Source organism: Acromyrmex echinatior, chromosome 1 (genome assembly GCF_024713525.1).
Source record: "Acromyrmex echinatior isolate Ae372 chromosome 1, ASM2471352v2, whole genome shotgun sequence".
Taxonomy (NCBI): domain Eukaryota; kingdom Metazoa; phylum Arthropoda; class Insecta; order Hymenoptera; family Formicidae; genus Acromyrmex; species Acromyrmex echinatior.
Genome location: NC_141852.1, coordinates 22,849,148 through 23,340,132, shown reverse-complemented (window position 1 = coordinate 23,340,132; position 490,985 = coordinate 22,849,148). Strand labels below are relative to the sequence as shown.

At 32.4% G+C, this 490,985-nt stretch overlaps 31 protein-coding genes across 47 annotated transcripts; 18 read left to right on the top strand and 13 right to left on the bottom strand.

Moving 5' to 3' along the window:
- Positions 1-4,219: 4,219 nt before the first annotated feature.
- Positions 4,220-8,979, bottom strand: LOC105152217 (vesicle-fusing ATPase 1). Of its 2 annotated transcripts, none has more exons than XM_011066354.2 (5): positions 7,806-8,979; positions 5,344-5,643; positions 5,056-5,240; positions 4,805-4,966; positions 4,220-4,640 (listed from the first exon to the last, which is right to left on the bottom strand). In XM_011066354.2, exons 1-5 carry the CDS (start codon positions 7,929-7,931, stop codon positions 4,523-4,525), a joined length of 891 nt encoding a protein of 296 aa, XP_011064656.1. In that variant the 5' UTR covers positions 7,932-8,979; the 3' UTR covers positions 4,220-4,522. The 2 variants fall into 2 exon arrangements, with proteins under 2 accessions (XP_011064656.1, XP_087261771.1); XM_087405645.1 differs by having other exon boundaries at positions 7,812-8,979.
- Positions 8,980-9,554: 575 nt separating this feature from the next.
- Prosalpha2 (proteasome alpha2 subunit) lies at positions 9,555-12,085 on the bottom strand. The gene is made up of 3 exons (XM_011066353.2): positions 11,935-12,085; positions 11,136-11,468; positions 9,555-9,996 (listed from the first exon to the last, which is right to left on the bottom strand). Exons 1-3 carry the CDS (start codon positions 11,973-11,975, stop codon positions 9,666-9,668), a joined length of 705 nt encoding a protein of 234 aa, XP_011064655.1. The 5' UTR covers positions 11,976-12,085; the 3' UTR covers positions 9,555-9,665.
- A 1,618-nt stretch (positions 12,086-13,703) lies between these two features.
- On the top strand, positions 13,704-17,658 carry LOC105152268 (uncharacterized). The gene is made up of 4 exons (XM_087411219.1): positions 13,704-14,197; positions 14,563-14,847; positions 15,067-15,267; positions 15,342-17,658. The coding sequence occupies exons 1-4, from the start codon at positions 14,089-14,091 to the stop codon at positions 15,650-15,652; spliced, it is 906 nt and encodes a 301-aa protein (XP_087267345.1). The 5' UTR covers positions 13,704-14,088; the 3' UTR covers positions 15,653-17,658.
- Positions 17,659-18,482: 824 nt separating this feature from the next.
- Positions 18,483-24,250, top strand: LOC105152214 (retinol dehydrogenase 14). Of its 2 annotated transcripts, XM_011066351.2 has the most exons (6): positions 18,493-18,597; positions 19,869-19,920; positions 20,231-20,506; positions 21,369-21,608; positions 23,515-23,897; positions 24,025-24,250. In XM_011066351.2, exons 3-6 carry the CDS (start codon positions 20,236-20,238, stop codon positions 24,127-24,129), a joined length of 999 nt encoding a protein of 332 aa, XP_011064653.1. In that variant the 5' UTR covers positions 18,493-18,597; positions 19,869-19,920; positions 20,231-20,235; the 3' UTR covers positions 24,130-24,250. The 2 variants fall into 2 exon arrangements, with proteins under 2 accessions (XP_011064654.1, XP_011064653.1); XM_011066352.2 differs by lacking the exon at positions 19,869-19,920 and having other exon boundaries at positions 18,483-18,597.
- A 58-nt stretch (positions 24,251-24,308) lies between these two features.
- Positions 24,309-30,277, bottom strand: LOC105152213 (esterase FE4). Its single transcript, XM_011066350.2, has 8 exons — positions 29,912-30,277; positions 27,199-27,324; positions 26,967-27,126; positions 26,100-26,473; positions 25,511-25,682; positions 25,196-25,389; positions 24,928-25,072; positions 24,309-24,796 (listed from the first exon to the last, which is right to left on the bottom strand). Exons 1-8 carry the CDS (start codon positions 30,107-30,109, stop codon positions 24,501-24,503), a joined length of 1,665 nt encoding a protein of 554 aa, XP_011064652.1. The 5' UTR covers positions 30,110-30,277; the 3' UTR covers positions 24,309-24,500.
- Positions 30,278-31,281: 1,004 nt separating this feature from the next.
- On the bottom strand, positions 31,282-37,192 carry Tsf2 (transferrin 2). 2 transcript variants are annotated; one of them, XM_011066349.2, is made up of 10 exons: positions 36,938-37,192; positions 36,052-36,464; positions 35,840-35,957; positions 35,259-35,438; positions 34,565-35,184; positions 34,319-34,483; positions 33,870-33,958; positions 33,446-33,786; positions 32,639-33,205; positions 31,282-31,499 (listed from the first exon to the last, which is right to left on the bottom strand). In XM_011066349.2, the coding sequence occupies exons 1-10, from the start codon at positions 36,999-37,001 to the stop codon at positions 31,492-31,494; spliced, it is 2,565 nt and encodes an 854-aa protein (XP_011064651.1). In that variant the 5' UTR covers positions 37,002-37,192; the 3' UTR covers positions 31,282-31,491. The 2 variants fall into 2 exon arrangements, with proteins under 2 accessions (XP_011064651.1, XP_011064650.1); XM_011066348.2 differs by lacking the exon at positions 31,282-31,499 and having other exon boundaries at positions 32,078-33,205; positions 36,938-37,140.
- Positions 37,193-37,691: 499 nt separating this feature from the next.
- On the top strand, positions 37,692-40,087 carry beta4GalT7 (beta-1,4-galactosyltransferase 7). Its single transcript, XM_011066347.2, has 5 exons — positions 37,692-38,602; positions 38,686-38,897; positions 38,979-39,202; positions 39,388-39,534; positions 39,670-40,087. The coding sequence occupies exons 1-5, from the start codon at positions 38,500-38,502 to the stop codon at positions 39,962-39,964; spliced, it is 981 nt and encodes a 326-aa protein (XP_011064649.1). The 5' UTR covers positions 37,692-38,499; the 3' UTR covers positions 39,965-40,087.
- LOC105152209 (alpha-2-macroglobulin receptor-associated protein) lies at positions 39,943-42,612 on the bottom strand. The gene is made up of 7 exons (XM_011066344.2): positions 42,351-42,612; positions 41,954-42,095; positions 41,697-41,867; positions 41,502-41,609; positions 41,214-41,325; positions 40,861-41,017; positions 39,943-40,674 (listed from the first exon to the last, which is right to left on the bottom strand). Exons 1-7 carry the CDS (start codon positions 42,558-42,560, stop codon positions 40,471-40,473), a joined length of 1,104 nt encoding a protein of 367 aa, XP_011064646.1. The 5' UTR covers positions 42,561-42,612; the 3' UTR covers positions 39,943-40,470.
- Positions 42,613-42,820: 208 nt separating this feature from the next.
- LOC105152210 (DNA repair protein Ku80) lies at positions 42,821-47,655 on the top strand. The gene is made up of 13 exons (XM_011066345.2): positions 42,821-42,906; positions 43,150-43,260; positions 43,739-43,962; positions 44,066-44,191; positions 44,335-44,413; positions 44,727-44,864; positions 44,948-45,131; positions 45,208-45,341; positions 45,994-46,137; positions 46,201-46,343; positions 46,846-47,091; positions 47,181-47,319; positions 47,423-47,655. Exons 1-13 carry the CDS (start codon positions 42,889-42,891, stop codon positions 47,432-47,434), a joined length of 1,698 nt encoding a protein of 565 aa, XP_011064647.1. The 5' UTR covers positions 42,821-42,888; the 3' UTR covers positions 47,435-47,655.
- Positions 47,656-48,631: 976 nt separating this feature from the next.
- Positions 48,632-55,370, top strand: LOC105152208 (uncharacterized). 3 transcript variants are annotated; one of them, XM_011066342.2, is made up of 4 exons: positions 48,632-48,784; positions 51,296-51,333; positions 51,769-52,017; positions 54,919-55,370. In XM_011066342.2, exons 1-4 carry the CDS (start codon positions 48,781-48,783, stop codon positions 55,027-55,029), a joined length of 402 nt encoding a protein of 133 aa, XP_011064644.1. In that variant the 5' UTR covers positions 48,632-48,780; the 3' UTR covers positions 55,030-55,370. The 3 variants fall into 3 exon arrangements, with proteins under 3 accessions (XP_011064644.1, XP_011064645.1, XP_087262680.1); XM_011066343.2 differs by lacking the exon at positions 54,919-55,370 and adding an exon at positions 53,661-54,683 and having other exon boundaries at positions 48,655-48,784; XM_087406554.1 differs by lacking the exon at positions 48,632-48,784 and adding an exon at positions 51,160-51,182.
- Positions 54,675-76,193, bottom strand: LOC105152206 (uncharacterized). 3 transcript variants are annotated; one of them, XM_011066341.2, is made up of 11 exons: positions 75,981-76,193; positions 62,876-62,994; positions 62,660-62,799; positions 62,460-62,589; positions 62,159-62,296; positions 61,920-62,096; positions 60,003-61,304; positions 59,271-59,419; positions 58,499-58,872; positions 58,149-58,427; positions 54,675-57,930 (listed from the first exon to the last, which is right to left on the bottom strand). In XM_011066341.2, the coding sequence occupies exons 2-11, from the start codon at positions 62,987-62,989 to the stop codon at positions 56,600-56,602; spliced, it is 4,134 nt and encodes a 1,377-aa protein (XP_011064643.1). In that variant the 5' UTR covers positions 62,990-62,994; positions 75,981-76,193; the 3' UTR covers positions 54,675-56,599. The 3 variants fall into 3 exon arrangements, with proteins under 3 accessions (XP_011064643.1, XP_087262571.1, XP_087262578.1); XM_087406445.1 differs by having other exon boundaries at positions 58,499-58,869; XM_087406452.1 differs by having other exon boundaries at positions 62,460-62,610; positions 62,660-62,994.
- On the top strand, positions 63,027-75,508 carry LOC105152205 (pickpocket protein 28). Its single transcript, XM_011066340.2, has 13 exons — positions 63,027-64,055; positions 67,092-67,896; positions 68,309-68,421; positions 68,489-68,614; positions 68,977-69,180; positions 69,388-69,508; positions 70,426-70,574; positions 70,656-70,857; positions 71,096-71,366; positions 73,766-73,874; positions 73,938-74,063; positions 74,485-74,576; positions 74,652-75,508. The coding sequence occupies exons 2-13, from the start codon at positions 67,573-67,575 to the stop codon at positions 74,834-74,836; spliced, it is 2,022 nt and encodes a 673-aa protein (XP_011064642.1). The 5' UTR covers positions 63,027-64,055; positions 67,092-67,572; the 3' UTR covers positions 74,837-75,508.
- Positions 76,194-78,540: 2,347 nt separating the features above from the next.
- Positions 78,541-91,208, bottom strand: LOC105152204 (uncharacterized). Of its 4 annotated transcripts, XM_011066336.2 has the most exons (9): positions 90,215-91,208; positions 89,833-89,920; positions 89,513-89,623; positions 88,789-89,434; positions 88,267-88,359; positions 87,921-88,007; positions 86,661-86,819; positions 86,232-86,535; positions 78,541-86,158 (listed from the first exon to the last, which is right to left on the bottom strand). In XM_011066336.2, exons 2-9 carry the CDS (start codon positions 89,899-89,901, stop codon positions 85,858-85,860), a joined length of 1,770 nt encoding a protein of 589 aa, XP_011064638.1. In that variant the 5' UTR covers positions 89,902-89,920; positions 90,215-91,208; the 3' UTR covers positions 78,541-85,857. The 4 variants fall into 4 exon arrangements, with proteins under 4 accessions (XP_011064638.1, XP_011064639.1, XP_087262615.1 ...); XM_011066337.2 differs by lacking the exon at positions 87,921-88,007 and having other exon boundaries at positions 90,215-91,207; XM_087406489.1 differs by lacking the exon at positions 89,833-89,920 and having other exon boundaries at positions 90,215-91,207.
- A 172-nt stretch (positions 91,209-91,380) lies between these two features.
- LOC105152267 (uncharacterized) lies at positions 91,381-113,440 on the top strand. Its single transcript, XM_087406545.1, has 5 exons — positions 91,381-99,521; positions 101,366-101,909; positions 106,346-106,488; positions 108,899-109,110; positions 109,994-113,440. The coding sequence occupies exons 2-5, from the start codon at positions 101,625-101,627 to the stop codon at positions 110,080-110,082; spliced, it is 729 nt and encodes a 242-aa protein (XP_087262671.1). The 5' UTR covers positions 91,381-99,521; positions 101,366-101,624; the 3' UTR covers positions 110,083-113,440.
- An 847-nt stretch (positions 113,441-114,287) lies between these two features.
- On the top strand, positions 114,288-124,266 carry LOC105152203 (uncharacterized). Of its 2 annotated transcripts, XM_011066334.2 has the most exons (5): positions 114,290-116,439; positions 118,095-118,297; positions 119,074-119,424; positions 120,574-120,654; positions 121,289-124,266. In XM_011066334.2, exons 1-5 carry the CDS (start codon positions 114,291-114,293, stop codon positions 121,487-121,489), a joined length of 2,985 nt encoding a protein of 994 aa, XP_011064636.2. In that variant the 5' UTR covers position 114,290; the 3' UTR covers positions 121,490-124,266. The 2 variants fall into 2 exon arrangements, with proteins under 2 accessions (XP_087262585.1, XP_011064636.2); XM_087406459.1 differs by lacking the exons at positions 120,574-120,654; positions 121,289-124,266 and adding an exon at positions 119,516-120,052 and having other exon boundaries at positions 114,288-116,439.
- A 664-nt stretch (positions 124,267-124,930) lies between these two features.
- Positions 124,931-132,870, bottom strand: Spt3 (Transcription initiation protein Spt3). Of its 2 annotated transcripts, none has more exons than XM_087406540.1 (6): positions 132,422-132,870; positions 131,263-131,493; positions 130,323-130,640; positions 130,055-130,242; positions 129,821-129,977; positions 124,931-126,292 (listed from the first exon to the last, which is right to left on the bottom strand). In XM_087406540.1, the coding sequence occupies exons 1-5, from the start codon at positions 132,477-132,479 to the stop codon at positions 129,840-129,842; spliced, it is 933 nt and encodes a 310-aa protein (XP_087262666.1). In that variant the 5' UTR covers positions 132,480-132,870; the 3' UTR covers positions 124,931-126,292; positions 129,821-129,839. The 2 variants fall into 2 exon arrangements, with proteins under 2 accessions (XP_087262666.1, XP_087262665.1); XM_087406539.1 differs by lacking the exon at positions 124,931-126,292 and adding an exon at positions 127,591-127,764.
- LOC105152200 (WD repeat-containing protein 91) lies at positions 126,190-129,793 on the top strand. Its single transcript, XM_011066329.2, has 8 exons — positions 126,190-126,322; positions 126,592-126,856; positions 126,936-127,051; positions 127,421-127,608; positions 127,676-127,991; positions 128,079-128,200; positions 128,292-128,946; positions 129,091-129,793. Exons 1-8 carry the CDS (start codon positions 126,203-126,205, stop codon positions 129,238-129,240), a joined length of 1,932 nt encoding a protein of 643 aa, XP_011064631.1. The 5' UTR covers positions 126,190-126,202; the 3' UTR covers positions 129,241-129,793.
- Positions 132,871-133,018: 148 nt separating the features above from the next.
- Positions 133,019-399,200, bottom strand: Csl4 (exosome component 1 Csl4). Its single transcript, XM_087406548.1, has 7 exons — positions 398,878-399,200; positions 398,600-398,669; positions 134,807-135,372; positions 134,620-134,735; positions 133,494-133,742; positions 133,338-133,419; positions 133,019-133,281 (listed from the first exon to the last, which is right to left on the bottom strand). Exons 3-7 carry the CDS (start codon positions 134,841-134,843, stop codon positions 133,163-133,165), a joined length of 603 nt encoding a protein of 200 aa, XP_087262674.1. The 5' UTR covers positions 134,844-135,372; positions 398,600-398,669; positions 398,878-399,200; the 3' UTR covers positions 133,019-133,162.
- On the top strand, positions 167,332-221,308 carry LOC105152202 (uncharacterized). Its single transcript, XM_011066333.2, has 3 exons — positions 167,332-171,163; positions 191,036-191,208; positions 214,077-221,308. Exons 1-3 carry the CDS (start codon positions 170,239-170,241, stop codon positions 214,347-214,349), a joined length of 1,371 nt encoding a protein of 456 aa, XP_011064635.1. The 5' UTR covers positions 167,332-170,238; the 3' UTR covers positions 214,350-221,308.
- A 2,647-nt stretch (positions 399,201-401,847) lies between the features above and the next one.
- On the top strand, positions 401,848-405,801 carry LOC105152199 (BOS complex subunit NCLN). The gene is made up of 7 exons (XM_011066328.2): positions 401,848-402,266; positions 402,352-402,539; positions 402,892-403,221; positions 403,312-403,521; positions 403,631-404,035; positions 404,301-404,521; positions 404,613-405,801. Exons 1-7 carry the CDS (start codon positions 402,092-402,094, stop codon positions 404,749-404,751), a joined length of 1,668 nt encoding a protein of 555 aa, XP_011064630.2. The 5' UTR covers positions 401,848-402,091; the 3' UTR covers positions 404,752-405,801.
- A 1,158-nt stretch (positions 405,802-406,959) lies between these two features.
- Gcat (Glycine C-acetyltransferase) lies at positions 406,960-409,229 on the top strand. Its single transcript, XM_011066326.2, has 7 exons — positions 406,960-407,076; positions 407,148-407,353; positions 407,484-407,770; positions 407,860-408,066; positions 408,145-408,337; positions 408,458-408,635; positions 408,795-409,229. Exons 1-7 carry the CDS (start codon positions 407,058-407,060, stop codon positions 408,947-408,949), a joined length of 1,245 nt encoding a protein of 414 aa, XP_011064628.1. The 5' UTR covers positions 406,960-407,057; the 3' UTR covers positions 408,950-409,229.
- On the bottom strand, positions 408,736-411,881 carry LOC105152198 (ATPase ASNA1 homolog). The gene is made up of 6 exons (XM_011066327.2): positions 411,563-411,881; positions 410,779-410,987; positions 410,362-410,464; positions 410,062-410,212; positions 409,626-409,934; positions 408,736-409,458 (listed from the first exon to the last, which is right to left on the bottom strand). The coding sequence occupies exons 1-6, from the start codon at positions 411,685-411,687 to the stop codon at positions 409,339-409,341; spliced, it is 1,017 nt and encodes a 338-aa protein (XP_011064629.1). The 5' UTR covers positions 411,688-411,881; the 3' UTR covers positions 408,736-409,338.
- Positions 411,882-413,959: 2,078 nt separating this feature from the next.
- On the top strand, positions 413,960-421,320 carry LOC105152195 (mitogen-activated protein kinase p38b). Of its 2 annotated transcripts, none has more exons than XM_011066325.2 (10): positions 413,960-414,327; positions 417,060-417,189; positions 417,398-417,456; positions 417,530-417,671; positions 417,750-417,912; positions 418,072-418,143; positions 419,372-419,451; positions 419,967-420,045; positions 420,123-420,296; positions 420,367-421,320. In XM_011066325.2, exons 1-10 carry the CDS (start codon positions 414,224-414,226, stop codon positions 420,444-420,446), a joined length of 1,083 nt encoding a protein of 360 aa, XP_011064627.1. In that variant the 5' UTR covers positions 413,960-414,223; the 3' UTR covers positions 420,447-421,320. The 2 variants fall into 2 exon arrangements, with proteins under 2 accessions (XP_011064627.1, XP_011064626.1); XM_011066324.2 differs by lacking the exon at positions 419,372-419,451 and adding an exon at positions 418,616-418,695.
- A 137-nt stretch (positions 421,321-421,457) lies between these two features.
- LOC105152266 (uncharacterized) lies at positions 421,458-424,492 on the top strand. The gene is made up of 6 exons (XM_087416770.1): positions 421,458-421,958; positions 422,171-422,326; positions 422,411-422,540; positions 422,618-422,656; positions 422,745-422,859; positions 422,920-424,492. The coding sequence occupies exons 1-6, from the start codon at positions 421,624-421,626 to the stop codon at positions 423,153-423,155; spliced, it is 1,011 nt and encodes a 336-aa protein (XP_087272896.1). The 5' UTR covers positions 421,458-421,623; the 3' UTR covers positions 423,156-424,492.
- Positions 424,493-424,558: 66 nt separating this feature from the next.
- LOC147911079 (uncharacterized) lies at positions 424,559-426,029 on the top strand. Its single transcript, XM_087416764.1, has one exon. It carries the CDS (start codon positions 424,980-424,982, stop codon positions 425,520-425,522), a length of 543 nt encoding a protein of 180 aa, XP_087272890.1. The 5' UTR covers positions 424,559-424,979; the 3' UTR covers positions 425,523-426,029.
- Positions 426,030-426,623: 594 nt separating this feature from the next.
- On the top strand, positions 426,624-428,314 carry LOC147911078 (uncharacterized). Its single transcript, XM_087416743.1, has one exon. It carries the CDS (start codon positions 426,740-426,742, stop codon positions 427,691-427,693), a length of 954 nt encoding a protein of 317 aa, XP_087272869.1. The 5' UTR covers positions 426,624-426,739; the 3' UTR covers positions 427,694-428,314.
- Positions 428,315-429,416: 1,102 nt separating this feature from the next.
- Positions 429,417-434,800, bottom strand: LOC105152194 (trimeric intracellular cation channel type 1B.1). The gene is made up of 7 exons (XM_011066323.2): positions 434,444-434,800; positions 431,011-431,167; positions 430,736-430,831; positions 430,500-430,588; positions 430,270-430,357; positions 429,670-429,790; positions 429,417-429,578 (listed from the first exon to the last, which is right to left on the bottom strand). Exons 1-7 carry the CDS (start codon positions 434,562-434,564, stop codon positions 429,423-429,425), a joined length of 828 nt encoding a protein of 275 aa, XP_011064625.1. The 5' UTR covers positions 434,565-434,800; the 3' UTR covers positions 429,417-429,422.
- A 1,282-nt stretch (positions 434,801-436,082) lies between these two features.
- On the bottom strand, positions 436,083-446,480 carry LOC105145963 (UDP-glycosyltransferase UGT5-like). 4 transcript variants are annotated; one of them, XM_087414227.1, is made up of 7 exons: positions 446,390-446,480; positions 440,931-441,070; positions 440,485-440,727; positions 439,946-440,362; positions 439,198-439,420; positions 437,773-437,992; positions 436,083-436,731 (listed from the first exon to the last, which is right to left on the bottom strand). In XM_087414227.1, exons 1-7 carry the CDS (start codon positions 446,394-446,396, stop codon positions 436,434-436,436), a joined length of 1,548 nt encoding a protein of 515 aa, XP_087270353.1. In that variant the 5' UTR covers positions 446,397-446,480; the 3' UTR covers positions 436,083-436,433. The 4 variants fall into 4 exon arrangements, with proteins under 4 accessions (XP_087270353.1, XP_087270351.1, XP_087270362.1 ...); XM_087414225.1 differs by lacking the exon at positions 446,390-446,480 and adding an exon at positions 446,241-446,383 and having other exon boundaries at positions 440,931-441,260; XM_087414236.1 differs by lacking the exon at positions 446,390-446,480 and adding an exon at positions 446,241-446,359.
- Positions 446,481-452,434: 5,954 nt separating this feature from the next.
- On the bottom strand, positions 452,435-461,938 carry LOC105145942 (UDP-glycosyltransferase UGT5). Its single transcript, XM_011055859.2, has 8 exons — positions 461,798-461,938; positions 460,814-461,217; positions 457,204-457,527; positions 456,741-456,980; positions 456,217-456,633; positions 455,553-455,775; positions 454,081-454,300; positions 452,435-452,985 (listed from the first exon to the last, which is right to left on the bottom strand). Exons 3-8 carry the CDS (start codon positions 457,432-457,434, stop codon positions 452,688-452,690), a joined length of 1,629 nt encoding a protein of 542 aa, XP_011054161.2. The 5' UTR covers positions 457,435-457,527; positions 460,814-461,217; positions 461,798-461,938; the 3' UTR covers positions 452,435-452,687.
- Positions 461,939-465,146: 3,208 nt separating this feature from the next.
- LOC105145941 (UDP-glycosyltransferase UGT5-like) lies at positions 465,147-474,503 on the top strand. The gene is made up of 9 exons (XM_087414284.1): positions 465,147-467,966; positions 468,101-468,438; positions 468,664-468,903; positions 469,029-469,223; positions 470,159-470,389; positions 470,760-470,982; positions 472,092-472,311; positions 473,431-473,757; positions 473,976-474,503. The coding sequence occupies exons 2-8, from the start codon at positions 468,202-468,204 to the stop codon at positions 473,726-473,728; spliced, it is 1,644 nt and encodes a 547-aa protein (XP_087270410.1). The 5' UTR covers positions 465,147-467,966; positions 468,101-468,201; the 3' UTR covers positions 473,729-473,757; positions 473,976-474,503.
- A 155-nt stretch (positions 474,504-474,658) lies between these two features.
- LOC105145964 (UDP-glycosyltransferase UGT5) lies at positions 474,659-486,174 on the top strand. The gene is given in 7 exon segments (XM_011055896.2): positions 474,659-475,871; positions 476,515-476,751; positions 477,208-477,624; positions 479,863-480,085; positions 482,654-482,873; positions 483,213-483,462; positions 483,465-486,174. Coding segments are annotated over 7 exon segments (1,629 nt in total). The 5' UTR covers positions 474,659-475,634; the 3' UTR covers positions 483,510-486,174.
- The last annotated feature ends 4,811 nt before the right edge of the window (positions 486,175-490,985 follow it).

The window sequence follows — 490,985 nt, the reverse complement described above, 5'->3', positions numbered from 1 at the left end:
TTCGATGAAATACTAGTTTGGAAAGTTAATGAAATATGTTATATTTCTTTTCTTATGTAAATTACAATTAGGATAGTTACAATTATACATAGTTATAATATACTGGCGATAAAGATCGTATTCGGATGTGGGTCAAGTTTTTTTTCACACGCGCAGCAAATTCATTTAGTAGTGAAATATTAACTTTTGCTAAAAATATTGATACATATTAGCTGCTTTTAGCAGAGAAAGCAGCTTTACAACTGTTGTAAAATTCTTTAAAACGATTGGTTTTTGCCTTTGGGTTTTTATAGATCTAAATACATAAACTAATCATATTGAAAAATTTCAATAAATAAGTATATCTTTTACCAATTAAACGACACGAAAGTATTATACTTTTTGTAATTATACTTTTTCGGTCGAATCAATTCAAAAGTATAACAGAGTTAATTTTGTTGATGCATGAAGTTGACCGCGCGCGGAAAACGACGTCGCACGTCACTTTGCCATCTTAATGAGATTCACGGTGGACACGAGAAGGACGAGGCGCAATGCCACTTATCTCGTCCCGTGTCCGCCGTGATATCATTAAAATGGCGAAGCAGCGTCGTTTTTCGCGCGCGGTTAACTTCATACATCATTAAAATTAACGCGGTGTACTATTTTTGATTCAAGACGACATCCGAACGAGAATTGCGAAAAATACTTTTGGTCGAATAATCACCCAGCAAACGAGAATGGATTAAAATGGATTGAAATTTTTTTCCATCCGAATGCGTATTTTAAAAAATAGCGAATACTTTTTTTTGGATTTAATTGGATTCAATTAGATTCAATTGGATGCAATTGGATTGAAAAATTGCATTTGCTATTCAAAATTTTGAATTGAACAGTATTCACAATTGTGTTTGTGTGCACAGAAAAAGCTAATATTATTTTTAGATTGAAAGGCATAGAGATATGCTCCATGCAATTTCTATAAATGAATAAAAATGCATTCAGAATTGAAAAGCATTCATTTTAACATTCGTGAATCAATATTTCTGAAAATCTGAATCCATTTCAATTCATTTCAATTCATTCTCGTTTGCTGGGCAGTATACTAATACTGTTAAAATCGACATTACGTGATATTTAAAATGTTATAAGAAATATATAAAGTTATAATTATACTTTGTGCCGCATTAAATTGTAGCTTAGAAATTTTACGCCGGCGTAACGTGACGCTATTAATAATATATTATATATTATATATTAATAATAACATTAAATATTTTAATTAACGTAAGACATTTTAAAACTGTTTGAGAACTTAAAAACGATCGGTTAAATATTTCTTCCGTCGCGCGTGTGAAAATATTAATAATTTGATAATAATTATTATAGTTATCTCGTTAGTAAATAATTCCAACGATTCTTTCGAACCGTTTCTCATCGTTTTATTCTCTAAAAACATTAGAATACTTTTGGAGATTAGGATATATACTTCTGGAGAAAAGGTCCATAATTGATTCAAAGTCTGGGCCGTCAGAGACGTCGGTGCGAACAATTCCAACGTCATGTTTTCCGGCTACAAAAGCGTGAAATTGCGAATTACGTGCTATTCATATGAATTAAACTTCGAACCCCAGCACTCGCATGCCAGCCAATGAGCGTGTGAGTCGCTGTGGCGGGTATTCGAACATTGGATCGGCGCTAGCTTCCCTGGTGAAAATAAAAATTAGAACGTAAATCGAATGGGAGAGTAACAGAAGCATAAACGAAAACTTCTAGAAGGCGAAAATTGGAACAATGAAATGTAAAAGAAGTATTTACGCTTCTTTTACGTTTTGATGTTTCAATTTTCGTCTTCTAGAAGTTTCCTTTACGCTTCTGTTACTCTCCCATTACATCCGATTTACGTGTGGATTTTGATTTTCATCAGGATTTCGATTGGAATATATGTGTATAAACGCAACCAGCGAGAAATTTTAGTTTTTTTTCGGAATTTGATACTGTATTTCGCGAAGCTGGAAAAACCTGTACGTATTCAGAACGTGCTTTTTTATAATGTTAGCGCGTGTTTAATATAGTTAACACATATTTATTGTTGAAAGCGTGTTCTGAATACAGAAATTATGTTCTTATATTTTCAATGAAAATTAAAAATCAATTAGACTGGCTATAAATGATGGTTATCGAAGAGATTGTGTTGAAAGAAAAATTGAGCTTGTGAAATAATAAGTAATCAATCTTAAAAAAATGCAAATCGAAGTTATAAATTAATAACGAAAAATTAAATGCTTCTCGGTTTATTGAAATTTGTGAATGGTAATCGTTATTTATAAAAGATAACGAATTAAATAAATAACTTATATAGTTTTCTATTTCAATTAGAATTTTAGAAAGAGAAAAGGAGATAAAGTATTCAACAATTTATAATTTATATTACAATGTTTGAATACTTCAAACATTGTGCAAATATAGAAATATATTTATTACTTAAATATAATATATATATTCTAACAGCAAAACATTTTAAATTAAAACAAAATATTAACATAACAATCGCGCATACAACTTCACCGAGTTCTATTCTATAGATTATTCGTTAGATACTAAATGTACTATATTAATAAACATTACGCTTATTTGTGTAAATGAAATGGAAAACGACATTACGTTTTTTTTGTATATGTAGACGCAGTATCGGAAAATGGACTCAATAAAATTATATCGGTATTAATCTCATCATCGTTGACTTAATCAAACACTTTGTTTATTTTTTAATGTATTGATTATTTTCATAGAAATTTATATATATATATATATATATATATATATATATATATATATATATATATATATAAAATTTGTTAATAATTGGACGATTAAGATAATAACTAAATATATTAACGTTTTTATCGCGATATCGTTCGCGTTAGACTTATTATTATTAAATTTTATAATCGCAAGTTAACAATTAAAAATACGATCTAATTATTGTTAATATTTCAATACGTTTATTAATATCTCAGTGACCATACAAAACCATTACTTTAGTGAAATTTGTGTTATCATACATTATCGATGTTTTTATGTAATCCTGCATTATTAAAATTTGTTCATTATGCTCCTAACATCATTATTATTATATTTTGAACAGCATTTATAATTGTATATTATTTTATAAACAATTATTATAATAATACATTATTACTATTGTAATATAATATAGTGTAGTATACATATAATTATTGTATTACATTAGTAATTATATATTATATTTTATATTCAATTTTATATTATTTTTGTATATTATACTTACTGTTTTAAATTAAAGCAAATTTTTATCGTATGTCACATTTTATATACACATTTTATATACCTGTATAAATAAAATTGTAATTGAATTCTGTAATTTTGTATTTGTAACATATTGTAAAATAAATGGTGAAAAACTAATGATAAAATTCTTTATATACCGTAAAATGGGATAACTTTGGCCCGGAATAACTTGGGCTTAAAATTTTGTAAAATACGTAAACAGTTTGCGTATCCACAACCAGGACATAAAACATTTTTAAATATTTTTAAGACGTTTCTAAAATATCTTATCCTGAATCTGATAAACGTGCTGTTTGGATATTATAAAAATTTGAGCCAAAACTACCCCATTTTTTTAAATACGTAAATAAAAGATGACCGTCGATTATAATCGGGGGAATAGTGGAGGGCCTCTACAGATTGATCCGTTTTTGCTTCTTTGAAATTCTACTTCAAGTTGAGTGTATATAGCTACATAGTTTCTGTGGAAAAAGCGGGACAATCCGTATTAAAAAAAAAAAAACATTATTTTTATATATAAGTAATACATGTCAACGCAGTTGGTACTTACGTTTTATATATTAATCTAGAAAGTAATAGTTGCTGTAATACTCAGATAAATGCCAATGCAAGTTTAATTGTTATTCTCAAATAGAATTTCATCTTGTTAATTACATATTATACAATTAAGGTCTTCTAAGATCTTTCTTTTGTTACAAAAAGATTATAACAAAATAATTATGCTTTATATATAAAACTTTGGCCAAAAATAAGCTCGTTATTAATCACTATTTAATATTTGTTTAAAAATTTATTTACACCATTTGGAGTGAATTATCCTTTGTTTCATGAATCTTTAAACTTATGTATAATGTCGGTAATTAACAGAAAACAATACAGGTAAAAAAATTTTAGTAAAAAAATAGGTGCCTTTATTTTTTGGTCAAGGCTGTATTTGAAATATATGTATTTTGTGTTACTTATAATTTACGTAGTAGTGTTAAAAAGGATTAAAATTTTTGTTTTGTTTTTATTTTCATATAGTCTTCCGTACGAAAAAAAATCGTACAAAATTATTATTAGCGAATAATATCAAAACAAAAATTGTGAAAAAGATAGTGTTTTAAAAAAGAACATGATTTATTTTAATATATTTTTTTATCAAGCAATAAAACATATATGATATAATAATAGTAATAATAATTATGTCATTGATACAATTCAAAACAAACTCTTACTGTAGACCACCTTCTTCCACCAGTTTTGTAAAAAATTCTTCGACTCTGTCACTTGGTTCCACTTGGCGTACTAAGTCTATTAGGCGAAGTAATTTTTTAATACCAATGAATATTCTGAAACCATAAAATGTATAACAATAAAATATATAAAGAAAAAGTATTTATATTATGAGAAATTCATAATGATACAATATCTATCAAAATATTCGCTATATCTACTACATTATTGGATATCACACATATTGTCTTAATAAAATTAAAGTTTTCATATATCATACTGTTGCTTTCCTTGAAGCTTTGCCCGAAAGGAAGCCATTTTATGTTTTGAAAAGAGATTAACTTCTTCCAATACGTTTAATACATGATCAATGGTTGTTAAATTAGGCACAAAAAGAATGGTATTAAATGTAAAAGTTAATTCTACATCGTTTAAAAATTGTCTGTAAAAAAGAAATACATTAAGAATACGTTTGTTCATTGTTTATTTATTAATTATTTTTCTCTCTCGCCAAGAAAGTTCTTATCTTACTGGCAACTAGAAGTGCACAAAATCAACAGTCGATGACCAGGCGGTGGCGATTTCTCTAATAACACCAAAAATGTTTGCAATGTCAGAATAGAATACTTTGATTTAATTGGACAGTAACTCAGTAGACGTTCAATATTATCAATTAAAATGCAGCTGTACGCCGAATCATATGCCTGGTCGAATACCTAAAATGTACAAATAATAAGCGATTATTCTAATCTTTACTACAAATATGTGATTACAGAATTTACTTATAAACTTGTGTAATACAAAACGAGTATATCATACCTTTCGTATAAAACGACATTTTGCAGATTCATTATCAAATTCATCAAGATTGATTATGTCTTCAAGTGTAATAACTTTAACAAATGAGAAGTTTGATTTTTTTGCAATTTGTGCGGCAAGCGTTGTTTTTCCACTCTTTGGTAATCCTATCAAAAGAACAGAAAAGAATCCAGTTGCTTGAGCAACTTTAATGCAAAAATTGCCATTTTCAAGAATATCAGTTATCAGCGCATCCCAAATAATAATCTTATGGTCTAACCATTCACTTAATGCTTCAGTCACTGTATCTGTAGGAAAAGTCTAAAAGATATGAATATAACATTTAGCTATTATAGATCTTATATAAATGCAAGATTATATTTTACGATCTAAAAATTATGTATTTTCATGTAAAATTAGTTGCTACAAACAATATTGATAAAATTAAATCAAAGTAGAACTTAAATTTGTTTTTTTTTGTATTTCATTTTCTTTGTAAAAGATGTGATAACTATTTAAAAAAAAAAAATAAAAATTTTAGAAATTCAAGAAATTTGAAGTTTTTGACAAAAAAAGCCTTAAATGAATACATAGACGAGAATAACTTAGATGATATTTTAATTATAATTGATAAAATAGTTCAATTGTAAGAATAATCAATAAATAATAAAAATTATTTGTTTATTCATTTAATGAACAATAAAAATTTTCGATCCTTGATCACTTACTGGTTTAATTGTGCTCCAATGTATAGAAAAAATTGCTTCTAGTTATCATAAGCTTCTCATCTATAAGGCTGGATAAAATGCCTTTCAAATTTCATTTAAAATGCTAAATATAAAATACTTTAAAAAAATATATTTAAGTGCAAAATAGGTTTTTCCAATCCATTTTTAAAGTAAAATGGATAAATAGATATTTTAAATAATTTTCAAATGCAAAATGGTTTTTCGTGATATATATATATATTTTTTTTAAATATTTTACGTTTAAAATTCACTTTAAACGGAAAGCATTTAAATGGAATGTCAAAAAATGCATTTTATGTCAAAAATCGTTCAAATTTCTCGAATTTTCGGAATTTTTATTTAAAAAAAGGTTAATTATCACATCTTTTTCATTAATATTTGCAAAATAAAATCGTAGAAAATCTCAAAAAAGACAGAAATTTGAGTTCGATTAAAAATGCATTTTTTTACTATTTCGTTCTACTTCGATCGCTTTAACTTGATCATTTTTGTTTACAGCGACTAATTTTACACAAAAATACATAATTTTTAGATCACAAATTTCATCTTGCAATCACGGCCAAAATGACGAGTTTAAATGTGTATAAAAAAATAAATAATTTGAGGCATATTCGGAAACACAATCAGAGTAGCTTCGTGTTTAAGGATGATATTAGACGTACAATCCTTGCAAAGAAAATTAAATTTAGAAATATATTTAATTATTTACACTTCAATAAACTATATACGTATGAAAGTTGTACGAATAAGATTTTTGTTTAATAACACATTTTTGTAATTTATTATTTTGTTATTTTTATTGTTAAAAATTAAAATTTTAAAAATTATTAAAAAATTACGTTTTTCTTCTGTAAGCACTTTAAATATTCAAAATAATCTATGCAAAGTTTCATTGTGATTAGTTACAAAGATCTAGAACAAATATGTTGTTTATATACTGGACAACTAGTTCATGCATTACAATGTTACTCTACGTAAATAATTTTGAATACATAATGTACTTATATTAAAAAGTGAAATTTTTCTCTTCTCTTCTCTTCTCTTAGGCCTCTGATCTGTGTTACATCTCTTTCATATGCTTGTGGGACACACGTAGATTATTCAATTGCCATAAGTATATGGAACCTTTAATTTTAATGACGCGCCAGTTCTAAACGGCGGATTTTTCGAGAAATGTTTGTTGGGCAAGAATATTTTCGCGGAAGGTTGCCGGCCTTTTCCGAGAAGACACGAACATAAATATTTTGATTTCTACCGGGATTGAATACCCGGTAGAAATCAATATCCGGGATCTCTGGCATAATAAATCAGTGCGCTCATCAGTCTGCTATGCCATGCTTGCGGTCGAAATTTTCATCATTTATTTTATAAGGTACATTTCCATATATTTTTATTAGAGCATGGATTAAAAAAATACTATTATTTATTAAAATAAATACGATACAGATAGTGAATCGTCACTAAATTTGTCGCATTATTTTTAAACGTGATTTAGAATCTGTAATTTTTTCATAATTTTATCATTTTGAAAAAATATATAAAACATCCTTAACATTCGGTGAACAATATAAAATATAAAATAATATACAAGGATACTCGGATGGTGTTTTCGAACGTAACCTTGATCGCGCGAACCGCACTCACATGTTTCATCTTTTTATTTTTATGAACATTCGATATTTTCGTTAAATAATATCGCACGATATTTTATATATATTCAAAATCAAAACTAACCCTTACACAAGTTAATGGAGTTTCTCCCTCTCTAGAACTTATCTCTTCAGAAGATTCTTCACTTTCAATTTCCAAATTTAACTTATGTTCTTTTTCCATATTTAAATTATTATGTTCTTTTTCCATATTTAAATTATTATGTTTTTGTTTTTTAAAATTTAGAGATTTAAACACTTGACGATTTATTTGAGATTTGTATTTTTTTTTATCTAAAAAGCTCCTTACACTTAGAGATACGGCTAGTAATAGTTTTTTCCCTCCACAGATAAATATTATCAAATAAATATTATCAAATAAATACAGAATTATAGAACACAATTGTAGAAGAGGCAATTAGTTTTCAGTCAAAAACTTACAAAAATCTTAACGTCTATACCTGACGAATCTTTTGATACAACAATGATCAAATCGATGCTTGTATTATAAAAGGAAAACAGGAACTGACTTCAACAGACTTCTTTATATATAGAGAGTATATAATACTCAAAGCAAAGTCAATCCGGACAATAGACAAAACAGGAATTGAGATTCTTCTGCTCTCCAATAAAACTTTCCAATACCCGTAGGTGTCACGATATCAAAGATAAAATCGAAACTCTTAACGTTTTCGGTCCGATCGAGTTTGCATTAACCTTAGTGATGTTTTGTGCTCTCCTATTGGTAGAACGTATAACGTCAATCAATAGCAAAGCATTTTCCAATTCAGGTTGTTATATTGGGTCATCTAAAAAGTATCCGCGGTTTTTTGTCACTAGATGTGTGTTGATGGTCATATATCTAGTGACAAAGTACTGCGGATACTTTTTAGATGACCCAATATATTTGATTCTACATCTTTTGTTAAACTTTAAAGTCTTACCAAAGAAGCTCTCTCATTCTACATATATATTGCACGATTTTCCAATACATGCGCGTTCCCACTTTTGTACATGCTTTTTTCTACATTTATTTAATATGTATTATCAAAATTTTTATTATCTATATTCATAGCCCCTTGTCAGGATGTGATTTTTGAGTGTTTTATTGTTACTTTGCGTTAAAATGTCTTCGAAACATTCGAGACTGCGATACGTAGAAACGAGATATGAGAATACAAAATATGTAAAAATTAAATTTTTAATGTATATAGGCAAAATATTCGATTTTTGATCCTTATAAATTTTATAGATATATAGAGTGCCAAGAATGACTTCCTATCATAGAATTGAACAATTGAAGAACTGAACAACTTAAACTGTAATGTCTTTGATGATAACGATGATGAGGAATAAAGAATGTTAATAATTATATATTACTAAATTTTGTGTAACGTATGGTTCCATACGAGAATAGTCGACTCATAGTTTGTAAATCTCGAGTTATATACGGATCCTGGTCTTAGCACGATTTTCAACCATGAGTCTTATACACATTTTACAAAGAATTGAGATGTAAGGCTAGAAGAATTTTGTAAAAATTAATGAAAAATTTGGAAAAACTGATGAGTAATAAGTATCGGACAGTAACAAAAGACGCTAATCATAAACTAATGTATTATTAAATTGCATTAAAATGAACTATTGATCAATCAAGTTTAGAAGCATCTTCAGAAATGTAAGCTAATTCTTAATATATCTATATAGTTATAAGATATAGTAGAAATTATAATAGTTTATATAGTCATACATATAGTTATAAGATATATGTCTTACTATATAAACTATTATAATTTCTTTAATACGATTTTAATTGTTATGAAAAAAAGCACAATTATTTTTCTTTATAGATAAAGGACATTTATTGCAAGAACTTGATTCAAATTTATTAACGATTACGAAGTAATCCAAGAATATATTAAAAAAAAGAAGTTTACACATAAGCTTAAGGAATATTCGCGAGATAATCCTTCACATTGGATGGATCCAATTTTCTGAATCCGTTCGCGTCACAAATACCGACTTCAATATTGTCCGCAGTCATCTGTCCTTCAAAACCTTCTTTTAGCGTCAAGATGGCAGTATGAACGGCATCATCCAATTCCAGATCCTCACTATACCTCTTTTCGAGGAACGTTTTGCCATTAACGAAGTTTTTGCCCATCGCGGTTGCCTTCCATGCAAAATATGTGCCAGATGGATCACATTGGAATAGATATGGCTTGTCATTGTCCCAACCACAGATCAGAAGAGATACTCCAAAAGGTCTAACACCTCTATAAATTAGCAATGACAATAATTATTGTCTAATTATCTCTTATTATAACTAGAGATATCCTACATATCTGTATGTATTCAATCAAATAATTTTTTAACATTTAAAAATAATTTATATTTAAAATTTAAGAGCAAATACAAATCATAGTTGAAGACTAATGGTGAATTGAATCACTCATACTACACTAGATTAGTACACATTAAATGCTGCTTTATATAAAGTATTTAAATGCAGTGGCATAATATAATCAATATAATTTCGATAATGAAATAATACATGTTAAATAATGTGGCAATATCATTACCAAATAATTAATCAATCAAAATATACAGGGTGCATGATAAATAACGATAAAATTTTCGCATAGGAGTAGAACGGACTAAACTAAATTTAAGACTTGAAAGTCTTTTGCCATTTTACAATTTTCGCAATAATTAACAAGATATTAATTATTAAAAATCGTCGAATATTGGTTTTTTTTACTCAAGTACTATCAACTATGTATATTCTTGCATGACTATTTTTTATTCAAGTATTATAGAGCTCTATGAATTAAAAAAACATTTTTTATCAACTTTTTAGTACTGCATTTTCTCATTGACAATTATTTTTATCAATATGTGGTACTAAAAAATTTTGAAAAAATTCTTAGAACTCTATGAGAAGAAAATAATTTTTGTTTCTTGCTGTTTTTCTGTAAAATTTATAGTACTTGATTAAAAAATTATTGGAAATCAATACTTGATGTTTTTTAGTAATTGATATCTTATTAACTATTGCGAAAATTGCAAAATGATAGAGTATTATAAAATGAACGGTAATAAAAAGAATGGCTTGGAGAAGCAGCGTAGCTGCTCCTCACCCTGATGAGGTAGAGCAAGGAACTGCAAGGTTCACGAAACGTTGGCATTCCAAGAATGGATCTGGACACGAAGAAAACCTGAGAAACACATAATCTTTATATAAATGGTAGAGGACTTTTCGACTCAGTTTAGTTCGTTCTACCCCTATTCGAGTTTTATCGTTACTTATCAAACACTTTGTATACCTTCACATTTATCTTTGCCAATGAACAGCAGCTTTTATTATGCATTAATCTAGTATATAGTACAAGTAATTGTATTTGCTATAACTCACCCAGATTGCGTGTATTCTTGCATGACCATTGCAACGCGTTGTACAAGTTGTGCAGTCGGGATAGGTTCTCGATATACTAGCAGATATTGTTGTGCCATTTTCCGTGCTTGTTTTACTAATAATCTGTAATCTGGACCCATACCACTGTAAACCATGCCGATGTGCTTTGTAATCATTTCGACTTTGCTGACGCTGTGTTCATCATAGAGAATGGATTTATGTTTGTTTTCCGTAGCCAGAACAACACCATTTAACGCCTTAATGCCCACACTCGGTGCACCGGCGGCTACTGCAGCTAAGGCATATTCTATTTGCACTAACTTGCCTGATGGACTGTAAAACACAATTAATCGATATATGAATTACATAATATACAAATTATTATGAATATTATGTTATTTGTTATTGTGTTATTTATATAATTTTTAGATGATCAATTATACGATCTTGTATTTTTAGATTTGATACTTGTACTCCAAGAATTTGAGAGTCATTTTGTCATATGATATGTTTAGCTTTTTCAAATAAAATATACTCAAACAAAATGATTATTTATATATTTGTCAATAAGAGATTAATATTAATAAGATGCTATTAATTAAGACAAAAATTTTTATTCAATAAATAGAGAATGTACCACGTGTAAGCCCAATCTAGAAAGAGGTTAGGTTACTGTTTAATCTGTTTTCAGTGGCACCCTTCTTTTACTACAGATACGGAATATTGGCGTGAAACGTGCTGTTTCGTACGCGATTATTATGATTACTGCGATTATTATGATTACTGTAAATATATTTACCTGAAGGTTGTTAACGAAAAACTATATCGTTCAGAAGCCATGATAATCACTTTGCACTCTTTGCAGCAATATACGGTGACACAGCACTATCAAGCTAATGCACCTATACTGTATCACAGTGTACTACACTTGATTCGACAATGATACCAGAATTGTACTCGAAATGTTCCTAGAAATATCTCTAGATAAAATAACATACATGACTTTGAAAATGTTCGCGCGTATCTCTCTCATGCTTTATATTATTTAAAAATTTATTAAAAAATGACAAAATTTAATTTATATATAACTTGTGAATAAATTTTTTATAATTAATTACGCTTGCAATAGCGTAAAATTTAATAATTACCCAGCAAACGAGAATGGATTAAAATGGATTGAAATTTTTTTCTATCCGAATGCGTATATATTTTAAATAACGAATACTTTTTTTTGATGAATACAGATTTTCAGAAATATGGATTCATGAATATTAAAATGAATCTTATTCAATCTTGAATGCATTTTTATTCATTTATAAGAATTGCATAAAACAAATATCTATTCCTTCTCAATCTTGAATACATTTTTATTCATTTATAGAAATGGCATGGAATATATTTCTATGTTTTTCAATCTAAAGTAACATTATAATATTTTGTGTGCATCGTGAATACTGCTTATTTTAAAATTCTGAATAGGAAATGCAGTTTTTCAATCCTGTTGAGTAATTGTATAAAAATAATAGCCATTTCTATGCATTGTGAATATTGCTAAATTCAAAATTCTGAATAGAAATTAAAGCAGAAAAGCAGTTTTCAATCCATTTTCGTTTGCTGAGTATGTATAAATATGTACAAACATAACTAAACATGCATAAAATATTCATAATCATATATAATTATACATCGAAATACGTCCACATCTTTTTCTTTCTTTTGTAAAATTACTTTTTAGTGTACTAAAAATAATAATAATATTGAGAAAACATCAAAAATAGTTAACAGGAAAATTTCCATGTTTTAGAAAAAAAACAAGTTTGGAAAAATGTAAAAAAATTTGCTTATATATAACTATGTATAATTTTACATGCAATTATATATGAGCAATTCTTTTACATTTCTCTAAACTTCATTTTTTTTCTAAAATAAACAATGTGAAAATTTTTTTTTAATTATTTTTGATGTTTTCTCATTATTATTATTATTTGTAGTACATTAAAAAGTAATTTTAAAATGAAAGAAGGATGTATGAACATGTGTAGATATCTCATACATAATTAAATATATTTATTAATATCTGTTTATTAACTTAATTATGTTTATGTATGTTTATATATGTTTTTATATTCATACATGAAAAATATTTTACTAGAAAGCAAATATTCTTATTTAATAAAATATATGATTGTATGGAAAAATAGAACAAAATATGGAACTTTGAATTGCTTCATGTATGCATTTTATATATATATATAAAATTGTTCATATTTAAAAATCTAATATGTACGATCGTAACTAAAACTTTGCTATTATACATTTGTATACATCTTTTTTTACTAAATTAAAACAGTAAATGCATTATATATTCTTGCTTATAAAAAAATATGATATCAAAATGATCTAAAAATAATATAAAAAAAGCAAATAAATTATATTATCATTTTCCTTACTTTTTAATACTAGTAAATAAAGATAATATTATAAGTATAACTTAATAAATATTATATTTACATATATGTATAATTATTGATTTCATGTTTTTATTGTAAAACATATAGATTTGCCATGTGTACTTTCTCCATTTTATTCTATTTTTTTCTTTTTGTTTTTGTTTTTTTCCGTTTATCTCCTCTCAAAATACATATCTATTACACTCCTTTAGATTTTTCTTCTTTTCCAACATTTAATTATAACCCATCTCGAAGATATTTCTTAATACTTTATATTTTATCACCTATTTTCGTGATTGATTTAAAATAAAGGAACATTGCCCATTAAGTTGTCAATATATCGCATGATTTCGACGAGCGATTCTGCTCTGCCTCACAAGGGAAACCAGATGACAGCATGATTCAAAGTTTCCTCGTCGATTCTCCACTCGATACACCGAAACGTGATGAATAAACTGATCCAAATATGAATTGACTCGGATTGTTAATAAGTAGAAGGAAAAATGATTGGTGACACGGTGCAGATCGACAATAAGGAGCTCATCGAATGGATCGATGGCATCCCATTTTCGAGACCCGCGAGAAACTTAACGAGGGATTTTTCGGATGCCGGTAAACTCGCCGAGTTTTTTTTAATTCAGAGACGATTTTCTCTTCTTCAGAGATAAATTTTAAACCAACCGCAATTAAATCTTGATTAATTTAATGTAATTAATTCAATCAAGCAGAACTACTTAAAGCAAAATTTTCAACTATATAATTATTTGATTTTTTTCTATATATTAAATGACAGAAAATTAATAATTTTATCATTTAGAGGTTTGATTGAATTTTAATTTTGATTCAACTTACTTCTTAGCTTTTGCTGATTCTAAGAATTAGAAAAAGCTGAAGAGTATAAATTAAATCAAGTAAATTATATTCAATCTATATCAGTATAGGAATGAACCTAATTAAATTATTATATCCCTTGATAGTTCTTACGGCGGAGGTTCTAAAATTATACTATCCCCGACATGTGGAGCTTCACAATTATGTTCCGGCGAATGGCATAAATACAAAAAGGGAGAACTGGAAGATGCTAAATCGAAAAGTGCTCGCAAAACTTGATATAAAATTGAGCAGTGACACTATTCATCAACTGGCGAACGGGTCACAAGGCGCAGTCGAGAAGCTCTTAACAAAGTTGAGAGTGAAAGTTCTGAGGGACGGCGTTGAGATGCATAAACCGAAACTCAAAGATGTAGAAAGCAATGTAGAAGGCAACGAAGCGCAGACATCATATATTAAATAATCACATTTTTGTTTAACCTGTTTGACTAGTTATACATTATTGTTTCGTTTCGCATACAGCGAATATATCATTCTGGCAATATTACAGCAAAATTCCAGTAACATTGTAGTAACTTGCAATGTTGGAGCAATGTTGTTGTAATCTTTACTATATGGGTTTGGTTTTAATTTTATCGTACTTTCCATAGAAGAGAAGATTGGAGATAGCTCGTCAGACAGCTACCTCAAACTGCAAGTAGAAAGTCTAAAAACTGATTACGAAACTCGTGAAATTAAATCATCGAAATTTATGTGTCTGAAACGAGGGATTTTCAACGTCTTCAGTTGGATTTTTTGCTTCTTTCGTATATGGAATATCTTTAACTATTGCACACTTCCTCGTTTCAAGCGTGAGATATTTGATATATAAGTGAGACAATTTGTAATTGATCAAATATGAATAAATTTCCAAACGCGTTTAAAGGCGATGCGCTCGCGAATGTTACGACGAAGAGGATTGAAGATGCAAACGACGAAAATGTGCAACGTACAATTTACGCAGAGTTAAAACAGGAGCTGCGTGAAAAGGAAGAAGTGATAAGCACTTTGAATCACAAGATCGCATATCTGGAGAGTTCGATGAAGCTCAAGGATCTGCGCATCTCCAGTCTGGCGGCGCAAATCTTGCAAAACGCCGTCGAAATGGATCAATCAGCGAAATCGCAATCAATCGAGGGCGCACACGTTAAATTACGCTCGCGATCGCACAATTTTCACGAAGCCAAAACGAATTAAACATCCGTGGTAGTGCAAAATTGCAATCTTAACTATGAAATTAGAAATAAAAAATTAATGAAATTTAATATATTATTTATTATATTACATGTAGCAAGGTACACATTCTCTATATCATGTCATAAGTCTTCATTTAAATTAGGCCATATTTAGAAAAGAAATCAAGAATCAAATTTTATTATAATACAATTTAATTTGTCAGCTAAACAACTACTTTAGATAAATAAACCATGCTCCGATTAATAAAAAAAGTGTATTTTTTAACGGAATAGAAGTGTTATATTGTAATTTTTTATTACTACGTATTAAATCATTCTTTTGACTTCTTCAAACGATTTGATGAATTAGTAATTTATTCTTAAATTTAATTTTCAATTTAATTAAAATTTTCAGTTTAATTATAGAAAAAGGATAATGAGTAATGTCGAGAGCCACACTTGAAGACATATATTTATACTTTGTTTGCTTAGCGCCGAGACGCTACCCGTGTCTCTATTAATATACTCTATTTATAAACATGAAAAAATAAATTTCAAGATTTTAAAATAAAATCTTGAATAAAAAATGTGTTTGCGATAAAAAAAATTGTTTTTAAATTTCAAACTTCTAAAAAAAGATACAGATTTTTTTTTTTTTATATTCATCATTAAAACATTTAGTATCTACTTAATTCAATATTATTTAATACATTTTTCTTTACATTTATGTTTTTAAATATTAAGGCATATCTTATCGTTGTTGCGATGTCTATAAATAAATTGAATGATAACTTTTTTTTTCGATACTGAATCTAATAATGAATTCGGTTTTGTATGAAACACATTGTATACTACATTGTATGTAGTAAAAAAATTAAGTCAAAATGTTAAACTTTTATTGCAGTTATAAAATTTTTCTTTAAAAAATTAATTTTTATTTTTTCGGTATGTCTATATTTAACACAAAGTATTTACGATTTGTAATATTAAAATATCAAGTTGCACACAACTTTTATAAAGCGTTAACAAAGCGCTAAAAAAGCGTATATAATCGCTTTTGCAAACACTACAGTGCTATTTGATATATAATTTTAGAACGGATAATTGCTAATAATAGTATTCGAAATAAAAAATATTTATATATATTTAAACGATTATAATATTTTACTTCATTATTAAACATTTTTTTAATTTCTTGCACTATACTTTTAGGCATTCTTCTTAACACAAAGCTTGTTTTCTATGTAACTGCAATTCGTATTATCTTTCTAGCACATTTGCATTTCACTGACACTTTCTTTTCATATCTATTATACATCCGTTTTCTGTCCCGCTTTTTCCCGATTTCCACTGATGTTGCACTTATTGTCCAGAACCATTAAAAGCATTTGTTATTATTTTTCTAAAATCTTTATATTCATAAACGCAGTTTCAGCAATCGTGTAGCTTCAACAAGATAATTTTTTGGAAAAATATCTTAAAGAAAAATAGGAAAATAATAGCAAAGTCTTTCAATAATTCTGAAATGACAATGAGCGCTACATCAATAGAAATCGAACAAAAGCGGGACAAAAAGCGGATATGTTCAGAAGAAAAAATATCAATGAAGTACAAACGTGTTAGAAAGATAAACAAACTGCACAGCTGAAAGAAGACCTAAACGTGTATAATGCAGGAAATTAAAAAAAAAATTTTAGTAAAGTGTACTATAAACTGCAAGTAAATTAATATTAAACTCACTCAAATATTTTTCATTCCAAGTCTTTTTTTTCCTCTATGGCATAAAACTTGTAGCAACATATTGTTGCAATATTCTCGTAATATTTAAGGTTGCAAGAGTATTTGAAAGCAGCAACGTTTTTGAAAGCATCTGTGACATACGGATATATATATTTATTCTAAAGCTATATGTTGTCAGAATTACAAAATACTTTGTGTTAAATATAAGATTGAAAAAATAAAAATTTCTTTTTAAAGAAAAATATAAATGTGATAAAAGTTTAACTTTTACTACTGATTTAATTTTCCCTACTATATGAGGAATAATCAACAAATAGGGACATATCGTTTTACGATTTAATTAGATTTTTAATTATAATTTTTATGATTTAATTATATTTTTAAATTTGTTTCAAATATGGAAATCATTTTTAAATTAATTTATTTTTATACTATTCAATTTAGCATTAAAAATAATGTAAAAGTACATATTTCCAAAATTTCTTCTAAACAATTGCTACAATAATCGATTTTTTAGTGAATGCCTTTCTTTAACAAAATATATATATATTTATTATTTCATTGTTATAATTATTATAATTACGTCACTGCATTATTAAATTATTTAAATATTTTATGTATATACATATATATAAATATATAATTCAATCACTCGCACTGCGTTAAATTAATACACGTTAAAAGCTGCTTTATATATATGACGCAGTGCGAGTGACTGAATTCACTATAAACATATATTTATAGATTGACATTTAATCATATTACATTTTGATTATTTAGTTATTCTACAGAAATCTTTTGGATAAATGCAAAAATTGAATTTTAGAATAATAATAAGATATCAAAGGTGTGTCCAAAAAATTTACATACATATTTGATTAAAAAACTTTTAATGTCGGGTAAAAAATGAGTTTTTATTAGGTTCTTTTAATCAAAGTTTCCAATCTTTTTAGTTATTTTTATCTCTAGTTTGAAATGGTCTCAAGCTTATTTATTGAAACAAGAACATGTGAAATTGGACCGTCAAAAGTTGTCCAAGAAAGTTATGCATCAAGGCCATTTTCTCATCATCGTTTCTCACCGCGAAAGGTGGGGATATCGATATTGTCCGTTCACCTATACTTGAAAGGGGTCTGTAGACCGTAATGTCAGTAGTATACCGGCTCTTGGATCATAACGGCACACGAAATACCGGAGAGGTTTAATGAGAATTCTGCTATAGCGAATGTGAGTATGATTATAAAAAAACATATATATTCGATCTTTCCTTCCAGTACATGTTTATAGCCATTAGAAGATTTATTAATAACTTATTCTATAAGACATAAACAAATACCATTTTACTTATTTTAAAGATATCACAGGACAATAGGAACATTATATAATTCTTTAGATATTTTTGATCGATATTTTGATTAAAATTTAACAATAAGAAGCTCTCTTTAATGTAATCAAAGCCAAAGTTGTTGTAATACGAATGTCTGATAATTACGCTTAGAAAAAAATCTGTACTTATACTTTCATCAGAGATTTATATAGATATATAGATATCTATAGATATTTTAATATGGTCTATATAGATTTTAATATGGTTTGCAATAGATTTGAAGGAAAATTATAAATCTATTCTTTTTAATTTAACTTCTTGCATAATTTATTTCTTTTCTTCTTCGACATGGAGTGAAAAGGAGAGAAGAATCGTGGAAGAAGTTCAATTAAAACTACAAGTGTTATATTTATGACGTATTCAAATTGGATTAATTGAAACAGAAATATCATGGAAAAAAGAGAAAATAGACAAATGAATTCAAGTGAACTATTTTCAACGCCAAGCTTGACAAAATCAATTTGTTCATTAGCTGAGTAATTTTGTTGCATAATCAAGAAATAGAGGAGAGTATAATTGGTTTTCTCAAGAAGGAAGAGGATTTCTACAATTATGTTAAATATTATAATTAAACTTTTTATAAACTTTGTTACTATGTGTAAAATAATAAATCAAACAAATAGGTAATATTAGCAATTATTTTGTGATCACACAATAACATAGTTTTTATCTACTTGAACTGTGTCATCCTTTTTTATTTCTTGTTACTATATATTATTATAAAAACATAATGTTTACTGTACATATTATCTTGCACATGATTTTAGTTAAAATAATTTCGTAAATTAATTGATTTTATTTTACTTCGAAATTTACTTATTATACAATTGATTATAATTGATTGTTCTTAGAATAAGATTATATTCATCATTTAACGAAAAGTAATTTTTTATATCGTACATCTCAAATAAAACTATTTCATTGACTTATTCGGTTTTTAACGAAGCGCATTAAGTAAATCATACTGAAAAATAAATTCAATAGCTGCAAAATATAATGGTATATAATGGTTAACCTTCTTGTACGCTTTGTTGTCACATAAAATCCGGATATACTTTCGACTCATCCTAGTTAAGCTAGAAAAATATAAGTGCAAAATGTGTTTCCTTAGGATAAAAAATTCAAGAAGACGCACGTCGAGACTTTCTCTTTTTGTAAAATCGGTAATAAGATTCACTACTTAAGAAATTAATATTACTAAAATTAGCATAAGTTTTTTAATTTAACTCAATTAGCTTTTTATTAATTTTGCTATTTTAAATGTATCTGTAACATTTCTCTTTTTTCTTATGATTTTCTTCTTTTTCTTTTTCTTTTTAATAAAAAATGTAATATAAAATTATGTAGTAAAATTTTTTAGTAGAATATTTTTTAGTAAAGTAATGTGATATATTTACAAGTAATGTTATATGCAATAAGTGTAATTAATGTTTAATTTTAATGTGATATTTTTCTATTTTATATTTCATTTAGATACCATGATATTGACTAGCATTCCTTGCACGACGCTGTTTTACTGGACCGCGGCAATTGTATCAAGTAGTGCGATATTGTTCCTGGCCGGTCTTCGTCTGTACGTTTTCTGCACTTTAGGCATTTGCAAGAGCAAAAGCCGAATGGATGGTAAAACAATAATAATCACCGGATGTACCTCCGGTATTGGTAAGGAAACAGCAAGGGATCTTGCCAAGAGAGGCGCGAGGATTATTATGGCATGCAGAAACACGGATACTGCTAATCAATTAAAAGGTTTCGTAATTAAAATAACATTATATTTTATTTTAAATAAAAGTAGTCACGATAAAAATTAAATAATTATTATCTTCGCCTCATTTTTCTTTCTTAAAAATTCTCATTTGAATGAAAAAATTTGTTTTAATTATTCTTTTAGAAAGTTATGCAAATTTATGTAGGTGTAAAATATACTATAAAATTATTATCTTCATACTTTTTACTAAATTTAATTCATTGTGATTTAATTATGGTATTATTGCAAATGAATTGTCGATAAATGAAATAAATTTTTTCATACAATTTACTAAATTTAATTCATTGTGATTTAATTATGGTATTATTGCAAATGAATTGTCAATAAATGAAATAGCGAACTAGCTTATATAACTAGCTTAGAGATGATGATGTCACTTATGATTGCAAATCAAAAAATTTATTAAGCAAAGACTTATTAAACAAAGATTTTATCGCTACATATGTTTATTATGTAAAATATATTTGGGTTATTTACATAATTCTCTACGCTTTTTTATTCATTAAATACATTGATTTATTATGCAATGTTATGTAATATAATAATCTTATAAGTTAAATAATGAATAAAAATTTGAGATCAATACGCATACAAATATGTCATATTTGCTAACGCAAAGTTGAAACAATAGCACAGAATAGGATTTCTCTTTATGTTTTCATATATTCTTGGGAAAAGTTATTTAATTTAAAAAAACCTATTCAATTGTTTTTTTAATTTAAATATTAAAAATGTTTAACATAAAATGTGTACCTTATATTTTCTGCGAGAGTATATTTTTTTAGTATATTCTATAATAAACGATGTATCTGAGATATACACATATATATGTTTTATATGCAGACGAGATTGTGAAAGAATCAAACAATAGCAATATTGTAGTCCGCAAATTGGATGTGTCATCGTTGCAATCGATCAGAAAGTTTTCCCAGCAGATAAATCAAGAAGAAAGCAGATTAGACGTGTTGATTCATAATGCCGGAACTGCGGAAACTTTCAAGAAAAAAATCACGGAAGACGGATTAGAACAGACTATGGCTACCAATTACTTTGGACCATTTTTGTTGACGCATCTTCTAATCGGTAAGAAATTATAACGCAAAAAGCACATTTACTAATTTACTTGTTACGCTGACGTGTTCAATTCGAGTGAAATAAGTTCACTCTATTAATACATTGTGTTTAATTATTAAATCATTAATTTAAAATTTGAATATCACGATTCCCTAACTTAAAAGTAACAATCAAAGAAATAGAAGGGCTCGAAGGAATAGGAATAACTTCAGAATGCGCTAGTTGTTCAAAAAAAATCTCTCATATAAAAGTTAAATTTATTAAAGAGACGACAGAACAAACAATAATTGTTAAATGATAATAATTTCATACGTTTAAGTCTTCTTCATAATATAGATGCAAAAATTACTAATAAATAGTTAGTATTGCCTATAATACGATAAAAGATCGGAAGATGTAATTTTATTTTTTGCAGTCTCCAGGGAAGCCAAACTAAGTTCTCTGAGAAAATGTTTGACGATATACAGTCGACACATTTTTTCGTATTGTACATTTTATTTATTATTTTATAATTTGACTAAAAATCTTTAATTGTTGACGTTCTTGCTATCAAGACTTTGGATTAGTAGTTTACATTATATACTTGCAGTTTCCGTGACAGGCACCGACATTATGATTTTCATCCAGCTTTGTAATTGGCATGGGAAAATATATTTTGGATAGAGAAGTTTGGCTTTCTTGGAGCAAAAAATAAATTTATATCTTCCGATCTTTTATTGTATATGTAGGCAATATTAATTATAAGTATATAATTTTTTGCGTCTATTATCGCTGAAGAAGATTGGAAATTATTAATTTATTTATGAAGCATAACATGGTGAAAGTTTTAATTAAATAATTTTACTTCACGATATGATAACATTAAGTAGCAATTTGCCAGCAATTTGCCGATAACTTTAAACTCGTCATCATCAAAATTCGTACTATTGCTATCATATTGCCATATATAATAATTAATATGCAGCATCAAACAATACTGTCGTATTGTTAACAACGCAATAACATTGACGCAGCTATTTTGCTATTAAACTGCTGACAATACACATTATTGTCAATACACATACACTGCATATTGCTACAATGTCGGTATATTCGAAATCGTTGAAGACAAATCCAAAAAATTAAATTTAGCAAGATTTGTTAGCAATCACAGATTTGTGCAATTTTGCTGAGACATGCTTTGTTATCTGGGAGGATCTGAAGGGATTAAATCGTAAAATACATAATTTCTCTACATAAAATCTACTATTTTGAATTTTCGAAGTTATCAAAAGTAAAATCTGTTTTGTATCATATACATATATAATTAACAGTTATATAATGTTGATTAAGGGTGTGGTCGAGTTGCCACTACGAATGTTTCGAAGCATTTGATTAACCAATCGGAAGAAAGAATTTTACTAATTGATCAATCAAAAAATGCTTCGAAGCATTCGTAGCGGCAACTCGACTGCATCCTATATTGCTGCTAATTGGTGTTTACTATAGGTAACAAATGTATATCTAATTTTTTATTAGTCATCTTTATAGTTTACCCAGACAACATGTATGTCTAAAAGAGGTCATAAAAACATTGTAAAGATGTTGGCACATATACATATCTAAACAAAACTATTTAAAAGACATCTTTTAAACATGAAGGTGATATATTACGTATTATCTGGGTAGACTATAATCGTAGTCATAAAGATGACTAAAAAAAAATTACTGCAGTTATAATAATGCCGTCCAGTTTTTTCACAATTTACGTAAAATCTTTAGAAAGAATAAATAGCGTGATATCTGTTATTATTATTATTATTATTATTATTATTATTATTATTATTATTAACGTCATTGATCCAGATAAAATAACTTCTTTATAGTTATGATTTATAACTTATGAATTATTACAAAGAAATCTCGTTGTTTGCAGATTTATTGAAACGGTCGAAATCAAGTCGTATCGTAGTGGTTGCATCAGAACTCTATCGACTAGCGTGTTTAAATCTTGACAATATCAATCCAACAACGACCTTGCCAGCGTATTTGTATTATGTGTCAAAATATGCGAATATAGTCTTTACATTGGAGTTGGCACGACGTTTGGAGGGCTCGGGAGTAACAGCAAACTGTTTGCATCCTGGAATGATAGACAGTGGAATCTGGCGAAGTGTACCCGCTCCGTTATCCTGGGGTTTGGACCTTATAGTTAAGGCTTTCTTCAAAACACCTGAGCAAGGCGCACAGACGACTATTCATCTCGCAGTTTCTGATGAACTTAAAGAAATTTCGGGAAAATACTTTATGGATTGTGCCGTAAGAATTATTTTTAATCTTTTTATAAAAGAGCTTTCAAAAAGAACTTTCTTTGGTTCTTTTAATTTGACGCTAAAAATATTTATCTTTTTTAAAATTCTTCTTAAGCACTCTAAATATATTTTAGGAATATAAATTATCGAACGCTGTAAAGGATCCTGCTAAAGGCAAAAAATTGTGGGAATTAAGCGAGCCTCTGGTAAAATTGCAATCGTCAGACCCGAAGATTTGAGTGCGTGTATTTTTTTGTAAATTTTTATATATTATATATATTTGTTATTTGTTATATAGACATATATAACAAATCTATTTTGTATTTAAAACTTTAATAATAATTTGATAATTTGCCAGTATTATTTGTCTAATTAAACTTTACTGATCAGTAGATGGTAAAAAATATTTTTGCAAATATTGTAATTTTACAGAAATAAGTTTTTATTAGAAAAGAAAACTTTTTTTAAATATAAAACTATAAGAAACTATAGAAATGTATTTGCATTTATTGAGTAATAGAATTGATGCATGTTTCTTTTACTTATAATGACGTACGTAAGCAAGTCAACATATCTATTACACGTTGTAAAATCGATTTTGAACTGATTTCTATTTTGGATTTAAAGGAAACAAACTATCCCATTTTTGCATTCTGTCAGGATAAAGCCCTGTCTTCATTTTTGGTTCTTCAGTGATATCCAGATAGTTATCTTTTTCTAGTAGATATGGATCCCATGTAACATTCTCCGCTAAAGCTGGAGACACCGGCTGTCCGGTTTGAACAAAGTTCGACCACATGCTTGTCATAAGTTCCATTATAGGAATTTCCGGATCATCATTTTGGAGGAATGGGAATTTGACTTTCATAAAGAACAGATATTGCAAATCATCATGATGTGCCACTCCTAGAATGATAAAATAAATAACAAATTTAGATATACATATAATTTATACAGAAGTTAGATAAAAATCAAATCGTGAAGAATAAAACAACAATTGGAATTTTAATCATAAAGTAAAATACAAATAGAAATACCATTTGGTGTAGTTTCGTTCCACATAACAAAACTGTATCGTCCTACGTAGGAAGACATATAAAAGTAAATAGGTTGGTCGGTGTTTTCTGCGATCAATTTTACAGCACGATGCAATGGAAATATAACTATGCTGTCGCTATTGATCTGAAATACAAAACAATTATACATGAGTTACCTAATTTTATTTATGCTGGTACTTTAATTTATCAATGATTGTTCCAAATGTATTATTTTATTTTATTATATTTTTTATAACAATTTACGTACATGTGCGAGACCATCGTAAGTGTCTGGACCGATCGGTTGGTCGCCAAAATAAAATTGGCGCAGTTCAGTACTTATGTTTTTGGATTGAGGTGTATCCCGTTCGTACATGAAATTAATCGGTGCGAGTCTATACCAGTCTTTGTTCAAATCGTTTACCATCGAATCATTCCCGAGTTGATGTTGCTGATTAACGTCTATAAAAAGATCAGCGGAATATATTATATATACTTATTAATTTCTGTATTAATTTCATCATTTTTAACTGAAAAATTGAATGGAAATTACAAAGAAAATATAAATACAAAAGATTCTTACAAGCGACTACACCGTCAAACTCGTTTTTAGTAACTCCTGCAATCAACGGAACCTTGTGGAATTTGCCTTTCCTAATTAAATCAATGGGCTGTTCGGGCAGGAATCTTTCCACGCCGTGAACCTCAGATTCCACTACAGGTGTCCATATCATGATTGGATGACCATACCACTCCTAAAATGCCAGTAGTACGTTAAAAAATATTTGTTTATCTAGTCATTTGAAAATATTGAATCATTATTCTTTCTTATTTTTTTTTATTTTTTATACGATATCATATCGTTTTTCTAAATTTCTATTGTTTTAATTAGAAAAATTATCCAATAAATATTAACTACATAGAAACATATAACATTTATGTTACGCGCGTTACTATTAGTTGGTATTTATTGGATAATTTTACATTTAATAAATATAAATATAATATGAAATATATCACATGTTATACATAACATTTATATTGTTAAGTGTGAAATAATAACATTAATAACATTAATTTTATGTTATTACTAATTGATGTTTATTAAATATATTTAATCTTATCTACTAGATCTCATTTATTAATCTCGTCTTGTATGTAATCTTTCTTACAAAGAAATTGCGTATGGTGTCTGTAAAGTTCTCCACTGGTTTGGAATTCAAGCAGATCAGCATAGAGCCAGTGGTATCGGTTGGACAGTCTAACAATTCGGCTTGCTTCTTCGCCACGTGCAGCTGTTCAGTCGGATACGGTTCTATCATCATCGAGCCGCTCATCATGATCGCCCGATGGAACAATCCTTTGGACATTGGTGAAACCATGTGTAATAACACGCTTATTCCACCAACGCTATAGCCGGATATAGTAACGCTATCGGGATCACCACCAAAGACAGCTATGTTCCTTTGAACCCATCGAAGCGCTACAACTTGATCCTTCAGTCCGACATTACCTGGTGCCTTCGAATCGCCCGTGCTCAGAAAGCCTAATGTGGATAAACGCAAACAAGTTTTTAAGAAAAAAAGTTTTTTTTTTCTTTTTAATTCTTTGAATTACTATAGTGATAACATTCTAACTAATCGTTTTACGAATCATTACCCGAGGAAAAAATATAATTATACATAATTATACACAATTATATAAAATTATATAAAATTATATAAAAAAAAAATGGACATATTTTATATACAATTATATATGTATAATTATATTAGGTGTTGGAATTAATTCGTAGCGTTTTACAAGTGATGGGAAGTACTTTCATTAATGTATTTTTTTAATGCTCATGTGAAATAAATAACATTCTTTCATTAAAAAACGCTACGAATTAATTCCAACACCTAATATATAAAATATATCCATTTTTATATAATATTTTTTCCCAGGTATTTTCCTTCCAACTTTAAATTTCGCTCGAAATTTTATAGATTGCAGTCCGAATTATTGGAAAGATATGTATATAAAACGCGGGATTTTACCTAGTGACGCGAGACGGTAATTGACGGTGACAAGAACGATGTCTTTGTCCAGTAAGTACTGAGGTCCGAAGTTAGAACTTTGGCCCGAGAATAAGTAAAAACCACCGGGATGGAAGAATACTAGTACGGGTCTTTTCACTGGATCGTTCTCCGACGGTAACTGCAATCAAGATAATTGCTCAATTAGTGACTTCATACCTTTTCTAGTGTGAATGTACATCATGAGACTCACTTTCGTTGTATATACGTTCACGCGGAGACAATCCTCCATTATATTCTGTTCGAATAATGCTGGACAGGCAGGTCCTTCTTTAGTCGCATCGAAAACATCATTCCAATCTGCCGCTGGAATTGCGACCTAGACGAAAATAAAATTGAAAAAAAAATTCGGTCTAGTCTGATAAACTTTGGTCTTATTTTTGCTAACAAATTACTAGATCAAAAAATAAAATGCTTTTAATTGCTAGTAAAAATAAAACGTAAAACAAATGTCAATAAAGCATTAATTGAAGAGTAAATCTAGTGCAAGGGAAAACTAACGAATGTGTAAACGAGATTTGTAAGAGGCAAAAATTGAAACATCGGACCGATAACTATGAACTTCAAAAAGCGTTAACGTAGTATAAAATTCTTCGACAAGCACAAGCAGAACGATTAACTTTAATGAAGTGTACACACTTTAAGAAGTGTAAAGAAAAATGAATGAACAAAAAAGTGTGAAAAACATAACAAGAATATTCTATAATATATGATGCTTTATACGATGTGTTCAGAGAGCGTGGTATGAACTACATGATATGTACGTTCGAAATCGCGAAAGGAATCAATGAAAAATCAATTAAACTTCTAATAAAGAAACGTAAATGCCTAAGTAAAATCTCTTCATTTATACTTTTTTGACATTTTGAGAAGTTATCGATTTTCTTTATGTAATTTATATGCACATCACACACAATTTCATTTTATTTCTTTAAATTATATAGATTGTGTCCGGAGAAAGCACATATTGTTATTATGTCAGTTTATTTTTATTATTTATTAGGCATAAAACAAAAATAAAATGACGCAAATATAGTGATATAGTAATAGCTGATAATACGTCTCTTAAAACACGTAGCAATTTCGCATTTGTGGTAAAAGTCTAAAGCTTTTAATTTGAAAGAAAAGTAATGAGAAACTTACTAATACGTTATGAAAATGTTTGTTAAAAAATATTTAAATTTTATTTCATGTTATGTTCGGGAAGCGCTATTGTGTCATTCTATTTTTAGCGTTAAGAGATTAGACATAAAATAAGAATGGAATTATGATGCGATAACGCTAATAACATAGCTTATCAGTTATATAGAAATGTGTATTAAGCGTATCAGAACACTATATACTAGTTATATACTAGCTTATTCTTTATTAAACATTTAGGAAGATATCAATAAGAATTATATAGAATATTGGCATTACTGGGTAGCAGTGATTATTATAATTACTTATTTTAAGTATTAAAAATGTTGTTCAGTGCTCTTAGTATTTGAAATTAAGTAATTAATCATTATCTGTCAATATTAATCCGGAAAAAAAATGTTATATATATGGACATATATGTAATTATATATAATTATATAAAATATATCAATTTTGTATCTAATTATACATAATTTTATATAATTATGTATAATTGTATGTAATTATACATATATGAAATATTTTTTTCTGGGAAGTTGACCAACATTAAATTGGTTGGATTTCTGAAGTGTGCAAAAAGTGTATTGAAATCATGCATTCTTTGCAGAATGCTTTATGAAAGCATTTCGCTAAAGAGCTTCTAGATATAAATTATTGAAGCCGAAAAGCATATCCGAAGTATTTCATTCATGGTTTGTGAAACTTGAACACTTAGGAAACGATAATAAAATGAATTATTGAAGAGAATTGAAACGTAACAGAATGTTACATATCTGCTTTAAGTGGCAAGAGACCTACAATGAGATTTTAAGATAAAACTTAAGCTTTAAGTACCAAGTCGTAAAAAATTGACCGATTATAGTAGAATATTTTCCTCACATTCGATTGTAATTGGTCAATTTTTTACGACTAAGAATTTAAAGCTTAAGTTTTACGCCTTAAAATCTTATTGTAGACCTCGCTTTACAGAGCATTCGGGGAACATGTATAAATATTCGAAAGCATAAATAATCAATGGAAAGTAATTAATTCTAAAGTTCAGTTCCACCGATGTAAGATTAATTTTTAATCTCGGTTTAACTTATACTGTTATACTTCTTAGGTCTGTTTCTACCAACGTAGATTAAATTTAATTTAACTTACTTTTTATCTTTTATTTTAGATTTAAGAATTAGAAAAAGACAAATACTTTGTCCACAACCTTGCTTTAAGAAGTCGTAAGCCGTAGGCTTAAGAAATTAACCAATAAGAAATTGACCAATCACAATCGATTATTTTTCTTATATTCAACTGTGATTAGTCAATTTCTTAAGGCTTTATAGCTTACTGCCTAAAGCAAAGTTGTAGACAAGGTAAACAAATAAATTAAATCGAGATTAAAGTTAATCTATATTAGTAGAAATGGACATTATGTCCGTTTTTATAAATAGTTTAAATTTAATCTTGGTTCAATTAACTCTTCATCTTTTTCTAATTCTTAGAATTATAAAAACACGAAGAGTTAGTTGAACTAAAATTTAAATTAAATTACAATAAAACGGGCATTAGAATTAGAAAAAGATAGAGAATAAATTGAACTTAAAATTAATCTTACATTGGTGTGTATTACATTTCAATTTTTATTTTCGCTATAGTAGAAGATCATTAGAAGTAATAACCATTACTGAAAAGTCACGACATAGTCGAAAAAAAAATAACATGGATAACAAAACGCAGTTATAATTAATAATGTTACTTCGCAATCCTGGCAATATCTGATGCTTTACTTGAAAACGTTGCTGTCCAGTCGGCGGTTCGGCGTATCTCACACCGCGGAAAGAATAGATTTTTTTGCCTAATCTGGAGGTGATGATGGAACCGCGAATTCTTCCAATCGGAGCGATGACTTCATGTTCTTCGCCGGTGAGATTGTCATCGGCGAGCACGACAGCGACGCTCAAGAGGATAACGAACAAGCACTTCATGATATTTCTGCAGAGGAAGACAGTTTGGACTGTCCGAGTTTAATGCAAGTAGGAAACTTACACACGTGAAACCGGTTAAGCACGTTAAGTGCCGCACCAGCGAGCACTAAAAACATCTCAAGGGCACTACGAGGACTTTTATATACCCAACCGCGAGGAGGAAGATGCGCGCGCTTAATCGCAATTGTTTTTCTGGGAAACTTGACTATCATACGAGAATATTTCCCACAAACTGCAAGGCGTACGTGAGGTCATGCGGTTTTGCAATTCAAATATGCACGCGCACGGGATTTTGAACCAAAACGAAGCGAGAATTAATATGAATATCCGTAACGAGATAAATCAGCGACTTGCAAAAATCATCTTTACATTTATCTCCAACGGTCACAGTTCACATCATCGGTTTTTCCTTTTGGCATACATTTTTCAAATGATATAAATGATAATTGCGAGCTGTCTTGAATATTGATTATTATATTTTCCTCAACAATGAGGAAATATATAACGAGCCTTACAAGAAAGATATTATGTATCTACAATTCAATCTTACTACAGGAAAGAGAATGCACAAAATCCAATCACTTTTATTATATTAGCTTTTCTTTTCTCATAATTTTCTTTTACAAGAGCAGAAAGATTTTTATTTTCCTTAAAAAATGCAGAAGCTCAAAAATAATTATATTTTTTAATTTTTTAAATATTTTTTATATATAGATATTTTTCCTGTCTTTTAAATTCTGTTGAGTTGTTTGAAACTGGAGTAATCATGCTGAGAAATTATTTAAGTCAATCTATTATGATAACTAAACTATTTCTTCTTTAATTCTTTTAAGTTTTTGCTTTTGTCTTCCGTACAATAAGTTTTAGTTACATGACCGTAATTTAGATCGAAATTCGCAGCATAGTCATTCAAATCGCTACGAGCCTGTCTCTTTGGTTTAGCAAGTTCACGCAATCGCTTGGGACAACGTCTGTTATTGCTAGCAACGATACGAGCGTAAGTATCTAGAAGAAGTGCCTTCTTGTCAAATTGATGAAATGGAACTTGCTTGCTATCCACTAATTTATGGACTTGGTGTTTACCTGAAAATTTGGAACTTATACAGTTAACAATTGGAAAAAATCATAGGACCAAGAGACAAGTTATTGATATAGATATGAGTAAAAAAACAACTTTATATATTATATTTACTTTATATATGTGTGGATTTATTATAAATAGAAATGAAAATTATATTTACAATCAATTATACAAGATTTCACCTGTTATAGCATTAGTATATTTTGTAGAAGAAGAGGTATGAGATGTTGATGTTAAGTTAGAATCTAATTTCTGCTTTTGTTGGCTGGATTGATTCAGATTGTCGAATATTTGGTGAGCATCAGTTACCTGAATGTATATATTTTAATTTATTATATTACTACATTTTTAATCTTACAAGAATACTACTTGAGACTTATTGCGCCTATCGAGTTGCGTATTAGTTCCTTTTCCCAAATTTTTGCGTTCAAACGTATTTATTGGCCGAGTATCACTATTCATATCGATTTATCCTGCACTATTTTCTTGCAAAAACAATCTGTTTTCAGATTAATAAGAGAACTTTAATATTCAACGTTGAGATTTTTATTAAAATTATGTTATTCGAATTATTAGAGGCGGATTAAGAATCGTGTTAACTTTATAAATTTTGATCCAAATTTAAGATTTGCGTGAATTTTTGACAGCCAAAGCAATGATCTCTTTTCTCGTTCGTTATTCAATTGTAATTTCAATCTTTTCTGTCATCGCGCGTCATTCAGCATTCTACTTCCGATGTTTCGCCATTTGAGAAACAAGCAATACTTTTCATAAAATCTGGATTTATGTGTAAACAAGTTCTATCTCATTTCATGTCTCCTCCATTGATTTTTCTACTCAAGATACTTTATTGAGTAACGAATGGAATAATGTAAAAATACATAGAAAACCTTATAAAGATTTATTATTACAAAAAATGTTAGTGGACGGTATAAAATATACTTACATACAAGTATAGCAAATTATTTTAAATACAATGATCCCTAAAATTACCAAATCGATAAGTTTCTTATATTTGGACGGATGCAACGGCAGCGCTTAGAGATATTGCTTCATTGGACGGATGCAAAGGCAGCAATTATGCTTACATTTATATATTCAACTCCGTCTTTCAGTCATTTGTACTTTTATAAAAATATACATATAAAATATGTATAAAACAATATTTGAATAATATTTAGAATATATCTTTTAAAATATTAGCGATATGTAGCAACATTAAAATATACTAGATTACTAATTATAATATACATGCTGTGCCAATTGATAAAATGTGCTATATCAGATTCGTTTGTCAGATTTCTATTCTTTGATCTCAATGAATTCTCGTTCGAATATTCGTGTACAAGCACAATCTATAAATCGACATTATACTTATCTACCAAATGCGAAAGTGAACGCAATCATAATTATTGTAGCGAACAACGAGTAACTTATCACTGACGCACCTGCGTTACAATCTACGATTCTTCTGGCTCTCATAAAATCTGGCCCGAGGTATGTGCTGTATTCCCGCTTGTCCGACGGGATTACCACCAACTGCTGAGTAGCATCTTGAAAAATGAGATCGCTGTAAGGCGGTCGGCTATAATACATGCTGAAGCTGAATTCATCCGGTTCCTTTCGGCCATAGAATTGTTGTGCGTATATAAATAGATTGATATATGCGTTGATCTGCGTTTGGTTATGGCCGTAATAATCGCCGCGTGTAACTATAGCATTGGCAGCGACTTTGCCTAGATTGCAGTTCAAATAATCTGTTGTTGGGCGACGCGTACCATCTGGGCAAAGCAATTCAAAGTCTTTTATGAAGGTGTTGCGTGCCCAAAATTCTTTACGCTTGCCGTCGGTGTTCTCTGCGACCGTCGTATGCTTCACGAAGGACACGTCACCACCTCCCTCTACCAGACATCTAAAAGCACCTGTATAACCAAAGTAATCCTCGGAAGCGTCTCTTCGGCAATACCGGTAGCTCACCCCGTGGCATAAATCACACATGTTATCATAAGGCACACCTACAAACAATAAATAACTAATTAATCAAATATTAGATGAGAAAAATTTATAAACGCAATTGTTATATATGAAAGAATTTGCTACTTTTATCAATTTATTTTATTTTATTTTATTTTTAAATTGCAAGCTTAGAACAAAAACCAACTTTCTTCATTTAGACCTTTTAATTAAAAATTTTTAGCTAAAATTTTTTGATGTTACAATTTTTATTTTGATATGTTAGAACTTTTTTCAGCTACCTATATTATATTCAGTACTGAGTGCGCCTGGCACGCAGGATTTGCTAAAGTATTCCGCAGCAGCACGCACGGAATCACAACCGTATCCTCTGATCCACTTGTTAGAAATGAGATACGCCATCGGATAAACCCATCCTGCAGCCATGTTGATTCCAGTGTGACAAGTGTTCTTATTTTTTAGATATGTCAGATCTGTATTGTCGTCCTCCTCCTTTGCAACGGCGACAACGTAATAGTCCGGTGTACCCAAATTATACACTTCGGATATAAACGGAATCAATTCGAATTGCAGTCCAGCGGTGTAAACATCACTGGCATCTAATACAGCTACATCGGCAATTCTATCGTAAAGAAAATAAAACTATTAAATATAATTTCATTTCAAAATATATATACGTTTATATGTAATATATTTTTTACGTACCCGCTTCTTATCGACTGCATACAATTTATTTGACTGTGACCTTTATGACAAATTAATTCTGGTTTCAACAACTGGGCTTTTAAGGCGATCTACAAACACAATAAGGGTAATTAAATTAATTAAATAAGAGAAGCGCTACTTACAATGTTTAAAGACAGATTGGAATAATACATCTATATCTAATTTAAATAAATTTCATGTAAAATATATGATTACACGCTGATTATTTTTCAGAGTTGCAACGCAATCAAATTGAAATAATAAGTCCTCTAAATTTTATGCTACTAACATTTTAAAACCTGTAAAGCATTTATTGCGGAAAATATTAAAGACATTAAAATTAAAAATGTTTAAATAATGTTTGAAATAATGTAATGTTTGTAATAATGTATAATGATATTTTAATATATATTTTAATATGTGATATTGTAATATAATCTAAACTGTACCTTCATTTTTATGCATTTTTCCATTTCTGGCTCGGATGTAACGCACAGCGTCATCCGATTTACGGGACAATGATGTACTCCTAATATATGTTCTAAAGATTGTCCTAAATACCCTGTGTATGTTTGATCCTTTTCGGGCAGTTGTACAAAATCACGAGAGGAATCCTAGAAAAATGGCATGCATTACAAATAAGTTTTACATAAACGAATAACAAACAAACAAAACATGAGAATATTAAGACTTACAGAGAATATTAAATTATGCTGCAATCCGTATCTAGGTGCCGATTCATATAATTCAAATATTTCTATCGGTTGCACATTCGCTGATTCAATGTTTTCTCCTTCTCTGTTATAGTAATTGAATGTATCGTTGAATGGCTTCTCCCACGAGTTTAATCCTCCATCTACTCCTCTTCCGTCACCGCTGCCAAATCTTCGATCGTATCTGCTACGATTCCAATGGTCTGTGCCATATTCATTCGGATTTCTAAATCCGCCTCTATTATAGTCACCCTCATCAAATCTGTTGTAACCCGGACGGTTTTCAAAATCTCTCTGATTGCTATCGTAACCTGGACGATTCTCGAAATCTTGTTGATTATTGTCGTAACCTGGACGGTTCATGAAATTGTCCTGATCGCCGAAACGATTAAAATTCGTTGTGCCATTTTTATTCTTGTGCAGTATTCGAGCAGTCTTTTCCAAAAATCGTTGATACCTTCGACGAGTCTCGAAGTTCGTCACCGAAGATGTGACTATCGCGCGAGACGGTACGATACCCCAATTACAAGTACTGTAATCGTCTATGGACTTGCGAATACCGCTTGTACATAGTAGTTCGAATTGTTCTTTCTTCACGGAACCTAAAATAACGAGAATTATAAAATGAATACTTCGAATTTTATTTTCTGAAAATTTCACTTATAGAGCTGCATACTGAAGTCGAATGTCGTCGAAGTCATCTCGTCTACAGTCGTGTGCACCAAAAAGGCAATTTCACCCGCTTCAACCAAGCAGCGGAAAGCACCCTCATATCCTGAGTAAGGATCTTTGTTTGTACATTTGCCGCCGGGTATTTCTCCGATGCACAGGCTACACAAGTGATCAGAATTATCACCTGCAATTGAATCCCTAGATTATAACTGCAGAATGAAAACGTATCTATATTTTAAATCTATTCTTTATCGCTTCATTAGACTGCATTAATATCCATCTCTATCAATGTAGATTAACTTTAATCTTAACTTGCTGTTTATCTTTTTCCAGTTTTAAGAATTAGAAAAAGATAAAGATTAAAATTAATTAAGATTAAAGTTAATCTACACTGAAAAATTCATGAAATGGTTTATTTCATTTTCATTAAACTTCACACACACATACACACACACACACACACACACACTCATATGTACATACATATATTAATATTATATATGTATATATTTAAAAAATTTTTTAAGTATAAATGTATACTAATTCAATTACAAAGAACAGATTCTGGTTTTATGTTAAACTTACCAATTGGATTGTTTTTATCAATTAATGAGTTTACTGCACAACTAGGCCCAAAGAATTTAATTGTTGATTTTACATGATTATTACAGTCAATAACTTCCATTCCTCCTTTCTTCATAAGCTGATAAAAATACATTTTATTGTATACAAGTGTATTAAAAATTTTTACATTTGGATACTTTGTGTCATTTGGATAATTTTTAAATTTTACTCACACTATTAATGGGAATAACCCAACCCGCTAATGTTCCAACACCAGCAAAACAGCCCCTCTTCCCTCTGAGATCAGACAAAGACTGTACATCAGGCAGAGAGCCTTTTTTAATCACTGCGACAGCATATTGATAATTTACGCCACTTTCATATATTTCTTGCATTATTGGTACAAGACTGTGATATCGTCCAGCTATAAAGACCTCTCCAGCGTCTAATGTTGTTATCTGAGCCTTCTCGTGGTCCAACATGGACATACATTCTTCTTTGTTGAAAGCTTGCTTGCATTGCACCGAAAAATAATTATAGCCAAAAGATCCTCTTTCACGATCAATCGCTCTGGAGAAGGCCTGACATTTGTTCTGCTCGCCTTCGGAGACTGTACACCACGTAAGTGTGTTGTTGATGTTTTGGCCTATCAGTTAATACATACAATAATTATAATTAATTAATACAGTAACAAGCAGTTAATATATGACATAGCGCATTTTACATTTCAACATTCTATAGATCTGTTCTTTGTGGCTGAACTAGTATATACTTGCATTTAAAATGAAATAGATATATAAATACTTAAAGTTTGATGAAATAAAATAGAAAGATTTTCAGTGCAGTCCAGTGTAAAGAACAGATCTCAGATACTCCCCATATTATAAATAAAGTTAGATTGCAAGTTGGTGCAAGTATCATAATGAAACATAAAACAATCAGATTGAAGATACGTTAATTTGATATATATATCTATAATCTATGTATAAGCATGATTATTTTAGAGTATTCGATTATTTTAAATATTCGTAATTTGATGCGCATTGCGAAGTGTATGACTGTGTACTACGATGCGATCAATTACTTTAGCTTCTGCAATGTCTAAAAAAAATGCATTACCGTAAATTTGATGTAACTCTAAACAGCACAAGAACAGTAATAACGTGTAATATTGGAGCCACATCTTTTGTTTAAACGAATTAATTACACACGGACAACACCCTTAACATGACTACTCCGCCGAATCGTAACGAACTACACCCAACCCTACAACGCGATTGACGTAATCCATTCATTGAAGGAGGATAGAATGAACGATTCGACTTATGAGTTTGTTCATTTTAATTGCGCTCGCTTTGCATTTTTTTTTTTATAGCTAGAGCATATTTTTTTCTAGTACATATTAGAAATGTAAAGAAGATAAAGGAAGGAGAAACATATTGTAAAAAAGCAATGAAAGCTACAGCTTAAAAAATAAATTTGTTTCTTGCAGATTTATCATGTTACACTTTCTGCACTTAAAGTGGAATAAACGAGAGAAAGGAGAAAGAGGACAAGGTATAAAAAACAAATCTAATCGTAAGATTTATTCTTTTATCTCGGTTGAACTTTTTTTTCGCACTTAAAATAATAAAATTAGTTTTGAAAAGTATAATTACAGTGGAAAAAAAAAGAAAAAAAGTAAAAGTATAAAAGAAACTCAACAAAAGAACAAATCTTGGATTTTCCTTTTTATCTAATTTTTTTAAGAGAAAGAAGGGAAGAAATAAATATCATAAAAAATTCAATTATAAGAACGAATCTAATATTTATTATTTGCAAAGTTCTTTATAGTATATCTATCCATTTTAAGTGCAGGAAATACGATATGGCATAACGAACAGACCCTCTCAATGGAATTCCGGAAAATGCGGAATATGCACGAGCATCAACGGTGCAAGTTGGAGCATCGGCGCAAAGTGACAGCGAGCATTGTGATCTGTCAAGATTATCGAAACTGTCAAGTTGCGACGGCGAGTTTCTGCTACAAAGTAACATGAACGATCAGAACGATTGAAAAAGACATGAATTCGAGCTGTGATTACTGCGAGCAACGCTAGAGTACAACTAGAGAAATTGACGATGCACGACGAGTCGCATACGCGAGTCGGATCATTACGTGATGCTCGCAAGTTCACAAGAGACGTGTGCACTTTGCACGAATACGACATTCACAGAGCAATTTTGTCATACGAGCTATAGTGCAACGAAAGACACTTCGTATTCTGATGAAGAAGCATTGAGCAGACAGCTCGTGCACGAACTCGGTCAAAAGAGAAAGATTTGCGATGTCGATGGCCTTTTAAAGACATGCCGCTTCTCATGAAGTACTTCACAACAATTCTATGTCAGAATATTTATTTGATTATCAATTGCATTATTAATCACCACTATAAAAGTAATTTTAAGAATAACATTGTGAATTATATTGTTTTTGGGCTTGCCTTTTTTCGCTACGATTGAGCACTTAAAATTTTCTAATAATAATTCTCCTTTCTGAAGAAAACTTCTCTTTTCCAAGAAAGAAGATATGTCACTAATAGATATCAGTGGAACATTAAAGCAGTATTTTTTTGTCAATTAATTATTAATACCTGCAATCTATATTTTATATGAGATAATTTCTGCAAACATTATTTAGCATGGATAATATTTGGAAAAGCACAAGATTTAAATATATCTTTGCTTGCATCTTGATCACCTTCGTCACGTCATGTATAATTAGCATATCTCCCATCAGTATCGGTTAGTTATATTAACATATTGAAAAATATATTATAATATATTGTAATAAAATGGTTTTTTTAAATGTGACTTTATTATTTCAGATGAGTGCAAGTGTGAAGCAAATGCTCAATCAAGTCAACATCTCAAGCAAATAACTGATGATATCAATGGACATAAAAAGAAAGCTGAACATCAATTGGCCATACTAGTGCCATTTAGGGATCGCTTTGAAGAATTATTAATATTCGTACCACATATACAGAAATTCCTAGACAAACAAAATATAGATTATCATATATTTATATTAAATCAGGTATTGTAATTCTAGAAAACCTTGTAAGCAATTAAAATACTACTTGAATATATATTTTATATTTAATTTTTTTTTTCCCAGGTGGACAGATATAGATTCAATCGAGCATCCCTTATAAACATAGGCTTTCTCGAAACAGAGAAAGCGTTTGATTATATTGCAATGCACGATGTAGATTTATTGCCTATGAACGATCAGTTATCGTATGCATATCCAAGTGCAGGACCTCATCATATATCGTCACCAAACTTGCATCCCCGATATCATTATTTTACCTTTATTGGTGGTATATTACTTATTAAAAGGTATATTTAAATTGTAATAATAAACAATGATATAAGTTACATTAGTTAGATCGCTAGATAAATAAATAAAATAAGTAAAGAAGCGCCAAATACAATTGAAGCTGAATCTTAGTAATAATAAATGTGAAATTAAACCACAAAGAGATAATACGTTGTTCATTATTGTTGAATATGCATTTTTGCAGGGAACATTTCATACAAGTAAATGGAATGTCCAACAAATATTGGGGATGGGGTCTCGAAGATGATGAATTTTATGTTAGACTGAAAGAGGCTGGCTTGAGCGTCAGTCGTCCACAGAATATATCAACAGGAACGCATAATACATTTAGGTCAGATTCATTTTATGAGACTTTGTTAATTTCTGTATTCATCGTAAGATATTAAATAAAATTAGATATAAGTTAACACTTATCATTGCATGCAACACTACTTTATCAAGTGTTAATGTGAAATCTGTATTACAGGCATATACACGATAGAAATCATAGAAAGAGAGATATGACGAAGTGTTATAATCAGCGAGAGATTACTAGGAAAAGAGATCGACAAACTGGCTTAAATAATGTCTCATATAAGATATTGGATACAATCAAGATGACTATATCAGATACTTCCCTAACAGTTATTAATATCTCTCTGCTGTGTGACAAATCAAGTACACCTTGGTGCGAATGTGAGAAACTAGTCGGATCGAAGGATCAAGGGAAATCGAAAGAAAAAAAGAAAACTAATAATAATAAACTCGCAACTGGATTGTAATTATAATCTTACAATTAGTAATTTAATTGTTGAAGATGTTATAAATGTACTCAAAAACAATCTTCACATTCTTCCATTTTTTTATGTATTCGACTTAAATACAAATAAAATAGTTCCCTACAATTCGTTCTCATACATTGTTTATATAGAAAATTCTATTTATAGTACAAATTATTTATATATATATATATATATATATATATATATATATATATACATATATATAAATAATTAATAATATATATATTAATATATATAATATATTAAATGTTTTATATAAATCTATTAAAGAGTTTCATTAGAAAATCATCAAAATTATTTAGTAAAAATTGTTACTAAGAATGTAAATTGACAAATTATTTGAATATAAACATTTCCATAGATGATTATTTCACGATTTATTTCATGATAAATGATTATCTATTTCTGTTATATGGTAATTAGATTGCATTTTTGTATTTTGGCATTTTTTTAAATAATGGTTTATAGCTTCTTATATAATTTCTTTATAATTCCGTATGCTTCTGCATGATTTTAGTTTCTAGATCCATATGAAGTTTTTGTACAGTTCTAATATGTTTCTTTATGTGTTGTTCTGCAGTTGAATTTTCTAAATCATGAAGTTGTTTTTTCTGTGCTGCTTCCAAAGCTTCCTCTGCATGTAAATGTCGTAGCTTAAGTAACCTTGATTCATAGTGTAAAAGTTCCTCCTATGCAATATAAATTCATTTTGATGTAAATATAATCGAAATGCATTCAATTAACAATCTAAATTATAAAAATTTTGATAATGGCTTTCTGAACATTTATCATTTAACATCTATAATTATAGCTTATAATTATTCTTATCTATATGTATGAAAAAATGAGATTAAATTATAGTTATTATTATATACCTTTAAAGACGCTAATTCTTCAGGAGAGAATTTTGCTTCCAGTGCAGTCTTCCATAATCCTTGTACTTTAGGTTCTATAAATTCTTTATAATTTGGTCCTTTTGCAGTGAGTCTGTCTAAACGATCAATTCCGTTTCTCAGCTCCAAATGTTTATCTCTAAATAAAAAAGAGAAATTATTTTAATATTAAAGTTCATTTATCCTGCTTTGACTCGTAGCCTTTATCATTTAATTTGTTTTAAAATTTTGAGTCTAAATATATTGATTTTTATTTTTAAAAATAGAATCAATTGAAAAACTAGTTCATACACACATATACACATACATATATCTTTTATAACATATGATAATACCGAAGTAAATCTGCCTTCTCTATTTGACTTATTTTTTGATCTGGTACATTGTTTGATAATTCCTCCTGTTCTTCCAACTCGTTCCAGCTTTCTGATTTAAGATGTAAAATATCTAAAAATATTAGACGATATATATATATATATATCGTCTAATATATATATATATATATATATATATATGTATATCTATATCGATATATCTATATAAATATATATATATATATATATAAAATATAAAAATAACATTTTAATTTAAATATATACTATATATGAACGTAAAAGACTAACTTTCAGACTTTTTTGAATCTTTAAACTCTTCTTTCAATAAACTTATATATTCGTCCACTTTTTCTTGATGATGTTGAAACTCTTGTTTTAAAGTCTCAAGTTCCTCATCTAAAATAAAAACCGAATTATAATTTTAAATTAAATTTTCTTATAAGATACTTCTATTGATGTAATATCAGTAATTTAAAAAAACACCGGTAAAACCAGCCATTTCAGCTTTAGCCCATAATTTGTTCAGTCTTATATCATTAAATACATCCTTTGCAACATAATTGCTACCATCATTTAGCGCTTTATGTGTTTTAAGTAACTTTGGATCTTCAGTATCAGCAAAATGTTCCAATAGGTCATATGTGCTCATTATTCCTTTGACAAAAAATTACAGAAGATTAACTAAACAATAAGATTTAGTAAAACAATAGAGATAAAAGTAAATGGATGACAAAAGTTACCAATGAGTTTTTGTCTCAGATGTGCCTCTTCCAAGCCATCAGAATCCTTTCCTGCAAACCTGAAATGCTTGTAGGCAATTTCTTCTTTGTCATGAATCTTTAGATCGCTGAAGATCGATTGCAGCTTGCTATCAGTTAGACGCTGAAATAAATATTCACATGTAAAATTAGAAATAAGAGAGTATAAATGTAAAAAATATCTATACTCTAAATTCTTTGGAATAGAATTTCACTCTAAAGAGTGAAAATTGAGTCTTGAAAAAAATGGGTCAATTTTCAGTCTTTAAGAGTCATCAGATTCACTTTAAATTTTAGAAAGTATATTTACTTATTTATTATATTTATTATATTTTTAATTATATTCTATGTGCGATTCTATGTGCAATCCGTTACTCACATTTTTGGCCTTAGCCCAAAGCACATTCAATTTTGCCATCCTGAATGGCAAATCCAAGTCTCTGAGAGACGTTGGGAACTGCGAGGAATCTACATATTTATCCTTATTTGCCTCAGCGGAGTATTTGTGGTATTTATTCTCCCCTATACTGGTATGAACCGACAGACCCAGATTTATTAAAAGAATGAATTTTGCGTTCAGAAAGATCATTTTTGCGTTTTATTCATTAACGATTGCATGAACCACGTGATACACGATTCACAAATGATACAAATAAGTGCAAAGTTGCAACGTGTCAAACGAAATTGACACTGCACACTGTACGTACTTATAGACGTATACCAGAAAGAAGCCGCGTTTAGGTCAGTCAGGTGACACGTAAGTTAGGTTACGTTCGTTTTGATTTGGAAATATTGATTGGAAATTTGAATGAAGCTGCCCGCGCCTGATACGTTGAACATAAGTTTCAGGAATTAAAGAGTTTATTCTCACGGGAAACCCCGAATGTCTGCAAGTGTCTTCCAGTGTCTTCGATAAAATGTCGCCAAAATTAAAGGTTGTAATTTAATATTTTTTAAATTTGTTAAAGAGTCTAACAAACACACTCTTGCTCGACAAAACGATGATTTAAAATTACACGCTAGAATACAGCGCAGAGTGTAAAATATATGTGTTTTTAAGAGCATTTTTGTTTAATAAATTGTATTATAAATTGTATGATAAATTATACAATATACAATTATACAATATATTCTGACATTTACTTGAATTGTCAAACATTTGTCTTTCATGTCAACAGGAGAGTATAACTTTTGTGGTGAATGTTGGAATTGTCCAACCTGGGACACAGAGTAATTCGCAGCTGTTGGACAAAGAGAAGTTTATTCTTAGACATATTATTCAAAAGAAGGTACGCTTCTTTTTGCCATAGTATTAAAGGATGTTTCCATTTAATGACATAAGTTGACACAAACATCATTCTATCTTTCTTGACATTCAGTGAAAAACAATAATGAATTTGGTTGTTGCATTAGTTATATACCAAGTTATTTACATTAAAAAAACTACTTTATATAAAAATCTAAATGTAATGGTGTAATATATATGATCAGTCTTAATAATGAAATATATGTATATTTTGTAAATAATATGTGATAATATCATTATATTGAATATTTAAAATGTTATATGTTTAATTTTATATATATTTAACTTTGTTAATTTCATATATAATCACTTTTAATATGCTATTTTAATATGTACTAATCTAAATGTAATGCAAGTGACTAAATTTAAAAGATAGAATGGCACTTGTACTAACTTGTGTTACCAAATGAAAAATATTCTCTCGTATCTGAGTTTCTGTTAATTATGAGCATACTGCGCAGATATTTCTACGTCCTAAGGATGAAATGGGAGTGATATTGATGGGCTCAGATAGTAGTACAAGCGACAGTATTACAGGATTAGATAATGCACAGGAACTATGTAACATGCAAATTGGAAATTGGAATTTGATAAAAAGCATCGAGAAATTGCAACCCACAAATCAGACTTGTTCTTGGATGGATGCAATTTATGCTGCAGTCGAATATATTAAACACGAATGCGTGTAAGTGTATTTAAATATAGCGTAATGTTAAATTTTAATTATATTATTTTATTAATTATTTTATTAATATTATATATTATATTTACTATGTTTCTTATTGCAGAGATAAATGTGAGAGGAAAATAATCCTGTTGTCTTCTTTCAATGAAGAGGAAAATGTTGTTGATATGTTTCAGGCAGAGGATATAATAGAGATATTAAATTCAGAAGCAGTTTCACTCATAGCAATGTATTGACTATACTGTAATATAGCATTATTTTAATTATATTGTTAATATTAGTAATAGTAATAACAGATGAAGCTTAGATTAATGTTATGCATGAAGTTAGAATAAAAATATAAAATAGAATAAAAAATTTGATATATTATAGTGGAGAAAGAGCATTACATGAAATAGATGAAGATTCTCAAACACCCAGTGAAGCACTACTTATGAATGTTCTACAACAGGTAATTTAGACAAATGTGTGGACATTATGTGTGATCATTAAATTACAATAGATTATAAATTTTGCATCTAATTATATAAAATGTAATAATGATCTAATAAATATGTATATATGTATATTTATTTATTATATTACTATATTTTATATATTAGGTGTTGGAATTAATTCGTAGCGTTTTACAAGTGATGGGAAGTACTTTCATTAATGTATTTTTTAATGCTCATGTGAAATAAATAACATTCTTTCATTAAAAATGCTACGAATTAATTCCAACACCTAATATATGCATATATATATATATATTTTTTTTACAGATTAATGGTCAGTATCTCACATTTGAACATGCGATGTCAGATGTGCGCTTCTACAAACGGCCATCTACTAAACCGCTTCCGTGGCGTTGCCTGATGGAATTGGGCGAATTATGCATACCGATCGCAGGAATTTCTAAAGTAAAGTTCTAATATACATAAAACATTATTATATCTCTTTTGCGTATATATATATATATTTTACGTATTATTTACGTTATAAGATGCCGAGTGAGGTGAAGTTACCGGAAATGGTATTGATGGGTAAGACAAGTATGTCCAATACACCCGATAAAGAAGTGCCAATTAAGAATGTCGTACAATGGATGGACAACAATAGAACTATTCACACAGAAGAAGATATTATCCGTGGTTATGTATACGGTGGCAAGGCTATTCCTGTTTCGGGTAACTTTTGTTAATTTTATAATAAAAATGTTCTATATATAAGTTCTGATGACTCATGTGTACGTGTCAATTATAGATGAAGCTAAGAAAGCCATGACTCCCAAAAACAATGAAAAAAGTTATAAGATTCACGGTTTTACAAAGAGAGAAAATGTTGCTATGGAATATTGGCTGTCGGATGGTTCTTACGTTATTGTACCTGCTAACGAGGTAAATAGGATTCTTCTGTTATGTACAAGATGTAAATACGGCTATTATACAGTGTTCAAAAAAGGTACCAAATTTTAGGAATTGTAGATTCGTGAAAACAAACTGAAAAGTCTTAATAAGCAGAACTCTAAAAACTATTTTTTCCGAGTTATAAAGCAAAAAATAAATTTAATTACAGCAGATATTCAATGTGCCCTTCGTTTATTTCAATACATCAATACATTTTTTCTTTTTGAAAATCGAACACGGTTAAAGATTCTAGGTTTATCTCAGATTTGTTGACAACGGTATAATTTTATATGTCAAAACTAGATACTGTTAATGATACACGGGCATTCGTAGATAAATTGACATTCACTGAACAGAGAATTGAAAACTGTTATCAACAAGTAACGAGCTTAGAAGCTCGTGGAGAATGAACAGTTGTGTAAATATGTTTACATACTCGAAATGAATGGATTATTCATTACAATAGAAAATGCTTTATAACTTGGGAATAAATGATTTTGAAGTATTGTTTATTAAGATTTTTCGGTTTGTTTTCACGAGTACTACATATTCCTAAAATATGGTACCACCTTTTTTGAACTCTGTATAATAGCCTCACATTCAATGATGTAACAGTAAAAATGAATAAGAAATTCTTTTACAGGCAGCGAGTGCGCCATTTTATAGTCTAGTGCAAGCTATGGTTGACAAAAATGTTATCGCGATAGTAGAGAAAGTTTATAGAGCAAATACCGAAGCTAACATGGTGGCACTATTTCCAAGTGTTGACGTAGAGAATGAACCATGGGTAAGAATATTCTCTCCATTGTTCCTTATTTTGTTAATGCTAATCAGATAATTTTTATAACAGTGTCTTATTGAAATTGGTTTGCCATTTGAGCGAGATTATGGAGCAATAGCGCAGAAACCATTGAAAGGCATGACGAACCAACTGTCGCAGGAGCAGGATAACGCAATAGATGATCTGTTAAGATCCTTAGAATTGCCCGATGCGTAAGTATATAACATAAATATAAATATGATGTATAATGTATATAACATAAATATAAAATATCTCCAGTGAAAAATTTTCTTATATTATTTTCCATAATATTCTTAAGAATTTGTTACATTTTGTGAAAATTTCTAAAAAAATTTATTATTTAAAATTTATTGATTAAAATTTTTTCAGATTTTATAAGTTTTCTTTAGAAATTATAGAATAAGAAATCTTAAAAATCTTAGAATATTTCAAAATTTATATAATGAAGAATTATAGAAAAAAGATATGTATGTATGTAGACTTTCCCAGAACACTTCAGAAAATTATTTTAATTCGTATAAGTGATTTTAGAAATTTTCTAAAAAATTTTAAAATTATACAGAAAATCTGAAAAATTCTAAAAAAAAAATTTATCGAAGGTATCCAATAAATTAGAAAGAACAAAGTTATCATATTATATTTTTTGCAATATTTATACAATATTGTTCATTATCTATTGAATTTTTATATCAGTGCCGATGATGATACAATCAGTAGTAGTGAGAAATATTTACCGGGATATATGCCAGATCCTGGAACGCAACACATGTGGGATGTATTAACAGTTCGTGCGCTTAATCCAGATAAACCGTTGCCGCCTATCGCCGACGATCTATTGAATCTTCTAGAGCAACCCGAATTCATAAAAGCAAAATGCAAACCAGTGACCGAAAGAATCAAAAACTTGTTTTTCTTAGAGAAAAAGAAGCCGTTTAGGAAGTGAGCATATTCATTTGAATCAAATTAAAAAATTTTCTCGAAATGAATTAACACTAAAATTATTCGATTTGATAAATGTACATTTTTAGGCGTAAAATAGAGGATGATAATAAACAATCTGATGTTAATGATGATGCGCCTATGACATTTAAAGAAGAGCAAAGAGCCACTGGCAACAATGATATAGACGATATCTCTGATTTGTGCAGTTTCGATTTTGATGATATTGTAAGTACATAAACTCTCATACTATGTAAATGCTTTATGAAATTTTGAATATATGATTTTTTATATCCAACAAACTTCTTTAAAGATACAAATATTCTTACAGGCTGATATATAGAAAACTGCTGGCAGTAATTATTTTGGCAATTACGTTACAATACTATACTTCTTGGATCACGTCTTTATACACACTATAATCAACGATTTAGAAACCATTTAATAATATATTTTTGAAATACATATTGAATTAAATGAAATGCATTTTAGATTTAATAAACAATAAAAGAGTGTAATATTAATATTGCAGTGAGAAATATATAGAATTTCTTTTTTCTAGAATTGTTCTTATTCTTCAGTATATTTTCTCCTGTCAAGAGTAACGATGACATTATCGTTAACGAATATGTTTCGTATTCGTATACGATAACGAATAGGGAAAAGTCGAGGTCACTCACCCACGTAACGCCTACCTTTTATCCTCGACTTACCAAAAATCCGTTAGCATCTGAACATTATACTATGCTTAATAATTGATCAAAGATTTACTGAATACAAGCAATATAATATTCTAAAAAAGTGAAGATTTTTATCAATATTTCATAACATAACTTTCATCCAAAAGGAAAACAGTGGTGGTTTGGTAATTAATATTAAGTTTGAAAAAAAGAAATTTTAGATTTTTGTATATTAATGAATATTATATGTCCGTTTGCGCATGAACGTCCATTGAAATTCACGACAATGTTAAGTAAAACGTATAATTAAATTTGTAGATTAATTTTTATAATGTACCCTTTTGATTTACATGGCTCTTAAATTATCTCATCGATTCGATTCGCGAAGATGATGCGTGGCATTTCATGCCGTATCTATAAAAGGAAAAAGATCTGGTACGGCAGAGGTAAGGCTGATTACCCATGAAACGCGCGATTCCCCGATGATTCTCGCATTTGAAGCATCCTGTACTCAGCAGCGAATCAAGACAATACAAAGCCTTGAATGCGATATGATTTCATGATGGGATTGTGCCGTTAACGCAGCTTGTTTCAGGAAATATTTAATTATTGGAATTATTTTTTAAAACGAGGTATTGTTAATAATAGAAACTTGATTGATATCAACAGACCAGACTATTTATCCAAGTTGTTTTGTATATAAAAATTAAGGAAATATAAAGGTTTTATTACAAAAATAGTACATTAAATGTTGAATTTTATTGTAATATTCTAAAAGTAAATTATCACGATGTATCAAATGTTCACGAAATACTGAAATAACAATATTTTCCTATTAGTATTCATCTCATGAACTCGCAGCGCGAATCGGCGGCTACTATCCGTGCTGTCTAATGGACAGTCCTCGGGCGGGGAAGACGAAGACCGAAGATCCAACAGTTCAGTCGACGAGGAGACGCCGCGTTGCGAGGATCAACAGGTGTGAGCAAACGCCTGTCGTTTAAGAAGCATGGGTAAGTCGAGTACGAGTTAGTTAGCTATACCTTGACACTTTGCTATCCCCGATCGACGAAACAGGTCAAGCGTGTCGGATATTGCACTCCGTGAATCTCACGACTCGTCAACGCGTTACGAATGGAATCTCGTCCGTCCGTCCCTGGAAAACGATCCTGGATCCTTCCTTGAACGCAGTTCTCGCTCGCGTCATAGTCTTGATATAAATTTAAGCGAGTTTCGTCATGGTTGAGTAATTTTTATCATTAAATAATTCTAAGATATCAAATAATTCCAGATACTAAAAATAAAACATGAAAGTGTGAAAAGAGATCGAATCTTCAGAGGCTGATTAAATATTCTTTAGATATTTTTCAATATTTTGCTTTTCTCTTTGTTATAAATGTTAATGAAATTATATTGTTTTTGATTTTAATAATTTCTGGATATTCTGGATATCGAAATCGAGATCATGGAACGTTTAGATATTAATGTAAAAAAATATTTTATTTACTTTTAATTCTTTAAACGGTTTTTGAAATTTTCAAAATATTTTTTTTAGTATCTCACATTTTTTTAATGTCTTCTGATCTTTGATGTTATCGATTATCATAAATATTTTAAAGAAATATGTTGTAATGCAATGATTTCAACTATCTGCTTCTGAAACGTAAAAAACAAAAATGAACAAAAAAAACGTATCTTTTAAAAGTTTTATGATTTTTCGATATTTATTTACCATCTAACATATTACGTAAATATCAATTCGTTATTTTGTTAGTTGAATATAAATTTTTCTTTAATTTAAAGTAGTGCCTGTTGAAATGTTCGCAAAGCTGGTCGTTCACTCATATTGTTCTTCGTGGAAAGTTCGCAAATTAGATGAGACACAACTTGAACTTGAGACTTCTTGTCTATGTAAGTGAATTACTTATACGCCTCAAATTGGTGAAGGGAAATAATTTGACGAACAAATTACTTTTCCGTCAAGTTACACATAAATAATGGAAAAACGAGAGAAATTTTTAGCAATTAAATTCGATTCGCACAGTTATTAATAATCTACTCGATCCAAATAGATGCTGGGTGAAATGTCACGGATAAATGTCTCGCTGTGAAAATGTCATGTACAGATGCATCTTAGTGTATGCAGTTAAACATTATGCAACAACTATCAACATCGACGAAGCGATATTTCTTTCCTTTTTATTGGAGCCAAACTATTTCCTTCTTTAAGAACAGAAGAAGACGAGCTACATCTTAAATCGAGGGGATTTATTCGACGGTTCAGTGACGCAAATTTATGCGTCGACCAATGCAACTGCTCGCAGATCAGGATATATTATATGCGTGGGGTGTTGCGTAAATTAACAGGGAAAGTCTCGTGGGCCGTGATAATGTCAAAAAGCCGAGACGGTTCGATTGATTTTGGGTCAATGTGGAACGAGAGAGAGAGAAAGAGAGAGAGGTTTTTGCACGCGACGCTTCTCGAAGCCGACGCTTCTCTGGCTGTTGACCGTGAAAAAAAAATACATGAGCGAACGCGAGATGCGAGAAGATAGTAAACGCTGACCCAGAATTGAAAAGTGTGGAAACATGTGTATATTAATTAATTCGTGAGGTAAAGAAGAGAAAAGTTTTATCGGGAGCGATCGCAATTACTCGACTCTGCAATTAGAAGAAATTATCTGAATCTGTATCTTTTAGTCAACGGACGTAATGGCGGATTTTGCGATTGTGAACGAATTATTTAAGGAACATCTTAACGGACTACTTTGTAATTTAAGAAAGAAAATTATATATTTAATTAATATATATTATATTTAATTATACTTGAATTTATTGGTTTTTTTTAAGCAGCAAATTATTGAAGTAATTAATTCAAGGATAATTCAATATTTAGAAATAAAGATAATTTAGAGATCTATTTATCGCAGTACTAAGAAATGATTTAATTAAAAAAGAAAAAAAAATGTTATTGGGACCCGTAATCGCAAATACAATTCTGCGACGAAAAGAAATTATCCGAATTTGGATCTTTAAGTTGGAGGAACGTCCAGCGGGTTTTGCAATTGTGAACGGATTACGTAAGGAACATATCTCAATAGGCTATTTTATAATTTAAAGAAAAAAATATTCAATTACTTGAATAATTTTTTGGTTAAAAACCAAAAATTATTGAACTAATTAATTGAAGAATAATTTAAAGAGAAATAATTCAGGATCTAAATGTAAAATAATTTAAAGATCTTTTATTATGGTACTTATGAATATGATTTTATGAAAAAAATATTGGGTCATTTAAAAAGGTTTTAAGGTATATTATAGTCTCAATATTGTGTTCTTATCCTCGGCATATTATTGTTTCTAATGGCAGAATTGTGACGTTTATACTTGCGCAAGGATAGATTGCCGCTGGTAAATATTCCGGATCCTTTCTCTATTTTTTTTTCTTGATTTTTTTTTCTACGACGGTACACCACGTTGCGCAGTTGATTTTTCCACGCTGACTCACCTTTTTACTTTTGCAGGGAACTTTTACGTCTGCAGCCTGCTCGTCGCACTCGCTGTAAGTGACCAGACTTTCATCAATTGCGGGACACTTGTAGTCCTGCGAATGCAATTTCTTGCACATCTTATTTCCGAAAGTTGATCGTTCTCTTCGCGCGTTGCGGGAACTTTCTGCGAGAAAAAAAAACCAAAATGCCAACAATATATTGGCAGATAAGAAGACTCGGTTAATTAATCAAAATATAAATTAATTCCAGCCATTTTCGGCCATGAAAAACTTCTTGGCGTGAAAATAGAGAACGATCTTTTTCTTTCCATTGAATAATCTCTGTACTGAACGTTAGCAAAATAGTTTATAATTCCGCAACGTCTGAAATTTGTATAATTTCCTAATTATAATTTTAATTTAAATTCTTGAAAAATTTTTGTAAATTATATATGTATATATTACATCTTAAAAAAATATTTTTGATCATGTCTGTATATATCGTAGGCGCTGCTCGTTGTAGTGCAATGTGGCGACATAATGCGCAAAAGCATCGTCTTCGATAAGAATACTCCGGATGTGTTTTATTGTCCGCAACACAAGCCTATTGGTTTCGAGAAAATGCTCGTCAAGGCAAGACCGCTTTCCAGGCTCTGCCAATTCGAGGGTCGTCCGATACCCGAGGATTACAAAAGCGACTGTTACAACGACGTGGACGAGACCGAGTACGCTTGCAAGGAGAAGTACAGAATCATGGTGAGTGTCTAGTTTTATTTGAGATCGTGGTAAATTACGCGTGCAAAAATGGAGGTGAAAACTCGCTGTTTACAGGGCTTAAAAAAAAAACAATATGCGTATGACTAAGATAAGATCAACTTGAAGAATAGGTGTGGCTATTAAATAACGAGACTGACGCTGCTACAGAAGAAGTACGCATGCGCCAATGCCAGCGACCGACAGCTGTTTAGCATGAAGCCTTCTCTTTCGCATTAGAGTTGTTTTTTTTGTTTCGCCGCAAAAATGATAAGTGTAACAATAGAGCAACGAATTGTTATGAAATTTCACGTGAAACTTGGAAAAACCGCTACTGAAACTTATAATTTATTGAAAGAAGTGTATGGCCGTGAATGTTTATCGCGTGCACGTGTTTTTGAGTGGTTTAAGCGTTTCCAAGACGGCCGAGAAGACGTTGAAGATGATTCACGCCCGGGTCGCCCTTCCACGTCAAAAACGGATGACAATATCGAAACAATCGGTAATCTGGTTCGATCCGACCGTCGGTTAAGTATTCGTGCGATTGGTGAAACTGTAGGAATTGACAAAGAATGTGTACGGCAAATTTTACATAACAATTTTAACATGAAAAAAGTGTGTGCCAAAATGGTACCTAAAATTCTCACGTTTGAACAACAAGAAGCTCGCAAAAATCTTTGTACTGACACTTTGAATGCCATTGAAAATGACCCAAACTTATTGGAAAGGATAATAACATGTGATGAATCGTGGTTTTTTACTTATGATCCCGAAACGAAGCGCCAATCCATGCACTGGAAGAGCCCAACTTCACCGAGAGCAAAAAAAGCTCGAATGAGCAAATCAAAATTCAAAGCAATGATGATTGTTTTTTTCGATATTCATGGGATTGTGTACCTTCACTGGGTTCCTGAAGGTCAAACTATTAATCAACATTACTACCTTCACGTTCTTGCTGAACTCCGTGAAAGAATAAGGAAAAAACGACCCGAATTGTGGAAAGACAAGTCATGGGTTCTCCACCAAGACAATGCGCCGGCATCTCATTCCGCATTGTCTGTCAAGAGGTTTCTAGCCAAGTACAGCATCCCAGTGTTAGACCATCCGCCTTATTCGCCGGATCTTGCACCGTGCGACTTCTATCTGTTTCCTAAGGTGAAATCTGCGTTAAAAGGAACAAGATTTGAGTCCGTTGAAGCTGTGAAAGAGAAAGCGGCACGCGTCCTGAAGGAGCTGACAGAAGAAGACTTTCAGCACTGTTTCAAACAATGGAAGATTCGCATGGAGCGTTGTAGGGATAGAGGAGGGGTGTATATTGAAAGTGATAATAAATAAATATGTATGAAATCAAAATAAAATGTTTTACAGCGTCAGTCTCGTTATTTAATAGCCACACAAGAAATAAACTTCCAAAGAGGAATATTCTCTTTCAAGAAATTCATAGATAATATTTTTGATGTTCAAAAATAGTGTTGATCTTCTATGAAAGTTTGAAAGTTTACTTAATTTTTAATTAAATGAGATACAAGCGGTAAAAAATTAATTTTATTCAAGTTAAAGAAAAGAACGCTCGACCTGTATCGTCGTAATATCAAAAACGCCTTAATGCGTGTAACGGATTGGTGTCGGTCTTTTTCTCGTTGCAGAAGCGATTCAATAATCCGGATGGGAATGCGAGAGTCATTGACGCCGAGAAGTAGAGAATGAGAATGATGCTGCACGACCGCAATCCATGCGCACGCAAATCATAAAACCCAAATAGAGTCAAAGCCACACCATACTAATGCTCGGGGCTGCTGCTGCATCGAAGGGAGCTCAACTATTTACAAATAATACTTATAATAAAATAATAACGGCGACGTAGATAAAGCAATTATTGCCTTAAATTAATTATCCATTTTTTCATATTACGGTATCAAATAATAGTATTGTATTACGTCATAATGTTCGTCTTTGGATAATACATCAATAAGCAAGTCACTGCCGCACCGTGTATTCAAGATGAAGAAATGGATAACAAAAAATTAACAGACACAAGCAAGACGCTCATAAAATAATGAGATATTTTATAATATACATTTTTCCACTTATCTTAGGACGCGAAATGATAAGGAACAATAAAGTTTGGTTCTGTAATGTTTAAGCTTCGTCAAGGGGGAATTTATTTGTATAACATTATTAATAAAACTAACCGCAAAACGGAGCTGGGTGATTGATCATTAATCCTTTGACGGAGCTTTGGAATGTATTATTGCTTTTATACGAGAAATAGAATTAATATAGTTTTTTATCAGTTATATGTTAATAAGTTATTATCAATCGTATCGTTAGCATTTATTTTGTAATGTTGCTTATAGATGATTTTAGTTATGGACATCATCTTAAATAATGCTTATACATGATTTTAGCTATGGATATCATCTTAAAAAATTTATCTCATCTATTTATGATAATAATCTAAAAATGACAAAAAAAAATATAATCATAGAATTTTATAAAGTATTCATAAAAAAAGACTAATTTTTCGTGATGCCTGAACAAAACTATGGAACTTTTTTAATAAATCTGCAAATATATAATAAAATATTTTATAAATTTCCTTATCTGTGTACACAAAGATTTTACTTTCATATCACATTTACACATAAATAAAGCATTGATAGAATAAATATTGTTTATTATATTATGTTGTCGTCGTCGATTTGTGTCGCGATATCTCGAGGAATACATCGAAAGTCAGGAGCATGTGGTACGTAGTCTTCCAAGATTGAGTGCAGATAAATAATTAATCAATGTTGAGAGCGAAAGGAAAATGTAAATTATCATATCATTTATACATAGATTTATGGATAAATTATTTACGCTATCGTCACGCATACGATTATCTGATGGCCTTTGTTTTAGATGAGGCTTCATCCACCGGGAAGTAACACGCCTTATAACGGGACACGCCTATCCAAGTTCTTGGCCTTCGATAAAGATTTACCGTACGCGCGAAAGAAGAATCAGGTGTAAAAGAGAGAGGTCCAAGGACGTCCAGAGGCCTTGTGTTAATGCAGTTAAAAAAAAAAAACGTTCACACGAACGTATTAGTTATGTTATTAATCTTATATGTCGAGAATGCAACTAAAAAATTCGCTGAGTTCCTGTAATCCAATTAACGAGAACTGCGTTCCATTTTCGATTGGGCCACTGTTGATTTATGTTACCATTTACTCATGATACTTGTGTTAAACGATTTAACGTTCCTATTTGGTTTAATGCAAGTGAACTTCCTTCTTGCAGTGAGATTGTTTTTGTAACATACATAAAAAACATTTTGTTGCTTAGTTATGTAGATAGAGAAAAGAAAATAATATTTATATTTAGAGAAATATCTCTCTATTTTTATACATTGTTATCTGTATAATTAATACATGAGAAATATATAACATTCGATATCATGTCATGATAATATGTTTATATAGAATATGTAGACCAATGCACATTAATTTTGGTGATATTCAAGAACAATTTTCTCATGTAAATTACATGCATTTATATTGTGGCACTTAATTACAAAAATATATATATTAATAAAATTTATAAAGGACAATTATATAAAAAACCTAAACGAGAGGTACTCAATTAAGAGAGGTATCTAATTGTCTTCTTTAAAATTTAATACTTAACATAACATTATAACAACAACATTATAACAAACATTAAAAATTAGAAATATGTGAACAAAATTATAATTTTTTAACTTGAAGTGCAAAAATACTAATAGTTATTTTAAATAGTAGCTTATTTTACATGTAAAAGTTAATTATTTAGCGTATCATCGAATCAATAATACCTTTTTTATAGAAGTTCATAAATTTTATACGAAACTCTAAATATTAGTCTTTTAGGTACAATATTATCTCATTTCTATATTTTATTGTAATACAAAATTAAAATCAGACATAAATATTTATTCGAATTTTAGGCATGTATCCAACATTATGTTATTATTCGATGAAGCATTTATGTAATTCGTAATATTCTTTATAAAAAAAAATTAAAAAACGTTTTCATATTTTTTTACAAATATAACAATATTTTGCACTAATTTTGCAATTATAAACTTGAATTTTTTTTAGCGAAAATTTAATTTTTGTATCCATGCAATATACATGCGTGATTGTTCCAAGAATATGAAAGAAATACGAAGTTTTAATATAAATTCTATTATTTCCGCCTCAATTTCCTAGTTCATACTATTATACTATACTTAAGATCGTTATTTACTATACATATTGTGAAAAGAAACTAATTAAAATTAAGAAATAATTTTTTTTAATATTCTTTGTACATCATATAACGGAAGATAGATAATCTATCTAAAAACTTTTAACTTAATTCTTTTTAAACATTTGCGGTTATATGATAAGATATATCTTATATCTCATCAATAAATTTCTGTTTTTACAGACTAATGACTAAATCGGCAAGATATGAAGATAAAACTTGCATGTATCAGATTTACATGTTATTGCGATTGTGAAAACTTAAGAAACAGAACAAAGACACGCAATTTGTGTAATATGGTTAATTACACGCTCTACAAAATTAGTTTCCCTCCATTTGAAGCTCTAATCTGCGCTACCTGTTCCGGAGTGAGTATGAGTTTGCTGCCATTGGGTAGTGCCAAGGCATAGTGACTTCCGGTATCATTTACGACTACTACTAGCTGCGTGTTGGCATTCGTCGTTGGCGGCGGATTGTTCTTCACTGGCGTGATGGATATACCGCCCTGGCTCATTCGTTGAATGATTTGCGGTGAGAGAATACCCTTTGTCGAAGGGACAGTAATGTCCGAAGTGATCGTAGGTTTCTGTCTAGATTGATTAGCAATTCTTTGAGACTCCAATGATCTAGCTCTGTTGGTTGGAGTTTTTTCTGAGGTATTGGGCGATTTCTCCATAATGATCATTTCTATCTCATCGTCGCTATCACTGAGCATAATCAGAGATGTGACCTTTTGACCGCTATTTTCCGTGCTGGATGTCTGTGATGTTTTCTGTTTTTGCCTCGACGAAGGGACGTTTTTCGAATTGGTGGGTCTCTGACCTCTGACAGGTGTGCCAATGCTTCTTATTACCGTACCATTAAGATGCTGTGAGTTCTGTCGCGGTGCCAGTTGTCTGTTATTTTGCATGTATCTATTCTGCGGTCTGGGAGCGCAATGAACTGGATTCTGCGAATTCAGTTGATTTATCATCGGCCCAGGTGTAACCATGTACTCTGTTTGAGGCTGTGTTGCAACCGCTACATAAGATACGTAATTCGTATTGTTGACGTACGGTTGAGCCATTATTTGCGGACTTTGCTGTTGATAAACAAACTGTTGTTGCTGCTGAGTAGAGGGTAGATATTTGCCCTGTGGAGCCTGTATTATATAAGGCTGCTGCATGTAGTAAGTCGCATGCGGAGCTTGCGGCACAGCTCCTTGGATGATCGTCCCCTGGGGCACTATTCCAGAATTCTGTGGCACCATATAATAATATTTTTGTTGCGGATTCGTGGGTTCGTAATTGTTCTGTTCGTATTGCTGGCTTGTGGCGTTTGGATTGGACTCGTACACCGGACCCTCATCTTTGATGTCTAGTTCCGAATGCACACTCTTGACAGATTCAATCTTACAAATCGTGTCCATGGAAGGCACTTCTCTTTTATTTTTGTTGTTCGCTGCAGAAGTAGCGGTATTACCAAGGATTTGCGGAGCAGCTGCATTTTCAGGCTCTCTCTTGTTATCTTTGAGTTTATCCTTCAATTTATCTTTAATAATTTTCGCATTAGGATGAGAAACATCAAACGCCGCATTACTCTGAGATGTATTTTCTGTGATATTCTGTACCTTATGTTCAAATGATTTTAATCTTCGATTGGTAGCTAAAACAGCACAAATGTTAAAGTTATAAAAGTGATACAGAATTTATTGATTTTTATAATACTTTCGATTTTTTTCTATCAATATTCTTTTATATTAAAATTGCTATTAATTTATATTCTTATATTCAAACAAAACAAATTTTATGAAAAATCTACAATCCCTCAATAGAGAAAAAAATATAATAGTATAGCTTTTCTTCAAGATATTAGATACTCACACGAACGTTTATTTTTCCTTTTGCGAGAGCTCGGTAGAATCCAATCTTGGTCTGAGTCCTCCGCGTCCGACCAGTTGTCAACGTTTCGTTCTTTCGAATTAGTGTGAGAAGTGGATGTATTGGTCTGTGTGCCGGGAGCCGCGTATACTGCCTCAACGTCGGCCCATTCCTCCAGCTCGTCCTCATCGCTTTCGTCATCTGAATAAAGCTGTTCTGTGTATGAAGAGACGCCGCGCGCTCGTAACACCCGTCTACTATGTTGTGTTTCCTGGTTTGCATCTGAAGGACGTATTATTTTCAGTATGAAAGAAGAATAAGACAACTGAATGGAAAATCAAAGAAAAGAATACCTTCGTCTGACGCATTCTCGTTTTCTCTGTCTTGTTTGACTTCCAGTTTCTTTTCTTCTTCCACAACTTCGTTTCTTCCTGATGCCGCCTTGATCTCCGACTGTTTGTTATCATTTCCATTTTGCCGTTCGCTACTCGGCTCTCGGCTTTCGTGGTAACTTTGTTTAGAATCTTTGACCGTACTTTCGTTTTCACTCTCGACTTGTGATTGTTTTTGTGTGTCTTTGGTGCCAAGTGGGGATACGGCAGATTGCGGTAACGTTTGTAACGTTGCGTCTCCGGGAGTTGAGAGTGGATCCCTGCCCTGCGTCCCAAGAACCCACCAATTAGAGCTGAGACCACTCTCACCGGATGAGTCCTGATCCTCCACACTGCTACAACACATCACATGTTTGTCTACCATACATGCTCGACAAAAGTGATTAACATTTAACGTTACTAGAAGTGTGGACAACGACCACATCGTAAATCACATGGATTGTAGCAATCTCAAGGCGTCAGGTAATTCGAATTCTCCAGACAATGAAAATGAAAAGATATGAAAAGTTATGAAGATGTACAACATTATTTTGCTATGTGTATTAATGATCAAAACCAAAATATTTCGTAAATGTTAATAAAGAAACGGAATAATAATAAAATGATATTTTACAATATCTTTAATTATAATTCTTTTTTGTGATCGTTTTGTATGACAATGTATGAGATTTTGAGAAATAATGTCCAATTACTTCGCATTGTAAGATATAAAAATGCAAGTTGCTATACATACCCTTCTTTAAAATTAGACCATTCCCTTTGAAGTTTTGCCTTCGCTTTTCGCATTGCATCCTTTAGAGTTGTCTCTACTGGTTCCACAGAATTTAATAATTCAGTCAACTTCTTTACTAACTTTACTTCACACAAAGGAATAATTTCCGCCTGTAAATGCAGCGTAATTTTTAGCCAATATATGCAACAAAATATTATGAATAAATAGATAAATGAATATATTAGATAATAAACTAGCAAAGAAGGCTCTAATTGTAAGAGTAAATCAATAAAAGAGAGATATACATTAGCCATGCTGATATCGATGCGTACAAATTTATTAGTCAAATTTACATGAAAAAATTAATTATAAACATTTCGATCATTGCTTTTAGACTTATTCAGTTATTATTCGTTAAGACATGCATTCTAGACGTCGCAATTTTAACTATTTTTTTTTACACAATTGATTAAATAAGTCGCAAAAGTAACATATACCAATAGCATGGATGTAGTTCAAACAAGCATTCTAATTATATTGATATCTGATGTAGATCTATAAGAGAATATAAGAGAAACAATGATCAAATGACAATAAGAACTATTGTGAAATGGTCGGCAGTTAAACAAATAAAAAGTGATATGTAAAGATAATCGGATGGATATTATATGAGTATAATGACGATTAATGAAACGAGGCTGTGACAAAAATGCTAAAAATGTTAGAGATAATCATTAATCGCATTAAGCTTACGTTACTGGAATTATTGCTTTCCAAATCACTTTCTGAAAAATTGGCAATGAGGTTCCGTAATTCTTCCACACTGTCAACTATAAGATAAAAATCAGAAACGCTAAGATCAGACAACATCTTGTCGAAACGTTGCTTGCACTCATCTGTCTTCGGATCCGTGGATGTTTGCAAATTATAACCGATATCAATATTGTTTGCGTCATTGTCCAAATCGTATTCCATGCTTGTTTGTAATCGCGGTTCACTTAAATTTTCTTCATCTGTTTCATTCATTTGATCGTCTTCTACTTCCTGTCTTTCGTTTATCTCACTTCCTATCGTTTCAGTTGTATGTTTTTTATTGTACTGTTTTACATTTCGAGATCGTAGTTTCATTCCTTCTCTCAAATTATTTGATTCTGCTTCTATCACTGGTAGCGTTTTATTCAGATACTGTCTAGTCACTTCTTCACTTAATGATGCACTATTGATAGAGGAAGATGAATAAAATAATTCATCAAAAGTTCTTTTTTTATTTAAACTGTTTTCATTTGTGCTAACATTACTATCACTAGTTTTTGTTTCACTCAGTTTCTCATCATCCGATTTAGATGTCAATTTCATTGAAATATTACTTACATTATCACTGGCGGAAATATTTTTGGAATATACATCTTCAAATAATTTGGAACTTTCGGCATTAATTATCTCATTCAATTTCTCGTCATCTGTTTTTGAACTATTGGACAAAGTATCACCTGATTTCTCCTTCTCATCCTTTTCGTCAAATGTTTCACAGGATATTACAGTATTTTTGTACAATTCGACTAAGCTTTCTTGTGATACTAATTCACTACTGCTTTCGCGTTCACTCATTTTTTTTTCTTCGTCGATTTCAGTTTTCAAATCATGTAACATTTCATTAATTATTCCTATACTGCAATTATCATTCTGAGTATTAGTAAAACCTTTGAACATCGGCGAAGACTCATCATCGACAGATTTGGTATCACTGGAGTTATGGGTGTCATAGCCGCTGGATCTTGCATTTGAACTTTCCTCAGATGTTTTTGACAAACTCCTACGACGCTTCCTGCTTATAGTGTCTAAGTTTATGTTATTATTACTGCACGTGCTGATACTACTCAAATTCGTATCCTCACTGATAAACGAACCTGTGGTGCTGTCGTTATTACTAAGATCTTTATCATCGTTTCTATTTTCAAGCCTGTGATTAGATAAGTTATTGTGTATTTGCAATTTTCTCTTTTTGCATCTAATGAATTTACTCCTTTTCTTCGTCTCTTGATCTTGTCTAACAGACTGTAAAATTCATAGTTTATTAATTAATATGTTTATATAGCCTGTAAAATATGCAAAACTTATACAAAATATCGTAATATATTTTAAAACTTTCTGAGACTAAATACCTATGTTGTCTGTATATCTAGATTTTTGAATACCTAGAATACCGAGGTTTTTGAGAATATTTTGAATCATATTGTAAACTTATTGGTATTAAAACTTATTGATCATTATATTAGACATTGTAATTTAAAGATATAGGGAAAGATATATAATTATAGCATTTATAATTATAGCAATTGTTCATACCACTTGAAAGGCCTGGGTTTAACCTCGAAGCTCGATATATGGGTTCATTTTCACAAAAAAAAAACGAAATTACTTTCCGAACAACCCAATATTTCTATTAATTTATATTATATATTTTTCTATTATCTTTTTTAAAGGATAAGTTTATGTAAAAACATTGTTAGGCCGTTTCTACCAATTGTAGATTAACTAATCTCGATTCAACTTACTCTTCATTTTTTCTAATTCCAAGGATTAGAAAAAGAAGAGTAAATTAAACCAAGATTAAAGTTAATCCACATTGGTAGAAATGGGCATTATTTTACAGAAGAATAAGTGAATTACCTTAACAGTTGACAAGATCTTATTGTCCAGAGAATGCCTATAAATTCTGAGATCGTTCGGCATAAATTGAGGAAAATAAATGTATCTTGCCCCATTACGATCCATTCCTAAAACTGTTTCAAATTGGTCTTCCCATGATTGGTTCACCATATCTTCTTGAACTGTTTTTCTAGTATGCTACAAGAATTATGGTAGTTTAATTTAACAACTCTTTATTTTTTAGATAATCACTAACTCACCATGATTGTATCACAGACAGTTTTTAGCAACCAGACTCTTTGCTTGAAGCTAAGATCTTCAAAGTCTTTGCCATCGAGCATCGAAGTTTCGGGGAAAACGCTCCAGAATTCTGGTTCAACACCGATAGTTTCTAGAACCTAAAAATCTTCGATCATATTTCTGATCACTGTCGTGCATGTTATTATGTGTACATGTACCATATATGTATGTGCGTCTAAAATGTTGCGTACATATTTGATATAAAATTATAAAAATTATAAATATCATCAATTTGCAACGCAAACTTACGACAATACATACTTTGGTTGCATCTTTATGCTTCGCACGATAAATTTTGAACCAGCTTGACATTTTATATGCGAGAATATTAGTCCAAAATTCATATGGCATCGGTGGCACCTTGCGTAGCTTTACTTTGGTTATCGGGGAACTAGAATTTTGAAATCAAACTCTGTACATTTTTTCACACAGTTAAATCCAGTCGAATTTAATATATGTACCTCAGCAAACATGTCATGATGTTTGCTAATTGTTTAGAAGCCCTCGGTATCAACAGCATCCTTTCCATTTCGTATAAAGATAACTGAGGTATGTTAAGAGATTCCTTTGTTAAGTAGAGGAAATGGAAAATTTGTGGTATCTGAAAAAGTATTATAAGTGTCGTGTTTTTTTTATCTAATTAAGAATCCAATGAAATTATAAGGAACTTTAATTACTTCCCACATCGTTTCCATCTCCTCCTTCATCTCATCGGTAAAAAAATTGTCTTGTTCTCCATCGTTTACTTTGCGCTCCTCGACCTCTTTTCGCTTTCTAGTCTTGTATGACATTTTGCCTGTAACAAGAGATGAAATCATTTTTAATAACAAGCAACGATGTAAAATTAAATAAATTATGCATCAATTTTATTTCATCAAGATAAACATTGTGAACAATGTGCGAAAGAGAAAGAGAGAGATTGTAATTAATTTTAAACAGAAATGAACATTTTCATGTCGAATTAATTATTCGCTTGTTAGTACAAGCTGGCCTAGACCCACCACATTTTCTCTACAAATTTAATGATATGATAATTAATTAATATGATAACAATGCCAAAGAGCAGAACCGTTGAAATATCACAGTTGATTGTTATCAAAATATCATAATTCTAATGAGAAGCAATACCACGTTGTTAATTACGCTGATAATAGAATCATGTGTCTATTTAAAAGGTGCATGTCTTGTCACTCGTGCATAATCATTATCGTCGCTTATGACACCGTCAGTGCAGAACAAACGGCGGTGACCTAATATCGCCGTTATACAAAGAGTATTATGTAGCTAGAAAAAGTCTAACCTTGCCACCTATTCGAAGCAAGGTCTCCTCCCCCTTCCACGCAGTGGGAGTTCTAATTATTAGATAGATATTCCGTTCAATGATAAACTTTCCTCAACGATCTGCATTATCGTAATCAATGTGAATTATTTAGACGTTCTTACTAGCAAAATGTTTTTTGCTCGTTTATCATTGATCGCCCCCTCCCCTCCTTCATAAATAAAAGATTAATTAATTTCCCTTGGGCGTGATCGATGTATCACGCGTCGTAAATTCAGTTTCATATCGAATCAAAGCGTGATAATAAATCGTCGATCGTCGATGTCTATCCGGCAAATTGCTTTCGCTTCCGAATACCTATAATTTCATATAGGTGTACCATTGCCGTTCTCACCCGGTAAACGAAGGGAAGGCATTTCGTTCGAGATACGAACATCAGGCGGACGGATCGGCCAGTTTCGACTCGCGTGAGGTGCCGTTGAACGTCGATAAGAATAACACGAATGTTTGTCTTGTAATTACGCTGAGACGACGATCCATCAGAGGAGGCAGTCACGAAACATTTCCACTGCGAACGAGTCTGTAACCACTTCACCATTCTTGTCTCGTTATGCATAACAATGGAAAATTGCGTGAGACTATCGTGACCTAGTGACGTAATCTCATCGCGGTTTTCCATATGCTTTTCTACATTGTAGATTTGATGTCACTATCATTGCTTACGGTAGTGATCCAACTGATCGGTTATGGACTTCCAAAATAAGAGATATAATTGAACGATGCGTTACATATTATCTACATTATGACGCGCATTCATTTATATTTATTGCATTTTTGATGATCAAAGAGCGTTCGCATTAATTACAAAGTATTTAATATATCCCTTATAAAATTAAAATTACGCATGGCATATAAATTGTTTAATAATTTCAAATTGATGATATAATTTGTAATAATATAACGATATAATAAAATAAATCATAAATATCAAATATTACATTATTATTAAATGAATAAATTATAAATATTATCAACTATTACATTATTATTAAATCAAAACATCACGACAATAGAACTAATAAATTTAATAATGTAATTAATATTGTAATTAATATATAATTAATATTGTAATGTCATTATATCGATTTAACTCTTCGGTGGATGCTATATTTTTGTCACAAGTAATATAATACATATAGGGTATTGTACAAAAATGTTGAATAAAAATTAACATATTGTAATAAATTTTTTTTCCATCGAAATGCCATTAAGAATATATTTGAAGATTATATTAATAAATGTAAGTCCGTTTTTACCAATGTAGTTTAATTTTAATCTCGATTCAACTAACTTTTTTTTAGATCTAAGAATAAAAAAAATGAAGAATAAGTTGAGATTAATCCATAATATATTGGTAGAAACAGGCATTACTATCTTTAAGAAAGCTATATGGTTTGTGGGTTATCTTCGTGTTTCTAATACACCGTTAAATGCCAGCGTTTCGTAAATGTTGCAATTCACTTCATCAGGACGATAATGTATCAAGTTACTTGCTATGATGAAGTGACCTACAATGTTTACGAAATGTCGGTATTTAACGATGTATCAAGATAGAGATTACTCGTCAAACGCATAACGTTCTCGAAAAAATCCGTAGGAGTTTTAATTGTTGTATGATGTATTACATGTGCTCCTGTTAATAAAAAAATTGTAGCATATAATAAAATTCGAGTGTATACTGAAAATAGCACAAAGGGGAATAATAATTTAATTTATGTTTGTTTCTATCAACGTAGTTTAATTTGAATCTCTGTTCAACTCTTCGTCTTTTTTTAGTTCTACGAATTAGGAAAAGATAAGAAGTATAAGTTGAATTGAAGTTAATCTGCGTTAATAGAAACAGGCATTAATGATACAAATTCTATTCAAGAGGCAAAACAGCGCGAAATAGAGAAAAATTTGCGCGCCTGACGCGAGATAAGTTTGTGTGCGAACATTTTTATTAATTAATCCATCCGTCACCCTTGCTTAAGGATAACAATCGCGCAGAGTGTTCCACCCTTTTTTACATTGTGGCTAATACATAAACACGTAACAGTTTGTAATCGCGCGACACGTGGACTTCTCAACCGATCTATCCTATGTTGTATCGGCGATACACGCGATCGATTCAATTTCTAATGATGGATCATTGTGTACTTTGTAACGATGCATACAAAGCAACGGGATGCATCATTAGGACTATATTTTTTTGTTTTTCTTTCTCTTACATGCGATAATTTTTTTCTTCCTCCCAAGCAAAAGGTGTGATGCTTTCATGATGCTTTCAGTTGTTAAGTGCACGACTCGAATCAAGAACGCTCGAGTAAAATTTATTGGGTAAAATAAAGATGGAATGCCCGGTCCAGAGTAACAAAGTGACATTCAAGCCCAATTCCAAGTAATAAAGTGACGTCATATGATGTCTCAATAATGTCTTTAATGTCTTTCAATAAGTCGTTCGAAATCATCTTAATACTTGGGATATTTGTTTTATATTAGGTGTTGGAATTAATTCGTAGCGTTTTTAATGAAAGAATGTTATTTATTTCACATGAGCATTAAAAAATACATTAATGAAAGTACTTCCCATCACTTGTAAAACGCTACGAATTAATTCCAACACCTAATAATATATATATATATATATAGAGAGAGAGAGAGAGAGAGAGAGAGAAATTGTGTTTTTCTCCACGAATGCACTCTTCTTTTTTTCGATCTGTGTACATTCGATCTGTGAACACGTGGACTCGTGATCGCAAATACTAAAAGCGATTCGAAAAGTTCTATTGTAAGTAGAATGTCGGATCGTATCAAAGTATATATATTCGATTACTGGGAAAAAAAAAGGAGAATGTCACTTTTGTGTACTCGTTTATTGTTAAACAAGATATTCTGCACATGAAAGAGTAGAAAAGATTCATGAAAAGATAAGACATATTTATCGAACGTTTCCTCATTTATAGCTGACTAAATGTAAATTTACATCGTTTGTTATACTTTTCTCACGTTAATATAAAAATGCATTTCGGGGATAATCAGAGAATGCTAAACGATCAACTCGAGAGAGTTATTATTGCAGTTGTAAGCGGATGTATGCGATTCTAATTGTCGTTTCTGAAATTGACATCGAAATTTCGAGTTAAAATTGTCTCAGACAACACAAAGGTATTCATAGACAGTTCTTATATTTAAGATTTTAACGCATTTTAAACAATCATAAACTAATCACAAAGTTGCATTAGCTTTTTTTGTAAGTGTATGTAATAAAATTATTATTATCAATTATATATTATTATCGTCATCTCTTTGTGTTTCCATTTTAAACTTTGTGTTGTCTGGGACGGTACTAAAAACAATTTATCAGGAATTTTTCTATGAAAAAAAAAGAAAGAAAATCTACTTGGAATTTATTAAAAAATCTATCATTAGAATTAAGTTTGATTGTATCTTCATAAAAAAAATAAGAGAACGTAATGCGTCGCGATCATCTCGCGATCTTTTAACGTAACGTTGGTTTGCGATTTCGTCTCGTTAATATGATAATGGAGTAATAATAATGTCTATTTATCTAGGAGATCGTGAGTATGCATACGAGTACGAGGTATACGAGCATCATATCGCGAAAGTTAGAAGAATGCTCACCGCTATTGTTACACGTCAGTTAGCTGTCGGCCGTCTTGGAGGGTAGTTTGGAAAAGTCCCGCGACAAAATCAGCGGAACTTTTTCCCGATTAGGCAACAATATTGCTCGAAGAGACTCGCGATAAGCGGCTCACTTCTTGTACGATAAACAATTGCTACAATAAATAATACTAATTGTAATTAATATTAAATAATGTGGAGATTAATGTTAATTGAAGAAAAAAGGAAGATCTTTTTAATTATTAAAAAATCATCTATGAGATAAGTTTCTCAAAGGAGAATAATTGAAAAAGAAGAAAAAACCGTGAATGCAAGTAATTTTTTTTTTCCAAAGAAAGGAAATTTAATAGGGTGATCATCAAGAAATAAGTCACGAGATCACAATGAATCGAGAGAGAGAATGATCGTGAAATGGAGGATTTATTGAAACGAAAGAAAAGGAAGGTCCTCAATCCGTGGAATAACGCGCAAATATTAACACATGTTACCTCGAACGTCGACCGAGCATCCGATTTCGTTAATATGAACATATTCAACACACCCATGATGTCATCGCAAACCTACAACCGTAACCATCCTTCGGATGAGAAGTATTACAATGACGCCGATGGAGCGCAATTTGATTTAAAGACTAGCAACACTATCCCATCGTACTCTGTCAACACCGTGCACCTACAGAATCCCTATAGACCACCCCAACAGCTAGAGGGATTCGCGTCTCGTGATCACTTGAAGGTAAGATTAATGTCCGCGAAGTTATTTTCGTTCATCTTCCAAACGAAGAAATTGAATGTGAAAAGAAATGCACACGAAAAGAACGATTTTGCTGAAACATTTAAAAATTTAGCCGGATACAGAAATTAAAAATAATTTTGTTTTGACCATCAAAATAATTATATAGGATGCTTAGTTGCCAGAATGTTAAAACTTTTTGCACCATTGTCATCGCTTAAACGTTCTACATAATTATTTTGATAATCCAACAAAATTATTTTTGGATCTGTATCTAGCCCTTCTGTATTATTAATTTAATAATAGTTAATAATTAGTTAAATATTAAATATGATATAATAAAATTGTTCTTTTCGTGTACTATTAATCAAAGATAAGATGTGAGCAATAAAATAAGCATCTCGACTATGCGTAGGGTACGTATAGGTTGCAAGATTTTGCCCTGAGATCGAGATACAACAATAATTTGTTCACAAAAGAATCAGCCGCGAACAAGAACAACGATCAAGAAAGCGAGAAAACTGAAAAGTAAAGATCCTTTTAATTAAATGCTAACAATACACATCTATCTATAATCTAGTATTATTCTTTCTAGATTAAAGACTGGAAAGAAGCATCAGAAACTCACAGAAATCAGCGAGCTTGCCAAGCAGTATTGTTCGTGTAGTAGCCTTCACGGTCTACGTTACGTCGGTGACTCGGGATTGTCAATCGTAGAAAGGTATAAAGTTCCAATTTAAAATTTGCATAACAAGTTCTCTTCAATTCTTCGAAATTAAAATATGAAGCAGAAAAATATCGTAAAATTTAAAATAATTTTTTATATCGATGTGATTTTCAATGTAACAAAATTATCATTTTTTTAAATATTATAAAAAATGTTATTTATATTTTGAAACATATATAACATATTTATATTCTAATTTTATTTTATATATTATTATTTAGAAATTAATTTTATGCTTGCGTATACATACATATGTATATAAAACATATTATTATATATTATATAAAATAAAATTAATAAGTAATCACTACTTACTTTACACAATTTTACATAATTTTAAAGCTGAATTTTTGCAGAATATTTTGGATAATCTCGTTCACTACCGCACTAACAGTAGCAATATATTACATTTGTTATATCTATCAGAAATGGAATGGATCTCCCATCATTATTTCTTTAAGCCCTGATCCGATTTCCCTAAATGAATTCCCGTTTCCCTCTGTAACAATATGCAATATGAATAAAATTAAGAAGACAGAAGGAAAGCGAATTGAACGTGGGTAAGTATGAATTAAATTACTAATTAACAGTATATATTATTATTTTATAATAACACTGTTGAACAAACAAATTCTCTCAAAAGTGCTTTTTTTTGGTCGAATGGTATAATTAGTAATTATTGTAATAAATAAGTACTATCATCAAAAATAATTATTTAAAAAAATATAACTAAGAATTATCTTTTAAAATTTTGTATTTTTTTTTAGGTTCGACGAATTAGACAAATTATTGGTGGAAGATCGTTGCAACTCGGATAGTAACATAACTTATGACGACCATGATGACCAGGCTATAAACTGGGACAAAATGCTAAAGTTCATGATCAATGTATACAGTGTTATTTCATATATTCATTTTGATATATACTAATATCACGAGAACATAATCAAATGTTGCCTTGACTTTAATAAGCTTTGGATAAATTAAAAAATATCAACAGAAATAAGATATATTTTTTTACGAGTGTTCAATCACACAATGGAAAAATCCTTAAAAAAAATTAGTTTCGTTCTTTCTAAGTGAATTTCATTTAAATCGTCAAAGACATAAAAAAATGTTATATAAAAGTTGAATGATTTAAAAAAAAAGAATACTTTATAAAAATGAAACATTTTTTAATAAAACAATTTTTTATTATTCTAAAGTACTCTTTTTTTTGAAACCATTTAACTGTTATCAACATATCTTTAACGTTTTTAATAAAAAAAATTAAAAATTTAAAACTTTTTATTAAACAAATTTTTAAATTATGATTATAAAGTAATATTTTTTTTTAAATTTTTCATCTTTCATTTAAAATATTTTTTATAGATAACTTTGGCGGTTTAGACAATATTCATTCACAAGAGAACCATCAGAATTTTCTCTTATTGATTTTAATGGGCTTTGGACATGTTATAGAATATCAACAAATATTAGAAATAAATAAATTAATTTATGTTGTTTTTTTATCTTATTTCGAGATTTTGAAGTCAAAACAATTCCTGGAGAATTAAATTAATAAAAAAAATTTGATATTTTTTAAAAATATAAATACAGCATTATTAAAAAAATGTCATAAAACACTTGTAGTTAGTTTTATTCCCTTGCAAGAAAAATTAACTGAGACAATTGTAAAGGACAATTAAAATCACATTTCTCGATCAATGATTAGATTGAAATCAATTGATAAAATTCAGATTATTTTATAATTTTTATCTCGAATAATTATATTATTAGAAAATTATTCTTCATTTCTTTGTCAGGTAACTCAGCCGTGCACAGATATGATATACTACTGCCTTTGGCACGGGATTCCGATCGAATGTGAAAGAATTTTTAATCCTACCATGACCGACGAGGGTATTTGTTGCAATTTTAACTCAGTAGCAAAAAAACATCTTTTCTATAATCCGTGAGTAATCAACCAAATTGTGAAATAGAAATATACTCTATGACCGAAAATTTCTGCTAAAATTTTTTGTTGTTGTTTTAGACTCGACTGGTCTGATCTGAATATAACGTATCCATCTGAAAGTGTTGATTGGAATGCTGAAAAGGGATACGACGCGAGTATGTCGCCGGATGTTGTACCATGGAGACCATACGGTGCTGGACTAATCTATGGCTTGACTTTGGCTCTTGATGTTGATATTGACGAATATTATTGTTCATCAACCGCCGGCGCAGGCTTTAAAGTGCGTCTTGTGCTACGAAAATTCCCCTTTTTATTTTACCCATTAAATGAGATTATTAAAGGAAGATTTTGGAAGCATCCACCATTAGAAAAATAGTTAACATACAACGAATCCTCTTTTCTCTTGTTAAAATTCAAGTTTGTAAATTGTCAGATTGGTGCTATAGAATATGCTTTTTACAATGATGTAATGTCGTTCTCCAATGATGATGTTAAATAATATGGTTATGATTCTGCAGATGTTACTCCATAATCCCGTAGAGACACCGAAAATCGCTGATTTCTCATTCTCAATCACACCGGGTGAGGAGACCCGGATAATCATAAGACCACGGATATCATACGCCAATCCATCAATAATTTCTATAGCGCAGAGGAAACGGAAATGCTTTTTCATGTCTGAAAGAAAATTGCGCTACTATCGAACATATACACAGAGGAATTGCATTCTGGAGTGCGAGGCAAATTATACAAAGAAGCTCTGCGATTGCGTGCAATATTACATGCCAAGTAATTATCATTTCAACTTTTGATACAAATCTGACAATTATTTTCAATTATCAAGTATCTGAATTATCAAGTATCTGAATATATTACATTTCTTAGATAAAAATTTTAACGCAGCTAACAAATGCGTTATAAATCATTAAAGAAAAATTATTTTGAGAAATATTGAATTTAAAATTGCAAAAGAAATATTTCGAACTTGTAATCTGATGACTTTTCGCATTCTCGGAATCCTTAGTATACATGATTGGGTGTACTAAGAATCATCTGTAGTAAAAGACCGAAAAATCATTGTATATATTATACTAAAAGTTCAAACTATTATCATATGCATGCTAATGGATTAATTCTAAATAAATTTGCAACTTATTCTCGTAAGCCTTATAAGAATGCCTTGATAATTAAAATGTTTATAATCTTATGCAGTATCTTTACAGATAGCTTCTTGTAAGATTTACGAGAAATCGTAGATATTTACGAATAATTGTAACATCTCATGATATATATATAGAATAGCATAGAATTAGAATTCTAATCATAAATATATTATTATACAAGTCTTACGAGACAAGTTCAACCTATTAGCATACATGTGACAATAGTTTTAACGTTGACGTTATTATTCTTATCCTCACGATATGGAAAGATATTTGTTCGTTCTGAAATTGTACGATCAAAATATTTCTTTCGCAATATTTAAACTCAAATTTCTTAAAATAATTTTTTTAAAATTATTTATAACCTATTTATATTGTATTAACCTATTAAGGACCAAGACAAATTTTTTTTCTCAAAATTTAAAATCCTTTTAATGGCAAGCTATTAGGTGTACAACTTTGCTTCCACTGTTTTTTTCCCGAAATTCGAGGCTTTATTATAAAAAACTGATTATACATTTATGATTCAAAGTATTGTCTATTTCTGGCCACTACTTTTTCCCATCTTTCGGGCAGCATACGAATCCCGCGTCGAAAAAACTCGTCATCTTTTGAGGCGATCCACGAATCGATTCAATTGTTTACTTCTTCATAAAACCGGAAGAGCTGGTCAGCCAGGCCGTGTGCCATTGATCGAAACAAGTGATAGTCAGAAGGAGCAACGTCTGGAGAAAACGACGGGTGGGGTAGGACTTCCCATTTCAACGTTTCCAAGTATATCTTGACCACTTTCGCAACATGGGATCATTGTCATGCTGCAAAATCTTTATCGTGTCTCTCGTTGTATTGCGGCCGTTTGTCTTTCAATGCTCTGCTCAAATGCATCAATTGCGTTCGATACAGGCTGATCGCCTGTGATTGTTTCAGTCAGTTTTAACAGCTCATAATATACTACGCCGAGCTGGTCCCACCAAATACAGAGCATGACCTTGAAGCCGTGAATATTCGGTTTGGCCGTCGACGTTGAAGCATGGCCGGGAACTCCCCCTGATTTTCTGCACTTGGGATTATCGTAATGAACCCATTTTTCGTCCTCAGTCACAATGCGATACAGAAATCCCTTCCATCTTTGCCTTTCAAGCAGCTGTTCACAAGTAAACAAACGCCGTTCAACATCTCTCGGCTTCAACTCGTACGTCACCCAATTTTCTTGTTTCTGAATCATTCCCATGACTTTGAGGCGTTTTGAAATGCCAATTCTTCTTGATTTTGACACGAGTCTTGATCAAATAATGCCTCCAATTCTGCATCTTCGAAAACTTTCTCTCTACCACCGCTATGTCGGTCTTCGACAAAATCACCGTTCTTGAAGCGTTGAAACCACTCACGACACGTTCTTTCACTAATAGCGGCCTCATCATACGTATTTGAGAGCATTCGATGAGCCTCAGCCGCAGATTTCTTCATATTGAAGCAGAAAATTAAAACCTCCCGCAAATGACGAGAATTTGGCTCGTAAACTGACATTTTCAATCGAGAATAACTTTATGATGCAGACACAAATCGACTAATGTTTCTATGGGGTTCCTATGTTGATAGTTGCCCAAGTTTATTGACGTCTATGATCTATTTATTTCGACCACCACTTACCGCTAGTCATCTATAGGAAAACGACGGAAGCAAAGTTGTACACCTAATACTATACTTTTAAGGAGTCTACTTGCCAAAAATTTTCACTCTGGGGTTGGTCGTTTAGGCGGGGGAAAGGGAGGGGGAGGGGAAGGGTGGTCGATTTTGCGATTATTGATCCAAATTTGGTTCGAAAGTTGACCTATTTTTTTTTGGTCGAAAAATCGACTAGCGGTCCTTAATGGGGGTTAAGATTTTTCAATTAGCGTTGTTCAATTAGCGATGAGAAGTTATTATTAGTAAGCGATTAGAGTAACGAAAAACTAAAATGGATTTTTCGGAATCTCTGATTCAAATACGTTTTTTGTGTATCTACTGGAGCAATATTATTTATAGAATCATCGAACACGCCGATCTGCGGCAAAAAAGACGAACCATGCGCTAAACAAGCTAGACAAGCCATGGAAATCAAACTCTACGATGAGGTTTTGAACAATATTACGATGTGAGTTCCCTCAGAAGATCTTTTTCTAGAAGCAAGATCATTCAAATTTTTCTTTCCTCGCAGACCAAGCTGCAATTGCTGGCCAGCCTGCTTCGAGATTAATTACAGAATAGAACTTTCGCAGAACAAACTGGTGCAGACCTTTCAAACCAACAAACAATACGTGAAGAAGAACATAGATTATTTCACGTAATTAAAACTTAATAAGCGCAATTTATCGCGGCAGGTATTCGTTCGCATATAAAAGATGCAACAGGTTGACATTTAGATTCCAGGGATACAAGATGTCCCGGAAAAAAAAAAACACTTAAATAGATTTTATCTTTTATAAATTTTCATGTTCGAATTTAAATACAAACTCGATGCAGATTTATGCAAATTGCGATACGTCTCTATTTTCCTTAACAAAAATCAGATACAAGTTGAGTGGAAAATTTGTCGTTGAATTAATATTTATTTGGACATCCTGTGCATCCGTATTGCATCCGATTTACGAGCTGCATATTTATAGAAGTCTTCATAATAAATTTCAATATTCCATTTCTCTTCTTTCTCGCATAATTTATAATACTTTTTTAATCCAATTTTTTAAATGCAATTTTAAACGTAGGGAAAACGTGGCGGTGGTTCACTTATTTTTCGTGGACTCTCAATTCACGAAATATATGAAAAGTGAGCTCTTCGGATTCATCGAATTTCTATGTAGGTATCTGTTCATTCTACAAGTGATTATTATTTAGAAAAAAATATTACAAAATCAGGAATTCCAATTTACAGCGAGTACGGGAGGCTTGCTGGGTCTATTCATGGGCTTCAGTTTTTTATCGTTCATGGAAATACTGTACTTCTCGACTATGCGGGTGTGGTGTCGCTTCAACAATCGCCGAGAAGTGCAGAGACCCAACGTGCTCCAGACACATCCGTTAGATAACAAGAAAGTGATCTATCCATTTACCAATTGAATTACACGCAGATGCCACGGAAATAACGATCTAGTGGTGAAGTTTATGGTCAGGAGACATACTGAATGTATCAATTTTAACGGAATCGATGATTCGACCGACAGAACTTACAGCAAAATTATACTACACTGTTCTTTTTAACTGAACTTCTCGTATCATTCATCTTTTCTTTTCTTTCTTCAAGATAGAGACAAGATAAATCGTGTAAGAAGTTCAACTGAAAAGAATTTTATAGATCTTGTGTAATTTCTTGTTGGAGGTATTCATGATCTTCAACATCAGAATAACGATTTTCCGAATTAGTAATTCTGATTCCAGAATAACAATTCTTCAAATTAGTAATTTGGAAATTATTAATTAGAAATTAATTGGAAATTATTAATTAGAATTAATTTAATCTTTAGAATAATAATGAAATTATAATTATGTGTGTTTGCAAAGATAAGTCCATTTTTAGATTTAAAATATTTCAATAAAAAAAAGTTATGTAATATTATAGTATGTAATATACACTTGCCCTTTTCTCTCTCTCTCTCTCTCTCTCTCTATACATTTTTTATCCCTATGAACTTAGAGAGCTTTCTCTAGAACAGTATTAAAGTCTTTTTCCTCTTTCTTTCTGTCTAGGAAGTTTTTCGTCGGTCTTATTAAATAAACATCTTCCTTTATAAACGTGTCTTACGATTATTTATTGCCCATAACATTATTGATGCGCACGTCAAAATTGTATCAACGATCGACATGTGAAACTTTCAAGGTTTTGGAACACGGAGAAACGCGTTTTATGTGAGGACAAACGTGCTGTCACTGACGCGAGCGAAGAGTGGGTAGGAATCATTTTCGTGTGCCGAGAGTACGGGAATCACGTATCTCATATAAAGTATCGTTCCGGTGTCGTACGTGGATCAACAAATCACGACAAAGGACGATGTGACGTGTGTCTCGTTTACGAAGAGACCGGACTCGAACCTTGCTGTCGATTTGCAACCACGGCTGACACTGTCAACTGTTGTCAACTCAACCGAGATGCGACAACAAATCAGTCTCGGACATTTCAGATCCGAGAAGTCGCGCGACATGTCAAGAAATACTCCGTCGTCTCGAAGTATTTCCGAGCTATTCTCTACCTCCGTCTTGTGGTTACCTTTGCTTTGTTTGCTGCCATTCAAAATCTTGTGATTCTTGGCGATGATTGGGCGAACAGCATCGCGACACACTGAAAATTCCAAGTAATTCCAAATGAGACACTACGATGCGAAATTTCGTCCAACTTCGTCGTGTAAGTCGAAGCACGACGTTACACCAATAATTGCGACGACGCCATAATGCTCAAGCCGACGGCGCACGCAACCAGCGGGCGGAATGACCAATCGCAGCCCAACAATTTGAAAGTGGCCGCCTGACGTTCTCAACAGCAATTGGACAATTCGATCGCTGTTCACGAATCCTGCTGCTTATTTCACACACCCGGTACACGCGCACCAAGCTTTGCGACCAATCGACTGTCGCGAAGGTGGAAAAAAACACGAAATTTAGAACAAACTTTTTGAGAACCGATTATAAATGATAAATTAATGTCCATTTCTATCAATTTAAATTAATTTCAATCTCGGTTTAACTCACTTAATTTTTTTTCAGTTCTAAGGCCCGATTGCATCAACGTACTTTAACTTTAAGCGAGGCTCAAAACTCTCAATTTCTCTCTTTAAAGCCGAAAGAGAGGAAGAGATAGAGAGTTTTAAGCCTCGTTTAAAATCAAAGTAACCTTGGTGCAACTGGACCTAAGAATTAGAAAAGATAAAGAATAAATAAAATTGAGACTTAAAGTTATCAACTACGTTGATAAAAATAAATGTCTACTTTTACTAATATATATTATACTTCAATCTCCGTTTGATTTATTTTCTATTTTTTCTGATTCTAAGAATTAGAAAAAGCTAAGACAATAATAAATTGAAACTAAAATTAATAGATATTGATAGAAACCTAGTAAACGAGAATGGATTGAAATAGATTCAGATTGTCACAAGTAAGCAGATTGTCATCTGCGAACATTGAAATGAATCCTTTTCAATCCCAATGCATTTTTAATTATTTATAGGAATCGTATAAAACACTACTATTTAATTCTAATTTCTAATATGCATATTTACTCTTTATCTTTTAAATTCATTTTTTATCTTTTTTAAATTCTTAGAACTAAAGAAAGATAAAAGTATACAGCCCAAACAATTTAAGTCACGATAACACGTCAAAATGACATTAAAATGAATCGGAAATGATGGAAAAGTGACTTAATGATCATTTTGGAATCATTTTAATCATCACTTTGATATCATAATAACTTGTGTTGCTTGGATAAGATAAGAATTAAGATCTATTCTTATCTCATATATCCAAAGATTGAACTCCTTGCATTGTCTTTTTCTCTCAAATGTGAAAAGAAGAACAATGATCGTGCAAGATATTCAGGCCTAGGGTATGAAAAAAAAAACAGACTTCTAACATAGGCTGCATTTAGAAATTTTACCCGGGAGCATAGGAATCATTTCATTCTTGTTTAACAAATAGTTAAACAACATATAAAATATAAAATAATACACTACGTGTAGTCAGATGAAATTTCTGAATGCAGCTCTACATTGATAGAAATATGGACATGTGAGTAATTTCTATCAAATTTCGATTAATTTAATCGGTAATTAATTTAATTGCAGGCAAAATCGCTTATAGCAAAATTTCTATGTATATTATGTATGTATATAATTTTGACTTCTAGCTATGTAATTTCTAACTATATAAATTATGTAGTTTCCTCCATTAAGCTTCCATTAAACTTCATCAGAATTATTTACAGAAAAGTCAGTAGAATTATTTACAGCAATTCTAATTATATAAATTATTATAATTTCTAATTATATAAATTATTATAATTTCTAATTATATAAACTATTGGCGATTTTTATCAGGTAAATGTCTATAATATTTTATTAAATAAAAGTATTAATTTTTTATTATTTGACAAGTAGCAAAAAAAAATCAGAAACGAAAAATTATAGTTAAAAATTCTTGCTGTAAGCAAGTTTCGATTTGAATTAATCATCAATCAACTAAATTAATAGTTAATGGTCGAAATCGTCCTTACATGTGAATTTGAATCAGTTAAAAATTGGCAAGATACGAGAAGCCACTAACAAGCATCGATTATACTTGCTTTTTAATGATAAATCTTATTTTTACATTTGAACTGTTATTGGCACTTTATTAAAAACTTAATTAATATGTCGGATTTCTGAGAAAAATCATTGTAAAAAATGGATGGAGAATATACAAAATAAATCGAATGATACAGTGATATAAAAATTTAGAAAAGAAATTAAGTAATATAAATATTTCGAAAAAAATTACGAAAAAAGTATTCCACTACTTTCGATTATAATGAAGATTATATTGTCGAAATTGGTGTTAAAAACAAAAAAAAAAATATTATTCAAAAGCAATGACTTTCTTCACATTTTCCACACTAGAAAGACATCAATCAAAGAATTGAAAATATTCTATGTAACTTTAGAGACATCCAATCCAATTACGAGAAAATCGATCACGTAAAAAAAACTGATATTCGTAATTCGTAATTTCATAGAAGATGCGTGGAACTTTTATAAAAATCGGGTTTGGTAACGAAATGATAAGTTTATAAATGGTTATTGTGGCCTTTCGGAATTCTACAAAGTTTTATCTCTCCATATAATCAATGTATAAAATAACACGTATGTCTCTTTCTTGGCACGCACTCGCACGCACGCACGCACGCACGCATCCACACGACGAAAATAAAGGTCACCCAGAGCCTTGAAAAATGAAAATGTCCGTATTCGGACATTATTTTATTATTATCACCTAAAGTCTGATATAATCGTGCGCTAGTTTCCTTTATTCGTACGGCTTGCACGTTACCTAAGCGATAGTCAAGTATGATACACGTTACATTCAAAATTATCGTCCTAGGTATATTGACAGCAGACTAATCTAAAAGTGACGTCTTCTTTACGACTTCTTTTTCCTCCCTTCTTTCCTCTTGTATGTAAAATAGCATGTACATTAACAAGTTGTCGGGAATAGCCATTTCATTTCATATCAAAACTCGCAGCGGACTCTCTGTTATCCAGAATTTTTACTCGGCCTATTTTCAGATGTAAAACATTTATTAATTATTTAGACAAATAAGAGGTTCTACAACTTCGAAAAAATACATAAGAGTTACTTAAAAAACATTCTAATCATCCAGTTTCTTCAAAAATATTCTAATAAAATTAATTTCTCTAAATTTATTCTACTTTCTAAATATTTTCTAGATACGTGAAAAGGATCTCGCACTAATCATTTGGAAAAAGTGGAAAAGCTCAAATTGACTGAAACTGTGATATTTTATATAAAAGTATTAAATACAGTTGCCAATAAAATGAATAATTTAGTAATAAAAAAAAACAAACAAATTTTTTAATAAAAAATAATAACTTTCAAATGATGCTATAAAATCTGTCCATTTTTGTATGTGGTTGTACTTATACAAAATTTTTGAATAGCATCTCATCTACAAAATATCATAATTTCATCCAATTTGATTGAAGTCATTTTTTCCATATGGTTAGTCTTTCGCTACTAAACATTCACATAAACATTGCATTATCTTTTGTTTATTTCAACCATATTCTGAACAAAAGAGAGTCTACTGAGTTCCGATTCACTCGCAAGTGAGATAAGTGAAACCACTAATGGCAAAGAAACGATTCCTTTCGTCTGAGAATTGAGAAATTATGAGTGGGTCGAAGAAAGAAACAGAAACAAAGATAGAGCGTGATAATGTGAGAGGATGACTCTTAACTTACATTAAAATAACGCATTATAGATACATATCTCTTCGCGTACATTATTGTCTTACGCGATACAAAGTAGTCGGATTAAAAGTTCGAATAAAAGGTGGGGGGAGGTTAAAAAGAAGACGTTGGTATCCAGTATTCCCGTAAAACTAACGGTAGAAAGTACCGACACAAGGTAGTCGTAGCGATGGCATTCTAACAACACATGTCCTTTTTCCACTTTACTTTGTAAGAACGTGTAGATATCGCGACAGTCCTTCTCCTTTCTTCCTTTTTACAATTATTAAAATGTTCCTTGGGGGAGAATGAATGAAGTTAAGCCCACACGTGTCGTCGTATATGCATGATAAACGTGTCGATTAGCTTAGAAAATTGCAAACTTCTCCTCCGAAGGCTCTTTAGTCTTCATTACGTTACGAGAGGCCGTTTAATCCTAATTTACATTTTCGTTACTCAGCGGATAACGATATCCACGGTACTTGGTATCAGAATATCGCTCTTACAATCGTTACGCTTATTCGTACGACATATGAAGAACAGATAATTTATTAGGAACGTGTTTTATTATAAAAAAATCACTACTATAACTATCGTTATAGATAAGGTATATCTATCTAGATATATGGTAAATTAAATCAGGGAGGCGTGACAAATCAATCCGCACGTGGTGTGACCTCCTTCATTCGTACATGATGAATGCGCCAAAAATGATGTTTAGTTACATCGAATCGGATATATAGGACAGTAAGATGCTACAATTAAAAAAATAGTATGTTTCGGCAAATGGAAATATACAAATTCGGACGCGGTTTACTACTTTGCATAAATACAAAATTACAGTAAGCAAAACGATTGACATTTTCTCTCAGGCCTTTAAAGAGTTCCACGCTGGAAGGGTCGAATGTTATGTTTGAAGGGATTTCGGGGATTCGTACGTGATATTTTTCCGGGAAATGCAAGTCAAATGACATTGTCAGAAAAAAACAATAAACTTTCGTAATCACCGCTCCGAAACCTCGACCCTTAACAATGCAAAATTATAGTTGTTCGAACTGCTCGTTCATTTGATACGCTCGACGGTTCTTAGAATTATACTCAATAGATGCACGAGAATAGCGATGAAAAATGGCGATGAAAAAATATCTCCGATACTTCTCGGTTTTCGTTTCGTGGACATATGTACAAACGAAATTGCGAAATCTCTGCAAACTCAGTATACTGAGATTAAGGAAGACGCTTCCAGACGATTTTGATTCAAACGGAAGCTCTGAGTTTTTTATCTACAAAATATTATCTCGAAGCATTGGAATTGCTGCGGGAAGACACATCGCTTTAAAATCGTTTTTCTCCACGCATGAAAGATTATTCCGCCTCGCCCCGTAATCGCAATCTAAACGTGCGAATGAAAGATTGAAATAAAATAGAAAAATAGATTAACGCGGTTAACGTAATAACGAAATAATAACAAAATAATAACGAATTCTGAGACGCAGCGCCGTATCTGCAGCAGCAATTCTTGACAAGTTAGAATTACTTAGCATTACTAAGTCGCGTCTAACAATTTGTATCTAATTACATTCATACACTTCACTCTGGTCATTTTGTGATTTCCACAATTTTTCTCGATTCCTGTATTAGAAGTTTTTTTTCGACGCAGATATAAGTGTATAAAAGTCGTTGATAAAGAATTTCGTTCACGCAATCAATACAAAGTATTCGCTCGTGAACAGTTTTAAGAGTATTTGTCCTAAGTTTTGATGAGGACGCTTATTTAAGCCATGTACTATCGTAAATTTGACCATCTGATCACAGTTTCGATATTAGCGATGTAATCAAAATAGAGACTTTTCCATAAAAGAAAAAAATAAAAGAAAAAAAAAACACGTGAATATTAATAATTAAAGATCGCATCATGTCGAGAGCATTGTTCACATTGTCGTGCCTTGATTCTTATTCTGTATACTTTCTTTTACATCATGTTATTCTGCGACGATTAGAACCCTCCTTATTCGATTTTGAAATATTTTTAATCGTAGCCTTCACAATCTTAATCCATCTCTGCAGGTGAATGTAGATACAATTGTTCTTCTAGGCACAAATGTTCAATCATAATTAAAACGCAATAAAACTATGGCAAAGTAAACTTAATTCATACTCACATAATTACATATTAATGTACGTTTTATATAAATATTGTCGAATATATCTCGGACTTGAAACAGAATCTGCAAAATTCATTTGAGAGAAAACAATGAAAGATGATAGACAAAATAAAACAAAAAATATTAAGCATCCACAATGTCAATTGTCGTAAAATAATTTTGTTCGATTAACTTTCGACTGTTGTATCGAGAAAACAACGGATTAAAATAATTTCTTTCACTGATCGCATCGAATGACAGAACTACAGAGATTGAAAAACAATTAACCTCGCCTGATTTAATGATAAAGCTTGTTTGTATTTGCCAATACTACGCATTTTCTCCTAATCTTACAAGACAAGGACATGATTGTGAAATATACGAGAATCGTTTTATTGTCACCCTTCTGTGTTAGTTTTTAAGTCATAAATCATTCGCGGGAAAGAATGTATGCGCAACGAATGAACGAAACAACGAATTCTTCAAAACTTTTGTTATTAAAATTTTGGAAGATATGTACGAGATGCCAAATATATGTACATCATGTTCCATCAATGTTCAATTCAAATCACTCAGAATTATTTTCACACGTTGAAAGTTATTCTGATTCCATCTTCGTTGTTTGTTTATTCGATGTGTATCACTTCAGAAAGAAGCGTGACAACTATAACAATACTGTCTGCAATGAAACGAATTATCTGCGGCTATTCTAGCAAATATATAGAATACTGAAGTATTGCGTTCTCGCTTCGATAAAATTATTTATCGGGATGGGTTCTCTCTGAACAAATATTAAAAAAAAAAAAAGAAAAAAGAAACATCGCTCCTGTGCAAAATATACTAAATGTTAAAATCGAAGATTATCTTTATTTTGTTTTACATCCTCATAATCAATGTAGAAAATAGGTTCATGCATCGGCTTGAAACGGAAAATCTTTTTCTTTTTTTTTTCGCAATACAGAAAGAGAGAACAAAATATTGCCGTTTCGCGATAAACTTACGATGCTGCATTAGGTGCTGACTATGATTCATATTTTAACTTAGGTATATCTAATCTGTGACTCCCGACAATTTGGCGTTTCGAACATACATATCACCACTAGTTTCTCCGTCTTTGACCGTATTTACTGGAGCTTATCTAAATCATTACGTAGCTAAGACTATTTTGTCGTACAATTCGCAAAAGTTACAAGCATGGCGTAGTTGAGACACGAAGTGGTGATAAATGAACTATAAAATTAATTGCACGTGAGTCACGGCTTAGACAGCTCTATTTCTAATCCCGAAAAATCGAAAACGAGAATACGAAATCCAGCATAAAGTTTCTAGTCTAATCAAAAATACTGTAACAGGTATTACTATCATATAAAAGAAAAAATATGTAATTGCGTACCTTTATTTTACAAGTTAATTAGTAAAACAAAGAAATATCCCCAATTCCAGATTCCGTATGAGTCGAATGGCAATTTATTGATAATCACGTAGACTGTCTTGAAACTTCTGTGAATATATAATAAATCAATTTCATGTAAAAAGAATTATTTTGGACACTCTTTGTATTCTCTTTGCAATTATAAAATCTTTTAAAATTATCCCCAAAAGAGAGAGAGTATTGTTCGAAAATAACTCACAAAGGAACCCATGAAAGTATCTCTTTCCGAAACATTTTGAATTAAGTTTTGAATATGTTGCTTTCTAAACAAAAATAAGCGATATGTATTTTTTTTATAAATTATCTTTTATATATTAATTTTTTATAAAGTATTTCTCAGCTTTTAAGCATTCAACTTCCATTCGAAATATTTTTTTTCTATCGTAGTTTCAACAAGGGATGCACCGGATATCCAAAAAATATCCGGTATCTGGTATTATCCGGCACTTTTTTACTATCCAACCAATATTATGAGTATCTAGGAATATATCCCGGTTGAAATTTTATATTATTAAGTTGTTAATTTTTTATATGTATAAATGAGTATGCATATTCATAATGCTATATTATGTATTGTAAAATTACAATTTTTTTTTCTCTACAGTTATTATTTCTATAATATAATCCTTTTTGCTCCCTTTTTTTCTTGTTTCACTGAGTGTTTTTTATGTCTCGGAATTCAGTCGGATATTCGGAAAATATCGAAAGATATTCGACTCGAAAAATTGTCTTCCTGATATCCGATGTTACATTCTTTTCGAATATCCGGTAATTTTATGATCCAATGCATCCCTAGTTTCAATATTCGATATTCGCTTTAAAAGTAAAAAATCGATTTTCTTCAAAAGAATGTTGCACTTTTTTCCTTATAAAAAAATGTGTCCCTTATTTTTTTCTTGAAATAAACATATTTAAAGCTAATTGAAATCGAAGGCACTTTCATGAGTTTCTTTGTCAATGAGTTTGCAAAAAAAAAACAAAAAAAAACAAAAAAAAATAAAAGGAAACATTTGCGCTTGAAACTGCGTAACAACTGTAAAAGCATTCTCGGGAAAGTATCCAAATAATAACTTTGAAAGTGAGATTAAAAGTGGTATAGCACACAAAAGTCATCAATCATGAATGTGTGAAGCTATCAATATAATCTATTAGTTTGGTGATCATTGATACTTAAAAGTAGCGACAGTGCGGGATCGCTTTAACAAGTGGGGATATAAAAATTAATGTATATATATATATATATATATATTTATATATGTATATAATCTAGCTTTGCTACTTGTTACAAACTAGCAACTATTTATCAGTTATAATATATTCATATCGTTCGCGGCTTCTTAAAATTATAAAACGGTTTAGTTTGCCCGTCAATATTCACTATTATTATTGCAGCCCCAACGAGTTACATAGGTATGCCGCACTACTCCATAGTTTTTCATCATGATCGTTGTCGTCATCGTCAGTGATGCGATGCTTTCTGATCTCGAATGACTGGACGGAAGAGAGCTCGCACAAATCGCGATGTCGTTCCGTTCCACACTATCCGCAAGTACAAAATTTCCCGGGGCATTGTACAGAATTCTCGTTAATTACATGCTCACTTGCGCGTATATCATTTGTGAGATAAATAATTTATGCAGTCGAAATTAAACAGATACTTCAAATCTTATTGATATTTTAAACATTGAGAAACACACAATTCAGCTTCATAATGATGTTGAGAAGAATCGGAAGGGCCGAGGTTTGGGCATTTTTCATCATACAATTTAAATTTGCTAAAAAAAAAAAGAGTAAAATATTCGATACCTTATACTTGCGCTTTTCATTACCGAAACACACGCCGTCGCAATCCTCCGTTGTTACAATCATTCGAAAGTACACTTTGTCGGGCTAATCGCAAAATTTGTCGGAACTATTGCACAATGCCATTCATGAAATCATGAAATACTGGCAAGACGTATAGCAATTTTGTTCTCGTGGACAAATTAACGATTATTATACATGTATGAAAGAATGATACGATTACAATTACATTTTTCGTTTTATTTTAGAAAACTAATATACGAAATGTATGCCGCGATACGGTTTAATTGTTTTTTCCACCTTTCCGAATGGCAAAATATAAAGGTAGACATATTTCTCTATTACTTCACAAAAAGACTTCGTTGATGTTGGCGGTTGAAAATCGTCCAATTGTATATTATGAATTAAATTTCCGAGGATACATTCCACACGAAATTCATCACTCGCACAAACTTCACGCAGAATCTCTCCGTCCATATTTTTTTTTCGTTTTTTTTTCCCTTGAAATCTTTATCCATATCTAAATTCAATCTATCGATAGTCACCAAATATTCTTCCACAAAATCCGAGTGGCTGCACATACACACAAAAAAAAAGAGCTGCGCTGTTCACAGTCACTCGTGCAGAATTCACTTGATTCTTTCAGCGTAAAATCCATTACTTTTTATATATCCATGGATTTTGCCGTTCTCGAGATTAATATAAAAAAAAAGGTTAAAAAAGTTAACCTCTTTACCAACTCCTGAAAGGTATTCTCTAGCTGAATCATTTAGGCTCTGGGAAGGCCACCTGACACTTGTAGACCTCGTCGAGTATAACTTGGCCTTGCCCTTGGCTGACAGTGACAGGAGTAGTCGCATTTACGACCACAACCTGGCCTTGCTGTGCCTGCTGTGGCTGTTGCTGCTGTTGCGACTGCTGCTGCTGATTACTCGCGTTGGCCTGTTGTGCGTTTGCTGGGTTATTTGCATTCTGATTTCGTGCCGTCTGGCCGTATTTCTCGTGAATCGCACGGTGACGCTTCAGCGCAAAACGATCGGAAAAGCCAATCTCGCATATATCGCACCTAAAAAACACAAAAAAGTCATGTGCGCGGAACAAATATACATTTCGACAATCGGATCTTTGGTTGAAGTTACCTATGCGGTTTTTCACCGGTATGGACTTTTGCGTGGTTCTTGAGATGTGTGGCTTGATTGAAGGCGGAACCGCAGATATTACACCTGTATGGCTTCTCGCCGGTGTGAATTCTTCTATGATTCCAGAGCGTTGAATGTCTGGCAAACGTCTTTTCGCAAACCTCGCATTGATAGGGTCGCTCGCCGGAATGAATTCGTTCGTGATTCTTCAAGTGTGGGCTCTGCGAAAACTGCATGCCGCAAACGTTGCACTTGAACGGTTTTTCACCGGTATGAACTCTTCCATGATTCTTTAAATAAGCAGCTATAAAGGGAAAGAAATCAAAATTTGTACTAAAAAATAAACTTACATAATCTTTAGTTAGCCAGTATGCAGAAATATCATACATCTTATGTTTCATTATTTAATCAATTTAATCGTTTACTTACCCTTAGCAAAGGCTAAGCCGCAGACTTCACATTTGAATGGTTTGTCTCCTGAATGAAGTCTTTTATGGGACCAGAGTGAAGAATATCGAGAAAATGTACCATCACAAACGTTACAATGAAATGGTTTCTCCGCTTGATTTTGACTGTTTTGCTTGCCACCTGAAATTGAAAGCATAAACAAAGCTTTAGTTGTCCTCGAAGGGCCAGTTCTACAAAAGTGATAAGCTCGAAGTTGTTCCGCGAGGAATCTATGAATCTATGCGATATGAGTTCATGATACTAATATTTAAATTTTTGTTCTTATATCCAAGAAATGAAATATGAATGGACATGGAATATGAAATTACAAAATGAATGATTAAATGTAAAGATTATGAAACAATCTGATCATGCAAGTTGTTATAAAAGTTAGTGCACTAAGAAAATCTGAACGCCACAAGCAATATGAAATTTTGAGATTTGATTATTACGCAATTTACTCTATAAAAAAATGATGATTATTTTCAATGAGCTATATCGCGAAATAAATCGAAAGAATTATAAACAGCCGAACGGAAATTTAATAAGTTCATCTTATATACAGAAAACATTAAAATTTGGCGATTTTATAATTTATAAAACTGTCCCTTAGGGGAGATTTTTATTCTGTGCCATTGTTCTTAAATTTAGATGTCGACAGTTCTACTAACAAGGAAAAGAAAATAACAGCAAAATAAAATAATCACAATCACTTTGTAAGAATTGAGATAGCAAGAATATTAAATAATAGAACGAACAAAATAAGAAAGATAACAGAATATATTCCACCTACAAGAACACATGCAAGCAAAAATAAAATCACGTTAAATAAAAACAATATCAAAAATCCAACGTTCAAAGATATTAATTTAAATTTATTAATAAACATTCGATGTATTTATTAAATTACTCAAAATTTTGTCGAATATTTTTAATAAATACGTTTTAGAAGAGTTGATAAATTGAATTTAAACATCGAGTTTTCAGAGAGTCCATGAAACTATATAATAATCAAAGAAGTTATAATTTGAATATATTTCTTTTTAATAAAATTCAATACTCTATACAAATTATATGTTGGCGCGTTGTTGACTCAAATATCAATAAAACTGCAAATACCAAAGTGATCACGGAAAATAAATTTGAACTGTCACCATCCAAGACAGACGCGATATTACTCAGACATACTAATCGCAAAACAGATCTCATACTCTGTGTTGACGATAATTATATCCGACTTACTTCCTATGACGATGCGGCCTGTAGCCTTGCAGCCGCCACACTTTGCGAGGGAACTGATTCCGGAATCTAGTTTTTCGTCGTGTTTACCTACCATATATCACCCGATGTACGATCATGATAGCAATGAAAAGTATGAAGGGAAAAAGGATGACGAAATATCTGAATAAAATGTCGCTGATATTGATATACAGTACGCAATCCCTTGCGAGAACGTTTATATTAACATAAAATTTGAAACAAACTTTGGACGCTTTCAAAATGCTTTATCAGCAACATCTTTCTTCGGCTTATCAAGGGTATTAAGTGACATCCAATCAGCGGTCGAAAGCTAACAAATGATGCTTACCTATAAAAATAATCCCTGTGCCGTTGCACTTGTGACATTTGGTGACACTGGTAACACCCCTTCGTTTCACAGGATGATGACCAGGTTTGATAGCTACAAGAAAAATGCATATTTCGTTACAGCTAAAAATCCGTGAATAATCTTACCATCTAACATCAATCTGAACTTAATAATTGATTTGAAATAAAAATAGCGATTTTATTGATAAAAACAGAGTTGGCAAAAGATCTTTTTTTAAAGCATGTTTTACTGCTTCATACGTGCTTCAAACAATATTATATATAAAAAAAAACACATTTAAAACATAATTTTATCAACCCTGAATAAAAATAGCTATCATTTCTTATACATCGTATAAGGATTACAGTACATAATATTTTATAAAGAATCTATATAATTTCCAATGTGAAAATCTTGGAAATTTTTAATGCTGCAAGATAATTGTACTTTTTTATATTAATACTGAAATCAATATCACCATGAGACACTGACTATAGCTGAAATTAATTGATATGGACATACTCTTTTTAACTTTAGTTGGATGATGTTCGCATGGGTCTTCACTGCCACAATCTTCACAAATTTGCACCTTTGGTTTCTGATGCATATTTGTTTTGTGACTTTTTAATTCTCCCGGTAATGCAAAACACGCTCCACAAACGTCACAAGTATACGGTCTTTCTGGTGTAGTGGCGACAGTCACTGTTGTTGGCGTTTGTACCACAATCTGCTGCGGCTGCTGCTGCAAATTGCTGGGCGTCGAGGTGTGAATCCGCTTATGATGCTGCAGCAGGCTCATATGACCGAAGACCAGGCCACAAATCTCACACTTGAACGTTGCATTTGCGGTCGCAGCGGCAATACTCATCTGATTTAGCAATGTATTATAACCGACAGGTTGAACATCGAAACGGTAACAACCCTTGTCATCGGTGATTGCACTGATTGTGCTCACCGCATTTGTCTGAACCTTCTGCAACATGTTGACGTTGTAATAGAAGGAGGAAGGGAACTCGGTAGTAGTCGTCTGTTGCTGCTGCTGAGACTTGTCCTCCTTCTTATCCGATGTGACGTACATCTGTTGAGTCTGTTGCTGCTGCTGCGTCTGCTGACCTTGCGCAGCAGCTTGCTGCTGAATTTGCTGTGGGTCAAACATTGCTGTTTGTTGCTGTAAAAACAAATCATTTAATATGATTAGAGGAGAAATTTGAGTTTCTTTTCATTTATCATAAGATAATGAATATACCTGTCTCTGGTCTCCGTAACTTGAATTGCTTTGTTCCGTCTGAGTAAAACTATTAGTTTGCTCCGTTTGAGTAAACATGGAACACTTCAATGGCTGCTCGATTGGTTGACTCTGTTGATCAGAAAGGTGTATGTCAGATACTCCGATAGAAGATGCATCAATTATATAAGAAATTATGAATACCTATGAATAGGTATCTTATTCTCTTAAACACGATTCACAAGATACTGAATACTTGAAAATGAGACATGATCAGCAGTTGATTATTGTGTGTTCGCAAATGTATACGCTTCCTCGCTTGCCTCACGCGCGACGCATACCTGCTGTATTTGATCAGGACGGGTTGTGTTCAACCACACCACGTTGTTGCCATTTGATTCTAGGGCCATTGATGTATTGCCTTTGACCCTGCACAATCAATAGGCGGTCGTTATAAACTGTCGGCTTAAGCGAGAACGTGCGAGGTATGCGAGAAGCAACCGGCAGGAGGTCCCCGATGGCAACGGGGTGAACAACGACACCCCAGCCGGAAGCACGGCAAGGATAAAGAGGGACACGTTTGAATACAGCGAATACAGGCGCGACGGACGCAACGGGGGAAAAAAAAAGCACGATGTCAGGCCTCGTTTAGGCCGTTTGGCGCGCGTGGCAAGAGAAAGACGAAACAACAGGCGAACGTGGTCGCATAATAAACATACTCACGTGTAATAGTCCGACGGACCGCGGGGTTAATAGTCCGGCTGCCGAGCGGTAACCGATGATCCTCTAGTTGCCATGACGGCGGCGGTGGCGGTGGCGGCGCAAGCTGCCGTGCGGCAGGCACCACGAAGACGACGTCGTGGATACGCGCGGGCGTGCACGTCGCCGTAAGAACACGATGCGGCTCACGTTCAGCATCTACGAGGGAAAAGAACGGTCGAGGAAGGGGAGGGGGAGGGGAGAGAGGAGAGCGCCGCTCTTGCCACACCGTGTTGCGTGCCGCGCGCGCGACGCTCTTATCGCGCTGTTGGAGCCGCGCGCGAGAAATCAATGGCGTTCGATTTCGACGGACGCTTCCTCGGAACGATAGCTTCGTTATATTGGAGCTGCGTCGTCCGAAATTGCGACGATCTTGTTGGTGTTGGTTTCGCTCGTAACGTTCTATGTTCCGTTCACCCACTCGTCCGGCTCGTCTCGGTTCGGTTCGGCTCGGGTCCGCTTGGCTTGGCTTGGCTTGGCTTGGAACGGCTTGGAACGGCTTGGCTTGGCTTGGCTTGGCTTGGCTTGGCTTAGCTTGGCTTAGCTTGGCTCGCCCAACCACGCGGTTTGAGCGCGCGCGAACAATCACCTTCGGAATCACACGCTTGTCAACGTCGGCCCGCGCAAATCATGGTCGGCTGCGTAGAGCGGCGCGGTGGCGGTTGCGGCGACTGTGAGTACGAAACGCGCGGCCGCCGCCGCCGCTCCTTCCTCGTTGCGTACGTCGTTTCCTCTTTGTCGCTCCCTTTCGCCCGCTCTGTCCCGCTTCCTCGCTCGTTCACCTCGCTCGCTCGCACTTTGTCCGCACCTCGTTCGGCGGCGATGGCGATCGCATAAAAACCGTCGTACGCGATGTTTCGCGACTGGATGAGACTCGCGGCGTTATCCGTCGTACAGGATAGGCCGAGATGCGATATGGCGTACCTTACGACGCGTTAACGAATGCTCACGGTGGCCATTACGCGCGACGAGGACAACAATGGGCGACACGGAACGCGCGCTGGGTGCCTCCCCTCCCCCGCTCCGTTCGGGGCCCCCCCTTCCCTCTGCCGTGGCGGTGACTCTTTCCGAAGCGTTTGCGGGCGCCTGCCGTTGACGCAGCCGTTTGCTCCCGTCAAGGTCAACTGCGCGGCAACGCATGCGCGTCGCGATGCGCGCGCTAATTGGCGCGCTAGCCGAGCGCAGCCGAGCGGCACCCGGCGAGTGGAGACGAAACGCTGCGTTCACGGAGCGTCTTTTATTCTTCTCTTCACATTCACAGCACTTTGTGGCTCTTTCAGGCTCGTTCGTCCCTTTCTTCCGGCCGTATCATACCGCGTCGCGTCGCGTTGCACCTTTTACAACCTTCTGCACTGTGAAATGTGAATGGACCGAGCATGCGTTCGCGACTTGGAACTCTTGGAAGCGCGAGAGAGAAGGAATGAGAAGGAATAGAGACTGCGGAATCTGCAGATGGAAAGAACGAATTTTTCTTTAGCTTCGCGGACAACTCCGATATTGCGCGAAACATTGAATCTTTTCCTTTCAACTACACTTTCTGCACCTGTGGTTGCCTTTTTTAATCGAACACGCGACTATTTCGATAAGTTTATTCAGTTGAATAATAATTGAACTTTGCGCACTTTCTTTCAAATAGCTATTTAATTACATTTCTTTGTATTAATAGCTGTTGTTAAATGATTAAGATTTAGTAGTTGTAATTAGAAGATTCGTTAATAGATGACGCTACTTTTCCATTATTTGTGACCATGAAGAAGAAAACTTATATATTTTTCATGACAAAATTATTTCTATTCGATAATTTACACTCTATTTTATTTTTTTATTTGTACCTGTCGGAATTGATCGCCGAATCAAACGTCAATATACGTCAATGTCGAGTGGTTGATGTTGAATATTTCGAACAGCCCAAACAGCGAACGATATCCATTTAGAATATTCAGATACAAACGTCCAGTAGACATCACCGATGTCTGCTGGACGTTTTAGGTATCTAATGGATGTCGCTGCTGTTTGAATTAATTGATATTTTTGTTACCTTCAACATTATAATTTTTTTATCTTAATTGGCCAGTTGCGAACATTTATATGAAATTTTTATTGTTTTCAATACTATTTATATCGAGCCAACTCTATTTATATCGAATATATAGATTATGCAAATATGTACTTTTAGACTTATTTATTTCAATTTTATGTAAAACTGCTTCAAAGACAATAGAAATTTAACTTTATTAAAAGTATTCGCAATTGCTAAATTTAATTTATTTGTAGAGTAGATATTATATAATGTTGAGATAAAATATTATGCGAAAAGCCAAATTTAATTGTAATTATTTTTCGAGAGACGATCAAGTCTTTTATTCAAAACGAACCTGAAATTTTTTTACTGATAATTATAATTTTTTGTGGTGTTGAGAAAAAAATATCCAATCTTTCAATGTATTTTTACGTTAATTTTTTCATATTTTCTAATCTTAATTATATAATAGTAGTAATTAGTCGCGTAATTGCAGTAAAATTAGTTGAACTAAAAAAATTTGATTACTGCCATTTGACTTTTGAGGCGTAATTGTGTCACGCTGCTAAACGTGTTATTTTTGTCGCGAAGGCAATGACACTACTTCTTCTCTTCAGCCAATGTTACTTCTAAAAGGTGCAGTTATTTTGATCGTGTACGGTTCATTTTTTTTTTAAATATTTTCTCGTTAAAAGTGATATAAATCTTTAAAAATCGAAATATTTATTCATATGTATATTATAAATTGTCTAGCTTATAAATTGTCTGGTTGCTCATTCTGAGATATATTAAACTAGCGCGAAAAACATGCACTTATAAATAGATATTCTGATGCTCGACGCGATGCAATCGGATGAGACGTACTTTTTGAGTCACCCGTTATTTCGAGAAGTAACTTTTTGTTCTGGCATATGTCGTCAAGGTGGAAAAAAATATCTCTGAACATTATTTTTATACAAGATTGCGTCTACAATATATAATTAGATTAAATTAGATTCTAGAAACTTTTTCCGAACTTAAAATATCAACTCAATTAAATAAATAACAGATATTTTTTTCTTTAAGAAACATCTTTCTGAAACAGAAAAACTGGAAAAAAATAGTTTAATAAATTTTAGCTAATTTAACAATTAATTTCTATTTGTTTGTAATTTATATGTCTCGTAATGAATAGGTTAGATCTAAATTAACAAAAAGTTGATTTAGACTGATTGTTATTCGGATGGAAATTTTTTAGATATATTAACATCCAAATTATTCTATTAGGTGTTGGAATTAATTCGTAGCGTTTTACAAGTGATGGGAAGTACTTTCATTAATGTATTTTTTAATGCTCATGTGAAATAAATAACATTCTTTCATTAAAAAACGCTACGAATTAATTCCAACACCTAATATAATAAATTCCAAATATTTCCAATATCTAAATAATAGGATAATTCAGCGAATTAATAATGATTGTAAATATAATATTAAAAACTCTCATTTGTTTTACAATCATAATTTTTAAATATTTATATAGTCATAATATCTAAACATTCGGCATTCTTTATCTCTTTATTTCTCACATTATTGCTTTTGCTTTGAGCACATAATGAGTAGAAATAATAATAAAGCAGTAGAAACAAGTGACAATGAAGCATGCGTGAATTTTATAATTGTTCGACTATAATTTCATATTTTTACTATCATGAAGCGAAAATATACATCGAGTGCACTCGCTCCAATATTTTTTATTCTACAACAGTCACAGTCGTATATAAAGCTCTCATATTCTGAATATTCTTTTACACGTATTTATTCTCGTTTCTTGTTCAAGTTTTCGATATTTGACGCGAAGGTACAGTCAAAAATAGAAAGCTCATGTCTTCAAAATAAGACATTATGTGTATACAGGCAAAAAAATTCAATTTTTATCTGTTCCTTCTTATTTAGTCTTATTTAGTAAATTAGGACATATCTCATGGTATATCGATATATCGCATGTATTGTAACAGTGCGTGAGTTAATTATAAATATTTAAATATTACATTGAAGAAATACTAATATTTCATACGGTATTCATTCCTATCACATTATTTTTAGCAATATTTGAAGTTTTATGGGACAATTTATACAGTAGAAATATAATATATTTTATGTCGAATGTGTGTTATAAAAAATATTTCTTTTGAATTAAATATAACATAATAAATTTTAAATAAGTTAACAAAATATATAAATATTTACGTAGATAAGTTAGCTATCCGAGTAGAAATTTGGTCAGAACATGCCTTGTGTATGGTTCTTGATTAATTATGAATAAGGCATGCCAAATCAGTATCTTTATAGGATTTTTTTATTTTACTCTCAAAATTGATTTTGAAAAACAATTAGGCATGCCTGATGGCCTAATACAGTATCAGTCAGGACCTTCTCCTTAGAATTTGTTAAGTTTGTCCTTAAAATTTTATAGTCTCAGTTGTAATGATAAAGTAAGAATCAGAACCTTTTTGAATTTTTTTTTAACATAAATTTTGAAGATGTCACTCTGTCATGCTTTAAAAGATCCATATGACAATTTTTCTCAATTTTCTCTAATATGTGTTATTATATGTTATATTATATAAGTTATTATATATTATTATTTTAACCAGTTAACTGTAATCTTGTAACATCCATAAATTGGATGAATATAAAAAAATCTTAGTTTTAAATAAATAATAAATATTAAAAATATGAAATTGATATAGTTTGATCGTACAAAGCACTCTGCCTGAGTAGTATTATACTTCATCGTACACTTAGAGTTCAATTTGATTGAATTAACTCTCTTGTTTCGATATGGGTAAACAAATCCTTGATTGATGCAATTTACTTTTCTACCAAAAATAAGTAAATATATGTTAGAAAATTTTAGGATATAAAATATAAAATTCATATCAATTTAACTTTAAAATGTACTTATCGAAACAAATAAAAATGAATACCTTTTTTTAATTAAAAATGCTAATAGAGAAAGTATATTGTGGAAAATTAATTTTAGCCTCAATCAGAGATTAAAGCAGAATATTTTGCGAATATCTGTGACGCTAGTAAAATAATCGAGAATTTTAATAGAAACGTTCACCGAGGTGTACGGAAAGTCCGATGTGAAATGCACTTGTTGAATCTAGTATTTTTTTTTCAATTGGCCGTATCTGTTATCATTGTTAAATACAATATTTTTGTCGCAATTTTGTCGCAAACGTGTTTAACGAAGAGATTCATATCTCATGTTTTACAATTTACATGTTGTAACTGTTTGTAATAAGAAGTGTCTGAAAAATGAATTGTTTCGATATTTGTCTCGCATTGTCTCGATATTTGTTCTTTTATTTAAAAAATTTAATTAACGTCATTCACACATTCGAGAGAATATGAAAGTACATATAATACTTTACTTTGAATTATACGAGTCATTTATTTCTAAGAATAAATCTTCATCATTGACTTTCCTCTTTCTAAAATGACATCGATCGTAAATCATGATGAGTCATTATCTCTGGTCTGATTTTCGTCTTGATTCTCTGGGGAATACGTCCACGCGGATATACCGCTGGCAAACGTTTGCTTATGTCTTCCGGTAGCTGTTTCCATAACATATAAATAATAGTATCGATGGCGTTCGAGCATCAGATGATATTATGAAGCTTCGCTGTTCTTACGTTATAATAGGATGCAGTCACCGATTGACTGCAAATTTAGATACAAATTTAATTTACATATTCAATTTTTAGAAATGTAAGTGCTTCCTAATTATTATGCATAGATTTGTATAAAAGCCATGCAATTTTGAATTTTCTAATGTTCAATTATTATAGTTAATTATTATAGTTAAAATTTTACATAAAATTTATCTTTAAATCTTCTTTTAATATTTTTTAAATATCTACTAAAATATCCTCCATTTAATCCATTAATGCGACGACTGAATCTATAAATTCATAACAACTCTGTAAAATACAAAATTTCTTATGTAAAAATAATCACTTTGTGTGATATTGAATAACTGAAAAATTCAACATATTCTCTTTCACGATACACATTTTCAATATAAAAGCGATTTAGATTTACGACAAAATAATGTAAAAAAATGTTTTCATTATTGCTGCTTATATAATTGCATATTATATAAATACACTGCAAATATAATTTTAAATAGAAATTTATTTTGAACTTTAATACGAATTATATACGCGATTAACCTATAAGTATGTAGGAGTATAGTTTACAAATGTGTACATTCTTTAAATATTTTTCATATTACTGAACATATAAAATTATAAAAAGAATTTTGTTATGACTTGTAGAAATAGATTTGAAAAAGTAATTCTGGAAATCAAATTGAATTAACATTTGATTGAATTCTAAAATTAACTTTAAATTCAAATAAAATTAAATTGGATGTTCGTGTATTGTGTAAATTTTATAAATTATATCAGATATATCACAATTAATAATTTTCTAGATTTGATATCTTTCAAATTATAAAAAATTAGTTATAAAGTAAGAAATAATGCAATTTACTTGGTTAATGAATGGAATATATAAAAATAGGCAAATGTAAAAATCGTTATATAATATATTCTTATTTTTATGCTAAAATTTTACGACAATCATAATTGTCAATAATTGTGTAAATTAATAATTAACAATTATGTAAGATAGTATTCTCGCTTTAAGTATATTTTTTAGGAATTTTTTTTTATAAAGTATAAAAGAGCTAAATATAATTTTTTTTAAACTTGATACGTATTTTTGACATTTTAATGTTCTTTACAAATTTTTTTCAAACAAAATATTGTTGTGGTAATTATTTGCAAATCTGTATAAGCATGTAAAAAAATATGCCTCACAAAATATGCCATTAAAATGTATGTTGTGTGTGTGTGTGTGTGTGTGTGTGTGTGTGTGTGTGTGTGTGTGTGTGCGCGCGCGCGCGCACAGAAATTATCTGAAATAAAAAATTAAAAAAAATTTTAATTAATATAAATATAAATCTCGTCCTTTGATATTTAAGTAATATTTAAATATCAAAGAATAAATATACCAAGTTTCAAGTTTATAATTTTTATATTTGTCTACAAAAGATTCCTAAAAAAAGGATATAAAAACGATACTGAAAGCAAGAATACTTCCTTAAAATAGAATAATTTAATTAATTTTTCTCTGTTATTTTTTCGTCTATAATTTTTGTTAATTATTCTTCTAAATATACAGGATCACTCTTTTTTATGCAAAAATACTTTTCACATATTCCAGGAATGTTTTTCAATTACGTTAAATAAATATGCAAGAACAATGTCAACCATATTTAATTAAAATTTTAACTGTAAAAAAATAAAAAGAATATTTTCTTCATATTCAAGTAAAATATTAATCAGCACTGAAATGCTTGTAAAGTTGGAGCGAAAAGCTAGTTGAAGTATAGAAAGCCAGTCGAAATCGATACGGCGGTAAGTACATGTGAAATATCGTTCATAGGACACGGAAGTATCTTTTTCTCTGTTACAAAAAGATACAATTAAATGTCGTATCGCGAATTCTACTTATTAAGCACAATATTTTTACATTTGCATTCACAAACTTTCCTAATGGTTAACAATATGGTTAATAATTATTATAATGGTTAATAATTATTTAAACTTGAAACTGTATCTTATTTACATACTTAATTATTTTTAAATCATATCAATTTCAAAGACACTGAATTTGGAAAAAAGAAAATTTTTTCATTGTCTTTAAGAAAGAGACTTTAAAAATATCAATCTTTCTGAAATATGGATTAATTTTAAAATAAATAAATAAATGCGATGAAAGAAATAAAGGAAAGAAAAGGGCAGATAAGAGGAGGGTAAAAAAAATTAATCACGGTTAATCCTTACAGAAATCGAATCTAATTTAACTGGTCAATTTTCTACTACTAAAAATTATTTATTTTGAATGTTAAAAGCATTAAATAATAATATTTTTAATATTCAAAATAAATAATTAATAAATCACTAACTTCTAGTATCAAATTTCTGTAAGATAGCGTTTTATTTTTATGAGTTTTTTATGTAACTAATACGGCCCTGCAGCCGGTAGCGCCGGTTTCAAAGCAACCAAAGTTCCGGCGTCGAATGTGTTTCTCAGTTAGCGTCGCGACGCCGTCGTCGGAGGTACGCTGGAGACATTTATAACAGCCCCTGGCGACAGTATTTTATTTTCATTTTGTCCTAAAGAAAGTCAGATAAGAGCGCATAATTAAACGAATATTGCTTATAATTCTTAATTTGATTTAAATTAATTTTTAATAATAATTGAGAAAGAATGAAAAGGTGCATTGCATATTATCTTAAACTATATCTTGGTAAAAAAACTAAAATCTAACAGCACCATAAGGATCCACATATAAGAAAGTGTGTTAAAAAAACGATTTCGGAAACTTTAAGAGTTTTGTACATATATAATTAGCGCGTTTCGGAATGATAATTCTTTCACGCATTATTGACTCGCTGTCGTATCGTTTGTGAATCAGATAATCCGTCGAAATAACAGAATAAATCGAACGTTTGACCCGTTTTTCTCAACGGAGGAAGAATAAGAGACTATCCTCTTTCAAATGCTGTGGGAAAGGATAACGCGAGTGATTTTTCCTACTTTTCTTCTGATCGGCGTCAAATGACGAACGAAGACGCGGAATGTCGAAGGAAATCGAAAAGGACATGCGTTGAGGAAATAGTTTCCCTCGTCGAAAGAAAATACGAGCTTTCCTCAGTAATTTTCATCTTTCGCGTGTGAGTGACTCAATTACACAAGGGGGATGAGTGTCGTAGTCTTAAATCATAAAGCAGAATTAATTGTAAGCATATAAAAGCAAGGAATAAATACAGCTAAATAGAATATAAATTAAAATAATTAAAAAGAAGTAAAATAAATATAAAATAACGTGATGAAAACGAAATAAAATTAACAGTGTGTGAAAATTTATGCAAATTGTGCAAGGTGTATTTTTTTAAAAGCTTTCACGAAGAAAATTCTCGCGTTAATATTTAAGAGAAAAGTGATCAATGAGAAAATATGATCAATGTGCAGTTTCGCGATTAATGCAATTTTCTGCAGACAGTGGCTGAATAAGAAGTACCGGATGGATTAAATTAAAGTGAAAAGAGATAAAATAAGAGGTAGTATCAATTTGCATCGTTAGAGGAAGAGACCGAGTTTATTTGCTCGCTGCGACTGAGACAGGTGATAAATCGACGGCAATAAAAAGATGAAAGATCATGCAATACTTCTTTTTATTATGTTTCTTTTATAATGAATCTAATATTTCGTATGTTTGTTCCATTAGCATAATTGCCGTTTATATCGGATTAAGATCACGGATGACTCGGCGACGAATCGGATTATCACGCTTTTCTTTTGCATTGTCTGCACGTATAATTGTACACGATTATCTTATTTACACAGGAATTTTTCATAAAATTCTTAAACATATTATTTATATTATATATCAAATTGAGAAATTATATAGTTTGTAATTTTGATTTGTAATATTACAAATCAAAATTAGAGTCAGAATTAATACTTGATAAAATATCTCTTTGAATCTCTCTTAAAATCATTTAAACTTTTAGATAGCTTTGCATAGAAATTACATAATTTTCGTATAAATATATAATAAATATTTGTACATATTGACATAACTAAAAGCTGAAAAGTTGAAAATTTAGTTAAAAGTTAATTAAATATTACTCCAATAATACCCCACAAAGTTTTACGCAGCGAAATAATGTACAGTTTAGTGATAAAGATCTCTTACGTCAATGTTTAATGTTTTAAATATTTAGATGTTTCCAATATCATTGTAGAACTTTTCAATCGTATTTATTCAGATGACATACTTCACATTAAATATCTGTTTTGTGCATTAAACAAAATTGCATCGTGATTGTCACTAAATGCGATTGTGCAATTGCGTGAAATATAATTCTCTTTCACTGTCCGACACGTTAAGTGCACTTTATGTATTACGATCTCATATGTCTATTATTAGAATTCATCCTATCATTAGAATACGGCCATTGACCTACAATGTTATGTAATAATAATAATAAGAAGAAGAAGAATAATTTAGATAGAAACAGGATTTAGATTACAAGAGCGCAAGTTTGCGAAATCACTAAGAACACGGTCAAGATCATTTGAGCGCCTATGATTGGCACGATTCTTTATACCGTCATCATTGGCATTGATTAATTGGCACTGAAATTGATACTATTTATCTTTGAGAGATTGGACTATTAATACATTATATCTTTGAAAGAGTGTTCTTGGAATAATTAACATATTTAATTTAATATTTTTTTAATGCTCAATTTAATATTAAAACATTTTAATTCTGTTGAAACCAAGTTGAAATGTTTTAATTATATTACATTTATATATATATATATATATATAGATCTTGTAATATTAAATTATTTCAAGTTTATGCTCTTTGTAAAGTGATTTCGTTAATATTTCAAGCAGAAAATAAGACTTATTCGATAGAAATTTATTAAAGCGCTGCGGTTAATACTTTTGGTTAATTCGTTCCCCGATAGGTGAATATCTTCTTATTGCAATGTTTTAAATTGCAATAAGCAGTTACTTGGTTAAGAATTATAATTTTTTACAGTGTGAGATGTAGCGATATATTAATGGCTCTTCGTGATCATTTAAGAAGCCGCGAATGACCTCTTTCGCAAATTTTGCGGAGAGATAGGTTGCTTTTCAAGATAAATCTCTTCCACAGAGTCCCGCTCTAGGAGCTTGCCAACATTCTTCTGTCTGTCCGTCTATTTATACTTACGTTCAAATAAAAGTCATAGATCTGTGGAAAATAGCAGACGCGACAAAAAGTAGCTAAAATGACACCAGTACGCCATTACGTCCAACGAGTTTATAGTAGTGCGAACTGTGCGTAAATGTTGAGTGATTTGTCGTAAACATTCGAGGATCTTTGATTCTCGTATATCGTACGTAAGCGCAGAATCGATTGTCGTCACGTTGAATACTCTAACCAGTGACTATAATCGTATTTCTTGTAGAAAGAGGTGCTTCGTCGGAGGAATTTAAAGTCGGAGGAATTTGGAGTCGGAAGAATGCGTTCCTTAGGGAATTGCTCTTCAAAAGTATCGAACGATAATTTCTCCTTGTGATTCCCTGTAGAATCTGAACGATTAAAGGAGGAAACGATCGCGGAAAATCATCGTATTTGAAACGCGAGTAAGGTACTAAGAGCACGTTTCGTTTAAGTGTTTACCAGTTTTGTACCTCGTGACAGTTGTCGCAAAATCGACTACAAACATGTCGAATTCACCGCGAATGCGAAAGATGCCACCCAGGCCAAAGATCTTACTTCCAGTTCCCGGACAATACTATCCGCATCCGCCGACGGCGACCGGTATGAGTTACGTGTCGACGCCGTACGGACAAACACCAGTACCTATGACTCCGGTTGCCGGTCAGCCGCAGATTTTTTACTCTAATCGGGCCAGTGAGTTCGTCTATACACAATTTAAGGGGATCAAGGATCTAACAAAATCTGGTCTTAGTGTGGGCGAGAAGAGCGCCTTTTGGCTTTATGAGAAGGTAAGTGGGACGGAATCAAGTAAACATGATAATTAATAAAAATATCATAATTAATAGTAACCAATGTTATAATTTCATATTCAACAAAAATATAAATGTAATATAACGCATGTGTAACATATAGTTACTTGGTTGAGTTTAGTGAAATTATATTAGGTGTTGGAATTAATTCGTAGCGTTTTTTAATGAAAGAATGTTATTTATTTCACATGAGCATTAAAAAATACATTAATGAAAGTACTTCCCATCACTTGTAAAACGCTACGAATTAATTCCAACACCTAATAATATTAATGTTAAGTTTGTTCGCTTCGCATGTTCTAAGATACTTTACAATATGCTCCAATATGTATGTTCCGACATGTTTCACAATACCATATACTTCAATATACATGTTCCAATATGTACTTAGCTGCTGACTCCAACACGCTCATTGATAGGAGCATGTTGGAGCATTCGACGCGAACAGATCTCCTATATTACTATAAGTGTCATGCAGTACTTAAGTACCTACAAGTACAGATATTCTAGAGAAAATGTACCGAAGTACAGGAGTACAAGTCTAGAAAAATAAATATATATATATTTAGATACTGTACCGAGATGTTTTTTTTTTTGGAAATCGATTATGTAATTTTTTTCTTAATGCGGAAACGTAAAAAGTGAAAAATTTTATGTATATATTGGGTCATCTAAACAGTATCCGCGGTACTTTGTCACTAGATATATGGCCATCAACACACATCTAGTGACAAAAAACCGCGGATACTTTTTAGATGACCCAATATATATATATACCATACACACATAAAACAAAAAATTTTTACTTTTCACATTTCCATTCTAGAGAAAATATTATATGATCCCCTAATACTTATATTTATATCTAGGTATAATTTCTTTTGTATATCAGTACCTACATTTGGGTAAATACTTTAGTTATGGTAGTTACAGTATAATTTAGGTAGGTATTTTAATTATTTTTTGAACAATTAAAATTCTTTGTACTAAATGCATGTTCAACAGATAGAGTTCGGTAAAAATGTATTATATTTCATATAGATTTTTTTTAAATTGAATTATCTAATTGTACAAACAATTTTTATGAAATATAATATATTTTATATTAATAAATAATTTTATATTAAAAAATAAAAGTATCTGTGTCGAGATACATTTAAGATATATTGTATTTAAAACATCTGTATCTAGACACATTTTATTTTTATAATATCTGCACCCCTATACCTCGATATATTTTTTTAGAATATATTTTACCTGTACTATGCACTGAGAAGTGTTTTGAAATGTTGTTATAGTTAAGCGTGAGCAGACAGCGCAAAGATCTGTTATATTAAAGATCTTTTAGTCCGATTTCCGACAGAATCGAAAATTTTCGTACGCTCGTAGCTTTTCTCGGAAGTAGTATGTATACTTGCCCAGGAAATATTTACCAAAAATTGTGTCGTTTGGAATCGGTATAGGTATAGATTACCGTTATAAAGCGTTTACTAGTAAGGATACTATATGATGTTTTAAATCATTTCATCCTTGGCAAACAACATGCTTGTAATAATTGAAAATGTTATATAGTGCCCTTGCTAGTAAACGCTCTATAATAGTCATCTTTAAGTGCTATACGCTGTCTTTAAGTGCTAGCGCGTAGGCGCCTCTCTCTCATATACCTGTAGGCGCACACTGATCATACACAAGATATATGAAGATTTACAGTTTAAACGCCCATTCCAAACGGCAATTTTTGGTAGGGAGGTTTCCTGGGCAAGAATATACTACATAATATCAATGCATAATAACAAACATTATTTTGAGCATTAAAAAAGGGAACATTAAAAAAGAGAAATAGACAATCACGTTAAAGTAAGATTATTCATGTACACTGTTAAGCACCATTATTATTGAATCTCTAATTTGATATTATGTGAAGTAAATTATTAAGAAGAAAATAAAATATCTTATTAATTATTAGATTTACGGTTAATATATTTTTATTCATCAAAATTGGTATTATTTCAAATTTTATTTATCGATAAAATGTGTTTTATAAAAAAATTGTTATATAAGAAATTTGCATGGTTTCGAGCATATCATGTAGTACATTTTTAAAATATATTTTTTCAATTTTTTAAATATATTTTTGTATGTATGAAGTATTGGAGATTTGAAAGTTGATATTGTTTTTTAGATGAAACATTGTAAAAACAACTCTTCCAAAGATTTTATAAATGAAAAAATTTTTGTAAATAAGCGAAGAGTTTTTTAAATAAAATATCATATTTTTAAAATAAAGAAAATATTTTTTAAATTAAAATAAGTATTTTTCTTATTAAAATACGAAAAAGTGTCGACTTCTGGTTAAAAATATTTAATCTGTCTCTTAATCTCTAACACATTAATCTGGCTCTAAATAATAGTTAACAAGATATTTTATTTTATTTCTGGAAAATTTGCTTCATGTAACTTGATCTTGACAGTTTTATTGGAAATATATCATGCACTAAACGTCTAAATATACATAAATATAATCCCAACATGATGATTATTCTATGCATTACGTGTGAGAATCAAAGAAAGCATTGCAAACATAATTGATCGATCAATAATGGTGGAGAATTCCTATGAATTCCTGCCGTATTTTAAATTTAATTTCTGTTCACATTAAATAAATATATTAAAAAATGCTATAAATCATTAACAATATCAAAGTATATAAAGTAAAGAATTCTTGAGATTTGCATTAGATCAGAAATAATTTACAGTACTGTTTTTTTGTTATAATTACTAGATTTACTAGATTAAGATAGTTTTTTAGTAAAGTGTCAAAAATTTGGAATGTCTCATCAGGGCCCATTCAAAATTACAAATAATTTAGATAAAATATCTGCATAATTTAGATAAAATAAAATAGATTTTAGATAATATTAAAAATCCGTATATCTTAATAAAATAATATGGAATATGTGATAGTAAATCAAGAGCTGCATTCTTCATTGAACGAAAAAAAGATGAGATTATGGTTATTTTTCGAGGTTAAATTTATATGCAAATTTATGTACGTGAATATCTGTCTAGAATGGCTGATGATCTGTCACTTTTTGTGATCATTAAAATCGTAATTTTTGAAATTATTATAATCTCATTTTTGAGAAAAATCTATGGTAAGATTTGTGTGCACTTAGTCAAAAAAGCATCTGTGAGTCATTAAGTAAGTTATGAAAAGTTATATTTTCAATTTTTTTCTTTCTTATTTCATCATTAACTTATCGTAGAATTTTGCATACATCAATTTCGGTATTTTGATTTCATTATATAAAAAAATTAGACATTTCTATGGTAACTCGATTTACTAAAGAATCACTTTAAATATTGTAATATCAATATTGATAAAATTTTGAGCACCTACGTTAAAAAAGAGAAATAGACAATCGCGTTAAAGTAAGATTATTTGTATATACTGTTAAGCACCGTTATTTTGAATTTCCAATTTGTTATTATTATACATGAAGTAAATTATCAAGAAGAGAATAAAATATCTCATTAACTATTAGATTTAGGAATAATAGCCTTAAAATAAAAGATTAATACATTTTCACTCAAAATTGGTATTCTTTCAAATTTTAACATAATAAATTTAAAAATAAATATTATTAAAGAATTCAATAATTCGATGCATAGTTTAATGATTTTTTAAAATGATGATTATTTGAACTTTCATACTAATTAAAATGTGAAATTGCTTGTGAAAATTATTAAATATATTTTCTAACATTAATAATAGTTCAAATAAATTTTTTCATGGAAACGACTGCTTTTGCTGAGATTTTAAATGTACACAGCATAAATCAAAATGATTAGTTTTTGTATAAATAATGTTCATATTTAAATTTATAAATATATATTTTGTTAGAACTGTGCTGATAAAATTATACTGATTAAACATTATTCTATAGAATATTTAATTCATTTAATTTTGTATCCATTCTTTACAAAATAACGATTATTTACTTTTTGCAACTTTTATCATCTTATACATCAATAAATTTCTAACAATTAGTCAATTTTTAAACAATAATGAAATTCTCTAATGGTTAAACATCTAAAGACAAAAAATATACTGATATTAATTTATATAATATTGATACATTATAATTTTCATACATTAAATACAAATTTAAAAAATACATTAAAGTTTTGTGTCAGCTCTTATTGGCGTGATTATTTGATTAATGATTTGATCAGAACCTATAACTTATTATATTCTATAATATTGATTTGTTTAAGAATTGTTAATATGCATATATGGTAAAAAAATATCATTGACTTTAATTTAATCATATACTCGTAATTCATAACACATAAATCATATTTTGTTAATTCATTCAATAATTAAAAACTGATAATATAAATACTATGTGCAGGTCAGATCCTGGAGCAAGAGATGGTTCACGCATATTTTTTTATTCGTTGTTATACTTCTGTATAGCATCATTGGGGCGATAATTTTCGTAGCGGTTGAAGGATCGGTCGAAAAAGTTGCTGTTTCGAACATTCGGCAAAAAAGGTATGTTCGGAAATAAAAAGTTAAATTATCCAGAAAAGATATAAATAGATATCAAAAGCTTGTTACACATTTATTTGATATTATAATAAGATACTTGTTAATTGCTCTTTCATCTATTTAATATAAACTATCTAACACTGTAAAATATTATTAAGACAACCCTTAAAATTAAGATTTATGTTGATCACGAATTAGCAGAGCACTTTCACAAATTTTTTGGTCATTATAAATAAGATCTATTATTTATTTCTTCATTAAAAGTGTTTGTTGAATACGTTCCAAGGATGTGATGAATACGTATCGCGAAAAATCGTTGATTATTTCAGAAAAATGCGAGAGTAAATCAAGAAATCAAGCAAATCCTCTCATAAACAAAAAAAAAAAGAAAACGCTACGTATAATATGATTTTAACATATATTAATGATCTGTTAGTTAGCTCCCGCATGTAATTAAATGATTAATATACGTGGATCCTGATCTAATTCTTATCTGTTTGTGTAATATGCGAATTGATCAATGCGATACTGCGTTTTCAATACAAACTCATTGTCGATAATGTCAATTCTGGCCTCCACCTAGTCTTGCTAATGTTGCGCGTCGAGTATACAGCGCAACAATTGTTAATCATACTAACCGATATTGGATTTCACGATTGATCGTACAATATTGTTCGCTGAGTTGTTTTAATGCCACCTATTTTCGACTCTATTGTGCGATTTCTACATCCCTTACAATATTCATTTTTTAAAAGAGCAATATCGTTTTTAAAAGATGTTATATTTTCATTTCATTGTACATTTATTTCACATTAGCTATTCAATTGATGAAATGAATGATGAAATTAATACACTAATGAGTGAGTATTTTTTCTTTTTTACGACTTAATCTCTACAGAAATGGCCAATTTAATATATTAAAAAATAAAAATTAATTACTTATTTTAAGTATTAAAAGACACTGATGTTCAATATTTTTAGTAATTAATTTTCTTTCAATAATAAATTGGCTAATATCAAATTAGCCAGTATTATATTTCATTAAAAGTAGCTCGAAAAATAATTGCAATAATTGTTTTGTCTCTCTGAGAAATATACTATGCGAAAAATGTATTTTCTCCGTAAAAGATATTATAAACGTAATAGTAATTTTAAAGCTGCAGAATTTCCACATAAATATTGCTAAATATGATATTACGACACTCTTTTGCGTCTTCATCATGATGAAGATCACGAGCACGTCTCATGCTTTTCTTTGATTGTGATTTTCTTCGCGATTTTCTAGCGATCGATTGGCTTCAGGACAAAGACCGGTGAAGTTTTGACGGCTATTCTTATTCATATGAGATTAGTTTCGCATGTCAGGTGCGATAAGATAAGATGGATTAAATGCTCATTTATCGTACATTTATAGGCACATAGTATTTAGACTGATTGTGAGAACATTAAAGGTAATAAGATTGTCTAGATTATTCCTGCTTTATGAAGGTCGTTTCGATTATAGTTGGAAAAAATCACAGTCAGCATATAAATAAAGATAGCACATAAGTAAAGATGCTTTATATAATTGCGTGTCGGCAAAATATTGCACTATTAACAGGTGTATTCCTATTAGCCCAAATTTAATGTAATTCAAAGCGCTCGCACGATTATTTATTCGGAAATAGATTTCTTGATATTAATGATTATAACATGCGTATCTTTCTCCGGTATCTTCATTTGATTGATTAGAAGTTTCGTCTGAAATTAACTCTCGAAATCAAGGAGTGGCTGAGGATTTCGTTTCCTTCAGCTAATAGAATGTCATTATATAAGATTTGTAGAACTCTCTCTCTTTTATTAAGCTGACGCGCCTCATATTTGTGAAATATCAGTCTAATTTAGTACATATTGAGAGTATTTAATTAATGTCATCTTCGTGACTTTCCCCTGAATTCCTCCTCAAAGATTTACTCTGCCAACGAAAGTTTATTTTGATTCTAATGGAAAAAGTGCTGAATATTGGTAAAGTTTATGCCGTGGAGACATTTATTTCTTGAATTTTATAAAAATTGTGGAAGTGACACGTGTCACTAAGGGTTTCATCCACGATCTTATAAAGATTTTTGTATTCTATGAAATGTCTTAGTGAATTGGCTCAAGTTAGTCGCTTACATATAAAAGAAAAACTTGACATTTTTTCATAACTTATTTGTCATCATACGAATAAAAATAATAAATTTTCGCACATCGGCCAGTATTCATAGTCGATTTTTATTTTAAGACCATAATGTCTTAATCTAAATAATGTCTTAAGATGTTCATATAACCCTCCGATTGGCTTATGATAAGACTGTACTTAAGACTGTATTTAAGACAACCTAAATAAAAGAATCGACTATGAATCGGCCATCATGAATGTTTTCGATCGTAGAAATGATACGGTCGAGGCAATTCGTGGATTATGCGGAGACTCGGTGTTGGCATCAGATATGTCTCGTTGGAGAGGAGCAGCGGTGAGAGAGCTGATGCAGTACGAGAAAGATCTGTATGAGTACTTCAATCGGGAATTAAAAGACAAAGGCGAGGAAGTATGGACGTTTTGGAATGCTGTGTTCTACTGTGGCACCATTTATACGACCATAGGTGAGTACAATAGCCGCATTCGTTTCTTGCCACTTTTAACATCCCTGATTTTAGCAGAATTAAAGCAGCATCTACAATGAAATTTTAAGGCGTGAATTTGGAGCTTTAAATAAATTGTAAGAACTTAACCAATCACAGTCGAAAAAAAGAATAATCAACTATAATCGATTAATTTTTTTATTGCTTATAGCTTAAGTTTTATACCTTAAAATCTTATTATAGATGCCGTTTAACGCGACATAAAATTTTATAAAACATTTTAAAATTTATAAGTGTACACAAAAAAGAAAAAAAAATGATAATTGAAAATAATTAATTCAATAACCATATTAATAAAATAAATATTTTATTAAAACAAGAGCATATATATTTCATTAATATTGTTATTGAATTAAAAATATTATTTTCAATTAGATTACTATTAGCTAATTGCTATTAATACAACAATATTTTTTCCATGTGGTCCCTTATTTTAATTAATAAAACAATTCTGGTATTACATTTATATGCGATATCACTAATATTATTTCTCTATTAAAGAGAATTTATTTTTTTAAAATTAGAGAGAACACGTTTTTTAAAATATACTCAACACGTGAGAATGATTATTTTCTTTGGAAAGAAAGGTAGACAAAAAACGAATTGGTGCTATTTATGCGTATCTGGAAATAGAGCAATTTTCGTATGAGGCACATATTTTTTCGTCAAAAGTAGAAAAGCCAAGTATCTTAAGAGAAATTTAATTATTATGATAAAATGCTTGATTCTGACAAAACATTTTACGACGGTGTTTTAACTTGTACCATCCCCGCTCTCATAAAGTTCGTGGAAGTTATTTTTATTTATGTGGCTTGATGACATTTAGTTTATTTATCTTGCGCAGCTTTCTCCTCGAGCGAGAAATCAAAAGCCAGCGGAGGAATAAAGCAGCGGGATGACACGTATATGCGTTATAATGTATTATATATATAATCAATATGTTGCATACGCGACGTGATTTCAAACTCAATTCTTGCATATTGCTTTGCATATAGGTTTATGTAGGTTGTGTTTCTGGTAATACAGATGCATGTGGTGTGAATGCAGATCTCTGTAGAATAATAAATAGATTTATCCCTTGTAGGTATAAGAATAAATAAAATAATTGTTATAAAATAGAATTTTTATTAATTTTATTAATTGTGTTAATAAAAAGCTCTTCTTCTTGTGCAACAATATTTTATGAAAACCAAAAAAGGAATTAGTGATCTTATTTATGATTTGAAGAATCTTATCTTCTTATTTCGTCAGATATTCGATTATTAGCATATTATATTAAGAACTAAGTTTGAAACATATTAGGTGTTGGAATTAATTCGTAGCGTTTTTAAATGAAAGAATGTTATTTATTTCACATGAGCATTAAAAAATACATTAATGAAAGTACTTCCCATCACTTGTAAAACGCTACGAATTAATTCCAACACCTAATAATTGAAAACGAAAATAAGATGATAGTAATATTAAACTCACTCAATTACATTTTTATTACATCTGCAAATTTGAATTATTGAAATAAATTTATCAGTATTCATTTTTTTAAATACAAGTTATGTCATTTTGATTTTTTAAAAATTAATTAGTATTTTTCAATTAATAGGTTAAACGAGCTTTACAGATTCAAAATTAATAACGGTATCAGAATTACGTTACACATTTTAATGTCAGCTCCCAAAAGTTATATATGTAATGATCGATGTATTTTATAAATATTTACTATGTCATTAATTATTTTTCCATTTATAAATTATTTATTAAAAATTCAACATGCTATTCCAAAATATGATAAAATCACTTTCGCAGTTTTGTTTGTACAAAAAATTCACACTTTTTGTTTTACTGTGATACACGATGTACATACACGATGATCCAGTTTCCTAAGTGCTTTGTGTAATTTTTACGCTCTTGTGCGAAAATTGATACGTGCGTGTGGTCAATATATGACTCGCCAATATGTAATTCTGAGAAATTTTATTCGCTAATATATTGGCGTTTTGCGCATATAATATCTATCACTCTATTTGATACAGTATCGGCGATGATATTTCGTTAATAGTTTGATTTACGATTACAATGACATGAGAGATAATATAAAAAAGAAATTTACTGTAAAAAATAGATTTAAAATGAATAAAAAATAAAATGAAAAGAAAGATTCAGGAACTTCGTTATTGTTGCTTCTGCAGAATTATTTTCATACATTTATATAACTTTTCACACTGTGGAAAATATATTAGGTGTTGGAATTAATTCGTAGCGTTTTACAAGTGATGGGAAGTACTTTCATTAATGTATTTTTTAATGCTCATGTGAAATAAATAACATTCTTTCATTAAAAAACGCTACGAATTAATTCCAACACCTAATAATTTCCGAATTGTTTAAAAATCTAACTTATGATCTCGAACACAAGTGCAAAATAACTGCTAGGTTTCACGAGGAATCTCACAGATTATCTCGAAACATCGGTTTCTTCGTGTTTATTCAGACATATTCACACTATTTATACACGGACCGATTGCACGCTTGTACCTGCGTTAGATTATTTGGATTAAACGCTATGTGATACATGGACGACCAGATTAAAAGTTGAAAATAAAAAAATCAAATAAACTCTATGAAAAAAGAACTGATTCAAAATTTGTCGCAACATCTACGATCGTATGAGACATTGCAATGTTTCCACAAATGTATAATATGCGTTTACGTATATAAAGGTGTATATCCTATGCGTCTTTCTTGCTATCTCGGTTGTGAAAAACTTGGCGATTCGAACACTGCGCACATTCATGCGTTTTTTCTGTACGACTTTGTCGTGCCCACGCGTACTATTTCGAGTTCTGTCATTATATAATGGAAAAGAACTGAGTAAGATCGTAGGAGGACGTAGACGTGTATGTCATTTTTAAGTTCTTGACAGATGTAAAGTGCGAGAAATCTTCTGAAATCTTCTGATGTTATCTCGCTCGACTAAATTAAGCGCGCTTACTCAGTCGCAGTGTATTGTGATATCGAACGGAAAATGTCGCGCAAAATTACTATATCGAGATTTTTTGTGCAAGCCGATATCTGACTGGCAATTAAATGGAATCGTATGAACAAATGTTTGTACGATAATCATCGTTCTCTCTGGTAAACTTTAATTAAATCAGTGCGAAGAAGCGATGCCAAATATCCAAATTGGCAAATTTTCGAACTGACCGATATACGTTGATGCGTGTATGTATATAGATTTACTTACCATGACAAATTTTATTTATAATTGCATTTATTTATGACAATTTTTTTAAAATAAAAAGTGATAAATATTTTTTTTTAATAAATGAGAGAAATAGAGAGAATTTAATAATTAATAAGTTAATAACGTGAGAGTACATGAAAGAATTAATTTTCCTGCGAAATGACTTTGTCAATTTCAAATATATAAAATGAGACTTGAAAGAATCTATCAGTGAAAAATGTAAAAAAATCCATCAGAGCCTACATCAGCTGTTCGGATACACAGAAAATTCTTTATTTTCGTGTGACTGTAACAAAATAAATAAAATAAACGTTTCAACCCTTCGGATCTTTATCAATATAAAAAAAAAATATATATATATATAAATAGAAATTATATAAATAACACAAATTCCAAATGATGATTCCCGACAATTTAGTTCATTCTTCTTTATCCAAATGCCAAATTAGCTATGTAATAAATAGCCCAATGATTATCAAAAATATTAACTTATATGATAATATAAAAATTTACATAAAGTAAAACCGAAGTCATATACATTGCGTCACTAAGTAGAATTACATCGCTCATCAAATTTGTCAATTTCTATTATAAAAAATAAAAATGCATAATACATTTCAAGCTGCGTACAGACAATATGCAAATGCATGTTTTTCATCAAAACAATAATAAGTTCTTATCTAATTCATTCATGTTTCTATTTTGATTGCAGCGATGATAGTTATTAATATTGCACAACATTATTGCGATACTAATTTGAAGTAATGTTGATTATTTTGTTGTAACTTAGTAGATAAAAACACATTTCTGCGAATTATATTTTTGGTTCATAAATTATGTTCATTCACGAATTGTTAACGAGATGACAAGAAGTTCGCATATATCGAAGACTTTTTTACATTTAATCGAGACTTCTGTTATATATAAATAATTCAATTAATTTTTTATAAAAAAGTTTTTAATTATTATGATTTTAATATTATTTGAATGCAGTGTATAATTATCATTTTTATTTTTGTAAAGAATATTTGCATATTTGAGAGAGAGAGAGAGAGAGAGAGAGAGAGAGAGAGAGAACTGAAAAAATGATTTTAACTCTGTTATAAATATATAAAACAAGATGATATTATCTTGAAATCTATTTTTTATATTTATTTATCGAAAATTAAAAAAGTAAAATTATCAAAAATTTAAAGTAAAATGATTCTTTTTTAATTGATTTAAATATATAAAAATGACTGTTTTATAATTTCCTTTCTTCGCTGATTTCATTTCATTCAATTATTTCATTTGAATTAAATCGCGATTACTTGAGATAATAATTTAATTATATTTTACATTATAATTCTGTCTTGGCCGCATTTGTCGTTAATTTCTCTATAATCTCGTAAATTGTTCCTTTTGGATTTAATTGTTGCTAAAAGCATAATAGTTCAATTGTAATATCTACAAAATATGACATTAATTTCTTCTTCATATATGCTGTCGATATAATTATAAATATAATTTTAAAGCATTTATAAATACAGTATTACGCGGACATACACGTATTTGTTATTTAATCATAATTTTATCATAATTTAATTCTTGTAATTTTTTTATATTACTGACGTTAAAATATATATTTTTTTTTTCGAAGAAGTTTAACTTATTTGTTTAATATTATTCAAGTACGTTTTAATTATCTGTTATTTTTTTATTTCTTCACTTATTTCTTTTTTTATTTCTTCATTTTTATACTTAATTATTCATTAATTCGTCATTATTTTTAAATCATTATTTTTTAAAAATAAAATTTAAAAGATGTTTGATGTCGGACAATCGACGCAGATTTAAATAACTCCATTACAGAATTTTCGTTTTCTACGAGGTCATGGGGTTAAAGGGTCACCCGATTCGGATGGTGCAGTGCAACCTCCAAGCTGGGCGACCGAATGGGTTGCAGCGGTGCAGGCGCGGCGTCGCGACGCCAAAGCCACGATTTCGATTGCGCGTGATGCCCCCGCTCAATATCCGCTGCGGTGAAGCCGGTCATCCGGTTCCGCCGCAGTTGCTGGTAGCAGCAAACGTCACCGTGCCGACGGTGGTGGTGGCGGCAGATGGTGGGAGCAGCCTCCGTTTTATTTCTGTCACGGCCTCGTTGGGGCTGGCCTCGCGAGTGAGCTCCTGTCGCGAGAGTCTCTCTCGCGTACACGACGACCGTCGAACGACGACAACGACAGCGGCGACGACGAAGAGTCGCGCGATGGAAGACAGTTACATGGTTCATAGACGTCGTAAGGCGGCTGCCAGAAAACGTGAGAAAACTCCTGATCCCTCATCGAGGGGTGCTGCGTCGCGTATAGATGCTTCAGATGATGAGGATGAGGAGAGGCGCGCCAAAATGGAGAGGATGGCTGAGGAAGCGGAAAAAATGGAGCAGCAACAAAAAGAAAGTAGATTGTCACAACATCAAAAGCAGGAAGTGTTCTTGAAAGAATTAGATAATAAGGATAAGATGGAGAATGATCGGGAGCAGCGTCCGGTTAGAAGAAAGAATAAAACTGACGCGAGGAATTCTACGAACGTGGATGACATGATCGCTGTACGCACCGAGGTGACCCTCAAATCAACGGCTGGAAATACTTTGAAGACACGTGAAACTGACTCTGTAACAACTGACGACAACAGCACGCAACCGGTAAAACAGATCACCGAAGTAGCAAAGAAGTTTGATGATGATATCACAAAGAAGAATGTTATCAGACCTGAGATTGTTCAGGCAGTTAAAGATAGTGCTGTCCAAGAGACATCGGAGACACCGAAAGAAACAAACGGCGAGACCAGTAAACCTGTTGAAATTCGCAAGGTCGAAAGACGACTTAAAAGGAGATCGAAGGAACGCGTGGAGAAATATAGCCAGTCAACAGACTCCAGTGAAGAAAAGGATGAAAAGAATGAGTCTAGTCGAAGACGGACAAAGTCACCGGAAACAGTCAAGTCCAAGGTAAAAAAGACGAGTGGAAAGAATCGGATCAGTGATCCTGAAGTACAAAAGAAGGACATCGAAAAACTGAACCGAGAGAAGAAATCTCCGAGTCGACAGAAGTTCGAAGATGAGTCTCGCACGAGAGATGATTCCGTGCCACATTCGAGACTTTACAATCAGACCGAAGATATGGACGAAGATCTGAAAATGGTGAAGAAGAGTGAAAGTTTGTCGCAGAAATCTGCCGAAGAGCGAAGGGTAAAGAGATCCTCTGTTGAGATGAAGAAGCAGATCATCCCGCTGAGTAACGAAAGCTTGATCGAGGATTTCGCGAGGGCTCAGAGGGAGTACATGCTGAGAGAACGTAGCATCCTGGATCCGGAAGTAGACATGTTTCAAAACGCTGTTGAAGTTAGTTCCTTGAGGAGGCGAAAGTTCAATCTGACATACAGTGAAAGCGAGCAAGAGGACATTGTTCAAAACATAACGCAGTCTTCCGATGTAGCAGACAAGAAAAAATCATGGTTCTCTTGGTTGTCCTTCTGGCATAGGAAGGAGGATGAAAATATTACAGAGAAGAAGACTGAAGACATACGAAATCTCGCTTCAAAAGTTGAAGAAATCAAAGTAGAAAAGGAAGAAGCTGTTGAGAAGATTACTCTATTAGATTTCTTCAGGGCTCTTAGAGACGTCGTCAGCGAGTTTAAGACCTTCGTGGCACAAAATCCACGTGAGACTACGATCATTAGGCAGCTGCGTAATCGCTGCATAGCCGGATTACTGCTCATAATAATCTACTGCGGCCTCGGCGGTTTCGTCTTCCGTTTCGTTGAGGGTGCCTTCGAAACATTCTATAAATGTGGCGTGAAACGCGTAAAGCGTGACTTCCTAGACACTCTGTGGAATTATAGTCATAATTTGAGGGAGGACGATTGGAAGAGCATGGCGCGCAGGAAGCTGATGGAATTCGAGGAACAGCTTCACACAGCTCACGAAGCTGGCTTGCATACATATAGCGGTCAAAAAAGTTGGAGTTTCTTGAATGCTGTCGTATACTGTCTTACTGTCATCACCACTATCGGTGAGAACACATTGTCTTGGGAAAGGCTCAAGGTGGGAATAATTTCCCTGACGTGAAGAGATCGTTTTCTAGAAGCCTTTCTTTATTTTTAGGCAATATCAATTTTGAAAATATTATATGTAAAACTTTCTAAAAAAGTTTCTTCAGCTTCTTTGAAGTTTTTAAAATAATTTAATAGTACAAGCATTAAGAATATTTCATCTAACATTTGTTAACAAGTTAGACAATAAAATAAAAAAATTTATATAAATAGAAATGTTATTAAAGAGAAAAGAAGTAAATAAAAAAGCATTTCTCTAAAATACTTTTAATATTTATTTAAATTTCTTTTTATATTCCAAATTAAAAATGGTAAAAAAATGTTTCGTATTTTCTTCTTTTGAATTAAAAATATTTTCTTTAAAAAAATATATATATAGGTTTCATTAAATAAATATCATGTCAATAAATTATCATTATTCGTAGCTTAAAAATAGTTGATAATTTAATATTGATTACTCCGAGAAACTAATGATATCTATTATATCAATGATGATTGTGTTCAGAAGAAGCAAAATTAAGACAACTATGTTTATTATACGTAAGATAACTGTGTTGTAAAAGTTTGTTACGTATGTTTCTCGAATAATTTGATATAAAATATTTTATGGATTGCATATCGATTTTCTGACAAATGCAATAAAATATGATGATCTGCGTCTACATACAAATTATTAAGAGAAACATGCGTAAGACGTCGGCAAAAAAATACGAATTTAAAAAAGTCGAAGCATTTGTCTAAAGTATATCAATTTTCACTCCTCTTTGTCAAAAAGCTAATAATAAAATAAAAAATTAAAATTTTTACATATCTTTATTTAAATTCATTAACAAATTCACGATATTTTAAAAAACATATTTTTTTTAATTCGTTTAAATAATTTGTAACTGTTGTTTATCATCTTGATCGCCGAGACGCAATAAATTTGGATCATAGACGTAAGGAAAACTTCGGAAGCTCGACGTCGTTGGCTCGCATTGTGCAATGTTCACAGTAAGCATGGTTTTTTCCAATTAGATAACAAACTCGCAGAAAAAGTACATTCAAATTTAAATTTAAATTATACGTTGATCGTATAAATGGAATCGTTCGATTGCATTCACTGAATTATAAGGCAATTATAGCTTGTTTACGAGAGAACAACTGCCTTAGCTCTGAATAATCTAAACTTAGACTTTACTCGCGATGTGCGTAAACGTGCTGCTTTTGCAACGACGATTCAGAAACCGACGTAAACAAAATAAATCATGATCATTATGATGTCGTTCCATGTACGCGTCGTACAATTAAACTTGGCAATTATATTCATTACAATAAAATAAAATATACAATATATACACATATACATATATTTTTTATATAATTATGTATATATTGTATATTTTATTTATATATATATTTTGTATTTATTATATATATACAAAAATATATTAAATATATAAATAAAAATAGCTAAACATAACTCGTATTCTTATTTATATTATATTTAATGTATATAACATGTAACAAAATTAAACATAAATTTCAATATACCCTAAATCAATCAATCTATAATAAATCATATCAATATAGTACAGCTGATGATGATATTATAATTAATGATTTTTCATTACAGGGTATGGACATATTTCGCCAAGTACGGACACAGGAAGAGCCATCACGATTGTGTATGCAATTTTCGGCATCCCAATGTTTCTCATCATTTTGGCCGACTTTGGTAAATTATTCACACGCGGTATAAAATTCCTATGGGCATTTGTGAGAAGACTATATTACACTGGTAGCTGTCGCAAAGTCCGTCGCACTGTGCCTGTCCAGGTAAAATGATTTAATTGTAAGAAAAAATTATTTCGAGAAAAAGATTATCAATTAAAAAAAAAAATTAAGTCAACTTCCCAGAATTTTCCACAATTTCTTCGATTTATAATATCGTACATTTTTAGTATATTTTTTATATTTTTTTTTGTTGCATTATTTTTTATCTTCGATTGCTTAGTCCATTCATCGATTAATAATTTCATATAAGTAAAAGTTAATGTCTATAAAAACTGTAAAGAATAACAAGAGAAAAAGAAGACTTGCAAGGATTATTTAAACAAATTTAAATTATGTTTAATTATATTAAAAAATTACATAATTATTTATTACTTTATTTTCATTTTTGGTATTGTGTAATTATTTATTTGTTTCTTTTTTTTAGTTTTTCAGCATTTTTCTCCTTTATTACTTACAATTAGTTAATTTATATTATTTATATTTAATTTAGTTTGCATTTTTAAATGTATTTATTGATTATTTTATTAATTAATTTATTATTATTATTTTGTTTTATTTAAAAAGCTTGTGTGTCCCCAATTAAAGCCGATAGTGTCAATCGGTACAATTGGCTTTAATAGTCTTTAAATTTCAGCTTTATTCTCCTTGCCGTTACATTACACTGTATTCTAGTTTTCCTTATCTTTATCTCTATTCAGGTTTAGATTTCTAGGTAGCATGAGATTCCGCATCTTTCGATTATGCATCTTTATTTATTGTGTTTTATTCTATTGTTATGATTTTTAACAATTTCATCTTGTCCATTGTGTTAATCGTAGGAAGTCATGAAGGGCATGCAACTCGTTTACGATCTCGCAAAGTTACGACGGCCCTCGCAGATGAATCCAGAGGAAATCGACGAGATGCAGAAGCAGCAGATCCAGCAGCCACAGACGGTTTTGAATGTGGACGCCAATACGCCGGGTACACCGGGTACGCCGGCATTATCGGCATACATCGTCGATGACGAGTTTAATCTGCCGATTTCGGTGGCAATTGTCATTCTCCTGGCTTATATCTTCATAGGAGCTACTTTATACTCCTTGTGGGAGTCCTGGAATTTCTTCGAGAGCTTCTACTTTGTCTTCATCTCCATGAGCACTATCGGCTTCGGCGATTACGTGCCAAAGGTAATTATTTTCGAATTAAATGTTATTCAGTCGAATCAAATAATTAATAATTTACAAATAATTAATAATAATACTCTTCATAAATTCGTAGATAAAAATTTGTATTGTGATTTCTTCATCGACTTCGATAGACATGAGTAATGATCAATGTAAGTCGTGAGGTAAATCGCACGAAACCGAAATATTGATCAATAAGAGTTACTCGAGTGAAATTAGTGGAAGGTTATGTAATTAGCAGATTTATTTAACAAAGAAATATGGGGAAATGTTCCTTTCGATTTTAATATGTTGTAATCTAAATTAAAATAACAGACTCTTTTATACTATACGTGTACATACACTTTTAGGGAGTGAAGTACTCAACTGTAGTTAATTTTATTCGAATATCGTCGAAATTAGAGAGATAAAAACCTTTTTGAAAATAAATAAAATTAAATGATTTTAAGAGTATTTTAATAATAATAAATAAGTTTTTAAATAAAAAGATTTGGTTTATATAAATATAAAAAATAAATTAAAAGAAATTTTTTATTATTATAAAATATTCTTAAAATCATATTCACTTTTTATGTAAAAAAGTTTTTTCGGTTTTTATAGTTTTAATAATATTCGTTTCGAAAAAAAATAACTGATTCTTTCAAAGGAGTGTTTTCTTAAAAGTGCGTATAGGCGCACTTAAAAAAAAAAAATGTTTCTTTTATATTTAGATCTAGACTACAACATATTAAATCAGAGAAGGATACTTCTCTGTGTTTCCTTATAAGTAGCATTCTCAATTATTTAGCATTCGCCATGTGCTATGTTAGGAATCCACGAATTCCATTTCATTTGCTCTTAGCGCCTCTTTGAATTCACCTCTCGAATTTTATTTGCGATCTCACGACAGAGTTTCCATCTTATACAGCAAATGATTAATTTACTCTCATGTTTCTCTTTTTCACGGTGGCGTTCAGATGGTAAGCTTTTTGACATATAAGATCTCTCTCAATGAGAAGCTGTATATCACCTGTATTCGTTATTCCTCACAAGCTTATTTTCACTCGTAATCGTTCCGTTAATTAAGGAAGTAAATCGTAGTTAATGAAGTTACAAATATTGCGAGATCCACGATTTACGGAACTAAATGGATTCATTGATTGATTGATTTAGCATCCCATATACATGATGGGTTCAATAGTATACTTGGTGTTCGGTCTGGCGCTCACATCCATGTGCATCAACGTCGTGCAGGTAAGCAATTCTTTTTTTTTTTTTTAAATGATAAATTCAATCAAGACCAACCGCAGATGTTGATATATTATATACATTTTACTTGTTTTTTATATATTTTTTAAAATGTTTTTTTCATTTAGGATATATTTTTGATTATATATTTACAGAAAGTGCATTGGAGTGCATTATAATCTTTCTTAATGTTACAAATTTTGTAATTATCATTGTAATCGTGTAAAACAATAATTGTATCTTTTATATAATATTATAATCGTTTCAATTATCATACTGTTATGCAACAAATCTTTATATACTATTTAATAATTTTATCAACATTTTAATATTTTTTTTTATCGAAGCAATTAATGATATATCAAAACACGGAGATAATCACGTAGCTTCGTTGAATAATCTCAAACTAGAACAATATTTTCGGTGTATTTATGTATATTTAGTACTTCGCATTTAGCACAATATTTTTTTGGTATATTTATATATTCATCAACTTACAAAAAAATTATTATATCGATTTAATAGCCAAGGAGCCATTAAAAATTAAAACCGTTGATGGGAAAAAATGCGGTAGAATAATATTTTAATCATTAAATTTGATTGAATAAATAATTAAATCTGCTTAATCGCATGTTGGTAGGTGATGCTATCGGATTCATTCAAGCAGGCGAGCCAAAAGATCGGAGCCACGATCGGTTTTGAGGTCGCCGAGGATGACAACTCAGTGAAACCGGCACCGCCGCCGCCAGTCGAAGTCGCGGACGTCCACTTAAGCGTGAAGGAGTCTGGGAGCGATGAAAAGATCGCGCCCAAAGCAAAGCAGGAGGACGTTGACCTATAGATGCATTTTTTTCAGGAGGAATTTTTATGCGTCTCGATCGAGCTTGTTTCACGAAATGTTTCTTTCTCTCTCTTTCTATTTCTCTCTTTATTCGACCTTAAGAGAATAATCGTCCGCTGGCTTATGCAACGCAATGATGACATGTGGTAATTACGCACGCAATCAAACTTCGAAGGACAATCAGGACCGTCATTACATTTGAGACTTGCAGAGAAATGCGGCGAAAATAATCGATTTTAGAATTTTTAACATTTGTCAAAATTGTACATTGGAAATTTTAATTAGATCTAATTAATCTCACGGAATCTAATACTTTTAGATTCTGGATACCCAAATTTCTCTCAAAGACGGTCCCGATTGTCTCGGCGGTCCACGGCAATGAAATCTTTGAAGCACTACACGTCCGTCTATAATCGTCCGTCTATATCGTGGAAATCAATTCGAATACTTTGACAGAAATATAATATTGGCCATTTAATATTGAAAGATGTTAGTAATTATTATTTATCTCGAGTTTATTATTTATTATTTATTTATTACAACTGAACAATAGTATTTTTAATGCTCAAAATAAGTAATTAATCATTATCTTTCAGTATTAAATTGATCAGTATTAGATTTCTATAAGAGGATAAATTTTTCAAATGTATATGTATTTTCGAGATGCGCAAAAATACAGATTAGTAATTTTATGAAAGCTAGAGATCTTATTGTGTCTGTCATCGTGATTGATAAGTGCCCGAAAAAATGGAGCTCAAAAAGATAAACAATTAAAATTCGTATGTAAAACAATTATATATAATCCAATGTCAAAATTAATTGATTCGAAATACGCACAATTGTAATTTAATTGCATTTTTCCGACGAGAGTTCCGTAGACTGGGTTTATAAAAATTTTGAGGGGAAGATTTGATGAAAAGTTATGTGTTACACCAATAGTGGAATGGAATAACAATTGTTCCTTATTAGTTTTTATTTTGTAATTTTGGACTTGTGAATTTAAAAATAATTTTAGAATTTCATGATATATTTATAGAATTTGTAGATAATAATAAATATGAAATTTTATGATTATGACATCGTAAATATAAATATAAATGTTAAACATGCCATATTTTTTTCTATTTTCAATGATATTTACATTCTATTTTATATTTATGTTGTGTATTATCTCCTATTTTATATTCCATAAAGCTATTGGCGAATTAGTGCAATTTCCCAATCTACGGTCAATGCCTGTTACAGTGATGTCTCCAGATAATGTGTAGATAATTATGAATATGATGAATTAAGATGATCTATTTTTGTCAAAGTAATACACATCGAAAACAAAAAAACTGTCGCTACTCTGCAGTCGTTTTTGCCAAATGTTCGCGGGTAACAATGCAACTCGCGATTTATTTTTCGTAGTGTCTATTGACAATAAATATAAGGAAAAATTGTATTTTGTATATTCTATAGATTTTATCGCGTGATTTTGCGATTTCTCCTTCCGAGTCTTTTTCTGTGCGGAATTTGTAAGACGATTTACTTCATTGATCTATGTTTTAATCCTAAGTTTTAATCGTTTATTTACGATAAACTATTTTGCGATAAATTACAATTTTGACAATCCTCTCGTTAGGACTGTGAGAGGATGTGACAGAAAGTTATTATCCTCCTCGTATAAAAAGCATGTTTAATTTACACATTTTATGTGATAATTGCTGATTCTTTCAGTATGATATCTCACCTACTTTTAGAAAAATAAGTAAGAAATAAATAAATTAAAAAATTTATGTTAAAAAATAACGGAAACTTGCTGCATATACATACAATTCCAATAACTAATTTTCAAATTAATATCTGCAAAAAATTTAAAGCTCTCTTTTTGAATCTAAAATTTCAAGATTGAAAATTCAAAAAATTTTTTTAATTATTTATTAAATCTCTTTTTTTCGTAATTGCTGCGAGTGTATCGTTGCAGGATGTAATTGTATTTATAAAGAACTCAAAGTATGTCGGGAAAATTTCGATTTTCGCTGATGAAGACAAAAAACACTCGTGCCTTTTCGAAGTTGAGATCATTTGTTAAACTTTTAGGTCTAGTTTCACAACTCACAGTTAATTTTTAACCGAGGTTCAACTTGTTTCTCATCTCTTTCCAATTCTTGAAAAGAGATAATGAATAAGTTCGAATTAAGAATTAACCGTGAGTTGTGAAACTGGACCTTACAATAATTATATGCCAAAGATTCTTGTGTGTGATACAGTTCAATTTACAATTAAAATATATATAATAATGCCTACTCGGCAGGAATATTATTTTTCTTGAAAACAAGCGAAAAAGTGATGTGATGAATGTATAGCGTTTTTGTCATTTTACAACTCGTTGAAAATTAAATCCATGTAATGAGCTAAATGTATAAATCGCTGTAATAAGATATTAATATTATTGTAATTATTCATCGAATTTATGTACAAATAAATATTTCCTTCTCAAGTCTATCTTGTCAGAGACGTGCTGACCTCTTTGCATATATCTACTTATATATGGAAAATCTAGTTTTTAATATTAGTTTCAAACGATTCAATTGAAAAGGGCTTTTATGTCAAAGATATTCTCGGTAATTTTCTAATTTGCGATTGTGATTGTCTTTCAAGAGATAATAATCAAATACAATCTAATGCATATATATGTATTCTGATTCGAATCCTTGGTACAAAGAGCATCTACGTAATTGTTGTCTTTGGGGGACGAACAAGATTAAACAAAATAAATGTTTAAAACAAATAGACTAATTCGCATTTATTTTCTATTATATAAAAATCCATAATTTGGCGTTTGTTATTTTTATTATATTTCTTGTTTTTAATCAAACTTTTTCTATAATAATATAATATCATGCTTTCTTAAATAATTTATTTCTCTTTAAATATAATATTAATTCATCATCTTTATTTTGCATATCTTGACTGATTGTCTAATGACTATCTATTAGAATTTGGATTATTTCTCACTTATATTGATATTGAATGTTAATGCACTCTTGGCTGAATTGATCTTAACAATCATATAACTATCGAGATAGGACATTCACAACATAATCACTTGCATAATCACTTAAGTTTATCAAAAGTGCTCTGATAATTTTATCTAATTAGTTAATTTGTTGAAAATAGCCGAAAGTTAAAACGTTCAATCAAAAATATTGAGAATAAAAGAAGGATAATACAGTTTCACAGAGTAAATATACTAAAAAATATTATTAAACTTGTTTAAGTTATTAACAATGATGCTCTCAGTTGTTTGTCCTTAGTATTAAAAAATTTTTTTATAGTTTATTTAATTCATCATCTTTATGGCATTTCTTTATTTTGTTTGTATTTAGTCAAGCTTCTTTTTCTAAAGATAATACTTTTTTAAATTAATTAATTTCTTGTCAAATATATACAATATAATTTTTATGATATTTTTTTCTTTTGTTTCTAATTAAACTTTTTCAGAACAGATGCTGTATATTTTTTAAAAATAAGTAATGTTATTTTAAATATAATAATTTTATAATTTTTATGACGTTTAATTCTTTCTTTTCATTTTTAGCAAAGTTTTCTTTTTCAATGAAAAATATAAAAAAAGCCGTCAGAGTCTACATCAGCTGTTCGGATGCACAAAAAACTCTTCATTTTCGTGTAAATGTAACAAAATGAATAAAAGTTAGTAAAAATAAGTTAATAAAATTAAAATTCAGACAAATGATTTTAATAATTCTCTAATTTTTTTGTTTCTCGTGTTTCTTTTGAATGGCTACATAACAAATCTGATAATCTGATGAGTGATGTGATTCTACTTATTGACGCAATGTATATGACTTCGGTTTTACTTTATGTAAATTTTTATATTATTATTGTATAAGTTAATATTTTTGATAATCATTTGGCTATCCATACATTACAGCTAATTTAGCATTTGGATAAAGAAAACGAGCTACATTGTATCACCATCTTGGAATTTGCGTTACTTATGTCATTTTGATTTATATTTTATGTTGATAAAAACCCGAATTGCAAGGACGAAACGTTTATTTTATTCATTTTGTTACATTCACACGAAAATAAAGAGTTTTCTGTGCATCTGAATAGCTAATGTAGTCTCTTGAGCTTTTGTATATTTTTCACTGATAGATTCTTTCGAGCCTCATTTTATATTTTGTTTTTCTTTTTCAAATAATATCATACTTTATATTTTCATAAAATTATAGTTCATTTTTCTCCAAATGCATCTTATAATTTTATGACATTTTATTCTTGTTTTTTAATCAAACTTCTTTTTTTACCGACAAAGTACTTCATGTATCTTAAAAATAATTAATTTCTTTCTTTCCTAATTTTAATTAAAATATTTTAATTTTTAATATGAAATAATATTAAAATGTTTTGTACTTTTTTTACAATAATTTCTCTATAAACATAATTTCTTTTTAAATAGATGCTTTCGATTGTTCGATGGATCGAAAAATTAGTCGATATAAACTCTCACATACCTTTCTATTGTAAGACTTTTTGTTGGCAATCCTACATCCAAGCGAAGTGTTTCATGTTTATTGTGCGTCCAGTTCAGTGTAGTATGGTGTAGTAGTTCAGTGTGTGGAGAACCAAGATGGCTGAAGGATGACAGTATACAGCTGTCAAGCTGTATCGAACAAATAACATTTCAAAGAAATTGGAGGGAAAATGTCTCACGTGCAATATGTGGATGAATTGGTAAAGGAGTACTTGCTCTTCAGGGGTTTTAGTCAGACCTTAAAGGCCTTTGATAACGATCTGAAAGCAGAAAAGGAAAAGGGATTTAGGGTGAGAATGATTACAGCAAAATAACAAAGCATCCAACCAAATAAGAATATGCCTTATAACAAAAACGAGATAAATGCGTTCGGAATAATTGTGCGACTGTTTATTTTTATCTATATGTTTTATTCTGCTGTTATATATTTATCATGTTCTTTGTTCAAAGTGTTACATATGTACTGAAATATTTGTTTATGAACAGATAGTATTAATAAAAAAATTCTATATCGATATCAGAAAGATAGTTTAATATTCGACAATGTTTGATTGAGCAGGTAGATAAAATAATCGATCAATTAATGCAATACATATATACATATGATCTGACGTCGCTGAGAGAATTATGGGGACATTTTGATACTAGAATGTTTTGCCGATTGGAAAGCCATTTTACGCCTGCGATTAGAAAGTTGGAGAATTCTGTACTAAAGATGTACTTGGTGAACGCAGCTGTGAATGGCAAGCAAGACAAAATACAAGAATTTTTCACCAAAATGACACCAGAGTTACATGGTCATTCAGAATGGAAGGAATGGTTTGGTATGCCTCTGATATTCATTTATGGATTTATAATACTTCAGACTTAGAAGATTAACTTGTATGCTTTGTGATATTGCAGCTTTCCCCTTTATCAAAAATCCTGAAGACAATCCAATTTACTCAGTCCATTTTAGTAAGCAGTGGCACGATACTATGTTGGTATCCTTACATAATTTTTTAGCAACAATTTTTCAAGTAAGTAAAAAAAGCACTTCCATCACATTACAAAGGTAAAATCAGTTTCTTCACATAAGTAATAAAAGACAGATTTAAATAAAAGAAAACAGAAGAAGTGCATTATCCAATTGAATATGCCTATAAGGAATTTTTAACGCATTTAACTACATAATAGGTTTGTTTTTTTATTTGTGCACTAGACTGCACTAGGTTTTTCTTTTTCCCTTTTGCCAAATATCAAATATAAATCTATTTCACTTTAAATTTCAAAAGTGTACCAGTTCAGCTACAGAAAACAGACAACTTTCGTGTTGTAACAAAATAAAATAAAAGATATGCTATATGAAATACGATACAAATGATGAAAAATTTAATCTGTTATCTTAGTGTATGCCCCAGCCAACATTACTCACAATTGATGAAGACACAAATAAATTCAAACGATTGCAAGAGGAGAATGAAACATTGAGGCAACGGTTGAGTGATTCTGTTAAAATAGAAAGTGTATGGGATGTGAATCCAGGTCCGGCACCTCAACAACCCCCCCTTATGGATGATTTTTACATTATTGCTCAGTATGTTCGTTATATTTCATAAAACAAGTTCTATAATATAAATATAATTAATGATATTTATAAATAGAGAGTCGCCATTACTGGAAAATCCAAAGACACTGAGGAATCTCATAAGAAATATTGGCGGTGGATCCAGTCCAATTCTAAGTAGAAAGCCTGCAACAAACGTAAAAAAAAATGCGGAATCTGAGATGGTCTCGACTAAACGGACGAATACGAAAGGACGGGTGAATTCGATCAGTAAGTCCGAGGCGGTCGCTAAGAGGAGCATCAGCTGTGATTCAAGATTAAATAGTTCTAGGAAAAGAGACTCTTCTATAGACACTGCTATCGAAAGAAAAACTAAGGAAAAAATAGACTCCAGTTATATTCTTTTAAGTCAGGTTAAAGAACATTATTAATCTCAGGAAATTTTTACTATTTCTACTATTATATTAATTATGTTTATGCAATATGCATGACGTTTACAGGAAGAGTATACAGAACACAAAACCTCTATAATTCAATGCAAAAGTAATGCGAGTGGATCGTATGTCGCAACGGGCGACGCCGATGGTGTCATTAAAGTATGGACGCCGATTCCTTCACCAAAGTAAGAAATTTGTTTATACATATGACTTTGTCTATCAATGTAACATTAATATGTAATTCTTACTATCTATATTATTATCTATTTGTATTAGGACTGTTACTACGTTCTCTTCCTCTACGGCAAATTTTAACAAAGCAATCACCTCGCTGGATTGGATATCGAAAAATGAACGTTATTTTCTGCATGGCGACAATAATGGTTTAATCCAATTGCATGACACACGAGACTGTAAAACGCTCTGGGAGATCCAGCACGAGAATTCGCGGATTGTTACTTTAATCTGCAATCCGACGGAATCTACCTTTGTTTGCTCTGTATCGGATGGCAATGAGGGTAAATTATTATTATACGATATAAAAACAAAGAAGCTCGAAAGAACATTGCCGCTAGAGCAGAACGTTACTGCTTTATGTTCCGCTTTTAATCATAATGGCCAATTACTTATCACGGGATTGTCCAATGGCAATATACTCATACATGATCTGAGGCGAAACGAGATAATAGACAATCTCAACTGCCACTCTAGCCCAATAATTGACATAGAATTAATTAATGATTTTACAAATATATGTGCGCAAAGTGAGGACGGTAAACTATGTCAAAGGAGCTTGAATCACTTTGGGAAGATCTTGTGGGAGACCAAAATTAAAATCGAGAAGAACCCCGTTCATGGAAAATTATTTACTTTTGATCAGACTGGCAATTATATGTTACTCTGCACACAAACTGGAGGAAATATATACAAGGTATTTTATATGCATACATGTTTAATATCAGTTGATTATATAATATTTAAAAACTTATTCTGTTATATTTTTCTATATTCTGGTATATTATTCTGTATTATTTTTTAAATATTATATATTAAACCGACCTTCCTGTTTCATCAGATGCCACCAGGCGCGCAAGGAAAGATTTTAGAATTAGGCGGACACAAAGGTACTCTATGCTGCGACTGGTCGACTGCCAATCAATCTGGAACTTGTATAACCGGGGGTGCAGAAGGGAAAGCACGAGTATCAACACTACTTTCACCATGATATAGAAATAAAATTAGCATTTGTGTAAATTCATAAAACAAATAGGCAATTACTGATATTAATTAAAGATCTTGTAGATAATATTTTATTCACTGTGTTAAACTCGCAAGTGATTAGATAGAATATACGAGTATGTGATGTAGAATAAGTACATCACATTAGGTTTTAAGGTATTACATTGTATCGCCAAAGCGTGGGTAATTTGTGTAAAGAAAAGATTCGAATATTTTATGAAAAGTACAATGTATCACTCTGGCAGTAATCTCAAGTAATAATATAATAACAGTCTTTTATCATTTAAAAAGCAATCAGGGACTATAATATACATACCAAATACAAATTGTACAGAGAATTGTAATTATTTTAAGGAAAATCATAAATATCTGTATAATTATTATTGCATATGATAATTTTACTCGTTTTTATAATATAATAAAAAGAAAGCGATAAAAAAGAACAATATGATCTTGTGTAAAGTCAGAATTTAGAAAAATAAAATATGTACAAGAGATCAAGAAAATGTCAATAAATACGAGTCAATTTTAGCGTTGCACATGTTAAGTTATATTGAGCTTCTTACCTTTTTCAAATCTTTACATTTAACATGAAAGGAGTTTCAAGTGTGGTCTTCTCATAGACCATCTATTAAATGGACCTGTCATATCTAACTGTGGAGACCAGTACCTTCTCAGGGCTTCAGTTATCTCCGAGGGAGTTAACGGTTTCATTACGAAATTCTATAGAAAACAATATACATTATTATATTATGTTATTCTATGTTAGTTCGATTTTTTTTAACAATTATAATATGTACCTTGCTGTGATAGCGCGGCTTAAATGTAAATGGATTAATGTAATTGAGTCGTTGCCGATCTATGGCATCGCCGTGCATTTTACTCTGATCTTGCCGGACTAGGAATGCGAGATCAACAATTTGAGCAACTGTTTCATATGCAAGGTAAGATAAGATTGTGTATGCTTGCTTTGATACAGTAACATCACCTATAATTAAATAAATACAGTATTTAAAATAATGATGTAGGTTATATACATTTTTTATTCTAATCGAGAGTAGATAGTACCATCTGCGCAAATCCAATCGCTGAATTTGTGACGATTTTTGTTCGCAAAGGACACACGACGCGCCTTGCTGAATTTCATGTAATGCACCTCGTCCATGGACTTCGACGCGATGTCTGCACGAATGCATCTACGTCGTTTGACATCGTCTACCGAGGATGAATTTTCCAGAAGTTCACCTGTGTTGTCAATCTGTTCTAAAAAACTTTGAAACGGCACTTTTTTCTTGGCACTATCCAGTTGTTCAGGATCTGTGACATTTTGCGGCACATCGTTCGCCGTCATAAGTTTTTGAACCGAGCATCCTAATTCTTTGAGTTCTGAAAAACGAAAAATTTGATTCTAAGTAAGGAATAATGGTATATACATAAGTCTATTCTTATGGCTGAACTAACACTACACTTGTATTTTTAAAAAGAAATATATATATATATAAAGTACACTTGTACTTAAAATGAAATAGATATATACAGGGTGTATCTGAAATAACGTTCATTAATCATACAGTATTCCTAATAAAAAACTGAGTAAAAAAGTCCTCTACTATTTTGCAATATTTTTCTTTAATCACTCAATGAGTCAATGTCTAAAATCGACGTATAAGAACGTATAACTTTAATCGACGTATAACTTTAAGAGTTCTTTAAGAAATATCTTCAAGATATTTCATAAAGAATACTAAAGAATATCTTAAAATTGTAATATACATCGATTTTATTCGGTAATCTTTCGAAATTAATATCTTCTTAATTATTATAAAAATTACAAAATAGTAGAGGACTTTCCGACTCAGTTTTTTATTAGGAATAGCATTGTATGATTAGTGGGAGTTATTTCAGATACATTCGGTATATTTAAAATTTGGCGAAAGTGAAATTGAAAGTTTTTAATGCAGTAATAAAAAATAGACCTTATAATTCAAAAATTTTGCTGTTTACTTACCAAGATATTTCACAATGCGTTGAAGCCTGATCTTATCTTTACGCAATAAAAAGAGAAGATCTTCTCCATTAATAATATTACTTTTTTTCGAACTAGCTCGTCTATCTGCTATTTCACAAGCCCTTCTGACAATTATTTTCATTTGTTGTAGCACGACATCCTCTATAATCTTTGCAGATTCGAACAATGGTTCGCTGCTATCACCAAATCCATGCATCATCTGCCGAATTTCTATACAAACCATTCAAAACTTCGTTTAACATTTATTTTGTATAAAGCATGATTAATCTTACTTAATAACTGCATTTAATATGAAATTATTTGTCAATATTTTGAAGAAAAAAATTTTCATAATATCTCATATGATTTTTAAGAATTTATCATATCTTTAAATTTATGAAAATTTCTGGAAAAATATTTTAAATAATTTCAGATTTTTATAAATCTTTAGAAATTATAGAATGTTATATCTTAGAAATCTTATAATATATTTCAGAATTCATATTTCTGAAAAATTCTAAAAAAGATGAACTTTTAGCAAAATGATAAGCAGAATTTCTGAAAAATGTTCTAATTTGTACAAAAGATTTGAAAATTTTTAAAAACTTATTGAATTACAGAAATTCTAAAAAATTCTGAAAAATTATATAAATTTAAAAAAAAATTTCACCAGGTTATGCAAATATTATATTAACAACAATGCAATAGATAAAATTAGCCAATAATGTTAAATTTATCAAAATATCTTTTAAAATTATAATATGAATACACAACAATTAGGAAATGAAAGCCTTGAATGATCAAGTTGGATCTTTGGCACTTAAATAATTCGATGTGAACTTATATCATATTCAATTTTGTAAACTGCACATTGGATTTAATTTTCAGTTTTGAAACGCAATCCTAATAGGAGTATCACAAATGAAATTAATAAGCAATTTAATAATATTGAACTCATAGGCTGCCATATTTATTTGGCATTAAATTATCAATGTCATATTTATTTGGCATTAATTTGCCATTTGCGCTAATGAGTTTCGAACAATTACAGTATAGAATATTATAACTAAACTTTTTTATCTGTATATTTCTATTGTATATACACATAGCACATATATAAGTCGAATACATAACCTCATAAATTGCAATGAGTGCTTACCCTGAGTATAATTCAGCGATTCAGTATCTGACGGTTTAAAAAATGACGTTTCTGTCATTTTTGCTTATTTGTGTCGCTACTTTATCAATGTAATGTAAAATGTTCGAACGAAACACTAAACAGGCATTCATCGATACAATAAATATTTACATTAAAATACTGACAGTGCTGCCACCCACTATCATAGAATGTCAATCAACAGAAGAGGTGGGGAGAAAAGATATATATAAAAAAATTTTTAATATATTTATCCGTAACAAGTATAAAGCAATTTATTGAGTTTTCTGGAAAAAAAGTCAATAAAAAAAGGCAATAAAAATCAAAAGAGGACTAAATAAAATATTAAAATTGTTATAAAAATATTTTTCAATAAAATTGTTTTTTAATTTATATTTGTTAGCTCTAGATAGAACATTTATATCAATTTGTGATAGTGCTTTACATAAAAGTTCTGAAAAATTATAAGACAAAGAATTTCACCAGGATCATATTAATAGCAATGAAAATTAGACTTTATGGCTGTGTATGAATCAAATGTTGATGAATCAAATAAAAAAAAAATAAATAAAAGGATTTCAATTTAAATATTTGAGAACGTTTTTACTTGTTGCTCCAAATTATTGATCTTTAATATATAAAAATTATGTTCACTTATATAAATTCTTTTATACATAAAAATTTATAATTATCTAAATATCTAAAATATATTGTACAATCGAAAAGTTGATTACTCGTAATTTATTATTCAATTTGTTCTGCCGCGATGTGTTCTGGTACAACTTTAGCAACTTTACGGAATTCCTTACTTAAAGATTTTGGACATTGCATTTGTGTCCAACTGATTGGTACCATAACTACACCTGTAAGATAACAAGTTAAAATAAACCAACAAAGAAAATATATACTGATTCTTTACCTTCGTCACTGTGAGCTATAACTACTCCTAGCTCATTTTCTGCGGTGCTCAATTGATAAGTATGTATTTCTGTCATTGGCATCTATTAGGAGGTATAAGAAAAATTATAGATTTAATCCTTGAAATGTTTAGTTTTAGAATGAAGCCAAAGGATACAACTCTCGCGAGAATAATATCTCCAGGTCGATAGCACTTGTACATCTCTAGTTTGTCTTTGTCAATTGCTCGAACATCCTCCTTTCTTAATATTCCTCTGTAAGGTCTCGTCAAGATTATGTCACCTACGCACTTGATACTGCATTTACAAAATCTTTGATTCACTACAGTGACTATGGCCGTCACAATGTCTCCTGGTGCAGGAACGATGCTTTGTTCCGTTATACTGTGTACTTCCACTGTACGAGTCTATAATAATGTAAGATTTAGGCCTGATTTTTCATTATCTGATTAATGTATGATTTAAATTTAATAGTGCTTAATTTGATATAAAAATTGTGTTTTTCTAATTATAATTAATTACTAAACTGATAATTTCATGGAGTGATATTAAAAGTTACTCATTACAAAACCATCAATTCAGTGATTACCCATAATTAAAAAAATAGAATTTTTATATTATTTGGTTAAGTATCATAAGTTAATCAGAAAATAAAAAATTAAGGTAGAGATATCTATTCTAATATTAACTCTCCAGAGATAACATGTGTCTATTGGACCTATTCAATTATATTCTTTTGGATTTAACAGTAGGTTTGGTCTTATTCAATTATATTCTTCGGCCAGTATTTATAATCAGTTCTTATATTTGAGACTGTCTTAAGTATAGTCTTAAAATGTCATTCATAGTCAGATCTTATATTCAATACTGTCTTAAGTACAGTCTTAAGAAGTCATGAACCAATCGGAAGACTGTATTAGTATCTTAAAATATTACTTAAGACAATCTTAAAATAAAAACGAACTATGAATACCATCCATAAACCTATCAGAAGGCTGCATTAATAAAATCTTAAGACATTACTTAATACAAGAATGGATCTTAAAATAAAAATGGATTTAAAATAAGAATGAATACCCACAATGTTAAATCTGCAAATTTAAATTATTGCTATTGAAACAAATTTAGTACTAATTCTTTTTTTATATGAAGTCTCATTTTGATTCCTTGAAATTAATTAGTATCTTTTAGTCAATATAAATTAAATAGGTCTCATAGATCCAGTGTAATTATTAAGTTTTGAAGTCAGCTCAGAAGAATTAAATACAAACAGAAGATTTTTACTTTGTCGTCTGTCACTAATTTTACAATGCCAGCGAGTTTCGAATAGATGTAACCTTGCTGCTCGTATGTCCCTGCACCAGCTACATTACTCTTATCGGCTACACATAACCTTTGGCCTTGAAAAAATATTGCAAAATTAATTTAATGCGAAGCAAATCGACATCGCTAAAAATCAATAAATAATTACCAGGCACGCAGATGACAAGTTCTTCCTGTTCAGACATTATTTCTGTATTCCTTTCGTATATCAGTAATCTCTAATTTATCTATGAAAAACATTAATTTCTTGTGTAAAATTGTTGTATCAATAACATACAAAAATCTAGAAATCCGAGAAATATATGTATAAATAAAAATTTCGTATTTGTTTTCGAATTATTAAATTTATTTTGGTTTGACAAGTTTTATGAGGTTAGGTGGTGTAACCACATGTGGACATATTGTATTTCAGATTTTCAGATGGCATCACTGCGACAAGAATGAACAGTTGCGATAGTATCGTATCACGTGACTCTAAACTCTTCGATATTTCGAGATCATAGTTGGCAATATTAGTATCATGATTATCATGAATAGTCTATTTGCATCATAAGCAGTTGGTATAACTTTTGACCGGCAGACTTCAGTGGACTTAGTATATATAGACACTGAGCACCTTTGATGTAATGGGTCCCAGGTCACATGACCCGCCGTGTTGTAAATTGGAAAGGCGCTTATAAATTTGAGTTTTTATAAAGTTACAGAATGATTTTTCTGAAAAAAAAAGACATAATTCGGTCGTGTTATAAAAATTATTTATAGTATATTTTTAAATCAGAATTATATAATAATATAATGTAACGAACTGTATGTAATAATATAATGTTAACGAACTCATTATATAAAGATAATATTCACATTAATAATAATAATATTAAACAGTAATAAGTAAATTAAAAATAATAATCGATTAAATACTATATGAAAATTATAATTGAACAATTATGTATGAAAAAATAATATATTAAATAAAAATTGTAATTAATGTAAAGTTGTAATTTAATAATATACGTACACAAATGCATACTTTATTACGAAAATACTTTATACAAATATAACAGTCTACACTATATAGCGCCTCCAAAAAAATTTAATTTAATTTTTTAGTAAAACTTAATTTGATTAATTATATTTTATGGGTTGGAGATCCAGTTAATCTAACCAGCTAACTTAACCTGCAATTTCAATTTATTGAAGGCAGCCATATTCCTGGTTGGAAACCGACGCATGTGCATTAAAAACTCATAAACTGTAGCGTTTAGTTTTTATGTTGACAATCATGATGATTGAGTCAACCTCGGATTAGTGTTAATCGAAATTGAAGGAGATCCGTTTTTAATGTAGATCAATTTTAATCTCGGTTCAACTTATTCATATTTTTCTAATTCTTAGGACTGGAAAAAGATTAAAAGTAAGCTGAACCAAAATTAAAATTAATCTATATTGGTAGCAACGGGCATTCTTATATCCATTTCTGTACCTATCTAGATAATCTCTTTCTTAACTTATTCATTATCTTTTTCCAATTCTTAAAACTGGAAAAAGATGAAGAGTAAATTAAATCGAGATGAAAATTAATATATATTGGTTATAGAAATAAACATCAGTCGCGAAATATGCCGTAGTTGCGAATCATAAATCGATCACATTCAAATTGCTCGTAAAAAATTTTTCTTTGCGATTGTTATTTTTTAAAAATGATCCGGAAAAATTCTTTCCTAAAAAGAATTAGAAACATTTATTTACATAAAGTGTAGTAAAAACAATAAAATTGTGCGTGGATTATATCGGTACTAGTGATTTGTTTTTCTTCGCGTGATTTGGAGTATTCGGAGTCAATTGAGATGTTTTTCTTGACGAAGTGCATCAAAAAATACAATGGACACAAACAATGGACATTTATCTTGTTCCATAATTATTAATTATTGTTCATTTTTTTTGCCAATGTAGATTAATTTTAATCGATATAAATCCTGTTAGTACCTTCTACTCGGATTATACCAATATATGTAATAAAAATATTATAATATTCCATACCATGTAATACTTGAAATAAAAATTCTAATAATTTTTTAATACACTATATACAGGATGTTAAAAAAACCATTCAGGATTTATGGTAGATAGTACAGTTATTGAATAAAAAAAAGCTTTATGAATATACAGATCGAAAACTATATATACATTTTTAAGATATAAACAATTTTGTATGTTAATATCATAACTGACTATTGGCTTCTACGTATCGTAGATTTACCTCAGTTTACAAATCGCGTCTTGAATGTTCTGATTCAATTTTCATATACGCTTTATAATTAAAAATTTCACGAAATTTATCAGTAAATTGATATCAATCAACCACCGATTGATTGGATATTATGAGAAAGATATTATGATTATATCCTCATTGGACCTGTAATTCTTCCAAATAGGCCATCAGTGTTACTTATCTCAATTTCTCTCTTTTTATGTCGGATACAACATATAAAAGAGATAGTAAGTCAGTTATTAACATACAAAATTGTTTACATCTCAGAAACAGTTAAACTTTTGATCTATGTTTACTAAGGCTTTTTTACTCACTATCGTGCGTGTACTAATCTACAATATAAATGAATGATTTCTGAATGAATTTTTTTTAAATACCCTGAATGTATATTACTTATTAGTTTGTGAAAAAATTCTCCGTACGCTAACGCCATCTCGATAAATATTATTTTATATTAATAAAATAAGAAGCAATAAAACAAGCTATATGAATGAAATTACAATTACTGATGTGCAAAATATAAGGATATTTATAATATCACAAAATTAATAGCGAATCATGATTTAAAGAATTTTCTCATGCTATTATCTACATATATTTATTCGATTAACTCTATAATTTTATTTATCGTTATTTTTATGTATGTTTATTTTAATAGTTCTTCGAATGTCTTTTGTATTATATGTACATATAATATTATAAATATTATAGAATTTTATCGAAATTTAACATGAATTGTAGATCGTTAATTAAAATAGGCTTAAACGAATAGTGCTCAGCTCTCATAACGAGAAACATTTAAAAGTTTTGATGTCGATTTTTCGCTGGTCGTTGTGTATAATATCGAGGACTGTTCTCGGTTTTATCGGCGGCTTTACGAGTTAATCACCGATAAATGATTAATGTGCGTTCCTCAAGAAATTAAAGCCTCCTCGTCGTAAAGTTGTGCGCGGGAATACATATCGGTATGGTTTAATAATAAATTTTAACTTAATCAACACGTGGGAAAAAAGAAAGAGAGAGGAGAAAGAGAAAGAAGGAGGAGAGGGGAGAGAGAGAGAGAGAGAGAGAGAGAGAGAGAGAAAGAGTGTTGGTGCATCTTGCGAGCCTCATTTTGTTATATTATGAAAGAGATGGATTGTTATCTGAGAAATCCGGTCTCTAGGCGAATAAAATACACACCGAGTATTTTTTTCACCGCATTAATTAATTTGAAATAGATGTTTCTTAAATAAAAATGTCAAGACGTAATTTTCAAATAACTATCAATGAAAAATATTTCTTGTGCGAATTTAATTTCGGAATACCAGATGTGTAACAGAATGATATTAGCTAATTATTTCAATTTTTGTTTAAGTAATTTCAATTTCAATTTCATGTTTCGTCACGAAGATATCTGAAATTAAAAATTGCCCTCGATCTCTCGTTAAAGAGAAATCAACTCTAAATTGGTCAATGATCTGCCGTTTAAGGACACTCGAATTCGTTTAAGGAATGGTTTGGAACACTTTGTATACACGATGGACGACTGGTAATAATGTTATCGGTATTATTAATCGAAAGAGAGTGGCTTGCGTTTAACAGATTATTTTCAGACATAAATTAATATCGTTTCGGGCTATGTCCTGCTGAAATTATTTTGCAATGATTGATACAGTCATTTTGTTTGTGATATTTATCAAGTTAGCGCGACAAATTATTCAAAACGTGTCGTTGATATCAATAACTCATTGCTTTCTAGATCAAATTTTGATGTTAAAATTATATTATATAATGAACTGTATAATAAATATCAACTTTACGTGCGTCGTCTTTTTTTTCAAATCGAAAGACAAAAGATTGAGCTTCTTTGCGTTACTTTGACGCAAAAATATGAAAACTATTTCTCTCTCTCTCTCTCTCTCTCTCTCTCTCTCTCAACATTTAGATAAATAGTATGAAGCGATTGCTGTGATTTCTTGCTTTATGAAATCGTTGTAAATATTGCAGATTTCGCACAACCGCATAACGAATTCGGCGGCGATTCCGATGATTGATGAAATATCGCCGAAGAATGCCCTAATCGGCAATCGGCTTCCACTATGCCTCATTATGAGCGGACCCGGAGTCAGCTGGATCGCTCGCTGGACCTTATCTTCGATCTAGGGGAGGCTAGTCTTGTTAGCAAGCTGAACTATAGACTATTACATTTATCTAACCTGATCCACCGAAGTCGGAACATCGTCGTGTCGTGGGTTTCTTGGTAAGGCAGTGATGGATACTTCACGGTTAACGTCCTGACACCACGTCGCACGGTGAACCGAAAGCCGCGCTCTCTTCGCGCCGCACCGCCGTACGGGGGGGAGAAACGTGCCTCGCAAACCTAATTTCAGTCCCGGCCCTCTTCCTTCACGATCGTCAGGACACGACCCGGGGTCTCGAATTTTTCGGCTCTTCGTATCTTATCAAGTATCGTGTTTTACCGCGCCTGGACCTTCTAAAATACAGCCAAAACAAAGTTTCTTCGTATTAAGGATGTTTGAGTTGGACCTTTTTGCAAAAATGACAAACTAGAATGGCGCACAAGTTACGAACAAACAGATGAGGATGCAGAATCTATAATAACGAAAGAGAAAAAAAAAGATCGTTGCGTAATTTATGAGGTGAAGATCTTGAGAAAGTGGTTGGCCCACACAAAAGTCGACACTTGTATTATAAATCACAGACGATCATATTTCATTTCGCATGGAGGTTTGTGTTGCTTTTAGCAAGATGATAATAACGACGACGTTGAGTTTGCTCAGCTTTCGCGATTATTATAAAACTCCGTTATTTTTTTTTCGTAATATTATTTCTAAGGAGGAGAGGGGATACGCGGTTGCTTCATCAATTTTTAAATCGCTATTAGATCACGAGGAGTCGCCGGGCAAGCTGACGTCGCGACGTCAAGTCAGAACGGCACTGCCGCCTCGAGAGATAAACTCAGAATTATGATGGTGCCCGTTTAAGACAATTAAGGTGGAACCGGTTAGCAACACGTGTTACAACGAAAGTCCTCCCCGAGAGGCTCTGGCGTCGAGCTCATAACCCGGCGTCATGTCTTCTAACTAGGGGCCGCTTAAGTCACCCTTAAACCGTGGTGAAAGTACTGACCAACCGGACTGTTTGTTAATGTGAACGATCTCACGACAGTTCTTATACCGACTGGTTTCAAGTTAACTGGCCAAGTGTTGTCCCGGGCCCGATGAGGCCCGCGGCAGCGTCGTATCCGACAATACTTGCCCCGTCGTCATCGTCCGCGAGATGAAGAGATAGTCAACCGGCGACTATACGCCGGGGTTCGACGATGTCATTTGTTATGGCTGTATCAGATGCGCGACACGTACGCTCGCGCGCGGGACGACAGGGCCCCGAAATCGCGGTCGCCATGACGCGGTGACATGTGCCGAAGAGGACACTGCGGGACCCGTCGAGGTCTCTCGAGTTTAAGCTTGCTGGGACTCGTCACAAGGGCCCACGGGGAAATGAACCGGACCGTGACTGGTCGGGCCCGTTTTCCCGCGTACGAATACGTGAAGGAGCAGGAAGAGCCGCGGGGAGATGGACTTTAGATTATGAGAGTCCACTCTGCAATGTTGATCACGTTTCCGACGAATTTGGGAGGATAAAAGGGATCGTAGGAACAAGAATAGGGCCATTTGTGATTTTTATAGGGTAAACGATACGAGAATAGACTGCTTAAGACCAGTCGAGCATTAGATTCTTGAGAAATTCTATACATCTATCCGATAACTCTTTCTCTTTCTTAACGTACTAAGAAAAATGTTCTGGTTGAAAATGGATGAATCAGAAGATTCTGATTACATCAATTAGAATTCCAGTTATCTCATCTAGAATTCTAATAGATTTAACCAGAAAATTCTAATTCGTCTATTTTCACCCAGAATTTTAATTAATCGAATCAGATATTTTTCTCATATTTACTTATTATTTATAAATGTTAATAATCTAGACAACATTTTTATCAGGATATAAAACGTCTTATCAGCAGTAAAATTACCTGCACTCTATTTATGTCCATTTCTATCAATGTAGATTAACTTTAATTTCGGTTCAACTTACTCTTTATCTTTTTCCAATTCTTAAAACTAAAAAAATAATGAAAAATAAGTTTAACCAAAATTAAAGTCAATCTATGTTGATGGAAATTATACGAACAAGTTCATGATCATTACAATTTCAAATATCCAAATTCACAACTGTGTTCCTATTATCCTAACTGCGGCGCTCAACATGTTCGATTTTAGTTTTCTAACCGTTAGCTCTTATTACTGAAACTACGTAAGAGATATTTATTGAATCTCTATTATCCGAACTATTCATTTATTGAAATAATCTTGTCCCATATTTGAAGTTCTATTTTATAATAAATTAAAAAATCATATAGACAATTAGTTTGATATTTAAATTTGCTAGTCTCGAGATATGTCACGAAATATTGTGATAGTTCATCAAAAGTCATTTCTTAAGTAGAAAGAGATGAATTTATTAGATAGCTGTAACAGCGTTACATGTATAGATATCAATTGCCGTATTAATTGAATCGAATCGTAAGGCGTATCGAAGCATACAGGAGCGAGCGCTGATATTCAAGTGAAAGTCAAAACAGTGCTACTATAGTAGCAAGGGGCAGGATGATCAGGATGATTCGGGAGATTTTGGTGTGGCGTTGCGGAATTTGTCGCGTCACAGGATGACAATCGCAGGTACCGCGGAAAGTTTTATTCGTCTGATGTTATTAATAGGCGGCACGTGATGTGCTTATTCTTCTCGAACAGGCAGATGTAAGCTGGATAAAAGGAACAACCGGGGAATACGATTCCAACTTGTATTACAAACGTACCTTTTACGATGTATTACGTAGTAATATACGAAGTTCACTTCGAAAACAAATTATATTATATGAAAAAACCGGAGTTAAAATAATGTCTTTGTATCTTTTAATCTTTTCGTGAAATGATTTGTAAAAGTGAAATGAAATATTAATCTTTAAATGTCTTTTTGGTAAAGTCGTATACGGCTTTTTTTCCAAGACTTTCAATGTTTTTTTCATTGCGTTTATGAATTTTTTTATTAATAAAAATATATTTACGATATTTAGAAGATCGAAACATACCTATGTATCATTATATTCATGTATATTAAATCATAACAATTAGAACAATTGACAGACATCCTGTTATATTTCTTAATTTGATGTTTTGATTGCCAAAACTTTTTTCTAAATTATTTTTATCATATATAAAATCGAAATATATGATTAATGGCACGGAAAATAATCTTGTTACGTAAACTGGAAGTCTGGTAGATTTAACCAAGTCTGAAAGATTTGCAGATATTTACAATAGTTATATTTAATAGTTATAAGATATTTAATAGTTATATTTAATAACTTAACTCCGTCGAACATAATCGAGGCAGTCAGAAATTCAACATAATAAGAATTCTAATTAATATAATTAAAATTCATTTGTACTTTTTATCGATATAATCAAAATTTTCCTCAATGTATATAATAATAATATTTTACATTGTGCAATATTAAAGAATTCTTTATTAATCTGATTTCCGACAAAAATAATTTAAAAAATAAGCGAAAAATTTTTTTAGAATTTTGTAATCAGATTTGCAATAATATCAGTCAATTGCTCTAATCCCATTGTTTCTTTTTTTTTTATTTCCTGAATGAGTCATTTTGCTTCATTCCAATGAATTTCTATATCCGGCTGACGAATGTCTTAATTCACGAATACATCTTATTGCCCATGGCAATGGAATGAGCAAGACGAATTACTGCCGATTTGCATTTAAACGGTAGATAAAGAAGCATACCCGGGAGCAAATTAATTTGCCGTTTTATTCTTTTTGCGGACGCGATCGTATCGAGCGAGATAGCTAAGGTTTTGAGAACGCATGTTTGTCTATATCTATCCCAAACTTAATTCTTGTTCTCTCTTGCAAATGATCGAATTGTTTAATTGATAATTACGTTTAAATTCAGTTAATCATAATACTATTATCATGAGATACGTTTATTTATCATTTATTAATCATTTCATATATTTTTTAAAATGAAGATGTTAAAGAAAAACAAATCACAATCGAAAATTTCTTTCAAGATTAATTTAAGAACAGAATTTAAAGTTTCTGGTCTTTATTTATTATTGTTTATTTATTATTGATGTCACTGAATTATGAAACACTTCCGTATTGTGAATTCGATGATATGTATCAAAAAATGATAGATTAGTAAATTTGACATTTTTCTCTCGTTCGATCTTGTTTTGCATGCTCCATGAAGCGAGCATGTTATATTTGTGACAAGTAGACGGGAATTGATATCGCCAATTAAGCACCGTTTGTGAAAACGCATGTAAAAACAGTGATAGGAATCAGATGTTATCCTTGCAGGCCGGATGCGGGCAATCTCCAACTTCGTAATGATGATGTGGATACACATAAGTAAGGATGCACATCAGACATAGATATTTTCTCGTAACATCCGTTTGGCAGATCATCACGAATACAGGATGATGTTTAATCGAAGCTGGTATGGTTATTCGCGTTTATCAAAGAGGTATTCACTTGATTTTGCACAAAATTGTAATACGCTGAAACGATATGTAATTATGTAATGATTGGAACGAGAAATTGCAAATTAACTCGCAAATAATTTTTTACAAGTAATAATGTTAGAATTGCAGAGGGTTTTATTAATAGATGTGAAAATTGTTGTTAAGAATTTGATATTTTCTGATCTAGTTTTTAATTGTACAAAATAATAATACATAAATATTCTTTTTTGCATATAAAATAAAGTTTGAGCAGTGCTCACAAATATTCAAGACAGACTAATAAAGATTTACTTAATTTTATAATAATATTTTATTTTCTTTTTTAGTTTTTTGTTATTTACAAATTAGATGCTCGATATTTATTTTTTAAATTTTACAGCTTTTTGTTTAGTAAGATTTGGTATAATTCATTATTTCATTATATTATCTAAACTTTGTTTTGCCTATAGTGACTTTCGTTCTGTAAAAATTAATTATTTAATAATCATTAATAATAATGATTAAAATATCTAACTAATAATAATTTTATTTAAATCGATTCTCAGCTAAATAACCGATGACGTGTGATATAAAACTTTATTTTGTTCGTAAACTAATTTATATTATAAGACTCTATAATAACTATATATATATATATATATTTCACTATTCCCTTTTATGTATGACCTCTTATACCTTTTTTTTTGGCGGTCTAGTAACGCTAGTATTTGATATACATTATTCATTAGTCAGGATTTCGAAAAAGAGATGGAATCAGATAGGCATAGTTGAAAACATGTTGTTGTGGAATCGATTCGAAAGTCTATTTGACGATGTACGAGAGACAACTGCTTGTAAGAATAGCCATTCAAACGACCCGGATGGATTCACACCTGCGAGCGTGGGTCGTTCCTATCTCCGGGAGGATTGCTTTTTGTGACATTAAGTCCGATCATTTCATCTATTACAGAATTTTTATAACGACAAAGAAAGAGAAAGAGCAAGATTCTTGATCAAAATTATTTCGTTAAAATTTTTATAGATTTTTAAATCGGTTTACTTCTCGATTTTCCGCTTGAGATCAAAAGTGTAAAAGAATAACGCAAAAATATATCGGTAGAGATCTTCACCTGTTTCAACGACGAAAAAGATACGTATAGAATTAATCGTAGCAGTTGTAATTTTGTGAACGTAATCGCGAGTTATGTTGTCCATAACGAAGCACCCTCCGACATGTTGATATTTCACCGTTCGCGATTCACCCCCTTCTGCTTTCGCCCTGCCTCGGTGTAATTATATTTGACTTGTATGATTATAGCACGTGCACACATTATTATTTCGGCCTGAATTATTCATGCCGCTCGGTTATGCGAGAGGAGAGTTCGCGCATCGCGGCCAAAATTGAAGTCCGGATCATATATCGCGCGATCTATCAAGATGAGCATTAATCCCCGTCGATATCGTTGTTTATTATTATTATTAGTGCTCTTCCTCTGACTCTCCCCTGCCCTCCGAGCGTCATCTGATTTATTTTTTCCTTCTGTTCTTTTTCTTTTGGCGCGTCGTTCGCGGGAGACGATGCGGCGCGTCCCGTTCCAGGTATAAAGAGGCTCGTCGATCTCGATCTCGTTGAGGACACGCCTTGATCCTCCACCCTCGTTGTCTCACATCGCGATACCTCGCTTTTCAACGATTCGACATTTTTTGCTGTCTCCATTCGAGCGTTACTTGAGCCGTAGTATGAAAAAGTTATCAAAAATTGTAGAAAAGTGAAACGATGTTTGCATGCAGTATTATGCAATTATTATTATGAATATAATAATTATATTATACAATAATATAATAGAATATAATAAAAAAGAATATAATAATTATATTATACAATTATATTATACAATAAGATAGGAATTATATTATAATTATTTATATATGTATGAATTTCTATACATATTTACAATATATACATATATTGATACAGCAATTTTAAAATACATTTTTTAATATTAAAATGTACATTAGTGTAGTATAAAATACATTACTTATAATATATTTTTATTTTGTGAACAGTTTTAGAAATAAATAAATTTTATAGTTATTTATTTAGTGTTAATTTGCATGTTTGTTCTTCTAGTTTCCAGTATGAATTCTTTCCTGCTTCACTTCTTTTCCCCTTGATTTGACGAGCAAACAAAGATAAAGAAGAAGAGACGAGGCATGTTGTACATTCGAGTCGAGAGATCAATCACGCGACCATTTTGCCTTGTAATCATACGGTTTTATAACGCCGAGAGATGAGAGTTAGCGACGTTTAGGATAGTGAATGGCGATTCTGACGGTAATTAACTTTAATTAAAGACGCTGCGGTTAAAGAATCCTTCAAAATTCATAATCAACGCCCTCTCATTTAACCCCGGGAGGCCGCCTGACCCGTGTATATCTCTCGGAGTTCTCCCTTTTCGGTTCCCTTCCCTTCACAACAGTGACGTACTTATCATTCGACTATTTTATATATTCATTTTGTAATCTTTAGTGATGAAAAAGAAATTTCAGCCATGTCGAAGTTGGAATTGCGTTAAACGGTTGATAAACATATTTCAATAATATTTTGGCGTAAAAATGATGTCAATCAGGAATTCTGATAAGAGTTTTAAAAAAAGAAAATAAAATTAAACAATAAATACAAGAATCACACGATTTATAATAAAAATGTATACACTTTTTTTAATTAGTATTACACTTATCTTTAAGTTAATGTTCTCCTTTTTAGTGGTAACTAACTTTTTCAGTTGTCATAAGTATATCATTTTTTAAACATTATATGAAATTTTTCTATAATAATACATTATTACGAAGACGGGGAAATGAGCTCTCACGATGATTAATTCTCGAAATGACGTGTCGAGGGCCCGCGGCGCAGTTTTACATTCCTGATGTTCGTTCGTCTCATTCGAACGATATATTAGAGCTGTAGGACCGGCTCTACTCGAGAAACTATTTTGACATGTTGATTATACACACTCTCTTTCCCCAGAAGGCAGCAGAAAAACAGAATTCCTACAATGACGGGCCCCTCTAATTTCGATGGAGACTCCACTAAATATTTCGAACGCGCGCGCGTTATAATGATCTCCGTAATACGCCCGTCTAACTATATGGTCACGGAGAAGGTGGTGGAGGGAATAATCGCAGGTGGAAGTCTCGTGTTAAACGCAAGGTGCTCAGAGGTCTTATTATATAATTTTCTTGAACAGCCTCACTTTTAGAATACGCATCACTATCATCCTTTAGACTATGACAAATCTATACGAATAGCATATTAACCGAGTTCTAAACCAAAATTAAAATCATTATTCTGAAATTTATGAAGATTTATGTTTCTAGGTGTGATATGTTTTTAGTTTTGTAGTAAGGGATGGGAAACATTATATTCTAGATTATGAAGCTTGAAACGATTCATTATCAGAAGTCGCAATTTTCCTGAATTGCCTCATTTGTAGCATCATATTATTCTTTAGATTTTGACAATTCTATGCAGACAGCAATTACTCGAATTTTAATCTGCAATTTAGATAATTATTTCGAAATTTATGAAGATTTATATTTATATAAGTGTAATATATATTTTTAGTTTTGTAAGAAGAGAACAGGAAATATTTTAGATCTTGAGGCTTGAAACGCATGTTTCATTATCGCATTTAAAAATCTGACTGCGCCAGTTAAACGCCTCAATCGCATATGACTGCGAATTATAGCGTGTCGTACTTCGTATTACACCGTACCCTTTCTTTTTCTCAATGAAAAACATGATCGTGCGCGATCTCGTTACGTACGTACACCTTCGACCTCGACGCTCGCGATAAATAACGTTAATGTGAATCGAACAACGCGCAGTACGTTTTCCCGGCGCGTATGAAGACATAGACGTCCGACGATATAACGAAGAGAATTGCGATACTCATGTAGATAAGTCCTACTGTGATGAATGGCCAGCGCACCTCCACTAGGACGCTATCAGTGGCATCTTCAGCAGCTACCCTGAGAGGGCTGCGACTAGTCTGATCGCAAGTCATTCTCTTCGCGTCATTTTGTTCGCGACAGTTAATGTAGGCGGAGACTCTGCGGACAAAATGTACTTTGAGATATCCTTGATTTAAAATAAGAAAGAAGAGAGAGAGAGAGAGAGAGAGAGAGAGAGATCGCAAATTTTACTCTTCAGACTCGTTAAGCTGAGACAATTGCAAGTCATAAATCTGATGGAAAAATTAGTTACTACATGAAAATAATATTACGCAAATTAATGTAATAACTTGTGATAAAAGCTTACTTTGGATGATATATGTATATGAATTATGGTAGAATTTAAATTACAATCTAATGTGTTATCGTGTAATACAAATTTAAGAGATCAGAATAGATAAATAAAAAAAGTATATTAAGATACATTAAGATTAAAATATATTAAGATTTTAAGATATACGATGCATAAAATTATAATTAAGATTTTACCTTGAAATCTGATGTGAATTAATTTCAACAAAGTTAGTTCGCTTCAAGTGATTTTTAATTTGAAAAAAACTTCAAACTTTCTATTTCCAAAATAGTTTATCTTTAAAAAAATCCTATCTGAGAAACTTCAATTAAACAATGAAAGAAACCTAGAAAGCTACGAAGCATTATTGTTACGCGAATAATAATGATTTAAAGTTTAGCAAAGGATTGCATCTGGATACAGCAAGTAGAATTATGCAAATAATGTATAAATTATATGATGTAATTTTTAATCTAAATAGTGATTGGATGGATCAATAAATTCTCCTTGCTCTTTGAAATATGGTTTCCATTTTTGATTTCAAGTTATCGACGCGAGAAATGCTTATATTTCGCAGATATATGTATACCTCTAAATTTCATGATTTTATCCAATGCTTATTCTTTTAAAACTATTATATATATATGTATATAATTCTTCTTCTTGCTCTCACATTTATAAACACATGAAAAGAACGATTTTGTTTAAGTATATCTAAAAATTTAGCTAGATATAAATTTAAAAATAATTTTGTTGGTACATCCACATAATAAAATACACTGATGAAAGAAAAATGTATTAAATTTTAATAAATATTTGAATAGTATCAGATGAATATTTACCCCAAATATATTTAGTACAAGAACCATTAATTTGATTTAATTATTATTTTTTGTTTTTTAAATATTTAAACAAATATTTATTTTCTGTAAATAAATGTTATATTTATCAAAAAATAATAACAAAGGCTACAAACCAATTAAAATTAATAATGTTTAATATTTAAAACTAGATTAATAAAAAGTTCAAACCTTCGACGCCGATCGGATCATTCTCAATTCTCAGTTAATAATATTATACTATAATAATATTACAATAAATCTCGGATTCTTATATTACAAAACAGTGTTATATACGTTATAAAGTAAATTTAAAAAATGTAGATATGTATCAAATGCTTATGTTCTTCTTTTATGTTACGAATATGTGGTGCATTAAGATATTAAAAGTGAGACATTGAAATCATTCAATTTAATCAGAACGTTCGTGATATTCGCATTTTTCTTCTATGAAAAGCAATCTGTTAAAGAGAAAGTTTTCAAAAAAAACCAATTGTTAAGTTCTGAATATAATTAAAAAATAATTACAGTGTATAAAAGATACAACTAACAATTAAAGTAGACAAACAGAAGAAAAAAATTTTTTAAAAACTATGATGCGCATCATGCATGAAACGGAACACAGTCCTGGAATGTGCAGGCATCCGAGCGCCTCTACCGCCAGACGATGCAACCATATTTTTCCTCTGGTTCGACGACGTTAATAAATAAAATCCAAGATTTCAGATGTTGCATCGCAATATCTCCGCTCGCAGGGCACGTAGAGAAAAAATAAAAACACTTTCATTATATATTTTGAGCGGATGCAATTGAGTGAGCACATTTAAAACCTGATCGATTCAGCCCTTATTGAGATCCAATAATCTCGATCCCTCACAACTCGCAGGCTCGCGTAAAGTAGCCACGGCAATGTCGCTGCGCGTATCTTAGCGCCGAGACATTATCAGTGTCTCCAGATTGTGTATAACTTCCGCGATCGATTCTTCGATTCCTCAATTGACATCGAAGTCCAAATAGCGGATAGCGGCCGCAATAGGAGTCCGATGGTATACGTAGGAAATCCAACGGGGCATCGGCAGTCACGCCCCGCGGCTTTAAACTGTTGGTAGATGTGGGAGCGGTTTGTTTTAGACACGGGTCTAATGCACGAGCAACCTGTAATCATCATCGAGGGAGAACGGGTAGGATTGGGCATATATCATGACAAACGAAACGGATTCGGACCGTCCACCGCATAACAACGTTCCGACATTCGAAAGGAAATACTTTTCGCCTTTTGTAGCCTAATTATCCCTTTCCTCTCTTGAAGAAAACGAACATAAGCTTTATTATGTTATATTTTAGTTTTATTTTTATAAATAAAAGATGTTTATAAATGCACATAAGTTTAGTGGATGTAGTGATAATTTTTTTAAATTCAATTTAGAAGAGTGAAATGAGATTTATATAATGCAATCAAGCGAAGTCAGAGATCATATTTGGTCAAGACGGATTTTGAAGTCTAATAATTTTTTGTGTGAATTTCACAGTTTTCAGTTCAAGCAAACTACACCGATTTGCAGTTGTCTTGAAAGAATTCTAAATTGAAACTGAATAACAAAAGTTAATTTTTCGAATTATCGAAAATACTTTTTTTCAAAAAATTATTAATCATACTTAATGTAGAGATAAAAATAAAGGAACTAAGAATTAACTGTTGAAGATGTATATTTTAATTAAAAACATATATCAAAATATTCTTATGTAAGTATTATTTATTTTGATAAATGAAATTGCATGATTTTTTACAGAAAAAACATTTGCTACTGCTTTTTCACACGAACTGACGACGCTAGGTAGGGGAAAGTATACTTAACTTTTTTTCTCCTTCTACATCAAGTACCTCACTTCCCGGTTTCTACAAATGCTGTGTAATTTTCTAACGTTCTGGGTATGCCATATCTCCGTACAGTAACTGAGGGTTAAATTGACAAGCAATTTAATATTATCGATGTTAATGAGCATCTTTAAAACACCAAAGAATTTGTTGCAAAAAAGAGCTGGATTTTAAATCTAGATTTCCCTCATTCCATGCGTCTTATTAATTTAACTATTAAGATACACGGTAATAAATGCAATTTATTTCTTCTTAATCCCAAAATCAAGTGTACATATATTAGATACATAATGCAATGTGCATATTAGAAATGAAAATTAAAATTAGTGTAATTTGGGTGGGATTGTATTTTGCATCTCTATTACGTCGAAAATTGCACCCAAGAGTGCTCCCGTTATTATAGCGACTATGTCGATTTACGTTCGCTCTGAATATCGTTTTTTTTATTTTACAACGTCTGCGCAGATTTCCGCGAAAGTGCCCGCGTTTCGGAACCAGTTAGTTCGTGCTGGAACGAGGGTAGAATTCGGCATTCGCCGGGTGAATTATACTTTCGGCTACTTTGTGGTTTTACCTACCTACGGTTTACGAAACGATCGGCTATTCATTAATGACCTGTCATTAGGCACTTCATGGGCGATTACCGGCGGTTCCTCGGAAGTCCCGTACTCGGATCTCGTAATCGGGGCCCTCGCTTTGCCAGTCCTCTTCCTGTCTGCAGAGGGGCCTTGACATTTAGGTCCAATCGCAACTCCCGAAGTTCTTTTGCGAGTCTTTTCCTCGAGTCTTTTCGTCTAGACAATCGAGTTGCCTCTTCCGTAAAACGGTTTACGACATGACTCGTCAAACGTTTAGGATACCTTCGTGACTAAGTCGAGCGTTTCTTCGAGCCAGATCGTCCGATCATCGTGTGGTCCTTCTTCGACTTGCACTCCTGTTCGTATCTCGAAATTTTATGACGACCGCAATTCGTGGAATTATCGTTGCGCAAGATAATGACCGTTTTTTGCAAATATTACGATACGAAAGGATTATATTTGTTTGAGCGCAAAAAGAAACTTTCTATCTTAAGTTAAGGGACTGATGTAAAAATGAAATTAGAAAATCACGAGGGGTAAAAATGCGCGTTAGATATATTACAAATTTACATATTTAGTGTGAAAGGAGTATATCTCAGATAAAATTAATTAAATTTTCAACGGATCCTTTAATAAATAAAGTCGTTGCCATATAACGTAATTTTGTTTATGATTGATATAATTGGCCAGAGGAGAAATCGTCAGCAGGAAAATTAATGAGAAAAGTGAAGCTTGCTTAGAGACATGCGAGATCGTGAGGTAAAGAGTTTTAGGTGATAGTTAAAAATGATGTGAGAGGGTTCCACTTATGTGCAATTAAATTACGGTATTTGAAACTCTCGATAATGAGCGAATAAAGAATGGCCCTGTTCCATCGATGTGGGCATGAAATCGCCGTGCGATCCGTATTTCTTGATAACAATCGAACACGAACGGCGCTTCACGAAAGACGTTCGTGCCCACCGTGTACGTACTAATCGTCGAAACTCCATGCCAGTTGTCTACGGAACTATTAATTTATCTTGGGAGAGAACCGCTAATTCATACTCCGCAAAGTGAATCCTGGATATCTACGTTTCAGATGCGTAGCACTCATGTTATACCCATCTGAAGCCGATTATTCCGGGCTGTCATCGAGGATCCTCTTCGGAGAATCGAATATTCTTTATAAATCGCAAATATACAAAAATGAATTCAAGCACAATGAGAGCGGGTTTGCGAATTTTTGAAACATATTTATCAATTATTGGCTTATTTTTTAATTTTTCAATATTGACTCATCGGAAGGATATAGAAATTCTCGAATTGTTCACTTCTTTTTGTCCCAAATTTTTTTATACAGTTTAATATTTTTTTGATTTAATATTTCTTTATTAAATAGTGCAACGTAGTGAACTACTATACATAAAAAGAGATAGTATATACCCTTCTTTTTCAATTTTATTTTAACAAAACTATTCGTGATCATACTCTATTATAGGATATCTAGGGTAAATCAAAAGTACTTAAAAAATATTTAAAAAATACTAATTTTAAAAAGTTGTAATATATTGGGTCATCTAAAAAGTATCCGCGGCACTTTGTCACTAGATATATGACCATCAACACACATCTAATGACAAAAAACCGAGGATACTTTTTAGATGACCCAATATCATATTTTTAACAAAGTTCTTTAAATAGTTTTTCAAATAGATTTTTTGCTGCACTACTTATAAATTATATTCATTGTAAAGGATTTGTTTCGAATTTTCTTCGATCTTAACATACTTTTCAACTATAGTATATGCAATATAAATAAAACTATTTGTCTACTAGGAAATAGGAAGTTAAAAAATTGCGACTGACAGATGGAGTCACGGCCTGGAAGGATTCGTGCGCCCACGAATCGAACTCTGCGTCCCTGGCAATCGTCGAAACTCCATGCCCCAGCTGTTATCCGAAGAAACTATTAATTTATTCTCTGCCGAGTGAGTCCTAAGTACGGTGTAAACGCGCTCGGAGGTACGAGATACGCGGTGTATAAATGCCGATCGGTCGATTCGATACACGACGAAGAAGCGCACGATGAAGGAAGAGAGGAGGCGAAAGAGACGGAGAGAGAGAGAGAGAGAGAGAGAGAGAGAGAGAGAGAGAGAGAGAAAGAGAGAGACAGCCAGTAAACCGAAGAGGCGCGTTGTGTAGCTTGATTGCAGGGTGCCGCACGGTGTTTGCTTTATAAATCGTGCCTTGAACCACAAGAGAATAAGAGGAGAGTACGGATGCTGTGCTCGAAACGAAGTATCTTTGTGCGAAGGCTGGCGAGTAAGTTAAAAGGAACGGAAAGAGAAAGAAAGAAGAAAAGAGAGCAGGGAGGGTTGTGCGATTGATATCATTCTGAAATTGGGTTATGATTTATCGAATTTTCAGGACCAAACCGAGCGGTGGAGTGTGTCCGATTGAATATTGTGCTACGTAAGACGCCCGATAAAGGATATTTTATTATTACAAATCACTGGGTTGCGCACCAAGATGATGCGCCAGAGAGTCGAAACGAAGCCGCGATCCCGTTGATGCTAAGGATGAAATTATTGACGATAGAAGATCAGTCTCTCACGAAAACAGGCTTCTGTGATGTTGGTTGTGTGTATGTGATTCTTGAGTATTCAATCAATAAGAGAACGGTGACGATTGCAATTTGTACGGAAAACGAGGACAACTTTGTTTTTTACTACTCCTTCAGATCATGATTTATAATATAATTTCCTTTTTACTTGATGTTTCATAAATCCTGCAAACGGAGCACTTATTTACGCTTTCATTAAAATTATTATATTTAATCAGATTATGATTATTAACTTTTGTCACATGTAAAATTTATGGTACACATTAAGAATCAAGTGAAAAAGTACGACTAAAACGTTTGTAAATTTAATTACAAATTTTTTTAAATTGCACAATTTTAATAATAAATTCACGTCACCAAAAAATACATTAAGAAATGCGTGAAACATATTAGGTATAAAAAAGCGTTACAACAAAAATAAATAAAGTTATACAGCATTAATTTACATATTTTGACATGAACTCTTTATTACAAATGATTTTATTTTTGTAAATTAGGATATTTATCTTGTTTTTTTAAAAGTTTTTTAAAAGATCTTCTCATCTCTACTCATCTCTCTCATTGCTTACCTTAGCTTTTTGAAATAAGCGTTTTATCGCACGTATTTATTACTGTAATGATAAGATATAAGATTTCTCTTCGCCGTTAATTCGCACATCGAAATCAAAAACGCACAATGAGGCGTAGGAAGTTCAATTCATAGAACAAATTTTTCTTTTTTTCGCCATTTAGTTTGATATCGACGCGGCCCTGTTTCCACTTCGAGAGAGAGATACTTAGGTAATAACCCGATAATGATGGGCTCCGTTCGAACGGATTACTTTTTACTCGCTTATCGCCGCGCGCGCGGAAAGAACCAGAACAAACACTCCAACGTGGAAGATGATGATGATGATAACCACGATGATGATGATGATGATGATGATGATCGTAACAATAATGAGTGGTTTTGCGCAACTAGCTCACTAGCGCGTGATAAGTGTGTGTATGTGCATGCGTAGGTAAACATATATTTTTCACCGACGAACAAAAATACCGATGATAACGCCAAGAATTTTCTCTGTTTTCTGAATATATTTTCTCGATCGAATGATCGAATCAAACGATTAAATCTTGCTGAAATTTGAATATAGATATAGACTATATAAAGCAACAATTATGAATAATAACCTTGTAAATCTTAGCAACTTTTATTAGTGATAAATCATGATAAAATAATAATTATGAAGATTTAATTTTAATATATTTTTTGTTCTATTATAACAAAATTTAATTATATGTGTATGTGTATCACTTACTTAATTTTAATCTAGTATCTTTTTATTCTTTTGTATAAATGATTTATTACAGAAAAATAAATATGTATTTATTGTATTGCTAATTGGATTTTGCTTGACTTTATAAATATAACATACAGAATATTTTTGTATGTGCGTATTTATTTTCAACTATTTTAAGATCAAGTAAAAGACTTATCATTCGCTTGCCAAAGATATTTATAACGTGAAAGTTTATAGAATTTCTTCTTCATAAAACAAATTATATTTATCGGATTTTTTTTTATCATCAGAAAACATGTATTTTGTACATAAACGCCAAAAATTTTTGAATTTATTTAAGCGACAGAAAAAACATGTAATCTAATCATGTAATCTACGTTTACATTGCTTAACAATTGTAGCGATTTTACCTAATTTTTATCGTTTTGATTTAGCCACAAGCAAGTCGCTTCCGCAGATATTGATTAAGTGACCTATGTTCCAGCATTTATTAAACACCTGTACCGTCGTTCCAATGTGAAAGATGTCTTTTTAATCAGCTATAACCACGCTGAATCCCACAAAAATCCCTGGTCTCTCGGTTGACTGCCACTGGTCTGCTTGGAGGTACCGCCCCCTTGTTTGAGAAACTAAGAGACGAGACATGCCTGCACGAGTGCCTTCTTTCCTCTCGTTCCTCTCCTCTCGTTATTCGTTCAACCTCTCTTTCTGCCGTGTTCGATTCTCTTTCTCGCTTTTACGTTCTCTCTTCGCTCATCGTCTTGGAGAACGGGGTTCATTCGTTATTGCGTTCCCTCTTCGTCGTCCCCCTTTCTCTCGCGCAGCATCGTCTCTTTTGCGCGCACGCAACCCCCTCGACCACCTTCCTCGTCGATGGAAGGTGTGCTTGGTTCGCGAGGTGGCCAGTAGTTAGCACTCCATTACACATGGTTACCTATCATCAGAGCACGCCAGCCATACGATTTGCTCCCCGGACCCCATGGATATTCATGGGTCGTAAGTAACGCGTTTCGTGGTCGTATCGTGCGGATGTGAGCGAGGTATATCGGCGACACGAATATCGGCTAACGATAATCGATCGCAGCAGGCGAAGCTATCAATGGCTCGCGTAGATTGCGATATATTGATGAAATAAAATGATGTTTTGTTAGAAATTGAAATACAGAAAATTTATATTTTCTGAGCCCTAATGTTTTATACGATTTTTTAAAGTGATTTCAAAATGCTGAGGATCATGGAAGGCAGATTTATATTTAAAAATTAATATATGATTGGGCAGATCTGTGTATTTATTATGCAATTGCTTACGAGAACTCATTAGCCTAATTTCTTTTATATGCAATATTTACGAGATGCGTTTGTTATTTTAACCTCGCGGCTGGAATAATTAAGGCTCATCAAGATTAACACCCAGCGCATCGAGAAGATATTTGCCCAAATTGCCACATAATTGCTCCACCCGACACGTTATAGTTATAATATAAATATAGGCTATTAGATATAATGGCTCTCTGCCTAATTAAAAATAATTGCACGGTATCATAGGTGGACGGGAATAAAAATATAACGAGATCAATTTGAATTATGATTAAAATTAAAAATTATACGATCATGGAAGCTAAGTCAGCCGCACGATTTCGATGTCAAGTCGTGTTTTATCTCGAAAATGTAGCTAATTGTAAGTATAATTAACACTGCTGAATGACGTAACGTCCCGCGCCGCACTCGACTTATGGATATTCATGAGCAATAAGTGCATGAAGAATGTTGTTCTTCCAAGTCCAAAGCGCCGTAAATGAAATTCAGAGCGATAATTATCTGAGTATTTACATAAACGCGAAAAACTCATTCATATAACGTGTAATCTTAGAAGAAGAAATTGATATTATAGTATATTTTTACACGAAGAAACGCATGCGTATATAATATGTAACTGATATAATGTATGATGTATGATATATGATGTAACTTAACAGTCGACAAAACTATCATTGCGATAATAGATAATACTTTAATAAAAATATCCTATAATCAACTTCGTATATAAATCTCTGTAGTTACCATTAAACAATTGAATTCATGATTCAAACACAAGAAAGTGGCAAGATTCTTATAGCATTACAAAATTCTTATTTTTAATATATTTAGGAATGTTATAATTAAAAGAGAGAAAAATTTAATATAATTTTATATTTAAATAAATATACGTATATTATAATATATATAATATGGAGCATATAATATGTATAATAAACAGATATTTATATGTACTAATTGATAACACAGGCGCTACGCGCGTGCCATTTGACTTTTAATATTATATACAATATTTATATAAAAAAAAGTATACAAATATATAAATATATAAGTATACAGATCAATTATGATAATCTAAATTTTATGAAACGTCAAAACACTTTGTGCTGATAATTATTCTCGCATTACGAAGTGAGCAAAGCTCGACAGAATCAATTGATTATGAAAAAGCGTTAAGCACCAATGAATTCGACTATCGATTTAACGATTTAATGCAAATTTTATTATAGGCTAAATGTATGTAAAATATATAATATTTTATGTACATTTATGCATGTATATAAATATGTGTGTACACAAACTGATAATTATAGTAATTTTATAACAATTAAAATATGCTTTGCGGAATATGCAATTATTTTTCTTACCGGAAGAGATTTATATGCATATATAAAAAAAAATATATATATATATATATATATATATATATATATATATACATATATATACATAATATTTTTATTGTTATAAAGTTATACTGTAATTATCTCAGCTAAGTAATTTTTATCTCGCGTGATGCATATAATGACGAGCTTTCATCTCGTACTTCCCGAGAATTTGCGAGTGAAGAGGATCGTTTTTCTCACGATCGGCCGATCGATCGGCTGCACCTCGGGCTTCCGCCTTCTCTTGCGCGCGTAAATCCGCGCCTCTTGAGTTTTTAAACGGGCATGCAGAAAAATCGAGTGCGAACACAGCCGATCAATTTGCCCTAAAGAGCCGTTAATTTTCGGTCGATGCACTCCCACTATCTTCGTGCCCGTCGAAGATTATATTCGAACCGGCGATATACGAGGAGAGGCGGTAGGGCCCTGCTCTGCCAAGGGGCTCCACGAGAGGAGGTCCACGGCGCACGTAATAAGGCCGATCGGGCCTCTTTAATGAGGCATAATGGCCCCAACAAGTATGCGTAATCGCCGATGATGGCCTCGAACACGATTCCATCGCGTTTTTCCAGCCCCCCGGCTCGTCCTGCACGCCCTTGCACGTCCTCCGATCAGGCGACTGCAATCCCGCACGTCCGTGCACCGTGCGTGAGGTACATTGTATAAAATAATAAGCATCATGGCGACATACATGCCGCATGCATAATAGATTGTTGCTCTGTACCCGTTAATCTTTCTGAATATTTAAGTCTGAGATACAATTGAAAAGCAGAGGCGATGACAGATTTTAATCTAGATACCTGATGTATATCATCTTCAGAATCATGGTTTTTGATAGATTGATATCTGTTATTTTCTGCACTGGCGAATCCACTGGGAGGCCATGGGAATCATGCTCTTCCCTTGAAGTCTCCTTTTTAAAAAATATTTATCTGAAATGCATTTTAATATTTTTTGATTACAGTTTTGATACTCCAAAAATATTTTTTAATTTAAGAAACTCCTAGATATAAAAAAACAAATTCTATTATATTATTCTTTTCTGTTGAAATAATTTTAAATGAATCGTTTTATGAATTATACATAAATAATATTTTTTCCAATATAATGATAATTTTCTATTTTTTTTTTGCATATTTGACCTAAAAAAGATTTCATTTACAATGACTCTTTTTGACTTTTTGGATCCGCTAATGAAATTCTCTGTTATCTTCTTGTCGATTGTATCTCAAATTTAAAAGTCCAGAAAGATTTATGTTCATTAACAGCTACAGTGTAACAATCTGTAATTATGCATTCAGATCGCCATAATGCACTTATTATTTTATACAATGTACCTCAGAATATACGGCTGATATTGAAATCTGTTATTCCCTGTTAATGTTGCTTATATATGCTTTTCAATTATGTCTCGGGCTTTTAGGCGCGCATACATTACATATACGAGCATATATATATTTTTATAATGAAAAAAATATATATACACGTATTTTTTAGGTCGTACATGTATAATATGTCGTAAACGCAAAATGACTGATTATCATAATGTCTCATAATGCGACCTCCCAGTAGCTTTTTGCAGATCGCTGTAAAATTGCGTTTCACTATAAACGATCGGAATTTTAATTCGTTTTTTTCTTTTATGAATCGCTTGTAGTTCTCGCTGAGAGAGATACTTTCTCACAATAAAATACAGTTCTCGCAAGACGCCTGTCACCACTTCTATCAATAATTGCGCTCATGTCGCGCAGTTCGGTGGATCTTTCGCGATGAGAGTTTGTCGCGCGGTCACTTAAGCTTATTTACTTACCGAGGTAAAACGATGCGCAGCCTCGTTTCATGCCTGTCTTTCCCCTTGTACGAACTTGCGAATCAATTTAATCGAGCCGTCGGTCGTTCCAAGAAAATCATAGGTGCCGGCCGGTTATTTAAGATACAGGGGACCGCGAATCGTCAGTGGTTCTCAGTTGAAATTTCTTCTGCGCATTTCTTTCTTTGCCTCGATATAGCGTATTTACTTGGAATTCTTCATACAATAACATTGATTCTGTTAATTCGATTTCGACTTCATTTAAATCAAACGTTTCTTTATGGGGTATAAAAGTATTCTTCTTCTATGAAATAACTTTTGTCAACATTATGAAACAACTTTATTTATAAGAAACTCATGTATACAATGATATGAAAAATATTAAATCGTAAATTGACAAAATATCGAGAGAACCGTAAGATTTTTACTGGCAAAAATAGATTTATTTTATATACAAGTTACTTTTTGTGTCAACTTTTTGTATTTATTTATTTAAAAAAAATGTTTATTTTCGTCGATTTATGTTCGAATTAATTCCAGTATGGATTAAAGTAATTTCGGTATACGGTTTGAGATTGTAAGGAAGAAGCTGGCGATCAAGACTAGTTTGAGAAACAGCCGATCGCGATCGACCTATCGTGCTGCGGTCATAAAGGACAATGAGAGCGGATCTCGAAAAGTATACCGATCGCGCGCGTTGTATCTTCGGGTAGAAAACCCCTTCAGTGCCGCGCGTCCGAGATTTCTTATTAAGGGCGATTAGCCTGAAAGTGGGCAGATCAAGTGGATGCACGTATAGCGGAGCCTTGCCTATATAAGTGGACGGTAATTGAATGTCAGTGTAACCTCGGTACCCCGGGTACAGCTTTTATCCCCCGGGACGAAAGTATTATATAGCCATGCGTTAGCTGGATCGTTCGGTATCCGCTAGTCTTGAGTAAATCCGCGCAGGGGTCGTGACTTTCTTGCAAAAACACCGTCCGTTATCTGAGCGCCCCTTCAGGTTCGCATAAAGGGCAAGGCGCTATTTTTAACGTCCCGCGGCACGGTGATAGCAGTCAAGCTAGATCGAAGTCTAGTCTTCTATACGTTGCGACAAATGTAAAAGAGAAATGTTCCGAGATCAACCTTACATTTTTTTATCTTCAATATTGGAGCTAATTACAGTTTGAGGTTGTTATCCTTGAAATCTTTCTGGTCGAGATATACATATATTTATTATGTACTCGTAATTTATAAGTTATACAATTTTAAATTTATAAATTATATCGTATACACTAAAAAAATGTATTAAATTTTAATAAATATTTGTTTGAATGGTACTAGCTAGATATTTATTAAATGTAAACATATATTTATTTATTTAGTACAAAAAAATCATTGATTTGATTTATAACTATCATTTTTTATTGAATAAATAATTATTTAGTATGTATAAACAAATGTTATTATAAGTTAGTATAATACTATTGAAAAAAATGTATCAAGTTTAATAAATTTTTTCTCGATGTACTTTATTTAAATAATGTTTAATTGATGAGACTCATGCATTTTCTCCAAACGCGATAGTGAAAGCGTGAGCTTAAAAAATACTGAGGATTTGTGTTTGTACTCAGACTCGTTTGTCTTTCTCACAGCTTAAAGGAAAGCGAGACCAATGCTTTTAAGGTTCCTTTGAAACGAGTCAATAGTTCACGACGATGCTTCGTTATATCGACATTACAAGCTTATTATAATTGCATTGGACGTGCGCGATATACAATGCAGTGTATACATACAATGTATACATTACAATGTGTAAAATACGTCCGGGCCGAGACGGTGGGGATCCTGGTAGACATTTCGAAATTCACAAAAGCTCTCTCGCTTTTCACGGCTGTGCCGGGTGTTACTCGACGAATAAATGGCCTGATTAAGCACGCCATTTTGCCTGTAATGCAATCTTTAAGCACGTCGAGAAGAAGCGAGAGAGAAAGAGACAGGCTACATTCGTCCCGCGCCATTATTGTGCCTTTCGCGTACATGCGCCTCCGGTTAATTATACGATTGGATTAGTCCCGCTCCCCTTTTATATGCTCGATTACATTCAATTCTCTCGCGTAACAGAAGGAACACGCACGTAGAATCCGAGGGAAGTCTGGGAAATTAATGTTCCCTACGCGAAACAAGACTTTACTGAACGATTCCTAAGCCCAGGTTTCTAGAAGATTTACATATAATCGCGATAAAGTGTCGAATCGCAACATTTATGAGCTTAAAAGTGAGAAAAGTTCCATTCTATGTTTTTAGTGATTATAATTTACGGTTATTTGAATTTTGTCAGAAGTTTATTTTTTTACATCTTATGACTTTTATCTAACAAGGAAATACATCGAAATAATTCTTTTCGAATATTTTGTGTCTAGATTAAAATAAAGGATTTTTTATAAATGTATGGAGAAAAATTTCTTTTAAAATTTATTTCTTGAAAATATCGTAGTTGTGGTATAATACGATATTTTAAATTTTTATCATACGCTTCAGTAAAATTAATCAAGCTTATTTTATACTTTATTGTAATTTTATTAATGAAGGAGAGAGATTTACATTAAAATTCTTTGAAATATAATGTTGTCCCACGACTATATTTTCAACTCTAAGAAAAAATTCTCTCCATGTGTTTATATAAATTTTTAGAGGGTGAAATATTTCTTTGACAAAAATCAGTTAATTTCTTTCGACGATATTCCCTTCAAAAGAAACAGATCGATTTTTATCAAAGAAGTGTTTCACCCTCTAAATTATAAAAAAACATTTTAAATAAAAATTTTTATTAAATTTTTTTAAAATAAAATATGTAACACAAATGGATAAGAAGGGTCAAATTTAGTCAAGGCAGGTCTTGATAATAATATTTTTAATAATATTTGTGTAAAATTTTTTGAATAAATTAGAAACATTTTTTTGAAAAATATAAAATGTTATCGTTATTATAAAGTACTCTTGAAAGCATTCAACTTTTATTAGATTTTTTTACTTCTTAAAATTTTGACGATATTCATTAAAAAAAACCGTTTTTTGTCAAAAAGATGTTTCGCTCTTTAAGTAAATATAGTAAAATATATAATATATAAACATACAAAAGAATCCTAGTACGTGTATTAATCTTGTTTAGACATCAATATATTAGAAGCTCGTAAAGAAACATTAAACGCTCGGAGGGAGACTCTTCTATGTGCTTTCTTGTAAAACTTATTTATCACTTTTTTTGTAAGACTTATTTGTCTGCATCTGCTTTATCTGTCTGTATCTGCTTTAACAGTTGCAAAGCATTGATAAACATCGTTACACTCCTTACTGTCTTCGGAACATTCTTTGAACATGTAATCTGAAATTTCTTGCTTTCTCGCGCAGTATCGGAATTTTGACACATTTCGCACGTCTGCTCTGCGTAACGGACGCGAAAATCAAATTTCTCCGTTTGTTCGCGATGCGAGAAAACATGGCGCCAATAAAGGGGTCAATTTCAATCGATCGTGAAATACTTCGGGATAGGATAGGAAACGAGCGGACAAAGGAAATGCATTGTTGCTCTGGGGCCATCAAACAATGGCATGCACAATGCCGACAATTGACAATTGTACAGTAGCCGTTACATTTTTTTTTCTAGATCACACTTCTTTGCCTTTTCAACGCGACAATGGTGGTCTAACGATTCTTACTAGTTAACGGAAAATGTCAACGGATTTGCCGCGCAGCTTTCGCGATTTTTTTCATACAGTCTTAGAAATTGACTTCTTTTTTTTAAATAGAATCATTTTTTTTTACACTTGTAAGCGGATATTCTCAACGGTTTTTCGTACAAAAAAAAGAAAACTGAATTTAACCGAAAGTTACTTAAAAAACTGATACAATTTTATAAAAATGTTTTATAGAATCTTATTGACCTGTTGAAAGAGATAAAATAACACACGTGTCGCAGTTCTGTTTATAAGGGAAGGTTTGCAAGCAAGGGATGTAAGAAAATACAATGAACTGCTAGTTCAATCGTGCACAGGTTCAAAGTTTCCCTATTCTGACATTTTTGATTATTGCGAATAGGGAGAAAATATATTGAGATATTATATAACATGAGAATGAGTTGTCAGTAATCGCACTTTCGGTATTGTGCTATATTATTAAGAAATTGATAATAAAGTAATTCTAATAAACATGCTCCAATGAGAAATATAGTTTCATTATATTAACAAAAAAAAAATTATGTCGATTTAATTATAGATTTGAATATATTAATATTCTAATAAATTATACTGAGTGTATTTGCTTGAATTATCTTATTGAATATAACAAGTATGAAAGTTTATCATGCCAATTTAATCGTACAATTTTATAATCTTTCTAAAAATATTTCTTTTTCATTTTATAATTAGAACACTAAAATTCTGTTATCAGTAATTTGATATATTCTTTGAGAGATACGAATAGCTTTATTTCTGATAAAGAAGTTATCAGAAGAGGCGAGAAAATCTCGTGAACGGAGAGAGAATAATGAGAGGAGAACGGTTAAAAGAAGAAGGTAAAGAAGGAGGAGGAGGAGGAGGAGGAGGAGGAGGAGGAGGAGGAAGAAGAAGTTGAAGAAGAAAGAGAAGATAAAATCGAGGGGGCTTGGGAAGAAATAAGAAAGCGACAAGTCGTTGAAACGGGCGTGCTCGCTGCTTGCGCATTGGTGCACCGTTGTTCACGATGTGTGCACAGTCGCCATGTTGAATATCCCCACTTCCGTTTCACATGTCGAGGCACCTACACACGTGCTGCTACCACTGTCGTGGCCACACGCGCCGTCCTCGGTAGGGCGAGAAATCGAGCCTCATCGGCTCCGCCATGGGGGCTGGTTGCTGTATACGGCGAACTGGTAGAAGGAGAGGGGAAACAGAAAAAATACGAGGATTTAAGAGTTTGGATGCAATTTCGGATAGTCGGTTCAATGCGCAGCCTCCTCTAATTGAAGCGATTCTGACGGTGGTTCACGTTGTATAATGGACAGGATATTTATTAGAAATGTCTTCCCCTCTCGACTTGAATTACGATCGTAACGTATTCTTCGTGAGAGTCGATATTTAAACCCATTGTACTTTTCTGTAGTAATTGTGACTTGAAATTCGAGTCGTATGAAAGAGATGACTTTTACAGATTTAAATCAGTAGAAAATTGGTCGATTGTTAGAAGATTGATTGTTATATGAGATTAATTGATTAAGTAAGAATTCATAATTATTAAATAATAAATTATTAGTAAGAATAATTAATAAAGAATTTGTTCTCTCTTTCTGTCTCAAGTGGCATTGTGAATAGACACTAACACGAATGTCATTTCGCTTAAGGCACACAATAATACCCCACTAAACTAATATTGATCGAGTGAAATTAATATTGATTGAAAGTATAATGATGCAAATCGCCAATCTCGAAACGCTTACATTTCTACGTGCTGTAAATGCTGCTCGATATCATCCGAACATATGTAACATTAAAAGTTAATCGATTATTCCTGACGAGATGAGGGTCTCGTGATTGAATGCCTCCAATCTCACGCGATATGACGTTTGCCGAGCGTCTCCGATCTGTCGTCCTTTGATACGTCGATTGATTCGTTCTAACTCTGATTAGACGTAACGATTTAGCACAGAATTTATCTTCGCTGATAGGCTCGCTCCCCCGTCATGTGACGGAATATTTCTTTTTATAACATATCGAGTCGATATCAATTCACCAGCAAACGCAATTTGCACGTACTATGCCATACACATAATTTAATAACAATATCGAATGTTTTACAGCTATATCTCTAGCACTAGCAAATCGTTACGTTTAAAATAAACCAACTATAAAACGTAATCTTGCTATTCTTGTTGATTTAAATACCTCTTTTAAATTTCTAATTGAAATTTCTTTCTGAAGAAGATTTAATGAAGCTTGAAGACCTTACATATATTTAAATAAAAAATAAAACTGGTATCTTACAGCTTATCAAACATCATTTAGCATGATGATATAATTACATAAATGTGATTCATTAAACGTTTATATAAAAAGAAATTGCCGTATTGTAGAATAGAGTATATCCTGTATGAATACAATGTAATTGTAACGAGCGTATCGTCATCCGTTATAATTTTCAATACGGTTTTGAGATCAACGTGGCTTGATTACAACCGATGATTGTAAATGTCGTCCGAAGATGAACGTCAATTATGAAATATTCGCTCGGTTGACAGTAGATTTTCACGGCTCCGCGATTACGAGCGCTTTCAACATTCTGACAGGAGTGTCATTTCGCGCCATCGGCTGACATCTTAATTGTGCAATTAACGTCGATCAAATTATATGTCGGATGTTACTGTTAGACTTCCCGTAATCGTAATATCACAGAAAAGCTAGATGAGTAATATCGAGGTTCGAAAGGTTTTTGAATCGCGCGAATTTGCATATGTTCCACTTTTAATAGTACGATTGACTTTTCATTTGATAAGTATTTAATTTCCGTTATATGATAAGTATTCCGTTTTATGAGCGGTTAATTAATTTTTTTCGATTAATTTTAGAGAACAGTTTATGCGTGCAGAAATTGATGGACTTTAAAAACTTTACAAAAGATTTCTCTAATTTGATACACATTAATTTGTTAACATAATAGTCATTTGTAACCGGCTCTCTAAAAGTGAATCAGTGTATTTATTATTAGTGATTTCGCTACACTCATAACTGATGTAATCATCAGTGAATGTTTATCAGTAATAATGCACTGATTTACTTTTAGAGATTATGATTTTTTTGCATATTCAATCTATAAATATCATAATCTCTAAAAGTGAATCAGTATATTGTTACTGAAAAACAATAAATATTTGCTGATAATTTTATCAATTATATAAAAGTAGCACTGAAGTTATTAGGCGAGTTTAAGCCGATAAAGCGACTATGCTTGCGTAATGAATTAGCATGATTGGTTCTCTTATCTGTGGATCCAACCAATCAGGTTAATAGCCGCTTTGTCGACTTAAATTCATTCGCTTTTAGAAAAGGTGCCTAATGTTCTATTTAGTAGAGACTTTAAAGGAGAGTCTGGATAATCTTTGGTTTTAAAATAAAATAGTGTTTACGATCCTACGCAGTATCACTGCACTGGGTCTCTAGTACTATGCAGTGAATAAGTACTGCACAGTAACAAAGTATTAAGTGAAAATTGGTAAGTGGAAAAAATTGATATTAAAGGATTCAAAATAAACAGGTAAGCATATACATTATGATTTTATTAAAGAGATTGAGTCAAAGATGTAAATAAAAAATTATACATATATTATATGTGTGGTAGAAAAGTGACATTCGAACTTTTAATTTGATCAATCATTGCGACTAATTTGTTTGAATTTATCGTGCGATTGAAGAATTGTTTAAGTACGCATCGAAATGATCACAAATGTATACATATTATTTAAAATTTATATATATATATATATATATATATAAATAATTAAAAGGATAATATATCTAGGAATATATATATATATATATACTCCTAGATATATTATCCTTTTAATTATTTTTTATGTTTTCTCATTATTATTATTTTTATTATACTAAATCAGTGCTAGGATTTACTTGCACAATTTCGACCAATTTTCAATTGGTTTCCGTGCGGATTGATGAAGTAAGAGGCAGGAACCAAGCTGAAAATCGGCCAAAATGTAAATCCTAGCATTGTATTAAACAATAATTTTACAAAAGAAAGAAAAATAGATGGACATGTGTCATCTATTATTCTTGTATCATTATATATATTTATTATATTTCTAAGCCAACTTGGATAAGCCAGCCAAGATAACTTTCACAAACTCTCCAAAGGATGCGTTTCATAAATTTTACAAATGATGTGCATAATGCATCATTTGTCCTTGTTTAACATTTGGTGAACAACAAGGATAAATGATGCATCATGCGAGAAATGGTATACTCAAGATCTCTACAGTATTTAGTATTTTTGAAAATCGATAGAGGACGACTCTATATATTCTCCAAATATCTTAAGAATCTCTTAATAAAGCATGAAAAATTAACAGTACCATGATAATTGCTGGAATTTGACATTGTAGTGAAATGTTTTAAAAAACTTAAGAGACGTATGTAGGGTATTAGGTATTATTGTATAAGATAGTCGATCAATAAGTTCTAAATCAGCTGTAACAAATAACATTTGTCATTGAATTAGAGAAAAACATGTGATTTTAATACACAACATGTGATTTTTCTATGTGATTTTAAATTGATTTTCTTTTTTTATTATTCTTTTTTTTTCTTAATGTTTGAGATTATTCTGATTTTTCCATTGCTTTAAAACATACCCATCTTTTCCGTTTTTTAATCATGGAAAATATGCAGAAAATACGAGAATACTTTATGTATAAATATCTGAGCTTAGACTTATGTTAAGTACGTCTCAATTTTTGATATATTTACATCTCGATTTTATTGATAAATGAGCGCATTTATTTATGAGATTCTATAGTATATAAATTATATAATAACGTAAATTATATCGTATATTATATATTTTTCGCAATAAGTTTATTACAGTTTTTTAAGATTAATTTGGAAAATTTGGGGGGATTATTAATATTTCAGATCAATTGCGTTTAATGTCGACAACCATATCGGCACGTAATTATCATTTCTGAAATTAATTCATTTGTTTGAAAATATATATATTAGTTCAACATCTCAATACTCAGATCGTAGTGGCGCTTCGGATTTTAAAGTAATGTAAATTATATCGTTAAATGTATGCATTTATCGATAAAAATGATGTGTTAATACGGACTTTTATTTTTCTGATATTTTGTCCATTTTTATTCTTCATTTATATTTTTTATTATTAATTCTTTTTCTACAGTCCTTTCGTGTCGACAACGAAAAGAAAAAATCATAGTTTTATAGTTAAACTCATCTTCACTTGTCTTATGAATAGAAATGCCCAAGTACGAGTATAATCTACTATAATATTAGAATCCATCATTAAATTTGCAATCAACTATATTGACTCTATTCCATTATTTTTCATTTAAGATCACTTTGTATACAGTATAATTATTATAATGGTACAAAATTATTTCACAATAGTACAAAATTATTTCTCGGTTTAAATCTTTATTTTCATATAAAATATCTTTCATTGAAAAGACTGCGTCATACAAAGAATATAAAGACGGTAATTATATAAAGAAAAAGATACTCTGTTTCAACGTGATTTTCTGAGCATTGTTACAAACTGTTTTGACCTTTTCACACCTTTTTATTCGAAACCCGTGTCTCCGGCAGGATTTTATTACTCTCTAGAATAGACTAGAAAGGAAAGCCGAAGAAGTAAGCGAAGCCGTACAATCCACAAACGAACGAACAGTTCCTCTCCTCGTTTCTCCTGCGGGGTGGAATGGACGAGGTGGAGAATGGGGAAGGGGGCGGGACGGGGGCGGTAGGAGAGAAACGGAGAAACATGGGTGGAAGCGAGAGCGAGAGCCAGACGTATTAATTAAACGACTCATTTTCATCGCACGACAAAAACGTTGGTTTAACGCCCATCGCGGACTAATGCGTCGCCCCACTGCAGCTTCTACGTACCTTGCTGGAACTCTGGTAGCCACGGTCGTATTCACATCCAACTCTGTTCTCCGTGTCGCGGCAAATTCGCCAATCAGACGCGAGTATACGCCTTCGTAATATCGAGCAACGCCCTTTTCGAACCCCCACTTGGAGCTCCACTTGATGTTGACGCCGTAGACGGTGGAACCGCTCTGGCGGTGGAAGTACTAGTGGGGTGTCGGCTGGTTGGGTTGCTCTACCGGACCATGGTCCCCCACTACGGTGGGGCAAGCGCCTCGTTTAGCCTGTAATTTGCTCAAACACTAGCAAGCGCTCGTGCCAGGAACATCCGTCAGAGCTAGCGCTCGGTATTAGCTCTCGTAACCGAGAGCTGAATTTCACAGGACGCAGCGCGACGTGTGCCCGCTTTTAAGTTGTATTCAAGGCGTCCTTCCTCTCCCCGTTTCTCGTCGAGATTCCAGTCCGTGTCGCGAGCAGGTCGATGGAGAGTGTCGAACGTGACATACGAGTGAGTGTCGTGAGACTCCAGCCAGTGCGACGACGTTCGTGATTACGACGGGATTACATCAGTTGAGTTACGTTGGTGGGTTCGTGTCGATATTTGGCGACACCGGCGAGACGACGAGTATGTATCTGTCATATGTTAGTGATGCGTGAACAAGAGGCTGGGACTTGATTGTCCGTCGCTGAGTGACTGCCGAGACAACTGGTGTCGATTTAACGGAATAACGGACATCGATGATCATTTGCAGATTGAGAAAAAATTGATGTAAATAATAAAAAACTTAATTCTAAGAAAGAAACAATTGAGAGATCGAAGATATTTTAGGAACTGTGTGAAGAGATATAGACTTTGAAGAAGTGAAATCTTCTGGTGGGGACCGGAATGTTCCAGTGATAATTTAACAGTGTTTATCAAAAGTCCAGAAGTTCTTTGTTATTGCAGATCGTTTGATTGATTCGAGGAAGGCGGCTTGGAGGCAGCCGCGATGCTGCGGCGAACTTAATCCCGACGATTCAGCATTCACAGATCCGTTGGTCCTGTCAAAGTGGGTTGTCCACCTGGGAAGCGTACGATAATCGTACGATGATGCCGCTCGCGCCGACGCCAATCGTCCCGGTGCCATCTAAGCCGAAAATCGGCTTTAGCATCGACTCGATCGTCGGCGGCGGGCAAGGAGGCCGCGAAGCGGATCGTCTGGATCGTCTGGAGCGAGTCGAAATCGATGGCAGTCCAATGGAGATAGTCGAGGGCTCGTCCTCGCCGCGATCGCGCCGGGTCGCCACGAGATCACCCGGTGCTCATTCCGAAGGCTCCGATCGACCCGTTTCTAGAAGTTCCTCTGTAGAATCATACCCGAACTCACGACGGACACCGTCACACGCCACCGGTGTTGGTAGCGGCGGCGGCGGGGGTCATCTTCATCTTCATAGTACCAATCATCACGGTATTCCGCATCATCACAATCTGTCAGCAACACATCTAGACTTTGGTCGAACAACTGTTCACAGCCACAGCGGCGGCTCCACGCCCAACAACAGTCCTAGCCCGCCGCACAGGATACCACACGGGGATTCACCGGTCGGGTCGCATCCCCAACCACCCCCAGGGGTGGTCAGGCCCAGTCCGAACTACCTCGCGCCACCACCTAGCGCCGCGACGGCCGCGGTTATGGCCGCGGAACAGCTCAAGTCTTTATATGGACTACCCGCCAGCCACAGTCCTGCGGGACCGCAGACTGGCCAGAATGAATACCACACGCAGCAATTGGCTTTAGCTGCCAATTTGGCTGCGGCCCAGCACTTTCAGGCGGCGAATATCGCGGTGGCGCTTCAAGCGCATCACGGCGCGACACCCCATGGACCGCCACATGGGCCTTATCCACACGGCGGGACTCCCGGTGGGCCACATCCGCCCCCTCACCCTCATCAAGCGCCTAGAGACAGCTACCCCTTATATCCTTGGTTACTCTCAAGGCATGGTAGAATTTTTCCACACAGATTTCCTGGAGGTATGTTTTATACTTTCTCTTTAATATAAAAATTGCTATTGTAAAGCTTTGGCCAAAAATATGGCACTTTATTAATTATTTAAGTTTCAGGGCAAAAATTAATTTATGGCATTGGCTTTTGTTTCAAGGATTCTTTAAACTTATGTGTAATATACCAGTGCCTGGTATTACCTGTAATACCAGTAGATAATGCAAGTGAAAAAATTCCAGATGAACAAAAAACTATAAGTGCCTAATACTTTTGACCAAGGCTGTATATGTGCAGTCAAGAAATAATTCAGTAATTTGTTTTTTTTTCTACAGTGGCCTTTAACAACCTTTAATACCTGAAATTTAACAGATATTATACGATAAATTTATGCAATTTAAAAATACTACGGAAAGATGTGACTTATTCTACTTACTTCAATGACACAATTAAAAAAAATGTGATATTCGGATTATATTACATTATTCACATTGTATCATGAAAATGAGTCATGTAAATATTCGTCAAAAGAATTAACTTAACTTCGTAAAAAATCGTTAAAAATGTCGCAACTTAAAAGAATGGTTTTTTAAGGGTTGTGGGATGGAAATTACAAAAGTGACATGTTAAGAATATATTCTTTTCACCGATATTATATGATTCGCCAATAATGTTCTGTCTAAAGTTGGAAAATAATGTTTCTCCTTTTCTGAGAAATTTATGTTTTTGAATTGTGTCATTTTTTAAGAAAGCGATATGTTTAATTAAATTTACTCTACGAATGATTCACATGTAACTAGAATTTATATGCGTTGACGTTAGCAGAAGCCAAATGTTATTCGAATGAAAATATTTATTATAATTAATTTAAAAAAGTTTAATATAAAAAAGAATGCTGATAAATGTTTATATTTGGAAGATAAGATCATTCAAAAGCCAAATGATTTAGAAAACTCACTTGACCTTGGTTTACTGATTATGTTTTATCACGTTAGACACATATTTTAAATTTGTGTTTGAAGGTTTCGACAATGAGAGAGACTCTATGGGCATAATTATATTCACATCAAGTTTATAGCGTAGTAATTTATCTACGTGAAAGCCGTTCAAGATAGATAAACTATCATTCACATTACTTATCACAAATCATGCGAGATCGACGCGTAAACAGAATGTGTATAATAATATTTATAAGAAAAGGCTATTTATCTCGGAGACCATTCTGAAAGTTTCATATTAGGTTTGTTTTCTGTAATTGAACTAGCACATATTTTTGGAAGTTAAAATGGAATAGATATATGTTTGATATTTTTTGCAAAAGCGAAAAGGAAGTTCTAATGCATTCTAGAACAGAAATAAAAAACAGACCTCATGTCAATTCAACAATGTCAAAGGACAATAAAACACATATTTTTTTCGAATGTTATCGAATTATGCCTGATTATGCGCTATAATTAGTTTGAAAAGTCATCAATTTCAATCAACAACAATTATATCATCAACAATGCTTTGGCACAAATCGAAACTTTCAAATTGGTTTTATCACAATTTTTATGGGAAGGAATTGTAAGCCTTTCTCCTATTTTAGAAATCTGAGCTTATTTTTAAAATTATTTATTGCTGTTGTTTGGCAGCTTCTGTATTGCAAAATACGACACAGTATTTGTGTATCTCTAATTAATTATTTTAAGGTTAAGGTCATATTTTGTAAACTTTGTTTTTCTCAGTGGAATAGTTTCGCACTGTTATGATATTCTATATTTAATATTCTTATACGTATTCTACATTAAGCTGTTATTTAAGCTTTAGGTTTTATAGTTAAGTTGTAAGAATTTGACTAGTCACAATCGAATGTGAGAAGAATAATCGACTTTGATTGGTCAATTTCTTACGGCTCTTAATTTAAACTTAGGTAACAGCTTATTATAGAAGGTTCATTAAAATTATTTGTGCGGGGTAGTAAATTCGGAAATTGAATCCTAATCTTTTGTTTGATAGGTGATTTTTCTAATATTATTGGCTATTCAATATTTTCATATCGCTTATTTGTTACATAAATAGCGGCACAACTCAGTTTTGGAAAACAAAGTTTGTCAGAAAAAATAAATTTCAATATTTTGAATTATTAAAATTTTGTAATATTGATTACGAAATGTAATTTTGATATAACAACTGCTTACAGAGGAATGAAAGTGTACTCTTTTAAAGTTTATTCTTTTTTTTCTGTTTTTTTTTGCAAATAACTAAAAAATTTTTTATTTATGTCATTATGTAGCAAATGAAAATATGTAAATATACCGTTCAACTGACAAAATCAAATGAAACTCAATTAAGAGATTATAATCGAGAGATTGTGGTTGCGCATTCCGTTTGCAATATTGATAATTATCCCTGTACATATAATTTAGTTAATTATACCGTTCGCGCATCGCTGCGTTACGCAAGTATTTCGTAATTAAGATTTTGTAATGTTGTTGTTCTCGGTATGGCGTTCCTTATCACGCACCACGCCACGCTAGGCAAAACAAGTGTCATAGTTTTCCCTGCGTCCTAATTAATTTATTTTCTCGAGTTGATATAAGCACCAATTACGTACCTATCGCCGTTCGTACTATTAATGGGAAACAGAAGAAATATCGTCTCATCCGAGAATTCTTTCTCTCCCGTTCGGCTCCCCGCGGCTCGTTCGCGTGATGCTGAAGTACGCATACACAACTTTATGATAGATGATGTCGCTTATCGGTTACCGATAAGCCGAGATAACAATTGCCGTCTAATATCTATTATTGAATCTGAGGTACCACGAAGAGTTATTTAATGTTCATGATACTACCGGGATATCAGTTTGAATCTCAATAAAGGTTCTCTAGAAGAACAATAATAGATGGTCGGTATTATATCTATTTGATAAATATTCAATTATCAAATATTAAACAATATTTATTGCAGATAATAAATTAGTCAACTATTTCCGATACAAATATTTAAGAATTGATTACTGAATTCTTATTTTAAAGTAAACACATATAAGAACAGTTTTGTTAAAGTATAAAACTTTAGCTAGTTATAGATCTGAAAATAAATTTGTTAAACTATTAACAAAATTTTTAGAACAGTCAAGCTGATTGTTAGAATATCTAAATTTTTTGCAGTATTGCTCATCATACTTGAGTTTTCTATAATTATTTTGATTGTATTGTGTAACAAAATTATTTTCAGATTTATTATATTTTTGGATTAGATATGTAGTACATAAATTCACATTGAATTATTTAAGCACTAAAAATCCAGCTTGACCATTTAGAAACTTTTTTTTCTGATTTGTTGTATATTCACATTTTATGGTCTTAAAAAAGATATACTGTGTATTTAGTATTGTTATATTTACTTAAATTATAAAATTTTTTTAATAAAATCGTTTTTTTTCCGTCAATCAATTATGAGTTATTAGTTCTGAATTTTAAAGGAAGTATATATTTCAATGTCATTTGCAAATTATTTGCAATTATTAGAGTTTGTTTCATTCTCTCTCTCTTGCTCTGGAAAGGAATTTATTTACTCCAATACCATTTACTCCGAGGCAGTTTTTGTTGAATCTTTTTCGAAATTTAAACAGTGAAATAGTCTATTTTGCAAACTTCTTATAATCTACTTAATAGACCGGCCGGCAATCAGACAACACAGGCCTCGTTTAGTGTTACTTATGTGTTTCGCCACAAGAGGCAGACAAGTTCAAAGAAGATGGAGCGTTCCTGGCAAATAGAGAAGACGATTATCATAAATTTACCGCAATCGGCACGTATACGGGGCGTGCCAGTCGGTTAAGAAATATATCTGCGGAAAGGAAACTAGTTTCTTCGAAGAAAAGCTCCCAATCAATGCCATATTAACTCTCATTTCGCACATTTCTTTTTTAAATTTCTCTTTTTTTCTTAAGATAATAGTAAATAGGTGCAAAAGTGAGAATTTAATGATAAAAATAATCTTACATTTCTTAAATGAAATTCGATAAGTGAAATTTGAAGTATGATTCGAAAATGATCATAAGAAATGGTACGTACAAAGAATTATCATTTTACTGAACAAAAAATAGAAACAATAGATCTTTCCTTTCACATATGTATCCGAATACATGGTATTGTGAAATATATGGGTGAAACGGAAATATATAAGTGTTTACCAGACGTGGGCAAGCATTCTATTAAGAATACTATAGAATGAATGAAAGGACATCCTGATTTATTCTAGTCAAATCCATTAATTTTTTCTTTACAAATTATATTTGGATACTTAAAGAAACATTTTGAAAAAAATGAAGGCGAAAAAATCAATATATTGTCAAATAGCGAGAAGAATTTAGAAGAATACAAAGATGCATCTAAAAACTTCCAGTCAAAGGCTTGAATTAGAAATCGTAAAGGTCTTAGGAACAAAAAATTATTTAATAATCATTTCTATTGTCACATAACAACAGAGAGTTAAGTGGCAATAATAATAGGTCAACAATAAAATTAGAAAGTAACGACAAGAAATTGATCCTTAGATTGCCAAATGGGATAGTATTACAAGAAGAAAGGACAGCGAAAGGATTGTGAATTTGTTGAGAGTGATTCAGCAGAAAGAAAATGGTAAAAGCCAAAGATAACTCGGGATATGGCAACTCTGCTAAAACTCTCACTTAGCAGCGTCGGATGAGTTAAAAAAAATTGAGTACTAAACAATTATAAAGAGTCGATTATCACGAGAGCGTAGAATAGAGTTAAAAATGCGAAGAAAAGAGAAAAAAAGAATGTATCATTTATTGAGCGCTCTAGAATAAGTTCTTTGAAAATAAGAAAAATGTTTCAGGATAATGAAAATTATAAAGTACAAAAATTATATATAATATATATGCAGTTGAATATGTATAAATAAAGAGAATAAAGAGAAAGAGGGGGAGAGAGAGAGAGAGAGAGAGAGAGAGAGAGAAACATATTATACATTTAATGAATAATGATGACTATAATCATTATTTTGGTTTAATATAACCAGTATAATAATTTTGTCTACTTTTAAATCAAATTAACTGAATAAATGCAGCGTAAATTAGTTTTCTTTTTTTTTTTTCAAAACTCTCGTCGAGAAATTCTGCTATATAAAGTCTACGCTTTTGGAAACTTTAAACGAAGTTCTTTCAGATATCAATTAAGATATTTCCCAATCGACTTTTTCTGTTTGTAGCGATTATTTATGCTGAAGCGTTGACCCGATAATACTCAAGACAGTATTACGTACGATATTGCCGTAATAAATATATCTTCTACATATTAGAAATTGCGCGAGGTCTCGCGCGGCGATCGGGTTTCGATGCAACAAGAATACCGAGACGCATCGCGATGTAGCCGATCGGAGGTCCAGTCACGTAGAAGGGGCAGCCGCTTATCTAGCAATTAGTCGGTATCGGTAATTACCGTTGAGAAGAGCGAGAGATCCTCCCTCTCCCCGCTATTTTATAGCACACTCGTACGTCCGAATACACGGGTGCTCGTGTACGAATATACGTTCGATCTCGAGCGCGCAACCGTCTCGATATAAGCGAGTCTTTGATTATTTTCTCTAGCCTATTTCGCCCTGCCTGCCAACATCTTTAAAAGCTTTTAATGGTGCAAAGAGAACTTCCTCTTCGCTGAATCTCCTGCCCAGCCACTCTACGTTGACGGACATTACCGCAACGATTAATTGCCCCTCAGCGTTTTTTCATCGCTCGCTTCTACATTGATTTTTAAAACTGATATCGTGAATTAAAATCTTGGCTGTTAGAAAGTAACTTTTATTTTACGCATTGAATATGGAAACAAAATCATGAATCGTGCTTAAGAGATTTTCTGTCCATCGACGTAAACGTATAATTAATAGTTTTATTTTCCGTTCATGACGAATAAATATAATTTTATATTAAAATATAATAATTAATATAATTTTATAATTAATATAATTTTATATTAAAAACAACAATAAAATATTTATAACATTGAATTTATAATATTGTAACTTAGACATTAGCATAGGAATTAATTCACACAGGTCAATAGTATGAATCCCCTTAGACCCTTGTAATGACATACGAGACTGTGATTTCGGAGCACAGGCTTAAAATGCGGTCAAAAATAGAGCAGTTGTTGTAAAGATCTCGGATCAGTCATTGTTAGGAAGGCTGAACCATGAGATACGATATGAAAAAAATGTGGCAAAAGAATGTGCCCATGTCGAATAGTAGATATATAATGTTTGAGACGAATGTTTAAGAAACGCAGAAAAACTTTTGTATAAGCAATGAAGATTTTTAAATTTTGTTTTTTAAAACATTTTTCTTGTGATTTGTGACTTCGGACTTACCTTAGTGAACTGCATATGATACATTTGAATATTGCTACATTTCGGTGATCGACCGGTTGTGTTTTATAATCTTAAAAATAAAGTATTTTACAATCTATCGCATTTCAATCAATCTATATCATAAGCGATTGCAAAATTGGACTTTTTTGCATTGAGGAATAAAATTGTGATTCGGACACGATACAATGAAAAACAGTGACAAATTGAAATTAGCTTTATTTTAAATCTGTGACAAAATGAAAAAAGTAACAAATTGAAATTAGCTTTATTTTAAATCTGTACTCATAAAATAACCGAAGTCTTTTATATCGAAGTCTTTTATACCGAGAAAAACAATGTTTCTCATAAATGCTCAAAGAGTAACAATTTTTTATCTGATGTAACATGTAATTTCAGTTAATTCGCAGTTCATTTTCAATCTCCGTTTACCCAATCAATCGCTAAATACGGTAGAGAACATTCCGCTATTGACGCCGACAGGTATTACCGTTGCAATTACATCTGAGATTTTCCAGATAACAGGCAACTTCTCATCCTTGAAAGGTATCTAATCGCCAGCGATGCGAAAACAATACTATATTTAACGGCGCGTTTAGAGTCGGTAACGCGATTGCAAATCCCACTTGATAGTGTTTAGCGCTAAACATTGGTTAGGAAAAAATTTTGCAAGTGGGATTTGCATTGCGCATGTCGTATCCTAATGACGGTCGAAGGAAGCGATTCCTCGTTCTTCGTATGAGAAAAGTCTACCAGTCTCTTTCCATTTTTTCCCTTCGCTTTTTACCATTTGCTTTTTCGCGTTATTTTGATGGCATTTTCATCCTTTCGCCGATAATCACCACTGACGGCAAATTACGTTCGACGTGTTTTCCCGTGTTCGCTTTTGAAAATTCGACTTGCGGGACGTCTTAATGACTATCCCGCTTGAATGAACGGCTGACCACTGCGGCGCGGCTCTAATTGCCTGTAATGAAGATCCACAGGCTCGGGAAAGACGCGATTGTGAATACACATGGATTTGCGTGTAACATCTCGCGCTGGTTGCCACACTCGCGCCGATATAACGCTTGCAGAAAGTTCATATTAGCGGGAGAGAAACCATTCCCGATGCAACTATTCCCGAGATTGATCTCTCCGAGGCTTATTAAGTAGCTTGCGTTCTTTTTTTTGTTTTTTTTTTTTCTACGAGAGACACGAAAGACGGGACTGTGGTTATGCTTATAATATGCTGCAAGAGAAAAAAGTTGCTCTTGTGGTAGCGAAACGTTCGCGGAAAGGATCGATGCGTGTGTATCTGGATCTGTCATTATGGCTAACAGTGTTGTGCAATTTAGTTTCCATGCAAATGCGGATAATTGAAATGATATATATATATATATATATATATATGTGGCATTAATACACTGAGAAACGGTAATTGAGTGAGTATGATGAAAAAATTCAGGTGAACGTCTCATTCAATTCGCGTGTATAATATATTTTATATAAATACTAAAATGCAAGTTTGCACTCGTAACATTGGTAAATATGATAAATATGGAAATTAACGTTTCATATCTACATTGAAAAAGATATAAAAAGATAATAAGAATAAAGTGTATATAAGTATAAAATATCTCGGAAAATATTACTGTATCCCATAAGTATTCGACACTTGACAAAAATGTGATCGTTTGATTTATATGATTTTTTTCTTTATATCTTGAAAAGCAAATAAATTGAGATTATGACATTTAGATATTATCTTGAGAAAATGAATTGATTATCACGTTCTCAATACACAGAAAAACACTGTATATCATGTTTATATTGTAAAATTATATAAGATTTATTTTCTGCATATAATAGGTAACATGTCTATAAAGCATTATGCATATTATCTTTGAAATTGATAATAAACCTTTTTTGTTACGTTATGCGATAATTTTATATTGTAAAATTATTTTGAAATTGTATTCCTTTTAAGTTTATTGATCAGAATTCATTCGAATCTATTAACCTCGATTGATTTGGTTTTAAAATGCTTTTTTTCCGTCGGAAAAAAATAAATAAACTTTGACATAAATGACTTTTCGTATCCGTGAAGCGCATAATATACAAAGCATCCGCCTCGTTGCCAAAAAACTCAACAAGGCAACGACTTAATCAATATTATAAATGCTAGTTATCCTTGTGAATCGCTATAGAAAATCCGATAGACTATAATGGCATACCTTTATTCCCTTTTTCATATATTTTCCTTTCACATTTTTCTTTGTGTGAAGGATTCGTTAAGGTTCAACTTTTTCTTAGAAAGGACACTATTATTCGATTATCGAGAAACTGTATCGAACCGTACAACTTTTGGCAATGACACTTGTCGTATGATTATTTGTTTTGTCAATCGGAACAACGTCGATCAATCATATTAATAATCAATGTTTGTAATCAATGTCTGTAATCAATTTTTAGTTGTTTGGAACGAGAGTATTTTAAACGGTGTTATTTTTAGTTAGCCATACCGGACACGCTCTGCATTTGAATATTCTCACATGATAATGTATACATCAACGCTTCGTCGTCGATTTTTCATGCGGGAATGCGATTATGAATGCGCAGGTGATCGAGCTACCAATTGCATATCTTTTAATGAGAGTGTATACGCAAATATATTGGCGGAGGTCGACGACGGTGATTGCATATTCCCCTCGGCTATCAGTGTTCGTGGCCTCGTAGTATCGGTATAATGCGAATTATTTCAGCACGAAAGAATAAATCTTGTTTAATGAATTTTTTGTGCAATTGAAATTACCTAGAGAACTTTTAACGATATGTGTATTTGTGTGGAAATTTCGTTTGGTACATTAATACAATATTTTTAAAATCCGATAAATTATTAATATAATTCTTTTTCTTTTATGATTAATCTTCCATTGGCAATGTGAAATTTTCATTCTTCGTCCGCAATAGAGATCTATATAACAGAGTCTGACCACGAGATGACTTTTGATTGGTCCGTCGTTTTTGTCAATTTTAATAAGTCAGAATGAGTAAGAATATGAATTAAAATGAAATAACATAGATAAAAAGAGACAATATACTCTTTTCCGCTCTTGCTTTAATATACATAATTGTTCGTGATCAGTTATAGAGTCTGTTATAGAATCTTTAACCTGCAACTTGGATCTTCGAATTTTAATGCAGCTGTTTATATTGTTCCGAACCTGTAAAAATTTCTTACACATTTGTGTTTTAGTAATGAAGTTTTTATTATCATAAAAGTTGGATTTTACTTATTTTTTACAGACTTAAATTTATCTATTAAAATTCACAATAAAAAAATTGATTGTGTTTTTAAACATATTGTCGATGGAGGATTAATAAATAAAAAATGTTTACAGTTATGATATAATGACATATACATCGTCGCGCATTTTTATTGAAAGTAGGTAGAGTTGCGCGATATGGAGGTAACGATATTCCGTAGCGCAAAGAAGTAAATCTCTAACTCGTTTGTGAAACGATGGATCATTTTCATTTGCAACACCGCGGGGCTTAATTGAGCGTTATCACGAACGTGGACTAATGTAAACGACAAGATAGCCCGAGTATGTCTGAGCGTTAAATAATAACAGATTTCTGCGACTCTCTCGATCCTGCGATTTCTCGCGGACGTAATTGCCATTTCTACTAACGATTCTTAACCAACGGTTAGATCTCCTTGCGGAAATGTAATACTATTGTCAACAATCGGCTCGACGGCCGTGCACCATGTCGTTAATCGTGCGCGCCTCGCGATTTTCCGCGTCAGTCGATCGCGCGAGAAATTGCTGATATCCGGTATCAGACGAGCTTGGGGCGAACGCCCGTACATTTATTCTGTTGCCGTGTAATTAAAGCGTAATCATTCACTTACCTACGTTGTTTATCGTTATTATGCGTACGTCCGAAATGCTAGGGTCGACTGACTTTTTGGCCGGCTGGCCGGCCAAGCGGAATTCTCTAATCCCGGCTAATCGCTTTAATCTGTTCAGATTCGAGTATTTATTTAGATATCTAAATCTTGTTTTACGCTAATTGCCGATAACTTTTTTTTTGAAATATTTTTCAGCGCGAACTGTTTTAAACCTTGGATTATCGCTGATTATATAAGCAGAATTATATTGGTGATGTTAAATTATTTAAATTACAGCTTAGAATAATTAATATGGTCAATTAATATAGATAATTAACATAGATACATGATATTGATTTATTTTTTTTTAATATATAAGGGAGAATTGCTGAATGAGTACTGTGATCGTACAGATTAGATCATATCTTATTAATATTTTATATTATTTAATATAAGCAACGTTCATGATGAAAATATGAAATAAACGAATAATGAGTAATAAGAAAAAAAATTTAACAAGTTGCATTTTTGTGCGTGCTAATAATAATATTTTCAAAAACCAGGTATAACTGACGTTAATTTTTTATTAATTTGTATATCTGATATTAGCGTAATCATAACGTAATCAACAATTTTATTTTGAATTTTCATATTTTTATATAAAATCTATTAAGTTTTGAAAATCGTGCCATTACAAGACTGAATTATTAACAATAATAAAGCTAATAATTGATATGAATGTAAATGTCGATTGCAAAAATAAATTCAAGTTAGTGTAATATCAATGTCTTTATCTTTTTATTATTAGTATTTATTAATTGTTAAATATGGTGAATTATAAAGATTTTTTGATAAATAACGAAAAATAGGTATTAGTTAATCATCATTTTTATTAAATCGATTTATCAAACCGGAGTTTGATTTACAGAATTGGATATAAATTCACCCTGAAGTATTTAAACATTAAGATCAACTTTAATTGAAAATAGAATTATATTTTTTAATTGATTTATTTTTGTCGGTCTAAATTTGAATTATTTATAACTTAATTGTTTGTAACACGTTTCCTTGAAACACGTTTTCTTGAAAAATGTTTTTTTACTATTTACTGCTTATTGCTATAAATATTATCGAAGCCTCAGTAGTCGAATTGGAAGGATATGTCCTCACGACATTTGAGAGATCCGGGTTCGAATCTCGCTTAAGATAATATTTTTCCAATTTTTTGTAATAAATCATTTATAGTTTTTAATAATTTAATGTTTATATTAGCATAAAATTATTAATATCTCTAAAATGCTTATTAGTATTATTAAATTGCTTGTCAATTTAATATGTGATATTACGATTCTAGTTCTGTTTATGATTGCATTTTAAGAATAAAAAAGAGTTTCGACATGCAGTTTGTAAAACTGGATATGTATATAAATTTACACTAAAATATTTGTGCTAAGATCTGCTTTGATCAAAAATAGAATTATTTTTCTTAATTAACTTATTCTTTTAATTATTTTTATTCATAAATTTGGTACTTTCAAAGAAGGTACGATTTTGAGGATTCATAGATATGATTTTACACGATTAGTTGTTTAAATCATACTACCACTCTTACAGTATGTTATAAAAAAGATTTTTAAAAACTCAATTTGTTATTGATAAAAAGTTAAACATGCGTAAGATGCATATCTGAAACATCAAACTATTCTTAATGTTTATTTATATTCAAATTAGTACTTAATGGAAAATATGGAAAATATTTAAATAATGTGCACTTGATATAATCTTCCCTTACATTTATATGTTATAAATAAAAAAAAAAGAAAAATATATTGACGAATTCTAAAAAGATTATTCTAAAGATTAAATGTTTTCACTCATTTCATCCATAATTTTGCAAATAAAGTATGTAAATTTAAAAAAAAGTAGAAATTCTAAATTTAATTTCTTTGAGATAAGAATAATGACTGCTGTCTCATGACTTTGCAAAAAGGAAACTTGTTATTTTTATTAACACATTTCAAAAAGAATGTACTTAATAATAGTTAAGAACTTATAAAAATGCAAAACTGGAAATGTTGCATCACGCATAATGATCTGTGTGTACAGTAATATATGTTCAAAATATCTGGATGATAATTTTTATGAAAAAAATTTATAGCTAAAATTTTTCTGAGGCACAGTTATAATTATTAATTAGACAATATATTTAATAGTTTTTAAAAGTGTCTCTCGATTATCATACAAATTCGCAGATAATTTTTATGCATTAAAAAAAAAACAAATTTCATGAATTAACTATTAGTCTTCTTTTTTATATTTATTTTTATAAATTCACTATAGTCTCCTTATTATAAAATAACAGCTATAAAAAGTAACAGCTATTTATAATTTATCAATTATCATGCTTATTATCAAGATTGTTTTTTTACTACGTGCTTATTATCAAGATTGCTTTTTTTACTTTTTAGACGTATTCGAAATTATCCTGAAATACAATTTTATTAATAGCACTTGCGTCAATTATATACGTATGATTAATAATATAGTCTAATTTTGAAAAGTAAAAACTATTTTTGTTTAGATAGTCGTGATATTGAGTTATAAAGCAAATATAGTAGAAAGGAAAAGTCAGTTAATTTAATTGGTAATTGCATAATTAATCATTAAGCTCAACTTAGTTGACTTGCGATAGAAGATAATGTGTTTAAATTATAACATTATTTATACATACATTATCATTTATACTCATTGCTGCGTCGATATCCAGGAAGTTATGAACGTTACATTTACATTTCAAATGGTAGCGCCTACGCGCTTTACGGCGGGTTAGAGAGCAAGTTGCTGTTTATATTATCGCGCTGATATCTGCGTAATCGCGTGGTCCATAATATATCGTGCTAAAGGCGTTTTATGCAAGTACATGACAGTTCACGAAAAACCTTCGTGAATATAGAGCTGCATGACACGTTACGATACAGCGCGTATGTATAATAAATATTTCGGTGATTATCGTTCTTTGACTATCGTTCTTTGCTATGACGATTGTGAAATAGTGTGCGAAGATGGAGGTTATTTACGTTGTCAACGTGTAATAGCTATATGAGCATCTTTATCGGAGGTAACCATGCAAATGGTCCGTCAAATATTTTTACCGTTGTACAAAATAACAATACACGCGTAAGAATGAATTTGTTCTTGTACACTATCACATAAATCTGCAAATACGATGTAAACAAATAAATTTTATAAATTCTTTTTTTCTGTATATTTTATGATGTGGAATTTCAAATTATCTCTTGTATTGAGAAAAAAAAATGATTTCTGCTTCAACATTGTATTACACTGTATTACAATATTATTTATTCATTTATAAATATTCATTCATGCAACTATATTGTAAAAGTGATTGCTTCATTATTCTTTTTACATATTTTCATTATCACGTAAAGAATAAGCGAATAATAAAAAATTATTCTATTATCTATAAATACACTATAAATACATATTAATGTAACTTATTGCATAATTTATAGTATATATTATGTAATTACGTTTATTACATAATACCTAACATGTTTTATTTATCATCCATCTTGATATTTTGCTGTATAATACTAGAAGTTATTACGATTTACAGCATAATTTTTTCATAATTGATAGAATTATAAGTATAAAGTTATTATTACTTACATTACAGTAATAATAATTATAAAAATGTTCTTAATCATAATTATTTTCACATGCAATTATAATTACAAATGTTAGACACTTTTCTCTCAGTATCGATTCCAAATGAAGGATTTTCAATTTTTCAATACGCTGAATTTCGGAATTGTCGACTCGCGAAACTCCACACGTGCAAGAGTCGGCGCTAATAATCGCCATTAACGAATTCGATTATGCTTTAAATAGTCGCTCTCGTAAAACCTGTCGCGGCTGCTTGCACCGAGGTGGACTTTACGGCTACGACGTGCCAATCACCCCTTTTGTCGCGGGGGAAATGGGATTTCCTCGCGTCATTTCTATTCCGCTCGCAAATTGCCGGTAGCGAAATCAAAGAACGGCGTCGCCGCCCGTTCGATCGATCGCGGCCAGTTAAAAATCGTTAAACAGCTTCGCCTCAGCAATCGGAAGGTGTCGTTTCGTAATTACCACGCGAATCGAATGTTTTATTAACTTGCGCGCGTGGATTCTTCGGCGCGTTGTGACCTCATGCTATATTATAAAGAGGATATTTAAGGTGACACGTTGTCGTAACTATTATATAAAGCTTAATTAATGGACATTATCTAATGGACGGAAGTAGACGTGGCAGAGACGTACTTTTTTCATGTTGCTATATTAATGATTAATCACTTATATATAAGGATATTAAATGTGAGAAATGTTTCATACACGCCTGTCATTGAAATTATGTACATGTGTAGTTGCGCAATGCTATTTATATAAGTTTTTATTATATTTATATAAACTCGCTTGGAAATCTTTTCGTGGGAATTTATTAAATGAAGAAGAATTTTATCACGGCTCTAGGATTCAAGGTTATCTGCACCTTGAACTAACACTATTGGCCGAACTTTCAATTAACCTCCCGTTATGAGATTAACTCTTCATCCCGCTCAATCCTCGACTCGCTATATTTACGGCCGGTTGCCAGTTTGAAATTATCCGAAGGTAAACGGAATTAAATAGATCGGTTTCGAATAATTAATAGCGTCACGGTTAATTATTTCAGATACGTGATGAAATTACCTCGTATAAAAAAGAGTTCGATGGTCGCCACTGAAATTACGGTAGTCGCGAGAAATAATAAAGTCGGGCAATCAGTAAAATGTCGTGCTATCACGCCGTAATTTCGCTGCGATTTATGGACCTTTGACTTCTGATAAGGAAGAGAGATTTAGGATTTCGCAATGAGGATGATATTTGGCAGTCCTTGACGCTATTTTAATTTGTATCTGTACATTTTTCAAATATTTAATATCGCAGCCTTTGTACCGTTTTTTAATAACCAAGAAAGAGTTTTGCCTCCTTCGGAAGTCGAGGCTCGTTTTCTCACCGGATATATTAACTCCAACTCACCAAACGCCGGCGCATCCACCTTCCCTTATTTGCATTTTCACCTGTTTCGCAGTGCGCCATCCATCGTTGCTTTCGTGCATCTCGTCGCACGCTTAGCGACAATTAAAAACGCATTAGTGCGATGTGGTGAGCGTGCGGCAGCGGTTTTTACCGACGAAATGCGATACCACAGATAGAGAAAGAAAGACAGAGAGAAATGAAGGAAAGGCAAAGAGAAGGTGAGAGGAGAGAAAGAGAGAGAACCCGAGGGAAGCTTGGCAGGTTGCATAGGGGGAGGAGGGGATATAATTTGATACGTTTACCATTTGGTCTTATTTTTGAGTAATTTCGAGTCGCTCTGGGCGTCTCAGCTGCGAAAGCCGCAGCACAAGCTTCCCGTAATTACAGGCCGTCCGACTCGGCTCTTCGTTTCTCCGCACTGCGCTGTGTTGTCCTCGTGGTTTCCTCCTCCTCTTCTTCTTCTTCTTCTTCTTCTTCTTCTCCTTCTTTCTTCTCCGCTTCTTCACTGCACGGCAATGGACGAGTTAAGCGCGTCGCTCCAAGCGATGTCTAGGAAGTTCCTAGGGAACTGCTAACGATGAAGCGCCTATTCGCGATCCCGCCATGAGATCGATAGGGATCGCGAATCGATCGCGCATCGCTCACCTTCATGAAGATCGCATTTCGGATTATATTATAAGGTCCTTCCAGCGATCGTAATCTTCTACTTTAGCTCGTTTAAGAATCTTAAGAGTCGAAAATAATACTAGAAATTGAATCGCATACATAATATGTATAATTAAATTACATTAAAATATGGCGGTTGTTTCCTGTATAGATAGGTACAATAATTTCTTGGACGATAAATTTTCAGTAATTCCCGTTTACCCATTATTGATCGAGAGTTACAAAAGCGCGTGTAATTATTTATCACGTTTGTGAGCTGTTTGCAAAGTTTTCTCGCGTCGTTAAGCGTAATTTTAGCCGTCCTGCTGGCTGATTAATTATTAGCAAAACACGATTGTTACCTCATAGTTGCGGACCATAGTCGCGGTATGCAACATATGTCGTGCATTCAAAATCGCGACCGAGTACAGTCGCAGTATAAGAGTCATCGCATTACTATTCATTACCCACATAAATAGCGATCGCTTCACGCACGGGTGCGCCGCTAATGATCCTTTATTCCGTCGCTGTAATTAGCACTGTATACCTGCAGAGAATCGCCCGTTCGTGTAACCCGACATAATTTTCATTTATCTAAACTCGCCCTCTGTTGTGTAAAAATAATAGAAAAAAAATACATTATATGTTGCAAGTTATTAGATTTAATGAGTCAGATTAACAAATTGCAATCAGAATGTATTAAAAAAAATTATCTTTATTATATTTTTAATGTATAAAATCTGTATTATAGATAGGGTTGCTATCTGTCCTCTTTTCTCCAGACGCTCTCTTTTTCACATCTTGTTTTCTTGAACGTCCGGGGATTTTCTAAAGGTATTCAGAATAATGAGTAGTAATTATTTGGGATTCTGGAAAATCTTGAATGCCTTCGGGAAGCAAAGAGAATGGATATGTCAATCTTAATTTATAGTAAATACAATAATATTATAATTAATCAATTTTGTTTGTGAAGATAACTCAAATTGAGCCGAAACGTCTAATTAGCATCTGCGACAATTATATATATATATATAATTATATATAATTATATATATATGTGTGTGTGTGTGTGTGTGTGTGTGTGTCTTCCAATTATTAAAAAGTTTTTATTATAAGAATTGTGAATTGTTACTGCTCTGACTCTCAACATCTTTTAACTGTTATTGTTTTATTTAAAATCTATAATGTCTGTAATCTATAATATATAAAATCAATATACTAATAATAATTAATATTGTAGTAATTAGTAATAATAGTTTCATAACTACAAGACATAAAAAAAGTGAGAAAAAGAATTCAGAATTATTTGCACATGAGATATCAACAAAGCTGCTATTATAATGTCTATTAATATATACAATAATGCATAATAACAGTTTATGAATTTATTTTTAAATACAGTCATTGTAGAAATATTGTAGAAATATTGTAGATCAACATTACTCTGTAAATAAAAGACAAAGTAAAGCATTTGCAATATAGCATTTCTTCAAATTCATTTGCTAGGATTTACATGGATAATGCAAATTAACGGATTAGGTGGAAACGACTACGTTATCGCCACCTCGGAAAAGCGTTGATTAACACGTCTATTCTCACGCGAGGCGCTTTGATCCCATCAAGGATCAACCTTCGTTGTGCGATTCGCAAGAATGCGTTCGCATGTAGAAACGCGTCCTATTTAAGCAGTACATGTGTGCGATGTGTTTATTAAAGCGTTTGTTTCGCGATTTTGAAGAGTGACAACGAGAAATGGTAGAGCAAAACAATGATATACTTAAAGTCCAATGTTTGAAGAGGCATGCCACTTAATTAATTTTATTTAAAAATTTCATACCCATTTCCGTTCAACCAATTCAAGAAAAAAACACGATAGATAACAGATATTCAATTGGAATTTAATCATCCTTTTTCGTGCGAATCTTTTATTTCTCGAAATGAGAAAAGTGTAATTTACTATCGTGATGAAAGGCTATTTGGAGTGACAAGGCCTATAAAATCATCTACAAAGATTATAAGTATGACGAATTCTTTCCTGATGCAAATGGGATTAATTCTGTTAGATATAAATCTCTATCCAGATATCAAGATAGCTACTCATTACCCAAAATCGCAGGTACTCACGTATCGACAGCATTAAATGTAGTGATTTATTCGGTCGATTGCAATACTATCGGTCGATGCATTTAACCTACTTCTCAATCACTTTGTCAGCTCTAATGCCGCAATTGAGAATCCACTGGCCAGCAAAAAAATATGGGAAATGTACAGATGGCTAGAGGATATAGCAGTCGCCGCTCTATCCAGCTATTAACTTGTCAGTTTCAGCCGCGAAGATCCTAACGGATAAATTTTTCGCAATGCAAATGATACGATTCACCGTTGCGGCTGGTCGCGTGTACGTTGTACCGGTTACTAGCTACATAACCTACTGCGCGTGACTTATTTAGATCACTTTGCGCGCTGACGCTGTAATTTAGAAACCGCAATGAATAATAACACGGAAGGTGCATGCAAATGTTAATTGATGTCGGAGATCGTCAGGGGGCAGGATAGAAAGAAGTTTGAAACTTTGTTACGTTTATTTCGAATTATACAAGAATCTTTTCCAGATTCTTAGCCTCGCATTAAATTTCCGTACGTCGTGTAGCATAAAATTATTATCGCGTAATCATATACATATCGAATTCTTTTTGAATCTACATATCTTCAGGAAAAAACATACCGCTAGTAACTTATGTAGGATAACTATACAAGTTTTATATTACGTAGAATTACAGCGTCAGTGCATAATTTTTCACTGTATCATTATCGTGTTTCACAAGATTCTCGCAAAAAATTTAAATGTGAAAATGATAAAGTCTACACGAAATTGTTCTTTGATCGAAGAATCAGGTTTTTGAGATGTTATATTCACAACGAAATTCACGCAAAAATATAAAAATTTTCACTATTGCAAGTATAAAATAATCTATTTAACTATATACATTAATGCCACATATAAAACTTGTATAGTTGCCACCATGACTTTTTTCTCTGAGTGCGCAAACACCCCTCGTTAAACTTTCGATTTCTAGTAGTTCGATCCTTGCGATATCTCTTTAACTATTTTAAAAATCGATTGCTGGGAATCGGATTAACACTCTATATAACAGTCCTGAAGTATAGTCACGCGCCGTAGGAAAACTGTGCGGGCGACATGGCGATTTATCGTCCCAAGCTTTCCGCTAAAGCATCTCGGGTGACTTCCGGCATACGTGGCTATCGGCTGATCGACATGGCTCTTTCGTGGTAGAATACTCAATTACCTAGTCCAGAGTTCCTGACTTTGTATACCTTCTCTTTGCCTCCACGAGTAGGTGTTTCTCTTTCTCCCATTTGGCACGCACGACCTTATACAGTTCGTGAACGAATTCGTGGCTTGCGTGCCGACTATTTATTTTCAAGGCAAGGCCTCTACGAGGCATATACGGACACTAGCCGGATGACGTTCTGGCGTTTAACAATTAATTAATCGTTAATAAATCGCGACCTCCGTTCCCCTATTCACTCATGCTAACCGTCCGAACCGCCTGAAACTTTATACCAGCAGCTCCTCGAGTAATTAAATTACCATTTTAATTTGTCGGTGAATTACGTGTTCTTACCAACATCGCGCGATTCATATCGCTGATTCATTATTTAGATTCAACATTTACCTTCCTTCTTAATGATATCTCATCAACTTCGCGGTAATCTCTTCTCTTTTTTTTTCTCTTTATTTTCTTTATTGCATTTTCTTTTAATTTTCAGCGAAAATGATATCACTATTATAACCGAGTTTTGTTAAAATAATCCTAGATTAGATCTAAATGACTCGAAACAAAGTTTAAAATTTTCTAAAATGAAATTTTGAAATTTTAAATTTTATTAAAATTGTTCGTCTCAGGTCCCGACATACCCGGCTTCTTACTTCAACCCTTCAGGAAGCCGAAGAGAATAAGGACAGCGTTCAGTCCAAGTCAACTGCTTAAGCTGGAACACGCCTTCGAGAAAAATCACTACGTTGTCGGCGCAGAGAGAAAACAGTTGGCGCAAGCGTTATCATTGACCGAAACTCAGGTAAGCTCAAAAAAGAATATTTTATATTGATCTCATCACATAAATATCGAATCAAATGATTTTTCCAATCAAACTCAGAAATACTTCAATCGGAGTTGCTCCTATCGTGGTCTCTAACGAGCCAATTATAATGATAATTACTATTGTCATTTGCATGATGTAGAAAGTATGATGCCCCAAGTAATATCGAATATCTTGTTAACATCATTAAATATTTAATAAGATTTAGAATTGTGATTAATAAAATCAACCATTTGATTGAGATTGATAATTACATTAAGATTATCTGATACACGAGCGTTTTCTAGGTTCCGAGTGTAGTACGCGATGCAAATGATATACAGAATTAATAAAGTAATGTCAGTGGCGACTTGACATTAGCATTCTCGTGACGCGTTAAGCAAGATTGATATTTCTTACAAGAATCGCGGCGTGAGAAGAATCACGGTCTCGCTCGAAGATGCATTCGCGTGACGCGGCGATCCTCATTGTTTTCTCTGCTTGTTTCGTAGTCAGTAATAATCGTTTCATTTGCACTTTGCTCGAGCGTGATACAGTCTTGATTTATAAAAAAGATATTATCATTGTAATGTAATACTCCTGACACTTTATAGACACGCAAGACAAAAAATGTATTTATTTTTTATTATATGTATTAATTTTATATGTATATATATTTACATATAGTTAATACATATTACATATTAATGTAAATACATATGTATATTAATTAATTTTCTTTTATATATGTATAAAAAGATATATTATGTAATTTAATTTTAATTTCGATTCAATCTTATTCTTCATCTTTTTCTACTTCTAACAATTAGAAAAAAATAAAAAAATAAGTTGAACTGAGATTAAAGTTTATCTACATTGGTAGAAACGGACATAAATAAGATTAATTATATACATATACAGAGTGTCTCGTAACAATTGTAATAACGCTTAAAGGCAGATTCTTGAGATTATTTTAAGATTTGATTTTGAAAATTCTTTAATATCAAAAGACTAACACTTTTTGAATTAATTATAAGCACTTATAAAATTAATGAATTATTGTCTAAAATCTAACAAGTATTAAAGTAAAATGGCATAGTGAATGACGAAAACTATTATCTCTCTTGTCAGTATATCGATATAACAATATTACATATAAAATGTTATTATGCAATGCGTTTTATATCAGTAAAAACAATATCAATATTTTTAAATAATCTTTATGTTAATGATATTGACAAAGAAGAGCGATAATCAACTAAAAAATGATTATAGATTGATATTCATAGTCCCCTCTTATTTCAAGACCGTCTTAAGTAATGTCTTAAGATACTAATAGCCCTCTGATTGGTTCGTGGCACCTTAAGATTGTACTTAAGATAGTCTTAAATATAAGAATTGAGTGAATACAGGTAATAATCTTGACGTTTTAGTAGAGAATTTTCATCTCAAAATAATCTCAAAATTCTGCTCTCACGCATTATAATGATCTTTACGAAATACTTTGTACTTACAGAGCGTTTCAGATCAAATGTTAAAATGCGACGGTAGATGCCCTGCATAGCATACTCTTTCTGAGAGACGTGCTAAGAATATCTATGGACATCTTTAGGACATTCCTTGAAAGTCTATGCTACATAATATATCACAATATAAATGTTTTTATTAAAAACATTATACAAAACATTATATGCACTACAAGCATCGTTATGAGACTAGAAGTCATTAAAGATTCTATTGTTGTCTTGGAATATGTTCATAGGTTTTCTAATCTCTTTGTTCATTTGGTTTGGATTCGTTAAGGTTATTTATGGTCATTTAGAGATTATATATATGAATCATCTATCAAACAAAAAAGGAACTTTCTTATGGATCATCGCTATGTGTGATTATATCCTGAAATTCTATGACACATACAGTAATAATCCATGACAAAAAGGATTCTTTTTAAATACAGCAATACTTGCCACAACGATGTTTTGTATTGAAATAATGGTGACTCTAAACATTTGTTTAGAGTTTAAATATTTACTAGTCAGTTAAAAAAGAATAAAAAATGAATAATCCAATAATAATATTTTTAATTGTTTAGTTTAATGTATCACGTAATGCCATATGATGCCCATCCAATAGGTTGGATCTTTGTAAAAATAACGTTGTTACTTTTTACTGATTTTAAAATATAATGTTATCATTTCTTAATTTAGAAGATAACGATTTGTTATTTTTTGTATACTAAAACTTAAAATTCTAATCTCTATATAGCAAGCTGTTCTTTATATTAAAGTTATTTAATCTTTCATTATTATTTGTATTAATATTTTTATTTTTTAATATATGTTTATCTTTAGAAAATTAAATTGTAATTTACATATGCAGATTTTATTTTAAAAAATTTTTTAAAACATTGATTTTAAACATTAATATTGTTATTAATAGCTTTAATATTCATTGTCAATACTGAAAACTTCTAATTTACCTTACATATACGTACATACAGATTTTCACTATTGTGTGCAGTGACTATCGCAATAGCTTAAGATATGAAGTACAAAAGAATTCTTTTAATATTTAAGTTTGTACTATAAATTATTTCCGGCCAATTATATACATATACAAGGTGTCCCGAAATTTTTACCAATTGCTTTTGTGTAGATAGAGGACTAAACTGAGTTGAAAAGTCCTCCATTTTGCAATTTTCGCAATAACAAGATATTAATTACTAAAAATTGTCAAATATTGGTCTTGAATAATTTTTTACTATTTTTAATATTTTACAATTTTTAATAATTAATATCTTATTGCTAATAACTATTGCGAAAATTGTAAAATGGTAGAGAACTTTTCGACTCAGTTTAGTCCGCTCTATCTACACAAAAGCGATTGGCAAAAACTTTCGGGACACCCTGTATATAAAGAAAACAATCTATTGAATATAGTTATAAAGATAATTAAGAGATAAAAATAACAGCTAAATTCGTTACCGTTATTGTAACAACATTACAGTAACAAATAGGAAAAAGCAACGAAAATGATAACGGCGTTACAAATAACGCGTTACTTCCTAATCCTGCTAACCAAACATGCTTTGCTATTAAAAATATTTGATAACCTACGTCTATCGTTTAATATTTTAACATTTGTTTAAAATATTCTGTATGTATGATACATGTGATTATTCCAATGAGATAAAAAAAAAACGGAAAGAGATCATCATTATATTGATGATCTTGTCCGCAAGGTTTATGCGCAAAAACTCCATTATTCATTAACGTATATGTCAGCTAATATCGTATTTCAACATTAATGTGGTAGTAGTATAATACAGCAGTCATATAATACTAGGCGCAATAGATTAATGCAATACGTCGACGATATTTATTAGTGGTATTGATATTTATTATCGTCGGACATAAGGATTACATTAATCTCTCGTTAACGTCGCTATAGAGTCGTTTTCTACTCCCTTAAATAAAACATAATCTTCACTTGTTTATAAATTGGAATTAGCATTGAACGTTGCGTCGAAGAGAGAGACAGATGCGACAGTCCGAGCTAAATTAAAATTTCCAATTGGTTAAAATTCGCGTGTCAAATAGGACTACAAACTTAAAATCTATAACTACTTATAGTCCGAGATATCAAGTACAGCCGCGATTGAAGGTAACAATGGCTATGTACTCGTGCGAAACGTTAATGGCGCAGATCGAACGGGAGAAAGAGGGAATGAGAACGCGAACGAGAGATCGACAGGGTCGTATAACGAGGGGATTGATATGCTAATCCGTGACTGAGGGGTGGCCGTGTCTTTTGGTGGTGCCCGATACCGTTATGTGCACGCACTCACGCACGCACTCAAGTACTCACGCACTCACTTACGCGTATAAGCGAAAGCAAACGTAGAATCGGGCATGGCGCGCTCCAGATGCATTCTACGTGCGTATATCATGCGTCGCGTTACGTATTCCATGGGCGTAACGCGCACCAAAAAAGGGCAAGATGGTAAGGGTCGGCTGACAGTATCGGGAATTAAGCCGAGAGAAGAAGACAGAGAATAAGAGAAAACGGGAAACCACCGAGCGTGGACGCCATCTTGGACCGCCGCCGCGCCGTCGGGATGTTCCAAACAGGCTTCTGCCTCGCGTTCTCCTCTTCGTCCTTTCCGCATCGCCCTTCTTTATTTCCTCCTCCATCTCTTGGATCCTCGCGACTATCTCGCGTAGAAAATATACAGCCGCACAGTCAGACATTTCTTTTCTTGCGTGTGCCTCACACACTTTGTTAGTGTCGGGAAATTCGAATGACGAGCAAGGAAATTTGTGGTAGGAATTTTGTAAAATTTATTCCTTTTTTATCTATTAAAAATGTGTATTGCGCAGTTTCGCGAATTTTACTTTTTAAAAACATAATTTTATATATTTAATGAGTAAATACAAACTTATATTGAAAAAAATACATGTATAATATATATTTATCGCTTTGTTTTTAATTGTAGTGTTGAATATTATTTTTGACATTTAAAATATTCTAGTTTTTCCACACACTTAGGATCAATGTTGTTCAAATATTCGAAGAAAAGCAAGTAACAATGTAGAGAAGGTGTATAGATAAATGACACATCCGATATCGTATCGTAAAGAAAACTCATAGCCACTTGGTAATGCAAATTGTTCTTTGCATCATGAATAAGATAAGCCGAACTACATAGAAAATTTATACAACTGCCATCGTACTTTTATTTCCTGTTAAAAAAAATGAGGCCAACTCCTGATCGCGTCTGCCTCAGTTAATTTCACGTAAATTTTTCACATTTATTTTTCTACGCACATATTTATGCGTTTATTTTTATATGCATGTCTCGATAATTATACAACAATTATGCACGTGAGTAAATATTATAATTACATAGAATTCTTCGACTTTGTCATTATAAACATCGGTATGCGAGGAAACTCTCATGATTAATAAATAATATAATGCCGTAAGAATAATAAATAATAACGCCATCGATGCTGTCGACTTTGTCGTTAAATGTGGTCTCGCATGAGAGAAGGTATGATCGCGCGGATAAGTAGTTGCGACTTTTTTCTGCCAACGGACCGTTTACTCTGGCTGTGGGCGTCACGTTAACAAGGCGTGAGCGCCAGTCGATGGAATTCCATGCTTCTAGGCAAACGCGCTTCTCTGGTTCGACAATCTCTCTCTCCGGTCGCTACACATTTCTCTCTCCCACGTCAACCCGGCTTCGAGATTCGCTCGAAGACATCGTGGAACACGGCCGGGCTCGGGGACTGTTAACTGTACTTTATTACGTGCTGCCCTTGTGGATCCTGCACAACGACGATGGCACGTCGTTAATAAGGCGCGAATATCCACATGGAATTCCGACGAGGCCTCTTCGCGTGACTCCGGGGGCCCCATGGATTATCGGCCAACAAAGTTTCCGCGCGCTGCGGCACGTTACACGCGCCGTGTCGGCGCGTGTTAAGCTGCCTACACATTGAACGGCACGAACAGCAGTGGATTAAGGTGTTTATTAAAAGACCTCAGGCATGAATCTATTTGCGGCCTCTTATTTATCGCGATAACGCGAAAATTCGAGAGTCAAGAAGCTTTAAAGAGTATCATGTATTATTGACCATATTCAAGTGGGCAACAGCTATCCAACAGCTCGCCAAATGATTGAATATGATTGGTTCTTACTTTTAGATCCAATCAATCATAGTCAACTAACTCGGCGAGCTCAGGCTAGTTTGCGTCGTCCAGCTTGAATCAGCTTGAACGCCATTGGCTGCGTGAGAAAGCAGTTTTCAGGAGTTTAATTCTTTAACATGAAGTAAAATTCTTCTATGATTGGTTTTGCTCTTGATTCCTCACTGAATTTAAAGGGATTAAATTAATCAGGGCTGCACATGTATTTGAAATATTTTTATTTGAAAAACAGTATTGGTAAGACAATTATATTTTGTATTTTGTGTTTCAGTATTAATAACAAAAAGGTTGAAAGTATTTTGTATTTCTAACATTGATAATCAACCTTATTATTTGAATTACGAAAGCTGAAATACAAAAAGCTTTAAATCTTTCGATTATAAAATACGTAATACTTTCATGTGATCCGTTGAAATAAAAAATACAAAATATATACTTGTATCTCAAATAGTATATTTTAAATAAATGTATTTCAAATACATGCTCAGCCTTGAAACTAATCATATTAAAGAATTTTACATTTGCAAAATTGTTTTTTTTTTCTACTGAACGCAGCATTATTTTTACCGATTAAGTTCACAAAAGCGCCAAAGCGGTGAAAATTTCGACTGTCTTTCGTTAATTAAAGCTTATAGTTTCGAACGCACGCTTCTGTGCACGCTGAGTATATCGTAGCTTGAGATTAGCCAAGGCCGGTGAATATATCGTCGACTGTCGAGCACGAGAGCGAGACGCAAAACGCGACGCTGCGCGACGTCCGCGTGATCGCGATTCGGCGACTCGTAATGTATTCGCCGGGTAATTGCCGGGATAATCGCACGCAATTAGAGCTCTAATGAGGGCCACCAGGTCGCGTGTAACGTGCGTTCGCCTTATGAATCTTAACAAGCGCGAGAACAACCAACGTGTGTGTGCGCGTATTGCGCATCTATATGTATATACACTCGCGTGTATACGTGAATGTGCGTACGCACGAAAGCCGAAGGATATAATGTAACTGCTAATTACGCGCCTCTCGCGACGCTGATTGGCTTCCGCGGAGAAGGACGCGCTGGAGGGATATCGCTAATGGTGTATCATCTCGATTTGCATAACTGCAGTCGCCCAGGGGACCACTCGGAACGAGATGAACGAGCCGATCAATGGGGCCCCCCGAATTAAACGTTGAAGGAAAATACCGAATTCATTGACGTATAAAAAATTTTGTTATAATATATGTATCATGTCCTATATATAGTATATATAATGAATTTATATATATTATTATACAAGAATATAATTACATATAATATTTTTATATCTATTACATGTAATACATTCTATATTATATTATATTTTGTATTAAATTATATTTGTATATAGTATTATGAATACAAAAAATATAATATAATACAGAATATTTTATATATATATATATATACATAACGTGTGTGTATGTATGTGTGTGTAATCAATATTATAATTTGACTACGATAAATATGCTGATCAATATAACTATTAATTAATTCTAATCGAAGAGACACTTTTTTTAAAAACAAAGCGAGATAAACAGCTCATGAACGCTGGCAATCGATATAGCTGAATTACGTGCATGACGCGAGAGATGAGAGCGCGCTTTTACAGCTGGACCATGTGAGCGCATTTTGCACGCCGCAATTAGCAGTTAAACATTGTATAGCCATCGTAATTATGTTGTGTTATCGGAGACAGACGGAGATATCGAGCTGGACAAAGGACACAAATTGAAGGCGACGTCGAATTGTTGAGCAAGTGGATAGCGTATGTTTGTAGGTGCGCGTATATATGTGTGGTATATTTGTGAATTTTGCATTTTTTCTCTCAATATCCTTATTCTCTTCAATTTTATAATAATGTCTTACGGCAACATATATAATGTATATGTCCTCTTCAATTTGCATTTTATCTTGCGTCCCCGAGAAAACTTGTTCTTCCTACGAGATGTATCTCTCGCTAAGAATTAAATGGTAGATTTTGTTTATTAATAAGCATAATTATCGCGGCATATAATATTCGTGATTCTTTGTCATCGTAAGCTTTCTCCGTATTTGCAATAATGTCCGTGCGTGACGTTAATTATCGTTCGCGGGAATTTATTAGGGAAAGCACATCGTATTTTTCGCGAGATCCATCGATGACTTGTTATTAATTTATTGTCGATTACGGCGACGCCGTTATTATGGAGACTCTGACGTTAATCATGCGCATAGCCTATCGTCGGGATCGACTCTCTGCGGATTTATCATCCCTCCCGATGAAACGGTGATTAATTATCACGATTGCCCCATCGGTATGCGAACAGCGAAAAGAAACTCAGTCCCTATTTAAGACTCATCCGGATCATTAATCTCGCCATTAACTCGACGATTTTTCTCGACGATTGTCTTTGTCAGGTATATATTTTTGTCAGCAGAAAGTTCGTCAAAATTTGACGGCGTTGCTTAATCACTTTGGTGACTATCATCTTTTAATGTTTTTTCTTCCTTTTTGTAAAATCACTATTACGCAAAAAGAAAAATGGTTTGATTATACTAACTTATGTAAAAATATACATGATTAAATATATTTTGAAACTAAGCAGAATTTATAGTTGAGCAGAATTTATGATAGGATTCGATATTTTATAACTTAAAATGTTTGACTTAATTGTATGAATTTGGTTAATGGTTTTTAGTTAAGACATTGCCCCTGATAGAGGGCAGCAGTAGCCATCGTTAAATAAATAAAGTGGACATCCCTAGTGAACATTTTTCTTGTAATTTTTATACGAATTGGAATATTATATTAATATTTTCAAAACTATTCAGAAATATTTAGAATTTTAGAAAGTTCACATCTTCTCTCAGAATTTTTCATACATGTGAATTCTGAAATATTCTGAGATTTCTCATTCCATAATTTTTAAAAAATATTTTTAGATTTTTTTAGATTTTATAACATTTTATCAGAAATTATATTTTCAAAAAATTTTAGAATCGAACTTATTTTCTTTGGCGGCTCACTTTTAGATCTTTTACAGACGAAAGAGACAATTTCAGAACGATAGAATTGCGATGCATAAGGCAAGTAGGAAATCGCCGCACTACTTTTATATTTGCAACAGCCATCATGATGGAACCAAATACAAATGGCCCCGAGTCCTCAGCGTTTTAAATGGAACAGGTATGTGAAGAACCTCCTAGTTCAAATTGATGAATGTTTACAAGATATATGGAATGTGAGATCTCTGTACAAAAGATGTAAACTTCATAACTTAACACGAAATGAAATGCCTTAAAATTAGAATTCTTGAATGTGTGAGATCAGATTCCGAACAGTCCAAACAGAGGTTCGGACGATATCAAAATGAATCGCTACTCAGTGTACTATTCTAATTCGCTTAATAATACACACCAGAAAGAATGGTAGGCGTTTTGAAGAACGATGTGTTATCTCTGGTTCGTTGCTTTTTGATCGGGTGATGCTATCGTAGTTAAAAAGTAATTTAGTAAATGTAAATATCATACAAGTTTATGCAAATAAAAGTAATCAGGAAGATCTTTACGAGCTGATCAAAATTCATATACAAAAAAGCATGAAAGTAACATTATCATGGGAGACTTTAACGCAAAGGTTAAAGACATTAGTACTGACGAGATGATAGGACTGAGATAGTAGATTATAGATACTCGAAATGGAAGAGAAGAACGACTCGTGTAATTCTGTTTAGATAAAGTGGCGATTCAAAATTCTTGATTTTAGCTACACCTAAATAATCATTACAATGATAAAATTGTAAGAAATCAGATTGTTTTGATGAATCCTGATGAATCAGCGCTTCAGAAACAGCATTCAATTTGCGAAACATACTCTAATGCGGACATTAATTCCTTAATTTGCTGTGCGCAAAAATAAAATTACGTCTGAAGAAAAGAGTTCCATCTAAGAGACGATTAAAATTTAATCTGGAGCTATTAAAATCCCCTGAGACAGCTAGAGTGCGAAAAGAGATTAATTCCGGATATTGGTGGATATCTACGAATTCGTGGAAGGCTGCATTGACGAGAACTGGAAGAGGAAATAAAGGAAACTTATTATCTCGTTATAATGCATCTTTATATTATTCTGTATGATTGTTATGAGAAAATGACTCTGCCGTCTTCAGCTAATAGTGATGCTGCGTAATTGCTTACTAATAGCATTTATAAGTTGATGTTATAAAGAGCTCTTTTAGAAGACATCTTATAGAAAGATTACTTTTTGATACAAGTTTTCAGATTTTAATGAGGTCTTTAAAAAGTCATCTTAAAGAATTCTTCTTTTCAACTCATTAGGCACAATACAGGTTTAAATAACAAAAAATATAACTCATATAACAATTGCAGTGAGAATTGCGATCGCGGCATTTGTTCGACTCATTTTCTTTCACGTACACTCTCGCTCTTAATGAGTGACTGCATTAGGGTACATCGGCTATGTACAAGAACTATACAAGAACTACCAACATGGACGATTGCGCTATCGCGGAAAATTGACGCCAATCAACTCATCAGCCTCCCGTCGATTCAGCTAACGATCGCTCATACTTGCGCGGTTAACTGGCGTATTATATTAATTACATCGAGCGCTCTCCCCGCCTGAAAATTCACGATTCAACGGCGCCTTATTGTCAATCGTAATGGAACGACATCCATAATCCAAATTAATTATCTTCAGGAACGATCGGGGCGTGCGATGATTAATGACGTCAAATCGAGGAGTTGATCCAAGACAATCAATAGCGAGATATAGATTAATAGCGAATATCACCTTCTCGTTACCGCTCCGTTACATCGTCACGCCATCGCGTTACGTTACACCCTGATATTTGCTTAAGTAATTTATACGAAAGTTTACCTTGCCCGCCGCAACATCCATCGACAATATCGGCATATACCTCGTTACTTTCGACGGCGTTGTTTAGACAGGAAATCTACGTGCGCATTTGAGTCTCCAATAAATAAACGTCAGTAATGTTCGTTGCACACGCGAAGCACCGTCGTATTTTTTTTTTGGGATCACAAAAGTGTTCTCCTATATACCTCAATTGTATGACTTTTAACGACAGTTCGGTATCGTTATATTGTCTTTTTTTTAACATGTGTACCTACAATACCTACAATACAATATAAGTACAACGACAATATAACGATACCGACACTATCGTTAAGAGTTATAAAATTGAGGTATGGAAAAGATTTCTCGTTATATTATCGTTATTTGTTCCATGGGCGCGCGCGAGGGTGGTATTATTAACGGCGATAATTAACGACGCATTGGACATGTGGTGCGGAAAGAAGGTCAACGATAAATCAGACTGTGTCACGGCGCGGTTGTTCGTCGTTTACAAAATAATCGTCGTGGCCGGCGAGCGGCGAGTCAAGTCTGTAAATCACGCTTTAATTGCTCCTTATCACCGCGTCCAGTGAACAAGGACGTTCCTACGTATCTCGACGAAAAGCCGTCAATAAACAATGTTTAACATGCAAGTTTCAAACCACAGATCCGGCAAATCGTTTTGTGACTTCCAAATGAGCTAATAACGAGTTAACTGCCATGTAAGAGCATGTCACCCTATTACTCTACATTGTGGAAGTTTAGTTCATAAAAGCGAAAATACGCACTCTTTAATAAAGTTTCAAGTTTGACTTGAAAATTTTACTCAATTTGACAGATTGATTTTTAAATATTTTCCGTAACATATAAAGTGATTCAAGAGAAGGTTCAGGAAAGATCGATAATGTGAGAAGAGAGTATTGATCATAGTGATCTTCGATAAATTATTATCCCATGACACTATTATTACTCTAAATAAATTAAATAAACATTATCTTATCAAACATTGAAGGTGAACTAACTTAATTTCAATTAAAAAAAATTATTAAAATTGTCACAAAGGATGGTTTTTTAAGGATACAAAAATGATATTTGTTAAGAATGTATTTCTTTTATTGATATTATTCGATTAATCAATAATTTTCTGTCAAGTTGACAAACAGTTTTTTCCTTTTTTAGAAATTTAATTTATTATGTCGATTGAGCGATGTATTTGAATTCGGAATGACTTTCGAGACAGAGCAAGGTAGCACGTGTGGTATCATTCTGGCTGGAGAACCAAGGTTATCCTTGTATTCTCATTCCGTTGTATTTTTGTGAAGTTGGATGAAGAGCAATATCCATAAAAGCAAGTAAAAGTAAAGATTACGTTATCATTACTTAATGCAATCACCAATTTTTCCAATTTTTTATCATATATGGACCGTTCGTGTCTCGAATTAATTCTCATCACTTTTACAAGTATACCAAAATTATTAAATGATTCGTACATATACTTTAATTTCTTTAAAAAATATTTGGTTTATAAGGTTGTGTATTAAACAAATTATAAATGTTATAACTAATTACTTGATGCTCTTATTTTAAAGAAAGGAAATGCACAGGATACGAAATGGTACTTTTAAATCTTTGCTACAATTTGTCATCGAATACAATAAATAGAATTTTCGCTGTCAATGTGGGAAGGTAGAGAGAACAAAGTAAAGTAGAACAAGTATCTTCGCTATCGCGAATCGTCGAACAGAGCTGGGGAAAATAAATAGCGCCGTATATTTCTGCGACGCAAATGCTCAGTGATACTTAACGCGACATTATTAACATGCCGCGCTGTATACTGCCGGAGTAATTTGCATCCACGTCCGTGTTGGTGGGCGCGATTGCTGCGTGTTCCGTTAACAATGATTCTTTCGACGCCAACCGTATAACATGCGATAACGCAAATGAAGTGCGTAGAACAATTCTATGTGCAATTCTATGTCTGTTTACCTTTTTTTCTTTTTTTCTCACCTCCAATTCGACTTTTCACTTAACTTCCAAATTTCATAAATGAGCGACCTTAAATTTCGAATCGATTTTTTAAAGAATCGATTCTCTTCGCCCGATGGGTGTGTTTCATTTGATAGTCGCAATACACTTGGAATCATTTTATCCTTACTGATTATGAAATATTAAACAAAGATAAATAATGTTCGTGAATGTGTGAACATCAAGTAGAATACAAAAGAATTGATTTTTTTTCTAAATTTATTAAAGAGCGTCTCAAAAGTTAGATATGCGGCTTTAGAAACAGATGATATCGAACGCTCAATGAAAATGGAAGAGACTGACAGCTCGGTTGTGTCCTCTCCTCGTTTTCGTTGAGAGCATAATTTTCAATCACGCGTGTTCACATATTCATAAATATGTCCTTAGAACGAATTTATGGCTCGGTCGATCTTATCCCGACGCAATCTAAGAATGCGTTGCTGTTATCAATCTTACGTTAGCGGCAAATGAGTTCCACGTCGAGGTGCACTGTAAAACTCGCGTGTGCGGAATCCTAAGTGCTTCATTGCGGAACGAACGAAAACGTAGTCGATGAGGAACTGCAGTTTCTGCGAAAAAAAAATTCTGAGGAAGCTCCTAATAAGCATCTAACAAAACTGATGCAAGTCTCGATTATTTTCTCAGATGCAACATGTTCGCTATAAATACATGTTAATAAATTTCTTATCGCTGCTCGAGAAATAATATCGCATCACGGAACACAATCATAATTTACGGTACACGTACATCTAATGCGATTTGAAGGTGGGCTCTCATTCAGCGAAAATTGAGATTCGTGTCTAATTGCGAGCGCTATTTGGCGCTGACGTATGCGTACGCGAAACACCATTGCGGTATTAAACGGGCAGGAAGAAGGGCCGTGCGCGCCAGATATATCGAATGACGGCGCGCGCTTTATTGTTAGTCCGACGACGACACGCCTCATTATGCATAGAGAATCCGTACGCGGCCTGCATAATATGCAAAACTCCCTCCATTATCGTTCGCGACGGGCGTAATACGCCGCCGATCGGCGGGTCCGCTGCTTGGCCAGGAATATAGCAGCCATATGTTATTAGACACGCTTTACTCTCCTTCTTTTTCATTATCGTCACGACGAGGATTTCGAGGAGTGTAACGGTACGCGAGCGATTTATTGGAATTAAGGACGACAGCGGCGAAAACGGAACTAGAATACGTCGCGAGTACCGTTTTGCATTCCCGAGTTGGCTGGGAACTCGGATTGGCGCGTGAATAAACTCGTAATATTTGTGGAATATCAAATTACATCTGGTCAAAAATCTCATTAATAAATATAAATATTTTGAAGTATTTCATTGACCAATTAGAAGAATTTTACTAATTGGCCAATCAATTATCTTCTGTCGCGATGCTATATTGGATTATAAAATGTATCTTTTTAGCTGAGAATTTTTTATACAGTTTACCCATTTTTTCATTAGATTTGTCGCGTGACTTGAAATCTTCGAAAAATTTTTGTATTTAAAACGAGATATAGATATATTCGGATGTTAAAGAGAGGGAAAGCAAAGATTCTGAATGCAGAAAAATTGCAAGTAGACCTTTTTCTCTAAGAAAAGGAGAAGAGAAGAAGCTAAAAAGAACCTACAATTGAAGTAAAATATATTCTTCTCTGCGATTCAGACAATTCCGGATGCTTCCCGACGAACATCGTAACAATGTTGAATTTCGCGCGAGCGCTATTTCGCCTTATAAATTGGCATCGATCAACGTATAGCGAAGTAATTCTGTATTCACGACGCGCCGGAACGCGGCAATAATTTCAGGCACGAGACGCATCTCGTATGACTGTCGCGCTAAGAGAACGATCTCTGGCTGTCGGCACTGTCGAGATAGCCACCAAACAAACATTATCAGTCATAATCCACGCGCTGCGTTTAATCGAGACTATCGACAGACGTTTAAATCGAATCGGGCCGCTCGAACTCGACCACTTACTAGGCTCCTTATCGTCGCCCCGGCATGAGAATAAAATTACGCCAACGATATTGCGCTTATCTCATTTTTACGCGGCGTTACATCGCCGGCCTATCGGGGCGAACAATGGCTAATTAAAATGGGGAAATTTAGAGTGCCATTAATTTAGCCTTTAAGAGACGCGATGTTGCTCGACGGTATCCAACGGTGAGACTTATCGTTCGCCTAATTGCACGCAGTCGTATATTTCACGGTCGCCTGGATATTTATCAATTAATTTCTACGAATTATGAAACGATCTCTCGGACGATCTCACGTTGCCGCCTGCTCGCCCGTTTCGATCTGATATCAACGCCTCAGACGATATTTAGATCGTGAAACTGTGTAATATATCGATGTAAGCTGACATTTAATTTAATAGGAATCTAAGGGCAATGGGGGAAATCTGTTAGCCATTTTATGCCGACATTATTTTATTATCCAAGGCGCGGTGAATGTTTTTTTTTTGATATATGTATATATATAAATACTCCTTTATAACTCTCTTTGCTCGAGCACGTATTATAAATTAATAGTAATCATATGGTAAGCGATTAACAGTGATGGTGGGTAGTCAACAATCTCAACATCTCTTTTAAATTACGCTCCTACTTTTTTATACTTCTACATGAATAAAAACGATAAAAGTGATTAGAATGTATAAAATTTTTAATAAAATTGTGAAAACAACGTTTAGTATAATTAAAACAAGTAATATATTATTAAAACAAGATAATTCAATATGATATATTTAATATGGTCTAAGTATCCAATATCTACTTGCTGTTTGTAAGTAGTTACATCATAAACAGTTAAATTTTTACTGCACCCATGTGTAAAGTATTGAAAATGTCTCGTATTTTTAATGAATTCAGAAGTTTCCTATTTGGAAACTAATTTTGAACCACTAGTTTTTTGGATTCAGTAAAAATAGCAACGCGCGTTTAGGAAGACCATATTGTAGCTATCTTTAAGCGACCTATAGATGCTCTATATTAACTCAAACTCAAAACAAACAATCTAGATTTTCAATATAGCCTCTAAACGATTAAATAATATTATGTAATATGAAATATTGTGCATCAATTGATTGTCTAGTAGTCGTTTAATTATTATACAAATAAACTGCACTTTTATAACATGGTACACATTCTATGTCTCATACTTCTCGAGGAGCAGGCCATTCGCAATGTAAAATTTGCAACTTAAATCGCGTGTCGTATATGGCGGGACATGCAAAGAATCGAATGCTCAAAGGATTCCGAAACACGAATAGTACTGTGTCGAATGATCGGTGTAAACGATAGTCGTCGATAGTATTCTCTTGCTCTCATCGCTTCTTCTGGAACTGAACAGAGGCAGGATGGAGACCTTTTTGGTTTTCTCGTCACGATCCCGACATGTCACTGTTGTGTGTGTTGCGTCGGCTCGTATGTGTATCGTCGACTCCGCAAGCCAACGCGAAATCTTGGCTGATCGTTATTAAAATTGTCCGTCAACATTCCAGGTTTTTTAACATTTACTTTTTTGTCATACTATAAACTAAAAAATATTGAAAATCATTTCCTACATTTTTTAACATTGTGATGTTGCATTACTGACATAAACTTATTTTAAGTACAGATTATATAAAAAAAAAATTATGCACAGTGGTTTAATACCATATAATGTTTATATAATTCTCACTGTATATGTATATAGTGATATTAATATAAACGTTAATGTAACGCGGATTTACGACGTTAATAGTATGCTTTAAATCCCGTGATATTAAATCTATACTATGTATATATTAACATGGTTATATTTATTAATTTAATATCATGGTGTTAAATCAACATCCATATTTTTTTAATGTGAAATTTTTTGCTGAGTTTATTTTAATAACGAAGTCAGATGTCAAATGTAGATGTAACTTCCGATAACCAATACGAGAATCTATACAAATATTTTTTTTATCTAGAAATTTCATTGCAGTAATGTGAAACGTCACTGAATACAATGCTTTTAGAAGTTATTTTTTGGAGTCCGAATCTGATACATGACACTTCTAATACAATATAATCGTGCAATAAGAAACTCTTTTATATTTCCTATTTTTGCTCGTCACGGTCGACGCGATTACCCCTGAAGAGCTTAAACGCAGCAGCGATGGTACGCGACAATCGTTCTCCCCCTCCCCCCTCCCCAAAAAAAAGAAGAGGAAAAAAGAAGAAAAGGGGAGGGAGAGGAAAAAAGAAAACTTTGCGCTCTGCGAATATGGCGGATGGAGAAACGCATATCCGAGGAAATTGGCGTCCCCTCGCGCGAGATCACGCTCAATTTCGTCCTAACAAAACACGCGCCGCTCTTCATCCTGTAATCCACACCCACATACGTATAACGTACGCGCTCGCGATGGCTTTTTCGTATCCGCGGAGTAAGCGCGTGCGCGCTTTTGTATTTTCCAGGCCATAGCCGTGGAATCGGGCCCGTCGTCTGCCTGCCGCTCTCCAACCCTCTTCTCTCTCTCGCTCTCTCTCTCCCCTCCTCTCCCCCTCCCCAAGTTCTCTCTCGCGCGTATGATGTGTACGCTCGCGACGATTGAAAAATAATATCGGCGGGTTTATTTAGCCCGACGCGTCTCGCGCAATAGCGAGGGGCGGCGAATTGTCGCGACCGTACGGGGGATTAAAAATAATGTTTCGAGCGTGACCGCCGAACCCCCGGGGGATTAGGGGGCGACTAGCTCTCGCGCTGGCGATTGGTTGCTATCCAGTTGGAGATTTTATTTGAGGGCTCGCTCTCGTGTACATATTACAGGCGGTTCTGTCTCGTTCTCTCTCTCTCTCTCTCTCTCTCTCTCTCTCTCTCTTTTCTCTCCCCCTCTCACTATCGGCGAAAAAAGCGGACACGACGAAAAAAAATCGTTCAGCACACGTTGTGTTGTCGAGCTGCCGTTTGGCACGGCACGGCTTCGCCAATTATAAATCGCCGGCACGGCCGGATTTGTAAAGCGCGCTCGGATGGATAAAAAAGCGCTGATTGAAATCGAATACGCGCGTACGGCACGGTGGTAGGTAATTAAATAGACGAAGACGGCTGAGCAAATACATACATACATATGTATGTATATACATATATTGTGTATGTATAAGGAGCGTACGTCTTTTAGCTGCAACTTTTTAATTAATCGAATCAAATTTTAATTTGATTTTATTTCAACGTGCCATTTAATTTTGATTTGTGATTCCATCTAATCTTAATATTCTAAGATGTATTATTCTTCTTGTCTACATTTTATTAAATATCTAATAAAAGTTCAACGTATCAGTATACTGGATTTTATTTTTATTATATATTATATATTTTTATTATATTTGTTCTTTTTCAAGATGCATCTCTTTGAAGTGCCATCATAGGAATTTTTAAACTTCGTTATAAAAAAAAATTGATATTTCTTGAAACTTAGATAGCTTCAAGAAACTGCATCCTTTGAAAAAATATCACAATTTAGGTCAATTCTGATTGAAATAAAGACGTTATTATGAATTCTTGTGTAATCGAGATATAAGAAACTTTTTTTAAGTTTCTTTGGAAAAAAATCAGGCGCTTCATTAATTACATAAAAATAATGAAAATGAGAGACCACAGTTTGCAACTGGGAAACACGAGTGGTGTAATATAGTTAGTTTCCATTAGCGAAATATCCAATTTATTACGGGAGCAAAGGCGGCCAATTGGTGATCGCGATCGTAATATTATTATACGTAATTATATTTAACGTGGCGCATAAAGGCGTCGATAGATTAGAGGCCTTTCCTTTTCTGTGCTCCCTTCTCCTCTCCCAGCACGTTTCCAGCCACGATCTGTCCTACTCGCGCGTTCCGTAACATGTAATGATCCGTCCCGTTCGCCGGATGGCGCGGCTTGGCTCGCGTAATTAGAATATCAATTAATAATCGGGATTAATTAAATCCGCGATTATCGATGCACGTCGTGACGCGACGTGAGCTTTCGTCGTTCGCTCATCTGTGTGCGCGCATATATATGTCGCACACGGCTATATATGTCGAAGATGGAGACGAGTAGATTAGCTCGCGCGAATGGTCTATACGGCTCATGTCACTTTTTGTCCTTGATGAGTCCAATGACATTTGTCACGCGCATTTATTACACCGTTGTCGTTACATTAATTATCTCGCTCCTAACTCTGTGTGTAACCGGTTCGCAATTGATACCAAAGTTAATTTCTTTTTGAGACAGACGTCTCGGGTTTATCGCGAATATCGCGGGACGTAATTTATGTAGATAGACAACTATTTGTAACAATTTCTCTCTCTCTCTCTCTCTCTACATATATATATATATATATATATATATATATATATATATATACATATGAGAGTTGGTCATATGTTAACCATTCATGGAAATTATAGCATGTATATGTATATTATAATACACACACACACACACACACACACACACAAAATTGCAGTATATTTTATACATATTATTTTATATACCTGTAGCTGTAATAGTTATATATAACTATCCAGAACACAAACTAACAATAGCATTGTATCAATATTATAATTGCACTAAAAATATAAATGTAATGTAACGTACGATATATATAATAGGTAATTTGTTGAATAAGAAATTATAACATTGATGTAATGTTATTATTAATTTATTTATTATATATTATATATATAATACGCGCGCGCGCGCGCGCGTGTATTTATCGTTGGATGTAAACGATCTTGGCGATTCATGATCAGTTATAGGCAGCACATGCATAATGAACTCACGATGCATTGCTGTTCCAACATTTGCTGCGTTAAAATTAGAAAATTCTATTTGCAGAATTCTATTCCGACTATACTCCTTGCAGAGTTGTTGTTGAGTTCTATCTTTGATGCGCGAATTATTTCCCGTTAACCCCCTTCGGCTGGTATTTCATTCATTTACGACTCTACAGTGAAGAAAATTGTAACTTATACAAGATGGCGAAGTTATATCTCTTATGAAATCCCCTCTTCTGTTCAAGACAAACAACCAGATCTTCGAATAAACTGAAAATTGATGGAGGATGCTACAGATTTAATCTTTCCGAAAATATGTGTTGAGGATCACATTAGTCAGAGGAGAGAAGTTCGATGATATTGAAATCAAGAAATATCGGAATAAAAACTTGCAAATAAGACGGCAATCGTATCGAAAGTAATGATCAACGTCTACGAGTTTCGAGCCAGAATCAAAGCCGTCGTTTTGCTGAGGAATTTCATCGCGCGTTAGAAACCTTTCGATGAACGCGCATCTCCGTGATGCAGACGAGCAGAAAAGTGTCCGTCTCGTGAGATAACGAGTACGCATTCGGTCGCGTTTACCTGCGTTAACTTGGCTCCTCGCTTACTTGGCCGCGGCAAACACAGGATAAAGGCCGAGCACGATCTCGCCGTTGCCTACCTTCCAGGCACGTAATTGAAGCTGCTCCTGGAATAACGCGCCTAAGTGACAGGTGAACACCTTATACGCGAAGCGCGTAACCGTGACAGTCGTACATACGCACTGTGTGTCCATCCGACGGTTCACGGGTCTCTTTAGAGGGACGAAATATAAAAGCCTGGTACACGGTGGAGGGAATAAAGTGTAATCTTGGCAGTACGAGACGAGACGATGGTCGGAAGAAGTAGCCAATCAGCAGGCGAATATGACTGAGGAATCAAATATGCGGGAGAAGTAGAGAAGTACTTTGATGAAAGTACTTTAATGCGATCCGATTGGAACTAAATTACCAGAGTATTTCTGCAGGAAACAAAAAATTCCGTATCTTGGTCGAGACAGTCGTCGGTTATTGCGAGTAAAGTTCTTTGTCCGATTTCGAACAGTTTCATTAATTCATTAACGACTAATTAAGGTTTCACAGACGAGATTTTCGACGGAGATTTGAGATATCGTGCGAGGGATCCAACCGATCGGCGTCGGATCATTTTCTCGTTGATCTTCGCTCATTCCCGACGCCTGACAGGGGTGAATTCCCAATCGCGTGTTACCGTCGTGCATTAAACTCCGCGGGATAATATATCAGGGTATAAATCGTCGAACGTGTTGGAAGCTTTTATAGGATTTTTACAACGTGCGCATCCGTGAAATACTAGCGTCGATGGAGAGCACAGAGAAAGAGAAAGACAGAGGTTGCAGTTGCAAGGGGTGAGGAGCGGTTAAACTGAGTGTAAATCCAGGTATCGTTGGTGTGAGCAGAGAAAAGGGGAGAGAAAGGGACAGACTGATAAAAAGGGAGCGAGAGAGGGTTGGTTTGCGGCGGGGATGAAGCGTCTGGCTCATCCTGGGGGATACAGCGTGCGGAAGGGGATGCCCGGGTTTTCGCGTGCGTGCAGATCCGCCAATCGGGATTCAGGACCGCCTGCGATCGCCATGGCAACCCCGGGGGTTGACAGGAGGCGATTACGAAACGGGGGTAACCCGATTAAGCGTCGCGACGCCGCTCCTGGAGGCGACGTCTAGGGACGTAACGGGGTGACTTTCAAGAGAAGGGGAGGAGAAAGGGTAGGCCCAAAAGTATGGTCTGTTCGAAAGGGGTTGCTCTCTCTATTTGCCCTCTTAATCACCCGTTAAGTGCTGCGACCCCCCAATGTGGTCCCCCAGGCACGCAGCAACGAGTTTGTCCCTGCTTTTTCACGTCTCGATTGGTCAGTGGTAAATAACAACCTTGAGATGGTCCCGAGGGATGAGATATTTAATGTTGGCTTAAAGGCGAAATATTTCGGTTTGGGGTGTTATTTAAATCATTTATATTCAACGTGGCACGAAAACAATTCAAGGATTCATTGTAACAGTAACTTAGCCAACTTTCTTTTTTTTAATATAAAGAAATTAATTACTTTGATTTATGTTCACTTGTGCTAATTAAAATCTTACTAAAACTTATATAATATATTATTTTAGAAAATTAGCAATTAAGATAAATTAAGTAATTTCTATATAAAAACAATATATTTTCCATGTATCTTTATTGTATCTTTAATAAAATATTTATAAAAGAATCCAATATACTGATGACGAAAGAAATTTTTAATAATATAATAAATTCATGCTATTTATCTCATTCATATTGTAATTTTCCATAATGGCCTCGAAACCGTGAAATTATACGCTTCGTTTCATCTCACTGCTGAAGTTCACCGTGTTGGAAGCTAATCCGGGTCTTGTCAAAACCGCCCAGCCATCCGAGACGTTAGACAAACATCCTCGTTTCAACCCTCGACCCACCCCTTTATCGCGCGTGTGTGTTCTTTCGTGTCATAATGCTGATTTTCCGCGTAGATAGTTTCAAAATGGACCCTATTCAACCCTTTTCTCACGAGCAGCGCGTATATCTAACAGTCAATTCCAGGACAATGTCCCGATCGAGTTTGTCGTGATCCCCCTTCTACGCGCATTTCGTCCCCTTTTCTTCCAGAGCGACACGTACCATTGTAACCGGATACTCCCGTTTAGGGGTGGCTCCTTGATACATCGGGGGGTTGACCGGGCTTATAACTAGTTGCCACTTAATTTGGCAAACCTGGTAAGAGAACGAGGGGTTCGATTCGCCCCCCTGTCTCTCGACGGAGGGATTGGCCCGCTGAGATCGATTGGCGGATACGTCGGTATTCGCTGGGGACGACCACTCTCGAATTACCTCTCGTTGAACGTCGCGTATCTTTGCCTCCATCGGGTTCGTCGGAGAATTATCTTCCGCGGCGCGTTCCCTCCACCGAAACGATCAGAAATCCTTAACTACACTTTCTCTCAATAGGCTTCTATCTATCATGAACAAAGCATTTTGAAATATCCAAGCTCATTTAATAATCACGAGTTTTTGAACTTAATTATTTATGTTATTTTATGACATTAGATCTGATTTATATAAAGTGGATGTTTCTACTTTGCAGGACAAAAATATTTAGCCACAAAGGTTTGTGTGTGGTCAAACTTTTTTGCTATTCTTTAAATAATATTTAAATAATTCATTTTTGTAACGATTTTTACGAAATAAAGCATAAGTGATCTTAATCACTTATTCTGCGTACTTACAATTTTGTATAACTGTTTTTTGTTCGAGGTAATTATTTTCTGATTCATCTTTTTTGGAAGGGATTTTAATTCAAGCGTATATATCTTAATCTACTACGATTATTATTGAAATGTGTTACAGAGAATCACGTTAGATTTCTGAAAAGTTATTCGCAACAATATCATTGATGTTTCAGGTGAAAGTATGGTTCCAGAACCGTCGGACAAAACACAAGCGGATGCAACAGGAAGAAGAGGCGAAAGCCCAACAGCAATCGGGTGGTGGAGGTGGTGGTGGCGGAGGCGGTGGTGGAGGTGGTAACGGAAATGCTAACAACAATAGCAACAAAAACACGCATCATGTCAGCAAATGGCAGCAGGAGACTGGTGACTATCATCACGAGGAGGAGGATGAAGAAGAACACATCGATCCGGAAGCTGAGGAATGTTCAAGCGGTTCCGAAGCGTAGCTAGACGTTCTCTGCCTGGATTAAGATCCAGGATCGAGTAAATTGTCTTGAACAAACTTCGAGGAGAGAAAAAGGTGAAGGTCATACAATGAAGTCATCCATTGGAAGAGAATAGCGGGACACTGACTAATCGACTTAGGTTTGTTCGAGTTCGTCATCGAGTTGAGCATCGGAAAATTGAATTCTTCGAAATGTCTATGATCGTGTTAACGTTATGCGCAGGAAGCTAATAGCAATGAGTAAATTACCATGCAATAGTAATAGCACGGCGTTTTTCGCATCAAATTACGGTCGAAGCTTCGGGTATGAGTTCGATGTACAAAAGGAAAATCAGAAGATTCGGAAATCGTGATAACGACCGGCGACGGTACGGTACTCATCATATTGCAACTGAAAGCGCGACATCGTGAATGCGAAAATATTTGAGTTGCTTGTCGAATAAAAGATCTAGGTTCGATTACTATACTTGCCATTTCGAATATCGACACTAAGAATTTTGAGTAGAAAATTATTCCACTTTAATTCAAACAAAGCTTTCGTGTATTTTTGTCTCTTCGTATTTTCTCCCTCTCTCTTTCCTTTTCAAGTCTGTTATTTCTTGTCAGAATGATGACCTTTTTTGCACATATTCACGGAACTTACAGTTTTAACGCCGGTTTCAAATGGCTTATTGGAAGAAGGCAAAGATACTCTCTCGATAGTTTGTCATTGCTTTCTGAGAAGTGATGACCAAATGAAATTTGACACATGCACTGTTAAAAAAATATTATGAAATTTAATGTATTTTTAAGCAGGGAATGGAAATAATTAGTTACTATAATTGTTGTTACTTAGTTACTTAATTACCTTATTATTTTATAACGATTTAGTAACAATGTTGCGAAATTTTTATGATGTAACACCAGAGTTGGAACAGTTATTAGTTAAGTACTTTTCCAACGAGTTGGAAAAGTTATTCGTTACTGAATAAAATAACTCGCAACTTGTAATTTTTTGATGTAATTAATAACGGAATAATTTTACGGTGTTACTTGTTTTTTCAATAAGTAACGCGTAATGGTAAATTTACTTTTCAAAATGACTTTTCTACCCTTAGCGTAACTTTAGCATTTAATTAGTCACCATTACAATCATAAAAAATTGCAGTATCATTATCAAATTCTTATTATAAAAATAACTGTAAAAATAACGGAAAAGTAACTCTTCTTCCCTGCTTTTAAATTACATAACTTGAATTTAACTTTATGATATTACATTAAATTTAATTACATTACATTAAATTTAACGTATTTGTATCTAAAAAATATATTTCTGTACATATGTATTAGGTGCGCAACTAAGTTCTCGCTGTTATTTTCATGGCATTTGCATCAAAATAACAGCGAGAACTTAGTTGCGCACCTAATATAAAAATAGACTTTTGTACATATGAAATGTAATATACTTTCTATCAAATTTTATGTGAATTTGTATGAAATTTAATGTATACGTTCATTATATTTAATACTACTATAACTTAGTTTTCAATTAAACCATTTATTACTTTTCAGTTACTTCATAACTACAAGCTTACAGTTACTATGTAACTACAAGCTTACTTCATAAGCTTACAGAGAGTTACTACAACCGTTACTTAAATTCATTACGAAATTTCTAACAGTGTTCTGGATCTGGATTTGAATCTTTGGCACAGAGAGCAACTATGTAACTCTCTACATCATGCATTTTCATTTAAATGTTTATAAAACTGGAAAGTTCCGTTGTTTAAGTTTTTTTTAGAGTTTTTTTGGAGAATAGTTGACAACAATTAATTTAATCCCAAAGTAAATCCCAAAGAGAGAGACAAAATCTTTTTAACGTGAAGAGAACTTGTTAAGTTTTATTTCAAATTTATATCTGATGAATCGACAGAGTAAATTTATTGTTCTAGAGTTCTTTCATTAATATTTTTGAAACCTATGTCTATCATATTTGTGTGTTTTGAGGTACAAGAATAGGATCTCAAGTATTGCTCAATACTATTCTTTCGTAATTACGATTAAATGCAATGATTTCATACATATCGCATACAGAAATTTAATATTGGAAGTAATTAATTATTTATTTTGAATATTTCTTGGAAATCGATTAATGGAGGCATTTTTCAGTATTTTTAATATTCAAAATAAGTAATTTTCAATAATAAATAATTATATTACGAATTTGAATCGGTAAGAATAATTCTAATTAAATAAGAAAAATCCTATGTTCGATTAAAGCGGATTTTAGTGCTTAAATATTTCCATGTGAATTTATATTCATATCTTCTGCAAATCGCGCGCTGAAATCTTTTTTGATCTTCAAACGTAATTGAATAGAATCAGATATGTATATAAAAATTTACATAGAAATATTTAAGCTAAAACCTGCTTTGAATATAGGATTTCTTTTTTTAATTTCAGTAGTAATTTGAACCAGTATTAAATCGAGTTTCTGTAAGAGATATACACAAAACTATATACGAATACAGAAAATATGATAGAGAGTGCATAAGATATATTGATGAAATGGACTCTATATCGCATGTTTATTCGTCGACGAAGAGTATCTTTTTTATTCTCTCTTTTCTTTCGACCGGAACCACGACACAGTTCCTTAGGATCTCAATTTCGCGATGTTGCCAAAGATCAGCAATCGCGGAAATCCGTAAATATCGTTTCGATTAGGACGAGGACGTTTCTCAGGCCAAACTATCTTATAACGGGTTTGAAAGAAGCAACGGAGAAATCGAAGGCGTCTATCGGAAATCGTCTAATGGAGGTATTGTCTGTCTGCCGGAGACGACGGAGCTAAATGGACGCGTTTCCGGCGGAAAGCGACGACGCTCGTATCGAGGACGATCGATGCTAACTTTAACAAGACGGATAATTTTTTGATTGACTGATCGATTCACAACTATACGGAGAGAGAAATTTTTTGTTAAAAATTTATTGTTTGTTTTTGTGCTTTATGAATTTTATTTTAATTTATAATAATTAATAATTAGCTGGAATTAATAATTAGCTGGAAAGTCGCTCACAATGGCTATTTAGAAAGTTGTACGGAATGTAGTTTTTTAAAGTTTTTTAAAGATTTTTAAAACTTAGAAAATGGTTTGCGATGAGGATCGATCGTCCGCAATATGTCAATATGCCGATCGCCATCGGCGCGCGTCATTTATCGCGTTCATTGCAATTACACATTTCTTGCCATAAAAACAATTCGCCATAAAAACTAACTTTCCTCGGGTGATGTAAATAAATTGTAGCGGGAGACTACAGCGCAGTCTTGGAGCCTTTCCCAGAAGTATCCTGACGTCTTGCGTTTCGAGAACGTGAGTGTAAATAGATAAACTAATGCGAGAGGAATACGAGATGCACTGAACGAATGCATGTATTCATGCAGAGCGAGTAAGTAAAAACTTAACAGAGAGTGCCAAACTTCGTAAATCCTTAGCGATACAGGAAACCGATAAACAATCTGTATTTATAGTTACTGTATTTACAGCTGTATTTAAGTCGTTATTCTACGCAAGCGAGCAGTATTTCTTTCATCGATTGATGTTTCGAGATATGTACTGACAGTTTAAATTATTATTGCTAATGTTATATAGACGGAGAATCCTTGCGCCATAACGAAGCTGTCGCAGTAATAAAATATCTATTTTCGAAACTTTCAATCTTCGATTCGTGATATTGATACATCGATATATTTTGGATATATGGTTGGAACAAAAGTTCGTAAAAAAAACTAAAGATTTCTTAGGATCATAATGTGATTACACAATAAGTAAGGAATAAATACCTTTAACGGTTAAGCTGGATCTTAAATTCTTAAATAATTCGGTTTGAATTTTGCCGGATGTCCCGAATTTAAATGGCCAAACTTCGGGAGAGTGAAGGAAATAAATTAAAAAAAAAAAGTTCTTTAAAGATGTGCTCGTTTTTGCTTCATTTTCAGAGAAAATCGCAATAAAAGACAACTCATGATTTTCGGAATATTATTGTTTTCAAAGTAAAATATTATTGCTTTCGTGTATGATTTCAGCGATAATACTTTAGAGGCAGTGCGAGAATATGCATGCCGATTTCCAGAAAGAATCGTATTAGATCGGTAAATCATTATGTTGAGCAGATCAGTATTTGACTAATATAGTCATTTAAACTGCGTGCCGAATTAATTTTTTAGTCTTTAAATAAAAATCCGATATTAAATATAGTAATATCATAAATTAAATTGACAACCAGTTTGATACATAGACATTTTAGAAAAATCTTAATGATGCTGAATAACATACAGTGAGTACAAAAATATTTGCACAAGGAAATTTTTTTATAAAAAAAAATTTGTAAAAAATAAGCATTAATTAGCAATTTTAATATAATGAATATATTCTGTTATAATATAAACAAACAAGTTTTGCGTGTATTCCTGATTTTAGAAAGCTAAATTTTTCGACTTTACGACGAATACTTTTTGAGCGTCCAAACAATATAATTTTTAACTTTCACTTTTTTTCACTATTTTTAAAATGATATATTTTCTACAATTAATGCACATCTTTTTGGTATATATAATTTTGAAAAGCATACAATTTATTTTATTTTTTATGAATAAATTGTTTACCCAGCAAGAAATGACTATCAATTAGACGTCGAATTGATGTTAAAATTATCATATCGATATTGATGCATCTTCAATTCGATAAGAATAATGTTTATTTTTTCGCCGGATAATGTTTATTTTTTAAAAAAGTAAGATTTTTTAAAAAAATCCTCTGTATGAATAGTTTTTGCACTCACTGTATAAAGTTCTATAAATTTTATTACAAAAAAATGTTTGTAAAAATATTTTAAAATATTTAATAATTGTATCATTCGATAAAACAAAATTTCAATTTTATAAGACCCATTTTTTTTTATTGCGGTAGTTTATAACGGAATTATGAGAAATTAAAGTTAATTATTTTTTTTATTTCTGCAATCATAGTAGTAGTAATAATAATAATAATAGTAGTAGTAGTAGTAGTAGTAGTAGTAGTAGTAGTAGTAGTAGTAGTAGTAGTAGTAGTAGTAGTAGTAGTAATAGTAGTAGTAGTAATAGTAGTAGTAGTAATAGTAGTAGTAGTAGTAATAGTAGTAGTAGTACTAATAATAATAATAATAGTAATGGCGGGGAACTACATTAGTCCTTATATGTCTGAACTCAGTCAAAGGCGGTATTCAGTTCGTTCTTATTTTAAAAATATTAAATTCTTATTTTAATAATCTTAAGTAATGTCTTAAGATGTTAATATGGCTATCTGATTGGATCATAAAACTATATTTAAGATGTTTTAAGATTTTTGATTTAAGATCTGTTTTAAATATAAGATCCGACTATGAATACCGGCTATAGAGTCACCTAAATCTAAAAGAGTTCCTTTAACGATGCCTGCTAAGTCAATATGGATTCCAAAATTTTTCTGTATATATGGAATTTACGGGGTTTACTTGCAACCTATCAGTTATGAGTCCGTCGTCGTTCTCATACGGAGTCACACGACGAGCCCTAATCCACGAAGACTTAGTACTAAAAAATCTTAGAGAAATTTTAGAAATCAAGTTTGTAGGGGAAACTTTTAATATATACAAAGGAGAACGTCAATTTATTACGGTCACAAAGTTACATGTTTCAAATAATACAATATATTATATATTCATTTGAATTAAATTTTATTTCAGATAAGATTGAGCGCCGATAACTTTCGGACTTTCAACATAATCAATTTGAAACGCTATTAATCCCGCCCTAAATTAAATTTTAAAAACTGTAAAGAATTTGCAAAAAATATTACCTCAGCCAGGATTCGAACCTGGGATCTCTCGATTTTTCGGGACGAAAACTTTTAAGTTTTTATGTTAAAAAAATCGAAAATTTTAGTTTTTTAAGTTTTTTTGGATAATAGGTCCATAAAATGAGAAGAAAATTTCCTATTTTGTCCAGCTCGTAATTTTTTAAATGTAAAAATTCATAGTGATTTTTTTTAAATTGAGAAGCACAAGTAGAAAATATCATATTCAATTAAAATAGTTTTCCATAGTAATATTTCTTGAGAATTTATACAATTTTCCATTTTCCAAGAACTATGCGCCTATTATATTACAATATTTGTTAGTCTTGAAACACAGTCTTAAACCGAAACTGGAGTAATGATATCACAAATTAAATTGACAAGCAATTTAATATTCTTCTTCTTATTTTGGACCTCTAGCCTGTGTTACACTTCTCTCATATGTTTCTAATTCGCACGCTGATTATTCAATTGCCACGAGCAACTTATTGTTCGTTAAATTATAACAATGAATTAAATTATTAACAGTTTTTTAAGATGCTTATTGTAAAAAAACTGTTAATAATTCGATACTATTATAATAAGTATTTAAAAAAAAAATTTATTGCGAAAAATATTACTTTAATTGGGATTCGAGCCCACATTTTGTGTAGGTGTCGTCTCAATTCGATTAAGGCTAGAGATTTTAAGTTTAAAATTTTTTAAATTTAAATTTCGTTTATTTTTAATAAAGTTACACAGCTACTTGAAATTTGAAGTTTATAGCATTATAAGCTTTTGTTCCAACCAAACATTATTTCACTATTTTAATATTATTGATCAAAATGCGTCGCATTACAAGAGTCTAAGACTTCAACTCGATAACTTTTCTTCAATTTAAGGAGCTTATTTCTTAAGAAACACGTTGAGTTTCAAATAGGAATCATATTCCTACTCCGCTCAAGAATCTAGCCGGTTATGGCGCAAAGATTTTCGCTTGTAAATAATCCTGTAAATAGCGAATTGTGATTTTACTCGACGTGCAGAGCCATAGAATTGTATGACCATCCAATGATTCAGTTCATGTTCTCTAGCAATATAGCAAAATAAATTAAATCATCCATAAAAACGTTTCGCTTTTATACATATCTCTCCTATGAATCCTTAAATAAATTTTTTACTGTAAAAAAAAAAAAGAAAAAAGTAATGAAAAAGATGTAATAATAAGCGATATGCCATATTCGCGGGTTTTGGCAATCTTAATAATAATATTTATTTTTGTGTAAATTTTACAATTTCAAGCAAACTGCGCGCCAATTATTTTTTCAAACACAGTCCTAAACTAAAAAAAAACTGGAGTGTGTAATATCACAAATTAAATTGATAAACAATTTAATGCTGCTGACATTGATGAGTATTTTTTAAAATACTGTAAAGAATTAGAAAGTACAAATTAAAATATTTTAAAACCAAAGATATTCCAACGCGATATCTTTTTTAAAGCAAAAACAAAAGCGAAAAGAGCTGTGTTTTATGAGCATTTCTATTACGTAAAAAAAAGGAAAAAAAATCATTTAAAAAGTTCTAACGATATGCAAATGGCAAATTCGATGCTGTAAATGTTGACTGAAGCTCATAATTTCAGAACGATAACTCGCGTACATGTACATACGCAGACAGATCCAGCAAAATTGTTTGTTTTCCCTCAGTAATTTCTCGTGCAGCATATTATTTTAGAAGGCAGCTCCGCGTGCGAAAAATTGAATAATTTTCGCCGTGGATACGTCGATAAGCAAAACTCGCACCGCGATAATTCGTGAGCACACGACATTATCGCAATGGCCGACCATAATTACCCTTTGCGCGCAAAGGGGTGTCTTCTCACCGCAAATTATTTTTCACGAGGGCATTGTCGGGCTCCCGCACCGACAATGCGGGACTTCGACGGCAGAGAAACCGCCGGTTTACGAATCCATATGCGGCCTACCGCGTCTGCGGGAGCGATCCTTGTCGATAATCGCTTTATAATCGCCACTTCCAAAAGGAATAATTTACTCCGTCGGACGTGGAACTCTCTCCCGTTCCCCCGTAATTAAACACGGCGGATCTCTCCTTTCGTGCCCGGAAACAACGGATGTGTGAACGCGGCCAATGCCGGTAGATTGTACTCGGAGATTTGTTATCATCCCGCCCTTATCATTTTCATCGATATGGAGAGATACGTTACTCTTGAAAAGTTTTGCGAGCCGTGAAGAGAGAATCGTTGCTTTTATTCAGCACTCCTAAAGCATGGTACCAAAAAAAAAAAAACGTAAGACAGTAAGACATAAACAGTTGAGTAAGTAAGTCAGTTAATCACAGTAGAGACAGGTAATAATGTAAACAGTAGTAAATCTAATGTTGATTTGCTTGCTGCTTACATCTTATTGCTTAAATTTTTTGCGTGTTATAGCCTTTATTAATGATTTCTTTTTAATTTGATATCGATTTTTCTTCGAGAAACACATTATGGATTCACATTATCGAGGCTACAACTGTTAAAGGAAAATTTATGGAAATTGTTGAAAGCTGTGTGGGAGAGAATCTGGAGAAATTTTAAAAGAATTAACTTCAGACTTCTTCTCATCCATCGTGATGCATTTAAATTTCATGACATCGATGTTCCAAAGCAGAATTCATAATTTACTGAATGAAAATTAATAGCGCGGTGGTAACGCGACTTGTAAGCCATTATCGACATATTAATTGGTTCATGCTAATGAATTTGTAAATTGAAAGTGCGCTCAGTTATGAATACAGTTATATGTACGGGTTCGTAAACCTGTAGAACGAAATAAGATTTCACAAGAAAAAAAAGGAGAGAGAAAATTATACGTAATGTAAATCATACGCATATAATAATATAAAGTAAAAGTTTCAAGTATAAATTTTTATCAGATGCATGTTTTCAATTTCCGCTGTTTGAGAAACGGATAATCAACTCAACTCTGTAAAAAATATTGACAGTGTGTCATATCATAAAAAATCCTGCTGCTATATATATTTTCTCAGTACAATAAATAAAATAGTGCTTATAAGCATAAACTAGGTATTGATGCTTTAATTTATCTCACAACTTTAATCTAATATAAATATTAATAAAAACAAACATTTTGCCCTAGACCTACATTATAAATTGTATTGTGAACTGAAGATCGGCCTAATCTAAATTGAAGAGTTTACGTTATTGATACTTGTACTAAATTAAAGTTATAAAGTTATTAAAGCATCAATACTTTGTGCTCTCGTAAATTCTTTTTTACCTTATTGATTTAATCCACTGAATCTTGTTAAAATCACTTTTTATTTTTAAGTACAATTATATAATAATTGTATCTTTATATATTGCATGGATAAATGTAGCAGCAGATATCCTTCGTGCCATTTCAGCATGACACATTTAATGAAGTTTTAACGAAGTACGTCGCTTTAATTTATTCGCAACATCTCCATTGCGAATTCCTTCAAAATCACCGTGTTCCCGTGGCTATTAATCATTAATTGTCTCATTGCGTATTCGACGGGGACCCGTTCGACGGACCGGAAAAGGAGCCAGTGGTCGGCAAGATTACTGGACCGATTTCCATGTCGCGCGCTCGTTTATCGATCGATCAATTAAGCGGCCGAATTAATCAGCGCGCGCGGCGATTGCCGCGGAAACGAGATACGAGGAATCGTATGAGTGCTAATGAAGCGCATTAATTGGAATGTTGACCGAGACTCGTTAATTAAATGGCTCGAAGGCGGTGGTAACCGTCGTGAAGATCGATGGATCGATCAGCAATCGATATTTAATAGATCTCATTGAATAATGGCGAACGTCGGTGCGCGGCATTTGCTATTATTCAATGAGATCTATTAAACATCGATTGCTGATCGACTTTTTTTTTATCTTCGTACGCGCGATTTCCTGGATGATTCAGCTTCATTATCACAGGTTCATAATCGTTTATCCACTAATTAATACGAGGGACAACGTATCAGTTGATGGTTGGCAGGAGTGACAGGCTAACTCATCTGTGCACCTTGTTCATCGTACAGATACATATCTATACTTTACCATATTTTGTGTGAAGAAATATTTTGTTACGAGACTTTTTTTATTTGTTTATTTACAAAGTTACAGAACCAGATTACAATTTGATACTTAAATAATTATAATAAAACAAATTATCTGTTTTTATTCGTGCATATACATTCTATTCAAATTGTATTTGATCTTTTAGAAGTAATATTGTGTCATGAGATTTTCTTAACTTTTCTATTTTGCATTTTTTTCAAAAATCTTGCTTTATAGCAGGTCTTGCGTAATCATCCATGGATGATTACGAGTGACATCGCAATTTTCTCAGTATTTTAACTTTTTAGTATTTTAGCGTGTTTTGGTTGAATAAAAATTCCGATATAAGTCTCTACCTAAGAGACTACAAAATATTCTATGAATATTTTTATATAAAAGTTCTTAATTTTTGAATTTGAGTATTTGAATTTGATGCTCGTAGAATTTGCAAAAAATCATTCCATTGAAAAATTCATATTTATAAGAAACCCATATTTAGAAGAAACATAGAATATGTTATTCAAAATATTCATAGAATTAATGAGTTGTATTTGCGCAGTACATTAATTATATCTAGATAGACAAAAATCTATGAATAGTCTTACGAAATACAAATGTTCTTTCCGAACATTTAAATTGAATGTTCTGAATATTTTATTTAAAAATTCATATTTATGTATAACAAAAAAAACATTGATAGAAAGTTGCTTAGAATATTTGCAAAATTAATAAATTGCGCATGCCCAGTGTATTATCTTATCACAAGATTAGGCCCAAAAATATATAAAGATATAATATTTACAATGATACAATGTCAACAAGATAGAATGATACAATGTTTCTATAGAACATTGTATATTCTAACAATAAGCCTTATTCATAAAACATTTGTAGTTTTACCATTTGAATATACTATGAACATATCATTAATATTTGACAGTACTTTAAATATTATACATCAATAGACTATATGAATATATTCTTAATAAATATATTTTATAAAATATTAATAAATATTTAGAAAATATTTAGAATGTTTACGTGCTATTTGGATATAGTCTCTTCTGCCGATTCTTAAATGTGCTTTGTACTTTGCGAGCTCTCAGAATACCGATTTTTCGACGTATTCATTAAACATGAATTTACAACGCGACCGTAAGCGTCGCTCCCGCGAAATTACACGCGTTTCAAAATGTCCGATAGATATAGGACTTCCGTGGGAATGCGCTTTACGACAAGCGATATTCACGGGGAAACTTGATCGGACGTAGTATGCGTGATTGTGTTAGATGAACGTGATAAAATTGTCGCTGTTACTACACTCGGAATGTTACGCGCTGTCTTTCGCGACCGAGAGACGATCTTAATCGCGCCCGAGCGCTATTGCGATAACGGCGTGGTTAAAAATTATCCGTACGTTAGCTCTATCGCGAACCGCATATACGGAGCCTTATCGTATTTCGCGTGCCGGTAAATGAGTTAAAATAATACGTTTCATTAAGTCCTGCGGGATTAGTTTCGCTGTTACGAGCGTGCCGGCAGATAAGCGGCCGGATTATATGCGCGCACAGGGCGCAAGTGCACAAGGGAGGATACGCCGCATTCTTGAGAGAGTTGAGTTGTTCGCATGCACAAATTGTTGTTTGCCGCGGGGTCACGCGTCAACTTAGCGCCGACGACGCGTTTCACCGACGGTCCCCACGAACACGAGCGCGATATCAAGTTACCGTGTTTTACGATCAGCTATTAAAAGAAAAAGGGAACGAAATTTCTCTTTTCTACATGAAATGAACTATGTCATTTTATTATTCCTTTATTCCACCCCCTTCCGTGTTATTTTTCTCCCTCAATCTGAATTTAATTAAAATACTTGCTTGAAACTTCCATTGCACCTTAAAGTATAAAAATACCAACACGCATCAATTGATACGCTAAAGCAATATGTATTAAATAACTGCTCTATCTGAGCTACACTTTAAAACGTTTAACATATATTAAATGTGGTTGCTTCGAACTATAAAAAAATATATAATTCGTCGCTCGAGTTTTCTTAAAGAATAGGATCGGTGTAGAAAGTTTCACGAGTCTCACGGTCATGAACACGGAACGATTTAGGTGTATCTACGAAGTCACAATTGATACCTCGTTTGCCTCTCCGATGGGGTAACGCCTACGCCAATGTGCGAAGGGTAAAACAGAGACGTGTCGGTTTGTTGGGCGAAGAGCATACCACGTAAGGCCCGCGGCCAGGTGAGGAGAGTGGCGGTCGAGGGGAGGCAGACAGCAGCGGTGGTGGCGGAGGTGGCGGGAACGGGAAGGTGGGAGGGGAAGAGACAGAACTCGGAAGAGGTGGGGGAACGTCCGAGGGTTCAGAACTGCTAATTATGTAAATTGCCGGTGTTGCAAATTACCCTCACAGTTTGCGTTCATTCTGCACACAATCCACACGGTCTCCGCACACCTCGCATGGAATCCATCCACTTGGATACTGTTACTTCCTCCGGCGAGGAGAAGAGAAAGGGAGAACGGAGGAGGAGGAGAGGGAAGATGGCGGCTGTTAGAGCGAGATGGATGAGTCCCCCCGAGGACGCGAACCGAGAGCCTCTCGTTCGATGCCTCCTTCTTACCTCTCATTCATCATCACCGGTACTCGACGATGCGCGGGTACCAGTATCCGCTAACAGATACCGATGTCGGACAGCTCACAGCGAGCGATCGCGAACGTTTTCATCATCGGGTGTCGCATTACCGTGAACGAGATACGCGAACAATTTAAGGGAAGATAGGATGAAAGTTTGACACGCGAATCAAAGTGGATGATAATAAAGCATCTATCTAAAGGATATTTTCGTAGAGAGTAGTAAGATAAATTATTAAAAATCACGATCGATCTATTACAATTAAAAACCTAGCGCAACAGAATTTTATTTTTTGCAGTATTAAATATTAGAAATACCATTAAAATGCACTTGTAAAAAAAATTTTTATTATTATTTCATAATATTTTTAAGAATTTTTCATATTTTAAAGTATTTTCAACTTTTTCAAGAAATCTTAGAACTCTTCAAAATTTAAGTATATGAAGAATTCTCTAAAAAAGATATAGACTTTCTCAGCACTTCTAAACAATCCAATTCGTACAAAAAAAATTTGAATTTAAAAGGTTTATAAAATCATATTTTATTTTACACTTAAATTCTGAACAATTCTAAAATTTACATAATATTAAAATTTTTTTAATTTTGCCAACTCTTTAATCTTGTTTTGTTGCTATTATTTTTTACACCTCTAATTTCTCGTCCGAATACCATGTACATTGCATTGTGGTGCATTTTAAAAAACGATGTAACTGTCGTCAGCAAATGTGCCTCCGAAATCAGTAACGAGAATGAGAAGAACGCGTCTATCATACCAATGATATAGATTGTAGAGGATCCTCAGGTCACATAATTTTGGCATTAATGAAAAATGTATAAGATAAGAAATAATCTTTCACTAAATAACCTCACGTCATACAGCAGTACAGTTCAAAAGTCTTACGAGTCATTTCTAAGAATGGGGAGTTCTTCGTCACTGCCACTCAAGATATATTCCTTGTTATTTTACAGTGTTGTTATTCTACAGTATTTTACAGTAACAGCAGTTTCGCCGAATGGCGAAAGTGCTGTAGATCTGTCCTTCCAAATTATATAACACCAGTTGTATAGTACTGTTGTATATATTTATTTACTAATTCTGTTTAATAATACTGTTACATCTTTAACATTTTTATTCTTTTAAATCCACAATTTTAATATTGCTTTAATTTCGATTTTTTTTTACCAAAATAGATCTATTAATCTTTAATTTCTCAATATGGGATTCTGAAAAATTATGAAGAATTCAAAGAAGAATTTTCCAAACCACGGTGTTTCGTTCAAAAGAAAAATTGTTTCGTATGGTTTCTGATGTTCAACTGTCACTGCATTCATCTATCTTTCAACTTTGTGTCGCGTAAATTCAACAATGTATCGTTCGTTCGTCATGAAAAAAAGATACGAAAAGTTCGTACGGACAGTACGAATTATATTTCTGGCACTTACATCGTTTGCAGTTCCAGTCCGCAATTTGTCTTGTCAATCGTGAACGAGATGGATAACGAGACAGATCCGCGATGCGTGCCACAATGTTGCGACTGTCAAAATCGAACGTTTTTGTTGGGCCAGATGGATGAAACGGATGCAAATTCGTTTTGCGAGACGAAGAGGAAGAGAGAAAAAAAATGAGAAGATAAAATTGAAGCGAGGAAGAAGAGGAAAGAAGCGCGGCAAGTCGCAAATGAGGGAAGAAGACGAGTAGGTACCTTTCGCGATCTTTCTTACTTCGTCAAAAACCGGTACTCAACGAGCGCGGAACGGACGGCCGTCGGAAAAGTTAGCGAAACGGTCGTTTTCATTTACTACGCGAGTCGCAGATGACACCAATTGGATCGCGCGGGATCCGCAACATCGTCGAAGACGCAACTGCAGGTTGCAATCGCGTGACTACGACGAGTTTTACCTCGTTCGTGCTGCAGGTGACGCAAACTTAGTTACTTATCACGAGGAACGGATAGCGCTTGATATAGTACTTGGAACGAATATGACGATGTGAGGGACGGTATCGCGGTGCGTATCACGCAAAATGATCGTGTATGCAAATTTGTGGATAGCGCGCGTACGCTATAATTAATATATGTCAATGAGCGCGTTAACGAGGTACTTATGATACGCCATGTATTGTTGTGAGAAGTGAAAATACGTACGTGGCGCAAAACGCGGCCATTACAATGAGAATTTATAGCTTCGGCGAATTCAGGTTGATCTGACTGGGTTAAACTGCGAAGATAAGGTCGCGAGACGATTAATTACAATTAGGGTGAGCCTTGTATGGTACAAAGAAGAGAGAGTAACCTACTCGACGTGGACGGATACATTGTCATTCAAATTTGGCGCAGGAGGTGTTTAACGACACGAAACGTCGTTCAGCATCGCTGAACGAAACAAGCTACGTAAATTAGGGAAGATAAGTGGTCGCGCAGGCTACAGGATGAAGAAGTTCGGACACGCAGGTCTTCTACCTTTTGCAGGAAGTGCTTGATGCCCGGACAATTGAAGAGCTGTGTATCTCATCTCTGTTCAACCGCCTTCGACCCTATTAACTCTCACTGATTTGTATTCGCTGATTATTTCACGGATGCAATAGAATAATGATGAGCAATAATAATAATAAAAATTAATTATTTATGAAATGACTAATTGCTCAATTACTCAATGTTATGTTTTTTCTCTCATATACATATATTATACATATTTTTTACATATCTGTGTACTAATTTATAAATTAATGCCTAAAAGTGTACAATATAGAATTGAAGTCATTGAGTCACGAAATATAACTAGCTTAGTTGATACTTTAATGTTGACTCAGAACATAAATCGTTGGTTCACAATTCTATGATAAATATGCTTCATATAATTATCGTCTGTCCACTCGAGATTATCACGATCGAACGTTTAGTGAAGAGACGGGACCAAATTTTATCGCGCCGCGTCAGATCGGCGTAACATTAAGTATCACGTAGGAGACGTCAGCCAATAAAGTAGAACGTGCACACGAACAAATCGTTTAATCCAACTCGAGGCCGATCGAGGTAATGACGGCCATAAACTGCAGCGTTGAACACAGCGCTCCAAGGTTCCTGGACCCAAACGGAATTGGGCCTGACAGGCGAAATGAGCCCGGCGTCCCATGTATACCTGCCCCCGCTACGCCTCCTCTCGCTCCGTCACTTGTCTCACGCGTCCGTTCTCTCTCTTTTCTTCCTGGACCCGCTGGGTCTACGACTTGGATGCCACAAGCCTTGGATCCCAGATGGAGGATCCGGTTCCAGGAACCGAGCATGTAAAACACCGGTTAAAGTCGTGCTTCCCAAGCCGGAATCAATAGGAAAACAATGGCCCGACAGGTCCTAAAGTGTCTGACAAATGTTCCACGCGTGTCGCGAGGCCTGTCCGGACGCGGGCCAACGTCTCGAATTTTTCTTTTCCGCCTGCGCGAAACTTCATGTTCCAGCATCAGCATCGTAATTGTATTGTATCGGTCAAGCGAGATGCCCGCGGAATGCGGTTGGAAGTAAATACCAAACCTGCACGCTGGTCCAGACTTAAAAAAAAATATAAGATAGAACATAATATTAAAACAAATATTAAAATAAATCTTTTGTGATAGATGTAACTAAGCAGTGCAGCGAAACTTCTGGCAACTATTAGAAAAACTTCGTTAAAAATGCCGAAATATGCATTACAAATCTCTTAAAATAGCATTTTAAATTCCTTTTGCTTTACGTTACTAAAAATCTCATTACTTTAACCTTTGATTTTTATGGTTAATTGATTTGCTGATACTTCATCTCGATGAAATTAAAGTACTTATTGTCGAAAAAATTAAGTGTTTAAGACTTTGAGAGATTATTGGACGGACGAATAGATGTATGGACAGACGGATGGATAAAAGAACCAACTAATGGTTGACCCAACACTGTGAAATTATAAAGTAGTTTGTTAGTGCAGTACATAATAACAAAATGTAAAAAACATAAAACTATCTTGTATATATTTGCTCATATTTACACATATCAATCGAGTGCATGTCGCGTAACAATTTCGCGTCTCGAATCGATAGATAAGCCACACTAAACAAAATCTTTCAAAAAGCCATTCGATATCCTGGAACTTTCCTCTACAAAAGATCTGCTATTTGCGGCACTAATAAGTCACCCGACCGGGTCGATATCTCGCTGGGCGTTGTTTGCATTTGAATAACACGCGAGCGACAAGATCCTTTTTCGCGGATGTATGCTACGAAATAAATAAATCCACCGGCCAGGACCAGGCGATAGGACCACCGAGCCAACCAGGTAACGACGCTCGTAAAGTCCAAATTAAAGTTGAATTAAGCGGCCGCGACGAAATCTGTCGATCGATTGTCGTTCGCTGTCGAGCGACCAATTCTCTGGATCTCCTCCTGTTACATTTTCTTATATCTGCGTCCTGACTTCTCTCGTTCACCTCGTTATACGACGTCGAGCCAGTTCCTGCACCTTCTTCTCTCGTCTTTGTGATCGATCGATCGAGCGGTCGAACATGTTACCGATTAAACGAGTCGCACGCCGTTCGCAAATTAAGCATGTAAGACGAGCGAATGTATGATCGTCGATTTCGATTTACATTGAGACGTTTGACTTTCTTGGAAATTAATCACCTAATTATTAGTAGCTACGCGTGATTACTTTGTTGTACGTTGTTAAATACCAATTCGTTAATACTCGTCTACATGTTGATGGTTGTCGCAATCGATTCGTTCTAATATTCGAATTATGAAAACGTGAAAAGCCCTTGGTTTGTCGAAGTCAATTATTTTTATCTGTACATCAGATCTATGTACAAGTAAAAAGTTAATATAATATAAGATAAAACGGATAGTGTAATTGAAGATGTACTCTAAGAAAAGAGTATGCAATTTCTCGCCTGTATCATTGCAGTCAAACATGATTGTCTGGCTAGTCTAGTATTCTAACAAGTTCCCATCAAGGAATGCATTCGTAATTGAACGAATGAACATCACGGCAATTGGTAGAGTCCTCCCCGGGCAACAGTCTGTCATTTCTGTCATTCGACTTGAGTATTCGCGGAAAGTGGGATCAAACATGGAGTCCCGGAACGAAGAGTAGCTCGAGAGAACAATTGGTTGTGGATTCGACTCGTTGCAGAATAATTATGCGCAGGTTAAATTGAGAAAAACAGGTATTATCTGTATAATTCGAAAAATCTCTTAGAAAATTGATGGACACAATTGAGAAAGATCAAGTGAAAAAATAAATTGAAAAACTATCGTTTACAGTATCTATTTATATTTAATAATTACTTTTTATTCAATAATTTGAGAAATATTGATAAAATATCTCAGGAAGGAAATATTTGTGATTCATAATATCTGATAGGTAAGTCAATAAATAACCTTTTACTTTCAAGATTCAAAATGGTAACATTAAGATTACTTACTTATAGAATTTATCTATGTAATTTAGCAAAATAAAATATTTTTGTGTAGCGTTAGATAAAAAAAAAATTCTTCCAAAGAATATGGTAAAGAAGCATAACTGAAGAGCACGAAGTAGAAGGTGAAGGAGACGCAAAAGAAGAAGAAGAAGAAGAAGAAGAAGGAGAAAGAGGAAGAGAGGAGGAAGAAAGAATGCAGAAATAGAAGGAGCGACGGTGGAGGCGATGTGTGTGGGTTCAACGCAGGGGTGTCGGGTTACCAATGAAATAGTGGTACCATTTTGTTTACATTATTGTCGGGGGTGTGCACTGACCGGGTGTGGGTATAAGGAGGCACAGGCGTGTCCGATGCGAGCGCGTGTGTTACGCACACCGATCGCAACACCGATGTAGCATGTCCGAGGTGAAGAATCACGCTTGCACGATCAACGCTTGCGCACCGCAAAAATTATCCCTTAGTTCTGGACTCGGCTCCGAGGGAGTAGTTCTTGATTGGACCGATCTCTTCGCGAAGATATTGTATTTTCTCAGTGTTTCGTTCCCTACGAATCCAGATGGCTGATGAAGGTACCAAGAGCTCTCTCGATTGGATGACACGTATAAAACTACATACGGCTTTGTTTCCTCAACGTTTTGGTGTAGATTAGATTAACTGGATCTCAGTTAGTCTTTGTATCTTCAGATCATATTGACTTTTCGTCATCCTCTATGCCCAATTATCTTGTCAACACGCTCTTCTTTCGTAAAAAATATCCAAACTCCTATTTTTTGCAACATTCGATTATTTATTAAATATATCTCTTTTAATGGATTCGAGCTTTTTCTGACGATACCAGTTTTATAGAGAAAATAGTAGAAAAAAATGCAAATATATTGCTTTTAACCTTGATTTACAATATGTTCTTTACTTTTTGTTTCTTGCTTTTTATCTCTTACCTTTTTCTCCTCTTTATAATCGTTTTATCGACAATCATGTTCTTGTCTCTTCCGAAGTTCGTTAACTTTTCTCGGGCGACAGAAAAGAAGAAACAAGATACGAGGCAAAAAGACAAAAAGTAATAAGCATGAAACAAAAAGTAAAGATTGCAATATTATAGATACTAGACTTTATATTAATTATTGTTAGTTAATAAAAATATGAAGTAATTTAGACTTTTAAAAGCTAATGACAATATCTATAAATATGATACATATATATCGATAATCATATGACATCTTATTATAGTACAGACATTACTGGTATTTCAAGAAGTAACAATACCGAAGTACGAATTACCAGTTCGATCGTTCGCTCGGTGAAAGAACACTTCCGTCAGCGACGCAATCAGTATTGTTTTCAGATTTTTCGCGCCGGATAATTCGTTGAATACAGTCGGCATTAACCGGTGCGGGAACAGAAGCGGCACTCGTAGAAATGCAAATTTCGGGAGGAAATCCAGGGTGGTGAGATAGCATTGGGAAGAAGCGACGAGGTGATGGAGGAAAGTAAGAAGAGATAGGGAAGAGAGAAAGAGATAGTCGCGAGGAGGTTATCTGGACAAACATGTGGTTATGTCGGGCCGAGGTTGGCCCAGGTTATGATAGGTTCGCGTGGTTGGCCCACATTAGACAGATCCACGGATCGAGATCTCGAATCGTAGAAATCCCCCTTCGTCCCCTTCTTCCTTATTGGGATGATACCATGATACTCGGTTATTAGACGTTACGCGCGACGGTACCTCATGCTTCTTCTTCGTCTTCTTCCACGGCTTTTATGCCACGGGCTGGCGACCTCAATGGTCTCTCGACCGACGACCTATCGATGGTGTATGGTATATCCCTTGCACGGACGAGGGAATCGTGCGGTAAATCGTGTAATTCCGTTCCTCAGCTCGATTCTACGATTCCCCCGTCGTGGCGCAAATCAAACGTAGAAAATCGTAGAACACTTATATACGGCGCGGAGACTGTCTTCCGGATCGAGACAGTTCTCAGGTACGAGATCAAGCATCGAAAGCTGTTCCTAGTCTCGTGAGAGGATCCTTCGTCGGATAATCATCGACGAATCAATCATTCGGGCGATTGATGGATGTCGTACTTTGCTATGCGGATACCCTGATCGTATCGATCCTTTTTTTCAAGCTTATTAGTATTCTTTTATATTCTAAACCGTCATCGCTTTAGACTTTTAAATCTTTAATACCGAATTTTTAAGAATTATGCTTAAAGATTGATCTAGAGAGTTTTCAAATTTTTGTTTGCACGATTTTAATGCTGTCATCGTTGAATATTTACTGAATGCATACGGAATTATATAGTTTATTTAGAACGGTAGTAATGCAGAGGCTTTCGTTGGCCTTTTGGGTCACCTACATCAAGGTTCTCCGATTGATTCGATTCACTTTATTCAATCGCTGGCGGGCTTTTGCGATCCCTATAGCACACCATAAGCTACCTTCGAGTATTCTAGTAACCGTGGAAGTAGGTGAGTTACGAACAGCCATAAAAACTCGTGTATTCGGTCAACGACTAGAAAACATTATCTCGTATGATGTTTTCTCTTTGTAACTCGATCGAGAGTTTAAAATCGGAATCAATCCGATCATTGAACCGAGTGTTTGAATAACTTTGAAAAAATCCAAAGATGATTTGATGTATTTAGAGATCACGTATTTATTGAATAATTTAAAGGATTTTTGTTGATTTAAGATCCAATCTTAATTTAATTTTTAATCTTGTCTTAATATAACTTTTAATTTAAGAATTAATTTTTAATCTTAGAAATTATTTTAATCTTAAAAATAAAATTATAAAAAAATTAATAAAAATAAATAAAGATATGTAAAAATATATCTATAAAAAAATACATAAAGTGACTCGTTAGTTTAGAGACTATTTATATATATTTACTAACTTAATTTAAAGCATTATTTTTTTATTTTATAAAGTTCGACCTAAATTTAATTTTTAATCTTATCTTAATGAATTTTAGCTTTTAATTTGGGATTTAATTTTACAATTAAAAGTTATTCAGATTGTTCTTCGAACAAGATGCTAATCGAGTCATCTCATTCTCTCCTTCTTCCTCCATTTATTTTATTTTTATTTTATTTTTATTTTATTTTTATATCATTTGTATTATTTTTGTTATTATTATTTTCTTTTCTTATACTTTTGATTTTTTATGTTCTGAAAAGATTTGCCCTATAATATTAATGAACATCTTTATCTATTTCTTTCTGTCTTTTCTGCTTTGTCTTCTCCTTGACTCCTGAATCCAAGCGCGTCAATATGTCCGCTCGCATAAGTGTACGTATACGCGAACCTGTGGCTGGAAGCCTCACCGTAATTACGCGGGGCGACTATTCATTAAACTGATTACACCTTATTCCCTCTGCACTCCCCCGCCCGGCCCTCGCTTCCCCGCTGCTCTTCACTCGTTCACAGACGCTCCTCTCGTCGTTTGAGAAAGAAGCCGAGAAGCGTCGTTTTCGTTCTCGCTGCAACGCGACGGCGCTTCATCTCGCCGCGCGAGCTCAACCGTTCTTCCTAACGTGCGCCATGACTTCGTGCGTTCGTATGCATGTTGGTGTTGCTATTTGCAGGTATTGCATACAGGTCCCGCATATAGTGCTGACAGGAATGCAAACAGGTACGTTGTTAGGATAGATTTTTGTATTGCACCTATCGCTTCTAAACGATTGTCTGTATGAGCAGCTATGCCGAGGCTCCGCGAACCTGCTAACATTTGAGATTCCCGTTGTAATTTATGTCTATGTACGCGTGTGTTCGTAAAGTTAGTGCCTCTTTTGTGGCAACGTTGAGTTTAATCGATCGGTCGTGATCGTGTATCGCCGTGAGGAGTCTTGAGGCGCGATTTCGCGCTGGAGCACGGATTCCGAACTGGTTTAGAATCACATTGAAGCTAAGAAGCTTAGATTTCTAGATTTAAAGAGGAATTACTTGTTCTATTGTTGGCGGATAAATCTACTTTGAGTCCGAGCAAGGCTCGCAGCAACGAATTATGTCGTCTCTTATCTCGGCTTCTATTAATTCTCTCGCCGTGCGATTTTCGCGATGTCCAATCAAAAAGATCTCTATACAACGTAAATTTTCAAGGGATCCAAAATATCCTAAAAATATCCAAAAGACATCTCTATGTTTTAAAGATATCTAGGATCTTAAAGAGATCTAGGATCCTCTTTGAATAAAGTGTATTGTATGGATAGAAAGCGTGGTATAAAAATATGAAGATTGCGTTAAGTTTGAAAGCTTTCAATGCTTCTTGTTTAATAAATAATAAAAATAAAATGATTATAAGTTTAAAATATGTAATTGTTTAAACCGAATGCTGCCAAGGTATTTCCATTCAGTCACATTTTTATTAGAAAATTGTGATCAAACTGAGGAAGTTGAGACACATAAATTAATGACTGAAGACCCTATAACAAAGTCTGACTATGAACAATTTAGTCAAAATAAGAATGAGAAAGGATATACAGAGTATTAACATTTTTTTTATTTATATGATAAATAGTACTCACCATACTGAATGTGAAAAAAAAACCATAGTAAACAGAGAGAGAGTGAAAGCTCAACTGTTTCTAAGATATAAATAACTTTGTATGTTGGTACATAACTAATTTATTGGCTTCTACGTGTTGTATGCGATGTGAAAATTTATCTCAGTGTTTATAAACCGGGCTTTGAATATTCTAATTCAATTTCCATACACATTTTATAATGAAAAATTTTACCATCAGTAAATTGATATAAACCAGCTGTCACACGCACTTAGGTATCAAGTATTATTTATTACAACTTTCACAACTTTACAAATTTATATAAAGTTTGATAGACTTTGGAGGACAAGCGTCGAACGCACAAAATCGAAAAGAGCGACCGACCGATTTTCTCTAACATTAAGAGGATGCTGGAGCAACAGCCGAATTTGCTCGGTGTCGATAAAACAGACTTTTAATTTCAAATAAAATACTACGTACATCAAGAAAACATTAATTAAAATATTACATACATTAAGCAAAATCATTAAATAAAACGTTACGTATATTTCTTGCTTTGCTATATTCTATATCACATAAATGCGAGGTTATGTACACTCAAATCGTACATCTTAAGTCATTTTTTTTGTAAAATCATAATTTGAAGGTTTCTTGATATTCTTATAAATTACTCAAATATGGGAAAGTATTTTCTGTTTGGATGTATCCTTGCATTCATTTATATATATGTGAAGGAAGCGAACCTACATGGTAACAGAAAACTGTAATTTACAATTTTTTGGGATTTTCATACCAGTTTGTACTTTTCTAAAGATATTTGCGTTTTTTTTTTATTCTGAAGAAGGATTTTTTATTCTATATAAGGAAAACGAAATGGTTTGAAATAACGCTCCGTTGGTAATCCCTTCGTGATGTAACTTCCCGAAAACTAGTCTTCCCGAAAGCGTTAATGCTTGCAGGGCTTGCACCATTAACGAATATCTTCGAATTCTCGCTCAATTGCTGCGTATTTTCTCGATTGCGTTCTTATTCTCGCTTACGTGTGTTTCGATAACCGATTATATGGAAACAAAGAAGTGCTGTAATCCATCTTTCGGTTCTAGTACTTTCCATACATGTTCATTTAGATTGGTCCAATTAGTAAATGCTTATTCCTACACATGTAAACTTCTTACATGTTAACATACATCTCTCATTTATTTTCGTCTTTAAATCCAATTTTGGAAACAAAAAATCTCAATACTGATAAGAAAAAGCTCAAAAGTGGTTCTAATCAATTTTAATAAAATTTGACAGGATTATAGAGTGTGTTCCTTTGAATATAATCATTTGAAGGCAGGTTAAACCGTTTCTGAGTCATTTCAATATTAAATTTAGTAGCGTCAATTCATTAGAGTTTATTAGAACGTTTATTCGAGTATATGTGGCGTAATAAATATAGAGTAACATTCTCTCAATTTATAGTGGGCATTCAGAACAATTATTCACTGAGCGCTTAGTGAGCTGTTGTCATTCTGAATGCAGATTCAAATTCAAACCTTAATAAGAATTATTGGTATATATATATATATATATGTATATATATATATATATATATATATATATAGTAATAAAAATCATTTTATATTTGTGTTAGAAACGATCCACTCAAGTCCTTGTTAAAATTTTGTATTAAAGCATTTTAGCATAATAAGATTATATGATTTAAATATTTTTTATTAAATTGATATTCAACATTTCTTAATGTCAAAATAATATAATTTGAATAAATGAACAAATAACAAAAATAATTCGTTTTAAATGTAATTTAACGTAAATAAAAAATAAATGAATAAAATATGCGTTAATTTAATATACCATAAGTATTAATTTTATTGAAAAAATATATTTTTACAATTTGTTTACAAACTATGTCTGTATTACCTTTCTTGTGTTTATTTTTTAAAATAATATTTGTATTATTTTCTAACACACACACACACACACACACACACACACACATCTTCATCTTGTATTAAATTAATTCAGAAATTTTTTAAATCATGAAAAGTGTTAAATCGAACACAAATTTTCTAATAGTGTTATTAATTAATTTTTTTCTATTATAAATATAATGTTTCATAAAATAATTGTGATTAATTCTTTTTAATCCTTTTATAAATTAATATTTTTTTCATTTCGGATTACTACGTTTAGAAATTTCAAGATGAAAATTTCGATAAAAGTAGATACATAAACATAAATTGTTAAAGCATCACATTTCTCAAAAGATATCGTCTTTTTTATACAATAATTTTAATACAATATTCACAATAAACTATATATATATATATATATATATATATATATATATATTATCTCTTGATACAAAATTATTATAACTGTCTGCTTGATATGAAGTGTTGCTAGAATCATTTCGAGAATGAATACAAAATGTAAACAGTGGATTTTATATGAGTGGAAACACTTAATATTCTTATACCGTGGTCAGAAGTGATACGTGAATTATACACAAGCGTGTTCACGCGATCCGTCGACTGATTCATCATAGATATCGCGTCTGATCGCGAGCCGGATATCTGTCAACTACGCGTTATCGATAACGGCGCATTTGCGGGTGCGATACGCGGACGTTACCATTATTACGACGACGTTGCGATATTGCCCACCGTGAATAGATAGATAGTCGGGGACTCTGGTGGAAATATTCACGTGCGTTGATTTCCTCAACGGATTATACGTATTATCGCGTACAGCTGTGGAGATGGTACACGCACGCACACGTGTACACGCGCAAGCACGCTTCCTCTCGCTGTCCTAGAAGATATACTCGCCGCCATTAACATTATTATGTGCGCCCGGACTCCTCAGTGGGGATAAGTGAACGCGCACGGCTTATTAAATTGCTGGTGTAACATTACGATTTACAGGGCAATAAGAGAGTTATCTAACCGGCGAGGTGGGAATCGTGTAGATGGGGCTTGCGACGCGAGTGTAGTGACAAGCGTACATACATGCGCGTCGCGACGATTTTTCACTACGCGATGCTTTCCACGAGGAAGGATGAGTTGACTTTTTTTCCTCCCCTTTTTTTCTTTTCTCGTCCCCTTTTCTTCTACTGAACTTATAATTATACGTGCGTTTTACAACAGTCGGGATTTACATTGCACGATATTAAACGCGAGATCGGCGAGATCGCTTGGTCGCGACGCGATAAATCGGAATCGCGTGCTACCCAAAAACGCGAAGATCTACGAGGTACTAAGCTGAGCGCTTTATCTTTATCTTTGTCTGATTAATAGATATAAGAGTTGAAATCATGGTCAAGCATGAATTCTCATCGAGAAATTATCTTGATTAATACAATTTTATTTTATTTTTAATAGAAAAATAAAATGAGTAGCCGATGTGCAAAAACAGTATATATCCAAAAATAAAAAAAAAAGATATATTGCAAACCTTGCTTTCTTTAGTCTCTTGGTCATGAATTGAATGTTTAAAAAATGTGTTCGAACAGTTACAAACTGTAAATATGTAATAAAATCAAGTACCTGATGATAATGCATGACGGGCGTCAAGGAATGACCGAATTAATTACAAATTGTATCGACCTTAGACAGATTTTTGTTCGTTTCATCTTTGTAAAAATTTAATTAAATTACAATTAAAAAAAATTGTTTATTCTAGAATGTTTTTTTTTAACACAAACAAAATTGCGAGAACGTCAGTATTTTGGACGTCAGTATCCGGATCGGCTGACAACTGGACGAAGATGCGTTTTCGAGGGGCGCGTCGAAACGCCACGCGAAGTAAAGTTCTAATGCGCGACGTGGCTGCGGGTAGAAGCAACGGGGAGAAAAGAGAGGGAAGTAAAATAAAAGGCCATGAGGATTCTGTGGGGCCGTAGGGCCCCGGAGGTTGTAGTGACTGCGCGAGAGAGTTGCTCGTCTAAAAGGAGTCCTAGGCAGGTTATCGCTCGGCAGAGGCTCAACAACGTAGCAATTATCAGCCATTCCTCGCAAATAGCTGATGGTTAGTGATAATTATCTGCCAAGAACGCCACGCCATTGGGCCAGCCACGGTCGATCTATATACCGGGTGCCTAGAGCGAAACATTCGACCTGGTCCTCGTCTCCTTTCTTTCCCGTGTTCCTTCTCTTTCCTCTTCTTGTCTTCCTCTTTCTTTCTCTTGATCTCCTTCTTTCTCTCTTTTTTTTCCTGTCTCTCTTGCTCTAACGTGGCTGTTTCTCCTTTTCTCTTCGTCTCCGTCTCGACCGTCTCATTTGAAATTGGTAGTAACGTTATGATAATTCCCGTTCTTCGACCGTGGATAAGATCCTTCGTTCCTATCCATGGAATTCGTATTTCTTTCGAATCGCATCGTCGATCCGAATCCCAACATTATCCGACATATTCGTATAATTCCCATGTCTCCTTAACAAATAATTATGAATATCGAATATAAATTCACTTGGCTATTAATGAATATAAACTACCAAGGATTTCCTGCCACGTTGTTTGAGCATTTCTATTTTTGCTATTATATTGACTTATTAGTATATAACTATGTTAGGATCATTCATTCGGACTGGAATGAAGCGTAGCATGAAAAAGAGGAGCAGCACGTTTGCATCTGACGCCGTGGTGGAATCATCGAATAAAACGGGACACCCGGTCGTTGCTATGGCAAATAAACGACGAATATGTGCGGGCAACAGTGTGTTAAGTACTGATATTAGGGTAATAAGCGTGCAAAGAGAGCTCTCGGCCTATCGGCGTCGAGATGCACCCAGCACCATGGAAGTAGGTGCGCGCCTCCACCTACGGCTGGAATTTTCTTTCCTTCTTTCTTCCTTCCTTTCTTTCTTCTTTCTTCCTCTCTTTTATTCCCTCCCTTCTTCATCCTGCCTCGTCGAGTCGACCCTCCTCGAACTGCGCTTATGCACGAATGCATCTCTCCCGTATCTCGCTCGCGCTGCTTTCGCGAGATCGCAAAGGGGGAAATTCTCCGAGAATGCGCGCGTTTAACGGAGGGTAAAGATCGACGAATGGCAGAGTAGCCGGATACGAGTTATGCGCGCTCGATAATTCGCGCTAGGATGTGGGAACCTCTCGGCGGCGTAATTCCGTACGTCGGAATTGCCGAGGAGTCACCCTTAGGTGCACGAACGAGATATCAATAATAAAATTAACACATTCTTTTGTCATATTAAAACAGCATAAATTTGAATTAAAATATATCTCTTATGTCCTTATTAATTAATAATTTTATATTCTACTAAAAAAAAAGCGAGAAGCAATCTGATCACTGTCACTTGTTTGGGAGATTCCTTTTATCTACGTTATTAATGCCCACCTCGATTTTATTTACTCTTTATTTTCTCTTTCTAATTCTTAGAACTGGAAAAAGATACGATCGAGTAAGTTAAACTGAGATTAAAGTTAATCTATTGGTAGAAATGGGCATTAATAACGTAGATAAAGGAATCTCCCAAACAAGTGATTCAGTATCAGATTGCTTCTCGTCCTGATAAAGTAAATTGCAATATTCATGAAACGTTAGCATTTAATGACGTATCAAGACACGGAGATAACGCAAATCACTTTTTTGTAGAATATAAATTAATTAATAAAGTTGAATTATTCAGCGTACGTAACAATATTTTATATGATAATAAAAATAACATATTAATTTCAATTTTAACATATATATTTGTTCGCGCATCACAGCGATCAATAAATATGTTTGGCTCACGGTAATACCGATTTGAGTTTCATATGTGAGTATGGCCTTAAAGTTTCGAAGTGTTCTTGGTCCAGCGGCCTCGCTTCGCGCTGAAGCAGGCGTAGATAGCATCTGAGCGGCTAAATTGTTTCGGATTGTTGGTTAATTGGGTGGTCGTTTTGGTCCTATATATCTCGCGCGAGATGCGAAGGCCGCACGAATGGAACTGGAAAAGGAGAAGATAAAAAGGAGCCAGAAGAGAGCGAAGAGAGGAGCGAAGGAGAGGAACGAGATAGAGAAAGAGAGAGATAGACAGAACGAGAGAGGGAGAGGGAGAGAGGGAACGGGGCGCGGGTGGTTACCATTGCACGTTGGATGCCGTCTGCAAATGCTGCCTCCAGCCTCGCCCACCAACCCCGTGTCTAACCAATAATCGAAGCTCGATAGCGTTGCAACCTCGCGTTATCCAATCGTGGACCTCGTTGCCACGCAATTGACAAGCACGTTCCCCCGGGTGTGTCCGAATATGTGTGCGTTCCTCGCGGCGTAAACCGCCGAACTGACACTCTCGCGCCGGTGTGTAAAAATGGAAACGACACCCGCGGTACGTATAAATCTTCAGTAAATACCACCATTTGTTGCCGATGTAAAAAATCACGCCGGCTAACGACGAGCCGTACTTTTGTCAAAACTCTTGCGGTTTTCATCTCGTTGGCTCAAGCCGAGTTGTATCGGCTGTTTAAGCTATTATGTCTGGTTTTGCATTAGTCGCAAGTCGAACGTAAACTTGTTACAAAATTTAAAAAAATTGATATTTTAGTAACAAGCTTGCGATCGACTTGAGACTAACGAGCAATGTTACACGCTCTTCAAACTTAATTGTTAATCATTATTTTTATAAAAAAAAAAAACGAACGAAACATATTGTAAATAATTTTCTAAATAAAAAAATTAAACATTTAAGAAATGATATAAAAAAGTGTATGTTTCTTTAATAATAAGAAAAATTATAAGCAGCAGAAAGAATATTGAAAAAATATCTAAAAGAAAAGTCGGGTATGCCACACTAAAATGGCGTTTAAAGATTATTATCACGCCCCGCTACGCTCGATAGTTTTATTGTAGGTACCTACAATAAAAGCGTTTAGTCGACTAATCTTCGATATCTTTAGAATATCTTCAGGAAATATCCATGACGTTTCGTTACATCGATTAGCCATCGAGCGCGCAGGAAAGATGTTATTATCGATAATAAAATGATACTCGAGTTCCACGTCCTAGAATGTAGCTTTCATTAAACGACTGGAATTAAATATTAATCGCGTAAAGATTGCATTTACAGTCAGTCATTCCGCAATCGTTCTTGGAGCCGCGCGTGTCAGCTCAGAACGGCTTGCCGTTTGGAATTTAGCAACTCGCAACAAACACCTGTGCAATTAGAGCTTGGCGATTAAGAACTCGCGGCGCCGGTATCAAGACGTATCAGGCGATCAATGTAATTACCGCGGAAATGTTGCCCCGATATGTAGCTATCGCTTCGCGCGATCGCCACTCTCGTATCGGCCGACATGTATTAAATATCCACAAAATCGCGCTATCACGCCGCGGCGAATGGCGATCGCAGGTTTTCGCGGGGAGGGTTGAACGGCCCCGTTAATCGACCCAGAAGCGCATTTCCCTCGACTCGATCAGAGGGACGGGGAGAGTAATACGTACGGCGCTCCCAATCTTTGTAACACTCGAATGCACTTGTAATTTCCTGTAAAAAGAAAAGCTCAAAGTAGCAAGGAATTCACCGCTCCAGCATTGCAGATTACACGCCGACTGGCCGACCGTCTTACGTTATACCGGAAGATTAAGCGCGTCAGGCCGCGAAGCCGCGCGATGCGAGCTTAATATACGCGCTACGTTACGTCGATACGTTTTATTAATAATCGGTCCGTTAATTGCGCCCGCCCGTGTCGGTGGTTTCTCTCCAACTTGCGTGCGCATCGTTTAACAGCAAAAAGAAATATAACGCGCGAAACGACCGCTATAAACGCTCATCCGATTTCTTGATCCTTGATTCGTTTGCGCGACTTAATTCTAATTATGGAAATCGAAGGCGACAGATATGTATCGCGCAACGGAGCGTCGCGACGAGTCTCTTGTCGACACGTGCGCGACAATCGTAGATTAAATCGTGAACGCACCGATTAATCCGCCGGCAAATGCAATGTTCGCCAGGACGCGATTGTTTTATTCGCGCTAGGGCCTCTCGTCACGCGTCATTGAACGCGCGGCGACGTATTATTTAACAGTATCCAGCTGCGTACGCGGCGCGCACACCGACCTGCAATCAATTTATACCGACCTAATTGCCGTTAAATAATGAATCGAGACTCACTGTTGCGAGCGTTATTAATGGCACGATTACCGGTATTCTATATAATTTCCGGAATCCGCTCGTATCGTGTTCGCTGTTTTTCCGCGAGTTTCGTCTACGTTAAAAATCAACTTCACTTTTCTTAGCTTCGATTTTATTTCGATTACATAAAAAAAAAATAGAAAACAATTTTGCTGGAGATTCATCTAACAATTTAGCTAAATACAGATCTGAAAACAATTTTGTTTTGAACTATCAAAATAATTATGTAGGACGCTACAGCATGATGAGCAACGTTGGAAAGAATTTTAATAATCTAGTAATCATCTTGAGCGTCTAACATAATTATTTTGATAGTTTAACAAAATTATTTTTAGATCTAGTTAAATTTTTAGGTAGGGGAGACTGGGACTTGTTACACAAAAGTTGACATTGCATTTATGTATTTATGAGGAAAGAAACAATGAAAAGGTTACCAAAATCTTGTGTTAAATTGAAACAAAAGGAACAAAAAGGATAGATCCTTTAGGATATATAGTTGGAGAAATTGTGCTAACTGTTCCCAACTGAGTCAGGGAAACTCTACTTCAAATAAACTAAAATTCTTTCCAAGTAGTGACGTACTTTATGAAAATTCTACGAGTATTTTTTAATATGTTTCTACGACTTTGAAAGATTTTTTGTACTTGATCATGAATTATATTGTATCAATATTATTTCTTGCAATTGTTGCTTGCAGTACTTGTTTTATTTTAGCAAATTTCAACCACTTTTTTACTATAGTCTACAAATACGATTATATGGATCGCGATGCGACGTATCTGCGCACGGCACAATCCGCGGAACGTCGATCGATAAGTCGCGATCGAAAGCATACGATACGCTCACTGGTGTACGCACGCACGCAAGCACGCAAGCACGCAGAAAAAAAGTACATAATTATCGTGGCGAACGCGTTCGAGAGCGACGTGCGTAGCAGATAAAACGTATTTAAGAGTTGCCGATAAAATCGATCGCGAGTCAACTCGCGTATCTCCAATCGGCTTGCCTCATCCGATTCCTCTGCCTTACGGCAGTTACGAATGCACCCCGTTTTTTAATGTTTCGGAGAGCTCGCCATCGTCAAAATCGCGCCGCGAGAAAGAAAGAATGAAAGAGACACGGACAATCATTATCGTTCGGGGCAGATCGATGGGCGTAAGGCGGAGAGCCGATAATTTATAACAGCTTGTCTTACACGTGTCCACCGGTGTAACGGCGAGATAACGAGGCGACTCGCCGTAATTGTCCTTTGTCTAATTACAGTCGCTGGGTCGGCTGACTAATTGTTTCATCGAGCGAAAATAATGGCTCGGCGTCACGCGCGATGCAACATCCCGGTTGGTTAAGCGGCACCCACAACGTCGTTTCTCCTGCGAAATATCTCTCTTTCGAAATACACAATTCTGATAAGTTTATATAACCTGAAAAAAATTGCACACTTGTGATAAAATATTGGGTTGCCAAAAGTTTTTCAATCTCTGAAAAACAATATTATTATGATATTTATTCATCAAAGTTTTTTATAATATTGTGTTGAGCTTGTAAAAAGTTGCTAACATTTAGATGTTAAGATACACGTGGTACTATCGAAAGGAGCGTGTTTAAAAAAGACCGATTTTTGCTAAAAAAAATGTGTAAATAAAAGAAGTAGTAATAAATGATTTATTAAGATAAATGATTTAAAAGAAATAATGTTTCTTGTAGATTTTGTTGCATCATTACTGGAAAAAAGGCCTGTTCATGAAGTTGTGTGTGTTGTGTGTGTGTGTATGTATGTGTGTGTGTGTGTGTGTGTGTGTGTGTGTCGTCAAACTTGTAAGTTGAAGGTGAAGGAACAGTAATATTCTAATCAATTAATTTCTAATATCAATTAATTTTAATCTTGGTCTAATTTAATCTTTATTTTCTTCTAATGTTTAGAACTAGAAAAAGATAAAAAGTAAGTTAAATCAAGATTAAAGTTAATCTACATTGGTAGAAATAGATATAAGCCAATCAGGGTAAAGTGATTCAAGCGATTTAACAAGTGTTGAATAAATCAAGGTAGCTTGTCGTGAGTTCTTTACGTTTAAGGACTTCAAATAGTATACCGACACCAAATCCGGTAGCTAGCAAATCAGACAAATGATTATTAAACACGGTAGTCCTTACTTGAGGAATCATTATTCTGAATAAATTATTTATACAAGCTGGTTTATAAAAGATTATTTAGCACTTTTTTGACAACTCAATATATTAGGCTAAAACGAAGTGTTTTACGACGATATTTTTTACTGTTAAACACATTTTAAAAAAAAGTTTCGTAAGACATGTTGGAGAGAATAAAACTTGATGTATCATGTAAGAATTTTATTGAAATATTAAAAAACTTAACTGTATACAGATTGGAAAATAATTTTGTTAGTTTATCAAATTAATTACCGTAGGATGCCCAAGCATAATAAGCAATGCTACAAAAAATTTTGCAGCATTCTAGCAACCAGCTTGAGTGTATATAAATTATTTTGATAGTTCCAACAAAATTATTTTCAGATCTGTATCTAAAGGGTGTTTTTTTAAGCCCGATAGATTTTTTTAAGCCCGATAGAACTTAAAATTGTAAAAACTAACACAAAAATTAAATTATAATCAAAAAATTTTTTTTAGTCGAAAGATCAATGCATGGCATTAACATCTGAAAATGATTTCGGGCATATGGCCACCGCGGCTGTTTAATTTAATTTTTTGTTTTATTTTTTACAATTTCAAGTTCTATCGGGCTTAAAAAAACACCCTTTATTTAAATTTTTAGATAGTTTAGCAAAACTGTTCTTTCCGTATGACGTTTATCGAATATCATGTCGCGAAACATCGCGATGTTTCCTTGTTCCCGGTGGAAATATGGATTTTCTCTCGTATTTGCGAAAGGGCGAGCACTTTTTACGAGCGACAACCGCGAGGGAACGATGAATGGCGACGCTCGTCAGCGCTCTGCGGCCGGAATTGTTGACTCAACCATCGAGCGCGATTTTAGCGGACGAAACTGCCTCGGAGACGGTTGAGTGTTCAGAGTTACGAGCGGGCGTCTCCTGTAGTCCTGTCTCTCGTGTTCCTGCCCTTACACCTTCCTATCTCCGTTCGTTCTCTATCTCTTCCTCTTCGCCTTCCTTTCCCGTTCGTTCAATTTCACCGCGCCGTCTTTCTCGCGCGGCTCTCGCTGCGCCGTATCGATCTCTCGCACGCACCCGCTGGTCCCTCGCTACATCGATCTCTCACTCCGACTCTCTGACTCTCTCTCTCTCTCTCTCTCTTTTTCCCTCGTCCTCGACTGGCACTTTTTTTCGCCACCCCACCTTCTCCGTTTCGCTCCGGCTCCCTCTCTTTTCTGGTAGTCATTACCTCCTTATTACTAGTTATCTCGTTACGTGCTATCCGTTCGCTCGGCGGTCGATCCTCTTACGGGCCAATCGGGTGCACGCAAGCGTGCTGACGCGAACTTTTTAGCGCAGCGAGTTACGTTAATCGCGCGCGAAAGCCGGCGTTCTTGAGGATATTTGGTTTATTCCTAATACGGCAGGTGGTCGTGAGAAAGAGAGATTTCTTTGCCTTATTTAATAATTGCAACGTCGCTTCAGATTTATTTGCATTCAGTTCGAAGCATTGTACGTGACATAAAAGATGCCATGTAATACGATCGTCGCGTTTTAAAAGTTTGGAGTAATTACATGTTTTTTTTTACACAAATTTTTTCTATTTTCGTGCTTAATCAACGAAAAGGATACAAGAGAGGCTATAAAGAGTTTCAATTTCAGCAATATTAAATTACTGTCTCTACTTCTAATAAATCACATTATATTTTTAATATAATAGATTTTAATAAATCACATTCTTTTGAGCTGTACTCCAGCTCGGAAATCATGATCGTTATCTTACTTTTTCAACTTGTCTATGTGTAGTTTATAAATAGCTAATTAATTACTGCCATTTGTATACACTTCCTCGAAAACGACTCTCGATTTTACGCCCACCCTCACACATTTCACTCTTTCTATATTGGTCGAAACACGATCTCTTTCACCGAATGAAAAAATCGTTATCGATATACTTATCTCGGACCGGTCGATGAATTAGATCGATAGACTCGTAGCTGTTGGAGCCACAACATATCATATTGGAATGCACCTGTAATATCTACGTTTCCCGGTTGGGAACCTCTTTATCCCCTGCGCACACGTATGCGCGTGCGCGTATATATACACGCGCGTATACATATAAACACGTAGAGTAAACCGCGGAGCGAATACGGCCGTCAGTGATAATGTTGATGAATCGGCTCGCTTACAACCCGTCTGCGTATCTGGATTTACACACCGTGTGTGTACCGAGCATAGGCGGACTATAGGTACAGCGAGGTATTAATGCTCACCGCGGATCGTGCGTGACCATGGTGTTGGTAGCACGCGTGTACACACGATTTCTCTCTCTCTCTCTCTTTCTTTCTCTCTTTGTCCGTCTCTCTCTTAGCTGAGCCATACGAAGCTCGCGCGAGCAAATTCGATGCGGACTGAGGCTTGGGCTAAGGCCGCTTTCACGCTGATCACGATGGCAGCACAATTGAGCTACTAATGGAGAAATATGATCTCGGGAAGGATTTTTATACGCATTTGTGAGCAATCGTTTGCGTTAAAGGAACATGGAAGGAACGATTTTAATGAAATATCTAAAAAATTTATACTTGAAAAAAAAGTCTTGTTGCATTAATTGGAATTCTGATAAATTCAATCGAAGATACCAATCAGATACTTATAGTTAAATCTGTCAAACATTTTTAGACGAGGTCTAAGAAATTCAATTATAATAATCAGAATTCTGATTCATATGAGATTCATATCAGAATTCGTTTTGTTTATTTACTTCTTATTGTTGGTACAATTAGAGCATTTTTTAGCGTACTTAGGTAGATACAGATCTGAAAATAATTTTGTTGTATCATTAAAATAATTATTTAAGAAATTCAAGCATGATAAACAATGTTGCAAATAAAAAGTTTTGAAATTTTAGTAACCAGTTCCCTTAAGAAAATTTACTTTAGAAAACTTAAAAAATTTATTTTAGAATACTTAAATTAGTAGAGAAAACCTAAAAAACAAAGGTAAATTTTTTTTTTAAAGTTACTTTAAACTTTTTTTTAAGTAACTTTAAAATTTACTTAATAACAACTGAAAGAAACTATAACGCGCCAATTATATTTAAGTCATCTTTAAAAATTTTAAAAACTTTAAAAATTTTAGATTATTTTGTCCTAATCTTTTACACATTTTAAATTATATCCCAAAATTTTTTAAGTAAATTCTTAATTATTTTTAAAGACTTCAACTTTGTTAAAACTAAATTTTCCTAAGGGAATTGAACGTCCTATATAACTATTTTGATACTCCGATAAAATTATTTTTTTTAGATTTGTATAATCCAACTAAATTTTTAGATACTTCAGCAAATTCGTTTCTTCCGTAAAAATATTTATTGAATAAAATAAAAAGAAGAAATATACAAATTTAAAACTCATAAATTCTACATCTCAAGAAAGCGTTGACGAAAGAATATATAATCACCGTTGTAACATTCACGATTATTTGTCAGCGATTATCAAGTGAGATATATGGTTTTCAGGATGTATAAAATAAATGATCGACGCGAAAAAAAGCGAAAAAAATTGATTTGAATTATTGATGATGTTTCGCCATTTGTAGTATGTGTGCGTTATCGGTGCGACGCTGCGAGTCGGTGTGAAATAGGCCTAAGGCGTCTCCGCGCGCACGTTCCCGCTCGCGTACATGCGTGGCTTCTTGCGTCCGCGCGAGCGTGTAGATGACCGGTGAGCGATCACTTTCCTCTCCACCCACTCGAGGCCTGACAACATAATCATTGGTTTAACTTCCACTAAACCGTAGTTAAGCGGGCATTGCGGTTGGAGTACCTAAAATGTGTGTTTAACGGGCACGGACCTGTCCGTCGCCACCCCTCAGCCTCGTGTTCGTCCTCCTGCGCGCCGTATTATGCGAATCGGTCGACGCGGCGTGGCGGTTTCTCTCAACACTCGATCGCGCGGGATAAGTTATCGGATAAATGGCTCGCTTAAGGTGGATCACGGTCGCCTACAGTAGATCCGGTTTGATTGTTTCTACATTGAAAGAAGAAATTGGCTGCTGCAGCAAATTAGATGGTAAAATATGGCATAGTATTTTTAATTGGTTGCAACAGCCAATTGTTGATTGTGTTAGCAATGTCAGTATAGGATTTCGATTGGCTAACGCAACCAAAAATTGATTGCTACAGCCAATTAAAAATGCTGTGCCTTATTTAACCATTTAATTTGCTGCAGCAACCAATCTTTTCTTTCAGTGTATGCGTCTTGTATAAATTACTTTCATTTTTAGAGGTATAAATATGAATGAAATAGACTTCGATACATGCATACGTAATTATTTTATGACGCTGTAAGCGCGCTGTGAATTACGCTATTCTATAATTAGATTTGCGGAGTTGTGTAAACATTCTTTTTTTGTCTTCTTTCGGATTCTTCGTTTTCTTTTGGTGACATATGTTGCAAAATGCAAATAATATTTTCTTGAGTAACGAGAAGAAAGTATTTTGAAATTCGTGACGAATTATGTTTAATGTATGATATTAATGAGCGTGTTTGATGTGAATTAATAAATATTATAATCGTTCGCAATAAATTTTCGTTGAGAAATATAAGCGTGATATTTTATATAGTAATTTTTCAAACATTGCTCAAATCTCTTTCTGCAGAAAGAGAAGTAAATATGGCAGATCTTACGAACACACATGAATTTTTTCAATGAATTTTTCCATCATTGAGAAACAAACGGAGAAAAACTGCGGAAAAATAGGAAAAACGTTTTTTTTTCCCCGATATTTTAAAATTATAGATGTGACAGTCAAACTCTATTAAATTATTTTCGATTGTAAATGAAAGTATAAACTAGTATAATTAAAGAATTTTTTAAAACTACACAGAAAGAATTACATGGAAAAAGATTTCACTAAAATATTTAGTTAGACTAGATGCAAATCTGAAAATAATTTTGTTGGATTATCGAAATAATTAGGCTGCTCAAAATTAATTGCCAGAATGGTAAATCTTTTTGCAGCATTGTTCGTCATGCTTCAGTTTCCTACATAATTATTTTGATGGCCCAACAAAATTATTTTCAAGTCTCTAATTATATATAACAAATCTTTAAGGGATCATTTTCAAGAACATTTTAAGAACGTTTCAACATCCTGAGAAAGTTCCCAGAAAAATTTTTAAGACAAAATGTATGGGTATCTATCTAAATTTTTAAATATTTTGATAAAATCATTCTTTCCATATAGCTACAACAGTTTATAATATACTATACTATGTATACATGTATACTGAGTATACATCGGAAAATATAAAACTGAAGAATGTAAAATTAAAATCAAGTTTGTCTTCTAACTATCGCAGCATTCCTTTACTAAATTGTTACACCCAACATTTGAAACGTACGTAGACGTTGCAGTGTTTTTCTGGAGGGTTCTCCAGGTGAGTTTTCTTAACAACCGTCAACGAAAGTAGTACGAATGACCAGAAGATTGTCACGAAGAAAGTCAGGCCGGAACTCACGATTGAAAGTTCTACGTAAGGATAATGTTGTTGTAAACGTGAGAGGAATGCATTCAATATACAGAATACAGAATACGTAGAATACAGAAGCCCGTAACAGTGAAAAATGGGAATAGGGGAAAAGAATGAAGAGGGATGACCAGAGCAGGAGGTCCATGAAAACAACACCAGTAAATTACACGACGTTACGAGGAAATTGATCGTCTAATTATGCCGGAATACTGGCGGTAGCTAAACAACCAATTTGTTCGCCGATCAATGTTCGGCTGATGTTCTCCGATTAGGATTCAGGCCGCGTCGCGATGTGCCCAATTTCGTCAGGCCCACGTATCCCCTCCTCTCACCGCGCATCATCCGGCGTGTACGCACGCGGTCTTTACGCTGTCGATAATGATGACTGGTGCTAAAAATCAACTGTTAAATATTAATGGACCGATTAGATTAATAAAAGTCCACCGTGAGTCGACTCCGCGACATTTATGTGCACGTCCGCGCCTGCTTTCCCCGTCGTCGTGTCTCATAAATAAAACATATAACCAATTCGCACGTGGTCCGATACTTTCGGAACGCGTTAGTATATTGATGTAACGATAGATTTATCAGTGACGTTACAAGTAGTTTTTAATTTGTCTCAATTGCAGTTTAAAATTAAAGAGATAGTCTGAACTTGAAATATTTTTCCACGGAATCTGGGACATTGTCCTGCAACAAACATCGACTAATAATAATATAACTGTTAGTTATCATTTCCCATTCAATAATATAATTGTAATATAACACATGAATTGCACGTATAACAGTTGATGAATAGGAAATTATAATAGTTATTATTAATTGAGATATATATATATATATCACTATAAAAAATATAGGATTTAACACTATGCGATGTTTATATAATTCTCTTTAAATATATAAAAACTAATATTATAATATTGATATATGATAATTAACATTATATCATTGCAGAGTCGTTGTAGATTTTACAGCACGATTTAAACTTCCTAGTGTTGAATCCATATTTATGTTTTTTAAGAGGTCTTTTGAAGGCCAAAGAGATTATTTTATACGATATCTCGAATGTATTGAAAATATATTAAAATAAATTATAGAAAACAAGTAATAGTGAAAGATACTATAAAATTCTTGAAAAAGATTATACGTACACATACGTGTTAGTCTCCATCAAGAAGTCAAAGTGAACTCAGAGAAACATCAGCTAACAGTAATTTAAAAGTTAGTTACAATTTGTTATTAAATTATAGTAAAAAACCTCGATCATGGAGTAATTAAATCCATATTATGTTGGTATTTATATCAACGATACAATGAGAATTTTATTTAATACTGGTGATAAATCCGACTCCATATTTTTTAGAATATTTACAATATTTGAATAAAATATGCATGATGTAAATTCGAAACATTTAACGAAATTAATGAGTTTTTATTTATATGCCACCGATATTTATCTAGACCGTCGAACACTTGGTAGGCGCGGATTGCGGTCAGATTTGCGAATCGGAATTGAGAACCGCGAGATTACACGCGTGCGTGTGCACGTTCGTGGACACAACCGATAATTGCGGAAACCGCTTGAGTCCAATCGATACGTATGTGCGGAATGCTATTGAATGATCTCGCGGTATACCGCGAAATAATCTTGCCCGATGTCGCGTGCACACGAACGCACGTGTGTACACGCGACTCGACGTCCATTCGTGTATTAAGCTCCTTGGTAAGTCGCATGGGTTCACGGATATATACGTGTGCGCACTGCAGGTTACTCTAAAGCGGTGCCTGGGGCCTGATAGAGTCGTCATGTGCCTCCATGTAATCAGTGGCTCTCAATTGATGCAATATCCACATATTTTTTTGTTTCCCTTCCCATTTCCGAACAGAAACGCAAGAATTTCGACGGAAAAAGGAAAAAACAAAGGAGATTACTCAAATTAAAAGTTGTAGTTAATTATACGTTGCGAGAAACGAGCGGGAAGAGAGATGAACGCAAAGATAAGAATATAATAATAAAAAAATAATATATAAACATTTAAAGATATAACAGACAAGAGTAAGAAAGAGAAAGAGAGAGAGAGAGAGGAAATTAATGAGTAAAAAAATCTATGTATGTTATTATAATATGAAAGTACACATGATTGTTCAATACATTTTAATCCTTGCAAGTCTAACAATATTTTGTAAATAAATTATTTTAAAAGTCTTTCTTAAAAGTGTAAGAACATTTTGCATAAATTATTTACAGTTTTAATTAAAACTTGCAAGAGAAAGATTAAAATGTATTGAACAATCTTATATATATACTTCTATTAATAATATACAAGATATTTTACGTATTTTTTACACTTTTATTTAACGCTTTTTACAGTTATTTTATTACACTTTTAATAAGTATCATAAGATATTTATTAATATCATTAGTAAATTACAATCATCAATTCAGTTTATGATATTGCTATTCCAGTTTCAGTTTATGACTATGTTTCAAGTCTGGCAGCAATTGGTGTAAGTTTATAGAACTGGAAAATGTATTAAAAATTTACATAAATAGGAAATATATTAGACATCAAAATACTCTCGATCGTATTCGACATTTTACTTATCAATTTTCTACCTACTGATTTTCAACTTATTTGCGCTAAGAATATTTTAATGATGGAAGATTATATCTACAGTATGCAGAAGAAATTTTTAAAGGATTTAGTTTAACAAACGTGTTACAAAATGGTCGTTTAATTTTTCTTATCGCGAGCACCACGAATGAAGCAAAAACGCGATTATGAAATTAGGATTCAATGTACCCGTAGTGCTTTTTCGAGATAATTCACGCGCGCGCATGATATCTTCACCGATGCGTGATAATGCAACACGCGCAAAATTTCTGCACGTGTACCTTTCGGATATATGTATTTGCAACTACTTATCGCCCTTATATTATCTCGCACGGGCATTTCTTTCCATTCCTTTCCACTCTTCGCGGGTTCTCAGTCGTGAAGTCGGATCCCTTTTCTTACCGAATTCCAGGATCCGACAGATGGAGAACTTTATTAAAGCTCGATCGGCCATCGAGATATCGGATTCTTTGAAATGAGAGAAAGAAAGAGAGAGGTAAAGAGAGCGAGAAAACATTCGGTCGGCTAATACCATGGAGATGTAACACGGATAATCCCGCTTTATTAATTAGCCTCTCTAATCTTCCTGGAACTTGTTCCATGATAACGAGTCGACGACATATCACGTTTCTCATACATATATCTGTGAAATAATCGGTCGCCAGCTTTATATTCCTCGGCTGTTCCACGCGCTTTCATGCAAATATATGTCTCGAAAACGCACGAAAAACAATCTAAAATGTGATGTTCCTGCGACTTAACTGAATGCGCGCATAAAGTCGGGATGCTTATTACATCGTACAGTTATTTTGCCACTGATATGGATGTAGATAGGCGCAATGATACGTAATGAGTATTGTGTGATTGATCTACGGAGTAGAACTAAGCTTGTTATTTTTGAGGTTTACAGAAAGAACAAACATAATTATCGCTGTAAATAAGTTTATCGAGAATCACTAGCGACATGCTATGCGTTGTTCTTATCACATTACAATGATATATCTACTGCTTAACTTATTTTAAAAGTTATTTAAAAGTTATAAGGAAAATGTCTCAATAATGAAACTAATAAAAATATATGATCAGTTCTATACTATTAATTGATTATTAATTAGTAATATAATACAAGTTAAAATCCACAAATTTTATTTCGTCGGGTGATCGAAAGATACTGTCATATAAATCTAAAAAAATATGTAGATTCATTGACATTTCATATCATATTGATTGTATCAGTAATTAAATTTCTAATAAAATAAATTTTTTAAATTTTCAATTTCCTACAATAACAAACAAAATTAATTGTTTAGATTAAATACAGTACAATATTTTAAAAAATTGAAATTGTAGATACTATGTACTATCTTAATCAAGATAGAAGGTAAATAAAAACATGACTGTTCTAGCGAAATTTGGAAACAATTTTTTTCGTATAAATATTCACAATTAAAATTATATGTTTCTATTACTTATTTTGATACAAAATAGTCTTCATACAAAATACAACTTCTTTTTGCTGTTATCATTATTACAGATATCTCAATAATTACAAATATATTGTTGATTTTTTAATCACAATATACACATTGAGTTATTGGACATTTACCTTAAAATATAAAATTTATCTTATATACAATCTCATACAGCATAGATCATTTCAACAATATTATAGTAATATTGCAGCAATATTCACTTCTGTGCTCTATGGGACATTATAAAATAATTTTTTCTCATTACTTGTACTTATATATATGTAAATATAATCTCCAATATATGTATACACGCGCGTGCGCGTATGCGTATGTATGTGTATGTGCATACAATACATGGGAGCTGAGTACCGAACACTTTTATCCGTGTTCCAGCAGTTTACAGTGGCCCCTTTTACAAGTAATCCCATTGATATATCAATCACCGCGAATGGAAGCGGGCGCGCGCGCTCAATCGAGGCCTCAGTCGTCATTAAAATTCATTTGCCGCCGATTCACGGTCACGCTCCTCTCGCTTCTTCGTCCTAATCATCTCAACGCGGCGGAATCGGCCGTTCTCCACGTCGTCGTCGCCGCCGCCACCGCCGCCACCGCCGACGAAGAAGAGGTGCCGATGATCTCGGTGGCCGATTGTCGTAGCTGTTCGTTCAAGCATCGTAGACCCGCGCATCGGATTTACAATGCCGGGCATCGCGAATGATTAATGACGCGCGGGCAGTTCGGGGCCGCGTTAATGAAGCGATGACTCGGCCGACTCGTTAACCATCGTTAACCAGCGCGCCCTTCGGCGCGAGCGTGCCGATCGTCGTGACGTAACGATATACTATTGCGAGAAATAAGATGACTTCACCTTGACGCGCGTGTGAATAAGCGCGCGGGTTACGCCGCTGCATTACGCGCGGATGCTCATCAGACAGGATGTAGATATGGTAAAAATTGAAATTAAGGAGCTTATTTTATTTCTGATACTTCTTATAAAGTTTAAACCGCTCTTTATAAAAGAGAAGATTTTAAGCTTTAGTCTTTGTGTGAGAGTTAAGTGGCCGAAGGTGAGAGGCGTCTATTCATGTCCTTGGTACAGGATAATGTGGGGCACATGGGGGAGGAAACCGAAGGATGCGGTGTCGAACGGATATGCACTATGCGGGTACTTTTAAATTCACCTCCTGTAACGCCGTTTAACGCCGCGGGGGTTTTATCGCGGCCTCGATCCCGCCGCGGTCTCGCCTAGCAAGCTGCATCTTGCTCGCTACATCTGCATACAATGAATAGCCCACGAAGCTCCCGTGGCACACGGATTCCTCGGGATGCACGGGATAGCAGGAACACAAACAAGCTCGCGGACCGGCGCCCGTGTTTGAGCGACGCCGCGCCGAGCGGTGACTCGGCCGGATTTGGCTATATGGAGGCTACCAGGACGTCCCCGCGGGGGGCAAATTAAGTTGTGATTATCTGTCGATGTGATTTAGCCGATGCACTGGTCGCGGAGACTGTTTCGTCCGTCTGGAATGAAACGTCCGAGCGTGGAGGTGAAGCCCTTGAGACCGCGAATGGACCATCGGAAGACAACGATGACGACGACGACGACGACGATCGAATAGAAGAAGAAGAAGATAAAGAGAGAAAAGAAGAAATGGTGGAAGGAGAGGGAGAGACGTCGGGTTTCTTCGTCGAGGCAGAAACAAATAGCCATTGTCTGCGGCGAGCAACAGCAGCGCGAGCCCTGAGGAGCATCTATCACCTGCTTATCACGATTATACCACTCGCGCCTCTCCCTTTCCAGCCTCCTCCGTATCGGTCCATGCTTCCCTTCTCTTCTTTCCTCGTTCAACTCTTTCTCCGTGATGTCTTTCACGGTGCGCCTCGAGTGAGACGTCTTCTCCCTCGTGCGTGGCGTCTTTTTGTTCGGCTTTAGGTCCTGCCAATGACCTTACTGCGCGCCGCGCCGCTCGCGGACCACTCTCTGCCGCGGATAAATAATTAGCGATGCTCGCTTGGGCTTATCAACCGACTAGACCTAGTATCACGCGTTGTTGCGCGCTCGTACTACATGCGCCTACTGTGCGCAGACGGAACGTCGCCGATAAAATCGCTCCTCTCCCTCGAGCTGCTGTCTTCCTCAAAGTATGTATAACGAAGTCAATCTCGCCCTCCCGTTCCTGCATCTACGCTCTCACTCGTTCGCGATCGATCCCAAGATGCGCCATGGAATTAACTTATCTGCTCCGACATGACTATCGCTACACCGCTACGTGATCGATTCTAAATAAATGATCAGCACGCGTTTCTGCTGCACTACCTTTAATCGGAGATATATGAAGTTGCTCTCGAAGATATCGTCTCTAACGGATTTGTAACAAACTTTTTTAATCCAACTACAATTTTTAAAATGTCCGCGGGTATCACAATAGAGGAGCATTATAGTACAGGAAATCTGAGAGTTAAGACAAACGGGAGAAAGCTAATAATAAATGAAATAATAAATAATAAATGAAATATTAGTACTCTCAAAAATTGAAACAGTAAAAGAAATATATACGAGGATAAAAAAGAGTAAAAAGTGATAATCGGGTGTGTTATAATAATAAATATTATTTAGTTATTTTGATTACATTCGCAAGAATCGGTTATTTGATAAAATTTTGACTGATTCAGTTAAAGACAGTAAGAATATATTAGGAGATGTTTAAAGCATGTTTAAAGAATCAAAATTGTTTGGGATTCGTATATATATATATATATATATATATATATATATATATATATAAACTGTGTGTTACACGTAAGGCATAATTCTAGAGTTCTTAACAACCTATATATGGACTTTCGATATCCTCGGTCCCATATATTCGGTCCCATCGTTGAAGTAAGATGTCTACGTTCTGCCAAGGACATTCGGGACATTCGAACGAGAGAATCTCGAGTATCGTAGTAACCCGATCCAAGGCGCGGGAATCAGAATCACGAGTAATCGGACGTCACGCGATGTCCTGGCGCGGTCGGGACGATCGTCCAAGACGAGTCCTCCACGTGAGTTCTTCTTCGGGTACATTACCAGCTTGAGACCCGTATAAATATATCCACGAGAGTTCGCCGATAGCGATCTGTGGCGGCAGGACCATTTGTTGCCGACGCATACGTTCATTCGTGTCTGCCAACCGGGATAGCCTTCGATCGTTTCCCGCGAGGATAGAAAGAATCACCTGCGCGATCATCCACCGGCAGCCTCGTTTAGTTCTATCGTAATCATGACATGAACGTCGAGAAAAAACAACGAGAATAATGGCATCTGATAAGGAACGTCCTGGCTCCGAAGTATCGTGCGTTTACTCTTGCGAATGGTGTCATTAGAGCGATTAATTACTAAATGAAGCATACACGGTTATTTGCTTTTCATGTATAATGTATCATACTCATCTTTATCTAGTATAATCCCTTACAGAAATCTAATACTGGACAATTTATTATTGAAAGACAGTAATTAATAACTTATATAGAAAACTAAAAGTACTGAACAACGGTACTTAATACTTAAAATAAGATAATTTTAGGTCTTTAGTCTTTTAGTATTAAATTAGTCAGCATCAGATTTCTGTAAAGGATGGTGCAACTTGGTAAATGGATAATCAGATAGATAATTATTAAACAATCATATTGTATTGTAATTTTTTTATACACATGTAGTTTACGTAACTTCCTAATTTTTTGAATATCTTTCGGAGCTTTTATATCTATTAGTCGCCACGTTGTAGGGACACAAATATTCGCGAATAAGCTGTTTTTTGGTGTCGACGGCATCTTCACGAGGCGTCACGAGTCGCCTATCGGAATGTATCGTAACGTTCACGAAAACCGTTAAGTTTTCAAAACAAAAGGTAATTTGCTCGCTGAACACGTCCCTAAAGAGACCATAGTGGCAACGGTACCAGCAAGATCTTGCTATGGGATAAGATCGCATAACGCATTCGGGTCTGTCACAGTGGGTCTCCGGGTTTTGGACCATCTGAAACTACTTCGTGGAACTCGTATCTCGACGAAGACATCTGGATCCAGAAGGCGTTCTACCTGTCCTAAGAGAGGCTTCTTTTCCTTCTTTGGCTCCTCGGGATCAGACAGTTTAAATATTAAAATAATTTTATCAAAACATCCCAAGGAACCGTTTTTGATAAATATAACTGTCCAAAAAAACTTTAAATATATATAATATCATTTATAAATCATACAGAAAGGATGGTTTTGTTGAAATAACTAAAAAATTTACCTAGATACAGATCTGAAAACAATTTTATTGAACTATCAAAATAATTACGTAAGACGTTCAAACTATATAGTTGCTAAAGTGTCAAAAATTTCTTGCAACATTGCTCATTCTTGTGTTTTCTACGTAATTAATTTGACAATTCAACAAAATTATTTTCAGGTCTATCTACTTAATTTTTTAGATATTTCAGTAAGATCGCTCTTTCTGTGCAGTCACAAAATATTTCAAGGACAGAATATTTAATTAATTTCTAGTCTCAGTATCTTAAAATATTTTTTACAAGAATATCTGGAAAATATAGTTATAAAATGTTTCTTTTTTGTTTTTCATAAAAATTTCAAAATATTACTAAAAAATAGGCAGTTTTCAGCAGAGAAAATAATTTTGGAACTGTAGTAAAATTCTTTAATGTGATTGGCCTAGCCGTTAGCTTTTCATTAAATTTCTAAACTAATCATATTAAAGAATTTAGCAACAATTGCAAAGTTGCTTCTCTACTGAACACAGCCATAGCTAGTTTTTGCGTTGTTAACTAATATTTCTATTGGAATAAATTCCTTCCATTGAATCGCATAATCTATCTTGTTCAAAGATCGTGCAGTAAAGATCGCGATTCGATTTGCATATCTAATGTTCACGACAATTCTAATATAATGATAAGTTACTGAAGCTGACCTTCGGCTCTATGACCGGCAGGAATGGAAAATTTCGCGTTTATCCTCAATAGGATGAGGATCATCGCCATCGATGATGGGCGGAATATCTAGGATTTAATGAAGAAGTCCTTGAACTTTAACAACGTGCCTGTAATGGAACCCTGAGATTTGCGGTTGCATCTATTCGTCTGCATGGGTATTACAGCGAGAATCACTATGATTAACGAGACAAAAGTGTTTGATTATTATGCCAGCGAAGCATCGATAATTATCGATTACTGACATTTTCGCGGACATGGTGTCGTTGATGATAATCGATGGGAGTACACATCCTCGGCTGTTTACTATAAACATGCGTTTCGTATCAGCTAAGTAATAAATATAATTAATTGATAGACACAAGGGAGTACTAAAAGAAAGAAGGAGGTAATAGAAGAAAATAGTACCTTACTTTAACAATATAGTAACATAATTGAAGAAAATGGTCTCATCTCAATATTTTTTTCTCTTTAATAAACTGCAAATTATACAGTACGGCCTGCGGTGTTTCTCTCACAAAATCACCGACACTTAATTTTAATAAGACCTTCCACCTGACCTGACCGATTTGGAGAGAAGTCCGGGACTTCTGAGACATTCTGTATGAATGTAAAAGAAGTGAAGGGTAGATTTGTGCAACTGTAGTCGATCCCCGTTAATTCGGCCATCCTACCCACGTCATTATTTTTAATAAACACGGTGTCAAGGGAGATAAATGTCCTTTTGCTCTTTTCGGCGTCGTACAATAAAACCGCCGGCTTACGGCCGAGCCGCGTTCGCCGTCATCCTAACGAGTTAAGTGGGATTCATACTGACGTTGCGTTATCGCTGCCGAAAAGAAGCCGACGTTGATTTTGGAGGAATTAATGAACTTGACTAAAAGATGTGAAGTAGACTTTCTAATTTCTTTTCTAAAAATGAACATTCTATTTTAAATACTATCACACTGAGATATTATTATACTATTAGACATCAAAGGAGCAATGACAACCTAATCCCTTGAGTTAAACATTTAGTTATCTTTAATTTCCATGTGTGCCAAAACGTAAAAAAATCAATCCATGTATGTGTGTTGTGTGCACTTAATAAATAAAATTTGAATAAAAACAAAATACATTTTCTTGAGTTAAATTGTTTAAGTCCATCCGTTTTAGTTATATTATATTGAATGTGAGCATCTATATATAGGCGACCTAAATAATTAAAGATAACCCAAATTAAATATAACTTTACATTATTAATTTAATTATATATTATTATGCAGAGTCAAATAAGTGATTTTAAACATAATTAAGTTAAAATTACTTTTTATTTGAAGTTCTCATAATTTAAAGTTCAGCTTTACAACTAAAATTAAATAAAACTTAATTACAGTGAAGAGACAGCAAGTTTTGGAATAGGAATTTCATTGCATGTAAACTGAAGAGAACGCTCGCGTTCTCAGGAAGAATTTATGCGACCCGTTAAAGCGACGCCTCGGCACGACGCCCACGATGACGCCGCGGCGAACTCTTCTCGTGTTTCCGGCGTCCTCTCTCTCTCTTTCTCTCTCTCGCGAGCAACTCGCTGTCATCGTAACGACTACGACGACGATCCCGAGGGGCAGGCGACGGGCAATAACGATGGTAGGATTAAACTCGTAGCGACGGCCGCTCGTCAGGATCCACGCGCGTAAGTGGGCACTTACGAGCACTACGCTCCATTGACGTCGCTAACGGCCGCGGTATCCTGGAACGATCGTTGTGCTCAAATCCACCTTCTGGCAAGCACGGATTGGGTCGCATTAGAAATTTAAGCGTATGCGAGATAGAAGAAGAAGAAGAAGAAAACGATGCTACTCTTGTTGGCGCGCAAATGGATAACTTCCCTGACGCCAGACTAAATGATACTGATTTGAAAAACGAAGTAGACTTCGAAGAACGGCAAAATAATTTTTACTCGCTTTGATTCAAGGAAAGGAAAGATTTCGCAATGAGGTTTAAATGTTATATTGAATGATGTGCAATAATTAAAAATAAATTCAGAGAAAAATAAAGAATTAAATGTAATACGTCTTAAAATCTAAACGTCTTTAAAATTTTAATACATTTATGTATAAAGCTCAGATTTAACCCGTAACAGAAACATAATTTTTTCTAACAAGAAACATATCGTTTATTTACAAAGATATAACTCAAAAATTGACATTTTTTAATTGCTTAGAGAAAATACGGAATCATAAAGAAAAAAAAAATCATACTTTAAAAGAACATATCTACTTTTATTCTTCTATAAATAGTTATTACATCAAAATTGCACTTTGAAATTAATGTTACAAAATAATGATTCAAAACTCATTTTCTAAAAAAACTATGTTTTTTGAGTTATGCCGTTATAGTAAATGTGCGATATGCGACCCTTGAAACCTATTAAAGTTTCTCGTTACTATAGTTTAATATTTTTTAAGCTTTTTCTAAATTTAATTATATGTATGATAACCGGATCCAATATGGGCGTGTACTCAAAACGTCCTATTCGCTGTTTGTAAATAATTACACGATTAATTCAACAGATAGCAGTAATAGTTCGCGCAGATTATCCGTCTGACTGGATTACATCAGTTTATTGCTCAATTTGTTCATTCTGTTGTCGTCAGTAAAGCAAAATACAAAATGCAATGTTATGATATAATAGTGATGTAATATTTCGTAGGTAAGTAATTGCTTTCTACAACACTATTAAAAGATGGTTATTAATTTCAATAACTCGTGTTATTTTAGTTCTGTACTTAAAGATAGTTTAAAACATTATATATTTATATTTTTGTGACAACGTTCTGTTTATAATCAAAGAGAAAATTCTTTGTAAGATAGAAACAATATGGCCAACCTATTAGATATACTAAGTGTACACACATCGATTATTTTTGCTATCTTTGTTATTCCAGATTATAAATTCTAAATTATCTGCTAAACATCAATAAATAGATAAGTAGATAAGTCCATTGTTTGGAAAAAATAATTCTTTGTGTATTCATATATGTCAATGAACACGTTAATATATCGATAAACTTATAATTTTTAAATAGGAAACATGTACTTATAGGTTAGATCATATTTAGTACATATGTACCAATAATCCCAGTATGCATTGAATGCTATTTCTTTTAATCATTACACCTACATAAATATTGGAATATGTTTCGTATCTTTTATTAACATTCAGAAATGTTTCCACTTTTAAATGTGATACTCTAATTTTCAATTTTGAACATGTATCCATTTTCCACTTATAATAATTCTCAAAGTTTTAAAAAATATATAAATAGATAAATAAGCGCCTTGTTGAAATATTCAAACAATTCAAAATATAACATTTCTAACAATCATTGAAGTAAATGGTTTCCGACTTTAGAAAGCCCTTTTTTTTCGCGAATTGACACGAATGCAGCTCTTTGAAATTTTGAATGATAAAAAATAACGTGGCATTAACTTGTTGGAACGTGTATGAAATATGTCCGCGAAAGTATTTAGCGGAAAGGACAAGTGGATCGGATGGGCGTGATTGGAGGATGTCCCACGTCAAACCATCACAAAAATGTTACAGGCGTGTTACAAGAGCCGACAAGAAACCGACGAAATTGCGGCATTTGTCGTATTTGAGAACGCGAAATTAACGTATTATTTTACATATGCACGGCTCGTTATGCCGTATGCATACAGCTGACACCCCGAGCGCGTTAAAAAACACGCAACTTTGCGCATCCGGAAGTTGTAATTTTTGTCACGCCATAAAGTCGCGAACGAGCAGAATGATGCATGAGATCGCCGTTTCGCCATTTCTGTGAATAATAACGTCGGTGCTGGAATTATTGATGCGTGACAATAAAGTTCACGGTTATCCACTTAACGTCTACAAGGCATAAATTGAATGACCATTGTTATTGTCCTTTTTCGAGCTAACGAGACTCCATCACTTATAATATAAAATTAAATTATATCAAATTGTGACATATGATTTTATCATAATACAAAGTATTAGCAGGCTCCGTTTATCAATTTGGCGCGAAATACGGAAGAACAAATAATACTGATTGAAATATATATTTAACTTTCACTCTTATAGAAATTTAATATTAAAAGGTAATTAATTATTGATTAATTACTTATTTTGACTAATATTTTAAGTAATAAAAACATTGTTTGGTTTTTAATACTCAAAATAAATAATTTTTAGTATTAAATTGGCCAGTATTAAATTGGATTTCTATAAGGGCATAATAATAATTTGAAAATATTTCACGGGGATGACTGAGAGAAGTTTGCGCCAGCGATTTATCCCACACTACATACGTGTGTCGACAATAAGACACATTACGCGGCGTAATGCGATTTAATGTGAAGTGGTATATGAAGGGGTGCGGGACGATGGTGGTTTGTGAAGGTGGCAAGGTAGCTGAACGAGTCATTAACCAGCCGTAGCTCTAATCAATTCCGTCTCACCAGAGTGAGTTCCTGTGCCCTAGGTGCAGTACAGGGGAACAGAGAAAAAGAGAGAGAGAGAGAAAGAGAGAGAGAGATTGAGAGGAAGGGGGACAAAACTCGTCTTCCTCCCGCACAAGAACTTCTCTCCTCCTCTATCTCGTTAATAAAAGCCAAGATGGCGAGCGACGGGGGGTCGGCGAAGCAGCGCGGCCCCCCTGCGGTTTTGACGGCTCTATCCCCGGTTTCTCGTTAGGCTAAGGAAGATGCCCGGCGATCTCCTACGCCGGTGTCGGCGGCGGGATGGAGACGCACGAGCTACGAACGGCTCCCGTGGCGCGATGCACGTCGTTGCAGCACGTCACTATCACGCGCCTAAACACACCTCGTGCATCATTCCGCCGATGCTCCTTTGTTTTCTGTTGGACGGTGTGTCCGCATCGCGCCGCGGTATGCCCCTCGATAATCCACTCGATAAACGCTTCTATATTCATTTCGCTTGAATTAGATCGTCTATTTCAGCAGCACTTCGAGAAACTTTCTTTTTGTTTCTTTATTACATTTTTCTATTTTCTAAATATGTGCTTTAGTTTCCATCTACAGAATAGAACCAAATTTAAATTGTTGGAAATGCATTTGATTATGCGCTTATTTCACTCCTGCTTTGATCCACAAGTTTTCACTTTTAATGGATACAGGTGCACTAAATTTTATCTGCACTGAAGTGGAAGGTTTGATGGAAACTAGACCAGTTCAAAATTTGACTTGACGTTTTTCAACGTTCGCGACTATTGCCTTCTTTTTTTTGTGTGTACATTAAGAGAAAAAAAAGGTACGACAAAAAGAATCAAGACACGAACATCAATACGTGTCAAGTCAGTGTCACAATTATAATCTTAGACACTATTCTAAGCACTTCACGTTCAAAATAAAGTGACAAATATTACAAAAAAGTATTTCTATATTTTGTCATTTTACTTGATCTCGGTCGTTAAGAAAATCCGTAGGAGGGATTATCGGAATCATATCGATTAGTCCAACCTGGAAAGATAACTCGCGCATCTTCTCCGGATGGCTCCTGTGGCGCTGTACGTAACGCAGAACGTTGCTATTACGCGCATTCAAACAGCGTGCCCGTCGGCGCTGCGATACTTCTTTGTTCCCCCTTTGTTGTAATTATATTACTCGCGAGTTAATGTAATCCAGGAACACAGATACTGATTGAGTTGATACCGCTCGGGCGCGCTGCTGCTTTATGCTGCGCCTGTGGCAAAGTATAAAGTTTCATATCGTATCAATCAAGCGGGGAAGGAGGATATTATTACACCTATCGAGGCCTCGCGAATACGGAAGAATACTCGCTTCAGTTTCTCTATACAATTTCTCCTCTGCGCACATCGAGCAAACGATTCACACCTTTGTTCTAATATCGAATTGAAAAAGTTTAATTTTTTGTATTAAATCGTAATCGAGAAGATCAAATCATGATTCAAGAAATCCAAGTGAAGGAATATCTAGCCAATTACATCTATCTCCTCATAGTATACGTTATTCGAGAAATCCTGGGAACGTCTTTGGGATGATCAGAGAATTCTCTGGGCGTCTTTAGGATGTCCCTTGGAGGTCTGTGCTGTATAATAAGTATAATATACGTATCTAAAATATAGTTTATAATTAGTTAATTTACAAATAATATTAATTTATACAATTAAAATTAGCTACCAACGTGTCTAAAAACTAGGAGATAATTAATTTTTACTTTTTAACTCTTTACGAAGCTTGCGCGTCGATCTCAATGCAAAGGTTAAAGAAACTTCAAAACACATGCTCTATGTTCTACGCTTCGAAGCTGGCTGTATTTCCACACTTGATTGCTGCAGCCCCAATAAATCATGCGGTGATGATCATGTAATTCATGCAAATAGTGCTATGGCAAAATGAAAGCAAGGGTGCGTTTGCGCACGCAACTATCCATCGTTGAGCCTCTATTAGCTAGGCACTCATCGATCTTCTTCGTCCTGTTTCCGTCCCTTCGAAGGCTCATATTATCGATCTCCTTCTCTAGGCGACGACGTCACGGCGCTGTGCGTCGTAACGACCCGCGTAAGTTACCATCGCGCCGGAACCGGAGGAGAAATCCTTCGGCGAAGGATGAGGAAGTAGGCGAAGCGGAGGAGATATATATGAGCAGGGCAGAAGAGGATTACTTACAGTGAAGGATTGAAAGTGGATATCAGGGAAAGTGGTCCGATCGTGAAAGAAGAGTAAATATAATGAATCCATAAGGAAACAAGAGGAAGACACGAACAAGAAAACAGAAAGATTACAAGTGAAGAAAATAGTTGGAGATGGCAGTTAATTCATGTAGTAGTTTATCTAGAATGGTAGGAATGTAAAAAAAATGGAGAAAAGCAAAAAAAAGGTTAAGCAGGGATTTGAAGAAGCACGATTCCGATGATGTTGAGGATCAATGGCACGAAATGAATTAAAAGAATCGGAATAAATGATAAAGAAAAGGAAAAAACGCGATTGGACGCGGAAAGAACGATGATTGGAGGTGGAGAGAAGCAAAATCGAGATGAAGAGGGCGATATCGGGAGGCGAACGCGATATTTAGCTGGGGGGATAAATTCAGCGCACGAGGAGGCTCGTGAACAACAAGGGAAGACAAGGGAGACGATGAAGAGGAGGAACAGGTAGGAAGGGCGCGCAATGGAAGGAAGGCGAGAGACGTAGGGAAGACGAAGAGGGTGCGGAAGGAGGTGGATTCGAAGGTGGTGGAGATTCGCCGTGGAGGGAACAGGGGCGATGGTGAGGAGGCGGGAGGACATGAAGTCTCCCTATCGCAGATGAGATCAGATCTCTTCTGCTTCTCGCTTGCACAGCCGGTTGGGGCCCGTCGAGCCCTCTCCGTCGATCTCATGATCTCGAGGCTCGATGTTGGTATAGCAAAACACTGTCGGGTGATGAGCGTCATTACCCCCACCGCGGTTGGTAGAGCAAGAGGGCCGTACGTCGAGCGGCCATCTTGGCATGAAATCGCGGGTCCGACGAAAGCCACGGACCGATGAACGCTGCCGACCGGCTGGTGGAATACCGTCCTGCACGAGGATCGCGTGCCGCATAGACCGTAATTACGATTCATTAATTAAGGCGTAAGCGGCGACCCTATGTCTGAGACCGTCACCGATCTGCTTTTTATCAAATGCTATTAATTCTCAATATCGATCAGAGTTCCATAATCTCCTTCGGCGTTATCTTTAATAAGTAGATGATTTAACAATACACGAGTTGGTAATGGAATGTTCAGAACATTAAATTAATTAATTTAACAAATTTTAATTTTATAATTATATTTTTAACTAGTATGTTATCCTAGTAAATGCAGAATATGACATTACATAACATCATAACGTTATATAAATGTGATATTTTGTGTTTATTGGGATATTATGATATTAAATTTACGTTCCTTTATGAGATAGAATAATATAAAAATAATCAATTTTAAGACTTTTGGGCAATATTATTTTTCCTTTTCTAAAACAAGATTTTAAAGAAAATTATACTTGAGAGGAAGTTATGGTCACTTGAGTCATTTCATCTATCTAACTTAAAAATTAAACATAGTCCCTATAGAAGAAGAAGCTGATTATTACCATGATTCCTTTTGATTGACATAACAATCAAAGTGTAGCGGGAACATATACATATTAAATACACACACATACACACACACACACACACACACACACACATTTTACATACACATTCATTTCAAACATTTTACATTTAAATTTATATAAAATTATTTTTTATGCATAGTCGAACTCTGTTTTCTATAATAAGAATACTATTATTAGTTAAACCTATCTCTTTTTTTTTTATTTACGTTCTAATATTCATAATTTGAACAGCATTCGATATTCTGGAACATTTTAGCGATAATGTTATAGTGAAGAGCATAAAAAAAGGCTCAAATGCATATCGAACATTGAATTGACATTTCTCGTATGATACTCATCGAAGGAAGGAGGCATTCGGTAATGATCCGTAATTAATCTGACTTTCGCTTTGCGACGCCATTTGCAAACACGACAGTGGCGACCATGTAACAGCGCGAAAAACTTCGTTATTACTCGTTGCACGCTACAGCCTACAACGCGAAATTATAGCGTAACAACTTCTGTCATTGCCGCAGACAGCCCTTCATTTGACCACTGTCACGTGACAGATGCGACGCTCCGCCTCTTCCTACGTGCTATATTTAGTCAGAGAGATGTCTCAAATTATTGTTATCGGCACTGCACAGTCTGGAACGAACATATTTCTCATGTATTATATATATGTGTATTAATTTCCGTAATAATTCTCCTTTTTTTTTCTTTACGAAGTAATGTTTACCACAGAAGCGAGGTACCTTTCCGCCTTTGGTCGGCCAATAATCGCGAATTTATTGGTGCGTGACGAAAATAAATGGAAATCCATTAAACATGCAATAAAGATTCAATTATGCGCATTACACGAACATTTGTTTCGCTGATTAATTATACGGTGCTGGGATTGCACTATAGTTATGTCTGTTCACTGAATTAACATGTCTCATCCAAGAACATCATCTTCCCCGCTTAATAATCGGTGTGACGCTCAACTCAACGATAGTTAGCCGATCGTAGCAGATTATTGTGTGTTGACACGCGATGCAGTGAGCTTATAATGAGACGTTATGCAAGATGCAGAGAAACGTCGAACAAATGTCACAAAATAAGCAACAGTCTAATTTATAAGAATAAAGTGTAGATAACCTTGGTAAAAATTTTTCATAGAATTTTTATACGAAATGGAACATTTTTCAAAAATATTGAGAATCTTGTATTTATATTTTCTTAGAATTTTTCATATATATGGATTCTGAAATATTTTAAAATTTCTAAGATTTTTCATTCTAATTTCTAAAAAAAATATCTTCTTTCAGATTTTATAAGATTTTATCAGAAATTAGAATGAGAAATATTAGAATATTTCAAACTTTACATACACGAAGAATTCCAGAAAAGATCTAGACTTTCTCGGCACTTTTGATAAGTATGTTCTAATTTGTATAAAATATTGAAGATATTTTCTAAAAAAATTATAAAATTATTCAAAAAATTTAAACCATTCCGAAATTCACAAAATTAAAAAAAATTATATTAAAAATTCTTAAAAAATTTTTAATAAGGAAGGAATAAATAAGCAGAAATAAAATATCGAGGATAATGGAGAATCGAGAAATTTCATAATTTGGCTATAAATTTTCGTAATATTTATTCCGTAATATTTCAATGAAACAAGCATTTAACTTCGCCTCGGAGCTAAAATGAGAATGATCGTAAATCGACGAGTGGAAAAAGTTACTCGCGTTTTTCGTGCGGCACGTTTTTGCCCATCGTTCGCTCGTTCGCCATCGGCCGCTCGTTGTCCGAAGAGTATTTGTTTTACGCATAAGATGAGCTCTTTCGTCGTTCCCTTTCTCCCTTCCTCGGTTCTCTCCCACTCAGCCACTTTGTCCGACGATCTTTCTCCTTTTGTTCTTGTTCTCGTCGAGGAGAAGCCGCACCTCGCGCCTCTCGTTGCTTCATTTGTTTATCGGCCCTCTTTATTACCTGCAATTTGGCGCTCACTCGCGCGAGGGTAATTTCATATTGGTTTTCTGCTCCCTTGCCCTTCGTTCCCCGAGCCATCACTTCTCGCCTCCTTCGGTTTCCCTTTCTCTTCTTCTCTTCATCTTCCTCTTCTCCTACGGCTCTTCTGCTTTTCTAGTGGACACTGAACGAGCTCGGTTACGAGCGTACTCGGCGTCAATTGTTATGCGAACGAGAAATGTTGTAAGGCGACGAGATGGCAATAGAGTGGATGGGACATGTTTTGTTATGCGACGATTATTGTAAATTCGCCAGACAATTGTGGAGTATTGCAAACTGTCTGACTATATGTACTTAATAATAAAATAAGAGTATGATACATAAAGTTTACAAATTCGAAAGCAGTCTAATTCTTAAGTAAAGATTTAAAAAAATTTTAGAAAATTATTTTTCAGAAAAAAACTTATTTTATAATAATATTTAAAATTTCTATTCAATTTTATCTCCTCTATTCTCCTTTTTAATTTAAAAGATTTTGAAATTTCAAGTTTTTAGATACAACCTAAATAGACATGTGTATTACACTTTCACATGAATTCTAAATCATCAAACGAGAAACCTATTTAATTATTTTTCTTTCTTCTATTACAAATATCAATGAAGAATGTAATAGAAAGTATGTCTTAAACCATGCACCTCTTCATACATTAACATTAATCCCCTGGAGATATCAGACATGATAACATCGCGCTATCCCGCCCTCGACATCTTGCAACACCCCTTTATACACGACATTACCAAGTACGAGAACCAAGACGCGATTTCATTTTCTTATCAGATCCATCGAGGACGGTCGAATGCGCCGATTGACCGTTGCTCGATAACGTGTACAGGTAAAGGTATATAAATTCTAACCGAGCAAGAGAGCGAAGATGAAAAATCAATATCATCGGCGCGCGCGCGCGCGCGCACTGATCATTTAAGGAACCAACGAAGGGACCTGTACCATAGAATAACGCGGGATGGAGGCGTCGAAATACTCCAAGTACAAAGATGGTTCATACTCTTGTGTATCTTGAGGTGATTTAAAACACCGAGCGCGCTTTACCACGCCCCTCACCCTTTTCCGACCGTGGACGTGGCGGAGCCCTCGGGCCCGTGCAAAAAAAAAAGACACAAAAGGACAGCAGCTTTCAGCACGAAAAATCGCTGTTGCTGTGTACGACGGTGAGGGAAAGAGCGAGGAGGCGCGTGGTAAGAACGGAGGAGAGAAATAGGATGGAGGAGGCACAGGGCCCCGGATAAATGAAGACGCGAGGTAATCGGGGTCTCCGCGGCCCGCAAAAATAATTATCCGCTCTGGGCGCGCCGCTGTTTGTTAAAATGTCAGAGGAGTGGGTGGAGCGCGTCGAGACGCTCGCGAAGCGTTTCAGGATCTTCCAGCTCAGATTCTTTAGTCTTCCTGAGAGCGAGAGAGAGAGAGAGGGGGGGGGATGCGTTCGTGTTTTCTCCCCCTCGCACGCAGTCTTCCGCTACATTGAAGCTGTGAGAACTATATTTATAGTCGTATATGTACTGAGAACTCAGTTCAAATTATCTTCGTGATGTAATACATTTTAATCAATAAATACAAGTGTCGATTTGACATCTGTAATGTCGTACTTGTAATCGATCCTTATTGAAGAATACAGATTTTATAAGAAAGATAGCCAAAGACACATACGGATTTCGAGAGTTGATCTCATATTCGTGTCACGTTTGTAATTTACTTGAAAATTTTAAATAAGAATTTAATTCATAATATGAAAACATGTCGCTTCTTTACTTCATAAGTGAAACTCAAAAACGTGATTTTCAAGTTATTATCATACCATAAATAAATTGAATAAATTCTATTATTCTATCAATCATCAAAAGTGATCTAATTTAACTTCATAAAAAAAATCATTAAAATTGTCACAAGAAAGGAGTCTAACCAATTTAACCACCTTGATAAGGTCTAAGATAAGCACAAATTTAAAATTTTTAAAAAGATTAACTACTGCGTAAAATTAACTAATTTTATAGGCATATTAATATTTAAACTACAAATAAAAAAACTGCAAATTTTTAACGAGATTGATTAAAAGAATTAAACTCTGAAACAATTCTTGCAAAACACCGCGATAAGATTTTGGACGGATGTAACATTTCTAGGAGGGGGGGGGGGAGAGGAGGATGATTCAAAAAGTAAAAATTTTCTTGTAAAGAGATGTAATAGCTATGACGACAGATAATCTTTTTAAAAATATTTCTGTAAAAAATGAAGTCACAATCGGATTATTAATTTTAGAGAAAACATCTATCTTAAAAATACGATTTCGAAAAAAACGCAAAAGAAGATTCAAAATTTTTTAAAAAATAAAATAATCTTATCGCTAATCTGCTATGACTGATAGAAGCATCTATTCTTAAATCTTTAAGAAAAAGGTCGATTTTTCAAAATTATAGGATCATCAGCTCCCTTAGAAGAATTCGTCGAAATTATCACAACTCAAAAGGTTTTTTAGATTGTAAAACAAAAATGTGACAAAAACAACATTTTTTTTTGCCAATATTATTTGATTAATTAATAATTTAAAACTTAATTTTTTTAATTGTGTCACTTTTAAGGTAAAAGCGATATCAAGACAATAGTCTTCCATTAACACACTCACAGAGCTCATAATATCTTCCTTGTAGTCTTAAGTCGGGTCGGATCTTATTCGATAGGTGTGACTATTGAATTATCGGCGAGGCATTGTAAGATTATCGCGAGTATTTCATTCGATACATTCTGATCATAAATACGGACCTGGGAGAATCGGGCACTCGCCACACCAGCGTTTGGCATATAGTTTAATTTACGCTCGCGGCTTCTAAGAAATTCTTTGTTTAACAGCATTCAACACGGTAGAAAGGTGCTCGCGCCACAAATCGACGCGTAGGCGTGCGAGATTGGCGATTCTACCAGTTTATCTCGGCACGATTGTGATCGTTTCGCATCGCGTAATTGCGAGGGTACGTCAAATTATATGCGAATCCCCTTCATGCATCGTGGATAGATTAACGCGAGTGAAATTATGCTATAAGGCTGTTTTCTCGCGATTACTTCCTTCTTCGTCGCCATCGCGAGGAAACGTCAGCGTCAGATGGGAATTTCTTCGGAGTGGGTGATAAGGAAGTGAATCATCTCGCGAATTTTCTATCTTTTCTATCTCATATTTTGTAGACAGAATTTTTTTGTTACATGCATATGTGTGTAAAATTTAAGAAATAATAATTTAATAAAAAAACTTAATTATAATTTTACTTTTATCATAAATCACCCTCAATTTATTCCCTCAAATAAAGAGTAATAAAAATCGAATGGAGGATTAACAAAGTATTAAAATTGATAAAAAATATTATTTTTTATTAAAACTGATTTTTAATCTATTATACTATTTGTTAGGTATAGAATATTTGCATCAATGTTTGAGGATATTTTATACTTGCTATTCAATGACTAAGACTATATGAAATAATAAAATCTCTATTTATATAGTATTTTTAGATATGTGAAATAGCTTGCTCAACAATAATTGTAAACTTAACCGTAGTTCACTAAAATCAATGAAAAATATTTGCCGTAAATTTACCTTCAAATTTATCGCAAAATAGAACTTTTTCTATTTTGAGGTACCTACTAATCATCGACGTGTCATATCATCTCCTTGCGTCTTTTTCGTCATGCAATTAAATTAGCGTATTCTAAACGACACGTTTCCCTTTCCTCCCCAAAAGAGATCGGATATAACATGTAATGATATTTCTATCCCGCGTCTCTGCGCGTCATCTTTAAAGTCGAGATTTATCGTTTCCCGACCCGTCAATCATCGACACGTTAGAGACACGATATCCTGCCAATTATCGTAATAACTCATCGTCGCGGATGGTATCTCTGGCAACTGGGAAGAGAGGGAAGAGAAGCAGGCCTGACGAACGAAATTTTTTCGTCAAAGGAGTCCGTTGTACCTGGGACACGAGGAGGCGCGTGAGGTCGTCGACTGCATGAGGCCTTGGCATTAAGAGACCCAGAGAAGAACGGAGAGAGAAAGGAAGAGAAAGAAGAGGATTGTCGAGATCCCTGAAGGGCTTGCTTGGGGGTTGAACATTTTAAAGAATTTAAGGGATATAAAAGATGAATAATATTAATCTTCTGTAAGTAACCACAATATTTGTTTCTATTGATCAAATGACTGAAAAGATTGCAGATAAACGGATGAATTGAACCGATTCTAAAATTTCCTAGCAAATTTCAAAACCGTAAATCTATAATAAACTTAGTCCTCGGTGTAACTACATCTTATTGCCATATGTATATGCCGAAAGAAAAAAAGAATTGCTTTTTCCTGAAAAGCGGAAATCTTCATTTATTTGAGACCTCATATTATATGGTCACGGAAAATAAAGTAACTATTGTTAGTTAACCTTTACCTACGTTGTAATCTATCTTATTGTAAAATATCCGGTTTGGTCATGCTCCAAGTAAAATATGAATCCTTAAACGGATTATCGTATCCTGTGTTGTGATGATCCTGCCTGATGATTTTGAGTGTTTGGAATGTTTAGACAGTCATGGAAATTTACCAAAAAATCAAAGAATATAATTTTGAAACACTTTTTGTGAAAGATATTTCAGAAAGGCTAAAAAGCTTTCCAGATCGGAAAAACAATATTTTCTGATTGATTTTCAACAGTCGTCCAGATAAAGTTGTTAGAAATATTATAATTTTGGTGATTATGTAAAGTATGTTATTTGCAACACAATGACAGAGAAACATAAAATATATTAGGTGTTGGAATTAATTCGTAGCGTTTTTTAATGAAAGAATGTTATTTATTTCACATGAGCATTAAAAAATACATTAATGAAAGTACTTCCCATCACTTGTAAAACGCTACGAATTAATTCCAACACCTAATATAATAATGTAATAATATAATTTAATTGCAATACATAAAATATATAAAATATATAAAATATATAAAATGTATAAATATGTATATATAAAAATGTATAAATATGTGATATCTTAAATTTACTTTGTCCATTCATTTCCCGTTGTTCTGTGTGGAATGGAACAATAAAACTTTGTCGCGCAAATATTATAATTAATAAATAGCGTGAAGTACTTGAGTGAATGAAAACTTTTTCCTCACATTTCTTTCTTATTCTTAATCGGACACATTCCAATCTCACTCCGATAAGATAAAGAACACTTATGCAGTCGTAAAAACGCCCTTTCAGATAATTCAGAGTCAACCTGCCATCGAGCACCCTACAAAACGCGATCACGCCGAATATGTTAATCGCGGGTGCAGCTGTCCCGTTTATCGTCCCGCGCGTTCTTTCGGGGCAGAGAATTTCAGTCTCGAAACACACACGAGGTGTCCCGACGTGCGTTTGCAGTGGAATAAGATCGTAAAAAGGGTGTTCTCTCGGTCGAAGGCGCGACGTTACGAAGCGGCTTTTACGGTGAGGAGCGGACGAAAGAGAAGGCGAACGAGAGAGATCGGAAGGCACCGATCGCGTTGCTAGCCCTGTTCGGTGTCCAGGGCCGTGCTACGTTGGCGCCGATTTATAGCCGACAGATTTGCGCGACAAATTTTACTGCAAGCATTCATGGATGAGGATACTTCTCTGCATAAGGCCAGGGACAAGCCATTTCTTCTTTTCTCACGCTTTCTCTTCTTCCATCAAATAGCCAATGGAGTAATTCAACATGTTCGTTCTAAGGAGGTTTGTTGTAGGTTCAATGTGAATTGATTTTTTTAGCTAATGATATATTATTACATATATTATATATATTAGGTGTTGGAATTAATTCGTAGCGTTTTACAAGTGATGGGAAGTACTTTCATTAATGTATTTTTTAATGCTCATGTGAAATAAATAACATTCTTTCATTAAAAACGCTACGAATTAATTCCAACACCTAATATAAGGTTAAAAATTGAAGCGTTACTTTATTTGTATCATGCCTACATTTAAAAAAATTTTTATTTATTTAATTAATTGATAATAAAATAATCAGTAATAAAAAATCTTAGGAATATTAAAAAAATAATTTTATAGGAAATACTTTAAGCTTTCACGTCAAAAATCAAAATTTTTTTTGAACATATGACAAGTCTACAATAAAGCGAGAATAAAATTTCCTATTTTATCCTGCTTGTAGTCTTTTACATATATGTAAAGATGACCAAACTCAAAAGATATAGTGACCCTTCAAAAGTAGAGATTTTAAGCTTTAAAATCCTTTTTTTAAATTTAAATTTCGTTCTTTTTTAACGGAGTTAAAGTTGTTTAAATTTTGAAGTTCGTAGCACTACGGACTTTTTGTTTGAATCCAATATATTGTATATAAAATTAAGATCCACTCTCTAATAATGATACTTTTCATATGTACTTCAATTGTGTTCTTAGATATATGATTACACATTCCTTAATTATTCAAACATGTAAAATAAAAAATTCATATAAATATACATGTATGTATACAATATACATACATACAGATATATTGATATATGTATATAAATTTATATATAATCTATATATAAATTTTCCATATAGAAATACGGAAAAGATTGGAATAACATGATTTTTAGATTTTACCTTGCAAAATTAGTTCTTTTAAATTAAAAAATTCAAACGATCTTTACTCTCGAAAAAAAATTTAGCTAGATACAAATCTAAAAATAATTTTGTTGGACTATAATAAAAATAATTAGAACTCAAACATGTGCAATGCTGCCAAAAATTGTGATATTCTAGCGACTAATTTGAGCATCTAACGTAATTATTTTGATGGCCTAATAAAATTCTTTTCAAATATAAATCTAAATTTTTAAACACTTTAGCAAAAGGTAATTCTATTCATAAAATCTGATGTTAAAAGAAAAATTGAAAATTTCGGAGTATTTTTTATTCATGTCACAGCCAGTCAAATCTAATTAGATATCACCATAAGAAACAACCGATTTCCTTGTCATCGCTCGAAACAATTATCTTTCACGTTTTGCTCCTATATAAATGCGACAGGAACAGAGATAAGGTAATCGGCGATCGGAGCCGCCCATCGATGGACTTTCCTCAATTACGTACGTCCCCGCCTGGGGCAGACATGGCAGTCGCAGTGTCTCGGTGTTTACGCCGTTTTCTCTTAATTCGACGTAACCTCGGAATAAATTGGATAAATTGACGCTAAAGCGAAAACACCGGTCGTTTAAGGGGCGCTCGATGCGCATCGGCGTCGGTTAACAACGCGACGACGATCCTCGTGCGATCGATTTGCGAGCGGACGAGCGAACGGAGAGGGAAGGGGGTGTTCACGTGAAAGCAGCGGCGAACGAGCACCGTCCATGTACGCACCTAAAGTCGACTTGCATACACACTGACTGGGCCGGCCGGTGCAACGATGCACCATGATTACAAGCGAGAGTCAGTGCTTACGTTGGTAATATTAATGTCTCGAAGGGATCCTTTACAACCTCATACCCATCAGTCGCACGCACCGTCGCTCCCTAACCAAGTTAAATAATACCTGGATACCAAGCAGTGGCTCTCAGCTTGATTCCGTAAAAATCCGAGTCGAAAATTTGGAAGAATCAAGAATAATCTCAGGAAGGTGCTATATTCAAATACTTATAGCACATGTTAATCCCAAACTCGCCTGGCTTAAATTTCTGTTGATTGTTAGAAATTAATAGGACTTTTTAAAATGTTATTGTATTTCTGTCATAGTCACAATAGATGAATGTTGGGAAAAAATATGTTTTATCTTCTTGAGATGAGTAGGGAGAATGTGAGATAAGTAGGATTGACAAGTAAGGTATTACATTAGAAGAAAACGTAAGCCGTTTATACACTGGAAAAAAGATTAAGTCAAACAAATGCCTCAACTGAACATAGAAAACTTTCAGTTGAGGCATTTTTTGACAGCGACCAAATATTTTATTTATGAAATAGTAATTTAGTTATTTGTGCTTAATATTCTTTTCAATTTTAAATATTTGTTTACATCAACGAAGTTTGATATTTTTGTTCGGTTTGTTTTAAATGTTATAGACAAAACAATATATAACCTGATGAGGGCCATTTCGATCAACTCCGATTAACTTTGATCGATGATTAGTCTATTGAAACTGATCAATCGCATTTGTCATTTCACTTAACGACAGATGCGATAGGCCATTTCTAATAGACTAACCTTTGACTAAAGTTAACCGAAATTAGTCGACGTAGCCCCTAGTGTTACACTAGAAAAAATGTTTTATTCTGTTTAAATTAAAGTTTTACTGTAAAAAACAAAAATTTGAAATTTATCCAACAAAAATGTTTAGTTAAAACCAATTAAACTGTTTAATTGGTGTAAATAAATATTTTTATTATTTACAAATACAAAGCTGAAATGTATTAAGTAGAAGCATTTAAATTTTTATTGTTATATATACAAAATATTGTTGTTGTTAAAAATACCAATTTTGTTAAAAGTACTAAACATTACATTTTCTTAGTGTACCATTACAAACATTTTTTTTTAAAGATTGTCATTTTTTTTTGTAACAATAATAGTAACATTACATTTTTATAGTATCGTGCAGTAACAAATTTCAACAGTTAATTTTATCGTTATTTTCTCTATTATTTTTATATCTATTTAATAAATTCTTTATGTGGAGAGAGATAGAAATATTTTATTTAAGTAAAAATTTAAATACTTTAAATAAATTTAAATAAATGTAAATATGTGTATGTTACCGTCCATACTGAAAATCTAGTAGTAATGTTTATACAGTAGTATATATAAGTTAACAAGATGTAATGAGTACCAAATATAACAGATTGAAATTATTTTGGATCGATCATTTTTAGCATATGTATGTATAAATAAATGTTTATATCTTTGAGAATTTCATTTTGGGACACACATGTTATGGATGTGAATACTTGGCCAGTACTTATTAAAATATTATTATTAACCATCTTGAACAAATATAATTATAGATATCTATTCAGAATATCTTATGTGCGTAACATACACACCGGGTCGTGCTGATAGCAGTCATTAAAGTCACCGATCAATTCGTTATATCGCTTAGGTATATCGTTATATCACTTCTCGTTTGGTATGACGAATGATCAAGGGAGGATGAGAAATATGCTACACATTGAACTACTGTTAGAAGACAACACCAATAACCAAAGAAACTGGAAGTTCGTGGATGCAGCAGGTGCAGACCGGACATAATTTTGGGATATGAGCACCTTTCGACCGCGAACGGGGAACCGCGCCGCCGGGGCTCCATGAATCACACCCTCGTTAACCCATACACGTTCTCGCTCTTTTTCGCTTTCTCTTCTCCTTCTTCTCCTCTTTCTTCTCCCATTCTTCTCCCGATCATCCGCCACCTCGAGACGCCTCTCGGTGCTCTCTTCGTTTCGTGTCTTCGTGTTCCTGCGCGTTTTCTTTCCTTCACCCATCCTCTCTCTTTCTCTGTTTGTCTTCCCCCTCTTTGTTCACCTTCTTCAGCCCGATATTTTGTAAAGCCTCGAGGTTATGACCCGGTAACACCTTCGCGCTCTAACAATTCACTTCGAAATCGCTCCAATTAACTGCACAACAATAATGTTAGCTCTCTTGCTAGCTCATGTCTAAAATTGTAGATTTCCGCTGTAATCGTTCTTCGAGACTTCCAGTTACTTTGTGAAGAGCGCCTCTTTTTACTGCAAGTTAACTGTTCGCGAGATTCAAACGTACAACGAATCGATTCTTTATATGGATAAGGAGATACACTGATATTTCATTCAATGTAATAAAATCATTATAAATTTTCATTATGAATATATAAATATGCAAAATATTTCTATATATGTAGGATAGAGTGGAGCTAATTATTTTTTATTCAAATTATTATAAATCTTCACACGCAATGATAGAATATGAGAATTGTTTTAAAACGTTGTATGTTCATCCAGCTTAATAATTAAATACTTATCAATTAATATATTTGGTAAATAAAAAAATATTTTGTTTTATTATAAAGAAACAAAGTTATTCAATAAATTCAACCTAAGGAGCATGTCGAGCAACCCCCCGAAGGGTAAGTTGAATGGGTGAAAAAGGATTATATAATATATATATTAATCAAATCTTTATTTAAGTTTTTATATTATGTATAATAATTTATAATATTCTCTCTTCAAATATTTTAATTAGCAAAATTAAGAAAAATTAAAAAACTTTACTTTTTATTAAAAATTAATCATAGAATATAAATTAACTTTGAATAAAAAAACATCAATAAAGACAGATTTTATTTAAGTAATTGAGTTTATGTGATTAATTGTAGGACACTTGGCCCAACAAGACCCATATTGGTGTCAATCAAAATATTTTTATATAACTAAATAATCGTAAAAATAACAACTTGACTATTAAAGTAAAATACATTAACAACTTATATAAAAAAATACATCTTTTATTAGTTTAAATTATCACGTAGATCATTCACCTAATAATTTTATTTTTGATATACAAAAACTAAAAGACACATGTTTGATTATTAACAGCCGCACATGGATTATAGTCAGTAATCTCCATTTATGCTATTTTATACAAGCGTAGACATCCATATACATATATGTATTTTAGTTACTTAGATATTGCATTTTCCAACTTTCTCAACTAGTCCCGTTCTATCTTGTTTTACAAAAAAACTTGATATTTTTTAGACTTCTCTTGAATATGTTTAGTTCTTTAAATAATTACATAAATTATTATAATTATCATATTTATTAGATATATAAATTATAAGCTATCTTAAAAGCGTGAATAAATGGAGGCTCGTTTACATAATGAGAGATATTATTAAATATCGGAATTGGACTTTATTTGATAAGCTGATTGTTAATTAATTGACATATTGCGCGGCATCTGCTTTAATGAGTTTAATACCTCGCTAATTATCAGTAGCGGAAGACTTTTACGAGCGTTAAATGCTCACCTAAACGATCGTTGTAAATCATAGTTTAATTGGTCACCGAAAAAAAGCACGACATGGTCCAAAAGGAACACCCGGGACGGGGAAAGAGATGAATAAGGAGAGAAAATTATGCGGAGACGAGATTCACTAAGTTCGAATATTCGAGGATAGTAATGGCGTTCTCGCGTTTCGATAAATTACACGACTCGATCATCGGGTAAATTGGAAATTCCGTCGATGCCTAGCGATTATGATTAAACGTAATTAAAGCTTGGAATGATATATGAACTTAAGTCGAAAAGAGAAAATTGTCAGGGAAGCGGAGAAACAACATTAACCCTTATTATACATGATTGGACTATTTATGTATTGCGTATTTCTTTTTTTTTGAGATATTACGAGCACTGGTAAGTATTTTCTAATAAAGATATTAAAATACATATAAGAATTATTTAATAATTTTTTGTAAATACTTTTGTGACTTTTGCGAGTATTTTTTTCAGAGATACCAAAGGATTATCACTGTATCGTGATCCATTCAAGCCAACGTTATCTTATTTCACTTCATTAAGGCGAGGAGTTTCTCTTATGTTAATAGAATGTCGTGCTAACTGTTAATAAAAAAGTGAGATCCGTGAAGTTAGTACGACATTTTCTATTAATATGAAAGAACTAATGACAGTTCCAGTAGCATTTTTCATAGTTCTACAGTTCCATATAGAAATAAAAAAAGAGATGAGAGAGAAATTCACCCTGAAAGTGGTCTCACCGAGATCAGAATGTCTGGTCACATCACGTATATTGTGAAAAAAAAAAAAACTCCGAGATACTCTGTCACTATTTACCATTCGCGTGATCGTCTTCAGCGGCGCTCTCGCAACGATGCATCTTTTTACAGACGAACACTCTCATCCCTTACCCAAGGAACGGCGTTCCTCTAATTAACCACTACGTTGGTGGATTTTTCGACGCGTAAACACGTCGCTATCGCTCGTCGCGTCATGTCGCGGCGCGAGGGGGAGGATTAAAGGGCGAAGAAGCCCGTGAAGAAAATCCATTTGTTCAGCGATGACGAGGCTGGCGGCTCCGTAACGATCCCTCCCGTTCGTTCGTTTTGGCGGTCGATTGAAAAGTCAGCGGCTGACTAATGGACGTGGGCTAATTGCCAACAAAGGCAAATCAATCTCCATCGCGCAGCGCGGGCTAGTTGAGTCGTCGTCGCTCCGTCGACGATGTGTAAAGCGTTAAACGGCTCGCGAGCGCCTCCCGACGCGCTGACAGGTACCCTGAGCAATGGCGTAGGGTCTCATCACAGAGTCTTAAGATATATTCATTCCGAGATCACGGATGCCATTCCTTTTCCTTTTTCCTGAATGGAAATTTCAATCACATTTCGAATATTTAATTATGTGATTAATGTTTTTCTATATCTATTAATATCTTTTTAATGGATCTTGAACATTAGAAGCTGCAACGTTTCGTAATGAAATCTTTTTCGTTTGATATTTTTATTACTGTTATATCATTAAAGATATCGTAATTATTGCATGATTGGTTAGATGTCGAGTTCAATTGAAGTTGAAAAAACGTTATAGGAATGAAACCTTTCGAAGAGATAACGAAGAGCTGCAGAAGGCGAAGCTTCATGGACAGAGAAGTAGGAGGACAAAGAGGAGGATTTTATACGACGTGAATAAAGGAGAGGAGAGCAAAGCAAGGATCTAAAGGGAGCAAGGGAACAGGAGAGGAGTAGAAGAGGAGAGGAGTAGAAGAGCTCGTGGAACGAACGAGCGATGAGTTTACTTTTTGCCGGACTCTAATTAGAGACCAATTATATCGAGCAGGCGTTTGCCTCCACACAATGAACCGCGCGTTTAGAGTCGATACGCCGGTCGATTAACTCCTATTTGTTGCACGTTTTGTTCCCTCCTGGGGTTTTCGGGACCGCCGTTGAATAAATATGGCTTAAGGGTGCTTGCACACCGTGATGTCCGTGAATATCTTAGATGTATTAGCGTCGACAATACAGATATAATAATACACATTAAATTGAAAATTCAAGTATGTAAAATTATTCTATTTTTCATAATAAATTTTTCTTAGTATTTTAAGATGCTTACTAGCAGGGATCAAAAGATTTTTTTTTTAGTTCGGTTTAATAAAACATCCAGTAAATGTCCGGTTTCAGTTTTATTTTTTGACTAAAAAAATCAGGAAAGCATCAGGAACTCAAATTACGTTGCGACGATAATATGAGCGAGCGAACGAAATAGAACTATTTGCTAATATAATCAAGATGTTGGAAAATAACCTTGTGGACTTTTCCATATTTTTCGGAAACCTAAGATAATAAAAAGACTTGCGCAAAGAAAATATAATTACAGACGAAAGATTAAATTGACGAAATTTGTAATATTACTATTTCAATTTACGATTGTATTTCAAGTCCGATTAATCGGCGCACAAGTTATAATTGAAAAATGTATTTAAAATTTACATGTAAATATTATTATTAGACACCAATTAAAATCTAGCCTCGACCGTATTTAATCCTTCTTTACTTATTTGATTCAGCGATCTAGTTCAACTTTATTAAGATTATCCTAGCAACTAATTAAAATTATAAATGAAATTAAGATTGCAGAAAAATATCTTCTTCTAGTTTTCATATAATTATATATATATTATTATATTCGTATAATCATTATTATATGAAAATAATATTCCAATCTTCGTATAATTCTTATTAATATAAAAATAATATTATCGAAGAAGACAGAAGATGTCTGCTAATTTTCACGATTAAAGATTTCAAAATATATCACGCTACGCGCGCGCGCGGTGATAATAAATGCGAAGGTAAACGCGATTAATATATACAGTGGCACGTCGTAAATCTAAAAAATACCCCAACATTAATGCCTTTACGACCGTGGTATATAAAGAGGCCGTCGCTTACGGAGATTTTTCACGCGGCCACGGTTACGCCACCCATATTTCCTCGCGTTTGTCCGAGGGCATTTGCCATCCGGACGGTGCGGGATACACTCGCGGTATACCATATATCTACGGTAATACAGAGACGTAAGGCTCGCCCAAAACGAGCAAGGCGGGGAAAATGCGTATAAATGTACAAAGAAACGACGGAAGAGAGAGGGACCGTTAATCGGGCAACCTGCTTATTGAGCCAATTATAAGAACGTGGACAAATTCAAGCGGCTAATCAGCTTATGGGCATTATAATGCCGCATGGTAGCCGCAGGGGTCTGCGTGGGATCTGATAAAGTCTCCCTTATTTATTATGTACACCCCGTACATTCGTGGCCCGCGATGTACGTTGGGATGCGCTGTGCGCTACGTGGATGCGTTCACATTCGGGCCCACACGGCCCTCTTTTGGTATGCCCACGTGTGCGACGCAGCCACCGTGCAGAAGAGCCACTGACGGATTGTCTGGTGGCAATCGTAAACTGAGAATTTCTACTTCAATACGTATATAATTTCTCGATGGTCCCATTCTATTCCAGAGATGACGCTGCATTGTCATTGCATTGTCAAGAAATTAATACGAAATTAATATTCGGTATTTTTTAATCTAGATTATGTTTTTATATTTATACCACCGTTTGTTAAAATGTAGAAAAATATTTCAAGAATATTGTTGTGTGATTATATTTATTTTTTTGAAAGTAAATTATTTCTCTCTTTCCCTGTCTTTTAGATTTCAAGGTTTACGTGCTGTACTTCTTACGTTGTGGTTCTCGCTTAAAAGTGCACAGAAATATTTCAATTTTTTTTAGAAATGAATCAAATACGTTGCACTCGAGAATACGCGGGGCTTCGCGATATCGTAGTCCGGCGTTGAGAATGCGCGTTCCTGAGAGGGTTACCTGGCGCATCCCACACGGTCGGCTGATACCATGAGGTCCACCGTATATAATACAGATTTCATATGCTAATTCCTTGATTAACAATGCCGGGACGGAGCGTTTCATCATCCCGCGTTACCACCGACGTCTTAATACCGCGGATTTACATGCTAATTCGCCGAAGGACGGTGCGTCTCGTCCCTCTCGCCTCCACCAAGAAAGGGAGAACGTGTCCAGTTCGCAGCATCCGGAACGGAGAGCGGAACGCGTTCGAGCGTTTATCTCACGGCACATTATGCGAGGAGCAAGCGAGCGAGAGCGTGCGCGCGCGCGCGCGCAACGGGAAGCGGCCGATTATTTCTTGTCGCCAGTGTCGATGTAACAAAGTTGCCGTGGAATACGCCGCGTAATCTCGCGATCTTTTAGCCTAATCGATTTGCACGCCGCTTCGTCGCGGATTACGCCGGTCAGTGATGAATCGGCTGTTAGTCGCTCGCTGGGATTACCAGCGAGCAGATCATGTTCTTAGGCGAAAGAATGACAGACATAATTGAGATAAAAACTGAATGACTTGTTTTTATTCAAATTAAAATTGTAAAAAAAAAAACAGAGGATTATATCTATATTTTATTCTACACCGAAAGAATGGTTTTGCTGAAGTATCTGAAAATTTAGTTAGATATAGATTTAAAAATAATTTTATTTACCATCAAAATTATATATTATAAGATACTTCTCTCTCTAGTTCTAGAATGTTAAAACTTTTTACACAGCATTGTTAATAATGTTTAAGCACTCTACACAATTATTTTTTTATAAGTTAGAGAATCGAGATATTCCTAATTTCAAGTTAAATCCTATTTTTCCCAAAACCTTTTAAAAATAATTTTTTAAAAATATATATGTTGTTATGATGGTTGACATAACAAAATTATTTTCAAATTTGTATTTAACTAAATTTTTAGATACTTTAGCAAAACCGTTCATTTCGTGTATATTTTTCTTTTCGTAAAAATTTCCAAAATTGTCAAAAGATCATACATCTGAGAATAGTTAAAATTCCTTGTAGCTGTACAGAATAAAATTCATAAGAAATTTACCGCTTTTGATTATTAATTATCTTCTTACAGCTTATTTGAAAATAGATAATTTTTATTCCTACGGATTCATCATCTCATGGCAGTACAAAAAAATGTGAGGCATTGTCCGTTAATGCAATATGATTTATACAAAAATCAGTTTATGAAAATGACGGAATGATTATTTAAAGATATTACCTCTGACGCGACACTTTTTCTTCTTGTAAGACGTACACATTATCTCCGATGATAATTTTTCATTCCGTCCCCGTGACAAGCGAGTAACAGTGAAACATTGCTTAATATTGAATTAATTTCGGTGACGCTTACAGGAATGATAAGAGCGCGTTGGCGCGTATCTACCGAGAGAAGGCCAATCAAATTCTCATGATTCCGAATTAGCAGATGCTTTCGCCAGATCGAATGGGCGCCCCGCAGCGACCCTCGAAAAGAAACCCCGTGGAATGCGTGCCCAACCTTAAGATATTCACGACAACTATATTAGCCACTTCAGATAGGATCGGCATCATACTGCGCCAACGACATGCTCATGGTTAACCCTAAGAAAGAGAGAGGTCTGGTCCACGCAGCAGCATCCTTTCTTCCCTCCTCGCATCTCCCTTCGAGGTCTCGCGAATCGTGCGAATATATGAAGGTAAAATCTCAGTCTTTAGCGCATTAGTCAGGTGTCGGATATTTCCGACGCGATAGATACGCGCTCATTGAAAACTGTTTCGTCTTAATCTTGTCTTAATATGGTTGAGCGCAGTGTTCAACACAGACAACTGTGTTTGAAAAAGAAGGTTATAAAAACATTAAAAATAATATTTGTTCGGAAATTTTGTAGAAGGCACAAACATTAATTGTATGTATCTCTAAGTGATTTCAATAACTGCATACCTTGATAATTTTTATTTTTATTGATATTAAAAAAAAACGGTTTTACTGAAGTATCTAAAAATTTAGATAGATAGGAACATAATTAGGGACGGAAGAATAATTTTGCTGGACTATCAAAATATTTATGTAGGATACTTTGATTGTTAGAATGTCAAAACTTTTTGCAACACTTTCATCATACGTGTTGAATTTCTTACATAATTATTTTGATAATCCAACAAAAATATTTTTAAATCTGAATATTTGAATTTTTAAATAATTCAACAAAATCGTTTTTTTTTTATATAAGTCTAACGTGTTTAAATTAAATTAATCTAGTGTATTTAATTATAGTCTAGCAAGATATTCATAATTTTTGCGATGGACGTAATTATGTCGCGTTATGAATGTCAGCGTCATTGATACGTGCTAAATTTTATTCTATGAGATGATAACTATTCGAGGCCCGTAAGCAAAAGTCTGAGACGACGATTAAACTCGACGGACCGACAGGAATGAACGTCGAGATCGGACGAATAGATTTAGCAAGCCGAGTCAGCAAGCTGAGACATTTTTCGCATTTCGTGGAGGAGCGCGGACACGTGTTGCCGACACGGCCGTCTCGGTTTTATTGGAATTCACGAAATTTCTCTGATCGGCGCGTTTCCGAGGGAACCCAAAAATGCGATCCATGTCCGGATAGGCAAAGCCACGGGAAAAAATAAATGCCAGAACCGAGGAGATAGACTGTGATTAATTTGACGAGCTGACAGATATATAGCAGAGAAATCGGAATAATTCCGGTGAAGAGGAGAGAACATTAGAATCACGCAATTAATTTTTCTGAAATTAATTATGCCTGTGAATCACACGGCGAGAATTCGTTTTCTTCTAATCTAAAAATCATCATTAAATCACGAATTATTTACACAAATACGTTTGTCAATGCTGCCATAAATTCATTAAAAGTTATTATAATCCTTAATTAATCCTAAATATTTTTTTATTCAAATTTTCTTTTATTCAATTATCTCACATGTAAAGTAAAGATTTACTGAAATATTTAAAATTTTAACTATTTTAATTTTAAGATATATATCAATCTAAAAATATTTTTGTTGCACTATTAAAATAATTATGTAGAAAATTCAAACATGTTGAGAGCAAAGATAGCAATCGGTTTAAATATCCTACATAATTATTTTGATAATCCAATAAAATTATTTTCAGATCTGTACCTACATTTTCTAGTACTTTAGCAAAACGTTCTTTTCGCATAAAAAACAATTTGTTAACAAAACATTTGCCCATGTAACAGAGAAAATTATTGGAATTCCTCACGAAATTTAATGTGGTACGCGCTACTAATTGTGCTCGTTGCCAGCACCGATTGGTATTCTATACAGCCGCTTTACTCGGGAGACGTTTTATCGTGACTTCCTTTGCGCGTGATCACTGAGCGAGCGAGGAAATCTGACGAAAATTCATGATCGATTAACAATGCCGCGCGATATTGACTGCCAGCGCGACATTAATACATTACTCTCTGCGTCGCCGCAGACTTCCGGCTTCTGATGAGTCTCGCCGTTCGACTGCAGCCGTCTCGAGACTGCATTCGATCGCGTATGCAGCGCGTGTAGTGACAACGGTTGAACGATGCAGACGGTGTCAACGGTAAATGGTTATGACGGGGACGCCTTGAATCTTTGATTTCCATGATGTCACATTACACGGAAACGCTCGTCGTCGACACGCGATCGAATATCGTCAATGATAAAGCGACTTCGATGAACCGCCGGACACAAATTGCGCACTAATTTATGAATTACCATTCAATGATCCTTCGATCAGTCAGTAATATTCTCATTTCCTAGTTTTGCAATTAATGAAAAAATTGTTGTATGTGTAAAATTATAAAAATATAAATCTTGATCTCATCAGGACGAATAGTTTAGCTATGGAAAAACGTACATGTGTTTCCTCTGTAAAAGAATAACAGAACATCGTCTCGAATTTTTTTTCAGATAACGATATTTATTTTAGTTTCAGTTTCACATCCTGATGATAATAGAAAACATATCATTAATGATAACGATAATCAGACATCCTGTAGACACAACGGACTAGTAATAGACCATTAATTAGGCGATAATATGTTGAGATAGAGAGAGACTCTAAACTAAACGATCTCAGAATTCAGGAAATAACATATTTCGTAGTAAAATTGAAAGAGACAAACAGTATTTACAAATATAAAATAATAAAACTAATTATAATTATATAACCAAATTAAATTGAATCGATTTTCTATAAATGGAAAGAACGGAAATATAACTAATTGTTATTACAAAAAGAACAATTTTGTAATAGCATCACATATCTATATATGTTTAAGTAGATGCAGACTTGAGAATAATTTTGCTAAACAATAATTGTATATCAAAACAATCACAATAATTATATATGTAGGAAACTCAAGCAATGATGAACAAAAAATTTTGCAAGTTCTAACAAGATTAAGCATCTAATATAATTATTTTGTTAGTCGATAAAATTAATTATTTTCAGATATGTACCTAAACTTTTATAATATACTTTAACAAAACCGTTCTTTTTGTGTAATATTTTAAATACAGAAAAAAATAATTGTAATAAAATCTTACGGCACGTGCCACATATTCAAATGTCTTGCTTTAATGTGCTTTACAGGCGTGTTCGCTCGCGAGCAAATCAGACGAAAGAACGATCGATCGGCGACGCGAAACGCAAAAGACACAGGAGACATTGAAATGACGCTCTTTACCGCGAAAAAAAACGATGACTTACAAATGGATGATTAATCATGGAACAATGGTCGGTGCCAACGGCGCGGCGGAAGATGCGTAATCGCCACGGCCAGTATCGGCTGGCTACCTGGAAGGCCGTCAATTAATCACGAATCCGCGATGTGTGCCGTGTGTGTACCTAACTCGGTGGAGGACCGAGTTAGGACCGCCATAAACAAAACGCACCTACGACCGAGTACGGGCGCCCGAGGCGACCAACGTCTCTGAAATATCGCCTGGGTGTGACTGACATTGCTGATGAGCGAACCTGGCAGGAAGGAAGTCTCGCATGGCGCCGCGAGACGTTACCTTTCGCGACGTATGGTCCGCAAGACGTTTAGGACAATCCCTTCTGCGAAATTCCTCAAGGCAGACCGATTTTATAAACAACTAACAGTCTTTCAAACATGGAGCGAATACTTAGATATCAAATCAGTCATTGTAAGAAAATTCATTACGAAATACAGTTCATTAACAGGCAACTAACATTAGTCTCTTGAGCAAGAAACAAATACTCAGATATCAAATTAGTCATCGTGAGAAAATTCATTATGAAACGTTTAGTAAATACATAGCATCTTGCGCATAGAGTTATAGTACCTCCTGTTTAATATCACATATGGGAAGAACAGGTTCTTTAAAGTATATAAGTTTATATATTAGCTAAATATAGATCTGAAAATAGGTTGTTGGACATCAAAACGAAAAATTTTTAAATAGGAAACTTAAGCATAATGAACAATGTTGCAATTTGAGTATTTTAGTAACCAATTGGAGCGTTTTACATAATTCTACATAATTATTTTGATAATTTAATAAAATCATTTTCAGCTAAACATTACATTTAGCTAAATTTTTAGATACATCAGCAAAACCAAATCTTTATGAATCCCTTTATTCGTGAGTCCAGCGAATTGGGTATTCTATGCACTGTGGACTTCAGCCATTATCATAACGGAAATCGTTATGATATCTTCGCAATTCTCGTGACGTATATTATATTATATAATTACAAATTAAAATGTCTGGCACAATGTAAATACCGTTAAATGGCGAGATATACAGTTCGAAATCGCGCAATCAGTTGCATGTCAGGAGTTCCACCATCCCTCAGAGCAATTGTCGACATGATTGTCATTTAAAGGACAGCGGGGTAGGGCCCGACGAGTCGTGGTGTGGAACCGATAATAAATGAACAAGTCTGCTAGATGGTATCGCTAATTGCATGTGGCTGGCAACAATAGTGTGATTGTCTTAGACGATACAGCATCTCCACGAGAGTACCTGCCCCTTTTCGTCCTTTCTTCCTCCTCACCCCCGTTCTGCCGCCCCCGCTGCAACCTGGTGCAACTCCGTGTCCTCTTTCCGCGCTTTCTCACCATGTGTTCCTCTTCCATGCGTTCCATTGCGTTCGCTTGCGTTTGCGTATATGTGCCATTATAGTCGCGTCCGTGTGGGAAGGTGGGCGCCAAACTTTTGAATCGACGCCTCCGCAATCAAATTACAGACCGGGACACGAGACGCGGTGCCTATGCATTATTTATGTATCATGCCGCGTACCTCGACATTGAGGAGATATCTCGTGTACGTAGGGCACACGCGGCCATGATGGACGGGAAGGGGAAAGGAGGCCCAACGCGATGGAGGAGAGCCCCGGGAGATAGTCGCGAGAGCATATAGGTGTTGATAATTCGATGGCATTATGGAAATGCTAACGAGATTCCTGAATCGCGCACGACTCGCTCCCTGTAAAATTAAAGCGCGGGGGAAGGCGGGGGCGATTAAGCAAACTTTGCTTCTCGATGTAAGCGCGTACGTGCTCGGAAAAAATCGAGTCTGCAGAACATAGAGTGTACGCTGCATTTTATGTTTTTTCAAAGAGGATTATCGAGAGATTAATTCCCGACTAGCGTAACGTGCGTCGTCTCGTTTGATTATCATGCAATCGAAAATTTCTTTTTTTTATTTGAGAAATATATTAGCATGTGTTGATACATATCAATTGACGAGGAAATAATGAGCATCGTGCAATCAGTTCTTAAAAAAATGTACAGAACGTTAATTGCAAACAAGCTTGAGTGGCACAAAGAATCTTAGCAAACACCAAGTACTAGTAATCTAATTGTATAATTTCCAATTCAATAATATATTATTGAATTGTTATGTGTTATATTATAGTTATTTTATAGTTATATTGTTGATCGGGAAATTATAAAGAGTTGTTATTGCATTGTTGATGTTTCCTAGGATAATTTAGGATTTGCATAAGATAGTCTCAGAAAAAAAGATATTATAATGGTAGCAACAATAAAGGAAAACTGTATAAGTATTCTATACGTATAATTAATGTATACAGTGTTAAATAAACTATTTCATATTCAACTATGTGTATACATTAATTCTGCACATAAAACGTATACATCACTTCTAGCATCACGTATAGCATCACCACTATTTTTTTCTTTAAGTATATAGGATTCTAATTTTTCCTACAAAGCAATCAGCATTGATACTTAGCAAGCTAAATTGTTACTCCATCGGCAACTTTCTCGATCAATCATCTTATCTAACATCGATTAGGAACGTCTGAGAAGTCGGTGGGAAGTTCTGTGGCGAATCGCCTAGCGAGTCCTGAACGATCACACGCCTTAACATCTCGGCGATTAGCCGACAATTATTCGCGCGCGGAGTCAGCGGATCACGTGCCGATGTTTAAGCGTGTTTAACTATTAACGTCGGCGTTCGCATGACAGGAATATCCCGGCTGATTGCCACCCAGATAGTGAGGTGCGGGAAAAGGAGAGAGATAGAAAAAGAGAGAGAGAGCGAGAGGGGGGGGGGGCAGGGAGGTAAAAGAGAAAGAGACGCAAGCAGACTCTCTTCGCGAATATGCGTGCTGCTACGCGGGTATCGCGCGACGCATACTTACCGTCGTACGGCTCGCACATTATTATGGCATGTTCGCAATAAGGCACGAACACATTTCACACCCGGGCGCACACTTCGATCTTTCGCCCGCGAGGCATTCTCGGAACGTTCGGGCCGCGCTGCCGGGAGATCATTTCAATTATTTAACGGGCAACTCGATCTCAGGCATTTCTTATATCCGTGACGATCCCGGGATCGTGATCCAGGTGTTAATGGTCTTATAGAAATAACCTAGGTACGATGATGTGACGGGACTACCAATGGAATGAATGACTATCCTGCTTCCGCGTCAGATTCGAGTGACAATTCCCTCGATTGACCCGCGGGTGAGGTTAAATTTAAAAAAAAAAAAAAAGATTTATTTTTTTATACGAAGAATGCTTCATTTTGTTATTCGTCATATAAAGAATGTTTTTTTTATTACTAAATAGTTATTTGTTACACAGTGTGTCAGATCTTCCATTGATACCAGATTTCCAAAGTCATTTTGAAATGAAAATTCTAATTATTTTTCATCCTTAATCACTCTTTATGTAACTAGACGCTAGCTTAGCTAGCGTTCAGTTCCTCTAATTTATTTCTACACTGTTAATTTTAATTAAATTATTCACTGTTTTTATTATATTAACTGGATTTTTAATCTTTTGAATTCGACGCGCTGACCATTTCATATTAATGTTAATTTGATAAATTTTTAATTATGCTTCTCTGAAAACTGTTGATACTGAGTGGAAACCACGTCCACAATATCGATGCCAAGCAGCCGCTATTTATGTGACATCTTCTCATGCATGGAGTATTCCTCGTGATCCACAGTAAGATACATCTTATATTAATACATCCTTGTGAACATATGCTGAAGATAGCTTAAAGCGAAAGCCGAAACGTTCAATTATATTATTTTGAAACCAAATTTATCTTGATTTATTATTGTACTCAAATTATTGTGCTTGATCCTTTATTGTATATATTTGTCGTTTATGAAAATTCTAATATCAAAATTATGATAGTTTTCAAGATTATGATAGTTTTTAAATGAGAAATGCTTAAAATTGACCGAAAATTTTATATTCAGGCACATCGCGTAATAGTAAAAATGTTAGCATTAATTCTCTTCTTGAAATTGATATAATTCCGCATATTTTTATTATTATACGATATGCTATATTTGATCGCGTAAATTTGATTAATCAACTCTTTTTATTTAAAAATTATTATAGCTTAGGCATTTTAATATTAAGATTTTTATTTTAAAATGGTTTTAGGAATCTGCCATAGTCATCATGGAAGATCTGAGATATATATTAAAAAAAATATATATTAAAATCTGTTCAAAAAAAATTCAATAAGTCTATATTGTACGGAAAGAACAATTTTGCTATAGTAAAAATATAACTAGATTTGAAAATGATTTTGTTGAACTATCAAAATAATTATGTAAGATGTTTAAGCTGGTTACTTACTTGCTAGTATATAATTTTTTCCAGCATTACTGATCATATTTGTGTTTCTTATATAATTTTGATGATCCAACAAAATTATTTTCAGAATTGTATCTACTTAAAACGAACTTTTAATCAATAAAATTATTCTTTTTGTACAGCTGTCGAATCAAATGTTATTCCTGAGAGAAATAAGCATAAATATTTTTCTTTAAAGACAAGTACGTGATAGCAATATTTCGGACTCATGAGACGCGCGTTATAAAGTCGCGTCGCCGAACAATTAGCAGCTCATTAGACTTCCAGGCACGTTTTGTCACCTATATTTTCACCTCCCGCGAGGTGAGGTAAGATGAAGGTGCAACAGCTATGAGTGCCGGATGGAATTCCAATCTCGTTGCTGCTACGTGGGTGTTTCCGCTCCTTTTTGCCATAAGCATTCGTTCTGCCATTCGTCGACCTGCCACTGAAAATCGCGTTCTGAACCGTAAGCACGCGGATGCCAACACGTTCCGGCGACACCGTCGTAATCGATTCTTCGAACGCACCCGTTAATGACGACGCCGAAAAATGCCACAGACCACCGCCGTTTCTAATCGCTTTAAAACGAAATTAATTGCAATATTCTTGGACAAATTTTCAAATTTTGGAATCAAGATATACAAAATAATAATATTAAAAGAAAATAAAAACAATTGGCCCACTTATCTATCTTTTAATTTAGTATACATGATTGGGCCACCCTGTGCATTTTTTTTCTTTAAAATAATACGATCTGACTAAACAACGGTCTCTTACCTTTTCTAAATTAATACACTATTTTATAAAAACACAATTTTATAAATACTTTCTAAAAATGTCAAAAGTATATGTAAAAATCATTTAATAATTTTTCTACATTTGTAAAAATGATAAAAATTTATCCGGGACACGAACTCGAGACATTGTGTGCAGTAAAAAATCGGAAAATGATCGCACTAAAAGATCACACTAAAGATTATTATTACATTTATCATCATTTGCACATATCGTATATTAATCGTACAGAATTCACGGATTCAATATTAGGATTCATAACACAAACGCAGTTAAACGTTCCACGTAACATACAAGTTGTCGATGGTAATCTCACTGGGTCGGAAAATCATCGGCCGCACCCGGCTGCATGCTCGAGGCCAATCAAAAAATTAGATCTCCTTCTCATCCCCGGAAAAGTACGAAGGTGAAGACGAGCCGATAGGCAGGAAGCGACTCGGACTAAGGATATGACGTCGGGGTCTCTTAACTTCGAAGTCAAAACTCATCGTCCCGTTTGATCCTTTGTCGCCCTTTAACGAGATTAAGCGGTCGCCTTTCAGATCGGCCGCTCGACCGAACAAACCGCGGGTCCAAAAAATAAATATTTTGAGGACTCATTGTCAAGAAAGTCGCATGAGCGCAGATGTGAAATAATTTTCAACATGTATCGAATGATTCAAACGATAAAAGGATGCGAGAGGGAGGGTAGGGAAGGAGAAACGTGAGGGATCTCAGAGAATTTCATGGTTTTCGGATAATGCTCGATATCGGGGTCGCGCGACGAGGATTTCGCGGTTTTTGACTCTGAATGGAGACGTGGCCCAGGATTGAAACGTCATCTCGATCTGGTATTGTCGACTAATGTTGGTTTTATGAGCGGCACCTTGTGACTCTGCCGAAAACTCGGGTCTCGTTCACTGAAGCGGAAGTCGAGAGAACGTGCACGCGAAAAGTTGGAAAATGAGAGCTGTTCCGATCTTTTATTTATGTAGACTCTCACTCGCAAGGGAATAGTAGAAGGATCTTGTTTCACATATGCTTGAGAGATATATTTTTTGAAGTACCTATATTTTAGAAGTCAGAGGATCGAAATGTCCCTAATGTTGATTTAAATTAACACATTGAATTCTATTACAAAAGTTCTTTGAAAATCATTTTATTGAATCAAAATAATTATGTAGGAAACTCAAGCATAATGGGCAGTGCTACAAAGAGTTTTGACATTCTAATAATTTGAGCTCTACATAATTATTTTAATGATTCCACAAATTATTTTCAGACTAATTTTAGTTAACTAAATTTTTAAATACTTCAGCAAAACCATTCTTTTTAAATAAAAATAGAGAAGAAAGCAAGTATCAAAAAATTTTAATTAATCACATTTTTTAAATATTTTTAATTTAATTTAATTTGATTTTATATTTTAATAATTTATAATATTTTAATATATTATTAACAGAAAATTGATATTACCTATCATAAATTTGAATTATTTATTCGCATCGTTTATCGCGCCAAAACTCTCATTAACCCTTGTGTTTTTGTATTTTATTAACAGAAAATATTCTTAACATTTTTTTTTATAAATAAAATATAAAAACAAATACATAAAATATAAATACAAATATTTTTAATTCTAAACTTACAGATCGCCTCTAATTTTCAATGAATATGTAGACAATAACGAAAAAACAAATTAGATCCTAAGACGGCAAATTAAATCGCTAATTTTGGAATTTCTCAACGTATTCCCTTGCATTCCCTCTTGAGAATTCTTTGAATAAAAAAAAACAGGCAAAAAACGAAGGGACGATGGATGTTTAAGCTAGTCCATGCGTTTGACATGGGAGACTTGGATCGGTTACCATTGGTTCACCTGGTGGTCTGTGCTTCTGCGGGAACTCTAATCTAATCTGACAGGTCACCGGTATAACAGACTCGGATTAACTGGCGTTTTGTATAAGTTAGTCTACTGATCTCGGGCTCAATGTAGTATATATCTCCCAACCCTGGAAATCCCTTATTTTTCTTTTTCCTGCTTTGTTGATTGGGTTAAACTGTGACTTCGTTAATGTAAGAATGTTTTCTTTAGATAAAAGTGGTTTCGTGTCTTCGTTCGCGATTACACCTAGTAAATTAGATGAATAGTCGACTATTTATAATTATGAGACAGTTGTTACACAAGTTTTTACTTAATTTTGATTTAAAATTATATACATTTTTCCAATTATTAATTTTTTGGCTTTCTCTCTTCAGAGATAAAATATTTATTTAAAAATTTATTTAAAAATGATAAAAAACTACCAATAGATAAAATTTATAATTTAACTATAAAATTTATAAACACTATGATTTATATAAATTATATAAATTAATTTGGTATGTAAATAAATTATTATAAAATAAAATTGTTGTTATTATTATTTAAAAAAATTAATCTTCTCTTTTTTAATACGACACAATGAAGCAAAAAAATGGCTTTTATAGAGCACGTACTTAAAGGTAGGAGGCAGCATTTGAAATTCAGGAGTGGTTACCATCGAGGTATGTAAACAAGAGCTGTCCAACGTGATCGCCATAAACGATCGATCTATCGATCGGCCGCGAGCAACATCGTTTTCGCGGAACCGATAAAACGTAACCAATGACTTGATGGCATGATTAGGAATCCCGTGGAATATCTCTTTATGCATGCTTCTACAATTTACGATCATCTTGCACGGATATTCTCGTACGCTGACCCTAAATAGAACCTGCACATTGATCTGCGGATCAGTCGGATCGATATGAATATAATCGAAGCTCATTCAAATCCTTCGATTCTTTTCAAATAATTTCCAATGTCTACTTTTTACATAATAAATTTCAGGCCGTTCAAATTTATCACAATATAAAGATTTTCAAAGATACTTATTTATATTTCTACAAAAAGATTGTGGAATTCAAGATTAAACTGAGATTAAAATTAATCTATGATATTAATAGAAATGGATATCATATTAGATAGAAGAATTGTAATTCGAAAAAGCGAAATATTAGATACAATATTTATAAAGAAAGTCTATATAGCGTTAGAATAGGGTCAATTTCTTTCTAAGAATTTTACGAATCTTTTCTTCGTGTATAAGAGAGGTAGATCCCTACAGGAATGACCGAATTAGGATCTTTTGCTAGCTTAGAGATTCTTCTCCAAATCGTTTTTCTTTTCACAGACTTTGATTCCTTTCTCTGCGATGGGTGTGATTATCCTTGCTTGGTCTCTTTCAAAATTTCGCTTGCCTCCCTTTAAAAACGCCTTCTCAAGAGATTTTTTAAATTCGTCTTTTACGGACTTGTGCACGTGCCTTAAAAGCTAACGTGGCATACGGAAGAGAGGTCGGATTAAAATATTTTATTCACATAAATTCTCAATATTTCGTGATCAATTAAAAATGAAATATTATATATTTGTCTTAGCGCCGAAACTACCGTATCTTCTGATATTCATCAACAAATTATCGTTTACTAATAAATATGTTAAACAAGGACTCTCTCTCTCTCTCTCTCTCTCTCTCCCCCTCTCTCTTTCTCTCTCTCTCTCTCTCTCTCTTTCTTAAAATAAAAAACAAACCAAATCTGGGCTCATGAGAGTCAGCGCGAACGGAGATGCGCAATAAAATTTTTACAAATAAATTTGTTATTTCATAGGAAGTGTTGATATCATCCTTATTTGCCAAAACTGTAGTGTAATCCATATAATCATCAAATCTCATCATAAAATTTTGGATGATATATTAATATTCAACTAATTACATTTTATGATACATTTTAATTTTGGCAATCTGCAAGTGACTCCACCTTGATCGTTCGCGAAATTTAATATGGATTAAGAATTATTAAATTCCAAAGAAAATCGAAACGTTCAAGATTTCAAATAAAGATGAAATCAATCACTTTGTGATTACACTGGATTAACAAATTTATTTGTAAAAATTTTATTGCACACCTCTGTTCACGCTGACTCTCATTAGTCCAGATTTAGTTTGTTTTTTGTTATTTTATCGTTTACTATTATATTGTTTAGTTCTTTTTTGGTCAACATAAATAAGTCATATTCGGTCAAAATGGGTGTCTAATTTTTTACGTGAATCTTATAATTTTATATAATTTATTAAGACCTTACAATTTCCAGTTTAAGAAAACTGCGCGTCAATTATTAGTTTTGAAATACAAGCAATTTAATAATACTAATGATAATGAGGATCTTTAAAACATTGTAAAGAATTTATTGTAAAAAATGTTATTTCCAAAGGCTGTTAAATTGCGAAGGCTATTAAATGGCATTATTAAAAAATAATAAAAAAAGATAAGAATATTAAGAAGAGCGACGATATCATCTATATTAACGATGGATCTAGATGCCATCATTTACAACAGTGTACATAACGTAGTTCGATGATTGCGTCAGAAAATTAATGACGGTGAGCGGCAGTTCCGCAGGAACTTTAGAATGATCGATGACGCTGTAACAATTCACACGAGAGATTTCTATAACCCTTTCCCTCACATCTTACCTTTCTCTCTTTCTCTCTTTAGAGATCATAAACCTCACCTCACGATCAGATTCCTTTCGTCCATATTGCCATGATAGTTATCCGTCAGAAGTCAAAACGACGACGTATCACGATAGCCCCGTTTAAAAGCGAACATTAGTTGAGAAAAACCGACTGAAGGAGACTGCCAAGGGCCTTGGTTGTAAAGATCGATAGACTCTCTCTACCCACCACCGTTATAACGTCGCAATTCGTTACAACAGCGCGCGCGTTATACAAACGTGTTACGTGTGTAAATAGTGGCTGACTCTGGTTGATCCAAACCGAGACATTATATGAAGGGGGTTTCTCATTTTCTTCGGTTATACCCGGGGCACTGGGAGATGCTTATCGAAAACCGAGGGCTTTGTGTTAAAGAGCCTAATTCCCAAATGAGTTATTACCTATAAAACGCGCGCGGCCCTTGAGTGGACGGTAATATTGCCGCAGTAATAAACGGACATTTATGGTGAGCCGAACCCCCCTTGCTCGGTCTCTCTCCCTTTCTGGACCTCTTTCCACAGAAGCGGGTACATTATACAACAGCGATGTAAATTAAGCTCGCCCAGGGTAGAAAATCCGCTCCTCTTTCTTCCGCGTATGACATCGTTAAAACATTTACGTTAAAACATTTACACCGTCACGATCTCGTGCTTATAATAATCCACAAAGTGTGGAGCACAGCGAAAGTCGCGATGTAACTTTAGGAAATCGTGAACCGCATGTCACGTGATTAACGCGAGTACTCCTTTCAAAGTGCGACAATATCACGTGTAATTGTTGCTTGCGAATGTGAAACGTACGATGTCTCTTATGTTCGCATTGAGAACGAGCGTGTTACGATATTTCTAGATTAGTTTTAGTGACGTATGATGATGTCACAATGATGTCATCGCAAATACAAGAATAGAGGTATATTATTACTAATACATGTATGAAATATTTCGATTTTAGAAAAGTTACACAGACAGTAACTGACTATTTAAGTTTATTTTTTGAAAAAGAAATGATAAAAAAGTAGTAAAAAAAATCTATTCGGTAAGATACGTAATACATTATAAAACTCGATTCGATTCATAGGTATCGAGTCTCGACAGTCACGTTTATAACGTTACACCATCGCATCAAAATAATAATTTTTGCTACACGCTTCCTTATTCTTTATTCAATGATACATGAAGATAGTATTCGTGAGCTTATCTTGTATAATTATTCCTGTGTCCTATAACTTTCAAGTATATTAAATAATAAAACAATTTATAGACGCTTACGATTGTAACATGTAAATATTTTCTGATTATTTCAATATTAATAAATAAATAAAATGTATAGTTTTATTTTTGATGTGCAATAATAAGTACGTCAAGGAACATCACATTTTAACACAACTTTCTATTCCTTATTTGACCTGTGATTCAATCTTACATAAGTCCGTGCAAAACTGGTCGTAATAAATATAACACCGTTTTGGAAACTGTGCACCTCCTAATGAGCCTCTTTAGGCTGTTATTAAATTATAAATTATGACAATCTTATTTCTCATTTAATAAACCGGACGTTTTACCACGGCCGTTAATTTCTTACAGACACCTAGGGGTCTCGAAAAACTGGTTCGAGCTATTCAGTCCCGTCGAAAGAACGAGGGTACAGGAGCTTCGAATCGTTTTAGATTCATGCTTCCTACACATCAATACTGAGAATTTTATTTTTTCCCGCATTCTTCATATTCCAAGCTCAAATTTATCCTTATTATAATATTCATAACGTTGTAAAAGAAAGTAATTTAATTCCATAAGAATTTATGGTTGACAAACAAGCGAACGATAATTTTGTTTAAAAAAAATACTCGCGTTCAGCTTCGCAAAAATAATATACTTGTCGCGTCGCCGCTCTAATCTATACATCACTTCTTACTTCAAAAGTGGTACAACTCAAAAACAGGATTTTCAAGTTATGCATCATGAATGATTTAAGTAAGCTACTACTCTATCAATTAAAGTAAACTAACTTAATGAAAAATCTTCATTCAAAATCTTCATTCAAAAAAGATTAAAATCGTCACAATTAAAAAAGGGTAATTTTTTAAGGATTGTATGATAAAAATGATAAAAATTACATATTTTTAACCGTGTTAAAAATATAGAATTAACACTAACTAAAAATAACATAGCATCAATGTTATAATTTCGTATTCAATATAACTATTATATAACGCTATGTTAATTTGTATTGTTAAGTGCAAAAATATAACATTGATGTTATGTTACTTTTAGTTGATATCAACTAAATTCTTTTGGCCGATATTACTTAATTCAACAATAATTTTCTGCTAAGTTGAAAAAAAATAGTTCTTTTTCTTTTTCTAAAAAACTTAATTCTTTAAGTATGAGAAAGATATTATCTTCGCATTAATATATGTATTAAGCCTCATTATGCTACTGTCGGAATGACATCAAATCTTGCAATTTCGACAATGATTATCCTTGCTGGTGTAAAAAACATAACTTGTGACATCGCAGCGTGTTACCGATTAAGCAGCGAACGAACTGTGAGAATTTCGATCGCCGATACTTTATGTACTATGTATAATACTTCGCAGTGCGAAAATGGAAGGTTTTTAACACGACTAAACGAACATAAAAAGCAATTCTTATTGGTCCACGTGTGAACGAATCCATGGAAACGATATGGATCTATGCCTTGCGCGACTTAATCCGATCCCTTCCCACGTGGCGTCCTGCGGTGTACATGGCGCTTTATTAACCGCCAATTGTTTGTTCAACATTCCCAAAAACCCCCGTAAACGTTCGCCGGTCTGATTTACTGCCCGCTCGCTGGGCCCCACGAGGCCCTCCTTTGCTCGTCCGCGATGAGGATCGTTTAAGAATCCTCTTGGGTCCAAAGACCTGCGGAGGCGTTTCTTTTCTCCAGGAAATCATCTTAATGCAATCCCATTCCGCTCGGCACTTCTATTTTATTCTCGATCGTATACCTGAACGCGCAGAAGTAGGCGATCAATTTCAACCTTTAACCTTTGCGATGCAAATTAATCTCGACAAATGGATTCCGATTAAGTACGTCGTCGTTATTTCAACATTATATCATTGCTGTCTAACGTAATGATCAATCATTGTCGCTCGGAATACTATACTTTGTATAGTATAATTTTTTGCAAGATATTATAATAATAATAACAATGGTAATAATACAACGATAATGACGATATAACGAAGGCATTATTACTATAATTACTATAATTATTGCCGTTATTATTATAATTTCAAGAAATATTTTAAGAAGTAAAATAAATATACAGTTAGTAGACATGACCTAATTATTGATGAAATAACAAAAATTTTAAGTATTAAGCTTTCAACATATACGACTCTAAATAAATTTGTTATTTACACAAATTTAATAAGACAAATTCATTTAGAGTACATTAACGTTATTATATCTTTTATTTTCTCAATCGTAATTGACGAAATTTGAAGTGTTTGCAAAAAATGCGCGGAGTCACGAGACGCCAGTCTCCACCTTGACATAAGGATATGAAAGGTGAACTTGGAGCCAATCGCCAAGACTGGTCGAGTACCAAAACGATTTAGATAAGATCCCATCGATGACCCCTTCGCCTCTCGTCGAGGTCGATCCTCATCCGGATCGAAGGGGAGAGCCGCGTATAACTATAATAAGCCACCGCGCGAGCCCATTAGTTGGATTATTAAATTTCTCGATCGCGCGTCGGAGGGGAGAGAGGTCCCGAGAGCGAGCCAGCAGGTTTCGCGTTTAGGCAGCCATTAGCCTCGAGATTTACGCCGCGCCGTAACTCATCGTACTCATTTGTTCGTCCTGCTCCTTCCTTCTCCTGCGTTCGCCGAGACCATGACTGAGCGAGAGAAGAGAGCGGCTCTCTTCGCACAACCCGGGGTCCACCCTCGAAGCTTCGACAGACTCCATTCACCGTGGCTACGCGATTGGTTGATCCTTCATTCGGTGCGTATCCCCCTGTCACGTTTCCGTTCCCTCGTACCGCGGCGTGTAAACAGTCTGTTTTAACGTGCACCTCTCCCCGAAGAGCACGGTGGCCTGAACGAACGTGATGCCGACGCGTTATTAATTCAGTGCGCCTCGCACGCTTCGTTTCTTGTGATGGTAGCCACGTAAACGCAATCAGCCTTCAATTATTTGAAAGCTGGAGGAAGGTATTATCATTGTTCAAATGAAATACGATCATAATTTTTTTTTTTATATTTATATAAAGATTCTATTGAATTTTTCTTACTGAAAAATCTCACAGATTTATATACTTTTAAATTGCGTGCTTTCATTGGAGAGATGAGGACAATATTAATAAGGGAGAACAATAGGGTTGTTTAGAGATCTTCAAGTAAGAGTAAAAAATTGTCCAATCTCTCTCTAAATCTGAATCAGTGGATAGTCATTACCCAGTGGCATACTTAGCACTGATAATTAGTGAAATTCCATTAAAAAAGGAAGAATGTTTGAGCATTATATAACTAAAATACTGACATTTGCACGTTAATTCCAATCTTCCAATACCGTATTTATTGAATTTAAGCACTAAAACATGGTTAATTAGATCATATAATAAAGATTAGCTAAGGATCTCATATTTAATTCACTGATTATTAGTGGCATACGTGGCACTGATATCAGTGATATCACTGATTCAGATTTAGAGAGAGATTGGACAATTTTTTATTGGTTTGCCATATTTTCTAGGACGCTTAAAATAAAATGAACTAGATGCATAAACTATAAAGATGTGTTTGGACTAGAAGCATCAAGTGTCAAGCAGCGAGCAATAAACCAATCAGCGAGGTGATATGATGAGACGAAAAAATATTTTTTTACTTAAAAATATTTTTTTACGGCCACTGCTCGTATCGTTTCGCCTGATTAGTTTACTGCTAGCTGCTTGATGATTGACGCTTCTAGTCTACGCACTTTAAGATAGAACGAGATGCATAGATATCTCATTCTATTTTATGTATGATCTATTTCATTCTATTTTAAGCAGTTTCTAGAAAAATATGGCGGACCCAACGTATGATGTCTAATCTCTTACTTAAGGATCTCTAGAGTTGGTTAGATGCTTTTCTTGTTCAATTCGTGCAATGTGTAGAGAAAGTAATAGACCGCATAGAGACTTTCAAGTAAAAGTCTGGTCATTCGAGATAAATGCGGTGGTAATATTTCATTCTGTATTATAAAATATATAAGAAGTGGTGCTTATAAGCGTTTACAACGCATGAGTGTCCAAACTAAACATAGCCCCGTTAAGTATTACAAAGTATTATCCGTAAAAATACACGTGGAAAAATATTTCGTTATCTGACAAGATACGATAACAACAATTTTAATCAATTGATATCATTTTATTTAAAAAACACCTGTAATAGTTTTGTTTTATACCCAGTTGTAATGTTCACTTAGTTCAAGATTGTCCTATCAAGAAATAGTGAATCACAACAAACATTTACTCTAATCACGCATATTTCTGACTTTCATATGTTGTCTTCAGCTATCACTTATGAATACGCAATCTATACAAGTTTATTCTTTTCTCTCCCTAGTTTTTTTTTTATCTAGAATTTTATGTCTTGAAGACGTGAATAATTGTTATAATCGCTTGTTTTAAATATCTCAACATACACATACAATGTTTAAATTTTCAGAGGAATTTTAACATCCTTTTTTCGTCAGCTGGCAGTCTTCTTTTTATGTGATTTTTATCATTGTTATCTCGATCACAAAGCCTCGAATAGTTTTGTTTGCTCGTACCATGAAACACGGCTGTAAATTCTGGCAGGTAATAATTGTCAGTGGTCAGTAATAATTAGGGAGACGAGAAGACGTCGGTTCTCTGATGCAACTCGTTGATTCCCGATAAGATTTCTGTAGACGAAAGGTGTTACGCGATTCACAGACGGACTGTGTCGGGTGCCATAAAGTTACCAAAAAGACGACGGCGCAAAATGGAATACTAACGAGCGAACGTGGGTTGGTTATTTTCGGCGGACGTTACCGAATGATTTGTTACTTTCTCTAATTCATTATAAACGCATCATGCCGATCGATTCATCAAAATCTATGAAGACAGCTAGAAAGCTCTTTGATCTTTTTATCTTCCGTGAAATTCTGACAGTTTTGAAAAGGAAAAACATACGGGAAAATTAGAACGTAAATATAGTTATTTTCATTATACTAAAATTTACGCTAATAATAACAACTTTCGTCGATTTTCTGAAATTACTATATGAATGAAGATAAGAAGAGAAAGATAGTAGAATAAAGCTGCGTTCCACTTAACGCTTATAACATTTGTCCTTGTTTAACATTTGATAAACGATAAAGATAAAATGATTCTATTGGGTCATCTAAAAAGTATCCGCGGTTTTTTGTCACTAGATGTGTTGACCATCAACACTATCTAGTGACAAAAAACCGCGGATACTTTTTAGATGACCCAATATAAGCGTTGTGAGTGTTAAATGGAACACAACCTAAGAATATTAAAATCAGAGAATATCCAATCTTTTTACTTTTGAAATTTTGGCAGTATTTACGAGGAAAAAGACGAAACATGGAGAAAAACTAGAATGTAGATATAATTATTTTCATCATAATAAAATTTTTCGCTAATGATGACAACTTCCGTCAATTTTCTGATAGATCTGGCAACTACCAGATGAACGAAGATAGGAGAAAAAAGATAGTGAAGTAAGAGAATAACATGACGCACGAACTAACAATAAGAGCGAATCTCGACTTTTATACTTATCGCGCGCATCAGGATCGATTCGCGATTCCGCGCGTAATCGAAGGATACTTCACGCACTAACGAGATAATGCATGGTTGCGGCAAAAATAGACAGTGTGGTCGATATATCCTTTTCATCCTCGTGCAAAAGAAAACATTATTACAAAACGCAAGAGAGACGAGCGAGAGTAACGTGCGGTCGATTCTGCAACTTTTCAAAAGGAATGAGAGTTACTACACCGGGTGAAATACGAATACTTTTCCGAGCAAATGAGATAATACCCAGTTTCTGAAAGGAAAATAATTTCGAGCTAATGATTCCCCACCCCCCTCTCTCTCTCTCTTTCTCTCTTTTTCTCCCATGGGATATGAGTAAACTACTCGCTGTTACAATCGCTGGCTACGTTTTGGCCCGGTGGAAGGAATTCACGCGAGAAACGATAAATTGAATTCCCAGAAGCAAATCTTCAAGTTGCGAGGTGACGATATAGTACGAATAATGACTGTGTTTCGCGAAGGTACGTCGGTAATAAGTCTTAATTGAAGCTCATTTCGAGTCGAGGTTGTAAATTGAAATTTATTCATACTGATCTTTTCTTCATCCGGCACGAAGAGCTACGTGAGAGCGAAACGAAGAATATGAATTGACAGAACGCAAAGACCGTGTTGCAAAAAAGGAAATAAGGGATGCATTTATCTCGTTGAGGCTAAATTTTTCCCATGAAAAATGATGAAGCACACAGAGTTAGATTGAATGAAATCCATAATTTGTTAAATTTGTTTCAGAAATGTGGCTTTATGTTAAAATGAAGTCTTATACATTAAATGGAAAGTAAACACTGAAGAAATATATAGCTATATAAGTATGAAGCAATTTTAACTGGATTTATAAAATATTTATGTACTAAATCTACTTAAGTTCTGAACGTTCGGAATAGCGGGATATTGCGATCAATGCCGATGCTTCTTCTCGTCAGCACGAGCGTCATTATGACGCAAATGATTGCCGATGCGAAATCATGGACATTGTATGCGACGTTTGACGGATGACGAGCGATAAAACGATGCGTTCGTGGGCGCGAACATGGCGCGAGTTCGACGAGTGAGAAAGTATCACTGAAGAGCACGGACTTAATGACTCTCGCTATTATCCTTATTTATTGCTGCGTTGAGTTGCCAACATTAAGCATAAATAATCTTAGATAATTGCGGATACGCGGGGATGTGCAGGCCAATAAGTTCGAGTCTTCATGAACGATGAAACAGAACTAATACTCTCTAGCACGTCTCTTTAGTAGAATCTTCAAAAATACCCTTTAATCCTTTTAATCCGAATCTCAAATTTAATCTTCTTATTCGTTAAATTATCTCTTTCTTTCTTCTCTTTTTTTAATAAAAGATCTTTCATCAAATATTACGTTAAGAAATTATATGGAACGAAATTCCACACAACATACGCAATGTCTCTTTAGTTTTATTTATAGAAACATTCTATAATTATCTATCATTAGGCAACAATTTTCAATTTTAATTTATTTATTACTTTATTTGACTTTGTGTCATTGTAATTACGTTTTACGATACTCACACATTCACAAACATTCCTCAATTACGCATGTATCTATTTTACTTTCAATTTCGCTCAATTTTTATATTATTTCTTGCTCTGGGTAATCACGTTTAAATGCATTTTTATTTTTTTTTAATTATGAAATGTCAATTACGTTTTTTAGGGATTTCCCAGAGCGCTCAATAAATAAATGATATTTTCTCTCTCTCTCTCTCTCTCTCTCTCTCTCTCTCTCTCTCTCTCTCTCTCTCTCTCTCGATGTAAGGTTTCGTGACAGAAAATGATTAAAATACACAATTTTTCATAATTCTTATTCACAAAGAAATAATTTTATCTGTTGGCTGCAATGTGTGCATACATGTCTACGTTAGTGATCGCTACCAGTAATGATACTAATTATGCACGTAATGATCGACAATAATTATTCTTTCTTTTGTTCGTGCCTCACGGCGTACGTTCGTCTGCTTGCGTGATCGATGTGCGTGTCGACATAGTCAGTACTTTTCCTGTGATAATAAGCACAATTTGTCGAAAGGACTTTAAGATACTTTGTGTAACTTCGAAAGAAGAGATAGATAGAGAGAGAGAGAGAGAGAGAGAGAGAGAGAGATTTATGAATAGCGATAACATCACAGTACAGTAATTATGTTTACTATTACAAATGAAACAAGAATTTTCTTAACTAAAATTTTAAGTTTATAGAATTTTTATATACCATGAAAATTGTCGCAATGACAGTAGCTGACATTTTGAAGCATTCGTGAGTCAATCATGAATGACGCGTTTGAAGAATCTTCGGAAAATTGCAAAGAAACATTTATCATGTCATTCGTATACAGACATCCCGCGAATTTCCCTGGTGCCTGTTTTCGTTCTAGTCATACAATTTTTGACATATCTTGCAATGTACTTATCTCATATAATCCAGATCGCACGCTGGTCTTAAGCCTCTGCAAATTGGACCGAATGATCGGATCGAAGATGTATCCGCGCCGGAGTACTTTTCAATGGTTACTTAAACAGCGGCGATAAAGCCCGGGTTGGCTGCCATTACTCAACACGGCGCCATTAATTCGATAATTTATAAACTCAACGTATTGCAAAAGGCACCATTACTGCCATGACATAAGATATCATTACCAGCGGTTTATCTGGTTCAAAACGAATGGATGTCCGAAATTTCGCCATGGCCCGGATCCCAACGATGAAGACCAACCGGTCGTCAACCGACGTAAGAAAATGATGATGAAGAGGAAGATCTCGGGAGAGGGAGGAGGATAAAGAAAGGAGGAGGAAAGGGCGGTGGAACAGATCCCAGGATGGAGGGAGAGCATGGACGTTTTTTACATCGACGAATGTCGAGACCTCGGTTCGGACCGATGATTTGTATGTACGTCGTGGATTGTTTATGGCGGTCTAAGCAATTGTTTAACTTAATTGCACGCTGTTACGTCGGCACGGTTAGTTTCCTCATACAGCAGAACCCGCGTGTATAACTAGCGAACGGAGCGGTGCGAACGAGTGATCGAGCATACGGGCCAGGAGGATAGAGTTATTACCTGTCCGGGACTTTTAGAGCCCCCTCTCGACACGCCCTTCCAGTGTAGCGGTTATTAGTAATGCGGACTATTAGGATTTTTCATGTATGGCGCGCGAGAGAGCACCACCTCGTTTGAGCAATCGCGAGAATGTTGCGCGATACAGCGCCGCGCAGAGCGTATATTAGCTCCACGGCTAATTGCGTTGTTGATTCGAGACATTCGCGGCTCGCCGGAACCGCTCGAACGAGCCATTAAAAATAATGATACATAAGCGATAGTTCTCTAATCTTAACAAAAGTGCTACGCGAAAATAAGATCCAGCTACTTCACTTAACGTTATCAGTGTGTCAGATTTTATGACTTACGTTAGATTTTATGGGATCCATTATGTTTATGAATAAATGATAAATTGTGTATATCCCGCTACAAGAACCGTTTTGTTGAAGTGTCTGAAAATTAAGCTAAGTACAGATCAGAATAATATTTATCTTAAGATGTAAAAGTAAAACTTTTTATCGTTGAAAGTAATGGAAAAATTTTTCTCTTTTTCGTTTAAGCAGAAATGTTGCATGATCACCAATCGCGATTACATTAAAAATAATTTTGTTGGATTATCAAAATAATTATTCAGCGCGCTTAGGCTGGGTAGCTAGAATGTCAAAATTTTTTGCAGCATTGCTCATCATATTTAAGTATCCTATTTAATTATTGTGATGATCCAACAAAATTATTTTCGGATTTGTACTTACATGGTTACTCAATTTCTAGGGGGAATTTCAATAATAGACGGAACTGTTACTTAGTCCCAACTTAGGTTTCTTTCCTATTTCCCTTTCACACGCTGACATTTCTGTATTGAGTGAATAGAGCATAAAATTTGATTAACTAATTTGATAACAACACATTTTTTACACTAAAGAAGGTTTAATTCTTTCATAACAAATGGTGAAAAAATAATTTATTATACTATTTAATCTTTTCTTTGGTGAAAAACATATTGGTTGATACAGCACATTGCAAAGAGATACAGATTGTGTTCCAAATTGTTGATGCTAAAAACTTATAGCTTTTTCAATACTAGTAATCAATTTTGGAATAGTCACAATTGAAAAATATAGACAATAGAAAAAGGGAATAACAGATTTTAATTTGTCAAAATGTTCAGGTTATGTTTCCAATAGAGTATAATTTTTTAAATTGTTATTTCTATTACTTATAATTTGTAATTATTTCAGGTTTAAGTTCTTCATGTTTGCCAACATCATTATACATGTCAACCACAACGAGCTTCGAACAGATCTTCTAATAAAAGGAAGTATCCTATTGTTACAAGAGATACGAAAATTCGGCATTTTGTCGTTTCTTAGAAAAATTGAAATTTCTGATAAGAAGTTGAACTACCTATATATGTACCTGAATTTTTATATACTTCGTTTTTTCGTACATACATGTTTGTATGTAGCGAATTTTTATATTTGCAGCAGTATTATATTATATTACGACAGAGAAATATTACGTTTTACATGTTTATTCCTTCTTTTCGTCATAGGGGGCGCTGTTGCTTTCAAGAGGAAAAGAAGGCCGTTTCCTCGAAAGAGCACAAAGGCACCCGGCAAGAGGCTCTTTATCGCAGAATTTTCTGCTCAATAAAGTGCTCCGGGGCGTGGTAACGCGTGGTAACCGACATCGGTACGATGAATTTGGGGAATCATTTTTTGACGATTGAGAATGTTTCTATGGGCTTTATGACGGGTGGCATCTCGTCGTTTCCATAGCATTTTCATCACTCGCTACAATGCGAAGTTCGATCATCTTTGCAGCGCCGTTCCTCATCTCGCCTGTGTATATCTCAGGCCATTTGTCCCCGCAACTCTTCGTGCTAATCCAAACGTGATTTTTACGAGTGAGCGCGTCCCAACGATGTGCCAAATTCTCCCGGCCAGCGCGCGCGTACAAGCGGAATGACTTCCTTAAGCGTTGAAAAGCGCGACGATTGACCCGGTTAAATTGCCGTATATGTTGGCATGAAACTCTGCGATTTTCCTCTGTATGCTATCTTAGATAGATTACATAGCAAACGAGATGTAAAATGCATCAAATGGTCCCCTATGGCATAACAGAAAATTTTATATTCTCCTTTCTCTATTGCCATAAAGAACGGATATGTTAAACATCTGTTTTATCTCTTGGCACTCTTTTATGATAACATAAAAAAAGTAATTGAAAGTTTCTTACATAAAAGAAAATATTAAAATCATGCAATTGTGACAATAATTCTAAAGACGCGGCTGTGGATTCTATTATAATTTCTCGCCTATAATTGCGCTTTCTTCATCTCGGCCGTTCTCCTCTTCGTCTCATCGGTAGACGATTCTTCCAAATGAATTGCTCCGATGTGACGTCTCAATCCACGACATCGCTGTGCGCCGGACGAGTATTAGATGCTCATGAGAGGTCCATAGAAAATTTGTTTGCATTCATCCACCGCGCGTCCAATGCCGGCAGGTGATATCTCGAGGTCTCTCATTCCGTGATCGCCGCCAAAAAGGCAGGGGGATGAAGGATCGTTTTTTCGAGAGGGGGTCAACCTGCAAATTTCCACGCGATCGACCTCATTGTTCCGCGATTTCATAGCGGACGAAGGAGGAGTGTTCCCGCGAGTCTTTGTCGTTTGAGTGTGGATTTCAGATCGCCTATTGTCGAATCTCGAGTGCCTTCTTTATGACGAGCGAGATGAGAAGAACTCGTGCTGCCGAGATGGTCCCGGTCGGCCCCATTGTCGGAGTCAATCTTTGCCTCGTTAGACGCTTATTTTCGAGCTTATTTACACCCCCTCGACAATGCTGGCACAGCCGGGGTGTCCGTGTACGACCAATGGGCCTCGCGCGTGGTACATAAGACACACATATGTACATACACACACACACACACATATATATATATCTCAAAGAAACTCGCGATTTGTTTGCCTTTCTTCATGAAGGATGTCATCAAGATCTGTAGGATGATCAGTTTCGTAAAGGGATGCTGCGCAGATGGAAGAAGGAAATTATGGATGGATGACTTCTTTGGGTATCTCCTGTTATCGATGAAGCAAACCGAAATGATCATCGCGATATCATCGCATGGAAAAAAATGTTTGGTTGAATTAACTGGAAGTCTAGTGGAAAATGAATGATCCAGAATTTTGAATTGTCTACTAAATTTCTTATTAGATCTATTAAATATTGGTTATTTCAATTAGAATTTTAATAGATTTTAGACGATACGGCGACGTTGTAAGCTTCACCTAAAGACAAATTTTTGTTTTCATTAAGTATATTTTATGTAGCTTTATAACTTTGATTTTTTTGATTTTTTTGTTATAATTTATCGTTTTTGAGATATTTTAGTTATTTCCGTTTCCGGACTTTTTAAAGATCCTATGTAAAGAGTCCAAATCATGATATAAAGAGTCCAATATCATTGAAATTCTACATGGGTAGAAAAAAATGGGTAAAATGGTATAACAATTGTGACTAAAAAAATTAAAAAAATAAATGAAATGATATAACAACTTGTAACATAAAGTACTGAAATGTAACATAAAGATAAAGAATCTCATTAGAATTAATCACATTTTTAAGAAATGTCTTTTCATTGGAATTTTTGATAAGAAAAATGCATCTGTATTTCGTTGAAAGATCCCATTCAAAGAATATGAAATGCAACAGAAAATGTTCCAAAAACAAAAGATCATTTATTATTTTGAAATACAGAAAAAACATCTTAACATTTTTCTCGTGTCCCGAATTTAAAAAATTAATAATTGTAAATGTTATACAATGTTATACAATATGTTATACAATAATTTTATTAATTTGCTTAGAAATTTCCTATAAAATTTCCTACTAAATATCGATACTATTAGTAATACTTATTTAACAAAGCTTAATTTAATTATCTTTTCACACTGTTAATTTTTTTTTAATAAAAAATATAAAACTTAACACAATTGCAAATCTTCTCCTTATCTGAAAAGATATTAACTTTTTTGTTATCACATTTTAACAATCAAGGCGTTCATACGAAAAAGCCTTATTATTTCTATTATCAGTGTGTGTTAAAAATCTAATCAATGAAGTTTAATAAATCTAATTATAAAATCAAGTGTAAATAATTTTTTGGCGACAATTATTAATGATTATTTTGCGCTAGAACGTAAAGTTCTTAACTATTATAATCGTCCCACGGGTTATTTATTATCCAATAGTCGATAATACCTACAATAAATTTTTCATATCGCATTACTTCACCGTCGTCATAAAAGTATCCTTTTACGATACTTGATCTTATTACGCGATCGTTATTCAAATTGAGGAGAGGGCGAGGAGCTCGTCCCGTTCGCGCGCTTAAGCAGTTCAGGCGTGCGTCAAGCTTATCTGGCAAGGTGGGTCAGTTTACGAGCTTCCTTTCTGAAAGCGGTCTGCAGTGTAACCAGGTGGTTGGTATTGGTACTCAGCTGGACCCTATAAGCAACCTCCCCAAATCGTTTTTCCCTTTTTTTTTCTTTCTTTCGGTGAGCAAATTTTTGTCCGGTCGTCTTTGTTGCGCGTCACCGAATTTATAGTACGGCGATCCTAGCATATCGACACTGGCGATCTGCACAATCACGAATTCCATTGCAATTTTTGTGCAAAGTTGCATTCTTATCGAGAAATTTGATGATCATCGCGGCACATTGGGACCAAGACCAATTAAATTATCGACTCGGTAATGAACGTAAAGCGTTATTCTATACAAAAACAGAGCGTTAGTCAGCGGGATGAATAAGACATAATAAAATAATAAAACTCTCAGTGCAACAAAATACTATATGCTGTAAATAATCGAACGAAGTGCGCTCTGAAACTTATCTGTTAACTTATCTCACCGTACGATCCTTTAATTTTCAATAAATTACAATTCAGTAACTTTGTAACCGTTAATAACACCTCTCTATATTTCGATGCACGACGGATCAACTTTCTCGTTGCAAATTCTCGTTTCTTTTGTTTGTAGGTGCGGAACAGGTTCTCGCGCGACTTTAATGTATCCTCCCTTTGCAGCTGTACATTGTAAATTAATGCGAAGCGCGGTGCAGTTAGCACGGTAGATTGGACTTTCTCGCGTAATCGGGCGGCCCTCGCCCGTCGATTTATACCAGTTAATTCCCGAAAAGCGCCGTTACGATTATCCCGAACGGGCGATCTTGATTTATTAATGAGGCGAAAATAATTAAGAGCCGCCGGCATTATCGTGAGCGAGGTGCTTTCGGCTGGCGCGCGATTAATTTCGAGGGATCGTAGAATTAAGGTCGGACCCAGGCCCGACCCGCGTTGCAACAGTAGTATTTAAGGAACCTGTTCACAGAGAGAGAGAGAGAGAGAGAGAGAGAGAGAGAGAGAGAGAGAGAGAGAGAGAGAGAGAGACATATATATGTATATATTAAAGTATATGTGTGTGTGCGTATAGAGAGAGAAACGCCAACGAGAAGGAGGAGACTCTTTCGGGGTCCGAGAGAGAGGTGGGACGGCAACCTGGCAGCGGGATGAACGTGCTAATATACGTACGGACCATAAACAATCATCATAAATATTTCGGTCGACACATTAGCCGGCTCGTCTGCCAACACTGGAGTCCACCTTTTGCAATCCCATGCGTCTTTAATCACGCGAAGAAAGGAAGGGAAGACGCAACCCGGCACCCGCCCGTCTGGTGAACCCGGGGGTTCCCGAATGCCTCGTTTCATCTAATTAAGATAATAACGTCGGACTCATTCATTTAAATTCTCCTGAAATCTCGCGATTCCACGCAATTGTCCCGCGTCCTCCGCAACTCTCCTCGAGTGCAGATTTGCTATATTTTATAAATGTCAATATAATTTTCAAGACGTATGATTTATAAATAGTATATTATATCAATTTTAATAGCTCCAAAAGTTCTCTTTCGTAAACATGCTACTGAAATTTGAGACCTAATTTATGAAGTCCATATATTTTCGCGGCGAGCAGGTAACAGCAATTCGAAATTTCGATGACACTAAGTACTTGGATTTTTCCGGTACCAACAATTTTCGTTGTATCCTGCCAGACTACAAGAGCAATATCGACTTTTTCTCCATGTTCATTTCTTTTGACGGGCGCCGTTTGAATTATTATCGCCATTAGGCGTTGTTATTTTTTTGAAGGAGCTCGTCGAGTTTCGTTGGCAGCGACGGGGATTACAGCCTCACGAGAGGCGATCGATGCGCCCACGAAGAGGCGAGGCGCTAATGATATTGAAATGGATGCGAGTTATGTGCCGGCCATTTCGGTTCTTCCCTTTGGGGTCTCCCTCTGCACTCTCTTCGGTCTCTTCCTAACCCCGATGCCTCTCTTTTACCCTCTGCCTCTCACACTTCGACGATCCTCGATCCAGGCTCGTTCTCTCTCTCTCTCTCTCTCTCTCTCTCTCTCTCTCTCTCCCTCTCTTGCCGGGTCCCTGGAGTTAGGTTACCTTGTTAGTTCTGGCTGCCTCCATTGCCCATGTGCCCTCTGGCCAGGCCGTGGAATTGCTTTCTATTGTAAATAACGATTCAAAATATATACCAGCACCCACAAAATTGATTTTTCCTATCAGCTGGCGCGGAAGTAATCAGCTCCGCGAGCTTGTCCTGCGACAATTTCCACTGGGATCGAGCACTAACACACTTTAAAAAAATTTTAATCGATAAATTTCAAGTATCACAGATAATCTAAGATTTTTTTTATTTAAAGTAAATACGTATTATATACTTTATTATATACTCTAAAACGCGAGCAACACATATATAGATTTACTAGTCACTCGAAGAATATTTATCGCAGCCTAAATGTGTGATTTATTAAAAGAAAATGATTGGATTCACATCGTTCCGATTATATAAATTTATACAACGCGTTTACACGTAAAATACAGTTTTGCTGAAGTATCTAAAAATGTAGCTAAATACAGACCTGGAAATAATTTTATTGGATTTTTATAAATAATATTATTAGATACTTATTTAATCAAAATAATTATGGCACTCAAGCTGATTGCTAAAATGTAAAAATTTTTGCAGCATTGCTCGTCATGCTTGAATTTCCAACATAATTATTTCGATGATTCAATAACATTAATTTCAGATTTGTATCTAGCTAAATTTTAAGATACTTCAGGAAAGTCGTTATTTCCGTGTAAGACTGTTGAAAACACGGTAAATTGGCTTTCACCGACTCTCACTACGTACATGCGCATAATTACCAAACAAATTAAATTCGTATAGACTTTGTCGTAGCAACTTCTATATGCGAAAGTGCCGCATATAGTTTCTATCTCTAACGTTCTTTTAATTCTCCTTCGATTTCGTCCTCAAAGAGCAATCGCGCTGGAATCGTTATCGGAGATCTCACATCGGTAAAGTGGGAAAGTTGGATTTCTCTATGATTTTTTTGATCCACGTGTAATGTCAAATAACGTGTCTGACTCGCTCGAAGCAACATATTCTCGATTACGATCGTCTACAGCTTAATAATTTCTGATTAAATACCCATCATAGTGCTAAATTAATTCGATCCTGCAAACGTATGCCGAACGTTCGTGTGAACTCTCGATTTTTCTGTGAATCCTTATATCTTAGGTTTATAACATTTTGCTTTAAGAATGTAAATATAACTGCGATTTTTTATAACAATCTTTAAATATCAAATTGATAAACTGTAAGATATTTTAAATTTTCCAGTTTGATATGATATAATATACTTTGATTATATATAAATTAAAATTATTCTTTTCTAAAAAAAAAGTTGTACACATTATTTCGAATTAATTCGTGTTGATTACTATAATGCAATCTTCTTAAAAATATTCCCATTTTCACGATAATAATTATGACAATATTATTAGATAAATAAATTCTATCGAAGATAATTAAATTTCGATTGTTATCAATATAACAAAAAAATGCAACTATATTCGTTTAGTATTGAGTCATCTAAAAAGTATCCGTGGTACTTTGTCACTAGATATATGACCATCAACACACATCTAGTGACAAAAAAATATAGTAAGGAAAAATATATTTTACTGATACGTGACACTGAATATCCATTATTCCGCATCCGGTACTACGAGCTACTAAATGCTCGCGAACAATTCCACGCATCATCGATACGAGTAATTGAACACGCGTGGAATATTCCGCCTATCAATGCAAATAGATCAAATCTTTATCTCAAAATCGCACATCTCTCACCGGTTTGCGCGTGCGGAAGAAAACGGGAAGCCGAAGTCACGCACATGAGTCGCGCGAGCACGTTATGGATGCTCAGCTACCCGGGCGGAGATGCATATATTTCAAAAGTACGTGGCTCATTAAAGTAGCGACGGGTAACTGGGTGTATCCTTTTCAAAGAGGAGAGATGTATAGAAGGATTAAGCCTGGAAGGCTCTGGCGCGGTCAAATTTGTAGCCACTAAAACCGCCGGTTTTATGAGACGAAATTTACAGCGTTTTCACGCCAGAGTAACAAAGTAACCGTCGTCATCTTCGTCTTCGTCATCATCGTCGGCGTTGTTGTCGTCGTCGTTATCGTCGTCGACGTTGTCGAAACGCATCCGGTCCAAGCGAGTCACACCGATTTGGTTTAGCGATCTTTTATTACCATCGATATTGATCACCATATATGTCATCCCAAAAGATCTTTTGTCGATTCACCCGTTGCGAATTTCCCTTTGTGAAATTCTCTAAATCGTTGTTGTAAAATGCGTTCGAACACAACGTTTCTGTTCAAATGTGTTCATAAATCTTAGAGTGATTGTCAAAGTAAAAAGGCGAATTCGGAACTTATTATATGGAACGTGCTAAATTGAAGTATTTTACGAAGATTTATGAAATCATGGACGTATATAATACATTTAATTACTTTGGGATCGTCCTCTTTTGGAAAACTGTTCATCTAAATAAATAAGCTATAAACAATCTGTATGCTATTTTAAAGACTTAAAATAGGTTGTCAATGCAAAGAGGAAGGAAATATTTTAGTAAACGTCATCTACCTTATAATAATATTCATTTACTTGGTGAAATTTTGGTAAGACAGCGAATTAAGATAATTGCGGGACATTCGAATCGCGAATAATGATTCAGCGACGCGTCTTGTGGCCGGACGCGTTTTTGCGCTGCAGCCATGCCACATGGAGCGTTATCATTTCGCAATTAGTCGTTATTAATGTCGTTATTAATGTCGGCCATTCCACGACGGTAGTACAAGTTATTAACTCGCGTCATTCGATGAATTACATCATGAATCAAGGAGCTTGGGCAGGCGAACGGAAAAAGTCGAGCGAGAAATTGTTTTGCGGAAAACCGCGGCGAATCGTAACAATTCGTGTCATTATAAGGGCATTAACTGCATTGCGTATACCTGCTCGCCTTCCTTTCTCGGACCTTTCTGTCTGTGATTTATGGGGGGGGGAGGGCCAAGTATCGCCCCGTATAAAACAACCCATTAAAAATTTAACAAAAGAAAATAGTGATTAATTATTTATAAAATAATTGTCAGTATTTACTTATTCTTTTGACTCCTAAGCGGTTTTCAAAATCGGAGATGAGGTAGCTCAACTAAATAATTAGTAGATTTTTTAACATGGTGGCTAAAGTATTATATTATATACGTCTATTACTTAGCTTCTTTTTTTATAGATATATATTAAATTCATTTTTTGCCTGATATTTTTTTTATACTAATCAATATTTTAGAAAATATCATTAAAAAACAAGTTTTTAAAAATAATTTTCGAGATGATGGCCTAAATGTTTAATCGCCAAGAAATTCTTTCATATTCTGATTATACTGATCAGTGATGAAAAATACACGAAAAAGACTAAGTTTCAAAAAAATCTAAAAGGAGAACTAATCTAATCGAATAAATTAAATCAAGATTAATCTAGTGCTAATTTACACAAATAAAAAAAAATTCACGAGGTAGAAATGAACATTTGTAACGAATACAAAAGACGATCGCATGTAAGATTAAAATTAATAACACTCTATGTATGCGAATTGTTAAATACGACAGGACGCGACATGAAACGCGACCTCAGAACAGTAATTGACCGTTAAAATCTGCGCACAAAGCGCAGTGCGTTTCGCATTGAAATTTCCGGTCGATTTTTTTTTTGTTCCCAAAACAAACGCGCACGCACTGTTCGTATCCGGGCTGAAACAATTGTTGGCGACATCAGCGGAGGTATGGGAGGCATGCAATTGTAACCGATGACGGCCGCCGATAACGGGCGATCTGCACACGTGAGATCACGTGGACTAGGTCCATTAAACGTCCCGCAAAGCGCATTATCTGTGCGCCTGTGCGCCGCTAATGTCAGGTAGATTAAGACGAAAGGGGAGTAAAAAGAAACGGACGTTATACCAGCGCTAATAAAGCCTGCGGCTCACGCAAGAGTAAAATTTCTTGCGAAAGAAACGCGTATCGTCCCATGGAATCAGGATAACAAGACTATGTCGGATTAATTAAAAGTACATCTGTACAGATATTTTCGAAAATATCGAAGATTAAAAAACATTTCATTAAAATCTAACGGGATGAAATTCAAATAATAATTCACCACAATATCATTACGCTCCTTCTTCTTCTTCTTCTTCTTCTTCTTCTTCTTCTTCTTTCTCGTCCTTCATCTTCTGCTTTTTCTTCTTCTTCTTGTTTGAAGAGTTGCGCGTCGATACAGGGTTAAAATTTGTGGGCAATGAATTTACACGCATGAGTTAACATAACATCAGGATTCGCCACGTTATTGCATTTGACTGTGAGTCGAAATGAGCAATTTGAATACATATCAATTAATTTCCGACGGTGAGAACGTACGTGCGTTGTTGAAAATTCGCGAATTGCAGATCGTATCAACGGATACGACTTCGTATTCAAATTTAACCGGTGCCGTGTCAGGAAGACGTAATAATCCGTCCGGAGGCGGATCGGCCGAACGGTTTCCAGGATGACTCGGTCGAGAAGCTCCAGGAGCGTATTTTCATCATTGCCTCCTTTCTTTCTCTCTCTCTCTCTCTCTCTCTCTCTCTCTCTCTCTCTCTCTCCTTCGAAATCCCTGTGGCGCGATCATTCGTCATGCTTAAGTATACTAATGCAAGCGTAACGTATTAATAAACCGGGCCCGCTCGACCGTGGCCATAAATTCCTGCGCGGGGCCTGGCATCGTGCATACTTCGCGTATGTGCGAGTGTATATATCTACATACTTATGCTAATGACAGTCGAGGAAGAGAAGTGTAAGCCTTTTTCCCACCTGCTGCCTTCCTATGCCTCGCGCGGGCGTCCAGAATGTATAGGATAATGTTTCCTCTTCTCCTCTAATCACCGAATAATGTTTCTTTTCCCCGGCTTGTGAAACAACTATTATCTTTCGCACAGACATCTTAATTGACGTGAACACTTGAATATCCCACACACTTGATAATTCATAGATCTGTTTTCTATAGCTGAATCAGCAGTGTACATTTTTGGAACTTAAGTGAGATAGGTATATGTTTGATATTTGTCGAAAGCGAGAAAGAGAGTTCTAATGCGGTTCTAGTGCATGAACAGAAAACAGATCATATAAATGACTATATATTCAACTTTTGTTTAGCAAAATATAGGTCATGATGTAAGAACTTGTTAATAATGGCCTTTAATTAATCAGAAATTGGTCACAAATGTGAAGCAATATGTTAATAATTATCACTAAGTCAGCAATTACAATTAAGGGTTAGATAAAGTTAGAAGGCCAAGATACCGACATATATTAAAAGCCTTTTTTCTATGTATCACAATTTTTATTGTTCAATTATAGTGTATTACAAAAATTAATTAATTTTAAAATTTATTTTAAATTTAAAATTTATTTTATTTAAATACGATCGAGCCCTGGCAATTTCTAATAGACTGAAATCTCTTAGCAAACAAGTTGATGTTATTAACATCATTTTAATGTCATAATGATATCTATAATGTCAAAATGTCCATAAATAACCTCAGACTATTTGATACACTGCCTTTTATTCTCTATTCCTTACCAGTGCTTTTAGATATTAATGTTATTGTGTATTAGGCTTTACACCTTGTATTCTTACAGCATGACATAGGTCGTGATGGATGATGGTCCTCTTACAGATTGTTTATTTGTAACTGACCTAAGAGTCAAGCGTAAAGATTCAGATTTTACTCGTAGAGACTACCGAAGGAATCTTAAAGGCCTTCGATGATACAAATACTTAAAATGTATTAGGAGATGAATTAAGAATATTTTTTTATAATCGTAGCAAAAAGTTGCTAAAATTTAATTCTGACGAATATATGTTCTTTCATATAGTTTGAGCAATAAAGATTGCACAAAATTTTATCATTACTCTTAACTACTGCAAAAATATATTTTTAAATTTCTGTTGCTTTTTTCTGAAAAATGAGAAACTTTTTTTTAGTGATATACAAGTAGTATTCCAAATCTAACATAAAATCCATATTTTAAATCCTTAACTTTGTAATGTTTTGTAATATAGAAAATCGATTCTGAATTTCATTATAAATCTCCGAATATATGCAAGAACAATCTGTAAAATTTTTGTTGAATTCCTAATATTTTAAAAATAAATTTTAAATAGTCTTAATTTTGAAAGTACACAGTCAAGAAATCTCCTATTTAATTTTTAGTGGATTCAACAAAATTTTAAGCGGTTTTTTATGCAAATGCTTGCAATATCAAGTATTAGTCAAGTCGTTGATTTCTCTGTTTCCCGTGCTTACGGGACTTGATGGTTATTTATGGAGGAAAAAAAAACATCATAGAGGACGTGTTATTTTGATTAAACCGTTATCGTTCGAGTTCAGCATTAAGTATGACGCAAAAGTACGTGTCTTTTGATTTCGCCGTTGTCCATGTTCATTCTAAACGATTATTCTAGCCACGAAATCAATAAAGTACGCAAGATACTACAGAATTCGCCATACAGCACTGAATGCCGTTCGCTTCTTGGGGCCCGCGTACAGAAGTGATAATTTCGTGATTGAATATATCGAAGGGGCCCCATGCTGGGTCGAACCCGTCCGAGGCGTCCGAGTTCCATAAGCGCGAGCACAGCTCGTACACGCATGTAAGCGAGGTGCGGTTCGGCGGTGATAAGGCATACATACATTATAACGCCATTAAAATACCCTGAGCGAAATCCCGTGTGACTTGAACCCTTATTTTACCCGCGGTCGCGCGGCGTTGTGTTGTACGTCGTTAAATGTTGTGAGAATGTTTCGTCGATTTCTTTTCACAATCGCGATCAGTCCTCGATGAAAATCGAGGAATTTTATGCATAAAAAAAAATGATATTGTAAAATATTATAGAAATCATTACGGTCATTGTTTTAAAATTTTATCGAACAAACTTAAATTTTCATGTTCTTTATGACGTAATTATAGTAATATACAGGGAATGGAAGAGATACTTTTCCGTTAGTTTTTTTGCAATTACTTTATAGTATAATAATTTGATAATGCAATTCTGAATTGATGATGCAATTCTTTATGACTGTAATGATGACTAACTAAACATTGAGGTAAAATTAGGAAAGTCGCTTCAAAAAACAAATTGTTATCATTACGCGTTATTAAAAAAGTAATAAATAACGAGTAACGCTGTGAAGTTACTTCGTTACAAGTTATATCAAAAAGTAACGAGTTACATATTGTGAGTTATTTTCAGTAACGAATGATTTTTCTAACCCATTATAAGTAACTATTGACCGTTCTTCAACTCTGGTGTTACATTATCATCATAGAAAATTTACACGTCATTACAATCTTTATTACAACAAGGTGACTAAAAGTCTTCTTTTCAGCTAAAGTTCTTGCACGGTTCATCTTTCTTCTTTTTCCCTTCATGTTAGAGAGAAAAAGAGAAAAAATGAACTGTGCAAGAAGTTCAGTTAAAAACGGCAGGCCTTAAGTAACGGCAGGTACAGTAACTATTTATACTTCCATTCCCTGATAATATATCTCAATGCTTATAAATATTGTATATATGGTATACTTAAATATACGAAATCTGTTGAATGTATTTACTATGGTTTACTATTGTTTAGTATATTATTTGGGCAAAAATAAAAATAGTGAAAGTATCAAGAAGGTACAAAAAAAACAGTGAAAAATCTCATTATCGTTTCACAAAAGATTTGTTCTTTATTGTGGCACTGTCTGAACTGTATGGAGCAATAGGTTGAAATGAATCAAAAGGCTGTTCTTTTTTATTGAATTTTTATATGAGTTCATCTTTCTCCTTTTTCTCTCCAGGAGGAAAGAAGAGGAAGAAAAATGAATTGCAAAAGTTTAGCCAAAAAGAACAAGCCCAAATATATGTTTGTTTCACTTCAACTTATTGCACCGTGCGCACCAATTCAGTGCAGAAATAAAGAATAGACCTAAATATCTTTCTGGTAACGATTTTCTTTCTAAGAAATTCCAAAGATATCTTCGAGACAGTTGAATACATCTGTCACAAAGCAGGAGGCTGAACGCGCGTGGCAGGTATCCCTTTTACTTTCCGCGCGAAGTGTTATTAGATTCCTTTTAGAGCGCAATATCTCATATCGCCGTTCCCGCTGCGTAGATTCCCTCATATGAGGTGATAAGTATCGCCGCAATACATCACCTAAACAAACAGCTCGCGCGGAGGACCGATGGCGTCGGGGGTAGTGAAACAAGAAAGTGAGACAAACGGGTCGACGAGGAGGTTCGTAAGCAACGGGGGGACCGATGTGATTCTATCCTGGTATTCGGGCCTCATAGCCGAGAGAGACATCCATCGATACCGCGGGGGGTCTGGGAAGTAATTGTCTGCATCGACCGACTCGATCCGGTATGCCGACTCGACCCTTTAGATTAACATTAAACCAAATTCTGACCAGTGACTCTCACTAGATCCTATTCTGTTATACGAAAATAATATCACTACATTCTTTAACAGCAATCAAAGTGATCGAATATAATCTAACCAGTTATTAATTTATTTTTTTGAACATTAATAATTTTAATTAATACACACGAGGCAAATTTCTTTTGACTTTTTTTTTATTGATGTTTTAATATCAGTTGTAATATACTTTTTCTGTGTACATTGCATCACAAGTTTGAATAGTTTCTAATTCAGTATATATAATAAATAGTTTTCTTAGTACTTTTCATTGTTTTAGGAGAACAAGATTCAAATATCATAATGTAATATACGCGAGTATATGTTTAATCTGTGCAAATAAGTAAACATATTAGGTGGAAAGTAATGTCGTTTCTGCGCATGTTGATATTCGTTTATCATTTATCAGCTCATTGTGTTCAAAGTCGTGCCAAAATAATTTTAAAAAAAACAACATTACTTTTCGGTCCACTTAATATTACAGTTTAGTATATTCTTTAAATATCCGTATAATATTTATAGTATTTATAATAATATATAATCATTGATCATGTATCAAATTGATTATATATATCAAAGACAAACGAAACATATTGGTACAACATTTTATGAATAATTTAGCGATAATTATAGTATGCGTAGAAAAGCAAAACGTGACAAAAAATCCAAAGGAAGGATTTAACAGAGAACTTATAATGCTGCCGTAAACTTAATGTCTGAATGAAGAATTACGTTTAAAATTTCAAAGGGAATTTATTATTCCCAAGGTAAAACGCAGCTATCGATTATACATTTTTTCGCATTGATAAAATTAATAGATGCAGGTTATAAAAAATATGTGTATGTGCGTAAGAAGATTAATATTTTCGAAATATAACTCAAGTAATTGTGATTCCCCTAGTTTATTTAATAGTCATCACTATTTAACTGCTATCGATGGGATCGTTAATAGCGTGATTATATTCATTATACATCGTTGTGCAGCTGCTATGACTCAAATTAATGGTAATATGAATTCAATTGAATGATCGTTATCGTAACATTTATTTTTCATTTTTTTTAAATGTCATTAGATAAATATCATCTTCATTTTTTTTACTAAATTATTAATGCGTATTAAAGTCCACAAGTAGATATAATATGATGTAGATGTATAATAGTTTTAACAAGCTATTTATAACATCATTTCATTGACGTAATAATTGGAATATATTAACTCATATTTTCAATATAACGATTCATATCTGTATTTAATTAAAATTAATTTATTTATTGAAATTATTCTTTGTAAAAATTTTTACGAAGTAATTGAAATTAAGCAACTATATAGTTATTGAATAATAATTAAGTAAATAATTATCCTAAATAAAAAGATCTTAAAAAGATAAATTTTAAACAAAATTAATTAAATAGTTTTCAAAAACATGCATGTCTTTATTGCGGGTAAAATAAAATTAGAGTATTGTATAATATGAAAAACACATTAAAATGAAAATTTTGCGAAGAACAAATTCGCAGATGATGAATTTGAGCACCAGCGAGATCGAAGGCATGCTAAAGGATATCACGTACGCGATTTAACGCAGACAAATAATATTGTAAGGCCCTGCTAACACCACGGAATATTACCATAAAACATACGTCCAGCCAATTTCCATGGGTCTTATGAACGTAATGTCCAGGGTCTAATATTTATGCATTTATGTATTCACACATGTGCTGGAACGCGGTGCCCCCGTCGAGTATTGGTATTTATATGTTTTATGATGTCTCACAAAGAAAGAGAGAGTCTGTGATACATATATACGTACACGACTGAGGCCTTGTGCTCGCAACTGCCCGCGAGGCGAGAGTCTACTGGCCCACAATTAAGCCGCCATTATGCGCCATAACCAATGCGTAAAAACTTATTATTCGAGATTTATGAAATCCGCCTGGTATTAACGAGAAGGATTTTTATGGCCGACCTTGCTGGATTCCGGGCAACGAATCCCCGTTCGCGATTCGTGCGTAGAGCCTTCTTTCGAGAAACCACCCCCGCGACGAAGACTTCCAGTTGGAGTGCATCGTGGAGCACATCGTACGGCGCTCGTGTGGTTTATTTTACGAAGGTGTAATTGCATGATTTAAGAGCGACGTTCTGTTGGTTCGAGTTTCTTGCTTGCCAGTTAGTAGATTAATCACGCGAAGTTAATCCTTGCTTTTATCTACACAATCTTGAGAAAAAGAGAATTACGACTCTCACGCGCGTTCTTCGAAATATCGTGCAATAACTTAATTATATAGTTTCTTAAAGTGCGCGCGCGTTTTATGGTTGCTGAAATCCATTTTCGTTTTTCTTACTTTTACTCACCCGATCTCTTCAGAAAACTGACAGATCTTATTAAGGATTAATTAGTTTTTAAGGTATAACCGAATACATAAAATATCTGTAAGGTGAAAGGATTAACTATAATATCGAAATAAATATGTAATATGATAATAATATACAAAATTTAATCTCAAGAGAGAATTACAAGCATCTCTCCTTTTTTCTTTTAGGTTTCGTAATAACCGAGAAATAAGTGTCAAGGAGTTTCGAACGTGTAATGGAGATGTTAATTATCCAACTAGATAATTTTCTTCCTACAAATATTTGATTGTTTAATTTCCTCTCTCGCGTTTTGCTCTGATAGACGAAGAATACCCGATTTGGCACATCAATCATCGTTCATAAACTCTCGGGATACCGTTAATTCTTCATTTCTACTTTGTTGGACTTCATTAGGAAGGTTAATTTAATTTAATATGTGTGACCTTTCGTCGCGATGCATATTTAAGCCTCTCAAGTGCCGACGAAGAAAAATTAAATGTCAGATTTTGTTTCAAAAAATAATTAGTCGTTCAGATGGTAAATGTCAAATGTGGTGTCGTTATGCTAATTAATTTTTTTAGTCCAAAATGATTGATGTACTACATGTTGGATGTAGCTATCTTTATGAGTTTACAATGTTTTAATATTATATTACGAGATTATAATCAATATTCTTCGTCATAAATAAAACAACTAATGATATCAGATTCGAATTTTTTTATCCCCGAAAATTATATCTTTAAGACTAATGGACTAGATATGTATTTCTCACGTTATTTTATACATTTTAAAATTATTTGTCAAGAAATTATATACTTTATCAGCTTTATAGTTCTCAGCTAGATTAATAACGTACGAATATTTCAACGACTGTACACATTTGGCTGTCTCTACAGTTGCTGCCACAAAGCGATGATCGATCGTTAACAAGGGTCATTCTCGCTACGTCAGAACGTATCACGAAACGGATGTCTATCCTCGGACGTGCCGTAAATCGTCGTAAATCAATCGCCCGAATATGCCGTAGAGACAATAACGGTGGATTGCGACGAATAATCTCTGTGTCGGTCCTATGTAAACATGTTCACTACGTACTTTGTCGTTAAGTATCCGGGATTGGCCGTTAATAATTGTTGTGTAATTGGATTAGGGACTATAGTAGTTTTAGTGGAACCGCGCATAATCATATTTTAGCATTGTAATATTTTGCGAAAATAGTATCTACAAAATATACTCAATAAAAAACACTTTAAAACATTCAAAATTGTACAATTTTCAAATCATCGAAATTAGGTGAAAAATCATCACTTGCAAAAAAACATTTTAAAGTTCGAAACTTGTATTTTAACGCTCTTTCGGCCATTTTTTAAAAAATTTTTATCTTTACAGTTTTAAATCTTAATAAAAATCACATTGTTATGTTCCTTAAAATTACATATATTTAACAGTCTGCAAATTGATAATAAATTTTTCCTAAATAAAATTTTATACTTTTGCAAAAAAAGTACAGAGTTTTACATATAAAATACTTATATTTAAAAACATTTTTTTAATGACTTTTATGATTTTTTAATAATTTTTATGATTTTTCTTGACCGATTTTTTCTTGATGCGGCTTTAATATAAAATTGACATTTCACAAAACCAATGTTGAAATTCAGCATTGAAAATCATTGTAGACAAAAAAATAAAAAAGCATTTTAAATTTGAAGTTTGTACTTTAACATGCTTTTTAATCATTTTTTAATTTAATCCTGCAGAATTAGAAAAATAAAAAATTGTTTAATGAATTTCAACATTATTTGTAAGAAACGTATTTAGCTTCAAGATGGTAATTTGGTTAAAAAAAAATTGTAATAAAATTTTTAAAAAAGCATTTTGTAGGGATAATTTATTCTTTTTTTAAACTATTCAATTTTTTGAGAAAGAATTTTTTACTGAGCTGTAAACTATTAAATATACGTAATTTAATCTTTGAGAAACGCAATATAATCTTTGTTAAGATTACATTTTTACAGAAATGTAAAAATATTTTTTTAAAAAACAGCCAAGCATGCTAAAATATAAGTTTCTTTAAAATGCTCTATTATTTTTTGTCTGCGACTTTTACCAAATTTCGGTGATCTGAAAATTGTGCAATTTTGAACATTTTGAAAACGTTTCCCATTTTTTTATTGCTCATAAGTGTATATCGATAAAGAAAGGATTCACTAGAGAGAGAAGGTAGTCTTTTCTCTTCTGCGTGTAGCGATATTAATTAATCACAATTCTTTAAAAATACCTTTAATTTTTAATAAAAAAAATTTTTTCGATATCCTCTGGAAAATTTTAATTCTTCAATAGCGGTTTCAAAAAGTCAAGGAGATTTGTTTAGTATGAACAGTATTATTGTCATAAACATTTAATAATCATATTCATCCTGTGAGCCAACAATTTATAAATATCATACTTAGTTATCATATTTGATTTGCGCAAAACACAAATTAACAATAATATTACATCAATATTATAATTTCCCACTCAATAATACGTATGTTATACATAATAATTACATTGTTGAATAGAAAATTATATATAACGGTGATAGTTTGTTATTTTTTTCTTTGCAAGATTATATATAGGATTGCATATAGGTTCTGCAAGAAATATAAAATATTGTTTTCTAATAAATGTTAAAACACGTGTTAGATATGATCAAATATTGACATTAATTAGTACATTAAATATTTTTTTATACGGATCAATTATTATGCATTAGTAAGACAGAGTATCAACGTCAGGTATAAGAAAATCAAAGATTTAATCAATGTAATATCGTTGAGGGAAAGCGCGCGGGCTCAGATAAATCGGTGTCGGTGAGAGGAGCCAATAAACTATATCACGACGCAAAGACGATTAACTTCGCATCGATTTCATTGTATTGACTCGTCTCGGACGCAATCCTAAACCGGTTTAGATCAGCTGGTGTACGAATGCCTGCATTGACCGTGGCATCTCAGCTAATTGAACTGGTCGGGGATTAGTTAGCATAGTACGCGCGACCTCTAAATATTTTGGCATTAACGACGAATAAATCACCGCGACTCGGTCGTGGTATCCCGTACGAATAAATCCTGGAATTAGCCGAGCATTAGGCGTCTCGTTATAATGGTCGAGAATGCAACCAGTGCGATCAAACGTACGTGCGGCTAACATCACACGCGTGCACTCGGATAAATTACTATGTCGAGAGATTTAAATACGCATTCCTTCAGAATATTTTATCACGATACTATCATTTTCATCAATTTTCACATCGGATTATAAAAAGAGTATACGTTTAAAGTTCTGTACGATATAGTTGATAATGCATTAAGCACAGATATGATGTGGATCCGAAATAAAAAATTAATGTAATGAAAGGATATCTCCTACACTGTTAGTAAGTATGTTTTATGTTCCCAATATATAACTTTATCTTTTTTACATATCAATCTTGAATAGAGCTTGTTGCATCAACACTTAAAAATTACTTTTAATAAATATCTTAGAGATATTATTTTTAAATATCAAATATCTTTTTAATGTTATTGACATATAACGCAAAAATTTATGTGAAAAATTAATTTGCTTCATAGTATAATATTTGTTGGCTCTCATGTAATTTTATTTTAATTTAAGTATAATATAAAGTTATTTATCAATATATAAAAATTAATAGGTAGACTATAATAATTAAAATCAAATTAGAATTAATAATTCTTAACATCTTTATCAAATTATAAATAAAATAAATTGATTAAAATATAATGTTGTTTTTTCTGAAATCAATTCAAGAAATGCTTAATTTTGGAAAAGTATGAAAAAAATAAAATATAAATTTCAAGTTTTATTTTAAAAATATTTTTAAAAAAGAGGAAAGAAATGTTTAAAAAATTAATAATATTTATTTCCCACATCTTATAACTATGACTTTATTTTACATAAATACTTTATTTTACAAACAAAAAAAGATATATGAATATGCCTTCTTAATTTCTGTCGTTCAAATAAAATATCACATGAAGAAATTTAATTTAAAATTCAAAACTTGCATAATTTCTAGAAATGTCAGTATTTTATTTTTAGAGTTTTATCTTCATTTAATCTCATTTTTCAATGTTTTTATTATTAGGTGTTGGAATTAATTCGTAGCGTTTTTTAATGAAAGAATGTTATTTATTTCACATGAGCATTAAAAAATACATTAATGAAAGTACTTCCCATCACTTGTAAAACGCTACGAATTAATTCCAACACCTAATATATATTTGTCTAAGCAATGAATTTTAAAATTTAATCAATTATGATGTAATTAATATTAAAAAATTAAATTGAATAACACTATTGATCCGTCATATCTTTAAATAAGACGATATTATAACCTTCATTTACATTTTTTACAATAATTTTATTAATAATCAATGTTTAATTTTTAACTTAACGATTACATTCGTCAAAGTGTTGTTGAATTGATTTTAAACTGAAAGTTATGAAATATTTATTATTTATAAAAATGTGATGATATTGCAGATCAAAAAGAAAGGATTACAAATTATGTGACTCCTATACAAAAATAGATTTTAACAATTGATTTTGTTTAAAAAATACAATATTTTAGTTACAAAAATGTATATGTACAAAAAATAAAATATTGTAGTATATATGCATTGTATAGAACATATGAATATATACAGAATATAACATTTTTTTTATATACATAACTTTTTCTGTATATAGATACTAAAAATTTATAGTATCTATAATATACGTAACATGAACAATAGATTAGCAGTAAAACTACAATCGACTGCTCGAATAATTAATTTTATAAACCTCGAAGAAAAACCGCCAACTTACTTTATATTAATAAAACGCTATACTACATATTGTTTAACTTTGCGTAATTTAAAATGTGTATTATCAAATAAAATGTTAAATAACGAATAACACACTAAAATATACATATATTCGTATATAATATAATTTGTATATAGTATAGTTAAGTTTAAGAAGAAATTTATATACAATTAAATGTTTATATACAATTAAATACTCTAGAATGTACCTTTTTAAAAACATTTAAAAATGTTTATAAATAAAAATGCAGCAAAATATTGTTTATTGGTAGTTGGAATATTAGTTATGACGTAAGAGAGCTATTGAATAAAAGATTCCATAAAATAATCATTATAGAATTTATTATATAACAGCAGAAATATTAACAGAGAAATAACATATTTTATAAAAAAAAAAAAAAAAATCAGTAAAACTAGCAATCTGAAAAGAGAATATTTATATCTGCTCTCGAAACAAGTTTAATAATAAGTTGAATAATATATAGGATTCGCCTTACATTATGAAAAATGTAATTATTATGAGCATTTAATTTTTATTCATCATTTAATCAGATGTTTAACAAAAAAATTACATTATATCTTTTTGAAAATTAACCTGTACAAAATTTAATGACTAAAGATATGTATAATAAGTAAGAAATAAATAAAATTGACTTACTCCATAGTTGCTCCGCCGTCGCCTGATGCCTCCAGGCCTCCTCCTCTTCTCAGATTCTGTTCTTGCACTTACACAACACTTATGTAAACATCGTATATTATGATTTTGGTACAATTTATTTCCAATATTAATCACGTATCACATGTACTTTATCATTTCGCAATGAACAAATAAGACAAAAGAAAAATACGACTACACTAGGCTATAATCCATTCGATACTCACAAATTAACTTAATCACAAACAGTTTTTAATTATTAATAAATACGTTTTCTGCGGCGGACGAATATAAAAATAAATTATAAAATTAAGTATTAAAAGTTAAACAACTAACTTATATCAAAAAAACACATCTGATTTTTATTAATGACTTCAATTACCACATAAGTAAAAAAGGAAGATTTACGTAATGATTTTGCTTTGATGCACAAAAAAGTGTTTGGCTGTTAACATCCGGATATTATCGTATTAGCTTAATAATTTCCGTCTCTGTACTATCTTTTGCAAACATAAACATCCACACATATTTTGATTACTGAAATATTGCATGTCCCAATTTGTCCCTTCGATCAACTATTATATTAGCATTCCTTTATCTTATAAAATATTAATCGCGGAAATTAATTCGTCGTGATAATAGGAGAGGACAATAGGAATAGTATTTTTTTAGTACTTATCATAAAATCGTTACAAGAGGTAATAATGAGCGATAACACAGAACGACTCATGTCGCTATTTCTGAACCGCGCGAATAAGATCGTACATACATAATAGTATGTCACAAACGTCAATTTGTCGCGATGAAATATTTTACGAACTGTAAACCGTCTTTTTATAAATTAGCGATTGCTAAACATATTGATATATCACGGCTTTCTATCACTTAAGTCACATTCGCGATTTATCAATTAATCACGCTGCTTGGATGATCGTCACTTTGACCCTTCTACGAAATATTAATTGAGCAAGCTGGATGTTGTTTGTTTGTAAGAAAGAGTCGCATATTTTCATCTAGTACTCATCACGAGTGTATTTCGAAAAATGATACGCGAACTAGCTCGCACAAACATGTAGAAAATAATTACATCGGACACATTCTGGTGCTTGTAGAGATTGCATTTCATAGGAAATTACGACGACAAACGAAGCTGTAAACGTCCTATTCGAGCCTTATCGCACGAATGGTAGCGTAGTGATCTTAAACAACACCGCGCTGACAATAACGGCCGTAATTACAACCAAAACATTTTAAAATAAAACGAATAAGAACTATTGCTTGCATTTTGAAAGAATTTTGATACGCGAGCTCTTAGTGCATATAATATTTTGTTTTGTAAATTTTTTAGTGTTGCTCAAGATAACGATTAATTCCACTTGTATAAAATCATATTTATGTTAGAATTTAGGATAGAATTCTATCATTTTATATATTATGTAGTAGATACGGAAAAAAAATTTATGGAATTAAAAGTATGTGTAAAATATATATCAAGTCCATTTTTTAAACCTATAATTAAATGATTTATATTAGAATATAGAATAAAATTTTATTTTTATACATCGTTGCCTCATTTCAAAAGTGATACAATTCTAAAAAAGACTTTTGTTATTACCATGAATGAATTAGGTAAACATTATTTTAATAATCATAAAAAAATGAACTAATTCAACTTCGTAAAAAATTGTCAATAACCCAAAGTCATTTTTTTTCTTAAAAAAGAAAATTTTTAATTACAAAACGAAAATAATTAAAATGATTCAATTACATTAAGAATAAATTTTATTTATTGGTATTATTTGATTAGTCAATAATTTTCTATCAATTGGAAAAAAGTTTCTTTTCTTTTTCAAAAAACTTAATTTTTTAAGTTATGAGAAAATGATATACTATAAAATGTATATCTTATAAAATAAATACAGATATATATTAAAATAATATAAACATTAAAATACATAATGTATAAAATTATAATTAAAATTCTATCCTGAAAAATTTAATGCAAATTCACGTAGAGTTAGTTGTATGAAAATATCGTAATCTGGATCTTAATTTAATCAATAAATTATATGTTGCAGTTTTATATTTTAATAAAGTATTTAAATTATTTTAATAAAGTATATAGGAAAATGAATTTTAACGCAAAATTTAATTTGTTAATTTGTAATTATATTTCAAAATGCATGTAATAAATATCGTGTGAGTTTTCAACATTTAGCAATGGCTGAGACGCAATTCGTGGTTGATCTAGAGCAGATTAGTCGCGCGAGAAATCGATATCGAGGCGCGGAATAGTGTCTCATTGGACACGTACACGTGCACGATCGAGTAGGTAACTGTTAACCAGCAATAAACTCGATTCACGATCGGTTTCACATGGCGGTCATGCAGTCGGAGAGGATAGTGCGCGCTGTAGAATACGAATGGTCGCCATTGTTACCCGGCCAAACCGTTTTAATGGACTCTTATAATAGCACTAGCTCCCTTCATAGTCATACCAGTGCCGTGATTCTTGATTTGACGATTGAAAGAAACCCGATTTCTCGATCGATGAGAGCAGTTATAGTTCGCTGTAATAGCACAGTTAATCACTCTCGCTATTAATGTTCTTGATATTTTCCTGTTGTCTTATTAATCACTTTTATAGTTTCATCATGTCTCAATTCCTTTCATTAGTTACTTTTCTTACAATTTGAGGTTTATTGTCAAAATTTATTCAAAAAGAATCACAAAATCATTGCAAAGCGATAAAAATTCAGATATCGCAAATCGAGAAATAATTATCAGATTATTAAAAGATGTTCTGAAAATGCATAGAATTAAATATGTGTCCAAAGTTGTAGGAAAGAGAATATTATTAATGTTTAATAAAATTTAAAAGAATGGCGAAGCATTTTTTTTTTAATTTTACTAAATATTAATAATCTTCTTTGTTGCAATACATTAAAATAAGAAATAATAACAATAAGATTGTAATAATGATAAGAATTGAATGTGGCGACTTTCATCCAGTGATACAAAGAGAGAAGAGACATGCAATGACTCGTCTGATGGTGGCTTATCGATAAGGGCGCGAGACGGACCGGGGTGGATGTATGTGTAGTGTGCTATCGGCGGCACGAAATCGTCGCCCTGGGATGCAGACGTTAGGACGCCATTGTGTCAGGTCGACGCGTGATTAATTTGACGAGGTAATAATTGCCGTTCAAAGCAGATTCGGTAGATACGTACGGAAAGATAAACGGCGCGGAGTCCCGCTGACGCTTCTTTTTTATTCCAACGAGAGAGCGAGGGAGAAGGAACAAATCTCTCGTTCCCTCGTCACTCTGCCTCCTTGTCGGAGCATCGATTTATCTTCGGACGATCTAGTAATTAATTTTAAACGCAATATAATTGGCTGCTCGTAATTTAGGCGATGCCCGGTCTTCCTCTGACGATGATTAGGCCAACGCACTGGCTCGAGAGCATCTTAATTGACTCGTTGCCCTCTTTCTTGCTCCCCATGTGGCTCGTCATCTCACCACGCTCTCCTCACCTTTCTCTCGCGGCCCTCATTACATCACGTATGTTGCATGCTGTGAACGTAGTCTAAAGGATATTTGCATAAACTGTTGTCAGGAATTTCAGTTTACTCAGTCCTTTCCTGGTCGCCTCCATCACTCTCGTGAATGTACGTGTTAAAAAATTCTCCTTAATATAAATTTTTCATTAATATTTTTTAAAATATAGTTAAACGTTTGGATTTGCATAAACATGTTCATGCGAAAATATATTTGACATTTTATTATACTTGATTTTATTATGTTACTTTTATGACACTATCATTACTTTTAGCGAGACGTATATGCAATATAAATTTATACTCTTTGTGAAAACACATTATAAATCTTTCAACAAGCTTTCTGTTTTCTCGAGTAATTTTATGTTCCCAATCGACAATCGTTTTCTTCTTAGCTCCGACGCCATTTCGTTAACGACTAACGACGGTTCTCACTACGTTTCGGCCGCTGCAAAAAGCGGTAACTTGAAGGAATCCAACGTGAATCGAGTGGTTTCCACCTGCTTACTTCGTCTTCGCGCGTTGAGTTTCGGCTTCGAAACGCCCTTCCCTTTTTCTACCTTTTGCCTCGCGTCGCGTAGAATCCGCAATATTCACCCTTTCTCCTGCTCCGCCGGACCCCCGTCGACCCATCCGCATTAAAAATGTATCAATCTCATTCGGCCACAATGTTTTGTCGAGGCAACTCGGCATGGAATCTTAAAGGTGTCGTAAAGAATAACGTTTGCTGACTTTAGCGATGACGAGCGTGAGACAATCGCATCTTTCAAAATCCGCGCGTTTTTCCGATACCGGAAACATTTAGTATCGAATGAATTACGGGTAGTATTCACAGTCAAATTTTATATTTAGGATTGTTTTAAGATGTCACCATCAGTCACATTAGCATCTTAAGACATTACTTTAAGACGATTTTAAAATAAAAATCAACTACAATATATTGGCCCATGTAGAGAATCTCAAGAGGCATTATCAATACTGCTTACAAGTCTACATTTTGATACAATATAATTAATATAATAGATATGAAAGAAGTATAGAAAAGAAACATGAAAATAATAAAATTAAATAATAAATTAAAAAATTGTTTAGAATTCATTTCTAAACCTAATCATAATTTTATAATTTCCGACATTGAATATTTGATGTTTAAAAACTTCATAAAATATTTGTTATTGGAAACAAATTTTCAAAATAAATCACCAGTTTCTTCACGTGGACGTTTCATCCTTCGACTCCGTCTGGAATTTCAGCGTTAGCATTCGTCCTTAAACGTATCGCTTGATAGTCGCGAGTAGATCTTCTGACGAATTTTACATCAGGTCCAGCGCCGAATATGGTCTGTGCCTGAGGAGGGATGGTGGCGAGAGAGAGGCTCCACAGTAGAGGCAGGAACATCACTAAAGTGTCAGCGGCATCACAATTCGCGAGGAGCAAAAGAGCGCTTGTTAGCGGGCCTGAAACCGGCAAAAAAGCCAGCTCGCCCTTCAAGAGCAAATAAAAATCTCCTGCACCTTCTGGCTCCTACCCTTCCCTCCCTACACGTGTCTCTACGTTGTAGGGGAAGACGAAAGATTGAAAGGGAGAACAAGCCGCGCTGTTTGTTCAGCAAACGGTTTCAAAAGTCCTCCGTGAAACAAAAGAACGATTACCTCTCTTTGATCCTCTCTCGGGCGAGCGTAAAATGTATATTTCGTATGTAGAAAAATTATGCCAAGTTAATGATGTATCTCAGAATAGCTGTGTGGCTGGACTAAATCTAAATAAATATAAATAAAAAAAGTGGAAAAAGTTATATTTTCTCTTTGTTATTCATAAGATTTTTTTTAATATTTAAAAGTACTATAATTAAAATACCAAACCTAACGTGCGTTATCTAATTCTTCCAGATATATATATACTTTATATATAGAATTCATTCAAACCATCAAGTTTTATCCAACGATAACGAAAAACAACATAACGCGTATCTATATCTAAAATAACATAAATTGCGTAACAGCTACTTCACTTTATCAAATCATGCAATATACTATGTATAAATTTCATCATTTGAGATTCTCGCGTTTCAGCGAATCGGTTAAGAGTAAGAGTCTCTAAGGGACATCATCCGTTTAGGGGACAACAAGCCCAAAACTCTGCGGTAGGACAAAAGGAGTGCTGGCCACACTCCTCCTTCCGTCTTTCTCCGGATTCCTCCGGATGCCGAGAACTTCCTCCTTCTGCCTCCTCGCCCCGCCAGACTCCTCGGACACAGTTTCTTCAGTATTCGCCGCGTTCCAGCCTACGCCGAATCGCAATCGGTCTTTGGCCAGAGCCGACAGCTTCACCGCGCCGCGATGTTTCGATACAAATTACATGAAGAGCGATACAGGGGAATAGTGAAGAGGAAAGGAGAACTCGAGATCTCCTTTCCCCGAGGACTTTACGACGCAGGAGAGACAGGAGAGACTGATGTTATCATCAACCGTCGTGGGTCCGTTCTTTTTGCACCGTAGCGCAAATCCTCCCCGTTTTGTATTCTCTCCCTTCGCGTTGCTCTTCGCACTCATTCGTTTGTGATGCCGATCATTTGCGATATCGCGAAAAGAAGCGGCGATGAATTCGGACCTTTTTCCCTCTCTTGAATCGACGACTCATTAAATGATTTATTAAAATAGCAAAATGAGCTTTGCATAAAAGTGTCTTAACACTTTTAACATTCGCTATATATGAATACATTGCTATCACACTTCAAAATAACACAACTCGAAAAACTTAATTTTCGAGTTATTATCATGAATGAGTTAAACATTATCTTATCGATTATCAAAAGTGAACTGACTTATTAATTTCATTAAAAATCGCTAAAATCATCACAAAAGAATATTTTTTGCAAATGTTACGAAAATGATAAAAATGAATTATTTTAAGAATATATTTTTTTATAAATATTATTTGATTAGTTAATAATTTTCTATCAAGTTAAAAAATAGCTTTTTCTCCTTTTCTATAAAATATTCAACTTTTTGAAGTATGTTTTATTTTCGAAGTGAGGGAGTGATATGTGTGTATCATTTTCAATTAAGTTAGGATATCAAATTTAGAAAAGATGTAAAATATTAATTTACTATTATAAAGCTATACGTCGGAACTTGAAAATAGATGCCTTAAACATTAAAATAAATCAATAAATAGAAATCTCTGCAGAAATCTCAATTACTCGTTCTTTGCTTGATTGCTTGATATATCTACCGCCGAATTACTTGCGCTATACACCGATCTTACGGCTGGAACTAACATTATTCCGACTGCTCATTATCCCGTTCCTACAAACAAGTAGAAACTGAACATTCGCATACATGGTTATACCCGTTGCACACTTGTCCGATTCGCAATCATTTTATAAACTGGGAATTTGAGTAACGCTGCGTAATTTACGGAGTTACTTTCCAATCTCGGGAGACCGCTCATAATCATTAGTGTATACCGTATACCGAAATCTCCATATCGGTTAACTAGAGAAAACGCCGATATAGAGATCGACGCGCGGGAGATCGAGCTCGTAATTCCTCAGCGTAGTTTTGCGCGAGTTTATGAGGTTTCTTGCGCCCATTCTCGATGATGCTGGCACTAACAGCCGTCACTAATGCGCCCCTTGTTTCTCTCTTCTTCGTACTACCTACGCTCCACGAGATACTTGGTCAAGTAAAGTACTGTCTCCTTATGGCAATTCGGTAAATCGCTTCATCACGCTTTGCCACGCGGAAACTTGCCCGAGATTGCTCGACCAACTCAGAGAAGTTAAAGAGCGAATAATCTTGACGAATAACTCCTTTAACGCACTTCCTGCAACTTTTCTAAGATACTTTGTAGAAGACGAATTTTCTTCCGCGAATCATGAGTGCACGTTGCTATATATAATGTGAAAATTAGATGAGGGATAAAGTTTTGTTACGTATTCTTTTTAATATTTAATATTTACCTTTTTAAATTTCTTAATTTGTAACAAAAAATAGATCTGTTGTACAAAAAATAGAAATATCACTAGTATCTTAAATAACCATTATCTTTTTCTATACAGGATTTTCATTATTGATGATAATAAATTTTGTTTATTTTTATGCATTTTACTAGTGACAATTCTGTAATAGCAAGATGAACTTATAAAATAGATGTTACAAGATAGATAATTTAACAATAAATTAACATGTTTATTAACATGAACAAATTTATTCAGCAAAAATTTTTATTTTGCCAGCAAAACAGATTCTATTGTAACATTTAACAATTAATTATTAGGATATAAGATACATATTATATAGAAATTTTAATTCATTTCATCAAAACTCAATTTTTGGGACGGAATCTCAATTATTTTATTTGATTTGCATTAAATATATCTACAGTAGCAGTACAAAAATGCAATTTTAATTGAATTTTGATACAAAAGATTTTTATGCAATCAAGCTTTATTTTATATATTAATACGTTGAAAGAAATGGCATTTTTCTACTGTTAGCTAATATTAATAGTGATAATGCTAGAACGTGAATGGCTGAAGAATAGAAACGATACAATCACATCAGACTTTCCAACTGTATATATTACGATATTCAATATATCGTAAGGACGACACAAAGAACCACGCTAGTATCGTCGTTACAAGCTTTCGTTTTTCAAACGCGGTGTGAGGTAAATCACGTCAGTTGATAGTCGCACAACGATCGGAAACGGATCGTGTCATGCACATTCCCGCATATACTGTTCGTGCCGTATGCAGCCACAGCGACCTAGAAAATTCAGCAAATTGGACGAGCGGTGAGTCTTAATCGCGAATCTGTGATTATGCCGCGGCGAAAGCCGTCGCCGTTCGTCGTCGATTCTACTAACGCGATCGCGCATACGACAAAAGCGCGTGATGTGTGTCTTTACCATTAGTGAAAGACCGAGAGCAAACCGAGCGATATATGCCAACTCTTTTCGAAACAACACATTTTTGAGATTTTAGAATTCGAGATCAGTTTTCGATCTCTTTCTTATTCAACTAATTAAAAAAGTATTAAAAAACTTTAAAAAAAATTATAAATTGTGTAATGATAAAATAGTTTTCTCTCTTTCTAGCATTACGCATAATGAGATTATTTGATTAGATTATTTCTATATATTGATACAGTGACTATATGTCCTTTATTGTAAAGAACAATTTTTTATTTTTAGTAGCTGTCCTTTAAATTTATTTGTTTCTTCAAAATTTAATTTTGTCCTTTATTTTTCAATATTGTCCTTTACTATTCTTTATTTGATATTAAAGAAAATTCTTTTCTGAGTTCTTTTCTAATTAGCGTTCTAATGTCTAATATTATATTAATCATTAATGAGCAAATTTTTATGGAAAATATTTTACAGTTTCATGCATATAAATATAATTCATTTTTGTTGATTTTTTATATCTTTTAATTCTCAAAATTAAATTTATTCAAACTACAGCTGTTTTCATTTTTTATTATTTCGAACCTTTTATTATTTTAGATCAAAGGTTTGTTCCAATACAGTCGAATCATGCAATTTCAAACTATCAAAAAACTGTGCAATAAAATTTTATAATGCACAAATTCTTAACAGTCACAAACTGATTTGAAAATATATAGGAACAAAACCCTTGAAACATTTTCAAATTTGTCCTTTATTTTCGTTAAGAAAATATAGTCACCGTATATATAGAAGAAATAATTAATATTACATTCTAAGAAATAGGAATTTAGTACAATGCGGTACAAGGTGGAGACAAATCTATAGTATAAACAGATGGAAAGTGATTTCTTGTACAAATAATACAAAAGTGTAGAATAATTTTTTACCCTAGATTTTGTTTTATAAAAAATCAAATTTAAAAGTACGTACGCACTTAACATAAAGACATGGTGTGGAAAGACACTGCTGTGCGCGCGCGCGTGTATGTGTGTGTGTGTGTGTGTGAACATTATTATATAACGTTTACATATTTATATAATTTTACAAATGGCAGGATTAAAAAAAATGTGATAAATAGTTAAATTTTTTTTATTTTATTAAGAAAGAAATTTTTCACAACAAAGCTTCAGAAAGAAGTTTATTCTGCACTTTTGATTTATATTTTTGTGCAAAAAATTATCTTCTGGTTATACTATGGGCGCAAGCTACATAGACATTGCTCAAGCTTCGAGATGGTTTTAAGCTAGTGTTTGAGATATCATAAATCAATTAGAGAGCGTATTTGTATCTTAAGACATTGCTTGAGACGGTCTTGAAATTAAGAACGGACTAAATGTTTATCCTTATCTTGTATAATTCTCACTGTATTAATGTTGATATATTAACATAGTTTTAAATCTATATTATATTGGAATTGGTGTTAATATCATAAGTTAGTCACATCATATTGGTAGTATGGGTTTTAAATCCACTACATAGTATAATGGATTTAAAACTCATAAAATTAAATTTACATCACGTTGATATGAATTTAAAACCCATGTCTATACAATATTGGTGGTAACATCATAAATGTATGTGGTAAATCTATAACACTGTCGAGGTTTATACAATACGGTGAAGTTTATATCAACATGGTATGAATTTAAAATCCATATAAACATTAACGTCAATGTAGTGTGGATTTAAATTATGAGTTTTAAAATAGGGTGGTATTTATACTAACATCAATACGGTGAATGTTATATAAACGATGTTAAAATCCACTCATATTCTTTAAAGTGTAAATATTTAAATATTTTATTAACTTAAATTCTATTTAACCTTTCGTAGTCAGGCCCTGAGGTCCAGGGAGTCCAAAAAGGTATAAAGCTTTACATTTCTAAGATCTCTTTTTAAAACGGGACTTAAACTGCCATTTATTCAAAATTTAAAATACTCTTTTTGCATCTTCAACCGCCTATTGCTCCTTGGACGTCAGCCTTTGCAATTTTTTAAATATGTTAAAATTAAAAACTTTAAAAAGCCATTGCATTTCTATGCTCTACAATGTTTATGTTCAGTAATTTTTGTGATTTTAAGAAACAAAAGCTGTCAATACGACAATCAATTAAAATGTTGGGGTTATTTTGCCCCCTATATGATCGCAACATACAATTCTCAGGAGGTATGATACAAAGGGTTAAATAAAATTTGTTTTTTATGTATAAATTCACAAATTTAATCAAATGATATAATACTGTAAAAGACAATTTCTGATTATTCTGGTTATTCTGGGTTCTATTTATTTAATCAAACGCTAGGTTCAAATTTTTCTATTGCATCTTTGCGTACGATCATTCTTTCTTGCCTATAAAATTATTACATGTTTTTCAGGACAATTGTTTGATCGCAATCATTCCGATTAAACGCGCGAGAGCCACGATTTCAATCGCTCGATGATTGCAGAAAAGAAATATATACGGAAATATATACGTATATATGCCTTATGATGTAAATAAATTATTATCCTCATATTGTCTTCACTTCTTATTTGTTGATTCCTATCTACCTTATCGATAAAATAAAAATCTAAATTATACATCGAGAAAGAAAGAGAGAGAGAGAGAGAGAGAGAGAGAGAGAGCTAAGGGGAAATTTATTATATAATTGTCAATAATAATTTAATTTTAAAATAATTTCCACAGGGATGTAATTAATCTTAACATAGAAAAAAGACGTTTTATTTTCTCTTATGAAATTTGATCGAATGTTTGATCAATTATAAATATCAAATCTAATTTTATCATAATTATTTTAGATAAATTTGTTACAGTATGCAACTATATATTTATACTTCTCCTCTTTTCTCTCGCTTGGTTTTTTTCACTTTTTGAATCGTTTGCACCGGTCGTTAGTTAGCCTAGCCGCATGCATTATGTATCTCTTTTTTCCTGGACTTGTAATTAGAGTAATTCTCGGTTAACGAGCGATCAAAGGAGTAGTACAAGTGAGTACACAAGCTCGCAGCGACTATTATCGCGTTATTTTCTTCTATTTTCGAACGGCGCCGCGGGCAACTATGTGTTTACTTTCACTTACAATGACGTATTGCGCTTATTTATCTCCGTGGTTGTCATTGTTCTTAATTACACAGTAATGGAATTAAACTTAATCATCGTGCCGTTGCAGTAATAAGCACTTCGTGCTCGGGAGATACGCCACAGAGTTATGATATGTGGTCGTTTGAATCAAGAGATAATTGGTATTTATATATAAGTTTTAATCCGTCTATCAGTATTTTCTAATTAATTTTCTGTTTAATAAATACACTATAATATCGCGCGCGATATCTGTTTATTATTATTATTAAAACATTGAACAAGATTGAACACTTCGTGATTTAAAGATATGAAAGCAGCACCTTGAATAATTAAGTTACGCGTTATTAAGTACGCGTAAATATCCTGAAGGATAGTCGGGTAATATCTGGCGCACCTAGGAGGACTACGATAGAATTAAAAGAGGCTGGAGAACAGATTGGCCGACGCTGGTCCGAAGGTAATGACCGGCTAAACGGTGGCGGTGCCTTGATATGCAAACGCTGGAATTTCCTTGAGCGGTGCGATCGTGCTTGCAGGACACGAAACGATCGCACCGCGGAAAAGGGCGGAAAGGAGAGACGGACGTGCAAGAGGAGACGATGCATGCCCGTCGGAATGCCATGCGTAAAAGAGAGATGAAGAGAAAGAGAAAGAGCTATCTCGGTAATAGCGTCCGTTTACATCGTCCCTTTAGCGTCCAACATTTCGCGTACGGCATTTGTCTTCGACCTTCTTCAGCGGAGAAGATCACGCGGTCGCCTCACGAGATCGCTTTGATCCTCGTCCGCTTGCGAGAATCGTGGGATTTCGTCGGAATGTGCTTTTCCCGTTTTCGCAGATAATGGCATGAATTGCCGATAAATCGGCGTTGAATCCCATTTCAGTGAATACGCTTGCGATATATATATATATATATATAAGGTAATTTAAATGATCATCAGTCTTAAACTTAACATCGTGTATTCCATACAAGATATATATCTGTCTTTAATTAACTAGATGTATAGAAAAAAGGATGCAATTATGGAATAAGTAGGAGATGAGAGACTATGAAATACTATGATATCTTGTATCAGTGAGCTCTATAATATACTGGAGTGCGCCTTCCCTATACTAAACATAAGTGTCTTCGCGTTGCTTGCACTTTTTGCATTCAGCACCTTTGCTTTTTCTTCCTCCAACATCCGAATAAATATTTATCTCATTTTAAGATCAAAATTTTTTTAGGATTGTAAGTAATACAATCTTTAAAAAAAAATTGCAACCCGACGGAGAAACGGAAGGTAAACAAAAACTTATCTTTCTGACTATTTTCTATTTGTGTAAAACAACATTAGCCAGTCAGCAAACCCTTAATAAAGAAAACATTACTCTTTGCATCATTGACTACATTTACACGGACATTTTTAATTGGGTCTAATAACATCCGTAGTTAGAAACTGGTCAATCACAGTCATTTCATTCTTTAGAAGAATTGGTTTCATAACTGCGGATGTTATTAAACCTGATTAAGGATGTTCGTGTAAAAGTAGTTATTCAGAGTGTCATTAGGTTTGTTCTTTATTTCTGCCCTCTCTAATGCAATAAATTGAAGTGAAACAAATATACGTTTATTGCTAGCAAATAGTCTTACAGGTGTACTTTTTACGTAATTTTGAGAAATATATTGATATTCATTTTCTCTAATTTTAATCTAGCTTGGAAGCTTTGAATGTGGCTTTCAAATAATGTAATTGAAAAAAAAATTGATAACAAAATGTGTGCATATATTCGACGTATAAATTAAGTTATATATTAATTGACGATTCTATATCTTTTCTCTTATTCCATAATTGCAACCTTTTTTGATATTTTGATTTTTTTTTGTAATTATGTTCGTTCTGTGTATCCTCTGTAAGAATTTCTAATATTTATTATTGATATCACTCTACGATTAAATTTGGATCAAAAGTAGTTATGTTACATGAATATCTAGATAATTAATAAATAAGAGATTATATTATTAAATATAAAGATATTTAATAAAACAAAATGATATTTCATTCTCTCTTCCCTTTCTCTAATATATTACGAACTGAATGATTATTTCATAATCTATACATAGACTAGTAGAATCGTAGTTAATACAATAGATAATTGCAGCACATAAATCACAAGTACGAATAGGTAATTATTATCATCTTGTAAGTTGTTGACGAAATGATTGAATTATCAGTTGAGAGAACCGTGAGATATAAATTAATCACATCTGAATAGCATAGTGATTCACAAAAAGCGAAAGCGTCAACCCACGTGTGAGCTGTCGCCCAAACAATGTGGATTCCAATCTAGGATATCGAGATCTTACTCAACCGCGCATTCTTCCGTGTGATTATTTTATTTCACACGAAGCGATAAAAAAAACCTACGCCTAATCTCGCGGCGCGAGTAAGAAAAAGAGCCGTGCGAGTACCAAGCGAAACGACCCGCAGCGACTTTTTCGAATGCACCCGTTCGCGAGATGCATTCAAATCGCTTCGTCGCTTCGTTTTGCGTCCACCGCATCGGATTGACGTTGAAGGATGACACGTTCTTCTCGACAGCGCATCGGCGAACCTTCGCGTATCGTGGGACCGGTCCACCCTGGAATCGGGTTAAGAAAGGAGACAAGTTTCGTGATGGAAAGCGAGAGAACAGTGGTAAAACAGAAGGGAAAGAATGTTTTTCGTTTGCGGTTAGAATGCTCCGTGTAAATTATTACAGTGTAAATTTACGTGTATCTTTTCTAATTTTTATTGTAATAGAATTCTCAAGACGACAAAGTTCTGATATGTGAAAGATAAAAAAGATAGATTTAATTTAAAATTATTTACGAGAAATATAATTTTATACAACTCAGCTTGAGGGAAATAAAATAAAAAAGAAGATTAAATAAAAAAAAATATTTGTATTAGGTGTTGGAATTAATTCGTAGCGTTTTTTAATGAAAGAATGTTATTTATTTCACATGAGAATTAAAAAATACATTAATGAAAGTACTTCCCATCACTTGTAAAACGCTACGAATTAATTCCAACACCTAATAGAATTTGTTTTTAACTGATTTTATAGTAACAACTGAAACAAAGCTACAAATATACGAAGGATGAGTTTTTACTCTTTATTGATCATCTAAACAGATCGTATTTTCATCAGTATTAAATGTTTAGTTTCTAGAAATAAAGAGGATCTTTTTAAGAGATTTATGTCATTATCAATGAGTTTTCTCTATTAAAATCATCATGTTTCGTTTTAACGTCATCGTAACTTGGTTTCGATGCGAATTATTCGGCTACACAGTTATAGAGAAATGACTTGGTCGCGCATCTAATTGTAAGAGCCGATATTAAATATGTCCAAAATTTTTTACAGATGGAACTTCTCTAATATCCGATAAGTTGTAATCCATTCTGCGATCCGCTGCACGTTCGGCACGAAGAAGGAAGAAGTAAGAAGACGAATCGGAGATTCTCACACAGTAACAGTAGGGGGATTGATGAAAGAGCGCGACTTATGCATACCGTGTAAGTGACGCGCATGAATAATTCATTCTAATAAAATAATGCAGCTCGTCCGAGAGCTCCAGTCACTGACGACGAACTGAAGCATAAAAACGTTTTAGAATTGCGGGATTGACGTTGTAACGTCGGCAAACGAATTTTTTTTAAGAATAGCTCCATTCCCAAATTGTCGATTGATAAGCTTTTTTACGAAAACTTTTGTGTCATAGAATGTATTGTGTTGTATTATTCGCATGTTATATGTGTTATGTGTTATTCGTGTGTTCCATGCCAAGGTTTCTAAATACTATTACTTTCGTGCATTAGATTCTGATATACGAGTTAGGAAAAAACATTCGTCGAAAGATGTCGCGACGATGAGACAGAGATATTTTTTGGGAGATATTGCGAATTATGGCACTTATTTCCTGCTTGTAGACAAAATCACAACGATAAAGTTTTACATCCGATGCAAGAATGCGGGAGGCGACCGCCGCATGCATTGTTTGCATTCAAAGTTACGTCGCATTGGTTACAGCGAAATAGTTCATCAGACAAGAAGAGGAGAACAAGTATAGGTGAGAAAAGGGAACGGCAAAGTAAAAGAGCTCTTTGAAGACGATAGTCACGATAAAGGTGATGAGAAATAAGACTGGTGTAACCGTGATTACTCGTGTCATAAATAAAGCAAGATTTAAACGAAATTTAAGCTTTTTCTACAATGTGCTTTTTGTTTCCTGTTTCTTGCTTTTTGTTATTTTTTACATCTTGTCTTTTCGCTTCTTATCCGATTTTTTGTTTTATATTGCCTAAGATAAAAGTTAACGAACTTCGAAAGAAACAAGAAATACATAACAAGAAATACAATTGTCGATAAAATGGTTGCAAAGGAGAAAAAAGCAAAAGGTAAAAAACAAGAAACGAGAAACGAAGAGCACATTGTAGAATAAACTTTAGATTAGACTAGAAAATATACACGACTAGAAAAGAACGATTTTGTTGCAATCTAATTGCATCTGAAAATTTAGTTAGATTTGAAAATAATTTTGTTGAACCATCAAAATAATTATAAGTGCTTAAGTATTGATGCAAAAATTTTGATAGGTATTCTATCAATTAGCTTGAGTGTCCTCACACATAATTATTTTGATAGTTTAATAAAATTATTTTCAGATCTATATCTATAGCTTTAGATACTTTAATAAAGCCATTCTTTCTGTATACCTAGAAAATAATTGTGTTTTTCAATAAATGTGTTATAAATGTGTTATAAATATATATACAAAAAACACAGATTATTTATATATTTTTGAGGAATGGAGAAATAAAAATGAGAAAAATTAATCACAAGAAAGATATTTTGCAAAACTGTTCTATTTAGAAACGTACACGCAAATTTAGGCATTTGGTTGAGAGAATGTCAGCACTTGCTGCAGGTATTGCAAAGTGAATCGAAACAAATAAGCTTCGAAAACGAATGCTGAGATAGAGCTTGGGTGACTCCATTTTCTGAAATCACAGTTTCGCCATATATAGATTCTTATTCCCTTGCCTTTCAGTGTCAGAAAATAGAATCGTTGCTCGGAAACTATTTTGTCACCGAATTTTGAAATTTCGTCACGTCTTCTTTCGAAATGTAACGAATACGATGGCGTTAAGAAAATGTTAACTTAAATTTATGAATTTGCAAAAAATGTCAGTATCTGTGTTGACAGAATAATACATGTTATAGCTCCTAATAATTTCCCGATTCGCTATTGATACCGCAATCTCGTCCGCAAATCTTATACGATCGTACCAATCGTTGGGTGGGTATTACAGGACACCCCCGGTATAAGGGAGATAACCTATCCCATTTTCGTGGTCGGATTTGCCGTAAAGATTTTTATCCCCCGTACGATGTCGAACGAAAGAAAATAGAATCGTCGCCGCTTTCGAATCGGCCGAATTGCTAACGCTTTCAATTCTCGCGACACGCGAGGGCGAATCAAGGGGAGTGAAGCAAGAAAAAGGAAGGTCTGCATTGGTAAGAAAAGGGTCCGAAGGTGATACTGCGTGGGATGTCCGCTTGGGGAGACATTCAATCGTTTGGTGGCAAACGCCTTCAAGATGGCGGATTCGGTCCGATCGGCTCTAATCGCGACGGAGGCACCACCACGGATACGTGATAGCGGACGAGTTGCTTCGATACGATTTATAGATTCCTTGGGACATCCTCCCGTGAAATTGTCTTGTTTATCGGGATCCGATCTTAGAGTACCTCAAGGACTTTGCCGGGAATCGATCTTTCAAAGAATCTCTCCGTGACATTTTTTCTGAAAAAATTCTGGAAGATTGCGATTTATAAATATTTAGAATACGTTACAATAAATTAGCAGTACAATTAAAAAAATTAATTTTAACGCAAAAAATAGGTTCCTAAGCCGTAATTTTTAATGTTTGTAAATATACGCCAAAAATGAAAAATTTTCGTTAAGACAATTGCAAATTGTCGAACCATTTCCGCTATTTTCCCATCAAACTATTACATTTAAATCTCCCTTTGCCCAATCATAAATAGACTATGATCTCATCCGAATTCGATCTCGATCCCTCAATCTCGAAACAGCCATCGTTCTATCGACAGTTCATCCCCCGGAGAGTATTTTCCCAATTCGCTGGTTGAACATAGGGTCGTCAGCGTGACTGCCGAGGAGGGGGATGATGGAGGAACGAAGGGGGGACAAACGGCAAACATTATAATAAATCAGCGGAGCTGTGACGTGAATGTAAAATTGCCGGAACCGATCTGGTCGTGTATAACACGAGGGGGTTGGAAGGGAACGAGCTGGCGAACTGCAAGAAGGGGCAAGCGGGGGCGGGGGTGGCCGATGGGCCATTGTGAGAGTTATTTGTCATGCTGCCTACAGATCCACGAAAGGGGGGAAAGGGAATTGACGATCCGCGAGGGGTGGTCGTTCCTATTGGCCGATTATCGATGGTTATTGCCTGTACTAAGCGCCATATGTAAAGAACGGGGGTTCTTCGAAAAAGTGACGAGCCACCCCTTTGCTAGCTTTGCTGCCTGTCCTTTTTTTTCTTTTTCTTTTTATCATTATATGTCTCCTCTCTCTCTCTCTCTCTCTCCCCCTCCCTCTTTCCCTCTATCTCCCTCTTTCTCTCTCTTTTTTCTTTTTTTCCTTTAAGTTTCTGATCTTGGATATTTATATCCGATACTCGTCGCTTCATCTTTTGGATAAAAAAAAATAATATTTATTTAAATAAAGAAAACTAGAAATCCTCAAATATAAGTTTAGTCACAAGATAAATATGGCGACAATATCCGATTCTGCAATATGTAGCTATGTCGCTATATTTGTTTCAGACTATTGTATCACTAGACTCTTATTAATTGAGAGTCTCTATTAGTTTTTTGTAAGAAAATAAAAAAATATTCTAAAATTGAATAGACCAGATGGAAACAGAAAAGAGGGGATAACAGAAAAGGTAAAGAATTTAGAAATCTTGTTCAGTCTGCTGAAGGACGCCAAGTGAGGAGGATCTAAGAAAGATTGGAAGAAATTTCGAAATTTTCAATTTGGAATTTTTCCAATTACAAGTATAATTATTTGCATTATAAAATTAGGTTTGTCGTACACACGACTGCGCTCCAGACTTGCACTGACTACCGATTTGTAGTTCAAAAAGATAACATTTACAAAAACCAATCATTCGGAAATTATTAAATCATTACAGAATTTAATTTGAATATTTTTTTTTACACTTAGTGTGAAGTTTTATTTGAACACATGAATGTAGAAAACTACTCTTCTCATTGTTCCACTACCGCACCAGGGTAAATTTTTTCATCTATTTTTTTAAAATCGACGTAAAATTTGGTTGAGAAAAAAATCGGGCAACCATGACTGTTACTTCGTAATAATTGAGTTACAGTGACGGTCGGGGTGCTTTTGTGAGATCGACCGGCCAATTTCGATTTCGCCTCTGCACCGATTTCGATTGCGTCGATACACTTTCGCGCGCACGTAGCCGGTGCCGACGATATCCAATCCGCCTGTTTGGTTTAAGTTTCGGCGGTTCCCTTTTGTTTGTTATTTCGCGCGTTCCGAATTAAACGTACCACCCGGTTAGGTCTCGATCCGCGCTCTTTTTATTCGTGATTTTTTTCCTCTACGCACTCGGATTCTCGTTAACGAGCGCTGCGGAGCAGAAAAAAGTGGAAGTGCACGTTTTTCGTAACTGACAACGGTATGTTGTTCACCTTTTTAAATTATTACTTTAAAATAAACGCTGTCGGAAAACGTTATATATACGTATAATATTTACATAAAAATGATAAAATGAAATTTTTGTAATAAAAAATTACAACAAATTTTCGTTAAAAAAAATGTGATAATTAGAGAATAATTTCTAATTAAGTATATATGCATACTTGAATATGCACACCTGCGGTATTTTCGGGTATATAAATTTTTGTAGGAAAGAATTAATTAACTCGTATTTGCGACAAGCACGAGAAATATCACAGTTCATTTGAAAGGTGACAAAATTAGCGGCACATTCGCGTGTGTACGACCAATAATTCATCGGGTCATATAAATCCTTACAATATCCTTCAAGAAAGGAAATTACAAGGCGGATCGTGCGTTTCGGACGCCGGCTCAACTAATTGGCACACAGGACATCGGATTCGCGCCACTCACGAATTTACATGAAATCCCGATAAGCGAATTCCCGGACTGATTTAATTAGCTGGCACGGGCCGGCGAGCAGAAATATCCATACAGATGGTGCGAAAACGCACGTCGCCGGACGGGACGACAAACCGACTTGCTCGGTTCACAAATTGATGATGGCTCACGATCAAGTAAAAGAACATTCTTATCTACTTTTTTTTCATGTTCTTTCTTCTTCATTTTATATACTTTCCTAAAATCTATAAAACTGTCTCGGAAAATTCATAACAATATCTTTATCGATATTCTCGTTATTTAATGACTATCTTTCTTTCTGATTATATCTTTGTTTTCTTCCTAAAATTTGCATAAGTTTAATATTATTCATTAATTAGCATAAGTTTAATATTATGAATTAAATTTCTTAAACTTTTTGCTGATTATTATCTTTTATAATTAAATTTGTAATTATTTAATCTCTTCTACACGGAAAAAATGTTTTTTTTTTCGAAACATTATTTAGCTAAATACACATTTAAAAATAACTTTATCGGATCATCAATATAGCTAATTATATAATAAAAGTCAAGTATAATGAGCAAAGTTTTGCAAAAAGTTTTGATATTCTAGCAACCAGTTTGGGGCATCATTATATAATTATTTAAATAATCCAAAAATAAAATTATTTTTAGATCTGTAGTTAGCTATAAATTTTATTTAATAAAATATCGTTCTTTTAAATCGTATAATCATTCTTTTCTTATATTTTTAATATTTTAATATTTATATTTATATTTTAATTTTTTACTATTAAGAAAATAAATGTTAGTACTTACTTAATTTAATAAATACTTTTGTTTATATAAATATTAAGTTAAATGTTGATTTGTATGGAAAGAATATTTTTGTTAGAGTATCTAAAAATTTAGACACATATTTGAAAATATTTTTGTTGAACCATTGAAATAGTTATGTAGATCAAATTAGATACTAGAATGTCAAAATTTTTTGCCTTAGTATTTTATCATCATGGTTTAGCATCTTAGATAATGATTTTAACAATCTAATATATTAATTTTCGGATCTCTTTATCTATAATTAAACTTTTAGATACTTTAGTAAAACTGTTCTTTTCCTGTATCGATTTAATTTTTTTCAAATCGCTTTATCATTTATTTTTATAAATATGAAGTTGATGACAAAGATGCGATGTATAGTGGTCACAGAAAGTTAAATATAGATCTAAAAATAATTTTGTTTTTAGATTACTTAAATAATTATATATGATGTCTCAAACTGGTAGAATGTCAAAACTTTTTACAACTTTGCTCGTTATGCTTTTTTGTATAATTAGCTATATTGATGATTCGACAAAGTTATTTTTATATGTGTATTTAGCTAAACAATGTTTCGAAAAAAAAAAACAACATTTTTTCCGTGTAAAAGAGATTAAACTTAATGACAAATTTAATTTTATTAATTATAAGTATTACAACACTTTTTCGAAAGTGAGTTTTGAAATGCAGTCTTCTTACCAGAGCGATTAATTCTTACACTTGAGTATGGATCTAATCATTTACATTCAACCACTCTACGGGCAAGTCTGAATTCTGAAACGTATCGAAAAAGGTGTTGCAATCTTTCTGTGACCTACTACTATACCTACTGTACTATGGAGAAAATAATTTTAATTTCTTACATTATTGCGTAGATTATGATTGTATTCCAAAAATTACTGTCAGTATTGCCAATACTGAAAATCTATAGTCTACATTACATGCACTATAATTTTCAGTACTGGAGTAAATTTGGAAACAGCCTTTTGTTTACTGAGAGAAATGACTTTATTATAGAACCAAATCAAGAAATAAAACAAATGTGATGATTTGGTAGGAAGACGATCGATCATTTACTTTATTAATCATTTCTTATTATTCATCATTGTAACAAATAATCAAAATAATCAGTATCGCTAGCCAATAAAGTTTATCCAAAAGATAAATTAAATTCTATTCAGTTTGTTTATCACTAGCAATTGATTGGTACTAGCAGCGATCACAACAAATCAATTCGTTGTCACATACTTACAAATCATTTGTTAAAGGTACTTTAAGGTGGCTTAAATTAACAAAAGTCCTTCTCTCAGTGTTAGTGGCGAGGATTGACACTTTGACGGAAGAGAGTGCGCGATCGCAAATTCGCACATTGACTTGAGTAGCACAAAGATGCGCAACGCGGCACCCTCGGGGGGCCTGTGGGAATGCGGCTTGAAGACTTCATTATTTTTGAGGGGAGAAGTGCCCTTTCTTGTTAGAGGATTCTTCGCCCAGGGCGACGAGAGCCTGTCTTGTTAAAATTCTCCGAACTGCATATAAGCTGGACCAAAAGCCGTTCTCCTGCCTTCCTTTACTTTCATTCTTTTCTTCATCTCCGTCTCTGCTTCCTCTTATTTTCTGCCTTCTCTATTCTTCACCATATTATATTTACAATCTTTCAGATTGTTCAGGAAGAGGTTGAGAAATCAGTGTCATAATTTGTTATATGATGCGTGCGATAAGTTTGTCTTAATACAAAGATTCCATGATGGAGAGAAAAATAGGTAGTATACTATATATGAGATGAGCTAAACGTCTTAGACAACGCGTGAATTTAATTCTTTTTAAGAAAGTATAAAAATTTTGTACGATATCGCTCTCTTACTCTAAAAGTGATACAACAAAAAATGATTTTTTACTATGTTATGTTTATGAATTATTACTATAAATGAGTTAAGTAAATATTATCCTATAAATCATCAAAAGTGAACTAAATTTTATGAAAATAATCGTCACAATTTAAAGAAGATAGTTTAAAAAAAAATTGTCTAAATTATTAACCACAAAAAGGTTTTTAAGGATTTTGTAAAATAAAAATGATAAAAATGACATTTGATTATATTAAGAATATACTTTTTTTATAGATATTATTTGATTAGTCACACATACAATAATTTTTTATCAAGTTGAAGAATGATTTTTTTCAAGCGACGCGGTAGCATCGCGACGCCAAGTGCATAAAAATATAAAACGAACTTGAACGTCATTGCGTATATGTTCGTGCTGTTGCCAAATTCGCGACGTTACCATTAGCTTTATCTAGACATCAACTTTTGACATCAACAAACTTTAGGTTAAAATTACTTAAAAATTAAAACCGCAATCAAAAATCTAAAAACATTTTTATTATATATCATTTTAGTAACTTTCAATCTATTTTATGTGTCTTGCGTTATAAAATATTATACTTAACTAATTGCATTGATTTCATATCTGTTTATTATTAAAAGGAATGTAATATTCGACATCTTCTTTATTCACTTGGTGTATATTTTTTCTTTTTTAAAAAGGTATTTTTAAGATTCTTCTTTTTTATAGAAAATTTAATGTTTTTTTGTTATGTCACTGAAATAACGGAGTAATATTTAATTGTAATAATACTAGTTGTATAATATATATAAATTGCAAAAGTTTACTATATCAAAAGATTATGAAACATAGGCTTCGAAAGCATCTAATCGAGATGACATCTAACGGAATTTCTGTGTTATATACGTCCGAGAAACTTGTCTTCCGCGCGATAAACTCCTCGGCACAGAGGATTCGTAGAGCCATTCCGGAGATGTCATCCACCGTTTCCCGAAGGATCCCAATTTGACGTGATCGCCTTGCCGCACCATAATCGTATCCTACGATTCCTACCATTCCCCACCCTCGATGATATCAGTGAAGGGTCGTCGTAACCATCCCGGTGCAAGCTCGCTGCGATTGGCCAGCCATTTAGGGGATGAATCGACGCGCGATACCGCCGCCGGTTGGCCGGATTTAATTAATCGATCGCACGCATTACCGGCCGACAAATGGTGGGCAAGCGGTTAAAGTGTTCGCAGTTAATGTCGGCGATCGTACGTCATGAAGAATAAACAAGTTCCGCTCGCTTGTAGCCGGCTAGCCGTAATTGCGAATTACATTACGGATTTTGGGCCGCATATCGTAACGCGATGTAAAATTATTATTCAGCTCGAAAGAGCGAATCATTAGGTTTATTATTTTATCAGCGGTAAAGATAAGCATCGAGCTATTTCATATTAAAAAAAAAATTTTTATCTTGTTATAAGATTTAAATAAGTTATTACAAGAACAAAGAACTCTTAATTTAAAAAACAATAATGAGAGAATGAAGAGCACATAAGAGTCAAATATAAAGAAGTATTTTAAAAATGAAAAATCAAAAGAAAGTATGTATAATATAATATTCTATATAATCGATATAATTTGATTAAATATAATATATTTTTAATCAATTATTATATTATACATACTTTCTTTTGATTTTTCATGTTTTAAAATACTTCTTTATATTTGACTCTTATGTGCCCTTTATTCTTTCATTATTGTTAAGATTTAAATAAATGAAGGGCCATAATTTTTAAATCTATTATTTCTTAGTCTAAAACGCGACGGCTTAGAATATGACTAAATCGAGAAAACTATATAGCGAGAAATTTTTAATCTTTCAGTTATTTAAAATAATATATATTATATTAATTGACGATTAAATATATTCAGAAAATATTTTTTAATAATCTACGATAGAAATACAGGAAACTGTTTCTTGCTAAATCTACCCAGCAAATTCACAAAACATCAATGCGATTACTCGCACATATAGAAATGATTCTCTCGTGCTTTCTCTTCTTTTTTTCACATAGATATTCGAAGTGTCGCCATGACAGGAAGCCGAGTCGCGTATCCAGTCGGCGGAAAGGGCGGCAGGGTGAAGCGAGGTGGTCGAGAGGAGGAATGTACGACGGTTTCATAAGTTATCGATTGGAAGGGACGGGTGGTGGGAAGCACCCTGTGGTTGCCATGGTGACCGAACCTGCGCCCTGCGAGTTGGACGTTTACCTTAATGCCCGGGAATTACGGGACGTGATTTTCACCCCGCTTTTCTGCCGCCCCCTCACGGTCTCTCACCCCGTCGTCTACCTCCTCCCCTCCTCGAGAGCGCTTTAGGCGATAATGTAATTTTATCTTCCTCCCCGCGGTATCTTCCCTTCTCGCCCGCGCCACCCCCTCGGCGTCACGGAATGGCGGCGCGAACGTCTTCTTCGACAAACAACGTTAGTTCATTGGCCGTCCGGCGAATTAATTGGATTCCGGGTGAATTAATTGCGGCAGAAGCCACGACGGAAAACGGAAATTAGATCCGGCAAAATAGAAGAACGGCCGCCATTAAGCGGCGAACAAAGCACGGCTGGAAGAGGCTACCTTTTTTTTTCAACGTTCGCGACGGAGAAAAGCCGTCTCTACCGATAGTGAGGGAATTAATTGAATTTTAAATAATTAATTGCCCCGACTGCCACGGTATCATTGACGCCGCCTGATTAAGAACGAAATAATTCGACGTGATTGAAGGGGTATTATAGAATGATGGAAGCATTTTAGGAACTAGCAAGAAGTATTATTACAGACTTAAATGAGAGCAAAGAAGTTCGATAAAGATACTTCAGCAACTTCGCAATTATAAATTTTAGAATTACAGTAATATTCTTAGAATTACAGTAATATTCTTAGCATTTTTTTATCTCGATCTCAAAGTTATGTTATAAATTACCATGAGAATTTCGTCCGTGGATTACGCTTTTTCAGATCGTTACCGCAGGCCACGTTTCATCCCTAACTACGTCGGCGGAGTTCGAGCCACCCCCTTGGGGGCTGTGCCAACGTAACCCTGCATTAGCTAACTGCGCCCTGATTCGTTGTCGGATCGATTCGAAAAACGGGGAAACTCGGCGCGAATTACAACATCTCGATCAACGTACTGTTGCATCGAACCAAGTAATTAAAAAGTATTTTATTTTTAGCATTATGGTCCAATAGAATTTGTTATTAAATTGTCATTGATAATTAATTGTTTCTATTAAATATTAGTATTTTATCAGAAAAATTAAGTAAAAGAACATTTAGATTTAGATATTGTTATATTTGATTGATTTCTTCACGAGAATTTTTTATTTCTTAGAAAAGATCGTTTGGCTCGTCGTTTGATGTTTAATGATAAAACAGTTACGTTCGTGCCGTAAGATCACTTAATGGAAAATTTATCATTGTACGAGTCTTGATGCATGTCATTAATTAAGATCCGCCTTCAGCACATCTACACGAATCTTAAACAATCTTATCGCGTCAACGATCGATCCTTCACGAAGTACGTTACCCCTCTTACCCTTTCCGAAAGTACGCTAAAGCTCAGCAAGGATCCTGACACGGTTACCATGGAGTTATGTAAATCACCGGATTACTCGTCCCTGCAAATTGGAAATCGTAGGGGAAAGGGAAACCCAAGCTCACCTTTCTCCTCCCGACTATCACTTCACGGGTGTGAGACCGGCAAATGGGGTGGCTCGTGCGGGAGATGTGTGTCTGTGTGTGTGTGTATATGTGTGTGTAAGGTGCCACCATCCCCGTGGAGTTACGAGCGTACTAACCCGCATACCACCTTCGTCGAATCATCCCCTGGGCCACGTTACACGTATTAGCTAAACGGCGGCTCTGATTGGCTCGCTTCCACGCCCGGACGTGATGATTCCCGGAACCTCCTTTACTACGATAGAAAGGTCAAAGTGGGGTATGCTCGTCGACCTCGTCGACAGCGATCGACAAAAAGAGACCCTTACGTAAGAGGAAAAACGTGTTAACGTTCTGCAATTTTCTTCCCTGAATCTTTCCTCTTGCATCTTTCTTTTATGATAGCTTAAATTATTATCTTGAATTACTGTGGTGACGCGTGAGAAACTTCGTGTCTATGTGACTCCTAGTCGATAGATATTAGGTTCGATTTTGACCCTACATATATCGGTTTTTCTAGAATTCCTGTAATAAAAGGGCATTCTTAAAATTACAGAAATTCTAGAGTTCTAGAGATTTAGACTTCTATGAGATGTTGAAACATAAAATTGATGTCTTTGCATGCGTAAAAAACTAATTTTCTAAAAAGCTTAGAAAAATTAAAATATCGGACAACAGTGAAGACAGTAATTTTAATTATCAATTTTAATCATTATTAAAATTAATTGATTCAAACTTTTCTCATTAATGTTTCTTATGTTTGCAATAGACCAAGGATCAGTAATTTAAAAATATCTTTTAAATAAAATTTATTATTATTATATTATAATTATTACGACAGTATTTTTGAAATTATAAGAAATTACAAGCAATGAAAATGTTATATCAAATCGTTTGATTAGGTGGTGATAGTGGCTATTGCATATCTGAAATGTGAAGATAAATTAAAAGTCGGTGCTGTATATATGGTATATATAGTATTGTATATACAATTTCCGAAAGAGATAAACTTATTCCTTTGGTAGGTTTATTCTTTTCATTTCATGTTGGAGAAGAAAAAAACATAATAAACTCTGCAAGAAGTTTTAAAAAAAACAGGCTTCTTCTTTAGATCTATCTTTGATATGAGGCACGACAGTGTATTTCCAAACTTTTTGATACACCGCTTGTGGGGAAGTAGATTAGGTTAAATTGAGTCGAAAAGTCCTCTATTATTTTGTAATTTCCACAGTTAACAGTTAACGAGATATTAATTTCTAAAAATTACCGAATAAGCAGGTAAAATATATAAAATAAAACTTTAAGATAGCTTTCAAAGTTTTTTATGAAATATCTTAAAGATGTTTCTTAAAGAACGCTTAAAAATATCTTAAAATTATTTTATGTGTCGATTTTAGACATTTTGCTCATTAGATAACTAAAAAAAATTATGAAAATTGCAAAATAATACTTTTCTAACTAACTCAATTTACGAACTAAAGTTTGTTGCCCACAAGCGATGTGTCAAAAAGTTTGGAACACTCTGTATACTACATATCCAGTCCTGCAAATTGTACGCCGAATTTAATTTTCAATCTTGAATCCTAACAGAACAAGAGCAATCCTAACAGAAGTAGAGCAGTAATATCACAAATTAAATTGACAAGCAATTTAAATATTGACGCTCATAGATATCTTAGAAGATGTTAATAATATGATGCTGATAAACATCAAATAATTTTATAAAAAGACGAAATTTGTATTTTGTCTTAAATAATTATAATTTTTGTATAAAAATGTGAGTTTTTAATCTATCTATACCAAATAAATGGCAAACCATTTTACTTTTTAATAATATAAAGTAATGTTTCAAGTAGGGATCCAAAGAATATCCAGTATTATCCGATAATTTTTTCCCGTTGGATAATCGAATATCATTAGTATCTAGTGATATGTCCGGTTAAAATTTTGCGTCATTGACGCAGAAGCTAAACTTCTTGCACAATTCATCTTTCCTCTTTTTCTTTTCACATTAAGGAGATAACAAAAATTATTATTCCTTTGCTTTTCTTTTTTTTTTAATTTTGGGGAATTTGTATCGGACATACGGGAAAATATCCGGAATCCGGCCGGATAATTATCCGGATACTCGAATAATGGATACTACTGAATATCGGATATGTCACATTTTTTTCAGATATCCAATATCCGGAATCCAGTAATTTTATGATCTAAAGTATCCTAACTAATAATTTTAAAACTAATATTAAAAAACTCAAATTTGCATACATTCAATTAAAATATCTATCATGATAAATAAAAATTATGCGGAACAATAAAAATTTTATTTTTATTTATTTTAAATACACTGAGAGAAAGAATTTTGTTAATAAGCCATCAATACCTTTAACAAGTGATTGGTAAATATGTGACAACAAATTTGGTTTGATTGCTGCTAATCTGCTATACTAACCAATTACTAGTAACAGAAGCAACTATATAGAATCTAACCTATCTTTTGAATAGACTTTAGGCTCGTTTACATAGAAATCGCAGATAATCGTGGAGTCTTAAGCCTGTTCTATACAATGCGCTCTGTTTCCTGTTTCTTGCTTTTTATCTTTTACTTTTTCTCTTTTTCAATAGTTTTATAACCAACAATTATATTTCTTGCTACGTATTTCTTGTTTTTTTCAAAGTTCGTTAATTTTTATCTCAAGCGACATAAAACAAAAAACCGGATAAGAAGCAAGAAGACAAGATGTAAGAAATAGTAAGCGAGTAACAAGAAACAAAAAGCACATTGTAGAATAGGCTTTAAGTCGTAAGAAATTAATCAATCACAATAAAATATAGGGAGAATACTTGACTAGAATTAGTCAGTTTCTTACGATTTGAGATCCTGCGTCTACGACTTTTATATGTGTGTACGTGCGTGCGTGCGTGCATGTGTATATATGTGTGTATATGAGTCGCTTATTTACAAGTGATACTATTGATTATTTGTTACATTGACGAATGAGAAATAATTAATTTGCAATAGTAACTAATTAATTGTTATTTTTTAACAAATATCACATTTGTTTTCCCTTGATTTATTTCTATAACAAAATCACATTTCTATCAGTATATAATTACATATTATACTAAATTATATTATGTTAGAAATATAATATTAATTTAAAATTATTATATCGGGTCCTAACAGTTAACATAACAGTTAACATAACGGGTTGGAACATAATTTTAATTCAATAATTATTATTACGTCGCTAAATAATAATAATTCCAAATTTTTATTATAACTTTAATGTAGTAATAATATAATAAATAAAATTATGCGTAATAGCTAAAGTAAAAGTTATGTATTTTAAATATCTATACAATTTCTTGAAGCGTTCTTAATGATACTTAGAAATGATACTTAGAATGCTTAGACAATCTATGGATTATCTTGTTGTAATATATTGTTTTTCCACAAAATTCTCGAAATAACAATCTCGGAATGGTATGACAACTTTCATTCTCAATATCTGCAGCATAAAAATTGTGTTTCTTTTTAGTATTATTATAGTTTTTTAGTTTTTTCCTTGTTTATCTTATCTTATCTTATTTGTTATTTTTAGTCTTAGGTTTTTGGTAGAATTTTTATCAATTGCGCTAAATATTGCATTATATTTTGTAACTATCGACAGAATCGTATAATCCGGACCTTCATTCATTATGGTCCACGTGCCTTTCGGTATTTTTCAATACGTTTCAAGTTATTCTTAACTGAATATAAATGGAATCTATTCGTCTTTTTGTTTAAATGAAAGATCTTTAGAATCTATTTTGTCTTCGAATGTGAAGGTTAAGACTGTGACGAAAAAAAATACAAACGGATAGGTATTAAATATCATTTTTTCAATTTAAAATATTTCAAACAATACAACTTTTATTGAAAAGGATCTATTTCTTTGGTCTTTTAAAAGCAAACCTTGACTAAGGTCATTACTTGTGAATGCTAAATGGTCTAAATGGGCACTTAAGAAACAGCATGATATTTTTTGTCGTTTAAGAAAAAAAAGCTAACATAAATAATACTGGGCATAAAAGTACATTGAATGATTTTCCCTTGAAACATGACAAAACTATAGGAGATAGTTAGAGAAAAGAGAGGGAGGGGGGAAAGAAAAAGAGAGAGAGAAGAAATACAAACTGGACCAAATGGAAAAAAAATGAAATCGGAAAGGCGACAGATGCTAGATAGTAAGTGGATAATGAAAAAAGATGGAGCTAAAAAGTATTATAATCGTAATTATGATCGTAATGGATATAGTAAATAAAATAGGAATTGAGTAACAGTATTTGAATTTTTTTTAAATAATTAATACAATAAAAAAATACAAAGAGAAATTGATATGAATATGAATTTTCATTTCAAAAACTTATACAACGTGTCTGGTAAATGATAGATTAATTAATTATTAAAATTAGACAATAGATATATGGTTCCGACATGTGGTCGACATTTAGACCGTGCCACATTCTACGGATTCAGATTTCATTCCTTTTTTTTTTACGAAAATAAAAACTCTCTTCATAGTGAACATGAATAACATGAAATATACATCTTATATTCTGTTACTTTTACGTTTTAGTAAGCAGAAAATTAAGTGATTATTCGTAATCATATACTTTTCTGTTTATTAAACCATTAAATAAAAATATTATTCTTTTTTAATTACATTAATAGTGCAATTAAAGAAGAATAATATTTTTTTATTGCACTCGTCTCAATAAATTATTATATTAATGAAGAATTAAAATTTAATTTTTAAAAATTATACTTATTTCGAGTTATACTTATGCGTATTATGCATAAAAAGAAAATTTTATCTCTGTTCTCACACGTTTAAAATATCTCAGATTCAGTACTAGTGTTATCCTGTAGGCAAGTTTTTTACGACGGTTTTTTTCGGTCCTTTTACACGCCGAAAGTAACGCGAGTCAAACACTCGCCTCGTCACTCGATACGACTAATGGGCCTATAATGACCAAATGACACGTTTAAAGTGCCGACAACATTCAAAGAGTCAACTCATTTAAATCTTGAACAACCGTCTTAAAATTTTAAACGGATTTCATACCGCAATTTGCAGAATTTTTAAGATTTTATTTGCGATTTCATGACGACAAAAGCAATATCGTGTTTACTAAATATTGTATTATATATACTGAAAAAAATGTTAAGTCTATATTTGATAAAATTAGATTATATTATAATAAGACAAATACAAAGTACGGCAAAAATGTAATATATAAAATTTAAGTGTACATTTTTATAGTTGCATTTCAGTTAAAATCAATCCTGACATATGATATATTTTCACAAATACATTAAAAATTAATTTGATATTATCTATTTATTATAAACACAATTCAATTGACAGATGAAATTTGTCTTAATGATGTTGTCTAAATGATGTTTGAGTTTTGTTCCTCATTATTTAATATCTGCCCGGGAAAAAATATTATATATATAAACATATTTTATAAATAATTATATATAATTGTATATAAAATGTCAATTTTTTATATAATTATATATGAAACATTTTTTCTCGGGTGATGTTTGAGAAAAAAAATTATATGTGAATATATGTATATAAATACTATTTTAGGGTACTTTCCAGCAAGGACACAGTCAGATACAATGTAAGACAATGAATCATTATATCCTTATTATTTGCTTACATTAAACAAAGATGAAACGATTCTCGATATTTGACTGTGTCCTTGCTGGAAAGCATTCTTAATCTTATAACATTTTTCCCAAAGATAACTTTAGAAAAATACGATTAGGGGAAAGTAAAAGGGGGGATACATTTGAAGGTAATTTATTGTGGAATGATTTGTGAAGTTGAAATCGATATAAGAAAGCTCAGGAATAGAAACCATAAACATTCTTCTATCATTATTAGCATATAAACAATTTTTCATTAAGTAATGTGATATTTACTAAAAAAAAAAGGAAAAACAAAAAAATTTTTCACGCGTTAAGTAATTGTATGCATAAATTAAGTGCAAGACAAAAGTTGTATTGAATTAGGAAAAGATTAATTTCCAACAAAGCTATATCATTAATTTATTAAATCAGTGTGCAATACAACACAATTATTTATTGTTTTTCTATTATCAATTGTGACAATATATTTCTGTTCTCAAATATTTTCTTCATCAACCAAAATTTATCGTTTTTTTAAACAATTAACAAGACAGAGTGCAAAATACACAACAATAAGCAAAAGAAGAGAAAGTATTTCTTTATTCAATACTGAATTTATAAATGTTAATTTCAAATCTAAGAAAACCTTGTACGTTCTTGGTACGTGCAGGTAGAAGGCATTCTTATAAACCAAATGTTAAACGAGAATAAATGATGCATTATGCGTGAAACGGAATGCATTCACAGACATCTACAGTAACTCACAGACAGTCTGCAGTAACGTGTACTACCTGCAGTATTCTACTAGTTGAAATAAACAAGAGAACATAAAATAATTTCTCGTTGTGTAATCATTTCTTGCTTGTCAAAAAAATTTGCATTTTTATTTCCTGTTCATCCATTAATATACTTTACCAAACATTTCTACGCATTTATTTGTTACAATTATCTTTTAAATTTTGGTTTTCTTAGACAGTATGCTTTCTGCACAAAAATCTTACATGCTGCTTAACGTTAATATGTATCTATAGGGAAATGCGAACGCTTATTGTAGTCTCGAATGGTTATTCATTTATTGTACATAGAATTTTGTAGATAACATCATCAAAAGATTATAATAAATTGGTGCTACATTAAATATAGTATATTAATTGTGCATTTGTAATATGTGAATTATATGTTTGAAATATGGACTTTTTATTATACCATTTCGATATTAAAATATTGAATTTTTTTTTAATTTTCAATTATATATACGTATATATATATATATATATATATATATATATATATATAAACGAAAAATCGTATGAAATCTTACGAACATAAAGATGATTATCCTAATCTAATGATTTTGATATGCGCAACTGACATGAGGTATTATGCTTTAATGATCAAATTTAGAAAAAAAAACTCGCTCAAATTGTAGAGAAAAGTAAAATGAGAAAAAAATAACTGCAAGAACAAAATTAAAAACATAAGAAAGATATAGTCAGAAAATCTAAACTTTTATTTTCTTTTTCTTCTTTTGACTGATAAATTTTCAACAGAAATTAAAGTAAAGCTTTTGTTTTGAAATATAATTTGGAGTATACGTATCACGTAGAGCCATCTGCATAAAGGGCTTGAAACTGATTCATGAAGCGAGTTTATGGTTTAGATTTTTTTAGAAAACTATCCTATTTCCAGATCTAAGTCTAGGACTAAGATCGAGGTCTAGTCCTTAGTTTTGTCAATCTTTATCAAAATGCGAATTGACTAATCTAGGAATTTTGACTTGTAGCGTCGAGAGGCTGAGTATCATCATATTTTTTATTTTATTAAATAAATTAATATTATACAAAAATGTTAAACCATTTTAATATTATATCTCTCTGGTATTATAATATTCAAATATAATTTTTTGCACACATTTTATATCATACGTTCATTACTTTGTTTAAATAAAAGTAATAAATACTTGATATTAATATTTAATGAAATCTTATTGATATTGGTATATTGAAACTGTACAAAAAATTTTACGAGCATAAATAAGAGATAGGCAGAAAATGTTTTACTATCATTTCAAATAACATATTTCCATTTAATTTATTCATTACAAGTTTTTATAATATGCTAGTTTTATTCTGTTTCTTTCATAACCTATTTTTTCTTTTTGATAACTTTGACTTTATATATCATTCAATACAAAAATGTTTAATAATGAATTTTAATATCTCATCGTATATATAATATTGTGAAATGTAATAATCATATCAATAATCATATAATATTTAATAAAGTTAGATTTCGCTAATAGATTCAAGATATAAAACTTCATTTCGAATATATCACTTGATACGTATTTCGATAAAAGATTTATGTAACAATCGTAAATAGAATCAAGATATCAATTCACTTTTTTAAAATAATTTAAAGAGATCAATAAATTGATTCAACGAATTTCTTTATATCAAGAAAAATTTTTTTCTACTAAGGAAGCGAGAATGTCTAGAAAGACCAACACATCGACGCGACCCAAAACTCGTAAACGCAAGATTGCCTGCCCGTTTTACGATCCTTCTATCGCGTTTTCGGGATTATTTGAGAAAATGGAATCCTTTGCGGGCCCTGCTCAAGTGGTTTTGGTGAGAAACTATGCGCATGAAAATACGGATAAAACTATTGCGCCGTGAGGGCGATGGTCCAGGAGGCGGAAAAGACATAAAGTGCAGCATCCACCAGTGGCGGTTTGAACATATAGCGAAGAGGAAGGTGGCGGAAGGAAGAGGGAGAAAAAAATCGAGGGCACCAAAGTGGAGGCGAATAAGAGTGGCTCTAAAATGCAAACCAGCTGGAAAATCGTAAAAGCGAAAATGTTACAAATGTAACAGCTCGTTCACCGCCCTCCATCCTTGCCTGATTCCCTCCACCTCCGCCTTCGTGAGTGACGATGGGCGTTGAGGGTTGCAACCTGCACAGCGACGAAAAAAAGTCAGATTGCGGAGAGAAGTCGAGAGGGCGATAAGCACTGACGATGATCAGACGAAGAGAGAGAAAAGGTAGGGAAACGAGATGCTCGTGCATTCGTCAAGCGTTTTATAGTGTTCTACGAACTTGAAGATCGAGGAAAATGTCCGAGAAAGGGCGAGACTGTAAAAGGACCAGTGAAGGATGATACCATACACTTTGCCGCTATCCCGCTGGAGTATTTTCTACTTATTTTCTTTCCTTTTTTTTAACGAGGATAGTATTGAGATTGTCGGTGCTAGAAACTTTAGAGGCTGTCACCGAACGTATTATATTAACTCCGAATGGGATAATAAATTCAAAGGTTTCCAAAAGAAAATCTATATATTTATAAATAATTGATAAATGCCAGATATTTTCATAAACTTTCTTTTCGTTTGTAAAAAATTAGAATACAAGTAAATATGACTGTGAGTGTCTAAAAATGTTCAAGATTTTCCAAAGTTAAGTATATCTTACAGTGAATTCGATTGAATGTACTCAAAATAATAAAGTACACTGAATATTCCATAGTTTAATCGGTTCCCATGTTCATAATAAACATATATCTTTATGTCAATTTATGTACAATGGCTTTAATATGCACTAGTGCGTCCAATCGAATTTGCTATTAGATATTAGGTACGTTAAAATATGATTGATACACGGAAAAAATGTTACGGTTGTCACAAGCGGAAATGATAGTTTTCAATCATTTGATTGTGATAATCACAAAATGTATATATTTTTACAGCCATATAATCGTTGAGATATGCCAATCTTATGGTTATTGTCGTATTTAGGTTCCGCTATTTAACTTCTATGAGTGTAGTGAGGCCTCAAAACTAACCGAAACATCTAATACTATTATAATATAATAAAAAATGTATTAATGAGTGACTTTTGATCGTGGCAACCGTAGCCGTTTTTTCCGTGCAGAAGATATTTTTTTTAGATTATATTTAAAACCATATACTCAAAAATATATTTTAAAACATTAAAACGAATAAGCTACTGTATTTTAAGTGCATTAAAAAGAACATTCAGTGCATGATTAAATGATTTACATAAGCTAATTAAATTAAAAGACACAATTAAAAGACAAAAGACGATCGAAAAGGAACAAATAATAGATGTAATATAAATAATATATTATATATTGCATCTATTAATATCTATTATAGGAGTCGAAATTCGTGTTAAGTCGATTCAAAATTGCTATAATCGATAATCATTTCACGGATAACATACATGTTGCATAAGATATCTAAAAGATACGTCTTTGAAACATCTTTTAGATATCTTATGTAACATACATGTTATCTGGATTTATCGTGATCGAAGAGAAGAGATTTATTATGTAGAGAGTTTTGATTTATTGCACATTCTTTCATATATTCCATTGCGTATTATGATCATGTCGTTTTTAGGTTGGGACTGTTCAAAGTAGATTGTGTTGCAATCGAAAGGAGCATATAGAAGAAAGTTGCATCAGACTGTGATTTAGGATCAATTGCATCCGACGATCGGACGTGACTCGAAACGGCGCAGTGTGAATGTCGTAAATTCATTAATAAATTACGCGAACCAATTATAATTCTGTCCAATTCTGCAACGGGCGTGGAGCTAATAAATCACGGTAACGGCAAAAGCGAGACCGAAAAAAGAGAGGAAAAATCGACACGAAGAAAAGAATGAGAAGGCGAATTCATTGTGCCCTGACAAAACTGTCTGCGTGTGTTCCACATAAGAAAAGTTTTATTTTTCACCTCAGATATCTGAAAGACATGTTAGACATGAATCTGATTAATTGCAATATACTAAAAGATTAAAAAGATAAAAATTTAAAACGTTTAACGAGGAAACGGTTTTCAGAGAAATTAAATTGTCCAATAGATTTTATTCTACGTGTTTATTATTTTTCTTCTAACAAACTCTTAATACACACGACTGATTATTCATGTTCTGTGCATTTCTTTTCTTTGAAATGATAGAAGCATCAAATTAATAATTATTATACACACATATATATTAGGTGTTGGAATTAATTCGTAGCGTTTTACAAGTGATGGGAAGTACTTTCATTAATGTATTTTTTAATGCTCATGTGAAATAAATAACATTCTTTCATTAAAAAACGGTACGAATTAATTCCAACACCTAATATATTATATATATAAATATTTATATATATATTTTTTTAGATTAGAGTATCGTACATATTTCTCATCCTAAAAATTCCATAATTTTTTCTAGACAAAATTTCATGATTTTTCTTGATGCTTACAATAATACTTTAAAATTTTTTTATTTTTGTCTTGATTTACAAATCAAATATTTTGTCGAGAGAATTTATAAGATAAGTAATGTTAATAATAATGTTAATAATAAAATTATTATTAATGCTTGCAATTTAATTGTTATAATAAGTTGGTAGTATACAAAAACTGCATAGATGTAATATACGTATATTAAACTTCATTAAAATCAAGAATTTTAATTTTTCAGAAGATTTTGCAAAATTTCTTGATTCTTCCTTTATTTTCCTGACAATTCCCTGATTTTCCTGATTTCCCTGATTTTGTGGCAACCCTGTTAATACTCAATCTTATAAATATTTTGTAAAGGTGTTAAAGTATATAATAAAAATCATTTAACAATATAATACTTTTAAGAGCGATATAAATTAACTCAGGACACACACATACACACATACACACACACACATACACACACACAAATACAAATACAAACGACCTATTGAGTGCAGTAAAGGACTGAAAAATCATTGTATACTAAGAATTAAAATTGGAATAAAAAGTCATAATGACCAATTTAGAGATAAATTAATTAATAAATTACTATTATTCGCATCGTCATGTAAATCTTTGTCGATCACCAATTGCTTATAATAAAGCGTATAGTTAACGATCCGTTTATGTTAAAATACTTGGTATTATGGAATAATGATTTCTTTTACAAAAAATACCGATAAAAGGGAAGATGAGCGCCTACGTATCCCCAAAGCCACCGTATCCCCAAACAGTCTGTCAATCACACGGCCAGCGTACAATATCGGGCATTCGATAATAAAAACGAATATAATTTCCATATAATTGCGCCCGCGCCGGCCGTGCCAATCTCGTTCCGTGAGTGAATCGAGCCGCAAGAAGGAGAAGCGTGACGAGGGAGCGTGTCCCGACGATCGACAACGGGCAGAATTACGGCCGTCCGTCGTATGAATGGAAGCGAGCTGTGGTCTCTCGCACGCCGGGGAAGGTGGTTACGCATCCGGTAGCCGCTCCATTCCAGTCGCTTAAAGCGTCGAGGAGCTTTTTAAAGACGCGACCTGTGCGTCGGACGGTACCGGGGACGGGTCTCGTTCACCCCCTTCTTAGCCGGCGAGCGAGAGCGCTTACTTTTTGCTCGAAATCAATTTGTAGAGCACAGTCGATTAATTCCGTAGCCCGGTCAGGTGGCTGACTCTCCGCCGAGAGAGAAAGAGAGCAAGAGAGCGAGAGAAGAGAACAACCAGAAAGAGAAAAAGGGACAGAGTGAACTCCGCTATAAACACGACTACGCAATGTTCACTATGCACATATATCGGCCAGGACGCGATCTTGTAAGGTCAGCAGGGTTCGTGTAACTGACCAATGAGTGCGTCGGTGTGGTCTTACCTTCGAAACAGCAAATTTCACTTTCCAGATCCCATCGGGGTCTCCTGTTTCTAGAAGTCGGCAAGGTCGAAATAGTTAAATAATATCCATGAAGGACTAGATGAGTTATATCTCGCCCAAAATACATTCATACATGAATCTCTACATACATGAATTTTTCTTGAATGTCTGAAGATTAAAACATACATTCTTAAAAAAAAAAACAATAAAGAATTGCAATCAATCAGACATCTCCTCTCATCAATGGCATTCTCTCCTTCCGCAAGTTTTGTATAGCGCACCGCCATATTGTTCGCGTTGTTGCGTAGGATCGCACAGATCGCGGGAATACTCGGTACCGGCGATTCTCATCGCGGAATCATGGCTATTTGGCTGCGTTAAAATTTTCATCTCAGATATGCGGAAAAAACTTGCCTATTTCAACTTCTCTCTGCTGGATTACCGGAAACCATCGAGGTCGCTTCTTCGATTTTTGATATATTTGTGCTGTAAGAACAAGAAATAAAACCTTGCAAAATTGCGGCCATAATTTTAACGTCGTTCCTGTATGATCTTGGCAACTTCTAGAAGTTGCCTCCTTCGGTTAGAAGAATAGAAATGACGACATAGAGAATTAACAACCGATTATATAATAATAATAATAACGTATATTAAACAAAAAATGTTTTAGGACCGTACATGTAAATACACAATAATAAGAAATAAAAGCCTTTATCGGTCAAGTTGGATCTTAAGTACTTAAATAATTTATACTACCTATGTAGTCATTTAAATTACGCCGATAATATATATATATATATGTATATATAAAGGCAATAAAAAAATTAAATAATTTATTTTAAGTCAATAAAAGAATTGTGCTCAAATGTTACATTTTACATTTCGAATAATCTATAAAATTTTTATGTTTTTAGTAATGCTTTAAGATAAGATACATATATTCTTAAAATGAACGTGATATTTATATTAGCTTGATTTTATCTATTTCTGGATATCGGCTTCTTTCAATCTTTTCCATTATCCATGGTCTTTGGAAGGAATGAAATTGGTATTAAAACATCACGCTTGCCATGCGTGTTGATGAGTGTACATATATCTACTGATATATGGGATCTACAGTTTAATGTCGGATCCGAACAGCGCTGTTGATCATACATCTTTTAATCCAAATGGAAATCATTTTTGGCTCCTTAAGGAGATCCTAAAGCAAAGCGGACTCTGGCGAAATCACCAGAAGACACGCCGCGCGCCACACATCGACATCTTTTATACTATCACAGTAATATCTCACCTATGATACACGCAACTTATGATACACGTAGTCACATACGTGTCAATTTTTATAAGAAATTCGTTGTGATAAAGCGTCTAAGTCTAATTCTAAGAACTCGATGTTGTTTGTTTGTGTAAACTACTAGATATCACTATTTTCGTACGTACAGGTTTTAAAGCTTTCATATCAAGCAAGTATTGTCATGACTTGATAGCTGAGACGCCATGTTACACTAAGAAATAGTAAAAAATATATTAATTTCGAAATTTTTGATCGTTCTTGGTATATACTTCACTTTCTAGACATGTATTAATGCGTATACTTTAATCCTGGAGAAGGATTTTTGAATCAGTGAAAGAGAAAAAAAGTATTTCTTATACAAAAATTATACGTGCTACATGATAAAAGACGTTTAGTATAAACGCAAGAAATCGTGTAGATTGAACCCGGATCTACAGATCGCAGATTGCATCAAGCGATTCGACGCCCCTTTATGACATTTATATAAATATCATAAAAAGAATTATATACGTATATTAATGTTGTAGATAGAAATTTTGATATAATCCCAATATTCTCTAAATAAAATTAAAATAAAGCATAAAATATATACGTATTGCTTCAACAATATTTTTTCAACTTTTACACTATTCATTACTCTTTCCTTCACTTTACTACACACTGTTCCTGTGTGCCTGTTAAGTCTCGACACTGCCCTTCACGACTAAACGAGGCACGCTGAGAAACCGAAGAGATAACCCGAGAAAACGAGAAGAGAATGATGCAGCGAAAACGAGCGCAGTCAGAAGTGCATTTTTCGCTCGCTTACGGAGCCCCTACGCGCAGCGGCATGGAGGAAATTGCGAAAAGCCTCGGTAGTTTCGCTGGGCGGATTGGCGCGCTAAACAAACAGTAGTTGCGCGGCCGAGCAATCACGCGCGGGTTAGCACAGGATCGTTTCTACCGTGAGGGCAAGAGAGAGAAGAGGGATGATCGTTGAGGCTTGCTATGACGAGGCTGCCGATGCAAGGTGAAAATTGCCGGTTTGCTGCCGCAGCTCCTGCCAAGCCAAGTACGGCGAAGCCTATTGAGGGGCGAACGCGAGATGGGCCGTCGGTTGTGGTAGTCGAAGAGCAAAGGCCGGCAGCAACCTTCGGTTTTATCGACTCAAATTGGCCGGAAAGTCGATTCGGTCGCGCACGTGTGCACGTTGCTTCTCCCGTTTGCGCCCTCTTGTCTCGCATCTTTTTCCTCCCTTTTTCCGCCCGCGCTTCTTCTCATCACCACTCTGCGAAGAGATGATCTCTTTCTCTCCTCTCTCCGACCGAGTGTATTCTACTAACGCGAGATGGTTTGTTTGCACAACGCGGCGTATAAGGATTTCCAGGTCATCGAAACGAATTGAGCAAGATCATGATATAAGTTGTTCGAGAGTTACTCCAAAATAAATATTAATTTATCAGTAGAATTCATCAAACGGAATAAATAATCCTTTTTTGATATTTTTCGTAATATATTATGAAAATTGCAACATTAATATTGTCTGACTTATTCATAATTGTAGCATTTTATTTTTTACATTACTTTTACTTTAGCTTTGTGGCTCTCTCTTCAGAGCCACAAGTTTCAGTATTATTTTTTACTTTAGCACTGTAACTATTTCAAGAAATCATGCGTTATCATCGTTTATCATGTGTGATCGTTTTACCATGTTTCTAGATATGCTATTCATCACATTGCTATGTTATTAACTCATAATTTTGGCCAAGAATATTGATACTTGGTACGAGAAATCGTGATTTAATATACCGATTAAAGGATTAAGCACGCGCGTTACAGCGCACACCAACTCGTATTATAGATAGCCGCGCTACGATCTTTCTATTCGCTAACCGATATTAGGCGCAAAATCGCGCATTAAAAGGAGCGGAACGGAAGTGAGCAGGAGTTGCATAGTGCCCCAGGGAACGATTTATACCAGGACATAAAAGTTCGCGGCTGATGCTCGAATTCCCATTAAATCGATGCCTCCATGGCTATGAACATTAATTAAAAGAATAAAAATCGTATGACGCTCTTAATTTTTTGAATTAATATCGAGCAAGTGAGGTAGTTTGCACATTAAAAAATACAATAAAAGGTAAGGAAGGAAGATAAAGAGGAAGAGAGAGAGAGAGAGAGAGAGAGAGAGAGAGAGAGAGAGAGAAGGTGAATCGTGGCATTTTCCGGTGCAGCCTACGATTGCGTATTATTTATATGCGTACACGCGTGCACACGTATGCGCACGAGCTATAAGCAATAATCGTTGTCTCGCGTCTCGGGCGAGATATTTATTATTGCCGGAGGTGATATAAAAGCGGTAGAGAATACGAGTTTAAGATAATACATCCGGGAAGTAACGAAAACGATGATTTTGTATAGCCTCTTGAAAAAATTGCATGAGAGAGAGAGAGAGAGAAAGAGAGAAAATAAAAAATTATTTATTTATATCTATATTAAATAATAAATAGCGGATAATTAATTCATAAGACTAGATCTATAATAGAAAATCCGTATCTATTTATGAATACATTAAAAACAATGGAACTTATATGCATTTTTGCCATCCTCATCTACGTACATAATTAATTTTAATTTTGTATTATATATTTAATAAGTAACAAGGCCGCGTTTACAAAATTTGCACGTTTCTTCGAGCCAATTATTCTCCTTCCGTCCAAATAATTACAACTCCTTTGCAAGCTTCTTATTAGCTTCTTATCACAAATTCACCAGATATTATTATGACTGGTGTAATGTTTTGAGTCTTAGCCCTAAAATTAAAATTCAGCCAATAGGGCTGTCCTAATCGAAATCTGTATTTTATTGGCTTAATTTTTATAAGATTAAGGTTAAGACCAAAGCATAAACTAGGCATTAACGTTTTTAGCCCAAGGAGGTTTGCATCCCCGACTGGATTGGATTAATGACGTTACATGCTCTACCAATAGCAGAGCATACAATATCATTAATCTAATCTAAGTCGGTGCAAATCCAATTGGGCTGTATTAATAATATCTTGTCGTCCTTGTCGGTAATAAATATCATGTTAATTATGGCATTAATCGTATATTGTTAAAAAAGCAACAGCCAAGTATATATATATATTGTTAACGAATTTATTGTTAACATATTTACTGTTTCCCCTTTTTACATTTTAATATGTGAGCCGTACATAATTTATTAAATTTTGTATAGTTTCAAAAGATTTAACCCCGCAATTAGAATTTCTCACTCTCCATTACATAGCTTTAAGAAGACATTCGTTATCGCAGCTGCATAATTCGTTATGAGCGAACGTGAGCGAACAATGCGTGTAGATTCGCACGTGATTCGAAGCCGCAATGGCGCAGCTACGTGTGTCCGTCGATGATATATGTAATTATATTATAGATAATATTGACGCGCTGTTGTTGAGAGATTTATCGAGCATTGTGCGCGCGCCGTGTGTACGTCTCGATAAAAAGCTTTTTGGAGCACAGACCACGTAATTGTAGCTTATAAGAGTTACTATTTACGTGCACACGAGCACATGCAATAAGCAATAATCGCGAGTGCACGTCGACCGAGATATTTATTGTTGCCCGCGGGGACGAGCGCGCTGAAGATGCGTGCAGAATAATATCCATAGGAATTAAATACAGATTAAGAGCAATAAAGCGGAAATCACGGGGCATATTTTACAGATCGTCGGTTCTTACTCGCTCCCGGAAGAAGATTATTTGTTAAAGTGAAAAATACAAAGTGAAAAATACAGGAGTAGATACAAGTATTGATCTAGGCCATGAAGATTTTGCATTCGTAATATATATTCGTGATCCTGTAATTACTTCAACGTCGCGTGGCGGACGGTCGTGTTGACCGAGAATCACTTGATGGAGTCGCCGAAGGTGTTGCGGCAGCCTTCTCCTTTTCATGATCGGCAAGGAAATAAGAATAGAGAAACTGAAAGGCGAGCGACGATCGAGTTGTTAGTTGAAGGAGCAATCGATTAGAGTTACGAGCTCTTAACGAGCATCTGGTCGCATCACGACAAGATGCGCGAGAATCGTAATAATCGCCGGGACGGCGCAATTACGACACTCTTTTTGCAGATATGTACCGCGTATAGATGCTCTGATGCTGACGATTAACCTTGAACTATAATTCTTTATAATCCTCATTTATGATCACCATTTATTTTGCCCCTAATCGTTACTAAGTATCGGCTCACCTCTTCATTTGCGTAACGTTTTTACGACTAAGTGCGTTTTTACGTGACTAATCTAATGTTGTAGATCGCGAAGTGGCAAAACTCTATTTCCCTCCTTCCTTCGTCGTAATTTTGCGCAATGATTATATCTGCCTAATGACGTATGTATGATCATCTCTGACGATCATTAGACCCTCGCGGCGCGGAAATTGTTTGTCGTGGAAAAATACACTTGCGCCCGCGAACTCGTACGTGCAATTTTATTTAAAGATATACTACATGTGTATTTTTTAACAAAGTGAAAAAATACAATTTCAGTTACTTTTTGCAGAGACTTTATATCTCTAATAAATTCTTAAGGTAATTATATTCAATATAGCCTATCTGTATATTGCGATTTTCGCCGAATCTAACATTTAAAACTTGTAATCAGATTCTCAAAATAAGAAACATTTTTGAAACATTTTCAACATTTACAGTTAAATAAACTATCCATGTAACTACGTATGAACAAGTAGGCCATATTGGGTACAATCACCGTATATTGCTTTTGTAGAAGATAGACAATTCTACTGTATCAGCAAAGCAGAAATATCTGAAGAGATTTATGCCCCCTACAATTAAGAGAAATTTCACGGTGCATGCATTTGTGGAAACGAGAAAGCGTAGATCGCTCTCGAAGAACGAAAGCCGTACAGGTCGCATTGAAAAAATTTCCTGCCTCCGCATGGCAAGGATCGTTCACGCACACACGCCTACGCACGCACGTGCCTCGCGGGAGCCCGAGGAAGCACAACGGCAACGGCAACGGGGGAGGGTGGCAAGAATAACACGACCCCCACGTCCGCCCCCACGTCCGCAAGGACAGCGATCGAGTCCTGCCGCACGTAGTACATTACGTATTGTGTGCTTACAGTTTATAGGATGATGCGCGGCTGTGCAACGATCTCATTCGACCCGTCCCCCTCCCCTCTCTCACCCTGGCCTCCCCCTGCAGTTAACTCAAATTGCATTATGGCAGGGCTGGTTGCGTTCTGGATACCGATTGGGGTAGATGTGCATCTCGCGGAGGGTTAGATGTACGCAGGGCAGATATACGCACTATGTGTGCACTCCACAAACACGAGGCGTGTTACTGCGTCTTATGTGCGTATACGTGTGTCACGCACGCTGACCCAGCGGTGGATCGGGACTATTTGTTTAATAGGGATTATTGTGTCGGTCGACGGGGATGATAGAGATGCGAATTGAAATCAAATGACACGTGACACCCCTCACCAATGACGACCTCTTTGTGCCGTGATGCACAACGCGTACGTTGGCTTGTACATGTATAAACGTTATTGACCTTGTTACCGTTGCTCAGAGCGCATCCGCGTAATTCGATAGCGCGGTTAAATCGCACCGATCTCACTCATGCGTTTCTTACGGATCCAGGAGTAAACGCCGTTTAATTAATTGTACTGCTTGAATCGAGAGATCGACCGTGATACGATGACGAAATAAATACAGTGTAATATAAGATACATCGATTAAATTACATAAATTCTGAAAATATAAAAATTCAATTCGAGCGCATCGCGATATACGACCGGTTTTCGCAGTGAAATTAAATTACGTTAAAATTTAACGTCCGGATCGTGGAGATAGTCTGTCTTACAAATTACAAGCAGGACAAGTGTGCTCATAAGGCGCGGCCAACTTTACGATTATTTCGAATCGGCTCCTTAACTCACTACCTCTCTGCACATATGGTCAAGAAAACAAGTGCGTTTTACCGAACTGGATTTATAGCAGGCTTCACATTCGCGAATCCGTTATGTTGTAATTGGCCGGCCGTACAATTACCGGAACGGGCGCGATTACTTCGCTCCTTCGGTTTAGTGACGTTAAATACAGGTGAGGGGTGTTGTAACGTTACGGAATTGCTGGTGCGCGCGTCGTTACAAGCTCGCAATTATCTACCGTCGCTCGGACTGGCGCGGCGCAGCGACGTCCGTCATCGATGTGATCGCCGCGAGTTTTTCAGCGCGTTAAATTGCTTCATTATGTAATAGAAAAGGTCGTGCGAAAAGCCGATCGCACAATATGCGGGAGGGAGCTATTCGCGAGCTCAAGAGAGCAAATTTCCATCTTGGTTGCTGTAACATTGTTCCTTTAAATTAACCATTCCGCTACCGAGATGGATAACGAGATTGCTTTAGCCTATCCTCATTGTTGATCGTATACATCTTTGAAAACATCATTAATTCAACTTCGATATAAAGCTGACGTGACGCAACTATTTTTAGTATCACAAATTGATGGAATTTTTCTGCGATTCTTATAAATATTTGCATTATGTTGAAACTACATATCTTGTTTGATTGTATTTTCGGCAACAGATTTTCAAAGTAGAAAGAAAAATAAGAATCTTTTTAATGAGAACGAAGTTGATAAAACTGATGTAAAGCTCTCTTCGTGTCGCAACAACATTAGGCGCTAATTTAGACGAAAATCATTTAATAGATTAATTAGGAGAGATCAAGGCGTGCACCATGAACCGAGACGAGATAATCCAATAAATTATTCGACAACATTTCGCCATAATTATATCAGTTTGTTTCAGACGAGAGACGATAAAAACATCGATCTTTTTTTTTCTCAATCGTTGTGATTTCAAATTTTTATCTCATAATTTATTGATAAGAAACCATTGCGATTTATCTAATTAGCGACGATAAAGACGACATATATAAAAAATCGAATAAGTCAAATGAACAAGTCACGGCTATTTAGAATGTAGTAATGAACGCCGTTAATGAAAAGATTAATAAATTATTTGATACAGCAGACATATCGACATTAAGTTCTTATATGTTCCATAATTCGAAAATAAAATTATGTTATACAAACTTAGAGAAACGATAAATCTTATTAACGGTTATAACCCAATGGAAAAAAAAATTGTTAGAATGCCCAATAAGGCAGAAATGTATATCTTTTATCGTCGCTCGTAAAGGCAAGAGCGAATGAAATGGTTCTGAAGTAACAAGGCATTCCTGGCGAAAGGAACGGTAGCACAAATGTAGATATTTCCTAAAGCGCGATCACGATGCGGCATTCGCCGTTCGATCGTACAGAGGCGAGAATCTGTCTTTCGAGAGGTAGCAACTGCTATTTCTCCGCTAGGAAGCTACGAGCCAAAGAGGAAGAGCAGCAGCGCGGGATGAAAAAGGAGCGAGAGATAGAGGAAGAAAGAGGAGGTTGGTGGCGAGCAAATGGAAGTCGGTGAATCACGAAACAAGCGGTATGTAAATCTGCGTAACGGGGCCGTTTATTCGTCCCATAAAAAGGCCAATAAAATCTTCTTTCGCAGTGGAAGATATACTCCCGGGCCCTCCTCTATGCCCACCCCGCGCTTCCGTTCGCCACCCCTCAGCTCCTTCTTACCCCCGGAAAAATGACAGAGAATAAATCGCCGTTGGGATAAAGAATGCGAGATGTAGCCAGGGATGGAAAAGGGAGAGGACGCCGTTCGCTATCCGCTTTCCAAGTTATTCGCCCTCCAGACGACGGATTTTCAGAAGCCGAGAGAAATCGTTCTACATATTGCCCGGAATTGATCTCGCGTTTTTCTCACCCACGCACGAACGTGATTCTTTTTTCGTTGGGGTAGCGAGCTACGCGACATACCTCATTCGCCATTCCGTGTCAGTGAAAGAGGGTGACGAATGAGTCGGGTGATTGTGGAAATTTCCATGAAAAGCGGGAAAATGGACGTAAATGGGCGCTTCTTTAATTAGGCTTGCGCATCTCTCAACTGGTGATTTATCGCGACCGATCGAGATTTATGTGCCGAGATATATTTAGAAACCGACCGCGGCTCTCAAATTAACTTTCAGTTTTTAGCCTAAACATGGAGCGTTATCAGAAGCAGTAAAAAATAGAATTACAATCAGTTATAACCAGTAATTATAAAAGTAGATTAATTCTATAAACCACACACAGTAAAAAACATTTTGTATTTATTAAATTCAATTCTTGTTAAAATTTTTGTATTCAATTTTTAACACATATTCGAATATTGATTTAATATAATGTGATTGTGCTATTTAAACATTTTGTGTTAAAATAATATTCAACATTTCTGAGTATTAAAATAATACAATATGAGTAAGTGAACAATTAATATAAAAATAATATATTTTAAAATGTAAATATCTATGATAAATGAATAAAATGTTTTGATTTATAACATATTATAATGTTAATTTTACTGAAAAAATTTGTTTATAAATTATGTTGAAATGTTACATTTTTTTGTGTTAATTGTTACTTTCTAACGTATTCATCTTGTATTAAATTAAGTCATTAAAAAATTTAGAGGGATTGTTTGAAACATGTGAAGTATGTCAAATTTTTTATACAAATTTTTCAATTGCATATAAAAGTTTAAGAATTAAAACTACACAATCAAATTATGATATTCCAATTAGTTATGGCAATAAATTTTGTGTAACTTCATATAAATATTTGTATTGTTACTTTTATAAGAATTTTTTTATTAATTATTTAATTTCTTCAAATGTCTCTCGTGAGCTTCTATGCAACTTTTTCATGTAGGTCACTCAGTTCGCTATATGTATAACAATTTGCAACAATTCTCAGAGATATACAGTAGCGATTTTCCCGCGACAAATGGACGTGAAAGGCGGCGAGGGACGAGTGGATAATCCAGCGGGTACCGCGTTTATACTGTAAACAACGTCTTGGTGTTGGAAAAATATTATTGTAACGGGGGTTGGCAGTTCCTCGTCTGAATCCTCGTGAAAGCGATACAGCAGTTTATATCCAAGCCAGGTGCCAACTTTCGGAGATAATGCTCAAGGCAATGAAGAAAGAAAATATAACGGGTAGCAGACAGCAGCGCGCGACTACCAACTATATAACCAACAACGTAATTACTACAAGTTGCTACATCAACGTATTTGTGTGATGCAGTAAAACCATTTTGCTGTTACATAACGTTGGAATCAACGCGGTGATTAAAAGCACGTGTAATAATTTATAAACCGCGCAATTAACTATCTTTATTAACTATCTTTCCTTAACTCGCTTCTATATCAAGTGAGATTCGAGCAAATGATTCATCATTCAAGGAGCGAGAATATAATTAGCGTTCCTATTTTGTCTTCGTTTACTTCGAACGAGAGAAAATCGATTTCGACGGCAGAGCAAGAACCAGCACGTGCTGTTAACTCGAAGCAGATTCTCTCCAGATTTTTCTAAAATATAAATCTATTTTTCATTGATAAAAGATATGTTTTCTGGCACTTTTTCTTGTATTTTCTCTGGCCTTCAAAGCGCTTCACTTCGTTTTCACAATTTTATCGTTTTTTTTTGTCTCTTAAATTATTATCTTGAAAATTATTATAGGAATATTTCTTAATACATAGTCATTTTAATAATTATTTAATATGTGTAATATTGTACAATTTTAAGTCTAGAATACACATCTTCTGAAAAATTCTGACAACATATAACATGAGTCTGAAAGATTCATTGTAACTTTGATGAGAGTGCAATTTCGGTTCAGATTAATATTTTTAGATTATCTTTTTTTATTTCAAAATTCGAAGATTTAGAAATGTATCTGCATGAATTATATTTGTAGGTGTATTTCTACAAAAATCTTTATATTGTTAAGTTATAAAAAAAACTCTTCCTTTCCTTTTCTTTATGTACGGAGCAAGCAAAATTTCAGGTGAAATTATAGTATGTTTTAAGATTAATCAATGGATGATTACCGCTCTCTGAACGTTCAGTAAGCTTTTGCATCTATTATAATTGATATATTCTGATTGGCATATTCTGTTAGATCCAAAAATATAGACAAAACAGGTATAAGAATTCACTGAGCGTTTAGTGAGCGGTTATACTACTGAACGCATCCAATTATTTTATACACGAAAAAGAGCAACTAATATAGAAATTTAATTTTCCATAACAAAAAATATAACAAAAAATATAACAACTAGAAGAAATAATATAATATCCATATTTTCGCATAAATAATGCCGCTATTGACCTATATTACATCAGAACTTAATCGAAATATATTCCGATAACGCGCGTGAAAAATAAGTACGGACTTACGTGCAATTAATATAAATCTTATGACCGCTGAGGCGTGCGACAAATCCTCGCCATTAATTTCTTACGCATATTATCATCAGATAATATTGCGAGCTCGGAGCGAGATACGAAAATTACTCCTCGGCCGGGTATTCGGATAGTGAGGATGCTGCAAGTGCGCGGTGAAGTTGGAAGTTGCCCTGCTCTCTCGCTCTTTCTCGAAGCTACCCTTCTCACTCCTTATCGAGAAACTGCTCGGGGCGTGCTAACGAAACCATCGTAAGCAGGCACTTCGACAAATTCATAAAGTACAGTTCATAAAACGTGTACTTAAGGCGCGATGGGGAGCAAACGGGGGAGACGCGGAGCTCGTAACTCCGGCGTGTTAAGTTGAGCGGATAAAACGATGGCGCGTGCAGCGCGCGAATTTTCTCAACGGCGTTCTCGAACATCGAGACGTGGGCGTGGTCGGATGCAATCATCGATATATTTTTGTCAAAGTGAAAGAGAGAGAATTTTCGCGATCTTCAGCTCGTTATTAAAATTAAGTAGATTCTGGAGAATCCGTTCTCGGAATTAACACTGATTAAAATTAAGCCCCGGATTCGTCCTCTCCTCGAATAATTGCGACAAAGTGTTATGTACGATCGCCTTTCCGAGCATTGCCCATAGAAAACGAATAACACCATCGCAAGCAAGATCGTTCGTGCAGTTTTCTGCTTCAACGTGTGGTAATAATCGCAATAATTTCTATCTTTAACCACGGTATTCTTCTCCCCTCCAATACTCCGTGTTGGATGCCCCGAAGAGCCTGAACAACGGACACATTTATTGTTAGACAACAAAGGCGTGATTCATTAATCGCCCGTATAGCAAACGGCACGCGAACATAATGACAGACAATGGGGCGCATGCAACTCGCACGTATACGCCTCGTCGGAGGAATCGATTGCGCGCTGTAAAATTCGCGGTTGCATCTCCGCGTAACAGGATCTGCGACGATGGATGCGACGCATGCACGAGACACAGCGTTTGTTTCTGGGAACTTCGAGTAACAAAGTAACAATAATCGTCCATAGGAGATTCTCTCTCTTTCTCTCTCTCTCTTTCTCTCTCGCTCTTCTTTGTGAAGAAACGATATTAATTACCATTCGCCTTTCTCACAGTCGGAAGAGGCCCTAGCAATATTCGTCACCGGCGTGCACCGGGGCCCCGGGGGCCCAAAAACATTTATACGGCACTCTCGCCACCATCGCGTAAGCGAGAGAGATCGAGAATGTGTTAAAACGCATTCTAATGCGTGAATGCATGCGTGCTGGTCCGCGTGAGCGTGTGCACGATGCTTTAACAAGGGTCTGACAGGCTCGTTGCCGTTGTTATTTATCGGTTATGTCGGCGCATCTCCCATCTCGACGAGAGAAGCCTCCACTATCCTCTCCTCCTGCACTCCCCGTTTTCTCCGTCTTTCTCCCCTGCGTTCTGCAATCTGCACCCCGATTCGCTCTTTCTTTCCATCTCTTCGTCTGCTGCATTCACCCCTCGCGCAGACTCGCGCGTGTAAAAGTCGTACGCTCGTGTGCGCTGTGCATACCGCAACAGCGTAATCGAACGAGCTTCTACGCAAGGATCGGCTCCGTCGATGGTGGTTAACACGGGATGAGCAATGAGAACATAATTGGACCTACCGTAAAGATTTTACGCCACGAATATCTGTATTTGCACGGGGGTAAATTGAAGTCGTTGCCATTACCAGCGACTTCATCAGATGTTGATAAGAGTCTTTTTTTATGAAAAGATTTATTACGTATTGTGTTTGGTAAATGCATCTCACTACATTGTATTTGTAGTATATAGTGTATAATTATATGTCTTTCTGTAAAAGTTTTTTTCTTAAAAGAAGATTAATTTTATAATTCTTGTATTGTAATTATGATCAAGAAGCTTTATCTTCCGTTGTTTTCAAAACGTTTAATGAGATGACAATTATTGATAAAAATAGTTTTCATAAAATTATCTTAAGAGAGAGGCGATCATTTTTCTGATACAATGCACTGAAAAAAATTATGTTTTATATATATATATTAACAGTATTATTTTAATTGAAAATAATTTTGTTAATTCAAAATAACACTATTAATAAAACAAATAAAATTTTATTAAAGCCAGAGCATGACGTTTATTTTATTAATAATAATATTATTGAATTATAACAAAATTATTTTTAATAAAAGTAATACGGTTGATTATCATTTTTTTCAGTGTATATTTTATATATTCGAGAAATGAATGTACACGTTCCCTGTGTTGTTACGCCATTGGCAAATATAACATAGCTTATGAAGACGACGATGGTGGACGAAGCGCGTTTCTGTAGATCGTTGTACACCACGTTAAAGCGCGGATAGAGAAGGGTGATTGGGGAGAAATGGGGGACGAACTGTTAGTAACAAGCTCGTGTTAAAAACATAACCACTTACTTGAATGGGGTTAGAGTTTATTTATCGCGTGCTTCCCTCCCTCGCGCCCCATCCTTGGGGATAATTCGTCCGACGTATAGCTGCATGTCCGGGGAAGCTTAGATCGTCGGAAAAGCCGCCGCGACGATCGTCAAAACGTTCTCTCCGCCCACTGAGTGATTTCGGCACTTAGTACTAGCAACGATATTGGAGAATGACGGAATTATGACTTCCAGTTGGTCCCTCGGACGGCATCATGCTAATCTCGAAACTGCTAAGTCGTAGATATGCCTGGTTTATTTTGGGAAGTTATTTCAGAGTAATAGTTATCAGATGATCTCTGTGTAGTATAATCTATTATAAAATAATTAATATGATATTTTTTGTAATTCTCTAGATCGAAAATTCACAATCAGAGGAAGAAAGAGAAGAAAAAAATAATTATATTGTATCTCTCATATCTTTTAATTTTGAAATAATTAAAGAATTAATTGTTTAGAACAGAAATTAAGATTCATTCTTCATTTAAAAAATTTTGCTAATGATGATTCTTAATTTCTACTTATAATAAAAAACTTAAAAAAAATTATTGCTTTAACCTATTCTTCTTTTTTTTTTTTAACTTTTCAGAGCTTTGGAATACAACTATAATAAATTCATGTAGAAAGATCTAATATTTCTTGCAAATAAAGTTTAACTTTCTACGCAATTCGGCAACAATCGTTGTCGAATCACAGCTGCGTAAAAGGATGAAAAAAAGCCGGTTAACGCCGGCTGGACGGATTTATCAGGGTGTATCCCGCGAGAGATGTCTCGACAGCACGTTGACCGAGCGCTCCCGCGGGAATGCGGCCGCTCATACATGCGAATTGGGAAAATTTTCACGCTGGAAGCGCGAATTGTAACAACAGCAATCACCAACCGTGGCTGTGGGAGGAGGAGGCTCGTTACGGTTTTAATCGTTTCATCAAGTTGTTGTTATCGCGCCGAATGGCTGGCCATTTTACGGACGATCGGCGGTAGAGAGCAACTTGTTTTGTCCCCTGTGCGTTTTCAGGCCATTTCGCTTGTAAAATATGCTCGGCGATATTCCACGAGGGAAAGTTGAATAGAACAGTGAAGAAGCTACGAAGAATCGTAGTAATTGTAGTAGACATTTTTTTTACGAACAGAAGTTCAATATTTTTACGTAGAAATTGTAGTTAACCCAGTAAACACTAAATTACATGTAATGTATCTGTTAATTAAGTAACACACGTGTTATATTACAATTATATTGTTAAGTGGGAAATTACAACTAATAAATATGTTATATATAATTTTGTGTTTGTTGCAATGAAATTAAGTGCTTTTCTGATAAAATGTCTAATAAAAGCGATTTCGAAATTACGTGGGTAGTTTAAATATAAATGAGACATTTTTTGTGAGTACAAATTAATATTGGTAGATGTACTTATACTGAGTATGAGTCTGTTTACGCTATGTAGTTGTAAAAATTTTAATGCGTGTAACATTTTTGTTTGCAAAAATACTTGAACATATGAAACTTGATCAATATTAATGAACAACATATCCTTGCACAACTCGATTATTATTTGTTTAGATATTGTAATAATAATGACTATAGAGAGAGAGAGAGAGAGAGAGAGAGAGAGAGAGAGAGAGAGAGAGAGAGAAAACTGGGGCGAGTCCACAACAATTAATATTATAAATATTATTTAGTAGGTTTCTATTTTGAGCTTTATTAATTCAATTAAAAATACAAAGAAGCTAATATTCATTTCTATCAATGTTAATTAATTTTAGTCTCAGTTTAATTTATTTTTATCTTTTTCTAATTTTACAAATAAAAAATAATAAAAATAATAAGTCAAACCGAAATTAAAGGCTAAGAACAGATACTGTCACTTAATGTAAGTACATTTATCAATGTTGATTTATATTCATACAAATTATATTTTTTTTCACATACGTAATTAATGTAAGTTAATAGCAGTTTTATGAGGTAACATATTTTTCTAGATCTTGTCTACAGTAATCTAAAATGTTTCAAAATTTGAACAGAAAAAATTTAGAGATTGCCAGCTCAAGAAAATAGATCTAGGATTAAGAATCCGTTATTCGGTCCTGTGCATATAGATCGCTCAACAATCGTGGTTAATGGATCTGCGATGCATCGTTAATACGAGCCTATATAGTCCTAGAAACTTAACGAGGTCATAAATCGCGTGGGGCGTCCTTTTTTCCGGGAAAGATCGTGAATCTGCGCGCGGAGCTGGCCGACCGAGGTCGACATTCGATCTGTTTTCGAATTAGACGGGGAGATAGTCGCTCGTAAAGATGGTGGTACGCGCGCGAGCACAACCGAGGTAGATCCTATCTCGTAAAATTATGTCTTTATTAGACAGAATCTCTGTCCGATGACCATAACGGTTTCCCGAGTTGCGGGGTTACACCGCAGGTGTCTCTCGGTGGAACGAAAACGAGAGGGATACCAGGATATCCAGAAAAAGATGGCAGAGTACGAATGGAAAATTCACGATCGTGGATCTCGATGATTTTTTAATTGAATCTTTTTATTAATTTAGATTCGTTGCTTTACAATATTGCTATCAGTCGAGGAGGAAAGATATTGCGTCTATTTCTATCAAAATGTATTAACTTTAATTTCGGTTTGACTTACTTTTTATTATTTTTTATTTATAAAAATTAGAAAAAGATAAAAAGTAAATTAAACTGAGACTAAAATTAATTAACATTGATAGAAATGAATATTAGCTTCTTTGTATTTTTAATTTAATTAATATATAAAGAAATCAAAAAAGAAATTTACTAAATAATATTTATAATATTAATTGTTGTGCCCTTGGAGCGCTGCTATTTCAGGCCCCCCTGGTGTGAAGGCAACTAAAGAAATCGATATTGGAAAGAAGAAGATCAATTTCCAACCAGCTGACCTTCCAAATCATTCCAAACAGAGATAAACGAGTTTTGTTCAGGCTATCGCCGAGTACAAACGAATTACGTTTAGTCCTACATTTATTATTTTATTCTCTCTATTAATAAAGTTGATGTTCTTTACTCTGAGTAAATTATTTACAGAAATGTGGGCTAGTGAAAAGCCGCAGAGATCTGCTTTTTCGCAACCGTTATTTTGACGCAACAACGTCAATCCAAATTTAATCTTTAATTTTCCAAATTTAATCTTAAAAAACTGTAATAAACTCATTGCAAAAAATATTGCCATATATTTTGCTATATATGTATAAAAGAATTTTATGTTTATTAATTTTATAGTATTTTACAATATTTTACAGAACCTTATTTACACAAAATTAATTTCCTAAATCAAATTTTCAAACGTTATTGATAATCCGTAATCGATAATTGCATAACGCGGCTGTCACCGTCGTATTAATACTTTTGAAGAGCGCAAAGATTTTACACGTATATGATTTGAATTAAGCCGATGCAGATCGCGGTTACTCAATCCTTCATTGACAGGCTAGAGCTACGAACGATCGAGGTAGAGTGAGATCTCCGTGGCGTTATTGATAAAGTATGACTAATCGGTAATCATGTTGTACACCACTGCCAATACATACAGTTGGCAGCAATATCCATCTTGCAACAGTTTTTGCAAAGCGCTCGATGGAATAAAGTGGGCTCGTTTTGTTGGATTAAACGGTCCGCGATCTCTGCGGCTCCATTTATACGAGTGTTGCGTGGCTTGTATCCGTCAAGAATTGAGAAATAAGTTAATGGCGATGCGCGCGCGAAGATCTCGTAATAGATATTACGACTTTCAAAAAAAAAAAAGAAAATAAGATACACCGATACAAGCAGGGTATTCAAAATTGTATGCAAGATTCGAATCTCTGATGCAACACACAGGTACGCTAAGGATTGACTATGACGAGGCCCTTCAGACAAATAAAGATGCCGATAAAATTGGGCAGATTTCTGTGAAATCAGATATATATCTTCATTATAGTTACTTCTCTCTAGATCTCTAAGCGATTTGAGTAGAATAAAATCTCTTTCAGACTATATTCACAGTTGTTGACCGTTTTTAAGAGATCATGGTAGTAAATTTGTCGTTTTTCATACAGTACCGTTAATCTTTCGTGCGTCATTTTAGTCAGATAAGTGCTTCTTCGTCGAAGACTATTTTCTTTTTTTTGATTCTCATAGAAGAGAAAAGAAAAAATATATATATAACAGTACCCTAGGAAAAACTGTGACATCAGTAAGCGATAATCGGAAAAATTAGGAAAGTACTGCATTTTTCACCTGTATATACTATACCTCCGAACAATCTGTAGTGAAAGTTGTGACACCAAAACCTAATCGTCTTCGCGCTTCAATGTCATTTAATAATTAAATTAAATTCTCATTTTTCCAAAAAGAAAAATGTGCAAAGTTAAATACTTTTGAGAATTGTTATTCATGTGAATAAGTCTTCCGTATTCTTACGTATTTTAAGTTGTAGAATCCAAAAATAGCCATGAAAATTACGCTTGTAACGGAAAAAATGTGGAAAGTGAAGGAAAATGGGAAAAAGATGAAAAATTATTAAAACTCTCTGATGTAATCTTTTCACGTTTACTTTTATGCTTTCTTGTGTATTTTGAATCATAGAATCTTGAGCCTAACCTTCAGCTGTCTAAGGGTACTCACATATAAAAAGAGCGTATAGAAGTTCCGATAAAATATAATAGAATTCCCGGCAAAATATCTCGAAAAATATAGTTGTAAAATAAAAAGTTTGAGATAAAAATAAAGCATAAAAATTATTATTTATCTGTTTATTAATTTAACATTCGATTACGTCGCCAAGGTTAGGTAAAAATATTTTGAATTTTTTAAATAAAAATTCTTATTTTTTTATTACATAGTCTTATTATTTCTTTTTTAGCCGTCCTTGAAATTTTTTCAAAGTACTGTTTTACGTTTTTTTTCTCATTTTTTATTTTTCACATTTTTTTTTATTCTCAGCCATTTCTACTCAAAATACAAAAAAATATGTAAGATTTGTTCCTTCGAATATAACAGGTCTAAAAAGTTCAATTTTGCACACATTTCTTTCTTTTGATATAGGTAATTAATGGCAATTTTGATATAGGTAATTAATAAATTTCAAATTTTTTTAAGTATCTAAAAAATTTAGCCAGATGCAGAAAATAATTTTACACTGTTAAATTCTTAATGTCAAATCCAATTTAATATTCCGTTAATTTAACTAAAATAATAGAGTTAACTCAAAAAAATGTATTAAATTTAATTTATTATTAATTGTTAAGTGTGTGCATACGTACGTTAATATGAATGTTGTTTACTTTGAAACTAACTACAGAAATGGATTGATTTACATGCTGACACATGAAAGTTAAAAATAACCAAATGTTATTTAACTAAAGAAATTGGGTTATTTGATATTGATTGATTAAATAATCAAACAGTGTATATAGCTAAATTTTTAGATACTATGTCTGTACCACGTCATAATTACACGATTGTACAGATTTGTGAACATAACGTTATATATTTTTGAGACTTCTCTCTACAAGTATTTTTTTCAAAGAACTTATACTGTTTGCGGATTATTTCTATGTCTTGGTGCATCGTTTAAATGCATCAACGTTTCATGATCAAACATTATAGTTCACTTCATTACAGCATTGAACTACTTTTATAGGAAAACATACATGTGAAAATTACCAATCTTGAATGACACATAAAATTACTTTAGCCTTTTATAATAAAACCATTTTAGATTAAAAATTATTTAACTGATAGCATTTTATGATCTTATTAATATTACAGATATTAGTGCCTTAACGTTTATTATTGGTATTTATAAGGTTACACGCAGAAATAACCAAGAAAGCGACTCAATAATTAAGACAATTAATTTCTTGTTTACCCAAGCAACTACGTGTTGACAACTTAATAGCAATTATAGCTGGGCGTTCTTATTTGAGAAACCCGTAAATATATGTATACTGATCTCTTCGCGCGCTCACAAGGACGCTTATATTTTACAGCCGATGCGCAATTTACATACTATACAAAGTAATGCGAGTTATGCAAATTTTAATCGGCATAATATACATGTCCCGCCACCTGCGTACCGGACACGCACCTTCCTTCGAACAACGATTGCTCTACGCCATTGGCAAGCGAGCAATCGAAACGCCATTAGTACCCGATGGCATTAAATGAGCGTGTTCTCCAAGTGGGTAGCCATCTCGTTCGCATGCGGTGGCTTCCACGAAAATTAACCACTTGCGTTGCATCGATTTGAAATTCATTAATTTCCGTCTGGATTGCGCAGAGATGCATGCATGCATGCTGCAAACCAAACAGAAACGCTCACCCGCGGTGTCTGCGCGCCATTAACGCTTGCCTCGTTTCAGAATCGAATTACGCGATCGGTTTCCTACAATCGAGTATAAACTTATCATTGCGACTTAACTAGCGGTTAAAGTTAATTAATAAGTTAAGATATTAACATATTATATCATAAAGCGACCAATTTAAGAAACAGATTCATACTTTGCATGTAAAATAGCTTTCGTAAAGAATAAATTTAAAGAGATAAGATCTTTAATTTGATGAAATTTTCAATATACAAAATATATGTATTAATTAATTACAACTGCAATTATGCGTTTACACGGGATAGATCTTCAGAATATATACTGCTGGGCATTCTCATTATCGGATATCTACGTGATTGGAGATAAGAGCCATCGAGAGTCCAATAATCACGCGTTACTCACGAAGCGAGATCTCGGTGGTGACCTAATCGACTTATCTAAATTAATGTAAATCATCATTTTGTCAGCGAGTACAATCTGTAATGGCTGGTCGACAGGGCGCGAGAGAGTGTGGAGTAAGTATAAATATTTCTTAATAGGCAAGCAGATAAAATCACCCTTCCCCCGCGACTTCTCGCCTAGTTGATTCATACGTCGCTGAATGGGCATGTTTTTCCTAGGACATTACGTTTTGTCTCCAGGCTATAAATCGAACGATAATGCTGATAATGTCACCGAATTGAACGCAAACATTCCATAAACACAAATTACAAGTCAGAGGACAGTTATATGGGTTAACGATTCAATTTGTTCGTGTCTGAGACAAAAGTTTAACTAGTTCACGGAAAGAACAGTTTTGCTGAACTATCTATCTAAAAATTTAACTAAATAGAGCTAAAAATAATTTTGTTAAACTATTAAAATATTTGTTAAATTATGCTCAAATATATGATTACTAGAATATCAAAATATTTTGCAGCATTACTCATCATATTTGGATTTCCTATATAATTATTAATCCAACGAAATTATTTTTAAATCTAAATCTATAACTAAATTTTTTAATATTTCAACAAAATTCTCATTGTGAAAAAAATTTTTGCGAATCTAATCATGTAAAAAACGACGGCGATATTTTCAAGAAAATGAATTATAAATCATGATAACATTAAAATGAATTGTAATAAAACGAAAAATGACTTTAGTAATAATTTTGGAGTCGTTTTAAAGTTGTTTTGATGTCATGATGACTTGTGTTCTGCTTGAATTTGGCATCGTTTGACAAAGCAACTTATCATAATTTTTAAGATTGGGTCATCTAGCCACAGAAAAAACAAAGTTTTACGTCATAAGTCTTGAGGAATGTGATAATTGGAAATAATGACATGGAACGATTGGTACAAATTAGCTAATACATTCCGGTTACTCAACCAGTTTCTTTGATGTATATTATACGAGCTGCTGTTTTACAAAGTATATTAATATTATGAGAAATTGTATGATATTAAACATAATCTCGAAGTAAGAGATTGTCCAATCTAGTTTAAGATAATGTAAAGAAAACGGTTCTTTAGAAATAGGAAGTTTTCTTACAAATCGTGTAAAGAGCTAATAGCCATTTTATGACGAATCGACGAGGCGACATGAGCAAAGTGATCGCGCCACTTCAAATAGATCCGGCGTGTAATTCATTCTGTATAAATAAACAGGAATATTTTACATAATTGCGCGGGAAACTCGTTATCGCGGCCCGATAATGATAGTCCCGCGCTAGTCGCTATAATTTAGAACGCTAATAATTAGACTGATAATTACTAAACGCGGATCGCTCGAGCGCAAGATTTACCGGCGCTCCTGAACGATCTGTCGACACGACCAAAAAATGCATTTTAATATATCGTAACGACGTATCGATTAGCATGGCCGAGGGGAATGCACAGAAAAAATTAGCGAGATCCGCCCTGTAACCTAGAATTAGACGCATTTAATCGTTGATCGTTAATTATGGAAACCACAGTTAGCCCAAGCAACAACATGATGTTTTTGCTAAGTTCTATAATTCGCGTATATATCATTCCGATGGTTGTTCTTAATTAGTTCAAACGGTGGATTTTATAATGTATTCTACAGAATTCTCATGATGAATTTTATTTGAAACAATTGCGTTTCGACATCTTTGAAATATTTTCTATATGCTTCTGAAAAGTTTCTTTACAAATTTTTATTATACTTGATTATATTCAATTCATTTTGTTAATCGAAAAGCATGTATATGATCGAGATAACGACTTTCTCCTATCAACAAATTAAATTGGGCACGCAGTTGCAATTTAATGTCGTATTATCGCGCCATAGTATCACCATGTATTAGAGCTTGATAAATTAATCGGCCAATAAGAATAGATTAATAGAAACCCCGTCACGGTGTTGCCCGCAGCGGGCATCCGCACCTCTTTTCCGTGGCGCGTAGCACACGTTGTTATTATTATTCATAAACCGGTCTATTCTACCCTAATCGAAATCAAGACGCGCCATTAAATTCCGGGGGCCGCGCCCTTTAATCGTCACCCGACAACGTTACGGGCACGATTTGTCATCCACGAAATTGAGTCGCATCTGTAGAGAGATGCGCGCGTTCGGGATGCTGCGCTTCCGATGACTTACACGAATGCACACGCAACACACAAACATACAATATGAAAGCTTGCGCGCATGTTGAAATCCATGAAACGTTACTATGGGGTTGTATACGGATTCGCGACTCTAATACTAGCGCAGGATTCTCGAGGGCGATATAATGCTCGCTGTCGAGTATATACGGGCCACGGACCATTAATATATGGCTGCTGGGGCCATTGTTGCGAATTAGGTGCCATTGAACGACGCATTGTCGGTGACGCCGGGGAGTCCGGAGGATACAACGTGCCCCACGTACTACCAACCACGTTTTGATAGACTCCGTAAGTGGAAAACCCCCGCCCCCTTTTCCCACGCGCACGAGTTCCTTTATGTCTGTCTGATACACTTATTCGCCATGCTGATATAAGTGAGCTTGAAATGGCTAAGAGATTAATTGAGCTGAAAAATTCTTGAAACATCTGTTCAAAGAGATATTTCAATCGGCCTCTCTGTTTAACTTTTCTCGCATAAAAATTCAATGAAATAGAATGTAACATAAATAACATATAATAGTATATATAACAATAAAAGATTTAATATACGTATTAAATAATGTATAAATTTTAATTAAAGAATCGTATAATTAAACAAAAATATATAAATAAGTATATATTATATAATATATAAAACATTTTATTATGTTTTATATACTTATTTATATATTTTATATATTTATATAGTGATAAAATTTATTTTATATAATGTATACTCACATTTTTACTTTTTTATTAAGCAGTAATATTAAAAAATATTTTATTGAATGTTTGATATAACATATAAAACATATAACATATAACATAAAAAGCATTATTAATTTTTCTAAGAAAACATCCGTAATTGTTTTAAATGATGTATAAATAATGTTTTTTATCTTGTTGGAATTGGAAAATTTCAATTCTTTTTTTATTAGTATACTGTACAAAGCTCTAAATTAAACATCAATTCTAGACGGATTATATTAACGTTTTTGATGTAAATATTTAATTGCCATGATTGCGAAGAGTTGCATTAACTTTCTTTGAAACAAACATATATACAGCTTTGGAAAACTTCTTTTTATTGAAAAATAAAAGAAATGGTTTTGAGTATCTATTCTGCTAGACTTGGACTGCGCTCGATAACAAAATTACAAGATTGTATCGAGGCGCTATCAGTCGGGATATTCGAGAACCTTGATATAGTTGAATAATCAGTAGATAAATGGTAGTAAACGGATGTGCAAGAGTAGAGACCACGGACCGATTATTAATTATTATAAAATACTGATATTCTTGTGGAAATTCACGTCTTTGTTAAGATTTAAGTATTTAAGGCTCGATTACACCACTTTGACTTTAAGTGAGATTTAAAACTCTCTTTCTCCCTTTTTAAAGCCGAAAGAGAAAGATAAAGTTTTAAGCCTCGCTTAAAGTCAAAGTAATGTGCAATCGAAACCCAAGAATAAGAAATTGATTATATATTATTAATTTTATGATTTACTAGTTTCATAGATAATGTATATATGTTTAAAACTTAATAATACTGGATATTTATTTAAAACTGTAATTTTAATGTCTGAGTTTGATTATCAATAGAGATTGATAATTAAACTCAGACAAATCACAGTTTTAAATAAATATAGAATTTTATTGAATTTTATAACTGTTATACGATTGGATAATTGATGACAGTAATTGAGTTTTATAACCTGAGAAAAAAGTTGTAATTCTGCGGCAATATATAAGATACTATAGTATTATGAGTATGCATAATTATTTACGCGGCATTTATATGATAAAAAAATCATGAATTTAATTATGTATTATTTAAATATTTCTGTTAATAATTAACAAATTTATATCAATTGTCAATAATGATATCGTTCTTCAATTATACTGGACTTTCCGGACTTTATTGATCAATCTCTATTGATAATCAAACTCAGTCATAAAAATTTATCAAGGTCATCTCTGTTAATAGTCATATCTCGTTGGTAATTAACAAAGTAGATTTAAGAATTATGTAGCTATGTATTGGCGCGATTTACATTAAATCCAAAAATTTGAAAAGAACAATTTTAACAATTTTATTTTTAAAAAAAGCAATTTTGATGGCAATTTTATAAAAAAAAAACAATTTTAATAGCAACTTTATAAAAAAATTGAAAGAATTGCTTTATAAAAAATAGTTACTTGACATGCTTTTTAATTGGGTTTTATAAGTGTTTAAAGAAAGATTCTGAAAATATTTGTAAGAAAAAAATTAATAAAATTTTATGACTATTATGCATAAACAATAATTATAGAAATAAATATGAAAACATTTGTGCTATCATCTTTTACTGAAATACCAATTTTAAAAGTTATTAAATATATTATTTTTTTTTTCTCTTTTTAAGTGAATAATTATAAAATAATAATTAGAAAATACGTAGCTACGTATTGGTGATAGATCGCGTTCGGATACAGACCGTTTTTTGCATATGCGCAGTGAATTCATTAGTGAAGTACCGGCGATATTTTGCGCGATTTAAACATTATTGAAAATAAATGGAAAGTACTATAAATTTTGTTTATCAGTTAAATGCGTCGCGGCGCCATGTCCTGTACTTGCCATATTCTATTATATAAATGAAAAGTGAACGCTATTAATATGATAAAGCAGCTTTGTTTCTTGCATGATTAATTTCATGCGCCAAAAGCGCCAAATGCAACAGTGTTACCTCATGATTTTCGATCGAACGAGTATTGTGAAATATATGGTTCAAACAGTGTATGCATACATAGGCTGTGATCAAAGTCTCGCTACAAATGCTTTGAAGCATTTGATGGATCAATTAGAAAAAAAAATTTTACAAACTGACCAATTAAAAAACGCTTCAAAGCGTTTACAACATCGCGTTGACTACACTCCGAATCTTCTGTATGTATATTACGCGATGGTCAATTATTGCAGTAAATGATAACAAATGCAAAGTTGTAGGTTCGCTTACCAATTAAATGATTAACATTCCCACTCGTGACACTTGTTCTGTAGCTGATGAATGTTCGCCGCGTCATGTTCTGTAAATGAGAAATAAACGCTATTAATATGGCGAAACAGCTTTATTTCCCGCACTATCAATTTCGCACGTCAAGTGCGACGCGACAGCAAGCGGCGCGACGCAATGCGTGTCCTATTCTTGGCGAATACCGAATCTTATATATAATTACATGATAATTAAATATTGAAATGAGCGACGAATATAAATTTAATATAAATTTCAATTACCTCTTGATCGAATCGCGTTGCTATTTGTTTCAGAACCGGTTTATCTCGTATTCGCCGCATTTCGAAAATATGACGTAAATGTAATCAAACATGGCGAAGCGGCTCATCTCACACACGATCAACTTCGCGCGCCAAGAATGACGCGACAGCGTGGCAGCAATTAATGTGCGTCCTGCTTTTGGTGAATACCGAATCTACAATTACGCGTTTTGAAATATCATAATAAGCGACAAAACAAATTTAACGTTATCTTGATCGATTCGCGTTGCCACTCTCGGAGCCGATCCATTCCGTGTTCGCCGTCGGCGTCACTTTTGGCACATGAAGTTGATCGCGATTCGCGCGCTGGAGACGAAGCGTAAATCGCGATCAACTTCATGCGCCAAATACGACGTGATGCAACGGCGCGGTCGCGCTAAGTATACGTCTTAATTTTCGGCTGAAATATTGCGAAATACGCATGCAACTGAATTATCATTGTATAAATATTGACTATTACGCGTATATTTAAATGTTATGGGGAACTGAATATATGGCGTGGCATAATATTATTTAGATTGCAAACGATTTAAATATTTTATTCATTCTCTATATAAATCACAATGTTAATAAAGCACACAAAAGAATTATGATATATATTTATACACTCGAAAACGATTTTTAAATCTCACTTTATATGAATCAAAATTGAAAGTATTTTACACTAATATAAAGATTTAGTGCGCGTAACACGTATAGATATTAATAATATAAAATTGAATTGTTTTTATAACACATAAGACATTTTAAAAGAATGATTTAAGAGCTCTGGAGTCAAAACGAAAAATCATCGATGCAAAAAAATTCAATGTTGATAAGATTTCGGGGAAAGTGTTGATATGCATCTAAGCGACGCTTATCAATACTTAAGTATTATATACTCCTAAAATCACTCCTTATTCACGTTGAATTTTTTTACGGTTTTGCGTTTTGGCTCCGGAGCTCAAATTGGATAGAACAACTATTTTAAGGATTTTAATAATCTAACTGAAGGTAGCATGTCATAATATATAGTATGCATACTTAATATTGTGAATTACGAATAATAAAGATTATAAAGGCATTGTTGATTAAATAAGGTCATGATTAAACATTTTGCAACAATAATGGACAAAAATAAAACTAATAACGAATTTGATTGGGCTCACTCATTGCGCACTGATGCACCATCGTATATTCACAAAATAACGTAAATATATATTATATTAGGTGTTGGAATTAATTCGTAGCGTTTTACAAGTGATGGGAAGTACTTTCATTAATGTATTTTTTAATGCTCATGTGAAATAAATAACATTCTTTCATTAAAAAACGCTACGAATTAATTCCAACACCTAATAAATAAACATAGAATTAAATCGATTAAATTGTGAAATACTCAATACATTTTATTGTACTGTTAGATAAAATATGTATTTTATAATTCGAAATATTTGCATTTTATTTTTATACTCAAATTAAATTAATATACAACAGCTTTAATATGCATCAGTGCTTCCAATCAAATTCGTCATAATGCTTATTATACGAAGAAAAAGAAAATGCTTTTAGAGGATTTTATTTCCGAAAAAAAAAACTATCAAAAATACTTATCGATACGTCAGATTTAAATTAAAAGCTATCGAAAGTAAAAAGACCGGTGTGATGAATTAAATTTGGAGATTTGCTTGGTTATAAAGGCAACATCTCCTCCTCAAGGAAACTCATAACCTCTCTTGAGAAAAAGAAGCTAATAAAGCTCCTTATTTGATCGAGGAGGGTTTATGAAACATGAAATGAGGAACAAGGAATTTTCATTTCTCAAGGAAGGACTATGAATATGGGTATAAGGCTGCCAACTGTGAAATGCTAAATACGAGGCGATATTTACAGTCCGTTTTTAAAATACTGGCCATAGTCGATTCTTACATTTAAGATGGTCTTAAGTACAGTCTTAAGTCAATCCGAGGACTGTATTAATCTTAAGGCATTATTTAAGATAGTTTTAAAATAAAAACGGATTGTGAATATCGCCCCGTATTTAACGTTTCACAGTTGGCAGTTTTAGTCTCTTATCGACATTCATATACAGCAAACGAGAATGGATTGAAATGAATTGAACTGGATTCAGATTTTCAGAAAATTGATTCACAAATATTAAAATGAATAGTTTTCAATTCTGAATGCATTTTTTTCATTTATAGGAATTGCATGGAGCATATCTCTATGTCTTTCAATCTAAAAATAATATTATTAATAATAATATAAATAGCTTTTTCTGTGAAATACAAATAAACACATTGTGAATACTATTCAATTCAAAATTTTGAATAGGAAATGCAGTTTTTTCAATCCAATTGCATCCAATTGAATTTAATTGAATCCAATTGAATCCAATTAAATCCAAAAAAAAGTATTCGCTATTATATATTGGGTCATCTAAAAAGACATGTGTTGATGGTCATATATCTAGTGACAAAGTACCGCGGATACTTTTTAGATGACCCAATATATAAGAATATATGCATTCAGATAGAAAAAAAATTTCAATCCATTTTAATCCATTCTCGTTTGCTGGGTAGACAGAAATGGCGGAGATTCAGCGAGAGGTGCTTGCAAATTGCACACACCATGTTATTCCTTCCACCATGCTTAAAAGCATGGTAAAGTCTCATTTTAAAGAAAAAAAGACAGAAACAAAGAGAGTTTTAAATCTCGCTTAAAATCAAAGTAACATTGGTGCAATCGAACCTAAATGATCCACAAATTACATAATTTATATTATACTTGCTAGAGCATTTTAGCATGTCATTTAGCACTGCAATTAACATGGATTCGCATCACATCTATTTTCGCACATCTATCGATCTATTTTATCAACATCTATTTTATCATCAATACATAATTACGTAGTTCTCAAATAAAAAATAGATGTACTGGCGCTAGTGTATGGGGCGATTCGACGTCTACGTAAAACATCAGGATGGCCCCTCAGCTTAAATCAAAGGTTTTCAATGATTCTCAAGTTTTTCTGGTTATCCTGGTGAACCTGATGATGCCGGTCATCGTTGTTGCACGAGTCAAGAGCCACGAATAGTTGCGAATCCGTTGATGGGCTTATTTCGTCCTTTAGGTCAACAAAACCGTGCGAGAACCGCATTTCTGTTTTGAGCCGATCAATTTTCTCGGTGGAAATATGTGGCTAGAGGAGTGCGATAGTTTTGCTGAGCTATGCCGGGGATATTTGCCATACTATCTTCTAATAGTTTTGCCGATCTTTATCATCATCTCCCCGGTCAACCCGGTGACCGCCTCCCATGAGTTCCCCGTGTTTCGTATGCATCAGTACGATTTGCATGGAATTCCACACGGTAAGATCAGGTTTATCAGTGACAATCTATCCAAAGATCGACATCTTGATTCTCAAAGAAACGCACTTGTGATAATACTTATTAGGTTGCCGAAGCGCACCCATTTCCTTGGAGGCGAGGTCTCTAGCTGGTTGGAGTACCTCTAGACACTGCGTCGTTGCGAAAATACTGGATATTACACCGTCTGTCTTCCAGTCCATTAGAAGTAAAGCTGGTGCGTTAGTGATTGTTTTACCCAAGAAAATAAGTGAACTTACGACGGAGGAAAAGCAAGTTAGTAATAGGATTAACACTTTACTGTATTCTAAAATATTTATTCTAAAATAAGGATGTAAATAGGCTAAGCGCTTTTTTTTTTTTTGAAACAGTTCTAAGGTCTCTTCTTTTTAGTTAAACTTCTTGCACAGTTCATCTTTTTCTTTCTAATGTGAAATTACAAAAAGCTTACCTAAAGAGAACAGGCTTATAGTATATATGTACTAGTGCAATAAGGTGAAATAAAACGAATATAGTCTTTCATTTCACTTATTAGACCAATGTAAAGGTTCAGAACTTTGAAAAAAACAGTCCTTATAAATTTTTGTTTATTATAAGTTAAAGTAAATTAATGATATATTAATTTTAGCACATTATGAGTCTAGAAGAGTCGATGATGTATGGTTCTGAGACGATGATACCAGTGTACTTTGCACCATGGCATTCAGAGCTTCAAATAATTTTAGATGATATCGCGGGTGGTTTTATCACGGATGAAAAGACTGGTTCAGCAGCAGAAGCTATATACAATTCAATTTCAGCTAGTGGTTACCAAGTGGTAGTAACCACTGGACAGGCACTTCCTAAAACAGAAGTTAAAGTTGCCACGTTGCATGGTAAATTAACTGGAACTGGTACCGAAGAGAAATTACCTACCATAGCAATAGTGACATATTACGATAGTACTGGTGTGGCACCTGTAAGTAAAATGAGCCTATCACTATTTCTTATATCATTTATGATATTTGTAAGTTTGATAGATACGCTTATGTATATGGTGCTATTGTAGGAATTGTCATTCGGCGCGGACAGTAATGCTTCCGGTGTAGCTATGCTACTTGAAATAGCGAGATTGTTCGCTGCTTTATACTCCACTGGTCGCACAAGACCACAATATAATCTCGTTTTTATCACAACTGGAGCTGGTAAATTAAATTATCAAGGTAGTAAGAAATGGTTGGAAGATCAATTGGATGGGGTTGAAGGTTCTGTTATACAGGTAATCTAATTATAATATTAATGTTTATGAATAATTTTTTCATTTATTTTTATTAATATTATAATTATAAATTGTCTATAATATAATTAATATTTGAAAACATTTTTAGGATGCAGCTTATGTAATATGCCTTGATACAGTTTCCGCTAGCAATAATTTATATGTGCATGTGTCGAAACCACCTAAGGAGAATTCATCGGGTGGTTTGTTTTACAAAGAACTTAAAACCGTTTCGCAATCATTCAACACTGTCAATGTTGATGGTGTGCATAAAAAGATAAATCTTGCAGAAGAGACATTAGCTTGGGAACACGAAAGATACAGCATTCGAAGATTGCCAGCTGCTACTTTATCTACATTAAAAAGTCATGAAGATTCAACTCGAACTACTATATTAGATGTCTCTAAAGAAGGACAAGTAGACAGATTATATAAGCATACCCAAATTGTATCGGAAGCATTGGCACGTCATATATATAACTTAAGTTCTAGTCAAATATTTGCTGGTCCATTGGTACGTTTATTACTATAAACTTTTTATGTTCTTGGCCATATTATCTTTTTATTTTAAATATAAAAAAAGAAAATATTGGAATATTAAAAAAATATTATAATTAAAAAATAATTGCATAATTCTAATTTGTCACGCACGCACGCACACATGCACACACACACACATGCACACACACACACACACATTTATTTAATTAAGTACTATTGAATATTATTTATGCAATGTATGCTTCCAAATACAATAATTGATCTAACTTTCTTTACAGGATGTATCAAAAGAATCACTCTCTTTATGGTTTAATTATTTTGCTTCTCAACCAAGAGCAGCATCATTATTAGCAGATAAAAATAATTTACTAGTTGGTACTTTGAAAGAAGCAATGGCGAGATATTTAGGGGATGTGAAAGTTACTTTTCACACTCCTGATAAACAAGATCCAGAATTCGTGTTTTATGATGTTACAAAAGCAACTCTGAATGTATATAGGTAAAGTATATTTTTTATATATATATTTATTCATAATACAATTTATGACACTGATTATGTAATATGTAATCGATTTTTATTTTATTTGCAGTGTGAAACCAGCTGTATTTGATCTCTTTCTTACTATCGGCATAAGTTTATACTTGGGAATATTGTACATGATTGTGCATAATTTTCCACATGCTTATGCTCTGGCAACGCGACTTTCAGCAAAGAGCAAGACGACGTGAATCTTATTTTGTATTTACAAACATAGAAACCTGAGCCTTTTTTGAATATCAATATCCAGTAATGTTGAATAATCGATTTATATTGTAAGAAAGTTGACTAGTTCTTAAATAATTTCCTCTAAAATATTCCAAATCTATTATATACTTATGCGTATTTATAAGTATTTGCTAGGGGAAAGTTAAATCCAAGTATATATTTATTTGTATGTGTGTATATATTTATTTCATGAATTTTTAATTATAAAATAACTATAGGGATTACGCGTATTTATAATTTTTGACTATAAACACATGGACTGCTAGTCCCTCATTTTTGCTATAGGAAATGCATACTCTATCGAACTGAAGTTAGCTGAAGATTGTTAGAATCCGCCTCGAACAGTAAAAACTGGCAAGTTCAAATGCGAAAATTGCCATACTTTTTGTAATAAGCACCGTTACTAACTGTTCTTCTTTTTCTTCTTTTGTTTTCCCCTTATTTGGTTTTCCGACTCAAGTACAGAGAGTCACAGTACCATGCAAATTAATGGATTCTAAAATCCGTTGAATAGTCTTCTCGAGAAGCAGAGTTTACTGACCGTTACACATCGTATACGTGCATATACTATAATCAAAGCTTTCCACTCCCGCAGAAAATTACTGTCGGGACAGAGCCTAATCTTCCAGCTTGGCGACACATCTGAAGTTGGCAGTCCATGTGTTTATAGTCAGAGTTTATAATGCTCATAGCACGTCGCCTTTATTAACTACTTCCAGCAATAACAAACACGGAGAAAAATTAGATTTTCTTAATAATTAAGTGATGTGAAAAGTGATAAAAACAGTTATGAACGATCAAATAATGAAATATTAGACTACAAGTGAGAATGTAAAAATTGGAAAATTTGTTATATGGAAATACATAAATAGTTATAAAATCTAATGTAACATATCTAATAACTTAAGGTCTGTATTTATCAAAGATATGATAGTAACCATTGATTTTAACGTTCTAGAACATGAACTAGAAATAAACTCAATTTTTGTTTTAATGATTAAAAAAAAATGAAATTTTTTGATCTCATGTATTTAATTTATTGTTGTATATATAAAAACATATTTATAGAAAAAGAGAATATAGGAAAAACCTAATTTCATGACAGATAAATATATGTATACCATATATATTAAAAAAATATATACACATATATATAAGTACAACCAAGAAGAATAGAAAGTATTTCAACTTCAATTTCAATTAACTTTAATTTTAATGGAATGTTGAAGAAGGGAATGGGATGTATAAAAATTTTCTTTGTATTTTTAAAATTTGTACAAAGTTTACTTTTTGGTTGATCTGTAGTATAGAAATAAAATTTTCAACTTTATAATTTACTTTTAAATTCTTCCTATTAATACAAATAATTTACGAACTGCGACAATAATTTTTTTATTTTAATCTTTAACATGAAATGAATGTTTTGACCAAGTATTATTCATAATCACTTCTGCTATGGAATTTAGAATATGCGATATGTTAAAGAATGGAGTACTTAATATGTGTTATTATAAATTATAATAAAATACTATAAATCAAATAAATAAATATAAAAATATAAATGGGAATTAAGAAATTTAAAATTATTTCAGAACGATAAGAATGAAATATATATAAATTGAGAATAAATTTTCTGTTTAAAATTTTTTATTTTATATATATATAATATGTATGTATATACATATGTGTATATGTTATATATGCCCTGTTAATATATCGATTTATTCCTTAGAGCTAAAAAGAGATAAAAAAATCACAAAATATTTAAATTCGATGAAAATTTTGCGTTTCTTAGAATCTGCAATTTTATAGTATTAGATCGCTATTTCATTTGTTGTGTTTTTGTCATGATAAATTTTTCAAACCTATTGATTGGCTATAGGATGGATAGATCCGAGGACTTCTCTGTCCTAGACACATTTGTCGTACGACAAAAACACAAATGAAACAGCACTCTGATATAAGATATATTTTTAAAAAATTTACTGATAAAATCACATTGGAAAATAATAATTGAAATTATTTAATAGATCCATTTAGAGTTCTTTATTTTTGTGTCATTATCTATAAAGATATTTATACTAGTCTACTGAAAAAAGCACTGCGTCTTGTTTAATTCATTCAGATATCCTTGACGTGATATGTTACTGCATCTGAAGTGTAAAACCGGTTTGACTATTTTAAGACCATTCTATGGCATTTTTTCATCTCTAAATGTATCAGTTACCTGCCTGTATCTAAGTCCAAAGTACTGGATTCTGCGTGTAATATGTACAACAATTTTAAAAGTACGTTTATTTTTATAACTCATTTGCAAAATAGTATTTAAAACAATTGTTTAACTTAATTTTTCGTGTAGTTTTCAAATTTCACGATGTTAGACAGAGTACTAGCAGGACAAAGAGTTCTTTAGTTGCTTGCATAGAATCTGAATTAGCAACTATAGTCAAAGCTGGTACATGGAAAAATGAGCGCATAATTGCTTCGCCTCAACGAAAGGAAATCATATTATCAAATGGGAAGAAAGCGCTCAATTTTTGTGCCAATAATTATCTGGGTCTAGCGGTAAGACGGAAATAATGAATCAATACTAGCAATTAACACTAACAAACGCGCAATATGAAATTTTGCTAAATAAAAGAATATAAATGTATTTTTATAAAAAATGGATGACGCGAGATTTCATTAAATGTAGGATAATAAGGATGTCATCAATGCAGCAAAGATTGCATTGGATAAATATGGTGCTGGTTTGAGTTCCGTAAGATTTATATGCGGGACACAGGAGATACATGTCGAATTAGAGAAAAAAATTGCCAAATTTCATGGCAGGGAGGATACGATTCTTTATGCGTCTTGCTTTGACGCGAATGCTGGTATCTTTGAAACTTTATTAACTACCGACGACGCGGTAATAAGTGATGAGCTAAATCATGCGTCTATTATTGATGGGATACGATTGTGCAAAGCAAAAAGATACAGGTAAATTTTGTTAAGATTAGTCAACCAAATTTTTCGGTTACTGTTGATTCGATCTGTTAAGCTATTCTCTTTTCATTCGCAATTTCAAGATATAAACACAGAGATATGACGGATTTGGAGAATAAACTTCAAGAAAATAAGTCAGCACGATTGCGTCTTATTGCAACTGATGGAGTATTTTCTATGGATGGTACTGTTGCACCATTATCGAAAATAATCGAGCTTGCAAAAAAATATGACGCTATCACATTCGTAGACGATTGCCATGCCACTGGATTTTTTGGTAAAACCGGCAGGTATCTGCAAAATCTCACATCTGCTTACGATTGATATTGTTCTCCGATTTAATTTCATTTAATTTCATTGCGATTCAGAGGTACAGAAGAATATTTTGATCATCTGGGAGACATTGACATCATTAATTCTACGTTAGGAAAGGCTCTTGGAGGAGCGGCAGGTGGTTATACGACTAGTAAAAAAGAGATTGTAAGTTTGCTAAGACAAAGAAGTAGACCATATCTGTTCTCAAATTCAATACCTCCATCTGTAGTTGCATCGGCAATTAAGGTAAAGTGTTGTGTATCATATAACTTATATATATAATTACTCAGCGTTCCTGTAAACAGTATGCATTATCTTAAAACATTGAAACATTTATAATTTAAATTAACATAACGTTACTAGTAGGTGATGGATCTTGTAATGGATAACACAAAGTTTTTGAATCGTTTAGCAAGCAATACTAAGCATTTCAGAAATGCGATGACCATGGCTGGCTTCACTATTAGTGGCGATAATCACCCTATTTGTCCTGTGATGTTAGGTGATGCAAAATTAGCAACAACATTTGCTGATAAAATGATGGGTATGTATATATTTTCATATAAATTATAAAATCTTTTCATATAAATTATAGAGTCTAAAGGAATAAACTATCAATGACAAAATATACAACAGCTATCATGTTGTGTTATTAAAGTTTTATAATTTATTCTGTCACATTGTACGAAAATGGTTTTTATAGAAAAAGGAATTTACGTCATTGGATTCAGCTATCCTGTAGTACCAAAAGATAAAGCAAGAATACGTGTTCAGATTAGCGCAGCGCATTCGACTGAAGATATAGATCGTGCTGTGAATGCTTTCATACAAATTGGAAAAGAACTTGCGGTAATTTAATAAATATATTTTTGATAACAGCATCGATAAGAATATCTCGTTGGTAACAATACAGAAAAACTGAATGATTGATTTCAATATGCTAAATGATAAGTTTCAGTTTCTCCAATATGCATTCTGTTTCATTATATAAATAAATAAATCGTAATTTTAATGCTATGTGTTTAAACTGATTTGTATTATACAAATTAGATATTGCAAATATATAGTGCATGCGAATGTAACATTGAATTTATTAACATGTGCAATAACAAATATTTTAATCGAGCAGTATATTAAAGGTGTACCTTTTTTTATACAAATTTCCAACGCGCGAGGTTGCAAGTGTATAAAAACCTTGAATTAAGTGTAAAGTGTTATATTGTTATTAAACATTTATTACATAAATGCTAAGGTTTGTACGGTCTAACGAGATTTTCCGAAAATTCCCTGACCTGTTGAACTCCTCGTACTTCCCTTTCTAATAACGGAAGCTTTGTAACGTGAAAATCCTCGTAAAGATCCATTATCTTAAAAGGAAAAAAACATTTAATTTATCTTTCGAGAATTTTATCTTGTACTTTACCTGATTTGTGGTTTGACAAAATGATAAATATAAAATATTATTAAAATTTAAAAAAAAACTTCAAAAATAATAAATTTCAATAATATCACTCGTAAATACAACATTAGTTACCTGATCTAAATATTTATCTTGAATTTTATGCCTTGCAAGACACAGCCGACAGGGAGTATCTCCTTCTTTTAAAAATAATAGTTGGTTCACTACAATATTATGGGTATCAATACCATATTTTGTTAATTCTTGTACAAGTCGTTCTGTCTCATAAAGCGACAAAAATTCTGCTATGCAAACACATATAAAAGTCGTTTGATCAGGATTTCTAAACTGTTCGTTAACTTGCTGAATGACTGCAAGCATATCTTCCATTTTACTAGAGAATGTATCCACATTAAAATCCGTTAATCCCAACAATGAACTTATCTATAATAGAAAAATCTTTTTTCAATTTAAATAATACAGGAACAATATTTGATATACTTGATAAATATATATACTTGATTAAGTGTATATTAATTTTTTTTAGATCAAATAATGGACTAATTCTAACTTGTGTGATAAAGGGACTAATCTTCATTTTTAAACGCATCAATTTTCCCAATCCTTTTTCAATCACTTGTGGAAACGATAGTAGCCTTAACGTATGCCCAGTAGGTGCAGTATCAAACACCACAACAGAAAAATTCATTCCTTTTACAAGCCTAGAATCATTATATAAGAATATCAAAATAAAAAACGAAAATAGAAAATAGATTTCAGATGTATCTGTGATTTTAGTTCACTACAAAGAGAGCTTATTATATTATTAGTTTCATAAAAATTGAGAAATATTAAAACATTGTAAATTTACTTCATAACTTCCGCATAACTCATTGCCTCATCTATACCAGGAAATGCACTGACAATTTCATGCATAACATTTTTACTTAATTTCATTGCTTCTCCTCCTGAAACTGTACATGATATGTCTAATGTATTTAATATAATAGACACTATATAACTATAATATGTGTATAACATAGTAGAAAATTTCTTTAAAACTTTGCAAGTAATATATTATTTCTTTTACTTCAACTGCATAGCAATTATTGCAATAGTTATTACTATATATCATTTTATTTATGTATTAATTTTAATTATATATTTTATATATTTTGTTCCAATATTTGATAAATTATGTTTTTATTATTCATAATTCTTAACAAAACTGTTTATCTAAAATGACTTATAGATGTTGGACCGAAGTAAAAGTGTTTCAAAGACAAACCTGTTTCACTGTCAAAATATTCTTCTGGTAATTCTGTAATGCCAACATTAGGGTCGACCTCCATTGCAAATAAATTATCAAAACTTTTCACCTTAGTAGGTACTTTGCTAAATTTCTGATCAAATGCATCAGAAATATTGTGCGCTGGATCTGTAGATATAATAAGTACACTTTCCCTAACTTTGGACAGCTGTACTGCCAGGGAACAACTGCAAAACAAAGATTTAGATTAGTCTAACTTTTTTATTTAAAGAGCAGCAGATATATCTTAGATACATAGTACAAAAACATTTATTACTTTATTATAAGAGAAATCCATAAAAAAGTAATCAAATTTAAAGAAAAATCTAATTGATTTATTGCAGAATATTTTTCATAATTTTATAAAAAAAAGAAGAGGTTTATAAGAATATTTTGTTATATTAAAATAATTATATGAGAATAATATATATATAAAATTATTTATATAATATGTGATATATATATTATGTAATATATATAAAATTCATATATAATATATAATTGTACATCTATATATATATATATATATATATATATATATATATAAATATTATATAAAATTATATAATTATATACACATAATAACTTTATTAAGTACAATGACATGACAGAAAATAAAATAAAATTAATGGACGCAATTGCACACAGAAGACGAGATTGCAGCTGATATGCTGATTTGATGAGAACATACTCATTAAACGGGATTTTTTATTGATTCCCATCATCGGGATTGACTAATATGATATTTCCAGGTTATGTATACCTGCAGGTTGTCTTTCCGACTCCGCCTTTGCCACCCACGAATATCCATCGTAAAGAATGTTGTTCGATCACGTTCCTGATGGAGGGTTCGTACTCCTCCATCGTCTCCTTCTCGGCAGTACTCATGTGTTAATGATGATAATGCGTAACACTGGGAGAAATTTAGTACATAATTCTTAATAATCGTCGCGTATGGTCGCGTAGCGTGTATATACACAAGGAAAAATATGAAAGTGAAAAGCACAATCCTATACTAATAAAGCTCGCGCACAACGTGGCGCGTCATTGAATTGCCAAGATGTGTTCGTCACAATTACACTTTCTGCACTCGTATATTTCTTGTTTTCTCTCTCTTTTTTCTTTCTTTCTCTCTTTCTTTTTCCTTTCAAAATATGTGAGCGTGTATAAGTTCCATTGTTAAAAAAATGTAGCAAAGAAACGCAGCTTTTCGAAATTGTATTTATGACTTCTATTCTGATTTACTATTTAATATAACTTATTATTATTATTATTATTATTCATTATTAATATTAATTAACAACTATGTTATTAATTACCCATACAGCACAGAAAGATTGCAGAAACATTGCTAAATGATTTCACTGAAACATTACAATATTGCATGATGGTGCAATTTGCGAAACGTTGCTGAATCATTGGTGCAAAATTCCAACAATATTAAGATGTCCGCTTTTTGTTATATTGCAACAAAATGTTCCAATATTGCAATGTAATGTATTTGGATAAATTTTTTACTAAGCTCTCTAAAATGAAAACTATTTCTATACATATATCTCACTTTAATTTTTCTACAAATCACATTTCTAGTGATATGTGCTTTCCAAAAGCAATTTTTTATGATAAAATATTCCAATAAATATAGTATTAATAGTGATATGTGCTTTCCAAAAGCAATTTTTTATGATAAAGCCATAAAATATTCCAATAAATATAGTATTAATTTAAAGGATAAATTTATTCGTAAGGATAAAGTATGTATGTGCGTGCCCCAAACAAACTACACAAATATTATCCACATTAATAGAACCCCTGGCTAAATATCGGTCTTTTTCCTGTTACTAAAAAAAAGTTTGGTATTCAGAGAACAAGTTTTGTGCGTTACTCGATTTGTATATATATTCTTCTCGATTTGTATATATTCTCAGAGCAACAAATGACCCAAAGTGTGTACAGAGTGTATATTTTCTGTAACTAAAAAAGTTTTTTTTTTTCTTTAAAACTTCAATTAATTCTCGGTTGTATTGCGAGAATATTTCGCGAATTATTAAAAAAACAATTTAACAAATTAAAACAAATATATTAGCCTTTAATAAACATGATTTTTGATATCTTTGTTCTAAATATTGTTAATAATATTATATATTATGTTGTCTGTAATGTAAATAAAGAACATTTTCCTAACATAAATTATAAATTTTTTTAACACAATAGCAATAATAAAATCCATTGTTTTAAAATGTAAATGCAATATATCTTCAATTTATAGCCATTTATGTATATTAAAAAAAATATCATTTTTAAGTTACTCAATAACTAAACTTTTTGGACAGCCGACACTTGAACTATTTTTTTGTCTTGTAGTTTGGAATGTTAATTTTAAGATACTGAACCATACTTTTCTTTTAAACATTTTTGTTTCAAAGTTTTATATTTTTATATGAAACAGTAATGCAATTTTATTTAGATTAACTATATTTAGTTACAACAATTTATCTACAATTTGTTATGAATAACTGCACAAATACTTTTTAAAAACGTCAAAATATATGTAAAAATTGTTTAATAATTTATATATAGGTATACTTGTAAAAGTGAAAATTTAGCTAAGACACGTATGACCGAACGTGTGTATTAAGAGTAGTCAAAACTAACGTGAGTAAGGATTAAATTCAATTTAAGGACACTTTATTATAATTCTTATAATACTAAATAATCAATTTTTTCAAAATTTTTCAGATATTATACGTATACATTTATTATATATGCATCTGAGAAAGAAAAGTAATTTTTTACGTTTCATTGTCTGAATTTTCACCTTCTAGAAGTTTCATTTATGCTTTTGTCATTTCTCCTTCACATTCGACTTACACTCAGATTTTTGTTTTCATTTCTAGTTTAGAATTTCTATTAGTCTTTCATTAATTAGATAAGATTTTGGAGCCATCTAAAAATATATTCAAGATAATAATTTAAGTATAAAATCGAACTACAAATACTTAAAATATTTATATAAATTTTATGAACAGTTTAAAAAGTGTTCCATCAACATAATCATTCTTTCCTTCTATTAGATATCTCGATATTCGATATATCAAATGCAGAAAAACTATCGAACGGTCAACAATGTCGAGTATCGAGAACTAGACCGCGCGATTATCAGCAATCGTGCGGCGGGATCGATTGGGAATCGGAATCCACCTCTTCCTCTCTGGTCTAAGTAAATAGTTCGTAGCCTGTATCGGTCTGTAGTGTCTGTCAGTGTCTACATTGTATCGCGATGAATTCGTAGCGGCAACGACTACGTCTTGAAGATATGGTGTCGTGCATCGTAGAGATCGAGTGGATGTGAAAACGAAGAGAACGCTGTTATTCAACGTCGTGATTTTCATTGAAGTAAACGCGACGCGCGCAATTGGAAGGCATGCCGCAATTTCACAAGATCGAGATTAACAGGACGGAATGGGAGGTACCGGAACGGTATCAATTGCTCACTCCCGTGGGTTCGGGCGCCTATGGTCAAGTCTGGTAAGTGACACAACATCGTTAGCAGAGAACGACGTTGGAACAATCATCACCTGATGTTACATGCGCGCGCGCGCGCGCGCGAGAAGAACCTTGACGATATACGTATTTGACAGAGACTGCCAAGAGACTCTTGATTAAAGCCCAATTCCACTAATGTAAGATTAACTTTAATCTCGATTTAACTCTTATTGATTTTGTACTGTTTATCTTTTTCTAATTCTAAGAAAACCGAGATTAAAGTTAATCTTACATTGGTGGAATTAGACTTTAGTCAAGATTCCCTTGGAAGTCTTAAATATAACTATATACGTATATCACCAACTCTTACTATTTATCTTTTTCTAATTCTTAGAATTAAAATTAGAAAAAGATAAACAGTAAAAGCTAAACTGAGATTAAAGTTAATCTACATTGGTGAAACAGAGCCTAAGTCACAACAAAATTCTCTGATTTTGTTAATCTTTTCCTTTAAACTTATTTTGCGTCACAATGTGTAGTTCTGATACATTCAATTTAATTAGTCTGACAAGAGAATATTCTAGATTGTAAGTAATATAAAAAAAAACTAATATCAGTAAAAAGATAACATTTAAAACAGATATTCTAAATGGTTAAATCTTAGGAATTCTACGGATTCTGTATCTGACTTAGGCCTGATTGCACCCACGTTACTTTGACTTTAAGCAAGGCTTAAAACTCTCTGTCTCTACCTCTTTTTCGCTTTAACGCTTAAACGAGATAGAGAGAATTTTAAGTCTTGCTTAAAGACAAAGTAACGTTGGTGCAACCAGGCCTTAGGCTGAAACATGTTTGGTCATATGTTAACTCAGACACAAAATATCTCGAAAACAATGCATTTTTTTTAGATACTTCAAAAAGATATTTCAAATAGAAGTTGTAGAGTTTGGAGAAGGTCATGAGCTAATTAGATATTAGATATTAGATATTATTATTATTATAGATCCAGAGGTCACTTTGTACCCCAAAAAAATCAACCTGAGTTTTATTATAAGTAGCTTATCTAATAACCAATTCAAACTGTATAACTTTTATCTGAAATATTTTTTATCAATGCATTGTTTTCGAGATATTGTGTCTAAGTTAAAATAACCAAACATGTTTCAGCTCAAGTTAAGGATAAAATTCTAGGATCTCAATATTTAACCATCTAGAATATTTATTTCAAACATGATTTTTCGATTAGAAGGTAAGTTTTTTGTTATGCAATTTAGAACGTCCTTTGGTGAGATTTAATTTGATTATATGTATATTTTTGTAATTTATACCTAATTCAGATATCACAATTTTATTATAAAAATGTTCCTTTGCAGTTCTCGTCTACCCATTTTCATTAATAAAGATTAACTTTAATCTTGATATAATACAATTGACTTTTCAGTTTTTTCTAGTTCTAATATCTGTATTACACTAGTGATAGAAGATTATGTCTATGTTTACGTCTCTTGATTTATTGCAAAAAGAAGCTGTTGGCCAACAGCTTGCTTTGCTTTCTTTCGCAATCTCCAATCGCTAGTGCGATAAGATGTGGTACCAATTAATATCAGATTAATTCTCATTTTAATTTAATGTAATCTTTTTCTAATTATAACAATTAAAAAGATGAACACTATTAAATTAAACCGCGATTAAAGTTAATCTTAATGGCCTAGTTAAGTTGATAGAAACGGCTCATTTCTACCAATGTAGTCTAATTTTAATCTCGGTTCAACTAACTCTTCATCTTTTTCTAGTTCTAAGAATTAGAAAAAAAAAAAGAAAAGTAAATTGAATCGAGATTAAAGTTAATCTATATTGATAGAAACGAGCTATTTCTAATTCTAAGAATTAGAAAAAAATAGAAGAGTAAATAAAACTTAGATTAAAATTAATGCACGTTGATAGACAAATGGACGTAAGTTGCAAAAAAATTCTTCATTCTTGTTGATTTTGTTTTTTGGATTTGTTTACAATGCAATGCTTGGTTTTGACAGTGAGATATTTTAATTTGATTTAATATTTTTGTAATTTATATCTAATGCTTCAGGTACAAATTTTGTAATTTTAAATTTTGTAATTTATTATAAAAATCTTTTTTGAAGCTTTCTTCTTGTGCCTTATGCAGTTTATTATTAGGTGTTGGAATTAATTCGTAGCGTTTTACAAGTGATGGGAAGTACTTTCATTAATGTATTTTTTAATGCTCATGTGAAATAAATAACATTCTTTCATTAAAAAACGCTACGAATTAATTCCAACACCTAATAACTGTTGATCAGGAAATCGTGATCGATTGACAGTCAAATGGAAAGTTGCTGGAACAAACAACGTTTCATGATACTAAAATCGTGAATCGATCGCAACCTTGACGTTTACATTTTTGGCGTTAGCGTGGCAAGATCGCGTGATTATTCTCTGTCGTAAAGAACGGCTGAAATATAATTATTGCGGGGGTGTTAATTCCGAGAATTTTATGCACGCGTCTCGCACTTTCATGAAAATAAGCTTAGAATGATATTTGTCATACGATGTTATTGAGAAGTAATGCTAATAATGCAAAATCTCATTTGTTCAAGATTTAAACTAGATTTCTGTTTTTTTTTGTTTTCCAATAAATGCAGTTTATTGTAATGCTTCAAATCGTGCTAATAAAGAGAATCGTGCTAATAAGCAGAATCGTGTTGATAAAAAAAAATAATAATATTTTAAAAATAATAATATATATTTTATTTCAGTTCAGCAGTGGATACAACTACTGGGCAAAAGGTGGCGATTAAAAAATTAGCCAGGCCATTTCAGTCAGCTGTGCACGCAAAACGCACGTACAGAGAATTACGTATGTTAAAACATATGAATCATGAAAATGTGAGTAAACACAATTATCAAGACATTTTGACTATTGACCACTTAATGTTATAAATGCTTTGAAGTATTCTTTGATAAGATAATTAGTACCAATTTTTTTTATTGTTAAAAAAATGCTTTGAAGCATTTATAGATTTAAGTGGATTGCATTCTTGTAATCAAGCCCTGTTTGTAGTTAATCTTAAAGATATGCGTTGTTCTCTTATAGGTAATAGGACTGTTAGATGTATTCCATCCGTCTTCATCTTTGGAAGATTTTCAACATGTGTAAGTATCATATTTGTCATGTGAGATTAATCTTACTTTATTCATATTTTAATTATGTTATTTATTTATACAGATACCTAGTCACACATCTAATGGGCGCCGACTTGAATAACATTGTCAGAACGCAAAAGCTTTCTGATGATCATGTGCAATTTCTTGTTTATCAGATTCTCCGTGGTTTGAAATATATTCATTCTGCAGGAATCATACATAGGGTACGATCGTGCACCACATATATTTATACAAAATATTAAAAATATATAGAAGCACTTCCTCACAGATTTAATCAATAGGACTTGAAGCCATCTAACATAGCGGTTAATGAGGATTGTGAATTGAAAATATTGGATTTTGGCTTGGCCAGGCCAACAGAGAACGAGATGACCGGCTATGTTGCTACTAGGTGGTATAGAGCGCCTGAAATTATGCTTAATTGGATGCATTACAATCAAACAGGTCAGTAATTATATTAGAGGGAGAAAAAAAAGAATGAGAGAGAGAGAGAGAGAGAGAGAGAGAGAGAGAAAGATAGCGATATATATCTTATCTGCTTTATCTTATACGTTATGATACATAAATCGTATAATGCTATAACATTATTATTGTACATTTTAGTTGACATTTGGTCAGTTGGATGTATTATGGCAGAACTATTAACTGGAAGAACATTATTTCCTGGAACAGATCGTATCCTTGTCATTATTGATGTTTTTGTTGTATTACTTTAATTCAGTCTTTTATTTTCATCTTTTTCTCTTAAAGTATATGATAGATATATGTTTTTAACACAAACTCATTAATCAGTTTTGACAAATATTTCCATTTATCTCGTCTAGTTGCAATGTCCTTTAAATATGCTTTTTGCTAAGGATCTATTGTAACTGATATCCCATAGCTGCGTTGAACTCTTAAATCTAATATCATTGCATATATTCTGCTTAACATGCTTTTAGAAAGCCATTTGCTTACACTTTGCATCATAGATCTAAAAGTTGTCTGCAGATTCAGCATGAGTAAAATATAAAAATTTTATAAATAAGAATATTAATGATATATTTAGAATATGTAGCATATTGCTAAAAATAATAATAGATATTTTTAACAAAGGGGATATTTAGTGTTTTTAAAGAAAAATATAGTGGAGCCTTAGCAAGAGCAGATATTCATCAACTGAATTTAATTATGGAAATTTTGGGTACTCCACGAGATGAGTTTATGAAAAAAATATCGTCAGAATCGGTAAGTTTTAATTATTTTACCGTAATTACTTTATCTACAGCATGAAATATGCACGTTTATACATTTTACATAAAATGTGAATTATGTTTGATCTTTTCTTTTTCTTGTTAACATGTAAAATAAATAATGAAAATGAATATTACATCTTGGCAAATTCTTGGATTTAACATTGACGTAGTATTTAATATAATGCTCTAGTAACAAATAATCTGTACTTTGATAAGTTATATTTATAGATAACAATAATTAAAAATAGTGTATATTTACATATAATTACTAAATGAGAAAATTTCAAGTAATGTAGATTTCAAGTTCAAAGTTGTAACATAAAGTATGCCTTAACAGATACTAAATGAAAAATTTTCAAGCAACGTAGATTTTAAGTACAAAGTTGTAACATATAGTATAACAAAAAAAGGTTTAAATTGTTCATGAAATTTAATATATGCAAATATAGCGTATTGATGAAATATAGTGTATAAAGTTAAATTTTTCACATTTGATGTCTATTTAAAGCTGTAATTCACGCTGCTTTATAACAAGTATGCAGCTTGCTTTAAATGCAATTACTTGCAAATCGTGGGAATGGTTTTATGTATTTAGCGTTAATAAAATTACTTTTTAATTATTATTTAATTAATAACTGCTTTTCCAAACATACCTTAACCATAAACAGACATTGATCATCTAACACGAGTGTTAGTACTCTGTGGTACACCCACAGAAGAAACATTAAGCAAAATTACTAGCCAAGAGGTAAATTTGTTTTTTAAATCTACATATATATTAAACTTTGTATTAAAACTTAAAATGTAATTATTATGCGTACGTAAAAGAAATACAAATGTGTACTTTTTGAAACTAAGTTTTGACTCAATTTGATATCTAATATATAGTATATATGTTTATATAATTTATTTATAATGCTTCAGATTATATTAGGCGTTGGAATTAATTCGTAGCGTTTTACAAGTGATGGGAAGTACTTTCATTAATGTATTTTTTAATGCTCATGTGAAATAAATAACATTCTTTCATTAAAAAACGCTACGAATTAATTCCAACACCTAATATAATTCATAATTTTACTATAATATTATTATAAAAATGTTAATTTAAAATTTTTGGAAGATTTATATAAAAATAAAGAAATATGAAATATAGAGAAAGTATAATATATAGTGTAATATATAGTATACATGTGCAGGATATAATTTAATTTATATAAATGACGTTATAATTTTTTTATCATAATTGAATTATTGTTATAGGCTAGAAATTATATTCAGAGTTTACCACCGTTAAAAAAAAAAAATTTCAAAGATGTGTTTCGTGGGGCTAATCCATTAGGTAATTCAAAAAATATCTGGTAATTTATATCGATTTGTCGAACATTGCATGTAGAATCATATCGAATTTTTGTCTAGCTATTGATTTGCTGGAATTGATGTTGGAATTGGATGCAGAAAAAAGGATTACAGCGGAACAGGCTTTAGCACATCCATATCTTGCACAATATGCGGATCCAACTGACGAACCTGTTTCTCTACCATATGATCAGAGTTTCGAAGATATGGATCTTCCAGTAGAGAAATGGAAAGGTAATGCATTTTACTAATGTCTGTTTTAATTTAAAGCCTCACATTGGGTAATGGTTATTGTCACTTATAGAACTTGTGTACCATGAGGTTGTAAACTTCGTCCCACAGCAGCTACCTACATTGTCTTCAACAATTGAAACGACTTCTTAAGAACAACTTCTTAAAAATAATTATAACGCGTGTAATATAGATTTAAGCACAGTAAGATACAATAATATAGATTAACAATAGATGATCATGAGTGAAAAATATACATTATGTATAATTGTTCTATACGAAAATAATATTGTATATATAATTTATAAATAACATAGTATATCAAGTAGTCGAGCTAATTTCTAGAAGATAGGATATATATTTTTGTCGAAAAGAAAACTATAAACCCGCTTAAACGGTTAATTATGTAACTCAGTTATCAGTTGATTGTCAATAATGTCTATTACACAACAATTTTGTTGTGTATACATTTTTTTAGTTATTTTATTAAGTATCCATTCTCTTAATCCGTGAAAGAGATCATTATGCAATTAATTGATTTTATAAAATATTTGATTATCATATATAAATTATGATGAACCTTGCCATATGATACAATCAAAAATATATAGTATCAAATATATATACATATATATAACATTTATACTTAAACACATATAATAATATTAATTGTAGTACTTATTATTTTTAATTATGCTACTACTAAATCAAAAAGCAATATTTGTAACTATAAATCCGCCCGCATTTTTCAAACTTTAACAAAACGACCACTTATTCGCTAAAATCTAAGAAAATAAATTCCTACTGCATAGAGAAAACATAAATTGTAGCAATAAAATAGAACATACGAGACGATTTTGTTATAAATTAGGAATTGCATACTTGATGAACAGCAAAAGATATTTTGTCATGTAAACATAAAATATAAAATTTACAAAACAAATGGACAATTTATATTTATATTACTAATGTGTGATACGAAAAAAGAAATATGTACGAAAATATATTTGAAATTGATGAGATTTAACACCTCATTTCCATTCTAAACCTGTCATTTATTTTGTAATGATGCACATATACATTGCATCCTTCATCTTTTTCTTCTTTTTCTAAATTTCTATGTATTTGTAATCGATTGGTACAATGAAGAAGAATATTGTAACATTTGTGATATATTTTCTTTGCCAATTACACATGTTTTCTAATAAAAAAATATCAGCTAAATGCAAATCAGTGTTTAAACTTGTGTTTAAATCTACTTTTTCATCTTGATAGTATTGATTAAGAAGGTTAAATAACCTAATTGATTTATCACAAAATATTTTTTAATATGCCAAATGTATGGACCGAGGATGATACCGAGAAATTAATAGCACTTTATGGACAATATCAATGTTTGTGGAATCCATTCCATCCCGAGTTCAATAACAAATCATTACGTTACGAAGCGTATAAGAAGATAAAAAATTTCATTAATATTCCTGGATTAACAATATGTGATTGTATTAATAGGATTGTGAATGTAAAAAAAGAATACTGTTATGAACTATCAAAAATCGCTGCAGCTATATCTTACGAAAAATTATATGTGCCAAAAGTGAAATGGTTTAAAAGAATGCATATGCTTTTCTTCCCATACATGCCATTATCTCATAATAATTTTAGAAAGGTATGCAACAAAAATAGTATATGAAAAATGATTACATAGATTTCTTTGTTAAATTATATTTGCGTGCTGTAAAATACTATATACTAATATATATAATTATAAAATCATATAAATATTATTGAATATTAAAATTATAAATTTATTAATATTTATAATACGTCTGTTGTTTTATGTTATATTTGTAATATTGCAATGCATAAATATATTTGCAACAAGATAACAATCATCAAAAATCTAATGATAGCGAGATTCGAGATAAATTTTTGCATTTATCTTTTGAGAAATCAGAGGGCGAACAAATTTGTTCAAATAATACCTGTGGAACATGTGAACTTCAAGAAATTGAATTGTGTTTAAAATTAAGGTCTAAAATTGATTTACCATTTATATATTTTGTATAACTCTATAAGACATTACGAAATAAGATTACAATATTTTTCAAATACAGAGATACTGTTCATTCTGCTCAGAAATTGCAAGATACTTTCCCTTCTGCAACTCCAATCCAAACGGTTGACGTAGCGACAGGAACGAGTAATAGTACCGTAGAACAAGAAACGCAAACGGATTTGCTCCATGTTAGAAACAAATACAAGATTAATAAAGTATAAAATACAGATATTTTCAATAACGTTATAATATCATATTGTTAAAGGAACGACAATACATCGCAGGCAACAATGAAGGAAAACAGGTTTATGTGTACTAAGTAACAGCGAATAATTTATAATATTAATTTTTCAAGAGGAAAGAAAGAAACAATATAAAATCTTTTATAATAGGATCGTTCTACACGTACAGATATTCCTATAGAAGTGTATGGCAGAAAAAAAATTGAAGATAACTTTGATATATTTGGGAAAAGCATAGCATTTCAATTACGAACTATTGATATTCGTGAGTAAAATCTGTTGATTATAGTAAGGAATAATTGTCACTGAAATAGCTTATTTTTAGAGACTGCTGTGGAATTGGAAAAGAAAATACAAAATTTGGTAACAAAAGCGCGATTAAAAATTTTAGAATCTAAATTAATGGATGAGAGTAATAACTCAATCTGCTGTTGCGATTGTAACGACTGTGAAGTAATGTGTAAAGATGAAATTTGTAACTGTGGTCTAACATTAAAGGAATGTTTATTATTTGCTAAAATTAAAGAGAGCAAGAATTATAATAGATTTTGCTACAAGTAATAGACGAGAATAGAACAAGTATCTTGGGACAAATATTGAAGTACCAATGTATGATTGCAATCAATATTTTTAGTTAAATTATTATTTAAAGTTAGATTTATATATAAGTGTAATTATATATTGAGAGGAAATAAATTCTTTAGTTAAACTTAATACATATATGATAAATATCAATAAAAATATTAACAAATGCAAATAATATGACCTTTTTGACAATATTTTTATTAATGTGTAGAACAAAATATATTTTGTAAAGAAAATATTTAAGTAAATAGTTATAAAGTAATTATATACGTATAAATAGTAAATTGATATTAAATAATAAAAAATTCTCGTTATATCCGTGATATAAAAAGACATCATAGTTCTATCATGATTCTTTTTACATCTGGTTATATCGAATATTATTGATATAAATAGACATATTCACTTAAGACTTTATAAAGAATTGCAGTTTTCTTCATGTGAGTGTCACGCAAAATTGTATAAGTTTTCTATTCGTAAAAATATATAAATCTTGAGTGATGCTATTGATGAATTAAATATAATTATGTCTTTAAAATGGAACGAAAATGTTACCCTTGTTTTTTTAAATGCATATCAAAAGCATCCATGTCTTTGGAATCCATATTATGCGAAATATTATGATTGTTTAGCCAAAAATGATGCACTCAAGAATATAATTACAGAACTTAACATACCCGAATTGAATATATCTGATTGTTTAGAACAAATTAAATTGATAAGAAAAAAGTAAAAATTTAACATATAAGAGTAAAACATAAAGGATAAAAATTTTTATTTATTTTTGATGCGAAAATTTATATTCGATATTTACTCATCCAGATTGAATTTAAAAATATTGAATAAAAAGTGTTCTTCTTGTCTTAGATATAGACAGGAACAAACAAGAGTTATCGAAGGATTTCATTCAAGCAAACCATATGAATCTCCTTTTGCTTGGTTTCCTATAATAGTTGAAATGTTAACAAAGGTGATTGATGATGAAAGCAAGTTGCAGGTAAAATATATAATATAATTTATATGTATATAATTCGAAGGATATTTATAAAGGAAATTATTTTGAAAGGAGTATAAATCAATTTTTCAAAATAATTTATAAATTGGTAGATCATACATTGAGATATCAACAATAAAAATTTTAATATTTTAATGAATTATTTATATTATTATGGATAGAACAGAATAGGATCAGTGAAAATGATATCTCCTGTAAAAGATTGCATTACTATACCATATGACAACAACAGTAGATATAAAAATGTATCTAATTTTCTTTGTATGCAAGATTATAAGACAAAATCAAGAAAAAACAGTAAATTTACAAAATCTGGTAAAAAAAAGTATTTAAGAAATAAATCATTTCTATTTTAATTTGCTGTTATAAAATGAATTTATTATCACTCATTCAAACACTATATGCCAGGGCGTTTTGAACACGAAAGTGAAGGGCAGAATAATGCACAATTGCTGCAGTGTCCATTCTCTCTCTCTCTTTGTGGTTGGTAAGATATAAATCCTAACAAATTGGATATAAAAACTGTGAAAAAAGCTTACGAAAATATAAAATCATTAAATATCACAGTTCTTTGTCCAGAATATTCCAATTTAGCTAATAAACTTTATGAAGGATACAAAGCACATTGAATAATAGACAATATATATCAAGGAAAATACGAGAATATAATTCCATGTCCAACCTTTTCTAGCGGATTACCAAGTTATACAGGCTATTCTGCAGACATATCGAAAACTAATTATATATACTATCCACAAAGCATTTGCAATTACATAAATCAACAAATGAAACAGACGACACCAGTAGCAACTGTTGCATCCAAATTAAAATTCTGTACATTGTCAAACAAACAATTATTTCCGGAAAGACGAACGAAACAAGTAGGGACCATTATTGAGCAACGCAATAAGGGAATACAAAATACAGTTTGCGTGTCGAAAACAAAGACAGATAGTGTACAGAAATGCTATAGAGAAATCCAAAGTAAGCCTTTAACATCTCAGGAAATGTCAGTAAATACTGTGGAACAATGTGATAAGGAGATTCAGAAAACTATTTGTGCAAATTCAAATAATTGTCAAGTTTTTCAAATGTATTCTTCCGCAAAAAAAACAAAGCCAATTGATGCAAATAATATGAAATGTCCTGCAAACGACATGCGAAATACGATTGGTATAAAATTAAAGACCGTAGAAGGTTCTATGCCGAATTTTATATTGATAACTACCGATGGAAATTATTTGCCACTGATACAAAGAGATTTGAAGGAATTCACAACTAATAAATATCAGAAAGATACTGGTCATCATAATCAGAAAGGTTTTTAAATCATCATAATATCAGGGAATAGAAGTAATGCGTTAATTGTTACCATTATTTTTTTTGGTAATGGTGTTTTTTTTTTGTAATCGTAATAGTAACATAATTTAATTTATTATTATATATTTATATTAATTAAATTTAACTTTCTATTCCTTGCAAGATATATATACATATATATAATATAATACAAGCCTGTCCAATTTGAACTTCCGAAGCTAAAACGCAAAGCCATCGACGTAAAAAAATTCAATGTGATTAACATTTTAGGAACTATAAAGTGTTGATAAGGATTACTTAGATGCGTATCAACACTTTACAGTCCCCGAAATTTTACGCACATTAATTTTTTTTTGTATCGATGGCTTTGCATTTTGACTTCAGAATTCAAATTGGACAGACCTGATATAATACATATTAATTATTTTATATTAAACTTTATATCTGATAAAATTTAATGTTGATTTAGAAACGGATAATGTGATTTGGTTAACATAATTAAAAAAAAAATTTACGAATGTCATGAACAGCATTGTCAATTTACTTTCTTTTCTTTTAGAAGCAGAAAAAGCTTATTTTGCATTAAGTAATAAGAAACTCGTTGAAAATGAAGTTTGCACTAAAGAAACCTGCTCCTCTCTTCTCTCTCACAACATAATGGAGATTATCAAACACAATTCTGCAATGATACAAGCTTTACTTCAATGCTTGGAAAATATAATGCAAGAAAAAACAAACGTTTATTCTGTTACGTCGCACTTATCAAAGATAGATGTAAATTCTAATTGTAAGTAGTGATTATTTCTTATAACGATATATAGATTTATTTTAAATACATAAATGAATTTTGTGTATTATATTTTTTACACAGCTTCCGAGATAACTGTGTGTGAACAAATTCCATGCAAATTTCTAAACGAGAATATACATTCTGACACTAACTCTGCTGCTGAACTAGAAAGTTTAAGTTGTTTACCGTGTTTGGAAAAAACGGAGGAAGGTAACACTATAGCAATGTTTACCGAAACCCTTTTACAGCTAATGAAACATGCCTTTGTAATGAATAGTAAGAATGGTCGGTATTTTCGAATATTTTATAACTATTATTAACGACTATTTTTAAATAGTAAATGTGTATAATTAATGCATATATTAAAAAGCTATATATTGAAGCTTTTCATTGTAATTTTTTTCAGTACAAAAAGACTATGTAAGGAAAGAAGATATGAACAATACATTTATCGTTTTAAATAAAATAAAAGAATGTGCAGATGAAATTTTAAAGATATATACGCTTGTAGATTGGTCAAAGAGACAGATATTAAATAAATTTTATTGTAAATCCAAATCGAAAAGTACTTGTCCTTCAAGGAAAAACTCTGCTTTGAATTCGAATCAGACTCAAGATATTAAAAAGGATGTCATAGATCACTTTACAATCCCTTATATGAACTCGAAAGACGTAGAAGTGGTATATGAACCCTCCACATCGAAAATTAGAAATTACAATCTTTCAGAAAATGATACCACATATGCAGAAACAACGATGGATGAATCGTTTGTCAAGGATAAAGATGTTACTGCGAGGACAGAAAACCATGATGTCGGTTTAAATATATCATTGCCGCAAATATTGCTTCGTGATTCGGAAACTCAGTATATTCCGAAGCAATTGCAAGATACAGGCATTGTAACCGATCCCAATTTTGAGGAAAAGATAAGTGTGGCCACTCAAAATCGTGAGCCTATTTTGATTCGTGTAATCAAATCTAATAATAGCGGAGGTATTCTAAAATTGGACAAGGAGACATGCGTCCGCGATGCCCATGTTCTGTGGAACGTTAATAAGTACTCGAAAAACATGTATCAGAAGTATTTAGTTAGAAAATATTATGATGAACTGTTACATCCTGGCATTTCTCGCGAGAAAGAAGTGAATTGTATAGATTACCATACATCTTTGTTACGTACAATACCAAATTCTTCGAATGGAATTCATAGATACTACAAAGGATGCAGAAGTTCATTGCCATGTCATCATAATTGGATCAAAGCAAATATCACAAATCTTGGAATATCATCGATTCAACGTGTTTCCAGAATCCCATCATATGCGAGATCACGCAAGTATACACAGAGGAGAGCTGATTTGTACAGAATGTCACGATCGTACGTATAAGCAGTACTTTTATGAATGTAATATGATTAACAAACGCGTAAAATAAATCATACAAATAAACTTTATAGTTTGATAATTAGTTTTCTATCAAGGTAATCGAATAAATTATGATTTTTAATTCAAATTCCATTTTATTACATGAAACCATATAATATTTTCACAATTAGAATATACGTATTCCTAATTGTAAAGGACATATATCTATTGATATGAATCAAAGCAAACTTTCACGTATGTGTGATATTAATATTTAAATTTAATAAAATAGTATAAAAGAGACATTTGCTATTTTTTCATATTGCTCGTTTTTACATAAATGTTATTATAATTTTAATGTCTTATATACTTGTTTTTTTTATAAGATTTATAAATTAATGATATAATGATCTAGTAATGATCAATTATTAATTATTTATCCTGAGTACATTCATTTCTTCTTTATATAAATATTATATAATGAATAAATAAAACAATTCTATTTGAAATGCAAATTGCCAGAATATATTCTGACATGTATTTGCATAATAGTAGAATATTGCATATTGTACTACAACTTAATAACAAATTTTGAAATCAGCTAATAAATTACGTAAAATCTAAAATTATAAAGAATATTAATAATTATAATCGCTATATATAATCAATTCAGCATATCTTATTATTCTTGACGATAACAATTCAAATTAAAGATAATCCACAAATAACGTATTTATAATTAATAAACAAGATTAAAATTCTACGTAATTGTAAAATTTTTTCATTTATGTGAAAGTGTATAAATAAAAAAAAAGATGTGTAATATATGTATATATTGATTTTTTATTTTAACTGAAATAATACTGTTGATATTTTTAAACACACTTTTAAAAACCTAATAAGTTTCACTCTCTTGAAGTATACATATACATATATATATTTATATACAGGGTGACCTATTTTAATTTATTTTACTACTCTTAAAAACTTTTTATTTTGGATTTTGTAAAAAATTTTTTAGACAAAAGTAGAACGATTTTAAGAGGGACGTATTTTGGTCAAATTATTTTTCTTTTTAATGAAGATGTCAAAAAGATATAAAGATCATCTCCAATTTTTTAAATGGAGTTATATGATTTTTTTGCATAATATGATTTATATAATTATTTTACATATAAAAGTGTTAAGGTATAAAGATTAAAGATATAAAAAAACCAATAGTTTAGGAGAGATTTCATATAATTTAGTCCAACACATATTGACATAAAATGTTAAATCTCGTAAACTAATTTTTTGATAACCAAGATATGATTATAAAAAAATTAATACTTTACAAGATATTTAACATTTTATGTTAATATCTGCAAGAATAAAATATAAAATATATACATATCTTTTTGACATTTTCATAGAAGAAAACAACATAATCAAAATACGTAATAAAAATCCTTCTAAAAACCGTTCCTTTAGTCTAAAATATTTTTTTTCTAAAATGTCTAAAATTAAAAAAAAATTTTTGGAAGGTAAATTAAAATGGATCATTCTGTATGTTAAATTATTGTACTTAGCTTCAGAATTTGTCAACAGTCACATATAACTCTTATTTGACTAGCTTTAAATAATTTTATTATTTATGAAATCAATACTCGCTTCTGATGAAATCATGTTTTCTGGAAAAGGAAATAAAATTTGATTTATTTCGAAATATTTGCGTTTTATAATATTTGAAAATGTATATTGTGTTTACTGTTATTTAATTTGTTTTCTTTGCGTCCGCTTTCTCGTCTTTAGCTTGACCACGACCAAACAATCTAGCCAATGAGTCCCAAATTCCTCCCAAAAATAAAGCACAGAATAAATTTTCAAATGGCACAAATGGATCATGAATGCCAAGCAAAATTGATGATAACTGAAAAATGATATTGTTAATATAATTTTGTTTTTATATGTGTCAAATGTATAAATTTTTAGGAGATATTTTATTAGAATATGGACTTTACCTTGAAGTAGACGAAGAAGATGACAATGCCAAAATACACAAGAGCATGAGGTGCAGAAATAAGATCAGTCTTCTTATCTAACACAAAGATTATTGATGCAACCATGGATGCTTTCGTAGGACTGTAAAAAAAATTATTTGTTGTCATATGTATGTTGGTTAAAAACTTGATTACACATACTATAAAGGAGGATTATTATATACAACTTCTTTCGCGACCATTCAGGGAATTTCATTTCTATACATTTTCTTATGTATTTTTTTCATGGAAACCGAAAATTATCATAATAATGACGAACTGAATCAATAATTCTGAATGAATTTTTAAATAAAACATGATCGATTTCATAATGATATCACTGTCATTTATTTCATAGCAATTTTGTAACAATAGTGAATAGGGATTCTTTATTTTAATGTACCAATTTTTTTCCGAATATAGCGTCATTACTATAATTATATAACTTTCGGTTTCTATTAAGAAAAATACATTAAAAAATGTAGAAATGAAATGATCCCCAAATGGTCGCGAAAAGTGAAAGTTGTATGGTCCTTCATAATTTAAATATTTGTTCATATAAACATTATAAATTTTACATACAAACTGGGTTGCATAAATTCCATCGCAGTTGGTGTCCATACACCACGTATAAGACGCTCAAATAATTTGGTAAATTCAGCTCCGTTACCTGTATAAATATTATAATTGCATATATGTTAACTGTTAAACATATATTAGCTTATTTTATAGCGCGTGTTCGTATATTTTAGTTGTGGAAATAATGTGATATCATGTCATTTAGTATATATATTTTATGTTTTATGACGAACCTTTGAACGTTCCAATCAATATCATAATAAGATATGCATTTGGATAAAGTTTCCCTGCGTGAGTTACTCCATCGTACACCTTTTTACACCTGTAAAAAATAGTATAGATTTATATGCATTGGCATTATTTTAAATCATTTTTATATTCTCTTTTATATGTGCAAATACATAGTTCTTATAAATATATGGTGGAAATAAAAAAACATCTTGAAAATTGATAAGTAACATTTACTTGCCTATAAATTTCTTTCATAGCAGCACATACTATTTTAACTGGTAAAAATTTGGCAATCTTATATCCAATGTCAAACGGTGTGTAAAATATCACATACCTGAAATATTTAGGAAAGTTTTCTTTTAATAATGCCATTATTTTTTACTTACATCACTAATTTTTCTCTAATTACAATTTTTTATTTCTTGAATAGTTTTGTAAAATTGACATAATATTTTAAAAATAATAGTTTATGAAATGCAAAACATTATAACAGGCCGCACAGACATTACTGACCACACAATAGTTGCAACTACCACTTGTGGTGTATTTTTCAATGGTGCAAGAATTGGTTCTCCTAATAATCCATTGCACAGCATACTGCTTGCAAAAACGGACAACATTGTAGACAGCCAACATGATAAAGGATGTTTGCGGGAAAATGCTTGTGCACCTAAATATAGATATATCATAATTGTTATACATTATTTACCGAAAATTTAAATTTCACTATATGTGAAATTAAATCTTTGACATCTATCATAATTTATAGTAGTATATATTTTAAATAATAAATTACAAGAAAGAAGTAAATATTTGAAACTATATCTATTTAGATCAAAGAATCATTTATAAAATATTCTTTTCAGCAAATATTTTTACCTTATAATTTTTTTTTATATAATAGATATAAGACTTTATTACAGTGTGGAATGTTGAAGATATATATTGATTGAGATAAGTCAATTAGGGAATCCTTACAAATATAACATTTCACATATGCAAACTCAGAGATGTGCGGGCAACTAACAATAAAAATAATTGAAAACATTGTAGAAATTTTAAGAAATCAAATTTAAATTTCTGTTAATAAAAATTGAATTTCTGTTTGATTTTAATACTTTTCATCATTACATTAAAAAGTTAACTTGAAATCTATTTCTTGAAAATAATAGATCTTTCAAAATAATATTAATATTAAAATCAAATTAAAAAATTAGAGAAAACTTAGCCCCTATCTTTATTTCTTATTATTTTAAGTTATCTACAATTTTATTTGAATGAAAAAGCCAGAAAATTTCTTTATAAAATAATTTAATCCTTTATAAGTTTAAGAATAGCAGTTTATAATATAAGAGTAAGATTTAATATAATAAACAGATAATTTTCTATTAATGTAAACTGGCAAAGAGTATATTTTAGAGAAGCTGCTTCCAAAAGAGCCCTTATTTTGAATACTTCTGGCTCTGTATACGTGCGAGCACAGTGCTGAAATAGACCGGCTGGGTTGTCTGTGTCATTGCCTTGAGATAGAATATGATAATTGTGCCAGAGAATAGTAAAATCAGCTCTTAATTCTTGTTCTTAATTTTAATCTTAGTATGTCTCTTAATAACGCATAATAATTACTTCTTCCATTTACTTTTTGCATATTATATTTCGTTATTATTTATCATATCTTTTCTCAAATATATACAGGCTGTCAATCGGAAAATTGTGAAAACCAAATAGCCATCATTTTGTAAATAAAAATGAATAGAATGTGAGAGCTATTATTTTGTAATACACACACACACACACACACACACACACACACACACACACAGAAAGAATTAAATAAATTAGACCATACATAAAATAAAATTTTCCGAAAGAAAGTCATTTTTATTAATATATAGTACAAATACAATACAGTGAATATATAAATACAGAAATTTTGAGAAAATATAAAAAAGTTGAATATTTAATTGGTTGCATAGCTCATAATATTTAGATTATGGCATAAGATAAAGCAAACATTATTTTATACAAGAAATCAGTCTTTTTATTAAATAGTATTATTATAAAAAATATATATATGTAAACTTATGTAAATTTTATAAAAGATTCAACAATTTGGTTGCATAGCCCGGATATTTTCGGATTTATAATGCGATATATTTTCGAAATAACAAAATAATTGAGTTTAAATTCGAACAATCGAAGTATTATATTTTCGAAAACTGTCAAAGGATTTCAGCCAAATTGCTCTCATACGAATAGTCATTCGTGGAGAGGTCTTTCAAACATCATAAGTCATGCAACCAGTTATTTTTTAAATAATACTAACTTTCAAATTTATAAATCTACATTCTTTTGTATTATATGCTAACAAAAATAATAGTGTATTGTTTAATTTTATTCTATCTTATATAAAGTTTAATTAATTTCATTTTGTCTCCTTATTACAAAATAACAGCTACTTTAGTAACTTTCTAGTTACCACTATGTAGATTCAAATAGCTCTTCAATTATGCAACAGTAATTATGGCATGCAATCAATCAAACGTAAATTACAATTCGCGAGGTAACGTTACATAAACGAGAGAATTTTCATGTTGTCATTAGCATGCGTAATTTAAATTTAAATTACTTATGGAATACTTGAAAACAGACAATTTTTATGTATCAGAACAGCTCTTCTATAATTTCGAGAAACGCGGAGTAGTACGCGCATAGTAAATATCTTTCCTCGATTGTGATATTAACAATATTACGCAATAACACGAACAATCGTTGTTTGCCGTTTCATGAAACTCTGGGGAATACAGTATATATTTATCAGCCTACGTTACTTATCTACATTATTTATCCTCGATCGTTGATTGTTAGTTTATTATTTGCCCAGAATATTTCAACAAGTCTTTAGTGAAATGCAGTTGTAGCATGTAATCGTGTTAATTTTATCTTGACATGAAACGAACAGTTTTATATATTTTTTTCTGGCGACGCAGGAATATTGTACCTAGCGTTGGATAATTTGATATACTAGATTAACTTTAATTTTGGTTTAATTTATCTCTTCTCTGTTTTTTAATTGTGATGTTATGATATATCAATGATAATTTAAGAATGCATGTGTACATGTCAAAACATTATTAAAAATATAAAAATTTCATAGAACGTTCTATTATTACGTCTACATAAAATTTGACCACAAGTTTATTATATATATATATTAGTTTAAAAGTTATTTAATTCTTTTGTTAGTTTTAATGTTTATGTAAAATCGCGTTTTGTAGTAGTTATTTGCAAATATGATAAGATCATAGCATTGCACGAATTAAATCAAATTTTATATATATAATCTATAAAATTCTATAAAACTTTAATAAATATTTGTGCAAAAATTTATTTGGATCTACTTACACGTTTAAAAGTTATTTACTTAAAACTGCAACAAAATGTGATCATTTTATTGTATAATGCCATTATTTATTGTTTTGTTTTTGTAATTGATTTCAAAATATATTTATAATACAAATTTATAATAAAAAAGCTAATATTGATTTCTTTAGCTAATTTTTTGATTGATATTTTTAGCTGATAGCCAAAACGTTCTTAACTTTAATGATTTAATTAACTCTTGCTTTTTTTAGATTAGAAAAAGATGAAGAGTATAAGCTGAACTGAGATTAAAGTTAAAGATGTTTTGTGTGAGCAAAAGGGAAGAGGAAGGAAAGAAAGAAAAAGAGAGGAGAGAGAGAGAAAGAGAGAGAGAGAGAGAGAGAGAAAGAAACGTCTGTAAATATAAAACTTTGTGAATAAGCGTGGGACGTAGTTGCCCTCCGAGGTCACGGAGAAGCTGTCTCATCGAGAATCCCCACGACCGGGGACGCCGGGGGACGCACTGGCAAGAGAGCGCTACAAATTTAGAAACGCGGCCGGAGCGCGGACCGGCGCAACTCACCGGTTCCTAGATCATCCCTGACGTGCGCTGCGACCAGCACGCAGTGTGCTATGTCGAAATACGGGAACATTTTCAGCTTGATAACCTGATTGGCCATGTCCAGGAACGCTTCGGGATCCATGATCGTGGAAGTATGTTGCTCGCTCGCTGCTTGTTGTTTTTAGCCTGATCGTATATACGACGTACCACACGACGTTCACACACCTCAGCACACTTCACGCGAGCACTACGACTTGTATACTCCTCAACAACTTCCTCGATTCAAACGCTCGCGATCGAGCGCCCGCGAGCAACGCCAGCTACGCGTTGTCTGCTATCGTCGTCTGCTAGGCTATTCCAACCTACCCTAACCTCGCGCTACATAGGAATTATAAAAAAAGAAATCACGATTTCTTGCCTTATCGATTAAGTGCGCGCTATGTTGTTTCTTAAATAGTATATAGATGGCAATAAAGCATTGCGAGTGTTGTCTAAAGATTTCTGTATTACCTTAATACAATATTTCAATGATAGTAATAAAGATTTCTATATTATCGGCATAACTATTTCAATGATGCTTTCTAGAAATTTGGGACGTCTTCAAAATGATATTCGGAAATTATTCCGAGTCTCTCTGAGTATTATTATATTTTTGTTTAACATTTGGTGAACAACTAAATGATATTTGAAGCATCGATCATGAGCATCGACAAAAGACGGCTAGCCCTGAGCAAATTTTATGACCATCAAAATGGACTGAGGGTCTGGAGAACTAACTAAAAAAATCGATGAAAAATAATTTCAATTGTTATAAACAATCAAATAAACAAATAGTGACTTTTAGATAATTTATTACACATTATATATATATATATATATATATATATATATACATATATACATATACATATATATCTAACTTTTTACATTAAAATCAATTATACATAGAATTATGCGCAAATCGATTTTAGAATGTAAAATCATGTTAATGTATTATTTTGTGCTTATAGGATAAAACTAATTGATTAAATAAGACTAATTGATTATATATATACACGATGCATTATCAATTATGGGTAAACGACATTAAAATGTATTAGTGAAGATAATTATCCTTTTATATTTTTTTTATAAAAGAACTTAATTTATTAAATTCTATATAGATTAATTGCTCGACTATATTTACAAAATCTTTCGAAATTTTCCGATGTTTAAGGTACATAGGCAATAGTACAGAATTATCTAAATGTTAGGAGTATTTTCCCTGCGCGTGTATCTCTTTTTAAAAGTTGTTTAAACTTAATGTGTAATCTTTGTTTAATGCTTTTAAAAATTAAATCTAAGAAGTAGCTATTAATAAATAATATTATATGTTAATGTGATTAAACGAAAGTTTTTCTTCATGGGAAATAGGATACGACAATAAGAAAACCTTATCAATTAATTCAATGATTAAAACCTAATTTATGGCATAATGACACAAAAAAATAAGTTTAAATATCGTGCTGAAAAAAATGGTTCTTTATACCAATCATATTTCTCAGATAATAGCAAGCAAATACTCATGGTATATGTAGATAAGGAGAATGTAGTTATTATCAAAATGGAAATATCACGTGATACGCAATTTTAAAATGTAATCCGATAAATTAATGGAAAGCTTCGTTATTAAGTTTAATGTAATTTTATTAGCTACACAGTTTTTGCATAAAAATTTCTAAGATATTTTGATATGTTAACAACTAATATTTACTATTACATTCATTTATTTTCACAATTAGTAACATATGTAACAAGTACGATACAACGGTATCAACAACAACATTTATACGATTAATATTACATTTTTTATATTTGTATATTAACTTTACTTATTTGGAACAACATTAATATTAATTAATATTAATGCAATAATATTACAGTAGGATTAATATTAATTGAAGTAACTAAAATATAGATACATATAGTCTGTTGATATTTACCAGTAACTCTCTTTCTTTCTTATTTTCTTTCAAGCTTGTTTCATTTTGTGTAATTTATTGTTAAATGTGATATATATCCGATAATAAAACTTAATAAATACTTTTATTGTTAAGAATATAATTAACAATATTATAATAAAATTAACGAATAAAAATGCATAAATGCCGATTAGATTTTGTTCCATCCAGCTTTGATACCTAAGAGGAGTTACTAAAGTCCCATTTGGATGTCGGACTGCATATTCAATGCCCCAAATAGCTAAATCTAACGGTGGTATTGGTCGATCTCGGAATTCACTAGATAATTGTTTCATGTTTCTTGTATATCTGCAACCAAACATGTTTTACTATTAACGTAAAATAATCTTACATTTGAATATCTTAACTCTTAAATTCCGTATAAGCATATCTAACTTTTATCCAACATTTTCAATGCATATCCAATTTTTTCACTGCTTATAACTTCTAATTAATTTTTATTTGTAATTAATTTTTTTTACTAATAAAAGTACTTTAAGTATAGCAAGGTGATGTCAAATGATATCTTAGCGACATCTTTAAAATCAATGAATGTGTTGAGCAAAAAAACTAGTCAGAGAGCACTTATTAATTCTTTAATATCCTACATTACACTCTGATCCAGCGAAAAAGTAAAAACAAGAATCAATCATATTAAAGAATCACTGAACGCTAATTAATTTCTCTCTACTGAATACATCCAACATAACGTTACTAAAATGTCACTACTATGTTGCTACTTGGGACATCAACTTTAATGAAAGTAAATCGCAACGCATTAATGAAAGCAAATCATGACGCATTAATTCTACGTTGGAATGACACTTGATCTAAACTTCGTCAGAAGAAGTTTACGAAGAGAAGAAGCAGTACAATGCAAAAATGTAGCAGATGATTGGTAGACTTCAAATTATTAGTACACAATAAACTATTGTTGCATAAATAAATCGGTCCCATTAAAAAACAAAATTAATGATACATACATTTGCTTGAAATTGTTATGTTTCTTGTTATAGGTATATCTGACATTTTGATGGAACAATTATTTACGATATATTCGTTTTTATAAAACTTATAAGCAATTGAATTAGATTGATGCCATATTTAAGTATGTTGTTCCCATAATGTGTATTAATAGATTAATTAAAAATAAACATGAGTATGATAAGATATATAAATAGAATACCAAATTTTATAATCAGTTTTTACAAGAGTGTTTAAATCAATCAAACCAATTATAGTACTATCTTATATTAATTTAAACAATACTTCGAATATTATATATTATTTGATTATGTAATTTACTGTTTATAATAATTACGATATTAAAACGTAATCGAAATTTGATACCTTTCATTGTAAAGTATTTCTTCAACTGCATGTAATATAGTCTGCGTGGACAATGTTTTAACATCTAAGTATATTCCCACACCCTTAGCTATTAATCTTTGTGCATTTAACTTTTGGTCTACACAGAGAGGCATTACAATCATTGGTACACCTTTCCAAATGGCTTCGTGAGCACTGAGAAGTCCACCATGAGTCCAAATTGCTCTGACATTCTTATGAGCTGCGCATAGAAATTTATTATAATAAAAATCTAAATTGTATATAATGAATATCATTCATATAAACATTTTATTAGTTATATTAATTCAATGCATTTTTTAATCTAATTTTGTCATTTAAAAATCATTTTTAGAAAAACTAGGTTTTATTTAAAAATGGTAACGTGTTATTATAAAAAGATTATAAAATATAATTGTATAATAGTATTTAAAAACTAAAATTATCTACAGATGTCAACAAGAAACTATAAAAAAAAAACAAAATCGTTCGAACATTATTGTAGTAATAATAAGATATGTAAATCTAATGCAACAAAAACTCCCCAGTAAACAAGAATGAAATGACATTGAATGTTTCAAATTTTTAGGATTACGCTTTCGAGATCAATAAAATAAATCCTTTTTGATAGCAATGCATTTTTATTCATTTATAGGCATTGCAAATAAGTAAAGCGCATTTTTATGTCTTTTAATCTAAAAATATTAGGTGTTGGAATTAATTCGTAGCGTTTTACAAGTGATGGGAAGTACTTTCATTAATGTATTTTTTAATGCTCATGTGAAATAAATAACATTCTTTCATTAAAAAACGCTACGAATTAATTCCAACACCTAATAACATCAGCTTTTTTTCTATGTCTTGTGAAAATATTTTTCAATTCGAAATGCAATAGGAAATACAGTTTTTTCAATCCAATCATATCCAAATTAATGGAAAAATGAACTACATGCTACTGAAGTACAGCATTCGAAAAGATACAAACAGATTAAAATTTCAATCCATTTTAATCTATTCTCACTTACTCGGTTACTGTATTACTATATTTATTATTAAAATAAAATTTTACTATAACTAATTATACAAGAGACCTTTATATAAAACGAAAATATTTTTTAAGTTACTGCGAAACTTTGAAACACTAAAATGATGATTGAAATAATTCGCATCGATAGTATATAAAAATTAATGATTTCCTCAATTATAAATTATATTCTAGTCAATATATTTTATTTTAAATAATATCACAAAAAAAAATATTTACTTTCATAGACATTTTAATTGTGAATAAAGATAGATTAAATTATAAATTTAATTAAAAAGAATTCACATGTTATTAAAAGAAAATATGAAAAAAATATCATGGAGAAAATATATATCGGTTATGATGTTTTTTTTTTATATTTTTCTAAGATTTAAAAAACGTACATAAAACTTCATTTTGTGGTATCCATTTTACAATCATCAGATTGTTCGGTATTTCAAATGGCACTTCAATATCTAGCTTCCATAATACTCGTTGTTTTAATTTCGACAGAGCCAATAAAACAACTTTAACTTTGTCTAATCCGATAAATTTCCATTTCACGTTTGTTCCTAACGATATTATGATGACTCCATTCTTTGCTCCATCAAGGAATGAGCGCATATCCTATGAAATAATATTAGGTTTTACAAGTGATGGGAAGTACTTCCATTAATGTATTTTTTAATGCTCATGTGAAATAAATAACATTCTTTCATTAAAAAACGCTACGAATTAATTCCAACACCTAATAGTTAACTAATATTTCGATAATAACTATATGATATGTTACATTTATTATAGTATTGAGTGAGAAATTACAACTAACAAGTATATTATATGTAACTTTGTATATTTACTGAGAATCGTTTTAAAAATTCGAAAGGAAATATAAATAATAATTTCATGAGATTATCTCATTACATTTCTTTATTATGTATAATTTTTTGCTAATATATATTTTTTGCAATTTTTATTAGTTTTGAAGTAAGAAGAAAAATGGATGCATATAAAACGTTTACATGTAATTAGCTTTCAGTTAACATAATTGACGAGCGATTAAATATCATTGCTTCTTATCTATGAATCCAACCAATTACATTCGATCACTAATAGATTAACCATTTTTTGTTTGATATAAATCTCTCTTACCTCGGAATATGTTACGACTATTTCGCCATCAATCGGTTTTATGGCTTGAGCATTCAGTCCTGCAATTTCTAAAGTGTTCGGAGGCAATGGAATCCCATAGTCGAATGCAGGATGACTATTGAGTAATAAAATATTAATACTGCTTTTTTCTATTTCATGTAATGGTCTAATTGTGTGGCCTACGTATTTCTCAGCAAGCCGTTGCACAGTAGGCAAGTAATAGTAATGTCGTATGAAATCATCAACTGTAAAACATACAGTATTCCATATTTTCTGCCACAAACCAATGGGTTTCGCAATTGGTAAATATGGATAAGACCGAACAGTTGGATAACTTGGACCTCCGATAAGATCTTTGAGCCAAGGTGCAGAGCTATACGGAGTATATCCTACTATGGGTGGTTTACCTTTTGCAATCTGGAAAACAATATCCATAGAGTGACAATGGAAATAGTTATTGTTAATAAATAGGAAAAATGTGTTGAGTTAAGTGATGAGTTAAGTCAGTACTAACATTTAAGAAATTGTTTTATCTTTACCTCCCACAATCCGTATAAGCATTCATTTAGTGTAATATCCTGCAATATAATATCGAACTCGACGATCTTGATCATTTCCAAAAGTTTTTTCGCTGCTTCAGTTTTTATCACTGTGTCACATACATGAATTCCCCATATGTTATATACAAAATGTATCATATAAAGTGGGTTATACGTATTCCATTCAACCAGATTATAATTCTCTTCAGATTCTTCCATTGCTTTCATCAAACCATCGAATACCTAAAAATAATAAGTATTCTTTACTGTTGATGAAAAAAATATATAGAAATATGAAAATATATTGGGAGCTCAGCTAATATAATGATTTGAGATACGTACAGTATAAAATAATATTTTAAAACCGAAAGATTACATTCTTTTGCATTTGTTTCACAAATTTAAAATAATCAATTTATAATTAAAACATTTCAACATTTACTTACATCGTACGTCAAGTTCTGCGCAAGTTTATTTTTGATTTCAGTCTCATATGTGCTTACTACGTGTATATGATGGCCTTTGAGAAGCAATCCTTTAATTAAATTCATCGTCCAGATATGATGGCTGCGCGATGGAAGAGGCTCTATTAATAAAATTGACAATGGTTTCGATGTCGTCACGAGGCCGATTAAAATACAACACACAAGGTGGAACAACAAAATGAAACAACTCGACATGTTGTGACAAACTTGAAAATCTTCTATGTAGTCTTTAAATCAAATTTCAAGATTAAATGCCTCAGTATATTTTGGTTTATTTCCTCTGTCTTCATTCTACGATCAATAGATTGTATCATATTAATTGTCTCATTACATAATGGCACAATAGCGCAACTCTTCTGATTTTATGTAAGCCAAAATGGAGTATGTATGAAATAAGTAAATTTCCCCATCTCTTTTCCTTCATTTTTTATTACGCTCTCTCTCTCTCTCTCTCTCTCTCTCTCTCTCTCTATTTAAATGAGCGTTTTAATATTCCAGTTAAACATTCGTCTTTCAAGCATACATAGTTCAGAGTAGAAATTTAAAAGGAAGCATTACGTGTATTGTCAATTTGGGGAAATGTTGTGTGAGAAATTTCGAGAGATTGGTCTAATTTTTGTGAAAAGTGATAAAGTGAAAAAGTGAACAAAAGTAACATAGAAAATCGAACAAGAACGATTTCGTTTTATTTATTGTATTTTAAATTTATTTTTTGGATGTGTATATAAATTTCTCTTATAGCAGCTTTCTCATAATAATATAATATTTTTATAGATATATAATTACATGTTTCTTTATACAAATATACCTTTATAAGTTAATTTAACATTTTTCCTAATGTTTCTATAATTTTTTTTTAAATATATATTTTCAATTTATTTTTATTAATTTTCAAGTTTAAATTATTTCATTTCAATATTAGGTTTATTCGCGTCGCATGTTTTAATATGTTTCAATATGTTCCTACAATTGCACTTATTCACTTCAATGAATTCATTGTATTGTGATGCGAATAAATCTAGTGAGTTTTGCGAGGAATTTTGATAGAGTGAAAAAAAGATAAAAAAGGAAAGAAGTTTAGATGGTAACCGTGGGAACGCTAGGTAACTTCTTTATTTTACGCATGCGCACTGCATTTTGGCGAACACTAACATCAAAAGTGCTAACAGAGATGTGGTACTGTATATACTGTGATAATGAATTAACAATATTGTAATACCATTTGCTGGATAATTTAGGTATATGATAATACATTATATAAAAAATAAAAAAAAAAGTTACATAAGTAAATTAAAATATATTAATAATATATATAATAATATATATATATATAAGTATGTACATGGCTCGTAGTATTTATTAATTCCTTACTATTATAAATTATTATTGACATTGATTAAATTGATACATTTAATTTAATTTACATTTAATTGCATGTAAACAATTATTCTATGCAATGTTGAGTAGTAATATATATGATAATTATTAATTCTTCGCGCGATGTTACTCTATTAGTAACACACATATTAAAAAAATTAAAGAACATATTCAAAACGCTCAAAACTTAGCATAATTTTCAAATCATGGAAACTTAATGAAAAATCATCACAGACAAAAATATAAAAACAATATTAAAGTATCACTTTAAACCACGATATGAATATAAAACAAGAAATAAAGGATGTCACGTACGCAATGCATGATTCAATAACCATTCAGGTACGATTTTCACTCAAGGTAATATTTTTTGCAATAAAAATATAGATTTAAAGATTATAGAGATGTACTTACGAGCATAATTATTATTAAATTGCTTGTCAATTTAATTTGAAATTACTGCTCTAGATTTGTTAGGATTGCGTTTCAAGTCTGAAAATAAATTCGGTGGGCAGTTTGAAGGATTGTGGTATATAAATTCACATAGAATTATTTCAGTATCTAAGATTCAAGTTTGGCCATTTAGCCTTTATTTCTTAAAAAGTGAAAAAGCATTTTCGAACTTGAAACTTGAAACATTTTAACATGCTTTTGGCTGTTTTTCTAAAAAATCTTTATTTTTATCGCTCAGTATCTTTAAGTACCATATTGTCAGGTTCTTTAAAATTACGTACATTTAATAGTTTGCAATTCGATAGAAAATTTTTCTAAAAAATTTAATGCTTTTACAAAAAAATACAAAGTTTTATTTGCAAAATATTTTTAAAAAATTTTTTTACGATTTTTCTTGACCGATCAATTACTATACTTTAAACATGCATTTCTTATAATAAAATTTTAAATATCGGCAAAAAGCATTTGGATGTTCGAAATTTATATTTAAATATGCTTTTGATTGTTTATAAATTTAATTCTACAGAATTGAGGAGATACAAAAAATTTTTGCAATGATTTGTTGTCAAATTTCAACGTTGGTTATAAGAAATGCAGGTTTAGCTTCAAAGTTGCGTAATTCGGTTAAGAAAAATTTTTTTCTAAAAAAATGTTTAAAGAGCGAATAATTTTTGAAGATAAAACTGTATTTTTGTAAAAGTATTAAATCTTTTTGAGAAAAAATTTTGTATTGAGCTGCAGACTGTTAAATGCAGAAATATAAATCCTGATCTACATAATAAACGTAGTTGTAGTTGTAAGAATTAATCAATCACACTTGAATACGAGGAGAATATCCGACTGTGATTGGTAAATTGTTACAATTACGACCACTTACAACTACGTTACTTACAATCTACGCAATTGTAGATCAGACTCAAGAGTTTCAAGCTCTAAAATATTTTTTATTTTTTTTATCAGTGATGATTTTTCATCAACTTTTGGTGATCCAAAAATTGTAACATTTTGAATATTTTAAAAATATTCTCTATTTTTTTTGTTGAGTAGTATATAATGGCATATCTGATTTTTCATTTCCAATGCTTCCAAAGATACATGTGCTTAGTTAGTATGTAATGTTTCTTAATATTCAGGGTTTCGATTAAAAAAAGTATTCTTTATATCATATTTATTGTCATGAAAGTTACAAGCAACCGAATTGGATTGAGTAAATACCAAAGGATGTCATTATTATAGTGCAGCACCGAAGGATTAACGTACATGCAAACAAAATTGTATTAATAATGTATATATGATGTACAATAAAACTAAATTATGTGTAATTATCATAGATATCCATAGATATCTATGATATCTATGATATCTATATCATAGATATCTATGGTCATTGTATTTGCAGTAAAGAAGAAGTTAAGATCCAATGAAAATTTTTTTTAATTTTTTAATTTTTAGTTTCTTTGTTAATATCAAAAAGTTTCAAAATGTACAAATTATATGTAATATAACCAATTATTAATAAATATATCACATTAAAGGATAACTTAAACGGAGTTGATTAATGTATCGATGTACGTATATCTTGAAAAAACCCAAATCGAGAATATGAGACAAATTATTATCAAAAGTAAATCTCATGCTTGTTAATGAAAAGCATAGAAACCATTACTTTTACTGTTATTTTTTTATAATAATAATTTGATAATGGTGTTATAATTTTTTATCACCAAGTTATTGCCGTTATTATAAAGTAACGATAAAAGTAACGTCATTACTTATTATTTTCCATCCCTGACAAAAAGTGAAGTAATAAAATATCAAGACATCTCGGGAATTAAACAAAAAAGATTATTGTTATAGCATATATAATTTAAAAACGATTTTACAGCGATTTTGACGAATAACACAAAATCTGATAAAATAATTATTTAATTTTAAATTCTAGCTTTGAATATAACATACTTATGTATGTGTGTGTGTGTGTGTGTGTGTGTGTGTGTGTGTGTGTGTGTGTATGTTACATGCACAAAAAAATGAATTCCTTAAGAAATGCATAAATATTTTAATCAAGAATATATTATGCTTAGAATAGCGCCAAGAATAAATAATTTTCGATTAACAATAAATTATTCGTAAAATAAAATAAATTTTATTCTCATAAATTCAAAACAATTTTATTTCAATAAAAGAATAAAGTTGCACTCGGTCAACATTAATATGCTTACATTAACATTAATTTTTCTTCAATGATACCTTTTGTTAATTTATTTCAAATCCTCAGTATGCTTTTTAGTAACATCAAGATGACAGAAACCAAGTGCTGCAAGTAAGTGACGATAGCTTTGTAAATGAAGTGCCACATTTATAGAGCATGCCTCTTAATGTTCACGGGATACAACCTCCCAAAAAAATGAATCAAACTTGGATTATATCTCTATTAATGTAGCTCAAATGTAAGTGAAATGTTGAGACCGTTCTACCAATCTCCATATTGCAAACAGACGATCAACCTTGTCATAATGGGAGAAAACGCTGGCTACGTACAGGCGGATCCACCGTGATGGATTCATTGCTTATCTCACCCATTTAACTGACAGATCCGCGAATCCACCCGCGTGTATAGGCGCTTCTTCGTCACGTCGCAGTGACAAAGTCGGCCGGCTGTTCCTGCATCCTCATTTGCAGTATAAGTGACAGAAACATTAGGACGAATATTTCATCCACTCTTAAATATTGAACCACATTTAGAGGTATGTTCCACGAATGCAACAGTTCAATCACAAAACCACCATCAATCGTCATTCACTACACCCATGCACTTCCGACATTTTGATATTACTGAGGGCCCCTTATACACACTTGTCGCCTGCCGGCGAATTTTTCAAATTTATAATCCTTAATCCAAGAATAAATAGTTTGTAAATAATGCGATTGAGTTTGTTAGAACCATATAATGATTTTAGAAACAAGAATACAATTTTAAGAATAAAATAAAGTAGATTTTGCATAAATCTATTTATTATTGATGCCAGTGAACATTTATAATTAAAGAGAACATTTTATACTTATAGTAAATAGCATTCAAGAATAAAAATATACGTGAATCAGGAATTCAATTTTTTCTGTGTATACAAATAAAATATATTATACATATTGTATATCAAAGACATAGAGAATAGACTGCGCGATCCGTATGTCAAAATGATTGAAAGTAAGAGAGAGGAATCATGGAAGACTTTCAATATGTATCTCTTTCAACGGTGTAATGGGAGAGAAAATGAGAGAATGGAAGATTGGTCGTCTTCCACGATCCATTTCTCTCATTATTGTCGACCACATTTGAAAAAGTTGTATAACTAATTTCTGTATATTTCTGTATATTTCTAGATATGACTAAAATATTAATGCTTTATATGAAAGAGACACCAACTAATAAATACCAACCAACTTCGACACTAGACACTTCTCAACAAAATGACACTTTACACAGCAGCAATTGCAAATTATTCTGCTCTTTGCCTTTATTATCTATTACATAAACTGATTTATTTCTTAGTGTCAGGGATTATCATAATGAAATTATCATTTCTGACCTGGCATGCGTTGCAGTAGGGACAATCGAATGTCATCTCATCTTCCCCTCTTACTGAAGAGTGTATGACTTTTCACGCGAACCAATTAAGTTAATCACTTAAATTTCGATTCAATGTCGATTTTATTTCTGACCGGGCATGCGTAGCACATTCGATAAGCATCGCGTCCCTGACGTCAGGAAATAGATCAATTTACTTAATAACAAAGGCAAAGAGCAGAATGTTAAGCAATTACTGCAGTGTAAAGTTTGACATTTTGTAATTGAGTAGTGTCTAGTGTTGAGATTTATTGGTATTTATGTATCTTTCATATAAAGCATTAATATTTAGTCATATCTAGAAATATACAAAAGTATACAGAATTGAGAAATTAGTTATATAACTTTTTCAAATGTGTTGACAATCATGAGAGAAAGGGATCGTGAAAGATAACCAATCTCCCTTTCATTCTCTCTCCCATTACCGTTGAATGGAAAGAGATACAGATCGGCAGTCTTCCATGATTCCTCTTTTTTACTTTTATCGATCATTTTGACCGATATGATACCGATCGCGCAGTCCATTCTCTATGTCTTTGATGTACAATATATATGTATAATATATTTTTATTCATATATTTAAGCATATATATATATATATATATAATATATATATATATTATATATATATATATAAACTCTGATATATGCATATACATATATGTATATATGTTAAATATATGTATATTTTATTTGGCATTGATATCACTAAATCTGTAAGAATTTAGAATATAAAAATTTTGATTCAACCTCAATTAATAATAAAAAAGAAGCCTTATTACCAATTTTGAGCCTTATTATCAATATTGAATAAAAAAGAATATGTTAAGTTTTGAATGTTTTTAATATGAAGAAGTTCCGAGGTGTATGTACAAATTATAAAAAATTGTTTAAGTGAATTCGAGTGATATGTCGATTATCATAGGAAAACTTGTACAAAATTATTATTAATAAATATAAACGTTGTTAAATAAAATATCAACACATCCCGGGAATGAAGCAATAAAAATTGTATTGCTAGTACTTGTGTATTAATACTTGTAACATATATAACTTGATAAGTATGTTATATTCACAGCTAGAATTCAAAATTAAATAATTATTTTATTAGATTTTGTGTTGTTCATCAAAATCGCTCTAAAATCGTTTTCAAGTTATATATGCTATAACAGTAGTCTTTGTTGCTTAATTTCTGAGATGTCTGGATATTTTATTTCTACTTTTTGTCAGGGATAGAAAGTAACGTTACTTTTATCGTTTCTTTATAATAACGGTTTGGTAATAAAAAATTATAACATCATTGTCAAATTATTATTATAAAAAAAAATAACAATGAAAGTAACGGTTTCTATGCTTTTTATTAATAAGCATGAGATTTACTTTTGATAACAATTTGTCTCGTATTCCCGATTTGGGTTTTTTTAAAATACACATATATCGTAACTCGACTCCGTTTAATTTATTCTTTAATATGTTATATTTATTAATATTTGATTATATTATATATAATTTGTACATTTTGAAACTTTTTTATATCAACTAAGAAATTAAAAATTAAAAAACGTTTTTTTTGGGTCTTAACATTTTTCTTTTCTGTAAATATAATTACCATAATATCTATGATAAAAATATCATAGATATCATAGAAATCATAGATATCTATGGATAACTATAATAATTATACACAATTTAATTTTGTTGTACATCATATAAACATTATTAATACAATTTTGTTTGCATGTATGTTAATCGTTCGGTGCCGCACTATAATAATGACATACTTTGATACTCAATCCAATTCGATTGCTTGTAACTTTTATGAAAATGAATATATTGTAAAGAATACTTTATTAAATCGAAAAAATCGGAAGTTAAGAAACGTAACATACTCACTAAGCACATATATCTTTGGAAGCATTGGAAACGAAAAATCAGATATCATTATATACTATTCAACAAAGAATAGAGAATACTTTTAAAACACTCAAAATTTTACATTTTTGGATCATCAAAAGTTGGTAAAAAAAGTGATTGATTAATTACAACTATAACTACGTTTACGCAATTATAGATCGGGATTTATATTTCTGCATTCAACAGTCTGCAGCTCAATACAAAATTTTTTCTCAAAAAATTTTAATACTTTTATGAAAGTACAGTGTTTTCTATAAAACGCCCTTTAAAAATTTTTTTAGAAAAAAATTTTTCTTAGTCGAATTATGCAACTTTGAAGCTAAACCTACATTTCTTATCATCAACGCTGAAATTTGGCAATAAATCAAAAAAATTTTGCAAAAATTTTTGTATCTTCTCAATTCTGCAGAATTAAATTTATAAATAATCAAAAGCATATTAAAATACTAACTTTGAACATCCAAATGCTTTTTGCGATTTTTTGTCGATATTTAAAATTTTATTATAAGAAATGCATGTTTTAAAGTCTAGTAATTAATCGATCAAGAAAAATCGTAAGAAAAATTAAAAAAAAATATTTTGCAAATAAAACTTTGTACTTTTTTGTAAAAGCATTAAATTTTTTGTCGAATTGCAAACTATTAAATGTACGTAATTTTAGAGAACCTAACAATGTGGTATTTAAAGATACTGAGCGGTAAAAATAAAAATTTTTTTGAAAAACAGCCAAAAACATGTTAAAATACAAGTTTCAAGTTCGAAAATGCTTTTTTATTTTTTGAAAAATAAAGGCTAAATGGCCAAACTTGAATCTTAAATACTGAAATAATTCCATGTAAATTTATATATCATAATCCTTCAAACTGCGCACCGAATTTATTTTCAGATTTCAAACGCAATCCTAACAAATCTAGAGTAATTTCACAAATTAAATTGACAAGCAATTTAATAATAATGATGCTCGTAAGTATATCTCTATAATAATCTTTAAGCAACTTAAATCTATAAATAATTTTATTGCAAAAAATATTACCTTGAGCGAGAATCGTACCTGAATGTCATGCATTGAGTGCGTGACATCCTTTATTTCTTGTTTTATGTTCATATCGTGATTTAAAGTAATACTGTATTGTTTTTATATTTTTGTCTGTGATGATTTTTCTCTAAGTTTCGACGATTTGAAAATTGTGCAATTTTGAGCGTTTTGAGTATGTTCTTTAATTTTTATTAAGCATATGTGTACCAATAGAGTAATATCGCGCGAAGAATTAATAATTATCATATATATCATATATTATCTGTTCAATATTGCATCGAATAATTGTTTATAATTAAATGTAAAAAATTGTTGCAATTAAATATAAATTAAATTAAATATATTAATTCAATCAATGTCAATAATAATTTATAATAGTTTGGAATTAATAAATATTACGAGCCATGTACACACTTACATATACATTATTAATAGTTTACTTATGTAACTCTTTTTTTTTATTTTTTATATTTTATCGTATACCTAAATTATTCAGCAAATGATTTTACAATATTAGTTCATTACCACAGTATATTCGGTAGCGCAACTCTCTGTGAGCACCTTTGACGTTAGTGTTGGACAAAATGTAATGCGCATACGTGAAATAAGTAAATTATCTAGCGTTCCCACTGTTACCACCAGAACTTCTTTCTCTTTTTTTCACTCTATCAAAATTCCTCGCAAAACTTACTAGATTTATTTGTATCGCAATCCAATGAATTCATTGAAGTGAGTAAATGCTATTGTAGGAATATATTGGAGCAGATTAGAGCATGCGACGCGTATAAACCTAATATTGAAATAATTTAAATTTGACAAAAATTAATAAAAATAAATTGTAAATATATTGAAAAAAAAATTTATTGAAAAATTAGGAAAAATGTTAAATTACCTTAAAAATATATATTTGTATAAAGAAATGTTAGATATCTATGAAAATATTATGAGAAAGCTGATGTAAAAGAAATTTATATACATATATGTCCGAAAAATAAATTTAAATTTCAATAAATAAAAACATTATAAATAAAAACATTCTTGCTCGGTTTTTTATGTTACTTTTTTTCACTTTTTCACTTTACCATTTCTTCACAAAAATTAGACAAATCTCTCGAGGTTTCTCACACATTTTACCAAATTGATAATACACGTTAAACTTCCCTTTAAATTTCTACTCTGAACCATGTATGTTTGAAAGACAAATGTTTAAGTGGAACATTGAAACGCTCATTTAAATAGAGAGAGAAAGAGAAACAGAGAAGGAGAGAGAGAGAGAGAGAGAGAAAGAGAGAGAGGAGAGAGAGAGAGAGAGAGAGAGAGAGAGAGAGAGAGAGAGAGAGAGAGAGAGAAAGAACAACAAAAGAAGGAGTAAACGAGACGGCAACTTACTGATTTCACGCATGCGCATTCCATTTTAGCCAACATAAAATCAAAAGAGTTGCACTACTGTGTACACTATGCCATTATGTAATGAGACAATTAATATGATACAATCTGTTGATTCTCAGAATATGATACAATCTGTTGATTCTCAGAATATTTTGCGCTTATAGGATAAAACTAATATTGATTAAAAAATATTTTTATTATCAAAACATGTAAACATTTAAGGTGATCATAAGAATTAATTCTACATAATATTGGCTTTTTCTAAACTTTTAACACTAATTATTGAAGAAGCATAGAAGCCAATGCAAAATATTGGTGCAATAGACTATTTATATTATCATTTACAATGATAAACATTTCAATTTTAGATTATCCTCAAGTCATTTTCAGTATTAAAGTAACAATTTAAAACATATTCGTCATGTATTATACATTACAACGCATAGATTATAATGTCAAGTCATTGATGTGCGAGTTGTTTATTATTCTATCTACTTCAGTTCTAATTCATTTGCATTCTGAGGATGGCTTGGTTATTCTGTTCGTAAAAGTATTAAAGTATGATTATAAAAAAATTAATAGTTTACGAGTTAATAAATATTTTATGTCAATATGTGCCAGAATAAAATGTAAAATATCTCGTCACGTCGGTTTTTTGATATTACCATCTTAATACTTCTTTATGCTGAATAATTAGAGGAATCATGTCGTGTAAAAAAAATCATACAATTCTATTAAAAAAGTGATGGTAATCTTCATATCCTTTTGATGCCTTCATCTAAAAAAAAACCAATATACGTCTCGAAACTCTTCCACTTTCATTTGAAACATTTTCTTATATCATCAAAAATAAGCGAGATATTTTAGATAGTCGATTTAAGTAGACCACGTTGTACATATAAACACACATGCACACACACACACACACACACACACACACACACACACACACACATATACACATTATATTATACATATACGATGTATCATATTTCTGAGTAAATGACATTGGAATGTATAAGTGAAGGTAATTATCCTTTTATGCATTTTTATAAAAGAATTTAATTTATTAAATTCTATATAGATTAAATGGACTACTCGACTATATTTACAAAATCTTTCGAAATTTTCCGATATTTAAGACACATAAGGAATAGTACAGAATTATCTAAATGTTCGGAGTATTCTCTCTGCGCGTGTATCTCTTTCTGTCTTTCTTTACTGCTAAGTTGTTTAAACTTAATGTATAATCTTTGTTCAAAAATTATACCTAAGGAGTATCTTTTAATAAATACAATAATATATTAATGATTAAACGAAAGTTTTTTTTCATGGGAAATTGGATATGACAATAAGAAAACCTTATCAATTCAATGATTAAACTTAATTTATGGTATAATGATACAAAAAAATAAGTTTATCGTGCTAAAAAAAATGGTTTTTTATACCAATCACATTTATCAGATAATAGCAAGCAAATAATCATGATATGTGCAGATAAGGAGAATGTAGTTATTGCTCTTAATAGGACTGATTATGTTATCAAAATGGAAACATCACGTGATACGCAATTTTAAAACGTAATCCGATAAATTGTAATGAAAAATTCCGTTATTAAGTTTAATGTAATTTTAACTACATAGTTTTTGCATAAAAATTCCGAAGATATTTTATATTTACTATTACATTCATTTATTTCCACAATTAGTAACAAGTACGTAACAACGGCATCAGTTACAACATTTACGATTAATATTACATTTTCTATATTTGTACATTAATTTCACTTATTTGGAACAACATTAATATTAATTAATATTAATGTAATAACATTACAGTAAAATTAACATTAATTGAAGTAACTATAAGATACATATGCAGTGTTTGTTGATATTTATCAGTAACTCTCTTTCTTTCTCTTTCAAGCTTGTTTCCTTTTATGTAATTTATTGTTAAATGTGGTACATATCCGATAATAATACTTAATAAATACTTTTATTATTAAGAATGTACTTAACAATATTACAATAAAATTAAAGAATAAAAATGCATAAACGTCGATTAGATTTTGTTCTATCCAGCTTTGATACCTAAGAGGAGTTACTAAAGTTCCATTTGGATGTCGGACTGCATATTCAATGCCCCAAATAGCTAAATCTAACGGCGGTATCGGTCGATCTCGGAATTCACTAGATAATTGCTTCATATTTCTTGTATATCTGCACCAAAAATGTTTTACTATTAATATTGTATAATATAAACTTACATTCGAATATTTTAACTTTTAAATACCATATAAGCATATCCAACATTTTCAATGTTTTTAACTGTTTATGACTTTTAATTAACTTTCATTCCTAATTATAATAATATTTATACTAATAAAAGTACTTTAAAAATATAGCAAGGTGACGTCAAATGATATCTTAGTGACATATTTAATATCAATGGATGTGTTCTGAAAAATCTAATCAGAGAGCGCTCATTAATTTTTTAATATCCTACATTACACTCAGATCCAGCGAAAAATTAAAAACAAGAATCAATCATATTAAAGAGTAAAATAGTGAACGCTCACTAATCTCTCTCTATTGAACACAGCCAATATAACGTCACCTTGCTACTTGGGATATCAAGCTTAATGAAAGCAAATCACAGAGTATTAATGAAAGCAAATCACAACGCATTAATTTTACTCTAAAAAAAATGACTCAGCTGCCAATCACAATCACCAAATAATTTCAAACTCTATTTCTGCAAAATATGTTGGCATGCCACTTAACCTAAACTTCGTTAGAAGAAGCTTACGAAGAGAAGAAGCAGAACAATATGCAAAAATGCAGCGGATGATTGATAGACTTCAAATTATCAGTACACAATAAACTATTGTTGCATACATAAATCGGTCCCAATAAAAAACAAAGTTAAGTTAGTTATGATACATATATTTGCTTGAAATTGTTATGTTTCCTATTATCGATATATCTGACGTTTTGATAGAACAATTATTTACAATATATTAATTTTTATAAAAATTATAATCAATTGAATTAGGTTGATGCCATACTTAAATATGTTATTCCCATAATGTGGTACTAATAGATTAATTAAAAATAAAAATGAGTATGAAAAGATATATAAATAGAATACCAAATTTTATAATCAGTTTTTACATAAGTGTTTAAATCAATCAAACCAATTATAGTATTATCTTATATTAATTTAAACAATACTTCGAATATTATATATTATTTGATTATGTAATTTACTGTTTAGAATAATTACGATATTAAAACGTAATCGAAATTCGATACCTTTCATTGTAAAGTATTTCTTCAACTGCATGTAATACAGTATGCGTGGACAATGTTTTAATATCTAAGTATATTCCCACATCCTTAGCTATTAATCTTTGTGCATTTAACTTTTGGTCTATATAGAAAGGCATTACAATCATTGGTACACCTTTCCAAATGGCTTCCTGTGCACTGAGAAGACCACCATGAGTCCAAATTGCTCTGACATTTTTATGAGCTGCACATAGAAATTTATTATAATAAAAATCTTAACTGTTATAATGAATATCATATATATAAACATTTTATTAGTTAATACAATACATTTTGTAATCTAATTTTGTCATTTAAAAATCATTTTCAGAAAAATTAGTTTTTATTTAAAAATTCTAACCTGATATTATAAAATATTATAAAATACAATTGTAATATTTAAAAACTAAAATTATCGACAGATATCAACAAGATACTTTAAAAAAAAAACAAAATCGTTTAAATATTATTGTGATAATAAAATATGTAAATCTAATGCAACAAAAATTCCCCAGTAAATGAGAATGAATTAACATGGAATGGATTCAAATTTCTAGGAATACGCTTTCAAGAACAATAAAATAAATGATCGCAAAGCATTTTTATTCATTTATTGGCATTGCAAATAAGTAAAGCATATTCCTATGTCTTTTAATCTAAAAATAAAATCATCTTTTTAAAAGATTTTTCCTATGTCTTGTAAAAATATTTTTAAATTCGAAATAAAAAATGCAATCCAATCATATCCAAATAAATGGAAAAATAGATCATATGCTATTAAAGTACGCATTCGAATAAATACAAACATATTAAATTTACAATCCATTTTAATCTATTCTCACTTACTCGATTACTGTGTTTTACCATATTTATTTTTAAAATAAAATTTTATTATAATTAATTATTCAAGAGCCCTTTATATACAGGGTTGGTCATATTTGACGGAAAGATGTTTTTTTTTTCAATCATGGGAAACGTCGTTACTCGATCTAACATCTCTGTCGAAAGTTACAGTGTTGCCAGATCTTTCCGTCGAATATGGCCAACCCTGTACATATATATATATATATATATATATATATATAATATATATATAAAACTAAAATATTTATATGCGCGTTATATACGGTGTCTTTCTTAAATGTACTGCGAAACTTTATTGAAACATTAAAATGATTGAAATAACAATTCGCATAGGTTACAATCTAAAAATTAATGATTTTCTCAATTATAAATTATATTCTAGTCAATATATATATTTTATTTTAAATAATATCACAAGAAAAATATTTTCAATTTCATAGATATTTTAATTGTGAAAAAAGACAGATTAAATTATGAACTTAAAAAGAATTCGCACATTAATAAAAGAAAGTATGAAAAAATGTTTATTCATGGAGAAAATATATATTAAATATCACATTTTTTTATATTTATCTAAGAATTAGAAAACGTACATAAAACTTCGCTTTGTGGCATCCATTTTACAATCATCAAATTGTCCGGTATTTCAAAAGGCACTTCAATATCTAGTTTCCATAATACTCGTTGTTTTATTTTCGATAGAGCCAATAAAACAAACTTAATTTTGTCTAATCCGATAAACTTCCACTTTACGTTTGTTCCTAACGATATTATGATGACTCCATTTTTTGCTCCATCAAGGAATGCGCGCATATCCTGTGAAATAATGATTGACTAATATTTCGATAATAACTGTATGTAATGTTTTATGTTATAGTTACAATATTGAGTAAGAAATTACAACTAACAAATACATTATATGTAACTTTATATATTTACTGAGAATCGTTCTAAGAATTCGAATGTAAATACTGTAAATAATAATTCGATGAGATCATCTCATTAAATTTCCTCAGTATATATAATTTTTTGTTAATTTTTTGATATATTTTTTGTAATTTCTATTAATTTTAAACTAAGAAGAAAAATTAGATGCATGTAAAACGTTTACTTATAGCTAGCCTTCAGTTAATCTACTTGTCGAGCGATGAAACATGATTGCTTCTTACCTATGCATCCAACAAATTACATTCGATCAGTCGAATATAAACTAGCTATTTTGTTTGATGAAAATATAATATATACAATCTCTCTTACCTCGGGATATGTTACGACTATTTCGCCATCAATCGGTTTTACGTCCTGAGCATTTAGTCCTGCAATCTCCAAAATATTCGGAGACAATGGAATCCCATACTCGAATGCAGGATGACTATTGAGTAGTACAATATCAATATCGTTTTTTTCTATTTCATGTAATGGTCTAATTGTATGGCCTACGTATTTCTCAGCAAGCCGTTGCATAATAGGCAAGTAATAGTAATGTCGTATGAAATCATCAACAGTAAAACATACAGCATTCCATGTTTTCTGCCACAAACCAATAGGTTTCACAATTGATAAATATGCATAAGACCGAACAGTTGGATAACTTGGACCTCCGATAAGATCTTTGAGCCAAGGTGCAGGGCTATACGGAATATATCCTACTATGGGTGGTTTACCTTTTGCAATCTGAAAAACAATACCCACAGAGTGACAATGGAAACAGTTAAATCTAACTATTGTAATAAATATCTAAAATAAATGAAGACAGCGTTAAGAAATTGCTTTATCTTTACCCCCCACAATCCGTATAAACATTCAGTTAATGTAATATCCTGTAATATAATATCAAACTCGACAGTCTTGATCATTTCCAATAGCTTTTTCGCTTCTTTAGTTTTTATCACTGTGTCACATGCATGAATTCCCCATTGATATGTAGAATACATCATATAGAGTGCGCTATACTGTTCCCATTCAACCGGATTATAATCCTCTTCAGATTCTTCTATTGCTTTCATCAAACCATCGAATACCTGAAAATAATGAATATTCTTTGATGAATATTCTTACTGTTGATGAAAAAAATATAGAAATATGAAAATATATTGGGAGCTCAGCTAATACAATGATTTGAGATATTTACAATATCGAATAATCTATTAAAACAGAAAGATTACATTCTTTCGCATTTGTTTCACAAATTTAAAATAATTAATTTATATTCAAAACGTTTCAAGTCCCATAATATTTACTTACATCGTACGTCAAGTTCTGCGCAAGTTTATCTTTGATTTTAGTCTCATGTGTGCTTATTACATGTACATGATGGCCTTTTCGAAGCAATTCTTTAATCAAATTTGTCGTCCAGACATGATGGCTGGGCGATGGAAAAGGCTCTATTAATAAAATTGATAATGCTTTCGATGTTGTCACGAGGATTAAAATACAACACACAAGGTGGAGCGACAAAATGAAATAACTCGACATTGTTGTGGCAACTTGAAAGTCTTCTAGTCTTTAAATCAAATCTCAAGATTAAATGCCTCAGTATATTTTGGTGTATTTCCTCTTGTCTTCATGCTACAATCAACAGATTTTATTATATTAATTGTCTCATTACGTAATGACATAGTATATATAATAGCGTAACTCTTTTGATTTTATGTTGGTCAAAATGGAGTGCGCATGCCTGAAATAAATAAGTTGCCCCGTCTCTCTTTTCTTCCTTTTTTTATTGCTTTCTCTCTCTCTCTCTCTCTCTCTCTCTCTCTCTTTCTCTCTCTATATAAATCAGCGTTTTAATATTCCTTTCAAGGATTCCACTTTCACTCACAAATTCGTCTTTCAAGGATATATAGTTCAGAGTAAAAGTTTAGAGGGAAGTATTACGTGTATTATCAGTTTGGTGAAATGTTGTGTGTGAAACGTCGAGAGATTGGTCTAATTTTTGTGAAGAAGTTAAAGTAAAAAAATAAACAAAAGTATCATAGAAAACCAAGCAAGAAAAATTTCTTTTTATTTATTGTATTTTAAACTTATTTTTTGGACATACTAGGTGGGGTGAAAAGTAACCTCCTTGGGAATGAAAAAAATTTTTTTCTTATGCAGAATCTCGCCCAAAATATGGCGTGTTCGCTCAGTACTAATCTTTGTAGCATCTGCTAGCTCGCGCACCTTCACTTTCCGGTCAGCCAACACCATTTCATGTATTTTTTTGACATTTTCCTCGGTAACCGCATCGGAGGGCCTGCCGCTGCGGACTTCATCGGTAGTGGAGTTGCGGCCACCACGAAACTCTCGAAACCAATATTTGACGGTGTAATCTGACGGAGTATTAGCCACATAATATTTATCCAACTTTTCTTTTGTTTCCTTCGCCGTTTTGCCTCTCAAAAAATAATGTTTTATGAGAGAACGAAAATCGTTTTCGCAAACACGTCACAACAATCAGCTCTCAAAACAAAACTAAGGGCAGTATCGCACTGCCACTTGGCATGTCTGCCTAAATATGAACGGACTACAAGGCACCATAAACTTTTTTGCAGTAGTGGCGCATTCTGACGGTCAAGGAGGTTACTTTTCATCCCATCTAGTATATGTATAAAACGTATATGTCTTTTATATTAGCTTTCTCATAATATTTTCTTAGATATATAATTATATAATATTGTTTTATACAAATATACATTTTTAATTTAATATTTTTCCTAATTTTCCTATATTTTTTTCTGTATGCTTTTTTTGTGTATGTTTTTTTGTCTTTATTTTTCAATATATGTACAATTTATTTTTATTAATTTTTATAAAATTTAAATTATTTTATTTCATTATTAGGTTTATTCGCGTCCCATGCTCTAATATGTTCCAATATGTTCATACAATAGCGTTTATTCACTTCAATGAATTCGTTGAATTACGGTGTGAATAAATTTATTGAATTTTGCGAGGAATTTTGATAGAGTGAAAAAAGGATAGTTATATATGTTTACAAGAGAGTATTAATATACAAGTACTAACAATACAATTTTTGTTGCTTCATTTCACATGTTGTTATCTTATTTAACAATGTTTAGATTTATTATCTTTAATAATGATTATGTACGAGTTGTTTCCTGTGATCGACATACCATTCGAATCCATTTAAACAATTTTTTAATATAATTTGTACATACACCTCGGAACTTCTTCATATTAAAAACATTCAAAACTTATCATATCCTTTTTATTCAATATTGGTAGTACGGTTTTTTTTTATTATTCATTTTATTGGGAATATAAGGATTTTGATTCAACACACATCAATTATATAAATAATTGATGTGTGTTGAATCAAAATTCTTACATTCTGAAGAAAGAATCCTTAATTCTTACAGATTTAGTGATACCGATTCGAAATAAAATATACATATATTTAATATGTACATATGTATATGCATATAGCAATATGTTTATATAGAGTAAAGTCACCTAATGTGAGATCACCTTTTTTAAAAGATTTGTAATTTATTTAATTTGCAGCCTTAACTCCTATTTTCTTGTTAATTTTATGAAAAATATATTCAAGATTTTTCACCTAAAGTTAATGATCGATAGTAACTATACTTTGTTGTATGTGAAATTTTTTATCGAAAGTGCTGATTTTGCTCATTTAAAAAATGGGTTCCTTATATAAAATACAAGGGTTTTCTTGTATAAGATGGTATCTCATAACAGAAAACTAAGGAACAAATAAAGATAAACTTTTTATACAGGCTTTTATTATATTACATGCAAGTAGCAACAAAGTTTGAATGTTTTACATAATAATTATATAATTTTTTGATGGCTGTGTATGTGAGTATGTGTATATGTGTGTGTGTGTGTGTGTGTGTGTGAGTAATCTTAACAATAGAATCGTTTTTTTAACATTTCGTTCAATAATAGATTTGAGATATTGAATCGTTTAGATGCTCTCATATAACTAGGAATATCTTGAGTATCTCATATTACGACTTCCATGCCTGGCGGTTTCATGATCACCAAATCTAATCTAATCTTTATAGTTAAACAAATCATTATGTCATATGTTTTCCTATTAATACGACTTTACTCTGTCACTGTATACAGACTTTATTATGAAATATTTATTTATTTTATAATAAAACAAAATTGAAGATTAACCTTAATAAAATTCTACAACATTCAATTTCAAAAATCTTTTTTCACAACTACACGCATGATCTAATAATGAGTTTTCTCTACTAAATATGTTTCATTCTATGAGTAACAAGTTCATAATAAAATCACATGTGCTTATTAATTTAGCAGAAATCCCCTATATCATATTGTGAATCCCATAATAGGCGACCTTACCCTATATATATATATATATATACAAATATGTTTAAATACACACAAAAAATGATGAAAAATGATTCTTAAGGAAATACATAAATGCTTTAATCCAAGAATATTTTATGCATAGAATAGTGCCAAGAATAAATAATTTCTGAATTAACAATAAATTATTCATAAAATAAAAATAAATTTTATTCTTAATTAAAAACAAATTTTATTTCAATAAAAGAATAAAGTTGCACTCGTTCAACATTAAATATGCTTATATTAGTATTATTTTTTCTTCAATGATATTTTTTGTCAACTTATTTCAAACCCTCAGTATGCTTTTTAATAACATCAAGATGACAGAAACCAATGCTGCAGTGTGTAAGTGACGATAGTTTTGTAAATGAAGTGCCACATTTATAGAGCATGCCTCTTAATGTGCACGGGATACAAGATCCCAAGGAAAAACTGAATTAAACTTGGATTATACCCTTTACTAATGTAGCTAAGGCAAATGAAATGCGGAAACCGTTCTACCAACCTCCGTTGCTGTATTGCAAATAAAGATGTAATCACACGGTCAACTTCGTCACTATGTTAGAGAACGCTGGCTGCATATACAGGCGGATCCGCCGCGATGGATTCATTGATCATCTCATCTATTTAACTGTGAGTAGCAGATCCGCGAATCCGCCCGCGTGTATAGGTGCGTCTTCGTCGCAGTGACAAAGTCAACTGGCTGATCGCGCATTCCCATTTGCAATATAACTGACAGAAACATTAGGACGAGCTGAATATTTCATCCATCCTTAAAAATTGAACCACATTTAGAAGTATGTTCCACGAATGCAACAGTTCACTCACAAAACCACCATCAATCGTCATTCACTACACCCATACACTTCCAACATCTTGATATTATTAAGGGGTCCTTATACACACCGCCTGCGAATTTTTAAATTTATGATTCTTAATCCAAGAATAAATCGTTTCTTAATAATGCGATTGAGTTTGTTAGAACCATATAATGATTTTAGAAATAAGAATACAATTTTAAGAACAAAGTAGACTTTGCATAAATTATTTATTAATGTCAGTGAACATTAATAGTAAAAAGAACATTTTATACTTAAATGAAAGTAAATAGAAAGTAAATTCAAGAATAAAGATATATGTGAATCAAAAATTTATTTTTTTCTTTTGTGTATATGAATAAAAATATATTATACATATATTGTACATTAAAGACATAGAGAATGGACTGCGCGATCCGTATGTCAAAATGATTGAAAGTAAGAGAGAGGAATCATGGAAGACTTTCAATATGTATCTCTTTCAACGGTGTAATGGGAGAGAAAATGAAAGAATGGAAGATTGGTCGTCTTCCACGATACATTTCTCTCATTATTGTCGACCACATTTGAAAAAGTTGTATAACTAATTTCTGTATATTTCTGTATATTTCTAGATATGACTAAAATATTAATGCTTTATATAAAAGAGACACCAACTAATAAATACCAACCAACTTCGACACTAGACACTTCTCAACAAACAAAATGTCACTTTACACAGCAGCAATTGCACACCATTCTGCTCTTTGCCTTTATTATCTATTACGTAACTGATTTATTTCCGTCAGGGACGCGATGTAACGCATGCCTGGTCATGCGTTGCTCGCTAGGCATCGCGTCCCTGACATCAGGAAATAAGTCAATTTAGATTAATAGATAACTAAGCGATGCTAGAAAATAAATCAGTTTACGCGTGGCTCGCTTATTCTCTGACGCTAGGAAATAAATTAGTTTAAGCGTTGCTCGCTTATTCTTGAGAAGTACGTCTTTCAATAGGGACAATCGAATGTCACCCCATCTTCCCCTCTTACTGAGGGATGTACGACTTTTCACGCGAACCAATAATTAATCACTTAAATTTCGATTCAATGTCGATTTCATTTCTGACCGGGCATTGCACACTCGATAAGCATCGCGTCCCTGACGTCAGAAAATAAGTCAATTTACTTAATAGATAACAAAGGTAAAGAACAGAATATAAGCAATTATTACAGTGTAAAATGTGACATTTTTTAATTGAGAAGTGTCTAGTGTTGAGTGTCTGGTATTTATGTATTTTTCATATAAAGCATTAATATTTAGTCATGTCTAAAAATATACAGAAGTATATAGAATTGAGAAATTAGTTATACAACTTTTTCAAATGTGTCGACAATAAAATGAGAAAAAGGGATCGTGGAAGATAACCAATCTCCCTCTCATTCTCTCTCCCGTTACACTGGTGAATGGAAAGAGATACAGATTGACAATCTTCCATGATTTTCTCTTTTACTTTTATCAATCATTTTGACGCGCATTCTTTATGTTTATATATTTCATATACATGTATATTTATTTATATATTTAAACATATATATATATATATATATATATACATATATAAACATTGCTATATGCATGTGTATATATATATATATATATGTATATATATATATATATATGTTAAATATATGTATATTTTAAACATATAAAAAGAAGAGCATAAAAAACCACCGTACAAGTTATAGTCTGTGATATTTAATTATCATTACATTAATTAAAACATTAGATGTTTCGGCCACAATCTGGCCATCCTCAGTAATTTCATAATATTCTTAAAACGCAGAGTTACATATAGCTGACATTAAATTCAACCGTCGTATGATATAATTATATAATCGTGTTCTTTCATATGTGAAGATGCCTCGTACAATAATGTTACACCGCCAATATCATATCACGAAAAGTGTAGAATGAGAATTTCCAGATTCTAATTTAATATGCGTATCATTAATATCTTCTAATCGAAATGTGTAAGAATAGAATCGTTATCTGTTTTACAGTAAAAAAATATAATTCTGGAAGATATTTAAACTATTTTTCGAATCATCCGTTAGTACATAAAAGGGACATAATCATCGGGCAATTAGATAGAATTTTGCTTTTATCCAAAATTTCATGAAAAAAACATCTCTGATTTAATTCACACTCTTTTAATGAATGGTTATCCTCTTAAATTTATATTTTCAACAATAAAAAATAGAATAAAAACCTTGGATAGTAGAACTAATTTAGATTAAAATCGTGAGGAAAATAATAACGAATGTGATTCTAATGCTAATTCAATGAAAAAGTTTTTCACAATACCATATTTAAGCAAAGTATCTGCAAAATTCAAAAAACTTTCATTCATGGCTTTAATATAACTTATAAATCTATGAATAAAATAAATACATTTATAAAAACTGGAAAAGATTCTTTGCTTAAGGATGACCATCGTGGAGTAGTCTACAAAATTAATTGTTTAAATTGTGATCTTCTTATGTTGGCCAAACAAAAAGGAAATTAAAAACTCGTATAAAAGAACATAAGGCTGACATAAGAAAATTCATTTCCGAGATGTCAGTGGTTTCACGTCACCAGTTGAATGAGATGCATGAATTGGATTGGGATAACATAAGAATTTTAGACATAGAACAATCATTAATGAAAAGAAGAATTTCTGAAATGATATACAGGCCAAATAAGTGGTATCAAAAAGCAAAGTGACACTGAAGGTTTGCCTGATGTTTATCTGCCTCTTTTTAAGAAAGATCTCTCTTACATTTAATAAATAATTCTAGAACTTTCTAAATTTTTGACTCATATATATAAATAGTGGCAAAATATATGATATGACAAATAATAACACATAATATCACGACAAATTTCCATCTGTGCAAAGAATGTACTTGAGATTCATCATTATATTTTTTTGCTGTAAAACAGGTAACGATTCTATTCTTACACATTTCGATTAGAAGATATTAATGATACGCATATTTGTTAAATTAGAATCTGGAAATTCTTGTTCTACACTTTTCGTGATATGATAATTGGCGGTGTAACATTATTGTACGAGGCATCTTCACATATCAAAGAACACGATTATATAATTATATCATACGACGGTTGAATTTAATGTTAGCTATATGTAACTCTGCGTTTTAAGAATATTGTGAAATTACTGAGGATGATGAGATTGTGACCGAAATGTCTAATGTTTTAATTAATGTAATAATAATTAAATATCATAAATTATAACTTGTGCGATAGTTTTTTATGATCTTCTTTTTATACGTTTTGAATTATAAACCACGTTTGTTTTTATGATGTATTTTTATGTATATCTTCGAATTGATATCACTCAATCTGTAAAATTTGTAAGAATTCAGAATATAAGGATTTTGATTCAATGTCAATTAATAATAAAAAAGGAGTCTTATTACCAATATTGAATAAAATAGGATATGTTAAGTTTTGAATGTTTTTAATATGAAGAAGTTCCGAAGTGTATGTACAAATTATATTAAAGAATTGTTTAAATGGATTCGATGTGGTATGTCGATTATCATCGAGGAAAACTCGTACAAAATCATTGTTAAAGATAATAATTATAAACGTTGTTAAATAAGATATCAATATATCCAGAGAATGAACTAAAATTATATTGTACTTGTATATTAGTATAATACTTATAAATATATATAATTCGATAAGTATGTCATATTCAAAGCTAGAATTCAAAACTAAATAATTATTTTATCAGATTTGTGTTGTTCGTCAAAATCGCTCTAAAACCGTTTTCGTTATATAACAATATATATCTTTGTTGCTTAATTTCCGAGATGTCTTGATATTTTACTTCACTTTTTGTCAGGGATGGAAAATAATATTAGGTGTTGGAATTAATTCGTAGCGTTTTACAAGTGATGGGAAGTACTTTCATTAATGTATTTTTTAATGCTCATGTGAAATAAATAACATTCTTTCATTTAAAAACGCTACGAATTAATTCCAACACCTAATAAGTAACGATGTTACTTTTATCGTTACTTTATAATAACGGTTTGGTAATAAAAAAAATTATAACATTATTATCAAATTATTTACCAAATTATGATATTTATCAAATTATTATTATAAAAAAATAACAATAAAAGTAACTGTTTCTATACTTTTTATTAATAAATATTATAACAAGATTTACTTTTGATAACAATTTGTCTCATATTTCCGATTTGGGTTTTTCTAAGATACACATACATCGATATATTATTCGACTTCTTTTAAGTTATCCTTTAATATGATATATTTATTAATAATTGATTATATTATATAGTTTGCACTTTTCGAAATTTTTTTATATTAACTAAGAAATATTAAAAAATGATTTCTTTGGGCCATAATATTCTTTTTTTTTTGCAAATATATTAGGTGTTGGAATTAATTCGTAGCGTTTTTAATGAAAGAATGTTATTTATTTCACATGAGCATTAAAAAATACATTAATGAAAGTACTTCCCATCACTTGTAAAACGCTACGAATTAATTCCAACACCTAATAATTACCATAAATATCTATGATATCATAGCTATCATAGATATCTATGATAATTACACAATTATAAATACACAATTTAGTTTTGTTGTACATCATATATACATTATTAATACAATTTTATTGTATATATGTTAATCCTTCGATGCCGCACTATAATAATGACATAATTTGATATGACATATCCAATTCAATTCGATTGCTTGTAACTTTCATGAAAATAAATATGTTGTAAAGAATACTTTTTTCAATCGAAACACTGGATATTAAGAAACATTACATACTAACTAAGCATATGTATCTTTGGAAGCATTGAAAACGAAAAACCAGATATGTCATTATACTACTCAACAAAACAATAGAGAATACATTTAAAACACTCAAAATTTTACAATTTTTGGATCACCAAAAGTTAGTGAAAAATCATCACTGATAAAAAAAAAATAAAAAAGCTTTTAAAGCTTAAAACTCTTAAGCCTGATCTACAATTGCGTAAATGTAATTGTAAGTGGCCGTAGTTGTAACAATTCACCAATCACAGCCGGATATTCACCTCGAATTCAAGTGTGATTGGTTAATTCTTACAACTACAACTATGTTTACATAATTGTAGATCGGGTTTTATATTTTTGCATTCAATAGTGTGTAGCTCAATACAAAATTTTTTCTCAAAAAAATTTAATACTTTTATAAAAGTACAGTGTTTTATCTACAAAATGACCTTCAAAAGATTTGAAGGCCTTTCTTAGAAATATTCAACTTTGAAGTTAAATCTGCACTTTTTATAATCAATGTTGAAATTCGGCAACAAATTATTGTAAAAATTTCTTTATCTCCTCAGTTTTGCTGAATTAAATTTATACAATCAAAAGCATATTAAAATTAAAATTTCGAGCTTTTTGCGATTTTTCGATGATTTTTTAAATTTGATTGTAAGAAATGCATATTTAATTTTAAAGTCTAATAATTAATCGGTCAAGAAAAATTATAAGAAAATTGAAAAAAAATATTTTGCAGAAAACTTTGTACTTTTTTGTAAAAGCATTAAATTCTTTAGAAAATGTTCTATCGAATTGCAAACTATTGAATGTACGTAATTTTAAAGAATCTAACAATGTACTATTTAAAAATAACTGAACAGTAAAAATAAAGATATTTTTGGAAAAACAGCCAAAGCATATTAAATTACAAGTTTCAAACTCGACAATGCTTTTTTACTTTATAGGAAATAAAGATCAAACTTGGATCTTTGATACTGAAACAATTCCGTGAATTTATATATCACAATTCTTCAAATTGCGCATCGAATTTATTTTCAGACTTGAAACGCAATCCTAACAAGTCTAGAGCAGTAATATCACAAATTAAATTGACAAGCAATTTAATAATAATGCTCGTAATTTATCTTTATAATAATCCTTAAGCAACTTAAAGCTGTAAATAATTTTATTGCAAAAAATATTATCTTGACCAGAAATGAACTTGAATGTCATGCATTGCGTGTGTAAGTTCCTTTATTTCTTGTTGTGCATTCATATCGTGGTTTAAATACTTTAATATTGTTTTTATTTTTTTGTCTGTAATGATTTTTTACTAGTTTCGATGATTTGAAAATTGTGCAAATTTGAGCGTTTTCAGTATGTTCTTTAATTTTTGTTAAGTATGTGTGTACCAGTAAAGTAACATCAAAGAATTAATAATTATCGTACATAGTACCTACTCAATACATTGCATTGAATAATTGTTTACATGCAATTAAATGTAATTAAATTAAATGTATCAATTTAATGTCAATAATAATTTATAATACAATTAATAAATACTACAAGCCACATGTACTTGTATATGTATACATTATTAATAGTTTACTTATGTAACTCTTTTTTTGGGGGGATTATTACATTTCAGATTAATTGCGTTAATGTCGACAACCATATCGACACGTAATTATTATTTCTGAAATTAATTCATTCATTTGAATAATATATATATTAGTTCAACATCTTAATACTTAGACCGTAGTGGCGCTTCGGATTGTAATGTCTTTTTTTTATTTTTTATATATTATCGTATAACTAATTATTCAGCATGATATTACAAATTGTTAGTTCAAATTGTTATCACAGTATATATAGTAGCGCAACTCTCGGCCCCTTTGATGTTAGTGTTGCGATGCGAATATATCTAGTGAGTTTTGCGAGGTATTTTGACAGAATCAAAAAAGGATGAAAAGAGAAAGAAGTTTTAGGTGGCAACGCTAGGTAACTTATTTATTTCACGCATGCACACTCCATTTTAGTCAACATAAAATCATGAGAGATTGCGCTACTATATATACTGTGCCATTACGTAAGGAGACAATTAATATGAAATTAATATAAAATTTTAATCGCAGAATGAAGACGATAAGAAATATACCAAAATATACTGAGGCATTTTAACATCTTGAGATTTGATTTAAAGACTACGTAGAAGACTTTCAAGTTTGCCAGAATAATGTCGTTGAATTGTTTCATTTTGTTGTTCTACTTTGTGTGTTGTAATTTAATCAGTCTCGTGATAACATCGAAACCATTGTCAATTTTATTCATAGAGCCTCTTCCATCGCCGAGCCATCATGTCTGGACGACAAATTTGATTAAAGAATTGCTTCGCAAAGGCCATCATGTACACGTAATAAGCACACACGAGACTAAAATCAAAGATAAACTTGCGCAGAACTTGACGTACGAAGTAAATAAATGTTATGGGACTTGAAACGTTTTAAACATAAATTGATTATTTTAAATTTGTGAAACAAATGCGAAAGAATGTAATCTATCTGTTTTAAAATATTATTTTATATTGTACTAAAATATTATTTTGTACGTATCTCAAATCATTGTATTAGCTGAGCTCCCAATATATATTCATATTTCTATATTTTTTTCAACAGTAATGAATATTCATTATTTTCAGGTATTCGATGGTTTCATGAAAATAATGGAAAAATCTGAAAAGAATTATGATCCGGTTGAATGGGAACGATATAGCATACCTTATATGATATATTCTGCATATCAATGGGGAATTCATGCATGTGACACAGTGATAGAAACTAAAGAAGCGAAAAAGCTATTAGAAAAGATCAAGATCGTCGAGTTCGATGTTATATTGCAGGATACTACACTAAATGAATGCTTATACGGATTGTGGGAGGTAATGATAAAGCAATTTCTTAAATGTTAGTTAAATGTTAGTACTGACTTAACTCATTTTTTCAATTTATTACAATAGTTAGATTTAGCTATTTCCATTGTCACTCTGTGGATATTGTTTTTCAGATTGCTAAAGGTAAACCACCCATAGTAGGATATCTTCCGTTTGGCTCTGCACCTTGGCTCAAAGATCTTATCGGAGGTCCAAGTTATCCAACTGCTCGGTCTTATGCATATTTATCAATTGCGAAACCTATAGATTTATGGCAGAGAACATGGAGTACTGTATATTTTACTATTGATAATTTCATACGACATTACTACAAGGTGCGTCCCAAAATTTTCCAAACTTTTTCAATAGGGATAGGTCGGGTGGCGCCATCCGTGTGTTCGATTGCGCGTTTGAAAGGTACATCCCTAGCTGACTTCCAGTAAAAATTTCATGACATTTGGTTCAGTGGAAACGAAGTTATGGCGTCTCAAGTGTCAGTATGTTGTATACATCGGTACGAGAATGAACTTCGAACAAAGAGCCAATATTAAGTTTTGTTTTAAACTTGGTAAAACATTTACCGAAACCCATAATTTGATGAAACAAGTTTATGGTGATAATTGTGTAGCCCGTGCCAGTGTTTATGAGTGGTATACGCGATTCAAGAACGGTCGTGAGGACATAAATGACGACGCACATACAGGTCGCCCAAAATCGACAATTAACGAAAATTCCATCGAAGTTTTTATGATTCCAAGGGTATTGTGCACAAAGAATTCGTTCCAGCAGGCCAAACAGTTAATGCTGTATTCTATGTAAGCGTTTTGAAGCGTTTGGTGCACCGCATTCGTCGTATTCGGCCAGAATATCGCGAAGGAGGAAGTTGGCGCTTGTTACACGATAATGCGCCATCTCACCGTTCGACACTTGTCACTGATTTTTTGACTAAAAATCACATTTTAACAATCAACCATTCCCCGTATTCGCCTGATATGGCACCTTGTGACTTCTACCTATTCGGCAAAATGCATTTGTCCATGAAAGGAAAGCGGTATGTGGACGTAGAAGACATCCAAAGGGCTTGTACCACTATTCTGAAGGACGTGCCTTTGAACGACATAAAACACTCATTTGAAATGCTTTTAGATCGTGCCAAACGTTGTATTGAGTCCGACTACTTTGAATAAACAATTTGAATTTGAAAAAAAAAGTAAACCGTTGTTGTTTTATTTCAAAAGTTGGGAAAATTTTGGGACGCACCTTGTATTACATGCCCATTATGCAAGGGCTTGCTGAGAAATACGTAGGCCATACAATTAGACCATTACATGAAATAGGAAAAAATATTAATATTTTACTACTCAATAGTCATCCTGCATTCGATTATGGGATTCCATTGCCTCCGAACACTTTGGAGATTGCAGGACTGAATGCTCAGACCATAAAACCGATTGATGGCGAAATAGTCATAACATATTCCGAGATAAGAAAAATTGTATATACAATATTATATTTACAATATAGCTAGTCTATATTCACCGAGTGATCGAATGTAATCGGTTGAATTCATAGGTAAGAAGCAATTATGTTTAATCGTTCGACAATTAGGTTAACTGAAGGCAAGCTACTAATAAACGTTTTACATGTATCTATTTTTCTCCTTAGTTTAAAACTAATAAAAATTGCAAAAATATATTAGCAAAAAATTATTATAAAAAAATTTAATGAGATGGTCTCATCGAATTATTATTTATATTATTTTATTACATATAATGTACTTGTTAATAATTTCTCACTCAATATTATAACTGTAACACAACACATTATAGTTATTATCAAAATATTAGTTAACTATTATTTCACAGGATATGCGCGCATTCCTTGATGGAGCAAAAAATGGAGTTATCATAATATCGTTAGGAACAAACGTGAAATGGAAGTTTATCGGATTAGACAAAGTTATGGCTGTTTTATTGGCGCTGTCAAAATTAAAACAACGAGTAATATGGAAGTTAGATATTGAAGTGCCTTTTGAAATACCGGACAATTTGATGATTGTAAAATGGATGCCGCAAAACGAAATTTTATGTACGTTTTCTAATTCTTAGATAAATATAAAAAGATGTGATATTCGATATATATTTTCTCCATGAATAGACATTTTTTCATACTTTCTTTTATTAATGTGCGAATTCTTTTTAATTAAGTTCAAATTTAATCTTTCTTTATTTACAATTAAAATATCTATGAAATTGAAAATATTTTTTTTGTGATATTATTTAAAATAAAATATATTGACTAGAATATAATTTATAATTGAGAAAATCATTAATTTTTAAATAGTACCGATGCGAATTGTTATTTCAATCATCATTTTAGTGTTTCAATGAAGTTTCGCAGTACATTTAACAAAAACATCATATATAACGCATATATAAATATTTTAATTTTATAAATATAAATGGTTCTTGAATAATTAATAATAGTAACATGTTATTTTAATAATACAGTATAACACAATAACCGAGTAAGTGAGAATGGATTAAAATGGATTGAAATTTTAATCTATTTGTATTTAATCTATTTATTCGAATACGTATTTCAATAGCATATAATCCATTTTTCGACTAATTTGGACATGATTGGATATAAAAAACTGCATTTCCTATTTCGAATTGAAAAATATTCTACAAAACGTCGAAAAAAGCTGATGTTATTTTTAGATTAAAAGACATAGAAATGTGCTTTATTCATATGCAATTCCTGTAAATAAATAAAATGGTATTGTAATCAAAAGGGATTTATTTTATCGTTCTAGAAAGCGTATTCCTAAAAATGTGAATCCATTTCAATCCATGTCAATTTATTCTCGTTTACTAGGGAGTTTTTGTTGCACTAGGTTTACATATCTTATTATCTCTACAATAATGTTCGAACGATTTTGTTTTTTTTTTAATATTTTGTTTTTTTCTTGTTGATATCCGTAATAATTTTAATTTTTAAATATAACATTTATATTTTATAATCTTTTTATAACAACAGCTATTTAGCATTAAAAAAAAAACTGATTTTTCTAAAAATGATTTTCAAATGACAAAATTAGATTTAAAAATGCATTAATATAACTAATAAAATGTTTATATGAATGATTCATTATAACAACTGAAACTTTTATTATAAAAAATTTTTATGTTTAGCTCATAAGAATGTCAGAGCAATTTGGACTCATGGTGGTCTTCTCAGTACACAGGAAGCTATTTGGAAAGGTGTACCAATGATTGTAATGCCTTTCTGTATAGACCAAAAATTCAATGCACAAAAAGTAATAGCTAAAAATGCTGGAATATACTTAGATATTAAAACATTGTCCACCCAGATTGTTTTACATGCAGTTGAAGAAATACTTTACAATGAAAGGTATCAAATTTCAATTACGTTTTAATATCATAATTATTATAAACATTAAATTAACATAAATAATGCATAATATTTAAATTATTATAAGATAGTACAATATAATACTATAATTTATTTAATTGATTTAAATGCTTTTGTAAAAACTGATTATAAAATTTAGTTTTCGATTTATATATCTTATCATATTTTGTTTTATTTTGTATTAATCTGTTAATACCATATTATGGGAACAACATACTTAAGAATATTGCATATTCGACCTAATTCAATTGCTTAACAATTGAATAACTTTCATAAAAATGTCATATATTGTAAATAATTGTTCCATCAAAACGTCAGATATATCGATAACAGGAAACATAACAATTTCAAGCAAATGTATGTATCATTTTTGTTTTTTATTGGGACCGATTTATTTATGCAACAATAGTTTATTGTGTACTGATAATTTGAGATTTTCTACCAATCATCCGCTGTATTTTTGTATATTGTTCTGCTTCTTCTCTTCGTAAGTTTCCTCTAACGAAATTTAGATCAAGTGTCATGCCAACGTATTTCGCTGAATTAGAGTATAACATTATTTTGTGATTATGATTGGCAGCTGAGTCACCTTTTTTAGAGTAAAATTAATGCGTTGTGATTTGCTTTCATTAAGCTTGATGTTCCAAGTTGCAAGGTGATGTTTTTAATAATGTTGGATGTGTTTAGTAGAGATAAATTAGTGAGCGTTCAGCGATTCTTTAAGTGATTAATTCTGATTTTTAGTTTTTCGCTGGATCTGAGTATAATATATTAAAAAATGTAGGATATTAAAAAATGAGCGCTCTCTGATTAGTTTTTCTGCTAAACACATCCATTGATATTAAAGCTATTACTTAGATGTTATTTGACGTCACCTTACTATACTTTTAAAGTACTTTTATTTGTAAAAAAATTAATTAGGAATAAAAGTTAATTAAAAGTTATAAGCAGTGAAAAAACATTAAAAAAGTTGGATAAAAGTTAGATATGCTTATACGGAATAAAAGTTAGATATGCTTACGGAATTTAAAAGTTAAATTAATATTCGAATGTAAGATTATATTACATTTATAATACAGTAAAACATGTTTGGTGCAGATATATGAGAAACATGAAACAATTATCTAGTGAATTCCGAGATCGACCAATACCGCCGATAGATTTAGCTGTTTGGGGCATTGAATATGCAGTCCGACATCCAAATGGGACTTTAGTAACTCCACTTAGATATCAAAGCTGGATGGAACAAAATTTAATCGACGTTTATGCATTTTTATTCTTTAATTTTATTGTAATATTGTTAAGTATATTCTTAACAATAAAAGTATTTATTAAGTTTTATTATTGGATATACATCACATTTAACAATAAATTACATAAAAGGAAACAAGCTTGAAAGAGAATGAGCAAGAAAGAAAGTTACTGGTAAGGATTAACGGACACTGCATGTATCTATATTATAGTTACTTTAATTAATGTTAATCTTACTGTAATATTATTGCATTAATATTAATTAATATTAATGTTATTCCAAAACAGTAAAATTAATGTACAAATATAGAAAATGTAATATTAATGTAATTATTAATCGTATTATAATGATTGACCGTTGTTACGTATGTTACTCCGCATATTGTTTTTAGGTTGCTAAAGATAAATCAGTCTTAATAGGTTATATTTGTTTGGTCCTTGGCTTAAGGATTTTATCGGTGGTCCAAGTTACTCAACTGTTTGACCTTACATGCATGTAGTAAAATTGTAAAATCCATAATTTTTGTGCAGAGAATATGGAATATTTTATATTACATTATGAATAATCTCATACGATATTACTATTTTTTTACCTACTGTTTAACTTGCTTGCTGAGAAATCACAAGACTTTTTTTTTTATTGTCCGCTCTTATTTCCTTTCACCAATTCGTTATTCCACACTTGATATAATTTTGAGTCGACTCTCCTGGATATCCGGTGCATTTCTAATTTAAAGCAGCGAAAGAGTTTTTAGAAATAATCAAGATTATCAACTATTAAATTTGATGTAATATAAGAGATATTATATGTATTGAATACTTTTACGGATTGTGGAAGGTAAAGCTAAAGCATTCTCCAATTAATAAAATGTATTTGTTAATAAAAATCTAATTAATAAAATCTATTTTTAAATTGCAAATGACTGAAGTTGTTTTATTAATTAAATATTTGCATAGATTGTGTAGAAAATACTTAGTCGGCAATTGTCATTCATATTTCTAGATAACAAGCAACGTTGCTTTTAATTTAAAATTACGTCTTTTATTATGACATTTTGAAATGAAAATGAGGACAAATAACGTCATTTTGCTATTCTATGTCAATAAGTATTTTTTAGAATTGCTTTTTATTTTTAAATGACATAAAATATTGAAATGGACTGTATTAGTCTCTTCTGTGTAATACAAAAAATGTAAAAAAATTTGTGAAAGGTTTCACTTTTATTAACATACAATTCAAAAGAAATATATTTATATAAACGTAAATTATGTATATTAGTGTAAAAGTAAATTATGAAAGAGATCTAAGAAATTATTTGATGTGCAATGTTTGAGTGATAATGTATTGTTGTTGGAGTTATCATATGCTCATAAACTCAGTTCTATTTATAATTGAGAATCATAATTACAGTAATACCAACCTTAATAAATGTAGAACAATACACGGAAATAATAATCGCAGATCCAATTTTGTAAAAAACTTCAAACTTTCATAATAGATAGTCAAAAATTTTTTGATAATTTTATAAAGTGAAAAGAAAATATTCTATTTTTTCAGCTCGTATTATATTACCGAAAAATGATAAAAATTTGATAAATATTACCAAACTCACAAAAACTAAAAATATATATAACCTTTAGAAAAGATTACCAGTTTTAAAACTTTTTTCTTTTTAATTTAAATTTCATTTTTTGAAGATAATATATATTCAAGTTTGAGCTAAAAAAAAAAATGATGTTACTTTCGACTAATTATTATGCATGCAAATGTTTTCACCCAATCTTAACGATGCGACAGCAGCACTAAAGTATGAATAAATACTGTGTATTATATACGTACTTTAAAAAATTCATTTATGCATACTTTTTTCTTTTTTTTCAATAATTATATAACCAAGTTGAAAATGTCAACATGTCAATTCAGCATATTATTAAAGCGATATTATTGTCAATCAATCTTATTTTGAAATGAAAAGACAAATGCTATAGTAGAATACTGATACATTCAGTCTTGAGATTTAATTGAGAGACTATACAGGAGGTTTTATGCAATGATGTTAAATTGTTTCACTTTATTATTTTATCTTGTTTGTTATATTTTAATGAGCTTCGTGACAACGTCAAAAGCATTGTCGATTTTATTATTGGAACCTATTCCATCGACCAGCCATCATGTTTGGGCAGAGAATTTGATTAAAGGACTACTTCGCGAAGGTCATCATGTACATATAACGAGCATACACGAAACTAAGATTGAGGGTAAACTTGCACAGAACTTGACATATGCCGTAAGTAGATGTTACGAGACTCGTTCTAACAAGAAGCACTATCCAATATATATGTATACATGTCAATTTTCATGAAACTTTTAGTACTCATAAAATGTAAAAATTGTTATCAGTGCTAAGTCATAAAAATATCATTTTTGTAACTTTGAATATTTCTTAAAATTATGATGTGATTGCAAACGGAAATATGGACAACGGATTCATTTTTAATAGATAAAAATACATTGCCCATGGAAATGATTAATCACATTCGTGTTGCAAAATAATATCGAATAATGTAACTTTCTCATATTTTTTACAATTTTCATTAATTTTCCATAAACGTTCTAATTTTTTCTATTGTTTATTGATTGCCAATGAAATAAGTATCATTATTCATCATTTTACATCTACTTTTAATAAAAATTACATAAAATGGTAATAAAAATTACATAAAAATCGGCGTATGTATGTATATGAAGAATGTTCCTTGTATAAATCGATTATATAAAATTTATTAAATAAATGAGAAAGAATATATACTTTTGTTTAAAAAAATCTTATCTTATACTTTAAATATAGAAAGTCAATGTTTTTGAAGATCTTAATTTACTACATTTTTTTACATATCTTCTGTATAGTGAATGATACTTATTATTATTAGATATTCGATGATGTGATGAAAACTTACGAAGAATCTGAGGATTATAATCCGTCTGAGTGGGAACAGTACAGTGTATTTTATATGGGATATTTTACATATCAATGGGGAATCAATGCATGTGAGGCAATGACAAAGACTAAAGCAGCGAAAGAGCTTTTGGAAATGATTAAGAATGTCGAGTTTGACGTTATAGTGCAGGATATTACACTAACTCAATGTTTCTATGGATTGTGGGAGGTAAAGATAAATAAAACAATCAGTGAAATACAGCTATTTAATATATTTTAGCTATTTATATTTTTTAATTGTAAGACTGAATTCGCCACAGGACGGATGATTTATGTCAGTCAAGTCACTAACAATTATTAGTTGTTCGTGTAACATGGTTCTTATAGATCAAATTGTGTTTGCGTGGCAAACTAAAAACGTTTTGTCATCATTTATGTCAGTAATAATCTGTAACATCTTGTTTCTTCATATGACATGTAACAAGTATTGAAATAAATGATTTATTTATAAGGCTTCTAATAATACAAAAATCGCGAAAATGTTGAATAAAAACATAGTATTTTTTGCATAGTAACATATAATTAATTTTATGTTAATTAATTTTATTTGTGTGCATTTGTTACAAAGTAATATCTATATAATTTTAATTTCGCTCATTGTTATTCTGTAAATATTGTTTTTTAGATTGCTAAAGGTAAGCCACCTATAGTAGGTTATATTCCATTTGGTCCTGCACCTTGGCTCAAGGATTTTATCGGTGGTCCAAGTTATCCAACTGTTCGACCTTACACGCATGCAGCCATTGCGAAACCCGTAGATTTGTGGCAGAGAACATGGAATACTTTATATTACATTATGGATGATCTCATACGACATTACTATTTTTTACCTGCTGTTCAACGGCTTGCTGAGAAATATGTGGGTCATGCAATCAGACCATTATATGAAATAGAAAAAGACAGTATTAATATTGTACTAATCAATAGTCATCCTGCATTTGATTCTGGGATTCCATTGCCGCCGAATACCTTGGAGATTGCAGGATTAAATGCTCAACCCATAAAATCGATTGTCGACGAGGTAGTCGTAACATATCCCGAGGTAAGAGAAATTATTCTTCATATTTGAAAATTGGTAAAACTTGCACAAAAAATTAAAAGGGAACAATGTATTGTACTAAGGAAATAGAATTTTAATGGAATTCTGATCGATTTTATTACAATATTTGTTATTATTCCTAGTTGAAGAATAATTTCAAACTAAGATTATTATTATTATTCTATCTCGTATTACATTTTGAAGTCTATTTCTTAACTTTATTAAAAATATTATGGCAGAGTAAGAAAATACTAATTTACTGATAATATTTTAGATAAATGATTAGAAGGAAAAATCTGACATTTAGGGATCTTGTTAATTTTTTGTTTAGTTTAAAATTTTTAAGACTTCCTGTATTTATATTTTATATCAGATTGAATGAAATGTTCCATTTTTTTCAATCAAATTAAAAGGACAGTTATGCATGAGATGTGAGAATCTCTGCACTCATTCCAATCGAATATATATATATATATATATATATATATATATATACATATATTATATATTATATTATATATTATATTATGTATAAACAGGGTGTTTGATAAGTAAAAAAAAACGATAAAACTCTCGCATAGGGGTAGAGCGGATTAAATTGACAGGGTGTCTATAAAGTTCCACCCAAACCATATCTCGGAAACGGCTTTAGATATGGAAAAATATTTCAGACAAAAGTTATAGAACATTAAGGGAGATGTATGTTAAAAATATGGACCTTGAGTGACCTTCATAAGGCTAGATCAATGTGATCATTGTTTCCTTGAATCCCTCATTTTTTATTTTATTAGGTGTTGGAATTAATTCGTAGCGTTTTACAAGTGATGGGAAGTACTTTCATTAATGTATTTTTTAATGCTCATGTGAAATAAATAACATTCTTTCATTAAAAAACGCTACGAATTAATTCCAACACCTAATATATTTTTATATTTTATATTTTTGTAGCTTACTTTGAAAAAACATTATAATAAAATATTTTTTCGTTAAATACTTTTCAAGTTATAAGGCTTGAAAGTTACAGTACCGTCGGCATTTTAGCATTATCCAAGATTTCCGACAGCTAAAAACCTTTTAAATGTTGTTCAGAATTATGACCTGGATAACATTTGTCAAGATCAAGGCTATTGGTGATTGTATCTCATTTTTGGTGATTGTATTTTCATTTTTACGTAAAAATGAATTTTTAGTAGAGATTTACACTTCAAATAAACTATATACATATAAAAATTGTATGAATAAGATTATATTTTTGTTTAATAATACATTTTTGTAGTTTTTTATTTTATTTATTATTATTTTGATTGTTAAAAATTGAAATTAAAAAAATGATTACAAAATTTACATTCAAAATAATTTATACAAAGTTTCATTGCGATTCGCTAATTCAATTACAAAAATATAGAAGAAATAAATATTTTGTTTATTTACTGGACAAGTTTATGCATCTCAATGTAACTCTACGTAAATAATCTTAAATACATAATGTACTTATGTTTAAAAATTGAGATCATTTATTTTATAATATTTTCATATATTTTTATTAAAGCACAAATTAAAAAAAAAAAATTAAATAACTTATGATCTACAATAGATAATAAACCGTCACCAAATTTATTGTTTTTATTCGTATTATTAGAATAATTCATAATTTTTTCATAATTTTATTATTTTGAAAATATGTATAAAACATCCTTAATAAAAAAACAACTTTCCATTCAATCTAATAGAACATCTATATGTATAATATATCTAATTAATTCTAATATGTAAAGAAACACATTTTAGATTATATGTTATATTTTCAAAATCTATAATTGAATAAATATAACAACCTCATGATATGATATAGTTTCTAATTTTTATTAATTAATTTCTATCGTAATTAAACACAAAAATGAATATTATGGCATAAACTTTAATATAACAAAAAATATTTTTAAAAATAATGTTTTATTTTATACACACACACGCACACACACACGCACACACGCACGCACGCACGCACGCATGCACGCACACGCACGCACACACACACACACACACACACACACACACAAAACACATATAACAGTGATTTATAAAAAATTGTGCATTTTATTTGAACAAATTTGATAACACGACTTTCAGCTTAGATATAATTTGCTTAAAACTGTATCAGTCACTTATAACTAGCTGTTTTGGTATTGAAATATACTACTTTTGTACTTTGTTAAAGTATCATTTATTATTACTTCGCAGAATGTGCGTGTATTTCTTGACGGAGCAACGAACGGAGCACTCGTAATATCTTTAGGAACAAATGTAAAATGGAAATCGATTGGATTAGACAAGGTTAAGACCGTTATTTTAGCTCTGTCAAAATTAAAGCAACGAATTCTATGGAAGCTTGATATTGATGTACCATTTGAAGTACCGGATAATCTAATGACTATGAAATGGATAATGCAAAAAGAAGTTCTATGTATGTTTCTTGATACTTAGAAAAATACGAAAAACATACGAATTTAACACATATTTTTTTATAATTTTTGTTTAATTAGCTTTCCATACAGTTTTTAAAAAAATTTTTACATTTAAGTTTACGCTTATCATCTTTTTATTAAAGATTCAAATATCAATCGGTCCGATTTTTTAAAATTTGAGAGTGATTTGAATTTGAGTGTAATATCATTCTCTTAAGCGGGAACACCACTGTGACTGGTTAAAAAAATCGATTTTTCTTTGCATTTTTGTAATGCTTGGAAACTTAAAAATATGTATCCTAAAATATTATACTGAAATTCGTAACAAAACTATTATATGTGATGGAATAGCACGTGATCAGATGCATAAACTAATCGATTGTAAAACGTTACGTTTTTCTCGAAACCACGTTTTCGTAATTGAGCGCTTACATATCTCGGCCAATTTTTATCCGACTAACTTGAATTTTGGATAGAATGTTTACAACAAGATTGTCTTCAGTTAAGCGTACAAATTTTTCAATCGGATTATAGTTTTTAAAAAACTATAAAAAAAAAGTAATAATTTTTTTCGCAAAATCGCGACTTCTTTTTTTAAAACAGCGCCATTTTGTCTTATATTATTCAAAAATCAATATGCTTAACTGAAACTACATTCATATACTTTAAAATAAAAAAATATTTTATTTTTAGCGCTCTCGTTCAGACGTAGCACCCGTGCACTCATGTTTTTCCAGACGAGGTACACATTAATGAGCACTGAAGCTAGAAATATTAATATTATTTAATGAATTTTGTAATAATTTCGTAAATGTATGTACTTTGAATATAAAGACAATCATTCATACAAGCTATTTTTTACAAAAAAAATTCACAAAAGCTTTTTTTTAACCGTCACAGTGATATTTTCTCTTAAAAATAACATTGAGTAGAATAAGATTACAAAAATGATTACAAACTTTCATAAAATATTATTTAAATTATCGTTTCAATATTTTAGTAAAATATTGTGGTGGACATACATAAAAACATTGCGTACATAAATGTTTTGTGGATTAAATAATTCTTGCATGACTAATTACAGTAGAACATGTACTATTTGATACTGTTTTTTCATCTCCCAAATTATCTGACCTTATTAACAAGTTCTCATGACGGTTATGCTCGAAAAAATTACGCGTAACATTATTGTCATCAGATCTCAAAAAGATCGGACAAAGAGGGAGATAAGGAAATGATGTTAGATAATTCGGATTCTAATATTATTAATTCTATTTTAAATTATTAATGTGATGTAGAAAAAGGTTAGGAAGTATCGGACTTTGTTTTTTCAACATTTTATTTTGTTGAACGGCAAATATTATGTATAATATACATAAATATAAAACATTATTCTTATATACCATATAATATACATAAATATAAAACATTATTCTTATATATCGTAACACCTTTTAAATCATATTTTTTTAAGAACAAAAATAATTAAAACTTTTACATTTTTTAATATTATAACATTTTATAATTTTTGATAAATTGAGGGGTGAGATTAAATAGAAACATTTTAAAAAATACATGTTTATTAATTACAAATTTTGAATTAGATATTTTTTGGACGCATAAACTTAACGTTTATAAAAGAGACCTACTTCTTCACAAGCACAGTTTTCATAAGCCCAACTTTCACAAAACATTGCACTGAATTAAGCCAGTTTTTAAAAATTTTTTAGTTAAATGATATCTTTTCGTCATTTTATTTTTCTTAAATATTAATATTTTTTTATGATTTTCCTTTGACTTTTATATTTTCTTATCCTCATCATTATCTTTACTTAGATTGTCCAATACCGTCTGCTACTTTATTGTCTAATTTATATCACTCAAATGACACGCAATAAAAAAATAATGTATGAAATGAATAGTCTTTAAAACAAAAGAGATTTTAAATCTATAATTTGAAGAATAATAGATGTTATTTACATTGATAAACTAAAAACGATATTTGACTTATATTTAATAATGTTACTGATTGATAAAGTTAACTCTATATCGGCGTAAACAGGAGCAGCGTAACAAAATGCGCATTAACTCATAAACACCAATGCATCTATTTTCAATATGGAGAGATCCCAGTTTTCATGAAGATACCACATCTATCTTCCATGAAGATACCACGTCTATTTTAAACAATTCTTGACTCGTATCAGCCAGTATCTGACAGTATTCCTCTAAGAATATCAGTTCTTGTTGCAAAAAATACATCTGATCATTTCACAATGATGTCTAATTTTGTTCTTTTTTTAAATTTTTTCATATTACAGATAATTTCAATTTTTATTTTTACAATTATATTTTACAATTTCTTTAGGATAACAAGTCAACGTTTACGAGAATAAAAAACTTTTTTTTTTAAATAACTTACAGATGATAAAATTATTGATTAAAAAGTGCAATTGTATTAATTTAATCGAGACACAACTTATAATAAAATATATTTATATCATTGTGAATTTTTTATCATAACAATTTTGAGAGTTAAAATGTATATAAAAAAATTTTATGTTTAGCTCATAAAAATGTAAGAGCGATTTGGACTCATGGTGGTCTCCTCAGCACACAGGAAGCCATTTGGAAAGGTATACCAGTAATCGTAATGCCTTTTTTTATGGATCAAAAATCCAATGCACAAATATTAGTAGCTAAAGGCGTTGGCATATATTTGGATGTCAAAACTTTATCCACACAAACTATATTACACGCAGTTGAAGAAATATTTTACAATGAAAGGTATTATATTTCAACTATCTTTTAATATCATAATTATTATTTAAGCTAAATAAACAATAAAATTGTTTCAATAATATTTAGATCTAATATAATTGGTTTAAAATTTTGTAAAAATAGTCGCCTATATAAAATAACAGATTATGAAATTTAATTTAATTTTTCATGTATCTTGTTATATACAATTCTTTATGTTTAATTAAAATTCGCACGTCGTGTTAAAATGAGTTACATTAGTAATATTGGGTCATTTAAAAAGTATCCGCGGTTTTTTCATTCAAATTGAACAAAAAACCGCGGATACTTTTTAAATGACCTAATACATAAATTTCTTTGATACAGTTATACAAAAAACATGAAACAGTTATCCAGTGAATTCCGGGATCGACAAATACTGCCATTAGATTTAGCTATTTGGAGCATTGAATACACTGTCCGCCATCCAAATGGGACTTTGGTAACGCCGCTGAAATTTCAAAGTCGGATACAACAGAATTTAATTGACGTTTACGTATTTTTATTTTTTAATATCATCATAATACTGTTAACTATATTCTTTGCAATAAAAATACTTATTTATTTTTATTATAATCATATATATATACGGCATCTAAATTTTACAAAAGCAAACAGTCGTAAAAGCCGCTGAAATATAATGTTAATCACTAGTAGTGTAGTCGAATCTTGGCAGGGCATGGCGCCAGGATACTTTTTTCGGAAGTCAAGCCTGACGGTGCGACGTCACACACACACACACACACACACACACACACACACACACACACACACACACACACACACACACACACACACACAAAGTTCTTTCTATAATTATTTAAAACTAATTTTTTATGTTGTGTAATAAGACGGTAAGAAGAAAGAGAAGTATTTATTGAAATCTGAATTGCGACATAACATAGTGTAGTTAATCAAAGAATCCAATCAAACAAGGTGTCTCAGAAATAATGTACGCGATACGTTGAGGGCATAGAAGGGGAACAAAAAAGTCTTAAAATATTTTATAATTATTTAGATATTCGCTGTAGTTTTCAAATAAAAAAAATAAAACGTTTAAGCCAATGTGCGATAACGCCACGCGCCGCGAATTCTGTGAAAAGATTTCATTTCATGAAAATTTGATAAACCTTTGTTCAAAGTATCTTTATTCAGTGTACTTTTATTTTTAGAACTACACCACTGATTAATTACGTAATATTAATTTAATAAGGAATATTATCTAATTGTTATATGCTAATTTTGACAAAAACTGTATTAACAAAAATGTTTGTAATACGAAAAATAATGATGCCAATTTTATTGACAATTATTAATATAAAGATAATTAAAAAATAATATAGAAATGTAAAGCTTTTATAATAGTATAGAAATGTAAGCTTCTATAATCGATAACTCATATGGTTCATTAAATAATTAAATTAATGAATTCTCTATGTATACCTCTGTTGGTTGCATTGAAAAGATAAAGTTTTAATAATTCTTTATTATGATCGATTAAAATGTTATATAAAAAAATAATGCTATTTTTTAAATAACTATCAATCTTGGTATAGGCGACGAATAAATCCAAGGATAGATGTAAATCAGTCAATGCGAGTCAACATAAGTTAGGCACGTATGAAATCGTATACTTTCTTGAGAAAAATTGACAAACGTTTCAACCCTTTTGGGTCTTCCTCAGTGTAAAAACAAAAATAAAATCGGTGACTTATAAATTTAATATAAAAAATGCGATGTAAAGCAAATTAAAATATTGTTAACATATTAGGTGTTGGAATTAATTCGTAGCGTTTTACAAGTGATGGGAAGTACTTTCATTAATGTATTTTTTAATGCTCATGTGAAATAAATAACATTCTTTCATTAAAAAACGCTACGAATTAATTCCAACACCTAATATATTCATAAAATGATAATAATATTGTCTGTCGTATCTAACAAGATACTCAAACCTAACATTTCAGATTATCTATAATTTAATAAAGTCAAATAAGTCATTAAAACATAAATCAAATTAAGATAATCAATAGGCTCTAAAGAAAAAATCTAAAAGATAATAAATAAAATGCCAACACTGGTTATTAGTGTGTACTTTATATCATTTATTCAAAATGAATAGTAAAGCGTAAAATTTACGTCGAAAGAGTCGAAGTAAATGCTGATGCTAATGAAAAACTGGAAAATGCCAATGGTAAAATCACAGAATTTGTACAATCTGAATAGTATAATAGGTTCAGTTCTCAATGTGCTGTCAGATTATATCAGCAGCTTTAGCTCGGTTTCTATCATCAATCTGCTAGCCAGCATAATAACAGCACAAGCTTTAAATTATTGATAAATCCATAGTCAAATACATAAATGCCTATGGTAACGGGTTCTATTCGAGTTTGCAAATTTGTCCTTATTTTTCTAATATTTTACTAATAATATTTTACTTAGGGATATGTATGTAATCATGTTTTCAATTGTCATCAAGTACTAGTGATTCCGAGGATGAAGGACCTTTCGTGATAGTGATAAAATCATGATAAAATCTTATTCGCAAGAGAATGATTATATTAACACAAATAAAAAATAGAATAAAAAACGGGCAATTAAGAACATTAATATGCGGTAATTGGTGTGAATATCATAAATACATATATTCCGATCGTATCTACTGATCTATTACATAAAATATCAAACTGAAGTTTCGACTATAGTCAAGTCATCTTCAGCAGTCCCCAATCATAGTAATAATTGTTCACAATCTAATGATTATATTTTTGGTAGATTGTAATAATAATAGGAACATATCCCTGATCATTCTAATCGAAATCATTATAACTCTTAGTATACGCAAAGCGTAATGAGCTTTAAAATAACCAATTTTTTAAATTATGGCATTCATGTTTTGAGCTCAGTAGTACTGACAAGCAAATCGTGCGAAACATTAATATTTTTCAAATCTTTTAAAATTGTTCTTTATATCAAAGTATAAAAGAAATCTGTCATTAATTTTAACTTAAATTAAAAAAAATAAAAAAATAAAAAAATATTTCTTTTATTTTTTAGAAATATGTATTCTGTGTATATACTGTGTATACAGTTATGTACTAAGAGTTACGACATATTTATGCTTGAAGTTGGTTATAAATATTTGAAAATTACTTTTACAGAAAGTGATACTAAAGGGAATGAGTCACAAGAATAAAAAATAGCCCAGGGCTGTGCAAACTTATTTTAATTTTTCATGATTAATTAATTTCTATTGTTTTTATATTGAATAAAAGGCTACAGAATATTACGTTATGTTTTTTTATGCTTACTTAAATCCTATTTTACGTATTTTAAATTAATATTTTTATGAACAGAATAATGAGATCAATTGGTATAAGGAAAACAATTATTTATGCTTATTATGCTTATTTAAAAAAAAACTTATATATTTTGACAATATATTTTTTAGTGGATTTTTTATTATGTGTTTTCTTTACATCAATAGATTATCTCATTATTTTATTCATAAAAGTATTATAGTTAGTAAAAATTAGTGGTTTACGAAATATTTAATATTTCATGTCAATACTTTTTTAATATTTCATGTGTCAGAATAAAGTTTAAAATATCTAGTATTGTATATAAACTATTATATTGATTTCTTTTATATCTCTATCCCTCAAAACTGTCCACTTTCATCTAAAACATTTTTTTTTAGTTTACTATCCGCGTCTGATTACTATTGCGCATACGTACGCATTACTACAGTAAGAAACAGATAGGATACGTATGCGTAATAGCAATAAGAAACGGACAGGATACAAATATGCAATTGCAGTAAGGAATTGACAGGATGCGTATACGTTGCACAAGATGCGTGATTGCAGTAAAAAACGGTCAGATATAGCATCCTGTCTGGTTCCGCAATCAGATGCAGATAGGAATCCTAATTGCAAGTATGCTCCATTCTGTTAGGAAATCAGTTACATACAGTTAGCATATCCATCCGTCTTTGCGTACAAAAACTATTAGGTTCTGCAGCCCACTTATGACTGCATTTATCCGTAATTACGGGTAAAGAAATACACCGTCGAGCAGTCAGAAATCAATAGTATACATCAGTTTCTATCGGTTTCTATGGGAATTTTTATCAGGATAAGTTTTGACAGAATAAATAGTAATTTCTTATAAACAATACATATATAGTAATCGCGATTATTAGATTATTATTTTATATGCACTTTGAATATTATTTTATGTTACTTGAAACAAACTAATAAAAACTAATTTAAAAATAATGAAATATTTTCAAGTATTTTTAATTTTAATGTGCATAAGTACATATAAACACCTATCTATATATTACAATATATGTGACGCGTATGTTCCATTTGTTTGAATAATCAATATTGCCAGATCAAAAGAAGATTCTCCTAAATTTAATTTTTTAATCGTATATCAAATGACATTTTTGTAGTTATAATGTTATAAGATTATGTATCCTAACTGTATGTATCTTTAAATTAACTGTATGTATCCTTAAATGTAAGTGGAAATCCTTTGATCCGGCAAGACACTTTGAAATAAAACACAACTAACTTCAAGAAAAAAAGTGTTATTGATCACGTATTTAATGATAAAAATTGGATAAAATAGAATTAAATACTAAAGATTAATATCTTTTGAGATCTTTATATTTAACATTAAAAAAGAAAATGAAGAATAATAAGACTGGTGAGTATAATAAGTAAGGTAAAGATGTAGAAAATCATATTAATTTTTACGTGTATATTGTAATTAAATAATAAGATTAATTGTCAATCTTAGTATTTAAATACAAAATATAAAATACTTTTATATATTTTCATGACATACAAAATACAAAATATTTTCACATGCTCTGCTGAAATACAAAATGTAAGATATAATTGTCTTACAAATATTATTTTTCACATAAAAATATTTCAAATACGTGACTAGTGTAGGGAACTACGTTATCAATATCTCATTAGCGCAGCGAATGTAGAAAGCCTAGGGATTTTGTTGCGAGTTGCCTACAAGCAGCGTCAGAGAAAAAAATAAGATTAGATAGATTATGGCGCTCATCCTGTACGGTCATATTCATTTGAGCTCGAGTAATAAAGATTTATAGTTACCAGTTACAAGAAAGTGTCGATCATTACCTCTTATATCACATTACACGACAAGGGTGGGCTTGTCTTGAGAATTTGACTCATCAATCGAGTCACTTATTCCCACACTAGCCCTGCTTGTAGAGACTTCTAACAGTTTCAGCTTGAACTTCATTCAAGTATAGGTTGCCGACAAGTGGTACTGTGATCGCACGTTGCAAGCAAGTTGGAATTCGTATCACTGACTGACACCAAGTTAAATTCCACATAATTTTGTGTATAATTTGTATCAAAAATTTGATATTAACAACTGGCGCCAAGTTAAATTACACAAAATTTTATGTATCATTCTTATAAAAAATTTGATATCAACAATTGACGCCAAGTTAAATTCCACATAAAGAATATAAGCCAATATTATTTTCAATTTTGTAGATGAAACCTAAGTATATGTATCTTTGTATTCCTATTAAAGATCTTCCTATTCCGTTCCATTTTAATAAAAAAATTTTTTATGTAAAAACACTTAACGTTGTTAGATCAAATAAGAAAAATAACAAAAAAAATTTTAAAGTTATAATTGATAAAAATAATTGATAGAGAAGTTAGAGTATAATAATAATTTAAAAATAATGATGATAATAATGATTTAAATACATTTATCCTTATCTTAAACTGTGGATAGAAGTCAATTATAACATAACATTTGTTGGCCAATATTCTTATAAAATGCAATAGTGGCCAACTGTAAGAACATATAATTGTTTTTAAGAATATTATCTGTTATGTGCTATATCTTTCTCAGTAACCGAGTGTATAGTTTTATGCATACATGGTTCATGTATAGGTACATGTTAGATGTACATGTCACTCATATTGCTTTTGATTACAAATGAAATATATACCAAAATGCAGTATCTTACAAATAAAAAATAATGCATTCAATTCCATGCATACATTAATTATGCAGTAAATATTTTAGCAAATTAAGATAAATAAATTAAGATAAACAAAGATATTAATAAATATTAAAAATATTTCAATATTTTTTTAATAAATAAAAGCTTTTTTAATAATAAATAAAATAATTTGATAATAAATAAAATTTGGCAATAATAAATAAATAAAATAATTATTGTTTAGCAAAATTTTTACTTAAAGATTTATATTAAAATTTTTATTTAAGACTTATATTAATATGTGATATGCTGAGCATTTTTCATCTATTTCTCATAATAGTGTTTATGTTTTTGAACATCATATACACTGAAAACTTACTTAAAGACTATACTTGTGTTTTCAAGAAGCAAACATGATTGTATAAAATTTTTATAAGAATGTTACTGCAAAAAGATATTTTTTATTGTTGTAAATTTTACATTATTTTAAGATTGAACCTAACGGAATAGCCCTGCTTTACCTTAATTATTTTTGCAATTTAAGAATACATACATTTTATTTAATTGTGTAATTATAATTATTGATATAAAATAAAAGGAGAAAATATCTAAAAAAGAATTTAATGTCGAAAATGAATGGAAGTTAAAAGATCTATTCCAAAATACAAAGTCAAGCGTTAATTCGAAACCCATCTTCTTTTTCCTAGATTACGTGAAAATGGTTTTTTGATATAATGATCCTACGAACGCCGAGGGCTAATTTTATTATTTCTTTTGATGTGCACCGACTTATATTTTAGGATTCTCTCTAATCATATCCTTTACCCTTTCTTTCTGTTTACGAGCCGAGTGAACAATTCCACTAAAATGGTTCCGTTTAGACGTTGTCCTTTGTATCTAACAATCGTAATAGCTATAAGAAAAGAGCAAATCAAAGTGATGTGATTTTTCTCGCAATAAACTATAAGTATTAAAACGTGAAGAGATAATTGTCTGAGGATATATGATTAAAGGGAATGTAAGTATTGCTGGATTTTTCAAATAAGCACACATTATATCAATAATATGTCGAAAAATTAATATTGTTGTAATTTTTATTATGTAGAAAAAAAAATGAAAAATGAAAAGTGAAAGTAAAAGAACAGAGGTAAAAACAGAAATAAGAGTAAAAAGTTTAAATAGAAAATATAAACAACTTTTGTTCTTATTGCTATCTTTTTTATTGACAACAAGAAAATAAAAAAATATTTTCAACTTCACAATTCAAGTTTAGGATAATGTTAATTAATTAAAAAGTGAAGTTAATTCTTAAAAAGTGAAATCTGTTGGAGAAATTATCTTCTACTTTTTGTTTGTGCAAAAAATAATTGAAATAAATATTAATAAAATTATTCTTTTAATTTTTTTATTTAAATTATTCTTTTAATTTTTCTATTTTTTACTTATTAATATTTTAAATGGAAATAAAAGAATGTATAAATTATCCTTAAAAAATATAATAAATCTGTTTATTTATGAAAGTTTTTATACATATATTTAATATAAAAGATCTAGAAAAAAAGATTAAAAAAAATTCTAGAATGCATTTAAAGTTAACTGTTCTTTCATTTCGTCATTACACATTGTATTTTTACTTTTTACACATTATATTTTTACTTTTCTCTATTGTAGCAAAAAATTAATCGTTAGAGTAATTGCTCTCAATCTATTTTGTTTTATTTTGCAAAACAGTATCTTGTTGTAGCTGATATTTTTCTCATAAATGTTCATAATAACCGTAAATATAATTCATTTACATGCTAGATCTGGAAAGAATGATGAAACAAATGCAAGTTGACAAGTTCAAAGTTATCATTATAAAAATAGTTGGAAAATTGTGTGATTATATTTTAATTCTAATTAGTTAATTAGAATCGGTATTGAAGTACAGATTTTTGTTTAATAAAAATTTTAAATGCACAGTCATTTTTTATCTACAAACAATTGCAAATTGCACTTTGTAATTATTTTATAAATATTTTATAAATAAAGTTTCAAAAACACAACTAAATATTTGTTTAATTTCAAATAATATTTAGTGTAATAAG

Coding starts and splice junctions, on each gene's coding strand:
- LOC105152217 (XM_011066354.2), bottom strand. CDS start 7,931: ATGGAAAAAGAACATAATAATTTAAATATGGAAAAAGAACATAAGTTA. Junction 5,644..7,805: donor CTCCATTAACTTGTGTAAGG/GTTAGTTTTGAT, acceptor CATATCTTTTAG/ACTTTTCCTACAGATACAGT. Junction 4,641..4,804: donor AAGCTTCAAGGAAAGCAACA/GTATGATATATG, acceptor TTATGGTTTCAG/AATATTCATTGGTATTAAAA.
- Prosalpha2 (XM_011066353.2), bottom strand. CDS start 11,975: ATGGCTTCTGAACGATATAGTTTTTCGTTAACAACCTTCAG. Junction 11,469..11,934: donor TTTTCGTTAACAACCTTCAG/GTAAATATATTT, acceptor TGTGTTTTACAG/TCCATCAGGCAAGTTAGTGC. Junction 9,997..11,135: donor CAAGAATACACGCAATCTGG/GTGAGTTATAGC, acceptor GCTAATTTATAG/AGGTGTTAGACCTTTTGGAG.
- LOC105152268 (XM_087411219.1), top strand. CDS start 14,089: ATGATTGGTGACACGGTGCAGATCGACAATAAGGAGCTCATCGAATGG. Junction 14,848..15,066: donor TGTAGAAAGCAATGTAGAAG/GCAACGAAGCGC, acceptor TACTTTCCATAG/AAGAGAAGATTGGAGATAGC. Junction 15,268..15,341: donor CACACTTCCTCGTTTCAAGC/GTGAGATATTTG, acceptor ACGCGTTTAAAG/GCGATGCGCTCGCGAATGTT.
- LOC105152214 (XM_011066352.2), top strand. CDS start 20,236: ATGATATTGACTAGCATTCCTTGCACGACGCTGTTTTACTGGACCGCG. Junction 21,609..23,514: donor GTTGACGCATCTTCTAATCG/GTAAGAAATTAT, acceptor CGTTGTTTGCAG/ATTTATTGAAACGGTCGAAA. Junction 23,898..24,024: donor AATACTTTATGGATTGTGCC/GTAAGAATTATT, acceptor AATATATTTTAG/GAATATAAATTATCGAACGC.
- LOC105152213 (XM_011066350.2), bottom strand. CDS start 30,109: ATGAAGTGCTTGTTCGTTATCCTCTTGAGCGTCGCTGTCGTGCTCGCC. Junction 27,127..27,198: donor TGAACGTATATACAACGAAA/GTGAGTCTCATG, acceptor TCTTGATTGCAG/TTACCGTCGGAGAACGATCC. Junction 26,474..26,966: donor TTACCGTCTCGCGTCACTAG/GTAAAATCCCGC, acceptor TATCCACATTAG/GCTTTCTGAGCACGGGCGAT.
- Tsf2 (XM_011066348.2), bottom strand. CDS start 37,001: ATGTGGCTCCAATATTACACGTTATTACTGTTCTTGTGCTGTTTAGAG. Junction 35,958..36,051: donor GGGTTATTCCCATTAATAGT/GTGAGTAAAATT, acceptor TATTTTTATCAG/CTTATGAAGAAAGGAGGAAT. Junction 34,484..34,564: donor AGCATAATTTAATATTCTCT/GTAAGTCTTAAT, acceptor CCATTTTTCTAG/GATTCCTCTCGTGATTTTGT.
- beta4GalT7 (XM_011066347.2), top strand. CDS start 38,500: ATGGATAATATTTGGAAAAGCACAAGATTTAAATATATCTTTGCTTGC. Junction 38,603..38,685: donor CATATCTCCCATCAGTATCG/GTTAGTTATATT, acceptor TTATTATTTCAG/ATGAGTGCAAGTGTGAAGCA. Junction 38,898..38,978: donor ATATATTTATATTAAATCAG/GTATTGTAATTC, acceptor TTTTTTTCCCAG/GTGGACAGATATAGATTCAA.
- LOC105152209 (XM_011066344.2), bottom strand. CDS start 42,560: ATGATCTTTCTGAACGCAAAATTCATTCTTTTAATAAATCTGGGTCTG. Junction 41,610..41,696: donor TGAAATGGCTGGTTTTACCG/GTGTTTTTTTAA, acceptor TTTTTATTTTAG/ATGAGGAACTTGAGACTTTA. Junction 40,675..40,860: donor AAGAATTAGCGTCTTTAAAG/GTATATAATAAT, acceptor TATATTGCATAG/GAGGAACTTTTACACTATGA.
- LOC105152210 (XM_011066345.2), top strand. Junction 43,963..44,065: donor TATATTAAACACGAATGCGT/GTAAGTGTATTT, acceptor TTCTTATTGCAG/AGATAAATGTGAGAGGAAAA. Junction 44,192..44,334: donor GCAGTTTCACTCATAGCAAT/GTATTGACTATA, acceptor GATATATTATAG/TGGAGAAAGAGCATTACATG.
- LOC105152208 (XM_011066342.2), top strand. Junction 51,334..51,768: donor GCCTGCTCGTCGCACTCGCT/GTAAGTGACCAG, acceptor TATATATCGTAG/GCGCTGCTCGTTGTAGTGCA. Junction 52,018..54,918: donor AGGAGAAGTACAGAATCATG/GTGAGTGTCTAG, acceptor CCTTTGTTTTAG/ATGAGGCTTCATCCACCGGG.
- LOC105152206 (XM_011066341.2), bottom strand. CDS start 62,989: ATGTCATACAAGACTAGAAAGCGAAAAGAGGTCGAGGAGCGCAAAGTA. Junction 62,800..62,875: donor AGATGGAAACGATGTGGGAA/GTAATTAAAGTT, acceptor ATACTTTTTCAG/ATACCACAAATTTTCCATTT. Junction 62,097..62,158: donor CTGTCTGTGATACAATCATG/GTGAGTTAGTGA, acceptor TAATTCTTGTAG/CATACTAGAAAAACAGTTCA.
- LOC105152205 (XM_011066340.2), top strand. CDS start 67,573: ATGGAGGATTTATTGAAACGAAAGAAAAGGAAGGTCCTCAATCCGTGG. Junction 67,897..68,308: donor CGTCTCGTGATCACTTGAAG/GTAAGATTAATG, acceptor GACTATGCGTAG/GGTACGTATAGGTTGCAAGA. Junction 71,367..73,765: donor CGTGCAATATTACATGCCAA/GTAATTATCATT, acceptor TATTATTTATAG/AATCATCGAACACGCCGATC.
- LOC105152204 (XM_011066336.2), bottom strand. CDS start 89,901: ATGGCCCTAGAATCAAATGGCAACAACGTGGTGTGGTTGAACACAACC. Junction 89,435..89,512: donor GTTACGGAGACCAGAGACAG/GTATATTCATTA, acceptor TTGTTTTTACAG/CAACAAACAGCAATGTTTGA. Junction 86,536..86,660: donor CGGCTTAGCCTTTGCTAAGG/GTAAGTAAACGA, acceptor TTCCCTTTATAG/CTGCTTATTTAAAGAATCAT.
- LOC105152267 (XM_087406545.1), top strand. CDS start 101,625: ATGTCGAATTCACCGCGAATGCGAAAGATGCCACCCAGGCCAAAGATC. Junction 101,910..106,345: donor CCTTTTGGCTTTATGAGAAG/GTAAGTGGGACG, acceptor TACTATGTGCAG/GTCAGATCCTGGAGCAAGAG. Junction 109,111..109,993: donor CACCATTTATACGACCATAG/GTGAGTACAATA, acceptor TATCTTGCGCAG/CTTTCTCCTCGAGCGAGAAA.
- LOC105152203 (XM_011066334.2), top strand. CDS start 114,291: ATGGTGCAGTGCAACCTCCAAGCTGGGCGACCGAATGGGTTGCAGCGG. Junction 118,298..119,073: donor GTCGCACTGTGCCTGTCCAG/GTAAAATGATTT, acceptor TGTTAATCGTAG/GAAGTCATGAAGGGCATGCA. Junction 119,425..120,573: donor TCGGCGATTACGTGCCAAAG/GTAATTATTTTC, acceptor TGATTGATTTAG/CATCCCATATACATGATGGG.
- LOC105152200 (XM_011066329.2), top strand. CDS start 126,203: ATGTCTCACGTGCAATATGTGGATGAATTGGTAAAGGAGTACTTGCTC. Junction 126,857..126,935: donor AGAATGGAAGGAATGGTTTG/GTATGCCTCTGA, acceptor GTGATATTGCAG/CTTTCCCCTTTATCAAAAAT. Junction 127,992..128,078: donor GTTATATTCTTTTAAGTCAG/GTTAAAGAACAT, acceptor TGACGTTTACAG/GAAGAGTATACAGAACACAA.
- Spt3 (XM_087406540.1), bottom strand. CDS start 132,479: ATGACAGAAACGTCATTTTTTAAACCGTCAGATACTGAATCGCTGAAT. Junction 130,641..131,262: donor ACGCATTGTGAAATATCTTG/GTAAGTAAACAG, acceptor TTCGTTTTTCAG/AACTCAAAGAATTAGGATGC. Junction 130,243..130,322: donor CGATTGGATTTGCGCAGATG/GTACTATCTACT, acceptor ATTTAATTATAG/GTGATGTTACTGTATCAAAG.
- Csl4 (XM_087406548.1), bottom strand. CDS start 134,843: ATGTCTGAACAGGAAGAACTTGTCATCTGCGTGCCTG. Junction 133,743..134,619: donor AATTAGTGACAGACGACAAA/GTAAAAATCTTC, acceptor ACATTATTATAG/ACTCGTACAGTGGAAGTACA. Junction 133,282..133,337: donor TATAGCTCACAGTGACGAAG/GTAAAGAATCAG, acceptor GTTATCTTACAG/GTGTAGTTATGGTACCAATC.
- LOC105152202 (XM_011066333.2), top strand. CDS start 170,239: ATGATGCCGCTCGCGCCGACGCCAATCGTCCCGGTGCCATCTAAGCCG. Junction 171,164..191,035: donor TCCACACAGATTTCCTGGAG/GTATGTTTTATA, acceptor TGTTCGTCTCAG/GTCCCGACATACCCGGCTTC. Junction 191,209..214,076: donor TATCATTGACCGAAACTCAG/GTAAGCTCAAAA, acceptor TTGATGTTTCAG/GTGAAAGTATGGTTCCAGAA.
- LOC105152199 (XM_011066328.2), top strand. CDS start 402,092: ATGTGGCTAGAGGAGTGCGATAGTTTTGCTGAGCTATGCCGGGGATAT. Junction 402,540..402,891: donor TTACGACGGAGGAAAAGCAA/GTTAGTAATAGG, acceptor TATTAATTTTAG/CACATTATGAGTCTAGAAGA. Junction 404,522..404,612: donor GCAACTCTGAATGTATATAG/GTAAAGTATATT, acceptor TTTTATTTGCAG/TGTGAAACCAGCTGTATTTG.
- Gcat (XM_011066326.2), top strand. Junction 408,067..408,144: donor TTTTTTGGTAAAACCGGCAG/GTATCTGCAAAA, acceptor ATTGCGATTCAG/AGGTACAGAAGAATATTTTG. Junction 408,338..408,457: donor TAGTTGCATCGGCAATTAAG/GTAAAGTGTTGT, acceptor CGTTACTAGTAG/GTGATGGATCTTGTAATGGA.
- LOC105152198 (XM_011066327.2), bottom strand. CDS start 411,687: ATGAGTACTGCCGAGAAGGAGACGATGGAGGAGTACGAACCCTCCATC. Junction 410,988..411,562: donor GTCGGAAAGACAACCTGCAG/GTATACATAACC, acceptor TTTGTTTTGCAG/TTGTTCCCTGGCAGTACAGC. Junction 410,213..410,361: donor AGTTATGCGGAAGTTATGAA/GTAAATTTACAA, acceptor TAATGATTCTAG/GCTTGTAAAAGGAATGAATT.
- LOC105152195 (XM_011066325.2), top strand. CDS start 414,224: ATGCCGCAATTTCACAAGATCGAGATTAACAGGACGGAATGGGAGGTA. Junction 414,328..417,059: donor GGCGCCTATGGTCAAGTCTG/GTAAGTGACACA, acceptor ATTTTATTTCAG/TTCAGCAGTGGATACAACTA. Junction 419,452..419,966: donor GCAAAATTACTAGCCAAGAG/GTAAATTTGTTT, acceptor TTATTGTTATAG/GCTAGAAATTATATTCAGAG.
- LOC105152266 (XM_087416770.1), top strand. CDS start 421,624: ATGCCAAATGTATGGACCGAGGATGATACCGAGAAATTAATAGCACTT. Junction 422,327..422,410: donor GAATTGTGTTTAAAATTAAG/GTCTAAAATTGA, acceptor TTTCAAATACAG/AGATACTGTTCATTCTGCTC. Junction 422,541..422,617: donor CGCAAACGGATTTGCTCCAT/GTTAGAAACAAA, acceptor ATATTGTTAAAG/GAACGACAATACATCGCAGG.
- LOC147911079 (XM_087416764.1), top strand. CDS start 424,980: ATGAAACAGACGACACCAGTAGCAACTGTTGCATCCAAATTAAAATTC.
- LOC147911078 (XM_087416743.1), top strand. CDS start 426,740: ATGAACAATACATTTATCGTTTTAAATAAAATAAAAGAATGTGCAGAT.
- LOC105152194 (XM_011066323.2), bottom strand. CDS start 434,564: ATGGATCCCGAAGCGTTCCTGGACATGGCCAATCAGGTTATCAAGCTG. Junction 429,791..430,269: donor GAATTTATGCAACCCAGTTT/GTATGTAAAATT, acceptor TTTTTTTTACAG/TCCTACGAAAGCATCCATGG. Junction 429,579..429,669: donor TCTTCTTCGTCTACTTCAAG/GTAAAGTCCATA, acceptor ATCATTTTTCAG/TTATCATCAATTTTGCTTGG.
- LOC105145963 (XM_087414225.1), bottom strand. CDS start 441,164: ATGTCGAGTTGTTTCATTTTGTTGTTCCACCTTGTGTGTTGTATTTTA. Junction 440,728..440,930: donor CGCAGAACTTGACGTACGAT/GTAAGTAAATGT, acceptor TATTATTTTTAG/GTATTCGATGGTTTGATGAA. Junction 437,993..439,197: donor ACCACAAAATGAAGTTTTAT/GTACGTTTTTTA, acceptor TTCTATGCGCAG/CTCATAAGAATGTCAGAGCA.
- LOC105145942 (XM_011055859.2), bottom strand. CDS start 457,434: ATGTCGAGTTATTTCATTTTGTCGCTCCACCTTGTGTGTTGTATTTTA. Junction 455,776..456,216: donor TAGTCGTAACATATCCCGAG/GTAAGAGAGATT, acceptor ATTATTTCACAG/GATATGCGCGCATTCCTTGA. Junction 452,986..454,080: donor GAAATACTTTACAATGAAAG/GTATCGAATTTC, acceptor TTTTTGGTGCAG/ATATACAAGAAATATGAAGC.
- LOC105145941 (XM_087414284.1), top strand. CDS start 468,202: ATGTCGTTGAATTGTTTCATTTTGTTGTTCTACTTTGTGTGTTGTAAT. Junction 470,983..472,091: donor GCCGCAAAACGAAATTTTAT/GTACGTTTTCTA, acceptor TTTTATGTTTAG/CTCATAAGAATGTCAGAGCA. Junction 472,312..473,430: donor GAAATACTTTACAATGAAAG/GTATCAAATTTC, acceptor TGTTTGGTGCAG/ATATATGAGAAACATGAAAC.